Source organism: Dunckerocampus dactyliophorus, chromosome 1 (assembly GCF_027744805.1).
Source record: "Dunckerocampus dactyliophorus isolate RoL2022-P2 chromosome 1, RoL_Ddac_1.1, whole genome shotgun sequence".
NCBI classification, from domain to species: Eukaryota; Metazoa; Chordata; class Actinopteri; order Syngnathiformes; family Syngnathidae; genus Dunckerocampus; species Dunckerocampus dactyliophorus.
In genome coordinates, this window is record NC_072819.1 from 45,227,841 (window position 1) to 45,798,338 (window position 570,498).

General features: G+C 41.2%; 36 protein-coding genes and 1 long non-coding RNA gene across 78 annotated transcripts in view; 23 read left to right on the forward strand and 14 right to left on the reverse strand.

Annotated features, from left to right (window-relative positions):
• Positions 1-7,670: 7,670 nt before the first annotated feature.
• Positions 7,671-8,652, forward strand: nppal (natriuretic peptide A-like). Its single transcript, XM_054790055.1, has 3 exons — positions 7,671-7,794; positions 7,880-8,181; positions 8,524-8,652. The coding sequence occupies exons 1-2, from the start codon at positions 7,711-7,713 to the stop codon at positions 8,177-8,179; spliced, it is 384 nt and encodes a 127-aa protein (XP_054646030.1). The 5' UTR covers positions 7,671-7,710; the 3' UTR covers positions 8,180-8,181; positions 8,524-8,652.
• Positions 8,653-10,784: 2,132 nt separating this feature from the next.
• On the forward strand, positions 10,785-11,383 carry nppb (natriuretic peptide B). The gene is made up of 3 exons (XM_054771880.1): positions 10,785-10,895; positions 10,979-11,254; positions 11,345-11,383. The coding sequence occupies exons 1-3, from the start codon at positions 10,785-10,787 to the stop codon at positions 11,381-11,383; spliced, it is 426 nt and encodes a 141-aa protein (XP_054627855.1).
• Positions 11,384-14,531: 3,148 nt separating this feature from the next.
• Positions 14,532-15,739, forward strand: nppa (natriuretic peptide A). The gene is made up of 3 exons (XM_054784225.1): positions 14,532-14,648; positions 14,725-15,043; positions 15,524-15,739. Exons 1-3 carry the CDS (start codon positions 14,538-14,540, stop codon positions 15,526-15,528), a joined length of 435 nt encoding a protein of 144 aa, XP_054640200.1. The 5' UTR covers positions 14,532-14,537; the 3' UTR covers positions 15,529-15,739.
• A 2,237-nt stretch (positions 15,740-17,976) lies between these two features.
• Positions 17,977-34,789, reverse strand: clcn6 (chloride channel 6). 2 transcript variants are annotated; one of them, XM_054796795.1, is made up of 23 exons: positions 34,685-34,789; positions 34,201-34,260; positions 34,037-34,102; positions 33,123-33,188; positions 32,973-33,039; positions 32,514-32,620; positions 30,678-30,804; positions 29,663-29,730; positions 28,428-28,486; positions 28,213-28,345; positions 27,936-28,049; positions 26,749-26,915; positions 25,962-26,073; positions 25,731-25,860; positions 23,556-23,709; positions 23,139-23,295; positions 22,929-23,035; positions 21,352-21,538; positions 20,021-20,181; positions 19,749-19,905; positions 18,505-18,612; positions 18,295-18,420; positions 17,977-18,222 (listed from the first exon to the last, which is right to left on the reverse strand). In XM_054796795.1, the coding sequence occupies exons 1-23, from the start codon at positions 34,754-34,756 to the stop codon at positions 18,142-18,144; spliced, it is 2,586 nt and encodes an 861-aa protein (XP_054652770.1). In that variant the 5' UTR covers positions 34,757-34,789; the 3' UTR covers positions 17,977-18,141. The 2 variants fall into 2 exon arrangements, with proteins under 2 accessions (XP_054652770.1, XP_054652776.1); XM_054796801.1 differs by lacking the exon at positions 32,514-32,620 and having other exon boundaries at positions 32,983-33,039.
• Positions 34,790-35,929: 1,140 nt separating this feature from the next.
• mthfr (methylenetetrahydrofolate reductase (NAD(P)H)) lies at positions 35,930-46,769 on the forward strand. 2 transcript variants are annotated; one of them, XM_054769728.1, is made up of 12 exons: positions 35,930-36,020; positions 37,063-37,324; positions 41,654-41,892; positions 42,013-42,123; positions 42,228-42,421; positions 44,445-44,695; positions 44,814-44,948; positions 45,076-45,256; positions 45,350-45,532; positions 45,614-45,715; positions 45,792-45,911; positions 45,996-46,769. In XM_054769728.1, exons 2-12 carry the CDS (start codon positions 37,077-37,079, stop codon positions 46,209-46,211), a joined length of 1,980 nt encoding a protein of 659 aa, XP_054625703.1. In that variant the 5' UTR covers positions 35,930-36,020; positions 37,063-37,076; the 3' UTR covers positions 46,212-46,769. The 2 variants fall into 2 exon arrangements, with proteins under 2 accessions (XP_054625703.1, XP_054625714.1); XM_054769739.1 differs by having other exon boundaries at positions 35,932-36,022; positions 37,089-37,324.
• Positions 46,635-59,096, reverse strand: LOC129178053 (solute carrier family 2, facilitated glucose transporter member 1-like). Its single transcript, XM_054769777.1, has 10 exons — positions 58,898-59,096; positions 57,042-57,134; positions 54,758-54,918; positions 54,420-54,660; positions 52,319-52,481; positions 51,285-51,472; positions 49,203-49,307; positions 49,025-49,126; positions 48,719-48,922; positions 46,635-47,217 (listed from the first exon to the last, which is right to left on the reverse strand). Exons 1-10 carry the CDS (start codon positions 58,913-58,915, stop codon positions 47,011-47,013), a joined length of 1,482 nt encoding a protein of 493 aa, XP_054625752.1. The 5' UTR covers positions 58,916-59,096; the 3' UTR covers positions 46,635-47,010.
• Positions 59,097-67,195: 8,099 nt separating this feature from the next.
• Positions 67,196-84,881, forward strand: LOC129178059 (sodium-coupled neutral amino acid transporter 3-like). Its single transcript, XM_054769790.1, has 16 exons — positions 67,196-67,362; positions 73,612-73,715; positions 73,799-73,868; positions 74,008-74,123; positions 75,057-75,130; positions 75,239-75,331; positions 76,223-76,304; positions 76,679-76,761; positions 76,955-77,013; positions 79,861-79,977; positions 80,106-80,185; positions 80,268-80,368; positions 80,456-80,580; positions 80,817-80,961; positions 84,008-84,111; positions 84,192-84,881. Exons 2-16 carry the CDS (start codon positions 73,651-73,653, stop codon positions 84,294-84,296), a joined length of 1,419 nt encoding a protein of 472 aa, XP_054625765.1. The 5' UTR covers positions 67,196-67,362; positions 73,612-73,650; the 3' UTR covers positions 84,297-84,881.
• A 3,019-nt stretch (positions 84,882-87,900) lies between these two features.
• Positions 87,901-102,128, reverse strand: ccdc22 (coiled-coil domain containing 22). 2 transcript variants are annotated; one of them, XM_054769752.1, is made up of 16 exons: positions 101,734-102,128; positions 101,348-101,525; positions 101,009-101,141; positions 99,726-99,832; positions 98,368-98,452; positions 97,052-97,221; positions 96,696-96,911; positions 96,447-96,602; positions 96,030-96,149; positions 95,837-95,953; positions 95,668-95,769; positions 93,878-93,985; positions 93,465-93,560; positions 92,485-92,544; positions 92,321-92,395; positions 87,901-91,300 (listed from the first exon to the last, which is right to left on the reverse strand). In XM_054769752.1, exons 1-16 carry the CDS (start codon positions 101,781-101,783, stop codon positions 91,187-91,189), a joined length of 1,887 nt encoding a protein of 628 aa, XP_054625727.1. In that variant the 5' UTR covers positions 101,784-102,128; the 3' UTR covers positions 87,901-91,186. The 2 variants fall into 2 exon arrangements, with proteins under 2 accessions (XP_054625727.1, XP_054625737.1); XM_054769762.1 differs by lacking the exons at positions 87,901-91,300; positions 92,321-92,395; positions 92,485-92,544 and having other exon boundaries at positions 93,496-93,643.
• Positions 102,129-102,414: 286 nt separating this feature from the next.
• tbc1d25 (TBC1 domain family, member 25) lies at positions 102,415-111,158 on the forward strand. The gene is made up of 7 exons (XM_054779231.1): positions 102,415-102,644; positions 103,451-103,560; positions 103,646-103,800; positions 105,723-105,850; positions 105,937-106,125; positions 107,352-107,627; positions 107,734-111,158. Exons 1-7 carry the CDS (start codon positions 102,600-102,602, stop codon positions 109,354-109,356), a joined length of 2,526 nt encoding a protein of 841 aa, XP_054635206.1. The 5' UTR covers positions 102,415-102,599; the 3' UTR covers positions 109,357-111,158.
• Positions 111,159-112,653: 1,495 nt separating this feature from the next.
• ndufb11 (NADH:ubiquinone oxidoreductase subunit B11) lies at positions 112,654-115,848 on the forward strand. Its single transcript, XM_054782378.1, has 3 exons — positions 112,654-112,904; positions 114,162-114,292; positions 115,643-115,848. The coding sequence occupies exons 1-3, from the start codon at positions 112,731-112,733 to the stop codon at positions 115,770-115,772; spliced, it is 435 nt and encodes a 144-aa protein (XP_054638353.1). The 5' UTR covers positions 112,654-112,730; the 3' UTR covers positions 115,773-115,848.
• A 2,707-nt stretch (positions 115,849-118,555) lies between these two features.
• On the forward strand, positions 118,556-141,759 carry rtel1 (regulator of telomere elongation helicase 1). Of its 4 annotated transcripts, none has more exons than XM_054797157.1 (33): positions 118,556-118,830; positions 119,031-119,229; positions 119,596-119,689; positions 121,642-121,723; positions 122,032-122,092; positions 124,040-124,115; positions 125,738-125,822; positions 127,566-127,631; positions 127,891-128,020; positions 128,155-128,193; positions 128,303-128,378; positions 128,602-128,699; positions 129,013-129,068; positions 129,824-129,901; positions 130,761-130,842; positions 131,828-131,960; positions 132,082-132,195; positions 132,858-132,898; positions 133,017-133,102; positions 133,229-133,306; positions 133,416-133,493; positions 133,626-133,772; positions 135,168-135,283; positions 135,821-135,944; positions 136,264-136,444; positions 136,549-136,691; positions 137,717-137,812; positions 138,382-138,592; positions 139,210-139,347; positions 139,592-139,711; positions 139,856-140,044; positions 140,140-140,254; positions 140,557-141,759. In XM_054797157.1, the coding sequence occupies exons 1-33, from the start codon at positions 118,729-118,731 to the stop codon at positions 140,765-140,767; spliced, it is 3,645 nt and encodes a 1,214-aa protein (XP_054653132.1). In that variant the 5' UTR covers positions 118,556-118,728; the 3' UTR covers positions 140,768-141,759. The 4 variants fall into 4 exon arrangements, with proteins under 4 accessions (XP_054653132.1, XP_054653140.1, XP_054653150.1 ...); XM_054797165.1 differs by having other exon boundaries at positions 139,595-139,711; XM_054797175.1 differs by having other exon boundaries at positions 140,140-140,268; positions 140,557-140,705.
• A 485-nt stretch (positions 141,760-142,244) lies between these two features.
• Positions 142,245-148,407, forward strand: icmt (isoprenylcysteine carboxyl methyltransferase). Its single transcript, XM_054798391.1, has 5 exons — positions 142,245-142,470; positions 143,629-143,717; positions 143,942-144,111; positions 144,480-144,697; positions 146,092-148,407. The coding sequence occupies exons 1-5, from the start codon at positions 142,252-142,254 to the stop codon at positions 146,269-146,271; spliced, it is 876 nt and encodes a 291-aa protein (XP_054654366.1). The 5' UTR covers positions 142,245-142,251; the 3' UTR covers positions 146,272-148,407.
• A 112-nt stretch (positions 148,408-148,519) lies between these two features.
• LOC129188785 (60S ribosomal protein L22) lies at positions 148,520-153,923 on the forward strand. 2 transcript variants are annotated; one of them, XM_054789793.1, is made up of 4 exons: positions 148,520-148,574; positions 149,837-149,947; positions 150,040-150,164; positions 153,734-153,923. In XM_054789793.1, the coding sequence occupies exons 1-4, from the start codon at positions 148,563-148,565 to the stop codon at positions 153,876-153,878; spliced, it is 393 nt and encodes a 130-aa protein (XP_054645768.1). In that variant the 5' UTR covers positions 148,520-148,562; the 3' UTR covers positions 153,879-153,923. The 2 variants fall into 2 exon arrangements, with proteins under 2 accessions (XP_054645768.1, XP_054645777.1); XM_054789802.1 differs by having other exon boundaries at positions 148,535-148,574; positions 149,840-149,947.
• An 85-nt stretch (positions 153,924-154,008) lies between these two features.
• rcc2 (regulator of chromosome condensation 2) lies at positions 154,009-167,665 on the reverse strand. The gene is made up of 13 exons (XM_054789781.1): positions 167,516-167,665; positions 165,824-166,040; positions 165,641-165,734; positions 160,446-160,589; positions 159,815-159,946; positions 157,580-157,668; positions 157,366-157,480; positions 157,104-157,270; positions 156,852-157,032; positions 155,479-155,584; positions 155,160-155,232; positions 154,996-155,073; positions 154,009-154,911 (listed from the first exon to the last, which is right to left on the reverse strand). Exons 2-13 carry the CDS (start codon positions 166,025-166,027, stop codon positions 154,807-154,809), a joined length of 1,488 nt encoding a protein of 495 aa, XP_054645756.1. The 5' UTR covers positions 166,028-166,040; positions 167,516-167,665; the 3' UTR covers positions 154,009-154,806.
• Positions 167,666-167,771: 106 nt separating this feature from the next.
• Positions 167,772-221,640, reverse strand: vps13d (vacuolar protein sorting 13 homolog D). Of its 5 annotated transcripts, none has more exons than XM_054773850.1 (71): positions 221,500-221,640; positions 221,140-221,264; positions 220,079-220,257; positions 219,496-219,573; positions 217,552-217,742; positions 217,277-217,357; positions 216,299-216,415; positions 214,902-215,006; positions 213,336-213,506; positions 212,955-213,055; positions 212,658-212,826; positions 212,246-212,347; positions 211,081-211,273; positions 210,023-210,205; positions 208,917-209,047; positions 208,752-208,806; positions 208,410-208,589; positions 208,097-208,227; positions 207,886-208,018; positions 204,806-207,058; positions 204,581-204,732; positions 203,151-204,200; positions 201,183-201,273; positions 200,960-201,086; positions 200,684-200,864; positions 199,846-200,028; positions 198,718-198,856; positions 198,409-198,625; positions 196,972-197,143; positions 196,741-196,856; positions 195,012-195,236; positions 194,646-194,932; positions 192,306-192,439; positions 191,969-192,124; positions 190,096-190,279; positions 189,798-189,872; positions 189,515-189,715; positions 189,275-189,364; positions 188,187-188,327; positions 187,965-188,090; positions 187,050-187,127; positions 186,686-186,791; positions 185,680-185,832; positions 183,213-183,348; positions 183,071-183,118; positions 182,042-182,192; positions 181,591-181,807; positions 181,257-181,504; positions 180,994-181,185; positions 180,788-180,914; positions 180,556-180,698; positions 178,520-178,650; positions 178,172-178,347; positions 177,916-178,039; positions 176,865-177,100; positions 176,678-176,780; positions 175,934-176,091; positions 175,656-175,764; positions 175,286-175,456; positions 175,013-175,117; positions 173,815-173,964; positions 173,015-173,164; positions 172,841-172,937; positions 172,412-172,560; positions 172,154-172,288; positions 171,723-171,890; positions 171,487-171,619; positions 170,301-170,496; positions 170,006-170,137; positions 169,675-169,915; positions 167,772-168,546 (listed from the first exon to the last, which is right to left on the reverse strand). In XM_054773850.1, the coding sequence occupies exons 3-71, from the start codon at positions 220,173-220,175 to the stop codon at positions 168,415-168,417; spliced, it is 13,113 nt and encodes a 4,370-aa protein (XP_054629825.1). In that variant the 5' UTR covers positions 220,176-220,257; positions 221,140-221,264; positions 221,500-221,640; the 3' UTR covers positions 167,772-168,414. The 5 variants fall into 5 exon arrangements, with proteins under 5 accessions (XP_054629825.1, XP_054629835.1, XP_054629854.1 ...); XM_054773860.1 differs by having other exon boundaries at positions 210,023-210,202; positions 221,336-221,619; XM_054773879.1 differs by having other exon boundaries at positions 208,410-208,559; positions 221,336-221,619.
• A 231-nt stretch (positions 221,641-221,871) lies between these two features.
• On the forward strand, positions 221,872-228,812 carry lactbl1a (lactamase, beta-like 1a). 3 transcript variants are annotated; one of them, XM_054773902.1, is made up of 8 exons: positions 221,881-222,360; positions 222,458-222,501; positions 222,582-222,601; positions 224,065-224,165; positions 224,252-224,409; positions 226,423-226,643; positions 226,893-226,998; positions 227,103-228,812. In XM_054773902.1, exons 4-8 carry the CDS (start codon positions 224,094-224,096, stop codon positions 228,079-228,081), a joined length of 1,536 nt encoding a protein of 511 aa, XP_054629877.1. In that variant the 5' UTR covers positions 221,881-222,360; positions 222,458-222,501; positions 222,582-222,601; positions 224,065-224,093; the 3' UTR covers positions 228,082-228,812. The 3 variants fall into 3 exon arrangements, with proteins under 3 accessions (XP_054629885.1, XP_054629877.1, XP_054629868.1); XM_054773910.1 differs by lacking the exon at positions 222,582-222,601 and having other exon boundaries at positions 221,872-222,360; XM_054773893.1 differs by having other exon boundaries at positions 221,891-222,360; positions 222,458-222,601.
• On the reverse strand, positions 228,320-237,218 carry suv39h1a (SUV39H1 histone lysine methyltransferase a). Of its 2 annotated transcripts, XM_054773933.1 has the most exons (7): positions 237,146-237,218; positions 235,910-236,055; positions 235,088-235,747; positions 234,687-234,833; positions 234,436-234,565; positions 232,271-232,444; positions 228,320-229,876 (listed from the first exon to the last, which is right to left on the reverse strand). In XM_054773933.1, exons 1-6 carry the CDS (start codon positions 237,162-237,164, stop codon positions 232,311-232,313), a joined length of 1,236 nt encoding a protein of 411 aa, XP_054629908.1. In that variant the 5' UTR covers positions 237,165-237,218; the 3' UTR covers positions 228,320-229,876; positions 232,271-232,310. The 2 variants fall into 2 exon arrangements, with proteins under 2 accessions (XP_054629908.1, XP_054629898.1); XM_054773923.1 differs by lacking the exon at positions 228,320-229,876 and having other exon boundaries at positions 230,186-232,444.
• Positions 237,219-237,341: 123 nt separating this feature from the next.
• LOC129181826 (protein-serine O-palmitoleoyltransferase porcupine-like) lies at positions 237,342-248,625 on the forward strand. Of its 6 annotated transcripts, none has more exons than XM_054777493.1 (13): positions 237,342-237,420; positions 238,082-238,224; positions 238,387-238,579; positions 239,222-239,265; positions 239,394-239,575; positions 239,673-239,803; positions 239,909-240,034; positions 242,759-242,859; positions 243,087-243,163; positions 244,355-244,418; positions 245,354-245,439; positions 247,112-247,219; positions 247,555-248,620. In XM_054777493.1, the coding sequence occupies exons 2-13, from the start codon at positions 238,089-238,091 to the stop codon at positions 247,654-247,656; spliced, it is 1,350 nt and encodes a 449-aa protein (XP_054633468.1). In that variant the 5' UTR covers positions 237,342-237,420; positions 238,082-238,088; the 3' UTR covers positions 247,657-248,620. The 6 variants fall into 6 exon arrangements, with proteins under 6 accessions (XP_054633468.1, XP_054633485.1, XP_054633459.1 ...); XM_054777510.1 differs by lacking the exon at positions 237,342-237,420 and adding an exon at positions 237,463-237,591 and having other exon boundaries at positions 239,951-240,034; positions 247,555-248,625; XM_054777484.1 differs by lacking the exon at positions 237,342-237,420 and adding an exon at positions 237,463-237,591 and having other exon boundaries at positions 247,555-248,619.
• Positions 248,626-248,876: 251 nt separating this feature from the next.
• LOC129181816 (myelin transcription factor 1-like) lies at positions 248,877-270,171 on the forward strand. 2 transcript variants are annotated; one of them, XM_054777472.1, is made up of 22 exons: positions 248,877-249,232; positions 250,341-250,395; positions 251,664-251,706; positions 251,789-251,857; positions 252,171-252,403; positions 252,546-253,601; positions 253,972-254,091; positions 254,445-254,535; positions 256,848-256,961; positions 257,881-258,095; positions 258,564-258,766; positions 260,713-260,928; positions 261,014-261,162; positions 261,265-261,327; positions 261,582-261,650; positions 261,856-261,918; positions 261,998-262,081; positions 263,282-263,503; positions 263,571-263,662; positions 265,489-265,592; positions 265,967-266,110; positions 269,125-270,171. In XM_054777472.1, exons 2-22 carry the CDS (start codon positions 250,341-250,343, stop codon positions 269,263-269,265), a joined length of 3,546 nt encoding a protein of 1,181 aa, XP_054633447.1. In that variant the 5' UTR covers positions 248,877-249,232; the 3' UTR covers positions 269,266-270,171. The 2 variants fall into 2 exon arrangements, with proteins under 2 accessions (XP_054633447.1, XP_054633437.1); XM_054777462.1 differs by having other exon boundaries at positions 248,881-249,232; positions 269,122-270,171.
• Positions 270,172-272,466: 2,295 nt separating this feature from the next.
• asxl1 (ASXL transcriptional regulator 1) lies at positions 272,467-284,421 on the reverse strand. Its single transcript, XM_054787794.1, has 9 exons — positions 283,499-284,421; positions 279,440-279,620; positions 279,128-279,297; positions 278,804-278,888; positions 278,448-278,614; positions 278,156-278,252; positions 276,507-276,612; positions 275,385-276,333; positions 272,467-275,263 (listed from the first exon to the last, which is right to left on the reverse strand). Exons 1-9 carry the CDS (start codon positions 283,583-283,585, stop codon positions 272,783-272,785), a joined length of 4,323 nt encoding a protein of 1,440 aa, XP_054643769.1. The 5' UTR covers positions 283,586-284,421; the 3' UTR covers positions 272,467-272,782.
• Positions 284,422-284,426: 5 nt separating this feature from the next.
• On the reverse strand, positions 284,427-291,451 carry LOC129187951 (polycomb group protein ASXL1-like). Its single transcript, XM_054787806.1, has 2 exons — positions 291,085-291,451; positions 284,427-289,248 (listed from the first exon to the last, which is right to left on the reverse strand). Exons 1-2 carry the CDS (start codon positions 291,139-291,141, stop codon positions 289,144-289,146), a joined length of 162 nt encoding a protein of 53 aa, XP_054643781.1. The 5' UTR covers positions 291,142-291,451; the 3' UTR covers positions 284,427-289,143.
• Positions 290,545-295,006, forward strand: LOC129187957 (uncharacterized). Of its 2 annotated transcripts, none has more exons than XR_008572496.1 (3): positions 290,545-290,646; positions 294,076-294,204; positions 294,828-295,006. It is a non-coding gene; the product is annotated as an uncharacterized LOC129187957 (long non-coding RNA). The 2 variants fall into 2 exon arrangements; XR_008572495.1 differs by lacking the exon at positions 290,545-290,646 and adding an exon at positions 292,872-293,920.
• A 230-nt stretch (positions 295,007-295,236) lies between these two features.
• Positions 295,237-304,191, forward strand: LOC129192586 (zinc finger protein PLAGL2-like). The gene is made up of 2 exons (XM_054796763.1): positions 295,237-295,477; positions 298,691-304,191. The coding sequence occupies exon 2, from the start codon at positions 299,110-299,112 to the stop codon at positions 300,406-300,408; it is 1,299 nt and encodes a 432-aa protein (XP_054652738.1). The 5' UTR covers positions 295,237-295,477; positions 298,691-299,109; the 3' UTR covers positions 300,409-304,191.
• A 1,221-nt stretch (positions 304,192-305,412) lies between these two features.
• mfn2 (mitofusin 2) lies at positions 305,413-324,085 on the forward strand. Of its 2 annotated transcripts, none has more exons than XM_054795134.1 (19): positions 305,413-305,511; positions 305,651-305,712; positions 308,248-308,429; positions 308,630-308,765; positions 308,887-309,049; positions 309,135-309,259; positions 312,638-312,746; positions 312,840-312,947; positions 313,389-313,542; positions 315,176-315,243; positions 317,164-317,285; positions 317,476-317,602; positions 318,397-318,501; positions 318,696-318,798; positions 319,152-319,372; positions 320,613-320,768; positions 320,869-321,065; positions 321,159-321,293; positions 322,807-324,085. In XM_054795134.1, exons 3-19 carry the CDS (start codon positions 308,252-308,254, stop codon positions 322,874-322,876), a joined length of 2,277 nt encoding a protein of 758 aa, XP_054651109.1. In that variant the 5' UTR covers positions 305,413-305,511; positions 305,651-305,712; positions 308,248-308,251; the 3' UTR covers positions 322,877-324,085. The 2 variants fall into 2 exon arrangements, with proteins under 2 accessions (XP_054651109.1, XP_054651099.1); XM_054795124.1 differs by having other exon boundaries at positions 305,419-305,511; positions 305,637-305,712.
• Positions 324,086-339,427: 15,342 nt separating this feature from the next.
• LOC129177742 (paired box protein Pax-7-like) lies at positions 339,428-386,983 on the forward strand. 5 transcript variants are annotated; one of them, XM_054769207.1, is made up of 10 exons: positions 339,428-339,631; positions 339,699-339,767; positions 340,413-340,648; positions 340,757-340,901; positions 341,852-341,983; positions 361,292-361,491; positions 362,571-362,736; positions 364,114-364,313; positions 371,977-372,244; positions 382,967-386,983. In XM_054769207.1, the coding sequence occupies exons 2-10, from the start codon at positions 339,713-339,715 to the stop codon at positions 383,080-383,082; spliced, it is 1,518 nt and encodes a 505-aa protein (XP_054625182.1). In that variant the 5' UTR covers positions 339,428-339,631; positions 339,699-339,712; the 3' UTR covers positions 383,083-386,983. The 5 variants fall into 5 exon arrangements, with proteins under 5 accessions (XP_054625182.1, XP_054625145.1, XP_054625164.1 ...); XM_054769170.1 differs by having other exon boundaries at positions 339,428-339,767; XM_054769189.1 differs by having other exon boundaries at positions 339,428-339,767; positions 340,757-340,886.
• On the reverse strand, positions 385,471-411,991 carry dedd (death effector domain containing). 4 transcript variants are annotated; one of them, XM_054769228.1, is made up of 8 exons: positions 411,761-411,991; positions 410,286-410,657; positions 410,024-410,156; positions 395,189-395,807; positions 391,491-391,595; positions 391,273-391,377; positions 387,825-390,062; positions 385,471-385,955 (listed from the first exon to the last, which is right to left on the reverse strand). In XM_054769228.1, the coding sequence occupies exons 4-7, from the start codon at positions 395,733-395,735 to the stop codon at positions 389,659-389,661; spliced, it is 1,161 nt and encodes a 386-aa protein (XP_054625203.1). In that variant the 5' UTR covers positions 395,736-395,807; positions 410,024-410,156; positions 410,286-410,657; positions 411,761-411,991; the 3' UTR covers positions 385,471-385,955; positions 387,825-389,658. The 4 variants fall into 4 exon arrangements, with proteins under 4 accessions (XP_054625203.1, XP_054625196.1, XP_054625211.1 ...); XM_054769221.1 differs by having other exon boundaries at positions 411,757-411,991; XM_054769236.1 differs by lacking the exon at positions 411,761-411,991 and adding an exon at positions 411,203-411,310.
• Positions 406,208-411,167, forward strand: tnnc1b (troponin C type 1b (slow)). Its single transcript, XM_054769256.1, has 7 exons — positions 406,208-406,368; positions 406,791-406,886; positions 407,666-407,696; positions 410,044-410,190; positions 410,356-410,470; positions 410,570-410,706; positions 410,941-411,167. Exons 2-7 carry the CDS (start codon positions 406,863-406,865, stop codon positions 410,970-410,972), a joined length of 486 nt encoding a protein of 161 aa, XP_054625231.1. The 5' UTR covers positions 406,208-406,368; positions 406,791-406,862; the 3' UTR covers positions 410,973-411,167.
• Positions 411,992-412,549: 558 nt separating the features above from the next.
• Positions 412,550-447,880, reverse strand: abcc4 (ATP-binding cassette, sub-family C (CFTR/MRP), member 4). Of its 4 annotated transcripts, none has more exons than XM_054781129.1 (31): positions 447,487-447,880; positions 440,732-440,842; positions 436,495-436,615; positions 436,109-436,333; positions 435,490-435,579; positions 435,128-435,291; positions 434,477-434,602; positions 429,516-429,765; positions 428,928-429,035; positions 427,854-427,943; positions 427,595-427,786; positions 427,311-427,405; positions 427,088-427,174; positions 425,424-425,520; positions 422,142-422,342; positions 421,926-422,063; positions 418,235-418,272; positions 417,776-417,891; positions 417,521-417,667; positions 415,970-416,049; positions 415,502-415,652; positions 415,297-415,416; positions 415,106-415,216; positions 414,920-415,020; positions 414,659-414,850; positions 414,419-414,574; positions 414,128-414,217; positions 413,791-413,963; positions 413,443-413,548; positions 413,226-413,360; positions 412,550-413,136 (listed from the first exon to the last, which is right to left on the reverse strand). In XM_054781129.1, the coding sequence occupies exons 2-31, from the start codon at positions 440,785-440,787 to the stop codon at positions 413,050-413,052; spliced, it is 3,843 nt and encodes a 1,280-aa protein (XP_054637104.1). In that variant the 5' UTR covers positions 440,788-440,842; positions 447,487-447,880; the 3' UTR covers positions 412,550-413,049. The 4 variants fall into 4 exon arrangements, 3 of the variants coding, with proteins under 3 accessions (XP_054637104.1, XP_054637094.1, XP_054637117.1); XM_054781119.1 differs by lacking the exon at positions 447,487-447,880 and adding an exon at positions 441,348-441,566 and having other exon boundaries at positions 412,551-413,136; XR_008571964.1 differs by lacking the exons at positions 412,550-413,136; positions 413,226-413,360; positions 413,443-413,548; positions 413,791-413,963; positions 447,487-447,880 and adding an exon at positions 441,348-441,566 and having other exon boundaries at positions 414,123-414,217; positions 414,419-414,570.
• A 2,398-nt stretch (positions 447,881-450,278) lies between these two features.
• Positions 450,279-453,288, forward strand: LOC129185907 (claudin-10-like). The gene is made up of 4 exons (XM_054783570.1): positions 450,279-450,498; positions 450,611-450,772; positions 450,863-450,944; positions 453,159-453,288. Exons 1-4 carry the CDS (start codon positions 450,279-450,281, stop codon positions 453,286-453,288), a joined length of 594 nt encoding a protein of 197 aa, XP_054639545.1.
• Positions 453,289-456,888: 3,600 nt separating this feature from the next.
• On the forward strand, positions 456,889-461,471 carry cldn10e (claudin 10e). Its single transcript, XM_054784852.1, has 5 exons — positions 456,889-457,315; positions 457,401-457,562; positions 459,827-459,908; positions 460,000-460,113; positions 460,218-461,471. The coding sequence occupies exons 1-5, from the start codon at positions 457,084-457,086 to the stop codon at positions 460,588-460,590; spliced, it is 963 nt and encodes a 320-aa protein (XP_054640827.1). The 5' UTR covers positions 456,889-457,083; the 3' UTR covers positions 460,591-461,471.
• A 1,399-nt stretch (positions 461,472-462,870) lies between these two features.
• cldn10d (claudin 10d) lies at positions 462,871-468,532 on the forward strand. Its single transcript, XM_054794934.1, has 5 exons — positions 462,871-463,191; positions 463,295-463,456; positions 463,530-463,611; positions 463,689-463,796; positions 464,883-468,532. Exons 1-5 carry the CDS (start codon positions 462,960-462,962, stop codon positions 465,067-465,069), a joined length of 771 nt encoding a protein of 256 aa, XP_054650909.1. The 5' UTR covers positions 462,871-462,959; the 3' UTR covers positions 465,070-468,532.
• Positions 466,900-478,962, reverse strand: dzip1 (DAZ interacting zinc finger protein 1). Of its 7 annotated transcripts, none has more exons than XM_054794866.1 (20): positions 478,939-478,959; positions 477,827-477,958; positions 477,023-477,616; positions 476,012-476,096; positions 475,370-475,485; positions 475,252-475,291; positions 473,986-474,095; positions 473,790-473,906; positions 473,654-473,716; positions 473,451-473,579; positions 472,426-472,474; positions 472,290-472,340; positions 472,041-472,100; positions 471,669-471,832; positions 470,406-470,610; positions 470,006-470,180; positions 469,343-469,710; positions 469,101-469,222; positions 468,850-469,027; positions 466,901-468,577 (listed from the first exon to the last, which is right to left on the reverse strand). In XM_054794866.1, the coding sequence occupies exons 1-20, from the start codon at positions 478,942-478,944 to the stop codon at positions 468,489-468,491; spliced, it is 2,853 nt and encodes a 950-aa protein (XP_054650841.1). In that variant the 5' UTR covers positions 478,945-478,959; the 3' UTR covers positions 466,901-468,488. The 7 variants fall into 7 exon arrangements, with proteins under 7 accessions (XP_054650878.1, XP_054650841.1, XP_054650894.1 ...); XM_054794919.1 differs by having other exon boundaries at positions 466,902-468,577; positions 477,789-477,958; positions 478,939-478,958; XM_054794893.1 differs by lacking the exon at positions 478,939-478,959 and adding an exon at positions 478,467-478,903 and having other exon boundaries at positions 466,902-468,577.
• An 8,776-nt stretch (positions 478,963-487,738) lies between these two features.
• On the forward strand, positions 487,739-514,460 carry LOC129191060 (heparan-sulfate 6-O-sulfotransferase 3-B-like). The gene is made up of 2 exons (XM_054794045.1): positions 487,739-488,521; positions 506,021-514,460. The coding sequence occupies exons 1-2, from the start codon at positions 487,998-488,000 to the stop codon at positions 506,748-506,750; spliced, it is 1,254 nt and encodes a 417-aa protein (XP_054650020.1). The 5' UTR covers positions 487,739-487,997; the 3' UTR covers positions 506,751-514,460.
• On the reverse strand, positions 511,857-519,552 carry klhl41b (kelch-like family member 41b). Its single transcript, XM_054794032.1, has 6 exons — positions 518,357-519,552; positions 515,886-516,043; positions 515,667-515,774; positions 512,512-512,697; positions 512,300-512,446; positions 511,857-512,223 (listed from the first exon to the last, which is right to left on the reverse strand). Exons 1-6 carry the CDS (start codon positions 519,470-519,472, stop codon positions 512,112-512,114), a joined length of 1,827 nt encoding a protein of 608 aa, XP_054650007.1. The 5' UTR covers positions 519,473-519,552; the 3' UTR covers positions 511,857-512,111.
• Positions 519,553-523,454: 3,902 nt separating this feature from the next.
• LOC129182241 (collagen alpha-1(XXVIII) chain-like) lies at positions 523,455-557,025 on the reverse strand. 3 transcript variants are annotated; one of them, XM_054778093.1, is made up of 36 exons: positions 557,004-557,025; positions 552,198-552,357; positions 550,869-551,443; positions 550,124-550,144; positions 549,975-550,037; positions 548,008-548,061; positions 547,857-547,901; positions 547,719-547,745; positions 547,482-547,526; positions 546,284-546,328; positions 545,525-545,578; positions 543,273-543,341; positions 540,571-540,639; positions 539,242-539,310; positions 538,373-538,441; positions 536,291-536,359; positions 535,429-535,497; positions 535,156-535,224; positions 535,003-535,074; positions 534,089-534,157; positions 533,943-534,014; positions 533,770-533,838; positions 533,110-533,178; positions 532,869-532,937; positions 532,493-532,561; positions 531,086-531,154; positions 530,580-530,648; positions 530,421-530,489; positions 530,257-530,337; positions 530,141-530,176; positions 530,015-530,051; positions 529,355-529,912; positions 527,930-528,183; positions 527,679-527,838; positions 524,204-524,398; positions 523,455-524,082 (listed from the first exon to the last, which is right to left on the reverse strand). In XM_054778093.1, exons 2-36 carry the CDS (start codon positions 552,349-552,351, stop codon positions 524,075-524,077), a joined length of 3,591 nt encoding a protein of 1,196 aa, XP_054634068.1. In that variant the 5' UTR covers positions 552,352-552,357; positions 557,004-557,025; the 3' UTR covers positions 523,455-524,074. The 3 variants fall into 3 exon arrangements, with proteins under 3 accessions (XP_054634068.1, XP_054634059.1, XP_054634075.1); XM_054778084.1 differs by lacking the exon at positions 557,004-557,025 and adding an exon at positions 552,433-552,612; XM_054778100.1 differs by lacking the exons at positions 545,525-545,578; positions 557,004-557,025 and adding an exon at positions 552,433-552,612.
• A 1,609-nt stretch (positions 557,026-558,634) lies between these two features.
• atp5f1b (ATP synthase F1 subunit beta) lies at positions 558,635-562,289 on the forward strand. The gene is made up of 10 exons (XM_054780624.1): positions 558,635-558,801; positions 559,565-559,738; positions 559,840-560,014; positions 560,095-560,216; positions 560,291-560,475; positions 561,001-561,159; positions 561,239-561,361; positions 561,437-561,649; positions 561,730-561,931; positions 562,009-562,289. The coding sequence occupies exons 1-10, from the start codon at positions 558,699-558,701 to the stop codon at positions 562,104-562,106; spliced, it is 1,554 nt and encodes a 517-aa protein (XP_054636599.1). The 5' UTR covers positions 558,635-558,698; the 3' UTR covers positions 562,107-562,289.
• Positions 562,290-565,674: 3,385 nt separating this feature from the next.
• LOC129184430 (retinol dehydrogenase 7-like) overlaps positions 565,675-570,498 on the reverse strand; it is a 5,870-nt gene continuing 1,046 nt past the window's right edge. For both annotated transcript variants that reach the window (XM_054780626.1, XM_054780625.1), the window contains exons 3-5: positions 566,304-566,562; positions 566,070-566,233; positions 565,675-565,991 (exon numbers count right to left, since the gene is read on the reverse strand). In XM_054780626.1, the coding sequence (XP_054636601.1) occupies positions 565,768-565,991; positions 566,070-566,233; positions 566,304-566,562 (647 nt within the window). In that variant the 3' untranslated portion in view covers positions 565,675-565,767. The remainder of the gene's footprint in view (positions 565,992-566,069; positions 566,234-566,303; positions 566,563-570,498) is intronic.

Sequence of the window (570,498 nt, forward strand, 5' to 3'; positions counted from 1 at the left end):
GGCGGGACATTGCGGAGGCAAAATGTGCGCAAGTGTAAGCACCGCTTTAGATGTAAATAAGTCATGCCGGAGCAAATGCACACCATTTTCAGTCATGAATTGCATGCTAAGTGCGTAAGTTACTCGTAAACAGTGTGCAAACTCGTCTTCACGCTTTTCAGGCTGACCATCTAAATGACACATGTTGCCACGGCGAATTGCGAGGACAATGCGGAGGCAAAATGTGTGCAAGTGTCCATGTGGCATTATATTATTAAACAATGATATTTACAATTTATTCAGTAGGGATGCTCCGATCTGGGTTTTATGATGCCGATTCTGATACCAATCATCCGTGAGTGAAATCGTCCGATACCAATCACATGGATTAACTGTACTTTTTTCAATTTATTTATGATTTCTTTATGAGTGCTATTGGCCAGGGTTGCCATTAGATTAATTCTAAGGCACCCTGGCAAATAGATAACGTTCACTAAACAACAACACAAAAACAGTGTTTGGAGGACAAGACATAATTACGTAATACGTAATAGCCACTTCCCCGTGGGACAAAAATGAGCTCCAAACTAACCGCATTGCTTGTTTGTGGTAAAAAGTCACACTTGGAGTCCGAAGACGAGAAGCAATGCGGCTAATTCTAGCTACCTAGCTAGCTAGTTAACTGCGGCCTTGAGCTCGGCAAGAAAGATGCAAGAAAAGCCATGTTTGTGTTGACAGGGCCTGAATTGTCATGTTGGCTTTGAAAAGCATTTATCACGATCCGTTTTTTACGGAAATGGGACGATACTAATCGGTGGCCGATCTGTCGGAGCATCCCTGTTTATTCGGTTATGATATTCACGTAGATGTTGAAAATCTACTCACATAGTGTTATCTACGTAGACATTACATAGATAGCCGCATAGCCAGGTAAAATCCACACTAGTATAATTTATCACTGGCAGAACTAGCGCTGTGGGATGTACAAGTCGACACCGCCACTGCACATCGTCAATGGCTGGGTGTTGAGGGTGTGGCACACAAAATCATCTACATCCATTCTGCACTACAGTTTCATATGCTATCCCTCCCCAAAACAGTGTCATACAGTGTAAACACAACTAATGTGTTCTGTACTAAATTGAACTGCACTGCTTAGTGGAAACGGCGCTTAATTGGAAGGCTTGACAGGAAATGGAAGACACCAATGCCATGTCCATGTTACTTTAAGCGTGGACAAAATGATTGACTTTTCAATGAAGCTTAATCTTTCAGTGACAAGAGGAATGATTGTCATCTTAATAAGGAGTGAATGTTTCTTTCAGCATAGTTTCTGTGGGAGGGGCTGCATCAGTGATGACAGGAGATGAGCATCGACCGCAACTGTGCCATCGTTTATCATGTGTGACATTCTCCACATGCACCAACCAGCATAAAACACTCTTGCAAATGTGCCATCGCCATCATCACTAACCTTGCTGGGAAAAGTGAATGGCGGTGTGACGCCACCCAGGAGGCTGTCCAGAGTGCTGCCTGGGGGCCATTTTCGACCCACAGCTTGGTTCTTATTGGCCTGCGGCACATTGTAAAAATCAAATTGAAACCAAAACACCCAGCAAAAATGAGAAAAATAGAGCAGAATGGGAAAATGTAAAGCGAAGAAGCTGAAATGTCGATAAAAGTAACTAATAATAAAACAATCAGGGGGAGTACGCATCAACCATAAGTTTCATCCTTTTGTCATTTATAATGATTTTGCTTTCTGCATGTAGAATAATCATCCATCCATCTTCTATGCCTCTTATCCTAATTAGGGTCACGGGGATATGCTGGAGCCTATCCCAGCTGACTTTGGGCGAGAGGCGGAGTACACCCTGGACTGGTCGCCAGCCAATCGCAGGGCACATACAGACAACCGTTCACTCTCACATTCATACCTATGGACAATTTAGAGTCACCAATTAACCTAACATGCATGTTTTTGGAATGTGGGAGGAAACCGGAGTACCCGGAGAAAAACCCACGCATGCACGGGGAGAACATGCAAACTCCACACAGAGATGCCCAACGAGGGGGATTCGAACCCAGGTCTTCCCGATCTCCTGATTGCGTGGCCAACATGCCAACCACTCGGCCACATCGGTAAAATAATCATTCTAATCCCTAAAATGTATTTTTTTGTTCATACTGTAGTTTTGGATGTCTAGAATGGATTAACTGAATTGACATTATTTCCTGTTTTAAAACTTGCCTCAGTTTTTGTACATTTTGGTTTTGTTAGGGCCTTTTGGAATGAATGATAAAATGTCGAAAACCAAGGTTCCACTGTTTGTTTTGCTTGCCTAAAATATTTATCCTATATTTTATTGTCATTATAATCATAATGAACAAACTAAAGGCAAAAACACAAACTCATTCCATGATGATGGAACATTTTCAAGTAAAAAATATCGGTATCAGTATTTGCAAACTGTCCCTGTACGTACTTACATGGTCTCAGACCGATACCAACATTGGCAGTATCACCCACCCCCACCAAGTACCTGATTTGGAGAAATTTTGGTAAGTTGGAAGGATATCAACATTGTTGGAGGATGTTTTCTGATTAATTTAGCTTAAACTTAACTTTTTTCCTCAGGTGCTGTAACTTTGGTGAACAGGTAGACTTGATGGGTGCGGGCAATCCCGCCCACTCTTTTATGAATGTGGAGACCCATTCATAAAAGTAAATTACCATTCACGCCCGGGGGAACACTAGCAACACCACTGACGTATTTGTGACATTTAATTTCCTGAATCCTGCTCCCTTCAGACTTCAGCAAGCTATTGTTTAATTGACGAGGCACTAAAGCACTAATTAAGGCTTTTAATGGCGGGGAACCAGTGTGAGGGACAAGGGCGCATATTTCATTTGAGTGACAGTGAAGCGGTTTAAATGTCAGTCAGTCGAACTAATTGAGAGTGAGAAGCACCAAGCTGAATGGCTCTCGGGCAACCCAATTGCCAACGCATAACAAAAATACATTATCGAGATCAAGGTCGGTGATCAGAAACAAGATTTTGATGTGCATTTTGGGGGTACCGTGTTCCCTTGTTTATCGCGGGGGATAGCCAACTTGATTTTTTTCCAATTATGAAATGTTTTAAGGCTGTGTAACACCTCACTATACACTTTATACACTTTCAGACAGGCAATAAGATTTTCTCACATTTCTCTCTTGTTTAAACACTCTCAGAAAAGTTCAAACCTTGAATTTTAATGATCAACCCACAGGTCGGACACAAGAAATTATGAAATCACTCACATGTATTTCACTCCGTAACCGCGCCTTTTCGTCCTGACGCCGTTCCGATGTAATGTAGAATTTCTGTATCCTTGTTAAAACAAATTGCTGCAGTCCTCCTCCTTCGAACCGAAGATTCATTTACAAGCTAGCAAGCAAGCGAGCTAGCGATGACATAGGAGATTGATTGACATTGCTCTATAGCCAATCAGCAAACAATGGGCGGTGCAGCCAGACTAGAGAGGGAAGAGAGAGAGAGAGAGACACTCAACTTCCCACAATGCAATTCTTCTTAAAGGGCCAGGCTCGGCCTGTAACAGCGTTCATAAGATGTAAGACAAAAACAAAAGAAGCACCAAAAAAATTCAGCGAATTCGCAAAATGTGAACCGCGATAGAGCGTATATCAAAAAGTTTTTTTTTGTTAACAAAGGCAAGGGTCAGGTCTGGATAGGAATGGTGTCTGTCCATAGCAGAGGAGCCTCCTCCTAACCATCACCTGATAAAAATTCAAGCTCGGAATAATCAGTCACACTTTCTCCAATTTCTGCTGGCCCCAGACTGTGTCTTCTCCTACTTTTGGGCATAAAAATCAATCATATCCTAATACACTCTTCAAAAATATAAACGCAGCGCTCCCAGTGGTCTTTTATTGTGGCCAGTCTAAGGCACACCTGCTGATGCTCACTAACACAGATTTACACAGATTTGTGAACAAAATTTGAGAGAGATAGGCCTTTTGTGTACACAGAAAAAGTTTTAGATCTTTAAGAGTTCATCTCATGAAAAATGGGAGCATAAGCAAAAGTGTGTACATCTGCAATGTGACACAGCTATAAGTGATTTTCTCCATATGTGAAGCGGGAACTGCTGCCATGAGGCCTGAGTCAATTTAGCATAATAGCCCTCCAGTGGAGAGGCTGGTGAAATGTCAATTAGCAGCCATCCACCTCCACAAGCCAGTTGAGGCTCACAGGGTCCAGGGCTAATCGCTCATCATTTAGTCCTCGTCTGTGTGCACGGAGGCTGAGTCGGAGGCGTGAGTCAAACACTTAAAAGAAGCAGAAAAAGGCACACACGCACACACACACACACACACACACTGTATCTTCCAATTAGCCTTTGAGGCTCACATCTGGATGTGATGGCCCATGCAAGATGTAACACTATTTGCATTTGCCTTGAATCATACTGTTTTCAGTGCAATGGATACACTGGTGACACTTCTTCAGTTACTTTCATAAGTCTTGTCCAAATGCTCAACTGCTGTATTTTTTTGCAATACATACCAACAAGTATTTTATAATAAAGTATAGTAGACAGTAATAATGTCCTCTAGTGTGTGGAAGTGAAATCCACTATAAAGCCAATCCAATTGGAAAGTAGTTAGCATGTTAACTGACAAAGACATGAACAGCCGCTAAACAATCCAAGCCAATGAATGGATTAAAAGAAACAAGATGGACAGACGTTTTCAGACACATTTACAGTGGTGTGAGAAAGTGTTTGCCCCCTTCCTGATTTCTTATTTTTTTGCATGTTTGTCACACTTAAATGTTTCAGATCATCAAACAAATTTAAACGCAACTGAACATGACATGCAGTTTTTAGATGAAACTTTTTATTATTAAGGGACAAAAAAATCCAAACCTTCATGGCCCTGTGTGAAAAAGTGATTGCCCCCCCGTTAAAACATAACTTAACTGAGATGAATTGAGATCTATCAGTCTGAAAAAGGTTATAAAGCAATTTCTAAAGCTTTGGGACTCCAGCGAACTACAGTGAGAGCCATTATCCACAAATGGTGAAACCATGGAACAGTGGTGAATCTTCCCAGGAGTGGCCGGCAAACCAAAATGACCCTAAGAGCACAGCGACGACTCATCCAAGAGGTCACAAATGACCCCACAACAACATCCAAAGAACCGCAGGCATCACTTGCCTCAGTTAAAATCAGTGTTCATGACTCCACCATAAGAAAGACACTGGGCAAAAATGGCCTGCATGGCAGAGTTCCAAGACTGAAACCACAGGTGAACAAAAAGAACTTTAAAGCTTGTCTCAATTTTGCCAGAAAACATCCTGATGATGCCCAAGACCTTTGGGAAAATATTCTGTGGTTTGACGAGACAAAACTAGAACTTTTTGGAAGTTGTGTGTCTCATTACAACGCCACATTTCATAAAAAGAACATCATACCAACAGTAAAATATGTTGGTGGTAGTGTGATGGTCTGGGGCTGTTTTGCTGCTTCAGGACCTGGAAGACTTGCTGCGATAAATGGAACCATGAATTCTGTCTACCAAAAAATCCTGAAGGAGAATGTCCGACCATCTGTTGGTGACCTCTGAAACCAACCTGGGTTCTGCAGCAGGACAATGATCCAAAACACACCAGCAAGTCCACCTCTGATTGGCTGAAGAAAAACAAATGAAGACTTTGGAGTGGCCTAGTCAAAGTCCTGACCTGAATCCTATTGAGATGCTGTGGCATGACCTTAAAAAGGTGCTTCATGCTGGAAAACCCTCCAATGTAGCTGAATTACAACAATTCTGCAAAGATGAGTGGGACAAAATTCCTCCACAGCGCTGTAAGAGACTCATTGCAAGTTATCACAAACGCTTGATTGCAGTTGTTGCTGCTAAGGGTGGCCCAACCAGTTTTTAGGTTTCGGGGCCAATCACTTTTTCACACAGGGCCATGTCGGTTTGCATTTTTTTTTCTCCCTTAATAATAAAACGTTTAATTTGTATAATGTATTTAGTTGTGTTGTCATTGACTAATATTTAAATGTGTTTGATGATCTGAAACATTTAAGTGTGACAAACTAAAAAATAAATCAGGAAAGGGGAAAACACTTTTTCACACCACTGTAATTCAGACCCTTCCAATTCTCTTGATACACAAAACACAGAGAATGTGCAAAAAACAACCTGCTTGCGTTGATGTTCTGAATTCCGCTGTTCGTCAATGCACCTCGCTTGCCGTGATCGTCACTGGTGAATAACGATAAAGTGTTGTGTTGCTACTGTGACAACAATGAGACAAATGTGTGTGCAGTGTTGGAACTGAGCACTGCTGTTGGTGTGTTCAGGTCGGTAATAAAGTTTAAAAAGAGCGTTAGACTCTGTGTTCCTCTGTCAGGATGCTAGAAGCTGTGACCATAAGTGCAGAGTGCATGTGTCGGCTTACTTTGAAATAACTTAAACACTGAACTATGTAGGCTATTTTGAGTTGTTCCCGTATTTGTGTGATATTAAAACAAGACGTAACCAGCTTTAACATAAAAAAGATACATAAATATGGCATAGCTCTTTAGGAAGGAAGGAAACTTTCCCCTTGCGTCAGGCAAGCTTTTATTGATAATGTGGCAGCAAAATAGATTCGCATGTCTATCCCTTCTCACTTCCGTCTTCCTTACCCCGCCCCCTCCACATGCCCACGGCCAAAGGTCACATAAGTCTCCCCTTTTCATAGCTGTCTCAGGGGTCAGAATCAGAATCATAATAGTTTTAATTACACCACCTAGGAACTTTGTGCAGTGTGATGGTGCAACATAAAACAGGCTAGTAATGAAAACAAAAAATAAAAATTCTAAAATTATACGGGCAGACAAAGTTAAAAAAAATTAAACAATATAACACGACATAAGATAAATATACTAAACTTTGTATGTACAAAATGTACATTCCTGCATACAAAAACGTAAATTTACGACTTTTCTCTCAGAAATTTACTACTTTTTTTCTCATAAATGTACGACTTCAATCTCATAAATTTATGACTTTTTTCCACGGAAATTCACGACTTTATTTTCGTAAATTTACGATTTTATTCTCAAAATCTCAGATGATTATTTTTTTTTCAATGTGGCCCTAATACTCTGTTGTAGAATCTCAATATTATACTAAATAAGGCCAAAAAGTTAAATATTTGCATCGAGAATAAAGCAATACATCAAACATTGGCTGCATATGAAATATTTTAAAGTCATTTTAGACACAACCCACAACCTACTTTTGGGTTCCCCTGTTGAGAATCACTGGTCTCTGAGACGTTTGAACACTTTGATGTGCTGGGGGTGGCGTCTACCTGTGTTACAACCAGAGCCGACAAGGCTACCAAAACTTCTTTCTGCATGTCCCCATTCATTCTTCTTCTGCTCCTTTTCATTGGAGTCATAGCAGTAAAATAATATGGGATGCATGGATGTATTCCAAATGAAAGCTGTCCGAATTGTCCTAACTGAGTTGTGTCCCAGCCCTCATATTCATACACAACCATGCTTGTACTCCCACACGTTACGACATTAGTCACGGAACGCTAATTTTCCAGGCCTGGTGACGTCGTCAGGTCTCACTATAAAGGCTTCACCTGGCCATGCTGACAAGCAAAGCAACAAGAGGACAGACAGGCTGAGTCGCACTCCAGCACAAAGAAAAACGAACATGAACCTATCTATGTCTCTTTGCTGCTTCAATCTGCTTTTACTGCTGAATTATGTTCGAGGCAAGCCCATGTCTGATTTACAGGTAAGTTGACATATTCCCTTTTTGTTTTTCATCCATAGACACTGCAGATGGTCTGTAAACTTTTTTCCATTTCCTTACCCATCAGAGTTTGAAGCAGATTTTGGAAGAGATTCATCACATACCTCATCACTCCTCAGAGGAGATGCAAGACAGTCGAGAGACCACAGAGAAGTCAGAGCATGGAGATTCTGACTGGCATCCTTCGGACTCCTCGGATCCCAGTAATTCTGCACTGGAGGCTAAAACACACGTCTTTTCCCGTCTTTTCAAAGACCTCTTCCGTACCTCAAAGCGCTCTTGGGGCCGGTACAAGAAAGGCGGGCTGAGGAGCTGCTTTGGGGTCCGCTTGGATAGGATCGGATCTTTCAGCGGGCTGGGATGCTGAGGGTAAGAACCCCTTAGATTTTGACTGCCGTTTAATTATTACATCATTTACAGTATGTCAAGTGCTGGTAGCTTTTTATATGATATATATTAATAATAATAATAATAATTTGATAGCTAGATATAGTTTACAAATAATTGCATTATTAATATCATATTTCTAATTATATTACAAACAAATTCAACTAGTGAAGCATCTTGCCTACCTGAAGGCACTACAGTACTTTATAACATGAGCTTGTTTACCCCCATACATCATGGTGACATGTTGTCATTAAGCAGGAGCAGGTGGGGGTCCAGTTGCGATGATGCACTAATAGAAATATTTTTTTTTCTCTTTGCCAGGCATACGCCATCAAGATCCATCGGCAAAGTACAAAGCCATCGCTATTGGTTTACACACGACTGTACAGTCTCCCTTTCCATAAGTTATTGTGAAAGTAGGCTATTTATTATTTTTGTATTGTTTTTGTTGGTAACAATACAGCCGGCTTGTATTATATTGCATTGCGAGTAAAGTATTTTGCATACACGTGATCTGTGGTTGATTCACTGATGGTTTATCTACAGTATGTATTTATTTATGTCCATATGTCTCAAATAAATCTTCATGTACAGTATGAGCATACCATAGAGCCACAGAACAAAATGTTTTTTTATTCATTTATTTATGCTTTTATTTTTCATAATATATATTTAAAATACTAAATATGGTTATATTATATAGTATATATCAATTCAAAGTAATCAATTATTAATATATAAATACATTAATCTAATTAGTTATATTAATTATAAAAAATATGCATATTTATATATATATTAAATTACACAGTATATTGTATTCTAATATTAATAATTATATTACATTTCCTAAAATTATATGTATTATATTCATTGGGGATGTCAAAAACAACGTGTTAACGGCGGTAACTAATTTATTTCTTTTTTTTGTGTGTGTAATTAACGCATGTGCACCAGAGCAAGCACGCCGCTCGGTTATGACGGCAGACGGAGTTCAGCACAGTGCAGCGTCCCTACAAAGTCACACAGAGTCTGACGCTGTTTTATAACTTCATTCTGACCCGAACACATCAACAGCAGTACGATTCCAACACCATATACTGTACAGTATGTATCTCCAACTCACACAGTGTCTAGTACGGGAAACGACACTTCCTCATTGTCATTACCAAGAACGCGAGATGCATTCAGGGACTCTCCGAACGTCACAAAAACGGCTTTATAATACGTGTGTGTGTGTGTGTGTGTGTGTGTGTGTGTGTGTGTGTAAATAAACAGGAACATAAAGAAAACTTGAAGTGGATATTCTTATCACTCACTTCGTAACTCTTAATTCGGATGTACAATTTGCTATATTTGTATGCTGGAAAATACACTACAAACAAGTACATTTGGCCTAAATTACGTGTTGTATATGAACGCAACCCTAGCCCTAATATTTATACTTTTATCAATGCTATTTATTTATATTATTATAAGATACTTACCAAGTTACCAACTTAGTGTAAATGGACACCACATGTACTGTATGTTATACAGGACATTATACAGTGTTCCCTCTCTCTGTGGCGGTTCACTTTTCACGGATTAGCTGTTTCGCAGATTTTTTTTTTTAGTGCCTTTTTTTTTTTTAAATACAGTGTATGAAAGCTGTCTGTCCGCACCGCCCATTGTTTTCTGCGCCCCGATTGGCTGTAGACCATTCTACCTTTACTTCGTCTCCGGTGTCATCGCTAGCTTGCTTGCTAGCTCGTAAATGAATCTTGGGTTCGCCTGCAGCAAAGTGTTTTAACAAGGATACCAAAACGCTACAGTACAGCGGAACGGCGCCAGGACGAAAAGGCACGGTCACATGAGTGAAATATATGTGAGTGACTTAATCATTTCTTGTGTTGATCATTAAGGTTGATTATTACAATTCAAATGAAGGTTTTTTGAGAGTGTTTAACACTGTACTGACATGTTATTATTGTAAGTATTTTTTTAAAAGTCAGTAATAATATCAATCAATAATAACTTTCTAGGAGTTGAAATTTAGAATTTTTAATGATTTATTCCTTCAGGTTTTGTGCTGCTTTCTGCCGTGCAAAGGTCTGGGGTCGTTTTGTAAGTGTCATAAGAGCCAATAGGATGTCTGAAGAACCTTCCAGCAGACTGGTAGTCTGCATCCAGTTTGTCCTTATGAAGGCAACCATCAACAGTCTCTCACACACACACTCCTTAATTTAGTAACATCACACCCACGTATAGTGCGGTGGTTTACTACTTCCTGTGGGCCTGTGACAAGGAGGTCCCGTGTTAGGTGGTGTTGGTATGTTTCTGCTAGTGCATGGATGCCGCTATGTCATATGAATGCCCCACTTCTGAGAGACAACCCTTTAAAAGGAGTCGTTTCCGACAGCTTGGGTTATCAGGACCAGGTGTCAGGAATGCCAGTCCAATTCCTGGCATACCCCCATGGATGGAGCTCATGTATAAAAGACTAGAGGTTGGTCCTTTAGGCTCCACAAGCATCCACAAGCTGTTCAACAAAGAAACCCTGAAAAGGTCCTCTCTGGCACAACTACTTGATATAAGAAAAGATGCTCTCCTCCATCATTGCCTGCAGCTTTCTTCTCATCTTGAACCTTCAGCTACCCAATGCATATCCTGTCAGCACGAGTTTGACCTCCAGTGACATGGACATCTTAGAGGTAGGTCTTAAAAGCTGGCACATTCTCCTCGTCATCACTGCCGAGGATGCTAAAAGCTAACATACCTCATTATGTGTGTGTAGGTGCTCCTTCACAAATTAGAAGAGTCTCTTCCAGTGCAGACTGAGATGGAGCAGAAGGACCCTGCTGACAACCTGAACACAGACGCCGATGCACAGCAGCCACCTGATGCTTTGGATGAAGCTTCAGTCAGGGAGTTCCTCTCAGCCAAAAACTTGAAGAGCATCCGCAGCGACACATCCAGGAAAACCTCTGGCTGCTTTGGTCGCCGTATGGACCGAATAGGTTCCATGAGCTCTCTGGGCTGCAACAATGTTGGCAAATTAAGTAAGTCGAGGGTATGCGACGGACTTCTAAATAGTCGAAATTTCTACCATAAACCAAATATTTACCGTATTTATCACATTTATCATGCTCTTTTCTTGCAGATTCAAAATCAAGATGAAGTCTTACCATCTCCAGTATAACCTTGTGGAACTGCAATGTCTCTACCAAAAGATATTTTCTGTTCATTTGATATTTATTAGCTAATATTTATTAAACATTGTTTGTGCCTTATGAATATATTTATTGAAACATATGTATGCCATCATGCTTGCTTTTTGGCCTGAATAATTTAATAAATGTTTACAGCAGCGAAACATGTCAGTTATTTTTCAACCAAACTTCATCGATGTCAAACAAAAGGGATTAAAAAAAAGTCACTTAGGTTGAAAAGAATTTATCTCCCAAATGGTATTTATTGAACAATGTACAGTGGTGTGAAAAAGTGTTTGCCCCCTTCCTGATTTCTTAATTTCTTGCATGTTTGTCACACTTAAATGTTTCAGATCATCAAACAAATTCAAATATTAGTCACTGACAACACAATGCATTTTTTAAATGAAACTTTTTATTATTAAGGGAGAAAAAAATCCAAACCTACATGGCCCTGTGTGAAAACGTGATTGCCCCCCCCACCCCCAATGAGAAAGAAAGTAAAGGTTATAAAGCCATTTCTAAAGCTTTGGGACTCCAGCAAACCACAGTGAGAGCCATTATCCACAAATTGCGAAAACATGGAACAGTGGGGAACTTGCCCAGGATTGGCCAGAAAACCAAAATTACCCCAAGAGCACAGCAACGACTCATCCAAGAGGTCACAAAAGACCCCACAAGAACATGCAAAGAACTGCAGGCATCACTTGCCTCAGTCCAGGTCAGTGTTCATGACTCCACCATAAGAAAGACACTGGGCAAAAACGACCTGCAGGGCAGAGCCCCAAGATGAAAACCACTGCTGAACAAAAAGAACATTAAGACTCGTCTCAATTTTGCCAGAAAACATGTTGATGATCTCCAAGACCTTTGGGAAAATACTCTGTGGTCTGACGAGACAAAAGTTTTAACTTTTTGGAAGGTGTGTGTCCCATTACATCTGCTTTAAAACTAACACCACATTTCAGAAAAAGAACATCATACCAACAGTAAAATATGGTGGTGGTAGTGTGATGGTCTCAAGCTTCTTTTGCTGCTTCAGGACCTGGAAGACTTGCTGTGATAAATGGAACCATGAATTCTGCTGTCTACCAAAAAATCCTCAAGGAGAACGTCTGGCCATGTGTTGGTGACCTCAAGCTGAAACCAACTTGGGTTCTGCAGCAGGACAATGATCCAAAACATACCAGCAAGTCTACCTCTGAATGGCTGAAGAAAAACAAAATGTATACATGTCTATCAAAACATAACTTAAGATCCACATGTTGTATTTCTGCATCATCCTTGCAAATTGTCCATTGTGTCTTTGGGTTAAACCCCAAATAATCAACTTCAGCACCACGGATAGCACACTGCAGGATATTTTTAATACCTATTTCACAGAGGGTGGAATAAAAAATAAAAAAGTAACCGTGAGTAGTGTTTTTTGGGGGGGGGTTAAGGACTGCTTTGCCTGTAAATTGTTAAAATACTGTACATAAAAAGATGCACATTATGGACCAAATGCAAAATGTTTATTTTGTGTGGTCTTGCCAGCATGTATGAAATACAGTAGTGTGTAAAAGTGTTTTCCCCCTTCTTGGTTTCTTATTTTTTGGCACATTTGTCACACTTAAATGTTTCAGATCATCAAAGAAATTTAAATATTAGTCAATGACCAGACAAATGAACACAAAATGCAGTTTTTAAATGAAACTTTTCATTATTAAGGGAAAAAACCCTACATGGCCCTGTGTGAATAAGTGATTGCCCCCTAAACCTAATAACTGGTTGGGCCACCCTTTGCAGCAACAACTGCAATCAAGCATTTGTGATAACTTGCAATGAGTCTCCTACAGCGCTGTGGAGGAATTTTGGCCCACTCATCTTTGCAGAATTGTTGTCATTCAGCCACATTGGAGGGTTTTCCAGCATGAAGCACCTTTTTAAGGTCATGCCACAGCATCTCAATAGGATTCAGGTCAGGACTTTGACTAGGCCACTCCAAAGTCTTCATTTTGTTTTTCTTCAGCCATTCGGAGGTGGACTTGCTGGTATGTTTTGGATCATTGTCCTGCTGCAGAACCCAAGTTGGTTTCAGCTTGAGGTCACAAACAGATGGCTGGACATTCTTCTTCAGGATTTTTTGGTAGACAGCAGAATTCATGGTTCCATTTATCACAGCAAGTCTTCCAGGTCCTGAATCAGCAAAACAGCCCCAGACCATCACACTACCACCACCATATTTTACTGTTGGTATGATGTTCTTTTTCTGAAATGTGGCATTACTTTTACGCCAAATGTAATGGGACACACACCTTCCAAAAAGTTAAAACTTTTGTCTTGTCAGATCACAGAGTATTTTCCCAAAGGTCTTGGGGATCATCAAGATGTTTTCTGGCAAAATTCAGATGAGCCTTAATGTTCTTTTTGTTCAGCTGTGGTATTTGTCTTGGAATTCGTCTTGGTTTGGATTTTTTTCTCCCTTAATAATAAAACGTTTCATTTAAAAACTGCATTTTGTGTTCAGTTGTGTTGTCATTGACTAAAATTTTAATTTCTTTGATGATCTGAAATACTTAAGTGTGACACACATGCAACAAAATAAGAAATCAGGAAGGGGGTAAACACTTTCTCACACTACTGTAGCTACAAATAAGAACATCTAGCATGTTCATGAAGAAAGCCTCTATGACCATCCAACAAGTTACAGTATTTAAAAATATGAAAGGGATGGGAACATGGAATTAAGGAATGAGTCAACATTATCATAAATGTAACCCATCCAAAACATACAGAATTTGGAGTTGCATGACCATATGAAAAAAATCTTGCCTAAGATGCCACTTTGGGTAGGCCCTGTTTTCACCTACTATGGTATGTGCCTGCATGCAGAGGGCATTCTTGTGACTAAACACCAAGTCTGAGCTCACAGCTTTGAGATGGCTCCTGAGGTCATGCCGCTGTTTGCCGGGAAGGGTGATGGTACACAGACATGTAAAATGTCCTCCAAGCACCACTTGAGAGTACATCTGACCAGCAGCCTTATCGTGCAGAAGTGTTAGAATGCACTTGAAGCGATATACAAGAGGATGAGCCATTGGCGGCCTCCTGTGCTTATATAAGACGATTCCAGTGTTGTGACTTGCAGTTGTGAAGGATAACATGAGGGTTGTGGTCCTGTGGGGCCTGCTGCCCCTGCTGTGTCAATACACGCTGGTTAGCGGGCACATTTTAGGACGGACTTCTTCCACTGATGACCTGGCTCAGCTCAAGGTAAGACGAGTGCCACGCAGCGCACCTGTCATTAATGCACTGCATTCATTAATTCACCATGCATTCTTCACTACAGTCTCTGCTAGAACGCTTTGAGGAGACCCTGTCCGAAGTAGCTCAGGAGGACAGCACTGAAACAGACTACGCAACGGCCAACCAAGAACCAGAGCGCAGCCAGACCGACCGAGCATGGAACACAGAGCAGGACAGAGCCCAGGAACCCGTGACACTGGACCGATCCCCGCCGCTCTCTGAAGCCCAGAGCCGGGCCATGAGTCAGAAGAGCCGCCTAATGGACCTGCTGCTGACTGCCAGGAAGCGGACGTCCGGCTGCTTCGGTGCCAGGATGGACCGCATTGGGAACGCAAGCGGTTTGGGCTGCAACAATGGCAGAGGTGAGCGCACAGTCAAGTGGCACCGATCTGCATTCTAATTGCTTCATCAGACAAATGTCCTTGTATTTTGAAATTCTGTAATATTTCCTAATTCCCTAAAACATTTTACAAAAGAAAACCTTTTTTTGGATGCATCTTTTTGTTATAATAAAATATAAACATAAAATCGGAAATGTTATTTAATAAACACAAAAAATCAGGCAGTTCATAAAAAAATACTGTATAGATGGTTTTATTACCGCACATACCTTTGGGGTTGACGGTTTGTTTAGAAATAAAAATTCAGGTTCATTGCACACATAAAGCAACAACCTGCTGCTTGAAGTCACACAATGAAGCGCCAATAATGGAGGCAAACATGTTGCAAAAAGGAAGAAAACTGATATACACTGCAAGAAAGCACATTGGGTGTCAGTAAATGCATCCTTTAGAACTCATACTGTTATTGATAACATATCTGATCTGCTCTTCTTTTTTCAGGCTAGGCTGACACTCCCGAAGGACATGTGCAGGATCATTTCCTCAATAATAAACAGATGAGAAATTTAATATATGATTCTGTATTTTAAAATGTGTATATGCCCGTGTGTGTATCTCTGTTTATGTGTATGTGTGTGACATCATGAATTTTGTGAGGAACACCCAGTATAACAACAACATCCATTTACTGCACATGGTCTGAGAAAAAATACGAATAAAAACTTATTTTCCTTAGTTCATTTTTTCACAAAGTGTCTTCACCTTCAAATTGCACTCATAAAGCTGACTTCAACAAGTATTCCAGCTGATATCGAGTGATAGATGGGGTACAGCCTGGGCGGGTCACCAGCCAATCACAGGGCACATATACTGTAGACAAACAACCATTCACACTCACATTAATACCTATGGACGATTTAGAGCCAATTTTGAGTCAAATTCAAACCTCCTGGCTGTGGGGCAGACGTGCAAATCACATGCACCACCGTGCTGCCGTCTAAAAATATAATAGACCAGAATTACGTAAACAGGAACGACGCCTGGACGGTCCTATGGCTTGAGTCCAACCAGTCAAAACATAGTGAGACTTTTGACATCATTCATGCAGGGAAATGTGGCTTTGATTTATCCATTCATTACAGTTGAGTGACTGCAAATGACAAGCAGCAGAAGGGAGGTATTATTGTGGGTCACAGCAACACACAGCCGGTCACAATGCAATGTCAAGTCGGATTTAGTATGTGACTGTAGAACATTAAGGCAACACACCAATGAAGTGCACGCCATCCCATTACAACTATTTGGTGAGCCAAGTGACAAGTGACCATAGTCCATTCTCCACACCATGTTTTTACTCACTATGGAAACTGTTATTTGTTGTTGTTTGTTTACATAATTTTGACTTTAATATTCACATAACATTTGACACTAAATGCTGATGCAGTAGATCAGAGGTTGTAACCTTGTGGATTATTTTCATCAACCAAGTACCAATAAAAAAGCCTTTTTGGTAAAAAAAAAAAAAGTGCTCATCTCCAGTGTTCCGTTTTGGAATAAAAATAAATAAATAAAATAGCTTAAATTGTAAACAAATAACACTTAATTACCTTCATAAGCAAATAATTAACTTCATTATAAATAAAGTTTTGTGCACATTAAATATTTGTCAACTTAAAAGTGCCCTATTTTGGGATTATAATAAAGATATATTCTTAATGTAAATACTAATTCATAAACTTGATTTATTAGTGTTTTCTTTCTGATTTTTTTTAATAATTCTGTTTATCTGAGACCATGAAAGTTCATACGTTTGCAAAATGTAAAGTTATAAAATCAAAACTTATTTTCCCACTATATATACAGGTACTGTATATATATTAGACAGAACTTCATATACACAGCATATAAAAATATTAGCGCTGTCACAAATAACACATTAACGGCGGTAATTAATTGACTTCATTCATTACGTTACATTTTGTAGTGTAATAAACACAATAAACACAACAGAGCAAGAACGCCTCTGTTATGACGGCAGACGGAATCACAGTGGAGCGTCCCCGCACAGTCACAGAGTCTGACGCTGTTTTATAACTTCATGCTGACCTGAACATCAACAGCAGTACAATACCAACGCCATATACAGTACTGTATGTATCTCCAACTCACACGTGTCTGGTCCGTTCATCCTGAGAATGACACTTCCTCATTCTCATTACAATAGAACGCGAGATGCATTCAGTGACACTCCGAACGTCACAAAAATAAGCGAGTGTGTGTGTAAATAAACGGAAGATAACGAAAAACATGAAGTGGATATTCTCATCACTCACTTCGTAGGTCTTAATTCGGATGTACAATTTGATACATTTAAGTATGCTGGAAAATACACTGAATACATGTCTATTTACCTTAAATTACGTGATGTCTTTGAAGGCAACCCCTCATTGCGCATAATAGGTGTGATCTAAATGTTTTGCTAGAGACTGGTGCTAGAAAAATAAATTTTTAGACTTGTGTGGTATCTTTTAGCTTGATTGACATATTCAGTTCATTTGGAACTGTTAATACAAACAAAAATATATAAAGCAGTCTTGTCATTTATCTTTCTGTGAATTCAATACAGTAAAAAATGGCCATATTTCAGACATACTTGCTAATGGTGATTAACCATCATACTTTAAAAAAAAACGTGACGAATCTGATTCAAATTCTGAATCATTTGACAGACCAAATAAATATGAATCTATAAATGTAATGATTTAAAATATAAATATTTATCTATACATACTGTATATGTGAGTACCAGTTCCCCCATTTGAGAACAACTGCAGTAGAGGAAGCATAAATAAGTATTTTAAATTAAATATACCAGAGAAGCATGCATGTGTTGCATGTCTGCATCCTACATAGTGGAGACAAAATAAGGTGTCAGGGTCATGAATGCATCATTTTTGACACATTTAATATTGCAAAGCAATATAATTAAATAAAAAAAAAAGATTGCACAGGTATACAAAAGTGTAGTTTACAAATAATTAGTAAGACACAATTGGGGTTGAAGAAAAATGACAATAATATACAAGAATGAACATGGAATGGTCAAGATTGAGCTCAGATTAAATCGTGACGTAGTGCTGTCGTAGTTTGGCCATAAGGAATTCGTGGGTTAAATTATGTCTTGTGATAATCCCAACAATCTGAAATGGAAAATAAAAAGTCAGACATAACAAAAAATATCCTTAAATAACACTCCGATAAAAACGACTCACTTCTCCAACAGCGTTGACCACTGGTAAATGTCGCAGGCCCATTGTTCTGAAAAGGTTAAATACCTGCGAGATTCGGGTGTTGGGTGACACCGTGTAGGGACACGGGTTCATGTACGGAGTGACATCCTGTCAAAACAGAGAGTGTCTGGTAAAATCAGCAGTGAACCTATCAAACGTTGCAAGAACAATGGCTGGCTAGATGGACTGTACCACAATCATGCGGGGGCTGAGCTGGGTAAGGTCCAAGTCGTGGATATCAGGGTAACGTGGGTAATCTTCTGTCATCTCTGCATACGTCAATCTGGGCTGAGTGGCACTCTAACAGGATTATTTCAAACATGAAACATTGAAAGTTACCATTGCGTTGTTATGGTTGAGGCAACAAAGTGAAAGCAACAGTGTTGCAAACGAGAATTCAAGAATTGCATTCCGCTGGGCATCCTTCGCTTGTTACAGTGGTGCTGTCTAGCGCGGATTTGGACTTTTTAAGACTATGGTCTTCAAATTTTGATCAGCTGATGAACAGCCTGCTTGAGTTTAGGGGTCCCAAGCACACAAGCGGAGTAATACCTCTCAGCTACACAAACATGATGTTTATACAACATGTATAATGTTTGCAGCCTTGTCGCTATGGTAAAATAGTGTTTAGAATATAATACAAGACATGACTTACTCTGTTCTGTGGCAACTTTGACGTAGTGGTCATTCTTGTCTTTTTTTCCCCTGTTTTACCGGCCAGTATTATTCCGTCAGCGAGAATAACTTTCTTTTTCAAAATGCGTTTCTACTGTACTTTCGAGCCAATTGCTTCTTCTAAAGATGTTCCTTCAAAGCAGTCATCAGTGAAATGAACAGTGAAAAAAAAAAAAAAGAACTCAAGGTGGACGTCCATCTGTCCCTCGTTCGCTGCACTCGCTTTGTCCATTTTTGTCGTAAACCTTCCTCTTATGGAAAAGAAAACACACTTACAGCACCACTCGGTTACCGTAAACATCCAGCAGCAACACGACATTTTGGCATGACTACTATTTTGATGAAAAACATACACCGAACGAAGTCGGCGAGCTACCTAGAGATGCGTTTGTTTACTCGGCTTTAACTGAGAGGTGTTACTCCGCTGATCTCACTTCCAGAAATGACGCGCTGCTGCGACAAATTCGTCATGGCTGCCGCCATGGACTATACGTGTGAATTTTTGTGAATTTACTGTTCGTTTTATAAAAACAAACAAAATAGGACATAATTACATACAATATTTAACATATATTGTACATACAATATATAATATATTTAAGCAAAGTTGATAAATCATGTCAGTGGCCCCTTACAGTAAGTCATTAAATTACCAACTCGATCGCTCATTTATATTCTTTTTGCATTTTCATGCTCCAATTAGAAGCTGGTTATAATCGACGAGCACAAAAAGGGAAGACTGGAGTGTCTGTTTTACTGACCGACTGGTTTTCAGCGTAACAGACGCCTCTCATGAGCAGGTTGACCAGCTGAGAGCGCAGAATGAGGCCATGGAAAGTGAGTGGTCTAAAACGCTCCTCCATTGTCCACTCCTCACTGGGAGACTGGTCAGGGTACAGGTTGGGGTAGGGCATATGCCTAAACATGGCATATCAATACATAAATAATACGCTCGTTCTTGTTACTTGAAGTCATTTTTATGAGAAGGTAAGATTTCCACAGGTAATATGATGTTCTTAGGTGTGTGTCCTACCTCCTCTCCAGCATCTGCTGTAAGAGGTCTTCTCCTTCATCGGCCGGCTCCACCACAGCACGCTGCTCATCACATACGTTCCTCAGCTCGCTGGAGGGATACGACTTCATAGACTGGCAGCGTCGTCGTTGCTCGCTCGCACGTGACACAATGCTGGCTTTCTACATGACAGTTCACAGGGGATGAAGTTGGAGGTTCATTAAGCAACTCCTTTGCAGTCCCTCCCGGCTATTCGCAGATTTTCGGCATTTACGGGGGCCAAGGAACAAAAAAACTGCAAAATACACGCAGCCATATGAAGCCCAAAAATGCCTATTTTTAATACCCTAAACAGTTAAACCAATTTTAAGTCACCAAACAATTACAGGCATATGCAGTTACACAACATCACATGTCCAAGCATCTTCCTGCTGGAAAGTACTGAGTGAATTGACTTGTGAGACAGTGCCCTCTGCTGGAGTCAACGTGGCATCACCCCCCCATAGCGCAATCAAACCGCTTCCTATTCTAGTTGATTTTAAAAAAAAATTTCAAATTTAAACCAGAGAAAAGAAATCTGCAAATTTCTAATGGCCAGGGATCTACTGCCGTTGTATGTCTTACTTATGCTTTACGTCAGGGGTGTCCAAACCTTTTCCAACGAGGGCCACGTTCAAAAAAATGTAAGGAAGCATGGGCCTTTTTGATATTTTCCTTATCTTGTTTTTTTTTTTAATTATGTTGTTTAATTCATTACATGTAATTAAAATGTAACGCAATTATGTAATGTATTCATGTTTCATTTTATTTTTAATTAATTAGTGTATTCATTCATTCATTCTGAAACGATATTTATTACTGTGAGTGCAATATCGCGTAAAAATATTCACAATTCGCAGACTCGCTGTTTCGCTAATTTTTTTAGTGCAATTTTAGTGCTTTTTTTTTTACAGCGTAAGAACGCTGTTACAGACCGAGTCTGGCCGATCTAAAAAGCATAAAGCATAAAAAGCATAAAAAGCATAAATCTGTATAAAATATTTGTGATCTGATAGCTTAAAAAAAGGTTGTTTATCATCCAGAGTTACATTTTTTTCTGGATCAAGGGCAGAGAATGCAATAGGACACAACATGAGCCAATCAAATGAATCCTTTATTAGCTTATCAAGATAATAAATGTCATTTTCCGTGGTGAATTTAAGTCACTATGAAAATTGACAGGATAATGCAATTCTAAATGTTCCACTTGGATAAGCTGTGAAAGACATGTTAAATGGGGTTTTCCATGCTAATAATATCAGTAATAATGGGGTGACGTTTAAAATGTGATTTTTTTCTGGAACAGGAAGTACCTTAAAGTGGATGTTGTTGCTGACTAGGATGTTTCCCTTCATGAAGTCCCGCTCGTTCTGGCGATTTTCTGTGACCACAGGGAAGGCGTGATAAATGGTGGTACGCAGGATGCTGACTAGAGATTGGACCCGGGTGTGGGGGTATACGTAGGTCAGGTTGGGCTCCATTATGTCGCTGGCTGTCAACCTTTGGGAGATAGCGAAAAATAAACAAGGACTCATGCAAGACTGGCAGTGGCGTTTTTTGATCCAATTAGTTTACATTTACTTGTTCTGTGATATTCATATTTTTAATAAGATGATTACATAGTTCATATACTGAAACTGATTACAGTGGAACCTCGGTTAGTGTACACCAGGGGTCACCAACGTTTTTCCTTGTGAGAGCTACTTTTACAAAATGAAAATGGCCAAGAGCTACTCATTTTTGTAACATTTATTTTCAGAGCTTATTTTAAACCCAAACAAAGCGAATATGCTTGTTTTACCAAAACATGAACAAAATGCTGGTGTCCACAACTCACATGTTGTATTTCAGAATGCATTTCTTTCTACTGTTCTTCCATTATTAACTGAAAACCTGAATGAAAAGCAGGCTTGCGGGCACCTCATGTGGTCGTGGGGGGCTAACTGGTGCCCGCGGGAACCACGTTGGTGACCCCTGGTACACCCTGGTCAGTGTGGTTTTTGGTTACAGTGGAAAAAGTACGACAAAATGTTGCCTTGGTTTGCGTACACTTACCAGTTAGTGTACAATATCATGCGTGTCTTGTAGTGTTATTAACACACTGCATGAGTCCAATTGTTTTGTTTATGTATTTTTATCACAAATGTCCTTGTTAGCCGCCTATTAGCTTGCTAACAAATGGACACAGGAACTGGAAGGCGGCTCCATTGCCAGTCGGTGATGTCATCAGTGATTGACTGCCGTTCTCTGCTAACTAACACAGTTACGCCACAAGCAACCGCTTTTCTTTTGATCACGGCTGCAAAATAACCCACAATGAAGCCAAAAGAAAGTTGCAAGTGACAGCATTTTGATGCAGAAGATGAAAAACACTATTGAAGTCAAGAAGTAACTCAACAGCAATACATAAAAGGAGGTGTCCGTGTGGATCTTGCTGCCACATCGCCGTCTTTGTCAACAATCACGTCTCCCTATCAAAGTAAAAGTGGCGTTAAATGTTAATTTATCCCTTTCATACCTCATTTATATGCATTTTGAAGTGTTTTCTGCATGTAAAACTATAAAAACTTGTTTGGTGTTAACATTTTTGGCTTTCTGGAACGGATTATTTGGATTTACGTAATTTTTTTAATGGGAAAAATTGATTCAGTTAGAGTTTGTTTCGCACAGAGTCGGACCTTCTGGAATGGATTCATGACGCCAGCCAAAGTTCAACTGTCCTTACAATTTGCTATTAGTAGTGTTTGTACTTTAATTCAATGTATTTATTTATTTTCTCTTAAAAATGTTGTTGTTGCATAACAACGGATAGTCCAATAAATGTGGACCGCCACTTGTTCACCCTCGCTCATAAACTCATGATAACGCATTGTACAGAAATGAAACGTACTTGTCCATTTCAACCTCAGTCTCCCACTCTAGAAGCGGCACTCCTCTCAGCTGAATGTGAATGTCATAGATGCCCTTATTGAATAGATCTCCTGTCCACTTTGCTACCTGTTGGTCAAATGTGAAAACAAATGCAAGGAAAAGAATTATTTGATGTTTTATACCATGAGGAAAATCTTTCCGTTTAAAATAAAAACCATAAAAGGCCTACCATGAGAGTGATCATAATGGGGAGTCCTAATGTGATTTCATTTGTGGATTCAATGAGGATGACGGTCAGGCTGATGGTCATCCGGACCACTCCTCCGAGGAATGCAGCAGCTCCAATCAGGGCAAAGGTTCCAGCATAGATATCCATCCCCAGTTTCCTGCCACAAGATAGACACGCAGTGAGAACCAGTATCACTCCAGTCATTGGAATGAGAACGACAGGGTGCAAAGCAGAGTACATGCAAAGTTAAGTGCACATAAAGCTGTCTAGGGTTAATCAGAGGGAGTCCTCAAAGAAATAGAATCCACCATGAAGATCCCGAAAAAGGCGGCAGGAAAAGTTGAGTTACTTTTTGTGTGCCCTGTCAATACCGAATGTAAACCTGCAGAATATTAAGATGATTGTTCCCTCTTTTACACTTTAAGGATGTTGGCAACCAAACGTCCAAAAGCAGCCCCACAGAGCAGTGAAGGGACGAAGAGCCCGCTGGGAACTGACACACCATACGTCCAACAGGCCAACAGGAAGTACAGCAGGAAGAACACAGAGAGAGTCACAGGGCTGAAGGTACCTGAGTGTGGGGACAGGAGGCAAGCAGGATCAAGAGTCAGTCAATATCAAAATATGATGATCAGGCAAACATAAAAAAACACTTTAATCATTATTGGACGGATAATTATTGAGCTGATATGAGGAATTAAGACGTCACAACGAAATAAATCTGATAACATTAAAAATAGCTCTGATAGCTGATCACTTAAAAAAACTATCCAATGATGCGTGATTACCTTCAGTATACTGTGGTGTGTGTTACTGGGCTACGGTGAGCAAATCAGGCGCTACTTTTCTGTGAAGTGCTGCACACATCCCCTAAACTAACTTGTAAACAAACATGGCGTTGATGGTGTGGGACTTCTTGACGCTATCAGCCACCTGACACGCCAGCATCGCTACGACGGTGTTTTGAAAGCCTACGAAGACGCCAGCGCTGCCAAAGAAGAGGCTATAAAGCTAGCCACACTGGACGACCAGCCCTTTACCATCAAGATAGTGGCTTTTGTCGGCTAGTAAACCACTTACAGCCACGGTTTGTGCTGTAAATTCCGGTGTATAAGTCACACTGGTGTTTAAGCCGCACCCACTAATTTTAGAGGAAAAAACTGATTTGTACATATATAAGCCACACACGTCCACATCATAAAATGGCATTTTGTACATGCATATTGTTATTGGCGCTCACGAGTGCGTGAGGACCAAGCAGCTCTTTATTTGACAGGAGCCAATCATGAGCTATGGAAAAACTCACAAGATTGTCAACCCGTAGGAAATTTCAGGAGGTCATTACTCGTCTGACTCACGGTGTCATCTTACAAAGAACACTAAACTCATCACACAGCAACTTAACACTAAAAAAGTATGCCTAATAAATATACAAACATGTACCAATACAAGTAAAAAATGAAAAAAAAAAAAAACCTCTTCAAGTTTTTCCATAATGCATTTTGTCTGAGCAAAGCATTTAATTGGAGGTCAAGCGGCATAAAAAATGGATGGATGGCTCTGCATTGCTGCCTCTGTCCACCAGAGGAGCCCACAGGGAGGCTGATGTCATTGCAGCGCAGCAGGCAACAATGAATGTGTTGCTCAGACGCAATGCATTATGGGAAAACTTTTGGTTTTGTTTTTTTCATTTTAAACTCGTATTGGTACATGTTTTTTTTTTTCTCAGGAGTACCTTTTGAGTGTCAAAAGTTGCTGTGTGATGAATTTAGTGTTCTTTGTAAGATGACACCGTGAGTCTGACTGTTATATTGTTATACTGTTTTATATAATGACCTAATGTGATTCCCAGTGGGTTGACAAGCTCGTCATGAGTGCATTGATAGCTTGTGATTGGCTCCTGTCAAAGAAAGAGCAACAGTTTCCTCACTGACTCGCAAGCGGCACAGTATTTAAACAATTAGTAATAGTTCTGAAGTAATGGAGATGTCATGAGATTAGAATTTAGCTGCACCGCTGTATAAGCCGCAGGGTTCAAAGTTTAAGAAAAGAGGAGCGGCTTTTACACCGGAAACCACGGTAGTTCCGAGCCGCCGCTATTTTTCGGATGTATGTTTGCCAGCAAAATACGACATGATTGCCACACTCCTGCATACACTGCTAGATGGAAATAAGGGTAGAAGCTTCACTACTGATTTACGGCCATGTGATATTAGCCCTGTTAGCTTACTAGGTCTGATGGCTGGATAAGGACTTCGAACTGTACAGTTTTGTTTGTTTGAAAAATATAAACGTCCATTTCTAGAAACACAACTGATTTTTGTTACTTTGATATGTTGTTTAATAGTAGTGATGTCATATTTGGCTAGGTTTCATACTTCCAGGTGTTACAGTGAAGTCTAAATAAAAATAAATCATAGCTATAAATAAATTATCGGTTATTGTGTTGGTATCCGTCTTTAGAAGCAGAACGTTATCGGTATTTGCATCAGTTAGAAAAAAAAAAGATCTCTACTAGTAATATAACAATGAAATTTCAATGGAAACAATTCAACACAATCTGATTTCAACGTGTGTCTCCTCCAGTCTCACCATCCTGGTGGAAAAGCTGATGGATGGCAGCTTCCTGTGGGTTGAAGAACAGTGTGGCCATATCATTATAAGTCTTGTTGGTGCAGAAGTACTGCCGGGTGGTCGAGTTGATATCCTGGCCCACAGAAAGCTGAAACAAGTCCCAAAAAATGAGTGGATATGAGGGGGACGCATTTGAAATACTTCATTATTAAGGTGATTGTACTCGGTAATGCCATTTCTTATGCTCACTGTGGTGTTATGGCCGGTGGGGGAGTACAAGTCTCTGCATTCACCCAAAAACATGGAAGCGGCAAAAATCACCACTGAGGTCACCATGGCGACCAGCAGACTCTCTATAACCCTAAAAAGACAAGAGAAAAATGCTGGAATAGGAACAAGACACCATCATTTCAAACCCAGGTAGACAGATGTTACTGTGGTGTCCTTTTTTAAAAGGCTTCTTTCTTCCACTTATGTGTATAGATCTGTGTTATAACTTTCTTAAGTTATGTTGTTCTTTATAAAATTTTGACTCCAGTAGAACAAATAACTGGGTTACTATTTTGACCCAAGGCCATAGATTAATGATGCAGCAGTCAGAAAGGAGCTATAAAAATATTGGCCCTAAATAGGAGGGATGTTTGTGCAGTGAGTGTTAAGTGCAAAAATGGTATTAGAGTACCACAGTTACCTGGATGAGACACGCCCTATTTTGGCCGGTTATCTCAAAAACGAAAGCAGCACCAACATTCATTTTAACTGCACAAAGCAGCACTAAAGTAGCACAAAAAAATTAGGCTACTTTGGTTTCATTTGGAGCATGTCGGGGGCTGGGTGAACTTTGGTTGACCGATAAAATAAACTGTAATAACTCAAAAACGAAAGCACAAACGTTCATTTTAACTGCGCAAAAACAGCACAAACGCAGCACTAACAAATGAGACTATTTCACTAGAGTTTTGAGTGGGGTAGGGGGGCCAACTTCACTCAGGTCCTGCAGGAGCGTCAGTAGCCCAGATAAGAGCCACATCATTACCTGATAAACTTGGCCTTCGGGTGGATGTGTCTCATGCGATACTTGGCAAGGTTCCTGTTCATGCAGTTGAAGAGCGCCCCCAGTAGTCCACCCACTATGCCCATTAAGACAAAGAAGGCAAGGTCCACTGCAGTCCACAGGTGGCAGTTTTTATCTCCATCAGGACACTAACAAAGGAAACATGATATGGTGCCTGCTGATTTTTGGCAAATATAATTTGTGGCTTCATTTGAAATGGTTACATACATTCAAGATACATCTGTTTGCCAATGTAGTATTTCACAGCTCCTAATTATGGTGGTAGACACCCAAATAGTAGCTGTTGAGCTACTATTGGGAGGATTTGGGTAGTTAACTTCGTGTGACACTTCCTATTTTTGTAAATATGTGAAATGTCTTTCAGGAGGAAGTGAGACTTTGGTTTAATATCTTCAAATAAAGGTTATGTTATATGTTATATATGTTTTTCCCTTTGTTAATTAAATACATTTGGGAAAAATAAAGGTCTCACAATTTAAAAAATGTATTAGAAAAGCAATTGATGAGATATGTTAATCAGATTTTGTGGGGTTCTATATTACTCATTCATCCATTTTTATAAACCCGAACACCCAATCCCAACAAGGTATTTATACTTCTTTTACGTTTTTTTGCACGAGAGGCAAAAAGAGCTGATGACACAACTCTCCACTAATACATTTCACTTCATTTAAAGCCATACAAACGTGCATTTGATAAGAGCTTGGCAGTTCATGGTGTTATATTTGTATATAAATTGTTGTTTTGAAACAACCCCTTTTTGTGTTGTTTATGTTGGTATAGTTATAGAGCTGTCACAAAAGCAAAAAATATTTGTGTCAAAGTAAAAGTTATGTTTGAAATGTATCGTTTCACAAAAAGCTGGTTTTCTCCCTTTTCTATTTGGGAACTGATATTTTCCTGAAACTTACCAAAGTTCTACTGCTGATTACTACAGAACGGAAAAAGGTAGAAACTAACTTTTTTTCCTGATGAAAGACGGGAGTCTGATCTTTCTTTTGGTAGGTTGCATGTTTGTATAGCCATATACCACAATATTCTGTGCGCCTTGAAAGATCAGTCAAAATACTGTACTGAAGGGGCTGTCTTTTGAAAAATGGCTGGGATTGAATGCGTTAATTCATTTACTCATTTATTTATATATTTACCTTAAATTCTCCAAAGTTGAGCAGACCAGGAAGCTGGAAGGAGCCCCACTTATTAAAGTTTATACCAGATCGGAAGAAGTTGAGGGTAAATGTAGCTGACATTGAGCAAAAGAGCTGTAACACAAGATTCAAAAAGTAGCAGTGAGATCAGGAGATGTGTTTAGCAGACATTTTCAAGATGTCAAAACCCAGATAAATGATGTCTTTGGTGCCAGTTTTACAAGGTAATTGCATTACTCGATCATGATTCCTTTCAAATTAAAATGGTGAGACTTACCACTTTCCAAGTGAGGGCCTGGTTCCAGAAAGAGGAACCCTCCTCCAGACTGAAGAGGGTGCCCCCAATGGGAGCACCGAAGGCTGCAGCTACCCCAGCAGCAGCACCGGCTGACACAAAATCTCGCTTGTCCCTTGAGGTGAAAAAAGAAAGGACAACATCTTTAGGGAGCAGAAAATACGTAGAGAATTTTAATATTGAGTACCAAACTATACCTGTCACTTCGGAAGAAGGGAAAATTGAATTTGATTCTCTTAAAAGTGATGCTCTGAAACTGATAGAAGGAGAACACGTCTTATAACCAAATAAAAACAACAACCATCAAAAGTGGTTGGTGGCAAGACAATACAGGTCATACTTTTAACAACTACATCAATACTGCTCCTAGAGTTGTAAACTTCCATAGCCTGCCGAGGTCCAGATTTGGATCTTACATGCTACATAAACTGTATGTGTACATCATTATTCTATATGCACGCTGGGCCCCCATGTGCATAAGGGGGAGAAGGCACTCATCTGAGCAGATTTTCTCCCACTAGGCAAGTCTGTCAATGTGCACCTTCATTCAAGACACGCAGGTTGGATGGAGCAAACCTAAAATGTGGGCGTTCCCTGTTAAATCTGGCCTTGCGCCCATACTTAAGTACTTTTGCACCTGCGCGCTTCTGAAACTGCAATAAGTCCAGCCCCCCGGGAAGGTAAAACATGTTGCGCTTGAAGTTTGGGATGTATTACGTACGTACTCCTACGTGCTGGCAACGTACAAAAATGGGGAAAATCGCAAGAGACACGCATAGTGCCTGCACGGATTTTCAAACCCGCAGACAGCATGCAAAGCCCGTAGGAAGAAAATTGGGATGCAAATTATTTTCTGCGTGCACGCAGGAAAATGGTGGCCTACTGGTTAGCATGTTGGCCACACAGTCAGGAGATCAAGAAGATCTGGGTTTGTATCTCCGTTTGGGCATCTCTGTGGAGTTGCATGTTCTCCCTGTGTGTGGGTTTTCTCCAGGTACTCCGGCTTTCTCCCACATTCCAGAAATATGCATGTTAGCTTAAGTGGAGACTCTAAATTGTCCGTAGGTATGAATGTTAGTGTGAAGGGTTGTTTCTATATGTGCCCTGCGATCAGTCCAGGGTGTACCTCGCCTCTCGCCCAAAGAGGCCCTAGTGAGGATAAGCGGCATAGAAAATGACGTCATGGCAAAGTCCAAATCACAAAATCCCGCCTCCATTTGCAATCTTGCGCGCATGGCCCTTGGCTATGCACGGTGGGCATGTCAGGAGTGGGAGAATACGGAATAGGGAAACATGCATAGCTCCAAACGCATAGAAAAACACTTAATCGTAAATGAGAGAATATGCCACGGTATGAATGAAATCGATTCCACCAGCAGTACTCTGTTTTCCCTGATTACCAATGCTGAGATTGGGATGTATTGCTGTGTACCTGAGGAAGGCCAGCTCCCAAAATGGCTCCACTGTGTATCATTGGACCTTCTTTGCCCACAAAAAGACCTGAGTGGACATAAACACAACACATTCACTGTCATATTGAGACTTCAAAAATGTGGGCAAAATGTAAACACATTTTAATGGCAACATGTTTGTTCATAGATCTGTTGACGGTGTAAATAAAACATTTTACACAAATCTACATGCACATATTTTATAATTATGCATATGTCCATCTACTACTAATCTACTACAAATAAACTAAAAGGGTTCATCTGATCCAATTTTCTTGTGACATTTACAATGGGTACCCACAAATTCACAGATTTTTGGTTTAAAAAAAGAAAATACTCCAGAAAAGGCAATTTTTTTTCCGCAGAAAAAACATCTCATCCACCCTTGCGCTGTAAAAATGTAAACATATGTGATAATACAGGTAAAATGTACAGCAGAAATATACCGTTGTTTTAAAAAAACCCACAATTTTTACATGTGATGTCTTTATGCTTCACTGATAATGTTTTTTCATCAAGCGTTGAGATTTCTTTGTTCTGTGGTCCTTGAATGCACTATACTGGCTGTGAGACACAGATCATCATGAAACTTATATAGAACTTCTATACCATGACTCCAATTCTACCTGCTCATTGGTCATTAGTCATTAGTGGTGAGTACCAATACATTTTATTCTTCAAAACGTGTTTAGTAAACATGTGAGGAGTATTGAAGAGAGACGGGGAGCGTTCTGGAGCTGAATCTAATCTAATAATAACAACAACAGTCACTTTTATAAAAATAGACCTTTTTATGAGCCTACGAGTTACTCACGGTTTTTTACTCTTCGTTGTTGGCCCCCGAACATATCCTATGAGTTGTTTCATTATTCTGTTTTAGATGATACCATATCACAAGCTGTGTTCATGTTTCCACCAAATGACAAACCCAACATGTTGACACACAAAGAAAAACAGAACATTTACATCGATATTAGTTTCATCAGCATACTTTACCTCCAGCAACGCTGAACAAAACGCCGACGGCTTTGCAGAAAAAAGTTCGTAAACGGACGATTCCGGGAATCTTCACTCCGTTCAAGTAACTTTTAATTTCTGGAATCCCCGAACCTGCAGCTACGGGCTGAATAACAACACAAAAGGAATACACCATCACAATTAACAGTGTAATAATGACAACAGGTACAGGTACGGTGTGAGAATTGAGTCATACCCACAGTTACTGTACAATACCTTCTAAATAATACATTCTGTGTAGTACTTTGAACACTTTGCAGGTTGGTTCCTTGCTCAGGAAGCAACCTCTCAGCTCTTTTTCTTTGTTTGTAGGATATGTTTTGACTATCTTTATTGTTTCCCCAAACATGACTTTAGACCAGAGTTGCAGCAATTAATTGGTGATTAATTGACAACTATTTTGGTATTCAATTAATCATTTTTTGATTTACCATAATTTCCGGTGTATGAGCCGCGGCTTTTTTCTTAAACTTTGAAACCTGCAGTTCATACAGCGGCGTGGCTAATTTATGGCCATGTTCTAATCTCGTGAAATCTCCTTCACTTCAGAACTAGTACTAAGTGTTTAAATACTGTGCAGCTCTGGAGTCAGTGAGGAAACGGTAGCTCTTTCTTTGGCAGGAGCCAATCACAAGCTATCAGTGCACTCACAACGAGCTTGTCAACCTACTGGAAATCTCAGGTCATTATCTATAACAGTCTGACACACGGTGTCATCTTACAAAGAGCACTAAACTCATCACACAGCAACTTAACGCTTAAAAAGGTATGCCTGAGAAATATAAAAACATATACCAATACAAGTTTAAAATGAAGAAAACAACTCTTTTACAGTTTTCCCACAATGCATTGCAACTGAGCAACGCATTCATTGGGGCGCTGCAATTATGTCAGCTTCCCTCTGAGCTCCTCTGGTGGACAGGGGCAGCATTGCAGCACCATCCATACATTTGCTATGCTTCTTGTCCACCAATGAAATGCTTTGCACAGACGAAATGCATTATGGGCAAACTTTAAAATGTTTTTTTTTCCATTTTAAACTCGTACTGGTACATGGTTGTATGTTTATTAGGTATATCTTTTGAGTATTAAGTTGCTGTCTGATGAGTTTACTGTTCTTTGTAAGATGACATCGTGAGTCAGACTGTTATATTGAGTAATGACCTCCTGTAATTTCCAATGGGTTGACAAGCTTGTCGGGAGTTTTTCATAGCTCATGATTGGCTCCTGTCAAATAAAGAGCTGCCTGGTCCTCACGGACTCGTGCGTGCCATAATATGCCATTTTATGATGTAGACATGTGTGGCTTATAGTCCGGTGTGGCTTATATATGTATAAATCTGTTTTTTCCTTTCCGGTATCTTTGATTTCAATGTAAATATACTCTGATGTTAGGGTCTCAAATGTGAATATTTTGTAATTTCCTTAGTCATCCATGAAAGCAGACTTATTATCTTTGTGTTTTAGGCAAAACAAGATATTCACACACATCAGCTTTGACTTTAGAAAACAGTGATCAACATTTTTGTCGCTTTTCTGATATGTTGCGGACCAAACCACTAACTGTTTGTGTTTGGTTCATATTGATTTGGTAAAAAAAACATGAAATGGGTAAATTTTGTTTGTTGCTGTGGTAGAATGCAGGTTACTACTGTCACTCTCACTTAGTGCACCTTGTAATGCTGTTTAACTATATGCTACAACATGGTGGTCTGGGAAATAGGGGCCGACTTAAGCGGGTTCCACTGTATCAACTTTTGCCTCCAAAACGCAACTCAAATTGCAAAACAGGAAGCATTAATCCAGCAGTCTTACCTCAATAAGAACTAGCACACTGGCAATAAAGACAAAGGTCATGTTGAAAGCCAGAAGCTCCAGTAGAGAAAGAGGGAGGCAACCTTTCTCACTGCACTCCTCTACAGCTGAAAGACGGAAAGAAACTAAGGCAGAACAACTTGAAATCATTGGTCACTGAAGCCCCTTTCACACTGCCGTACAAAAGTAGTTACAGAGCCGTAATAGAGGCGGGACGTGTTCTACAATGTTGGGACCTGAGTGTGACGTTTAACATCTGAGACACACTTCTCCTGTCCTCTAGTGTTGAAAGCATTTGGCACTGCACAACAAAGATTCCATGTCACGCCGGGCGCTAACGACCTCTAATAGCTGTGTGCAGCAGTAGCCTACTCGGCTGGGCTCTGTGCAAAAGGCATAAGTGAATAAATGACAGCGCCAGTTTTGAGGGATATCCGTTGTAGGCTTACAAAAGGATACAGTAACCCACCAAAGAAAACTTGAGCTTGGTGAAGAAGCGGACAAAGAAATCCACAAACAGGCCCACCTAAAGATAAAGGGAATTTGAGATTAACCAGTGGTATCTTTAAGGACACAAAATACATTTAGGAGCAGTCCAGAAGCACATACCAATCCGACAGATGCTCCAATAGCAAATACCATCATCCATCGTAGCGCTTCATACTTTTTGGCTTTCTGTTAGGTCAAAGACAATTTGAACAAGAAATTCTCAAGATGCACTAAAAGACAATACCTCCAGTTTTTCATTTAACTATGGTATTGTACAACTGCAATGCATCATACTGAGAGCTGTTTCTAATATTGCGACTCTCATGCAGCTAAATGAAACAGCCAAAGTTTGTTTTGGTTCCTGTATTTTGGCTCCATCACGTCATCGTGTTCTCACCTCTGACCCTCCCTGCTTCCCTGTGACCCTAAACAGGACAGGTTTACGAGAAAAATAGAATGGATGGAACACGTAACTTAACCAGTACAGTGTTCCCTCGCTCCATCGCGGTACTCCTTTCATGGACTCGCTGTTTCGCTGATTTTTTTGTGTGGAATTTGAGTGCTTTTTTTGTGCAGCGTATGAACACTGTTACAGGCTGAGCTTGGCTCTTTAAGAAGAATTGCATTGTGGGAAGTTGAGTGTTGTCGTTCTGTGCTTTAGCATGAGGTTGCTGTGTCTCTCTCTCTCTCTCTCTTCCCTCTCTTCTGTCTGCACCGCCCATTATCTTCTGCGTTCTGATTGGCTGTAGACCATTGTCAATAAATCTCCTTCGTGCTGTTTCCTGTTGTGGTTGTCATCCCTATCAAACTAGCTAGTGTGAGCTGCTTGCTAACCGCCAATAAACAATTGAAAAAGAAGAAGCTAACCGGTTGTAGGGCGCTATTATGGAATAAAACAACGCTCAGGCTTTTTACTTTTTTTCCTCTTTTTTGTTCGGTTTTATTGTAGAATGTGCCACAGGCTACTAAAAACGAGCTGCAAGCTGCAAATGGCCCCCAGGCTGCACTGGCTTGAACACCAAAGCTTCTCTTACCTTGTTGTCCATCCCCTCCAAAAGCTCCACATAGGGCTCACTGACACATCGGTCATAATCCAGGCTCTATTCAAAGAAAAAGGCTTGCAATGTTTTAAACAAAGAAAAATAAAAGCTTCCACCAAGTGGCCAAAACTCATGGATGTTCTGCATGATTATCTTACCTCATAGTCCTTCCTTGGCAGAATCTCTTCTTCTTCATCTCGGATTTCTCCAAGAATTGTCTGCAACAACAGAATACAAACTATGGTTTTTGTTAAGGTAAAAGATATATCTTTAAATAAGCATAAACTAATAATAAAACATACACACAAGCATCAGTGCAAATGGATGCTTTCCAACATCCACACAATGATGCAGCAGGAGGTGCATGTTCCTTTAAAACTGATGTGAGGTGCAGACATCAAGCAATATCGTTACTTGATACAATAACAGTGACATGCTTGTATTTGTACCGTTCCTTGTATTTAGTTGTGATTAAGTCACAATGGGTGCTAACGAGTAACAATACAGTAGTAGCACAGGGCTTGAGCAGGCTAGGCATCCCAACTAGGAGTTCTAAGTAAATTTGATGCAAAAAAAAAAATCCACCCAAAAATTCCCATGTAAACTTGTGCTACTAGACAAATTAAACAGCTAGCTTCCTACCAATTCCTCTGGCGTGCGTGTCTCCTCTTCACTACAACGTCGGCAGCCGAAACAGTTCCCACAACACGCCATCTTCGTTGTTGTGTCATGCTGCGTTCAAAGCCCATTCGGCAAAACAAAACACACTTGGGGAAAAAAGACGTGTGCCAAAGTTCAGCCAACGTACATTTTATACTATAAATCTATGCTACAACTGACCTCAAAACAAAACAATAAATCAACTATTTATTTATAATATCTGATATTATATGTTTTGCTCAACATAACGTAAAACATTTAAGTTCCTACTTTTCCCACGACCCGTAAATAGTGTTCCAAAGTGACGTAAGACGTATGGTACAGAAAACGCCCCAGACTGTGAAGTTATCACGAGTTTTCAACACAAAAACAGTCAAATCATTGAGATTATCAAATGGATTTTTATCAAATCCAATAAGTTTCTCTTGCAAAAGATGAAAAAAAGTAAGGAAGGACACATTTGTTGCAGTTGGGTTCAATGAAGCAGATTAGTAAGTAAGTCCTTTTTGCATGTTTTGTTTCCAAACAGTAGTAATTATGGCTACAACAAAAATCACAGACTGCACTCAACAAAATAAATACAAACATAAATGCATAGCAATACCATAATAAAGTGTCCAAAAACAAAGAAAGCACAAATAGCAAAATGGAAAATGTGGTCTGTTACAAACTTGCACATCTCATGTGGAATGTTTAAGGAGGGGTGTCCAAACTCTTTCCAATACAGAAAAATTAAAGGATGCGGGAGTCACTTTGATGTCTTTCTGTGCATTGAAGATGGTAAAACCCATACAATGTAGGTCAATTAAGCTGTCAGAGAATATCCACATTTTAGCCTTGTGTTGTAGGCGACAATGCAAATTATTGTAATATCTAATAATATACTACATTTATTCAAAATTAATTCGTTTTATTTTTACCCAAAAGGCCACAGTTTAGGATACCCTTGCGGTGATTTAAATATTGCTGAAACAAAAAAGTGAACAGGGTCAATCATTTTAGTTGATAAGTTAGTCGGTTTGGTTGTTCATACCCTCTGTATTGTCAGTGTATATTTTTTATTTAATTTTATTTTACTTTACAAAATGAGGCTACACGAATCAGAAGTTGAACATTTTATTCATTATTCGACGGCGTAAGGCAGCATCTTCTTATGAACTGCCCCTCCTTAAACCTACAGCGCCACCCAATGGACGTGACTCCACATTGCATTGAATACAAGCGTGCCTCCCCCTCTTCCACCACGCTGTAGCCTCTTTTGCCCTCCCATAAATATCTGGGACACCCGGCAACACACAAAGACAGGCGACTGGAAATAGTGTGAGATCTAATGTGTTTTTTTTGCATGACTATAGTTATTAGTGTAGACGTGGGCTTAGCTTGTAGCTTGTTTGCTTTTCTTTTCATACCGAAGTCAGCACCGTAGTCAAATTCGCTAGTGGTGCTCCACCAAGTAGCCGCTAGCACAACTGCGGTAACTTGTATAGTTATTCTGTTAGAAGGACATTAATGGCGCACACTTTAATGTGAAGGCGTAAAAAGCTGCTGTAAAAGGGCATAGTCTTGTCATTCCTTGTTTGGGACTTGATGTGTTTATGGTCCCGATCCACTACAAATAGCTAACAGTATCCCTTTTACGTGGATGGGCGGAGTGGAGTTGTAACTTGCAGTTTTCTGTTAAAATAAACATAAAAGTCAACTTTCTGATGTTGTCAGGTTGCGCATAAAATGCTGACGTTTACAAGTGTTACAGTCGCAGTTTGAAGTTATGATCGCCTAGTCTGGAGCTAGTTGATGATGATGGTTTAACGCTTGAGGTGAGCGGATCGATCCAAATATTGATATTGTCGATACAAAGGTAGGATCTGTATCGGATAGATACGAGCGTGATGAGATAGATATTTTTTTTAGTTCTCGTCTGTTTAGTTTTCCAAACGTGTGTGTTTGTTTTTTGGCAAAAAGGATTTGAATGAGAGCCAATAGTAGTGTTTGCTTTTGCTTAGTTGTTTGCACTACTGTTGTGACTATTTTGCTGAAATAATTGTATGTAATGAAAGGTAATACATGTTATATATGAAATATATATATATATATGTGTGTGTTTATACAAATATTCGTTGTATGCGAAAAGCCTTTGTTCAGTGTTTTATTCTCAGTATACTGTAATTATGATCAACAAATTAAAGGCAAAATCACAAAATCATTCAAAGAAAGCCTGTAAGTATCAGTATCGGTGATACTAGCCCTGCGTTTACTTGGTATCGATTGATTGATTAATTGATTGATTGATTCTTAGTATCGCCCACCTCTATTTCACACTGGGATTTCTATGAAATAATGCTCCCTTTGCATCCTGTTAGATCCATTTTCCATCATGGTCAACCAGGTTCAGCGAGCTGATGGCAGCTGGCAGTCATGCAAGAGTGATTCCAGCGGGGCAGGCAACAGCGGTGGAGAGAGTTCCAAGGAGAGCTCTCGGTGTTCCACACCCGTGCTGGACGCAGATCGTTCGGACAGGCTGAGGGACAAGATGAGGAGGAGGATGGAGTCTGGCGACCACTGGTTCTCCCTTGAATTCTTCCCTCCAAGGACGGCCAATGGTGCTGTCAATCTCATATCGAGGTACTGAAGTCAAGTTATTTTCACGTATGTATAATGTGAACTAAAAGTTAGGGATATTCGGCCCTTTGGATGAAATTTCAGAATGAACCTAAAATGCACTATATCCTTTCCAGGTGAACTTAAACTGTAATTTGTAATGTTAGCACTGTCGCTCACATACCTAGCTATGTTAGTGTGCTAACATTTGTGTCATTCTGCCCCACTCCTTAAAGAAAAACTCCTTTTTTTTTAAATTTTGCCCATCATCCACAATCCTTGTGAGACACACGTCTTTCCCTTTTTACAGGTGAAGTAGGTTAATCCCCAAAACACGGAAAAGGGAAAGACGTATGTTCTTGTCTCACATAGGGATTGTGGATGATGAGCAAAATTGTTTTTTAAAGTGCTATTTTCCTTCAATGTTACATTGTTGTATGTGATATACTCTATGGCAGTGGAGCCCAAACTTTTTACAGTGGCGTACCCCTTCAGACATTTGACCTGAAGCCATGTACCCCCTACTCCTGCACACTTAAAAAACAGCAACCTTCTTATCTGCATCAACTTGGAATATTGTACATAATTAATTGGTTCATTCATTTTATAGTAAATCCAGGTCAAAAATGACTATTTTGCACGGTCACATTTTGGTAACGTTTCACATGAGCACTGCAAAATAGATAAGTAATCATCCTGCATATTTTTAAATTCCAATCTGATGTTGGCATTCTTCCGTTTGAATGGCTCGAATTTGAGATTCACTTTTTTTTCTGTCCACTCGCGATGGCTGTGCTTTAAGTCTGCATATTCATTTCATACCAAATTGAAGGGGAAAGTTTAACAATCACGATAAAGCCTAATTTTGGGGGGAATTACTACTGATCACTTAAATACTGTGCCGCTCGCGAGTCAGTGGCAGCTCTTTCTTTGGCAGGAGCCAATCAGGAGCTATCAATGCATTCACAACAGGCTTGTGAATCCGTTGGCTGTCAGTGGGGGTCAGTATGCTGTATATACCCAATATAACAGTCTGACTCACTGTGTCATCTTTTAAAGACACTTTAGCACTACATTCAGCACACGGCAACTTCATACTCAAAAGGTGTATATACAGATATTGAAACATGCCCCAATGTGACTTTAAAGTAAAGAAAAAGCTAACATTTTAAAGGTATCCCATAATGCATTGCATCTGAGCAACACATTCAGTGGGCTGCTGCAATGACGTCACCTTCCCTCCATCACAGTTTCCCTGTCTTTTGGTCCTCTGGCTTCCTCTGGTGGACAGAAGCAGCATTGCATGCATTTTCTACAAGTATGCGTTCTATGCTCTCCTCCAATGAAATGGTTTTCTCAACCGAAATGCATTATGGGAACACTTTAAAAACCTTAAAACCGGTGCGGCTTCTGTAAGAACGAATCCGTTTTTTCCTCTGCCATGCGCAGTACAAGAATGCAGTGTGGGCCTCGTGCTGGCTGGAAGTATACTGTACATTGTGTACCTGCACAGCCTCACTGAAGAACATTAAGATTGCTCATTAGATACGTTTTTGGACTTCATTATGTCTTCCAAGCGCCAGTGTGCCAAAGGAAAGGAAAGCAGTCACCACGGAAGTGAAAATGTAGACGCCCACCAATATTAGCCGCTCTTTTGATCCCAACCACTGGACCGTCGCGACTTTCATGAAGATTATTGATGCTACACACCTTCAAGGCCTTACACAACCTCAGCCCTGACCTCCACATTGCCACTCCAGCTCGCTCCCTCAGATCCTCCTCCTCCATTCACCTCACTGTGCCCTCCGCCCGCCTCAGCACCATGGGGAGCAGAGCTTTCAGCCGCTCTGCTCCCAGACTCTGGAACTCATTAGCATGCGACATCCGAAATATCGACTCACTCCCCATCTTCATATCAAGACTCAAAACTCATCTGTTCAAAATTGCATACTCCCTCTGAGTTGTTTATGTTGTTTTTATCCTTTGTTGTTGTGTCATGTGCAGTGTCCTTGGGTTTTTCGAAAGGCGCTTAAAAATTAAATGTATTATTATTATTATATTGAATGCTAGAGGGGTATATCATACTAGGGCCCTATGATTCCTGCTGAATCGCGGAATTGGCCAATAAAAATGGAGTCTACTGTTAAACGCAAAATCTCACGGAAATTGGCGTAATGTGAATGAAATGCTGTCCTCGTGAGAAGGAACGCTTGTGTGGGGAAGTAATTCCCTGGTGGACGGCTTAATCATGGCGGAATCTCATCACAAACACTAGCCCGTCGAAACGGCGACCTGAAACACCGACAAAGCTTGCCGAAAAAAATGAGAAACTCCACTGTTATGGAGCGTGAATGCAAGCTAGCTGGGTTAGCTTTGTTTAGCAGAGCATGTTAGTGTGTGTGCGTGTGTGTGACTCAGGCTGTATGAGTGTATTTACTCAGTGTTGTGTCTTACCGCTTGTTTATGCAAACGCTAGTTTCCATAAAGGACGAGAGAGGCATGTTTATTCTTGCACCCAGCTTGTCTTAACCGTCAACAGACATTCTCAATACATTTGCGACCTTCAAAATATGAGCCCTCTTTACCACATAGTGTCTAATTGTGTAAACAAAATGAGGGTGTCATAAAATTGTAATAATTCAATTGGACCTGCATTGGTGACTACCGTACGTCTTCCTCAACCACAAGCACGGGCATGATAGTTTGGTGAGGATTTTGTGTGTGCAGAGACATCCCATTAGAAAAATTACACAGCTACATCCGTTTCTGAAATACTGGGCAAAATTGGCCAGTGATGTATTGCATCAATAAATGTGACGATTTTTGCATTTACCTTATTTTCCCGACTGTAAGTCACTCCGGAGTATAAGTCACACCAGCCAAAAATACACAATGAAGAAGGGGGGAAAAAAACGTATATAAGTCGCACTGGAGTATAAGTTGGATTTTTGGGGGGAAATTTATTTGATAAGATCAGACACCAGGAATAGACATTTCATTTTAAAAGGCAAGTTACAGTAATAACAATTAAATGTAGATCAACAGGCTACATAGACGTATGTTAACGTAACATGTAGTTATTCAGATAACTACAGCCTCAACAACCCTCAAAGTCATCAATACTCATCACCTTGGCACCTACCTGGGCGTGGAGACGTAACTGCACTGTTGACAAGCCTCTCCCGGCAGCACGTTGTTCAAATACCCATTTGTCAACTTGTTCCTCTAGTTGTGGCCGTATAGCTCTTAGCGCGTGATTAGCTCTTTTTTTGTTGTTGTTGTCTTCATTGCAGTTAGAGTATCCTCCGCTTCCCGCCAGTCCCTCACAAGTTTCCTGTTCACGCCAAACTTTCTTTCCGCTGCTCGATTACCGTTTTTGGCTGCATGTTTCACTGCTTGCAGCTTGTAATCTGCAGAATATGATTTTCTTTTTGGGGGCATTTGTGGCGGTCATGTGCATGCCAGAGTGAGGGGGCGCTGCAACCATAGACTGTACATCGTTTCCGTAGATGTATCATACTGGTCTTGTCCCAAATTGCCATTGTTGGTGGGAGTGTCTTAGCCGTTTAGCGAGCAAAACAGCAGCAGTATAGCGTCCCCCGAAGCCCACAATGGCGCCTGTGTTTGTCAATGTAAAGTGAAAGTAGGCTTATGTTTACTCTTACACACACAAAAGGTCATTTCAGCACGTTTGAAGGCAGCAATGTCATGTGTGCACACATTAAATCATACTTACCTGATGTGGAAGTAACGGCACATAATTGTCACGTCATCTGTCAGCAACCAGCCAAAAGCTCCGTCTTTGCCATCCACACGAATCCGCTGAAGCCGTGATTCTTCACCCTGGCTGGAGTTTTCCAAAAGCTCAGTCTTTAAGGACAAAAACCTCCATTTGCGTGTGGATGAGAGGCCAAAAGGCATAGAAAAATATGCGGTTTTAAAATATCCGTATTCATGTGGACAGGGCCTCAGTTGTCTTTATAAGTTGATGTTTACATTGTAAATTTTCAGTGGTACAGCAGTGATAGCACACAAGCCTGGAGCGCCCTCTCACGGCTGTCAGTGTGGGGAAATAAACCCATACATGTAAGTCGCTCCGGAGTACAAGTTGCAGGACCAGCCAAACCATGAAAAAAAGTCCAGAAAATACGGTAATTAATGGGCCTTACATTTACTGTCACAAAAGTACACACTCTATGCTGGTAAAGTGTAGACGGAAAAAATAACATGGATTTCATAGGTTCCTTCCTTGCTACCATAGCAGCACCTTGGTGCTGTAAACAGCTGAGTAGCAGAATTGATCTACCATTGATACCAGTAGAGTAGCAGTCAAGCATGTTTGTTTGTCTTCAGATTCGACCGCATGGGCTCCGGTGGGCCGCTCTTCATAGACGTTACCTGGCATCCGGCTGGAGACCCGGGTTCAGACAAGGAAACGTCCTCCATGATGATTGCCAGCACAGCAGTCAACTACTGTGGCCTGGAGAGCATCCTCCACCTAACCTGCTGCAACCAGACTACAGATAAGATCACTGGCTACCTGGCCAAAGCAAAGCACCTGGGCCTAAAAAACATCATGGCTCTAAGAGGAGGTGAGAGAGGGACACGTGTTATTTGCTGGCCATGTTTGATATTTCACACACTATCGTGTGTTGATACATGAGGCCCCTAACAAATTCCAACTAAGATGTGCTACTGTAAAATATCCACAGACCCAGTGGGTACGGATTGGGAGGAGGAGGAAGGGTGCTTCAACTACGCCACTGACCTTGTTAAACACATCCGATCAGAGTTTGACGACTACTTTGACATATGTGTCGCAGGTGTGGACTCAGCTCATCAAGGAATAGTACGCTAAGTAGATTGATCTCTGAAAAGGTTTAAATGTGCGTGCGTGTGTGTGTGTGTGTGTGTGTGTGTGTGTCAGGCTATCCCACGGGCCACCCTGAGGCAGAAAGCTACGAGGAAGATCTGCGACACTTAAAGGAGAAGGTGGATGCAGGAGCAAACTTCGTAATCACGCAGCTCTTCTTCCGGGCAGAAACGTATCTGAAATTTCTAGACGACTGTCGGGCACTTGGGATCACGTGTCCCATTCTTCCCGGGATCTTCCCTATCCAGGTAAGGCACCACCGCTCCTGACAGGAAAAAGAAAACCAAATCCCTTTTGATCAGTGGTTCTCAACTGGTGGGTCCGGACCCAAAATTGTGTCGCGGCTCTATTCTGGGGGAGTCCAAAATTACGTTATAATATGTAATATACAACCAATGCCTTTTTTGGTTTTTATAAAATTGAACAATATTTTAGTCATTTAGTTCCTCTTTGGTATTTACTCACTGCACGGCGATAAGTAAAATACCTGAGTTTGTGGACTTATTTAGTATGTCGTAATTTCGTATGTAATTTTAATTTATGTATTACTGGTAGTAGAAGTATTTTTACAAATCTAGATGGAAAAAAAAAAACTAAATGAAAGTATGAAAAAAAATATGGTAATTCAAATAAATTTAAATAAAAATGACAAAAATAAATATTAAAAAATAAATACAAAAGAGAAAGAATAAATAACAGTTATAAAAAATAAGTGAGTATACAAAAAAATAATAAAAATAAATAAATACAAATGTCAAGTATAAAAAAAACAACAAATAAATACAAATCAAATTACTTAAAAGTGTGTCGCGACTTGACGACCATGCGAACCCCTGCTTTAGATTATCGATAATCAACCAGATCACAGAACCGCCAACACTTATCATTTCACACCGGTAAATTTCCAACCGAATGAAAACAGACGAAAGTAGTTCCGATTTTCAAAAATGGAGACAAACATCGCTCAGTTTCGTTATTAACACAATTTTCCAACATTAATGAAAAGTTATTCAACAATAGGTTTGACAAATTTATTAAAAAGAATAAATTAGTCACGGACAGACAATACAGATACAGTGCTAACATTTCGAGAGCTAACCGAGGAAGTTACCAACACAATAGACGGCAGAAAGAGAGCAGCTGCAGTATTTATGGATTTGACAAAAGCTTTCGATACCATAAATCACAACATCCTAATTACAAAATTGGAAAGGTATGGAATCAGAGGGTTAGTGTTGAATTGGGTTCAAAGCTATCCAGCTAACAGAAAGCAGTATGTGAAGCTAAGAGAATATACTTCAACATGCTCAAATACTGTATATCGTGCGGCGTACCCCAGGGGTCAATACTGGGACCAAAACTGTTCAACCTATACGTAAATGACATCTGTAAAGTCACGAAAGACCTCAAGCTAGTACAATTTTCAGGCGATACTACTGCCTTCTGTTCCGGAGAAAGTACTACTAAAAAAAAAAAAAAGTCACAGATGGAATGACTTTAGTAAAAAGATGGTTTGATAAAAACAGATTATCCCTGAGCCTAAGTAAAACGAAAAAGTAAAAAGATAATGCTATTTGGTAATAGCAGAAAGGATACCTAATGTGCAAATACAAATTGATGGAGTGGACATTGAAAGGGTGAATGAAAATACATTTCCGGGCGTCACAATAGATGAAAAGATGAGCTGAAAATCTCACATTAAAAATATATAACATAAGTTGGCGAGAAATGCATCATTATTCAATAAAGCAAAATTCGTCCTCGATCATAAATCACTCCATACTCTCTATTGCTCTCTGGTATTCCCATACCTAACTTAATGTGTGGAGACGTGGGGTGGTAACTATAAACGCAGTCTTCACTCACTAGATGTACTGCAAAAAAGATCAGTTAGGATAATCCATAACGCCGCGTATAGAGAACATGCAAATCCTCCATTTGTAAAATCACAATGATTAACGTTTGATGATCTTGCTCATTTTCAAACAGCTAAAATTGTGCATAAAACAAACAATAATCTGCTAAAACATTTATACGTGAGAACAACGCTAAAAACCTTCAGCATGTCGGTATGTGGAATCAGATTATGGAACGGATTGAGCAAGGAATTCAAAGAATGCACTAACACGAGCGATTAAATCAGCTTTGCTTCTTCCTACTCCTTTTGGACATGCCGAACTGTGAATTGTAATGTGTGATGTATTCCATTGTAACTTGTATGTATGTTCAAATAATCGTTGGTAACAGGAAAGACTCAATGCTCCTCTGCAGGGCTACCAGTCGCTGCGTCAGCTTGTCAAGTTGTCAAAACTGGAGGTGCCAGAGGAGATCATGAAAGTCATTGAGCCCATCAAAGACAACGACGCGGCCATTCGGAACTATGGAATACAACAAGCAGTGGAGATGTGCCAAGAGTTGCTGCACAGCGGCAAAGTGCCCGGTCTGCATTTCTACACTCTGAACAGAGAGGTTGCCACCATGGAAGTCCTCAGACAGCTCGGCCTGTGGATAGAGGACCCCAGGTAAGTGAGTTCTGTGCCTGGGTGTGAATGTGTCAGAATCATCCTGAATGGGTGCTAAAGCCTCTGTTCCTTGCACAGCCTGCATGGTTTCCAATAAAGAGCTTGTGTTTTCTGTCAGACGGCCCCTTCCGTGGGCGGTGAGTGCACATCCCAAGCGAAAGGTTGAGGATGTGCGACCCATCTTCTGGGCATCCAGACCCAAGAGCTACATCTACAGAACCCAGGATTGGGATGAGTTCCCTAATGGCAGATGGTAAGGTGGTTAACGCTATAAAACCTAGTGACAGCGACGCAAATTCATGTTGATTTATTTCTATAAAAAGTTAAAGCTACCACAAGAAACGGATTTAAGATCCTGCTGTTGTTGATTCTCTCACCAGGGGTAACTCCTCATCTCCTGCCTTTGGTGAGTTAAATGACTACTACTTGTTCTACCTGAAGAGCAAGTCATCCAAAGATGCCCTGCTGCAGATGTGGGGCGAGGAGCTGAAGAATGAGCAAAGCGTCTATGAGGTCTTCACCTGCTACATCACAGCCCAGCCAAACCTCAATGGACACAAGGTAGGCTAACCCGGCTGACATGCTCCCTGTTGAAATGTCAATCCCTTTTATGCCTATTTTATGTCTAAATGTCTATTCCTCTTGTGCTGCCAGGTGATGTGTTTGCCGTGGAACGACGAGCCGCTGGCCCAAGAAACCAACCTACTGAAGGATGAACTGGAGAAGGTGAACAGACGAGGCGTGCTCACCATCAACTCCCAGCCCAACATCAACGGCAAACCCTCCACAGACCCGATAGTGGGCTGGGGACCCCCCGGAGGCTACGTGTTTCAGAAAGTATGACCACTTGGTGTTTGCTGTAATCCTCAGCGTCTTTGAACGAAGCGGTGTCAAGCGTATGTTGGTATGCCTCAACAGGCCTATCTGGAGTTCTTCACGTCCAGTGAAAACGTGAATGCCCTCCTTAAAGTTCTGAAAAAGTATGAACCTCGCGTCAACTACCACATTGTTAATGTGCACGTAAGTTTTTAACAGCAAGTGGTGCTATTCCTGATTTGCCTCGGTCAATACCTAACTGTGACTATTGTCCCCAAAGGGCCATAACCTTACCAACGCTCCCGACATGCAGCCTAATGCTGTGACGTGGGGGATATTCCCAGGGAGGGAGATTGTTCAGCCCACAATAGTGGACCCGGTCAGCTTTATGTTCTGGAAGGTAAGAATGAGACTGAAATGTAAGGATTTACATCCACTGGTCCAAATTTTCATCACTTCCTCATGACAAGCATATCTCATTCAGGATGAGGCCTTTGCCTTATGGATTGAGCAGTGGGCCAAACTGTACGAAGACGAGTCACCTTCTCGAATGATCATCAAATATATCCACGACAACTACTTTCTGGTGAATCTCGTGGACAACGACTTCCCACTAGAGAACTGCCTGTGGCAGGTGATCGATGACATGTTTGAACAGCTGGATGCTTCCCCAGAGCCAGCACTCCTCGAATCTGAATAGTCTGATGAAAATGTTTGGGTTTTTTTTATACCGAAGGACAGGAAAAAGCGCTCCCCTCCCCAAAACTATTTTCAAATGCTGCTATTAGGAAGAAAATGTTTACGTCACTCTATTTTTGTCAGAATTTGATCTTCTGGTAATGTTACTATTTTAGATGGGGGGGAAAAAAAATGAAGAAATCTTTAATCTTTGTACAAAATGGACTATTTTTATTTCAGCAACCTTTCATCTGTGTTACTGCACCTGTGCCTTTCGCCTGTTTTTATCCGGTTGGATGACAAAACAGGAGCTTTGTTTAGTTTTTGTTGAGTTTACATTTGCTGAGATAAGCATTTTAAGTGCACAATGATGTATTTTTAAATGGTAGCTATACTTACGTGTGTCGTCGTGGGTGAAAACCTAGTACAAATCAAAGTAAGCAAATATTTTCCAAGTATTTATTCGTCTTACCCAGTCTCCGAATCACAATAAATGTTTTTGTTTAATTGTGTGTGTTGTGTGGATGTTCAATACCTTCATCGAGCACCATCTTTCACCTACACAACAAGGATAAAGGGGTCATTTATTGTGACTTCTTGGGCAATACCTCAATCTAGGACTCCACCTTATGTCGTCCTATAGCAAAATTCCTTTGACCGCTTCAAAAAACAAACGGTCTGTGAGTGTGACGCTCTCATTTTTAGCCCCCAAACAGAGATCAGTCTGAGTCGAGACTAAAATTCAAAGGAGGCGCTGCGCCCATCAACTTCATGAAGTGAAGATTGAAAAGTGTACCCCAAGGGTAATTTGAGTGAAGCTGTCAAAGGTCAGGATCATCCCCCCTGAGTGTGTTGAACTCTTCAGGGGCCGAGTATTTGTCAGCAGCCCGACCAGCCGACTGGCGGAAGCCTGCCGAGATCTCATCAAAGGTACGGCCCTTGGTCTCGGGCACTTTAAAGTAGGTGAAGACAAAGAAGCCCAGCAGGAGAACAGTGAAGATGATGAAGACATACGGGCCGCAGAGTTGCTGTAGGAAGACAAAAACAAATGTTTCAATTGTGTAAGGTGTGACCAATAAAGTTTTTTTAATCAAAAGTTGCCATGAACATAATTCCATACTTTATTGATGCCAGTCTTATTCTATTTCATTGTACAGTGTTCCCTCGTTTATCGCTGGGATAGGTTCTCAAAATAGCGCGCAATAAGTGAAATCCGCGAAATAGCCAACTACTGTATATTTTTTTACAATTATTAATTTTAAGGCCGTAAAACCCCTCACCATACACTTTGTACACTTTTCTCACACAGGCATTAACATTTTCTCAAATTTCTCTCGTTTAAACACTCAAAAGTTGAAATTTTGTGTCCACAAGAAATGATTAAGTGACTCACACGTATTTCACTCTGATCGTGCGTCGTCGTCCTGGCGCCGTTCGGCTGTAGTGTTTTTGTATCCTTGTTAAAACATATTGCCCGTCGTATTTTCCTCACACAGTTAGCTGCTTCTCTTTCCTCTATTGTTTACAGTATTGGCGGTTAGCAAACAGCTCACATGGTTAGCTAGTTTGGTCGCCATGACCACAAGAGCAGACGGAACAAAGGAGATTGATTGACGATGCGGTGCAGACAGAAGAGAGAATAGAGAGACCCTGCCGCCTCTGCTTAAGGGCATAGAAAACCTGTTTATGACTTTCTAAATACAAGTTTTAACATTATTAGACCCCTGTAGACATGAAATGACACCCCTATTTTCACATCCTATTATGCTTTCTTTACACCACATTGAGCGGGCTACGGGCTCACTGCAGTGACATAAGAGACAGCCACCGCTAGCATAGCAAGCTACCGAGCTAACTAGTTACGTAGTCTCGCCAATTTTAAACTTAAGAAAAAGTTTCAAACTGAGTGGTGAAGAAGGAAAGAAGCCAAAAGCTTACCACTTCCACACGGAATGGGAGAAACTTTTTCACTCTATCATGTCGCACATGCCAGGGCTGACTCCATGCAGTGTGAAGGTAATATAATGTCACGTCTCATCAATGTAACATTACTGACACCTAGTGACCAGAATACTACATATAACTTGTCTTTCAATATTTTTTGACTAATAATAAGCCATAGTCAACCACAAAACAGTGATCATGTATTGTATTTATTTTAGAGTGAGGGAGCCATGTTCGAACCGTGATGTAGCGAGGGACGACTGTATTACTTGTTGTTGATTACGTTGACTAACTGTATGTTGCGTTTTAATGACAAGATTTGATGTTCCACAAGGAGTTAACTGCTCACTCTGGTCAGAGCACACACTGCCGACTGCAGAAACTGCCGGTCACCAAAATGTGGTCGGACGAACACAAATGCACGAATACAGCTAACTGAGTGCAGTTCCTGTTTTTTGTGCCCCTTTCTGGTTACATTGGTATGATGAATACTAGAGTATTACTCACGTCAGAGAAAGATCACTGTTGATTTTAAATCAACAAAGACAAGCGTCACGACAGAAAGAAATCTTTGCTTTGCCTTACCTCAACATACTGGAAGCTCATGCCAATTAAGAAATTGGCAGACCAGTTGCAGAAGCCAGCAACTGCAATGGCAGCAGGCCGGGGCCCCTGACTGAAGAGCTCCGCAACAATGAACCATGGGATGGGTCCCGGGCCTATTTCGAAAAAGGCTACAAAGCTCAGGATGGCCACAATGCTCACATAGGACATCCAACTGTGTTGATCCTGAGGGACGCAGCACATTGATATACAGTAAAATACAGTTAATCAAGTAAAAGAGTCAATGGAATACTAATAGTGGAATGGAAGTTCTCCGTATACACTTACCAACAAGGCCATAGCAAGAGTTAGAGCAACTGCGGATATGGCCATTCCCATCAAACCGATCAGGTGGAGTGGCCTTCTACCCATACGCTCCACCACAAACAACTGCACCGAAGGAGACAGACAGTTACCAGCATGCTCAAAGTCAACTATAACCTCCGTGTCTTTTTATGCGACTTACAGAAACAACCGTGAACGCAGTGTTTACGACTCCCGCTCCGATGGTTGCATAGACAGGTTGGGACACACCTGCTCTTGCAAAGATTCCGGTGGAGTAGTAGAACACCTGCAACAGGAATATGCACGGTGTGTGTTTTAGTGGATGAAAAAATTGGAAGCAATATGACACGATATGTCTCACAGTCCGTACAAGTGTGTGCGATAGCTACAGTGTTGTAAAAAAGTGTTTGGCCCCTTCCTGATTCCTTATTTTTTTGCATGTTTGTCACGTTTAAATGTTTCAGATCATCAAACTAATTTAAATATTAGCCAGTGACAACACAACTGAACACAAAATGCAGTTTTTAAATGAAACCCTTTATTTTTAAGGGAGAAAAAATTCAAACCTACATGGCCCTGTGTGAAAAAGTGATTGCCCCACTTGTTAAAACATAACTGAGATTAATTGAGATTAATCTATCAGTCTGGAAAATGTTATGAAGCCATTTCTAAAGCTTTGGGACTCTAGAAAACCACAGTGAGAGCCATTATCCAGAAATGGCAACAGTGGTGAACCTTCCCAGGAGCGGCCGGCCAGCCAAAATGACCCCAAGAGCGCAGCAACGACTCATCAAAGAGGTCACAAAAGACCCCACAACAACATCCAAAGACCTGTAAGCCTCACTTGCCTCAGTTAAGGTCAGTGTTCATGACTCCACCATAAGAAAGACACTGGGCAAAAACGGCCTGAAAGGCAGAATTCCAAGACAAAAACCACTGCTGAACAAAAATAACATTAACGCTTATCTCAATTTTGCCAGAAAACATCTTGATGATCTCCAAGACCTTTAAGAAAATACCCTGTGGTCTGACAAAACAGAAGTTGAACATTTTGGAAGGTGTGTGTTCCATTACATCTGGTGTAAAAGTAACGCCGCATTTCAGAAAAAGAACATCATACCAACAGTAAAATATGGTGGTGGTAGTGTGATGGACTGGGGTTGTTTTGCTGCTTCAGGACCTGGAAGACTTGCTGTGATACGTGGATCCATAAATTCTGTTGTCTACCAAAAAATCCTAAAGGAGAATATCCGTCCATCTGTTTGTGACCTCAAGCTGAAACCAACTTGGGTTCTGCAGCAGGACAATGATCCAAAACACACCAGCAAGTCCACCTCTGAATGGCTGAAGAAAAACAAAATGAAGACTACGGAGTGGCCTAGTCAAAGTCCTGACCTGAGTCCAACTGAGATGCTGGGCATCTTAAGAATGATCGAAAAGCCTCCAATGTGGCTGAATGACAACAATTCTGCAAAGAGTAGTGGGCCAGTGAGATTCATTGCAAGTTAACACTTGATTGCAGTTGTTGCTGCTAAGGGTGGCCCAACCAGTTATTAGGTTTAGGGGGCCATGTAGGTTTGGATTTTTCTCTCCCTTAATAATAAAAAGTTTCGTTTCACACATTTTGTGTTCAGTTGTGTTGTCATTGACTAATATTGAAATTTGTTTGATGATCTGAAACATTTAAGTGTGACAAAAATGCAGAAAAATAAGAAATCAGAAAGGGGGCAAACAACTTTTCACTTTTTCCACTGTATTCACCCATAAAATAAAGTTACTGAATGACACACTGGCTTGTTGTAAGAAGAATTGTGTCATAATGGACGAAAAGCATGTACATTATATTCACCGTAGCTTTGATGGGTCCCAATTTACTTTCACTTGTCCCTGTTGCAGTTTGCTGCATTGGGGCCAAGTGGTGCACTGTCCAACCATACCCAGCAGATGGAGCTCCATCACAAGGCTGAACACAGGCTTGTTCAACCTCGTGGAGTGTGTGCTTCTGCAGGCCTGGATTTCAGTCAAGTATGAAAAAACTAACCTACGTCTTACGTTACCAGAATGACATAAACCAATGTACAGTATGTTCATCCATCCACTTTTAACACCAACATACCTGACAATCTCAGGACAAATGTGGTTGTCACTACTCTAGTCTGTTGTCCAGCAGATGGGATAAAACCACGTTTTGTTGAGGGCATTACACCTCTTACGTCACAAAGCATGACAGTTGATAGCACACAGTAGATGTTGGCTAACTTACAGCGTTGATCCCAGACAACTGCTGTGAGAGCTGCAGCATGACGGCCACGACAATGGGCTGCCGGTAGATGGGAGAGCGTAAGAGCTCTGCTATGGTCACTTTCTTCTCAGTCATCATCTGCTGACTCTCTTCTTTCATCTCCATCATGTCTTCGCTCACATCATTGGTCCCTCGCAACTTCACTAAGACTGCAAAACAAGTATTCAGGTTCTTTTTTTATATGTTTATGTCAGGGATGGAAAGCACAATCCTACTCGGATGCATATAATATCAACACCCTGTAAAACATTTATGTCCATTTCATTTTTCAAGGTCTTTGTGGACCACAACCTTTACTGTGAGATGAGACTAGTAAAGCAAACCACAATAGACCAGCATAACTTTATTTGGGTTTATTCAGATTTTTACATTTCTGATTGTTTTTATGTTATTTCCTTATCTTTAACCGACCCGGGCCAAATTGGGGCCCTACTCAGAATTTTATTTGGAGCCCAAAAAAGATACATTTGTACGTTTTGGACTAATACGAACACACCAGAAACAAATCATTCATTCATTATTTTTAGCACAAAATAAAACATGTAAAGATTTTTTTTTAAAGAGTCCAGTGCTGGGATCAAACACACACCCTCTGCGTCAAAAGGTAGCAGCTGTACCATTACACCTCCAGATGTTGACAGGTAACTAATTACTGCCATTTTATTCTCTCAACGTCAGATGACTCGTCTCTTTTTTTCGTTCTTGGTGCGCTATGCCTCATGGCAGCAATGCACATCCTTTGCGCGTTTGCTAAGAATGCGCCCCCTTGCACAAAATGGGGCCCCTATTGGCCACGGGGCACGGCGCATATTCTGTGTGTTTTTAACATTAAATATGGCACTTTTATACAGTAAGTGCATTTTTATATCTAGTGCAGCAAACAGTGAATATCATGTTGACATCGTGTTGGGTTCGTGAGTCATTCAATTGAAATGCCAACAACATGTATCACATATAAATATTGATCGACTGAATGCATTTTCAGTGTGTCTCACCGCTGTTGGCTTCGCTCTCCTCATTGCAGTTGATGAGGAGGTATCTTGGACTCTCAGGACAGAAGGGCAGTAGGACAGATTGCACAATGGCTGGCAGGAGTGTGAATCCTAACAATAGGGGCCAGAGGGAGGAGTTCCCCATGATGGATTCTATCCCCAAAACCTGCCCATGACAAGACATTTGTAGCACACACACGATACCACATGTCGTGATTCTATCAGTCAAACGTAACAGGATTGAGCTTAGTGTCCCTCCCCAGGGGTAGCTAGAGCTGCACCTCCAGGGCAAGAGTGTAAGTGTATGGTCTTGCGTTGTGATTTATCAATAAAACAAGTCAAATGGACTTGTTTTTGGTTTTTCGGCTTAGTGGAGGGCTGCACTCTGCTGAGTGCTATTTTCAGTACAGCCATTGCATTTATGTAATGAGAGCGTACCGCAACATGGGTCTTCTGTTGATATCTTGATTTGAAACTGTCCTAGTAATGACAAAGGTGGTCTGTGAGGTTTGTTGGATATCATTTTAGATTTTATCTTTTTTATTTTTATTTACGACATATAAAAAATCTGAAAATACCTTGCCTTAAAAATCTGAAAATACAAAATATATCACATATAAATATATAAAATATAATATATATATATTAAAGTAATTAATTATCCAGTCATTAATTTTCTATACCGCTTGCCCTTATTCGTGGGGGTCTACTGGGGCCTATCCCACCTAACCGGATAGGTTAATCGGGCTAGAGGCGGGGTACACCCTGGACTGGTCGCCAGCCAGTCGCAGGAAATTAACTATTAATAATTATTAAAATAATGAAACATAATTAAAACTAATTATATTTTGCCAAAGAATTGTATTATACCATTAAGTATAATAAAGTAAAGTAATTAATTATTTTTTAATATTTAATTATGACAATTATTCAGTCCCAAAAATTATTATTGATAATAATTATTAGAATAAATTAAAGTTAAAAAAATGCTGGCCACATAAATGTATTATACCATGAGGTACAATAAATTAAAGTACAGCAATTAAAAATACAATTATATCTGGCCACAGAAAGGCAATACAGCGTTCCCTCGTTTATCGCGGGGGATAGGTTCCCAAATTAGCCCGCGAGAAGTGAAATCCACGAAGTAGCCAACTTAATTTGTTTACGGTTGTTATGTTATGTTATGTTTTAAGGCTGTACAACCACTCACAATTCACTTTATACCCTTTTCTCAGACAGGCATTAACATTTTGTCACATTTTAAACACTCTCAAAGTTCAAATTTTGTTTGAATTTTCATGGTAAATATACTAGGTTGGACACAATAAATTATGAAGTGACTCACGCGTATTCGCTCCTCTACCGTGCTTCATCCTGGCGCCTTTCGGCTGTAGCGTTTTTGTATCCTTGTTAAAACATATTGCTCCTGCAGTTAGCTAGTTTGCTAGCGTCAGAACAAAGGCGATTGATTGACAATGGTCTACAGCCAATCAGGAGGCAGAAAACAAAGGGTGGGTTCTCCCTTAGCCAACACATCTTCAACATGAGCATACCTCTAGTGGTAGCGGTAGTAAATACAGTAAGACACATGTACCGCAAGGACGCAGAACAGCGAATCCGTGAAAGGTGATCCGTGATGTAGTGAGGAAACACTGTACCCCATTAGTTGTAATAAATAAAACTAATTAAAATAAATAATATTCAGCCCTAGCAATGTATTACCCCGGTAAGTATTAGTATAGTACTGATTATTTAATCACATTTTGTGTTCTTTGGTACGAGTTATCCTTCAAAACAAACAAAAGGTTTTGCAACCTGACATGTTTGTTATAACGGTACACCTGATACATTATTCTGAATCAAATAATTACAATTGAGAGGGCAGAAGTCATACCCAGACTTACAAAAAAAAGTAACGAGAAGTCATGGAGTCATTTATATTGTAATCATTTTAGTTATTGCAATTATTTTTTAATTTTCCGATGGAAGCATTTACAGTACACATCCATGAATGCATCACCAGATGCAAAGTAAAGGAGGCAGGAACAGTGCAAAGAGAATTTTGCATAGTATTGTTTTGTTTGTGGAATAAGAAATGTACCTGAGCCAAGAGGATGCCAATGACGACACCCAGCTGATGCAACGTGCCCATTGCTCCACGGAGCGATGTAGGGGAGATCTCCTCCACATACATGGGCACAAAGCCAGTGGACAGGCCAGAATAGAGACCCACAATGAAGCGTCCAATGATGAGGAGCTCCCATGAAGCAGCCAGCTTGGAGAAGCCCATAAACAAAGCGGCGGTAAGGGCCAGTACGTTGGCCATGAGCATGGAGTTTCTCCTTCAGAGTAACCAAAGCGATTAGGATTATTTGATAGCCAAATTAACATATTTAAATGACAGTGTAAGCTAAATATGGTGAGACAGAAGACTCCTACCTGCCCAGGCGGTTAACAAAAAGGCCCACAGAGAAGGAGCCAAACATTCCACCCACAGAGAAGATAGCCACAGAGAGTGACCACAGAGCCGTTAACGTGCTCTGCGAGATGTGCTCAGCAAATCTGTCGGTCCAGGTCTCATTGTAGAAGTTTTCAATGATCTGAATTTAAAAAACAAGATTGATGTAGTCCACTAACAGGCAGCTATTCATATTCAATTGATTGTCATGACACACATACGCCTGTGAATATTGTCATTCATCCAGGTCATTGTGTTCTCAGGGCATTGAATCGATTGCAACTGAACTGTTCAGGTTGTCTTAGAAGACGTTTCGCCTCTCATCCGAGCAGGCTTCATCAGTTCATGCTCAATGACTACGGGGATGAGAGACGAAACATTATTTGGATGTTTGGATGTTGTTGTGGGGTCTTTTGTGACCTCTTATATGAGTTGTCGCTGCGCTCTTTGGTTGGCCGGCCACTCCTGGGAAGGTTCCCCACTGTTCCATGTTTTTGCCATTTGTGGATAATGGCTCTCACTGTGGTTTGCTGGAGTCCCAACCTTTAGAAATAGCTTTATCTTTATAACCTTTTGCAGACTGATAGATCTCAATTCATCTCAGTTATGTTTTAACGGGGGGGAAATCACCTTTTCACACAGGGCCATGTTGGTTAGGATTTTTTTCTCCTTTAATAGTAAAAAGTTCAATTTAAAAACTCCATTTTGTTTTCAGTTGTGTTGTCTTTGACTAATATTTACATTTTTTTGATGATCTGAAACATTAAGTGTGACAAAAAAAAAAGAAATCAGAAAAGGGGCAAACACTTTTTTTTTTCACACCACTGTATAAACATGGCTATGTAACTAGCAACTTAAGATGACAGATAACTGTACACACATTTCAAAAGCAGGAACAAAATTGGCCTAAATGACATACTCACCTTTTGTAAAAATGGAAATTAAAATAAATTTGAAAGAACTTTTGTCAGTACAGCACAAGGATGGTGAGGACCCCAATGGCTGGGTTTGCCTTGGGCCCCCAAATGACTTAATACACCCCTGATCCTGGAAGCTTCACACTCTTCTGTGAAGGTCACAGCTCATGAAGCTACCAGAACAACATCATGTGAAAATAGCTCTCCTGTAGGTGTGACTTAAATGTCTGTCAGAGTGGAGCCTGTACCAAATGTTCCCAACACCCTGTCAACAGATGTATAGGTCTGCCAGGTCTGTCCAGAATCCTCCCCCACTGCGCAACAAAGTCGATTGTTGACCTGCGGCTTAGGGTGTCCATGTGTCAGGTGGACCGACAGACACCTCCATGCTTGCACAACGACAGACTGTTATTCTCATTGTCCACTGACAGTCCGTCATGTTACAACGCCTTTACCAACATGACTATTGGAGTATCTCAATAGGACAATTCATCCCCAGTGGAAACACCTTCCATCATCCCTCCCAGGAAATCGAAGATCAGCACAATCAGCCACATTCTCCAACTCAAAGGTCCGGGGAAATAACTGCATTGTTTACGAGGGATGGGTCCAACATGTAGGTACTGAGCTAAATGAGCTAATTGTATTGTATATGCACTTGTATAAAGTAGGCTGATTTGGTTGTATTCCATACAGCCATGACCAAAAAGATTGGCATCATTGGCATGCCAATATTTTTGGCCATGACTGTATATGTAGTCAGCATTTCTCTACCTCATATACTGTACATCTGGCTCAAAGCCCATAGGCTCACTGTATCCCACGTCAGGAGGCAGTCGAGTTTCTTGATTGAAGGGTTTGGGTTTGGTCACTTCCCTATCTAAAGTTCCTTCCGAAGGTTGCTACCAGAGGCACCAAGGATCCACTGCACTACACTCAGCTCAGGGGTGCAGCAGCATTTAAACTCTGATTTTTTTTTTTTGTGTGGTATCATGCATGCAAATTGGAAAATATACACGGAGCAGAGCAAGACGTGCAGTGTTCCACCACCCCAGCAACCTGCGTATATATTGGGGGTTCATATATTCTTGCCACTGAATCCAAATAACAGGGGTCCAAATACAAGATGCTAATCCTGCCTAACATTCAACTCCGTTATCCGTTAAGAATCCAACATACCACTGTATAATCCCATTAACCTGCTCCATGTCACTTCAAATTTGGACTAAACCCTCTCAGGGACTCAGGTTAGCACGCGTGCAATGCTAGAGAGGACTGTTTCTTCAGTTAATAAGACTTAATAGGGAAAAACACATTTTAGATTGTGTTCATTCATTATTATACTCACATTTTGAGGGGCATTGATGACACCGGTATTGTAGCCAAACTGGAGGGAGCCAATCACAGCTGTGCCCACAGCCATCATCAGGTGTGGTGTTACCTATTGGAACATATACTGTATGTGTTTACTCATTCATTAGCATAGTAAAGGCGGAAATCTGGGACGTTTTCATTCAATTTAGAACACGACACACAACATGACAAAAAAATTATTTTGCATCTGTTTACATTGGACATGCTTCTATTTCTTCTCTCTAAAATATTCACTTTATAGAGCAGGTGTGCCTGCATATGTAATATACTAAAGCACGACACATCAGTGCGGCCTCAATACAGGGTTTGCACACGGTGTGGATGAGAGTCGACACAAAAAATACATTTAGACGTTGATAAGTGCATGTAATCGAGGCAAAAACCTGCATCAAATATGCTTATGATAGAAATGGTCACCATCAACGACATTCAGTTAAGGGTTAAAAACAGGGCAAAAGTTGCAGCAGCAGCTTATTTAATCACTGAACATCAATTTTGCAAGTATTATCTTATATTTAACAACCTGTCTGCCAAGGAACATGTACAGTAAGTTACAAGGTGATGATTTTAAAGTACCTTGAATGGGTTGTTTTGAATGCTTTTTCCCCCTAAAATACAATGCAAAGTGGGACGTTGATAGTTTTTGTGAACTTCGTGATACAAACTCAATCCCTGGCCATGTGCCATTATTCATGTACTAATTTACAAGGATCACTGTCTAGCCGACTCCATTTAATTTAAGTAGATAAGCTTTTTACTATACTATACTATACTACTGTTACTACAGACAACTCAGTCGCCACACATACCGTACGCACTTTATGTGCATGGGCAAATCAGTTTGCATCCAATTTTAGTTAAAGGACAAACGTACTCTCGTCTTGTGGTAATTTTATGTAGAATTGCCTGTTTTGACTTATGAGTAGTGGAATTATTTTATCTGTATTTCATGTATAATGAAATTTTTTGGCCTTAGTTTTCATACACTCGTAGTCTCCGTTTTTGTACAATATTGGGCGTAACAAGCTAGTCCAGTACTATATCATTCCGCGAAATCGAGTGCATCCCACATGTCGGTGAATGACTGTTTTTGCATTTTTTTATTGACTGCTAAATAGCCCGCTATGAGGCCAAAAAAGTTGGACCCTCTCCCTCTTTGCCGTCTTCATTAAAGGTAAAAGTGATGTTAAATGTCCATTTATTCATTTCATTTGTCATTTTGAATAATTTTTCATTGTTTTCTGGATGTTCAACTGTAATTTGTCTCATCATGGTGTGAAGTAACTTATCTGAACTTGACAACCAAAAAGCAAACTATAAAATACAAAAACGGAGCAGTGGACTGCTGACAAGGATCCTAATTGGACTTTTTCACCTCAGCTGTCTTTTGCTGAATGTTGTTCAAAATTTGCCAGTTTGTTCATGAATTAACTTAGAGAACTAATCCCTGAAGGACTGAAAGTTGCACATTTGTGACCTCTATTAATATGCACCAAGGGGCCAAATCTTGTGTAATCTTGCTTCTTGGCGGGAACTCCCTTTGTACAAACTAATTAGTGGATATGGAGTCAACACATCCTTTACCAACAAAGACAACTAAGAAGTGACTAATCAATAAACGCACAGAATGATGAACTGAACAAAATACTTGACTCTATTAAGATATCTGGTATTACACAGTGATTATTCCACCTTTTCAAACACTAATACAATTACTAGATATGATTACTGCACAAGCTGATGCTTTGTTCATCATTAATCACATTTCATTGTTTTCATTTTCAGTGTTGCATTCATGCTTTTCACACATCTTCATCACACATCAGTTACCTTTCCGCTGCACTCCATGTCGTCTCTTTGGATGCCTCCACGCTTGGAAAAAAAAGTATTTTCTAGTAATCCATTGTTATGATGGCATGTCTCCAGAAACACATGGTCTTAGTGCTTTATGCATGCAGAAGCTGTCCTAAAAGAAGATGCATGGTAACCTTTCTCGCTGCATTCCACCTGCCGCATTGAGCAGCTTAATGACATCAGCCCTAAGTGGATCTGGGTGGATCACGGTGCTGATTGGCTGAGAGGAGAAAAACAAGAAAACAAACACATGGACACAAAGTCAAACAGATGATGACGCTGAAAATTGATTTGCACATATGTAACCGATTGTAGCATTAAAAGATATACTATATATCGCAGTGTTGTGCAGTCGGCCAGAAAAGTCTTCTCTGCTTTTTTTTAGACTTGTTAGTTTGTTAGACTTTTTGTCCAATCAGATTTCAGCTTTGTGTTGCCAAATCTATGTAATCAAATCAAATGTAATCTGCCCAGAGCCTTCAGAATCAGGAATGCTGGACCATGTCACATATAGTGTTCCCTCGCTACATTGCAGTTCACATTTTGCAGATTCGCAAATTTTTTTCAAGTCCAGTTTTGCATGTTTTTTTTTAACGGGCCACTTGCCATTGTTCATGTAAGGATCACTGTCTAGCCGACTCCATTGAATTTAAGTTGATAAGCTTTTTACTATACTGTACTACTGTTACTACAGACAACTCAGTCACCACACATGTGCATGGGCAAGTCATGACAGTTTGCATCCAATTTTAGTTCAAGGGCAAACGTACTGTCGTCTTGTGGTAATGTTATGTAGAACTGCTTGTTTTGACTTATGAGTAGTGGAATGATTTGATTTGTATTTCATACTATTCCATTCCATTCCATTCCATTTTCCTCCGCTTATCCGGGTCCGGGTCGTGGGGGCAGCAGTTAGCTTAATTGGCGACTCTGTCTATAGGTATGAATGTGAGTGTGAATGGTTGTTTGCCTATATGTGCCATGCCATTGGCTGGCGACCAGCCAGGGTGTACCCCGCCTCTCACCTGAAGTCAGCTGGGATAGGCTCCAGCATACCTCCGTGACCCTAATGAGGATAAGCGGCATAGAAATTGGATGGATGGATCCCCCACGATAAACGAGGGAACACTGTACACGCTATTAGCAACAGGGCTTTTTTTTAACCAATCAGATTTCAGATTCGCCTCTCAGGGCGAGCTAGCTGGCCCACAGTGACATCAACTTTTTATATTTTTGTGATGTTATTAATTAAATGGGCAACAGTGGTTAAAAATTCCGTCACAGACAATTTTTATTATCATTTTTTTTTTAAAAGATAATGGCCCTTACAGTGTCTGCTTTAAAAAAATTCTGACCGTTTCAGTCACCACTAAAGGCCCAGGCACCAAATGCGCTGCCCACCGCTGGTGTATGGTGTTTGTAAATTGTGTGCTCATCCTGTGTTGTGTGCGTTGATAAGTCTCTGCAAAACTGTGTGGACATGTCTAATGAAAGTTTAGAGAAGATTTAAAATGTTAATGAAGTCAACAATGGCAAAGTCTTTGTGAATGATACAGTATGTTTGGATCATGCACACGCTGATAGAATGAGGCTATCAGTCCAAAGCTGGCTAAGGTAAACCCTGGTTCCACGCCATAAAACTTCCATCAGTACCAGAGAACTATTGATTTCTTTTTTGGACTTTGGCTTTTGTTTGTCATGGTTACTATTTGCTTGGTTTTCATTGTATTATTTTCAGTATTAGTAAATTCGATTTTGGGATGTTCTATATTAGCAGATCCCTGCTTATTTGTGGTTTGGCATTTGTTTTGGAAGTACAACACCGTAAGCACATTTTGTACCTGGGCCTTCAGCTCAGCGACCCAGTTCACCTGTTAAAAGCGCCACTATCATGTCACCATTATACAAACCAACAGTTAGGTTCTGGCGTGTTTCCTCTGTTTTGCTTGTTTACCTTGGTGACCTTTCCTTTTTTGTACCACCTGAGTTCCCGTAACTCCCTGAGAGGGTGGTGTCACCCGTAGACACTTTGCCATTAGGGGTATTTAGCTACCTGGCTACAGTAGGAGGATGTGGGATTGTACTGCTTTGTCCTTGTCTGCGTCATCTCGTCAACCCAGTTGGTATTAGTCTTTTTGTCTGCTCTAGCCTATTTGTCTTTATGCCTGTTTCCTGTCCTCCTAGCTCTTCGTGACAACGTCCTGCTCATTGATACGTTTTTTCTTTGTTCCAATTTAGTAGTTCTTAGTTGCCTTAGTAGTTTTTTCTCCCTTACTGTTTTTTCTATGGTGCCTTTTGTTTGATACCCCGTTTTGCACCATCTACCACAGTTTTTTGTCTGCACCATTTTTTTCTGTATTTGACTATTCTAGTCATCCTTTGTTCAATAAAACACTTCATTTTTCTTCTCAAACTGTGTGGAATGGCTCTGCATCTGGGATCCTTACCTGTGAAGCTGTCACACCATCAATAAAGACAAAGACAAATAAAAGCAAAGAAGCGATATAACAAGAAGTGGGGATGAATGCCATTATTACTAAGGCAACAAACCCAGTTAACCTTTTATCTTCGAGTACATCATACAACAACGCCAAACCTCTACACTACAACGTCATCTGGAGCAGTTCAGAATCAGTATGTATCTAATACCATAACAAAAACATTAAAAAAATGAAATAAAATACATCACACTCACTTGTAAGCACTGGTCTGGAAGACTTCCATTGGACGTGGTGAACAAACCTTTTCCCAAAATAAAATATATTCACAGTCGTCCCTCGCCACATTTGAATTTTGCGACTTCACTCTATCATGGTTTTTCAAAGGTATATTAATTAATAAATCATGCTGTTTCATGGTTGAATAAAGCCTATTATTAGCAAAATAATATGCATATTGATGAAAAGTTTACATATTTTTTTGCCTCAATTAAGCCTTTTCAAGCATAATAATGGCTAAATGAACTAAAACGCATACTGTATATAAGGCATTCAGAAGACACTGTGAATGATATGTAGTATTCTATACTGGTCAGTAGGTGTCAGTACTGTAATGTTCAGTGAGACGTACAAGCGCCAGACTTGATCACCGGAACAACGGGATTTCATTGCAGGTTTGAATATCTCACAGCAGGCACAATAATCCCTAATGAATATCACTAATAAAAACATGGGCTAAGGTTGCTGCAGGAACCTACGCCAAGCTAAAACTCAATTCTGAACCCCCAGTTCTGAAATCAGACAGGTTAAAGAAAGAGCCCCAATGCTGATAGTGTTTAAGTGACATGGGCCTGTACTCCTGATTGTGAAGGCCCTGGACAGATTACATTCACATGGCAACACACACAGTAGAAGCTTAAATCTAACAAACTCATGCATGTAATGGAAGCATCAATCCATCCATTTTCTATGCCGCTTATCCTCATTAGGGTCACGGGGGTATGCTGGAGCCTATCCCAGCTGACTTTGGGAGAGAGGTGGGGTACATCCTGGACTGGTCGCCAGCTAATCGCAGGGCACACATACTCACATTCATACCTATGGACAATTTAGAGTCGCCAACTAACTTTCGGAATGTGAGAGGAAACCGGAGTACCCGGAGAAAACCCACGCACACACGGGGAGAACATGCAACCTCCACACAGAGATGCCCATGCGGAGATTCAAACCCTGCGGAAATTCGAACCCAGGTCTTCCAATCCCCTGTGGCCAACACACAACCATGCTAACCACTATACTGGAAGCAGTATCAGCTTCTGATAGCATTTAGGCCATCAGAGAAGGCTTTGCTGGCCTTGATGGCACACCACTGGTATACCATATGCCTCTAATTGTTTTTTTAATGTGCAAACTGAATTTAAATTGTGGTTAATAACTGTAAGAGGCATATTAAATTGTTCAGAGAGTGAAAAATAGGCATTTTTCGGGCCGTCTTACATGCATCCATTCATAACATTAATTCCATAACACTCTATTAGGGGAAGAGGGAGGCAGTGCCTCATAATACCCAGCAGTGGCGCTCTTTTACCAACTTGCCAATATGTAGTGGCTGAATTGTCAAACGAATGGCTATAAATAAACTTGTCTCACAATCCTCTGTTAGACCCTCCTCTTTTACTGCATTGCAGTGTTACAATACAAATCATATCTTGTCCTCTTTTCCGTCATAATTACCACAATACATTTAATTGCATTGTTATAATAATAGTGATTTGTCGCTGCGCTGATTGTTTTCAGTGTAAGACTTTGAATATCTTTCACAAGCTTCCTGAGGTAGCTTAGGACAAAAAGTATATCATATTCCTCCCTGCCTCTCCTCTAATCACTTCAGAGGTCACTTTCTCTCTCTAAACCCTGCATTAAACTCTGCTCTGGCTCCTCAGAAGGGGAAATTACATGACCCAACTCGATTCCAACTTTGTCTCCTCTGTCTGCTGTTTGCTTTTGCTTGGCAGGCTGCTGTGCACATCGCTACATTTCCATTGAGAACAGCTGCCTGCTGCATGGAAATGGAGTGTGACCTCGGATCATATATACTGGGACTCTGCACATCTGCGGTAGATCACAAAGAAAGTTAGACAGAATAGGAATCAAGTGAAGGACTAATGTTTTTATCTGAAGTCTAACGATAGTGGAATGCGTCCGCTTGAGATGCTTGACTTGGCTGAACCTACATAGGGGCCCCTGTTCATGTCAATGTAAGTTTTGCAGTAGAGTGAAGAAGTCATACCGACATGTGAAATAAGTAGACCGGTGTCATGGGGTCCACAATGTGTTAAGAAAATATACAACGACTACTCGGCAACCATAAACAGAAGAAGCCTGAAGTATACTGTAGTCTTATGTATGGGGCACTCGTTAAAATACTCAAGTGTAAAAAGAAGTTAGCCGCTGTAATAAGTAAAAACAACAAAACACTGGAACTTAACTTTGAAGCTGGAGTCTTATTTATTTATTCGTTACGACAGAATAGGCTTTCTACAACAGTTGACTTTATCCTTTACTATTTTCCCTTATAAGGAAATAGTAGTATGTGAACATTTAAACATAGGAAGTGAAAAAAACTATCAGTAACTGCTGAGACACAGAGGAGAGGTGGAATTAAATAAGCTCAGCTTCTTCCTACTTCTTTTCGGTCATGTTGAACTGTGCAAGTGTTGACATGTGATGTACAGTGTTCCCTCGTTTATCCCAAACTTGCCCGCAATAAGCGTAATCCGCAAAGTAGCCACCTTTATTTTGTTTAAAAATGAATTATCATATATGTTTTAAGGCTTGATACACTTTTCTCAGACAGGCATGAACATTTTCTCACATTTCTCTCTTGTTTAAACACTCTCAAAGTTCAAATTTCTTTTGAATTTTAGTGATCAGTCTACTAGGTTGGACACAAGAAATTATTAAGTGACTCACGCGTACTCACTCCTCTGATCGTGCCACGTCCTGGCGACGTTCGGCTGTAGCGTTTTTGTATCCTTGTTAAAACATATTGCTCCTGCCGTCGTCCTCGTCCTCCTCCTTGAGCCGGGGATTCATTTAGCCGGTTAGCTTCTTCTTCTTCTGCTATTGTTTATTGGCGGTTAGCAAGCAGTTCACGCAGTGAGCTAGTTTGAAACGGCACGAATGAGATTGATTTACATTGGTCTACAGCCAATCAGGACGGAGAATACAATTTGGCGGATTCTCCCTTAGCCAATAAGGACTGTTGTGGCTCTATATTTAGCCGGCTATTGTCTGCTGTGGGTTCCTAATATGCTCGTACACGCACGTAAACACATACTGAGACGAGGTGGGGCTGCACCCGTCTTCAACATGAGTATACAATACCCTCTACTGGCAGCAGTAGCAAATACAATAACAGACACTTACAACAGAGCACCGATAGATCGCTCTAATACACCACAAGGACGCAGAACGCAATGCGCGTTCATAAGCCGTTAGAAACAAAAGCAAAATTGCACTTTAAAAAATCCACAAAACAGCAAATCCGCGAAAGGTGAGCCGCGATGTAGCGAGGGAACACTGCACTTCAATGTAACTTTACTTAAAGGTACTGTATGTCACAAATAGGCCGCTGCCAAGAGGGCGCTAACTTTAAATGTACTGCATTATATCCCGCCCTCTTCCTGCTTGGAGCACTTACACTATTCCCCGGGTAACACAAACGCATTAGTTATGTTTGTTGTCAGCTATTGATAGCGATTTGACAAAGTTGAGCAACTAAGATCAGTAATCATTAACTGAATAGCCTAGCCTATGACCAGTCATCTTATTTGGGCCTAGCGACAGTTTACGACAATTTTTTTGCAGTTTAATTTGTAATTGTGAAAAATAGAGACTTTTTTTTGTACAATCGGTTCTTTTAAACCACAATTGGTAACATACACTAGCCGGTAGATGTTTCCTATAAACTAAACCATTACAATACCTATTCCTGCTTTGAATTTGAGTCGTGGTGGCTTAACACCACTTGTTGAGGTGTTTTTCGCCTTTTGTAAAAAAAAAAAAAAAGAAAAGAAAAGAAGGAAAACAAAGAAAAAGCAAGAGTTTTACCAGCAAATCTGGTTTAAATTAAGAATTCAATGAGCTCAGAGGTCTTCGACTTTTTGACTGTACTGTCATTCAACAGCGTGGCTAAAATGGCCACACAGGTTATTTTCATTTATTTCACAGAAAAAGTGGGTATCATAGCACCTCTGCTACTGCCTGATTTTTTTTTTTTTTTAAGCAGACAGGGGACAAGAAGTCTGCATCCCTCAGACATATTTTTGGAACATTCCTACATGTCTTATAGTGTATTTAAGTGCAGTACTAAATCACTGGAGAGCCCTTTTCCGAGTGCACACATAAACAAACACAGACACACACTGTGTGGAAGTAATACACGAACAGAGCCCTGGGATGCCACCATCTGTCGTGTTAAATGACATGGACTCAGGTTGCCTCTTGTGGGGATCATTGCTTTATATCTGGGGTGTCCAAACTTTTTCCAGCAATGGCCGCATACGATAAAATCAAAGGATACGGGGGTCACTTTGATATTTTCTATTTTGTAAACCAACCCATGCAGCTATGCCAACAAATTATATACACTACTGGTCAAACGTTTTAGAACACTCCAATTTCTGTGGAGGAAAAACCCACATTTTTAAGTGTTTAAGTGTCTCTCTTCCATTGTTAATTCCCTTTTGTCTTGCCATTTTTGGAAGAACAAATTACTTTCTCCAGTACATTGCGGTTCAACTGAGGTTCACGAGGTTATAGTGCCACAGTGTGTTCCGAATACTGTTTTTATGCAGACAGAGGAGATAGTAAGTACTCCATAACTTGGAACACCTGTAGGAATTAGTTGCACCAACTGCCACTTCTGCAAAACAGCTTTAAAATGTTGACCCATATTGTAGTCCCTGAAAGCGGCCTTTTTGTACAATTCTGAAATACACATTATTTTTCAGTTTTGGGTAACCTTACCCTTTTTTTTAACCTCTGGCACTTCACCACTTACCTTTGTACCATTTCAAGCTATTCACTGGACTTGAACGACTTGAATTTCAATAAATAAACGGAAAAAGTGGGGTGTTCTAAAACGTTTAAAGAAAAAAAACAAGTGTATGATAAGTTCTTCTCCACTGCTTGTTTTTCCATTTTCTTTACTGTTGTTTTTTAATTTTACAAATATTTGTACTTTTTGCAATTGTTTTCATGACACTGCCACTTTCTTCCCATAATATTTTGACTTCGTTCTCATATCACAACTTTTTCCCAAACAAATTTTCTAAAAATTGCAACTTTATTCCATTTGTTTCTAATATTGTGGAAATTATTTTGAAATTTTAATTTTTTTCGTTGCAATAAGCACAAGGCCCCCGCGCCACATTTTGGACACCCCCTGGTTTATATATATTTACATTTCCACGCTGGTTCAGTGCAGAGTAAGCGTTTTTCTACATTGGCTCTCATATATGGCTGGTCATCAACTCCATACTCTTATATAACAAGCATGCTCAACCTTCTACTCCAACCACATGGCGCTGGACGACAGCGCTTCTTTAACTAGAAAAACAAGTCCACAAGTATGAAGTGGACACAGTAGTCTTGGCAGTCTGCCACAGACCAATCCGCTGACAGAGCCCTGACAAAAAGTCACATTGAAAATGTTTTCTTTTTGTGGAAAGGAAGCCGGAGTGCCTGCCTACACATGTGACATCACCAGAAACTTGAAACCATCATTTTCAGCAGGCCACCCCCCCCACACTCCTCACTCCCTGTTCCCATATTTGTTCCTCTCTTCACAACCTTTCCCAGAGTCACAGTGTGTTTCCATTCAGAGCTCCAAATCAGACCCGTATTGCCACCTTCCTGGCCCAAAGCGAGGTTCTGGTGTCAGGATTGCACAGCGCGAGACCACCCTGTTTCTGATATCAGCTGGACTTGTTTGAGGAGGTAAGTCCCCCAACACTGTGCTCCATGAGCTGGACTGACTGCTGCCACGTGGTTTGACTTCTTGAGGAGCTCTGTTCACCAAGAAGAACACCGCTTTGCTCTTCAAGGCTGTTGCGTTCACTGTGCATGGGAGGGTTTTTACTCAATTGTTTAATTACTTAACTGATCCACATTTAAATAGAACGACAAGAATTCTAAGTAATAGTAGTAGTACCAATTGATAAAAAGTTATTTTAACACTCCAATGTGAATTGAAATTCCCCCACCGTAAAACCACATGAGAATGCAATTTACAGAAGCGCATTATCACTGTTATACACGTTAAAACAATAATGTTTTTTTTTTTTTTTTGCGTGGCAAGTTCACTGTCTTTTATGATTTTCTGTATGCATTATTGACATCTTAGATGCATCATTGAATTTTTATCCGGTTTTGCACCAAAATGTAAACGATCCTTGCATGGCACACGCACAACTTCACTGGCAGAGTAACACAAAGCCGGCTGGCACATTGGGCAGTATCGGTGGATGCTAAGGGCGCCGTGGCTTCCAGGAGGCACCGAAACATCTGGAATTCAAAATAATTTTGTTAAAACTAGTTGTTGCTATGAGTGCTTGAAATGGAAAAGCTCACATTGATTCAAATGTAAAGCAATAAAGCCTAATTCACATTACTACAAAGGTAACAAACAAGTCTCCTCGTGCCCATCATTTTTGTGCATGGTTTCGCACATACAGCAGATATATACTGTAGGTATGTATAGCTTCTGAATATAGCTCTTTTATTTAGTTTTTGTATATTGTTATTAATGCATGATGTAACTGTAGATTATATATAAAGTTATTGGTGCGAAATGTGTGGTTAATGAAATTGTCATATTTGTATAATTTATTATTTATTCACTTATTTACAGAATTTTTCGTGGCATTTTTTTTTATATTTACAGTATTTGTCATTGATTAACCATGTCAATTGGGTGACACGTTATCTTGCAAATTAAAGACAACGGTAAAAACAATGCCATTCAATTTCTTTGTAATCTTATGTAAATCGCTGACGGGGGAGGGCGTATAAAATCTCCCCGAGGACGCCACATTGGGTAGGGTCGGTTGTGGAGTAACAAGTGTCAAACCAAACAATACAGTACTATACAGTAATTCCACAATATGTGTGACGTGTGTGTTTTTTGTGCTGTTATGTCATAGCAGGAAGGCTCCCTGTATGTTGTTCCTGTTCATGTGCTCTTGCCAGACACTCAGAACACATAGTTTGGGTCAATTACTTGACTGAGCTACTAGCTTTGGCTTTTTGAAGTACTCGAAATAAGTCTTCATGCAGATTTCAAGTGCATACAGTAATAATTTGATAACATTTTCCATATTCATCTCAACTGTCTTTGCAGTTTTGCAGGATTGTAGTTTTTCACGAGCATAAGAGTAATTGAAGCCAGTCTGTAGATTTCGTGATTATCTGAAGCGCAGCCATAGGAAGCAATAATGATTTTTGGTAAATGAGCGAAAGCATGAAAAATGTGCAGGAATGTGCTGCCTGACATCAAGAAGGCATCCGGTTTGATCCTGAGCTACAGAAAGAGGAAGGGAAAAGTGCTGAAAAGTATATACAGTATCTCACCAAAGTGAATACACCCCTCACTTTTAATACAATATATGTTCTACAGGGACAATACTGTACAAATGAAACTTCAACTTAAGAGTAGCCAGCTACCCTCCACTGAAAATAACTCAACACCCTTGCATGGTCCTTTGAGAAGATAAATGTGTATACTCATTTTTGTGTGACGCCGTAAGTAAAAAGGACTATACTGAGACCTTTTTTGCAGTACTGGAGATGAAATATTCATCTTGGAAAGTCTTTAGAGAGCTCATGTAGTGGAGTTTGGGATTCTTCCAGAAAGCAGAGCAGGAGACCTTTCTTCAAATGGGAAACAGAGGGGATAGAGATACACTACCAGTCAAAAGTTCTCTGGAGGAAAAACTTGCATTTTTAAGTGTTAAGATGGTCTGCCTCGCTTCCATTGTTAATTCCCTTTTTTCTTGCCATTTTTGTAGCAACAATTTACTTTCTCCAGTACACTGCTGTTCAACTGAGGTTCACGAGGGTACAGTGCCGCAGTGTGTTCTGAACACTGTTTTAATGCAGACAGAGGAGGTAGTAAGTACACCAGAACTTGGAACACCTGTAGGAATTACTGCACCAACTGTTAAAGCTTGATAACTAGAAATAACTAGAAAAGTTGGGGTGTTCTAAACCTGTTTTAGTAATTTGACTTTTAGGAACGGTATGTTCAGTTTGGCGGAGGGGAATCTAAATTCCATGCAGATAACTAAGTGAACTTTGAGCCTGGAAATTGAATGTAAAACCTGCTCGCTGCATTGCACATTTGTCTTTGTCCACAATTCCACTGCAAACATCCAGATTCTGTAATGTTCTCCAATACAGTATATGATTGAGAATCTACCGAGATACAGCTAATAGGCTGTACTGTATTACATGAGTTATTGTCACTGCCATAGACATTTTCATCTTATTTGGGGTAAATAGGCTATTTTGTGTGTCAAGTACACAAAGTAAAGTTGAACTACATCACCACCACCACCAGCACAGTATTCCAGTCTTCTTCCTGTAGTACAGTGTGTTCATGTTTAATTTTAGACCACGGTCGGTTTAGACCATATACTGTAATGCATGGCAGTACAGTATAGACATATACAGGATAGACATTTACAGTGTCTATTTGTGTTGGGACACTATTAGAAAGCGCCACGTGACTACTCGTGTACAAAGTGTCACTGCCTGAGAAAGCCGATCTGCCGTGTTTGAACAGGGAGGTCATTCTCAGCTTTTATCACGTTGTCCGTCACTGCTGAGGTCCTTTCAGTGCAGATATCCACATATTGGATAGCCTTGTTGCTCAAAATATAGCTAAAAAAACCATCTGGTCTGGGAAGTGCAGTGGTGCATGTGGTTAGAACATCCGCCTCACTATGAGAATGAATGGTTGTTTGTATGTGCCCTGTGATTGACTGGTGACCAGTACAGGGTGCGTGCCACCAAAGTTAGCTGGGATAGGCTCCACCAACTCATCTTTAACCCTGGAATCATAACAAACCCATCAAGGTGACCATCGCAAACACAGATGACACAAACTACCGTTACCGCAGTGATGCTTATGTTTATATTTACAGTCGTCCCTCGCACTTCGCGCTTCGGATTTCTTGCCTTCATGCAACAGCATCATGGTTTTTCCGAGATATATTAATCAATGATGTTGTTTTGTGGTTGAATACGGCCTATTGGTCAAAAATATGCATATTTAAGCAAATGTTACAGGGGTTTTTTGGTCAAAATTAAGCATTTAAGCAAGGTAAAAATACAAATAAAAGGCATTCAGAAGAGAAGAGAAATTCTACACTTATGTCAGTAATGTTACTTTAATGTTCAGTGAGACACACTAACGCCAGACCTTATCACCGGAACAACAGGATTTTATTGCAGTTTGAATGAACTCAAACAGGCAAAGTAATCCCTAATAAAAACACGGTCTATCGTTGTGGCCGTTACTTGATACTCAACGTCAATTCCTGTCAGCCCATCACTCCACTCCCCTAGGGAACACATTTACAGTAACACGCACGAGCACAAGTCGTATTTATGTCTTAAATGGCTCATTTACTCTTATTGTGTTTACTATATTGTTTCGGTAAGGTGACTATAGGGGTGTTATTTCATGTCTAGAAGACTCTAATAATGCAAAAAAAACGCATTTAGAATGTTATAAACAGGTTTTCTATGCTATAACTACAAAAATGTTCCATTTGTAAATAAGGAAACCTACTTTGTGGAAATTCATTTGTCACAGTCGGGTCTGGGACCGCGATAAACAAGGGATTACTGTACTTGAACACAAAACGCGATGTTAAAACGTTAACAAAAGTTTTTAAAAAACCCACACACAAATCTTTGTCCAACTACGTTGAGACCAGCAGCAGTCTCTGCAATCAGTAACGTGCGGCCTGACAAAAATGCATCAATGGGCGGCTTTGAATGGCCTTAACTGACCCTTTTCACTGTCATGTTAAACCTCTGTCGTTCTGTCCTTTCCTGGAGTTCTTTTCTTCTTTTCTCTTTTCTTCCGCTACCAACTTTGCTCATAAAATAAGATGCAAACAAATGAAACATGAAAGGTAAAGTGAGATTAGCAATGTTTTATTACTTACAATCACAGGAATCCTACATAAAGACGTAGGCACTCAGCAGTTTCTCAAGTCCAGGCGCACATGTGAGTATCTAACTATCACCATTCAACTATCACCCCTGACGTATCCAACAATAGTGATTTTACTATCATTAAAAGACAAGGAATCTCTGTGTGGCGTTCGCACGTTCTCTTCGCGTGTGCGTGCGTGGACTTTCTCCGGGTACTCCGGTTTCCTCCCGCATTCCAAAAACACGCATGTTAGGTTAATGGGCGACTCTAAATTGTCCATAGGTGTGAATGTGAGTGTGAATGGTTGTTTGTCTATATGTGCCCTGCGATTGGCTGGCGACCAGTCCAGGGTGTACCCCGCATCTTGCCCCAAGTCAGCTGGGATAGGCTCCAGCTTATCCCCGTGACGCTAATGAGGCATAGAAGCGGCATAGAAGATGGATGGATGGATGGATAGAAGACAAGGAAAGAGTAGGAAAACACACCACGTGAGGGGAGAGCTTCTGCACTAGCATGCTAACAGGCTACTGGCTAACAATAGTGACTTTTTAGTCTTTCTTCCTGGATAATGTAATAATGTATAAGAAATGAATAATATATATCTCTAATATATAATAATGTGATAAGATAAATCTGTTACTCTGAATGAATAGTTTACTTACATTTCAATTGGAAACATCTGTTGTGGCTTGTGGCTGTTACAGTGGTGTGTAAAAGTGTTTGTCCACTTCCTGCTTTCTTATTTATTTGCATGTTTGTCACACTTAAATGTTTCAGAACGTCAAACAAATTTAAATATCAGTCAATGACAACACAACTGAACACAAAATACAGTTTTTAAATTAAACTTTTTATTATTAAGTGAGGAAAAACAATCCAAACCTACACCGCCCTGTCTGAAAAAGTGATTGCCCCACCGTTAGAGCTATCAGTCTGGGAAAGGTTATAAAGCCATTTCTAAAGCTTTGGGACTCCAGAGAACCACAAATGGCGAAAACATGGAACTGGAACGGTGGTGAACTTTCCCAGGAGTGGCTGGCCAACCAAAATGAAATTGTCATTGACTAATATTTAAATTTGTTTGATGATCTGCGACATTTAAGTGTGACAAACATGCAAAAAATATTAATAAATAAATCAGAAAGTGGGCAAACACTTTTTCACACCACTATATGTCAGTTGATTGATCTCACCGTGGTCTTCTAGTTTATTTACACCACTTTTTTTTCCTGCTAAATGCACCAAGTGCTTGCTTATGTTGACTTATGTTGACTTGTTAGTAAATAGCGAATGCACAGTATAGACTTGCCCTAAAAGTGAAGTGCCCTCAGATAACTTCTGTGATCAATCTGACTTGACCTGAAGATGGCTTTGACTCCTCCTAACCAAATAGACATACGGGAGGAAAGGTTTGTTTTGGCCCGATGGGCTCAGTCGTGTACTTTGAAAATGATGACATAAGCCGGGCCATAGCTTACAAGCGCTGTGCCGCTCGCGTTATTTTCTCAGTGACGCACTTTGTTTATCAGTGTTTCTGTTTGGACGAACATGCGATCAGGCCTCGCTGAAAGAAAAAAAAAACAAAAAGAAGAATTGCAAGAAACAGTAGTAGAGCTACGATTAAAAAAAAAAAAAAAGTATCTTACTAATATATAAATATTATGAAAATAAAGTGAAACTTTCTAGAGGCTGGCTTAGATGTTGGAAGAAACCCAACAACTCAAACATGAAACTGCTCAAAACACGGACTATTTTTTTATGTTTTTTGTTTGTGAAGCTTATAAAGTGTAAGTTGACCAGATCCTCAGCACGTAGGTTTAAGTGTCGATCACAACTTCATTGTTAATTACAAACGTATCCTCCTCTATGGATGTATTTATTGTATTTACATTTTGTATTCTTTTCTCACCTTTGGCATGTTCTGTTAACCAATTGCATAATTGTACATCTTGCCTGGATATAGCAAAATTATTTGAACAACTCAACTATGAATTATTGACTATTTTATGTGTGTTTTTCAGAACTTTTACCTTCTTTAAGCAAGATCAGTCCACCCGAATATGGAAATGGAGAAACTATCAAATGATAATCAACCCAATGGCGCTGCAGTGGCAATAGACGGAGAGTATGTTGTATATTTTTTTTAATGACTAATAAATCGAGTGGCTTTGTTTTGTCAACATTTAAAGTGCAATGTTCCACTTCCAGAGTCCCCCAAGAGGAACAAATGTTTCTACAGCACAACAACAAACCATCAAAGAGGCCTCAGTTTACGGATGTGAGTACAACGCTGCCGCTTATTTGCCTACCGCAACACTTTCTTAAATTTAGCCTTAGTTTTCAGCATTAGTTGTAGTGCGTTGTTTTGAAGCTTTTTGTGCTCTCATGCTTAACATTGCATCTTAATTGTCTTTCAGTTTGAGGGTAAGACCTCGCTTGGCATGTCTGTCTTTAACCTGAGCAACGCCATCATGGGCAGCGGGATTCTGGGACTTTCATACGCCATGTCGAACACAGGCATTGTGCTTTTCTTGTGAGTGGATAATAATGTGTACACAGTGGATCCCCGCACATTTGCGATACAGCAACCACGGCTCTGCAAATTTGCAGGTTTTTGTTAAATAAAAATACAAGTTTTCTCCAAAAATATGCTTTTTTTTAACACACATTTTTAACACAGGCACCGTAAGTCAGTAATAATTTCTAAATGTGTGATAACACAGGTAACATGTACTGCACACACGTACCACCGTTAGACAGCATTTCTTTATGCTTCACTGATGTTTTTCGTCAAGCGTTGAAATTTTGCTTCACTTTGTTCGGCAGTCCTTGAAAGCACCATAGTTGTGGGCTGTGACTTATTTGTGATTCCAAAATTAATTAGTATACATTCGTCCCTCGTTCGTCGCGGTTAATTGGTTCCAGACCAGACCACGATAAGTGAATATCCGCGAAGCAAAAAAATAACTCTCGTTATCGCCCTCAAACCGTGCAAACTTTTATGACCCTGCCTTTTAAAAGCATCGGAATCGAGAATCTTTAGGAACCGGAATCGAAACGAGGAAACAGAACCGGAATCGTTCAAATTGAAATGATGCCCAACACTAAAAGTAAGAAGCCAAAAACTTACCACTTCCACACAGAATGGGAGGAGAATTTTATTTCACTGTCATGTCGGACATGCCGTGCTGTGTTAAAGAGAATTTTTGACATGAAAATGTATGACATCCCCATCAGCAGTGCAGTGTATGTGCGATCGCTCTAATGCGCCACAATGACGCAGAACGCAGTGCTCGTTCATACGCAGTTAAAACAAAAAAACATGCAAAATTGCTTTTAAAAATCCTCAAAACAGCGAGTCCCCGAAAGGTGAACCGCAATGTAGCGAGGGGACACCGTACTGTATGAGAATCATCAGTGCTCTTCACTCCTAAGGGCATCTCTTGTTGCTGTGTGACTTTAACAGGGTCCTATTGATATGTATCGCGTGTCTGTCCTGTTACTCCATCCATCTCCTGCTCCGTAGCGCTGGGGTTGTGGGTAAGGCTTCAAAACGTTTAGAAAACACACCAAAAGCACATGCTTCATTTAACTTCCACTCTTTTCTGTATCTCCTACATTTGATTTTGTTGTGGGTTTTTTTGTCAGGTATCCGTGCATATGAGCACCTGGGCATGAGAGCATTTGGCCATCCGGGCAAAATTATAGCAGCTGTCATCATCACGCTGCATAACATTGGAGGTAAGGTTGCTTCCTTATTATGGAAAGTTTAGTTTAGGAATTTTGGAAAAGTTGAGTTGTCCAGTTCCATGGGAATTTATGAGAATTAACTGGGCATGGAAACGGAATGTAAGAGTTTAGCTCAATAGGTCAACTGAACTAAAACTTAAACCGTTTTATTTTTAACAAAGATTCTGTCAAAAATATTTGTTCAACAAATTTAGGGTTTTTTGGTACGACGGACTATTAGGGCCACATTGAGAAAAAGAAAAAAAATCGGAGATTTCGAGAATAAAGTCGTAAATTTACAAGAAAAAATGTGTACATTTGCGAGAATAAAGTAAAAAAATTACGAGAATAAAGATGTAAATTTACGAGAAAAAGGTCGTAAGATTAAGTGTCCTCGTTTTCATACGTGTCAGAGCGAGAGAAAAAAAGAGCATAGCTCTTCAGGAAGGAAGGAAGGAAGGAAGGAAGGAAACTTTCCTCTTGCTTCAGGCAAACTTTTATTTATAACGTGGCAGCAAAACAGAGCAGTTGAGCACAAACAGATTAGCGTGTCTATCCCTTCTCCCGTATGTGGCGCTCACACTTCTGCCTTCCTTACCCGCCTGCGGCCCCTCCACATGCCCAAGGCCACGAGTCTCCCCTTTTCATAGCTGTCTCAGGCAATGCCTGTGACATAAATTCTCAGAACTTTACGACTTTATTTCTTGTCATATTTTTTTCCTCAATGTGGCCCTAATACTTGCCAAAACATTTCAAAATTTCTTAGTATATTCCCCATTATCCTTATCAATACTCATGGAACTTCGTGACATATTCTCTGACTACCAATTAGAACATTTTCAATGTATGGACGCAATCATGTGAAAATGAATTGCAGGCCAATACATTGTTGTTGTTTTGCAGCTATGTCGAGCTACCTGTTCATTGTGAAGTCAGAGTTACCGCTGGTAATCCAGGCTTTTTTAGGCCAAACATCTGGTTCTCAGTAAGTACTGAATATTTAAATACTATATTTGAAAGTACAGTAGTTACAGTATGTATGCCTGTCAATTACACAGATGTTAATTTCATTATCTACTCAACTCCCTTGCCTGTGATTGGCTGTTGTTGATCACATAATTCTCAGGAGAAAACCGTCAAAAATATATTGAGTATTAATTGTGCAATTCGACGTACAATTCATGATTCCGTTAATGAATGTGAAAGAATAATTCACAATTGGACCAAATGCATTAAGTGTGATCAACCACAACAGCCTGAAGCACAAAGTATGTGAATAACAGCAAAAGTGTCACACTTACAGTGTGAATGTTGTGGCAAAAGTGAGCACTACTGTCTCTTCGTGTCTTCCTCACCTAGTGAATGGTTCATGAACGGAAATTACCTCATCATCCTAGTCACTGCTGGCATAATCCTTCCTCTGGCCCTGATGAAGCACCTAGGTACTTCTGAATGTCGTCTTTCCTCCACTTATACATATATCTTGTAATGACCCGCTGCATTGTCTACAGAGCCCTGTTGGAAAGGAATAATTGCTTTTGGTCAAGAATAATTCAAGGAAACACGCAAACACAGTACATTTCCCATCGTAATGAGTATTTCTCGATTAACGTTACATATTGTTGTGCTTCTAAGGCTATCTGGGTTACACAAGTGGCTTTTCCCTCTCCTGCATGGTGTTTTTCCTATCTGTGGTAAGTGTATGCCTTATTTTAACCAATGAGTGCTTATACATATTGAAAGTTGTATTGTTGACTGTGCACTTGTAGCAAATGTAGTGGCCCCCAGTGATTGTATTTTAAAGGTAAGTGTGCTTTATTTGTCACATGTGCAATGTAAAGTGAAGTATTTAACCCAGAGGATAACAAGTGTGGAGCATCGAGGGACCTTCTTGCTATCAGTCAAAGCATAATTACACTGAATGGCATCTACCATTTTGCTTCTTTGATACACAAGGTTAAATTTACAGCATGCTGCATCCACTAGTTTTCATCATAATCGACAATAACGTACCTCTGATGCAAAACGACATGCCCGTCGAGCTCGTCAGCCATGTTTTTTGTTTACTTGTCAACTGGAGCGCTTTGCGGTGAGACCTCGTAAGTTGCACGTGAAATATGTCCTGCTTCCCAGCAGTATGGGATGCAGCATTACTCCCGTCCTTGGGAGAATCGGCTGCGTTGTGGGGGGAGGGGCTGGTTTTCTTCTTTGGAGGATTTCCCAAAAACTCACCTCAAGCTTACAAGCTTTGATTGCCCATCCCTTTTAATTTTCACATTTGTAATAGTATGTTTTCTTTCTCGTGTAGGCTGTCCACACGGAAGGGACAAGCCGGCGTTTTCAGATTTTCCTACTCTGGAAGCCGTTTTCAAAAAAATACCGCACCCAGAATGCCGTTTCCGTGTGGATGAGAGGCCAAAGCAATAAAATACTTCGCCGTTGTCACCTGTAAATGTTTCCGTGTGGATAGCCCCTCAAAAGCAGCCCGAAATTGCTTTTAATTGACTTCAACAGTGGCAGTAAAGGAATGTAGGATGGCAATCCATTCCACATTCCTTTACTGCCATCTAAGACTCTTAAAAAATCTGAAAATTTGAATTTCAAACTGTTTAAGGTTTAGTTCAGAATTGGGCTGTAATATGCAACCTAGTCTTACGGAAGCTTTAGCGCAGTGGTTCCCGAATGTTGAGACATTTGACCTGAAGCCATGTGCACCCTCCACTCTCCAAATCAGTGTCTGTAAGCACACAATGAAACATCTTACTCTGAATTATTTCTCACCTGTTTGATGTACAGTACCGGCCAAAGGTTTGGACACACACAACACAACTGATGGGCCCAACCGCCCAACCAATAAGGCAATAAATTCCACCCTTTTTTTGTTAAGTACATAATTCCACATGTGTTCATTCATAGTTTTGATGCATACAATGAGAATCTACAACGTAAATAGTTATGAAAATAAAGAAGATGCGATGTGTCCAGACTTTTGGCCTGTACTGTAATTAATGATTAAAAACATTATTGTTATATTTATTATATTTTGATTAATTTAATTTATTCAATTCAATGTAATTATATGATTAATTTAATCAATTAAGAATTATTATATACAGTCATCCCTCGCTCCATTGCATCCCACTTTTTTTTTCAAAAATTAATTAATTTATTTATTATTGCTGTTTTGTGGTTGACTACGGCCTATTATTAGTCCAAAAAATGCACAGTCAAGCAAATGTTACGTATTCTTGGCCTAAATTATTTTTTTCAAGCATAAACATTTTGTAAATGAACTGAAATACAAATACAGTTTAAAGTTTATTATGCTTTTCCCCTTTTGTGACCTATAAATGTTGTTACAATGTTGTAAACGATGCCAACGCGGCAGATAATGAGGTTTGCGCATTTGGAAGTGAGCCCTGAAAGCAGTTTTGGACGGCTGTGCACGCTGTGTTTTTTTTTACACCAAGTTCCATTGACGTCAATGCAACCCGGACTTCCTTATACACTAGGTCCCCAACTAACGAACACAATTGGTTCCAGACGACCGTTCTTATGTTGAATCGTTCTTAAGTAGGGGAAAAGGTAATATTACCAATGATATAGGTACTACATGTACAGTATATGCGTATGTATGTAAATATGAGTTTGGATGCAGTAGTAATGTTAAACGAGGATCATTAATGAAAAAAACAATAATAAAAATGATATAATAATACGTAATGATAAATGTTATTTACCTTTGAAGAGGAGTCGCCGAGCATACGTCGTCGTGGAGGAGTTGGAGGAGGAGATATTGAAAAAAAGGACAAGTCGTCGTCGTTAGACTCTTCTAAAAGAGGTAGTGTTCTGTGGGTGGTGTAGAATTAAGCAGGCCTATTAACTCTTCATAAACTTTAATCACACGCTCTGTCCAGGTTGTACAATTTAGCTTTCCATTTAGCTTTACACTGTATCTCCCCAGGTCTAACTCTTCCTCTGTTGGTCTCATTAGCTCTAAGGCTGCATTAGCAGTGTCACAGTGCCCTCTACTGATCAAGCATGTACAGTAGCAGTATAAATACTGATTGAGCGAATGCCTACAAGGCAAAATAAAATAAAATATAGAGCAGTCGGCTTGTGTTTGTATCCGCAAGTGTTCGCTAGTCGGGTGTTCGTAAGTTGGGGACCTAGCGTATAGGCATGCCCAGCACCCCCGCTCTTCTTTGCCCTGGTTATGGTGTTAGCACGTCGAGCAATGGCTCCCAGGAAACGATGAAGGATAAATAGTTGCAAAAATGTCACGGGTGTATTCACTTTTGTGAGGTACTGTATGCTGTATATGAGAGACGTTGGGGGAAGCAAAGTGACAGTTGATGTCATGGTTGTCTTTCTTTTAACATCTCGTAAACATTTGCATCAAATTGAACAGGTGTGCGATGCAAAACATCCGATACCAGACACATGTAATATGTAGGTCTCTTCTAGTCTAATCAACTGTATCGTTTTTTGAGAAATGTGTCATAAAGCACTACGTTGACCTCTTCCTCCTTCCACGTAAGGTCATCTACAAGAAATTCAACATTGCTTGTCCGCTGGAAGTGTTTGGCAACTACTCTGTAAGCACAGACATCTCGGAGGATGCATGTACCACCAAGTTCTTCACCATCAACCAAGAGGTGAGCACAGACTCAATTAGGTTCATCTCTCACGAACCATTTCTCATTAGGGTGCATACAGTACGTGTGATTTTAAAGCATCTATGATTCCCAGACAAGGTTAAGATATTGTCCCTCTTTGTTTGCAGACGGCATATGCTATTCCAATTCTGGCATTTGCTTTTGTATGTCACCCTGAAGTCCTTCCCATCTACACTGAACTAAGAAGGTAGGACAATAAAGTAAAACATATCCCCTAATTTATTTGTCATAGGATATCATAATGATCTTTTATATCCTATCCCCTCAAGCCCAACCAAGAGAAGAATGCAGAATATTGGCAATGTTTCCATCCTTGGCATGTTCATTATGTACTTCCTCACTGCAATATTTGGCTATCTAACCTTCTACGGTGAGAGTAAAACCATTTTCAAAGCATATAATTTAGCTCCGTTTGACCTGAGATTTAGGTGGGACTTTTTATATTTCATTGCGACAGAAAACACAGAAGCAGAGCTCCTCCATACCTACAGTAAGGTGGACCCCCTGGATACTCTGATTCTCTGTGTGCGATTGGCTGTCCTGGTCGCCGTCACCCTCACTGTCCCAGTGGTCCTCTTTCCTGTATGAACATGCTTACTCTAAATGCAGTTGACATCATGCCTGAAACATGTTTTCCCTTACAATACAATAACATAAATGGAAACATGACAATATAAAAGTGCACAGAGAGATGGGGGTACGTGCAGTTAGCACCCTGTCATTTTCATTTTGAGTAATCGCCTGTAGAAAGATACATAATAAAGAGAAAGAAAGAAATAGATGCTTACTGTACAATACTGTGTGTCTATTTCCGTCAGATCCGCCGTGCCCTGCAGCAGCTTCTGTTCCCCGGGAAGCCTTTCCATTGGTTGCGACACATTGCCATTGCCCTGTGTCTGTTGTTTACCGTCAACCTGCTGGTCATCCTTGTCCCCAACATTCGAGACATCTTTGGAATTACCGGTATCACGTTCAACTCATAGAAATAAATTACATGACCGTGCATAGAAAGATTAATGCCGAGTCAAGCATTTTCACCAATGTCATTTTCAAAAATGTACAGTGGTGTGGAAAAAGTGTTTCCTGATTTCTTATTTGTTTGCATGTTTGTCACACTTAAATGTTTCAGATCATCAAACAAATTTAAATATTAGTCAATGACAACACAACTGAACACAAAATGCAGTTTTTAAATGAAACGTTTTACTATTAAGGGAGAAAAAAATCCAAACTTACATGGCCCTGTGTGGAAAAAGTGATTGCCCCCTGCACTCAAGCATTTGCAATAACTTGCAATGAGTCTCCTACAGCGCTGTGGAGGAATTTTGTCCCACTCCTCTTTGCAGATTTGTTGTCATTCAGCCACATTGGAGGGTTTTCCAGCATGAAGCGCCTTTTTAAGGTCATGCCACAGCATCTCAATAGGATTCAGATCAGGACTTTGACTAGGCCACTCCAAAGTCTTCATTTTGTTTTTCTTCAGCCAATCAGAGGTGGACTTGCTGGTGTGTTTTGGATCGTTGTCCTGCTGTAGAACCCAAGTTGGTTTCAGCTTGAGGTCATGAACAGATGGCTGGACATTCTTTGTCTGGATTTTTTGGTAGACAGCAGAATTCATGGTTCCATTTATCACAGTAAGTCTTCCAGGTCCTGAAGCAACAAAACAGCTCCAGACCGTCACACCCTTCACCACCACGTTTTACTGTTGGTATGATGTTCTTTTTCTGAAATGCGGCATTACTTGTAAGCCAGATGTAATGGAACACACACCTTCCAAAAAGTTCAGAGTATTTTCCCAAAGGTCTCGGGGATCATCAAGGTGTTTCCTTTCAAAATTAAGATGAGCCTTAATGTTATTTTTGTTCAGTGAGGCCTGGAGTTCTTTGGACGTTATTGTGGGGTCTTTTGTGACCTCTTGGATGAGTCACCGCTGCACTCCTGCTATAATTTTGGTTGGCCGGCCACTCATTTTCATCCACTCATTTGTGGATAATGGTTCTCACTGTGGTTCGCTGGAGTCCCAAAGCTTTAGAAATGGCTTTATAACCTTTTTCTGACTGATAGATCTCAATTAATCAGAGTTATGTTTTAACGGGGGGGGGGGGGGGGGGGGGGGGGGGAATCACTTTTTCACACAGGGCCATGTAGGTTTGGATTTTTTTTCCCCTTAATAATCCATCCATCCATCTTCTATGCCACTTATCATCACTAGTGTCATGGGTATGCTGGAGCCTATCCCAGCTGACTTCGGGCGAGAGGCGGGTTACATTATTAAGGTTACTCTTAATAATAAAACATTTCATTTAAAAACTGCATTATGTGTTCAGTTGTGTTGTCATTGACTAATATTTATATTTGTTTGATGATCTGAACCATTTAAGTGTGACAAACATGCAAATAACGTTTCAACGTTTAAAGTAGGGCTGTCAAATACACCGCGTTAACGCCGGTACCGATTTCCTTAATCACGTAAACGTTAGATTTCAGTGTAATCAAGGCATGCGCATCATGGCAAGCCACACCTCTGTTATGACATTAGACGGACGCGCGGCGTTGCGTCAACACAGAGTTACACAAAGTCTGATGCTCTTTCCTAACTTTATTCTGGTCTGTACACATAAACATCAGTGCAATTCAAACACCGTATACGGTATGCATCTCCAACTTACAAACACGCTTCTGCTGTGTTCCTTGGAACCACAATTCCTCATTGTCACTAGACAACTGTGAGGTGCATTCATGGAGACTCCGAACATCACAACACTATCTCTATTATGCGTATATGTGTGGTCTAAATAAACAGAAAGACAAAGACGAACAATAGGTGGATATTTTTAAGTATATCTGCTGCACTTAAGTGCACTTGAAAATCACAGAAAATACACTGTAACCTGTGAATTCAATTTAAATGGCGTAGTGTCTTTGAACGAAACCCTCATTGCTAATAATAACGTGGTGTAAAGTGTGATTCAAATGTTCCGCTTCTATGAAAGAAGGGGTATGCTGGAGCCTATCCCAGCTGACTTTGGGAGAGAGGCGGGGTACACCCTGGGGATTGGTCACCAGCCAATCACAGGGCACATATAGACAAACAGCCATTCACACTCACATTCCTACCTATGGACAATTTAGAGTCTCCAATTAACCTACAGTTGAAAGCGACTACCATTAGGCAAATAGTTCCAGGCATGTGCGGCATCTTTTAGCTTGATTTACATTTTCTGAGCTGTTAATACATATAATGCCCGCTAACTTATATTTCTGTTAATAAAAGAGTAAAAATGGGCAATTTTCCAGACATTGTTCCAAAAGGTGATTAATCATGATTAATTAATTTGACAACAGATTAATCTGATTATCATTTCACAGCCCTAGTTTAAAATGTCAATGTTTAAAGTGACATTTCAACGTCCTCACATGAAATTCAAGTGTAAAGAAACCCAATACACGAACCATACAATTAAACAAAATTAATCTGGAATAAAGTATAACGATTCACCCTTTGAAAACACCTGACAGACTACAGTGAAGGAAAGAGCATATGACTGGTAATTTGTATATTTTAATTAACTGCATTGCTCATATTGCGCTACATAATTCCATGTCCAGTTCTATGGTTATCATCACATTTTTCTTCATAGCCATCATTGGTACTCTTACGGTGGCCCCAAAACACAAAAAGCCAAAGAAAACCCAAAGTATACATTTAATTTAATCCTTAAACTGTTTTGCTGAGGACTCGCCTGACTTCAAAATACTGAACTGTTCTCAAATGTAAAAAATATGAAATAATAAGATTAGTGTGTCACTTTGCACTACAGCAGTAGGGGATGGTCACTTCCTGTCGAATGCTACTATACTGTTAGGAAGACACCTTTTAAACTCGAACAAGATTAATTCTCTAAATTTTAAGTTAGGGACTCCCTCTCCCTTACATACGTTTGTAGTTGCAAGGATGTCTTTTGTTCCCTGATATAAAATGTCAATGTAACCCATCTTTTGTGTTCAGGAGCAACAACTGCGCCCAGTCTGATCTTCATCCTTCCCGGACTTTTCTATATCCGCATCATCCCCACTGAACAAGAGCCCATGAACTCAAGACCAAAGATCCAGGTAGACTTCTTCACCTTTCAGCAGTACATCGGTCAATTATTTGATGCCATGCTAACATTGTTTGTTTTTGGGGTTTTCAGGCCGCATGTTTCACAGCGCTGGGGTTTATATTTATGACTATGAGCCTCACATTCATTGGAATTGACTGGATGAGCGGGGAAAAACGAAACGTGGGGGGGCATTAAAGTGCTTCCGTGCTCGACAGCGGCAGCAGCCACGCTTCTCGCAAACGGCCCTCCACTTTCTGCCGGATGGTTTTGGCCAGTGCTTCGACAGCTCATTCATTTATTTAAGAGGACATTCTGTTCCTTCATGGTGTCGACAAAAGGAGTGTGTCCTGTCACACACACCCACGACACATAGGCGGGTAGTGTCAGCCTGCCTATGTAGCTCATGGAAGCCACCATTGCTGCAACCTTCAATAAGGCTTATTATGGAGGCTAATTCTGAAAAGAAAATCGCTACGTCTGCATGCAAAACATTTCTTGAATCATTAGTAAAGTTGCTCTATAAAATGGAGCTTTAATGACATTTACCAAATCAAAGACCAAACACTCTGGGTGGGACAATTCTGGTCATTTGATTGTTGTACTTTGTACTACTGCAGAGCAGTACTTCCCAAACTAAAGAAACAGACAAAGTCAAAACGACAAAGTCTGGTAATGCATTGCTATACTGTAAGCCAATTAATTTGGTATAATGGAACCAATTACTTTGGTTGTGTACATTTATTCTGGACAATGTATATTGTTCAATAAATATTTTCAAAAGATTGCATCTGTGTTTTGTTTGGTATTATTTATTATATTATGCCCTGTGATTGATTGGTGGAAGTCAGCTGGGATAGGCTCCAGCCCCAGCGGTACAGAAAATGGAAGGATGGATGCTTATTAGTACATTCTCCCAAGGCTGTTGCAGTCTTATGCTTTCATGAAAGAAAACATGGATTTCGCAGAATGGAGTCCAAGGATAGATTTTAGCTTCCCCTGCCAACTAATCCATTCCTTGCCTGACCTGGCCTGACTCCCATCATCCAACTTATGTGTTCATATGATACACACAGAGCAATGAACCACTTCATGTTCTGCCTTCTTTCTTTTTGTGCCATGAGGCGTTCAGGTGCGCTTGTAATTATGACTTTTAGGCGTTAACTGTTTTTCATTTTTATTCACGTACCTCCTATGACGACTGGTGTACCCCTGGGGGTACGCGTACCCCACTTTGGGAAACTAGGCCCTAAATCAAGGGTGTCAAAAGTGCGGTCTGAGGGTCATTTGCAGCCCGCAGCCATTCTGAAAATTTTATTTAACAAGAAAACTAAAAAAGAAAACAGATTTTAAAAAAAATAAAGCACAGCAGCAAAAATAAAAAAAAATCAGCGGTAATTTTACAAGAATAAGGTCAATATTAAGAGAAAACAGTTGTAATCTAACAAGACAACGTTGTAGTTTTACAACAATATCAGAATATTATGAGGAACAATGTCATATTAGTAGCATAAAGTTGAAATAATAAAGAAAATATAGTTGGGTTTTTATAAAAGGTTGTAATATTTTGTTATGTGTTATGTTATAAAGAAACAAAATCAATAAAGTTGTCATTTTTGGAATATTAGGTTGGGAAAGAAGTTATATTATGGGAACAAAGTCATAATATTACGAGCAGTAAATTTACAAAGATTCATTAAGAAGAAAGTTTAAATATTTGGAAAATGTTTAAAAAAAAAAGAAGAAGAAAAAATGGGAAAAATGCGCATAGACCGAAGTTCGTACTAATAATTGGCATTTTCACCTATATCAAAGCTGATATGCGTTTTTTTTCTTGAAATATATAACTTCTGAGTAGGCCTGTCATGAATAAACAATAAATCGATTAATCAAACAACTAAAAGAAAAAAACAGGTCAATAATTATGACGCCCTGGATAAATTGACATGTGCATGTATGTGTGCTTTCAATAGAGGCCTCGGCCTTCAATACTTTCTCTGCCTAGTCTCTGGTCCTCCAGTCCACTACTGGTCTCTGCATCTCCACTTTCTGCCCCACAGCAAGCCAAGGCTCTGGCTCCAGCTCCCTCTTGTGGCACAAGGACCTGGTTCCCTGGTTTTCACTCCAGTTCCAGCTGAATACCATATTGCTCTTCCCTGCCTTCCGTCTGGCGGCACACTGCTGCAGCCATCTTAGTGTCAAATTCATGTGTCGCAGCAATGCAGGAGTCACGTTCCTGTGCTGCGATATTGAAGAGCGTCAAGTCCCTGAACAGCAGCTGTAAAAGTGCTGACTTCCTGACAGACTTAAGGAGTGTCTCAGCCGCAGCTGCCTGACATTTGCCCTCAGGTACTGCCATCCCAGGGTCTGAAAAGGAGACCTCTTGACTACCAAATCTTCTGTCAAAGAAACCATGATAACCTCCAAAGTCTCTGCACTCTGGCCCCTCGGGACCTGATTCTAACTGCATGTTGCACAAGTGCTGAGAGCTGTGCTCTAGCCTGATAAGCAGCCAATGAACATTTGTGGATATTGCATGGCTGCTGCTTTCAGCCTGAAGGAGCATGCTGGATAATTATTGAGCCATCATGAAATCATTACAAGGATTTCTACATCAGACAAATAATTATTCATAGCCTTTAAAAAAACAGATCCTAACGTACATCACGTAACTCTCAGATCATGTATAATGTGTTGTTTGGCTGTAGGGGTGCTGAACAGAGAGCAAAGGTATTTACTTATAGAAGCCAAATATGTTTTTATGGCCTGTTTGTGCAGTAGATGGCGCTGCAGGCTCGAGTATATAAGCAAGCGGGCAAACGGTAAACAGTTGATCTGGAAAGACAGAAAAGTGTTTGACTGCTTTGAACGGAGTGTGTACGCTGTTGCCGTGTTACTTTTGGAATTTTTTTTTTTAACTTGTGCACATTCATCTAGTTGGTGACGAATACAGTAAATGGGTGACGCCTTTCGGACTGATTTTTTTTTGTTTTTGCACGCCACAGCAGATACCATATGTGCTGCCTAGCGTATCATGACAAAGCAGCTATGGCTCAGCACCTCATTAGCACAGCACTAGGCTGCGTATTGTAGTATTTATAAGGAACACTTTAAATTAGTTTTAGTGTAGAGTAGGTTTTTCATTCGAGAGGGGATTCCATGTCAAATTTGTTACTAAGTGTTTTAAAATAAATGGTTCTCAACTGGAAAAAACGAATTCCAGACGCATTCTGTGTGGGTCACGGATATCTCGTGGACATCTCACAGCATTGCCACTGCGCAATACGGACCCGGAAAGCAATCGGTCCCGCGCATGCCCAAGCACTACGTCATTTCCTCTAAGTTTTACGACAGCGCTTCTGCGACGTCACGTGCTGTGGTAGTTATTTTTTTTAATGTATGAACATAAATGGTCAGTAACCACACTATATGTAATATGTTAGGTTATTTTATAAGTGATTCTTGTTAAAATACTTCGTTAGCATGGAGAGGTTTCTGTCATCTTATGACATCTACCAAAACTGAGCTACATAAAAACTTACGCAACTCACGTAGTGCAGACGTAAACGTCATATCCGGTTACGTCTAACATACATGACTAAATAGAATAAAACACATAAAACGCAGTTATATTTCAGTGTAAACAACCATAAGTAGAGTGCAATGATGGATTCATCTAGAGCAGGGGTCACCAACGTTTTTTCTTGTGAGAGCTACAGACCCTTTCCAAAAATTAGAATATCATGAAAAAGTTGTTTAATTTCCATAATTCCATTCAAAAAGTTAAACTTTCATAGATTATAGATTCAGGGCCCACAATTTAAACGATTTCAAGTGTTTGTTTATTTTTACGTAATTTGGGCTTCCAGCTCATAAAACCCACGAAAACAGACTTCTCAGTTTTTGCAGGAAAAAAAAGAAAGAAATTAGGCTCACATCAAATCAATCAAAATATGTTACTTTCAAAACGATATGTCAATCTTCAATACTTGGTTGGGAATCTCTTTGCCTTAATCACTGCCTCGATGCGACGTGGCATTGAAGCAATCAGCCTGTGGCATTGCCTGGGAGTTATGGAAGCCCAGATTTCCTTGATGCTTGCTGTCAGCTCTTCTTTGTTGTTGGGTCTGGTGCCCCTCATTTTCCTCTTAAGAATACCGCATAGGTTCTCAATGGGGTTTAGGTCCGGTGAGTTGGCTGGCCAGTCAAGCACTGTGATGGCATGGGCATCAAACCAGGTTTTGGTGCTTCTGGCGGTATGGGCAGGGGCCAGGTCCTGCTGGAAGATGAAATCTGCATCTCCATACAGATCCTCAGCAGAAGGAATCATGAAGTCCTCTAAAACATTCTGGTAGACTGTTGTGGTGACCTTGGATTTAAGAAAGCAGAGTTTACCAACACCTGCACCGGACATTGCACCCCAAATCATTCATCGGAAAAGAGGACCTTGGACCACTGGCCAACAGTCCAGTCCTTCTCCTTGGCCCAGTGGAGATGCTTCCTACGTTGGCTCGGGTTCAGGAGTGGCTTGACCTGAGGAACCCGACAGTTGTAGCCCATCTCTCGGATGCGTCGGAATGTGGTGGTTTTTGAAGCTGTGACTCCCGCCTCATTCCACTCTTTCTGGATCTCTGCCAGATTCTTGAATCTTCCCTGTTTGATAATCCGCTGAAGCCCACGGTCATCTCTTTTGCTGGTGCATCTTCTCCTGCCACATTTTGCCCTTCCTCTAGACTTTCCATTGATATGCTTGGACACAGCACTCTGTGAACAACCAGCCTCCTTAGCTATGAACTTTTGTGGCTTACCCATCCTATGGAGGGTATCAATGATGGTCTTCTGGCCAGTTGTCATGTCTGCAGTCTTCCCCATATTGAACCGAAATGAGACAATTGAACCAAACTGAAGCAATTTAATGACACCTGGGGAAACCTGGGCAGGTGATTTGAGTTTAGTAGATGATTAGTGTGTGACACTCAGTTTAAAACATTCATGCCCTGCAAAATTTGGGCTGATTTCTTCACAGTATTCTAATTTTTTGAATTCCTGTTTTCGTGGGTTTAATGAGCTGGAAGCCCAAATTATGTAAAAATAAACAAATAAATACTTGAAATCGTTTAAATTGTGGGCCCTGAATCTATAATCTATGAAAGTTTGACTTTCTGAATGGAATTATGGAAATTAAACAACTTTTCCATGATATTCTAATTTTTTGGAAAGGGTCTGTACTTTTAGAAAATGAAAATGGCCACAAGCTACTCATTTTTGTGGAAATGATTTTCATACCTTATTTCAACCCAAAAAGATCAAATATGCTTGTTTTACCAAAACATTCACAAAATGCTGGTATCCACAACTCACATTTTGTTTCAGAATACATAGTGTTCTCACATTATTAACTGAAAACCTCATGTGGTCATGGGGGGCTACCTGCTGCCCGCGGGCACCACGTTGGTGACCCCTGATCTAGAGGATTCGGCTTTTTCAGTTGTTTTCTAAACGGGGAAATACCATCTGTATTTTTTCCATTGGCGACAAAAAAAAGGTTAAAATAATTTATGGAACAAAGAAAATGGCTTATGAATTGTCCACATGAACCATGGATATGATATACTGTAAGCAAAAACAGATTGATTATGTTGTTATTTCTCAATTTTCTATCTTAATAGCGTTTTTGGAACTGGAGAAGGGACGCTTGCTGCCGTAAAACACATCGACGGATGGCATAGATTACGCATGCCTAACATGTGACTGCCAAAAAAATAGGATGACCGGATGTAGACGCGTTCTGCACAACCTAGTTGAACCGATTGCGTTCCGTGTACGTATTGCGCAGAGACAACCATCAATGGCAAATTTATTCCGGTCTAGTTTAGTACAGTACTAGACGCGTGTTTTTGATACACTGCGCCCTGCAGTTTGGGAGCAGGCGCCGCGCGCAGTCACACACGGTCTCTCGAGCAGATTTCCGCACGGCTCTCTTCCGCGCGGCTAGTTCGAGCGGAAAGTATACCCCAGCCTTAATGCATCCAATCTCAGGCATGCACCCGCAACGTACAGCAGTCTATTCTTGCAGCTATATCCCTTGATTTGACTGAGGCAAGAGTGACAACTCAGGCTATTCAAATTAACATCTGATTTTGTGGTCTTATTTATTATTTGCTATTTTGATAACTTGACTTCATTTTTACGCATGCAGGTATTCCACTGTTACAGTTGATCCCTTTTTAAAGTGAAGGTTGGACTGAGCAGAGTGCATACATGATCAGATTAGACTGGCAAGGGTATGGTGACATTGCATGCATAGAAGTGAGTGTACTTTGATTAACACCTGACATAATGTGGTTGTTAAATCGCTGTTCAGTTGTCACAGCGGCGGAAAAGCTCCTTAACTCTATTTGGTAATCTCAGCTAGCCAGATGTTAGAACTCTTTCCACCTCCATCACCGTGTTGTCATAACAGCTCCATCTGTACCTTACAAAAATATAAACATTGCACTGTTAGTACACCAGGATAATGTGTGATGACAGCTGAACACATTGCCATGTGTTTCTGAAGCGGTGTCTGGCTGAGATTTGGTAATAAAGTTTCTAAAGTCAAATACTTTACAAACAATAGTTTAATAATAGATCTAGACATCAAGTCTACCACATTCAAATGCCATTCACTCAACATTCAGTTCAAATATGCTGTAGCTCAATCTGAAAATGATCAGGATGGGTGGAAAAAAAAAAAGGTCTAAAAATTATTCAAACAATATCGCCAATGGTCTTTAAACAAATAAGGCAGGTCAGGCGGCAACATCTGCTGTCCACTGCTGCTTAATTTAGGGTATAAGTACTCTGAGCATGTGTGGACAGAAATGTGTTTAACATGAAAACTCTGGCACCAGACATGAGGATCCATACTACATAATTAAATGCTTGTTCAGGTTCCATGATACATATATTGGATGGGCTTTGTAAAGAAAAGCTGCACCCAGGTGGTGTTAATGGACAGCAATGATTTCTTTCCATGATGTGTTTCAGTCTTTTTAAGGAGCAACAACAGTTGTTTTTAAGTGTGACCATCGCTAGGTAGTATAGAGTTAGCCCTCTCTAACCTTGGCAGCAAGTGCAGAATTCTCTTGCCTGATGGCCTTGTAGTCTTCTAGAATCCTCTCCAGGTTAGCCACTGTTTTGTTACTATTTTCTGTCTCAATCTGTTGATAAAATAGAATATATACGTAAATAGATGTACAAACAAATTCACTGTTAGTAAAAAAAAAAAAAAAAAAAAAAAAGGAATACGGTAATCCCTCGCCACTTCGCGTTTCGAATTTCACAGCTTCACACTGTCACGGTTTTCAGAAATACAGTATTTTAACAAATCATCGCTGTTTCAGGGTTGAATACGACCTAAAATCGGTCACAAATGTGTTTCAGTATTCAACCCTGAAACAGTCTTTTTGCCTAAATTTAGCATTTTCAAGCATTGAAATGGCAAAATGAACTAAAATACAAATATTTAGAAGATGCATTCACAAACATGATATGTAGTATTCTACGCTGTTCACTGGGTGTCAGTAATGAACCCCCCCATTTGAAATACTATTGTAGTCACTGATAATATTTATTTATTTGTACTGTACAGACTGAACTAAAAACTGAAACCAGAGCAGTGAAGCATACAAGCATATTCAAGAGTCAAACTGCATGCTGAGTATGACAACTTGTTAGCAAGTCGCACTAATATTTAGTCCTCCCTGCCTCTCATGCCCCCCTTGACAATTCACCGCGGGTCCGCCCCACTATTTCAGAAGGACTGCAATAATGTTACATTGATGAGACAATCGCCACCGCAGGAAGTACTGTGGAAGAGGAAGTAAAAAAAGAACAAGGAACTCTCCCAATGCTAACATGTGAGTCTATATTATGTCATATTTTCTCTTATTGTCTACATATTGGGTAGCACTAATGTAAAGGGGCGTTATTTCATGTCTAGAGGGCTCTAATAATGTTAAAATCCATATTTAGAAGGTCATAAATAGGTTTTCTATGCTTTAACTAGGAAAATATTTGATTTATAAGAAAAAAACAAAAAACAAAACGGAATCCTACTTCGAGGAAATCCACGCATCACGGGCGGGTCTGGACCCAATTAACCACCATAAAAGAGGGATTACTGGACAACTTCATAGACTTTGGGCACTCATGACCCAAAACTAGACCGCAAATCCTACCTGCTCTTCTAGATCTCTTATCTCTCTCAGGATTGTACCAGTGTCCTCAATGGTCTGGATCAACTGACTGCAGTTCTACACGAGAGTGAGGAGAAGGTGAGATACAATATTGCAAATCAAAGACATAAACTGAAATCAAGAATATTCAGAATGAGCTACTGTACTTCGTGCAGGGCAGCCAGATACTTGTAGGACTTGCGGACGGACTCATCTTTTTTGGCGTCCTGTCAGTGATAAGGATAAAAAACGGAATTATGTTCATACAACAAAGTAGATAACTAATCAGTTTTGTACTGAATGTTAAGGCTTTTAATTAGGGATGTCCGATACTGGCTTTTTTGCCGATAACCTATATTGTTCACCGACACAGATATGTGTAACATCAAATACAGTATCTCCTGTCGTGGAAGGACTGGACTGGACAGGACTGGACTTACTACCTTATTATGTATTATTTATTATCATTATTATTATTATTATTATACTACAAATTTGATGTGATCTATTCCATATTTATTTATTCTTATTCTATTTTGTTATTTTTATTATCTCTCATGTCTTGCCTTGGTTGTTTTACTTTGTGATTAAGAAATTACGCGTTTACGTTCATTATGACATTTTTGCAGAGCTGCTGGAAATGTTAATTTCTCTTGGAGATTAACAAAGTATCTATCTATCTATCTCATTTGCATATCATGTTATAAAGTGCTATGGGGAAAAAAGCATAACCTCGTAGGAGAGACAAAAAAAGTGAGTAAAAACACCTTAATTGCGTTTTGAACTACAAATATTCTTGGTTTGTTCAGATTATGCTGTGTTTATTCTATGACTCAGTGTTTATTCTATGACTCGTGAACGCAGTATTAACTAAACGATGCAGCAAAATCAGCAATGTTGCACTTTTGTGACGTTGGCACTGAAAGGGCTATATTGGCTTTCATTATAGGGAAAAAAAACAATACCAGTATAGGGCCGATATTACAATTTTATCCCAATATAGGGCCGATAATAGCAGTAGGCCGATATTATCGGACATCCCTAGTTTTAATGTGTTAAGGCCAATTCCAATTCTATCCCTTAGGCCTTCCCCTTAACACCTAGGGCTAACAAAAGCACAACAGAAAGGCACTTATTGCACAAGGACCTTAAAGACGAGCTCATCCGTCACAGCAAAAGTCCTGTCTAGTTTTCCTGTGAGGCTGTTGATCTCTTTTTGCAACTCTTTTGTGTCAGACAAAATCTGTTTAAAAATGAAACAAAAAAGGTTGTTAGAAGCATACGCACCTTCCTAGACTAGTTCAACAAATGCTCCGTGTTGCTGTGCTGAAAGATGAAATTCAGTTTCAGCTTTCAAGCAGGATGTTCCATGAGACAATAGACAGGCTTCGGGAGCTTTTCGCAACCCCTCCACCTTGACTAAAAAGGTTCAGTTCCAGTTGTGTCTTTTTAGAATTTTGGCCAAAAAGTTCAACTTCAGTCCCAAACAACATGACACTTTCTCTTAGTACACTTCCATTTGTTCATGTATATTCATGCTGGTCCTATTTCAAATCTTACCTTGGTAATTTCTTCCTTCTGTTTCTTGATGTTGCTCACAATCTCCAGAATCCTCTGTGTGTATGCTGCCCGAGACACATCCTTGGGAAGATTTTCTAACTCTGATACCTAGAGTGAAGGACAACAAACACAACGTTAATAGAAATGTGCACTCGGTCATGTGAAAAAACTAGGCCACCCTATGTCGTAACTCTTCCTACTCCCGAAGGGTACAATTTTGGCACAACATGCACACCTACTGTGTTGCATGTGCTCTTACTTCTTCTGACAAATACACCACATTGTGGCGCTGTTGGTAAAACCCAAACTTCACAAATTGGACTGACTTGAAATTTCAAAAAAAGGTCATAGTCAGAAGGGGCTCTGCTATTTAAATTTGTTCAAGTGTGGCAGATCGGTCTGATAGTGTCTTTATTCATGCTTGAATGATGCTGGTGCCAGCAACTCATAGAATGATTTGTACAGATAACTTAATATTACAGGTTCTCACTAGTATTTCAAATCTACGACGGAGTACAGTATTAGGGACACATTGGGAAAAAAAAAAACAAATCTGAGATTTCAAGAATAAAGTCGGAAATTTACGAGAAAAAAAGTCGGAAATTTACAAGAAAAAAAAGTCGGAACACTACCTTTGCCCAAGTCAAAAGGTCACATAAGTCCCCCCTTTCTCAATGCCTGTTACGACATAGTATTAAAATAATCTGAGATTTCCAGAATAAAGTCAGAAATTTACGACAATAAAGTCGAAAATTCACAAGAAAAAAAAATATACGAGAAAAAACAGGCATTGCCTTAGACAGCTATGAAAGGGGGAACTTATGTGACCTTTGGCCTTGGGCATGTGTAGGGGGTGAGGTAAGGAAGGCGGACGTGAGAGGGCAAGACATGCTAATCTGTTTGTGCTCAACTGCTTTGTTTTGCTGACACATTAGAAATAAAAGCTTGCTTGAAGCAAGAAGAAGGTTTCCTTCCTTCCTGAAGAGCAATGCTCTATTTTCCCTCTGACACGTCTTAATATTACAACTTTTTTCCTCATAAAGTTACGACTTGTCTTGTAAATTTGCGACGAAAAAACCTCCTAAACTTACAGATTTTTTTTTCTTGTAAGGTTCCGACTTTGGGTCGCACGGTGGCCACACAGTCAGGAGATCGGGAAGATCTGGGTTCAAATCTCCATTGGGCATCTCTGTGTTTGCATGTTCTCCCCGTGCATGGGTTTTCTCCGGGTACTCCGGTTTCCTCCCACATTTCAAAAACATGCATGTTGGCTTAATTGGCGACTCTTAATTGTCCATAGGTGTGAATGTGAGTGTGAATGGTCGTCTATATGTGCCCTGCGATTGGCTGGCAACCAGTCCAGGGTGTACACCGCCTCTCGGCCAAAGTCAGCTGGGATAAGCTCCAGCATACCCGCGACCCTAGTGTGGATAAGCGGCATAGAAGATGGATGGAATATAAAATAGGTAAAATATGACTCGTACTTTACAATTTTCCCCCCCGTAAATTTACAACTTTATTCTCGAAATGTCCGATTTTTTGTGGCCATCATACGCCGTTGAACAAATCCGGCGGGTGTGACAAAATGTGTGCCACTGCCTCCGGTGGTAACAAGTGTCATTTACAGTCAAAAAAGTGGATACTGTACTCTAACATTTTCACACTGTGCCTCATATAGCTTAAACATCTTATTTCACATAACACCTAATTGTAACGGGGGTTATTTGACACATAACCAGTAGTCGCAGGGTGAAATTAAGTAAACTGCCATAGAATGTTATTTTTTTTACCAGCTGTTTGTATATTTCCTCCTTCTTCTTGGCCTCCTCTGTTGACACACGGATTTTGTCATGTAAAACCTTGATTTCAGACAGCTTTCTGGAAGATTCCATCTGAGAAAAATGTGCGTCAATTACCAAGTAAAACATAAAAACTGACTTATTTTCTCTGCATAATTACATCCTGGTTACTGCAGATTTCTCTCAGTCTACGGTGTTCGTCGATGAGTGGAGCGCGATGTTTCTCCCACTGAGAAGCCAGGTTCACCACCCGCTTGGCACCGGCCTCCACGAGACCCTGCAGAGAAAGACCGAGATAAACATGGAAGCTCAGCTTCATTTGAAGATATGGCAACCCACACTCAACAACCCACCTGAAGCTTCAATAAGTTGTTCTCAGCATCTGGCAACAAGTCAATGGTTTTCTTCTTCACCTGTATCTTTTCCTCCTCCTCACTGTTGTGCAGCTCTCGCTGCTTCATCTCATCAAGAACCTACACAGATGAGAGCTGGATATTTGAACTCAGTCAAATATCTTCGTAACGCAAAAAAGCCTCAAGTAATGATCCCGGGTTTAAATACGTAGACAGCACAGACAAGTTTTTAAAAGATGAACATGCATGATAAAGTACCAGGATTATGGCTGAGTCTGTATCATATACAAGCTATTTATAGACAAAGTTCGGGAAAATAACAGTACAGGATGGATGATGTCCTTACAATAGAAACAGATTTGTTGATAAGGACTATAGATTCAATTTAGGCAAGAGGGTGTGTGGGTTGTGTGCTACCTGGGCATTTGTGACACTCGTGTGCTTCAGTTCGGTGGTTAGTTGGTCCACATCAATGCACAGTTGCTGAAATTGCTGCTGCAGAGAAGCCAGCTCCTCCTGCTGACTTTGATGGTTATCTGTCTGCCGCACAGCCGACGCCACTGTTTCTACTTCCTGATCACGCACACACATGCACATGTACATAAATGATTAATAGAGTACAGACACATTCATTTGGACTCATTCTGCAACAGGAGACATATGCACCTGTGTAAAAGCAAACTTCTTGGAGTGGGTAAAGTGCGAGCCCTTTGTTAGGATGTGGTCAGAAGAGGCGGAGCCTTTAAAGGCTTGCAACATGTCAGACAAATCTGAGGTGGAGCCAAGAGCACCAAAGGCGCTTTCCGCAGAAGGAAGGGCAGCAGAGCGCAACTGCTCCTCGATCCGTTTACGCAGGCGAGTCCGTTTTCGGGCCCTGTAGTCCTGTGTACAAGGAGTAAACAGTTCAACATTTACAGCCATTCGGGGCATATGAAAAGACATTGGAATAAATTCAAAGCACACAACAGCTTTGATGGAGTGCATGTGGAATCAACATTTATATATTGCTACATACAGCATACCTGCGGTGTAAGACGTGACAGAAGTCCCTGGCTGTTCCACTCATTGTCCCATTCCTGTGCAGCACTGAGCTCAGCTGTGTGCTGCTCCAGTATGGACGCCACCACAGAGGCATTATGAGAGAGCTGAGCAGTTACAGGACGGAGAAAATCCCGCTGGTAGTCATTTACCTCTGAAATCATAGCACACATTTCAGTTCAACTGCCATTACTTTACTATAAATATACAGCACAGTGTTCCCTCGCTCTATTGCGGTTCACCTTTCGCTGACCCGCTGTTTTGCTGATTTTTTGTTTTAGTGCAATTTTAAACAGAGTATGAATACTGTTACAGGCTGAGCCTGGCCCATTAAGAACTGCATTGTGAGTGTTGTAGTTCTGTGCTTTAGAAAGAGGCGGCGGTGTCTTGTCTTCCGCATCCTGATTGGCTGTACACCACTGTCAATCACTCCTTCGTGCCGTCTCTTGTTGTAGTCATGGCTAACAAACTTGCTAACCGTGTGAGCTGCTTGCTAACCGCCATTACTGTAAACAATAGAAGAAACAAAAGAAGCTAAACACATGCGACTCTGAACACTGTATGGTTGCAAGTTCTTCGGTTCATGGAGGACGAGGAGTAAAATATGACGACAGGAGCAATATGTTTAAACAAAACACTCACTGAGTGTTTAAACAAGAGAGAAATGTGAGAAAATGTTAATGCCTGTCTGAGAAAAGTGTATAAAGTGTATGGTGAGGGGTACTACAGCCTTAAAACATATACTGTATAATAATTGAAAAAAAAAAAAAAAAAGTTGGGTACTTAGGGGATTTCACTTATTGCGGGCTATTTTGGGAACCTATCCCCCACGATAAACAAGGGAACGCTGTATACTCCGGTGTACTGATCTAAATAAGTAAGGGATTCAACCACCATACATGCCAGAGCTTCCATTTTTTTTTCCCAAATGCATTTTTTGACACAGACATATAGTCATGGAAAAAATGAATAGACCACCCTTGTTTCTTCAGCTTATTGATCCACTTTAATGCCTGGTACAACTAAAGGCACATTTGCTTGAGCAAATATAATGATAACAAATATAGCTCATAAGAGTTTAATTTAAGAGGTGATATCTAGCAACCATGGTTTTCTTCACAATAACCAAAATCCCTTACGTTCGTAAATGAATAGCTATAGCATCGTACTGCCAAAAAAATGTAACTCTTATGAGCTATCGACCGGCAAAGTTCCAAAGATGGAGTAGTAGCTCGCAATCGACAGGTTGGCGACCCCTGGTTTAGATGTTGATCAAACCGTAGTAACGACTTCTACCTACCTTTCTGTGGTTTCTTTCGTGGATCTCTAACACAGTGGGGTAAACTGAGGTGTTGGCTATGGAAGCTGTACAATGCTCCTGAAGTCTATGGAGAGAACAATCTCACATGAGAATGAAAACATTTCATGCAAGTCATTCCAGTTCTCCATTTAAATGCCATGAGCACATATGCTTGAAATGTATGACATTTGACGTCTTTGATGCTGTGACAGTCCTGAAACACTGTACAGTAGCAAGTATAGTGAAGAAGTGTGTGAACATTCCCTCCCCCAGCACATACTTGTACATCCTGATCAAAAGTTAAAAGACAGTTGAAAATTTCCAAGAATTTAAATTTTTCACCATTGGATCTTATGGAGGTTCAAAGTAGAGCTTCAAAATGAAAAAAAAAGAAAAAAAGGGAGTGAGACAAAAAGTAAGTAAGCATTTTATTGCAAACATCCATTAAATTGAAATAGGCTGCTCATCATCTGATCAAAAGTTGAAGACCATAACTAAAAAATAATGAGTAGCTGCGCCGTTTTTGTTAATACCCTCAAAAATTGGTTTGGGCATGCTTGATGCCAGTGTTTCCAGGAGGCGAGTAAGAATGTTTCACCAGGTGGTGAAGATGGTACACGGATACCATCCACTGTCTGGAACCAATGCCCATTTTTGTAAACTTTTGTAAACCCACATCATGATGGCACCCCGTCCACTGTGCCGTGTGGAAAACATCTCAGCAGGGATCTCTTTGTCTAGCCAGTACCGTTGGAAGCCATCATGATTGTGAAGGTTACATCAGAGAATAAAACTTTCTTCCACCTTTCTATGTTCCATGTTTAGTGCTTTTGTGGTGTGAAGACATCTTTTGTTCTTCAAACCTATCTCTCGCACATGCCATCTGATGGTTATTGGACTGCACTTGGCACCGGTAACAACCTTCATTTGGGCCGAGGATTGTCTTGACGGACAGCAAATGGGATCCTCCGGCTCAGGGCCGATGACATTTTTTTTTTTGGTCTACCACTTGACTTTTTGTTTCATCACCCTCAGGATCTTTGAAGAAATTTCAAATGACTGTCACACTGCGTCCAACCTCCGCAGCAACGGCGCTGCAAGAGGCCTTGCTTATGCAGCTCAACAATACGACCACCTTCCAAAGAGAGGTATTTTTGCAAAGACTTTGGCTGCGGTTTTAAACTTTTGATCAGCTGACGAACAGCCTATTTCACTAATAGTTGTTTCCAATTAATTGCTTAACCATTTTTTTCTTTTTGCATTTTTAAGCTCTACTTGGAACCTCTTTAAGATCCAACGGTGGAAAATGTAAATTTAAGCACTCCCTCAACAACAAAGTGCAACTTTTAAGAGTTTACTTGTGTTTCACCATGCAGTGGCAGCCTGCAGTTTGGAGGGAGCCAGGGTGCAACCAGCTGGGCTTTAATGGCAGAAGCAATGGCTCTCTGAAGGACTGCGGATTTGCCTACAAAGAAGAGAAGAAAATTTGCTGAGTTCTCCAAACGAAGTCAGTGTGGACGAGTAGCCAAAATGCTGTTGGTGTGAGCAAACACTACATTAAGATTGAACTGCATATCAGTGTAACACAAACCACAAGCTATTGTACTACTGGTACTCTGATTCCTGATGATGCACTAGTACAGGGGTGTTCAAACTTTTTCCAGTGAGGGCCACAGACTGAAAAATGGAAGGATGCAAGGGCCACTTTGATATTTTGTAAACCAACACATAGAGATATGCTAAGAAGCTATATGTAGCTCAACAAAAAAAACTGCATTTCACCTTTGTAATATAGGTAAAATGCTACTAAAAATGACATTTTTTCCATAATAATACGAGTTTATTCTTTAAAATTGCGACTTTTGTTCTTCATTCGATTCTTCCTTTTTTCTTAATATTTTGACTTTATTCCTGTAAAATTACAGCTGTTTTTCCCCCATTTGTGCTGTTTTTTTTTTATTTTCCAAATTTTCCTTTTGTAAATTTTCTTCTCATAATTATAACTTTATTCTCATAATATTTTTGAGTATTTAAATATTTTTTGTTTATTTCACCATTTACTAAAATGATATTTTTCCTCGTATTACAAGTTTATTCTCATGAAATTGCAACTTTTTCCCAATTAGAAAACAATTTTTTTCTCTTAATATTTTGACTATACTAATTTCAGTTGTTTTCCATTTCCGCTGTTGTTTTTTTTTGGTATAATTTTCCAAATATTTCAACTTTCTTCTTGTATATTTTCTTCTCCTAATATTTTCACTTGATTCTCATGTTATAAATTTGCCCCCAACCTAAGTTTCCAAAAATTACAACTTTATTCATTGTTTTCACTTAAAAAAAAAAAAAACTTTAATATTTCAACTTCATTTTACTAAAATGACATTTTTCCTTTCCATTATGGCTTTTTTTCCTTGCTAGATTACAAGTCTTCTCTTAATATTTTGACTTTTGATTGATTTTCCCATTTTTGCTACTGTTGTTTTTTTTTTTTTTTTTTTTTTTTTATTAATCCTTGTTAAATTACATTTTTAGACTGTGCTGCGGGCTGATAAAAATCACAAATGGCCCCCGGGCCGCACTTTGGACACCCCTGCAATAGTACATTAAATGGCCTTTTTAAAAGCGCTGGTGTGATTACCTGTTGGCTGGTCAGAGGCCTCTGCACTTTCTCTAGGCAGTTTCTCCACAAGGAACATGAGCAGGGAGCGAATCTCTGTCTCGCTGCTGTACAGGAAGGTTTGATAACCTATCTCACCTTTGTAACCGATGTCCTGCAAACAAACACACAGGTTAGAAACTACCTGGCAACAGTTTGTGATACGGATTGAATATAGTTTTGCGGATGGCGATGCATTTTTCCCAGAGCCTTAATCTTTTGAAATCAGCAAGTGCACAGGACAGATCTAATCTATGTTGCTACAAATGGTCCACTTTGTCTCACTAACTTTAAAGCAAAGCAGATTCCGGGGTGCCTTACCTGACAGGCCTGTGCCAGGCTCATGCCCACTCTGAAGCGGGCAGACATGCCGGGAGGGAGGGTGGTTGGCAATGCGCTGCCAAGACCGGGATCGATAACCCGGATACATCTCACTACCGCCTCCACTATCAGCTCGCTAGTGAAACTTTTGACGCTGTCAATCTCCTCACTCAGCTCCCTGCAAGAGGCAGAACAAATGTATTGGAATGTGCTTTTTTTCTTTTTTACTGCAAGCTGACATTCTTACACCCGCGTGTTGGATCATATGATGGTCTTTTGCGGATAAGCATAGTTTAGCTAACTCGAGTCACAAACTTGAGTCAAATACATTTTGTCCAACAAGAATGTTCCAAAAGTAAACAAACATCATATCTGCAAATACTTACGTTCCGACTTGTTTTAAGGCGTGAATTAAGATCTTGTCAACTTCTTCCATCGCGGGTGTTTCAGTCAACGTGCAGGATTGTAGCAATGCATCTAAAGCGTGCAGCCTATTGACTTTGCAGCCAGTTAGCACAAGTGCGGCTTTTCCATGGTAGTCAAACGACAGGGGAGCAAGCGTCAATCGGCTAGCGTTTAGCTACTCGTTAGCTAGCAAGGTACAAGCTCGACTGCAATGAACCCATCCTTTTCTCCGAGTCAAACGCGGCGCATTATTCATAAAAAATGTCGTTGATGTGTCCGGTCTGGCCACAGATTGAAGCGAACGGTTTTATCCGACGGCAGAGGTGGGAAAATGACAAGTGAGTGGCTCCTTGAGTGTAAAAGTGCTAAAATAATGAAAAAAAATTAACAACAGGGTTTGTGGGAATTGAAGTCTCCATTATTTATCAACTCAATGCACAAAGAATCATACGTACTACATTTCCCAGCATGCACCAAGGCTAACAGTCTCATGACAAAAAGTTGCTGAGTGGTTGTAAGGAATTATGGAATCATTCATTTTATAAACGGAAACACGCATGTCTAAGCCATTTGATAATAGTTTATCATTGTAAAGTAATTTGATGTTATGTCACATCAGTTATTTCTTCATTGTAGTAGCAGCTCAACTCGGAAATGCCATATCAAAATATATGGCCATTAGAGGGTAGTATAATACACCTACATAGTTTTAGTGAAGCCGAGGAAGACCAGTAGCAGAGCCGAGCCACTCGGCTAACCTCAGCATGATATTGATCAGTATGTTGCTGTAGATGGAAGAAGGATAATTTTCCAAAGAGCTGCGTTGATCTCAAACGGACTTCTTAAAATGGCAGGCGAGGAGGAGAGGGGGGTGGTTCGAGTCAAAGTAAAGGTATGATGGCCATTTAGCTTGCAATTCCGTTACCTTGTGCAAAATGCTTTCGGTGTACTGTATCCTATATACACACAATATTTCATGCACACACTGTCCTAATACACACGAAGAATACATCATTATATCATCAACTCAGTCTGAGAAACATAGATGTATTGTCTGTCGTGGTTCCAGCGTCACCATTGTTGTTGTTGAAAGCTGTCGTGCTTATGGGCCATTCTTTCTTTCCGTCGTCTTATTGTGACAGACCATTTTATCCAACTTTGCATACTTGACATTGACAGTTAAATTAAAAAAACACACGCATACCAAATATAACCAACCTACTTTTGAGTCAGACGTCAAAACAGTCTGAAATGACGTCACCGATGTGCGCACGCGTTTTGTGCATCACAGCGGAGGAAGCAGCATTATTGTAATCAATAGCGTGTCATCTTTCTAGCATAAACATATGTGAACAACATATGCCAATATCATAAACAATACTTTATTTTTATCACTCGAAGATCTGAGCCAAATAATTTGCATTGGTGTGACATTACATACGAGTATTGGTGTTGGTGTGGTTTTAGTGTTGCTAGTTTTTTTTCCCCTAATATTGCACTTAAAATAAATGAAGTGGTTTCAGTTTCTCTGTCAGTATAAGCCCTCAGTGCAAACCTACTGTGGCTGATAAAGGCAAACACTCCAAACACAGAAGTGATCCAAAACCGAAAACACATAATGCCTAACTGTCATAATGTGTCAGTGTAGGTTGATAATATATCAGTTACATTATATTACATTGATGTAATGTATTTCAGAAATGTGACGGAGCACTTCCTGCGGAGTTTCGCTCCTTTGCTGTAGATCCTCAGATAACATCATTGGAGGTGTTGCAGCATATTCTAATAAAGGCCTTTGATTTGAATGGGTAAGCGTCGTCCTGCACGATTAAACTTGTTTATATACGTAATGTCTTTCCAATATTTACGTCAAAATTTGTTTTGTTTCTTCAGGAAGCGGAATTTTGAGATCAGTTACATGTCTCGAGGTGGAAGCGGTGCAGAAATGTACCTGTCTTTGACGTCTGACGGGGATTTGGATGTTGCATTTGCCAGTGCAGCCAAACCGTATCTACAACTCAAGATGGACGTGAAACCCTCAGAAGACAGTAAGAACTTTATCTCTAATTTGTTCTGTAATGCCATGCTGAGGTCAGATGTGTCAAAGTCTTGTAGGTACAGTGTAACACAGCCTGGGGCCAGTCTTTGTTGGGAAGTGTCTCATATTTCACGATGGTATAGCGTTGTATCGTATACGAATGTTATAGTAATGTGAAGGGGCTGAGCAGGAGACTGTGTGACAGGATAGAAACTGGTATGTTTAGAGAAAAAACAAAGAAAAAATATTTTTTGACCACAATGATAGCACCCACTGTTGAGTAATTATTTCTGATGAGAGAGGATGTGTTCACTCAGTGGCTTTTCCCATCAGCGCTTCTGCTTTCGGCATGAGAAAAATAACCTTTTAGAACCATATATTGTCTCGGTCTGACTAGGACAGTTGCACACCGGATTCAGCCTCTTGTTCAACACAAGTTTACTGTACTACAGATGGGAGACATTTTTGCTTCGCGGGGTAATATTTTCAGTAGATATCATATTAGTTATCATATTATGTCAAATGGCAATTGACTTCAAAGCATTTTCCACATTGTTTCAATGGGACCGAGCTCACAACTCGGATAAGGTCATTCAAAACATGTTAGTTTACCTTATCCATTCCAACCACATTAATGTGCATGTGCATCGTGTGAATGTAATGTGGCTGTAGAACACCTACTTGTTTCTTCTGAAAAATTGCCAAAATAATTCCAAGTCTCTCTTCTTCATTATTCCATCCAGTTGGTGTAATATATCAGTTCCAAATGGGGATGCACCAATCCACATTTTTTCCTTTGTGATCTGATTGGTGAATTTCATATCTTCTATAACAGAGCCCTGTTTGCTTTAATATGCAACCACGCCAAAAGAATATCAGCAAATGTATCTAGAAGAATATCAGCGAACCTACAGTAGCTGTCTCCACACATGCAGCTATGAAAAAACTCACAACGAGCTTGCAGGAGGTCATTACTCAATATAACAGCCTGACTCACGGCGTCATCTTAGAAAGAACACTTAACTCATCACACAGCAACTTAAAGCTCAAAAGGTATACCTAAGAAATATACAAACTTGTACCAATATGAATTTAAAATGGGGAAAAAAAGCTTAAAGTTTTCCCATAATGCATTTCGTCTGAGCAAAGGATTTCATTGGAGGCCAAGCGGCATAGAAAAGGAATGGATGGATGGCACTGCAATGCTTCCTCTGTCACCAGAGGGAGTCAGAGGAGCCCAGAGCCCAGAGGGAGGCTGACGTCATTGAAGCGCGCCTGCAGGCAGCGATGACTCCGTTGCTCAGATGCAATGCATTATGGGAAAACTTTAACAGAGTTGTTTTTTTCTATTCTAAACTCGTATTGGTACACGTTTGTATATTTCTCAAGTATACCTTTTGAGCGTTAAGTTGCTGTGTGATGAGTTTAGTGTTCTTTGTGGTTTGACAAGCTTATCATGAGTGCACTGATAGCTCGCCATTGGCTCCTGCCAAAGAAAGAGCTACTGTTTCCTGACTTCGATTAAGCCACAAATTAGCCGCACCGCTGGGCCGCAGCCGCAGGGTTCAAAGTTTAAGAAAAAAGTAACGGCTTATACACTGGAAATTACGGTACATGAGGCTCTAATAAAGTCCTCTCTACGGGCAAGTATGATATTGTAGCGACTCGGAAATTTTGTGTAGAGTTTGTGATGTCTAACAGTGAACGCACCAGGCGTTTGTGTGTGTATGCGCGACACGAGTGTGGATGACTGCTGCAGTGCAAGTGTCTCCATTAAGTGACCTTCAGAGTGTTCAAAGTGATATGAAGAAAGGAATCAAAGGGGAAAAGCATCTCATCAATTGTACTGTATGTTTCATAGAGATGGAAGATTAATACTGTAGATGTTTGTTGCGGCTTCATTTACAATAGTGTTTCTTTGTTCAATCTTAGGTCCCGTTATGGAGGACTGGGACATAATCAGCCCCAAAGACGTGATTGGCTCTGAGCAGCTTTTTGCAGAAAGGACTAGATCTTTGGCATCTGCAGCACTTCCTTTCACCCAGTCTTTACTGTCCCAGGTTCCGTTACATTATTTATCTTCCACATACTCTACTGCAAATCAAGTTTGTCTCTGTGCTCATGTGATCTCTACATTTGGATTTAGGTAGGTCGGACCTTTTCTCGAGTCCAGCAAGCTTTCAGCTGGTCTTATGGGGAGGAGATCAAGCCTTTCAAGCCCCCTCTGAGTGACACTGAGTTTCATAGTTACCTCAATGGACAAGGACAGTTGACACGGCCTGAGGAATTAAGACTGCGGATCTACCATGGCGGTGTGGAGCCTTCGCTACGCAAGGTGCGGTCTCATTTTGCATTAAATACTATTGACAAACAAGAAGGAATTATGGCATACCATATGAATACTCAAAAGTAGGGGTGTCTCCCGATATTGGCATAAAAATTTGATATCTGATCATAACTGTATCAGTTGTTCAGCAGATAATTTTATCGGCATGTGAGTGATGACGTGCTCCACAGAGCAGCATGCTTGCTAGTTCAGTATGTCCACCATCTGGAACCATTTCCAAGTTTGTAAATATGCAATTTGCAATGACTGTAAAGTGTTGTTTTGCTCTTTGTGCTTAATACAGTTTAAATAGTATCGCTATAGGCGCTTCCCAGCGACCACAAATCACCTGGACATCGCGCCAAACAGAAAACCAAAATAAGAGCACAAAACAGGAAATGACGTGGAAACTCAGGAAAACTTGAACTAAAGTACAACCTATCATGCTCAACATGGCAACGTACTTGTTAGGCAAGCATTTTTGCCACCTTTTCTACAACTTGTATTGCATATTGCTGCCGATATTGCTATCGGTTGATATCGGTGTTGGTAAGCAAGCCAACACCGTCTCACTGATCACATGACACAAAATCCACAACACAACAAAGCTTTCCCGAGACCATCAACAGCATAAGCACTTGGCGGATGGAAAGGGTTAGCCAAATGCATAGATTCCCCGAACTGTTACATTATGTTGTGTCTTTACTTCCAAAGAAGTCGTCATAAACTATGAATGTTATTAACTCCTTAAATTAAGGCGGCAGCTGATTGAAATTGCACCCCAAAAGCTCATTGTTGCCTATCCACCAGCGGGTTATACTAAGAAGGGCATCGCACAGTAAAGGTTTGGAGTTGTTGTCGGTTACACCAGGGATCTTTAGAAAGTGCCGGCGGCCACCAAAATGCTGGGAGGGGGCTTCAGTGGTGGCTGCTAAAGCAAAGACTTTCGTGGCGACAATGTTACTTGTACATGACTTTGAGACCAACAGAGAACTTGGAAAGAGGAGATTTGACTTTAGTGGTTTATTGCAACAGAGGAACACTGCTTATCTTTACTGAAAACATACTGAAAATGGGACATAACAATTGGAGAATGCTCTGGGGGAATAAGGCAAACTCGTGGCTGTGACTATTATGACTACGACTAAAGACATGGAGTTCTCATTTGTTTTTAAGGAAATAGGACGATGTTGCATTTGGATAAAATACATTTTCTTCATTACTGCTGTTTTTAGGTTGTTTGGCGCTACCTCCTTAATGTCTACCCAGACGGACTGAGTGGACAGGAAAGAATGGACTACATGAAGCGAAAGACGAGAGAGTACGACCAGCTGAAGAAAGAATGGACGGCCCACGTCAGTCACGAGGATCTCGAATTTATCCGAGGGAATGTACTCAAAGACGTCTTAAGGACAGACCGTGCTCATCCCTACTACGCAGGATCAGAAGACAGTCCACATTTGACTGCGCTCACAGACCTGCTTACTACTTTTGCCATCACACATCCACAGGTATTTATAGCTGTTATCTGCTTGTTTTATTAAAAGGCTTTCAAAATCCCACAATTACGGCATTTAAATGTATAATAATATAATTTATATTTGGGTTTTTTTTCAGATCTCATACTGTCAAGGGATGAGTGATATCGCCTCCCCGATACTTGCCGTTATGGATAATGAGGCGCATGCCTTCATTTGCTTTTGCGGCATTATGAAACGCTTGGAGGGGAACTTCCGACCTGATGGACAGCTGATGTCTATTAAGTTCCAGCACCTAAAAATGCTTTTGCAGTATTCAGATTATGAATTCTACTCCTATCTGGTCTCCCGTGGAGCTGATGACCTGTTCTTCTGTTACCGCTGGTTGCTCCTGGAGCTCAAGCGAGAGTTTGCCTTTGATGATGCCCTAAGGATGCTTGAAGTTACTTGGAGCTCCTTGCCTCCAGATCCTCCTGAAACTGAAGTGGAGCTCCTTGGACCACCGTTACAGTCAGATAAAATGACGCGTTTTATGAACAAGAAAAAGCCTGCTGACAATCGCCTTGGGCAAGACTGGGAAGTAAAAGAGAAGCAGCGTAGACAACATATGCTTAGGCCCTCAAGAGAAGAACCTGATGTTAGACCTGGAAGTAATAGTGTTGTGTCTCAAGTAACTGTAGGAAAGGCGCATGTGGGTTCTCCTTCTCTTGAGGAGAGCTTTGGAGAGTTTAAATACTATAGTGCCCAAAATGAAGACTGCTTTGACGTGGAGGATGTCAAGCCGCAACAGGGTTTGATAGATTCACAGTCATTATCACGCATTCCAGTTCGTCAGTCCACCACTGACAGTGAGGAGGATCCTGGAGAAAGAACACCTCTTATACGATTCTGTAACAATGGCTTTTCGTCAGGATTGTCACCTCCCATGTCCGTTAGTGGTCCACCAGTCTGGAAGACTGGTGCTGTATCTCATTCTTCATCAGCCTTGCCTTCTAGTTGGTCAGGTGCTACACCAGACTCTCCTCCACAAACCACATTTGGATTCACAACTAATGGAAGAGAGGCCTTATCAAGAACTGTCCCGAAAGTAATCACGTCTTCTGCACAATTGCTCAGGAGTACAGGGTTGAACTTGACCCCCAGCTCCACTGTAAAAACATCAGCTGCATCTAACTCCCATACTCAAAATCGATCCTTCCTGTCTTCACCAATTTTGCCTTTTGGAAGGGGTTCGTCACAGCCTGTTTCCAGGCCATCCTCCAGCAACCTCCCTTCTCCTAGCAACAAACCCTCAAGCACTACAGTTACCATGGACAGTTCACCAAAACTGGAGGCCAGCATTAAACCACTTTCACTTCCACCTCCCCAAGAGTTTGGAAAAGGCAATCCTTTCATGCTTTTTTTGTGCTTGTCCATTCTGCTGGAACACCGAGACCACATCATCAAGAACAGCCTGGATTACAATGAGCTCGCCATGCACTTCGACCGCCTTGTGCGGCGCCACAACCTGAGCAGGATCCTGCAACGCGCCAAGGCCTTGTTTGCGGACTACTTGCAGAGTGAAGTGTGGGACTCGGAAGAAGGGGATGAGGTTAGTTCAGACTCCCCAACATCAGCCACTGCTGCACAATACTCCCCACCTATAACCATTTCTGCTCGACCCATTTATAGCCCATTAGCATCCCCTCAGTCTTCATCGCAAAATTCAACCTACAACTTGGCAACAACAATTCCTTCACCGACACTGTCCCTTTCGTCATAATACGCACAAAGTGTCACTAACTGGGTATTCTCACTAAAGCTTTTCAGCCCAACAGAGGTGTGGACTAGTTTAGACAGCCTCCAGCATTGAATTGAATTCTGTGAATGCTTGATTACATACGGAAGACTCATGTACGCATCATCATATTTGTGGTTCATTTCTGTGGCCCTCACTTGAAGGAGATACGAGGATTGGATCTTTTGAGACTGACAGTGCATGCTTGCTTGGTTTTCTGTTTTTCGACCGCATACTTGATTTGAAGCAAGAAAACTCAAGCAACCTCATTCATATCACCCAGTTGGTCAGTTTTCTTCACATTGTATGGAAGGTTTTTAGTTCCCTGTATTTGTTTTCCAAAGTGTTCTTGCTGAGCTGAGCATCCATACGGATGTGTCAACAACTTTTAATGAGTTAATGAAATATGACAAAATCATACTTGAAAAGCCAATAACCATTGAGATGAGATTGGGTGGTCAAGGCAAGGATGATGCTATTTATTCCTTTTCCCTGTTTTTCTGAATAATTGAATACAATTCCATGCAAATACAGTACTGTAATACTATTTCTAGTCAATTTGCTGTATATCAGTCATTGAGGAATATACAGTATATAATGAAATGGGCCAATCACTATTTCAAGATGAAGCAATTTTGCACTTGGGTTTTTGCTGTTTTTGTTTAATTTGGTTTTCTGTATTGAACAAGGGAAACCATGTGTTGCTGACACATACTGACCGCTGCCATAGCTACTGGTGAGGCTGCTAGTAAGTCCCAACTGTGTAACCAAGGTGTTTTACTTTTTTTGTTTTTTTTGCTATTGTTGCTTCTGTGAGATTAATACTATCAAGTGAAATAGCATGTGATGCTGCATTATTAGAAAAGTGCCTCACTTACTGGTGTTAGAAACCTTGAAGCGTATTTTTTTTAATATATATATTTGTGCTGAAAATATCTTGACAATGTAGAAACTGCTGCCCTGCTGGGTGGCTTAATAAACAAAACATGTCATGTTTCAGCATCATTAAAATTAGCTGGTTAATTACAAGAACAAATGAGCCAACAAAACTGTTTCATCAACAAATGCCGTTTGGCTTTTGTTGATCACTTGTGAATTGACACTGAAATTGTATAGTACAGATCAGTAGCAACATATACTGTATGGGTATATACGTTCAACAAAAAAGTATAACCTACTATTGTATCATGGGACTATAACATTGCCTGCTTCTTTTTCTCATCCGGATGTGCAAATGTTCAACTACTTGTAAACATTCATGCAAATTGAATGGAAAAGTGTTTTCATTTAAACATTTAGTGTCGCCTCTAGTCGTGCTTTAGACCAAATCCACCCTCCTACACACACACACTTTGTTGACATTGTGTGCCAAAATGTGGGTAATGAGGGCACCCTAGTCAAGGTGTGTGTCAACAACTTAAGGTATTTCAGGAGCCTTTTCCCACTGCACCACAAACAGTGAGCTACTTGAATTAATGCATATTTCAGAAATGTACTCTTTTTTTGCTTACATATTTTATTTTGAGAGGCCTTTGTCTATATAGATTTTTTTCAATTCCTTGTTAAATGCTAACATTTGCTTGGCCTTCCATTCCTACATGTATAAATATCAAATTTAATATTTTAAAAAGTACCTCGCCGGACTATGATTTAGCTATGTGTGTATTTGTAAATAAAAAAAAGTTTATCTAATTACCGTATGGAATTGCAACAGTTCCACTTTTTAGTCATTCATATGATTGTATAATGGGCACGAATAAATATTCTCAGCAACTCCGTTGGTCGCAACTGTTTTTACATCAATAAAAAGTTTAATGAAAGCATTTGTATATTTAGCATCCTAAGTGTGGGGAGAGCGGACAGTATGTGTGTTAGGTGGGTTCGCTGGAGCACCTCATCCACACCAGAACTCCGGTCAGAGAGTGACTCCGGAGACACTAACTGAACTATATGGACTTTATTTATCTACAGTCCAATTTCCATCCAACAGGTTAATCTGTACTGAGTCTGATGTCTCAAAGTGTCTGATTTCTTTGTCACTAACGCAGACAGACATATACAGCACAAGGAAAAGATTTCTAACATGCCTGGATTGCTAGGCTGTGGTCCTACTGAGGACCCCTTAGTTGCCCTACAAGGTGCCTGGTACCAAACAACAAATGAAGCCTGCCCTGAATAGTGCCTGTACTAAACATGAAATTACGAGGGAATTTACAACAATAAGCTTTACTCATAAAAGATGTGGATCATTTTCTGCTAGAGCAGCAAAGTTCGAATCAGCCCTCTGCCGAGAGGCGCCAGGAGACTTCAGTGAAGTTGCATCAGCTTGAGAAAAGTAAAGAAAAAATATCCTTTTCAAACCTATTAAGCTAACTCCAGGTTTGTTCAAAGCGAGAGAGTAAAAGTATGGGGTGATCAGAAAATCCATCAATCCATTTTCTATACCGCTTGTCCTTATTTGGGTCAGGAGTGATCTGGAGCCTAAACCCAGCTGACCTAGGGTCAGAGGCGGGTTTACACCCGGAACTGGTGTTCAGCCAATCACACGGCACATACAGTGGTGTCAAATCGTGTTTTCCCCCTTCCTGATTTTTATTTTTTTGCATGTTTGTCACACTTAAAAGTGTCCGACCATCAAACAAATTTAAATATTAGTTCATGACAACACAACTTAACACATAATTCGGTTTTTGAATGAAACTTTGTATTATTAAAGGAGAAAAAATCCAAACCTACATGGCCCTGTGTGAAAAATGAAACTACTTCAAATTCACAAGTTTTGCCATATATGATCGCAAATACTTACAGAATAAGCCACATGATTATACAGATAAACCTGACAATTACGGCAGGGAGTGCATTTCATATCAGGCAAGTTAAGCATATTTATGCAGCAGACACAGTCAGGCAGGTTTAAATCATGTGTACACCCCTCATAAAATCTTTTGGTCGATAGTGTTGACAGTTTCTGAATAAATACTATGATGTTGCTCAAGGTGACCAACTGAGGGCGGATTTTTAAAAAATAAATACTGTACTGTACACCAATATATGAATAAAAACCCCAGTGAAAAGGATGAGTTACAGTAAACAACTGTCGTTGGCAGTATTGTATCACAGCCTATAATTTTCCGCCTGCACTTGTCATACGCCGTGATACTACGGAATAACCATATACAGTACTGTATTTTGTAATAATTTACTGTGATTCATTACTGTCTCCATTGGGGGGCAGTAATGAAGCAAAGTAAATGCGAGCAACCATTGTTAGCTAAAGAGGAAGAAGAAAGCCGACGAAAGTCCCCAAGCTCCCGTTTCCGGTTCCGGGGCAACGGTATCCTTTATAAACACAAGGCAGAATGTTAACACGACTGGTACGATTCGGGCCCGTTTTGTCCCGCTTACGTTCTCATGTACCGGTGCGGTGCGTGTCACAGTCAAAGCCGAGCGGTGCTGTCGGCTCGAGCGCTGTGACGGAGCTGCAGCAGGCGGCACCGAGCGGCAGCCATGGCGAGGTCAGCCAGTATGTCAAGGTGAGTTCATGTACTTTTTCATCGTTCCGATTAATATCTTCATTCTTGGAGTCTGTAATTAAAATCGACCAATTTGCCCCTCCCGTTGACGTTTTTCTAGCCATGACTGACGTGAACGAGGGCACAGATGGTCAGTTCATGCTAGTTCGCGCTGTCCATATTCAACATGGCTTCCGTGTTATTGGTTTGTATGCAGCACTTAATTTCATATTCCTGCCAGTCTTGGCGCCGTGCAAACACACCCAACGTATTATTCAACTGACATCTAGTCTGACTTTTTTTCTGCAACCAATTTGTAATTTTGGATACCTCTAAGTAATTGTTGATACTGGGACGACCAAAGAATAACATAAGGAAACACAAGATTCTTTATTGTCATTATGCAGTCGCTTAAACAACAGAAATAAAACAAATAAATATCCGCAAGGCACAAGCAATCATAAAATTTAATTTACATCGTTAAGGAAGCTTTTTTAAATGTGCATATTGAGTGTTCTTACGGTTTAAAAAATCTTCCGGGGTCAACAAATATAATATTCATGAGCACTGCTGAAGTGCTCTTGAGAAGTGCACAGATAATAATGACATTTATTTTATTGACATTTATTTGCCAATCTCAAAAAAGGAACTGCAGCTACTTTATAGTTAAATCAGTAATACTCGCCATCATTTGTATCTCTTCAACTCAATAACTGCTTCTATGACTTCATTCAATTCCTTCCTTGGGGTTGGCACGGGGCCCGCACGGTGGTCTACTGGTTAGCATGTTGGCCAACACAGTAACTAAAGTCTGGAGATCAGGAAGACCTGGGTTTGATTCTCCCTTGGGCATTTCTATGTGGAGTTTGCATGTTCTCCCCGTGCGTGGGTGGGTTTTTCTCCGGTTTCCTCCCACATTCAAAAACATGCATGTTAGGTTAATTGGCGACTCTAAATTGTCCATAGGTATGAGTGTGAATGGTTGTTTGTCTATATGTGCCCTGCAATTGGCTGGTTACCAGTCCAGGGTGTACCCCGCCTGTCGCCCAAAGTCAGCTGGGATAGGCTCCAGCATGCCCCTGCGACCCTAATGAGGAGAAGCAGTCTACTAAATGGATGGATGGATGGATGGATGGATGGATGGATGGAGGGTTGGCACGATGCAATAAATATAAAAACTTCAGATCTTCGACATTACTCCTGAACACTAGTGCTGTAATTGCTACAGTGTATGCCTCCCTTCCCTCATTCTTTATATTCTTCACTTTATTTTTACAGAATCCAGATTACCATGGCTTCTCCAGTGACCCTGTGGTTGATGAATGGAACATGAGATTGGGCTTCTTCTTTGGCATCTCAGTGTGTATTGTCATTGGAGGAACATTCATTCACTACTTACCAGACCATGGGTATGTCCCTTTTTAGTTACTGTATTTCCTCATATTTTCCTCATGCATTATTAAATTTGCTGTTCTCTAAGGCTAAGAAATATTGCAAAACCTAATTGTAATAGGTTGGCAAAATAAAAAACTTAAATTGCATGTACACAAGTACTGTATTCAGTCTTTGCTATGAAGGTTATAATTTAGCACAAGTGCATCCTGTTTCCACTGATCATCCCTGAGATGTTCCTACAGCTTAATTGTAGTCCTGGTGTAAAATCAGTTGATTGGACATGATTTGGAAAGGCACACATCTGTCTATATCAGGTCTCACACGTGACAGTTTCTGTCAGAGCACAAATCATGTGTGAAGTTGGAGCAATAGCTTGTGGACCTACTTTGAAGGTCCCAACGAGAACAGTGACCTCCATCTTTTGTAAATGAATGGAGTTCGAAACCACTAGGACTCTTCCTAGAGTTGGCTGGCTGTCCAAACTTAGTGATCAGAGAGGAGGTGACCAAGAACCCAATGGTCTGACAGACCTCCAGTGTTCTTCTGTGGAGATATGTGAACCTTCCAGAATGACAAGCATCTCTGCAGCAATCCACCAACCAAGCTAGCATAGTAGTGTGGCCAGACGGAAGCCACTCATCAGTAAAATGCACATGGCAGTCAGCCTGGAGTTTGCCAAAAGGCACCAGATGGACTCAGATCATGAGAGAAAAAAATCTCTGGTCTGATGAGGCAAAAATTGAGCTTTTTGGCTTGGGTCCTAGGTGTCATGTGTGGAGGAAATCTGGCCAATACCATCCCTACGGTGAAGCATGGTGGTTGCAGCAGCATGCGGTAGGGATGTTTTTCAGCAGCAGGCATGGGAAGACTAATCAGAAAAGGAAAGATGAATGCAGCAATGTTCAGACATCCTGGATGAAAACCTGCTTCATAGTGGTTCATCTTTCCGCAGGACAACAATTCCGAAGCACACCACCAAGACCTCAAACGTGCGGCTTTAGGAAAACTCACTGTCCTTGAGTGGCCCATCCAGAGCCGAGACTTGAATCCGATTAAACGTCTTTGCAGAGATGTGAAAATGGTTGTACACCAATGCTTCCCTTTCAACCTGATGGCTCTTGAGAGGTGTTGCAAAGAGGAATGGATGAAAGTTTTCTATCAATTAATTTACAGACGTTTCCAAAAAAACTTTTCATGTTTTGTCATGGGGTATTGAATTTGTGCCATTTTGGAGTACGGCTGTCACACAACAAAATCTGGAAAAAGCGAAGGGCTGTGAATACTTTCCTGATGCACAGTAATAGTAAAACACAGCTATAACACTTGAATACGTGTCCAAAAAACTGTCTGTGTTTATGTTGCAGTATGCGCCAATGGGCCAGAAGGGAGGCTGAACGCGTCATCCTGCAGAAAGAGAAGGCGGGTGTACCTCTGATAGATGAAAACTACTATGACCCCAACAAAATTGTTCTGCCTGGCGCCGGAGAAGAGTAGTGTGAACAACCATCCACTTAATGTATTTCACTTATTGTATGTCATCATAGAATAAATGAGCTGTTGAATTCTTTAATTATGACTGAACTATGATTTCCAAAAGAAAATATTTTCAATGAATGTACATCATAAATTAAAGTCACACTGAACCGATTTTTTAAGCCATATTTCAGCATTTGTTAGTTCCCCACGGCCAACTCAAATGTCTGCATCATTGTGTTTTTTTTTTTGTGTGGGTGGAGTGAAATTACCTTGAGCTCATAAACTGGTATCACTTTTTTTAAGAATTGTTACCAAGATAAACATACAGTCTGTCATTACCATCCATCCATTTTCTACACTGCTTGTCCTCATTAGGATTGCGGTTGAACTGGAGCCTTTCCTAGCTGAGAAATGTGGTATACCCAGAAATAATCGCCTGGCACGTATAAACAATTTAGAGGCTCCTTTAACTCATGCTTTTGGACAGGATACCAGGGCTTGGTGGAGTTTATATTGTATTTTCACTTGATGCTAAAATGAACGTCGGTAAAAGTTATGAATACAGAATACAGTAAAATATTTATTCATGTACTAAAATGAGTCTTACAGAGCAACATGATTTGGATAGGTAGAAATGCCTTCACAAAACTGGTCATCCCACACACTCATGCAGTCATTGACATAGGGTACTTTGACCAGTAGGGGGTGCAATATCCTAGTTCCGAAACTGCTTGGGTTGTATAGTACAGATGCAGTAGTGTAAAGCCATACCCTTTCACCTCACAAATGTGTGAGAATGGACAAAAATATACACTGCTCAAAAAAATTAAAGGAACACTTCGAAAACACATCAGATCTAAACTGGGGGGGAAATTATCTTGAATATCTTTCCTGATAAGTAGGTGATGTATTAGTAACAAAATTATGCCACATAATTTGATAGAAATGAAAATGATCACCCTATAGAGGGGGGAAATCAAAGACACCCGAAAAATTAAAGAGAAAAAATTATGCAGCACACTGGTCCATTTGGCTAAAATGTCATTGTAGCAACTCAAAATGATTCTCAGTAGTTTGTGTGGCCCCCACGTGCTTGTACGCATGCCTGACAACGTCGGTGCATGCTCCTAATGAGACTACGGATGGTGTCTGTAGTGTCCTGGGGGATCTCCTCCCAGATCTGGACCAGGGCATCACTGCGGTACCTGGACGCATGGAGGAGATTCCAGGAGACAGGTAGTTACTCCAGGTGAGCTGGACAGGGCCGTGAAAGGTCCTTCAACCCTCAGCAGGATTGATATCTGCTCCTTTGTGCAAGGAGGAACAGGATGAACACTGCCAGAGCCCTACAAAATGACCTCCAGCAGGCCACTGGTGTGAATGTTTCTGACCAAACAATCAGAAACAGGCTCCATGAGGGTGGCCTGAGGGCCCGACATCCTGTAGTGGGACCTGTGCTCACTGCCCAGCACCGTAGAGCTCCATTGGCATTTGCCATAGACCACCAGAATTGGCAACTACACCACTGGTGCCCTGTGCTCTTCCCTGATGAGAGCAAGTTCAACCTGAGCACATGCGACAGACGTGAAAGGGTCTGGAGATGCCGTGGAGAACGTTATGCTGCCTGCAACGTCATTCAGCATGACCGGTTTGGTGGTGGGTCAGTGATGGTCTGGGGAGGCATATCCCTGGAAGGACGCACAGACCTCTACAGGTTAGATAATGGCACCCTGACTGCTATTAGGTATCGGGATGAAATCCTTGGACCCATTGTCAGAACCTACGCTGGTGCAGTGGGACCTGGTTTCCTCCTGGTCCACGACAATGCCCGACCTCATGTGGCTAGTGTATGCAGGTAGTTCCTGGAGGATGAAGGAATTGATACCATTGACTGGCCCCCACGTTCACCTGACCTAAACCCAATAGAACACCTCTGGGACATTATGTTTAGGTCCATCCGGCGCCGCCAGGCTGCTCCTCAGACTGTCCACGAGCTCATTGATGCCCTGGTCCAGATCTGGGAGGAGATCCCCCAGGACACCATCCGTAGTCTCATTAAGAGCATGCCCTGACTTTGTCAGGCATGCGTACAAGCACGTGGGGGCCACACAAACTACTGAGAATTATTTTGAGTTGCTACAATGACATTTTAGCAAAATGGACCAGTGTGCTGCATCATTTTTTCACTTTCATTTTTGGGGTGTCTTTGATTTCCCCCCTCCATAGGGTGATCATTTTCATTTGTATCAAATTATGTGGCATCATTTTGTTACTAATACATCACCCACTTATTATCAGGAAAGATATTCAAGATAATTTTTCCCCCAGTTTAGATCTGATGTGTTTTCGAAGTGTTCCTTTAATTTTTTTGAGCAGTATATATTTATCCACTCCATAAAAGCCAATCCTTCCTCTTTTGCAATTACTTTTATACTTTTCGATTGCGAGTATGTGTGCAAAAAAAGTTGGGCGTTACAATGCGCATGCGCTGACAATAGCGTCACTATTGGGCATAAGGAAAGGTAGAATGTCGATAAACAGGGCACTATAGGAAATGCTAATTAGCAAATTTACATTAAAATAAACACACGAAAAGGTGGGGAATGTCATTAAAGAAGAAAAATGAAAATACGATCATGCTAATTGGGATAATTGTAGAATAAAATAATTCAGAAGGCGTTAGCATTTCGATCCACACACCATTTCAGAAGGTGTCAGTAGTGCACAACAGAAGTTGCTTCCCAAGCGTCAATTTAAAAACACGAAGAAGAAGAATAGCGCGCATGTCCAGTATTCCGGAAGTAAACTGCTGGCGCTAAACGTGATTTATACTGAGTACCACTGTAGACACAGACGGCTCCCGCTAACCATGAATTTAACTTTTTTTAGCTGCTTCTCATGACCAAGGAGTTGGTTACCTTAGTCATCCACCCTTCCAAACGGCACGGCTAGTTTTTACACCCTCAGACATACCATGCAGACATTGGATATAAACGGAGTGACGGTGCAATTTCCTTTCACTCCCTATGAGTGCCAGAAAGATTACATGGGGAAAGTCATTGAATGTCTTCAGAGGGTGAGTGTTTACATCAGAGGAACAAACGAGTACAAAGCTTGAAATTTGCTTAAATACAATAAAATATGGCTATTTATCCTACTCTGTATGAAAATAAATGTCACAGCAAAGCACAACTTGCTGACTGTACTACTTTACTTTGTTTTTGTACGGGAAAATTGCATCCGCTTTAAAACAGTGCACTGTACATGTCTTTGCAGGGGGTTAATGGAGTTTTGGAGAGTCCTACAGGCACTGGAAAAACCTTGTGCCTGCTATGTGCCACCTTGGCTTGGAGGGATAATTTCAAAGACACCATCGCTGCACATAAAATAGCAGAAAGGCTGAATGGGAAGGAGATGTTCCCGAGTAATCCTCTCTCATCTTGGGGGCAAGCTAATACAGATGGTTCAACACCAAGTATGTGCATATCACAATATTGCTAACATGTACGGGTTTTTTCTTTGCATTTATGCTTTGAAGAATATGTAATTTATGTTGAGGACCGCTAAACTACTGGAGTTAATTTTCACTTAACCCAATGGGTGGGTGTAGTATGGTATGCGTACAACTCTTTTGGTAAAGTGTATGTACAGTGCTCAGCAGAATCTGTACGAGTAATTTATCCATACACTCACTTTCTATACTGTTTGCTTTCATTAGAGTTATGGGTGAGCTGGAGCCTATCCCAGCTGACTTCAGGGGAGAGGCAGGGTACACCCTGCACTGGTTGCCAGTCGTAAAATGACTTATTCATTGTGTGGGTTTTTCTTCTTTGTTTTCCAGCGTACTTCAGTGATGTTCCCAAGATCATATACGCATCACGAACACACTCTCAGCTCACCCAGGTTGTTAATGAGTTAAAGAACACTTCATACAAGTAAGATATCTTCTTTCCATACGTTGAGTTAAAGACGTAAACAACTAACCCCAAGCAATTCAATTCAAACATAAAAAAAAGATTTAATATATTGGACCTGATGCATACTGATCACTATCGAAAGTGTCCTTACCGCCTCCATCACTGTTTGGTACGGTAACTGTACAACACGTGATAGGAAGGCACTCCAGCGGGTGATCAAGACCTCACAGAACATTGTTGGGGCAGCCCTCCCCTCACTGCAAGACATTTATACATCTAGAGTCCTACGCAGAACACACAACCTCATCAAGGACAGCACACATCCACAACACTCATTATTCACACTCCTACCGTCAGGCAGACGCTACAGGAGTTTGAAGTCCAGGACCACAAGGCTGGCAAACAGCTTTTACCCACAGGCCATCAGGCTTCTCAATGAAGCACTCAGACACGCCACACGCAACACACACTCATAGCACTTTATTTATTTATTTATTTATTTGTATTATTTACTTGTATTAATGTCTCTTCTGTTGTTGTTGCTTAATTTCTTGGTATTTATGTATATGTGTTTATGTTTCTTATGTTCTTATTCTTTCTTGTGTTTTTCTTTCTTTTCTTGGGAGAATGAACAGAATAAGATTTTCATTGCATGGTATAACTGCTGTTTTACCATGCACATGACAATAAAACTCTCTTGAATCTTGAATCTTGAATCTTGAATACTGTATGCCATAGAAATAACAATTGAATTGAACTGTGTAGCCCTATGGTACTGTATGGTCCCTGGTAGAACCATAAATACACTGTTATATATTCTGTACTACAGTATATTTGGGAAAATGCTGATTATTAAGTGTCTCAAAGCCAGGTTTCAGTGAAATACAGGCCAGCATAACTCAGTCCTTGTAAGTCCTACAGAGAAGAATGAGATCCCTTTCATCCCCTTTGGGCAAAATTTTCACCTAGAATTGAGCAGTTAGTCTATAGTGGAAGTGATTTGCACTAGTAAGTGACCAAAAACGGGGAATGGAAACAAACTAAAGTGCAGTACTGAAGTTGGTGTCTGTGCCTTGCATCTAGTCCAGTAAGACTGATGTAGCCGTCCTTCATGGGACACACGGATGCTTTAAGTTGACAGTTTTCTTTTTTAACTCATTCAGTCCCAACCATTTTTCCAAAAACAGCCGCTTCAGTATACGGCCATTTTAGGCGGTTTTGACTGATCTTTCAAGGCACACTGAATATTGTGTTCTATGGCTATAGAAACACGGAACCTACCAAAAAGAAAGATTAGTCTTTCATCAGACAAAAAAGTTTGTTTCTACCTTTTTTGTTCTTTAGTAATCAGCAGTAGAACATAGGTAAGCTTCAGGAAAATATCAGTTCCCGACTAGAAAAGGGGGAAAAACAGCTTTATGTGAAAAGCCACAGTTCAACTTTCACTTTGACACAAATATTTTTTCCTTTTGTGACAGCTGAAATATCTCAACAGCTATATCAACATAACACAAAAATGGGTTGTTTTACATTTTTTTTTTAAATGATTTTTTTTTTTTTTTTTTTTTTACAAATATAACACCCCGAACAATTTACAATTGTCACATTTGGAACTGAACCGTGTGTGCATGTGAATGCGTTACAGTTTCTCTACAATGCGTAAGCTTTTGCATGCTACACTCCTCCGCGCTCTCTCACTTCCTCCTTCCTATCATGTGTGATTCTTCCATTGAAATGATCCCTGCCAAGCACTTATCAAATGCACTTCTGCCACATTGTGGCCATTTGTATGGATTAAAACTGCTCTGAAATGTTAATCTAGTAGTGAAGAGTTGCATCATCACCTCAAAAAAACATAAGACGTATAAATACGTTGTTGGGATCGGGCGTTCGGGATTATGAAAACGTATAAATATGTCTTTTGTATTGAAAGAGTTAATAAACCCATGGCCTTTTTATTTGTGCTTCAGACCTAAGGTGTGTATTTTGGGGTCAAGAGAACAGCTGTGCATCCATCCAGAAGTGATGCGTCAGGAAAGCAACCATGTCAAGGTAGTAACACCATGTGGTGTTTTTCTTTAATCATTGTAGAATGTATAATTCTAATAAAATAATTATAGTCAAAGGATTTGTATTTATTTTCATTTGGAATGATATTCAATGCAAGATGTTTATGGTGTCTGACAGCTTACTGTATCTAACATGCATGCTCTTTGTCAGCACTTTCAAATCAAACCTTTCAGGATGATTGTTTCATGTAATGAGTATGAATCTAGTCAGCGCTCGGTTTTGCCACATGAGATTATGAACCCAGATTTATTTATATGGTATAAAAGGATGGTGTTTTTGGAATTTTTCAGGTCCACATGTGTCGAGGGAAGGTATCCACAAGGTCTTGTGTCTTCTATAACAATGTTGAAGGTAATAGTTTTACAACTGAAATACAGTATCTGATTGATATTGGTTTTCTTACAGATATCCTATATACCAATATCAACCAATACTGGCAGCAGCTCTTCCCTCATACTTTTGTTGTGTAATGAATAGGCACCTTATGCTTTGTTTACTGTGATGCCACTGGATGCATTTCACAAATAAGCACTGTTTGTGGTAAATAATACAAATACAGTCAAACTTGTCTTAGCGGCCACCTGTATAGAATGGCCACCTGCCTATAGCAGCCACTGAAAAATCCCCCGCAGAAAATTTACGTGTTATAGACCCTGTGTATAGCAGTCACCTGTCGAACGCGGCCAGCGGCCACCCATTGTATCCCTTGGTCAATATCTGACCGCATATAGCGGCCAAAATACCGACTCAAGCAGAAGGTTCATGCACGAAAAAGTTTCGTTTTTTTAATCAATGAAGCCGTCGTGTGTAGACTTTAATTACTGAGTCGTAGCTCAGTCACAATCATTCACAAGATCCACACCAACTGTCAGTTGTTCGACATAAAAAAAGCCGTCTTCTTTGGAGCTTGTTGCAGACAGTGACACCGTTTATTTCCTGGTGTGAGTCAATGTGGTCAATACTGTAATGCCCCTTGTTGTGGGCAAGGAGAGTCTCATGTCGCCGATGCACTTTAATCTCTTCATTAACAGCAGAGAACACTGCAGGACTTTACATCTACGCCAACATCCACACACTTCCCAACTCTCTCGACACTCATAGCTAGCACTCAGCCTAGCTCTCCTGCTCGTGACGTCGCACCGTCACTTTCCGTCACTTCCCGATGAACTAAAGCTGTAATGACACTGCCGTATATATAGTAGCACAGCTTTGTTCTGTGGGTGGTGTAGAATAACAAGCCTAGTAACTTTTATCCGCAGTCCCACAGTGCCCTCTACTGGTCAACATGTAATAGTATAATTATATATATCTGCAAACACAACAAGCTTCTAATCACAGACACGTTAATATGTGCGCGCACAAATTCAAAATGGCTGCCAACCTGTCTATAATGGCCACCTGCCTATAGCGGCCACTTTTGTCATTTCCCTTTAGTGGCCGCTATAGTCAGGTTTGACTGTACTGTATATATTTAAGATTTTGTCTCAACAAATGGTCATTAAAAATCATGACCAATAGTCAGCTAAGATAACATGTCCTACAGTCAACATCCAATCCATCCATCCATTTTCTATACCACATGTCTTCGCTAGGGTAGCGAGTATGGTGGGGCCTATCCCAGCCGTCTTCGGGTGAGAGGCGGGGTACACCCTGGACTGGTCACCAGCCAATCAGAGGGCACATAGCGACAAACAACCATTCACACTCACGTTCACACCTTCGGACATTTTAGAGTCTCCAGTTTACGCTATGCAATCATTGCAATTTACATATTTACAATCTGAGAGATCGCAAACATATTATGTGGAGCATGATGCAGCTTGATGAGGTCGCACTCGTGCGGTATGCCAATATCAGCCGATTATCGGCCGTCCCTTGAATGCACCCCTCAGAGTTTGGTGATCGTTTTTGCTGGCGTATATCTTCTCAAGAGACGATACTACAGAAATGAAACTTGGACATACAGTAACTTAGAGTAGTAGCAATGTAGATTTACTACATAGCTACTGAAAATTACTCAACACACTTGCATTGTCTCTTGAGACGATAAATGTCAGAGGTTTCCTCGCTTTGGTGAGATACTCTAGACATCATTGAATTCTAAGAAACAATGAGATTTGACTATTGTCGCTATTTATTGTCTTTGTGAAGCTTGACCCACACACACAATGTGTCTACAGTTGCACTCACCATTATTCAACTTTCACTGTAAGTGACATTTACATATTGTGGTTTAAAATTAGTTGGATGAAGTCATCCTGTCTGTCAATAAACTGACTCATTTTCTTTTTTCCTTAGAGAAAAGCACCGATAGAGATTTGGTGAATAATATTGTGGACATTGAAGACCTGGTCAAATTTGGCAACAAACAAAGGTGTGATTATGTTCCATCCATTTATCAATCCATTTTCAATATCCTCACTTGGGTCTAGGTCAGGGGTGTCAAACTCGTGCCATGGAGGGCAGGTGATCAACACCTGCTTCAATTTGAGAGAAGGAGCTCATCAATTAAATCACCTGCTTGAGAAACTGGTTGAAGAGAAAACCTCTGGTGTCTCGGCCCTCCATGGCTCGAGTTTGACACCCCAGGTGTAGGTGGTATGTTGGAGCCTATGCCAGCTGGTGTTATGTTTATTTCAACTTTGTGCATGTAGTGATATTTGCAGGATGAATATGTCTGGCTGTACTTTGAAAAGCATATATTTTCCTCTAGGGCTGTTGATAATAGCGTGTTACGGCGGTAACTCATTTATTTAATTAATTACGTAAACTTTTTTTTTTTCGTAATTAGCGCATTCGCATCAAGTCAAGCCACACCTCTTTTATGACGGCAGACTGAGGAACAATAGCATCCCCACAGTCACACAGAGTCCGGCGCTCTTTTATAACTCTATTCTCACCTGAACACATAAAGTACAGTGCAATTCCAACGGCATATATGTGTCTTCAACTTACAAACACGTCTATACTACGACACTTCCTCATTGTCACTAGACTACAGCAAGTGGCATTCACGGACACTCGGAACATCACAACATCTTTTATTATGCGTGTATGTGGGGTCTAAATAAACAGAAAGACAAAGACAGTGAGTGGATATTCTTTATATATATCGCTCACTAACGTAACTCACGTACTTACTGCAGAAGTACAATTTGCATGCATTCAAGTATGCTTGGAAATCCCAGAAAATAAATCTACACTCAAAGCGTGAATTCAACTTAAATTACGCGGTGTCTTTGAACGCACACCATCATGGCTCATAATAACACGGTGTGATTCAATTGTTCTACTACTATTACACTGTGTGCACAATTATTAGGCAATTTGCGTTATTGATTATTAGTTTTATTATTCAACAATAACAGTGCTCTTGGTCGATCCAAAATGTTAATATACCTCAAACTTGAATATTGAGGGAAGTGAAAGTGAGGTTTTGTCTTTTGTTGAGAGTATCTCTCTGTGCACAATTATTATGGAACAAATAGTGTGCAGAATTATTGGGCACCTCAAAGAAAAACAGAAATATTCCCACCTCACTACTTTATTTTCATTTTTTAAAAGTCAGAATGATAAACAACACAAACTTAACAAGTAAATATTTCTGACATTTCCAAAAATGAATCAGTGACCAATAGACCTTCTTTTCAATAACACGGAAAAGCCTTCCATCTATGTCAGTTTCTTGATCATTTAACCGTCAACATTTTGTGCAGCAGCAACCAAAGCTTCCCAGACACTGTCCAGAGAGGTGTGCCTTTTTTCTTCACTGTAAATGAACACCACAGTACTCAATAGGGTTTAGGTCAGGTGAGCAAGGGAGTCATGTCATTATATTTTAAGACCTTTACTAGCTAGCCAATATTAAATCATAATAAATGTGTATATATTTGTATGTTTGTGTAAATATGTATAAATGTTGGAAACGTTCGGGTGATTTATTGTATATCAGTGAGAGTTCATGCAAAGTTTAAATTTGGTTTCTGTTTTGTGCAGGGCCTGTCCTTATTACCTCTCACGTTCCTTAAAACAGCAGGCAGATGTGATTTTTATGCCCTATAACTACCTGCTGGATCCAAAGGTAAACAGTCTTTATTGAATAACAAATATATATACGTGTGTGTGTGTGCATACATACATACATACATACATACATACATACACACTTAAATGTTCTGGATCATCAAACAAATTGAAATGTTTGTCAATGACAACACAACTGAACACAAAATGCAGTTTTTAAATGGAACTTTTAATTATTACGGGAGAAAAAACATCCAAACCTACATGGCCCTGTTTGGAAAAAGTGATTGCCCCCTAAATCTAATAACTGCAATCAAGTGTTTGCGATAACTTGCAATGAGTCTCTTAGTATTTTGTCCCACTCATCTTTGCAGAATTGTTGTAATTCAGCCACATTGGAGGGTTTTCTAGCATGAAGCACCTTTTTAAGGTCATGCCACAGCACCTCAATAGGATTCAGGTCAGGACTTTGACTAGGCCACTCCAAAGTCTTAATTTTGTTTTTCTTCAGCCATTCAGAGGTGGACTTGCTGGTGTGTTTTGGATCATTGTCCTGCTGTAGAACCCAAGTTCGTTTCAGCTTGAGGTCCATGGTTCCATTTATCACAGCAAGTCTTTCATGCCCTGAAGCAGCAAAACAGCCCAGACCATCACACTACCACCACCATATTTTACTGTTGGTATGATATTCTTTTTCTGAAATCTGGTGTTACTTTTACCCCAGATGTAATGGGACACACACCTACCAAAAAATTAAACTTTTGTCTCGTCAGACCACAGAGTATTTTCCCAAAGGTCTTGAAGATCATCAAGATGTTTTCTGGTGAAATTGAGATGAGCCTTCATGTTCTTTTTGTTCAGCAGTGGTTTTCATCCTGGAACTCTGCCATGCAGGCCGTTTATGCCCAGTATCTTTCTTATGGTGAAGTCATGAACTCCGACCTTAACTGAGGCAAGTGAGGCCTGCAGTTCTTTGGATGTCGTTGTGGGGTCTTTTGTGACCTCTTTGATGAGTCGTCGCTGCGCTCTTGGGGTCATTTTGGCTGGCCGGCGACTCCTGGGAAGGTTCACCACTGTTCCATCTTTTCGCCATTTGTGGATAATGGCTCTAACTGTGGTTCGTTGAAGTCCACACTGATAATTAATCTCAGTTAAGTTATTGGGGGGCAGTCACTTTTTCACACAGGGCCATGTAGGACCTTAAAAAGGCACTTCATGCTCGAAAACCCTCCAATTTGGATGAATTACACCAATTTTGCAGGGCTGAGTTGGCCAAAATTCCTCCACAGCGCTGTAAGAGAGTCATTTGAAGTTATTGCAAACACTTGATTGCAGTTGTTGCTGCTAAGGGTGGCCCAACCAGTTATTAGGTTTAGGGGGCAATCACTTTTTCCACACAGGGCCATGTAGGTTTGGATTTTTTTTCTCCCTTAATAATAAAATGTTTCATTTAAAAACTGCATTTTGTTTTCAGTTGTGTTGTCATTGACTAACATTTAAATTTGTTTGATGATCTGAAACATCTACGTGTTTCATGCAAAACAAAGAATTCCGAAAGGGGGCAAACACTTTGTCATACCACTGTAAATTTACTGTACACACACACACACACACACACTCTGTTTGTGACTGTCATGTTATTTATACAATTCTGTGATGGTATACAACTTAACGTTTTAAATGCTGTCTGCATAAATGTCATGTTAAAGTATTTAATTTGAATGGAATAGTTGTTTTCATAGTGAATGATTAAATTCACAATTGTGTTTAACCAAGTAAACTGTTTTTCTGCTTTCCACAGAGCCGCAAAGCTCATAGCATCGAACTGACGGGATCTGTTGTCATTTTTGATGAAGCTCATAACATAGTAAGATTGCCGTAGGCATTATTACTCTCAATGATTTATATACAGTAACCACATTTAGTGGGAATTTTATTGTGCTAATAATAAAGGTGATATCTCAACTAGTGTGCCAGACACAATATACCTGTACATAGTGTACCATTATCAAAACTTGACTTCAGGACATTCGGAAATGATCTTGCCCCACTAGCAATAGTATTTTAAATATTGTTGACAAATTTGTAATACATTTCAGACTCAGTTGAGTATTTATTGCTTGCAGGAGAAGACCTGTGAAGAGTCAACATCGTTCGATATGACGCCGTATGATTTAGCCTCAGCTATTAATGCATTAACCAGATTGCTAGGTGACCAGGCTAAAGAAGCCAATTTTGGAGAGTCTTCTGTTCAAGGTAAGAATGTCTCAGTTCCTGCCAGAATGACTGTTTTGTCTCAAGTTCAAACATTTTACTGTTTAAACACACTGAATCCAGAATTCACAAATATGTATAATACATAAAAGACTATATTTGCTTTTTCGTTTCAGGTTTAAAAACAGACATAGAAACTGTTGTTAAAATCAAAGGTAAGTATTCAAATGAATTAATACAAATTTACCCTGTACCCTGATTTTGACTTTCAACAGTTAATGTTTTATTAGGAAATACCTAAAATAGATTGGTCATTATTTACAGAGATTTTTCTGAATCTGGAAGCTGCTCTTGATTCATTTGAAGTTCCGGCTGACAGGGGCATAACAAAACCTGGAATGTAAGTGAACGTTTGATAGCGAGCATTTTCATTCATTCAGAATTATAGAAGTGTAAGGTTTTGTTCAACGGACTTAATGATTTTGTCCTATGTGAAACACTACATTCTCCGGAACACGATCTGGTCAAACATTAAGAAATAAAGAGCAAGAGCTGTAAAAAGAAAAACTAGTCGTGCAAGCTATACAAATTTGGGTTTATTATATGTGGTGTGTACTTTTCAGCTTCATATATGAGCTACTGGAGAGAGCCAAGTTGAACTACAACACCAAAACAGATGTGTTTGAAGCGCTGGAGCAGATCATTGGATACTTAGCAGGACGTGAGTATGGCTTGATAGCTTGCTGTCCACCTTGAACACATGGAGCTGATGCCACATATAGAATCAGTTTAGACTTCAACATGATTGCTAGTTTCTTCTGTACAATTGCCTTAAGTGTCTTGCCTTGAATTTGATCATTTCTGTTATTAGAAATTCACCTGAATGAATCATTTTTGTACATTTCAAAATTTTCAAAAGACACAGCTCTGTTTTTTCCTGAAAGTCCTCCAATGATCTAAATGCACAAAGACAAAAATTTTGTGTTAATGCACACTTTCTTGCCAATGAAACAAGAGCTGGATGTCGTTCACAGAACCAGGGATATTTCTCAATACGAGTGGACTGCAGAAGCTCTCCGATATTATACAGGTACTGTATGTCACGTGAAGATGATGACTAGTTAAATGTGATGGAATTGGGGAACATCATTTAGTATCAAGTAACAAAATAAACAAATAGGTCCACCAACTTTCTGACATGGAACTTAATTATTTATAAGCACACTCTGGTTTTCCATATGTTTTATGGAAATGGTGAAATTCTGAATTATGAAGTCAGATGCTTCTCGGGGGAGGGGCGTGGGGTGGGATGGTTTCATTTACCCATTTTATAAAAGTTAATCTTCAGGAAAAAGTACCAAGTTTTGAACCTTTTTAGTCCGCATTGTAATTTGTGAACATCTACCATACACTGCCACAATATTGTCATATACAGTACATTCAGTTCTTTGCTGCATGCAACATTGTTCTGGCACTGTGACGTCACTGGAACCATGTGTACTGGCGTCTGCCTGTTCAGTCAGTCATTCCTTTGACGTGGAGAGGGGAGACTTGTTGTATGGATACCAACTTGTCTCCCACATCTTCCTACCCAGGCTACACCCACTAGAGAGGTCACTCCAGGTGTGGTCCCATGGTCTCCTGACACCGAAGGTTTCCATGGAGAGAGTACATTCACAGAAATAAATAATAAGAGTTTAATACAACAAAAGAGTGAAAAAGCTCTGGCTGACAGTCGATGAGTATAGCTGAAAGCATTTTACACTCATTTTGCAGAAACCAGCATAGCAGTTGTCCATAACGAATCATTACCTTTAAATTAACATGCTGTGTTTTGTCTCCCAGCTGGTGTTCTCTGGGGAAGTATCATCATCACCATCAGACCGGCAAAAGAAAATGGAAGCTAATACGGCTCATTTTAAGGTAAGTATTTCATCACACTCATGAAAGGACTTACTATAAGAGTTTACTACACAACTCTATACACTAGTTAGTCATTTTAGTGCAGGAGTGTTGTGTGTTCAGTTATGGCTGCCCTCAGAGGGCCACTTGTAACTGTCAATATACAGTATATGAATATATAGTAGCCTCATGATATTATTACAAAATTGCATTTGATTATTATATTTGTACTAACAAATTGATGGATAACTTGCTTTGAAATGAGAAGTGAAAATGCCAAGTTGACAATCAGACATTCAAGTATTTATTTTTGATAGCAGAGAATGCTTGGAATATGTTATTGCACGATCAGCTAATATAAAAGTTTAGAAGAACTGCGTGCACTACAATTTTCTGTCAAAATAAAAGAACATATACATTTAGAAGGAAAAAGGTGAAATGTATTATTGACACACATTATTCCCAGGCTTTCGCAGGCCACAGAAAATGATGTGACCCACGGGCATTGAGTTTGAGTTTGACTCATGTGTTTTACTCCCTCCACCAGTGGGACTGCATTTGGATTTGTGCACCACATCCACAGATATTTATTTCCTTGTCATTACACTTGTCTTACAATCTCAACTGGTCGTCTGTCCTTTACCGTCTATGTTAAATATGTCCTATTGGTTTTGAAAGAGTTCGTCATTTGCTAGCCACAGGTTTACTTACCTCCTTACGCATCTAATTTTTCAGCCAGTCTTACACTGTCCTACTTTTAGCTGTGACAATTCTGAGGGCTGGTAGTGGCCCTAGAAAGTAGTAAAACATTAAATCCCTGGCAATACCTGATAATTGTGTATTTAGCACAAGACGTATCATATTTGTGCACTGGGCACAGGTTCACATCCATCAAGACACCAGCTCTCAGAAAAAACAAACCAACACTGACCCATGGGCTTCATCTTCGACAAAGAAAGCAGGTAAATGTGTGGTTGGGTAGAGTGTGCAGTGGCAGAACTGCAATAATTTTACATTCAAGTTATGTTATTAACGTTGTTTTGAAAATACTGTACTTGTTTTAAATGTGGTTCAAAGGTGCTCACTTCTGGTCTTAACAGAGGTGGTGCTGAGGTCTCAAGTCTAACATTTGTTGGGTTTTTATGGTTGTGACCATCAATCAACCGTTCAAAAGCTTGAGTTAACATCTCAGAAATGGTTTGAAAGAGAATTGGATGTAATCTATCAATATCATATAGTGATAAAGCCAGTCTTACTGGCTCCTCAAGGTCTGGATTAGATATACAGCATAGTATAGTACTGTACCTCCCACTTGACTGCACAGATTTAAAGACAACTGCACATCTGAAATAATAAAAAGATTTCTACGTTATTCCTCTGTGTCATGACCAATGACCACATTGTTACTTTTTGATGCCAGTTTGTACTCTCACATTCTCTGTGAGTAAAAGGGGATTTCAAACTTAAATTGTATTAAACATTGAACACATTTTTTTGGATGACCAAAAGCCGCTCTTAAAATGGGATATAAACACAGAGGTTTTGTTCTGACCCATAAAGCACTGACTGTAATACAATACAATACAAGAATACATTTACTATGTCTGATTGCTGTTTTTATAAAATGCTGTTAATCAATAGGTTATCTAGTTATTCTGTTGAATTCCAGGTCCCATGGTAAGAACAGAGAAATGTAATCTTTGAGCTGAGCCTTTGTTTTTACTAAGATACACTATTAAAAAAATGTTTTAGATATTTTTAAGCAGTGGACAGGTTGGCTTTGCATTTTGAAATCAGGATACAGTCAGCATTTGAGAACATCTTGCAAATTGCTTGAAATGTTTACACCATGGCTAATTGTTGTAGGTAGATCAAAACACTTATGAACTCCTTTCACTGTCTCATAAATTAAACCTTTATGTTTTTCCTATGCACTGTACGTTTCAGGAAACATTCTGAGTTACTGGTGTTTTTCTCCGGGCTTCAGCATGCAGGAGCTGGTGAATCAAGGTGTTCGCTGCATCATTCTGACCAGCGGTACCCTTTCTCCCCTGAGTTCCTTTACCTCAGAGATGAGGATGTACGTTTGTTTCAAGCCCATTACAATATAATGTGTACAGTTTATAATGTGTGAAGACTATAAAAACAACCATATGAAAAAGTCTTGATGGTCAGCATGTTTTTTCTTGCTTTGTGTGTAGAAAATTCCCAGTGTCTTTGGAAAACAGCCATGTGATTGAGCGGGACCAAATCTTCGTCAGCATCATTGAACGGGGCCCAGATGGGGTGCCGTTAAGTTCAGCATTTGACAGAAGGTTAGTGTGTGTGTGTGTGTGTATGTGTTGCTAAATAAACTATACAGTGGTGTGAAAAAGTATTTGCCCTCTTCCTGATTTTTTTTTTTTTTTTGCATGTTTGTCACACAAATGTTTCAGATTGTCAAATAAAAATATTAGTCAGTGACAACACAACTGAACACAAAATGCAGTTTTTAAATGAAACTTTTTATTGTTAAGGAAGAAAAAAAATCCAAACCTACATGGCCCTGTAGCTTCTGGTTTTGAATGTGGAGTATGCATGTTCTCCCCGTGCGTGCGTTTTCTCCAGGTACTCCGGTTTCCTCTCACATTCTAAAAATGCATAATAGGTTAATCGGAGACTATATTGTCCATAGGTATGAATGTGAGTGTGAATGGTTGTTTGCCTATATATGCCCTGCAATTGGCTGGTCACCATTCCAGGGTGTACCCCACCTCTCGCCCAGTCAGCTGGGATAGGCTGCAGCCTATGACTCTAATGAGGATAAGTGGCATAGAAAATGAATGAATGAAAATTATACGTTTTTTATGTATTTTATGTAAGTATTTCTGTGAGTGCCTTGTGAAGATTTAAAACTGGATTGTTAATCTTTGACCTGTAGAGGTTTTAATATCTTCATTCTTCCAATATTGATAACAAATGTATTTATTTGTTAAAGATTTGTTCCTGAAAACTTGTCATCCTTGGGAAACACAGTGGGTGAGTTCAAACGCTGCTTAGGATTGTCTTCATGTTCATTTCAATACAGAATTAATTTCTTGACTAAAAAACCCTATTAGGTTAGACGTCCAAGAATTTTGCTGTGTTCTCTCCTCAGTGAACCTGACCCGCATTGTCCCACATGGACTTCTGTTGTTTTTTCCCTCCTTCTTTTTAATGGAAAAAACTCTGGAGTTCTGGAGAGTGAGTGACGGTCAAGTTAACTCATCAACGTTATTATCATCATCATCATCATTAGAATAGTTACAAATGTTTTATCATTTTAGGTTAAAAATGTCTCTGCTATAAATGTGTGCTCATTCTCACCAGGGCAATGGACATGCAGATCGCATTGAAAGTGTAAAGCCAATGTTTATTGAACCGAAAGGAAAAGGAACCTTTACTGAGGTGAATGCAGTATGATTATACAGTAACTATTTCGATTAGAATCAATTAGTAACATTACAAGGGCTACTGTATCAGCATGAGTAACTGTTTATTTTTTCTGTATTTTAAGGCTATTGGGAGTTACTACCATGCAGTTAATGACTCAAAATCCAGAGGAGGAATCTTTTCAGCGGTTTGTCGAGGAAAGGTGAATGTCAATGAATAAAGATCTAGCCTGATACCTGTATACATAGTCACACCTAGGTTTCCGAACACGGTGTCAAGAAAAAAAAAAAAGCTTCCTTCTCACAGCAGCTCTTAACATTTATTTTTGTTGTAGGCTAGCGAGGGTCTGGATTTTGCCAATACATTTGGTCGTGGTGTTATAATCACTGGACTGCCCTTTCCACCAAAGATGGATCCTCGAGTCGTCTTGAAGATGCAATTCTTAGATGAAATGAACCAAAGGAAAATCCCTGGCATGAAGGTGAGCTGAACCAGAAGACAAACGTGTGAGACATTGATGTGTGTCCAATTCAGGCTGCTGAGCTGCAGTGTGGGGGGCCAGCTGGTGGGAGTCTCAGGCTACCTGAAGTGGCGCACCCCTCCAAACAAGTCTCTCAGAAAATGTGCTAGAATGTGCTTCAAGCATTATAAACCCGCCCTCTTTCTGTGCCAACGAATGCAAGCCACCCCCCACATAGGCCTGTCACGATAACAAATTGTGCTGGTCGATAATTGTCCTACAGATTATCGTCAATCGATTTTTATCGAAAAACATTTTTTCGACCATTTTTTTCAATAACTGTCATAAGAGGTGTAATGTACATTTGAACCACTAGATGGTACTCTAGTATAGTGTATGGTGTCCCTGTGTGAGACATTAGCTTGACACAAAGTTGCCTGTAGGTATGTTTTGCAATGTAGTCAGCTACACTGGTAGTGAGAGCGCACCATTTTGCACTAATTAGTTTATATTTGCCGACCAAACGCCTCAGTGAGTTTTACTGTCGGGACGAAGGCTCCGCTGCCCGAGGCACCTACATTGGTAGTTTTTTTTTCCCCCAGTTGAGAAAACTGTCCGTGTTGGTTGTCTGTGTTCATGTGCTCACCGCGTTCATTCTATTTAAAACCGGAATGTTCCCAAATCGTGGCGGTCGGTTGTGGCATTTGCCTTAAAAACCATCGCTTCTGCGCCTTCATGTTAGCGTATGCTGCCTCAGAAAGCTCACTGCTAAACCCTGTGTAACCACTCACTAGCTCACTAGCAGCCCCGCCTCCACAAAGAGGCTGAATGAGATGAGGTCCCACTCTCTGTGTTCAGTCCACGAAAGAACCAATCCGCACAGACAGTTGCAGAGTGAACCCTCTTGTCATCTAGCCTGTGTGGCACAGAGAGATGAGCAGATGGAACACAGGGACAAGCACGTCAATTTATCAAGAGCGGAATAATTATCGACCTGTTGTTTTTTTATAGTTTGATTAATCGATTTGTCGATTATCGTTACAGGCCTACACCCACATAATACACGCATGCACATTAGTTATGTTTGTTGTTAGCCAACTATAGCAATTTGGCAAAGTTTAGCTATCATTGAACGCTATCATTGAATGTATAGCCTATCATAACCACACAATTGACTCTAAAATGTTGGTCGCTTCTTTGATACCGATTTAGCGCATGTGCAATGTAACCCGATTGTGTGTTGATACTTCTTTAGAATTTGATCTCAGCTCACCTAATGATGCACTTGTATGTGTTCTAGTATGACATTCCAATAGCTTTCTGGCACTCCTGTTGATTGATAGAATGTATAGTACAAGGACTAAAGCTAGCACTGCTTTGACATGTTTTGTGTTGGGATGTGTGTGTCTTTTGCAGTTCCTTTCAGGGCAGGAGTGGTACAAAGAGCAAGCCTTCAGAGCTGTCAACCAGGCTATTGGCAGAGTCATTCGCCACAAGGATGACTATGGCGCCATCTTCCTGTGTGATCAGAGGTCAGATTAGTGTTCATCAGACACTCATTTTCACCTTATTTCTTTGGAACAGCAGTTCTTCTAAAGTATGTTACTGAGATAGTTTATTCCAGTGTTTTTCAAAGTGTAGCGAACCTCCCCTCAGTGAACGTAATACAGTTTGGGCCTCCCTTATTCCTAGAAAACTAATTTTCCGAAGCTGTTTTTAGGTGTTTACTCTCTCACTGTCGGAACTAAATACCTATTAATTTTCTTTGTTTTTCTCAATCTGCTGCACCCACCAGGGCAGGCCTTCCTCAAACACTTTGAAAATCACAAGTTTATAGAATTTATAATGATATTATTTATTTCTAATGTACAGTATAGATCATGCCTTTTCCTTTTTCTCATTCTTTTGTTATTACTAAAATACCAAGAATTAAACAAGCACTGTATTTTATGAAATAGTAATTTTTTTAAAACAAATGATTGACATGGCGCATGAATTTGAGAAGAGTAATTCAGAAGCAGTAGATAATAATTATTTTAAAGAAAAACAATAACGTGAGCTTTCCACAGATTTAAAAATAGAGACGCCCAATCGCACCTTCCATCATGGGTGAGACCTTATGTTCGTCCATATGACAACTTTGGGAACATAGTCCGTGATGTCTGCCAGTTCTTCAGGGTTGCACAGAAAATGGTAAGTTACGGGATATACTGTAAACAATGCTGAAACAATGATTTTACTACTTTCCAGTGTCAATGTTCTTGCCAAAGTTAAATGGTGTAACTACTTGAAATTTACTATAATGACTGGGATTGAGACCACACTTGGCTGATGTTAATGATGTGAAATAGAAAGAATGCCAGGGGGATTCTTTTGTAAAATTACCTAGCTTTTTTTTCTAATTTATTATTATAAGTGATTGATTTGTGATTATTCTAAAAAAAAAGGTGATCTTAAAGCATGATGTGGGAGATGTATGAATTAACTTGTTGGTTTTGTTGGAATGTTCCAGAGGCCTGTGTTGCAAAAGAATACTGCACCGGAACTTGCTTCAGTGTGCTCAGCAGGCAATTCTCAGTTGCCATTTCCACAGTCTTCCGGCTCCAGTTCTTACTTGGTCTCTCAAAGCACCTACACTCAGAAGGCCAAAATGTTGGACACGCACACTTCCACTCTTAAAAGGAGGAGAACTGGTGAGTGTGTGTGTGTGTGTGTGTGAGTAAACTATAAAAAAAAAAAAAAAAACGACTCATCCCCATGCATTGTTTTGATTTGGTTTCATCTTGTCTCCATTAAGATGAAGATACTGCAGTTGCTGGTATTTTTAAACAGTACGAGTCTCAGACAACAAAAACGAAGATAAAACCAGGCAATCTGTTTGATGCCCTGGAACGAGTTGAGAACCGAAGAGAAAAGAATGATGCTTTGGGAGATCAGACGGTAGGTTGATTTCTTTACATGACAAAATATCTCATATTTTATATACAGTAAATGTACAGTATAGGGCAGGCGGCCTCAATTAATAGTCAAATAGTTCAAGTTCGCGAACATAAACATAAAGCTGCGGCTGCTGGGGGGTTGAACATTCCCAGATGGCAACATAGTTCTTTTACACAAGATTATCCATATGCAAGATGTCAGCATCTTTGTTGTGCTGTTTATTAAATTTGCCATTTCAGAACCTGAGAATGAGATGGCATGTAATACTATTTTTCTGTGTAATTGTTAGGATTGTAACGGTACATGTATGGAGTCTTTGGCCCGTTACAGCTGCGTATGGATTTCAAATTAGGGAGAGGAAGTGTACATTTGACTTTCCGATGCACCTCCACAAGCCTGGATGGTGTGCCTAGAATCAGACAAAAAGGCGAGGCATTTGGCATGGAAGCGGAGGAAACAGTGCAGCCCAGCCTTTGGCTAGCAACAGAGCCAGGAGAATCCAGAGCCTAGAGACCGTCTAATCATTGTCGCAAACTGTCCTATTTTTTAACACTTCGCCTCCCGGTGAAATAGCTAAACAGACACATTCAAGTGGATAAGACAAAAGCAAGACAAAATATACCAAAGTGGCCCCCAGATCCTTCAGGTTTTCTGTACGCTATGTCTATATTTTTATTTGAGAATTGTAATTACTGGAGAAATATCTGCCAGCAGATTGCAGTTTTTAAGTTTCATTTTAAAAACCATTAACACAAAAGGTAAGCAGTTTTATGTTTTGCATTTTGTTCCCTTACTGTACTGAAATGAACTTAAATCGTGACCTTAAATCAGTGGTACTGTACGTACCATGCCATAAATTATGGCAAATCTCGTTGCTGATATTTTCTCACTATGCGACAAGTATAGAGTTATTTGTCATGATGTGAAATAAAATTTAGGTAAACTCAAGTAAATAATATTTGCTGCCAATTGTTTTCATAATGAATACATTTTCATTTTAGTTTATTTTATTGCAATTCTTTCAGCAAAGCAATTCGTCCACACTGTCACTTCAATACGACAAAAGGATGGATGAGATGATGCGTGGAGGGAAACGCAAAATAAAATTGGTCCAAGAACAGGTATTTGTCATTTTAATAGAACAACTGTTTGGTTATTTCTATCAGGATTTGGAAGCAGAGTCTAACCTTACCTAAGCTAACCTTTTTTTTTTTTTTTTTGAATGAGCAAAAACGTACATTTTGGTTTTTGGGTTAACTACAATCACAAGTGCCCCAAAGGAATAGTTCTCGATCAGGGGTCACCAACATTTTTCCTTGTGAGAGCTACTTTTACAAAATGAAAATGGCCAAGAGCTACTCATTTTTGTAACATTTATTTTCAGAGCTTATTTTAAACCCAAACAAAGCGAATATGCTTGTTTTACCAGAACATTAACAAAATGCTGGTGCCCACAACTCACATTTTATATTTCAGAATGCATTTCTTTCTACTCTTGTTTCATTATTAACTGAAAACCTGAATGAAAAGCAGGCTTGCAGGCACCTCATGTGGTCGTGTGGGGCTACCTGGTGCCCGCGGGCACCACGTTGGTGACCCCCGTTCTAGATTAACCATTTTTTTGCATACGTTACACTTGTTATTGTTTTGTTTTATAAATATGTTGTTTGTTTTTTTTTTCTTTTTAAAGAAGACAAGTGTTTCCACGGCTGTTTCTGGAGATGGGAAAAACAACATGGCTAGAAAGTTCCTGGGAGAAATGAAGTCATCCCTGAGCCAGGTCAACTTTGAGAAAATTCGCCTGGCTCTGCATTCCTACAAGAAAAATGACAACCTGGACACCCTGCTGTCGGAGACGTCTTTGTTAACCGATGACCCTCATACTTACAGTTTGTTACGTGGTGAGTCATTTATTTACAAATAAATACATACTTTTTACTTGATTGAAAAGCACTTAGTGGTTAGCATGTTGGCCACACAGTCAGAAGATCTGGGTTCGAATCTTTGTTGGACATCTCAGTGTGGAGTTTGGATTTTCCTTGCGTGTGTGCGTTTTCTCCCGGTACTTCGGCTTCCTCCCACATTCCTAAAACATGCATGTTAGATTAATTGGCGATGCTAAATTCCATACGTATGAATGTAAGTGTGAATGTGCCGTGCAATTGGCTGGCGACCAGTCCAGGGTGTACGCCGCCTCTCACCCAATGTCAGCTGGGATAGGCTCCAGCATACCCCCGCGACCTAGTAAAGACAAGCGGCACTTAGCACATCTCTCATCCTTCTGTGAGTTAAATAAAATGAATGACTCCAAAAATCTGTGGCTTCCTGAAGTTTATTAGCTTGTATTATTGTGTACACACGAGCCACTTCTTTTTTTATTTTACTAAACCTGTGACCCTAATGAGGACAAGCGGTATAGAAAATAAATTAATGAATTGTTGTCAATGTAACATGTTCACGTATTACTTCTTATCATTTAGAGTTACTCGTTGATTCAAAGCCATCTGATGTGTCACAGGTTTGTACCCGTTTGTACGACCACATCACAGGAAGAGATTTGATGAGAAATGCCAGGAACTGACCGGTACTGGCTGTGGATACAAACCTGAACACTCACTGTGCAAAGATGAGAAGAAATCAGGGATGCCACACGGCGGTAGGTCAAGACAGTAACACTCATTTACGCTAGATGGCAGAACCTTTAGAATGATTGTAACTATGGCCAATCGTTCATTTTGTTTTATCCCTCTTAGGTTAGCTTTATGTAGTTTTAACTATCCCAGTGACGGCCTCTTTCACTTGTGTCAACATGATATTGGACCTCATGCAAAGAGTGCCCAACTGGTACTACACAGTGCACCCACAGTCCTTTTATCTTTTGTGTTATTTTTCTCAATCAGCAGATGTGAAACCCGGGGGAGTTTCAGCATCCGGTTCCACTTTAACATCAACTAGCAGTCAATTAAATGGAGACCAATTCAGTCGAGGAGGACATCAAGAGCTTCGAGAAACTCAGACTGGTAGGTCATATTGTTGAAAACTGCATAATTTGGTCAGCATTTAACTGAATGTACAGCATGCAGCTCATAAACATTTGTAATGGCGGTTGCTTCCCTAGCTAACCAGTAATACAGACATTGTTAAAATGCGTCCATGTTTACCAGACCTGAATACAAAGAGTCTAGTCCAGGCTGCCTTTCTGGCCGATGTTAAAAAAGCGCTGGGAGCGGAGGGATCAGCCCAGCTCTGTCAAGCTGTTCACAGCTACAAGACGACAGACAACTATGAAAATATGGTGACTGCGGCTGTGTCCTTATTCACCGAGAAAGATGAAGACTTCAGCCTTTTAATCAGTAAGTAAGATATAATGACATGTAGCGGCAGATGGATGTTTGTTTGTGGCTTTCTTCTTTCCGGTTAGCCTCATATTTCTTTCTCTCCCCTGAAGGATTTGCCAATATTATTCGCCCTCACCATAAGAAACAGTACAAAGCGATGTTGAGAGCATTGATGGGTCAGTCTGCTGAAACTGCTGCTGAGAAAAACGACGAGAACGAATCGGGGTAAAAGCAATCCAGTGCGTGATTTAACTGACTAATGGAACCTAGTGGAAAAAAATTATTTCGTATATATTTTTTAAAAGAACAGAACTTATACAAACTTGTTTATATATGTTTTTCCAAACCAAATGTTTGTAAATTGTTATGAACGGTAACTGATTGTGTGCTTTTTGAATGTTCGGATTTACTTAAATAAAGATGTGATATTTTAAGTTCAAAGTGGCTGTTGCCTGTTGGTAGATTGACACTCATTCTAAATTGTGTTACAGTTTTTCTCCATTGGTTTGCCTCGTTTCTTGAAACAGATATTACATTCTCAAAGTAACGTGTAACCCACCCTGCTTCACACTGGCCGCGCCGGGGCTTGACACAGGATCTTCGCAATCGGAGTCGAGAGCGCCGACCACACGGCCAAAATCCCGGACTGTCGACCGCGTGTTCAGCGCAACTCTCAAGGCACAGAGAATGAGGTTTACCAACGTACACTTTCACAGCCTCACAGGCTTGTATCCGTAACACACGTACAAACCTCCAAGAAACTCTGCAGTGGTTCACAATAGAATTCTGTTTCTCATTCCTTTAATTAAATAACAAATGTCTTAGTACGTGTCTCTATGTACAGATTTGGAAATGATTAAGTACAGGTAGCCAACAGTTAGCGCAGTTAACCTAAATTTAGCACAATTTCCAATTCAATAGATCTTGTTCATCTAAACTGATCAATTCTCAGGTCTAATGGGTGTTCTCTCTAAAACACATCGGCATCATTTCATTGAAGAAGTCATCACGTGCACAGTAGTCCATTCAATTGTCAAAACTAGTCAAGAATCTGCTGTAAGGCAAGTTTATTTATGGAGCACTATTCGTACACAAGGTAATTCAAAGTGCTTTACAAAAAAGTCATAAAATCATTCCATAAAACCAAAAAAATACATTAAAAATGAAGAGTGCAGATAAAATGCTTTCAGTTGTCAAATGAACAGTTGAATATAAGAGTTTTCAGCCTGGATTTGAACATTGCCAAAGTTGAGGATTGTCACACATCTGGAAGGACAGATTTTGGCAACAACTTAAACGCACCCTCACCGTGTTTCGTCCTGACTCTGGGCACCCGCAGGAGAATGCTCCCTGAGCTTCTCAAGAGCCTGAGATGGTTTAGAGAGCCCGGCGAGAAGGCCGTTACAGTAGTCCAGCCTGCTGGAGACAATACGGTATGCTGTAATACTCTGCTATCGTATATGAATCTCTTGGAACATTGGATAAATGGATCATTTGACAGTCAGGTGAAACTACAATTTGCGTTGAAATGCGGATGAGAATCTGTGACCAGACAGACAGCAGCAGTGTGTGGACGCCCAGGAAAGCGAGGACGGTGGCCAGTGAAGAGGTATCAGTTGTGAAACTCCAGTTTTACTTGGAGTACTGCAGGCTGCATATAATTTTCCCAATGTTTGTTTATTACAGTATGTTGTGCTAAACACATTTTCATTACTCTGATGTATGGAAGTTATTTTATGGTTTTGAATAAAAATCCTTACAATTTCTTTGGCAATACGAGTGCAATGTGTGATGTCTAACCTGGGACGCTATTGTTACCGTAAAATCCATCCATCCATTTTCTGTACCACTTGTCCTCACCAGGGTATGTTGGTATGCTGGAGCCTATCCCAGCTGTTTTTGGGCGAGAGGTCACCAATCATACTGTAAAATTTCAAAGGAAGTTTTTTTTTCAGTTTTATAAACAGTTGTATTCCATATATAGACACAAAAAGTGGTATTTATGGCATTTTCAAGCCATTTGTTAGCGTTGAAAACTGTAGATGCTATGTCGAGGTCGTGTTATGGGGTTTTCCGACTTTTTCAAGTGGAAAACCAACTTTTAAGTGGGGAAAATCCGACATCCCACTATGACGCTGACGCAGCATCAGAGATTCCCACATCACTCGTCACGCGGAATGCACCGTGGGATCTCGCGATACTTGGTGGAATCCATTTCCATCATGGCAGGCAGTAAGTTGGTACTGGAAGGTAGAGTAAGTGTAAGGAGCTTCCTTCTAGGTCTCAGCGTGGTCATAATTCCGTTGATAAGATCCTTCTACGGGCATCTCGACTGGGTCTTTGACTACCTGACGGAAACTCGTGGAAAAATAGCTATTTGTTTGCATATTGCCATTGTCAATGGCCTCCTCTTAGTAATATGCAGGGGACCTCTGTACAAGGTAAGCGTAAACCTAGCTAGCGAACTTTACTGTTCCATTTTATTATTTCGTATTTTTACAATCGATAAATGAGTCAAGAACTACTGTCGACTGAGTTACGGGTCACATTTTAGACTGGTACCTAATGTTAATTGATCTGGCCACTTCGTTAATCCTATTAGCTAAAGAAGAACACCAAGCTGGTGTTATTATCGCCTCAAACTGCACTCGGCTCCTTGTGACCTACAGACATTCCTCCAAATCTAATTTAAAGCCTTTGGCAGATTTGTATGTGGCTTTACATTGAATATCAACACACATCCTTACAGTCTTGTTTGTGTAGTTAAGTGTGACATTTTACCTACAGTATCCCACGAAAGTACGCCACTCATATTTCGGCAACCATTTATTATGTCTTCTCAAAATATACTATATAAACATAATAATTTTTGGCCAAAAAGCTGGCGGTCCATTTTGCTCTGCTACAAAATGCCACAGTACATGCTGGGCTTGATGTTTCCCTCAAACCGCAGCTCTCCAGGAGCACTTACGCCGCACCAAACCATGCCACTACCACCACCATGCTTGACTGTGGGCAAGACAAAATGATCTTGGTACTCATTTGTGTTTTCAGCTTTTTAGACAGTAATGACTGTGTGTTGACTCATTTTCAATGGAGAGTAAATCTGTACCGCCAACCAAGCTGTACACTGACTACTCGAAAGTGTAGCCAAGGCTCATTTCTATAGTATTGTCTCCTTGAGAAGATAGTGTATAATAAACATGATTGCTGGAATGTGAGGATGTCCTGACTTTGGAGTGATGTTGAATGAGTTTTTTTGTTGTTGTTGTTTTAACTTCACTGTGCAAAGCTATCATTAGATAACCATGCACTATATTAAGACAAGTAAACTTTTACTTCTCCCTTCTTAGTTCACATGTACTCCAGTTTGTAGCCGTAGTTTTAACCAGTTGATTTTCTATTCATGCATTCACAATTTTCTTCAACGGTTAAACAAAAGTCAAAGTTGGAATTGAATGTCACTATAATTTAGTAAAAAAAAATGTTCAAAATAAATGTGAATTTATCTGCAATGGTGTTGATTTGAATTAGTGACACGTGCATTCGTGTTCTTTCACAAGGGTTTGTTACATATGGTGTGTGTGTCTTTGTCTTAGGTTGCTGTGAGAGCCTGCTTTTTAGGAGTTACCTTTGGTTGTGGTTTAATTATAAGTTGCACTGAAACCACTTGGACACATTTCGGCTGGTATGTAAATGACCCACATGATTTTCAGGTGTCAATTAGTTAAGAACACTGCTACATTATATGAAGGATTTTTGCCATTTTCATCAATTAAGAATATATGAATATTGGATAATAATCAAGTGTAGCAAATTGTTTATATTACTAGCAGCTCACATGGTTTTATATTGTATAATCACTTATCAGGTTGGAGCTGAACAGTGTGTTGTACTGCCACCACTCTACAGGTATATGTGCTCCTTGGCATTCTTCCATTACTCAGAGTACCTGGTGACAGCCATCATTAACCCTCGCAGCCTGTCGCTGGACTCGTTCCTGCTCAACCACAGTGTGGAGTACTCACTGGCAGCTGTCTCGTCATGGCTCGAGTTCACTGTGGAAATGTTAACCTTTCCAGGTTGGTCGTCTCTTCGTGGTTCCTAGAACCAGTGGCGAAATATAGTGTCATTTCCTCAGTCGAATGACTTTTGTGGGGAAAAAAAAACTGCCTAAATGAAGTGAGTGATTGTTTTAGTGTGTGTGTGTGTGTGTGTGTGTGTGGGGGGGGGGGGGTGTCAGGGCTTAAAACAACCAGCAACATTGGGGGAAGTGTCTGTGCTGGTCTGACAATATTATAGACCCCTAAAGATGAATGTATTTTTGCCCCACTAGTAGCAAACATGAGGTGCCCCGACTCATACATGGTAGCCAATATTTATGTTTGCAGCGTAACTTTCAACCACACTCCCCCGAGTGCTTCTTGAGCTTCCTTGCCTCGTCTTTCAGAGCTGAAGAAGCTGAACTGGTTGAGCGTCATGGGTCTGCTAATGGTGCTGTGTGGCGACGGTCTACGGAAGGCGGCCATGCTGACGGCCGGCTCCAACTTCAACCACATTGTCCAGAATGAAAAGGCCTTTAGTCACGTGCTGGTCACCAGTGGGGTATATGCTTTCTTCAGACACCCCTCCTATGTGGGCTGGTTCTACTGGAGCATAGGAACACAGGTGTGGATGTCCTTTACATGCTTAAATATCTATGTTGTCTTGGTTACTGATATAGGGGAACCACTGAAGTCAGAGAAATTAGCTTCCAGGATGCTGGGTGTTTTCATATCGCCATCGTAAAACCTCAAAAAAGCTGTACAGTTGTCCCTCACCATTTTGCGGTTTCAATCTATCATGTCTTTAAAAAAATGTATTAATTAATAAAGCATGCTGTTCCGTGGTTCAATGTAGTCGAGTAGTAAAAAATATATACAGTGGTGTGAAAAAGTGTTTGTCCCCTTCCTGATTTCTTACTCCTTTTTTGCATGTTTGTGACACTTAATTGTTTCAGATCTTCAAACAAATTTAAATGTTAGTCAATGACAACACAACTGAACATAAAATGCAGTTTTTCAATGACACTTTTTATTATTAAGAGAGGGAAAAAAATCCAAACCTACATGTTCCTGTGTGGAAAAAGTGATTTCCCCCAAAACCTAATCACTGGTTGGGCCACCCTTAGCAGCAACAACTGCAATTAAGTGTTTGCGATAACTTGCAATGAGTCTCTTACAGCGCTGTGGAGGAATTTTGGCCTGTTCATCTTTGCAGAATTGTTGTCATTCAGCCACATTGGAGGGTTTTTCAGCATGGAGCGCCTTTTTTAAGGTCATGCCACAGCATCTCAGTAGGATTCAGGTCAGGACTTTGACTAGGCCACTCCAAAATCTTCATTTTGTTTTTCTTCAGCCATTCAGAGGTGGACTTGCTGGTGTGTTTTGGATCATTGTCCTGCTGCAGAACCCAAGTTCGTTTCAGCTTGAGGTCCATGGTTCCATTTATCACAGCAAGTCTTTCATGTCCTGAAGCAGCAAAACATCCCCAGGCCATCACACTACCACCACCACCATATTTTACTGTTGGTATGATGTTCTTTTTCTGAAATGTGGTGTTACTTTTATGCCAGATGTAATGGGACACACACCTTCCAAAAAGTTCAACTTTTGTCTCGTCGGACCACAAAGTATTTTCCCAAAGGTCTTGGGGCAATTATGTTTAGGGAGAAATGCGTTTTTCACACAGGGGCATGTAGGTTTGGATTTTTTTCTCCCTTAATAAGTTTAATTTAAAAACTGTATTTTGTATTCAGTTGTGTTGTCATTGACTAATATTAAAATTTCATGATCTGAAACATGTAACAAATGTGCAAAAAAGAAATCAGGAAGGGGGTAAACACTTTTTCCACACCACTGTATACATGAATGTGTATATGTGGTTCTCTGTTTCAATGTTTTAATATAATGTAAAAAAAAAAAAAAAAAAGACTTTGGCGTATTCAGCTCTTTGAAATGATACTGCTTTTCTGGCTTTGTAAAGTCAAAGGTTGGTTAACCAGTTGTCCCTGTCCGCTGTAGGTCATGCTGTGTAACCCAATATGTACACTGGGCTACACAATAGCCAGCTGGAGGTTCTTTCGGGAGCGGATCGAGGAGGAGGAGATTTCCCTCATCAATTTCTTTGCTGAGGACTATGTGGAGTACAAAAAGAGGGTTCCCACTGGGCTTCCCTTCATCTCAGGCATCCGCGTCAACTAGGCCCAGGAGCACAACTGTTGAGTGGACTTGACTCCAAAGCAGGCCAGACCTGGTGTCAGCGTGGTCACAAATCCTTCTGTGGGCTGGACTCACTTGCTCGCGAAGACCACAGCAGCGGGCACGATGGCAAGCAAAGTGGACTGCTTTTACTTGACCAAACTGTACAATCCAGCCAGAGACCAAAATCTTTCACCATCTTTGCGTGTATTCTCGTAGCACTTGTTTGCAGTTTTGTTTGCATGCTTGGACCATGCTAGGTGCTGCTTTCTTGAACAATTAGCAGGTGTCAGAAGAGAGTGAATGGCAGCTGTATAGTAGAGGGGTTTCGCTTTGCACAGGGACATGACATGTCCAGCAGCATTTTGAGGAAACGCAAGTATAAGCCTGGGTGTCTGCAAAAAAAAAAAAAAAAAAAGGATTCCATATCGGTATTAAATATATTTAATAATATATCAAAATGATCTAGAACAGTCTTTTGGTGTGAGATAAATAATCCAAGACTGGTTACATTGGGCTAGAGTACAACATATGCGAGTCACTAGTCCATCACAGGTCTGCAACTTTAAATTGTCTGTAAAATAGTTGCTCAAGCATCAAGGCAGATAGCGATTGGACTATTTCATTACCACAGTCCCACCTGTCTCATTTCCACAAAAAGTGGATGTGATGCTGTTACTACCTCCTGTAGCCAGCTCATCGACGTAACATTCTTTTATGGTTCCATGTGTCAGTGCGGTTTATACAGAGCAGCAAATTGTAACATTATCTGCCGGGAAGGGCTGTAGTGTATTCAAGGGGCTATACAGCAACATGACAGTTCTCTCCAATGCACACAGTCAGTGAGGAACCTTAACACATATACAGTGGATCCCCGCACATTCGCGATTCAGTATTCATGGCCTCACAAATTTGCAATTTTTTTTCTGTGTGGAAAACACATCTCATTCGCCATAAGTCGCTAATAATATATTAATACAGGTAAAATACACAGCATACATGTGCCACTGTTAAAAAAGAAAAAAAGCCCAGAATTTTTACATTTATGGCTTTATGCTTCGCTAATAATGTTTTTTCATGAAGCTTTTAGATTTCACACTATTCAGCAGTCCATCTTACTTGCTGTGAGATGCAAAAGTGAAAATGATACATACCTTCAACACTGTGACTCCAATTCCATCTATTCTTCAATCATCTTATTGTATCATTCATTAGTGGGGAGTACCATTATATTTTATAATGTCAAATGTGTTTAATAAGTGAGTACAGCCGGAGAACATCAACGTCAAGCGAATATAAGAGGTAGGGATAGGAGTGAGCCGTGTGTCCAATATACATTTTTATTTCAATTACTTGTGGATTTTCACCAATCGCTGGTGGTTCCGGGGCGTAGGGTAACCATTGTGAAAAGCTGGGATCCACTGTGTGTGTGTGTGTGTGTGTGTGTATCTGCAGGCAAGAGAATAGAAAGCACAACCATGGTGACAAAATTCCAACACAGGAAGGCATCAAAGCAGCAGGGCCCAAATGACTACCTTATGCTCTGCAGTGACTATGCTTACCACTGCCCTCTTATTTACAGTACTGTTTTTTTTTGGGGGGGGGGGGGTTATTAAAAAAAAAAGAACTTAAATCTAGACTTCTCATATGTAGCAGCGTTTACAAGATCTTGGATTATACTACTTTTTGCACTGATTGTTTGCACTCATGATGTTGTCTTTATACCAAGCAGGGTTGTTGAAGTAGATGATAACTGCATTGAAACGAGTCAGGAGGTCAGTGACTGAATGGACTGTAAATTCGAATCAAGCACTGCAGGTGGAATCCATTTGATCATCCTTGCTCAGGCTAAAAAAAACATCACACTTTCCACAGTGGCTTGGAATAAATTGTCTTTGAATTTATTTTTTTTTTTAGCCTCACCAAGTGATTCTTTATTTTCATTTATTTAGTTTTATTTGTGTGCACTAATTGTGTTATTAAATTTGAAGTTTTAGTTGGAGTCATGCAATTTATTTACATAAATTCCAGTTGTTTTGGAAGTTTTGTCATTCATAGTGGCACTTTTTGACCTGAATTTGTGTGAAACTGTCAGTGTAATTAATAATTACAATAATGTAATTAACAAATTAAAATAAAGCAATAATTGAATACATCATTTAATAAATGACAGCACAACTAGAGATCGATGTCACCTAGAATCGGCAGATTGAATCGATGATTCGGCAATTGAGTTGTAAGTCATTGTAACGCATGCGCACTACAGGCTCGGTCTTTCTGCTAGCTTCTTCGTCATGGCGCCTATCGTAAGTACAACCGCGTGTCAACAATGTAATGAAACTGTTGTTTTTCGTGTTAAAAACAAAAAATAATGATTGGGCTGTCGCCATTGTTCTCTAACAATGGCCGGTGCCTAGATAGACGCTTTTAGGTGGTCTCTAAGTGTTCTTAGAGAGCACATAAGTAGCTAATATTTTGCGGCCTGTAGCTAACGTTAGCATCTTCCTGCTAGCTTACCACGTTTTGGTCTCGTCAGTCCTTTTTGGCGGCTAATGTGTCACTGCGGCTTGTGTAGACACATTTTGAAACAGCGCTACTAGTAGCTAATAAAAATGTATTTTGATATAATTTTCGAGTGAGCGTTACCTTTATGGCGTTACGATGATGTTACGTTGGCTGTCGTTTGATTCTTTACACCACAGGGATACGTTACATTCAGCAGGTAGGGACGTAGAACGTAGGGCCAAACTTTGCTTTTCAGCGGCCAGAACAATTGTATTTGTTCTTTAGTGTTGGAAAATTCATGACATTTCGATTGCCCACTCCTCCACATTGTATGCTGTGCAGGTCTCAAAGAGGGAAGTATCGTGAAAAAGACACTTGTTTCTGGAAAAAAATGCTAAAAACTTGAATTGTGTGTGCTATCGGAGTGCATGCATGTCAACCGACACATCTGCGTTTGCTGTCTGCATCACAATGACAACAAATAGTTGTCATCAACCATTGTTACTGTGTCTTTTATCACGTACCTGCCATGTAAATAAATTTGGACCGCCACAGATATATTTAGCTCTACCTATTCACTCTTGCTCGTGTATAGATTATGTCACTATCTGTGTATCTTGTTGTTGTTACAACGCCGTAAAGTAGGTGGCATCACTCTGCTTCATACCATCGCATATGCTGGACGTAAAAACACATTCAGGCTGTCCTGCACATTTTAGCCAATCAGAAACCCGAAGAAGCTACCACAGTTGACATGGTCGCACATTATAACGCTTCTTTTCATCAATATAGTGAGATATTGGATGCAAAATGATGTGTGCATCTTTAAAATCAGCGCACACTAAGATGAAGCCTAGGAAACATGAATGTGCGTGTTATAAGGCACACGTGGCGTGTTTACCTTCTTGTAGCACATTTCACATGACACAAACCAAAAAGCTCAATTTTATCTGTCCACACTGAAGCTGGAGTTGATCTCTGCAGGCATTGTTCCAGGCGGTTACTTCTAACACGTTGTGTTTTGTCCTGCTGGACGAGTAAACTGTGTTTTCTCCATTTAAAGCAGAAGAAGCAGAACACTGGTAAAGGGGGTAAGAAGAAGAAGCAGGTCCTGAAATTCACTTTGGACTGTACCCACCCTGTTGAAGATGGCATCATGGATGCTGCCAACTTTGTAAGGTCTTTTCTTTCAACTCCACGTACATGAAAGCACACTTCCATGCAGACAAGAAGTAACACGGAGCAAATGACTTCATATGCTTCCAGGAACAGTTCCTGCAGGAGCGCATCAAAGTTAACGGCAAAGTTGGCAACCTTGGTGGAGGTGTGGTGTCCATTGAGAGGAGCAAGAGTAAGATTACCGTGTCCTCAGAGGTGCCCTTCTCTAAAAGGTAACACAAGTTTGTCGGGGCCCGCATTGATAAGTAGCATCAGTCAGTCCAACACCAACCATACAGACTTCGAATGATTCAAAATCCCTCCCAGGATTCTGGTCCACCTCTTGATTTGTTTCTATCAACAGATCAAACTCTACTTCACCATCATGAAACCTTTTAAAGTAACAGTTGCTCTTTGAATCAAGTGGAACCTCGGTTATTCCGAATCAAGTTTCCCATAAGAAATAACGTAAATCCAATTAATCAGTTCCTGACACACAAAAATATGAACATGAAATACGTTGGATAGAGATTAATTGCAGTTTTACATGCGGCAAACCAAGTGAAATAAATGTATGTGATGAATGAAATGGATAAATGAATATTTAGCATGACTTGCGCTTTACTGAAGACTAGAACACACGTCCCTACGTTCCTTAAGTGGGGTACGCCGATTGTGTGTGCATCATATGACCAAATAAGTAAGTTTGATGACTGGTTTGTGCATTAAGAGTGTTTAATCTTGATCGTTTCATTTATATCTGCGTTCCAATCCCCGTTCGGCGCAGCGGTGACAACCTGTCACTGTGAGTGGGGATTCCCACGAAAATGAGACTTTGTTGGTTGTATGTATTTTTGTACTTCAGATACTGATTTATCATGATTAACCTTTCCTCTTTGATTTGGTATGAAATGAATATGCAGATTGAAACCATAGCCATCGTGAGCAAAAAAAAAAGTGATCCTCAAATTCAAGCCATTCAAACGGAGGATGCCAACGTCAGACTGGAATAAAAGATAGGCAGGATGATTACTTATCTATCAAAATGTCACCATGCAAAGTACACATTTTATTACCCGGAATTACTGTAAAGTGAATTAACCAATTATGTTCAACATTTCAAGTCAATAAAGATTAAAAAGGCGTGTGCAGGAGTAGGGGGTACAGGGCTTCGGGTCAAATGTCTGAAGGGGTACGCCACTGTAAAAAGTTTGGCAACCACCGCTCTAGTCGATTACAAACTTAAAGGCATAGTTGGGATTTTTTGACATGAACTTGCATGACATCCCCATCAGCAGTGTGGTGCATCAACAGTGACTTATCCCCCCCACTTTGTCCTGTTCTGGTCGCATTTCAGTGATGAGGAAAGTAGGTCCGGTCCGCCAAAACAATATGCGTTCAAAAGACTGCCTCACAAACATGCCTCCTCGAAAAAAAAAATCAGACCTCAATTGCTCCGTTGGTATCACTGAGCTACTGCTTATCCATTGTTGGGTGTTTTCCACAGTGTTTACCTGCGTTGATGAAGACCACTGCGACGCGAGAGAGTGAAAGTGACAGCTACGCTAGAGTGATGTTGTTAAATAAGAAAAATATCCCCCAAAAAATTGTGCAGACTTGTGATTGTCTGCGCGCTAACAACAGGAATGTTTCTGAAAGGGCCTATATGTTCCATCCTTTTCCTGCCACGGACATTAGACAACTTTGGCGTCTTGCCGTATACTGGATGCGTACAAAGTGGCCAGGATGAAACCGCGTCAGTGAGAAGGATTACGTTCCTGCACGCCCGAGACACAGGAAAGAAACGTGTTCTCTAGAGATCTGCTGTTCCAGGTAAGAACGAGCTATACTCATTTGGACAGAAGTCAAAATAAGATGGAAGAAAGTGACTAGTATAGTCGGTATAGTCGGCTTATATCTACAGCTGTCCCTCCTCTCGCTCTGTCTGCCCGTTCTAACGCCATCCGACGAAGTTTGGCATCCGTGTATTCCTGTTCCTATAGGTATCCCTTTGGCTTGGTGCTGAAAGGAATGTCTCTGCTAACTTTCACTATCCCAGCAGTAGACCATGTGAAACAGGTGATGGAAACAGTTGACAGCTGGCGGTAGGTAGCGTGCAGTGATGCCACCGGAGACAAAATAGCGCCAACTGATTGAGAGGTCTGATTTTTTTCGAGGTGGCATTGTTGTGATGCAGTCTTTTGAACGCATTTTGTTTTGAGAAGCCAAACTCTTTTACTTAAGTGGCTCCACCAACTAACGGGAGCTGCTTTCCTCATCACCGAAATCCAACCAGAACTCTGCCGATGGACTGGACGGTTAGCTGCAGTGTAAAGTTCAGCAGCAGGCACAATCATCACTACACACGCAGGCCCTGCTCACTGTCTGTTATGTGTCGCCCTTAAAGCGTTCTCCCTGCAACCTGTGTTAACTGAAGAGGGGTACACACATTGAGGTAATTTGTAGTCTACATGTACTGTATTGCTCATTGAGAACAGAGACTGCAGTAATCCAGATCCTGCTGATGTCTATCGATAAGAACAAAGGAAGCCAGATATTATTTCAGCTATGTGTCGTCTTTGGGTTTTTTTAGATCACTTGTGATCATGTGGGATTTTTGGCTTGGCAGACCAGATCCTAGACCAGTGGTGGGACAGAATCGTTGTTGTGGTTGGGAGCACACCACACACAGTACGATCCAAAGTGTTCAATGCCTGATTTTTACAAAATCTTCCTGTGTGTGGTCTGTACAGATAAAAAACAAAGCATAAGTTTAGAAAATGTTTGTGTGTACCCTGCTTAAGGAACTTTACATGACAAGGCGATACCTTTTTGTATTTTGCTACGACTTCTTGCAGTGTTCCTCACCTTTTATCACATTTTTGGCAACTTTTTTTATGCAGCTGTCTTTTTTTTTTTAAGGACAGATTTCTTTAACACTCAGTGCAGTGCTTGAAAGGAGGAAGGTGACAGATACAAGTTGTTTGTCATTCTGTGAGTGTTCTATGAACAAAAAGCATCACAACACAAAAGTGTTGATTAACAGATTCCCTGGCCAGAATCTGTCCCAATTTGAAAAGAACTATACGTTTTTCACAGAGATCGAGAGGCTGTCCACACGGGAACTTTTTCAGGTCAAAACGGCAAAGTACTTTATCGTTTCAGCCTTTCATCCGCACGGAAACTGCGTTCTGAGTGACCGGAAAACGCTGGCCTGTCACTTCGGTGTAGACAAGCCAACCACTACTTTCTGAAAACAATGTCACAAACCAGTTGCAACCCCCATCGCTGTCATGACAAGCCAACATGTCTCAACATTTCTGACATTGTTTATACTCAAAAAATGACTTGCAGAAGTTATTCAAGCTTGCCAAGCGGAAGACGGACTTGTGCACATGCATTCTTCTATAGTTTGGGGTCAAGTGGTTCTGCCTGTTTCCCGCGCAACACGTAGGTGCGCCTTGTGTATTACATCGTCTTCACCCAGTGATTCATTTCTGCAACCATCTACTTATGTGGACAGAACCTGAGTCACCAACACATGGATGTTTGTGTGGGCGCTGTTTGGCCATATAACTGAAGGCAGCGTACGAAAACAGAGGCCTATTTGTGGCACTAATTGTCAAAAACCAAGGTTCCACTGTATATAGGGGATAGGGAGAAATGCCTCACATTAAAGGTTTCAACATGAACTGTCATGCAAGTGTAGAAACCTAAATGAAAAAACACCAAGCATGTACCCAACCTCCCCTGGCTTTGAGTTTGGCACCTGTGTAAAACAACTGCCTTGTTTGTCATTTAGGTATCTTAAGTATCTGACCAAGAAGTACCTGAAGAAGAACAATCTTCGTGACTGGTTGCGTGTGGTGGCCAACACCAAGGAGAGCTATGAGCTCCGCTACTTCCAGATCAACCAGGATGAAGAGGAGGAAGAAGACGAAGATTAAGTTCTGTCACATTTTGTACATTCAAATAAATGTTTTCAGTCATGACTGGTAGTTTTCCTAAAGGTCAAGAATGGACTCCAGTCCTTGGAAAGAGGATTAAGAACCTTAAGCTACACAGAAACAAACTAGCATCAGTTTACATATCTTTATTATTGGAATGAAAATGTAACCAGAGCAATGCACAACATAGGAAAAGTAAAAGGTGGGAGGAAAAACAAAGAAAACTTCCCCAGCTCAGATTACATTAACAGTGCAGCATTGGCCCCTAACAAATATGCCATTTGAATAAATCATTCCAGACAATAGTCAAATATTGATCCACTGTGAAGAATAACAGCAAAAGGAATGTAACAAAGATCAGAACATCATGTTCCAAATTGCAACTGTATCATGTGGCAGCTGCCACAGATAAAATCATATTTATCGTCCTAACTACCAGACAACTTCCATCAGCGAGCCATAGAAAATAGAGGCACACGTATGGCGCATTGGTCCCTTCAGAGACGGAGGGTTATGCTAAAGCACCCGTAAATTTGACTTTTTCAAATACTGCAACACAAAACAATGAAACAAGTGCATGAAATTTGACCATAAAGAAAGATGGGGCTTTTTTGGAAGCACGTCTCTGGAAGAGGGCAAGTGCTTGATGTAAACTAAGATCACCTGACAGGCCAAGTGAAAAGGTTGCCAATGTTCATTTTGAACTGCTGGAACATCCTGAGAAATTTTTGAGCTCCAGTCCTTTTTTTCTTGGAAGATCATAGTGTCCAAATTGGTGGAAAAGGGAGCCACTAGTAGATGAGATGTGTGGACCAAGTGGCCATATGTCTCAAGGGAACTCAACCATCCCACTGAGACATCCCAGCTCCCTGAAAAGTGTTCTGGTCCGCTGTGGCCTCTTGTGAGAGAGGTCGAGTTGTTGCTCTGATCAAATTGTTCGAGGATTGTACTCCGGCAACTTTTGCAGTTTCTCCTGCTCGGCTTGAGTGTCCTGTCTGGCAATAATCATGGAGTGACAGTAACCCATCACAACCTGAAAAACAAGGCAAGCTCAGCAATCCAAGCCAAGAAAGAGACATCCAAGCACTTGAGAGTCCAACTCAGAGCTCACGTGTACCTGTTCAATATAAATACCATCCAGGGTCTTGACTTCCTGGGGGATGGTGGAGGATTTAGGTTTATTGTCTCCATATCCCTAGACAGATGAAATGAAGAAATAAACTGTGCAATTTGAATCGCAAGTAGGAGTCACATGATGACGATGACCCCGGCACCTCTTACCAGCTCTCCAAATGTGGGTGAGGGCCCCCAGCTGATAGTACTCTCATCCGCAGCAATGATGATGCTGCTCTTCCTATCCGAAACAAAACACCAAGTCAAACTCTACCCAAGAGAAACCTTTCAGTGTAAAAAAACAAGCATGCACACTTATGGTACCTCACATTGCAACAAGAACCATTCAAAATGACAACCGGCATGGAACAATTAGCAATTTAACCACATCTTTGCCCACCACCCATCAGGCTTTGCTGCTGTGTGTACACTCAAACACGGGTATCGTTTTCATAGAGGGGAGAGAAACGCTCCCATGAGCACGTACCCGCATGCCAGACTGCGGATTTTCCAGCCACAAAGATCCTGTACAGCTTTGGGGTACATTGTTGACTCTCTAGATGTGTTGGTTGCCCCCCAGAAGAAGAGACTCCCTGCAGGTACAACAAAGATTTTTTCCATTTTGTCTTGCACATAATGCATGAAATCACGGGACTTTTACTGGGGAAAGCTCTTTTATTAGGGATGCACCGATCCTCATTTTCACTTCTGATCCGATCCGGATACCTGAATTTGGACATCTGATACCAGAGCTATGTTTGCTTTATGCAACCATGCCATAAGAATATCAGCGGATGTAGCCGTCTCCACACAGGCAATCAGCCTGCCTTCACAGGCAACACCACACACTTAACTCTGTCACTCCCAGCCATTTTTCACAAGACAACCCCTCCAGTACCGGCCAGTTTAGACGATTTTGACTCTTTCAAGGCACGCAGAATATTGTGTTCTATGTCTATATACAAATGGAACTACCAAAAACAAAAACATCTTTCATCAGGGGGGGAAAAAATGTTTCTAACATAGAACAGTTTCAAGAAAATATCGGTTCTCAAAAAAGAAAAAAACATAAAGGCGTAAAAAAACAAAAAACAAAAAAAAAAGGCGTAAAACAACTGCCTTGTCAGCTTTTTTAATTAAAAAAAAAAAAAAACACACACATTTCAAGAATAACTTTCACTTTGACACAATTTTGTTTTGCTTTTGGAACAAGCTCAAATATCTAAAACTAACACAAAAACTAACACAAAAAATGGTTGTTTTACATCAAAATAATTTGTTTGCAAAAGTTTTCACATTTGGAACTAAACTGTGCGCGTGCATGCCTTAAAGTTTCCCTGCACGCTCTTCCTCGTCCTCCTTGCTGTTGAGTGTGTGAATACGGTACATGTGAAAGATCCATGCTGCGCGTCTGCCACCTTGTGGCCGTTTTTATGGCTTAAAACTGCAGTGGCAGTGACTTCTTTAAGTCTGCAGTTGCGTAATCACCTCTTTTTGCCTCTAAGCTTAAGACGTATGAATACGTCTTTGAATGAGTTAACATATAATTTCCGGGTTTCTACATTATCATTAATGTTGATTTGAAATAAGGCTGGAATGATCTCTACAAGCAAGTACGATATTGTGGTGACCAAGGAGCTGTGTCTAGTGTTAAGAGTTTGTGTGGCCATGAAAGCATCAGGCGGAGCACTGTTTTGTTTGTGTGTGTGTGTGTGTGTGTGTGTGTGTGCGCGCGCGCGCAGCGCAAGTGAGGAGGACGGCTGCAGTGCATGTGTGGGGACAACTACGTTTGCCAATATTCTTGAAGCACGTCAGGCTCGTGAGTGTCGTCTACACGTTACGAACGTGAGTGTGCGTTACCCATCTCGCTGACAGCGAAGGAGCATTGGTAGCCTGTATAGATCTGACTGGCTCCTCGACCGGGGAAGTCAAAGAGTTTCACCAGGCGGGGAACCATCTCGTCTTTCTGCTCGGTGTGTCCCAGACGCCCGTAACCTCCAAAACCCCAGCTGAACACTCTCTTCTGAGAGTCCAACACCAGCTGCACAGAGACACGGCAGTTCGATGCTGAATGTACCATCCAGAAAGTAGAACCGTGACACGACCTCTCACCGTGTGGTTGGCTCCGCACGCCACATCGCGGACCACCACGTTGGGCACAGGCATGATCTGACCGTCTTTGGACTTCTCAATGAAGATGGCGACGCGCCGAGGGATTAGTTCACAGTCAAACTCTATGCGCTGGGCACGAGCTATGAACTTACCATCACTGTTGTGTCCTGCAGGATACACGGCACAAACACACACGATATACACAAGCATCCTGACACACTTCTTAGCTAATGCATCAAGCTTACTGAATTCATAGGCTTACCAAGCTGTCCGTACTCAGGGCAGCCAAAGGAATAGAGGTTGCCTTTGCAGTCCACCACCATGCTGAACTCTGCACCACACGACACTTTAACCAAGGGTTGGCCATTGTAGGAAATCTGGACAGAGTTAATAAACTAATCTTAGACTCTCTCTCTGTGTAGCAGTAAAACTGAGTGGGTACTCTTAGTGTGTGTGTGTTCTTAGTTGGTACTTACAGGGGCTGGGCTGAGGACAGCATCAGTCTGGCTGCCTTGCCCAAGCTGACCCAGCTTGTTTTCCCCAAAGGAGTATGCAGTGCCATCCTCTAAAGACATACAGTCATTAAAAACAATATGTAGTACACAGTTTACAACGTGCTTGAGGCAACAGCAGTACTACTGACTGACACACCCTATGTATGCGTTCCCCATACATTCATTTATGTGTGTGTGGCGCCATAAATGGATATGGCGATTCCTGCTCGCCCTCGCTCAAAAACACATAATGAGACTGTCTGCGCAAGAGAATAAGATCATGTAGCACGAGGGATCGGCGTTGCCAAATCAGTGACAATATTTAGCAAGGAATCAGACACCTCTAGATACTCTTTTTCAAAAAAGTGCCTTGCAACAAATCTCGTAAAGAGGGAGACAACAGAGGCTCTCAAGGGTGATAACCCCGGGTAGCGGTGGGCCATTTAGGCAAAAATGTAAAATCGGGATTAATTGAACCTCCACCCTCGATTTGAGTTCATGTATGACTGGATAATGGATTATCCCACTCAAGTACTTATTCTGTAATATTTGTATACATTTTGAAACAAGTGTGTCCAACCAACTGACACGGAATTCCTGAAGCGAACAAGCTGCTCGCTTTGTACCGTCAACGCCACAGACTTTGCGAATGTGCCGCGGTTTGATTCTTCCGCCACGTTTCCGTGTAGTTCCGTGTAGTGTAGCAGTCAGACTGGATGGGACAGTGTCACGTGTTTAGTTATGATAACCGACGCTGCAGTTTCAAGTCAACTAGAAGTTCTGAATGTCGGTTTTCCAATTCATCGCCTAGCCGAGGCAACCTTCAAAAAGAGCCATTCTGCCTTCTTTTCCAGTCAAAAAATAAAATACAAATAATAGTCAGGAGCCGCAAAACATTACAGTGCTTATAAACTTTGTAAAAATGTTAACCTTTTTTAAAATGTTACCTGTTACAACCACAAAATTCAACCTACATGAGTAGGCCTACTCTGAAATTATATAAACACTCTGTGCGTCTTACTCAGTGGTTCCCATATATTTATTTAATATTAAAACTAAATGTCGCCAAAATTAAATATTATAGTGCTTTTCCACCTCCAGGGCACTCAAAAAGCGCTTGCACATTTACCAACGGATGACGCAGCATCAGGAGCAACTGGGGGTTCAGTATCTCGCCCAAGGATACTTCGACACATTCACAGCAGGACGGAGGATCGAACCCGCAAGCCTCAGGTTGGGAGACGACCACTCTACCACCCGAGCCATGCCCAAAATCTGCACATCAGTGTTTGCTCAACAGCGTTTATGCCTGCACTGAGCCGTCATCACTAACCATTCTATTGGTCCTGTCCTTGACGGTCATCACATCTTGTTTATTTTCTCAAAAGCGACTAGCGACAAATGTAAAGACTTTTCCTGACTGTCATTGGGAGATTTTCTGGCATTTGGAAACGTGAAAGCACGTATTGTTCCGAGCAGTGAGTGAGCCTCTCCTGGAGTCACCACCTCGGCAATTAGCTTGTCACGGGCTCCGAGCACATAGCTACAGCACGCTTCTCCTTATAGAACGTCTTGCTATGCTCCCGTTAATTACACAAATCAAAACTCCCTCACTTTTGTTCCCGTCCCACACAGTGAGACTCACTGCATAAACTAGCCTGCCTCACCCGACCTTGCTCATCTAATCAGCAGTCACAACACAGTCTAGATGCATTCACTGACTTTTGGTGAGTCAGATATTTCACATTCATTTCGAAAATGCACATTTCCCCTACTTCAGTGTAAAAAAAAAAAAAAAAAAAAAAAAAAAGTAAAAGAAAAATCACTGCGCTCGGCGAAGGGAGCCGCAACAAGGAGGCAGCCCAGGTTGCCGACCCCTGGCCTAGCCCTAGCCCTTGGGTTGGCTAAGGTAGGTGTGTGTGTGTGTGTGTGTGTGTGTGTGTGTGTGTGTGTGTGTGTGTGTGTGTGTGTGTGTGTGAACAAAAAAAGACAAAAATCAGCAACAGATAAAACTTCTAAGCATATTTTCTCTCCCACTACATTATTCCTCTCATACAGCGTCCTTTACAATTTCCTGTAATGCTAATTAAATGACGCTATTACACCCGTCCCCAACCGACCACTGCCACAAATAGATTGCAGTCCTATGGGACACCCTGCCCTATAATTGTCATGAGTTCAGCAGAGGTTGTGATGTGTGCTGATGTGCACATGTACCTGTGAGTGCCATGGTGTGATTACGGCCGCAGGCTGCCGCAACAATCACAAGCTCAGCCAGGCCCTCAATGAACTTGGGAGCATCCAGACGTTTGGTGTCTCCATGGCCCAGCTGGCCTTTGTCATTCCGACCTGCAGGAAGAATTTAAACACATCTAATAGATTTCATGTTGCAAAGAAGAAAAACACAGACAAACGTGGGATTTTCCAACATAAAATATTTATTCCAAGAAGAAATGATATTCTAACAAATCTTTTAACGATTAAACACATTGTTTAAACATGACAACAGACTAAAAGATCCTGTAGCATACTGGGGTCTATGTTCATGATGGATATTTCACTAAACTTGTCAATTTGTAAATATTTTTAGTTGAATGGGAGACTATGAATGTTCTGAACTTCTGTTTCAATGTCAGGAGTTTCCCCAGTGGGGACGTCTACATGGATATCGCTCAGTGTCCCATCGCTGAAGTTTTCTCCTTTGCCCACAAACTAAGCATTTCATGCCGTTTTGCCTCATTATGCAATTAACTAACAGATCTCGTCGCCACTGAATGGATTAATATGGCCATCTCCAGTCTAGGTATGGTAATGCAATAAGCACAAAGCTCATTATTTAGTGACTTACCCCAGCTCCAAAGCTTGCCCTCAGTAGTTATGAGAAGACTGTGAGCCGCGCAGGGACCGGATATCACACTGCTGACCAGAACGTCATTTAGACAGCCGTAGCGGTGTGGACCCCACAAATTCTGGCCCAGGTTGCGGAAAGCCGCTGGAAGACAATATTTCACAATGAAATCTATTGAGCAAGCAAGCAAGCAAGCCTTGACTGAGCAGACTCAAACATATTCAACTTAAGAGGTTCTTTGCTACGCATTGCTGCTTAGATCACCAGTGACATTTTTTGGCAGTACTGCTCCGCAAACAACTTCCTGTTTCCTCTCCATGATGTGTTTGTCAGGCATCTCCAAGTTCAGTTTTAGTACACAGCTAACTTTTCTTTATGACAGCTAAGAATGTTAACTCCAGCCATTTTCTATGCCGCTACTCCTCATTAGGGTCGCGGGGGTATGCTGGAGCCTATCCCAGTTGACACAATTCTTAAAAATAGCCTGTGCGATGAATAAAGGTTTTATAATGGCTCACGTTTGAGCCTCAAATGCATGAATTCTCTTTACATTATGTGTTGAGGGGAAAGATAAAGCTTTGAAATGACAACTTGGCTTTCAATGAGCATTGCAGAATTAACGCTGTCCAACTGTGGAGGTTCTACAGTGCGAACCACAGATTTATAAGCAGTGTACAAAAAGCAGCATGATTTTACACAATGTTAACAAAATGTGACACATCCATTATGATTTATCCTGTTGACCTATTCTCTTAGCTTTTAACAGTTGAACAGCCTCTTCACATAAACTATGCTTGCGTAAAAACTTTACAACGCAATGTGATCAGTGTAGCTCAGTCTAACCTGAAACCAGAAATGGATCCATTTAGTTGCTGTCTAAGCATTCCCAGTCGAGCCCGCCAGTTATGGCGTATCACCGATTAATCAATACTGTTGAATGTGTAACAGTTATATTAACTTTTTTTTGCTGCGCGGAGATTATGTTGCTGCGTCCCCGTGCGTCTCTCCGGGCAGCTCCCTGCCCGACTACATGGCTACTACGACCCCTCTGACCAAAGGCTATTATTATCAAAGACTATTATATGGTGTTTTAAGATGAAATAAAAGATATATGCATGTGTACACAGCATCCCACTTCACTTCATATTTCCATGCAGAGGCTCATACATTCACAACTTAATGTCTTCATTAAAAAGCATTTTGAAAATGTAATGTAGTTATTTAGTTGGTATTATTTAGTCAGTATTAGTTTCGTATTCAGCAATGGGATGCATGTTTTGATTATTTCTTATTTCGTTTGTAGTCAAGCTTTCCCCCCACTTTTTAATGTTTCCTTCAGCATTTGTTTATGAGCGGTTTGCAAATACTCAGTGGCTGCAGACAGAACCTTTCAATAGCTCGTAAATATGACTCATTGATATTGGTAGGGTGTTTTGTGAATAAGCTTTTTATAAACACAATGTATTAGTTTAGAAAACATCTCATATTAGTCTATGCAATATCACTTTCAGCCCAATGTAGCCACTGTTTTGTTTTCTTTATTTTAAATTGGTCAAATCTAGTATGAAATTCTATGCCAATGACCAAAACCGCACTAATGGATATATTTTCATTTCACAGGCAGCGGGTAAGAGTAAGGTGTGCAGCCACTTGACAAAAGACTCAGGCATTACATTAGATGCAACATCTGCAGTGCAAAGTCAGCCAGGGCTCCAGCACCAGCAAAGCACACTACAAATTCGTGGCAACACTTAAAAGTAAATCACAAAGATGTATGTGCTTATTTTGACCGTCTTACAAATGTAACTTCCTCATTTTCATTTAGTAGTCTTCTGCTTATTTGTGTTGAATCGTATTTTGGGTATTGTATGAATTTATGGTCATGTACAGTGTATGTATCAATACTCTTAATTCATATATCGGCCAATACTGTATATCAGTTACTGTATCTGCCAATATATATCTCATATCATCTTTCTTCGGCCCCAAAAATCGGTCGGGCTCCAATTACCAGGTTTGTAAAATAAATTATATGAAATAAAAAATATATATATTCTAATATGCATTATGGTGATCTATGGCATTCCTGTGTGCTGGAAGATATTGGCAAGAGGTGTGACTGTGCATGCATGCGGTACATGTTTTGACATGTGCAAGTGAAAAATGATAAGTGCAGTATATCAACCCTCCAAATGCAGTCTTTGTCTAAGCAGCTGCTCCAAATGAAAAGCAGCCCCCCCCCGCCGCCCACCCCAATCACAACAAAGCACATTTATGTGCCAGACAAGGCAATCCACCGCCTGCAAACACGTCAATAAGTCTTCTGCAGGGGGAAGGGTGTCCACAATATGCATACATATGAATAGACATTAGTGTCACAATCATTTCATGTTATTGCATTGGTTCGGCACCAACCGTATGCTCCCTGTGCATCACAATGATTCCATTTTGAATCTTGAAATCATTTTATGCTCTTTTCTATGTTAATTACTCTTTGCAGAAATACCATTCTTGGGAAAAACACCAGCTCTACCCACTTAAGGTTTGGCAGCTCTGTTTAACCTAGCAAAAAACAGATGAGATTAGATTTTGGAAGAGACTTTAGGTGTGTAGCTAAGAGATTATTTCATTCTTTGCAGACACCTGCCACTACCCATTCTGAGAAAGACAAATAATACACAAAGCCCCAAAGACCAGACAACTTGGAATTGGACTAACATTGTCATGTGTGCCTCAAAGCAAATCAAACGGCATGAATTTACCCCACTAGGTATCAGTTTATTCAGCCAGACTGAATAATGGTGGTAATGCACACCAAAGGCTTGGGCCAAATGCCAATAAACAAGATAAAAGGAGACTCCTTTTAAATATAATGTCCAGCATTAAGATTAGTTCAGTGACATGCCACCCAGAGATGATGCGATGCTGACTGAGGGAAGATTACGTGTCATCAGTTATCATAAAAGGTAGTGTTTTGTTTTTATATGTGTTGCAATTAACAAATGAAATTCAAGTTACTCGTGTGTCATTAAACGTTGAGTGCTAAAAGTGTTGGTTTTTATTATTATTATTAACAACATACAGCGGTTAACTTCTACACTGTCAAGATTTTAAACTGTTACATTGCATTACTTTAATCACTGCAGAAACAATTATAGGTTCTGAATAATTGTGTCTTTCCACTTACAAATGATAATAAATCATATGGATGAATGAAGCAGGTTCATTTATGTTGTGGTACCACCAGCCATTAATTATCATTTGTCAAACCACAAAGTGTTGCCAGGTGTTCAGTACTTGTCCACCAGCTCTGTGATGTTCAGTCTGTCTACAAGAGGTGGGAGCAAACACGTTTTTCCATGTCTCAAGTCAAGTAGAGTCGAGTCTCAAGTAAAGATGTGCAAGTCCAAGTTTAGTCTTAAATCAAGACAAGATGAGTGAAGTCCGAAGTCATAGGCTTGACATTTTCCGGTCCTTACAAGTCATAAGCACTGTTTAGTGTCACCCAAATAAAATTCCATTTCAAAATGTAACAATATACAAGAGATTTTGCACCACCTTTTTGCCCTCGTTCATAAACTCATGATAATAACGCACCGGGTCTGCCAGAGAACAAGAGGAGAGCAGGAGGGATCGGGTTACCAACTTTGCATATTTGTCACAATATTCAGCAAGTAGTCAGACCCCTCTAGATACTAGTTAAAAAAAAAAAAAAAAGCCACTAGCTACAAATTTTGGCGACTGACATGAAAACACAGCTCGCTCATCTCAACGAGCAGTGGGTGCTGCTGTGCTCCCCCTCCCCCCACCTAAAAGCACTCAGGCGGCTGAAGGCTGAATTATGTTACAGTGAAATCACTACACCAGCCCCTTGATCCATTTATACTGTACATCTTCAGCTGGGGGCGAGCGTATAACGTGCAATTCTCCAACAAAACGCTAAAGGTTGCCTTTCCCTGGGAGTGAGCAACCACGACTCGCTAGTCTCTTTGACTAGCTGATGTACTTCCCCAGTTCTGTGCGACCACGGGAAACTTGTGCATGACAAGTTTGGACTCTACTACAACATCTTTTTACTGCCACACGGCTGACATCACTCATGGTCCTCGCTACTTTGATAGCACGTGGGCTCTGTTTGGTCGCTGCTGGATAGACATGCTAGGTCTGGAATCAACAGCTCGTCTTGGAGTGCCAATATCAGAGATTTGAGATGCAGGCCAATTTTTTTTCTGCTGATAAATATTGAACTGGGACATCCCTATTGCAGAATGCAGCAGCCTGCCTGTTGACAGGAACTAAACACCAGGACCACATAACCCCTGTGCTTGTGGCTCTGCAATGGCTCCCAGTGAAATTAGGGGTTATTTTTAAAATGCTGCTGTTTTTAAATGTTTGCACGGACTGCCCCTGCTAGGTCTGCAGATAAACTGCTCCTGTGTGTCCCCCCCGCTTCAGACTCACCACAAGAACGGACACAGCCTTTTCTGTGGCTACGCCAAAACTATGGAATAGCCTCCCCTGCACATCAGAGGTGTACAAACACTCAAAAGCACTTTAAAATCCTGCTGAAAACCCATCTTTTTACACTGGCTTTTAACAAAGACTAAACAAGAACATTGATTTTTACTTTGTTTTAAGTCTTTAGCTACAATTTGCTGTGTTGCCATGGTATATTTATTTATTGTTATTGTCTGTTTGGCTTGTGCAGCACTTTGGTCAACCCAGGTTGCTTTAAATGTGCAATAGAAAATAAAGTTTGACTTGACTGTCTTTTGTTATGGCGGACTTTTTGGGAGGGAAGAACCAGAAATGATGTATGAAGAAAAGCCAACCAAGCACAGCTCTGTGGTCTGCGTCGCCGTTGAGCAGAGGTCAGAATTTGTTGGAGGTGCACGTTATGCTCCACCGGAGGATTTGGAGGCAGAGCCAGAAGCCGTTGCTTACGCAGGGGCATAATTCATCCGTGAGTTTTGTTTGTCACATTAAAAAAAGAAGAAAGTTCATTTAGAGTTCTAAACACATTTGTTTTGCCTTTCATGTTTTTTGCTCACTTCTTGTAAATGTGTCTCAGCCAGTCATCCCCCTCCCCTGCAACCCACCGCCACAAAAGATTGCAGTCCTGCGGTAAGCTTAAATGTATCAAAGTGGCTCCCAGCACCGGTGGACAGCCCTACTCTGGGAAATAAAATATTTACCTTGTTGTTTGGGGACTTCTTTCCTTCCAATCAAATCCCAGTTTGTTGCTCCAAATATGACCAGCTGACCTTTAACCTTTGGGCATTCAAGTTTCTGTGGAAAGGACAACCCAATTTATTGTCAAAGTTACATGAATTGGCTTAAAATGGCGTGAATTTCAAAAGGAAATGCAACAGACTCACTATTTTCTCTTTCACATCATCGGCCACAGTAACAGGCTGCAGAGTAGACTTTGTGGAGGGTTTGCCCGGCTTCTTGTTGTTCTCCTGCTCATCGTAGTCAAACTCATCATCGCTGCTGAAATCTCTCTCTTTTCTTTTGCCACTCGCCCTCTTTTTCTTCATTCCTCCATTTCCAGAAACATCTGTCACCTTCTTGCGTGGCATTTTCACTCAGTATCTGTGGGAAAACCAAGAAGTCATGATCAACAAGCTGAAACTCGTCACCTATAAGCACTGTATTCTAAAGTAGACAACAGTAAACACGTGGTATCATGTCACATGACGGTGACATGTGTGACATATCTGGTGTTTTGGTCCTCACCAGGACATCTGTCAGGCATGCTCGGTCCCCGTTAGGTCCTAGGCTGTGTTCACACTTGACTAAATCGTACTAGCAGAGAAAAACAGACTCAAGTCTATTTTAACCTGACCAAAAATGACGTGTGTGAACGCACATCGAGAGATGGCCCTCGGTCCTTCAGCCGGAGAGACTCTAGTCCTGAGTGAGGCAAGTGTGAACACCGACCGCATTAAAAAGGGCAAAGTCCTTCGATCAAGTCATGTTGTTTTGGATGTGTGAGGTCAATTCACCAGACACATACACCGTCGCATTAAGGCATGACTTTATGCATAACATTTACTGAGACCATTATTTGATCTACTGCCAAAATACATGTGTGAACACAAACCCGACCACACTTAAGTGACCACCAAGTTACTCTTTCAAACCAGAGTTTTGAACTGCAAGTGTGAACGCATCCTCTGTCCCCCACCGTTTTGTCCTCTACTATGTTCACACTTGACCCAACAAACCACACGAGCGGAGCAAACGGACCAAAAAATGAGAAGCGTGAACGCAATCTTATGTCCATCTTGCATTAAATTTCCTTAGCATTTACCTTAAATTGACAATAAAATGTTGTTAAACTCTGCTTCAAACTTTTCTTGTCATTCGCAGAGTGTATGGCCACTTTTATCTAGGAAATATGATATAGCAATCACACTCGGTCCAATAAGCGACAACTACGGTTAAAAGTTAACGAGCAGATTTACAGGAGACTGCTCATTTTGATACACAAGAAGTGTCCATGAGAGTTGGTACTTTCACTTAAACTAAAGTTTACTTTGTACCGGTCTCTTTCATCGACAACCATCAAGATGGTTTGATGGCAGCCAAAGTCCTAAACGCAGCAATCGATATTACGTATGCTAAAAGCTCACAGACACACAATGCAACAAAGCATATAGCGTGTGAACGTGTAGCCGCTAGCTTCGTGAAGCCAAGCACTGACGCTCTTTGTTCGCTTGGAGATTGGCTAGCAAGCTAACCGAGCCGCCAATTCGTCAAGTTTTATCATGAGCCTCCACATAAACACCCTCTGTAAAGTTTAGTGGCAGCTACAGAATCAACAACTTCTCTTTGTCCTCTTAACGAAGTACGCCAGCGAACATTTTAAGGGATATTTAAGCTAACATTACCTCGTTAAGCTAACAGACTCAATAAAGACATCATGTACGTGAAACAATGCCGCAACAAATAAACTTTATAAACATTTTCAAGACGGGATATTTTTCCCATGTAGAGTAGACGGGCGCGCGTAGTTTCTCGAAAATGTTACTTGTCATTTTCAGAGTGTAAAATAAATCATATACCAGCGATTTCCTGATTCAGCAGCTCTCCGTCCGTGTCCTCTTTGATTGATGTGAACAAAAGAAGCTGCAGTCTGCTTCCGCATCACGTGATCTCTTGCCCATACTCACCATCATATTTATACTATTTCCAGTATTTTTGGACACTTTCACAACATTACTGCGCGCACATTCACTCATTTGCGTGTATTTGATTGCACTCCAAAGTTCACAAAGCTACTGGAAATTAAATAATAGACTGCAGCTTTGAATTTGGGCCCCTTTATTTGCAAGTCCATATGACAGCATTTTACAAAACCTCCAAATGTCATGATAGGCCACTCAAGCAGGAGAATCTCATCCAACACCAAAACAAACCCAAAAGTTCTGACACTTCAGTGACTTTTCAATGGCTTGCTCACAAGTTAGAAGCAAAGAACAGATATAACAGTGAAAAGTCAGAATTGGGTTTGTAATTGTAGTTGTACATATGGCAGACAGACAGGGGAAGGCAGCTCCAAAGTGGATGGGGGTGGGGTATATCCCATCCTCAAGTGTGTCAGTGCAATTCTTTATATTTCAACCCCACTCAAAATAATACTAAAAAACACACACAAACACTCTGAAGCTTATTATATTCACATCATCCATACTGTGATATTTACATTTTTACCCATTCACAAACAGTATGGAAGACTTGCAGGATATGTACATCTGGTGCTACAAACACAGTGAACTAGTGTAGGAAATACACACATCTGAAATTAAAACTCTGTTTTACACATGTGCTTAGTCTGAAATTAGGGCATGTGACTGCTGTCTGAATATTCCCTTTTGTCTGTAGTTAATCAAAGATTGTAAAAAGAAAAAAACAAACAAACACACAAATTGAAACATCTTCGGAAACTGTGATATGTGTGTGATCAGGACTCGAGCAATAAGCAGTCCTCATTGTCAGTGGCAGGCAGCATGAGCTGTTGCTCGTAGTACAGGCTCTTGGCATAGTTGATCTCTTGGGAGATTTTGATAGCCAGAGATTCACTCTTCACATGGACCTGTGGAAAAAGCAGATTGCATTACAGCATCCGGTCTATTTGCTAAATGAGATGACAGCCAAAAGAATTTGTTTTTAAATAGTTTGAACATGTAATTAAAGAGAAAGTGCTACACTGCACTCATCTATACATGAGCATGCAAATGTGTGTTATCGCTTTATTACTGCAGTTTCCCTGATTTTGTGGTTAATTTAAACTTATACTGGTTATTTCTATTATGCAAGATGGCAATTATCATTCATAACTAGTGGGAGAAACATTTACATTGATGATACAGAATTGTCTAGGTTGTGTGCCTGTGCATGTGCATGTGTTCGTGCATGAGCAAGCATACTGCACTCACGCTCTTCAAACCGAGACGGCGCCAGGGATGTGAATTGTGCTTGAATGTGACACAGAGCGCTTACTCTAGTTAAACAATCTGGCCTTCAGGTGTCAAGTGTGCACGAATGAGGTATAAATTGTATTGTGAGATTGCGCCCTTAGACTCAGCTCTCAAGCAGTTTGAATAATGGAGAGATTTTTGGTCAAAGTGTGTAATTTCAGATCGGTTCCCGAGAAACACAATCCCATTTTAAACAGCACTTGTGTTTATTTTATATCCTAACAGAGAGAAATGATTTGTTGAATGTTGCCGGCTGGCCTATTAGACAATATAGGCAGGTGTGCTAAGGGTACCCTGGCCTCCAGCAGGTCCAAAAAAATCAAGGGGAAAAAAATTCACCTTCAATATAATTATATCAAAACTAGTCATTACTCTTAAAATGGACAAAAAACACTCACATTGAGTCAAATGTAAAGCAATGCCCAATATATATTACTATAAATAACACATAAGTCGCATCATTTTTGTTCAGTTTTGCATATACAGTAGTTGTACATAGGTATTTTATATAGCTTTGTATTTACTGTAGTTTTATTTAGTTTTTGTAAATACAGTAGTTACTAGTTACTGCACAGTATAAATATAGCTTATATAGAGAGTTATCATGTGCAAACTGTGTAGTTATTTAAATTGTTTGATGATTGTTGTATTTATAATTTATCACTATTATTATTTCTTGACTTATTTACAGTCATTGATGTCACGAAAAAAGTCCCGTTACCACTGAGAGTAGGTGGGCTTACCATGGGCTTCTGGTGAGAGGGTCCAGGGATGGCGACACCGCTACTAGTGCTTTCAGCCTTCTTGGTGAGCTGCACATACACTTTCCCGTGATCCTTGGACACCAGACTGTGATAGAGGTCGTCATACTTGATCTCCAGGAAAATGGCCTCACGGTCCACGTGATCTCCAGGCTTCAGGAAGTAGACCACTTTGGAGGAGATGAGCACACTGTAGCTGTCGATGGGCTCGACTGCGATGAAGCTGCCGTCAGGAAATGGAAGAAAACCCGTGAAAAGGAATGGTGTGTTCACCCCACTGTGTATGCAATCCAGTGTAACAGATCACACTTACAACTCAGACTGGATGTTGTCAGTGAGGCGGAAGAGCTGCTCCTGACCATCAGCCTGCAGGGCCGAGTAGCGAGGCAGGAGACCCTGAGGTCCCTTGCAACAGCGGGGTTTTCTGACACGCTGTACACTTAGCCTGTACGACACAGAAAGACCGCATGAAGATACGTTGGCTTATAGGTGTACATGTAGTATCAATGAGAAGAAAAGCTTGTTTACCAGGGCGTTTATCAGAATGGCAAAAATACAGAGTCCTGCAATGTCCCTTAATCCCTTAAGAATGGTCAAGCTTTACCCACCTGTGGTTACTGAGACTTGCCATGTCTCGAACCGTCTGTGCCGTCTCTGAAGCAAAGTCCAGTGCTCCGGCCACCGGTTTGGTCACTGTGCCGACCAGACCTTTACCCAGGCCAGAGAAAAAGCCACTGACGCCACCCTCCGTTTTCACCCCCTCAACAGTTGAGGTTATGATGCTCGTCATGCCTCCTATGATACCTGGATACAGGATACAGGAGATTAGCGAGTTGAGGCAACAAATAAAAATCAGAGGCAGACTGGCCATTGGGAGTACCAAGAGTTTTCCCGTTGGGCTGATCAATAATTGGCCCATTGATGGCTGTCTATTTATTCATTGTTGCGCCTTGCCTTGGTAATTACAGTACCTAAAATCCCAGGCCGGCCCGAGAACATGCTGCTGTAGACACAACAGAGTGGGTGAGTTGGCACAGTCAGAGCCACCCCTCCCGACACGCAGAACAAGCGCTGTGTGTAGGGCCCCACAATCCATGGGGTCGGGGGGTCGTGGGGGGGGCGTTTTGTGCAAAGGATACGCATCGCTGCCGTGACACGTGCCAAGTCAGTCCGAGGCGCCGTCACCAATTACAGAATAAAATCTCCAACTTCACCCGCTCTGTTGTCTGTCTCTGTTGGTGTAATGGAACATTCTGCTCCCTATCAAGGCAGAAGATGCAGGTTCCATCACAACCCTGGACCATTTTTTAATATAAACAAGAGGGGGCTCATAAAGGGGGGTGGATTGGGGCCAGTCTGAACCAACAAGTCCACAGCCAAAATTTTTGTCCCAGTCCACCCCTGCTGAAAGTTGTATGCTTCCATTTAACTACTTGAGTTGTATTCCAAGATGTATTTTTTAGTTGTATTTTTTTCTACATCCAGATAATATTTTTTTGTTTTTATGAATTCATCATTGTTGCAAGAGGCTCCAGAAAACCGCTAACTTCAGAATGCAATTCCAGTCACTCCATAGTTAGTTCCGGTAAAATCTATGTGCTCAAGTTACCAAGAAATAGGAGGCCTTGTGATCTTTTAAGATATCCCTGAGGAAACACATAGTATTTATATAGTATGAGACATAAGGACTCTGCCTAGAGTTTAAAAATGATTTGCCCAATGCTTCACAGTTCAGTCAAATTAAGCATATGGGCTGAATTCATACAATACAGCATAATAATAAAGAGATAATACCATGAGCTAGTCCGTGGATGCCTGCGACCAGGTGCTCTCCACTGGTGGCGCCATGGTATCTTATGTACTCTCGCTCAGTCTGGTGCCGGTTGTCCATGGTCTTTCCAAGCCCATCAGACAAAGTTCCTGCAAACTGATGGATGCATATATGGGCCCTCTATAACTAGTGCAGTGTTACCCTTGTTCTTTGCATTTCCTCATTCAAGGAGAAAACAACCAGCTGAGCGAATATGTACCTTGGCAGCAGAGTTAGACACACCGTGTGTCACATTCCGTATGAGGCCACCCACGTTTCCGTACTTGATGAGCTCAGACACACCCTCCGAGACGTCGTTGAGGAGTCCTATTGGATTTCCAAGAAAGTCCACAGAGCCCAAGATCTGAGCTGCCTGGCTGATCAGCTCCTTTAGTGAAAAAAAAAAAAAAAAACATTACACAGAGTGTGTGAGGGAATAAGAGAGGGACCAATTACAATGCCATCCACTGACTATTCACATTATATGTTACTATTTCCATACCCATATTAGCAGAAAAATTTGTTATCTTCTGCTTTTTCCTAAAATCCATTGCTGTTAAAGAACGACGCAATAAAAAGTACATTTTGCATCATATCACATGATATCTCAAATTATGCCGACACTGTTGCTTCCAGAGAAGAAGCTCCTACCTCTCTGAAATGCTTGAGGATGTCATTGATGATGATCTCCTGGGTCTCGTAGGGGTGCACTCTGGTGAATGGGTACATGTTGACAACAGCATCCTCAAAGCGAACCAGTGGAAATCCCAAGGTACCTTTCAAAGCCTGTATTGGCCACAAATCACGACTCAGAAACTCTATTCAAAGTTACTACACATACCTTTGTGCAAAGTACATTTTTGAAGCAGGGCAAAGAGATACCATGTGAAAAAGAATGCTTTCTGTTACCTTGAGATCAGCAGGCAGCTTGTGCGAGGTGAGAACGCTCAGCTTGACCTGAGGGAGGCTGATCTTCAGGTTCTCAAAGTAATAGCGTTTGGGGGGTCCTGCATCGTTATTGGGCCTCTCATGGAGGTTTTCATCCAGTTTCTCCAGCTCTGCAACCATAACATGCATAACCTTGTGTCTACATACAGGCAAACATGTTGCAATAGCACCTTTTACACAGTTGGGACTGTATCATGTATTTTGGCACTAACTATCCACGCATGAAAAGGCCTTATAAAATGCTCCACCAATTACTTTTCTATGTATTAATAGAACAACATCCATATTCATTTTATGGAACTGCTGGAACATCAGAAGTAATTCACTGAAAATGAACACACATCACATGTATTTGTAAGAGATGCTAATAAAATTCAATGGTTCACTCACCCGCTTCTGTCTGTCCATAACCAAAGAAGCTGAGCAGCTTGAGCAATAATTTCTCTTCGATGACAACACTGAAGCGTCCCGCTGTTACCATGAGGTGCTGCAGACACATCAAGGTTACATCATCACATCACAAGACTCTATCTGAACTGTCATGCTAATGTTTAAGATACTGACCTTGAAGATATCAGTGAGCATAAGGCTGCTGGGAACTTTGACAGAGTTGACTTGCAAGGCCGGCCCACTGTCAAGCACAGTGCCATCACTGGAAATTGGAGTCACACACAGCATCACAGGCTGGGTGGTACCTAGGAGCTGGTTGTCCACCTGACAACCACAATACACCAACAGCAATATAAGACATTTGTGAAAAATGCACACAGCTGCTGGATAAAATCTGCAGTACGATTCAGTATAAATAACATTGTAATGTGACAACTGCAATGTCAATAAACTATTCCATTTTGGTGAAAATTCGGATAAAAAAAAAAAAGAAGTGCCCCGACGCAGAATACAAATATTACAGTCCCGTCGTCTTACTTCACCCATACCATACATTATAGTTTGTATTATGGAGTTCGGCTTGCTTATGTTATGTGTTTTAACGACAATAACTGATTGTGTGTACAGGTCATTCATTGTCATCTTCTGCCTCTTTCTTGTCAGAGTACCTGATAATTGATATGAGAGAAACTGCCAGTCCCCACAACGGGTTTGCACAAACAACAAACAAACACAAAAAGAGCTGCACAACTGCAATATTACAGCCAATGTTGTACACCAGCTGTCAAATGAACATGTTTAATACAGAACAGGAGGGTGGTACATAAACCGTCTGCTTGACAGTGTTCTTGAGTGGTTTGCCATGCTGATATTCTGCATATTATGTGGGCACCTACAACATGCAAGTCAACACATAAAGCTAATGTGACTCATGCCAAATAATATGGTCTGCTTTTTAATCTTTTAGATCTCACCTGGATGTTGTTAATACTCATTTCCAACACCTCATTGGCAGCAGTGCGTGTGAAGTGGACATCAATACCGGACAGTGTGACAAACACAAGCTCCTCAGGAACCTTGTTGAGTAGCGACACACCGATTCCTTCCTCCAAGTTCACCAACACCTGGTAAGAATGATACCACATGTCATTCTGGCTTGTGCCCTAGCCAGGTCGTCAGGCAGCATGTTATATATCCTTGTACGAATCAGACATGTTCCATCTTTCTTTGGCAGGAGCCAATCACGAGCTATCAGTGTACTCACAACGAGCTTGCCAACCCATTGCAAATCGCAGGTCATTTATATATAACAGTTTTACAACATGAAAGTCTGACTTAGGGTGTCATCTTACTAAGAACACTTTACTAACAACACAAAATTCATCAGACATAAACTTAACACTCAAGTGTACCTGAAAATATAAAAACATGTACCAATATGAGTTCAAAAGGAAAAAACAACTGTTTAAGTTTTCCCATAATCCATTGCGTCTGAGCAACGCATTCATTGGGGCACTGCAATGACATCAGCCTCCCTCTGGGCTCTGGGTCCTCTGGCTCCTTCTGGTGGACAGAGGCAGCACTGCAGCAGCATCCACCATTTTCTATGCTGCTTGTCCTGTGCTGTGTGATGAGTTTAATGTTTGTAAGATGACACTGTGAGTCAGACTGTTATATTGAGTAATGACCTCCTGTAATTTACAACGATTTGACAAGCTCATTGTGAGGTTTTTTTTCATAGCTCATGATTGGCTCCTGTCAAATAAGGCGCTGCCTGGTCCTCACGGACTTGTGCGCACCACAATATGTCATTTTATGACGTGGACACGTGCGACTTATACACCAGAATTTACGGTAGTTAATGTTGACACATTTCTCTATTGTTATGCCTCTTTAAACAGTATATTTTGTTTAAGTGATCTAAAACAATATAGAACATCTGTGCTCTACGTGTAACATTAAATAATCTGTTTAGGGAACGTGAACTGGGTTTAGATGGTAGTGAGACAGGTTAGTTTTACCCTCCTGATGATGTGCTGTTGCAATAGTAATCCTTTGAGTTCTGTTTCTGTGTCATTTTTTTGTTCGCCAATATTTACTAATTATGATATTTTCTTACAACCTGGCTTTTATAGTTTTTATAAAACCAGAGGCCCTCCATGTCGCTTGTACCTCAAGCTCCTGTTCAGCTTCTTTTTTTTTCACTTCCTCTTTGCTCTTGTCTGGCTCTGCGCTTGGTGACTTGTGGGTGAGTCTTCTTTGGTTGAAGTCACTGATCTGTAAAAGGAGAATGAAGCTCAAACCACACCTTGTAAATAGAAATGTCCATAATCATTGTCAATAGTTATTTTGGGCCACTTTCGCAGTTGCCAGGGGTTAATATAGTACAATGCTCCTGTCCTTAAATAATGATTGCAAAACACTTTCAATGAGTCTAGTTGGTACCTGCAGAACACGTGTGGGTCCATCTGGCAGCACCTGAACAGACAACACCCCAGAACCAGGCCTCATCTTCTGGTTGATGAACTGCTGTTCAGGGCCAGGTTCCATAAGCCCAGAGTCTGGTCCCAACACCACCTCTGCTCCATCGTACAGGCCTTCAATACCACCCCTTACCTGGAAGGCACAAAATGAGTAACTGTTGGAAATGACATTACTAATGTACAAGAGTATTAAGGATTATTTAAATGATTCTGCTACATTCCTCTGTCACTTAATGCAGTGGTTCTCAATTATTTTCTGTCATGCCCCCACTGGGGGGCAGATATGTTTTTGTGTTAATAAAAAAGTACAGAAAATAGATTCATATTTCCACCTGTACTACTAGTCGGGGAAGGCCACAGGTCAGCATGCATGAGCTGAAGTGCCATGTCTGGGTGGTGCTGCGACGAGGGTCTGGTCTCCTTAGCATCAATGGCTCAAAACTGGTGGAAAACAGAACAACTGAAAAAAGTTTCCGTAGACTTGCTGAAACTACTAATTTCTCAGCACAAATAAAAATAGTGAGGTTGCACAAGTGTACTGCCTAATACTACTATTGATGTTGAAGCACATTGGTGTATACAATATAGCTGCACATACAGTAGTACTAACCTGTTATCACTGACAGCTGCAAGCCCTGCAATGTCCAGAACCAAAGAAGAGTCCATTGGGCGAGGTTGAGCAGGCTTGCTCTGCGGTGGAGAGGAGCCTTCATGACACAGCATACCAGTGCCTGTCATTCTCCATAGCTGGGAGCGCTTCCCAGGCTCCTACCAATGAAGAAACTTTTTTGAAAAATTATGTTGTGATTTCATTTTATAAAAAGTAAATATATTAAATTGATAAAGGTGATCGGCCAAGTAATGGCTCTATCCTTAGCTCCGGTCCCTTAAATTTGATCTGGTCGCAGTGGAAACACTTGTGAGGCCTTATTTAGACGCATGTTCCTTTCAAAATCATTCCAGGTCTGTTTAGTTCACCGCGGTGGATACCAATTAATGATCAAGACAATTAGAAGCATGTTTTTGTACCGCAGGGACTTTACCCTAGAACCAGAAACTTTACCCCGAGCTCCAGCCCATTTTTCTGGGCTGTTTTTCAGTCCTTCTTGGCAGGTAGAATTGTCAAGTATAGGCAAGTGTTACGAATACTTAGGCTAACACATTTGCAAACAAACTTATTAATAGCCACTAAGCACAGATTTTAGCTTGATTATTTTAGTATACAGAGACAACATAAATGAGACTTTTTGATAAGGCTTTCTGAATACATAATATAATACTTTCTCAATGCATTACTTATCAGTTGAGTTTGGAGAAGCCCTTTTATCCCCATACTGAACTTATTTTTGAATACCTTCTTTTTCAAGATGACCCTCTGTGTCTTTGTGTCCACATCAAGAACCAATTCAGCGCATGTTACCAGATGCTTCTTGCCAACAGGTCTCCTGCCACCACTCCTGCGTCAAAGACAAAAAAAAAAAAGGCTGCTTATAGCGATGCTTTTTAACGTTGCAAAATGCTCTACTCTAAGTGATCCATACTGTGAGAATGTGTGGGTGGCCGCAATGTAGATGAAATTCTCGTAGTACAACTTGTTGTATTCCCGGAAGAAGTTCATGTCAGCTGTGACCTCTGAAGACCCGGCTCCTTTCACAGTGAGAGTCAGGTATGGCGGCAGAGTTGGTTCGTCACAGGCATAGTCCAGTTCTGAGTCTGCCTTCACCTCGGTGTGCAGCTTGATGTCAACCACACCATGCTGCCAGAATTGGATAGGAACCTGAAGAGATTGGAAGAAAACTAATTCTTTGTATCCTATTTTCCAGATTATAAATCCCTTTGGAGTATCAAGTCGCATTAGTCAAAAGAGGAAAAAACAAATCTAAATTGCACTGGATTATTTATTTAGATATTTCACAAAATTGAAGGCCAAGAGTAGACATTTCATCTGGAAAGGCAAATTAGTCGACAACACAAGAGCACACAGATAAACAGGCTGAACAGGTGTCTGGTATGTTAACGTGACACATTATCAGTTATTTAACTACACATACCTGGGAGGCTGAATTGGCTAAATTTACATAACACGCCAGCAAGTCCAACAAGCAAGTCACCAGTAAGAAAGTTCACCAAGCTCCCGATCTCGTACCACATCACTGAAGCCATTAAATTCTTCATGCTGGGTGTCACAGGCCGACAGCACCCTCTCGTGGCTGTCAGCGGTAATGTTCACTCCTCGGTTCATGACAGTCAGTATGAATTAACATTTTAAACGTTAAATTATGTGTATATTTTGATATATATGTTGCACCTAACTCTAAGTTCCAGGACCAGCCAAACCATGAAAGAGTGTGACTTATAGTCTGGGAAATACGGTAATTGCTTTCATAAAAAACAACCCAAAAATCATCACACAAAAACTGAGGTTGAACCACCATCTTTGGGTGATTCCACTACCTAGTCTTCCTGTGGCTTTGTGTTCTGCTGTTATATAGTGTGTCTCACCAACTGATCACCTGCTCCTAAACTGCACGTGGGAGACCTCTTAAACCATGTAAGAAGCTATTTGGCAAAGGTGTTAAAGCAGCAGCATACCTCAGAGATGTTGTGGATACGGAATGGTGGGGGCAGTTGGTCAGTGTCAGTGAAGGAGATTTGGTAGGTGGCTCCCTTAATGGTGATCTCCGTACGAAGGAAGAAGCAATTCCCCATGGTGTCCCTTTTAAAACCAAGATTCAATTTAAAACCAGTTAATCTAAGGACATCACACAAAAGAATCAATGAGAGGCTCCAGGATAATGACGGTCAGCAGTCCATCGTGTTATAATATATATAGATATAGAGTTCTCACCTCATGTTCACATGGAAAGACTTGGGTTTGTTGACCTCAAACCCTCCTGACCAGGTGCATGTCGGGGAGTCCATGAGGCGCACGCACAACAACTGGTCATAGTCATTTCGGGGCCAGTGAAAGACCACGCTGGATCCTGGCAAGGTGGAGATGTAACCCTCTGGGTTGGCTGTACCCTAAAATGAAGTACATACAATGTATTTATGTAGCTCCAGTCAGAACAATGACAGAAATATGGCCAAAAGTGTCACCTCAAACCACAAGTCTAAAAATAAGTGCTTCTAGCTGCATCTCACTCACAACATTTTAAAAGACAACAAAACAATACAAAAACAGGTCATTCCTTACCTTTCCCCGAGCAAACTCTCGCTGAGCAAAGGCAAGTTTGTGTGAGGAGCTGTTATCCAGCAAGTAGCGGGGGGCAAAGGTCACAATGTGAGTGTCTCGGTAGCGTCCTTTTCCATTCCGCACACTGATACCTGTTTTGGTAAGACAGTCAGTCAATTCATGATGATAAAATCAGAGGAAGACAAAAATTGCATTGGACGGATGGTACAGTAAACCTGCATTTTGCTGGGTTGCAATCATGTGAGGCAGTGAAAGTAAATTCCAGCCTGACGCTTGGGGGGCACACATGGCCACACACAAACTCAGTATCTTTCTACAATGTTTGGCAGATAAATGTAAATAACGGTGCATGGTGTTGGAATTATTTGCTCCAACTGTACTAGTGTGTATGGTGTGTTGCATAAAGACATGAAATAGTTGAAAAAAAGGTGATCAAACAGCAGTGAAAGCTTATCTTTCATGTCAGACATAATGGATGTAGCAGATAAAAACAGCGCTTCTAACACACTGTATCTATCTTCGCTCTTATGCTACATCAGTCTGCATGAATACATTCTTGGATGTGTCCTTTATTGTTTTGCTGATCTGTTTTTCCATGGGGGTGTAGCATATGAACGTTAATAATAAATAATTAGTTGTAAAAACGCGATCACACCGCTGTTAACTTGTAAACTCCCATTAGCCTACAGTCGCCATGGGGGGGTCCACATTTGCTACTACTGTACATTTTTCTCGTAGTCTCGTGTTAGTGCAGTGTGGGTGTAACTTTATTACTTTGCGTCACAGTTCAAATACGGCTGGCACAGACTTTTTTTTTGGTGGGGAAGGAGCCTGAGCTGGCGGAAACTGTCTTCTTGAGACGGACTGGACTATTCCACTCTGGTGCCAGCAGTGAGAGGTGACAGGAAGGGGTGGCAATTTTTGTTGCCCCTAGGTTTGTGGCATGTATGTTGGTGTTTAACCCAGTGAAGGATAGGGTAGTTTCCCTCCGCCTTCGGGTGGGGGGACGAGTCCTGATCATTGTTTGCGCATATGTACCCGCCCTTTTTGGAGTTCCTAAAGGGAGTTCGGCAAAGTGCTGCCTCAGTGGATTCCCTCGTCCTGCTGGGGGACTTCAACGCTCACGTTGGCAGCGACAGTCAGCCCTGGAGAGGCGTGATTGGGAGGAACGCTGCCCTTGATCTAAACCCGAGCAGTGCTTTGTTATTGGACTTCTGTGCTCGTCACAGATTGTCCGTAACGAACACCATGTTCAAGCATAAGGGTGTCCACATGTGCATTTGGCACCAGGACACCCTGGGCTGCAGCTTGATGATCAACTTTGTGGTCGTGTTGTTGGATTTGCGGCCAAGGCCACTGATTCTGTTCATTACTTTTCTGGACAGAATTCGTAGGCGCAGCCGGGGCATTGAGGGGATCCGGTTTGGTGGCATCTGGTCAAGATGCCTTCCTGAGGTGGTGTTCAGGGTGCGCCTGACCAGTAGGAGGCCTCTGCAAAGACACAGGACATGTTGGAGAGACTATGTCTCCCAACTGGCCTGGGAATGCCTTGGGATCCACCGGGAGGAGCTGGACAAAGTAGCCAGGGAGAAGGAAGTCTGGGCTTCCCTGTTTAGGTTTCTGGCACCGTGACCCAACCTATGATAAGCGGTAAAAGATGGATGGATGGATGGATGGATGGATGGAGTACAGTACGTCTTCCTTAACCACAAGCACGATCATTACAATTTCTTGAGGATGCAGTGGCTGACATCTCATGAGAAAAGTTAGTCAAGCTACATTCGCTTCTGAATTACTGGGCAAAACTGTCCAATAATGTATTGCATCGATAAATGTAAACATTTTTGCATTTAATTCACAGACATTTTATTCACTAACCCAAAAAGAACACACTCTTTGCTGATACAATAACAGAAAAAGCAGAATTTGGAAAAAAACAAAACTGAATTTGGGAAAAAAATAAAATGGTAAGAATGGGGTCCTATATGTAGGAAAGTGTTACTAATTGATACACGAGAGAGAACAGAACAACTTGCCAATGTTGTAGATGAGGCCAGGCCTGTTACCATGCTGGATAACCTTCACTGCCCTGACTCCACTTCCTCCATCCAGGGAGAAACCTTGGCACCACCCAGGAACGCCATCTGGATGGATCCCCTTTCCAACCCGCATAGTACACCTGAGTTTTTCAAAAGAAAAATTTTCCACAATTTGAGAAAAGAGCTTTGAGCTTTGAGTTTGGGCACACTGCTCCTGATACAAACTTACATGGCAGGCTGTTCCTTGTCAGTGTAGCAGAAGAGCAATGGACTGAGGCTTCGGGCTAGTTCATGCTCATCAAACTGACCTGCTGCATCTACTTTGCCATTGTCTTGTCTGAAAATCAGTGGAAGGCCTGAAAAAGGGAAATCACTTTAACAAATGACCGAGTTTGCTTGTTTTTCAAATGCCATTTTATCAATCAAAAGTTGAACCTGTCTTGTTGATAAGCCAGTAGGGGGCAGAAATCAGAATCTTCAGTGCCCCCTGTGCTCGCAGAATGATGCGAATGGTGAGGCAAAGCAGACGCTTGTTTGTGTCGTACAGCCTCATTCGTACTACGTAATTTTGAGTTCCAGGAGGAATGAGCAGCTCTTTGCACACAGGGAAGTTCTCCAACAGGACACCTGAAAAGACAGACATTATGAGTAAAAAGGGAACATATCAGCCAGTGACTTCTTTTTGTTCCCTCCCTGACCTAGCTCCATGTTCTGAGAGGTGTCCACAGCATGAAGCACAGCTTCTTTTCCTGGTTTCAGTGAACCTTTGTTGGAAGTTCCCTTCACATAGTAGTTGAGGTCACAGGGTAGCAGGTTGGCCAGCACCACAGTCGGCAATAGAAAGATGGTGTGGCCTGGCTGTCGATAGATCTGATTAGTGTTACCTGAAACCCTTTTGGCAGGTCGCTGATCAGGGTAGTTTTCTTTTTTTATGACCACACAAAACCTAAAAAGCGCAGCGAAATTAGATTAGGGATTAGGGAAGCGTAACCGAGAAAATACAGAGAAAAGGGTGTGGCTGACTACTTCTACCTGAAGTTACGCTTGAGGTTGTCATCAAAGTCTGCCGACTGGCAATCCCTCTTGCTACTGCTGATCTCTCCAGGCCGCTCCACGCTGGTCCAGTGGATGGGAACTTTACAGAAAAACAAGCCCAGGCCCTTGGGCCGGGCTTGTAACCGCCATGACGTCAAGTGGAGTGGAACTGCCAAGGCCTGGTTGGGCAAAATGGGAGGCAACACCACTGGTTCTGTTGACGTAAGGATACAGTTGGTAAATTCATACAAAGGGCATGGCATGTATAGAGGTTAAATGAAATGAAGGAACAAAAAAAATTTATAACGCAGGACAATAAAAAAATGCTTGAGACAAAGTTTCCCAAACTTGGGATGAGGACACATTTTGAGGATATACTGTATAAACTACATCAAGTAAATGGGGAAAAAATGGTAAAAGAAAAATAGGAAGTGGTGCAGTGCCGTACTGTCAGGCGCAGAGGGGCTGTCAAGTCTTATCTCCATGGGCACATCCAACTGATTCTTCAGAATGAGGGCAGATCGCACTGTTATAACCTTTCTGGCACTTCCCTCCATGGTAATGGAGAAGACCACTCTGACCGGAGGCAGCGCTGAGAACTGAGAGAAAGTTATTGTGCAAACGTTAACACATGCGTTGCCAGTGACTCAGATTTTGTGTTTCACAAACTCTGCAGCTTCAGCATTCTAAAAAGATGTTTTAAAAGTTTCTGGGCCTTGGATTACAGCGCTCCGAGTTTCAGCATTTTGTGGTTACGTCTGCGCACCCACAAATGAATTAAAAACTTAATTTTAGTCTGTAAACACTGGACTCTCTTGAGAGTTAATTTCAGCATGCGTAGTGGATGAATACACATCATTATGTCTCCCAAGAGTAAGGCAGGCTCTTCTGGAGGAAATGCGCCACAGAAAAGAAAAGCCATCACCGTAGAAGTGAAAATTAACATACAAAAGGTCTGAGAGACGACCATCACAACCATCATTAAGGATAAAGAATGTAACCTTCAGCATATTAAAGCATCTGTTCCTATGAAAGGGACAGTAATAACTGGTGTTTTAACTGGTGTTTTATTGTTTTATTAGTTCTCCTGCGTGTTGTACTTCTTCCTCCCAATAAGCCACAGAGTAAAGGTAAGGATGCATTCCCCTTTTTTAAATTGCAACTTTATTAAATTCTTGTATTTAATCTTTTTATTACTGTATTTTATATGTCCTGCATATGTTCTGTGCAAAGTGTGAGTGACTTAAGTTAATTTAGGTATAAGATCCGACGTACAACATAGTGTCGGAACGCAACTTGTACGTAACCCGAGGACCACCTGGACACAGAAACGTTTTGACTACTAAATTCATATTTAACGTACTAACTCAGAACTTCAGCCATTTCCTCAAGCATATCAAGCTGTATTGAAATTGATGATGGTGATGAGCATTAGAGCTACAGTGTGTATCATTTTTATAATACACACTGAACTTACATAGACATGCGGGTGAATTATGTTGGTCCTGCTGATTGGACTGCCAACCTGGTGAAATGTAAGTGGAAAAACACCCAAAACATTAGAAGGCATTTTTTTCAATATGGAATGTAATTTTTTTTAGGTTAGAATGTTCGCTTACAATGTTAGATGCATTGTTTCTGTCCGGAGCTGCATAACGAAAGAAAATCCCCACTTTGTCCACAGATACTGGCTTCACTTGCTCCCATCCACACACTCGTACAAGCAGCTGATGGAGCTTCAACTCATGAGTGTGCCTGTAGGAGGAAATAATGACCTGTAGAAATGCTGTTACAAAGCCAAAACAAAACGACACTGCAGGACCATATACAGTCCATCCATGGTTGCCTGCCTATTCATGGTTCATATTTGTGGATTTCTTTACTCTGCATTAGATTGTAAATAAGGGCCGCACGGTGGCCTAAGTGGTTAGCATGTTGGCCACGCCGTCACAAGATCGGGAAGATCTGGGTTTGAATCTCTATTGGGCATCTAGGTGTGGAGTTTGCATGTTCTCCCCTTGTGTGCGTGGGCTTTCTCTGGGTACTCCGGTTTCCTCCCACATTCCAAAAACATGCATGTTAGTAATTGGAGACTCTAAATTGTCCACAGGTATGAATGTGAGAGTTGTCTATATGTGCCCTGCGATTGACTGGCGACCAGTCCACGGTGTACCCTGCCTCTCACCCGAAGTCAGCTGGGATAGGTTCCAGCACACCCGCAATGGAGGGATTACTTAAATAGAATCAATAGAATGTTTAATGCCGCTGTAGCTATGAATCTGTTGGTGCTGTCTCACAAGTAAATTCACTCAACATTTTCCAGCAAGAAGATGCTTTGACAAGACGTCATTCCAGCCAATCGCAGGGCACATATAGACAAACAACCATTCACACTCACATTCATACCTATGGACAATTTAGAGTTGCCAATTAACCTAACATGCATGTTTTTGGAATGTGGGAGGAAACCGGAATACCAGGAGAAAACCCCCACACGCACGGGGAGAACATGCAAACTCCACACAGAGATTCAAACCCTGATCTTCCCGATCTCTTGACTGTGTGGCCAACATGCTAACGACTAGGTCACCGTGCGGCCCTTTGACAAGACGTGTTATGGTGTATTTGCACTTTTTTTTTATTTTTAAAAAGTACAATAGTGTATATTGTATGCCTATAATTGTTTCTTAATGTATAAAACTGAATTTAAAATGTGTTTAATAACTGTCAGAGGATTATTATAGGGTTTAGAGACTTCAATTAAAATTGAATAAGGTCAGAGGATTATTATAGGGTTTAGAGACTTCAATTAAAATTGAATAAGGACCATTTATGAAATTTTGCTCAGGTCCGAACCTCATTTTGCCTTAAATTGCATCAAACAGACTAGCTCATATGAATGTCAAATATAACAAAGCCCTGCACATCACCCAATTGTTTTAATACAAACACAATTATCTTGGCACCTAAATTTAGTTTAAAATAAAACGGGATCAAATGTCACATAAATAATAAAAGGTTTGACTGTACAAATAATGAAATGAACGCAATGGGCATATTTTTTGGAGTGAAATAACATTGCACCGGTTTCAGATATTCTTGTTATTGTTGTGGCAAACTGACATTGGGATTTGCCCGATTTTGTCACACAATTCCTCTTTTTGTTTACCTTTGAGTAATGTCTCTGCAGCAGAAGCACTCCCTCACGACCGTCCCGTCAGTGATGGCTGTTTTGTTTTGCTCCTATATCCATACAATCCTGAGTGAGCACTCATTTGACGTTGCTGTGCTATAAATGAATGCGTGATGACTCTTGTAGATCACACATCAGACTTGGGTGGATACGTCCCCTCGAATGATCTGTGTTTTGTCAGGTAATGTCACGTCACATTTGCGCTTTTGACCAGCGCTACAGTTTCAGAGCATATGAAACACAGCGATTTGCCACTGGATTCTGGAAGAATGAACATCTATTAGTCCGTCCATTTGCTTTTTTTAATGTTCGGTATTTCGGTATCAAATTTTCTTACTTTTGATCAAGCCATGGTTCTCTCATCAACTTCTTGGCAAGTAAAAAAAACAATGTCATTGGCTCATTTTGACTGATGTCACCCCCGTGTTTGCTGTCACGTAACCGTAATAACTGAAGTAATTACGCCCACAAACTGCAACTGCGATCGGTCCACAAGCACGATTATGTTATTATTATTATATATACCATTCACTTTAATTGGCCACGGGTCCGTAAAGCGCCATCACTGGGTTGATAGCCAGACCGAGGGCCACCATTTGGTGATGGCTGGTTTAGAGTATCAAAAATAGGCAATTGCACAGTTCCTTATTCAGTTTTTTTGCCATTTGTGGGAGGGGTCATAGGTAACCTACGCAAATAGCAGGGATCCACTGTGCTGCATCTTTACTTTATCCAAAATGGTCTACACTCCAGGACTACATTCCTGTTACCAACTAAGAGTTGCATTAGGACAATGTGATCGTCATGTGTCAATGCAACACTTATTGTAAAACAACGGTGTTCTTTTGGCTCAAATAGCTTTGATACTGTTGAAATTATGTTTAGAGTTGTACCTGTGGCGAAGTTTCTCCCGTGCTTCAAACTCAAATGGAATCTCCTCCCCAGGAGATACCTCTCGCCACTGACTGACATTGTGGCTATCATCATTGCCTGGACCGTGGAGGTCTCCAATGGAGTCTGCACTACTGCTGTGAGAGAGTGCCACCCTGAAAGAAAAAATGCAAGTAGCTTTAACTGCCGATACGGGTGAAACCGTGAAGCCGTGAAACCACTTCTTTGTCCTTTGTCCAAATACTTTAGAGCCCCTGATAATTGAGTAGTGTATTTTTGTATTGCTGTGTTTTATCGTTATACTATTCTATCCTATACAGTCGTCCCTTGTTTATCAAGGATAACTGGTTCCAGACCCGACCTCGATAAGCGAATTTCCGCAAAGTAGGAATTAATATACATAAACAGAATGTTTTCATAGTTAAGAGCACAGAAAGCCAATACAATTTTTAGCATTATTAGAGCCCTGTAGACATTAAATTCCACCCCAGTAGTCACTTTTACACTCCTATTACTCTTTGTTTACATCACATTGCACAGGCTACGGGATCACTGCAGGGCCCTAACAGACGGCCGCGCTAGCATAGCAAGCTACCGAGCTAACCAGTGAGCCTCTCCAATTTACTTATTCCAAAGTAAGAAAGTGTTTCGGAGTGGGGGAGAAGGACAATGAAGCCAAAAACCTATCACTTCCACACAGAATGACAGGACAACCTTTATTTCACTCGATCTCAGCCATGGCAAGTTGGCTCGGGTCTGCTGGCTCAATAGCCAGTCTCCATGCAAATGTAATCACGTCTCACATTACTGATGCCTCGTGAACAGAATAATGTGAACAGAATAATTCAATATTTATATTTTTGTATTAATAAGAGGCCATAGTCAACCACGAAGCAGCCATCATTCATTAATTATTTATTGAAAAACTGTGATATAGTGAGGGAGCGATATTCGAACCACGATATACCGACGGACGACTTTACTGTGAATGGCAATAGTTCTACTAACCTTGTGGGGGTTGTAGTCAGAGTGGCAAACCACATGGTGCATCCTGTATGGTTGCGCAAAGCATATGGTACAAATGGCTGCCTCTTCTTGGAAAGCTTAACATCTCCTAGAAATAGAAATGGTAATTATTTCAATGAATCCATTTAATAATTACAATTAAACAGGTATGACCTGATGGGTTTATTTACTGTGATTTTTGATAGTACAAATGTATTTACAAGATACATTTGAGGTTTTTGTATTGTAAACTGTGTTGCCTTGCAGTAGAATATATCAAGTTCCCTTGGTAGAAAACAATTTCAAGACAGAAGCTAGCTTTGAAAGTGAGTGTGCTGCTGCAAGAAATGATACTCTGGAGGTGCACCTCTGGAGTCTGGAGTTTGCTGATCAAAACTGGTCAAGCTGGCTGTGCTCCGAGTTCTAAGGTGAGAGAGGGAAGCACCTGGAAGGGGATGCAATAGACAGTTAACAAAAGAGAGAAATGTAGACTGGATGCCCGATATTGGCTTTCTTACCGATATCAGATATACCAATATTACCAATAGTATTATCAACCAATACCGACATATGCAGCAGCTCTTCCTTCAAACTAATGTTGTGTAATGAACACATTATGCTTCATTTACTGTGATGCCACTGGGATGCATTAAAAAAAAAAACACTTGGTGCAAAATAAGACAAATACTGCGATATGCGATACAACTTATGGAAAAAGTGCCATACATTTTAAACATTTTGCCACAACAAAATAGTCATGACAAAAATCATGACCAATGGTCTGCTATTATAACATGTCCTACTATCAAGTGCAACGATACAATTGGGAAAGCTGCACATTTCTAAGCGGCACAAACATCCGTGTAAGAACAAAGTAAAGTGCAAAGCATGAAACTCTTGACTAATACAATCAGTGAAATTATACACTGATTATAGCTGGGTAGAAAAACACATGGTGGTAGAAAACTACAATGTATCCTACTGGGCATCCAACAATTCTTCATAACACATAATATGTATTTGTACATTGTCAGGTTCCAATAATAAGGCCAGCTGCCAAGGAACTGCTGACCAAATGTTTCATCAAAATTTAACCTACTCAAACCTACTACAGTGAACACCCCCACCTATTGTTTTGAAAGTCGACCAAATTGAATACTGTATTCCTCAACAGGACATTACATTTGTAATGCACTTGACTGTAATGTCATACATGATTAAATCTTAATGATTCAAATTCTTTACATGGCATTTCAGTGAATGGGTCTCTTTCTAGACTCACTCTGTCCAAAGTTGGGTGGGTCAACCGAGGAACCTATCCAGGACAAGGTGGGGGAAGACTGAGCTGTCTGTTCATCCTTGTTACAGTAGTCTGCTATCCAAGAAGTCTTGGTTGTGTTGTACTGTTCTGTATAAAACAATAAATACACAAAAACACGTTCAACATCGTTCAGCGGCTCAAATGGACTGTGCATGTGTGCAGTCAGGCGTTGTTTTTACTCACCCAACAGGACAGAAGTGATGTTGACATCAAGTCGTTGCTTGGCTCTAATACTCATCTTGAGACGTGGAGGATGGAGTCTGCCAGCGGCTTGCTGTTGCCAGGACAGGAAGCATGGCCAGGGCTCGATAAAGGGCTCCCAGCCTGTCACACACAAGACATTCTGGTCATTCTAGTTCCGCAAACTGACAATACTGCTTGTAAACAATACATATGTAAAAAGACGATGTACAAAAATGACAAATATCCAGTTGTTTATGTCGGTTGTTAATGATAATAATGTATAAGGTTCCATTGTAACAAAATTATTAATTAAATATGGATTATAACATAGTATCGTTTCAGATGCAAGAGCAATAACAATATTGTTTCATTCAGTTTAATATTCTGTAAATTCCAGACCATACAGATACACATATATACACACATATTCAGGTCTGGAATTTACGGTAGCTACAGACAATGGGTTGAATGTGACTGCAGCCCACCCACCGCTCAGAATTGTATAAAGACACGCCCCCTTCAAACCGGTTACATGCTAATGGTCATCGGCAAACAGTAAAGAAGAATTGGATATTGGATATAATTGGATGAATATTGGACAAATTGAGCTTTGTTTACAAAACAGCTGTCCAGGAAGTGGCGAGGGCAGAGGAGCAGTGACCATGAGGTAGGTCTTTAGCTCCCCGAAGAGGGAAAAAAAACATTCAATTGCTGCATCATTCTGGTTTAGACCAACCGTTCTTTCATCCAAAAAAACACTTTCTGTCTGCCATTTTCAAGAAAAAGCAACAAACAAACTTTTTTTTTTTTTTAAAAAGCTAGCTGTCATACATGGACTTCTTAAATTTGTGATGCGAAACATTCACAAGATCTCATAGAAATCTCGTGACTTTCTTGCAACCACCCATTCATGAGATTTAGGAGTGCATAAAAATGAAAACAGAGATCACTTAAAAACAGACCAACCTCTTGATATGGTACGTCAACATCATGTAGAACAAGAGTACAACATTATAAATCTAAGTCTGAAAAGTTGCAAATGTAGGTTAGGGCCCCTTTAGTAATGAGTAAAGATGCACTCTAATTACCTGCCAGTTCTCTGTTGTAGTAGTCTCCTGAAAGAGTAAAGCTGGCGTTGCCCTCCTGGGTGGAACCAATACGCTGCAACACATTTAATCCTGAAATAACACACACAATTTGCCTGAGACGAAGACTTTATCCCTTGAGGTATTAGATATTATACTATTGCTAACTTTTCTTTTTTCCCCCATGAATCCGTACAGTGTGTTGATAATTGAATAATGTGGTCGTATCTTGATAAGACTTACTGGAGAAGGTGAGCTCAGCAAGTGGTATGTCACAGTCCAGACAGTCATCAATGAAACAGATGCAGATGCTCTCTGCCTTCACTTCTATCCCTGACAGAGCAGCTGCCTGACTGGAAGCACCAGAGTCAGCGCTGGCTTTGGACCGGCCTGCAATGTTCTCAGCATTTTCAAGCAACCATGTGGCAGCCTGATCCAGGTGACCTACAAGACAAAACACAGGTAAACTTAGTCACAGTGGAGATTTCAACTGACCAACAGCTATATTAGTGACGATCAGATTCACCTTTACAGAGGATGAGGGCTTTTTTACAGTCTTCTTTGCTGAACCCAAGATCCTGCAAATGAATTAGCTGGCCCTCTATGGAAGCAAAAATCATTTAAGCAACACAATAACAAAATGCCATGACTGTACTTTGAATAGCTTTTTAAAGTATGCATATACTGTATCACCCTATAAAACACAAATCATAGCTACACATTGTGAAACAAAAAAAATAACAAAAAGAAAAAATATTATTAAAAATAAACGAACAAAAAACTGAAACAGTAAAACAGTACAAATACCCATAAAATTTGCATACCTATAAAGGCAAGACCTTTTCTCTTGGAGCGTTTGGGTGTATCCACTGGCACCGTGTGAGCTGAAGTGACAACATCAGAGTCAGAGGCTGATGGGGGATTTACAGCAGGGATGGATTTGGCAATGGCCAAGAAGAGTTGTATGTCATTATAAGATAAACGGATGTCCAAAACAGGAAACTGGATCTGCATGAAGATCACACACAGAATTTAATGCAGCATAAAACCCAAGTCGTAAAACTGTTCATTCTATGAATAACACAAATATACTCAGCAAAAATATCAATGCAACACTTTTGTTTTTGCTCCAATTTTCATGAGTCGAACACAAAGTAAAACTTTTTTATGTACACAAAAGGCCTACAGTGGCGTGTAAAAGTGTTTGGCCTCTTTCTGATTTCTTATTTTTTTGCATGTTTGTCACACTTAAATGTTTCAGGTCATCAAACAAATTAAAATATTAGTCAATGACAACACAACTGAACACAAAACGCAGTTTTTAAATGAAACCTTTTATTATTAAGGGAGAAAAAAATCCCAACTACATCGCCCTTTGTGAAAAAGTGATTGTTCCCTAAACCTAATAACTGGTTGGGCCACCACAACTGCAATCAAGCGTTTGCAATAACTTGCAATCTTGCAATGAGTCTCTTACAGCACTGTGGAGGAATTTTGGCCCAGTCATCTTTCCAGGTTTTCCAGCATGAAGCGCCTTTTAAAGGTCATGCCACAGCATCTCAATAGGTTTCAGGTCAGGACTTTGACTAGACCACTCCAAAGTCTTCATTTTGTTTTTCTTCAGCCATTCAGAGGTGGACTTGCTGGTATGTTTTGGATCATTGTCCTGCTGCAGAACCCAAGTTGGTTTCAGCTTGAGGTCACAAACAGATGGCCGGACATTCTCCTTCAAAATTTTTTGGGAGACAGCAGAATTCATGAATCCATTTATCATAGCAAGTCTTCCAGGTCCTAAAGCAGCAAAACAACCCCAGACCATCACACTACCACCATCACACTTTACTGTTGGTATGATGTTCTTTTTCTGAAATGCTGCGTTACTTTTCAGGCAGATGTAATGGGACACACACCTTTCAAAAAGATCAACTTTTGTCTCATCAGACCACAGAGTATATTCCCAAAGGTCTTGAGGATCATCAAGATGTTTTCTGGCAAAATTGAGATGAGCCTTAATTTTCTTTTTGTTCAGCAGTGGTTTTCATCTTGGAACTCTGCCATGCAGACTGTTTTTGCCCAGTGTTTTCTTATGGTGGAGTCATGGACACTGACCTTAACTGAGGCATTTGAGGCCTGCAGTTCATTGGATGTTGTCGTGGGGTCTTTTGTGACCTCTTGGATGATTCGTCGCTGATCTCTTGGGGAAATTTTGGCTGGCCAGACACTCCAGGGAAGGTTCACCACTGTTCCATGTTTTCGCCATTTGTGGATTACGGCTCTTACTGCGGTTCGCTAGAGTCCCAAAGCTTTAGAAATGAGTTTATAACCTTTTCCAGAATGATAGATCTCAATTAATCTCAGTTAAGTTATGTTTTAACAAGGGAGGCACTTTTTCCACACAGGACCATATAGGTTTGGATTTTTTTTCTCCCTTAATAATAAAATGTTTCTGACAAATCAGAAAACAGGAAGGGGGAAAACACTTTTCCCCATCACTGTATCTCTCTCAAATATTGTTCACATATCTATCTAAATCTGTGTTAGTAAGCATTAACAATTCATAATTCAGCCACCTCACAGATGTCGTATATCAAGGTGCTGATTAGGCAGCATGATTATTGCACAGGAGGTTGGCTAAAATAAAAGGCCACTCCAAACTGTGAAAGCTGTTCAAGCAATATTCTTATAGTAATTCCTGACCTCCAGCAGTGGTGGGATGTCCTCGACACTGAAGGCATCTAATAGACCTGAGCTGCTTTGGTAAGTGGGGCTGCCACACAACTCCACCTGAACATTGACTGGATCAACGATGGACAGTGCTGTCTCCTGCTCACTGCCAAGACGGCACGAGAACACCTAGGGGTTGGACAATGGTTCAGAATGAAAGCTAATTAATATATGCTATAATACGGAGTATTTTTGCACTTGTGTCTTGTATCACTGTACAACAGGATTTGATAAACTACAGCACCAAACTCTGGGAGTTGAAATGTTTTACAGTATGTGGTAGCGTGAGAGTGATAGAGAGAGGTGTCACCTCTATGCCAGCAAGGCTTCCAGAGAAAGGTCTGTCCAACAGACGAGGCTTGTAGGTGAGGACAGTAGTGCCTTTGAGAATGATGGCGTTGGTATCCAGGCAGCTTGAGTCCTCTACAATGACAAACTCTGTGCCTGAATACAGAAAGAAAAGTAAGACTGAACAACAGGTGCGCACAAACGTGTTCCACCGAGGGCCACATACTGACAAATCAAAGAATTCGTGGTGGGGTGGGGCATTTGTGTATTTTGTAAATCTAATGTTGTTAACATGTTAGACATTATATATCCAGTCAAACCTCTGCATTTATACGCCCCATTTTTTCATGGAAAATTTTCTGTAAAATTCTGCCTTGATTTTTGTACACTGACAAAGTAGTCCGTTTGCACTGTACTGTATCGTTCCGTGAAATCGAGTACCCAAACAAAGCAACTCATGCATTGCTGACTCACTGCATTTTTTACTGAATGTACTCAGTAATCAACTAAATAACCAGTGGCCAAAAAAGGTTGCAAGTGCCAACAATTTGATAAAGAAGGCGAGAAATATTTAATCAAATCTTGTCAGTATGTACGGGAAGTCCGTATTAAAGCTTTTTAACCTGCTACCCCCGCTAGATAATTTTCCAGGCATGTGCTGGCAGTTAGGTGCCACATGGCAGACATGATTGTTTTTGTTTTGAAAGTATTAATCTGCGATTTTTTATAATTAGTGTTGTTAGTATTACGAAAGAAGGGTAAAATCACTTCATAAAATCATTCTATAAAAACATAAAATCATTCTAAAATCATTACATAAAATTCCATAAATAATTCCATAAAACAAAATTAAAAAAAAGAAAAAAATAATTAAAAACGAAAAGTGCAGGTAAAATACTTTCAGTTGTCATACCTGCAGTTGAATAGAAGTGTTTTCAACTTGGATTTGAACATTGCCAAAGTTGAGGATTGTCGCACATCTTCTAGAAGACTGTTCCAGATTTGGGCAGCATAACACTGAAATGCAACCTCACCGTGTTTAGACCTGACTCTGGGCACCCGCGGGAGACCCGACCCTAAGCTTCTCAGAGCCCGAGATGGTTTATGTGGTGCTAACATGTCAGAGATGTACTCTGGCGCAAGACCATGAAAAGACATAAGCAAGGCTGTTGTAAAGTCTATTCTCTGAGCAACAGGAAGCCAGTGCAGACACCTGGTTCTAGTCAGGGCTCGAGCAGCAGCACTCTGGATGTACTTCAGCTGCAACTGCAGCTATTTCCATTTCAAGTTTTTCTTGTTACATTATGCATTTTTGCTCTTTTTTTAAATTTTTGCTTTAGTTTTCTTTAGTTTAACTCTATTTTTAGAATGTGCCGCTGGTCACTTTGGACACCCCTACTTTAGTAGGGGTCACAATTAAAACGTGACAAGATTTCCCGTTCAGAAAAAAAAATGTCTTGTGCGCCCTTGGCCTGGAAGGCCTGGATAATTTTGCCGATCTCAATATATTGCCGTGTGCATGCATGTGTGTTTTCCTCATCTCCCGCCCCCAAACAGGCAGGAAGAAAGTTCACTCTGTGTATTGGTTTCAACACCTTGGCGTGTTTGTTGCATAGAACAATGGCATGAACGGAGTGAGCCCTTTTGTCAGTCATACAGTCTCTTTGTCTCTGTGGGTGGAGGCAGAGCCGCTAACATACACACAAAGTGCAGAAGAGTGTAACGTAGTCAAAATTAAATTAGTAGATTGCAATATATTGTCGTATATTTAAAAATATTTCATTGTACGTTTCTTAAAAGTAAAGCTAAAATCTTGTCTCGTCTTGTTCTCGTCGACCCAATCTCGTGTAGCTTCTTGTCTTGTGAACTGAGTGTCTCGTGACACCCCTAGCATTTAGTAATCATCAAAATAATATTCATTGTGCATATTGTGCATTAGTTGTCCATTATGTAAGAGTGGACAGATAGCAGGTATCAGGTGTGCTTCTAAGCCACGAAACACAGACTGACAGCAGAATAAGGTCAAGGCTCTTTCCATATGCAATGCCAATACATACAGTACTGTAATAATTGTGTACCAATATAAAGTTCAAATTACAAAAAGGAAACATGACAAACTTATCTTATAATGACAATATTGCTAAAATGCACTTTGAAAATTTTCTAATATCAACCTCTGATGTTTACTGCCATGTTTACTGGTTGAATTAGATTACAATCTTGATATATTCAGGTGGCTATCTCTAATGTGCTCATATCCTGTGAAGATGTAATTACATGAAACTGCAACTAATACTTTCTATCGTTTAGTTAATAAAGTTCCATGTTTGGAGGCGTTAATATTATCCTGTTAATGACTAACCTGTAACATTGACCTTGACCTCTAGGCAGCGGTTGAGAGTAACGGGCACCGTGGACCTTTTGGTGACCACACCACTCTTGACCCTCTTTGGTATGGTGGTGATGGCAGCAGTGCTTGGTCCCAAGTCAGTGCCGGCGTTACTTTGACACTGAATGTTCTCGGCACCACCTGATGGCTTTTTCACTGGCATTTCCAAGAATTCCTGCACAAGCCGGAGCCAGTCAAAGATGAGAAAGACCCTTAAGTTGTTCAGGACCACCGTAAAACAGGACGATTCTCGTGTGGATCTGTTGGAGGTTGGACATCATTTTACCAAAACGTTCCTTCAGTTCATATGTATGTAAACATACAAATCTCCAGTTTTACCTGTAATGCAGTTCCAGTTGCAGAGACGCCTGGTTTGTGCCAGTTTTTGAAGGCTGGAGAATGCAGTCAAATACATTGCGTCTGGTACCGTCAGGTCCACCAGTGCTCTTGTACTCTCCAGTGCATCGAGTGTCATATGCAAGCAGCGAGTGAGATACCAAGTTGACAGACTTGGATCCATTGGAGAAACTCTCAAAGAGCAGTTTGGATTTCATGAAGTTAAACCTGAGGCAAATAAATAACAACAGCTAAAGACTATTCAGTACATGTTAAAGCATTACATTTTAGGGTAATGTCTCAAATGATGTAAACCATTATGAATGCAAACAGAGTGATGATTGGCCTCAAGAAAATACAATAATTCACTTTTTCATATGTAGTTAAGTCACTAATTATTCATGCCCTGGCCAAATTTTGAGTTAAAGTGCCTTTTTTATTTGCCGAATCTTTTAAAAATGGCATAAAAGTGGCAAAAGACTATAAGACGTTGTGTTAATTAAGGCTGTAGTGTCCAATTAGTCAAATGTTTTAATCAGATTAAGCATAGTTTTCAAATTAATTAATAGGATTAATCCCTATTTGCAACTATGTCTGAAGTATGCCGATTTTTACTGTATTTTACTAACAGAAAGATAAATGCCACCACATCTCAGTAGGATTCAGGTCAGGACTTTGACTAGGCCACTCCAAAGTCTTCATTTTGTTTTTCTTCAGTCATTCAGAGGTGGACTTGCTGGTGTGTTTTGGATCATTGTCCTGCTGCAGAACTCAAGTTGGTTTCAGCTTGAGGTCACGAGCAGATGGTCAGACATTCTCCTTCAGGATTTTTTGGTAGACAGCAGAATTCATGGTTACATTTACACAGCAAGTCTTCTTTTGGGGTAATTTTGGTTGGACGACCACTCCTGGGAAAGTTCACCACTGTTTCATGTTTTCGTCACTTGTGGATAATGGCTCTCACTGTGGTTCGCTGAAGTCCCAAAGCTTGTAGGGACGGGCATGTAGGTTTGTATTTTTTTTCTCCCTTAATAATAAAAAGTTGCATTTAAAAACAGTTTTGTGTTCAGTTGCGTTTGTCATTGACTAATATTGAAATTTGTTTGATGATCTACAACATTTAAGTGTAACAAAAAGTGCATAAAAATAAGAAATCAGGAAGGGGGCAAACACTTTGCACCACTGTATATGATGTTTGGAATTGCAGTGCTGTTGATGTGTTCACATCAGAATAAAGTTAATAAAGTGCGTCGGAATCTGTGGGGATGCTACACACTGCCACCGTCTGCTGTCATAACAGAGAGATGGGGCTTGCCATGATGCACATGCTTTAATTACGCAAAAAATGTTAATGTAATTAATGAAACCAATTAGTTACCGCAGTTAGCCCTAGTTAAGAGATATTAATAATAAAAGAAAACACTATTTTCTATACTATAGTTTGTTTGTTTTCATTATATATGTTGTTCAATGTCCAAAATTATTCAAACCGCTGTAGATTATACTAGAAGTTATCAGAAGAATGGTGCTTTTATCTCCTCAAAGATGTCTAATTAGATAATGGATATGAATAATTTTAATCTCTCTAATACAGACACACACAGACACTTTCTTGTGTCACGTGCATGTAACTTAATTTGTACGCAGTGTAGTAAATAATTAAACAAAATTACGTTTATTAAGTAAATTTAAATAATTCTTAGAGAACAAAAACAGAACTATTACGACCCACCTTGCTAGTGAGCGTTTGTGTCCACTGGATTTACTGCTTTCCGTGAGCTCCAGACTGACATCCATCATATTCACCAGGATGGACAAGTTGGTGTAGACGTCTCCACTTAACACCGTCTGCAGAAAAACAGCCTAATGTTATCTTTCCTCATCTATTATTAGCTTTAAACTGTGCACATTACAGTAGATATAAGTTACTTAAGCTTAAGTGTGTCTGAGTCCACTGTCTTACATAGGTGCTGGGGTCCTGCAGGTTGAAAGGTCGCAGAAATTCTTCAACTGGCTCGCCAAGATTGTTCTCCAGAAGCCCTCGAATCAGCTGGTAGTGCTCTGGATCCAGAGCACACTGTACTGATGAGAGGCTGCCGTAGATAGTCATATCAGGAACTGCATGGCTCAGCTCTCTGGAAATATCAAGTAACCCAAGCAGATTAGTTATTGATGCATTTTAATTGCTAAGGAAATCCTGGACGTCACTTCCAGTGTATTTCCAAAGCTACGCAACTAGGCCTGTCACAATAATTGAAAAATCGATTAATCGAACGATTAAAAAAAAAAACAGGTAAATAATTATGACACCCCCGATAAATTGACACGTGCATGTATGAGTGTGTTCCATCTGCTCGTCTCTCTGTGTCACACAGGCTGAATGACAAGAGGGTTCACTCTGCATCTGTCTGTGTGCATTGGTTCTTTAGTGGAATAAACGGAGAGAGTGGGACCTCATGTCATTCAGCCTCTTTGTGGAGGTGGGGCTACTAGTGAGTGGGTACAGAGTGTTTAGCAGTTAGCTTTGTGAGGCAGCATACGCTAACATGAATGAAGGTGCAGAAGCAATGTTTTCTGAGGCGAATGACAAAGCCGACAGTCCCAGCGTGGGAATATTTCTGTTTTAAACAGAATGAGCACGGTGAGTGCATGAACACAGACGACCAACACAGACAGTTTTCTCAACTGGGAAAAAACAAAAATTCCGATGGAGGTGCCTCGGGCAGCATAGCCTTTGTACCGACAGTCAACACAGACATTGTCACTGACTATATTGCAAAAACATACATACAGGCAACTACCATGTCAAGCTCATGGACCAGACAGGCACACCATACACTACACTTGAGTACCACCTACTGTTTCAAATGTAAAATAATGGAATTAATGGAAAAAACGGTGTAAAAAATGTTGTCGATAAAATAGATTATCAATGAAAATTTGTAACACAATTATCAACCAGCAAAATTTATCGTGACTGGCGTATATGCAACCCTGTAGCATCATCAGCCTACGGTGCATTGCAGCACCAGCAAGATAACCACAGTATCTATACAGAAAAAGTAATGTGAAACACAATAAAAACTATTTTTCAACTTCAAATCATCTAGTCGAGATCTATAAGGCCTTATGTGGCATTTTCAGGATTCTACTAATGAAAAACAGCGTTGTTACACAAAAATATAAAAAACTGAACCATCATATGCTGAAATATCTTTGGAGGTTTCTGCAGTCTGTATATTAATGCATGGATTATGAAAGGGAGTGTGAAGGTGGGTGTCATGTGAAGGCGGCCAATACTTTTGTCCATCACGTGGAGGACAGCAATACCACATTACTCAATATTTTTCTGAATACTGTAATTATTGTCAATGTACAATGGAAATAAAGTATGACTCACCTGTCCAGGTTGCGTTCCACTTTAAGCTGGAGTCGGCAGCACTCTTTCAGCAGGTTTCCTCCAGTCCGACGAACACAGTATGACGGGAAAATAATGTCTGAGATTTCAGTGGAATTACAGCCTTTCTCACACAAAGAGCAAGGCAGACGTTCTGCAGCAAAAATATCCATTTGCTGCAGATCCAGAGCAATGCAGTCCAAAAGACACACATGGTCTTCTATAGGGGGAAGAAAGAGAGCAGTTTACAATTACGCATATAGAATGAGCGCTTTCTTTTAACTAACTAACTCACTAACTAGGGACGCTTACCCGAGGTGATCGGGTCTGCCCCGTCATGAACTCTTTCAGGCTGTGGGCTGCCATTAGTCCACAAGTTGAGGCTACTGGGGGGTGTTTTAGGCTGTTTTTGCTCGTAAGTCCACCCTGCTGCATTGTGTGTAGACTCCTTCTTCAAGAGAAAACAACAGTACAAAATGAGAAGTTTAATGTGAAAACTGGGTTATGTGGTCATGCCAATGAACAGGTGAAAAATCCCTTAGGTTGGTAGTCATTAAAATGTCAGAGCCAGCTTAACTGTTTTATTTTTTTGAAATATCCACAAAGACAAAACAACAGTAAAGGAAAGGAGGGTTCGCCTGTGGCTTTTGCCTTCTAAATCTTTGAGCAGAGACTGAGGGCAACAAAAAAACTGTTTGCTGCAGCAAGGTAGACACTGTGGAGTATGAACAGCAACAAGGCAAAATAACGTTAGCATGTGTGTTTATTTTTGTGGCTCATTGTCACATACACTCAAAAGTTAGAATGAAGTGACAATGCAAATCTTGACCAATAAGCGATGGCCAATAATGGTTTATGTCACTCATGGTGTCAGCTCATCAGTTCCTGGAAATAGTGCCTCGTCTATGCAAAATTTGTAGCTGGTTTAACCATTACTGTCCAGTCTGTAATAACCAACATTTGCAGGTATCTTTTCTAAGTTTGTCTGCTGCAGTTGTCATTCTTCAACACCACCCACAGCTTCCAAATGCAACTGTGCCTTTATGTATAGTTACCAGCACAGTCTTTTCTGGCTAATTAATTATTTGGAATGCAAAATAATGATCTCAAGAACTCAAGAATGAAAAGCAGGAAAGGTTAGAAATACACACATGCACATGGAGGATTGTGTATAAAGACGTCATGCAAGTTGCACAAAAAAACGACCAAAGCAGCAAGCACTTTTGGTGTGAACCAGCACCGTTCCTGCAACCAGTCCCAAATTCCCTACCTGTTTTCATGCATCAAGTAATTTTCTATGTTGGTAAATCCATCATTGAAACAACATTGCAGTAGGGGTCAGTCGTGAGTTGTTATTCGATGAAATGCTCGGATCAATGGTTGGAGAGTATGACTCACCAGAGTAGGGAAAAAGGCATGTGCCATGGTGAGTTTCTCTACCTTGTCTTGGCAGGAGAACGTGCCACGAGCCCCAGCAGGCAAGAAGCAGTTCTCTAGCTTCAGCTGGCCAAGGTTTGCCACAATGACCCTTGTTGAACTTGAGCTTTCTGGGATGATTATTACTGGGGCACCAGCCTCGATATCCAGCAGAATCCTGGATGCCCGCTGAGGACGGTCCCTTATCTGCAAGAAGGGCCAGGACACATAAAAGGTAAAAAAGATGATTGGAGACCAGGCACTTAATTGACACAGTAAAAAATGATTTTTGAGTCTCTAAAAGAGAGTATGCTCTTAACTCTCTGAGCTCTCTGTTATGACATTGATGCAGGGTGTAATGGTGCAGTTCCTCACGGTTGAGTGTAGGAAGGCCACGGTTCGGTTCATTTTGTGTACAGTAAGGGTATTCCAATAAATAAATTCTTGAACGCAAAAAAAAAAGGAGACGCAGACTGCAAATGGTCCACTGTCTCAGTCCTCCATGGCATGAGTTTGACACCCCTGCGCTAGTCTTGCTGGGGCTGCACACTTGTGGAGATGTTCAAATACTTCTGCAGCTCACCTTTCACGGCGGTCCTAATGTGTGCACCCCCAGGCTTGTGGTAGTGCCCTGCACGCCTTTTATCTCCACTACCACAGCAAATTTGTCATCTTTCGCGGGCGCTTGTTTTTGATTACCAAGTGAACGCATGATGCAAGAACCACTTTTGTCTTTAACTTTTAATGCGCATCTGTATCGAACTAAGGCTCCGTACCAACAAATCAGAATACATGTATCATTACACCCCTAGTTTACACTGTACTTCATATGTTCACCTTGTCCCATGTTAGTTGTACTTACGGCTTGGCCCTCCATTGCAGCCCTTTGCCTGCCAAGGACATCTTGTAACTGTGTGAAGTGCTGAATGAAGGCCACCACCTCAGCCTGGAAGCGCTGAGTATGAACATACTGTACTGAGGCCATCAGAAGAGAAACTTTAATGTCATATTGTCGTTCAAGGTAAGGATCTGGTAGCCCATACCTGAAATCAAGCAAAAAACAAAGGTGACCAAATGCTCACAAGTATGTAAGAACTATATACAGTAGACGTATTGTAGCAAAATTTTTTTTACTTACTTATGGATATTGAAAATGAGGGCCTCCCCTCCACGTGTGGTGAAGCGTTCACAGAAAAGATCACCATGTGGTGTCAAATCACTGAGGGACAAACTTCCCAAACTGCCTGTCAATACCAGGTTGCTTTCTGAAATGAAGGGAATGACATGTTAATTGTGCACATTACAATATTACTACACTATTACAATCCAGGGTGTCTTCATTTCATGATTTTCATACACACCCAACATTTCCAGATGTGCAGATAATTTGATTACACTGGCTCTGGCGAGCTCATTGCCTTCCTTGTTTAGTACAACAGACAAAGAATGAACCTGTGAAATAAACCAGACAGATTTGGCCATGAAGCTTTCACCTTGATATAGCGCACCTGTGAGGTGGGATGGATTATCTCAGCAAAGGAGAGGTGCTCACTATCACAGATTTGTGAACAACATTTGATAGAAAGGGTAATATTGTGTATGTGGAAAAAGTTTTAGATCATTGAGTTCATCTCATACAAAATGGGGGCAAAAACAAAAGTGTTTATATTTTTTTCGAGTGTATGTGTGCACCCCCTTCAACTAATATTTTTGTCAAGGCCCGTTTGGATTGTACTAGATTAAACAAAATTTGGACAATTGTCCACTTATTGATTTCAATTTTTTTTCCATGTTTGTCACACTTAAATGTTTCAGATCATCAAACAAATTTAAATATTAGTCAATGACAACACAAATAAACACAAAATGCAGTTTTTTAATTAGGCTGAAAAAATCCAAACCTGTGCCCTTTGTGACATAGTGGTTACCCCCCGTTAAAACATAACTTAAGTGAGATTAATTGAGATCTGTCTGAAAAAGGTTATAAAGCCAATTCTAAAGCTTTGGGACTCCAGCAAACCACAGTGAGAGCCATTATCCACAAATGGCAAAAACATCAAACAGTGGTGAACCTTCTCAGGAGTGGCCAGCCAACCAAAGTTATCCCAAGTGCACAGCGGCGACTCATCCAAGAGGTCACAAAAGACCCAACAACAACAGCCAATGAACTGCAGGCCTCACCTGCCTTAGTTAAGGTCAGTGTTCATGACTCTGCCATAAGAATGAAAATGGGCAAAAACAACCTGCATGGCAGAGTTCCAAGACGAAAACCACTGCTGAACAAAAAGAACAATAAGGCTCATCAATTTTTGCCAAAAAACATCTTGATATTCATCAAAAGACCTTTGGGACAATACTCGGTGGTCTGACGAGACAAAAGTTAAACTTTTTAGAAGGTGTGTGTCCCATTACATCTGGCGTAAAAGTAATGCCAAATTTCAGAAAAAGAACATCATACCAACAGTAAAACCTGGTGTAGTGTGATGGTCTGGGGATGTTTTGCTGCTTCAGGACCTGGAAGCCTTGCTGTGATAAATGGAACCATGAATTCTGCCGTCTACCAAAAAATCCTCAAAAAGATATCCGGCTATCTGTTCGTGACCTCAAGCTCAAACCAACTTGGGTTCTGCAGCAGGACAATGATCCAAAACACACCAGCAAGTCCACCTCTGAATGGCTGAAGAAAAACAAAATGAAGACTTTGGAGTGGCCTGGTCAAAGTCCTGACCTGAATCCTATTGAGATGGCATGACCTTAAAAAGGTGCTTCATGCTGGAAAACCCTCCAATGTGGCTGAATGACAACAATTCTGCAAAGATGAGTGGGCCAAAATTCCTCTACAGCGCTGTAGGAGACTCATTGCAAGTTATCGCAAACACTCGATTGCAGTTCTTGCTACTAAGGGTGGCCCGACCAGTTATTAGGTTTAGCGAGCAAATACTTTTTCACACGGGGCCATGAAGGTTGGGATTTTTTTTCTCCCTTAATAATAAAAAGTTTCATTTAAAAAACTGCATTTTGTGTTTAGTTGTGTTGTCGTTGACTAATATTTAATTTTGTTTGATGATCTGAAACATTTACGTGTCACAAAACAAAAAAGAAGGAAGGGGGCAAACAATTTTTCACACCACTGTATATATTTGACGGCATAGAAAATGAATGAATGTATATACCTGTAATGTCAATCTATTGTCTGTCTCACCTCGCATCATCCATCCATCCATCCATTTTCTATACCGCTTGTCCTGACTAGGGTCACAGTTATGCTGGTGCCTATCCCAGCTGTACCTTGCATCATCCATTATCCCAATTATATGACTTCACTTTACCTTGACATCAAGTTTGGTGTTGACAGAGTCGTTTGTGTCTTGCTCAGTGATGTCTGATTCATAGAGAGGATGTCCTGGCACATATTGAGGGGAGCTGGCGGGCACCTTCATTGCATGATTATTAGCCGTGGAACCAATTCCAAAGAAATCGAGGATGACCACCCAGGTTTGCAACGTGATTAAAACGTCCAGGCAGTTAAAGTCAATATCGATGCTTCGCCCCACACTGCCATAACGGGTTTTGAATTCTGGGTGGCTCTGGTCTACCAGCAACACATTGATGTGAACTAATGACTCATCAAATTCTGAGGTCGGCTGAGGGGAGGATGACGGATGAGTTGGGGAGGGTGGTGGAGTGCTGGGACAGACTGGATCCTTCTTTGTTTTGCGATTACTTGCTGAAGGAGTACCGGGATGCCTCTGGTAGAGCTGGAAGACATTCTGAGCTTCTTCCATATGAGAAGGCAGAGAGCGGGGCATGTCTGGGTACTGGACATTGGATGCTGATGGACAGCTATGAGATAGGTACTCCTTTGGACTGAATGTCGAAGGCTTTGGAGCTCCATGGGACACCATTAAATGTTTATGCTCAGGATTTCGCTCCAGCAGATCCTCCATGAGCAGTGAACGCAGAATTAGCTGGACTTCTAATAAATGTGGATGCTCTTTGGTGATGTCTCCCTCCAGGTCACGGAAGTGAAGACTGATTAAGCCTTGGGAGCCCTGGGTCAAGTCAGCACTGAGCTGGACCTGCAATTCTGCAACATGCAAAGTTACTTTCAACTGAGTGAAAGCAGGAGAGTGAGGACTTGGCTTTTGGGACTGCAAAGGCAAAGGAGAGGAAAGCAATGAGTGTGACAAGCTTATATAGGGAGGATCCTTTGCAAACAGTCCTCCGTGGGGGTCAGGAAAGCGGTGAGGCCTGGTGGAGGATGGAGTCGGAGGTGGGGGCGTTGGTGGTTGACTTGGTGTAACTCGTTGCTCCTCAATGAGAAATAAATTATCCAGTGTCTGGAGGACCTGTTCATACACAGCCTTGCATAGGAACACCTGCAACCAATGTGACAAATATCAATAGATGCACTAAATAGCATGTATGACAAGAATTCTGAAGTTATCACATCTTGACTGCATTGTTTTTTATTACACTTTGCATATATGCATATTTTCTACTCCTATATGGCTTGTAATCATCATAAATCATCCTGGAGGTCTGATAATAAAGTGAAACTTCTGCATTAAAAAGCATAGACGTTTGCGTGGGATATTGGAATTTAAAAAAAACAAAAAGTTTAGTTTACAGTTAGACAGAAATCTTGTTCAATTCGATGAGAAGGAGGCAATTAAAGAATAAGATACTAGCACAGAGTTTTCCAAACTTCAGCGTAAGATTACAACAAATTGACTTATTTTATTAGAGTAGTCCATACCTGAACAGGTTTGACAAATTTCCCCTCGACTCTCAGCAATCCCGTGCTCTTGCATGGCTCTTTGCAACTGAGTAAGGTAAACTGGATATCTTCAGCAATGGGGGACTTCTCCAGGGTAAACTGCATAGTGGTGTCTTTTAATATATGGAAGGCTGGATGAGGGAAAAAAAGGCATTTTAGTTAGTTTAGTTTGAAGTTGTGTACGTTGAGCGTTACAATTGTTACCTTTTCCTTGGTTGAGGTATTCAAAGAAGTCGTGACGTGTGAACTGAGGTTCATCCTGACTTCTGTTATGGGATGGTGGCACGTTGCCAGTTTTTTCCCCTCTTTGCATCTTCTTCAGAACCAAATGACTCGTGTTTAGGGAGTACAACCGGATATCTTTCACAAGCACCTGCAGCCTCTCTCCTTCAGACTGTTGGCCGGTGATGAAATTCTGGATAGTTATACTACCCAAGTGCCCAACCAGTAGTTCAGGGTGTCCAGGTTTACGAGGAATGGAGACGACTGGTGATTCAATGTTTACATTTAAGGTCAACTTTACAAAGAACGTATCCAAGGTGGACTCAGGTTCCTCCATGGAGATATCCTCCTCGTCCTCCATTGGATAAGTCCAACTTTGACTCTGAGTTCGACTTCTTCGCGAGGGTGTCTCAAAGAGTGAAAACATACCACTGTACTCGGCTGTCTTTGTGGCAAGAACTGTTGACACTTTTGTGGCAGCGCTTTTCAACATCGAGCGGAAATTGTCCTCCACCTCATTAGCAGAAAGACTCAGCTCCATCAAAAACTTGGCTGAGTGGTTGTAATGCAAGGATGCCATATGCAGATGTAATGTGCAGTCCCCTTGGGAATTCTCCTGAAGTTGGAAATTTAGAGCTTCTGAAGGAGAAAGTTCCTTGTCAGCAAGTAATGGTAGTCCTTCACAAGTTGAGGAGGTGTCTTCTACATTGCCAATGCTCACTACAAACTGGCTCCGGCCTCCTTCCTGGGTAAGGTCGACTAACTGCATGGCACCAAGTGAGCCGTTGATGTCCATTCGACTGCCTAACGAAACATTAACCTTGGTGCCGGTGATGCTAGCAGTGGCAATCTTCAAGCCTTTCTTTTCAGCACCCAAGACAGTACCCGTGGATACAGTTCGAAGGAGAAGAAGGTTAAGTCGGTGAATCTCTACAGTTAGCTCCTTGTTCTGATCATATGTTGACTGAAAAGTGCCGTCTTCTTCCTCAGTGTAGAGCTGTGCTGCAGGCTGCTGTAATGATGAAGTCCAGGGGTTTTCCTCCTTGGGAAAGGACTTCTGAAGGAACTTCAGGAGCTCCACCATGGTCTCGGGGTTTAGAATGATGTCCAAGTTGTTGACCTGCATGCTTATCACCTGAAGGGAACTGTCCAGATTCATGGAAGGACAATCTGAGCTAACAAATTGGTATTCAAGTTTAATCAGAGCCTCTTGATCTTTGAGAAAGGAACTCAGGCCAGACATTCTATCCGTGCGCAAGCCTGAAGAGGACTCATTGAGGTGGCTCTGATGCTCGGAAGACCGGCTGTCATATGACATTGGAGAAGATGGCTGGCTCTCTTGAAGACTGCCAGTGGGGATGTCGAAACTGAGATTTTTATGAGATGACACCAGAAGGTCGAAATCTGAGCCATAGGTTTGGAGAGTGTCCACGAGAAGGAGACCATGGACTGTAAGTGAGACCTCAGCATCATAAGGTCGCTTGACAAAATGAGCATTGGTGCCAAATACCTTAAGAACCGATATGTAGCGGCCATCACTCTCCACACCCAGCTGCATATAGTTGATGTTGAATTCAGCCAGTAGTAGGCGAGATTCCACCAGAACTTCCCTTGTATGCTGCTCTAATGTCATCACGCTTTGTGTCAAATTCTTAGCTGAACCTTGGATTTTCCAAGAACTGTCCTCTCTCTGAAAGATCTTTTCATGGCGGAGAGTAAGTGGGTCAGGAGACTTTGACCCCTTATCGTGGAGTTTGTCTCCATTCACAGCTGAACTGCTTAGCCTAGCCAGACAACTCCTCAAAGCAGTCATCTTCTCAAGGTTGATATGGACCTTGAGATCAGGCAGGGTTCCTGACAACACAGCACCTGGGAGCTGTGGATCTGAAGTGTAGCGCAGTCTCTGCTCCAGTTGCAACAACACATTAAATTTCTCCACCACATGAGTCGGACCCACTTCACTCTCTTGAAGGTTTTTCCAGTTGTCCTTGTAGCGACCAACCATTATCTGTAGATCCTTAAAGGACAAGGAGTATCTTTCATAAAGCTTCCTACTATAAGCCTTTGTACTTTCAGGTGAGCCAAGGCTGGGAAGTTCAGGACATTTTAGCCATTCTTTCAAAGGCATGTGAAGTTCAGGTGGAGACTCGGGTGGAGTAGCAAGGGGTGTCTGGTACTCTTCATCGCTTAGGTCTTCCCTTTGAGGTTGAGCAGTTTTGGAGTCTTTAGAGTCATCTTTTATAAAGTGAAAAAATGAAATGGATTATATAGAAACAGAAAAAAAAAACAAATGACTGTTTTTTACAGTACAGAGTGGAGCCTTGTTTTTTCAGGGTGTTTTTCGGTTTATGCCAAAATTTTGCGTGAATCCAACTGTGTCCATGATGTATTTTTATCATAAAAGATCCTTGTTAGCAGTCTATTTAGCTTGAAAATGAAAACCGGAACCAAAAGTCAGCTATGTTGCCCGTCTATGACATCATCACTGTTTGCCTGTGTCATTCTTTGCTAACTAACACAGTTACGCTTCAAGTCTCTGCTTTTCTGTTTATCACAGCTGGAAAATAAACCACAATGGAGCCAAAGAAAGTTTGACGTGCCAGCATTTTGAGAAAGAAGGTGAGAAACACTATTAAATTCGAGAAATAACATATATAATAGTAAAACACGAAGGTGGTGTCCGTGTGAACCTCTCTTCTCCTCCTGCCTTGCGGCTCGTCATCACCATCTTCAGTCCGTGTGGCTCTTCCATCCCCTCCTCCCTCCCTCCACTCATCACCGTGTTCACAATCAAGTCTTCAGTCAAGGTAAAATGTTCATTTTTCCCTTTCATTCATCATTTATATGTGCTTATATTCATTTTGAATTGTTTTCTGCACCTAAAACTCTAATAGAAAAACTATATTTAGTGTTTTGCACAATTATTTTTGGGTATCTGGAACAGATTGACCTTATTTCTTTTGGAAAAAATTGATACAGTTAGAGTACGTTTCGGTTTGAGTCGGATTACTGACACTAACAAAGGTTCCACTGTGTTTACATCACATTATTGTTGAATTTACCTTGAGAGTTCGTAAGCAGAATCCTGCCTAAATCCACGATAACTAACATTGGGTCTCCTGACTGGAAATCATCTGGAAAAATGACCTGTGGTGCACAAATGTCCAGCTTCATTGTCCAACGCTTACTGTTTTCCTACAAAGAAATGACAATAATATTTTAGTAATTTATTTGCCATTTGAGTCCCAACACTCACCAGTGAATCTGACTTACAATAAACTCTCCCACAAGAAGCTGATCAATAGTTTGGCGTATTTCGGCCTTTGTCTGCCTTTTTAACTTGTCATACTGCCTCCTGGCAGCCTCCGCCACTTTGAGCTCTAGTTCTGACTGATAGCCAAAACCTAGGAAGAAAAAAAATGCATTGACCAATACAGGACCATGGATAGATGCTTTGGATCACTTTACACCTGTTTCTTTAGGCCTGATCATACAGGCCTCCATCCCCACACCCACATCAGTCTGTTGGGGTGGGATGAGTTGAATATGAACTAAAATGTATGGAATTCAGGTAGCGCAGACTTACCAGAGGAATGAACTCGTCCTTTGTAGAAGAATTCTGTTACTTTTTTGATCGCTTGTGGGTTGTAGATAATGTTAAGTGGGCTAGTGTTCACCTCCAGTCGTCTTTCAAACTTAGACCTCGCAGGGTTACGCTCATAAAGCATTTCAAAGACTGGTGATGAAAAACACTCTGCATTGGATCCTGACAGTCCATAAGAGAAAATTATATAGTGACAAAAAAATTCTTAAGAAAAAAGATGGTGAAAATACAAATACACAAAACACTGGAGTACATGCACTCCACTTACTTTGTGTTTTATACAATCAAGGGTACATTATTGAATTTTACAAAAAATAACCTTACCTGAATTGCTGCTGGATTGCCCGGATGTCTGGTTGACAGCAATGACAACCTTGTCCTGCAAAACATAACATAATACAACACATTTATATTTAGACGTGCAGCTGCAATGCACCTTTGCAATACAAATAATGTGCTGCTGGGCTTCCTCCGTCGGTTATTGCTTACCAATTTCGGAGACACTAGTACAGGGAAGATGGTACCATGAGTTGTCAAGTCTCTGAGGAATAAACCCCCCAGTTTTACAGACAGGAGGGAAGACTCTGAGCGAGGCAAAGACTCCACAACCACCTTCACGCCTGAAGAGGAAACACCACATAAAATGTCCACTCCATCTATTTGTATTTGGTCGTATGTGTCCTTCCTGCTATTACAAAATAGCATTATTTTAGTTTACTTAAGTTCAAGGATAAACTGTTTTTATCAAACCATCTTTTTAATATGGCCATTTCATCCGTGACTTTTTAATTAGCTCTTGTGTGCTTTCACACACGGTCTCTCAAGCGGATTTTGTGCGGAAAGTATAACCCAGCCTTTAGAAGCAAAACAGAAGGTCTTCAAGGGGCTTCCCATGCTAATTAACACATGTGATGGCGGACGACACAAAAGGTAGCGATTGTTGGATTTTCAAAGTTCCTGTACTTGGTGAAAATATCTGTGTAGCAGACATTGTGTGTGTGTGTATTTTGCAAACAGCACATCAATAATGACTTCCACTGCAAATAATTTCACATTTAATTTAATTTCACATCACATTTAATTTCACGAAATTAAAGTTAATATCAGTCACTCAATGACACCATGATATTCATGTCAGGTTTTTGTGTCCTTTTTCCAATATCCAGGTTTAAATCATCCATCAAAAAAGACTAAACCTTATCCAAGATTAATTTTATCAATAATAAACCTCACTAATGCAACAATTACAGCCATGAAATTGCCATTTCACCTCCAACTAACAGTTTCAAAATATCCATAAAACAGAAGACCCTTGTCAAGATATCGGCAGGTTCAGAGACAGTGCCATATACAGTAAGCCCTAAAAATAGACTATGGAAAACCCTGTAAACAAGGCAAATACATTAAATTATAATTTAAAGGAGGACAATGAAAATTAAGATGTACTCATTCCTCTTTAAAACTGAACCTCACAACCTGCTAAACTTCAGAGATATCATCAGATGTCCCTGCACTACCTAGGACGTTCACTTCCTTGTGCTTAATCATTATGAGAAGAGACCAAAACATATCTCAGAATGTCATTTTGCTCTTACCTGAAACCTCTAGCTGGATGACTCCACTCTCGTGTAGGATCGCATCCCTACTGTCCTGGTGAAATAGAGTGACACCACCTTTCTCCAGCAAGAATTCCAGCCGGGCAAACAGGTAATCTCGCCTGGTAAATGTGTTCAGAGTCTGGGAGTCCTCCAATGGGTCAAACAAGTCATCTGTTTCTGCTGGAGAAATAAATTATCATCAGTCATGTTTATATTAAACTTTGTTCCGTTAGCAATAGCTATCTATTTTAATTATATTTTTTGAGCAACACCCAGATGGCTTTTTGGTCTTTTTTCCCCAATTTTGCTGTTTTTATAAATTGTCCAAATATTTCAACTTTTTTCGTGTACATTTTCTTCTCAAAACATGACATTATTCCCATATTTTGACCAAATTTTCCAGAAATTACAACTTTATTTTCTTTTGTTTGTTTCTCAGAATATTACGAATAAAAAAAATATTTAAAAATTCTTTATTATTTGAACTCTATGCTACTAAAATGACATTAATTTTCCTCACACTATTCTGATTTTATTCTTGTATAAAAGCAACTTTTTTTTCCTCGTTAGAATACGACTTTTTACTTAATGATTTGATTTTACTCTTGTAAAAGTGTGTGTGTGTGTGTGTGTGTGGAGGGGGGGGATATGTGAATATATATGTGAATATATTGTTTCACATATTCCGACTTAAAAAAAAGTAGTAATTTTTTCTTTAATATTTCAACAATGTACTATAATGATGTTATTTTTCCTCATAATATTACGACTTTATTCTCATAAAATTAAGACGTTTTCTCGTTAGATTACAACTGTTTTCTCCTAATATTTTGATTATATTCTTGTAAAATTGTTGCTGATTTTTCAAATTTTGCTGATGGTGTTTTTTTGTTTTCTTGTTAAATCAGATCTTTAGAATGTGCTGCGGGCAGATAAAAAAAAAAAAACAGCTGCAGGCCACAAATGGCCCCTGGGCCGCACTTTGGACACCCCTGACTAGACTAATCAATGACTGGTATCCAACATCACATTCCAAATAAGAGCTTGTATCTCACCCAGAATATCCCAGGAAGACGGACTGGGCAGAAGCACCTCAGGGCCTTTGTCTGGGTCCAAAGAATCTCCATACCAGCCACCCCAGCCAGGAAACCAAGACTGCAGGTACTGGATCATACCTGAACTCCCACTCTTGGGGATGGATGTCGTGGGTGAACAAGGCTGCTGCTCACTGCTGGGATCTCGTACATTCTGTGAGGAGACAAACCATATTAAATTTAAACATTTAAGAACGACATGTTTAAGAGAACACTAAATATATCATACTACATAACAGGTGGTCCCCGTTTTACCATGTTCGGAGTTTTGGCGTTTTGTATTAAAATGAATTAAAGACGTTAATTTTGGGCCGTAAACACAAGTGTCAATCAAGAACTACTTACAGTGGAAGAATACACTATGTGCAGCTCAAGCGCACCTACACTACTCTCGACAATGGACTGTCGCAACCGACATTAAGGATAAAGATTGCATTGTAACGTCTACCTGAACGTTGTGATGATGACAAGGAGGTGGTTGAGCAACAATCGCTTTATTACCAAAACAACTCCTCTCACACACACACAGTCAGAAATAATGTCACGTTCATGGCCCGTCGGAAACCACAAAAGTCTTTAACACTATACATAACTTCCAGGTCACTGCAGTATCCTCGAACATGTTAAACAATCTGCTCCGATGAATGAGACAATAATAACTAAGCAGTTTAGCAGTCTTATTATTGAGATTAATTATTTTTTATTACTTTTTATTGTTTCATTACTTTCTTAAAGTTTCATTGAATTCTTATATTTAGTGTTTTATTACTGTTTTTTATGTCTTTCATGTGTTCTGTGTACAGTGTGAGTGACTCAGGGGTTAATTTGCAGTAGCTACAATTTAGGCACAAGATACATCCATCCATCCATCCATCCATCTTCTATGTCGCTTATCCTAATTAGGGGCACGGGGGGGGGTATCCCCTCTCGCCTGAAGTCAGCCTATCCCACCTGACATCAGGCGAGAGGCGGGGTACACCCTGGACTGGTCGGGTGTAAGATCCAACATACACCACAACCCGACTTTCATCACAGTCTAGGAACGGAACTCGTACGTAACCCGAGGACTACTTGTGTATTACTATATAATGAGCACTCAATTCTTGAGTCAGTCATCCAATCTCACCTCAACAATCTCTTCGTGTTTTCGAAACCAGTCATGGACAATTTCTCTGAGACTCTGCAGTTCCTCCAAAGTCTGCTCCTCTTCTACTCGCTCAAGCTCACTCTAATTGACAAGGGCAGAAATGTACATGAAAATAAATAATACAGTTAAGCAGATACACACACACAAGGAATTTTGGAGTAGTGAGAGTACCATTCCTTACACTCAACTGCTAGTTTTATAGTATTCAATGTATGCTCGAAAGTCAATGGGATGTGCAATGTGTTTTTTTTTTTATCAAAAGATTTTCAGAGCAGAATGATTTCAAGATTGATATCACACTGTGTTATTCTTCCAGGCTGCGGCAGTGTGTACTGTACATGCTAGCATTACTGATCTATTCCAGTGTTAATGCTTTGTGATAGTTTAGTACCTCTTCCTGGGGACTTAATGGGACTCCTTTGAGTTTTCTGAAGTACAGGCTGGTGTAAGTCTGAACATCTCGTGCACGCTGGAGGGCAAAGGTCCAGCTTCCTCTACGCCTCTGTTCCCTGATCTCACTTAGGTTTGCCTGAATGGCAAATATCCACCATTGTTTGCAGCTTGGAAAAAAAGTCAGTCATTTTATTCCCATCAAATATCTGCATTGAAAAAAACTAACAAGCTGTTGTGGTGCCAAGCCTTTGCCATACACAGTCTTAACCCACATACATATTCATCGCTGTCTTACTTTCCAGAGATGGGGCAGTTGGGTCTCCATTTTCGGTAAAGCATCTCCCTTTCCCGGCGGTATAGTTCCTTGAGGAATGCCATGATCTGTTGATACTGGACCTGAGAAAACACATATGCAATCGCAGTTAACAAGCTGAAGCAATATCTTTTAATATGAGCTCACTATCATAAAAGGCAGTGGAAAAACTAATGTTACAGGAATAATAAGCTGCAAATTTCAAGTAAAAATTCTCTGACTTGAGCAACGTTGTACTGATGGATGAAAACTGACAGTATTAAGAGATCCTTTTTGTTTGTCATCTTACACCTCTTTTGCATCGGAGGTGTTAAAATGTGCAAGTATGGAAATTGATGACAGCAGTAGCTTAATCATACAGACCTGAGATAAGCGTATGGACATGGTCTCCAGCTGAACATGGCCTTCAATCCGTGGGGTGTGTCGGAACCTCAGTGGTTCCTTGGAAGCATTTCTTCTGAGCAATACGGAGGCACACACTGGTTCAAAGATATACTGATGCTTCCACGTCTTCATGCATTGAGTCATTGCCTCCTGTACGTTCCAAAAACAACAAAAGCATTGTGAAGAAATGGAAATATATTGTTCTTCAATACAAGCCAAATTGCACGAATTCTTAGCAAAATCTTAAAAACAGTAAGTAAAACTGGAAATTCATTGTCGTAGACAGCCACAATGTATCCCACCAGGTAACCCACAATTATTTATGATATTGTATACTTTATGTACAGTGGTGTGAAAAAGTGTTTGTCCCCTTGCTGTTTTATAATTTTTTTGCATGTTTGTCACACTTAAATGTTTCAGATCATTAAACTAAATTACATATTAGTCAATGACAACACAACAAAAAAACCTACATGGCCCTTTATGAAAAAGTGATTGCCCCCTTCTGGAAAAGGTTATAAAGCCATTTCTACAGCTTCGGGACTCCAGCAAACCACAGTGAGAGCCATTATCCACAAATGGTGAAATTTGTGAGATGCTGTGGCATGACCTTAAAAAGGCGCTTCATGCTCAAAAACCTCCAAAGTGGCTGAATTACAACAACTCCGCAAAGATGAGTGGCCAAAATTCCTCCACAGCGCGGCAAGAGACTCACTGCAAGTTATCGCAAATGCGTGACTGAGTTGTTGCTGCTAAGGGTGGCCCAACCAGTTATTAGGTTTGGGGGGCAATCACTTTCTCACACAGGGCCATGTAGGTTTGGCTTTTTTTTTTTCCTCGTTAATAATAAAAAGTTTCATTTAAAAACTGCTTTTTGTGTTCAGCTGTGTTGTCATTGACTAATATTTCAATAGGTTTTATGATCTGAAACATTTAAGTGTGACAAACACGTAAAAATATAAGAAATCAGGAAGGGGGCAAACACTTTTTCACACCACTGTATAGCTACCATTAAGTTGTTCAAAACAATCAGGTCCCAATAATAACCTTAGCTGAAATTAAACCGGTAACTACCTTTTGAATGACACTGACTCTTTTATATATTAATATTATTATATAATAATTAGCATTATTAGTCATCATTATTAATATTGTTGTTGGTAAAGATATACATTTAAAAGAGTTACTTTATTTTTTTATTGTCATTGTCATTTTTTCCCCCCACAGCCACCAACATGTTCAGTCTTGGGTGAGGTTTGCACTCCACTATGTGCTCTTGTTAACTCTACTGTTAGCTGTTTTCCATCTAGTAAAGGCTAAGAATAAGCAGTGATCTGAGAACTCCAAAGAGACAGAAACAGAGACAGGTTGGTGTAAAGCTGCTGAGTGACTAAACCTTAATCCCTGGCATGCTGCCAAGCAAAGCCAACCCACTCTAACACCAAAACCTCTCATGACAGGATTGTGGATTCAAATCAAAAGGAGGACTGTGGCTGTCTGGTAGTGAAGGGTTTCAGACTTTGCGTCTAATTTATGAAATCTGACCTGGATCTGATTAACAGGGAGTTTTGCCAGCATTTCACATTCTGTATCCCAGTAGACCCGGAAATCATCGATCTCCAGCTGCTTCTGTCGAAAAGGATTCCAGGCCTAAAGAAAGGAAAAATCCGTATTATTTCTGATGTGTACGTCATTACTTTTGTGAAGTAAACCAGTCCGTCCAGTCGACAAGTATCAGTAGCGGATGCAGCAGACCAGATGACCTGAGAAGTTAATTAAATTGCCAACATAAGGCTCCTCGTTGAATACGGTCGGCCCTCGCTACATCGCAGTTCGAACATTGTGCCCTCTCTCTATCACGTTTTTCAAAAATTAACTAATTAATAAATGATCGGTGTTTCGTGGTTGAATAAAAGAATTATGCATATTTCAGCAAATTGTACATATTCATGGCCTAAATTTAGCATTTTCAAGCATAAAAATGGCTAACTGAACGAAAATACAAATATAATGTATTCAGAACACGTGATATCAAGTGTAACACAGTATCTGTGACTTGTGTCCGCCTTTAAGAAAGGGTGCCTGGGAAGTGACGTCAAGCTAGCTACAGTTGACTCTAGCTACATGCTAGCAGCAGGTTAGCAGTGTAGAGAGTGGCCGATGGCAGCAGCTTTTGTGTGAATGTTCACTGCATATGTGTTCTCTGCTTGTTAATAAAGATGATATTTCCTTTACATTGTATGTCATGTATATGTATTATTTACTATACAGTGGAACTTTAGTTAGGGTTATTATTCCATTCCAGAAGGTCAGACTCAAACATAATACATTTTTCCCATAAGAAATAATGTAAATCCAATAAATCCATTTGAGAAAGCCAAAATGTTAACACAAAACACTTTCTTATTAGTTTTAGAATGATTGTTTTACATGCAGAAAACAATTTCAAATGCATATAAATGACGAATGAACGGGATAAATGAACATTAAACATTACTTTTACCTTCACTGAATACGTGACTGTGAACGAGATGCACACGGACACCACCTTTGTGTTTTGTTATGAGTTATTTCTTGAATTCAACAGTGTTTCTCGCCTTCTTTATTAAAGTTCTGACACTTGCAACTTTATTTGGCACCAATGTGGATTATTTTGCAGCCATGATCAAAAGAAAAGCAGAGACTTGTGGTGTAACTGTTTGTTAGCAAAGAACTACAGAGTCGACCACTGATGACATCATAGACAGGCCGACGGAGCTAACTACAGGTTACTGTTTCCATTTTATTAGCAAGATAACAGGCTGCTAAAAACAGCGTTTTGAGATAAAAATACGTTACGACCACAGTTGGACTCACGCAGTGTCATGACAAGTCGCGCACCATATTCACAGTCTTTATAAGATTCACACTATAAAGGGTCAGGTTTCAAGTCAAATACTTGCCGTGTCTTTGGAAGGATTCTGAGCAGAAATGTTGTTGATGCATACTCCGAAGGAGAATGGCTTATCAGGAGTGCAGGTGTCATCCTCGAACCTCAGGTGCACATCTTGGATGTTGAGCTAAAAAAAATTAATCAGAAAATCGGGGCGTCATTGAGGGTTTACCCACTCTAGATTACAAATAACACGGGCAGCAAATGTGCTTGTTAGTTTAGCCTATAGCAGGTCGCAGGATGTTACTGAAACACCTAAATAAATACCAGGGACAAAACAGGGACTCCTCAAGGATGCATGTTCAGTCCTCTGCTCCTTAAAGAAAAGGATTCAAAACTACATCGCAGTAAGAAAACAAAAAAATTTCATGTGAGGAAGAAAAGTACGATTTCATTCATTTCTGGAGATCACAGGTGCAGACTCAACTTTTCCTTTTGCTAATATACAATTCAGCAAAAATAAAAAATGTTTTGTGACGGCAGTGTAAGAGGTACAATGAAACAAATCAGGAAATGCAAACTTTAAATGAAAAATGCATGTCTTGTCTGTCTAAGCCAGATTTAAAGAGACTAATCTATGCCTTTGTCTCCAGCAGGCTAGACTACTGCGACGGCCTTCTCACCCGGCTCTCTAAACGAGCAGTAAATCAGCTGCAGTACATCCAGAATGCTGCTGTTCGAGTTCTAACTAGAACCAGGAAATATGACCGTATTAGTTCAGTACTCAGGTCTCTGCACTGGCTTCCTGTTGCTCAGAGAATAGACTTTAAAACAGCTCTGCTTGTGTACAAGTCTTTTCATGGTCTTGCGCCAAAGTACTTCTCTGACATGTTAGAGCCACATCAACCATCTCGAGCTCTTTTATGTTTTTATGGAATGATTTTATGAAGTGATTTTACCCTTCTTTTCTGTAAAGCACTTTGAATTACCTTATGTATAGATTGTGCTCTATAAATTAACTACATAACTATATATTTGGAGTTCTTACCTCAATGTTTTCCACAATTCTTGTAACCACTGATGCAGTGACTGAGTACCAGTAAGACTCTCCTCTTTGTTCACACTCACTCTGAGGGCAGAACAAAAATATATCATACATGCACATAAAGAGTATCATACAAACACGACAAATGTGAATCCTTACTAGAAAACAGAAAACTAGAAAACAAATAAATATAACGTACGTAACATAATCATGAATGGCATTTTTATCATTGCCTGATTACACAAATCACATCTTATGTTAAATCCGGATCACCTTACTTTGAATTTGTCTTCAAGAGTCTTGAGGAGATATTTCTTGCGCTCCCTCTGCTCCTCTTTCTCTTTCTCGTCATCGTACTCCTGCAGCTGGGCAGGACCGATGATGAGGTTGAGCTGGGACATGGAGATGACCCATGGGTCGCTGTGGGGCCGGTAGAATGGGATCTGGAGAGTAATCTTTCCAATGAAGCCTGGAGCAAATGCAACACGGGCTGTTTTAGAATTCTAATAATGTGCAGTAGAAAAAAAGAGTATAAGGTACTCCACTGTTTAGTCATGTCTCGCTGCAGTCCAAAAGTCTGTTACTGTAGGTGATTTGGAAGAGCGACTCACCCATTTTACGCACTAAAGGCCGCATGTTAGCAGGGAGAATGCGCGGTAAGGGGAGCTTGTGGTGTTAGCTTGAGCTTAGCTCGTATTCCTCCACGACTTCCTCGCCTTTGTTTACATTCTCAACACCGCTTGCGAGCACTTCTGCCCGACTGGGTGGTGTGTGTAGACTACGATACACTGGAGAGCTCAGGGACGAGTTACGATCGATGAAAAAACGTTGGTGCTGTGAAATCAAATATCCAAACGCTCTTATTAAGTATAAGAGATTAAACCTGACCCGATATGAGCAAAATAATACCGTAATTTACGGTGTATAAGCTGAAAAACGTACAACCCTGCACCTCATAAAGCGGTGCGGCTAATTTGTGGCTAAGTTCTTATCGCGTGACATCTCCTTTACTTCAGAACTACTACTAATTGTTTAAATACGGTGCAGCTCGCGAGTCAGTGAGGAAACGGTAGCTCTTTCTTTGGCAGGAGCCAACCACGATCTATCAGTGCACTCACAACAAGCTTGTCAACCTATTGGACATTGCAGGAGGTCATTATATATACTGTATAACAGGATAATATAACAGTCTGACTCACGGTGTCATCTTACAAAGAACACTTAACTCATCACACAGCAACTTAACACTTAAAAGGTGTACCTGAGAAATGTACAAACATCTATCAATATGAATTTCCATCCATCCATCCATTTTCTATGCTTCTTTTCCTCAAATTAAATGCTTTGCCCAGATGAAATGCATTATGGGAAAACTTTAAAATGTTGGTGGGTTTTAACTCGTATTTGTACATGTTTGCATATTTACTAGGTATAGCTTTTGGGTTATTAAGTTGCTGTGTGATGAGTTTTGTAGTCTTTGTATTATATTGAGTAATGACCTCCTGCAATTTCCAATTGGTTGACAAGCACTTCATGAGTTTTTTCATAGCTCATGATTGGCTCCTGTCAAATAAAGAACTGCCTGGTCCTCGCAGACTCGTGCGCGCCACAATATGACATTTTATGACGTGGACATGTGCGGTTTATAATCCAGTGTGGCTTATATATGTACAAATCTCTTTTTTCCTCTAAATTTAGTGGATTTCCCTGCTATGGGATAAATAAAGTACAAATACAAATTTTGTGGGTGCGGTTTATGGGTCACGTGGGTTTTCAATTCTTATTTACACAAATTAGGCTGAATTTGTATCAAAATAGGCTATTTATCACAAAAACAGATACATTCAATGTAAAAACTGTATGCTGTATGTAGTCAAAATGCTACAGTCTTGATCACAAGACATTTTCATTTGATGCAACAAATCAGACTTCTCCAAAACAAATCGTCGACTCCATGTCAGAAAAGTACTTTCAAACTAACAAATCAGAGGCAGCCTGGCGTCTTGAGAAGGATTTTGTTTTGACCATAAAAGTTCCAAAGTGTGAAAATACTGTAAATACATCTGTTTTCCAATTGCATCCCAAGCAAAACTTAACATGCCGGTGTCCACAAAGTAAAGCAAGTTGATTAGTTATATATTTATTGAATTATTAACACACATTTTGTCATTGTCGCCCCACCCCTTGGTGCCTGCGTAGCAACCTTTGAACAGGAGCCTCACCTGCTTTGACTTCAAAAGGCAGATCAAACTCTTTGAGTGCATCTTTCCTCAGAGGCAGGTTCTCCAATTCAACTGCACCTGAAGAACAGGAATTACAATCGCATTATATTACAGAATAAAAGTTCATTTGTAGTTCTTGTGCTTGTCATGTTTTTTTTACTCACTCTTTGCAAATGTGTCATGGCCAATTATGCAAATAGCTGTGGTCGTTTCCCCCCGCCCACCCCCAAAAATGTAAAAAACGCTGCACATTGTGTCAACAAAGAAATATTTCTTATGAATAGTAAACATCATAAAGGCACATCATACATGAGTTTGTTGTCAACTGAACAAAGGGGCATGATACAATTGTCAACACACACATGAAGCACATCTGTATTAGTTAAATTGAGTTGGTCATTTTACATACATACCCGCTAACCACTGTCATGGTTAAATGTGCATAAATCTACACGGGAAATGTCCCAAGTTCCAAATGTACTGTATGAACACTAATTTTCATACATAGGAGAAGAGAGTTGGAAAAAAATTAAAAGCACACAATGTAATTGTTGTAAAACAATCAACAACAATCTGTAATTACCTTTGAGGAGGGCAATGGAGAGCTGATCTGTGTTCAAGTTGCTGACATATTTTCCCAAGTATGTGTTTAGCACCCAGGCGACAAGGCCCTCCAACATCCTGTTGGTTCAGGGATGCCGCTATTCCCCAAAATGTGGCTGTAGACAAAAGCACGGCTCTCTGGGGGAAGGCGCTCAGTGTCTAATAAGCAGAAGGCAAAACGTACATGACAACGTTGTTAGATATTATACTGTCCATTAGGGATTTTCTTGCTTAGAATTGATACAATTCTCACACACATCTGCCATTCTGCATGGGAGGTCCCGAAAGGACTTTTTCAATGGAAACTAGAAAAGCACGCGTCATAGTTCCCCCCATTTTGTGATTTACACCATAAATATTAGTCCTACATTTATTTTATCTACATATTTAGATTGCTAATGTTAAACATTAGCATGCTAACACCTAGCATAATAGTGGTGTTTATATAAGTACCTTGCTATCAAAATGGCTAAAAATGCTACTATGCTAATGTTAGCATGCTAGCAATGTTAACATTCTAACGTTAGCATGCTAACACATAGGATAATAGTGCTAAGTGTTCATATGCTGTATGTGTCTCGCTATAAAAATGGTTACAAATGCTACTATGATCATGTTAGCATGCTAGCAATGGCATGCGAACACTTGTTAGTGCTAAGAAGTGCGAAAATGAAAACATTCTTAAATATTAATGTTTATCATCTACTAACTTAGTAGATGAAAAACATTCAAATTTAAAATAGTTTTTTTTGGGGGGGGGCGGTATATGAACATGGCTATGTAACTAACTGCTGCACACATGTAAGACCTTGTGTTGAGGTGAGAATAAAACTTTTGTCAGTGCAGTACCAGGATGTGGATGGCCCCAATTAGTGGGTTTGCCTTGGGCCCCCACATGACTAAATACGCCCCTGTACACATTACACCCTTGAAATAAACTATAAACCTACATAATAACAAATTAACGTATTGGCTCCGAGTCTCTTGAAAGTTAGTCACTGCCAAGCCGCTTGCATTGGATAACAATGTGATGAAACTCACCCCCAGAGACATTTGTTGCTTTTCATCGATCACTCCTTCGCTGGGTCCATGTTGATGCCGCTGACAGAAGGTGACGCCGTCTTGTCGCACGAAACCAAGACGGGACTACAGCGACAGACCGTGTTCTATAAACAACAAGTCATGAACATGAAGAGAAGCTAAACCTGGATATATTTAAAATACAAGTACAACATACAGAAATATCAGGCAACTTCAAACTCAAGGTGGCTGTGGAAAGGGCAAGGTTGCAGTCCACTAAGCTAACCAACAAGCTAAAACTAGCCTAAGGAAACTGTCGGCTGTCGACTGCCTATACCAAACATCAGAAAAACAACATAAATTACAAACCAAAACGCGTACGTTTTCTTGGAAAACACAACTATTCCACGCCCACTAAATGCGCCATCGTTGTATCCTTTATAATGTTTGAGATTTGTGTCGCATGATCTGAAAACCACTGGACTTCCAACTCTTATTTCCCGTCACGTGATCAAAACAAACCATCTCTCCTTCTTCTTCGACGCGTGCGTCTGGCTTCTTCTTCGACTGTTTCATCATATACAAGCTAACTGGAAAGCTAAATATTTTTGAGAGACGGGGTTTAAATACCGAGGCAACTTAAAAAATGATTCAAGACATTGTTAACATCCAAACACAATGTATTTTATTTGTCCATTTTCGTACTTATTTTGGTGTAAGTGCAAGAGATGGAAAAACATGTCGTGAGCAAAGACTATTACGCTTCCTTGCGTTTGTTTGTGTGATATGTGTTCGCCTATGCTTATGACCGCCACCTACAGGCGTAAAAATAAAATACATGCGTTTAGGTTTGTTCAGTCTTGACTGACATACAAATCACCCTACATGAATTTAGCGATTTTGCCATTTATTATTAATAATATTTAGAGTATATCTGACCACATAAATACAGTACTCCTTCCCGCCCTTCTTCGCTAGTAGTGCACTGTATTCCAGAGACCCTCAGTGGATTTGACTGTTCAGCGGCTCCTTAAAGATTATGATGTCACTGTAGAGTTTCAAAGAGCATCACAGGGATCACAATCAAGATTAAGTGCAAAGGGGCAGAGTGTGTGAAAGGGAAGTACTAAGGAGAAGTGGCAGCATTGGCTTCCACACAGGCCTGTAGGATTTATCTTTGTGGACCTTCCAGGAAATATCACAACTTTTGCTGTGTACAAAATGAAGCTGGTCCTTTCTTTGGTAAGCCAAATGATGTATACTGCATCTGTTATAAACATGAAATCCTGTGTAACGTAATAATGTATCTTTTTAACCAACATTGCCTCTTTTTTTTCAGATTGTCCCATCTATCCAAACCAAGCTTTCATAAGCAAGATGAAGGTAAAATGGACCATGTTGGGCATGGTTGTTTTTTTCCTGCTCTCTGTGGTTATGACCTTTTGCTTCATTTGGCAATACAGGATACCAAAGTTGAAGACAGGTAACATTTATGATCAAACTTGTTATACAGTACATGTTCACCAAGGTTTCTTTGGTATAATGACTAATATGTAGAAGCTGCAGCAGGATTACACAAAGCTGCCACAGGTTTACTAGCTTCTGTGTAAAAAAAAAAAAAGACTGGGAAAGGATGAGTAATAGCTGCTTTTACTTCGTACTTTGTATTTTCGATATATATACTTGAATCCAAAAGTACTGTATTTGGACATTGACAGGGTATTTACAATTTGGGTTCATACACCACCAAAATCAGAAAAAAAAGATGTGATTGACGTGTAGACTTTCGCAAAAATATGGCATTTACCATTTAGGGATTTCAGTCGAGTAGGTAAATGCATTGTTGTCAACGAAACACCTTCATGAAAGTAAATACAACAATGTTTAAACCACTGGTAACATTCTGCTTGTATCAGAAGATGAGGAAAGTATGGAAAAGGAATGAAACAACTCGTGATCCAAAGCATACCACATCGTATGTTAAACATGGAAGAGGCAAAATGATGCTATGTGGTTGCTAATGCTAATAACAAGATTCATTCTGAAAAGTATTATTTTTATCCTACTGTGATATGTACGTGTCGAGCAGGGGTGTCCAAAGTGCAGCCCAGGGGCCCTTTGTGGCCTGTAGCTTGCCTTTTATTGTACCGCCGCACATTCTAAAAATATAATTAAACAAAAAAAAAAGTTGAAAAAAACAGCAAAAAGGCATAATACGCGAAAAAGTGATCTCGTGTCACAAGATCCTGTGAGATTAAAACGTGGCAAGATTTCTCGTTCAGAAAAAACTGTCTGGCCTGGGGTGATAATCAATAATACAATAAATGAAAATGAAACTCGATCATTTTGCCAGCCTTAATATATTGCCATGCGTATGCGTGTCTGTTTCCCTCGTCTCCCGCCTCCAAGCAGGCAGGAAGAGAGTTCACTCCGTGCATTTGTTTTGAGCACCTTGGCGCGTTTGTTCCGTAAAACAATGGCATGAATGGAGTAAGCCCTTTTGACAGTCATACAGTCCCTGTGTCCCGGTGGGTGGAGGCGGGGCCGATACCGTTCACACAGAGTGCACAAGTGTAACGTAGTTGAAGTTATATTAGAGGATTGCAAGTTGTTGTCGTAGATTTTAAATATTTTTTTCATTATACTTTTCTTAAAAGTAAGAAATCTCGTCTTGTCTCGTTCTCATAGACCCAATGTCGTGTATCGTCTCATATCATGAACTGAGTGCCTCGTGACACCACTTCTGCTAATGATACGCTTTGTCACGTATAAGACAAAGGCTGTTTTTTCTTATAACCTGTTAACATGTCAAAAATAATAATGACCTCATATTCTTTAGATTTTGCAGTATTTGGCCCTCGGTGTAAAATGTTTGGACACGCAGCTGTAGTGGGCCTGAGGCAAATGACAAAATAAAAGTGGAATTTCTCTTGTTTAACCCATAAGTGTCTTCAAAAGAAGCACCAGTTGAAGAGATGTGTCCACGTTATCCCGAGCCGGTGCCCCTCAAACATCCCATCATATCATTAAGGGTGGCTTTAGAGAAGGTGACTCTCTTTGTCTTTGTTATTGGACAGATTTTACTACAGTTGTTTCTTTGTGTGTGTCCTAATACCACACATTTTCCCAACAGGTTGATCTTCTCCTGAGGACCAGTGTTGATCGGACTAAGCTTCCAGCGCTGTCTGCGATTTTAGTTTTAAATGACTCTGTTCTGTGGATTGGTAATTTTGGGAAGAAGAACATTAGTGACCCTGTATCAACTGCGCCCAATGAGTATACAGTGTACAGGTGAGCTCAGCTTCATATAGGAGCAGAACTATTACTGTATGTAACATACAAATATAAGACAGCAATAACAACTACGGTAATCTCGCTTTTTTTGTGGTTAATAATAAACCGTGATAAGTGAATATCCCTGAAGTAGGTTTCCTTATTCATAAATAAAATATTTTCATACCGAAAATAAGACATTTAAGACATAAATAAGACTTCCGCTCACGTGTGTTGCTGTGATGTGTTCCAGTGCTAGGGGTGCTGATGTTGGGAGTGGAGTTTTAGCTTGGCGTTGGTTACGGCCGCAACAGTAGCCCGTGTTAGGGATAATTGTGCCGTCAAACCTGCAATAAAAGCCTGTTGTTCAGGGGATCACCTAATGATGACACCTAATGACCAGTATAGAATACTACATATAATAACGTCTTTGAAAGCATTTTCTGAATGCCTTATACTTGGATTTTAGTTTATTTAGCCATTGTTATGCTTGAAAATTCCTAATTTCGACAGAAAATATGTAATTGTGCTTAAATATGGATATTTGACTAATAATAGGCTGTGTTAATGTCAGGTTCAAACTCCTGTGACACTTGTGATTAAAACACAGCAGTATTACAGAAGAGACAAGACAACAAACATATCTTTTTACTCGCGAGGAGAACGGCGGAACGCACCAGAGTTACATTCCCACACCGCTCTGAATACGCTCTCCGAGCCCTCTCTTTTTATTTCCGTTGGCCGTTCCCTAGTTACAGAAAGGTTCAGCTCTCCAGGAAGAGGCCTCCTCCAGCTGGACTCTGTGTCTTTGGCTATGTGTGTGCGTCAGTGTGGTCGTATCATACATGTGTGGTTAATTACTTTTCTACAGCACAGGATATTAACAGGAGCACCAGGCAGTTTGGCCTTGTGCAACTTAACCTCCTCCACGTCTCTTGAGTCACACAAGACTGGGCTTTTGCTCTGCTTCACGGGGCCTGTTTGCTCGCTTTCTGTGCACAGGAATACAGTAATACAACAGACAAATAATACTTCTACAAAATGGGTGATAACTTATATACATTTCTCTAACATTTCAACAACAAAACAGCACGATTGCTTAATGTTTTTGAAAACTATGATACTGTAGAGTGAACCCACAAAATTTGAAAGGCAAAGTGGCGAGAGATTACAGTACTGTGAAAAAGTCTTAAAACAGTTAGGCTTACAGAAGGTGGGCCAACCGTAGGCAGGAAAACCAAAAAATGTCTCATGTTGCCAGATATTTGTTTGTCAGGCTTTTTCTTGATTCATGTAGAGTGATGACTTGATGGGTGACTCCAAGTTCCTTTATTTGCACCTTTTTCCAGACCGTCACCAAAATGTAATAGGATCTTCAGCGGTCCATACATCACCCGTAAACACAAAATTTTGTGAATTTTTTTCATATACTGTATCTTCCTAATATTTATTTTTATACTATATCATGATGAGTATTGTGAGGGTCATTAATACAACAGAGCTAGTGGTAATGGTCCAAGACTTTTGCACAGCACTGTTGTTTTGGCAATTTTTTATCAATACAGATTGTCCACAAAACCAAAATTTCTTTTACGTGTCTATTTTATTACCAAAGCTTTGGAAAGGGGCTTGTCAAGCAGAGAGAACATTCGATGTTGCTGTCTCCCGAGACAAAGAGATACACAGGCTTATGTAATGAGGACGTAAAAGCACGTACACTGAGGCTTTTCATACAAAAAAAGACACTTCTTCTTCCCAGTTAAGGAACAAGAAATCAGAACAACCTGCAAGGCACCGCTAGGACTGCTAAGCTGTTTAGACTAAACTTGGGAGAAGAAAAGATTACTAAAATATTAATTTTGCCATCACGCTGTACATATACTTGCCATTGAACTTAAGCAGGGTTATTCTGAGTCTGGTTTTATAATCTACTCATGACATCTTTGCAAAAGCAGAGTAAATAATGCAGTTGAAAACCTTTTTAATAATATAAGGACGTGAAATATGCATTTTATATCCTTGCCACTGCAGAATTGCAAGCCTCTCCAAGATTTTTCCCACTCTGATGTTGTACAAGCTGTGGGAAGAAGGACTCGTGGGCTCTCTGGATGACTGTCTGGAGAAGTACGCAGACAACTTCACCATCAAAAATCCACTTGGAAGAAGTGGGGAGTCAGCATCCTCCCCAGTCAAGACCTTCAACAGACGTTTACCTGCAATTACCTTGCGAAGGATGGCCAGCCACCTCTCTGGTAACATTAAACCACCTTCGTTTAAGTGGATGTGCACTGTATCTGTGGTGCATTTTTTAATAGCTTCTGATGAACGATGGGCACCCTATTGCCAAACTAGATGAAAATAGATGATAAAATATCAACAAGATCAAGGTAGAGATAACATTTAAAATGCTGATGGGTTACTTAGTAACAAAATAGCCGATGCATTTCATGCATTAATCTGTAAATTGCTTACAGAAATAGTTCTGCAGGTTTTTTTTACAGGATTACCCCGAAGATTAAGGTCAACTAATCTCCTTTGGAGTGGAGACACCCAAGCAGCCCTTAATTTGTTACAGGACGATGTCCTTGTTGCAGATCCTGGAACAAAGTAAGGCACTTTAAAGACAGTACATCTCTATGACTCCAAGATAACCAGTGTGTGTTGCTATGTTAGTGTTACATGATTTCATTCCAGTCATGTCCTACCCACAGATGCCACTATAGCAATGTTGCCTTTTCCTTACTGGCCAACGTCTTGGCCCCGGAGCTGACTGGAATGGACTTTGAGAAGTGGGTTTTCCATAATATTTTGGATCAGCTCGGCATGGAGAACACTGGTTTCGACATGACTCCTGTGATTCAGAGGCAGATGGCAGTGGGTGTCTATAGCAATGGTCAGCCTGCACCCCTCTACAATTTGGGCTGGTATCGACCCGCAGGTCAGATGTTCTCCACAACAGCAGACATGGCCAAACTTATGATGGCGCTCCTGGGCTCATACAGCAGGACGCTACTCCGAAAGGACACCCTGAACACCATGCTTTCCTCGCTTTTCCAATGCCAGAGTGGCTACTTTGCCAACTACACGGGCACACCATGGGAAATCAACCAGCACCTGGGCTATGACGTGGTGAGAAAGGATGGCGACTTGGATGGCTTTGCAGCCACTCTCTCCCTTGTGCCACGACTTAAATTGGGACTGGTGATAATGATGGCTGGAGTCAGACCGTCGGACAAGGACTTAGTGAGCAGGATCTACAGCCATCTCATCCCTGCACTGGAAGGTGCATTCAGGGATGCTGAACTCACTCTCAGACCACCACCTGACCCAGCTCCTTATATAGGCTTTTTCACTTACAAAAATATGACTTTCTATGAGATTAAAGCAGGATCAGACGGGGTTTTGGTCATGCAGCAATTTGGACCACCGGTGGAGAAAAGTGTTCCATCCAATTATCAAACCATCCACCTTGAGTACCTTCAGGATAGGGTGTTCAGAGTGGTATTCAAGAGACCATACCCTTGTAAGTTAACGTTCAACAGTGCCTCGGTCTCCCTCGAGACACAAGACAGACAGCTCTTTAATTTTTACCTCTTCAACAAGAAAGGTGTTTCGCCAGGTTTTGATTCGCCAGGACTCAACACATACAGGGTTAGGCGCATAGCCAGCAGACCATATTTTACCACATGAAGACAGAAGGTTGTCATGGTAACAAGCAGAGGCGGGACGAAGTCAGTGTTTTGCAAGTCTCAAGTAAAGATGCGCAAGTCCAAGTCAGTTCTCAAGTCAAGACAAGACAAGTCGAGTCAAGTCCGAAGTCATAGGCTTGAAATTTTTGAGTCCTTACAAGTCATAAGCACGGTTAAATTGTACCAAATGAAATACCATGACCTTGGAATTTGCAAATGCAAATTAAATGATCCTCGGTTGCATGTTGTCACATTCCGGTGTTAATCACTGCCACTCTCAAAGAAATGTAAACCACATCCACATTGTTTATTCTTGAGAGACTGGGGGAAAATTTGGTGTCCTACTGGAAATGACATAACGGTCACATTCATTGCATACATTGACTGGAGACACATTTTACTCAACATAACAACATACTCACTGAAAAGTATTTTTAGGTCATCAGACCAAAGTCCGATTTATTCATGTGATGATATTGTCGAGTCCAAAGTCATCAAAATTGTGACTTGAGTACACACCTCTGGTAACAAGTGGGTCAGTCATCCATCTGCCCATCCTGTTCGGGGTCATGGCAGATGACTACACCCTGGACTGATTAGGTGGTGATTGGTCTTAGTTAAACTGCATGACAGTCAGCCATGTGAACCACTACACTACCAATGGCCGTGTGAGTCTTTGAGTGCTCACCTATGTCTGCTTTATTTCATAGGTAAAAAAAAAATAGTGGGCCCTACTCAAATATACGCCAGGTCTACCCAAATAGATGCTCCAATCTTTAGGATAGTAATATAAAATACAGAAAATATATAGTAGTTGTCTTGACATCCTATTATTGAAGAGGGAATGCCTGAAACTGGTTTCTTTTGTGTAGGGCTGCAAGTAACGATTATTTTCTTTGTTGATTAATGTGAAGCTTGTTTCGATTTATCGAGTACTGTAATCGGTTAGGCCCTAGACGGACCAAGTCAGTATGAACCGAACACATACAGTTAGTGGTTTGGTCCACAACATATCAGAAAACAGGCAAAAATGCTGTGATCACTGTTTTCCAAAGTCAAAGCTGATGTGTGTGAATATCTTGTTCTGCCTAAAACACAAAGATAATAGGTCCGCTTTCATGGATGACAAAGGAAATTAAAAAATATTCACATTTGAGAGGCTGAAATCAGGGGATATGTACATTTTTAAATAAAATGACTAATTGAATACCAAAAGAGTTAATTGGATAATCAATGAATCATGGATTCGTCAATTCATTGTTGCAACTATTTTTGTGGTCTGATATTTGAAAACTTTGAAAGGCGGCTTTGCAGTTGTGACATTTACACTTATGTTTAAGCAGTAATGCGTGATGAGGTCTCATTGGCTGTTGAGGCACTGATGTATCTTATTGTCTGATTATCAAGAATAATGATGTCACGTTACATTAAACAGACTGTAGGCAGGGATTACGCCACGCTGACAGTGCCTCACCTTAGGTTTTGTCTCTGTATTTGATGAGGAAATCTGCAAATTCAGCAATTTTTACTTAAGAAAATGTTAACGATTGGAATCACACAGGAAATAAATTTATAATACAATTCAATGGGCAAATAATATTTATTTTATGTTATTTGTTTTTGTATTTTTCCATCAACACAGGCTCTGCCTCACCTGACAACACGTCACTGTTCCAGCATTGGTGGAGAGCCTCATACCAATCAAGCTGTTGTATGAACAATGACAATGTCTGCAGTTAGGCTGCACCAAAAGTCCAAGATCGTCCTGTCTTTGGAATGACATCTTTGCACACCACCTAATGAATAAATAGTAATGTAGGTTACATTTATAATCATTTATTTACACTCTGTACTCAAACATGTTAACAAAAACGCTTAAATATCCATTGTAAGAAGTCAACCTTTAACATACTTCACTCCACTGTAGTCACAGTATGAATCCAACTTGTACTGACAAAATCTTGTTACAGGGAGTCTGATAAAGTACACAACACTGAAAGAACACCAAGACCGGCTGTGGCAGGGAGCACCTGGAGAGCTGGGTAGACACTCTCCTCAGGTTGTGTCCTCATCCAGGGTGACGAAACAGAAAGGCAGTATACTAGGTTCTTTTTTTTTTTTTTTTTTTTTTTTTTAGGACACATCCAAAATGTAATCAGCACACAATTATCAGACTTATAGCAAGTGCGGTGACACTATTAAAAAGGGACTGTATGCAAATGGTTCCCCGGCTGCCTAAATAAAGGGCAGCAACGTTCAAATGTGCTGCAAGCATTAGAATTGTCCCTCATCACCTCACACTTTGAATTTGGCAGTTTTACTCATCACGGGTTTCCAAACTACATTAAGACATTCAGTGCCGTTTCATGGTTGACTATGGCCAATTATTTAGTCAAAAAATATATTCAAATCTTACATATTAAGTCTAAATGAAGCACTTTCAAGCACAAACATGGATAAATTAACTTAAGTCCAAATAGAAGGCATTGAGACAACATTCAAATACAAATCGTTGGTATTCTACACTGGCCACTAGGTGTCAGTAATGTTACACTGATGAGCTAGCCACTGGAGGAAGTAACCCCAACATGTTTTTTTCGCAGTGCTAATATGTGAGTCTATTTTGTCTTAAATGGCTTGTTTTGTCATATCTCTACTATTTTGGGTAATACGAGTGTAAAGGTGTCTACAGAGTTCTAATAATGTCTTTATATTTGTCTTTGTATTTAGAAGGTCACAAACTGGTTTTCTATGCACAATAATATTCCACTTATAAATCAGGATTCCTACTTTGCGGAAATTCACTTATTACGGTCTGGTCCAATTAACCTCGATAAAGGAGGGATGACTGTACACTCCTGATCAAAAATTTTAAGACCAGTTGAAAAATTGCAACAACTTACAGTTTGCACTGTTGGATTTTAAGGAGGTTCTAAGAAGTGCTTCAAAATACAAAAAAAATAAATCAGGGTGAAACAAAAAAAAAATGTGAGTAGGCAATTTATTGCAAACAACCATTAAACTGAAATAGACTGTTCATCAGCTAATCAAAAGTTTAAGACCTTAGTTAAATAAAAAACATGAAACCCCCCTGAAATAGACATAACATGCAGCCCACGTGGACGAGGGCCTTCAGTCATGAGGTATCTCCACATAGCCATCTTCCTTTTGACGCCCCTACACAACCTGACGCCCCATTGTTCCATTGAAGGAAAAAGCACCGCAGATCATGATGACGCCCCCTCCACTGTGCCATGTGGAAAACATCACAGGTGGGATCTCCTCATCATGCCAGTAACGTTGGAAGCCATCAGGACAGGCAAGGTTACTAGAATGAAACTTTTTGTTTAAATGTCCGTGTTTGGAGCTCTCGTGCAAATTCCAAATAGGCAATTTTGTTGCATTAAAGAAGATGAAGCCTTTGAAGATGTTGTTTGTTCTCAAAACCCTTTGCTCACAGATATCGTCTGATGGTTATTGGACTGCACTCAACACCAGTAACAACCTTAATTTGGGCCAAGGCCACATTTTTGCCAAGTTTTCAAGTTTTGATCAGCTGATGAACAGCCTGTTTCACTTTCGTGGTTGTTTGCAAGACAGCTTTACTTAGAACCTTATATCCCACTTCCTCCCGCTTTGAGTACGTAAAGTTCACGCCACATAACACACGCATGCACATAAGTTAGGCTTTCTGTCAGCAAATGATAGCAATGATAGCTACCAATTTTAGCGACCAACGTTAGCTATCATTGAATGTATAGCGTATTGTAACAACATGAAAAAAAATGTTGGTCGCCTCTCTGAGACAACTTGTGTGTGTGTGTACACACACACGCTTCGACATGTATACAATTGACATTTTTTGTACAATCTGTTCTTTTAAATCACTATTGGTAACATATGCTAGCCAGTAGTAGTGTTCTTGTATGTTTACTCTTCAGTTGCATAAAGTCCCTTTAATGCATGCCACACTTTGGATTATGGAATTAACTTGGTTTTGACCATGCTGAAAAAAAAAAAAATAAATAAAATTTTAAAACCATGCAGTCGTTTTAAAATTTAAAGCCACCGAGTTGTTCAAAAATGTCATCTTTTCTTCTAAGTTGAAAACCAAGGAGTTTGTGTCAGGTTGTGTTTTTAGGATGTTGGTCATTTATAAAGAGCTTTCATTAAAAAACACAAATACGTACAATTTTGTACAGATAGTGTTTTTCAACCACCAGGTCCGTGTTAGAACAGGTATTTTCTACACGAGTTCGATCCGCAGCGGCACTCCACTCGAATCCTTTTCTTTGGAGAACTGGAGACACCCGCTAGGGTGAAACTGGAGTCCATCTTGGAGCTTTCTGTATCTACAGGGTCAACTGGAAGCAAACAAACGTTTCAGAGTAAAACAAATTGTTTTGAATTATTGGTTCGTCGATTCACGTTCATCCATTCAGTGAAGTCTATATAAGCTGATTTGGGGTGAGAGGATATACCCTGGACTGGTCACCCGTCAATCGCAGAACTTAACACACAGACAGACAAGCATTCACTCACAGGCGATCATCTTCAAACAATCTAACATATCTGGGTGGTGTTCAGAATGAAACCAAATCTGGTACACTGGCATCTCTCCCAAACAATACTTTCCAGGGGTACCTAGTTTTTCGTTATTAATTCATTCCAAAGAGAGCTATTTCAGAACTACTGGGGAAGGCTGAGCCGCGCAAAGAAGTGGATGAACGCTCCAAACTCAACTTCAGCCGCTAGCGTTGTGGCACATGGGGTCGTAAGAAGCGGGAAGTCGTTCACAGATGGAGAATACATGAAAGAATTGTTCATAAAAATATCTAACACATCTACACTCCAAATTTAAAAAAATAAACAGGAAATTATTTAAAAAAATGAAAGAAATGACTCTCGCCGCAAAGGCGAGAGACAGGACCAATAGAATGGCAACAAACATCACCAGGAGGCAAACTGATTACTTCAACTCAGTGCAAGCATATTGAATTGCCTGTGATGAGTCAATTTATGTAAACAATACCGAGCAGACAGCACTGATGTGAACTCTTATGGGCTTTGTTTTTGTGTTAAAGTTAGCTACATCTCATTTTAATTTTACACATACAGTATATGGAAATGAGTCAAAAAGACCTACAGAGTTCAGTTCAGTGTTTAGGCTTACACATGCACCTCTGCAAACTTTTACAAGTTGATAAGCTGTATAATGTTTTGCGGATTCATGTTTTTCTTTACTGGAAGAGGCAAAGTGGCTCCTTTGATGGTAAATGTTGCCGACCCCTTGGTGACACGAAAATGGAAACACAAAAATTGAGGCAATTTGTGCCATAGGAACTAACGTAAATCTAATTAATCCATTCCAGACACCACAAAATATTAACAAAAACAATACATTTTCGAGAGAATAGTTATAGTTTCTCATGCAAAAATCAATTATCAAAATCGATTATTATTATCATTATTATTATTATATTAGTTAATTATAAATGACAAATGGATGGGGCCGCACGGTGGCCACATATTGGCCACACAGTCAGGAGTTTAGGAAGATCTGGGTTTGAATATCCTTTTGGGCAAACTTGAGTGAAGTTTGCATGTTCTCCCCGTGCGTGCGTGGGTTTTCTCCCGGTACTCCGGTTTCCTCCCCACATTCCAAAAATATACATGTTAGGTTAATTGGAGACTCTAAATTGCCCATAGGTATGAATGTGAGTGTGAATGGTTGTTTGTCTATATGTGCCCTGCGATTGGCTGGCAACCAGTCAATATATGTACTGTATATGTACCCTGTCTCTCGCCCAAAGTCAGCTGGGATAGGCTCCAGCATACCTGCGACCCTAGTGAGGACAAGTGGCATAAAAAATGGATAGAAGGACCTTACTGTTGAGGCGGTCTTGCCGTCGATTCTAGTGAGATCAAATTCAATAGTTTCCCTCACCTTCTTTATCAAAGTGCTGGCATTCGCAACTTTCTTTGGCCCCATTGTGGGTTATTTAGCAGGCATATTCAATAAAAAGTGAGTCAACAATGTGTAGAGTGCTGTGTTTGGGTACTTAATTTCGCGGAATGGTACAATACAGGGCAAACAGATTAGTTTGAAAACCGAGACGGTGTAAAAAAACAAGCAAAATTTTGGCCAACATTTTCAACAAAAAATGAATCGGGGTGTGCTTTCTGGTCTTTTTGGACGCTACGCTACAGTATACTAGGATAAGCGGTTTCACAGCCATGAGCCAAGACACAAAGATGATCAGATTTGAATTTTGCTTCCTTTGAGATAGATCAATAACTAACAGCAGCAGGGCCCTTAAACTTGAATTAAAACGCAAACAGCAAGTGGACTTACTTTGCATCTTGTAGTCAAAGGTGAGTTCCTCTCCTGCCCGAATGGCTCGTGTTGAAAATAAAGCGATTCGTGGGAGTCGCTCATCAATGTTGTCAATAAACACATTGAACACTTGTAGGTTTGGGTTACACTGAAAATACAGGAAAAGATGCACGTGAGGTAAGTTATATCCACACTCGTACAACCTAACAACAAAATACTTTGTTCAAATCAAATAGTAACCAAACAAAAGCACAGGTGGATGCACTCACACTGTGGTTGACAAAGTGAGAGACGTTTCCTTGGTGAGCAGCATCCACTGTGTACACGTCTTCCACGTAGTCCAAGTCAAATAGGTATGTAGAGCCTTGGCAGTCGTATATGTGACCTCGTTTCTCTGCTTCGTCTGTTGTGATGATCTGGAAGAAACAAGAATGGAAGTGTTGAGACACGTTTCCCCATCGCTTGTCGATAGAAGTCTGCAGGCTCTTTGGAAAAGACGCAGAACGCGAGAAGATGATTTTCATAGTGACAGTAGAACTGTTTGTCTTCTGAATATTCAACCTGCTTTTCCTATATTAGTAATCATTATCTGCCATGACTGTTCTGCTTTTGCAGGTCAGCACCCTCGTAACTGCGCTTGTAGTTCCAATGATTCAAGTATTTTTCTTACCTCTCCTACATATTCCATGACAAATGTGTTCTTCCTGATATGCTGCAGAGTACGGACACCCCATCCACGGCCGTTGTCCGTCTTAAAGATACACAGGTCAACCTGAATGCCTTTTTGCACCACTCTGTTGGGGCAGTCTGGGCCACAGAGGCACTGAGAGTTACACTCGTATATGGGCTTCCCAGGCCGGATCCGAACCTGGCCAAGTTCATTGTAGGCAACACGGTGCAAGGATGCACCAGGACAACATCCGTTCACCGGCTCTTCTAAGCAGTTTTTACACTCACAGCCCACGGCCATTTCATCAAAAACAATGCCTGGGCCTGCTTTGTAGTGGTTGATGTAAGTGAAGTTTTTAGGTGGACCCTCAAGGTCGACATCGTTCCTCACAAAGATACGACCAGGATGGTTGCATGTTTGGTTGAGCTGGACCTCCCAGCGTTCCAGTCGCTGACGTAGCTTAGCTTTCAAAACTAAGAAGGTTGAGATTTCCTTATCCAGCTTTTTGGGGATGCTTCGTCTTTTCTGGCGTCTCAGCTCCTGATCCAGGTCTAGGTGGAACTGCTTCATCAGTTTGGGGCATTTGAGGTTCCTTTTAGGTTCCCAGGTGTTGACGGACTCTGGAAAGCCCCTCCATTTTACCAGGTAAAATTCCTCTTCCTGAAATACACATCCTCCGTTAGCAACTTTAGAACTCACGTGACTGAACTTCAACTGAAGTACACAAATAAGAACTTTGGCTAAACCATAAACACATTATTTCTCATTGATTGTTGTTTGTGAAAGATGTTTCGAGGCAAAATAAAAACAACGGCATCTTACTTTAGTCCTCTTGTAGTCACAGAGGAACTCCACCTCATAATCATTGACGTTGGCTTTGGTTATGCCGAAATCTTTACAGTGGAGCCTCTCTGTGCGGCACAGGGCTTCAAGATCATCCAATGACAGCTTGCCGGGCACACTGCAATCTGAAAAAGCACATCAATTCACCCGGTGTTCAAATACACTGACAAGACTGCCATCAAACATTTGGATGGATGGCACTCTTGGTCTGATGGAATGTTTTATTAAATGGAGAAATCTCACATTTTTCAGTACAGCCATGCTCTTTGATAAGTGTTAAGCAGTAGATACACAGACACATTTTCTATAACAAATCCAAAAGGGAAGGTAGTACAGTACATATAATCAAATGTTGGTGTTGTCTTCTTGGTACAGCAATCTGTGAAAGTTTAAATTCCTGCATGTCCTGTACGGTGTACGGTACATATGGTGTCGTGTCAATAAAACTGACTTAAAATGTCACTGATAAAATATACCTAATGTTTTAGAGACTATAAATACAACGCATGGACTACCTGTAATAACAACAGGTACAAGTAGATATAATTCACTCTTCACTGGCTGACTAACTTGACTTAAAGTGCAGCTCTTTGTTTCATTCCATTAGTTTATGTTTATTGTTCCTCAGCTGAAAGGATCTTGCATTTTCACCTGTATAAAGCACATGTATAAATATTACTCAATATATACCCATATATCAATTTCAAAATGCACAAGTCTTAAGTTTGGCATATTATCTCAGAATTTACATTTTCGACGAATGTCTGCTTATTATGTTGCAAAGCAAGCTGCCCAGGAAGAAAAATGAAAAACATAATGCTTGCTTTAACAACATTGACGAGATAAGACGTGGCGCGAGTGAGGGTTGCCTCCTTAACTAACTTTAGCAATCTAAATACTACGACACCAACTACGTCTACAGCACATAACATCTTCTTTGACAGTGGTAGTGCCAAGCGTATCCAAAGACAAGACATAGTCACGTAGATAATCTTAGCAAAAATGTATCAAAAGGAGACCACATTTAATGGCATTTAACGTGCACGACTACCTTCACTCCTGCAGTCACCGTGGTATTACACAAGTCACCAAGGCACACGTAAATGTTGCGCAAAGTTGTAAATGCTGTGCAATACGAAGAACGAAGACATCGTTAATTATGAGGAATAACACATAACCATCGAGTGTATTCAAACGCGCGTTTTCGCGATTTACCTTTCAAAATTTCCGCCATGTTTTCCGTGCAGCCGCCAAAAGTACATTGCTGGGAAAAACCTGACGGCAGAAGCCACAGTCGCGACTGCTAATTGGTCGAGCGTTTTATATCAGTCTTCTCATTGGCTCATGTGTTACTAAAAGCCCCGCCTTTTCTTCCTCCTCCCCGTTGCTGTTCTACGTCTTTTTTCTTCTTCTATCGTATGTTTTGGGGTAGCATTTAGTGTTTGCTCCAAAGCAACACCGCGACCACTTACGGGAAAAAAAGCAAATTGGTAAAAGAAAACAATAATGTGACTTTTCTACATTGTACAAATAAACGCCGGTACGGTAGTGGGCGCTATGTAGTTGTAAAGGACTTTCTCCAGCTTGTCTTTGGCGCTAGCTCCAAATGTTGCAGTCTTATTGCTCTTTTTGGTGCAAGCCAACAATCAGCAGAAGTACATGTAAGAACTGTTTTCGCGTTTTTCATGATTTCTCCGATGTAATATTTTCCTCTAAAAGGCTTCCGAATAAAGGTTACGAGAGTAAGTTAAAACCGCATGCGCGAACAAGTCAATACAATCACGTAATTATTTCGGCACTCAAGTGAATTTAGACAGAGTAAACTGCTAACGACACTAACCCTTTTGATTTTTAACTCACCTTTGACTGCAAGACGCATTTTGTTTTTTATATATATGTTTTTTGTGTATGTGTTTCAGTGACAAACATTTTGGGTTACAGAAAAGTACAGACGAACGGCAAGGAAGTATTTTGATAGCAAAAATATGCATTATAAATCGTCACAAGACGAAGCAAGTAAAATGTTGTTTAAAAAGACGCAACTTGCACTCGTATTACAATTGCACAATGTATGCCAAAAAGTGAGAACAGTTCTGTCCATTTTCTGTTATGGCGATGTAACGTGCATTTCCTGGGTGTGTGTTTGTGCAGTTGCACCATGGATTTGTCCAGCAGACTCCGGGTGTGGATGGAGCTGGCTGAGAGCTGTGGAGTCAGTACACTCCAGCAGGGCATTCAGCAGGTCTGGATGCTGCTGCTCATTTGTCTTATCAGCAGGCTGCTCTTCAGATTGGGTCAGCATCACCGATTGCTTATCATTTTGCATTTTTCATCAGCTACCTCGGATAAGATGACATTTGCAGTTCACGTGGTAGATTGCCTTTTTAAAATGAACTAAAAATCACTAAAGTTGTGATTTTAATCTAAGGCGCTTCCCTGTGTGTGTTGTATCCTAGGAGGCGTGTCGTCTGTGAATCACATTGTGTCAATGTTCGGCGGAATGTACAGCCTCTTCCTCTTCTTTGACCTGCATATGCTGTGGGTGCTGCTACTCAGTCTCCTCTGTTACCTCATTCTTCTACTTGGCCGACACTCCAGCAGCAAAGGCCTCTTCCTGTCCACTGCCGTTCTCATTTACCTTCTCATTGGGTAAGAACACACTTTACAGTAGACTATGACTAAAGGGGGCCATCCATCCATTTTCCTTTGTTTATCCGGGTCTGGTCACGGGGACAGCAGTCTCAGTAGGGAAGCCCAGACTTCCCTGGCCACCTCCTCCAGCTCCACCGGGAGGACAACAAGACATTCCCAGGCCAGCTGTCTTCACTCATGAACAAGACCCAGAGATACTTGAACTCCTCCTAAGGGGCGCATGCTATTTAAAGATGCACTGTAGGTACAGTTCGTTCCAGACTAGGGACAGATTATATGCCGATTGTGGCATTAAAAATAAGATCGGTATCATTTTTTTCTGCTGATAATGATATTGCGAGTGAGTGAAAGTGTTGTGCTCCACACAGCAGCAAGCTTGCTAGCTCAGTATGCCCCCAGTCTGGAATTATTTCCAGGTTTCGCCTTCGGATTGTAAAAATGCAATTTGCAATGATTTTAAACAACTGCGATGTAAGGTACACGTCAGAGTAAATCTGATATAGCACTGTATTGATGGTCAGGGGCGTTCTAATGCGTGACCAGGTAAAATCTCACATTTCCTTATCGAAGTTGTATGCTGCTGTTTTAAAGAGCTGTTTTTTTGTTTACATTTAAGAGTTTGTGACTTTTGTGTTTCAGAGAATTACATTTAATTGACACCGTGACCTGGCATAAGATAAGAGGTAAATGTTTTTTTTATTTATGGTCATTTTCATGATTATGTTCATTTATTTTGAAGTCCACTTATCGAGTCAAACTTTAAACCATCCTGACAGAAATGTGTGTTCTTGGGTTTGTGTGTGTTTGAGAGGCAGTCAGATGGTGGTGGCGATGAAAGCCATTTCTCTGGCCTTTGACCTGGACAGAGGAGCAGTCACCGCTTTGCCCACACCAACTGAGTTCCTGGGCTACGTTCTCTTTGTGGGAAACGTAGTCTTCGGCCCCTGGATCAGCTTTTCAACATACAAGGCTGCTGTTGTGGGCAGGAGACTGGTGAGAGATATTTTGTGATTTTTGTTGTGTGTGTGTGTGTGTGCTGACTATTCTTTGTTGTGCTGACAAGGTGTTGAGAGATTTTTTTGCTCCTCAGAGCTGGTTATGGCTGTGGCGCTCCTCTCTCAGCCTGCTCAAGAGTCAGATTTGCCTGTTGGTGTCCTCGTGCATCGCTCCTTACCTGTTTGTTTTCTTCATCCCCATCCATGGAAATGCCTTCACACACAAGTAAGGGCTTTTGTAAAAAAGTATGCAAGTCACTGAACATGTAAATAAAAGGGATATGATCCAGTTTCTGCATCAGAGTTTAAATATTTTTTGTGCGTTTTATAGGTGGCTTCGTGCCTATGAGAATGCATTGTCTTTCCACTTCAGTAACTACTTTGTGGGCCACCTGAGTGAAAGCAGTAGCATGTTGGCTGGAGCCAGCCACACTGAGGAAAAAGACAACATCCGGTGGTGAGTTTATCCAGGGATGGGTGAATGTTTAAGGAGTTGGTCAGCTTTAGGTTCTTAGGATTCACAACCTGGACCACACTGAGTATGTGAAAACTTATGATCTACAAGTAGAACTTGACCTGGACCATTTTGTTTGTCCCAGGAAAACCACAGTAATAAATTAATTTTAAAATGGTATAGTACAGTCAAACCTTAGTTTTTGAACACCCCAGTTTTCTTAGAATTTGTTTTTTGATAAAAAAAAATGTCACCAAAATTTTGTTCTGGTTCTGTACACTGTCTTGGTTGTCATACAATATTGCACGTAACAAACTAGTTTGTTTGCCCTGTACTGTATCGTTCCACAAAGTCAAGGTCTCAAGTCTTCAAAAAAGGCATGTTCATCTGTCCATTTAGTTTATTTATAATTATTTAACATAGATTTTTGCATCTAAAGTGGTGTGAAAAAGTGTTTTTCCCCTTCTTCAGTTCCTATTTCCTTTGCATGTTTGTCACACTTAAATGTTTCAGATCATCAAACAAATTTAAATATTAGTCAGTGACAACACAACTGAACACAAAATGCAGTTTTTAAATGAAACTTTTTATTATAAAGGGAGAAAAAAAATATAAACCTGCATGGCCCTGTGTGAAAAAGTGACTCCCTGTTAAAACATAACTTAACTCTGGTTTATCACACCTGAGTTCAAGTGGAAAAGCTTATAAAGCCATTTGGAAAGCTTTGGGACTCCAGCGAACCAGTTTATCCACAAATGGCGAAAACAGGCAAAAGTGGTGAACCTTTCCAGGAGTGGCCGGCCAACCAAAATTACCCCAAGAGCGCAGCGACGACTCATCCAAGAAGTCGCAGAAGACCCCACAACAACATCCAAAGAACTGCAGGCCTCACTTGCCTCAGTTAAGGTCAGTGTTCATGACTCCACCATAAGAAAGACACTGGGCAAAAACGGCCTGCATGGCAGAGTTCCAAGATGAAAACCACTGCTGAACAAAAACAATAGTAAGGCTCGTCTCAATTTTGCCAGAAAATATCTTGATGATCCCCAAGACCTTAGGGAATATACTCTGGTCTGACGAGACAAAAGTCGAACATTTTGTTAGGTGTGTGTCCCATTACATCTGGCGTAAAAGTAACTCTGTATTTCAGATAAAGAACATCATACCAACAGTAAAATATGGTGGCGGTAGTGTGATGGTCTGGGGCTGTTTTTCTGCTTCAGGACCTGGAAGACTTGCTCTGATAAATGGAACCATGAATTCTGCTGTCTACCAAAAAATCCTGACGTAGAATGTCCGACCATCTGTTCGTGACCTCAAGCTGAAACCAAGTTGCGTTCTGCAGAAGGACAATAATCCAAAACACACCAGCAAGTCCACCTCTGAATGGCTGAAAAAAAAACAAAATGAAGACTTTGGAGTGGCCTAGTCAAAGTCCTGACCTGAAACCTATTGAGAAGCTGTGGCATGACCTTAAAAAGGCGCTTCATGCTGGAAAACCCTCCAATGTGGCTGAATGACAACAATTCTGCAAAGATTAGTTGGCTATAATTCCTCCACAGCGCTGTAAGAGACTCATTGCAAGTTATCGCAAACACTTGATTCCAGTTGTTGCTGCTGCGGGTGGCCCAACCAGTTTTTTGGTTTGGGGGGCCATGTAGATTGGATTTTTTTTTCTCCCTTAATAGTAAAATGTTTTATTTAAAAACTGCATTTTGTGTTCAATTGTGTTGAAATTGACTACCGTAATTAAATTTATTTGATGATCTTAAACATTTAAGTGTGACAAAAATGAAAAAAAAAAAAAAATCCGGAAAGGGGAGAAACACTTTTTTCATACCAGTGTATATATTATATATTTTCATTAATATTTCCGTGTCTGGAATGTATTAATTGGATTTAGTTAATTTCTTATCAGGAAAAACATTTCGGTTTTTGTGTGACCTTATGGAACAAATTACAGTAACAATGAAAAACGAGGTACCACTGTATGTTATCCATCTATCAAAACTAGACTTTCAAGGTTACAGTTTCTGTAAAAACTGCAGTAAAAAGACTTTTGGGGTATGTGCAGTACTGTGAAAAAGACACAATCAGTGGTTGGTGCATCCTCATGTTATTATATATTGAAACGCTACTGTTGCTTACCATAGTGTCATTTTTTTATTCAGTCTGAATTGCAACTCTTAATCATATCAGCTTACACTGTAGAAAAGTGTTGGTAAACCGGAGAAACATGGGGATGTTGTCCCCTGAGAGGCATCAACTAGTCATCTCAGACAGTTCGAGTCCACTGAGAAATGTGGTATGTTTTTTTTTTTTTTTTGCATAAAAACATTGATATGAAGGCATGATAAAAAATAATTAAAAGCTAGAATAATTAAAACACATAATTACCTAGCAAATTGCATGTGACTTCTGAGATGACAAACTGCTATTTAATGACCTGGAAAGGGATGACTTTGAAACAATAAAATATTTTAGTAGGTAAAGTTTCTGAAATGATTTCTTTTAATTCTACGAAAGAAACGACATTGCAAAAACAGCATTTTTTTAGTGTGTTCACTTTTGTTTGCCATATATTGTGTGTTCGCATCTAAACGGTTGTAGGCACAGAAACCTGTTTAAATAGAAACAGACACAAAATATCTTTTTAAATTGTTGAAAATGTTTAAAAGGGAATATTCCAGTTCCTCAGTTATTTGTATTTGTGGGCTAATTGTGCAGGGAAATGGAAGTGGTCAAACCTCTGAATGTGGAAATGCCTCGCTCCATGGTAGAAGTTGTGATTTCCTGGAACATTCCCATGTCACGGTGGCTTAAAACCTGTAAGTCTCCTACTCTGACACAGGATTGACAGGTGATTAGGGATTACACCACTCATACATTATCTACTGTAACTTGTTTTCCAGAAAGGATTTCATATTCATCAACATTTAATACACACTTTGCCTTGTAATGTTGGACAGTTAAGCAACAATAAAATTGAACCATTATGTCAAACCTTTCAAATATACACAGCATAGGTATTTTGATGTTTCTTTCCTGTCTTCAGATGTCTTCAAAAATGCCATGAAGCTGGGGACTTTCCCCGCAGTCCTTGTCACATACACAGCCAGTGCTTTACTGCATGTGAGTATCGTACACTTTAAATTCCTCGAAATTATTCAACCCCCTTTGGAAATTACATTTACAGTGGAACCTCGGTTTTCGTCATGAATCTGTCCTACAAAATCCGAATACATTTTTCCCATAAGAAATAATGCAAATCCAATTAATCCGTTCCAGACACCCAAAAATATGAACAAAGAACACATTTGATAGAGAATAATTTTTTGTGCAGAAAACAATGCAAAATACATATAAATGATGAATTAAATGGATAAATGAACATTTAGAATCACTATTAGCTTTGCAGCTGTTTTCTTGGCCCCATCGTAGGTTATTTTCCATCCATACTCAATAGAAAAAGCACAGACTGCTCAGTCAGAAATAGGCACAACTTGTGCTTGTGCTTATTAGAGGAAATAAGGAGACAGACACACAGCTCTTCATCGTTCTGTGTGTGTGTTCAATGAACAAATAAAGCACTGACACGCATATTATAAAGATGATTTAAAGGATTCTCTGGTCGTAATCTGTCTATAATGTACCAACTCTAAAAGAACCACTAGCCATTTTTCATGGAGACTGATTCACCGACGCATACCAACAATACTTTGTTTGGACACTCTATTCCACGGAAGGATACACGGGACAACCGACTAGACAGTGTACAAAAAAACGAGGCTTTTATTTGGCAGTAATTGGTAAAATATGTCAAAATCCTACAAAAGCTGGGGCATATGAAAACAGAGGTACCACCGTATTTTCAAAATGTACTTACAATATATTGTAGTTTTGTTTTTTTTTAAAAAAAAAAAAAAAAAAAAAAAGGTCAATATTTTAAATAGTTTTTGTTGGTTTATTACAAACATAAGTCAAATTTGAAATAGAATTTACAATGAGGGTTGGATAATGTTGAGTGCAACTGTACATGCCATTATTTGAAATGCAACTGACCATATATTGATTATTATGGTATAGTATTATTTAACATGTAAAACACAGGAAGTGAAAAAATTGTCAGTAATTGCTGAGACACGGGGAAAGAAGCAGTAGGATTAAATAGGATCTGCTTCTTCCTTTTCGTACATGTGTAATTGTTCTAGTGTAACCGTGTTGTTCCGCAACGTAAATTGTTAAGCATGTCCAAAACAAATAAACCATTAACGTTACATTACTATCCATGGAAATGTTAACTCATACTTTGTTGTCTTTTAGGGTTTGAGTTTCCACCTCGGAGCTGTGCTGCTGTCTTTAGGCTTCATCACATATGTTGAACATGGTACGAATTGCCTTTTTGCTTGCACAATATACTGTTGGAGTCTTGCGAGGGTCCCTGTTAGAAATAAATACCACCAAACACATTTGATTTTACGATCGATCAATTCATTCATTCAGTGAAATAATGTTTTGTAGTCTGTCCTTTACAAATACTGAGCACTGTTTGACATAAGTCTGATGTGAGCATTCCTAAATGTAAGAAGGGTAGCCACATGTCGCATACAGAACTAGTGAGTGAACATGTTTGGCGTAATACAGGATTGACCATACAAGTACATTAATGGATCCAAAATACAGTCGTCCCTCACGACATCGTGGTTCAAACATCGCTTCCTCGCTCTATTGGGTTTTTTTAAAACATGCTGTCACTAATAAATGATTGCTGTTGCATGAAAGACAAGTCATATGTGGTATTCTGGTCACAAGGCATCAGTAATATTACATTACCTTAACAGTACATGGAGACAGCCATGCCATGTCCGACATGATAGAGTTATCCCCCCATTCCGTGTGGAAGTGGTACATTTTTGGCTTCTTACTTTGTCCTTCTTCCCTACTCCGTGTCAAGCACTTTTAAGTTTAGAACAAATAAATTGGTATGAGCGCTGGCCATCTCTTATGTCCCTGCCATGATCCCGTAGCCCGCGCATTAGTGTTGCACAGTGTGGTGTAAACGAAGCACAATGTGGTGTAAACAAAGAATGAGTGTAAAGGTGACTATAGGGATGATATTTCATGACTACAGTGCTCTAATAATGGTAAAGCCGTATTAAGAAAGCCATAAACAGATTTTCTCTGCTCTAACTACAAAAAATATTCAGTTTATCAATATTGAATTCTAATTCAAAAATTCACTTATCTCTGAACCAATTAACCGTGATAAATGAGGGACGCCTGTACATTCAAATCTTAATTTTTTGCCCCCTTTCATCTCAGTTCTGCGAAAGCGACTTGCTGCTATCTTCAGTGCTTGTGTCCTGTCCAGACCTTGCCCCTCTGAGTGCGGCCACCAACATAAGAAGGTACAGCTTTTTTACTCAACCATTAAAATGATTTAAATCTTTATATTTATTAGAATCATCTTTATTGGCACAGCACAGTTTAACAGTCAATATAGACATACACAGATACACAATATTTAGAGAGACCTGGTATTCAATAAAATGTGCATGGATAAAAGCCAGTAAAGAAGTGCAACTTAGATTCCTGATTATTTTTTTGCATGTTTGTCACACTTAAATAAATATTTAAATATTAGTCAATGACAACACAATTGAACACAAAATGCGTTTTTTAAATGAAGCTTTTTATTATTAAGGGAAGAAAAAATCCAAACCTACATGGCCCTTTGTGGAAGAAGCGATTGCCCCCTAAACCTAATAACTGGTTGGGCCCCCCGTAGCAGCAGCAACTGCAATGAAGAGTTTGCTATAACTTGCAATGAGTCTCTTACAGCGCTGTGGAGGAAATTTGTCCCACATCTTTGCAGAATTGTTGTTATTCAGCCACTTGGAGGGTTTTCCAGCATGAAGTGCCTTTTTAAGGTCATGCCACAGCATCTCAATAGGATTCAGGTCAGAACTTTGCATCGACCACTAAACACTCCATCGACCAAAGTCTTCATTTTGTTTTTCTTCAGCCATTCAGAGGTGGATTTGTGGTGTGTTTTGGATCATTGTCCTGCTGTAGAACCCAAGTTTTGTTTCAGCTTGAGGTTACAAACACATGGCCGGACATTCTCCTTCAGAATTCATGGTTCCATTTATCACAGAAAGTCTTCCAGGTCCTGAAGCAGCAAAACATCCCCAGACCATCACACCACCACCACATTTTACTGTTTGTATTATGTTCTTTTTCTGAAATGCGGCGTTACTTTTACGCCAGATGTAATGGGACACACACCTTCCAAAAAGTTAAACTTTTGTCGCGTCAGACCACAAAGTATTTTCCCAAAGGGCTTTGAGATCATCAAGATGTTTTCTGGCAAAATTGGGACAAGCCTTAATGTTTTTGTTCAGCAGTGGTTTTCTTCTTGGAACTTTGCCATGCCGGCCATTTTTGCCCAGTGTCTTTCTCATGGTGGAGTCATGAACACTGAACTTAACTGAGGCAAGTGAGGCCTGCAGTTCTTTGGATGTTGTTGTGGGGTCTTTTGTGACCTCTTGGATGAGTCATCACTGCGCTCTTGAGATAATTTTGGTTGGCCGGCCACTCCTGGGAAGATTCACCACTGTTTTTTGGATGTTTTTGCCAATTGTGGACAATTGCTCCAACTGTGGTTCACTGGAGTCCCACAACTTTAGAAAAGGCTTTATAGCCCCTTCCAAACTGATACTCAATATGTTATGTTTTAACACGGGGGGGCAGCAATCACTTTTTCACACAGGGACATGTAGTTTTGGATTTTTTTCTCCCTTAACTAAAAAAAAAAGGTTTCTTTTTAAAAACTGTATTTTGTGTTCAGTTGTGTTATCATTGACTAATATTTAAATTTGTTTGATGATATGAAACATTTAAGTGTGACAAACATACAAAAAAAATAAGAAATGGGCAATAACTTGTAAACACTTTTTCACACCACTGTACAGATTGAAGTGTACTCTATTTCCATTTCCAGTATTCCATCCACTTCATATGTCTGGTTATGGTGTAAATGTTTTCTCTCATCCTAGTTTTTGTTTCTTTGGTTTGCAGGAGTATTGGGTGATGCTCCTGAACCTGTGTTTCAGTTTCTTGGCTATCTTCCACCTCACCTACTTGGGCTCCATGTTTGATCCTGGTGTTGAAGAGGAAGTAGAAGAGGTAAGAATTCCACAATGACAAAGGCCGCGGTTAAGGCATAGCAGTTACTTTGACATGCAACGAAATGAAATAAATACAATGGGAACTGATACTGACTTTTTCCGCTGATGTGACAAGTAACAGATCAAACAAACTTTTATTCCAGTTTTATAGTAAAAGTATACATTTCATAAGCCTGGCTAGAACATAGCATTGTGAGACGTCACCACCACGCTTCATTGTGTCTGCAGTGCACTTTTAGTGATACGTTTTGTGATTTATGGAATTATGGCCAATCCACTATCTGTAAATAGATATGTGTATACTGTAAAGTCTTATTTGCACCTGTTTTGCAGGGTTATGCTGCCATCCACACTGTTCAGCGGTGGTCTGATCTTAACTGGGCCAGCCACTGGGTTGTTTTTGCCTCCTGGGTCTTCTATCGTTTAATCCTGTGATGTCTTCAAAGCAGAACACAATTTCGGGCAGACAATTCATACTTTCTGCCTCGGGGCTCCACAGAGATCATTGAGTCGAAATGGAGGTTGAAACAAGCACCAATATATGCACAAATGTTTCCCAAAATGTTTGTGAATTTGTCATCAGCCACAATGTGCTATTATAAACAGTTTATTTTGTGCCCTTTCAAAATACATTGAAAATAAGTGCATATTTTGTAAATACCTCATCAAGTAATGGATGGATATCTACCTAATGTATTTACACGTTTGACATGCTGGACTGATGTATTTGTGTTGGTCTCAAGTCCATGTTAGAGGTACACTTTGATTTTATACGCATATGAAAAGGTTTTGCTTCTTCACTTTATTTTTTATACAAATGTCTTTTTGTATTTCTTCTATTAAAACATATTTTACTGCATAACTATATTTGTAATGGACTGCCAACTGATCATAGAGCAGCCACTGTAATGTAATGAGATGTCAACCTCTAAGCGCACATCTGCTTGTTATATGTTGTGATTTATGAACATGTGTTAGTGTCTGTGGTTTTATTCTATCGTGACTTTATTCGTTTAATATATCATTTGGCTTTCAGCTCGGCACAACAGGGTGGGAGTTAGCAGTAATCTAACTTTCCGCCATTCCCTTTCATAAACACGCTGTCCCTCTGTTGTGGCGCTACCTCAGAAGCTAGGAAATTGCCGGGTTTCCTTCATCTGCGCTGTTCACATAATTTTGTAAAAAGGCTTTAAAAAAGTTACATATATATGTATATGTATATATATATGTATATATGTTTATTTTTTCCTGTACCACAGCCCAATAAAAAAACGAAGTGCCAGCCACACTTTGCATACCCCTGCCATGTAGTTTAAGAGGGGTCATTATCGTTGCCACCACCTTTAACCTCTTTACCACATTTTGGCTTGGTAATGGGTATTTGTAGGTATATAAATGCACTTCGTGAATTTATAGGGACAATAGTATTATTGCGAGGTATATTAACTCATATTTTCAAGAGCTGTATTCAGGCAGGTGACGGAACAAATATCATGCGTTGTTCCTACACGGACTGAAAATATTGGCGTGTGTTCCAATAGGCCACGACAAAACGGGCGGAGTTCCAACACATCCGGGCATTTGGACCTTTCCCAGCAATGTTAAGTAATGGAACATCATATACTATCTCACTAGTAGGCATAATGTACACAAAAGAAGTGAGCAATAGCCAGAAAAAGAAAATGTGACTTTAAAATGACCACATACGTTTAGCATATTGTACCCTTTAAATGTCGTTTAAATGTGTTTTTCCTGCAGTTCCATCGAGTACCTATAGGGGGCAATAGAGCAGGTAGGCTTCTGTCCATGGTACTGAAGGTTGAACTCCAACTGTCCATCAACTGTTCTCTGTCAGAGGTGTTGACTTGGTCCAAGCGATCCGGTCATTCCATGTGGGGGTGGTCAGAGATGAAGGCCAAGTTTTAAGGACAAGCTCGAATGCTCCATTAAACGTTGGTGTGTGGAGATGTCGACGAGGAGGGGGAGGGGAGGGCATTAGTCTGAACCTAAGGTAAGGCTTTATTTCTCTCTGACAAAGACGAAGCATGAAGCGTACTTATTTATGTTTCTCAAGGCCCGGTTCGGCTTTTTAGATGTTCTCACACCAAGCACGGGCGACCCGCTTTTTGGTTCATTTTACGCCAGGTCCTACTGTTTTCAAATGATATTTATTACTGCCGATGGTTATTGCAGCGGCAACAATGGCGACTGCGTGCCAAAACCCGTTCGCGTAAATACTATGTCACGGAACGCCTCGGTCCGCTATGGTTTGGGCTTTTCCCCCGGCATATAAATAAAGAATAGCTGGAAATAGCTCCTTCGAGACAGGCCCTGTTTTGGGCTGTCATCAAACAAACCTTTTTCTGTAGGCCACAGTCATATTCGTAGAGTCACTTATGTGAAAACATGTTTATTTTCTTCATGAAAATCGGACACATGGAGCAGACATTTAAAACCACAGCACAGTTTCTATCTGAGTTCAGCCCAACCTCTGAAGTCTCTTAAAAGCTGTTTAAAACGCCTGCTGTCATGAGTAGTTGTATTAAATGATAGCCCGTTCAAACTTTCTCCTGATTACATTTAAATCCAATCATATGTCTGTTTTTCTGCTTGCTTTAACTGTGCACAATCACATTCAAACTTACTCAGGGAACTAATCTTTTTTAGAATGTTTGCAATTGTAAATGTTTGTAATTTTTTTTTCAACACAAACCCTTTTTCTTTTTTAAATATTGGACTTTTTCTGCAAGAATATTGTAGGCCAAATGTAAGTGAAAATAAATGATGCATGTGGCATCACCCGAAACGTCCAGAGTGTACAGTTGCATTGCTGGATGCCAGCTTCCATTCTGCTCACAACCACTAGGGGGCATAGTATTAGTGCAAGGGTGTCCAAAGTGCGGCCCCGGGGCCATTTGAAGCCGACAGCGTATTGTACAGCTACATATTGTAAAAATATAATTCATTATTATTAATTACATACAGTATTAGATATTACGCTACTTTGCTTTGTCGCCAATGTCCATATTTTGTTCATACATCTTCGCATATATTGACCTACACTGTACTGATTTGCTTATGTAAATGCCCTTGTAAACAGATGTGCATCTATTTTTCAGATGAGCCAAGACACTACAGAGACACGAACACGAACCCGCTCCAAAGGCATTCGAGGTCAGTATTCACACACAGCGAGAAGGGCAGCGGTGACCTTTAAAGTTTATATTCAGATTTTAATAAGGAATTTACACAGTTCTCATTTCTTTCATGTCTTTTATATACTTCAGCAGTCCCTGGAATTAAAGAGTGGGATTTAGCGCCTCTGCTGCTCATGGGCCCTTTGGCAGTTCAGGAAGCAAAGCGACCTTGACAAATTTAAATAGATTTCATTCCAACCAGGCGTACGGTATATAACAGTGCAATGCCTAATCCAGCACCCGTACTGATTGGGCTATTGCAGCTCCCAGTGCAAAAATACAGTCAAACCTCGGTTCTTGTACGTCCCGGTTTAGTATGATTCGCTGTTTATACACCGTCTCAGTTTTCAGACAGTGCTGTGCGTAACAAACTAGTCCGTTTGTACTGTACCGTATCGTCCCGCGAAACTGAGTGCCCAAACAAAGCACCCTACGGGCTGCTGACTCACCAGCGGTGCATTTTTTTATTGAGTGTGATTGCTAAATAAACCACCATGGGGCCAAAGAAAGTTGCGCATTTTATTTAAAAAAAAGGTGAAAAGTTCCATCCAGTCGTCATTTATAATTATTTTGTGTTGTTTTCTGCATGTCAAACTATAATTATTCTCTAAAAAAAAGTGCTTTCTGTTCATATTTTTGGGTGTCTGAAAGGGATTAATTGGATTTCATTATTTTGTTCTTGTTTCTATACTCATTCACTGCTATACTTACTATACTTGCTTGTATTGATTCATAGAGTTCATTACGTTACCGTGATGGTGAGCTATTTAAAATGCTGATTTTGGCATATGTTATTGCTGTGAGTGATACTGTCTGATCTAAGTATGATACAGTATATGCAGTCAGGGGCAAAAATATTGGCATAACAAAGACGCTAATAGTTTGGGCAAAAGATGCTAATGATATTCATGGCCATGGCTGCATAAGATAAGCTGATTTGGTTGCATTCCTGGACTGGTTAGTACCAGTCCAGAGCGTACCCCGTCTCTCGCCCAAAGACAGCTGGGATAGGCTCCAGCATACCTGCGACCCTAGTGAGGACAAGCGGTTGTATTCCGTACCCGCAAAAGCATCGGCATCTCTGGCATGCCCATGTTTTTGGCCATGACTGCAACTGTAACTTTTAGATTGAAAATCGTCCAGAGAAAAGCTTCCAGTTTACGGAAGCCCAAACATAATAGTGTTTGTCCTTATTTTCTAGTATGAATTGTGTATATAGTCAACGTCCTGCCACTTTATTTGCAGTTTTGTCAGAAACCTCCGGACATGAGATGAAGCATGAGCTGAGGTAAGTGATTTTATTCTTCCACAGAGTCACGACAACCATACTGGGAATGCATGGTGGCGACATCTTATGGTTTTGTTGTCAGTAGCAGTTGTCCCATCCCTGGATGCGATGGCAAAGGTCACGTCAGTGGAAGATACTCAAGGCACAGAAGGTGGGTGCTGTTATGGAATGAACAACCAGCATTGACACATGCAGTGCTCTTGGTACGTATGATAGGCGTAGTTGTTAGCACATAGATCTCACAGTCAGGAGATCTGGTTTAGAAACTCTGTCGGAACATCTTTGTGTTGAGTTTGCATGTTGTAGCTATGCTTGTTTGGGTTCCCGTCCTCCCAATCATTAATCGGTTGCTCTGAATTGTCCATAGGTGTGAATGTGAGTGCAAAGTCAGCTGGGGTAGGCTCCAGCTCACAAGCGGTACAGAAACTGAATGGATGGAATGAGTACTACCTTGCTTTTTTCAGTGCACTGGGATGTCCAACCGTAAAGAAGAGAAAGCTGGAGGAGGCAGAGGCTGAGGAGAACCAGTCTTCCCCCAAGAAGAAGGGTCAGTCCGCTGTAATGGAAGAAGAAGAAGGCTTCACAACGCATAATGACACAGACGAGGAAGAGAATGAGCAGAAAGAGGAGAAAGAAGAGGAAGACCTCAAAGAGAAAGAGAAAAGCAAAGCAAACAGCGGATCGGAATCAATACAAAGTAAGAAAAACAAAGACGACTCATTACAAAATTTAAGCAACTCGAAAAAAGCCGGGCCTCGGTTCCGTACGGTCTCATTTATCCATAATACACGCTAAGCTGTTAAAACACATCACAGACTGACACTTCTTTTGATTCACAGACAGCTGCTCCCTTCTGATGAAAGAAGACAATGTTGTTGCGGAAACTGTTGTCTGTGCCACAACTAAAGACGGCGACAACATCGCAGTGGAGACTGAGAATGAAATTGTGACTGAAGAACCCGGTCGGGATGAGAACCTGGCAAGAGCAGAACAACCGACTGATGATAATCAAGACAAAACAGACACGAGGCCGGAAATAATCGAAGGCAAGGAGGCAACGGCGCGCCCTCAAAGTGACTTTAAGAGAAGTGAGGTGGAACATACTAGAGAGGAGGATGACGAGGAGCAGGAGGAGGAACCAGAAGAGCAGACTGAAGACGAAAATAGATTTGCTGACGACAGGTCAGTAGGAAGACAGACACTGAGTCAAGAAAACTCAGATCACCAGTACTCCACTGGACATTACAACCATCACCAGGTCAACGAGTCAGCAGAGGAGCAGAGAAAGAGGGAACCTAAAGAGGAGGAGGAGGAGGAGGATGAAGAGGAGAGAACCCAACAAGAGGTTGATACCCCTTACTCCATGAGTCCACATAGTCAAGCATCTCAGGAATCTCTTGATGAGGAAAAGGTCTGCACTCCCAAGGCTGAAGAAGACGCATACAAAGCACCGGCGGGAAGAGAAGATGCAAACAGGCAGGAGGAGGAGGAGGAGGAAGTAAACAAAGTGCAAGTGGAGGTGGAGGAAGAGGAGGAGGAGGAGGAGGAGGAGGAAGAAGCTGAAGAAGCTGAAGAAGCTGAAGATCATTCCTCCAGCAAAGTCTCTCCGACCACCGTGGTCATCGAGGTGCGCTCCGAAGAGGAGGACGACGAGGAAGAAGATGAGGATGGAGAGGAGCATGACTGCATCTCAGAGGGCTCAGGGATCACCGACGATTCTGAGAACTGGGATATGACCCGAGGCAACCTGGGGCTGCTGGAGCAAGCCATTGCCTTGAAGGCTGGCGAGGGGCAGGAGGGCCAAGAGGCTCAGAGCTCCCAAGACTACCAACCGTACAACAGCCCCAGCAAGAGCGCAGACGCTGCGCTCCGACGCAGCGCTCACTACAGCAAAGGTAGCCTCCCATTTTCTTCCACATTCACTGGATGCAGAACATTGACACATTTATCTTCTGTTTGTTTGGTGGTACAACTGAAGTATGACTCCTATTGTGCTACTCCGTGTTACTCTCCTTTGTGAGACACGAGGAACTGCAAAGAAGTCTTCCCTTTTAAAAGCAGCGGCACTCGTGCAGCCTCGAATAGAGGCCTCCACTTGAATAGACTTGAAAGCGTCTATTAATAGTATAACTACAGTATTTTGTGATACAGAGAAACAGATCTTCCTGCGTGGGGTGTCTCTGGTATCACTTCACATGCGGTCTTGTTGTATTGCCAGTGTCCAGTGATAATGACTCCTAATCAATCCATCCTTCCTCTGTTCAGACAAGAAGGAAGTCAAGTGTCCAACCCCTGGATGTGACGGGACAGGTCACGTGACTGGACTGTACCCTCACCACCGCAGTCTGTCGGGGTGTCCTCACAAGGATAGAATCCCTCCGGAGGGTAAGTACAGAAAACCATACAATTCGTCTGCTATTATAGTAGACTGTAAATGAAGTTGCACTTTGGATAAACCAAACACTATACTGTTGTTTTAACAGGTTATTCTGCAGGAACTTTCAGAGTTGGTGACATTTTGTTGAAACTATTTGCTTTCTATTGGCTGTAGTAACTTTAGTAATCATGGTGCCGCTATTAAAAGTACTACTATCACTCAAACTAATACTACTAACTTTTTCTTTACTAGTTCTTCCACTACTGACTGCAGTGTGTTACTACTGTATCGCCTTTGACAATGTGAGACTGTCTACATCCATCTAAACTGACTGACCAATTGATATGTGCTGTGTCTGTAGTCCTGGCTATGTATGAGAACGTCTTGAAGTGCCCCACACCTGGCTGCACGGGCCAAGGCCATGTCAACAGTAACCGCAACACGCACCGCAGGTTAATCACGGACACACACTTCCAAGCATGCACTCAAGTGTTCACAGACTGGACCACCGTGGTCGAGCATGCAAGCTTTTTGTAGAACAGGGGTGTCCAAACTATTTCCACTGAGGGCCGCATACGGACAAATCTAAAGATGCGGGGCCGCGTTTGCATTTAAAAAAAACCAACAACCCAAACAAAATATTTAATATAATGTATATATATTTATACATATAAAATATATTTATTCATTTTATCAGTGATAATATTATTATTATTTTGAACCGTTTCTCTTTTTGACTTTTTAAAATTTTATTTTACAAATATGCCAACATTCTACATTTTTTCTCATACTAATACGACTTATTCTCTTCATATTGTGACTTTATTATCATAACATGATATCATTTACCCAAGCTAATTTTCCTAAAATTTCAGCTTAATTCTTTGTTTGCTTTGTTTCTCATATTACAACTTTTTTCCTATAATGTTTCATCTTTATGCTGTTTTTTTCTGTTAACATAATGACAAATGTTGTGTCTTTATTCTTGTAAAATTACTGCTTTTTTCCCATTTTTGCTGTTGTTTTTTTTTACATTTTATTGCTCAACCGTATTTTTAGAATGTGCCGAGGGCCAGTAACAAAAGCAGTCGCGGGCCGTAAATGGCCCCCGGTCCGCACTTTGGACACCCCTGCTGTAGAAGATAATGAAATATGCAGGAGTCACTGTTATTAAAATAATGTAAGACAATGGGATATGAGGCTCTTCCACTCAATAAAAAAGAATTTCATATAATGTTAACCAATCTGACTTCATTATCATAGCGCATATTGTCGCTGTTCAACAAAAAGCATCCGAAAACTTTGGTTTTCGGACTTTTTGTTGCAAACGTTTGCCAAAACTTTGCCTTGGTTTTCATGCGTTATTGACCTTAAAGGAAAACGGCACTTTTTTTTTTTTATTTTGCCCATCGTCCACACTCCTTATGCGAGACATGAACTCATATGTCTTTCTCATGTCTGTGCATTGTAAAGATATAAAAACAGCTAAAAAAAGATGCAGCTAAGAATGCACGTAATGCGAAAAAAACTCCTAAAAGCGCCAATGATCCATTTACATATAATGTACCGTGCACATTAATCAAGCTACAGCATCCAATGTTATTATTAACATTGTTACGACAATCGAACTACGCTACTGGTCGGATTGTCACCTTGCCAAACCGCACCGGCTAGCTACTGGTCGGCTAGCAACTAGCGCCACGCTTTCAATGCCTCAGGCCACTTCCAAAAAGGTAGAGCTACATATTGGAGCTGCCGCTACTGGGGCTGCTGTTTTTGTTTTTGAGTTTGTAAAAGTCAACACTAGGTGTAGGCGTTCGCTTCTATGCTGCTATGTGAAATCAATGCACCCAGGAAGGAAGTTCCGGTAATGCTCAAAAGGACCAAAATACTGTAAATATTACATGTTATCATGATAATATTACGATATCTGTTACGACATGCATATGAAACCATAAAATGTGTTGGAGGTGTTTTAGTAGCGGTCTGTAGGCGGTGTAAGTATGTCCCGTTACGTGCTGTAATGAGCTGTCTCTTTTTATCTGTTTTTACATCTTTAGAACGCACAGAAAAGAGAAAGACATGTGTTCATGTCTCACATAAGGATTGTGGATGATGGGCAAAATAAATGAAAACAAGTCTAGCCCTGTACCGTATCGTTCTGCGAAATTAAGTGCCCAACCAAAGCACGCGACGCTACGCTGAATCACTGTCACTTTTTTATTGAGTGCGGCTGCTAAATGACCTGCTACGGCGCCAAAGAGAGTTACAAGTGCCAGCAATTTGATAAAGAAGGTGAGAAACACTGAATTTTGAATTTGATCTCGCCAGGATGTACAGCAAGTCGGCATCAACAGCTTCCATCTGTTTCATTTGCATTATTTTCTGCACATAAAACTGTAAATCTCGTCTCTATAAAATTAATTTTTGGTTAATATTTGTTTGTGTCCGGAAAGGATGAATTGGATTTACATTATTTTAGTACGTTTTTAGTACGTTTCAGTATTCATTGAACCTTGAGGAGCAAATTAATAAGAAAAACCAAGGTACCACTGTAGTGTATCTCCAATTTTCATTCATCTTGTGGGGGGGGTTATTTTATCCAGAAAAAAAGAAATCACAAATATTTTTTAAAAAATAAACAATTTGTATATAAGATCAGCCACAACATCAATAATACCTTTTTTTGTATCCATCTAGTCCGTTTTCTGAATGTTTTAATATTCTGTTCAATCTAAACTCTTCAATGTGTCAATCTTGTCAGTCTGTCCGGTTGCCCCATTGCTGCTGCAGCTAAGCTGAACAAGAGCCAGGATAAGCAGGTCCATTTACAGACTCCAGTCAGTGAACCCACGTCCAACTCTGACAGGGTGCTCAGGTAAGCAAAAGCTGTTCAACTTTTGTCTCGTCAGACCACAGAGTATTTTACCAAAGGTCTTGGGGATCATCAAGATGTTGAAAATTGTTAAAAATTGAGACGAGCCTTAATGTTCTTTTTGTTCAGCAGTGTTTTTTGTCCTGGAACTCTGCCATGCAGGCCGTTTTTGCCCAGTGTCTTTCTTATGGTGGGGTCATGAACACTGAACTTAACTGAGGCAAGTGAGGCCTGCAGTTTTTTGGATGTTGTTGTGGGGTCTTTTGTGACCTCTTGGATGAGTCGTCGCTGCGCTCTTGGGGTCATTTTGGTTGGCCGGCCACTCCTGGGAAAGTTCACCACTGTTCCATGTTTTCGCCATTTGTGGATAATGGCTCTCACTGTGGTTCGCTGGAGTCCCAAAGCTTTAGAAATGGCTTTATAACCTTTTCCAGACAGATAGATCTCAATTTTTTTCTTTGTCATTGTTCCTGAATTTCTTCATGGCGTGATGTCAATCTTTTGAGGATTTTTTGGTCTGCTTCATTTTGTCAGGCAGGTCCTATTTAAGTGATTTCTTGATTGAGAACGGGTGTGGCAGTAATTAGGCCTGGGTGTGGCTAGAGAAACTGAAGTCAGGTGTGATAAACCACAGTTAAATTATGCTTTGACAGAAGGGGCAATCACTTTTCCACACAGGGCCATGCAGGTTTATATTCCTTTTCTCCCTTAATAATAAAAAGTTTCATTTAAAAACTGCATTATGTGTTCAGTTATGTTGTAATTGACTAACATTTACATTTGTTTGATGATCTGAAACATTTCGGTGTGACAAACATGCAAAAAAAACAAGAAATCAGGAAGGGGGCAAATACTTTTTCACACCGCTGTATGTTTACCTCGCTGCAATGGCCATTTTTTTCATTTTCACCATTTCCTCCAGGCCCATGTGTTTTGTAAAACAGCTGGAGATCCCCCAGTATGGCACCTACAGGCCCAACACGGTCACAACCACACCTCGAGCAAACCTGGCCAAGGAGTTGGAGAAATACTCGAAAGTGTCTTTTGACTATGCAAGCTTTGACGTCCAGGTGTTTGGAAAGCGCATGCTCGTTCCAAAGACAACCGCGACTGAAACATCACCCAAAGCCTTCAAAAGTAAGACATCGAACACCTCTGGTGCACACTAACACACTGGTAACTGGTCAGTAGACATGCTGCTCTGTTTGTGTTGACTTGCAGTCACAACTACACAAATCCTTCAGTTTTACTTAATGTTGTTTCTTTTTTAAATGTTTCTCAGCCGCATTTTGCAACGGTTCGCTTATGAACAAAGAACACAACTGGGGTTTTTTCTGCATCAAGATCCAAGGGACAGGAAAGCATCATGTGACAGTGACATCATTCAAAGCTTTTAGCACGCATCCAATCAGATTGCTCTCATGCCATCCTATTCCTGTTTATCTCGGGCTAGCTATGATGTGCTGTGATGTATAAGCCACAGCTATAGTCCGCTTCTTTCACGATTGTCGTTTTATGAGGCTGATGAGGTCTAATATGCTTTTTTCTGGGGCGTGAAGCTTGCGATGTTGAAACTAACTTTTGCCCTACCTCTACCCCACTCAGCTAAATCCTTCACGAAGGCCTCCTCCCCAACCCGGACAGGATCAGGAGGCATTTCGAAGACAACTTTGTCCCCCAATGAGTATGACTGCAGTCAAGATGCTGAGGCAGCCCATATGGCGGCAACAGCCATCCTCAACCTGTCCACTCGCTGCTGGGAAAGACCAGAGACCCTTAGCACCAATCACAGGGAGCCCTGCACTGAGGTACGCTGGATTCAATCCCATCATGACCTGTTTGGGACTAAAAATCTGCTCTTCTCTTGGATTAAGTTTCCCCAGGCACCTTAGGGGACCAAACGTGTACTCATTGGCAATATATTGGTCAGTTGTGATGATAATTGTATGAAACGTGGTCAGTATTTCTTTATTATATTTCAAATATAATGAACATATATAGATTTTCATTTATGCCCACACTGTGGACCGATTTAAGAGTACAAAGTACATGTTTTTTTTTTTGTAAATAGACGCTCACAATCAATTCAAGGCTGTAATAACAAAAAGATACAAATCTGATGCTCTCCGGATAGTTTCCTCAGGCACCTTCGAGGACCAAATGTACAGAATGTCAGCATATTGGTCAGTTTTAGCGCTAATTGTATGAAACACGGTCCGCTGAGTAATCCCTTGCCGCTTTGCGCTTTGATTTTTTTCAGCTTCACGCCATCGGTTTTTCAAAAATATACTAAGAAGTCATGCTGTTTTGTGGTTGAATACTATATATTATTATACATATAGTATTACTTCCAAAATATGCTTATTAAGCAGGTTCTATGTATTTTTCGCCTAAGCATAAAAAAATGACTAAATGAACTAAAATACAAGTACAAGGCATTCAGAAGACTCATTCAAAGGCGTTGTGTGATATGTAGCATTCTACTCTGGTCAGTAGGTGTCCCGATGCTAACTCGCAGGGGTGTCATGAGACATGCAGTTCACAAAAGGAGATGATACACAAGATTGGGTCTACGAGAAGGAAGTGACACAAGATTTTAACATTAAAGAAAAGTACGAAGAAAAAATTAAAAAAAGCATTTGACAATGTTACAATCTACTCATTTTATTTCTACCAGGTTACACTCTCCTGCACTCTGTATGTCTCCACCCACCAAGACAGAGACAAAATGGCGTTGCTCTATGGACCAAGGTGCTGAAACCAGAGTGAACTCTCGTCCTGCCTGTTTGCAGGCGAGAGATGAGGGAAACGGACACCGCATGCACATGGCGATATATAGAGGCTGGCAAAATGATCAAAATCGTTTTCATTTGTGTGATTGTTACCGTCCCAGGCCTAGTGCCCACTAGACAGTGTTTTTCTGAACAAGAAACCTGGTCACGTTTTAATCTCGGGAGATCTTGTGACACCCCTACTAACACGACATTATGTCATGTGACTACAGGGGTGTTATTTCAAGTCTCAAGGGCTGTAATGTTAAAAAACATTTAGAAGGTCTTAAACCGGTTTTCTATGCTGGAACTACAAAAAACATTTATAAGTCAGGAAATTGACTTGTCACGGTCGGGCCAGGAACCAATTAATCCAATCCAATCCAATCCACTTTATTTATATGGCACGCTTTATAAACACTGTTTCCAAAGTGCTGCACAGACTAGCAAAACCATAAATAATAAAAGTAAAAATGACTGCAGTAAAAACTAAAAGATCAAATAAAAGAAACGTACAACAGCAAAATATTTCAAACAAGAAGTAAAAACAATAAAAACAAAAAATCCAAGAAGTAGGTAAAATATAAATGAGTAAATTAAATTAAAAAACTAAAATAAAACCATTAAAACTAAAAAATAATCAAAGACACAGAGGACCACACGACTCATGCCGAGTTAAAAGCCAGAGAATAAAAGTGGGTTTTAAGACGAGACTTAAAGCTTTCAATTGTGGGGGCTGTTTTTACATGAGGGGGGAGAGTGTTCCACAGCTTTGGGCCAACTACAGAAAAGGCCCGGTCTCCCCTGGTCTTAAGTCCGGTCTTAGGCACCACCAGTTGGAGCTGGCCTTCGGCCCTCAACGTGCGCGCTGGAGTGTAAATTTGGATGAGGTCCGAGATGTTATGACAAAACGGGATTAAATACGAGAGGGACAGTTTTGGGACCTAAGGCTAAAAAGTGCTGTCTGTTATGTCTTCCATTAGCAGCCTGATATTGAAGTGGATGAGAACGGCACCTTGGACCTCAGCATAAAGAAGACCAAGAGAGAGAGCGTGCAGTCTCCAGAGCCGTCATCGTCCTCTTCCACATCTTCTCAACACACAGGAGGTGTGTTATCTCAGGGCCACGCTCAGCCTGAGTGGGAGGGGCCGCTCGACTTTACCAAATCAAGCAGTGTAAAGGAGGATGGCCACGATGAGGTATCGTGTCCACACACACACACATTGTGCGCAAGGCATGCACTGCATCAGTTCAATCACGGGGGTCTTGTTGTGCTGTCGCCAGGTGGATTATACAGCTACCTCATACACCTCATCTGATGTGGAGGATGAGGACCAGGAGAACTTGGAGGACAGGAAGTACCCCGGGGAAGTTACTACCAGCAGCTTCAAGGTCAAGTTCCCACCCAAAGACAGTAAAAAAGACATTCTTGTGTAAGTCAAAGCACTCCTTGTCTTACTTGCACGTAACTGACACGTGAAACTACGAGTACATGTGTTATTTTATGATAATGAAGTTGGAGTATTATTCTCCAGATGTCCCACCCCAGGCTGTGACGGTAGTGGACACATCACTGGCAACTATGCATCACATCGAAGGTAAGACGTGCGATCATTTATTCCATCGAAGGGTTTCTCATATTAACATTTACCGAAATGATGGAGCCAAATAAATGTTTCAATCAACCTCTTGCTGCGCTGCACTTCTGTATCCAAACAAGCTAAAGATTATCAGATGGAAAACAACACCGCTGGCTCTCTCGATGTCTTGTCAGGCTCTGCTTCGCTCGGTCTTCCACACCCCATATCCTCCTCTTGCTCTGTTTTCTGATAGTTTCTCTCTAATCTTCCAGTCTATCAGGCTGTCCTCTTGCAGATAAATCACTACGGACACTCATGGCTGCCCACACAGCTGAACTTAAGTATGTGAGATGTCGTTTGCTTCTCAACTTCTCTTAACGCTTAACTTACTTCTTCTGTCTAAGTCTTGGATTGATTTCCCATTTCTGATGTTTCTATTTATTTCCTGTTCATTTGGTTCCAAATGAATGCATTGTGAGAACATGTAGGCTGTTTTTGATGGACAGTAAAAGCGTGCAAGTAAGACAGTTCCATCTTTCGACTTAGGTGTCCGACTCCTGGCTGTGATGGATCAGGCCACATCACAGGAAACTATGCCTCACATAGAAGGTAGAATCTCTCCTTCTCTACTCCTCATTGTGTTTCGGGATACTTCACTAGTTGGCCGCTCTGTTTTTCTCTCTACCAGTTTGTCCGGATGCCCTCGAGCCAAGAAAGGTGGAGTCAAATCCAACCCCACAAAGGACGATAAGGATGACTCGGAGTTATTGCGGTGAGAAACGAGAGGTGTACACATTGTGCACAGTTGGACCGACGCAAAGCAACGACCGTACTGATGCGCTATACCGCCTGTGGCGCATTCTAAAAACGCAATTAAACAAGAAAACTAGTAAAAACAAAAAAAAATGGAAAAACGGAAGTAATTTAATGAGAATAAAGAAAAAATATTAGGACACTAAAGTCACTAAAGTTGTAATCTCACAAGGAAATAAGTCATGATTTTACGTAATTTGTAATACAGGTGTCCCTTGCCAATTTCGCACCTTCACCCTATTGCGGTTTTTCATAATTATATAAATTACTAAGTCATGCTGTTATGTGGTTGAATTCTGCAAATGTTTTTAGCAAATGTTACGTATTTTTGGCCTAAATTAAGCATTTTCAAGCCTAAAAATGGCTAAACGAACAAAAATACAAGTACAAGGCATTCACAAGACTCATTCAAAGATGTTGTGATGTGTAGTATTCCACACTGGTCACTAGGTGTCAGTAATGTTACTTGATATTGGCTGAGACGCACATGCAATAAACACCCAACAAGCGAAACAGAAACTCAACAGCCCCACTTAGCCAGCTGGGCGCTTAGACAGGTTCGGCCGGGACGCTGTGGACAGAGCTGTGGTGCGCTGGCGTGCGTCAGAGGAGCGAGAGTGACGTCACCTCCGCTGTTATGTCCTCCCTGGCAAACAATTAAAAGTCAGGTCTCAAACAGGAGGTTGGGACGTACAGGCACGGCGCTTAACAGCCAGACTTGATCCCAGGAACAACAGACTTTTATTGCAGGTTCACGCTGGTCTGCTGGGGAACACACACAAGCATGAGTCTTATTTATGTCTTAAATGGCTTATTTACTCTTATTATGTCTACTATATTGGGTAATACGAGTGTAAAGGTCAATATAGGGGTGTTATTTAATGTCTAGAGGACTCTAATAATGTTAAAAACATAGGTCGCAAACAGGTTTTCTATGCTTATCAGGAATCCTACTTTGCAGAAAGTCTGGAACCAATTAACTGCAATAAGCGAAGGATTACTGTATCATGTGATTGTGAAAGTATGCAGAAAAATAATGTCAAACATAAAAAAATGTCAAAGCACAAAATTGTAACACTATGAGAAACAAACCAAAGTTGCAATTTTTGGAACATGAACATGAAACTGTCCCCCGTTCATGACTTGGTCACGTCTCTAGTTGTCCCGTCCCCGGCTGTGACAGTCTGGGCCACATCAGTGGGAAGTACGCCACGCACCGCAGCGCCTACGGCTGTCCTCTGGCAGCACGTCGACAGAAGGAGGGTCTCCTTAATGGCACCCCCTTCTCGTGGAAGACTTTCAAGACCGAGGGCCCGACCTGCCCGACACCTGGCTGTGACGGCTCCGGACATGCCAACGGGAGTTTTCTGACGCACCGCAGGTATCCATGATTTCCTCCGTATGTACAGCGAGGGTAACTGTTGGAGATAAAAAGCTGCTTTTGCCAGTTTGTCAGGTTGTCCCAGAGCACTGGCCGGCAAGAAGAAAGCCAAGTTCCCTGGAGACGAGTACATCACCGCCAAGTTCAGAGCGAGTGACGGTAAGAGATGTTCTCCTTAACAGCGTGACCTCGGTTTTCATTCATTTGTTGACAAAACCTTAGCAGCAGGTACAATCGCCGGTCCACACACCGGCCCGACTCACTTTGTCACGTGTCTCCCTTAAACTGTTCCCTCTGCAACCTGTGCTGAAGGTTCCAATCCCGTCGTTTTCTACGACTTCTTGCTTGAATTCAGTAGTGTTTCTCACCTTATTGATCGACGTTCTGGCTCTTGCAACTTTTTTTGCCGGCCGCATTTAATAGCACAGATTCCTCACGCTCAGAAATGCGCAATGCGCTCGAACGCCTCATCAGAGCACAGCGCACTCTGCTTATTAGAGGATGAAAGGAGACAGGAGGTGGTCATTGTTCTGTGAAATCACACACACACACACACGCACGCAGGCACACACTAGAAGGATTCCTTGTCTGGAATGTGTCTATAGCAGGGGCGGCACACTCGTTTTCACCGTGGGACACATCGCAGTTATGGTTATCCTCAGAGGGACACTTTTTATAATTTTATTTTAGAATTTTGTTAATTGTTACATTAATTTTTCATGAATAACTAATAAAAATGACAAAATTAATAATTAATAACAAAAAATAGACGGCTTTGTCAATAGTGACAACAAATACATTTAGTAAGAAAGATTCTTTTTGATTTAAAAAAAATATATATATTTAAAAGTTTTTGTTAGTAATATTAATTTTGTTTTTACTTGAATGTATTATTTTATTATCTATTGTAAATGTAACGGTAAATGTTTATTGAATTATTGTAAAAACTATTTTTAAAATATTTAATTTTTTTATATTGTCAAAATATTTTTTATATATTAAAGTTTTTGCTTATTTAAGTATATTTATATTAAGTACAAAAAATAAGAAATGACAGCATACATATAAAAATAAAATAATATAAATATAATTTTCCAACAGTATAAAAGTAAAATAATGAAAAATAAAGCTTGAAAAAGTAAAGACAAAATGAATATTAATAACAAAATTACAATATATTTACAAATATATTTTTAAATATTATAATATAATATATATTATATATAAATATATATTATAATATATAATATATATTTTAAAAAGTGTCCTTTTGACATGCATTATTTCAAGGCTTTCGCGGGCCACATAAAATGATACGGTGGGCCAAATCGGGCCCCCGGGCCTTGAGTTTGACACCTGTGGTCTGTAGTGTCCCGCCTCTAAAAGAACCGCTATCCAAGGCAAAGCAAGGCAAGTTTATTTATAGAGCACAATTCGTACACAAGATAAATCAAGTGCTTCACAGAAAATAAGTTCATAAAATCATTCCATAAAAAACATAAAATCATTGTAAAATCTTTACATAAAATTCCATAAACCATTCCATAAAAGAAAAAAAAAGATGAAAAATGAAAAGTGCAGATCAAATAGTTTGGAGTTGTCGTATGCGCAGTTGAATAGAAGTCTTTTCAGCTTTGATTTGAACGTCGCCAAAGTTGAGGATTGTCGCACATCTTCTGGAAGATGGTTCCAGATTTTGGCAGCATAAAACTGAAACGCAGCCTCACCGTGTTTGGTCCGGACTCTGGGCGCCCGCAGGAGACCAACATGTCAGAGGCCATGAAGACTTGTACACAGCACTGTTTGGCCGTACGAGGACCGAGACATACTTTCAGCAATCATTTTCGTCAAAAACCGAACCGGGGCGTACAAAAACGTGGTTCCACTGTACTTAGAAGAATGAAAATTCAGCCGTTAACTCATTTCTCGCTACAAGCTTCATGCTTATGAATACAAAGTGTGTTGTTTTTTTTTCTTCGACTAAGTTCTGGACAACGACGAGGACATCAAGCAGCTCAATCAGGAGATCAACGAGCTGAGCGAGTCCAATTCCGAGATGGAGGCTGACATGGTGAATCTTCACACCCAGGTGAGTTGAGCTGATCAGCTATCAAGGGATAATTACCTAATAATCTCACCTTTGACCTGTGCTGTCTCGTACGTCGTCGTCATTGCTTCCGATATGCTTCCACATTTTTGGTGTTTGTTGTTGAATAGATAAATTTGGGTGAGACGTTACATACTTTGGCTTCTTCTATTAACCTCCTGAGACCCAGACAAATTCAAGTTTATGGAATATAAAGGAATAAATGTGCCACAATAGTAGGTTTTGGTCAGAAAAAGTGTTTACTTTTTATTACACCGAAAAATAAATGAAACAAAAATGACAACAATGTAAAGTTCACTTGCCTATCCGCATTTTTTGCCTTAGGAAGGTGCATTGTCATATTGCCTTTCTTCTAGATCTCCTCGATGGAGAAGAACCTGAAGAGCATGGAGGAGGAGAATAAGCAGATCGAGGAGAAAAATGAGGCCTTGTTTCTGGAGTTGTCTGGTCTGAGTCAGGCACTGATCCAGAGTCTGGCCAACATCCGCCTGCCAACCATGGTGAGTAGGGCCCTTCAAAAATCCCTTTTATTTTTTCCCAAATTCTGTTTTTTCCATTTCAATTTTTAGAATTCCTTTTTTTTGTACCCTTTACACTTATTTTACCATCATAGTGTGGGCACTTTTTGGGTTAGTGAATAAAATGTCCATCAATTAAATGCAAAAATGCAGATGCAATGCATCAGTGGCTAATTTTGCGCTAGTAATTGAGAAATGGGTGTAGCCTAGCTAACTTTGCTAATGGGACGTCAGCCTCCGCACACGTTTCTACTAAATCTTCACCAAGTTTGAAATCCAATGCTTGTGATTAAGGAAGATGTGGTCACCGATGTAATTCCAATCGCGTTATTAATGTGAGATATTTTTATGACACCCTTATTTTGTTGACACAATTAAGACTTATTTTGAAATCCGGAAGTGCGTGGCGCGTGTTGAGAAGGTGTCTTGATGGCTAAGACGAGCAGGCTGCAAGAGTCAACGCGCCTCTCGTCTTTTTAATTCTGAACCTGCACGTCGTTAGCAGGCAGTGGAAAACACTCGCTTACATTAAAGCGGTAAAACACAACACACACACACAACCGCACTTGTATGCCCTGCTGAACTAAGCTAATCCCGCTAGCTTCCATTCATGCTCCATAAGAGAGGACTTTCCAACTATTTTTGGCACCGTTTTTGACGTGTTTAGTTCGGGAGGCGGCTTAGTGCTTGTGATGAGGTCCCGCCACGATCGAGACATCCGCCCAGAAAATACTTCCCACACGAACGTTCCTTCTCGTCATCATTTCACTTTCCGCGAGATTCCCCGTTTAACAGTAAATTCCATTTTTATTGGCCAATTCTGCTTAACGTGGAACTCATAGGGCGCGAGGTGAGCAAAACACTGTAACCTGTTTTTGTTTAGAAATTACGCAGGAGCTGGTTTTGATGGTAGTATGGCACCTCCCTGTAAATTAGGCTGAAAATGAATTAGCAAAAATAACAACAGCCACAGGAATAACGCTCAAAGGGGACCTATTGTGCTAATTTTCGGGCCTTTGTATTGAGTTCTGGACTCCTATAATAGAGCAGCTACACATGACAGAAGGCTTTCTAGATCTTCCAGAGTCTGCACCTGCAGTGTTTTCTGCCTCCCGTCCAAACGGTCTGCGTCATTTACTCCGCCCCCGGACCCCCTCCAGATACGCCTCCCGCCGAGCCCACTCGACTGTGATTGGTCACACTCCCAAGCGCTTCCGAGGACTTCCGGACAGCTGCCGAACCCCTTTTGTCCGATTGCTTACACATAATCACAGTTAGGAAACTGATAAATTGTTACTCACAGCTTGCTCTTCTGACTCTTCGACACGACCAAGTAACGCTGGAAAGGCGTCGGACTTCAACATTTTGGCGGATAGTCCAGCTTCGTATTGGCCCATTTTCACAAAACAGTCCCGTGTGAAGTGCCGTTGACAGATGAGCATATTTTTCTGTTGCTGGCTGGGAACCAGCAGCTCCAACCGCTTCTGCCTGGTGCTTGCCTCTTTCGGCACACCCGAACAAACATTTCTTGGGAGCCATTGCTCGACACCGTGAACAGAGGGCAGCAGAGCGGGGGTGCTGGGCATGCCAATATCAGGAAGCCCGGGTTGCATTGGCGTCAGTGGAACTCGGTGGTAAAAAAAAAGACTCAGCGTGCAGAGCCGTCCGAAACTGCTTCCAGGGCTCACTTCCAAATGGGCAAACCTCATTATCTGCAGTGTTGGCATCGTTTAACACGAGAATACAACATTGTAACAACATTTATAGGTCAGAAAAGGGGAAAAGCATAATAGGTCCTCTTTAATCACTTTAGATACCCAAAATGAAGTGTTTTCTATGAATTGAACTAAGAAAATGCATATATAAGCGAATGTTACATATTCTTGGCCTAAATTAAACATTTTTAAGCAGAAACATTTTCTAAGTGAACTAAAATACAAATGCCGTTCAAGGCAATAAAGTGGCGTGAAAAAGTGTTGGCCCCCTTTTTGGTTTCTTATTTTTGTCACACTTAAATGTTTCAGATCATCAAACAAATTTAAATATTAGCCAATGACAACACAACTGAACACAAAATGCAGTTTTATAATTATTTTATTATAATTTTATTACTATTTTATTATTAAGGGAGAAAAAAATGCAAACCTACATGGCCCTGTGTGGAAAAAGTGATTGCCCCCCTGTTAAAACATAACTTGATATTAATTAAGATCTATCAGCCAGGAAAAGGTTATAAAGCCATTTCTAAAGCTTTGGGACTCCAGAGAACCACAGTGAGAGCCAATCTCCACAAATGGCGAAAACATGGAACGGTGGTGAACCTTCCCAGGCCAAAATGACCCCAAGAGCGCAGCGACAACTCATCCAAGAGGTCACAAAAGACCCCACAACAACATCCAAAGAACTGCAGGCCTCACTTGCCTCAGTTAAGGTCAGTGGTCATGACTCCACCATAAGAAAGACACTGGGCAAAAACATCCTGCATGGAAAAGTTCCAAGACCAAAACCACTGCATGACCTTAAAAAGGCGCTTCATGCTGGAAAACCCTCCAATGTGGCTGAATGACAACAATTCTGCAAAGATGAGTGGAACAAAATTCCTCCACAGCGCTGTAAGAGACTCATTGCAAGTTATGACAAACACTTGATTGCAGTTGTTGCTGCTAAGGGTGGCCCAACCACACAGGGCCATGTAGGTTCGGATTTGTTTTCTCCCTTTAATAATAAAAAGTTACATTTAAAAAACTGCATTTTGTGTTCAGTTGTGTTTTCATTAACCAATATTTAAATTTGTTTGATGACCTGAAACGTTTAAGCGTCAAGCGCAAGCGTCAAGATTGCGAGGGCATTTACATTTAGCATTTACATTTAGATCAGGCCTTACTGTCGGTCTCCACTTTTGACTGAGGCCCCAACCAGTTCCCAGCGCCATATTAACTGTCTTTCAAAAAGTGTTACATTGTGTGTGTGTGTGTGTGTGTGCGTGCACGCAGCAGGAGCCGTTGTCAGAGGACAACTTTGACAGCTACGTGGAGACCCTGACTCACATGTTCACCAATAAGGACTGCTACCAGAACCCGGAGAACCGAGCTCTGCTCGAGTCCATCAACCAGGCGGTAAAAGGAATCGAGGTGTGACGCGTTCATGGAACAGGACATGACGGATAGTTTGTGGCAGAATCTTCTCATTTGGAACATTGCCATCTGTTCTTTGTATATTTCTTTGCTCTTGTGTATACTTTTCCTGTTTGCATGTTGCTTTAGGACAATGAGAGTGGGAACACACACACACACACACACACACACACACGGCAGTCCAACTGCTACCGTGACGTTTGGCATGTGAAACGTGCAGAAGATAGATTTCCTTGCTGAACATATCCTATGTCCACTCTATAATGTTGGTAGTATTCTGTAAGATCATAGTGAAGTTCCACCTACTGGACTAGTTTTTTCTAGCTTCATTCTTACTATTGCTGTGTGACTACTCGTCATTTGCAAATGTTGGCTCATTATGATATATTTATCCATGTCGTGTATATGATTACGTTTGTCTGCTATTATTTATCAACTATTTATTCACGGTTTAATTTTAATGTGTTACCTGAGAAGATTTTAAAAGCAGGAGACTAAAAAGCAAATGAACAAGAGAAGGGAAAAACTTTCCTCAGCACTGATGAACAAAGGACATATTTTAAGATATCAACTATGAATTGTTTTATAAAGTTATTTATTTAAAATATTGGAATCTTTTTACAGTAAATGCAAACATTTTGTATATGAAAGTTTTGAAATAATTTAATAACGACTTTTTATTTATTTATTAATGCTTCTGTTTTTATGATTTTTGACAATATGCGTTGGGAGTATTTTGCAATTCGCTGAAAATATTGAACTGCACTGATGTTGATGAACAAAGTGACGTGTGAAACAAAGTGGTGGTGATACTCATTTTGTTGTGTCTACGTGTGATGATGACTGTGTATGGATTCTCTGTGGTAGTTTTTGAAATAAACGTTGACCAACATTTTGGACTGTATCTCTCGATAAAGAACGAGGTCTTAATCAACATACAGCAAACTTACGTTTCGGCTCGTATAGAAAAGCCCTCCAGCAACAGAAACAAGGCAGGGGATTGCGCATTGACTGCGCTAGACCATAGACATTGACAAGGAGCCGTGTCACTGCGCAATACGTACCCAGGACGCAATCGGTTCAACTGGGTTCTACGCATGTGCAGAACGCGTCTCCGTCCGGTCGCCCCATTTTTCGGCAGTTACATGTTCGGCATGTGTAATCTGCGCCAGCCATCGATCTATTTTACGGCAGCAAGCGCCCCCCCTCCACTACCCAAAACGTTTAGATAGAAATTTGAGAAATAAGTTTTTTTCTTGTTATCATATCCATGGTGCAAGTGGACAATTCATAAGCCCTCTTTTCTTTGTTCCATAAATTATTTTACGTTTTTTTCCCCACTGAAAAAATACACACAAAAGTATTTGCTAGGAAGATATATTTGGATGGTTGGTATTTCCCTGTTTAGGAAAAAAACGGAACCCTGTAGATTAAGCCATCATTGGATCCTATTTATGGTTGTTTACATTGAAATATAACTGCATTTTATGTGTTTTACTCGATGTTACACCTAACCGGATATGACGTTGACGTCTGCGCTACGTGCATTGCGTAAGTTTTTACGTGGCTCCGTCTTGGTGGATGTCATAAAACGACAGAAACATCCTGATGCTAACGAAGTATTTTAACAAGAGTCACTTATAAAATAACCTCCCAGCATATTACATATATTAAGTGTGGTTATTGACCATTTATGTTCATACATTTACGACGTTGACGTATCGCAGCAGTGGACAAACCCACTCGATGCGGCGTCTATGTCTATGGGCTAGACATGCTACTCTGTTTTGCGCCACTTTATAAATAAAAGCTTGCCTGAAGCAAAGGAAAGGTTCGTTCCTTAAGAGCTATGCTGTTTCCCTCGGATACGTCATATTACGACTCTGTTGTAAATTTACGATTTTATTATCGTAATATTACGTTATTGTCGTATATGTACTTTATTCTCTAAATCTGAGTTTTTTCAACGTGGCCTTAATACTTCGTCGTATATTTCAAACTGATACAACCAACGGTAATATGAAGATTTCTTCACGTTTCATTGATTGTTATTTACAGCAGCGTCTTTTGTTATAGGGACAGTGCTGTACATTTCATCTCCCTCTGGATCACCATCTCCACCTACAGGACTGGAGTGAAACAATAGCCTGGCACATTGACGGCCAAAGCAAAAAACAATGTTCTGGCAGGGGTGGAGTGCACGGAGCTATAAGAGGGCCACACTGAAAATGTAGTTTTGATGTTGTTTTTTTTAAATACATCAGCATATTCAATATTAAAAGTACACTTTGTCCTGGGCTAAAACCGAACCCAAACCCTCTGCCTTGACAGGGAGTAGGATGTATCATTACCCCAACAGGTGCTGACAGGGAACCAGCTGAATTGTGACTTTATTCTTTGAGCCTCATTGATTTTTTCTGATTTTTTTTTTGATCCAATAGACAACTATTTGGATATTCAATTGTTGTATTTAAAATGTAAATATCCTCTGAATTTAGCCTCACAGATGTGAATCTTTTTAAATTTCCTTAGCCATCCATGAAAGCAGACCAATTACCTTTGCGTTTTAGGCTAAACAAGACTTTCACACACACATCAGGTTTGACTTTGGAAAACAGTGACCGGCATTTTTTTTTTACCCCTTTTCTGACATTTTGTGTTTGGTTCGTATTGGTCAGATGACTCGAAACAAGATTCAGATTAATCGATTTAGAAAATAATTAGTTGCAGTCTCAGCCTTTGCGGAGAGAATGTGCACCCGTGTGTTAAATGTGCCCCCCCCCCCCCCCCCCCCCCCCCAAGATGGCTGATGGGGCCCTACACACAGCGCATGTTCTGCTTGAACGGGTGGAGCAGCCCCAGCTGCCAATAGCACAGCAATAACTGATGGCTGTTCATGAGCCTACTAGGAAAACATCTGATGGCCTGTGTGCTGTATTTTCTAATTGGCAGAATTCACTTTTTCCTGGTAATCCGAAGTGAAATCCGCCAATTACAAAATGGTGCACATATGAGCTTTTGTGCTTTGAGTCAGATGAACATGTTTTGGACTGTTAGGCTGTGGTGAAGGTCTCTGAGGAGTTGAACTTGAGCATTTAAACCATTCAACTGCAGGGATGTTTTTTTTTTTTTTTTTAGCATTAAAACAAAAGTTTTGGTGGGAAAACGTAATGACTCAAAAACCACAACTCGCCAACAAAAAAGTTCTCTTTACTCGTTTAATGGTTAAAAAAATATTTCTTTGCACAGAAAACACATGAAACAAAAAAAACGATGGCCACCAAATAATGACTGGTGGAACAAGATGAGGTAAATGTTTGTGAGGCGTCAAAACCAAAACACTGTTAGCAAATAACCATGCCTCAAAATAGTAATAATGCTCAATAATATATAATTACAGCAAAAAAAAAAAAATCTGAAAATGTGCAACAGAAACAAACAACCCAGATATATAATACAAATCTTTCCTGCCAGACCTCTCATGTGCACTCAATACTGTCAAAGTTTGATCATCAGCATATTATCTCACCACCAAACAAGACACGCAGAGTTTGGAAGGCCCAATGCAATCATCATGGCAGAAAGCACCGCAGCCTTGGCACATGATCATGGCTTTGAGACGACAAGAGCATTTGAGCGACACCTCTTCGTTTGTACCATCAGTAAAAGTCTGGATGCTGAGTGTGGCCTGGCTGGAGGCCAGACGAGGCCGCAGCTGGAGTACGCCATCTGTCATGTTCCGGGAAAAACTGCTATTGTCCATCACAGATACGTTGGCTGTGTAGCTAACACCACCGACGCTCCCACCCTGCTTAGAAATTTTTCCATAAATCTGGAAGGGTAGGGAGGACAGAGGGGAGGGGGACGAGTGATAACTCGAGTATGGAGCTTTGCTGAGCTCATTTTTGGCCATCCGGGCCAAATTCATCTCCATATTGAGGAGTCCCTCCATGGCCCCACCACTGGGGTACCCATCCACAGAACTCCCAGGTTCTTTCTTGGTAACAACCGCGGGTGCAGCCGGGGAGGCTTTAGCAAGTGCCTGACAAGAGGGCTTTGCACCAACTTCAGTCTTGACATTGCGAGCAGAAGGATCTTGATGGTTGGAGATGTGAGGCTGAGGAGATCGCCAGTTGATCTTAAGACTTGGCACCACTTCAGTGGGACAAGGGTCTGCATGAGGAGGAGACGGGCCGTTCAGTACGGTCCTGTGAGCAGGCTGGCTCCTGTCTGGAATGGCCCCCTGCGAGGGCTGATGAAGAGGGGAGTCTTTGACGGTTGCCGACTGTGCCAGTGACGTGTGAGAGTTAAGGCTAGACAGGCTTGATGTGGAATTAGAGGACGTGATGACGGGGACAGCTCCAGACACCTGCTGAGACTGATACTGTGAGGTGGTCGGGGTCTCCATCAAACAGGACACAGGGTAGCCTTTCTGAGGCTTGACTTGAATTCCTTCTGCACCAGGCAACTGTGGTGAAACCTCAGGCCTATTAGAGGGTCTTCGCTGGGGTCCTGGTAATCGGCTGATCTCTAGCCTATCTGCAGAGTGTGAGGGTAGAACTTTGTCCAGGGTAAGGCTGCCCTGTAAAAGCTGTGTCACTAGAGGGTTATTGGCCTCCACATTGGATACTGGTCTGGCTGAAGTTGACAGCTTCTTTGAGGCGCCACAAACACTTGGAGGGGTGATAGGAGGTTTAATACGTCCATTATACTCTTCCTCAGCAGAGCTCTGTCTGGTGCTTCTGCAATCATCTACAGGTTCAACTTTGACATCAATATCGTTCTCCCTGGGAGCCTGTGCGTGAAGAGACTGGTGATCTTGGGAAAGGGGCTGGTTCTGTGGATGTGGCAAACCACTGGGAAAGCAAGGCTGAATAACAGATTGACCCTGGGCCTGGATGATTGGCTGGTGGTTCCGAGGAGGACTACAAATGATCTGCTGTATTTTTCTGTGGCTCCTCATTTGAGAGCACCAATCATTGTCAGGCAGATCCTGTGGATCATCCACTTGGCTTTCATTCTCACAATCTGAAGCGGTTTCCGTGGAATCACTGTGAGTCGCAGCTTCATCATCTCTGACTGTGGAGTCCACACAAGGTGAGGGTATGTCTGCTTGTTGTGCTGTTGAAACCAAGTCAGTGTCTGTCTCCTGGGAATCTTTAATGACGCCAGCTAGGGCTTTGTTGTTCTCATGTTCAAGCTCTTGGGCCGTCGTGGATCTGACCAACTTCTGAACAACCATCCCTTGAGCCCCAAACCTGGGAAGGGAATCAGGAATAGAGGTTGGGGCCAGCGAGCGTTTTTCCTCACCCCGGTCGAATCTCTCTGAGGGCGGTGTAGTAGACTCCATCACCTTGTTTTGCCTGTCTGATAGAGAGACTACAGATTTTGACATTGTGTCAGTCTCTTGAGAAGGAAGTTTCATTGCGTGGCCCACAAGCCTGTCTGAAGGATCATAGGCATTTGCTAATGTTGATGGCAACTCTTCCTCAGGCCCAGGAACCCTTCCCACCCATTTTTCTGGAGGGCTTGGAGTCACTGGGTGCTCTGAGGACATGGAGGTTGAGGTAGGAGATGGGGAAGGCAGTGTTTTGCCCTCTATATCGGGATGCTGTAGTTGTGTTCCAGACGAATGAGCGTCTGAAGACGCCCCTTGTTCCTGTGTGCCACCACCTCCCTTTCTTCCACTCCCTCCTCCGGGCTCAATCGGCCCTGGATGCTCTTGCGCTCTTTGTCCACTGTTGCTATCCGGTATCCCAGCAGAAGGCCGCAGCCGGACCCTGCTCGGCCCTGGCCCTGGCCCTTCGGAAGAGGCTGCAACAGCAGCAGCGGCTTCGCGCTGGGCTCGGGCTTGCTGCGCGCGGGCTTTGATGTCTGCAAGCGTCCGCGCGCCCCCCGTCCCCGACCGCCGCGAGGCCTCTCCAGGGGGCACGATGCGGGGACATATCTGGTAGGTGGGGTGCCCTTTGATCCAGGGAGGTTTGATTCTGGACAGTTGAATCTGTGGTACAGAAGTAAGAAATCAATCACTGAGTAAAACTTACAAAGCATAACACATCTGCATTTTTGCACACATACATATAGAGCAACTTTAACAGAGTGACTTTGGAGCAGGCACTTACCCGGATTGGCGGCACCTTGGGCTCCTCTGTTGTCGGCTGCGGTTTCTCTGGATGGACCCTGTCAATTGTGTTACGAAAGGACTGCTGATCATTCAGCCGTGGCCTCTTCTCGGGGAAGCTGGAGAAGGCCCGTGCCTCATCTGGTCTCCTCTTCTGTTCCTTGTGGTGGGTGCTGGGTACAGGGGTGCCTGCCGGGCTGTCCGAAGGGCTGCTTTCACGGCTGCTGGTGGCTGTTCCACCTGTGACGGAGGTGACCACGGACGCTGTGTCATCCAGATGATCCGTCGCAACTGCAGCAGCCGATGAAACTGACGAGGACGAAGAAGAGTCCAAGCCAGTGGTAAAAGCTCCTTGTCTATCAGAAGCGGAGGAAGGTGAGGACGAAGGAGACAAGTCAGAAGAAGAAGATGATGATGAAGGGGAAGAGGTGGAAGCTAATACAGGTGCAACTTCTTCAGAAAGCAGACAGCCCGTGATGTTTGCATCTTTGTCATCGCTGGTAGATTCTGGACTTGGAATGGGAGTTGGAGTAGGAGCTGGCAATAAGATCGGCTCAGGTGTGGGGGACTTTGGCTCGATGGAGATGTCCTCTGGTGGGAGCTCCTCATCACATTCAGCCTGTAGCACCACTTCCCCTTGAATAACTGTACTTTCTGACATGGGAGAACCAATAGTGACTGTTGAGGTGTCCAGAGAATCAATGTCCTCAGCAGCTTCTGCAGACTGCAACACTGGAGAGGCGGTCTTGCACAGGTTGCGTCGGGCCCTGCGACGCAGATCAGCTCGAGTGCGCCTCCTCATCCTGCCATCCCTCCTCCGCCGACCCACACTGCGCCGCTTGGGGGCGCCAGTTGAGACCACAGAGACGTCACTGTCCAGAACACTTGTTGCAACTTCACTCGCATCACCCATTGTGAGCTTAAGGGATTCCTCTCTTGTCAAGCCAGATCTACAGGTAAAGATACAATGTTTTAGCAAGGTGTGAACACTCTTATTCCCACTGAGACACAGGTTATACTAGAATAGCAAAAAGTTCCATTAAATAACATCCAAAGTCTTCTGAAGATAAAAGCCTTCCCTCAACAATACTAATGAAAGTTGAGGACACAGGTTAAAACTTACTTTTGTCCATGGTACTCCTCAAAAAACTTTTCCTTCCACGCTTCAACTTTCTTTTCTTTCTCCATTTCTTGCCGGAATCGCACCTGCATCTCATGGGTGAACTCCCCTAAACAGACCAAATATGAATGCTTAAATAACAAGTCACACTTTACAGGCAGGAGTTGTAGTATTCCAGGACGAAGCTACAGTGTTAATAACCAGAGCTGTTACATGATTTTAATGTGTTTCGATTACATTGAATTTGTTCATTCTTAGTAGCTCCTGAGCTGTTTAAAGTCTTAAAATCAATCACCTGCTTGGTTTTCTGGTGCAGGGTGTGAAACACATCTTGCTGTTTAATAAATTGTGCATTCTTTAGCCTTACACACTTTGACAACAGAAGCTTGTGTACCGAGTATTTCACCATGGTTATAGCTATTAACAGTACAAGCTCTCCCAGCGCTCAGATATTCTGATACGATCAAAATTTGTAAGCGTTCCTTTTAAGAAATTTAAGTGATAAAGCCAGAGCTGCACAGTGGCCTACTTGCTAGCATGTTGGCCACACAGTCCGATCAGCCAAATCTCTGGTAAGGCATCTGTATGTTTGCATGTTATCCTCGTGCGTGCGTGCGTGTGTGGCTGGGTTTTCTCCGGGAACTCCGGTTTCCCCTCGCTTTCCAAAAATATGCATGTTAAGTTAATTGGTCACTCTAAATTGTCCATAGGTATAAATATGAGTGTGAATGGTTGTCTATATGCGACACGCGGCATTGAAAATAGATGGATGGACAAAACCAGTTAGTTTTCCTTGAAGGACCCAGTGGTGTGCAGTCAGGGCAAGCAAAGCCTTCTCTGCTGGCCTAACCATTACCAGAAGCACTGACCTACATTTCAAACTTCAAATTGTAGTATTTGTTCTATTAAATTCTACTAATTTATTCCTAACAGTCTATTATCTTCATTTTGTAGTGCGTTTCTTGGCTGCAGTGCGTCCAGTTGTGTAGGTGTATGTTAGATTTTGTTTTTGTCCAATCAGATTCAAGCTTTGTGTGTTACCGTATCAATGTAATCTGCCCATGGCCTTCAGACTCAGGTTCCCGAACATCCTACAGAGATTGACAGGTCGCTGTCACATACACACTATGAGCGATGGGACTTGTATTTTACTTAAAAGGTTTTATATTTTTGTCATGTTATTAGGTAAATATTGATTGTGAACGACTTCAGATGATGACGTAGTGTAGCTGTGGGAGTTGTCTGAACCTTTAATCACCAAACTGTTCTATTCATGCTTGTCTTATTTGGCTGAGCGGCAAGTTTATAAGCAACTGTCTCCTGCCTAACGCGGTGGAAATTAGTCACTGACATGAAGCTACCAACAGTAATGTAAGTCAGGCGTAATGGTGACTCATGTATGTAGATATGTAGATATGGAGAGTTATACAATCTTACTGCAATCGCGGCGATCTTTCTTAACGTGCTGGAGTTCCACTCTCTCTAAACGGCTGTATGGCGCATAGTCAGCGAGACTATTACTTTATACAGGCGACAGTGTTCCGTAACCCCGCCGTCGCATGGAAATACTATCAGTGTTGTAGTCTTTTTTGATAGTGGCTCTGACAGTCCATTCCTTAAATGCATCACACGCCACTGCAAGGGACACTTACCCTCAGCTAACCTCTCTTTCCAGCTCTGGGAAGCATGTGTAAAGAACTCATTGTTGAGAGCTGAACTACTCAGTCTGGCCATTCCATCTGGTCCAATCTTCATAGAAAGCAGACAAAAAAATGCAGAAATATCAGCAAATATTTCAACAAATAAGAATAATACTGCACGGTTACGCTCAACTGTGAATCTGAAGAAAACTAAAAAGGTCATAGATGGCACTGAATTTTGTTTGATTGCCTTTTTCCTAATTGTGTATGGGGTGGTGAAGTCTTTGTACAGAAAATATGTTACCTGGCGGTCCACCTCGGGGAGAAGGTGTAATAGCTGCTGCTGGGACTGTGCTGGGAATGCTGAGAAGGTTCTCACGTTAATGAGAGCCCTGATGTTGGTGTTGACAAGAATGGAGCCTGGTGTTTCAAAGTCCACATCTACCCCTCCCCGATTCCTCTTCATCGGTCCTAAAAAGCCCAAACCACAGTTTCCTGTTATTAAGTAAGCGCACACAAAAACAACAAAAATAAATACAAATAAACATTAATTATCAAGATATCATTGGGGTCCAACCTACTGATCAACATTTTGATCTTCATTTCTGAAATTCTCTACAAGAACTGCAAGTATTACTGTTCTAAGGACGGGTGGCTTACCTGAAGGGACATGCTCTCCATTTACTTTAAGAGGAGTGAGGACAACACGTGGCATCATGACTGCTTTCTTACGCTGCCTCCCTGACTGTGGCAAAAAAAAACAAAAAAACATGGTGGGTTGGACACAAGGCAGCTCATTCAAAATGTTGAAACACTACATAGTTTAACTACAGTTCCAAGTACACACAACTGGTACTTTTTACCAAAGGCATTTTTTTTGAGTGTATAAAGCGGACACAAAAGGAACCAACAGAAAAGGGACAGATTATATCCTCTTACACCCACCATAATAGGGCAGTCTCTGTCTTTGAGGATGGTACTGACCTGTCTGGAGCGGCTCAGTCTTGTCTGGGCGTGCTGAACGTGTTGGACCTGCTGAGCGTCGGTACGTCCCTGCAATCCTGCTGCTCTGCTGAGTCGGGTCTGAGGCTGGCTGGTAGAAGACTGCAACTCTGTGGAGCCGGAAACACTGGATGAAGTTTCATCTGCCAAGGCTGCAGGTCAGGAAAAGACAGAATTATGGTGTCACAATCGGATGGCAGTGCAAGCAAACATTTGCAATTTAACATCAACATCATCACACTTTGCTTCTCTTTGTAGACACTTGTCTCGCTTACTATACCCAAGTAATATTACCAAAATTGGAGGCACTGGCAGTAGCAGGCGTCTCAGTGGAGTTGCCGCTCTCCTGTTCAGTGGCTTCAATGGAGCCAGCCTCTGTGAGAGTGGAGCTGCTGGAGGTCGGGGTAGCGGTGCTGCTCACCAACTCGGTTGGAGCTTCTGACTCTGACGTCTTTGTCCACTGCAGGGCATTCTTCTACAGATCAGACAGAGAAAGAGTAAAAGGAAAGTAAATCACCCTGTTCTTGCACTTAATACATCACTGACAGACATCCAAGTACAGGTACTATTACCTCAACTCGGTAACATAGTTCATACCATCCATTTTATAACAAACTGAACTCAAATATGTGTGACAAATTAACATTTGTGCTTTCATGTATGTACAATCATCCATTTAATCAGGAACACAGTTCAACTGCTGGTTAACACAAATGATATCAGCCAATAAAAGGTCTTAAAGCATTTAGGAATGTAGACATGATCAAGACAATCTGCACATGAATAAGTTAAAACAGTGTTTCGAGTGACTGAACGTGGCATGGCTGTTAGTTGACACGGGCTGGTCTGTTGATTTACTGGGATTTTCACACACAACCATCTAAGGTTTATAGAGAATGGTCCAGAGCAGAGAAAATATCCAGTAAACAGCAGTCCTCTGGGTGAAAATGCCTTGTTGATGGCAGAGGTCAGAGGAGAATGGCCAGACGGGTTCAAAAAAAGAAAGGAAAAAAAAAAAATTCACACAAATTACCACCTGTTACAACCAAGGTAACGCATAACACGTCAGCAGAAGACCACATCGGGTGTCACTCCTGTCGATAAAGAACAGGAAATTGAGGCCACAATTTGCATACGCTCGTCAAAATTGGAGAACAACAGACGTGAAAACTGTTTATGATCTAACGAGTCTTTAATGATGTTGCAACACTCACTGTGCAAACAAACTCAACTGAGCGGCTATTTACCACAACACCCACTTGATTGCAATCAGGAAAAGGAGAGCGATTAACACATTGTCTTAATCCAGACTGACTTTGAAACAGCCTGAGAGAGTGGTACCATGCCGTTGCTGTCCTCCCCATTTTTAGGATTTACCGACAACGTTGACTAGATCAAATGGGTTCCAAAGGCTCCGCTGGACATCTTTCATAGGCGTTCTCCATTATACGTTATTAGTGATGTGGTGGCATAATAGACGCTCTGCTTGATTGCAGTTGGTGCTATCTTGGGTAGGTGGGCAGGACATATTCTCCAATTAGGCTCATTGAAAATCTGAACCCATCTTGTAGCTCTGTTGCTACGACCATGAATTTAACCATGTTTACGTGGTCTTTTACACGTGACTTTCAAGTGTGTGGCGCACGGTAGCTGTTGGGCTCCTTGTTAAGACTTTGAAACACCCCGCAGTATACTGTCACTGATGGGTCTCTACCGTAGTTGGGCTTCAGCTTCTACCACGGATAAAAGACAACACACCACTGCCTCTTTCCTTGCCAGGAAATGGTTTCGTAGGTGGTGCACACAATCCCTGCTACAAAGCAGGAAGATTTGGGTCATTGAAAATTCCTTTTCTTAGCACATTTTATACCAACACAGCAATGCAAGTCCAAGTATTGTTACTCCCCATCGCTTATTGACCACAACGTACCATGCTTCTGATGGCTACAACCAATAGTATCATGTAATCCTGTCATAAAGCTTAAGTAACCTCAAATTGGTTTCTTGAACATGACAACCTTTTTACACATAAAATGCCCTCTTCTATTGGGGGTGTCACAAGATCTTGCAAAATTAAAACGTGACAAGGTTTCTCATTCAGAAAAAAAACAACCTTGATAAATAAAAACTAAATTAACTTGACAATTTTGCCAGCCTCCATGTATTGCCCTGTGCATACGTGTTCGTTTTCCTCGTCTCTCGGGTCCAAACAGGCAGAAGATGGTTCACTGTGTACATTGGCTCAGCACCTGCACGATTCGTAGAACGCCGAACAGAGTGAGACCTAAGCCTGTCACGATAATCAATGAATCGATTAACTGCGCGATAAATATAAAACAAACTTGATAGCTGTGCCAGCCTCGATATATTGACATGTGCATGTGTGTTTGTTGTCCTCTCTCTCTCTACCAAACAGGCTGGATGACAAGAAAGTTCACTCTGTGCATCTTCAACACCTGGGCGTGTTGGTTCTATAGTGGAATGAAAGGAGTGAGTGATCCATCCTGGCGGGGCGCTAGCGAGTGTGCGCTCTTTAACTGTGTGTATCGTGTGCTACACGATCGAATACTTTATTCGTGCCCGTTTATATAAAACACAATCTAATGTCAATTTCAGCCTGTTTGCGCATCGTCATTTTATGACATGAAAAAGTTTGTGAAAAAGACAACGAAATAAATAATACGAAGTGGTTGAACTTATGTTTCAGTTGCTGTGATTCCCGAAGTATAACACCTCATTGTGCACCAAACATCTTTGCTGCATCCGAAACATGTACTTTGTCCAATTTCAGGCGAAAAGAAAAAAAGCACACCTCATTAAACGTAAACAACATATTCCACAGGGAATTGTATATGCAAATGAGCTGACATCTACATTGACACACAATGTGAACTTCAGAGTATTTCTGGGTTATTTCTGTTTTTTTGTCACTATTCAGGCAGTAATGAAAGTGATCCAAAATCAGAAATATTGTGATTAAATTGTGATTTTGATTTAAGCGTAATTTTTGCTAAACGAGACTAGTAGATAGCCTAATAATCCATTTTATTTTCATTGGGGTTTTTTTTCCTCCCTTTTTTGTTTATGTACTATGTTTAATTTATTTTATTTAAAGCTCAACATGCCAATTACAATGTCAAATACTCTTGAGAAATTAAACTTGATTATTTTTTTATATTATGCCATGAAAAAAACTGTCACAAAATAATGTCAATATCGTTTATTAGCAATAATTTTTTGGGACAATTACTGTCCAACAAAATTTGTTATTCTGACAGGTCTAGTGAGAACTTTGTCTCTGTGAGGAAGACGGGGCTGCGAGCATACACACAAAAGAGTGGAGCCTCGTGACGAGCAATGCAAGATAACATACAAATTAGGAGGGGAAAAAGATGCTTGCTAAGCCAAATTGTACAGCCCCCGTGTGGGAAAATTAATAATGCATAAGGTGAGCCCATCAACACGAACAAGCCGAATTCATTCAAAAGTGGTAGCAACATAAAAGGCAACAAATCGAACTTGCCCACTTCTGACATATCCACCCGACCCAGTTTTCCCCATCTAGGTAAAAAAAACTACAAAGCCTTCATCTCGACATTCAACACTCACTGAGGCATTTGGTCGGCAAATACAAATGGAACAGTGCAAAATGGCGTGCGTTCACAGAAAGTCATCACAAAAGAAATGCTGCAAACGTTAGACTACAAATTGCCTGTAAGGAATAATGTCACAAATTGCAATTCTGCAAGGGTAACAGAGGTTTATTTGGTCTAAAAAAAAAGGTTGGAAATAATACCATTTTGCATCAGTTTGTGGGACTAAACATTTCAAAATGCAGTAAAAAAAAAAAGTTGGTTGGTCCATTAATCTTAAAATTAATGCTAAAATCTCGTCTGGTTCTTGTGAACCCAATCTTGTGCACCGTCACGTCTCCTGACACTCCTAGGTTCTACTGTCCTACAATTTAAAAACACAACCCATACAGTCAAATTGTGAAGTGTATTGCTGTCACACTTTGCACATGAGCATTATGTTTGCACCCAAACCGTCAAAAAGGGCCTTCCCCAGCAGAGTAACGCCTCTCAAGAAATTCCAAAAGTACCACCATAAGCCGAGAGCCTGGCCAACTGGCTATAATGGGCTTCTTCAACCAGCAAACTAATCGACACAGAATCAGCAGCACTTCTGCTCGTTTCTAGGACTGACTTCATATAGTCTCCATTACTTTAATACATAGCCGACTACATAACAACCTTATTTGTATGAACTGTAGAGAAAATCCCCCACAAATTTAAAACATCTACCTGTTATTTTGCCTAGTAGCTACAAAACAGGAGGCTCATGTCTACATACCTTGAGTGTGAAAAGGCTCATCCGTCCAGGCAACTTAAAGAAGATGCTGTTCTTGACTCGATCTCCCCTCACCTGGGAGTGAAGCATTGTGACCAGGCAGGCCAAAGGTGCTGTTCCACTGTGTGCATACACAATTAAAAGCCTGTGTCACTGGGCACTGAACATTAGGGTGAACAAACAAAGCATTCACATCCATGCAACACATTAACAAAAAGAACGTTTTTGTTAAACTGTGCCACAAAAAGCAATTGATTGTTGTTTAAAACTGTATTTTTGTGCGTATTAGCAGTCATTCCCTATCAAAAACTGTATTGATAGATTGCTTTTTTTCCCCTTTTAAAAATAGGTCACAATTTTGTGCTGTTCAAAAACATTTAACAGCAGAGTATACTTATCTGCTCATGTGAGCCCATTTCACACTAGTGTTGATTTTAAACATGCCTGGAGGACACAACATGTGAACGTATAAATCAACTCCAAATCTGGCAGCATTTTTGAGAACTGGAGGCAACAGAAAGCGTGACCAAGATGGTTGTTATTGGTTATTTAGGCTAAGATAAAACTTGACAGCTCTTCTTTTTTTAGCCTGGAGTGGGAAATATGTGCAAGTTTAAAAGATACTACTAAATATTAAAATCGTGTGTGTACACCTAAATTGTACTGGAATAATTTCTGAAGGTCTTTCTGTTCTTCTAACGCTTTAAATCTGACAGGCTCTGAAAGGAAACCAGTAATTTAATTGCATATATTGCAGTTTGCAAGCAACTTTGTCATATGCCAACATACCTTCTGTTCAGCACATCACCAGGTGAAAGAGTCCATAAAAGTGGAAACAGAAAAAATGAGTTAAGACCACATTGATACGCTTGTGAACTAACAAAATACAAGTAGTTTGTTTCAACCCGAGAGACGAAAATGATCACCAATTGCATTTACTGAATCAAGTTAAACAGTTTTTCCTTGCATTTCACATTGCAAAATCACATTTTCAAGCAATTTCATAAATTTTAGTCATTGACTTGATTTGGTAGGTCTACAAACACTGCACCTATTTATATCCCTTATTACACAAGTGTCAAACTCAAGGCCTGGGGGCCAGATCTGGGCTGCCACATCATTTTATGTGGCTCACAAAAGCCTGGAAACAATGTATGTCAATAATGCACTTCACCTTTTTCCTTCTAAATGCATTTGTTCTTTCGTTTTGACAGAAAAATTGTACTGCATGCAGTCCTTCTAATTATTATTATTATTATCTGATCATGCAACAAGATATTCCAAGCATTTTTTGTTCTCTAAAAGCAATACTTAAATATCAGCTTGTCACCTTGACTTTGAGTTTCAATTTGTTAGTAAAAACATGCCGTAACTTGCGGTGTATAAGCCACACCTACTAATTTTAGAGGAAAAAACAGATTTGAACATACAAAAGCCGCACCGGCATTCAAGCCGCACATGTCCACGTCATAAAATGGCATATCACGCTAACAAGCCTGTCAATCCATTGGAAACTACAAGTCGTCAGTATATACAGACCTGATCAAAATCTTAAAACCAGTTGAAAAATTGCTTTGCATTTTGCACATTTGGATCTTAATGAGGTTTTAAGTAGAGCTACAATATGCAAAAGCAAGAAGGGGGAGAGAAAAAGCACTCTGAAAAAGTAATTTATGAAAACAACAATTAAACTGAAATAGGCTGTTTATCAGCTGCTCAAAAGTTTAAGACCATCGCTCAAAAAAAAATAACAAAACACCCTCCAAACCAGAACAAAAATGTTCTCAGTAGGACTCAGTAATGAGTAGCTCCACCGTTCTTGTTAATCACTTCAAAAATGGGTTTGGGCATGCTTGATGCGAGTGTTTCCAGGACTAGTGGGAACATTGTTCCAAGAGGTGAAGATGGCTTCACCAAGGGCATCAACTGTCTGGAACTGATGGCCATTTTTATAAACTTCCTTTGCCATCCATCCCCAAATGTTCTCTATGGGATTTAAATGAGGGGAACATGCAGGATGGTCCAAAAGAGTGATGTTATTCTCCCTGAAGAAGTCCTTGGTCAAGTGAGCATTGTTAACTGCAGCGTTGTCCTGTTGAAAAACCCAGCTGTCACCACACAGACGAGGGCCCTCAGTCATGAGGGATGCCCGCTGCAACATCTGCACGTAAGCATCCACCGTTTGACGACCCTGCACCACCTGAAGCTCCGGTGTTCCACTGAATGAAAAAGCACCGCAGATCATGATGGACCCCCCCCTCCACTGTGCCGGGTAGAAAACATCTCAGGTGGGATCTCCTTGTCATGCCAGTAATGTTATGGTAAGGTCAAGGTTACATTTTTCCTCATCAGAGAATAAAACTTATTTCCATCTTTCAATGTCCCATGTTTGATGCTCCCTGGCAAAGTCTAAACGGGTAGCTTTGTGGCGTTGAAGGAGACGAGGTCTTTGAATTCCTTTTTTGTTTTTAAACCCTTTTTCTGCAGATGCCGTCTGATGGTTATTCCGTTACTGAATGCGTTGCTCAGACGCAATGCATTGTGGGAGGGGTTTTAAAGTTTTTTTTTCCTTTTAAATATGTATTGGTGCATGTTTGTATATTTCTTAGGTACACCTTTTGAGTGTTAGTTGCTTTGTGATTAGTTTGGCGTTCTTCGTTAGATGACACTGCGAGTCAGACTGTTATATACACTGACCTCCTGCAGTGGCCAATGGGTTGACAGGTTTGTTGCGAGTGCCCTGATCACTCGTGATTGGCTCCTGCCGAGCTACCGTTTCCTCACTGACTTGCGAGCGACACAGTATTTAAACAATTAGTAGTAGTTCTGAAGTAAAGTCACAAGATTAGAATTTAGCCACACCGCTGTATAAGCCGCAGGGTTCAAAGTTTAAGAAAAAAAGTGGCGGCTTATACACTGGAATTTACAGTAATCATCAAATGCATGGGCAATTGTGTACTAATATAAGGCCATTATACATTTCTATTCATATATTCTATTAAAATATATTGACAGTTACAAGCGCCCTTCTGAGGGCAGCCATAAGTGCAATGTGGCCCTCAATTAAATCGAGTTTGACACCTTTGCCTTATCGGTTTGCAGTGTATAATGAGTAAGAATATTCCTGTTTAACTGCCAAGGAAATAGGACTGCACAAAAAAAAACATCAAAATCTCAATTCATACGATCAAATTTCTGAATATTGCTAAAATGTGGTTTTTATTCTTTTTTTTTCCTCATTACATTATGCCTTTTGTTCCATTTTTCAAATTTTTCTGCTTTTTTGGGTTCATTTTATTTCTCAATCCAACATCAGAGGAGCAGGCGTTTGAGGAGGTGGGCTGTCCGTCCTTTGAACGGCTCGTATACACAGGAAATCTACTAGGAGCCGACCAATCACAGCCTTAACCGTCTGTGTCGCCGCAGCTCAAGCATTTTTTTCACTGTACGCGCAGAGACTGAAGGCTTTGTTGTTAGGGGTGCAACAATTCCTTGAATAATGAGAGTACCTTGATTACAAAAAATAATGGAGGATTTATTTCTGCCTTGAGGAATCGCTTACGTCACCAACGCGCGCACGTCATCCACGCAGAGGATGAAGAGGGAAGCAGATGTTTGAAGTCGCAGAAAGATTGAAGACGCGAGAGAAAGCGACAAGGCAACGAAAGGGAAGAAAAACGAAATGTAAAAAAACGGACAGAAAATGTGGCTAAACAGCAAGTTGAACACCGTGACGTGTATCCGTTATAATACGGCACTTACATACCACAACAGCACATCGTATATGTTGCGTCATCTCCTCCCGAATGGAGTGGAAGAGCCGAGACAAGGTAAAAATTAACATAGCGCAAATCAGCGATAAAGGTTAATGTACCTTACTAACATAACATCTGCCGGGTGGAGGGCTCTGGTTTCCCCTAGGATTTTTTTGAAGGTGTGGTGGTGGGCTGCATGGGAGGCGGACTGACACCGATATGGCAGGATTTTTTAAAAATATATATTTAAATTTACTGTGGGTAATAATGTCAACATCAGAGTCGTTTTCACAGGCTTGAACAACAAATGCATTCATTAACTTTAAACGCCTTTCTTGCAACCTTTTCTTCCACTCCTGATCTGTCAAGTGCCAAAAGAGCAGTCAGGTGATTCCGGTGCATGTTTTTGAAAAGAAAATGTAACAAAAAGTTTTTATGATATTTGATAGTTATTTTACTTCAAATTAGCTGTGGTCAATATGTAAATAATAGGCTATACATGTATCGATATAGCACATGGGGTGCTCGCACTTGTTCAGCCTGTGGGCTAGTTTGTGTGTGTGTGTGTGTGTGTGTGTGTATATTACTTATTAATTGTACATTGTATATGTATATCAGGAGTGCACACAATCAAAACAATGTAACTCTTCCATTACACGTAGAGGAAACCCTGGGGCTAGCGCTTTCTCTTAATTACGACTACTGTCGAATGTGTGGCAGTTTATTACGATGGTAATGTGACTTCATACAGGGTTTATTTGATCTGCAAAAACACAGCACCGTGGGTTACGAAGATGGAAAATAAAAACATTTGAGCTCACTCATCAGTAGCTGCTCATTTCAAGCAGACAATACTGTGTAATGGAACAAGGAAGAGCGTGTGTCGCTCACTTAGTTGAGAGTAATGTGTGCCACTACAGAATGTGTCTTCATTTTACTTTGAACACTGCAAAAACTCAATATCTTAAAAATAATATTTCTCTTATTTCTAGTCAGCCTGTCTAACTTTAGGATTGATAAATGCACAGCCATCTACATAATGTAATTTTGTCTTAGTAAAGCAATTATTATTTCTCTCCCTTTCCAGTAAATAGTTAGTCTGGGATGGATAAATTCATCTACAAAAGCTCCTTCATGTAGTCCATCAGACACAATAAAATACAGTCTGTTCCTATACACTATGTGAATTTAAGAATTAAAACGGTTGATTACCTCAAAACTAAACCAATTGGTCGTTCATTATTTTGTGAAATGTTTTTGCTGTTGTGTATTTATAACTGCTTTTTAACCAAGCAAAAATGTTTGTGCTGATTACTCAAAATTTTCAGCAGAATACTCCATTTCTAAAATATTTGATAGGTGCAGCCTTTTTTGTTATGCTCCAGCATCACGGCGCCGGCTGACTGAACAAGGAAGCTGAAATCAGTGAAATGCAACAAAATCCCACAAGTGTATTCAAGGGTGAAAATACAGTGCAGTACAAAAAAACACGCGTACATGTTGGCAGGTCTTCTATCATTCAAAAGTTTGATAAAGAAGCAATCGCATTAATTAACTGACTTTTCATTTTACTGGTCTTTTTCACGTGCATGAATCTGTTGTGGGGTGGGCGAGCGTGACATTTTTTTGACCATAAATTATTTTATCTTTCTATTAATTTCTATGAAATAAGTCCCCCAATCAGTTGTCCTGAAGAATGGCAGAAACGACCACTGAAATTGTATTGGGTTTCTTAAAAGCAAAACAAAACAATGACGATTCTAGTAACGAAGACAATGTGTCGGTAAAAAAAAAAAAGGCAGAAAATCTCCATCTTAATTCCAAGCAAAATTTGATTTCAAAATGTGATTTTTCTTTTTTTGCAGGAACGTGCAGCCCTACTAGGAAACATAACTAGGGCACGTGTGTGTCTGACCTCATTTCCTTCAGCCCCTTGGTCTGGATGACATGAAGTATTTGTTTAGGAGTCATTGGAGCATCCGAGAAGTTCTCCAGCACCTGTTAAAAAAAACACAACACTTGTTTAAAACACAATTTGCAAACTAGCTTATGACTTTTGGCCCACAATCAGATGGTAATGGTTTAATTTAATTTGAACATGCATACAAGTTACATGTCCAAAAAGAGTAGGAAGAAGCAAAGCTCATTTAATCCTACCCCCCATTCGATTCACATCTGTTGCCGTACATTTTTTTTCCACTTCCTGTATTTCATATGTGATCTTTTTAATCCATAAAAAATAAATAAAAATATGATAATACAATTGTCAGGGTTTGTCCTTACTCAATCCGTTCCATAATTTGATTCCACATCCTGAAACGCTGTGGGTTTTTAGGGTTGTTTTCGCGTGTAAGTGTTTTAAGTTTAGTTTTTCCCCTGAGATCATATTTCTCCTCTTGTAGAGAGAATTTTATGACATTTTTGGGTAGCAGGTTATTGTTTGGTTTATGCATAATTTTAGCTGTTTGAAAATGCACTGAATCAGCAAATTTTAATATTTGTGATTTTAGAAATAAAGGATCCGTATGTTCTCTATACGCGGCATAAAGTTATTAACCCACATCCCCACACATTAAGTTAGATATGGTAATACCAGAGAGCAGTAAAGAGTATGGAGTGATTTTTGGTCAAGGACTTACTTAATATCGAAGTATTTCCCGCCACCTTATGTTGTATACTTTTAATGTGAGATTTCCAGCTCATTTTTTCCATCCATCATCATCCACAAAAATGTATTTTCGTTCACCCTTTCAATGTCCGCACCGTCGATTTGTATTTGCGCTTGCACGTCCTTTCTGCTATTACCAAAGAGCATTATTTTAGTTTTACTTAAGTTCAATTATAATCCATCATCATCAATAATATATATAATATAATCTATCAATCTACCATCTTTGTAATACGGCCATTCCATCAGTGACTTTTTTGATTAACAAAAAGCAGTAGTATCAACTGCAAATAACACTAACTTTCATCACTTTACAGATATCAGTAATATACACCTGATATCAGAGGCCTGATCAGGTGTTGAGGCACAGTCCTCAATCCACTTCATTCCTTCACATTTCTCAAAACTGGCTTACACTCTCTGAAGGAAAAGCAATTTCTAGCGTTGTTGTGTCACAGTAGAGTGCTGGCCACACCTGACTCAAATTCTATGCAATCAGTGGAGGTACTCATTTGAACCGTTAACAAATATTAAGCAAATTGCTTGAAAATGTGAGAGCTTCTTCCCAGTGTGACTATTCTACATAAGATTCCAGATAAGTTATTTTAAGGCGTTAACAATTACCAACATGCGGATGCGCAACACAGCACTGTCAACTGCTGGCTTTGAATACCACGTTCTACAATATTAGATGGGGGGTCTTTATGTCGCCAGTGTAGCTACTACAGGTGAGGGGTCTTTATGGTGCTAAAACCTGGTTTTAATTCCTTAAGTCTTTAATGCTCTCAAGACCATGTTGTACCTTCAAAACAACTCGGCTTAATACGATGCTACGGCCATTGCTCAAAAAGCTAGCATGCAGCCTAGCAAACAAAGGGCTCAAAACATAAATGCTAGCGTGCTAGCTATAGTTAGCATGCAGTGTGGAATATCATCTTCTTTACGGGCCTTTAATGCACAATACAGATGTAAAGCAGCAACCCACTCTCTGGAGTTTAACCAAAACTCGCCTGCTTTAGACGTTAGCAATGCTACGCCAATGGCTAGCGGCTATCGTACTAATGTCCAGCTTGTGTAGACGGAAATGGACAAAAACAAATGCGGTGCCGTAGTTTCAAATTTATCTTTACACTACTCAAATAAAGCGTACAAAATGAGGGGTTTACCATTCGAGCCGCTTCAGCCCAGGTCCGCTCCTTCTTTCTCTTTTGTTTGTCCTTCATTTCCTCCGCACTGGCCTGCCGTGCCTACAAAGCGCCCTAAAAACGGTGGCGGTTTAGCTGCCTGCTAACGCGGCTAGCTGTGTTCTCTGTTGGCTACGTAGCACTAAAAAGCACAAGTGCTTTTTAAAAAATCTCTGTTGCCTTTGACGACGCCGACCGTGTCTTGTTGTATGTCACTATTGTGAAAAGTCGCTCCCTTGTCCTACACAGGCGCAACACACATTGTGTGGGTGCAGCATAAAGGCAGAGGTAGTGTGTGGAAGGCAGGAGTGCTGCAGCAGAACAAGCCTCCCAGAACGCCACCGCCAGGTCAAAGGTCGGCCGCGCCACAGGACTGCAATACAACAAATGCCATGAAATATGTCACAAATGTATTTATACATATCGTTTATTTGGAGGAACATCCCGTTTACACAATTCAACATGTCCGAAAAGGAGTAGGTAGAATCAGAGTTTATTAACCCTTCTCCATATCTACTGTATTACTGATAATTCATGTTGACACAATAATTCATGTGTTTCTATTTTGTCATTAAAAAGTGTGCTCACTTCCTGCGTTTAAGTGTCACCGCTTTCATAGGGGAAAAAAAGCATAGACATTGTGTAGCGATCGCCTGATAGCCTGTGCAGTGATGAAGGAAAGAAAAGCAAGAAGGGAAAAGAATAATCAAATGGAAGTAGAAAAAAATTGACAGAGCAGAGCTTGCGCAGTGATAAAAAGAAGAAAATGACAATAAAAGGTGATAAACAATAACATAAAAATGTAAATGGTTAGATCAATAACGTGCAAAGAAATAAAAGAAAGTTTGAATAAATAAACGTAATTAGTTAAAGTGAGTACAGAGATTAAAGATGAATGAATAAATAAGTCAATACCAGAGTGAATAAATAAATACATGAATATTAATACAGTACTTGTATATTTATGGCAGGGTACTACTGAATGATGACAAACTACTAAAGTAGTGTTGTTATTATGAGAACAAATATGTTATATGTGGGCAAGTTTATTGCTTTTTATGTCACCACCACTTCGGCATACTGACTCGTCTGTGTTGATGGGCTCACTTTGTTCATTATTAATATTCCCATAAGGGGGCCTGTGGCATTTGGCTTTGTAATCATCTTTTTTCCTCCTAATTTCTACAACATTACCTTGCATTGCTTCGCCCTTGCCGCACTGTGTGTGTGTATGCTAGCGGCCCCGCCTCCTCCCACAGAGACACAAAGCAACTGTATGAGGTCTCCGTTGTTCTAAGCGTTTAGGTCCCGAACCAATGCACATAGCAAACGCTCTTTCTGCCTATTTGGAGGCGAGAGACAAGGAAAAACCAGGAAATGCATGCACATGGCAAAATACGGAGGCCGGCAAAATTATTTGTCGTGTGATTAATTCATTTATTTATTATCGCAACGCAGTTTTTCTCTGAACGAAAAATCTCGTGGAGGAGTAGAGGGTCACATCCTGCTGTGGAAATTCTGTTAGAGAGTTGCTAATTGAGGGAGTCTTAATTATTGAACACTGTTGTTCAGTTATTATTGATCAATGTGCTGTAGCACACGGCACCAACCATCCAAAAAGGTGAGACACTTGAACTGCCCCTTTAGTGTAACTTCTCGTAGAATCCATTTGTGTGTTCTGTATGTGCACATTGTATCCATTTGTGTTACCCTTTGTATAAAGATTGAAATGAAAATTTAACTGAATTGCACAGTTTAGAAGTAATTTCAGTAATTTCTGTAGATTAGTTGATCCATAGCTTATTAGTGATAATAGCTGAAATGCGTTTCTTATAATTGTTGGCATACTCGTGTAGTTGTTATTGTCGATTGTTGTTGACTTCAAGCTGCATCAAGTCTTTGTGAGTTAATTTCATTGTAGTCGAGATGATGTCATCTTCAATATTTGCCCGACTCCTTCATGTCTTTGACAACAAATACTTTGGCTTCCTCCAGTCTTTCAATGCAACCTAATGTAGATTTTGCACTCCAGGTGCCTTAAATTTTCCCCAGCTATACCTTAAAGAGATTTGGATTTTTTTGACATGAGGTTGTATGACATCCCCATCAGCAGCGTAGCGCATCAACGTTGACTTTTCTCCCACTTAGTCCCCCGAGCCAAGTTCTGGTCTGGAAGAAAGTAGTTCCAGCCAGTTGATGTGGACACAAAAGCGTTTTGCTTCTGAAAATAATATCAATTCAAAAGAGTAATACATTTGCATCACAAAACCGTTTGACACAAAAAAGTCAGATCTCCCAATCGCTCTGCGTTATTTTCTATCTCTTCGTATCACTGCGCTGTTGTGTATGTGTTTCACAGTGTTTACACGGGCGGAGGACGACTGCTGCGATGCGGTAGAGCTAAAGTGAGAGCACTGTCAGTAGGCCTGTCCCGATAATCAATAAATCAATTAACCGAACGATAAATAAAAACAAACTTGGTAATTTTGACGGCCTTGATATTTTGACATGTGCATGTGTGTTTGTTTTCCACTCTCTCTCTCCCAAACAGGCTGGATGACAAAAGTCGCGTCCACTTTGTGCAGAATTAGTACATAGTAGCATCCAGACGGGAACGCATGAATGAAAACGATGCAATACACAAGGTGCACCTACGTGTGGCGCTGTGAACAGGCACGCAGTCAGAACCACGTGACACGCCAAACCATAGAAGAAGAAAATTACTTAAGAGAAAGAAAGACACTTCGATAAGTGGAATTACTTCTGCGAGTCATTATGGAGTATAAGACAACAAAATATCAGGAGAATGTTGACTGAGGTGAGTCATGTCCGTCAAAATATTCAGATATTATGTTGGCGAAGAGGCGGCGGTGGGTAGCTTGCGTCATCGTTCTCGTATTGCTTGTCTACACGGCAACGATAAGCCGGCGTTTTCAGAGTTTCCCACTCTAGAAGCCATTTCATGTCCCCCAGAACGCCGTCCCGTGTGGATGAGAGGCTGAAACGATAAAATACTTTGCCGTTTTGACCTGCCGTTTCCGTGTGGATAACCCCTGAGTGTGCGCAAAGGATGCGATAAGAGAGGAAAGAGACAAGGATGAGGTAAGTGGAAAGAGACAGTGAGTAAACAAGTCTGCTCTGGGCATGCTATCGAACATGTGCCAAGAAAGGCCTATATTGAACTACAACTAACATTAGGTTCATTGGCGACTCTAAACTGTTTACAGGTATAGATGTGAGTGTCAATGGTTGTTTGTCTATATATGCCCTGCGATTGGCTGGCGACCAGTCCAAAAGTCAGCTGGGATAGGCTCTAGCATACTCTCGCAACCCTATTGAAGATAAGTGCAATTTTTGCTAAAAGAGACTAAATAATGCATTTTATTTTCATTGAGGTGTTTTTGGTCTTTTCTGTTTATTATGTTTATTTGTTTGTTTAGTTTAGTTTATTTAAAAACTTGACACTCCAATTACAATTTTAAATACTAATATTACATGAATGAAAAAATGGTCTCAAAGTAATGTCAATAATATCATTTATCGGCAATACTTTGTAGGACAATTATCGTCCAGCAAAATTTGTTATCGTGACAGGCAGCAATGTCACCATGTGTTTTTTGTTGGTGAACTTTAAGACTATGACCGGTGTGGTGGTATTTCTGCCAGACATTGCAATGAATGTACCGATGTTGTTGACCTTACACATCCACCCCCTTTGATTGCAGAAAGTTGTCCACCTGTTGGAGCAAGATCATCTTGCTCTCCTCCTCTGGTATCAGCTGCCCTGGAAAAGACCTGTGTGTAATGAAGATGTTAAGCCTTGGCGCCTGTCAAGCCATTTATTCATATTTTACAAGTGTTTTAATAGTGGGATACTTTTTCACCTTTTAGTGAGTGGAGTGTTAATAATGTACATTACTATGCTCTCAAATGCTATTCCTCATAATGACCACTAGTCAGCAGTGTTTGATGTGTGTGTTATAACAGGTTTCTTTGGTTAAATAAAGATGTGCGAGTTTCCAGTTGAGTGAACTAATACCTCACAGTAAATATTAAACATAAGAAGAACAGCGGGCTGAGTACTCGTGCAATGACTGCTGCGACGTATACTATGCTAACAGGGAGCACAATAATAAACTGTGTCTGCTCAGCATTTGGGCAAAAGTGAAAAAGTTAGTAGCAATGCTTCCAACTGGCGGTGCTGGGACTGTGGCAGTGGCGTGACGTCATGCTCCCAGAATGCACGGCTTCCAGCGCGGCGCCAGCAGCCCAGGCCCAGACTCTAATAAACATCGTTTAAAAGCTTCATCTGGACAAAATGTCCACGTGGAGACCAAATGGAGCGTGGAGGAAGATCGTGGTGGTGCGGCAGTCGGTAAGAAGGCTACAGCTTCTGTGTGGCGACGCTAGTGGGACTTTGTAGCCTGTTTGCTAAAGTAATATAGAAGAGTTAGCTCCGACCACACAAACTCCGAACAACTTAGTGAAGCGTACATCTTTTGTTTTGAATTCAGCCTTATAGCTCGGACAACTTTTGTCTGTCATCATCGGTCCTGTTGGCGATGTTATTTTGTGAAACCGATGTGATGGATTTGAGATGATCAGAGGACCAAAAGCAAACTCATATCGGCCGCCGAATTTCAGCAACGCAAGTTCGGTTAGCAGACACGGATAGCCCCGGTCCAATAAGTTGTGGTCACGTCCTTCCTCACGGCCGTTATAACTTTGAAGTTAGTCATTGCAGTTAAGCACCTGCCAGCTTTAATAATGTATTTTTTTAATTAAAAACAAAACAACCAAGACTTCACATAATGTTTGCATCTAGTTTTTTTAAACACTAAGAGGGCTCTTAACGGAGGAAACTGGCAATACTGTCGTCGTGGCTTGAGGCCCCACAAGATGGCGCTGTCGTCTTGGTGGATATTAAACAGTGTCACATTTCTGCGTGCAATTCACTAAAGTTAAAATTGTAACGATAACTCTGGCAAACAAAAATACAAAGCTGTTCTCGAGTAAACATTATTCTGCTGTGTGGCGAGAATAAACAATGCATGAATTTGTTGAATTGTGGAGTTGAAGACCAAATTCACTGTTGACTTACAGTACATTTGTACGGTGGCCGACAGGGGCAGCCACGTCCAAACATACAAATGATCCAAAGCCAACAACACACAACTACATTAATATACATGCAATGGGAAAATGGTAAAGGACCTAAAAGAAAAAATACTGCAAATGCCAAAACTTCACACAAAAATAAAAAGCAGTTTCTCTAGATTACTTGTACAAGCACCTTTTCATTCCACCAGCTTTCTTCTGGTCATCCCACTCATGTCTTTAAAAACTGATATCCCTTTGGTCTGTCTCCTCAGGTAGCTTGGCTATCTTTAGTTGTGGTCCCTGAACTTGCAGCATTTTTTCATGCAGTTTTTTGGGGGATTTTGTGTGTGTGTGTGTGTGTGTGTGTGTGTGTGTGTGTGTGTGTGGCATTTGCAGTATTTTATTCCTTTGCATTTGTTTTTGATCTTGCATCCTTTATGTCAGCGGTTCCCAAACTTTTCACAGTTGCATACGCCTTCAGCCATATGGTTATGGTTTAATTTATTTTGAACACGCATACAAGTTACACTGGAATACTTCATGTTACAATTCACAATTCCATGTCTGACAAGAAGCAGGAGGAAGCAGAGCTTTGACATGAAGCCATGTACTCTCTGCTCCCGCACACTTAAAAAAACATAAACCTTTTTTTAAAAAAATCTTCATTAACTTGAAATATTGAACAGGATTAACTGGTTAGTTACATTCATAGTAAGTAAGTAATTAATTCTGAATTCTTCAAAAACTGTATTTTTTGCATGGTCGAATGTTGATAAGTTTTGCATGAGCACAGAGAAATACATAAGAAATTGTCCTACATACCTTTGTTTCAGCCTGATCTTGGGATCCTTCTGTTTGAATGGGTTGAACTTGAGCTTCACTTTTGTCCACTCGCGATCGCTATAATTTAGGTCTACGTATTAATTTGATTCCAAATTCAAATGGAAAGTTTAACAAACATGATAAAGCAGTATCCAAAGTGCGAAAATACAACCACCAATAAAGCCTTTCGGGAGCATTTCCGAATGAGCATTTCTCTCTCATCCAGGCAGGCGCATGCGTTGATAGGTTTTCACAGTGCGGGGATTGGGACACCGATATAAATGATATCTTCAAGATTAAACATGCATAAGAGATTCAAGAGATTCAAGAGAGTTTTATTGTCATGTGCATGGTAAAACAGCAGTTAGACTATGCAATGAAAATCTTATTCTGTTCATTCAAGAAAAGAAAGAAAACACAAGAAAGAATAAGAACATAAGAAACAAACACATAAACATATATACCAATAAATTAAGCAACAGCAACAGAAGAGACATTAATACAAATAAATAATACAAATAAATAAATAAATAAATAAATAAATAAAGTGCTATGAGTGTGTGCGTGTGTTGCGTGCGGCGTGTGCGAGTGCTTCGTTGAGAAGCCTGATGGCCTGTGGGTAAAAGCTGTTTGCCAGCCTTGTGGTCCTTGACTTCAAACTCCTGTAGCGTCTGCCTGACGGTAGGAGTGTGAATGAGTGTTGTGGATGTGTGCTGCACATCCACATAATGCACAACATAATCAACAAACTGACTTATTTGTTCATATAATGCACACACAGTAGTGAAGAACTTCTTCTTGCTTTCTGCTCTGTGCTCTCAGCGCTCTGAGGCGTTCAGGTGCACTTGGAATTTTAATTTTTATTCATGTACCACCCTATTACAATTGGTGTACGCCTACTCCACTTTAGGAACCTATTGCTTATGTGATTGAAGCATATTCCTGTTGCATATGTTTTATGGTGTTTTTGGTTTTGGATCATTCGTGTTTGGAGCATTTGGACATTGCTGCACGTTCAAGTCATATGACGGAAAGGAAAAATAAATACTCTGCAGCCGGACACACAATACAAATTCCCTTTTACATTAGCAGTGCTTATAGGAATATATCATACAATATCACGTTTGTAAAGGTGGACATTGATGCAAAAAATATAACATTTTACAGATTTACAGTATATAGGCTCTGAGTGGGCTTACATCTTTTTAGAAGTGAAAGGGGAAATACAGTAGTTACGGTTCGCTACACAAGTACGCAGTAATTTATACAAATCTTTTTGGCTTCATGTCATCACGTCCCCATGCATCACCTGTTCCAACTGCTTCCACGGTGTGTTCCAGAGTCTGTGTACAGATACGCACCGTCTCACACTAAAACTCTCCTTGAGTGAGATGGCGCTAGTTGGTCTTAATGTTTGGTCATCAGTGTGCGCCCAGGCATTGACAAATGCACAGAGAGCAACCTGTTGTCATCCAGCCTGTTTGGTAGAGAGGGAGGAGGAAAACAATTGTGCATGTCAATATATCGAGGTCAGCAAAATTATCAACTTCATTTTTATTTTTTGTGCGTTTAATTGATTTATTATCGTGACAGGCCTTGTCTCACTCCATTGCAGGCATGTCATTTGCTTATGATGCTATGTTTTTTTTCTTTTGAAATCTTTCAGATCCTTTAGGATGTTGAGCTTCCTCTGTGATTCTGCTGTGAGTGGTGCGCCGTGCTACTGAACTCTAAAAGACTCTGAGCCAAAAAAAGGAAAGTTGTTGTCACTTCTACAAGCCCTCATAATTGCAGCCCTCTTGGGGTTGCTATGGCAGGTGCTGTCACCGAAACCAAACGCTGGACACAGGCCTGTCCCACCAAGGCAGGGCAGACCACACGTCATTGCCACAAGGGACCATTAAACAGTCAACAAACTGCACTTAGTATTATTGCAAGTACACAGAGATAACTAAACAGCCCAAAACTCAAAAGCTGATGCTGATGGCCAGCTACCTGTAGAATCCTCATGAGTGTTGTTTGTGTCTCCTCCTACTTAGCTCAATTTTCTTGCAGCAACACAACCAAGGCTACCTCTGTGGGACCATGTTCCACCAGCAGGAACAACTGAAGGGTCAGCTGCAGGATAGCCACATCGCCAACAGGCAACTATTCCACTGCCAGGAGTGTGGGAAGCAGTACAACACCCAGCTGGGTTATAGGCGGCACCTGGTGGAAGCTCACAACGCTGGCTCAGGCCTACCCTGCTCGGAGGGTGCACCATCCCTGCTGGAGCACCTGGGTGGTGGCCATATTGACAGGCCTCCTCCGGAAGGTAACAGCAATACTGTTGTGTCTGTGAGAGAGAGAAAATATTCCTGTGAGCGATGTGACCGTCGTTTTTACACGCGCAAGGATGTACGTCGCCATGCCGTGGTGCACACTGGACGCCGTGATTTCCTGTGTCCTCGCTGTGCGCAGCGCTTTGGCCGCAGAGACCACTTGACCCGTCACTTGAAGAAGAGCCATGCGCATGATACAGGATTAATACCACTGGTTACACCCAGTACTCCTGTGACAACATCCACTACAACCACTCAGTGTCCAGCAAAGGAGTCCAGCCCTTTAGCTTCTGACAGGGGCTCATCCTCCTCCAAGGAACCTGTGGAGACCTTTACCAGGGATATGTTCAACTCCTACCCCATTGCCAATCCTGTCCCCGGGATGAGTCACCCACATGGCCTCATGCAGGTCTCTTTGTCGTCAAGCATGGGTGTTGGTCGCCACATGCCGCCTCCATCGCCTCACAACCACCACCATCACTTGCAGCCCCTGTCGGCAACACAGCAGCAGTCGTACAGCAACATGTCCAGGTACCAACAAGGATCTACCTCATATCCCCGCACCGACGTGGACAGTTTCCTGCTGGATCTGCAGAGTGCTCCTCCTCCCCATATCAGTTCAGTCAACTCTTCTACCTCTACATCCACCTCCCCTCAGAGGGAGATGCTCGGTGAAGGGATGGGTGTTGGCAGTGACCCCCACCTGCTACCGAGGAATCCTGCTATCTCCTCAGCAGAGCTTTCCTGCACCACTAACATGGAACTTGGGCCACTGTTGGGCTTTTTGCCTTTTGGTCTGCCGCCTTACAGCTCACATGTGGGGATGGGAGGGTTAATGATGGGTTATCCTCCTGCCACCACCACCGCAGCCTCCTCTCCCACCTCTTCCACTGGGTTGTCCTCCCAAGCTTCAGGGCCTTTTACCTTCTTTCAGCCCCCACAGGCTCATGTGCCCCAAGGCCCTGTCACCCACAACCATAGCCAGCTACCTCAGGCATACAGCACTTCTGCTGTTAGCACTTCTAGCCCCTTACCTCACTACTACCAGGCCTTTCAGCAATAAGCAGTTCTGTGTACAGAAATTAGCCTTCACACATACATGCTGTTTTTGTCAAAGGTCGAATGGCATCTTTATGATTTATACAACAATGTAACTTAGATTTTGATTTTTGTTGAACACAACAAATCACCTCATCAGTATTACCTCGTTATTTAAAAAAAAAAAAAAAGTAAGTTTGAATGCACATCTCACTAGAACCAACAGTTCATGCACTTGACACAGTTATCACATGTACTATGTGATGATAACCGGATTTAGCATCTGGAAAAAGGAATAGGGTAGAGTAGGTACCATGTTTTCTTGGGTTAATGAACTCGGTTATGTCACAGACCAGCTCAGAATCCATTTGGAAGCGCCGAGTTCCAAGAGGCCACACTACCACGGTGACACACTTGCCGCTGAGATGCTTTTACCTTTTTTGTTACTATTTGTTGCTGTAGCGCTAATTTAAAAATGCACTTAAGTCCATCATTACTTACCTTTTTCATGGCTAAAAGGCAAGCCAGTCTAGTAAACTGCTGCATTAGTATTTTTAAAACTGGTATTTGACAATTTAGAATTTAGGGGTGTCAAACTCGTGCCGTGGAGGGCCGAGATGCTGCAGGGTTTCTTTCCAGCCGGTGATTTTGATGATCAGCACCTTCATTTTGAGGGAAGGAGCTCATCAATTAAATCACCTGCTGGAGAAACGGGTTGGAGAGAAAACCTGCATTGTCACGGCCCTCCGCGGCACGAGTTTGACACATGTCACGTAGATGCTGATCAACCAGATAAAACATACTGTTAATTACCTGTCATTTACCATGAGATGCCAAATACCATATCATAGGACGTCAGTCTTTCAGCAGCATCAGCATCCATGATGTTGTGCCTTCGTATCCCTGACCGATTAGGCCGTCAGAAAGCATGCATCTGCTATGTTTTCGGCTATAGTATCTAATCTCGACACTTTTACCCTCTATGCCAAAATGTCTTACAATGAACAGTAGTTGCTTACAGGGCACATCAGGAGACTCGCCTTATGGAGCCTGACTTGTCACTTAAAATAGTCAAATGCATAGTTTACTTACAGGCGGAATAATAACCTCTCATACTGTAGATATTGCACAGTGCCGTTCTGGCATTCCTGCTTTTAAAAAATCAATTTGTCACAATGCAAGTTCATGCTTCAAGAAAAGAAACTTTAAAATCACCCTCCTCGCCCTCTTTGGTCAAATGTCGTTACTTTTGAACGTTTTATTCCTGTTCATTGGGGATTTCATGTGTCCCTGTCCTATGTTAAGGAGATGAGTACCATGGATTGATGGGATAAAGTAATAATTGGTCTAACGAGCCCAGACTAGTCCTATATATTCTTGTAGTATGTGTTTGAGATGAGACATTTGGGAATTGATGTGAAAATGAAGTCAAACACAATGGAATTCATAACTAATCGCCAATCAGTCCACATTTGACAGGCGATGTTAACCCTTTGCAACCCCAAGCATTAAGAACAAATTTTTGCCCACTTGTTGATTTTAGCTAGAGACGTACACTTGCATACATTTAGATGTCTGAAGAGTTTTTCTTTTAAATCTGTTATAAACGTACAAGAATATTTGTCTTGCTGAAGAGTCGAGACTTATGCCCCTTATTTTTCATAGGACTTATCTCGGATTTGTTGAATGGGGTGTAAGTACAAGGAGACAAACATTAATCTTACATAGATACTGGGATTTAACTTCAATGGGAATCTGTCAGTATTGTGTGAGAAGCAGGCGTCGACCAGCCCCTTTGCCATTTGTATATGTGCTAAGGCGTATCGTGGGCGCTTAAACGGAGTGATGTGACCTGTGAGATTTAGAGAAAAAAAAAAGTATAATTTAGATCTTCTGGATGTGAGAAACTATGACCTTGTTGCTGTTTTGATTTAGCACAGCAAAAACAATTTTTTTTTAGAGTATTTGTAGCCTTTTCTGATATTATCCATGACCCTGTCTGCTAATTTTCCTTTGGTGTGTTGTGGCTCTCAAGAGCTTCTAATGAAATTGGGATGTATACGCCATACCCAAATTTGACTTCCTCTTTTCCCCCTGAGGGGGGGGAATATCAAAGATGATTTCGAGCCATTCCTTTGATAACATAGTCACATTTTCAAGAAGAATGGATCCCAGTAGTGGAAACTCCCTCACGTGTTCAAGTGACTGTTTATACTCGAAAGAAGGCGTGCAAAAGGAGATGATGCTCTCTTATTTTAACCTCATGCTGATTGACTGTTCCACTAGCATTGTCACTAGCCTCAGTGTTGCACCAATGTCAAAATGCTACTGTTGTGTCTCTTTCAAAGAGAGTATAAATCTCTTGACAGGGTTAAAGCACTTATGACATTTCTGAAAAAAATGTTTTGTACCTCAAACACACAGAAATAAGGGTTTCTGTTTTTTGTTTTTCTCCCCCCTAGTTATTGTGGCACTTTTGCCATTTAGATGTAAACTTTTGAAGATAGCTTTTGAGTTAACTCTTAATATAGTGGCAGACATTGATATAATAACTTTAAACATTCTACCTCTACCTCTTGTCATATCTTTCTGCAAGATCAATATAAAATGTTTAAAGCGACAACAGGCATTTTACCACTGAAATGACTGTTTAAAGTTAACTTTGAAGGACAGGATACACACTCGGATCAGAGGTGTACTCCACTGAATCAAGCATTGTTGTGTGTACTTGCCTTTAATGATATTTCTACTTATTTACTACCTCAGAAGTGACAGGCAACTGCTTATCTAACTGCAGAGAAAATGTCTCGGATTACATTTTTGTTTATTGTAGCTCTAGTATTTGAGAGTACCTCATAGCAGAATATCAGGCACAGGCTGCTTTCTGCTCTACTGATGTCAGTACCACTTTAGCCTGTAAATGTAATTGTTACATGTAGGAATGCAGGTAGTAGTCGGGTACTTTTCATGCACACAACTGGCAGCTTGTGAAATGAACCTCGCTGCCTCGTCTCTTACACATCTTTAACTGGATCACTTTCAGTATTTTTGTGTCAGATAAAGGACCCGAATACTTTTCTGACAATACAAGAAAAAATGCAGTACTTAGTTTGTGGTAATTCGAACATTCTTCTTTTTAACAAGACGGTTAACACATTGAAAAACTGATCATACATTTGAAGTCATTCAACTTGATGTAAATCATGCGTGTGTGTTTTGCTGTTATGAACGATCACACTGGAAGCTGTGTTGAAATACCTGCAATGTTGTCCTGCTGCAGGAAGAGTTGCTTATCGCCCGTCATGTTAATGCGAACATGAACTTTGTGCATATTTTTAGAATACGCATGTTTGTGACACGGATGGTGCTGCAAACATGTGGCAAATGAACCATGTCAACATCGGTGCTTGGAGTGTAATGCAAGGACTTCGGGTTTCATGTATCAACTAAGTCTATCATGACCTGTGATATGTTGTCACACTGTGGGTTACAGTCAAAGATGTTTCAACACGTTTACTTTTTCATGACTAAGTAGAAGCAGCACAGACCAGACCACATTTCACATTTTACATGCTGAATACGATCAGCGCTCTCTGGAATGGTGTTGGTTTCCGATGTGAATCAAGCTCATCCGCTTTTTCTGAGAGTCGTTTTCATTATTGCTTCATAGCATCGATGACCAAGAAAACAAACCGAATTGTCATTTTCTTATTGTCTAAACAAAGCTAAATAAATATGTAGATTTACTCTGAAGTTGTTGTGTTTTAATTTGGAACAGGAACTTTGGAAGCTGGTTGAATGAATAGAGACTAGTGGCCACACTAAGGGTTGCACGTTGGCCTAACAGTCAGGAGACGAAGGGTTGGAATCTGTTTGGTCATCTGTGTGGAGTTTACATGTTCTCCCCGTGCGTGATGACCCTTTAGAGAAAGAAGACTTTCTTGGCATAGCACAAGAAAGTCTGACTCCCTCGCGTCCTTCCTTCAACAATGAGCTGATTTTTCCAACTCTTGTTTCAGGATAAACAAACTCTTTTTATGCAGCCCCAAAGAGTGTTGGCTCGCTAAACAATATGACTCGTGTTATCTACTCCTTAGGCAAGCAGGCACCTCCCTTTTAAAAATATTCAATTGTATGGTATGTACAGTAATAGTTAAGCAGAAACAAAGTTAAAAACAATCTCATGTAAAACATGGTAGCATGCAAATATTCGATATATTCCTTCACATCCTAATGCTGAACAATCACAATTACAAATTGTACACCATGGAGTCCCACCACTTTTGAGTGCTTATAATTTGTCATCATTGAGGGAAAAAAAAAAACAATCACTACGGTAATATGCCGATGTGCATGTGATGACCTTAACACTGGAAGCATAAAATTGGTGCCATACATTGTCAAAAATATAACCACATTACTGTTTGACTAAATGAAGCCTTTTGATCTGAACAGCATATTTTTAAACATGTGTCAAGGGAGGGCCGAGACACTGCCGGTTTTCTCTCCAGCAGGTGATTTAATTGATGAGCTCCTTCGCTCACTTTGAAGGTGTTGATCATTAAAATCGCCTGCTTTAGTGACGTACTGGAAAGAAAACCGGCAGTGTCTGGGCCCATCATGGCACGAGTTTGACACCCCTGGTTTAAAACAAAGAAACAACAGCGGATATCAGAGTGTCCAAAGTGCTGCCCGGGGGGCTGTTCTCATTGACCATAATTGTTGGCCTAGGGCGCACTGTAGAATTGTTTTTTTTTTTGTTTGTTTGTTTTGTTTTTACAAAAATCAGCCAAAAGAGGAAAACTACAGCAAAAGTCACAATTAAGTATATAACGTCTTAGAAGACTTTTTACAAAATAAAAATATACAAAAATGCCAAAGCGGCTGGACCGTATTCTTTGATTTTTCAGGATGCGGCCCTGCCTGGAAAAAGTTTGGACACCCCCGTCCTGTATGAACTCAATGACCTTGGCTGTCAATTCCGACTCCGGAGCAGCAGGTGGCGATAGTTGAACGAGCACTACCGCTAGACAAACCGGAAGAGGCACAGGGGGCGTCTGTATTGTCGGTGCGAGTCAGGGGCATTATTCCGCAACTGGGGTTAATGGCTAACCTAGTCCATTAGAATGTAAGTTTTACTTTTACATTCCATCATACATGTTTAGTGACAGTGAACAGAGACGAATAGTTTGGGTCTTTCTTCTTGTACGTCTTCCTTTCTGTGGCGAAAGAGCTAAGGCTAATAATCAGTAGTCTTATATTTATAGAAGACACTGCCACGGAACCACGATGCAAGAGGATTATTTGTGAAGAGAGCGCCCCATCCACGGTAAGCCAAACTAGCAATAAGTCCAAAGGCAGCTACTTACGTAAATCAAGTTGTTGCCGGCTGTCATTCTGGTTGCCTCTTGCCCTCCGAGCGCTGACAAGCTAGCTGGGCCTAGGAAAGTAACTGTAAATGACGCAATGACTAAATTGAATTAAAACTCGTGTTGTTACATTCTCATTTATTTGGGGTTAGTTTCAATCAGAACGAATGTTAAAAGCCGCTGATTGTCATAGCTGTATCAATTTGGCGGTGTCAGTAGTAATGTGTGCACAATTAATGTCCTCTGGCTGCTTATACAGCACCCATGTTCTTCAAATGTATGATATCATTGCACATATTTGGGCTCATATCATTTTAGAATAAGATCAGTGAAATAACAGGCATTTGGACTTTTATGACTTGAGTTTTAATGTTGTAACAAGAAGCGAATTCCCACTAATGCAGTCCTTTGTAGAGATGTGCGAGTCAGAGCGAGTCGTTCAAAACTCGAAAGTTTGTTACTGAATCGATAATTGTGGGTACTCGTGTCTGGTAACTCGTCCACTTACTCACCCCTTCTACCGCTCGTTAATTAAATAAGGAAACCAGGCAACATGCCATTAATTGTGCAATTTGTTACTCTATCTATATCAACGCATTAGCCCCGTCGAAAAGCAAGAGATCCGTTTCTTGTCTCAAATCAACTCTCCTTTACTTTTCCGGGTTTCACGGACTTGGGAGTGTTGACGAGCCTCTATAGCGCTCTTGCCGAAGTTGTTGCTCGCCCATGTGCTCTGTGACGGGCAACGAGCGTAATCGGATACCCGATTTATTTCAGCAAGTGACTCATAAGAACTCAAGTTAGCAAAAGGAATCGAGGTTGCCAGTACTAGTCCTTTGTTACGTGTCTGAAACCATCTGAAACAAGTGAAATAAATACACCACATGGTGGCACTGTTTTCAAGCACCAACGCTTGACCCCATAAATTGGATTGACTTGATACTTAAAGAATTACCACAAAATGTAAGCACATGTTTGTAGAATTTGAGTAGGATTGGTTGAAAATCATGATTCATTATGTTGTTGTAAATGTGTTCCGGTGCGAGGGGAGCTGAGTGGTGGGCGGACAAGTTGTGACGTCGGGGTTCAGAGTGGAGTTTTAGATTGTCGTGGGTTACGGCTGCAACGGTAGCCCATGTTTTTATTAGGGATGATTGCACCTATTGTGAGATAATTCAAACCTGCAATAAAAGTCTGTTGTTGTGGCAATCAAGTCTGGTGTTTGTATGTGTGCTTCTCTCTCACCGAACATTACAGTAAAATTACTAACACTAGTGACCAGTGTAGAATACCACATATCAAATGCGTCTTTTGAATGCCTTATACAGTCTTCCCTCACAACATCACGGTTCGAACATCGCTACCTCCCTCTATTGAGGTTTTTAATTAATAAATGATCGCTATTTTGTGGTTGACTATGGCTTATTATTACTCCAAAAATATTGAAAGAAAGTTATATGTAGTATTCTGCTCACTCGGCATCAGTAATCTTACAATTATAAGACTTTACTGTAGATTACATTACCTTAGCAGTGCATGTAATCCGCCATAGCCTGTCCAATGTGATCGAGTGGAAAAATAGTTATCCTCCCATTCCGTGTGGAAGTGGTATGTTTTTGGCTTCTTACTTTGTTCTTCTTCCCCGCTCCGTTTGAAACACTTCTTTAAGTTTAGAACAAATAAATTGGAGGCTAACTACTTAGCTCGGTAGCTTGTTATATGCTATGAGTGGTGTCCGTCTCTTATGTCCCTACGCAATACAGTACAGTTCAGCAATGTGGTGTAAAGAAAGAATAATAGGAGCGTAAAGGTGACTGTAGGGGTGTTATTTCATGTCTACAGGGCTCTAATAATGGTAAAGACACTATTTAGAGAGATTATTAATATTGAATCCTACTTTGCAGAAATTCACTTATTGCGGTCTTGTCTGGAACCAGTTAACCGCGATAAACGATTGCCGACTGTATTGGTAGGTTAGTCCATTTAGTCATTTTTATGCTTGGAAAATGCTTAATTTAGGTATAAAATGCATAAAATTTGCTTCAATATCCTTTTTTTTTTTTTTTTTTTACTAATAGGCCGTATTCAACCACACTAGCTAGATTTTTACTTACTATTCATTTATTAGTTATATATAAACTGTGAGAGTGAAGCTGTGGAATTTGAACTGCAAGGTGGTGAGTACTACAAATAATGTATCTTCCTTCATCTTGCGATTGACAGAACAATTAAAGGCTCTTCCACTAGATGGCAGAAGTTACCTAATTAACTTGCGGATGTACTTGTTGCCATTCATACAACAGTTTTGCTTGGTGGTGTGCGGTGTGTTTTCTAATATAAAATATGTGCCTTGGATCAATAAATGTTGGGAAACACACCACAAATGTCCTTTGCAATCAAACACCACAATGTGTCCTAATGTTTGACTGTGCTGCTTAGAGTAATTTTACAAGTTACGAATATAAAGTCGTTTCTTTTGCTGCTTCTTTTTCCAGTGCCATGTCTCTGGTTTTCCCCCGGCCAAACACTAACACCGTCCACGGCAAGAAGGATAAGAGACTGATGGCGGAGGTGAACGCATCACCCCTCAAGCATTTTGTCACAGCAAAGAAGAAGATTAATGGGATCTTTGAGCAGTTAGGGGCCTACATTAAGGAGAGTGCGTCATTTCTTGAAGGTAACCTTTTGGCTTGCTTTTTAATTTTAGGGCTACAAAACATCAAAGTAATACATTACATTGGAAGTCGTGAAAATAGAAATAACCTGTTCTAGGGTCAAACTGCTGAAATCTTTTAATATTATAAAAAATTCTTAAATGTAAATATAATTTAACCACTCCTGATACTAAAAGCCTCTTTTAACAAATGCCCCTGCTAGATGCTCACAAAAATGATGAGCTGGACCCAGTTACTACAGAAGAACAGGTCCAGGAGGTTCGGAGTTACCTTACTAAGGTAGCTGGGATTGGGGAAGTCCTTGCCCGGAGGCATATGAAGGTGGTGTTTTTTGGGAGGTATGTGTCTCTTTTCCTAAGTTGTTAAGGTCCTGCTTTCTGGAATGTCACCCTCAGCAATATGTGTGAACAATTGATGTTGCTTCAGTGTCTGAACAGAGGTTTGCGTTTTGTTTTGTAGGACGAGTAATGGGAAAAGCTCAGTGATCAACGCAATGTTATGTGACAAGGTGCTGCCTTCTGGAATTGGACACACCACCAACTGTTTCCTGAGGGTGGAGGGAACAGATGGAAATGAGGCCTTTATCCTTACTGAAGGCTCAGAGGAGAGGAAGAGCGTTAAGGTCAGTAAAACCGAGTGCATGCGGCTATCAGCATCAATTTGTCTTCACTACTCATGCATATTCTGTTTATGTCTCTTATTTCCAGACGGTGAATCAGCTAGCCCATGCTCTCCACCAGGATGAGAACCTAGATGCAGGCAGCTTGGTCTGTGTTATGTGGCCTAAAGCCAAGTGTGCTTTGCTAAGGGATGATCTGGTCTTGTTGGACAGGTCAGACAAAAACATTTATTGCAGACATACATTCGACAAGTTGTTTATGTAACACCTACATGTAATCCGTGATGATGTTAACCACAACTACTGTGAAATACTCGGGTCAGAAGTAGGAAGTTTGCTCTCTGTAAGCAAAATAAAAACAGTATTTACAAGGGGCGTAAGATCTCGCAAGATTAAAACATGACAAGATTTCTTGTTTGGCGAAAAGCTGTCTTGTGAGAACAGGGTAGCCAGAAGCCAATCAGACTGAGTTATGACATCGCTACTATGAATGATAATCTAGTGTAATATGGAAGTGGCAGTGACTGAGGCAGGATTGGAGCCGCACTTTAAGTGCTTTATGCAAACTTTAAAACTTGCAATCCAACCTACAGTGGGTACGGAAAGTATTCAGACCCCTTTAAATTTTTCACTCTTTGTGTCATTGAAGCATACTTATGACCATGTGATATTTCAGTTTTTCTTTTTTAATAAATTTGCAAGAATTTCTACATTCAAGATGGGGTGCTGAGTGTACATTAATGAGAAATAAAATGAACTTTTTTTGATTTTGGCAAACGGCTGCAATGACACAGAGAGTGAAAAATTTCAAGGGGTCTGAATACTTTGCGTATCCACTGTATCTGGTGTTGTCAGCGAGTGACGTGTGGCTGTTTTTTCCATTGGAGTTGAACAGCTGCGGCACCGTTGTAATGTCCAAGCAGAAGCTGTAGTGATTCTACATTTGATCAAATTATGTATAATTTGTCGGATTAAAACATGTAGGTGTTCTGACTTGTCTGCAACCTTAATCGCCGTTACCATTAATCACCATCAATATTAATAATGTTACTGTGGCGACCATAACTACGCTTCATAACACACATCATAGGGGATCCGTGTTAACAATATAGCGACCATAGCGAAAATGCATGCGTATTAAAAGCCCTGACGTAAATACACAAAGACAAGTAGATAAGACAAAAGAAGCGAGGTGGCATTGTTCAACTACAAGCTGGACCTATTAATGCCGACACCCCTATTGAAAAGCCAGCATTTCAAGAACGTTTGACAGACACTACAAATCGCCTGTGCGAAAATACATGTGACAAAGGCCAATTCCACAACCTTACAGAGCGAAAGATGACACATTAAAGAAATATTGCAGTATTATTATATATTACAAGTAGGGTGATCAAAAATAGTGTGTTTACAGCTGTGACTAATTTAGTTAATCAATTATGTTAAAATTTCTAGCATCATTAACCGTGCGCATCATGTCAAGCCACAATAGCGTCCCCACAGAGTCCCACCGAGTCAGCCGTTCTTTAGTAACTTTATTCTGACCTGAACATATCAACAGCAGTGCAATTCCAATGCACAAACACATCGCTAGTTCGCTCGTCCTAGGACCGACACTTCCTCCTTGTCACGAGACAGCGAGTTGCATTCACTGACACTCTGAAAATCACAAACGTCTTTATCATGCATGTATGTGTGGTCTAAATAAACAGAAAGACATAGAACAACAATAAGTGGATATTCTTATCTCTGACTAACGTAACTCTACACTCAAAATTAATTCAGCTTAAGTTACGTGGTGTCCTTGAACGCAACCCCTCATTCAAATGTTCTGTTACTATTAAAGAGACTAGCATTAGGCAATACAATTTTTAGACGTGGGGTATCTTTTAGCTTGATTTAAATTTTGAGTTCATTCTGAGCTGTTAATACATGCAATTATGGGTGTCCGATATTAGCGGCTACTGATAATTATCGGTATCGGGCCGATGCTGGCATAAATACGTGATTTTGGCCAACAACGGTATTGTTTTTTCCCCCCTACTATAAAAGCCAATACAGAGCTTTCAAGCTTGCAAATTTGCTACACTGCTAAACTTTGACTAACAACAAAGCACACAGTGAACTTACGAGCCTTCGACATGGTGGAGTGTGAGTGTGTGTGTGTGTGTGTGTGTGTGTGTTAGTTACCATTCCACACACTAGTCTTACTCGCGGTTCTTTTGAAAGAAAAAGCTAAAAAAAAAAAAACCCATCACACAGCAGCGTAATAGGTAGATAACAACAGACACTACCACGGAGTAATGCAGAATAACCGACATCTATGTGAGCTCTAAACATGTAACTTTGCGGCTATTTACAACAACAGTACAGCAAAGCACGCTGGGAAACCGGAAACTCTGCTGTCAAAACCATATAAGTAGACCTACGTCAGCGTCGCCGCCATATTGGATGTGGCAAGGCTGCACTGTAAGTGAATACAAGGAAATGTACTTCATAAAACACCTTTCTACAAAGAAATTTAAGTTAATGTCTCTCGTTAATACATTCACACACGCACTAATATACTTGGGGAAACAGTTGGGCACCAAAAACAATGTATTTGATCTTCTCAGATGGCTAAGATAAGAACTTTATTGATCCAACACAGTAGTCATTCACATTACATCAGCTATATAAAGTAGCGCCGAAAAACCATACACTGTGTGTGTGAAAGTTATCAAACAAAATAATAATCAGCAAATTCAAGTATTGTAAACGATATCCCTGTCACTAAAAATACATGAAATATTTCCAAAAATAACATAAATCAAGGCACAAGAAACACAAATGTATTCTTATATAAAATATGTAATACATGAATTATCTACTCAGAGGTGTGTGGAGTAGCCAACAAAACAACTGTACTCTTTATTTCTTTATTAATTTAAGAGTATTGCTACTTTACAACAGTTTTACTCAAGAAAAAGATATGTGATATTTACTATTGGTATCAATTGATATCGGAAATTGGGAGTTGGACAATATCGGTTTTGGGAAAAAAAGCCAATATCGGACAACCCTACATACAAATATATATAATTTTGTCCTGTCATTTATCTTTGTTGTTCATAAAATATAGAAAAAATGGCATGTTTCAAACATAGTGCAAAAGGTGATTAATCAGGATTAATGAATTAAAAAAAATTAAAAATTAAAAAATTAAAATTTCGAATCATTTGACTGCCCTAATTATAACTGGTATATTTGGTCTCAAAAATGTTGACAATAATATAGTTTTAGCGTCAATTTGTGGGACAAACGTTTCAAAACACACCTGCGTTGTTTTGTGACTCGGTGTAGTAAAAGTCTGTTTGTCCAGTCGTATCTTTTCATTGTACTTTTCTTAAAATGTATGTTAAAATATTGTCTCGTCTCACTTTTGTGTACCCAATCTCGTGCATAGTCTCGTCTTGTGACACCCCTAGTACACACACACACACACACACACACACACACACACACACACACACACACACACACACACTGTTTGCATTAGTTCAGGTTACTAAGTTAACTAAGTGTATGTATTCTTCTTTTTAAAAAAATCAGCCCAGGCATTGATGTGACCACAGAACTGGACAGCTGGATCGACAAGTTCTGCTTGGATGCCGATGTATTTGTACTTGTGGCAAACTCTGAGTCCACACTGATGCAGACGGTGAGAAAGCTGTGTGTTGCAATGACTTTCAGTGAAATGCTAATGTTTTGCTTCTGAGCACATGTCTTGATTGAACGATAATCGCCTGTGCAGGAGAAGTCTTTTTTTCACAAAGTCAACGAAAGACTTTCCAGTCCCAACATCTTCATCCTTAACAATCGCTGGGACGCCTCTGCCTCGGAACCTGAATACATGGAAGAGGTTAGTCAGGTGTACGGTACTTGTGTTATGAAATACTTGTGTAATTACAGTATTAGGCAGTGTCAAACATGAACGGAAATAAAATGTTCTTATTACAATGTGTATCATAGTATATTTGTTTACCAACCACTGCCAAGATCTCACACTATATACTATATAATGCATTAGTTATTAAAAAAGGGTGGCAATAATTAAAGTGAGTTATTATGAAAGTCTTTGCATGTTTTAAGTTATCTTTTTCCATCATCACAACATATTTTTGCCAGGAATGATTAACACTAGTGATAAATCTAGCCAAATATGATACTACTCTTGAGTGAGTCTTACTGTATATAATTGTACTATTACCACAGCATTTATTAATACCAAGACAGTAGTTTTATTAATTAATGAAATTGTGTTTTTTCTGTTCACATCACTAAAACATGTTTGTACTGCCAGGTGCGGCGACAGCATATGGACCGCTGTACCCATTTCCTGGTCCATGAGCTAGGCGTCGTGGACCAAGCTCAGGCCAGCGACCGCATCTTTTTTGTCTCTGCCAAGGAAGCTCTTCAGGCACGTGTGCAGAAAGCTCAAGGAATGCCCGAAACAGGTCAGATTTAGACATTGCACACAATTCAGTTTGATTAGTTTTAGTGGCAATCTCTTAACACTTACTTAGCAGTCCCTTGGGGGTGGGGAGTATTAAAAGTCATAAAGGGACGTAATTATTTACATATCAGTCAGAAAGGGATGAACTTCCAAGAAATTGCATTAGTCACAGCAATTGTCCTCAACAAGTGGATAATACATCACTGCTTACGAAGAACTGTACATGCTTCCAAAATGTATGAAAATATAAGACACGTCACGGCAGCAGCCAGGAGGTTTGGGTTACGGTGTAGGATGGCAAGACGGAAAAGAAATATAGTGCCCTCCAGAAGTATTGGAACAGTAAGGTCAATTTCTTTATTGTTGCTGTGGACTGAAAACATTTGGGTTTGACATCATAAGAACAACATTTCAGCTTTTATTTCTGGGTATTTGCACCTGGACTGGATGCACAGCTTAGAAGATAGCACGATTTGTTTGAACCCACCCATTCTTTATGTGAGCAAAAGATTTCTAATTCACAATTGCTTGTTTTTCACCCATGGACAGCTCTCTGGTTTTCATGTTGTTTTGACCTCTAAATGCTGTCTAAACAGGCAAAATGTATCCTACCCAATCTGAGAATGAGCGTAGACATTCAGTGCTATTTATTAATTGAATAAGCAATATAATATGATGACACAGCTGGGCAACAAAAGACACTCGACAGTCACACGTTCAATACTTTTGCTTAGACTGTGAGCTATGGCATCTCTATTGTGAATGATAGTACAGTTGTCCCTCATTCATAACGTCAATTGGTTCCAGACCTGAATCAATATTAATACATGGAATATTTTTATAGTTAGAGCATAGAAAACCAGTGTATGACCTTCTATAAATGTTTTTTAACATTTTTACAGAGCTGTAGACATGAAATAACACCCCTATAATCACCCCTACACCCGTATTACCAAATATAGTAGACATAAGCAATAATAAGACATAACAACTCACCGAAAGTTCCTGTTGTTGTAGTATCTCAAACATAACGAGGGTCGATCGCATGGCATTTAAAAAAATACAAAATAAAATTAAAATTAAATCACGATGGCTGTGATTTAAATCTGCATATTAATTTAATACCAAATTGAAGGGGAACGTTTCAACAATCATGATAAAGCAGTATCCTAAGTATAAAAACACCAAGACAAAAGCCAATATTAAGCCTAATTTTCTGGGGGAATTCCCACTCACAGTGACAGGTTTTCACTGCTGCGTGTGGGGGCACCGATATAAATGGAATCTTCAAGATTAAACACTCTTAATGCACTGAATAATCATCAAACGTACTTATTTATTGATGTAATGCACACAGAGCAGTGAACAACTCTCCTTTTTGCTTTCATGCTAACCACTAAACCACCGTGTGGTCCCATGCTTAAGTCATGCATGCAAAACATTTCAAATTGTGAATGTCATTGTCGCGTTCTTAAAAGTAAAGTTAAAATATCATCTCACCACGTGAAGCCAATATCGTGTATCGTCTCGTGAGTGGAGTGTATCGTGACACCCTTAGCATAAACAAATGTTCCAATAGCCAGTTGCAGACCCAAATCATCTCTATTCTAATACGTTTTGCTGTCCTGTTTCAGGTGGAGCACTTGCTGAGGGATTTCAAGCTAGAATGTTTGAATTTCAGAACTTTGAGAGGCGATTTGAGGTAAGACTAAGATGTGCAATCACTTTGAACCATTTCATAAGGGCATGCAAAAAAACCTACAGGCACCTTGCATCTAGCAGTTTTAGTTGTATTGCTAAGCCTTTAGGGCCTTTTTAATGTGAGGCAGAGTACTCTAATTTCCAGTGTATAAGCTGCACCGGACTATAAGTTGCATATGCCATGTGCTAAAATGGCATATTGTGGAGTGCACGAGTCCGCGAGGACCGGGTAGCTCTTTGTTTGACAGGAGCCAATCATGACCTATGAGAAGACTCAGAAAGAGCTTATCAACCCATTGAAAATCGCAAGGGGTCATACTCAATATAACAGAGGGAGGAGGCTCCCTCTGGTGGGCCGTGACAGCCGAATGAATCATGGAAGCTCCCCAGCAGCCATGGCCAATGAAATGCTTTGCTGGGAAGAAATGCATGATGGGAAGTTGTTAAAATTGTTGTTTTTTATTCTAAACTTGTATTGGTACTTGTATATTTCTTACCTACATTTTGAGTGTTAGGTTGCTGTGTGATGATTCTAGCATTCTTTCTAAGATGACGCTGTGAGTCAGACTGTTATAGTTAGTACAGTGTTCCCTCGCTTTATCACGGTTCACCTTTTGCGGTTTTGCAGATTTTTAAAGTGCTTTTTTTTTTTTTATTACAGCGTATGAACCCTTTTACAGGCCGAGCCTGTCCCTTTAAGAAGGATTGCATTGTGGGAAGTTTAGTGTCTCTCTCTTCCCTCTCTGTTTGTTTGCACCGCCAATTGTTTTCTGCGTCCTGATTGACTGTAGACCACATGTGTCAAACTCGTGCCCTGGAGGGCCGAGACGCTGCAGGTTTTCTCCAACCAGTTTCTTCAGCAGGTGATTTAATTGATACGCTCCTTCCGTCAAACTGAAGGTGTTGATCATTAAAATCACCTGCTTAAACTTGTGACTGGCTGGAAAGAAAACCTGCAGTGTCTCGGCCCTCCATGGCACGAGTTTGACACCCCTGCTGTAGACCATCGTCAGTCAATCTCCTTCGTGTCATCCTGCCATGTCTCCGGTGTCATCGCTTGCTTTACTAGCTTATAAATGAATATTCGGTTCGTCTGCAGCAATATGTTTTAACAAGGATACAAAAAGGTTACAGTATAGTGAAACCGCGCTAGGACGAAAAGGCACGATTACAGGAGTGAAATATGCGTGAGTGACTTAATCATTTCTTGTGTTGATCAATAAGGTTGATCATTAAAATTCAAACGAAGGTTTGAACTTTTTTGAGAGTGTTTAAAAAAGAGACAAATGTGAGAAAATGTTAATGCCTGTCTGAGAAAAGTGTATAAAGTGTATGATGAGGGGTTTTACAGCCTTAAAACATATAATAATTGTAAAAAAATGAAATTGGCTACTCGCGGATTTCACTTACTGCGGGCTATTTTGAGAACCTATCCCCCACGTTAAACGAGGGAACATTGTAATGACCTATGGGTTGACAAGCTCGTTGTGAGTTCCCATATAGCTCGTGATTGGATCCTGCCAAAGAAAGAGCTACCGTTTCCTCACTGACTCCTGAGCACCACAGTATTTCAACGACTGGTAGTAGTTTTGAAGTGAAGGAGATGTCACAAGATTAGAACATGGCCCTTATTGGCTGCACTGGAAAACAGTGCTTAGGAAAACAGTCGCGGCTTATACGCCGGAAATTATGGTCATTTTTAGGTTCCAGTAGTGGTGAAATCTGTATCAAATGAATGAGTAAACCAATGTCGTACATTGTAAAAGTGGTAAGTACAGTATGAATAGGTAGTAGTAGTAAGTATGATTAAGTAACTCCAAATGCATTGAATATTATTGGGTATTCAATCATTCATGCGCATCCCTGTTCTTGTGTGCTGACATTTGTCTGTGGATGTGGACGTGGCTGTGGGTGTGTATAGGAGTGCATCTCGCAGTCAGCAGTGAAGACTAAGTTTGAGCAGCACACAGTGCGTGCCAAGCAAATCTCTGAAGCCTTGCGGCACATCATGGATGCAGTACACATTGCTGCACAAGAGCAAAGGTGAGCCTGGCGTTACTTCCCCACATCAGGAAATACTACTTGGATTTGTTTGATTGATAGAAACTGTCACTGATTTGTATTCATTTGAAACAAACTACAATTTACACAGTTACATTATTACAGTTGTGATACCACTGTGCTGAAACACATATTATGTAAGATAATTTACATTTGTGATGTTCGTTTTTAGGGTTTACTGTCTTGAGACCAAAGAAGACCGCCAGGATCGACTGGAGTTTATAGACAGGCAGCTGGACTTGTTGAGTATGGACTGTAAGACCAAGATCAAGAAGATCACAGAGGAGGTGGAGAGGCAGGTGATTATCAATATGCTGCTGCTGCTTTTGGTTACTTGCAAATGTTGAGCCACCTCGGTTAATAAAATGTAAACAAGATTGTCTACAAAGGAGAATAGATCAGACTGTCCATGATAGCAAAATGCTATCCATACTTGTGAGTTTCTGGTGGACTGTCACTGTGTCACCGTCATTGGTATTTTGAATATGGCTCCATCCATTTGCTTTTTTCTGTGCTCTTTACACTGAGCCGTGTAAAAAGGTGGCAATATTCTATTGCAACCTTCCAGAGAATGAGCTTCCAAGGCATCACCAGGCTTCCATGTTTAGTTATTCAGATAGATAGATAGATAGATAGATAGATAGATACCGCATTGATGTCCAAGACAAATTCACATTTCCAGCAGCTGTGCAAAAATGTCATAATGAACTTAATCGCTTAAATCACAAAATGAAATTAAACAACCCAGGCAAGACGTGAGAGACACGAAAAATAAGAAATAGAATAAGAATAAGTAAGAAAGAATAAGATCACGTCAAATTTGTAGTGCAATAATACATCATGAATAATAATAATAATACATCACAATAGTAATACATCAACATTTATTTTGAAAGAGCAATTAAACAGCAGACTTCTGTCTGAGATTGCCACTTTTGAAATGACATGCTAGGCTAAATGTAGTCCATACCTGTCAGACATCAGTGCTAGCATGTACCGCAGTAGTTGATGTCAAACAAATAAAAGAAAACTCATCCACAAAGTCGAGCCTGGAGAAGATTACGTTTCATGCATGTTCTGTGCTTCTTCTCAGGTGTCTAATTGCATGGCAGAAGAAATCAGGAAGCTCAACATTCTGGTGGATGATTTTCACATGGACTTCCACCCGGCGCCGGTGGTCCTTAAGGTCTACAAAAAAGTGAGTGCCAACAAGTTTTCAACAGTTCTTTGTTGTTGTCTTCCATAATCCAATTTCATTATGAATTGAGGTCAGTAAATCTGGTTGTTGGATGAATCTGGGGGGAAAAAAACAAACAACTGACAACACACTAAATGGCACAATACCCACACAGTAAAAATTCACTTCACAAATGTTTTTTTTTTTTTTGCTAGGAACTCCACCGGCATGTAGAAGAGTGTTTGGGCAAGAACATGTCAGAGAGATGCTCCACCACAATCAGCAGCGCTCTTCAAGCCACACAGGCAGACATGATTGGTAACAGGAGTTTAGCTGCTTTGACCCTAGTAATTGTTCTAGGTTGTTGCCGATAACTTCCAAGGTTTGTAAAAGAATATACATACAGTGCAACATCCAGAGTTGAATGCCCTTGAACTTGGAATTTGTCCAAAATGTCCTGGAAAGTGCACCCCTAAAGCAACGACATCAGCATATCTCGTGAAAGTTCTGCAAATCTTGTGTGTGTGCTTTTTTTTTTTTTTTTTTTCAACCTTTTCTTATTTGCACACGAGATTAAGTTCGAGCTTCAAAGGTCCGCTTTATTTCAATTAGTCAAAACTCTAAACTGAACTAAACGCATTATAATCTTTCGTCTCCGTGTGTCCATGCAGAGGGTCTGAAGCCTCTTCTTCCCAGCTCAGTGAGAGAGCAGGTGGACAAACTGGTCCCTCGCCAGTGCTTCAGTCTTAATTATGATCTGGCTTGCGACAAGCTGTGCAGTGACTTCCAGGAAGATATCAGCTTCCACTTCTCTTTGGGTTGGACGATGCTAGTCAACCGCTTTCTTGGGCCCAAGAACACACGACGAGCCCTCATGGGCTACAGTGACCAGGTAATCCCAACTACAACACATTTGAGGATGCACGCGCAAAATAGCCATTCAAACAGTAAAACAATGTGAATCATTTGAAAATACCTTTTTTTATTTTGCCAATTTTGGATTGATATTAAATGTCAATTCCATGCTGTCAGCTGGCGTTAGTTGTATTATGTTATTGTAACCGGTAAGATTTGAAAAGGATTACAGTTTATAAAGTTTTAGAATATGGGTGATGTTTTGCGGCTCCAAACTAAATTTCAGGAGACCAAATGGCTCTTAATGGTAACAATTATTCCAAAGTCAGATGGTCAAGATTGGCCTGCAGGGGGCGCGCTTGGCTAAGCTTTACCTGATAAAAGTGAGCAACTGCTTCCCCACCGGGTGGCAGTGTAGGCTGCCCTTGTAGCTTTCTGTCGCTCTCTTGAAGTGTAAAATGAATTCAGTTTTCATTTGTTTGCTGTCCTCAATCACCCCCTAATTCAACCAGGGGTTTGTGCTGATTTTACAAGTCATTTATTACAGGCGTGTTACTATTGAATGAGTAACGTTAAAATACAATTCAATACAACAAACACTGAATGGAAAAGAGATGCAACTTTGGTCAATTTGGTGGTCCTTTGATCCCAACGACTTCGCATGAAAGTAGAGCTGAAGTGTCAAGTTTTTATTAGCTACCAACAGATGTTATCTACAAGGATTATTCTGTGTTTCATATTCTTCATGATTCATTTGGAGGGTTTTTCTTTTTTGTAACAATCACCGAGTCAAGATGTGCCACTTCCACCCATGAAGGAGAAGAACTATTTCATCTGTTGTTACCGTTGTTTCAAAATGTAAAACATTTTACAGGACTTTTTATATTCGCTGTAATAACATTCTACTTCTTACGACATTTTTCTGGTTATAATTTAATTTATTTATCGTCTTAAACTTTCTTGATTTTTATTTCTGGATTTATTATGACTGTGCTGTTGACCTCTTGGCCAGGTCACCCTAGTAAATGAGATCTTGATCTCAATGGGATTTATCTGGTTAAATAAAGGTTAAAAAGAATAATTCTATCTAACGCAGTAATTCAAACCTGCCGCTAAGTGCTCATAAAGTATAAAAACATGACTTTAAGCCAGCACGGAGTAGCATACAGTAAAAGTGAAAAGAAACCAAATAAACAGGTTGTCTTACGATTTGAAATGTTATTTTTCCTTGGTGTGATTTAAGAACCAATTGTTAAATTAATTGTCTCCTCCTCCAGATTCCTCGATCCATGGCACTTACGCCGGTCAGCACCAGCATGCCTCCATTCCCACAAAACTCCATGACCCAGGAGGAGCTGATGGTCTCCATGGTGACTGGACTTGCCTCCGTCACATCGCGTACCTCCATGGGTGTCCTTGTAGTTGGTGGTGTGGTGAGGACACAGTCTCTGATCAAATCATCGAAACAAACATTGATCGCAACAATTAATGCGCAAAATTGCTCACGTGTTGTGTGTGCGTGCGTGTGCGCAGATCTGGAAGGCTGTGGGCTGGCGTCTGATTGCATTGTCCGTGGGTCTCTACGGTCTTCTTTTCATCTATGAGCGCCTCACCTGGACGACAAAGGCCAAAGAGCGTGCGTTCAAAAGACAGTTTGTTGACTACGCCAGTGAGAAGTTGCAGCTTATTGTCAGCTACACAGGATCCAACTGCAGCCACCAAGTTCAGCAGTGAGCGCTTGCACTGTACACCTTACACCTCAGTGTGTTGGGATTACCTTTAATCATTCTTTGTGGTCCCTTTTGTGTGTCTGTGAATATTAGAGAGCTAGCCGGGGTGTTTGCTCAGCTCTGCCAGCAGGTAGACGTGACCCGGCAGAATCTTGAAGATGAGATCACTGACATGAATGGCAAGATTGAGCTGTTGGACTCCATGCAGAGCAAAGCTAAGTTGCTGCGGTAAGGACACAGAGCGTACAAAACATTCTAGTTATTAACATGAAACGCTTGGACCCGGTTTACGCCGATGAATAAATTGCGCTAGTGGTCAAGTCAGTTTTATTTCTACAGTGCACCTTATGTGAAGGAGCTTAACACATGCAGCAAGTCTACAACCACACTCCACATACAGTACGCAAAAAGAAAAGCAACTTAACCCCACGAGAGCAAGTAATTATAGGAAGAAATCTAAGGAAGAACACTCGGGTCTGCTCAACTGCTGCACCAGTCACCAAACAGATCACACTTTCATCAGGATCACATTTGAATTTGTGACTTCACTTGCGATCTCAACATGAGCCAAAAATGGATTCTCATTCTTCAATTTTGGTGAAGAGATGGAACAGTTCATAGTATAAGCATCAGCCTGAAGGAAAACTGCACTTAAAAAAAAAATAAAATAAAAAATGCCCATCATCCACAATTCTTATGTGAGACATGAACACACGTCTTTCTCTGGTCTGTGCGTTCTAAAGATACAAAAAGAGACGGCTAAAAATGCACGTAATGGGACACACCTATGCTGCCTACAAAGGCCGCTCTTAAAACGCCTCCAAAAACCTCCCACAAAGTTTTATGTGAGCCTAGTTCTGGTCGGTTTTCATTGTGGAGGAAAGTAGTTCCGGCTAGTTGCCGGGGGGTCTCTTGAGTTAAGCGTTCTGCTTCTCAAAACAATATGCGTTCAAAAGAGTAACATGTTTGCATCACAACACGGTTGGCCACAAAAAAAGTCAGACCTCTCAATCGCATATTGGAACTACTTTCCTCCACAACGAAAACCGACCAGGAACAAAGTCACTACACTTCTTATTGGTATATCATACAACTTCATGTCAAGAAATTCGAACTATACCTTTAACTTTTCCAAACTCAAAAACAAAAACAGCAGCAGCAGTAGCGGCAGCGGCAGCGGCAGCTCCAATATGTAGCTTTACTTTTAGGTAGTGGCCCGAGATATTGAGAGCGCGGCGCAGACACGCGGCGCTGACTTTTTATATCTTTAGAAGTCACAGAAAAGAGACATATGTGTTCATGTCTCACATAAGGATTGTGGATGATGGGCAAATTTTAAAAAGAGAAAAACAAAGTGCAGTTTTCCTTTAAGTAGTTTAAGAGCACTGCGCTAACTCTATTATTGGAGCCTATCTATATTGTGGAACGACTTTTATGGTACATACAGTATATGCAAACAGTATCACAAGCAAGTAGATTTTCCCAAATAAATGAATAAGAATGTCGAATAGTAATATAGCTCATTTAGCTAACTCTGTAATGGACAAATACATATAAGAAATGAATAAATAAAGGTGTAAAACAGAGACATCGTATAACAGACTTTGTAAAAGGGAACTGAGGATGATTTTTTTTTGCCTGACAAATATTAAGCAGTTTCTGTTGACATGTAGAGATGCCTCACTTCACACTAAGCCGCTGTAAAATTCCCATGAAGAAACTTTGTATTCTCTTGTGTTAGGAACAAGGCGGGCTGGCTGGACAGCGAGCTCAACATGTTCACGCAGCAGTACCTTCACCACAGCAAGTAAATCTGACACAGCATTCGCCTGAGAAACTGAACAAGACAGAAACATTTGGCATATCTAGTAAATGTTTTGCCCTAGCCTGCCAACAGTCCTATGAGATTCTTATTTATTGAAGTATATAATGCATCAGGTACACTAACGTAACAGCGTGATATAAGTCATAGCTTAGCTGGCGAATGCGATGCTCTTTTTTGTTACTTTGGCTCTGTAAATACGACGAAACATGGACTGCCGTGAACGAACTGAAGGAGTTCTGACTGACTTGGAACACATCTTGTAGATGAACAAAATGGAGGGAGGGAAAGGGATGATTTTCATTTCTTATGTGAGGTATTCCTGCCATTAATGTATGTAAAGACAGAAGCTGAGGAAAGTCTTGTGCTCATCTGCAATTGGCCACATGGGTCACGCAAGACAAAGGTAACAACAGGTAAATATAAATATCACAAAAAGGGGTTTATCCAGTGTCTGCATTTACTAAGAGTCACGGGAGAGCTATTAAGGGAAAATGTAGAACAGCTCCGAATGCTTGAAACATTGAGGAAATTACCCCTACAACTTTTACTTGTTGGTCTTTTTCAGTATACAACAGCAATGCTCACCTAAAAAACATAATTCAGCAGTCCGAAAGTGACTTGGACAAACTATGCTAACGTCTTAACAAGCAAAATACCACTTTCCCCCCCGCCTGTTGTGGATTCATGCACAGTTGGTTGGCTAGCAGACAGATAGATTACTCTTGCCAGCTTCTGTCAGTAGATGGGATTCCATTTGTTGGCTTGATTTTGTGTGTGTGTGTACATATACGGTATATATTTAAAAAATGGGCAGGTTGTATTTCTCCTCTTGGATGTAAACTTGGAGTATGAAATGATATTGCACATATCAAAAGAGATTTGTTCACAATTAAAGGAAACTGCACTCTGACACAACTGAATCCGTACACTTTTTGGAGAAAATGGCACTCTGAACGAAAGTGAATATGGAAGAAAATAGGATGTTGCATTAATAGAATGGTTATCTTTTAGCTGATATAAGGTGGCAAAAGGTTTGTTCACCATTGTAAATACAGTATACCCTAAAAAGGAATACCCTTTTTCAGTGTAGGCAAATTATAATGGTCTCGAAGGCTAGAAGGTACCTGGAACCTTTTGGAATTTAGTTCATCCATCCATTTTCTATGTCGCTTATCCTCATTAGGGGCACGGGAGTATGCTGGAGCCTATCACAGCTGACTTTGGGCGACAGGCGGGTACACCCTGGACTGGTCGCCAGCCAATCGCAGGGCACATATAGACAAACAACCATTCACGCTCACATTTACGCTCACGCCAATTTACCGAACATGCATGTTTTTGGAATGTGGGAGGAAACCCACACACGCATGGGGAGAACATGCAAACTCCACACAGAGATGCCCAAGCGGACATCGAACGCAGGTCTTCCTGATATCCTGACTGTGTGGCCAACATGCTAACCACTCGGCCACCGTCATTAGTCAAAATTGATGGATACAAATCATTTGGAAACTGTTAACCCCCCCCCCCCCCCAAAAAAAAACGGGTATACAGTAATACCTCGCCATTTAACACTTCAAATTTCACAGCTTCACCCTTTTTTCCAAACTATATGAATAAATCATTCTCTTTCGTGATTGAATACAGCCTTTTTTCATTCCATTTTCTTCCACTTATCCGGGTCCGGGACGCGGGGGCAGCAGTCTCAGTATGGGAGTCCAGGCTTTCCGGTCCCCGGCCACCTCTTCCAGTTCCACCAGGAAGACCCCAAGTAACATAATCCCTCCAACATGTCCTCGGTCTACCCTGGGGCCTTCTCCTGGCTGGGCAAGCCTGGTACACCTCACCAGGGAGGCGTCTGGACCAGAGAGGAGCCACTTCAACTGGCTCCTCTCGATGTGAAGGAGCAGCGGCTCTACTCTGAGGTCCTCCCGGATGACCGAGCTCCTCACCCTATCTCTTAGGGTGATTCCAGCCAACCTACAGAGGAAGCTCATTTCAGCCGCTTGTATCCGTGATCTCTTTCTTTTGGTCACGACCCAACGCTCATGACCGTAGGTGAGGGTGGGAAAATAGATCAACCGGTAAATTGAGAGCTTTGTCTTCCGGCTCAGCTCTCTCTTCACCACGACGGTCCGGTACAGGGACCGCATTACTGCAGACACTGCAGCGATGCTGTCGACGTCACGCTCCAACCTTCCCTCACTCATGAACAAGACCCTGAGAACACCTCCACCTGGGAAAGGGCCTCACTCCCAACCCTGAAGGAGCAATCCACCCTTTTCCGACTGAGAACCGGATTTGGAGGTGCTGAGTCTCATCCCAGAAACTTCACACTCGGACGGAAACGGCCCCAGTAAACGCTGAAGGTCACAGCCCGATGAGGCCATCAGGACCACATCGTCTGCAAATAGCAGAGATGAGATCCTAAGGCCCCCAACTGGACCCCCTCAACGCCTTGGCTGCTGCTACAAATTCTGTCCGTGAAAATTCTGAGCAGAATCGATTACAAAGGGCTGCCTTGGCGAAGGCCAATGTTCACCGAAAATGGGCACGACTTACTGCTGGCAATGCGACTCAGGCTCTTGCTCCAGGACCAAATGGCGCATAGTAGCGCCCCACCAATCCGTACTCCCGGAGCACCCCCCACAGGGCGCCACAAGGGGCATGAATGCCTTTTCCAAGTCCACAAAGCACAAGTAGACCGGTTGGCCAAACTCCCAAGTACCCTCCATATTGAATCCAATCTTACATAGTTTTTGCAGAAATTAAGAATTTTCAAGCGTAAAAAAGGCTAAATGAACTAAAATACAAATGAGGCATTCACGAGATGCAGTCAAAGATGCAACTTCTACACTGGTCACTAGGTGTCAGTAATGCTACTCTAATGTTTTCAATGTTAGGCGTTTATTGCAGGTTTGAATTATCTCACAACAGGCGCAATAATCCCTGTTGGGGCTGGAACCTACCCAAACCTAGAACTCGACTCCGAACCCTCAAGGTCACTTCTTGTCTGCCTGAATATTAATGAATGAACCAGAGCACAACAGACATGAATGACAAGAACATGTAATGGTGTCTTTCAGTATTTCTAGAAAGCCCTGTGCAATAAATTATAAATACACTTAATAGGGAGAAATTCAATTTCCACTGTGAGGAGAGATGCCAGGGTGAAGAGGCCCTATGCCAGACAAGTTTGAGTTTTAAAGCCTTGCTTAAGGGTACTTGTAATCATTGTGGACCTTTATTTGGTTCCTGTTGTTGATCATGAATTGCAAAACGCAAACATGTTTCCATAATTACTGGCAGTATTCAGTGCCTCTTCAGCATTGATTACACCAAACATTTGCTGTGTCATTGGTTTAGTAAGGCTTACGCAAAGGGAGAACATTTGCTTTCATCCACACTTGTTACATTCTTTTGCCAAGATCCGGCACGGATGACGAAAGATCAGAGTTTCTCAAATGCACCCATGATAGACAGTTAACTCATTTTACGTGCAAACAAGAGAAATGTAGCACTGACTGACTAAAACAATCCCAGACATGGCAGTTTCCCGTCGACCTGATGTGTGCATAATCCCCCTTTCTCCTTATCCTGATGCCACCCTTTCCCTGGAACTCATCACCACAGTACCTTTTTTTTTCCATTGCTCCAGAGTACAGTCTTAAATGGACTGTATGCAACGGGTTCCCCAGCCGCTTAGTGGGCACCGACATTCTGCTCCTGCCCTCAGTGGCCGAACCTGGTCTTCTCTATAATTTACTGCCCCTTAAACCCTTTATATTGTCCTCACCTTTACATCAACATATTAACACTAACATTAGATACATGTTACAATAACTTATAACTGTACCGTATACAGTGGTGTGAAAAAGTGTTTACCCCCTTCCTGATATATTTTTGTCACACTTAAATATGTATGAGCTCATTAATAAACAAATTTAAGTATTAGTAAATGATAACACAACTGAACACAATATGCAGTTTTCGAATGAAACCTTTTTATTATTAAAGGAGAAAAAAAATCCAAACCTACATGGCCCTGTGTGAAAATGTGACTGCCCCCTAAACCTAATAACTGGTTGGGCCACCCTTAGCAGCAACAACTGCAATCAAGTGTTTGCAATGAGTCACTTACAGCGCTGTGGAGGAATTTTGTCGCACTCATCTTTGCAGAATTGTTGTAATTCAGCCACATTGGAGGGTTTTCCAGCATGAAGCGCCTTTTTAAGGTCATGCCACAGCATCTCAATAGGATTCAGGTCAGGACTTTGACTAGGCCACTCCAAAGTCTTCATTTGGTATTTCTTCAGCCATTCAGAGATGGACTTGCTGGTGTGTTTTGGATCATTGTCCTGCTGCAGAACCCAAGTTGGTTTCAGCTTGAGGTCACAAACACATGGCTGGACATTCTCCTTCAGAATTCATGGTTCCATATATCACAGCAAGTCTTCCAGGTCCTGAAGCAGAAAAACAGCCCCAGACCATCACACTCCCACCACCATATTTTACTGTTGGTGTGATGTTGTTTTTCTGAAATGCAGCGTTACTTTTACGCCAGATGTAATGGGACACACACCTTCCAAAAAGTTCAACTTTTGTCTCGTCAGACCAATGAGTATTTTCCCGAAGGTCTTGGGGATCATCAAGAAGTTTTCTGCCAAAATTGATACAAATGTTCTTTTTGTTCAGCAGTGGTTTTGGTCTTGGAAATCTGCCATGCAGGACATTTTTGCCCAGTGTCTTTCTCATGGTGGAGTCATGAACACTGACCTTAACTGAGGCAGGTGAGGCCTGTAGTTCTTTGGGTGTTGTTGTGGGGTCTTTTGTGACCTCTTAGATGAGTCATTGCTGCGCTCTTAAGGTCATTTTGGTTGGCCGGCCACTCCTGGGATGTTTCACCACTGTTCCATATTCTCGCCATTTGTCGATAATGGCTCTCACTGTGGTTCTCTGGAGTCCCAAAGCTTTAAAAATGGCTTTATAATAGATCTCTATTTATCTCAGGTAATTTATGTTTATCACTTTTTCACACAGGGCCATGCAGGTTTGGATTTTTTTTTTTCTCCATTAATAATAAAAGGTTTCATTTAAAAACTGTTCATCTGTGTTCTCATTGACTAATATTAAAATTTGTTTGATGATCTGAAACATTTAAGTGTGACAAACATGCAGAAAAATAAGAAATCAGGAAGGGGACAAACACTTTCACACCACTGTGGAAAAAAACATTTGTAAACAGCAGTTGTGGGAGTGTGTTGAGGTTGCAAGGAGGAGGGTTTGGGGGGGGGGTTATATTTGAGCACTGCAGAAAAATAATTTTCCATTCTATTTGTGTTGTATTTAATAGTTTTTTGTGTGTATTTGTTGTTATTCTATTACATTGTGTACCTGTGTGACTTTGTGTTGGGTCACTCGGTGTCCCTCGAGCCAGAACTGCCACTGGCTGTGTTGTACATCATCTCACACTGTTTTCTATTGGAGAAAGCGGTGGGGCGGGCTGAGTCAATGCAAGTCTCCACAGTTTTCTTTCCATTCTATCTTGTCATTCATATCCCTACAAAGAACCCCATTCACACACACACACACACACACACAGGAAAACAGACGAGTGACCCAAACATCTCAAACGGAGCCTCACTTATAAGTACGGTACTTAGTCTGCTTATAATCACACCTCACGGTTGGATGAGTGAATTGTACTAAGCTGAAAGACACTTTTAGAGTATCATGGGCCACTGGTGTGATTCATTTATTATTACACATGCAGTGGATATTACACTATGAATTAATATGGCAATTCGGCTTATATATTATAAAGTGCAAGAGATGGAGGAATGGAAATAAACAGAGCCCACTGTAGTACAATGTCATCTTTATATTTACAGTGATAACAATTGTGTAACTTTAACACATTTATCATCATTATCTCTGTGTTCACCGTCAATTTGGGGCATTTTTCAGTCACTGACATCCACTGTGGGACTTTTCAGACAGTAATTTCCATGAGCAGGGCTAATATAAATAAGACTTGTGAACTGCTTTGAATCCAGTCATGTGTCCCAATCATCTGAAAAAGGCCCATTAAGCGGCGCATCATTGCCGTGCTTTCAAAGTTAGAACAGACACAAAGAGAAATGGCCTGAATGTATAGTGTATCATGGCACAAGCTTTACTTGTAGAGCTTTTGTGTTTTTATATATGGCTTCATTTGGCTGCAGTGGTGTTTTTGTAGCTACATGGTCAAAGTAATCTTTGATGTTTAAAAAAAAAAATGTATTTGAGATTATAGAGAAAACAAAGCTGTGGCGCACAGACCAAAATAAAACCCATATAATGCAAACATTGTACCAAATGTATCTCGTGCAGACTGGACATGTTATTCATCAGCTTTGTCGCCATGACGTCCTCCACTTATACTCCTGTGAAAAATTGCAGGATGAATAGGCGCTTCACACATTTATTTAGCAAACAAAATGCATCTTGCATGGTAGACATGCGTTGCCTGATCAACAAAATGGCAACATTGATCCTGGAGGTGGCCCTCAGACGCATGAAGGTCCCATGGTCTGCTGGCCTTGTGAGCCTTTCTTGTTCCAGCTGTAATCGCCTGTGAAAAAACAAGTTAGTGATGCTTTAAACAGCCGCACAGCTCACCAAAGACAGCTCCACCCCCCCCCAAAAAAATCAAGCATAGTAAATTAGATATGTTTCCGCAGCGTCGCCTGTAAATTTTTTTTTTTTTTGTGATTCTCTTTGGTTTCAGAATGACTGATTTGTTCAGTAATGCTTATGTGGCTGCATCACAAAGGGATGAGAAATAAGATCACAGGAGCATATGACGCGTCTTTTACTCATGTGCTTCTGCTGTCTTACGAGCACAACATGTGAAAGATGCTCCAATGCTGGACACGCACAACAAGGTTTTGTCAGAAACATGACTGTTCAGCTGTGAAACCCATCGGAAACCAACACACCACGTTTGTGTAGCAAATGACCAATCGTGGTTACTGAGATTTGGCTATGGTGGCACCCTGCAACGTGTAAATGAAGTTTGAAATTATACGGGAAGGGGAAATTACTTCCACTTGAAATTGTATTAGTGTTTGATGTCATGTTTGTGTTTCACTTATTTAGGAATCTGCATGCTTTGTGACGTGTAACATGTAACACAATAACACCCATGGAATACACGCAGACATGTTGATATACGAGATCATGGATACGATCATTTTAGCTAGGAAACCCACAGATTTCACACATTCAAAATTAGGCTTGGGCATCGTTTGAATTTCAGCGATTCCTCGTTCCGATTCCGGTTCCTAACGATTCTCGATTCCGATTCTTTTCAAAGGTAGGGTCATAAAAGTTTGCCTGGTTTAGCTGAGGACGCTAACCGAAGTTGTTGGATGAAATGTCTGACTGTCTCCATGATTTTTCATGAATGACTTTACTATGAATTTCTCAATTCTCAATGAATTTTTTCAATGACACATGTAGACAAAGTGTAGCTTAACCATGTCACTGAGTTCCTACTAACCTGCGTGAAGAATATCAAACATGTACGGCGAATGGAGTAAAACCTAATGCGGGGTCTGGTCAACTTCCTGGCTAAAGCCAGCATTAACGTCAGGTCATTTGTCTATGAAAAAGTACACAACGTTACTGGATACTTGAGTTGGCCACCATATTTGCAGTATAAAGCATAATTTGTTTGCAATGTTGGCATAAGATTGACATCATTTATTCTTTTGCTTAGCTGACTGGTGGGAAGTCCGGTGTAGTGCGCCAAAAACAGGGCACTCTGTACACCTTGAATCCGGAGGTGTTTAACTCATTCAACGCCAAAGACGTATTTATACGTTTTTATAAACACGAACGCCCGATCCCAAAGGTGTATTTATACGTCTTTTACATTTCTTTACGCAAGAGGCAAAAAGAGGTGATGGGGCAAGTGCACACTAATAACATGTCGCTGCAGGTTTAAGCCATATAAACGGCCACAAGGTGGCAGGAGCACTCGGCATGGGTCATTTGCATGTATTAACACACTCGACAGCAAGGAGGAAGTGAAAGCGTATGGAGGCGTGTGGCATGCAGAAGGTTACGCATTGTAGGGAATGTACGCGTGGACCGGTGTGCACACACACAGTTTAGTTGCACATGTGGAAAAAAGCTGTTTTTCTCCCTTTTCTTGTTGGGAACTGATGTTTTCCTGAAACTTTTTTTTCCCCCTGATGAAAGACGAGAGTCTAATCTTTCCTTTGGTAGGTTCCATGTTCATATAGCCATAGAACACAATATTCCGTGTGCCTTGAAAAATCAGTCAAAAAAGTCAAAACTGTCCGGGACGGAAGGGGGTTGTCTTTTGAAAAATGACTGGGATTGAATGCGTAATCATGTTAGTGGTTCAGCCTCCTTTGCATGATAGGATGGCCTTGCAAATGTTGCACTGCGCCGACCGTTCATGTTTTTGCAGAATTTCAGCCAAACCTTCGTGCGCCGTCGCACACTGCCCATGGTGATATGGATGAACTCAAACGCTGCTTCTTCCTTGGTGTTATGCGGCCATTTTTTTCCCGTCGTCAGGCTGGTCGATCGCCGAAAGCAGGAATCGAAATTTTTTAAAACTAATGGTTCCGGGAGAATCGGAATGGTAGTCCCGGTTCCCATCGATGCTCAGTGCCCGACCCTATTGAAAATACAGGTGCAGTTCGATGCAAAAGGTATTTGATTTCAACAGTTCGATGAAGACAACGAGGCCGATTAAAGGCTCAGGAAGTTTTTGTAGTTCGTTTGTTGACTAGAGCACGAACTCAGTAGTTCACAGTATTTAATTTTTTTTCTTTTAATTTTATGAGAGACTGAATTTGGGGGTTTTATTGGCTGTAAGCTATAATCATAAAATTAACGCATTCTTCAAATATCTCAGTCTGTGCATAGTGAGCCATTTTGAATTGAACGACTGAAATAAATGAAATCCAATATTGATACTGGATATCGGCTCGATATCGGCAAAAAAGTATTGAATTCTATCTGCCTGCATCTTTGATATGAGCACGCCGCTCCAGCACTTCTCTTCAGCAGCGCCGGATCCAGCATGCAGACCCCACATGATCACAGCTGCTAACGACGAAGGATCAGGACCCGTGTCGGCCAAACGGCAGCACCCCTCACCAAAGTCCAAAATAGCTGTTGCAACTGAGCGCGAAACACGCCATGATCAAGTCCCCCGCGGTGGCACAGAACCGGAGAAGTGCAGCACAACCAACCGAAGCAGCATGAGCGTCCTCACAACACCCCAGAGGCAAAAAACAAACCTCGGGTCCCCCCAAACAAACAACGCCCTCTGAAACATCCCCTACCTACGCTTCCACGGTTCTATCAGCTAAAATTGATCTGATTTGACCCACTTGATGCATTTCTCAAGCTGCGCCCACTTGGAAAACAGCTGCGGCAGAGTATTTCTGCCACCATCATGTACCTCTCTTCTTAGAAGAAAATTATTTCGACTTTTGGGTGATGCCCTGTAATGTTAATTTTGCTTGTTGCTCATCATCGTTATTATCTACTGAGCAATCAGGCGTCAACGGTCACACCTTCAAGACCGATCATAGAATAATGGTTGCCATCTGAAAAAACATTGCTGTTTGTGTACTGTGGAGAACTCTTGTCTTTTTTTTGTGTGGGGTGGGGAGGGGGGAAGGGTCATCAGACCCCCTTTCATGGCCTGGCCACCAATTAAGTGATACCAATCAAAATTTGCACGGTGACAAGAGGCCTCTGGCTTTCATGTGGTTCAAGCAGACTGTTTTCTTTTAGGCATTCGTCAAGGCGAGCCTGATCGAAGTGATTATCAGAACAAGCCTATCACATGATTAGCATGACACTTGAGGACATCCTGGACTGATGGAGCTCTGCCATGAACCGACAAGTTCTTCTGCCATTTCTCTCTTGTTCAGTGCCGATGGAAAAACACACCTGGCAGCTAAGCAGAAGTAGCTTTTGTCAGTTTCAATCTTCCAATTTGGAGCTCATATCGAGCTTATCCGAGCCGCCTTGAGGCAAAAAGCGCATGACACCCTGAACTGGTCACCAGTCAATCACATACAGACAAAAATGCACTCATACAGTCATTGAATGGGGACTGAACCTACGCTACCTGGACCATCAGTGACTTTATCTCAAATCATATTTTTGACAGTCATCATCCAAAATAGCCACCGACGCAGAAACGCTAATTTTGTCCTCGCCGTATGGTATGGTATGGTATGCTTTAATTGTTTTACATCAAATTTGATGTAAATGCATATCAATTTTTGAAATACGGGCCACTGTGTTGTTTAAAAAATAATATACACTTACAAATCCCATAGTTTTCACATTAATATTTTGGTTGTTGCCAGCAGCGACCTTGAACGCACCACTGTGTGTGTGCTAACTTTCTCCCACGCTGCACGGATAGACGCTGATAGACTGCTATTTTGTAATTTCCCCGTTTTCCTTTCCCCTCACATGTGGTCTGAAATGATGATACTATGTGGGGATGCGTAAAGGTAAGTTTGGATGATGTTCTTGAATGCTAACGTGCATATTTGTTGGTGCACAACCTCAGCTTAATTCATGCTAGCACACTGCCTTTGACCACACACATCAAACAGCGACGTAATCATCTTCTCTCTGAAAGACAAACTCCAGGCTAGCACAGGTGGTTGGTGGGTCTGTATTCATTTTGTGCTTTTAATTTGATGTTATTACTAGGGATGAGCCGGATACTCGTTGTAGACTGTGCTGACTAGCATACAGTAACTCAAAAGAGCTGTGAACTGATGCTAAAATTACAGTTTTGGTGCGGCTCCTCAAAATTCTAAACTTTGAATTCCAATTTGTATTGTACCATCTGCAAAACACTAAACATTTGCATGGATTCCTATTACGAAAGAAAAACCTGAAAACACATTGCATACATAATGTTTGTAACTACTACAATATGGCTCAGTATGATGGAGTGCAGTTCCATACCACAGCAAACTAACAAACAAACAAACTAACTAACTACACTAAATAGGACGCTTTCATATATAATTTCATTAGTAACCATGTTGTTATCTGACTTGACTTATCCCTGACTTGTCTTTCCCACACCGCACCCATCTTCAGAAAAATAGTGCCTGAATGATCCAGACGAGGCTTGTAGGAATGTGATGTGGTTAGATATGAGGAAATTATGATTACTTATCATGATAAGTAATCATAAATATATAATAACTGATGAAAAGGTTATTATTTGACAGAAACATAGAAACAATGTACTCACGAAGAAATTAAGCGTTAGTAGTGAGTGTCGTAGCGGTTAGACATAACATTGTATTTACACAGTGGTTCAGAACGCTTCCTTGTATTTTCTAAATATCAACTGCTGGCATTGTTTCTTAAAGTCGCTCATTTTTGTGCATTTTTTGGAGTTCTTTACTCAATCCGTTCCATAATTTGATTCCACATACTGAAATGCTGAAGGTTTTAGTGTTGTTCCCACAGAAGTGTGTGCGGCGTACCCCAGGGGTCAACACTGGGACCAAAACTGTTCAATCTAACTGTTCAAAATATATACAAATAAAAAAAAAATCACAGATTAATTGAATATCTTAAAAACATGGTTTGATAAAAACAGCTTATCCCTGAACTTAAGTAAAACTAAAATAATGCTATTTGCTAATAGCAGAAAGGATACAAATTGATGGCGTGGACATTGACAGGGTGAACGAAAATAAATTTGTGGGGGTCATAATAGATGACAGTATGAGCTGGAAATCTCACGTTAAAAATATATAACATAAAGTGGCAAGAAATATCTCAGTACTGAATAAAACACAATTAGTTCTGGACCAAAAATCACTCCACACTCTCTACTGTTCCCTGGTGCTACTTATTGTACATATGTAACTTATTGTATGGAGATGTGGGGAAAATAACTATAAAAGTACACTTCACTCGCTAACCGTACTCCAATAAAGATCAGTTCGGATCATCCATAATGCCGCTTATAGAGAACGTACAAACCCTTTACAGTGCTCCCTCGCTCTATCGCGGTTCACCTTTCGCAGAGTCGCTGTTTCGCGATTTTTTTTAATGCTTTTTTTTTGTTGTATTTTTTTTTTACAGTGCGTGAATGCTGTCACAGGCCGAACCTGGCCCTTTAAAAAGAATTGCATTGTGGGAAGTTGAGTGTCTCTATCTTGCCTCTCTCTCTGCCTGCACCGCCCATTGTTTTCTGCGTCCTGGTTGGCTGTAGACCATTGTCAATCAATCTCCTTTGTGCCACTCTGCCATGTCTCCTGTGTCATCGCTAGCTTGCTTGCTTGCTAGCTTATGAATGAATCTTCGATTTGAAGGAGGGGGACTGCAATGATATGTTTCAACAAGGATACAACAACACTACAGTACAGGCGCAAGGACGAAAGGGCACTGCCACACGAGTGAAATACTCATGAGTGACTTAATAATTTCTCGTGTCCGACCTGCAGGTTGATCATTAAAATTCAAACAAAGATTTGAACTTTTTTGAGAGTGTTCAAACAAGAGAGAAATGTGACAAAGACTGTATTTCTAAAATCACAGTTGTTCAAATTTGCTGACCTGGTAACCCTTCAAACAGCTAAAGTTATGCATAAAGCAAACAATAACCTGCTACCCAAAAACGGTAATACAATTCTTCTCAAAAAGAGAGGAGAAATATGACCTGAGAGAAAAAATAAATTGAAAACAATTACACGCGAGAATAACGTTAAAAAAACCTTTAGTATATCAGTATGTGGAACGGATTGAGTAAAGAACTCAAACAATGCACTAAAATGAGCAATTTGTACTCACTCATCATCCAACTATGTTTCTGTCACCTATTAACCTTTTCATCAGTTATTATTATACATTTAGTACGAGTGTTATATAATTAAAAATATAAAACAGTGATTATATACCTTGACTCCTATTGTACCACATTGTTATGCTGCCTTATCATTTTCCTTTGTATTTAAAATAGGCAAAGAGTACATTTGGAATGAACAAATGTATTGTAATTGATGTGAAACAGAGAGTGGGTAGCATTAAATAAGATTTGCTTTTTTCTACACCGATTTGGACATGTGGAACTTTGAATTGTACTATGCAATGTATTGCTGTGTAACTTGTATGCATGTTCAAAATAAATGAAACCATAATCAAAACCATTACCAAGTTCTCTAAGGTATAAAATATACCAATAAAAAAAACATAAGTCTTAGCCTTCAGTCCAATTGAAAACAATAAATAAATAAATAGTGCAAAGCCCCTCAAATAATAACACATTTCTTCAAAAGTGGCAAAAATATGTCCAAGCAAAGATAATTAAAAAGCACTATGTGCCACATGGGTGTAATGAAAATGCTGTGTTAGCTTGGAAAAGTAACAATCCCATTCTCAAAATGTTGTAATAGTCAGCGTGCAACATTCCAGCCTGAGCATAGTGTTTTCAACACTCCAGCTAGCTAACAAAGGTGCAAACATTTGAAAGTAAACAAGTTACAAAGCAAAGAAGGTAAGCAGCAGCCCTCGTCTGTCGCTTCCGTTGGCCTCGCTGGTCAAGATTTGTTGTGCTTCCAGTGGACTTCAGAGCTGCTCAGCATAGTATGGCTTTTGTCGAGTTTTCCGTCTTTCTTGTAAAGACGTTACAAATTTTAGATTTGTCTTTTTTTTTTTGCTGATGTGTTGAAAATCTTTCACGGTCACTAGCTAGCGCCGCTACTATTTACATACATTCTTGTCTTCAGTCATGATAATCGACGGAGCATGCGCGACAATTGTGCCCAGGCTCTTGCGTGATGTACGAGACGCATTGTCAACAGATCAATTGTCTCGCGATACCTGGTGCACGTCTCTACAATCAATTAATCAAAGGATTTATAGCTGATTCTTATCGATCCAGGAAGCAGACGTATCTCTCACTTGTCATTAGGGATATGCGGTCACATCGGTTCATCGTTCACAACCCCAGAAGGAAGTGAAACTTCAAGTTGCCAAATGACATCATCAAAACCTTCAGGCTTTGGAAACTATCTGCAAAGAGGAGTGGACCAACATCCCTCCTGAATGCAACCCTGGTGACCAACTACAAGAAACATCTGACATCTGTGCTTGCCAAGGGTTTCTTCACCAAGTAGATTAAATACTTATTTATTTATACTCCACCATAGCAAAGACACTGGGCAAAAACGGCCTGCATGGCAGAGTTCCAATATGAAAACCACTGGTGAACAAAAAGAACATTAAGGCTTGTCTCAATTTTGCCAGAAAACATCTTAATGATATCCAAGACCTTTGGGAAAATACTCTGTGGTCTGACGAGACAGAAGTTGAACTTTTTGGAAGTGTCCCATTTGTATCCAATTACCTCTGGTGTAAAAGTTTACCAACAGTAAAATATGGTGGTGGTAGTGTGATGGTCTGGGGCAGTTTTGCTGCTTCAGGACCTGGAAGACTTGCTGTGAGAAATGGAATCATGAATTCTGCTGTCTACCAAAAAAATCCTGAAGGAGAATGTCCGACCATCTGTTGGTGACCTCAAGCTGAAACCAACTTGGGTTCTGCAGCAGAACAATGATCCAAAACACACCAGCAAGTCCACCTCTGAATGGCTGAAGAAAAACAAAATGAAGACTTTGGAGTGGCCTAGTCAAAGTCCTGACCTGAATCCTATTGAGATGCTGTGACATGACCTTAAAAAGGCGCTTCATGCTGGAAAACCCTCAAATGTGACTGAACGACAACAATTCTGCAAAGATGAGTGGGCCGAAATTCCTCCACAGCGCTGTAAGAGACTCACTGGAAGTTATCACAAACGCTTGATTGCAGTTGTTGCTGCTAAGGGTGGCCCAACCAGTTATTAGGTTTAGGGGGCAATCACTTTTCCACACAGGGCCATGTGGGTTTGGATTTTTTTTCTCCCTTAATAATAAAAAGTTTAAAAACTGCAAAAGTTTTAAAAACTGCATTTTGTGTTCAGTTGCGTTGTCATTGACTAATATTTCAATTTGTATGATGACGGGAAACATTTCAGTGTGACAAACATGCAAAAAAATAAAGAAATCGGGAAGGGGAATAAATAAACCAACCAAAACCATGGCGAGGTCTGATTTCAGCTGTGTACTGCTGCCTACAATAGCAACGATATCGTGGTAAAGGGACTGTGCCAAATGCGATATATTGGAAGAAAAATGTACTTTGATATGCATGCAAACAAGACAAATAATTGAATACAAAAATCAGCTTTTAATGTTGCTTTAAATATGTAGTCAGTTAAAAATAACAATTTTTCTGCTGGAGCAGCAAGACATTTTGACCGTTAACTATTTTATAAAAATCCAACACAAATGCTTCAGCACCAGAAATGTAAAATCTATCTTCATGTTTGTGAACCTTCATGCTTTCGATTTTTTAAACACATAAGTCTTGTTGGGACTCTTTGTCACAGTATAAGTAAATAACAGATTAGGTTTTTTTGGAGATACTGCAAATTTTGGTATGGAGCCGATGCCACATAAGTGCGATCATTGATTGCTTTTGTGATTTTGCCATTGACTTGTTGATTATTGATTATAATCATAATAAAACACGGGACGTGTAACAATATCAACAAATCAATAGAATGATTCCCTTATTAACTAAAAACAACTAAACAAAAGCAAGCTCCAACTACTGTTGGCTCTCATTCAAATCCTTTGGGGCTTTTTTGCTCCCAAAGCCGATCATGCATCCAAGAATGTATTCCCCGAGTTTATAAACAACATAACAATAAATAGAACAACGTCAGTAATGATCCATTATGAACAACGCAGCAAATATTTGTGACAATAAACACCTGTACGCTTGTATCAAATACTCTTGGTATCCATACTATCAATATTTGGATTGATCCGCCTACTCACTACTATTAATCAGTTATTTAGGTGGACAATACGGGGATTTACGTTACATTTAAAATTGAAAACTGGCAGGGTTTTTCATTGGACAGCAACAATCTGATCCTGTAGTTTCAATATTTGACTGTAATAATGAAAGATACAATATACTGTAATATTGCTATGTGTTTTTCTCCCAGTATAATAATGTCACTGGCTGTATTTTAAGCTTTCTAAGGGTGTGGTGCACAGGATGGGTCTATGTAGAACGAATGGCAGGTTGTTGCTTTCATGTCAAATAAAATGCAGTAATTATGATGAATCTGCCTCGCTTTAGAGGTTTCCTCAGACTATTTTTACCCTAACTGTTAATGGCTACATTTTGGATGGTGTTAGGTGTTGTTGCTTGGAGTAGAACTGTGTGTGTGTGTGTGTGTGTGTCTGTGTGTGTGTGTTTGTGTGTGTGTGTTATGAAAGAGAGAGAGAGGAGAGAGAGAAAAGAAAGAGACCTTCCCTCCCATTGGTTGCCGGAACTTGTTGGAGCTTCTCTTGAAAAAGAAGAGGCTCCAAGACCCTATTGGTGGTCTCGCCCAGCCCAGCCCGCCCTCCACAAGTTCACCAAGGCCGCGCAAAGTAGCCCGTCGTGCACACCGTGTGTGACACATGACCCATGTAGATCACCACCACAACTTTCCACGCCCTTGAATGCTCATTCTGCATGCATCCCGCTGTCTTCTGCAACACTGGACCTCTCAAAGTGGCTTCTACCTTTCTCTGGGCCCCAACGGGTTTCTTGCTTCTATTGTGTGTGTGTTTTTGTTTTTTGTTACGTGTAAGCATTTCAACAGGAGCTAAAAATGACGTCCTTACCAGGAACAGTGCCGCGAATGATGCGCCCGGCCTCTGGACAGAACTACCCACGAACCGGCTTCCCTCTGGAAGGTAGGTGGACTCGACCGCAGCAACATTCATTTCAGGGGTGTCCAGACTTTTTCCACCAATAGTCAAAGGCCACGGGGCCACTTTGATATTTTTATATATTTTGTCACATTTTGTTAAAAGACTAAAAACACTGTATTGATATTTGAAGACAGTGCTTTGTCCTATTATTAGTTATTAGTATCAGCATTTCGGCCTTTTCTTTTTACACTGTACTTTATTTGCTCTTTTTTTTAATTGTTTCTACAACGTGTCGTGGGCCACTAATGGCCCCTGGGCCGCACTTTGCCATTCCTGATTTATTTATACATACTGGGCAATGAGTTTCCAAAGAGAATACTGTGGCTATATGTTAATATCTTATGTGAATATGTTTATTATATCAAAAAAGCTCATTTTTGGTGAACTGTTTATGTCAATTTTAAAAAGATTTAAACAAAAGTAAGTTGGTGCAGTGTCAAAATAGTGAAAGATTTCGGCCTATGAGTTCATCCCTGCAAATGGAGGTCAAGCAGGCCTTTAAATGACATGAATAAAATAAGATAAATACAAAAAATATGAATGCTTGGAAGGAAATTAAAAAAATAAAATAAAATAAAATAAAGCGTGGACGGACCAAAGAAATAAATTGTTTCCCTGGTCCTGCAGTGTCCACTCCTCTAGGCCAGGGACGTGTCAATCAGCTGGGGGGTGTCTTCATCAACGGCCGGCCTCTGCCCAACCACATCCGGCACAAGATCGTAGAGATGGCCCACCACGGCATCCGACCGTGCGTCATCTCCCGCCAACTGCGGGTCTCCCACGGCTGCGTGTCCAAAATCTTGTGCCGCTACCAGGAGACCGGCTCCATCCGGCCCGGAGCTATAGGAGGCAGTAAACCCAGGGTGAGCCTTACAAAAAAATGAACACGTATGTGTGTAAAAAAAACAAACAAACAACAACAACAAAAAAGACTAACAAAAGTGATGTTTTCATCCTTGGGCTCCATGCAGCAGATCGCTACGCCGGACGTGGAGAAAAGGATCGAACAATACAAGAGCGACAGCCCGGGAATATTCAGCTGGGAAATCCGAGATAAATTACTCAAGGACGGCGTCTGTGACAGAAGCACCGTCCCTTCAGGTGAGACACTCTCTGGTAAGATGCCTCCATTCGTTACCTCTTTACTCCTAAAAAACAACCGCCATTGGCTTTAACTTCCATGCACACATTACTGCAACATGTGACCTTCCTGACAATCATCAGCATAATAATAAGCAGGCCTATTTTATTGAGTAGTTATTGTTGCTGCTGCAGTCCAAGGTTGTACACCGCCTCTCGCCCGAAGTCAGCTGGGATAGACTCCAGCGCACCCGCGACCCTAGTGAAGACAAGCCGCATGGAAGATGGATGGATATTGTTGATAATATATATTTCATAATGACAACAATAACAATATTTTTTGCAGAGAATATTAATCCAATAAAACAATTATTAATGCTTTGAGAAGAAATATGTTATTGCTTCTTAATGTCAATTATACATGAGAAACAGTATATTTGGTAAATATATATTCGGGGCCACGTATATATCACTTTACACATTTCAGTTTGTGCTCTGCTTATGCCAGCATCGATAATACACGTAGTAGGCTACGTTTTTTAAATATATATTATTTCTATTCTTCACATTTTTCTTTTTTACTTTACACGTTTTTATGCTTTTTGATTCTTGTTTATACTGTACTGTCTGCAAATGTGGCCGCCGTCGCAATTTCCTGCAAAGCTGTCTCCTCTCCGGAGATGAAATGCACACGCCGGTGAAGTTAAAAAGACAAGAAAACAATAGAAAAGAGGGATACAATTCATGCACATTGTCCATAATAATCATGGATGGATGGGTAGGCTACTTTAGGAAATGACTTTGCTACAGCAGCCACATTTACAGGCAAAATTAAATGAAGAATAAGACGTTTAAAGTAAAAAAAATGTAAACAAAATAAATAAAGTACAATAAAAATACCAATGAACTCCTGTGAGCACAATATGCATTGTGTACCATCATTGCGCAATCAATCATAATAAATAACGCTGTCCTTGTGCCCGCAGTGAGTTCAATCAGTCGAATACTCCGAGCTCGTTTTGGGAAAAAGGACGACGAAGAGGAGGAGTGCTTTAAAAAGGACGAGGAAGAAGACAAGAAAACCAAACACAGCATCGATGGCATCTTAAGAGACAAAGGTAGGCCACACTTTGAATTGGGGTCGGGGTGGGGGGGGCGGGATCATTTCCTACAACAAATTGGGCCCCAGTGGCCTTTTTGTAGCTTGGCTCTCCCAGCAGACTGCACACTATTTCTTATTTATGAAGTATCAGGCCCACGGGGAGCAGCTTCCATTCCGCTACACGTGGCCAATATCAGTTAGCCGCTGTCTCACTTGCTTGTTTAAAATGATAGAAAGACATTTCTAAGTGCAGTTATCACCACAGACACTATTCACTATATTTTAGTATACGATGTTCTGATGACATTCACATTTGATTAGGTTTTAATTGATAAAATATGTATTTAGAATAGTTTTTACTGTACAAATAAAAAAAGAGAAAATTTAGTGTGCTGCTTTGCTCTCAATTTAGACAACAGACAATATAGACTAATCTTCAGTCCACATATGGGGATGTTAAAAGATGAGCCTGGTGTGTGTCTCTGTGTCACGCAGGCCTTTCTTATAATAATTGGAAGATTTGTAGGACTACAGCTGCTAATGAAACTGTTGTGTGTTGAATAGGCAACTGTGTTGGAGAGGGATGTAATAGCTCAAAGGCATAGTAAGAAATATATTTATCCCCTATCAGCCCTCACTCTTACACTTCCAGGCACATATGCTCCCTTCCAGGACTCCAAAGCAGATTAAATTGAGCTTTTATTTCTTTTCACTTTCATCTTTGGGCAGCTCACTTCATGGTGTGAAGCCCGCGGCGAAAATTCATGAGGGTTTAAGGTTTAGATTGCATTTTGAAATATTAAATCCAATTTTTAAATGGTTTGTCGGAAGAAGAGCATACGGTGTTTACTTATGCACTCAAATAGGCTGTTGCGCGTATACATTTTTTTATTTTCAAATGTACATTTTTGTAGCTCCGTACATTTCTCCCCCAAAAAGATGCATTAGATCTTTTTGTTGTGGTGCAAACTCCAGTGTTGAAAAAAAAATACAACAGTGCAGGATGATGTTATTATTGTAATGGTTATTACTGTACATGTGACAAAACACTTGTTTTCTATGGTGGCCCATGGGTCAGGTGTGTAAGGATGTGCAGTTCTGTTCCTTTCATGTGTGCCAGAGAAATTAATCCTGAAGGCCGGGAAATGGATTGAGAACTAAAACACTGGTTTATGCATCACAACATATGATAGAAATCCCCAGATTGCCTGTACAGTGGTGTGAAAAAGTGTTTGCCCCCTTACTGAGTTCTTATTTTGTTGCATGTGTGTCACACTTAAATGTTTCAGATCATCAAACAAATTTAAATATTAGTCAATGACAATGCAAATGAACACAAAATGCAGTTTTTAAATGAAACTTGTTATTATTAAAGGAGAAAGAAAAGCCAAACCTTCATGGCCCTGTGTGAAAAAGTGATTGCCCCCTAAACCTAATAACTGGTTGGGCCACCCTTAGCAGCAACAACTGCAATCAAGCGTTTGCTATAACTTGCAGTGAGTCTCTTACAGCGCTGTGGAGGAATTTTGGCCCGCTCATCTTTGCAGAATTGTTGTCATTCAGCCACATTGGAGGGTTTTCCAGCATGAAGCGCCTTTTTAAGGTCATGTCACAGCATCTCAATAGGATTCAGGTCAGGACTTTGACTAGGCCTCTCCAAAGTCTTCATTTTGTTTTTCTTCAGTCATTCAGAGGTGGACTTGCTGGTGTGTTTTGGATCATTGTCCTGCTGCAGAACCCAAGTTGGTTTCAGCTTGAGGTCACCAACAGATGGTCGGACATTCTCCTTCAGGATTTTTTGGTAGACAGCAGAATTTATGGTTGCATTTATCACAGCAAGTCTTCCAGGTCCTGAAGCAGCAAAAACATCTCCAGATCATCACACTACCACCACCATATTTTACTGTTGATATGATGTTTTTGTGAAATGCGGTGTTACTTTTACGCCAGAAGGAGCCAAAGCTTTAGAAATGGCTTTATAACCTTTTCCAAACTGATAGATCTCAATTAATCCCAGTTAAATTACGTTTTAACAGGGGGGGGCAAGCCCTTTTTTCACACAGGGCCATGTGGGTTTGGATTTTTTTTCTCGCTTAATACTAAAAAGTTTCATTTAAAAAATGCATTTTGTGTTCAGTTGTGTTGTCATTGACTAATATTTTAATTGGTTTGATGATCTGAAACATTTAAGTGTAACAAACATGCAAAAAAATAAGAAATCAGGAAGGGGGCAAACACTTTTTCACACCACTGTAAATATGTCCCCCAAGGGTCGTGAGCAGTGAAGGCGTGGCATCATAGCAATCTAAAGAATACTTTGTTGTCCAAAGACATCCTTGCATACAAGCCCAATTTTTGGGAGTCAAAAAGTGTTTTCTAAACATAAACCTTTTGACACACAGCATCAACAGAGTGAATGCGTGTCTGTCACACGCAAGTTGTCATTATGAAGGGATGAGGAACAGTGCTATATATACCTATAAGTACATACGCCTCACTGGCTTGACGTTGACATTCTCTTTCGATTCGGGATCAACATTTGCAATAAAAGTGACTCTTGTAATTATTAGATTAGCTTCAGCTCCAGAACCCTTCCCTTCGGCCATTGTTCACTTGCGACACAGTCCAGAAAAACACCTCACACACTTGATAAAAGCATTAAAGAAACGATAATGTAAGATGATCGATGTACAGATGGAAAGTGAGTCACGGTGTAGCCTTTAGCATGGTTGTAAGGCTAGTGTTGGAGGCTAGCAGGCGAGAGAAGGCGTTTCTCTGAGCCGCGTCTACATCATCCATACTGCTTGCCTGTTGCAACTCCAGAAACGACGAAAGTTCTGAGGCTGGATTATAACAATAAGGTGACCGTCGAACCAAATGCTGCTGTAGCCACACAAACAGGGAGACGCCATCTTCAACTCCATCTCCAACGTTACGTTGCTGTACTGCATGCCACATATGTACATTTTGTGCTTTAATTTCACGTATTTATAAATTGTTCCCGGCATAAGGTGACTAAAATGTGTTTTATGGGAGGAAAAAATATAAATGAAAAAAATAAAATGATTAATTCTTTAATTTAAATCGCAAATATGCGATACCGTTTGAGGCAGTCAAGTGAAAAAAAATGATAATAATGAAAATAAATTTACAGTGGAATCCCAGAGGCCGAGTGCAATCTATTCTGGGGTGCTGGCCAACCTCACGGCGACATTTTTCCAATTTCCAGGGTCAAACTATCATAAAAGCTTTCAGAACCGCTCAGGCATTTTTTAAGTGAAAGAACGTAAAGAAAAAGCAAAACGCACACGCATCCAGAAGCAATCCTTACATGCATGATGAACTGAGCTCTCGTGTTACGCTGAGGTCTCGAGAGGGACGTACTGACAGGCCACCTTACTCTTAGTGACTATTTCTCATCTTTTGGAATAAATGCCGAGGGAAAAACGAAACACATGCAGCCAAAAGTTTATTATTTGATGAGGTCAGGCCTAGTGTGATCTTCTTCATGACAGAAGTTCAAACTGCTACAATTTGGAGCATTATTTGGGTGTCACTCGGAATTCTGTAACGTCAGAGGTGCTGGATTTTAGATGTACAATCACGTAGTATTCAAATATTCGGTTGTAAAATGTAATTTCCAAGTATCTGGACCAGTGTCCTTGTCACTGACAAGGAAGCAATTTTGACCCAGTTCTTGGATGCTATTAGAGTTATGCAGGTGTACCTAATGATGTGGCCAGTCTGTGTACATTTGGACTCCAGAACACAGCTGCTTGAGCATGAAGACGTGAAACAAATGCAGTGGCCGCGGTGGCCAGGGCAGGCTATGGGACGTTGTATTGCAGCTATTGATAGCACGTTTCCCCGGGCATCTGCGCTTCCTCCACTCCGTATGCACTCTCTTGCAGCTATTCTTCTGGATTGCAATTGTGGGGGAACCCAAATGTTGGCTGGAGATAACACAATCGTCACAGGCTCCATCCTGGGCTGTGCATCAGTGTATTGAACTAGGATTAACCTCCCCTTGTCCCCCCCCCCCTTACAGGCTCACACCAAAGAACAGGGACATTTAAACACACACACACACACACACACACACACACACACTCACGCACACACACACCAAATGCTTAATAAGGCATTTAAAATACACAATTGTGAAATGTAGTTGGACTTTTCCAAGGTATTCTCCCTCTTAATATTGGCCAGCTTTGGGGCTTGGAAGAGTCCACATTACATTTTGACATGTTAAAACCTCCCCATGTAAAGCCTTTAAGATACATTTACTTTCAGTTTCATAAAAATATAGTATTTCAAATTTTATGCAGAGTTGCTCGATTTGCAAACGTAAATATGATCAAAATGTGTCTTCCATCCATCTATTTTCCTCCGCTTATCCGGGCCCGGGTCTCAGTAGGGAAGTCCAGACTTCCCGATCTCCGGCCACCTCTTCCAGTTCCACCGGGAGAACAGGGAGGCATTCCCAGGCCAGCTGTGAGACATAATCCCTCCAGCGTGTCCTAGGTCTGCCTGGGCATGCCCGGAACACCCTACCAGCGGGAGGCATCCGGACTAGATGCTCGAGCCACCACAACTGGCTCCTCTCAATGTGAAGTAGAAGCGGCGCTACTTTAAATGTTTCAGTGGAACACCCACTCATCCAGCAGGATGATGAGCTACATTATGTACAGGACACAGGTCATGAACTGGTGGATGTACTCTAATGTTTCTTGGCAAATAAGGACACTGGGGCCTTTATGCAAAATGCATCTAGATGGGTGATAGTGGGCAATTACACAGTTACACAGGAGTTTAAAATACTACATTGAGTGTCTGCTATGTGTAGCGGGATATACACAAGGTAATATTCACTCATAACATGCCGTTTGTTTTGTTGTGACAACGTAGAACCAGTGGTGTCATTGATTGTAAAGGATTAAGCAAAAGGGTTTGACATAGTCATTGATGGTTTAATGGTTCAGAACCCACAGTGAGAGTGGGAATGGTTGTCTCTGGATGTGCCCTGTGATTCACTGGTGGGTGTAGTCCACCTTTTGCCCATGTATAGTTAGACATTGACCAATTGGCAAAGCAGTCAGCAGCGTCTAGTCGAGCCACTTGTTGATGGCCCTTCAGTCTTGCCATGCTTTGGACTTATCTGGGTTGTCTTTTAGAAAACAAATATTTATAAAGGGGCGCTGCTAAGCTTGAGGGAAGAGGGCTTGTTTCGGAAAATCTACTCCTGCAAGGGTCTGTTCACAAGCTCTGCCGTAATCCTCCTTTCATTTGGCCGGCAAATGCCATGAATCTTGTCCGGCGACCCGATGGGAGGCTGATCGGGCAACAAAAGAGGAGCAGGGAACAAAGAGGAGACAGGCAAAGTGGGCTTGAGGGGTGTCACCAGCCTCAGGGATCCCATTAACAGCCCACAGCACAATGGCAATGAGAGAAATCACACAACAATATAGCAAGACAAACTGAATGGAAAGTTAACACTTTGGTCGGCTATTAATTGAGCCCTCGATGAGTCTTGAAGTCCCAGAGTGCGGAGCTCAAGTGTGACGCTTTTGATGCGTGTATTTACATAAAACCTATCTTAGGCCCTGTCCACATCAATGCAGATTTTTAAAAAACGTATATTTTTCTATGCATTTTGGCCTCTCATCCACAGAGGCTTTTGTCCTTAAAAATTTAGTTTTTTGGAAAATGTAGTTTTTTGGAAAACTCCGGGCAGGGTGAAGATTTTTGAAATCTCCGGCTTCAGCGTATGGACGGCGAAGACGGAGCTTTTCGCTTCTTCCCGACATGTGATGTAACAATTACATTAGATAAGGTGAATTGAATGTATGCTATGGCAAACGTTACATTGCAGCTTTCAAGCATGCTGAAATGACTTTTTGCGTGTATAAGAGTAAACATACGCCTACTTTCGCTTTACATTGACGAACAAAGGCGCCATTATGGGCTTCGGAGGACGCTACTGCTGCTGTTTTGCTCTCGGCTACGACGCTCCCGCCAATGATGGCTATTTGGGACAAGACCCGATCAGACCTCTTAGCTGGCGGGACGACAGTGACAACAATGTGGTGATTTTGGAAGAATGGCTGCTTCGCCCGCACATTGAAAGCGTCCCTGTTATACATGCCTGTCTTGTACTACATAACTACCGTCGTGGAGAAAATTAAACAAGGACATTTTGCCACACACACAGAATTACTTCAGCAATGATAGCGTCACAGCCGATGGAGTTCTTTCTTGACCGATAAAATGAATTACACTTGACAGCATTGATAATCAACATCTGCTACATTTCAACTCATTCAATACCAAAGACGTAGTTATACACTACCGATCAAAGGTTTTAGAAAACTCACATTTTTCTGGAAGGAAAAACCTGCATTTTTAAGTGTTAAGATGGTCTGTCTCTCTTCCATTGTTAATTCCCTTTTTCTTGCCATTTTTGTTGGAACAAATTACTTTCTCCAGTACACTGCCGTTCAACTGAGGTTCATGAGGGCATAGTACCACAGTGTGTTCCCAACACTGTTTTTATGCAGACAGAGGAGGTAGTAAGTACTCCAGAACTTGGAACACCTGTAGGAATCAGTTGCACCAACCGCCAAGGCTTGATCAACCTCCATTTCTGCAGAACAGCTTTAAATTGTTGGCCCATTTTGTGTTTTTTGTATAATACACATTATTTTTCAGTTTTGGGCAACCTTACCCTTTTTTTTTAAACCTCTGGCACTTCACCACTTACCTTTGTACCATTTCCAGCTATTCATTGGACTTGAACGACTTCAATTTCAAGAAATAACTGGAAAAATTGGGGTGTTCTAAAACTTTTGACCAGTAGTGTACGTTTTTATAAACCCGAACGCCCGATCCCAACAACGGATCTATACGTCTCTTACGTTTTCTTTCACGCGAGAGGCTAAAAGAGGTGATGATGCAACTCCTCACAAATGGATTAGATAAGAGCTCGGCAGAGATCATGAGGACGGAGGAAACACACATGAGAGGAAGAGGAAGCGGGAGAGCGTGGAGGAGTGTAGCGCGCAGAAGGTTACGCACTGTAGAGAAATTTGAACGCACGACTGCGCAAACACGTGTGCACACACACAGTTGAGTCCCAAATGTGGAAATCGTAAATAGTCCATGGTGTTGTATTTGTAAGTTGTTATTTTGATGTAAAACAACCCTTTTCTGTGTTGTTTATGTTGTGGTATAGTTGTTTAGATATTTAAGCTGTCACAAAAGCAAATTTGTGTCAAAGTGAAAGTTCTGCTTCAAAATGTATCTTTTCACAAAAAGCTGTTTTTCTTCCTTTTCTTGTTGCGAACTGATATTTTCCTGAAACAAACTAGAAACAAACTTTTTTTCCCCCCCTGATGAAAGACGAGAGTCTAATCTTTCTTTTGCTAGGTTCCATGTTTACATAGCCACAGAACACAATGTTCCGTGTCTAAATCGTCTAAACTAGCCGGTGCTGAAGGGGTTGTCTTTTGAAAAATGGCTGGGATTGAATGAGTTAATGAGCATATGTTTCATCCATTTTCAGTTTTACATTCAATACATTTTGCGGACAAATGTGAAATAAACTGCAACTGAAAACGCTACTTCGCTAGCGTCCACGTGTACAGTATCTTCCGTGAATTGCCACGTTTGTTGTTGTGCGTCTGCAGACATGTTGTCACGGTTGGCTGAAACTGCCTAAGCAGTCCAGGCTGCAGCGCCCCCTTTACTCTGGCATGCGCACGACAGCCTGAGAAAGCGTATTTGCGTGGACATGAATAGTTTTTAAACGTCACCGTGTTGGTGTGGACAACGCTTTTACGGGACATTGTCAAAAAGCGAGTTTAGTGCTGCGAAAACGCTGCAAAGTTTGAAAGTGTTTTTAAACGTGAAGAAAGATCAAGCTTCAAAGCGGTGACTTGACTTAAATGTCCGCTTCAAATGTGGGGAGGGGTAAACGGGCAGAGCCACTTTCATCCAGCCAAATTACCTTCAGTGAGCCTGCAAGACAATATTCACACGCTTTTTTTGTTCCCGCTCATCAACTCCATTGCTGTAGCTGCGGGATAAGAGATGTAAGGACACATTTCCCAACAAAATGACTTCCTCCCCACGAAAAAAAGGCATTTCAGTCTTTTCATCAGCTTCCTCCAAATTTATTTCACACGTTTAAAAAAATGTTTCTAGCGTGTGTGTTGAATTTGCACAGCACTCATTTTGACGTCCGAAAAAATGGTAACTACGGTAGTAGGACGGGAACGGTGTGCTTTATTTGGTTTAGTCTTATTTAGGATGGATTCCGTAAGAGCAAAACAAAACCAATGTCCATCCTCGTAGAGGGGTAGCCGAGGAAGAACCTGATAAAGTTTGGTGAGGATCTGGATAGAGGTGCAGATACAGTGAGTCATTATGATATCATAAAGGCACCCCTGTTTGTTTGTCATCGCCCATGAACCAAAAGTAGCCTGTTATCAAGCAAACAGATTACGTCCCTCGCTCCATCGCAGTTCCAACACTGCTCACTCACTCTATCGCGGTTTTTCAAAAATGAATGAATGAATAAATAATCGCTGTTTCGTGGTTGACTATTATTAGTCCCAAAAATGCATATTTAGGCAAATGTTACATATTCTTGGGCTACATGAACTAAAATACAAATATGGTTTTAGGCAAAACAAGACTTTTATGAAGTGTAGTCTACGCTGGCCACTAGGTGTCGCTAGTAACACGCACCAGACTTGATCACCAATGGCAGGTTTTTATTATTTTATTATTATTTATCTCACAACAGGTACAATACATAATAATAATCATAATAATAATAATAGTCATCATCATCATAATAACACGGGCTACTGCTAAAACTCAACTCTGAATCCCCGACGTCACTTCCTGTCCACACATCTGGAGGACATTTATTGAAACACACATGAGCGCGAGTCTTATTTATGTCTTAAATGGCTTATTTTCGCTGACTGTATCTGGCGTATTAGGTAATATGAGTGTAAAGGTGGCTATAGGCGTGTTTTTTCATGTCTAGAGGGCTCTAATCAGGGTAAAAATCATATTTAGAAAGTCATAAAAGGGTTTTATATGCTGTGACTACAATAATATTCTGTTTATTCATATTGAATCATATTGATTTTCACTTATTGCGGTCACGTGTGGACCCAATTAACCACCATAAACAAGGAATTACTGTACATACTGTGTACGTATGTACAGTATATACAGTACAGTGGATCCTAGTACATTTGCAATTCCGCAACAGCCCTGCAAATTTGCTGATTTTTGTTCCCAAATTTTTTTTTTTTTTTAAATCTAAATTTTTTTTCTCCTGAAAATTGGCATTTTTTTCCCCCGCAGAGAACACATCTCATTTGCCACACCCCATGTTTTGGAATGTCCCAGTTTTCGACAAGATTTTTTTTCCCACAAAATTTGACCTCAATTTTTGTACACTGTCTGGGGTTTTGTACAATATTGCGTGTAACAAACTAGTCCATTTTGCTAGTCATTTTGCTTCACTGATAATGTTTGTTTTGCCAAGCGTTAAGATGTCGCACTTTGTTCAGTGGTCCCTGAATGCACTATACTTGTGTGCTGTGTGACGCACAAGTTTGTTTGGCTAAGAAAGCACTCGCTACGACAGTCAATCCGGCCTCAAAACTTTGCAGTGAAGTGAACACAAGTTAATGTATGACCATAAGTTCTTACTGGAATTAAAACAGTGTGGATTATGTAGGAGAAACATCCTCTTTGCCATGCTAGCCTCTAGCGCTAAGCTGACGACCTGGCGAAAGGCTACACAGTAACTCCGATTCCATCTGTTCGTCGGTCGAGCGAGCCGTGTATTAAAAAAAAATAGCATTTTCCTGGGCGTATCGCCACGCACCGGTGGTCTCGGAACGTAACCGCCCGTCAAAAGCGGGTATTTTCTGTATGTACTGCGACAAGCGCAGCAGGAGTTGAACCATCAATGTTGAGATTGCTCGATGTCCAAGAGGACACATATTGTGTACATCCCAACTTATAGCAGGCTGCATTGTGTGTGCGCTTTAGCCGTCGGGAGGGAGTTGATTCAAGAAGAGGAAACAATGTGAAGAAAATACGGCAGGCGTACTTGAGGCATGCAGGCTGACAGTTTATAAAGTGGCAAGCATTGTGGCCTGAAGGCAGATGCATGAATACCTCTGAAAAGACACCCTCACATTGACACGATTGAAGTAGACAACAGCAAAACGCTGAAAGGAAAGCTTAGACTGTGTGCTGCCAAGCTGATCAGCATTTCTAATGCTCCCCCTTGGAATTAATGTACATCTGCAGTGGGAGGGCTCGCTGTGTCCACTCACTACTCTTTTTATTGTTTGGATGCAAGTACATGTCTTGGGTTTCCATTGCCGCTGCAAGCAGCTTGTGGCTTGACACGATTGGAAAAAAAAACAATCACTCATTAAATTTGTATTTATTTGATGAAAGACTGTTGCAACAAGACAAACTGATCAATACAAGAAATCTCAATGTAATTAATATGTGTATTTTATATTAATTAATAATAATTAATAATAGTACCATCTATATAACAATACAATAAAAAACAATGTTGACGCAATACATATTTTATTGTCATGCATCATGCAAAATCCCCTCTATCACACACACACACACACACACACACACACACACAAACACACACACAAAGCTAACACGGATCATTCAAATATTACAGCTGTGTATTTGTTATAAAAATATCAGTAACAACCCCCCTCTGAAACACTTACAGCAGGTGTGTCCAAAGTGCGGTCTGAGGGGTCTGAGTGTTTGCCCCCTTCCTGATTTTTTTTTTTTTGTGCATGTATGTCACACTTAAATGTTTCAGATCATCAAGCACATTTAAATATTAGTCAGTGACAACACAACTGAACACAAAATGCAGTTTTTAAATGAAACTTTTTGTTATTAAGGCAGAAAAAAAATCCAAACCTACATGGCCCTGTGTGGAAAAGTGATTACCTGCCTGTTAAAAGATAACTTAACTGTGATTAATTGAGATCTATCAGCCTGGGAAAGGTTATAAAGCCATTTCTAAAGCTTTGGGACTCCAGCAAACCACAGTGAGAGACATTATCCACAAATGGCAAAAACATGGAACAGTGGTGAGCCATCTCATGAGTGGCCGGCCAAACAAAATTACCCCAACAGTGCAGCGACGACTCATCCAAGACCCCACAACAACATCCAAAGAACTGCAGGCCTCACTTGCCTCAGTTAAGGTCAGTGTTCATGACTCCACCATAAGAAAGACACTGGGCAAAAATGGCCTGTATGACAGAGTTCTAAGACGAAAACCACTGCTGAACAAAAAGAACATCCCCAAGACCTTTGGGAAAATACTCTGTGGTCTGACAAGACAAAAGTTAAACTTTCTGGAAGGTGTGTGTCCCATTTCATCTGGCGTAAAAGTTAACACTGCATTTCAGAAAAAGAACATCGTGCCAAAGGTAAAATATGGTGGTGGTAGTGTGATGGTCTGGGGCTGTTTTGCTGCTTCAGGACCTGGAAGACTTGCTGTGATAAATGGAACCATGAATTCTGCTGTCTACCAAAAAATTCTGAAGGAGAATGTCCGGCCATCTGTTGGTGACCTCAAGCTGAAACCAACTTGGGTTCTGCAGCAGGACAATGATCCAAAACACACCAGCAAGTCCACCTCTGAATGGCTGAAGAAAAACAAAATGAAGACTTTGGAGTGGCCTAGTCAAAGTCCTGACCTGAATCCTATTGAGATGCTGTGGCATGACCTTAAAAAGGTGCTTCATGCTGGAAAACCCTCCAATGTGGCTGAATGACAACAATTCTGCAAAGATGAGTGGGACAAAATTCCTCCACAGCGCTGTAAGAGACTCATTGCAAGTTATCACAAACGCTTGATTGCAGTTGTTGCTGCTAAGGGTGGCCCAACTACTTATTAGGTTTAGGGGGCAATCACTTTTTCACACAGGGCCATGTAGGTTTGGATTCTTTTTCTCCCTTATTAATAAAAAGTTTCTTTTAAAAACTGCATTTTGTGTTCAGTGGTGTTGTCATTGACTAATAACATTGACTAAATTTGTTTGATGATGTCAAACATTTAAGTGTAACAAACATGCAAAAAAATCAGGGAGGGGGCAAACACTTTTTCAACCACTGTATTTAAAAGTAAACATGCAACATGGAGGAGGTTAGGTCCGTATTGAATAGCGAAAAAGTTGAAATACTGAATGTGATTACATCAACAATATTGAACTATATTTAACAGTTTAGGGTATCTTGACCCACACTAAAGTGGTTTTATTTGAAAATAAACAAATTAATCAAATAAAAGTACCCCCCTGTATGCTTAAATATTTCATACCCCTGTCTTAGAGGATTGTCAACTACATTTATGTGACATTGTATTTTGAATTACAATGAAATTAAGCAAATATTTATTTCATGATGTTATTTCAAATAAAAGCTAGAGGCATTTAGTGTAGTGGTTCACTTCGCTGAACAAGCACCTTGTGTTTGACAGGTGAGATCGTTTCCGACCGCTGCCAGGACACCGGACAGGATAAGCAGTATAGAAAATGGATGCGTATGTGCTGAAATGCTAAAATAATTTAAAAAGTACAATCAAACCTAGGTTTTCCTACGCCCCAGTTTTCGTATTATTTGGTTTTCTTTGAAAATCTTTGCCAACATTTTGCCTCGGTTTTCATACAATAGTACAGTTTGCCCTGTATAGTGTCGTTCTGCGAAATCAAACCTAGGTGTTGCTGATTCACTGTTAGTGCATTTTTTATTGAGTGTGACTGCTAAATAACCAGCCATAACCAGCCATGGGGCCAAAGAAAGTTGAGGGTGCCAGCAATTTGATAAAGAAAGTGAGAAACATTATTGAATTTGATCTGGACAGGATCTGTGGGAAGTCTACAGTACGTTCTAGCAATTCATCATTTATCATTTTTTTTGCATTGTTTTCTGCATTTAAACTATAATTACTCTCTATAAAATAGATTTTTTTGTTCACAATTTGAGTGTTTTTCATTTTTCATTTCATTGGCCATGGCCAATGAAATACTTTGCTCGGCCGAAATGCATGATGGGAAGCCGGTAAAATCATTTTTTAAAATTTTAAACTCGTATTGGTACTTGTATCTTTCTTAGCTACCTTTTGAGTGTTGAGTTGCTGTGTGATGATTTTAGTGTTCTTTATAAGATGACATTGTGAGTCACACTGTTATATTGAGTAACGACCTCCTGCGATTTCCGATGGGTTGACAAGCTCGTTGTGAGTTCACTTACAGCCCGTGATTGGCTCCTGCCAAAGAAAGACCTACTGTTTCGTCAGTGACTCGCGAGCGGCACATCAGTAGCAGTTCTGAAGTAAAGTATTGTCGCAAGATTAGAACATAGCCATAAATTAGCTGCAGCGCTGTATAAGCCGCGAGATTCAAAGTTTAAGAAAAAAGTAGCGGCTTATACACGGGAAATTACAGTGATTGGGTTTATATTATTATCCAATGGGAAAACTGCCTTGGTTTATGTACTGTTTGGTTTTCGTTGGACATTTTGGGCCAAATTTGTAAAAAAACAAACAAAAAAAAAAGGTACCACTGTATATGAAATGTCTCGTATAGTCTTGCTTGTCTCGACTGGCATGAAGCATTTCTTTATTCCACTTAGTGGCCTTCCTACTGTTTCTATTGCTAAGAAATCTATCAGTGAGCGCATCCCAAAGCGTTTTATTCTGCGGGCACACATCATTGAATTCTCAATTGGTGATTGTAAATCTTTCACATTGAAAGGAAACATATCTCTTAAAAACTTTCTCCAATTGCTTTCTTTAAGCCTGCAGCTGTGTCAAGCATATCTTCAGAGGGCTGCTTCTTATCATATTTGCTCCGCGCTCTAATACATATCACTGTTTATTAATAGTCTGCAATTTTTTGTTTACGGCTATTTTTATCGACTAAATAAAGACGTGTGCTTGCAAGAGCCCAAGGAGGAGGAAAGGAGATCAAGACTTTGCATTGACTAGCAGTTTGCTAAGACATAATGCCCACAACAAGCCAGCATCTTTGTGTGGGCCGGATTTAGTTCAATGCCACTTAAACATAATATATATCCTTCGTGCTCATATTTGCCTTAACACATATCTTTTCAACAAGCTGTGTGCTGCTGAATGAGTTAGGCCACGAAAGTTGTGATTTTCCAAATCATTTCTCCCCACCGCCATAATACAGTCCAAAGTTCCTAAATCTGTTGGCAAGTATGAACTCATCAGTGTAAATCTGCACAGTGCTGCTTATTATACACTTTTGCTTCACATGTTGAGAGTAAATAGCGGCGCACTGACACAAAGGCAGGGACAATGGTGATGGGAAACAATGAGAGCGACGTGGCGCAGGTCTTGTTGACTGAGGGACTTTTGGTGCCAAGTGTTGCTTGAGAGTTGCTTTGTCTGAGTAAATAAAACAACTTTGGCCTCATTTGAAAGCTTGGAAATTTGTAAGTCAAATATCAGTATTGCACTGAGGGGGAAATGAAAGGAACCTGCGTTTATTATTAGAGTTTAATAACCTTCTTCACAGCAGTCTGTCACAGTGATATAGTACACAAAGGAAGTAAACAATGGATGATATTCATTGCTTTATATGGGTGCAGCCCTTTGTAGGGTACAGGAACCATATTTATGAGTCCTCCCAGCCAATCAGTGAGAAAAGACAAGGATAAGTATGGTTTATTAGTTTCAGACATGCTTAGATACAGTTACAACATGTACACACTTCAACATGGCTAAAAAGGAGTAGGAAGAAGCAGAGCTTATTTAATATCGATCACTGATAATTCATTCATTCTTGATGGGCGATACATAAATATTGATACTACTAAAACCAAGGTTTCTAAAGCTAATTATATTTTGCTTACCATTCAAATTTAAAAGTGTTAATAATAATATATTTAAATAAATAAGTTAACACAGGATGTTGAGGGACTGGAAGAGGTGGCCAGAGACCGGGAAGTCTGGACTTCCCTACTGAGACTGCTGCCCCCTCGGACCCGGCTAAGCGGAAGAAAATGGATGGAAGTTAACACAGGTGGAGACATTAAATAAGACAAGTAAATCAAAAACATTGAGAAGAAATAATATTAAAGTATAACTTTGATGGAATCACCCAAATTCCAAGTCATTTTTGGGTGTAAATTAAGTAATAACTTATTGGTGATGATCAGTGAACGAAATGTATTGATATTGTTTCATTTGGCAGAATTTGAGTTGTTATTATTAAATATAATTAAAGGATAACAGAGGATCATAGAGATAACACTAAAAGAATAATTTAATTAAGAGTAGTAAAGCTGAAATAATTTGTTAACAATAACTAAAAAAAAAATACAATTCTAATAAAATTGTAAAAAATGAAATGTGAGTAAGTGGATGCACTGAATGAAGAATATGTAAATACGGGAGTATGTCCCTCATTTTCTCAGTAATTTTTGAATATAAATGATGCAATAATATGAACACGTATATACATTAATAATATATTATATATATATTAATATTAATAATAATATTTATTAACATAATTATTATAAAATAATGATATGTATTAATATTGTTGAATTTGGCATAATCTATGTTGTTATTATTAATTATAATAAAATAATAATACATGGATATATCATACTGATTTATCATTTGTATGTGCTGATGAATGATTAAAGTTGGGAAAAAAACCTGCTCCAAAAATCGATTCCTTGGGCTAAAATGTAGGGATTCCAAGCAGGCAATGAGTGCCAAAGAGTTGTGAGCGCTACTTCCCTCCAACTTGACATCGTTATGGTTCATTTCACTTTGAGCTGCTTCTTGCGTAATAAGTACGAGCACACTTGCACAATTCAACATGTCCGAAAAGGAGTAAGAAGAAGCAGATCTTATTTAAGCCTCCCCCTTGTCTTGTTTAACATGGACCAGGTTGCCTTTTTCAAAAAGGGAAAGGAAGGAAAAAGAATGTGTGTTAGTAAAGTTTGTAGGAGAGTTTGACGATAGCTTACTCTGTTATAAAAGAATAAATCCATACAGGTGTAAAACTGACAGAAACATTATAGTAATACAGGTAGGGGATACAGTATACATAAAGCTATACCTTCATTAAATAATACAAATAATACATTGTTGTGCAATTTTATTTGAATGCACCTGGTTACTGTTGCTGGTGGTAATTATTCCAAATAAATCAATTTCAATTCAGATTTACATGCTTCATGTAATTCCTCGGCATTATCTGACCCCATTCCTCTTAAAGGTGCACTTCAGCATTTTTAAGTCGGTAGTGGAGCGTTTGCTGAGGTCCTGCAGAGTGTTTTGCAGGGCCGCCTGTGGTCTTTGTGTCCGACAACCCCCTGAGGTGCGTCTGCTATTAATACTTAAAGCTTGGGGGACACTCACTGGCCTCTTTTTAAGTGGAACTGTGGCAACTGACGCACAGGAGGCATCCAAGGAGCCTTCAGAACCATGACAGCTTGGTTCCACGTCATTATTGTCCCCATCTTTTCCCTGGCCTCACACCCAATCTTGTCAGCCTCTGTTGAGTCATGAGACGGATCACAAAACAGAACTCACAAAGGTTAAAAGGACTTTGCTAACAACTGCGCTGACTATGCAATGGAGGATATGATGTTATATGAGGCCAACAGTTTCCTTGCAACATTTGCTTTGACCAGATTTCCATAGAAATATACAGGAAACACAAATGACACGTTCCAGACACGACAGTGATAAGTGAATTTCACAGGAGTCATTATTTACAAATGGAATATTTTCGTATAGGGAGCATAGAAAACCTGTTTATGACCTTCTAAATACGTTTTTTAATACTATTAGAACCCTCTAGATATAAAACAACACCCCTATAGTCACCTTTAGACTCATATTACCCAATATAGTAGACATGAAAACAGAAAATAAGACATAATATAGACTCACACGTGCTAGCATTTGGAGAGTTCCTTGTCATTTTGTCCCGGGACTGGTAACTGACTGTAACATTACTGACACCCTTTGACCAGTAGGGCTGTCAAGAGAGACTCCGTTCACAAGACAAGACGATCCACGAGATTGAGTCTACAAGAACGAGACGAGACAGGATTTTAACTTTACCTTTCAGAAAAGCACAATGAAAAAATATTAAAAATATCTGAAAATAAATTGCAGTCTACCAACATAACTTTACTATGTTACACTCTTCTGCACTCTGTGTGTGTGTGCCATCGGTCCTGCCACCACCCCACTGAGACAAAGAGGCTGTATGACTGACAAAAGGGCTCACTCCGTTCATGCCGCTGTTCTACAGAACAAGGTGCTGAAACCAATGCACAGAGTGAACTCTCTTCCTGCTCGATTGGAGGCGAGAGACGAGGAAAACCGCATGCACATGGCAATATGTTGAGGCCGGCAAAATTATCCAGTTCATTTTCATTTATTGTGTGATTCATTCATTATTTTCTTTATCTCTCCAAGCCTAGCACCCATGAGACATTTTTTTCTCGCCGAGAAATCTTGTCACATTTTAATCTTGCGAGATCTTGTGACGCCCCTCGCGACCAGTGTAGACTACTACATAGCAACGTGTCTGTCAGTGCGTTTTCTGAACGTCTTATATTTGTATTTCAGTCATTTTTATGCTTGAAACTGCTAAATTTAGGCCAAAATTATGTCAAATTTGCTTAAACATGAACCAGCAGGACTTATTCATTCATATATTTTGAAAATGGGGCAAGGGATGACTGTATATACCATACGGCATTTTTTTATAGGCTCAAAAAGTCCCTCACACCATCATTAGCTTGGCAAATATTGCAACGTTTTCTGCATCTCTCTGCCCCGCCGTTAGCGGAAAGATTGAAGAAAAGAAAAGCTGTATCCACGGAGGGACAGAGCTCTCTCTCACTGTCTTAGTGCTCATTCTGAATCTCATTACGTAACTGCAAATTGATTTGGCGATGTTAACTGCAGCAGCGAAATTGAAGGAATTGAATTATTATCATTATTAGGTAATCGGAATATGCCATTTTACAACAAGCGTGAATACATGGCTTAGCTCTAAATGAATTAGACTTGCTTTGCAAGTTTTTTGGAGCGGCGCACAATGCCAGGGATTTGAATAAAAAGAAAGAAAGCAGGGATGTGCTCCTATACTAATCATATTCTGGCTGCTGTTGTTTACACCACGTGTGTGCCGTTCATTATTACTCCCCAGCATGTTTGCAAAACATGTGCGAAGCGACATGGCGCTCCCATTTGCCTGATAAGACCTATCATGCCCATCATAGGTCGAGCCTGGCTATCGGCTCTGAGCGTCATTCTCACTATAATCTCTGCTTCCTATTATCATTTGAAAAGACCAAGCCCCCTCCCCATCCACTGGGCTGTCAAACTTCATGCTAGGGATCCGCTGCTGATCCATGACAATGCAGCACGGAGATGCTCTTGATGCTTCCTGAACACTGCAGTCAAATCGAAGAGCGCAATGCTCGCCAACAGATGATGTTTGATTTTCTTCTACATGTCCAATCCTCATGCTTCTTTGCTTTTATTGAGCTCACCGTCTTAAAACCTTCCTCTGTCTCCGGGATGTTGTTTAATTTGGGGGCCATGACAAAATGTAAACAAGTGTCGGCACACTAGAGTCATTTCCGTTTTTCGAGAAAACTGCAGCACCCTCTCTTACTGGTCTACTGGTCACTTGTTGCTCAGCACAATAAAATGAAACGCGGTTGGGCAAGCCCGTTAAAACACTGCTTTACTTGAGTGGAACATGAATGAACGGATTTGGAAGTAGCTTTGGCTGTGTAGTGGTTCACATAGCTGACTTTCACCCAGCTGGTGGTTTGTGTTTAGTTCCTATTCATGAACCCCAATCACAGTCACCCCATTCAAAAATTTGGATCTAAGTCAACGGTCCTTGATAGGCCGCCCACGGGCCCCGGCACCTGGATCGGCCCGATCTCGTGGCGGAAGCCGATATTATACGATCTTCAAAATACAGCGGATCGGCAGCCAATCTCCTGGATCGGGACATCCCTACCTGCTATCAGCTCTAAAGTAGATATTGAAAATTCGACATTTAACAGCAACTGGACTACAAAATATGCATAGACCAAAACTGCAGTGGGGCCGATGTGTTTACTTTCAAATGAAATTGCACAAGGGATATAACCTGCGGCCGCACGGTGGCCTAGTGGTACCATATGAGTATAAATTGTATTGTTTGAACAGGAAGTCGAATGGATGAAGTGTCTGACGTGGAGTCGGAGCCTGATCTCCCCTTAAAGAGGAAGCAGCGCAGGAGTCGCACCACGTTTACAGCCGAGCAACTGGAAGAACTGGAGAAGGCTTTTGAAAGAACCCACTACCCTGACATCTACACTCGGGAGGAGCTGGCCCAGATGACCAAACTCACTGAGGCCCGGGTCCAGGTAACACAATGGCATGTGTGCAACATACAGTGGATCCCTGCACATTCACGATTTAGCATTCAGACATTTTTAGTCAAAAATAACGTATCCCCCCCCCCAAAATAGAAGAATATACATCCTATTCACCCTAAATCAGTAATAATTAGGGATGTAACGATTTGTTTTAATTACGACTCGATTCGTATCACCATTCGATATGATTCAAGGACGATATTGGTTCATTTAGAACGATTTGATCCGAAATGATTCAGTCACTTTAAATCGATTCAGTACATTTTTAGCCCAAAATTCAGCCAGTGTGACTGTGAAATAAATACCTGAATACTGGACAGTGCAGGTGAAGTTTCCTCGATTCCGGTTGTTTTTTGTAAGGGAATCAGGTATGAATTATTAATAATGCTGACAAACTAAGAAGAAATGATCAATGACTACAAAAAATAAAAAATGCAATACAAAATCAGGATGAACAGAGGGTGGTATAGCTTGCCATGATGAATTATTGACTTTAAATAGTGCGACCCAAACCTGCACTTGGCACCCAAAAATGTGAAAAAAAGGCCACAATTTTTACATGTTTATGTTTTTTTTGACAAGCACAGAGGTTTCGCCCTTTGTTTGGTGGTCCTTGAACACACCATAGTTGCTGTACATGCAAAAGTGAAAATGCCAAAACTATGGGATTTTTAACTGTGTGTTATTTTTTAAATAAAATAATGACACTTATTTCCGAAATTGATATGTATTTACATAACATTTGATGTAGTTACTTACAAGTGTATTTTTGTATTTATCATTGCACCTGAAAGCTTCCCGCGGTCCGGTTCGGCCCCACCCATGGATCGGTACAGTGGTTGGGGACCCCTGCTTTAGCGTAACCCCTCACACTAACTGGGGCGTACTGTACTCTCAACTCAGTGAGTTGTAGGCCTGCTCTACTGTACTCTCCAACTTTGAATTTTCTTTTCTTTACATCAAAACACATTGAAAATACCAGCGAACAGTACAACAGTGACCTTCATGGTACTCGGAAAAAGGCGATGAATTAAACTAATACTGTGTTTTTGTATTTCGTTTTACAGGTGTGGTTCAGCAATCGCAGGGCCAGGTGGCGGAAACAAGCAGGAGCCAATCAGCTCACAGCTTTCAACCACCTGTTGCCTAGCGGATTCCCCCCCACAGGGATGCCAACACTTCCTGCATACCAGCTGCCAGACTCGAGCTACCCAAGCAACATTTTGTCACAAGGTAGAGCAGAACATGTTTTATTGTAGCAAACTGAGGCGAATACTGAGAGGCCTCCAAGAAATACTGACGTAGTACGTGCACTTACACAACAGAAGCAAGAACGGCTAAATGAACAAAATACAAACGTGATATGTAGTGTAATATCTGTGACTTTTGTGCACGTTGAAGGAGCGGGGCCCGGGAAGTAACGTGTGTGACGCCAGCTAGCTAGAGTTGACTGTTTTAGCTGAGTGTTAGCAGCATGTGGAGAGTGCAGTGCCTGGCCTGAGTTGTGGCCGACAGCAACTCCTGTGTGAATGTTCACTGCATATGTCTGAAGTGTATCGTGAGTCTCTCCTTAACCACAAACAGCGGCATTACTGTAGTATTCTACACTGGCCACCGGGTGTCATTAACATTTAACAGCCACCGCAGGAAGTACGTTGGCAATTTTAACATGTGAGTCTATGGTATGTCTTTTTTATGTCTAATATGTCTTATTATCTATTATTATGTCTACTATATTTGGTAATACGAGTGTAAAGGTGACTATAGGGGTGTTGGTTCATGTCTAGAGGGCTCTAATAATGCTAAAATCCATATCTAGAAGGTTGTAAACAGGTTTTCTTTGCTCGAACGACGAAAATATTCCATTTATAAAGAATGAATCCTGCTTCGCGGAAATTCACCAATTAACCATGATAAATGAGGGATTACTGTATTGTTATATTTTTTTATTAACATCGGACATGAAGAAAACATTGAAAATCGTCGTTTGAACATAACACTCGGGTGGTGGGTATGCTGGAGCCTATCCCAGCTGACTTTGGGCGAGAGGTGGGGTACACCTAGCATAGCATAGCATAGCACAACACAACACAACACAACACAACACAACACAGCACAGCACAGCACAGCACAGCACAGCACAGCACAGCACAGCACAGCACAGCACAGCACAGCACAACACAACACAACACAACACAACACAACACAACACAACACAACACAACACAACACAACATAACATAACATAACATAACATAACATAACATAACATAACATAACATAACATAACATAGCATAGCATAACATAACATAGCATAACAGTAGTAAAAGTAGTAAGTCCTCATGTCTATTGGAAAAATGTGTTGTTTTCAGAATCTTAAATGACCGCCCAGTTTCTACCTTTTAAAACACAACAACTCACTTCTCTTGTGCCCATAAAACATGGGAAGACAGACCATCTATCTTATTGGATGATGATGAACTGCTTTTATTCTTGCACAGTATGTTTGCATTAGAAATAAGGCTGTGAACCATAAAAAAAATGCATCGCCATCAATAAAGGAGATGCAGTATGTCCATACTGAGGAATGTGCTGTTGTTTCTCTTCAGATGGTGGAGGTACAGTTCACCGCCCCCAACCACTGCCTCCATCCACTATGCACCAGAGTAGTCTGCCCAGCAATGACAGCACTTCCACCTATGGTCTCTCTTCAAACCGACATGGGTTTTCTGGCTACTCGGACACCTTTATGACATCTGCAGCGCCGAGCAGCCACGTGAACCCAGTCAGCGCCGGGCTTTCCCCACAGGTAAATCATGCATGCCTGTATAACACCGTCGGTATGTATTCATGATCAGCCATTGAATATGTTTTCATGTGCTGCTATATGGTTGTGTAATGGGGTGTTTTGGAAAGCTCCTGAGCCCCTAAAAAGTCTTCCCTGCATAGCGATTGTCATAGATTAGTAGGAAAATTAGTAAAATTTGTAAAAATTGCCTCGGTTTTCGTACGTTTGGTCCTGCAACCTATTTTGTTTCTGGGGAACTCTGAATAAAATCATTGTTAAAATATCTGAACGGCCTCCCAGTTAGTTAATAACAACCAAATTATCAGTTGATCCGTTCTAATGATCATTCCCTTGTGGACTGAGGCGCTGTCTACAAGAAGTTCAATCACTACATTTGATTACATGAAGCCGCTAATAGCCGACTGTAATGCAAAAAGTCAAATGCATTCAGAAGTAAACCAATAACCATAACAATATTCAGTGCACCCCCTCTGTATGGTAATCCCCAGTGTAAACCAAGGCTGCGTTCTTCAGGGATAGAGATTTTACTAAACGAAGGGAGCTGTGTCTCTTGATACACATGCAGGGCTCTTTTTGTAGTATTAAGCCCCTACAAAACGATTAAACACGTGCTGTGGAGACACCTCTGTTATCCCCAACTCTCCTACAACAACAGCAAATCCCTTTTTTGTCAGAAATCCTCACGTCGCCTGTCTTGTCAACGGAAACGGGACGAATGCGAGTCAAGCGGCTTTAAAAAAAAAAAAAAAAAAAGATAACAACTGCAAATCAAATAAATGGGAGCGTTGGAGTAATTGCTGAAATTTGTGGAGGTGAGTTGGTTTATTCATATTTCTGGCTTGGCCCGATTGCTTCCTCAATCTGTGTTTTTTGTGATTTCATTGCAAGTCGTGGTTTACGCCAAATCACATCACAATGGCATTAAATGATCTACATAACCGTCTTAATATGTACATAAATTGTGACTTTCCCATGGGATCTAATGGCAATCCAATAAATCACTTCCGGATACCCAAAAGTTTGAACAAAAAAAACATTTGATAGAGAATAATCATAGTTTTACATGCAGAAAGCATGGAACATATTGTTGATGCGAACTTCTCGTACATCCTTGCGGTGATCCTGGTCAAATTGCTGGCACTCACAGCTTTCTTTGGCCCCGTGGCAGGTTATTTAGCAGTCATGTGCAGTAGAAAAACAAACGTGTAGGGTTTTGGCTTTGTTTTGACACTCAATTTCACGGACAGATATAGTACAGGACAAACAGACTTGTCTCTTAAATGCAATATTGTACGAAAACCGAGAAAGTCTCCAATAGCCGAGGCAAAATTTTGGCAAAAATTTTCGGCCAAAACCAAATTATATAAAAACTGGGGCATACGAAAACCAAGGTTTGACTGTACAGTGGAACCTTGGTTACCATATCCCCCTGTTTGTGTCAAAATTTTGCCTAAGTTTGCATACATTTCCCGGTTAGCATACAAAATAGCTTCTTCAAAATGTGTTCTTCATGTATTTTTAGCACAAAAAGTCCTTGTTAGCAGCTTGCTAGTACATGGAAACAGGAAGCGTCAATCAGCTCCGTCACCCGTCTATGATGTCATCAGCGTTGACTCTGTAGTTCTTTGCTATCTAACACAGTTACGCCACGAGTCGGCTGCAAAATAAGTGGCAATGGAGCCAAAGAAAGTTGAAAGTGCCAGCGTTTTGATAAAGAAGGTGAGATGCACTATTGAATTCAATAAATAACTCAGCAAAGCACGAAGGTGGTGTCACATCGCCGTCTTTGCTAACAATGAAGTTCTGTTAAACGTTCATTTATCCCTTTCAGTCGTCACTTATATGCACGTCTATGCATTTTGAAGTGTTGTCTGCATGTAAAACTGTAAAAATGTGTTTTCATTTAACATTTTTGGCTTTCCGGAATGCATTCATTGGATTTCCATTATTTCTTATGGGAAACTTTGATTCAGTTTGCGTACGTTTCGATTAGAGTCGGACCTTCTGGAACGGATTAATGACGCTAACGCTAAGGTTCCGCTACGTAAGTCAGTGTTATTACAATACATGGCGCATATTTTAGTAAGTTCAGGTCTTGGCCAGAAAAAAAGTTTTATTCTAACTATTAACTGCTGTAACTCAATGTATTTATACATGGAGGTGTGAAGAAATGATATTGTTCAGAAAATGTAGCTTAAAGAACACTTTGTATGCAAAACATTACAATTTGTTGTTAGTTTTATATGAGGTAAGGTGTGTGACTGAAATGATGACATTTGGAAGCCTCATGCACATGCCTGTGAGAACATCAGTATACTATAGAGCAGGGATGCAGATGGGATCGGGATCGCTTGCCGACCTGCTGTATTTTAAAGATCGGATAACATCGGCTTCCCCAACGAGATCGGGCCGATCGGGTTGCCGTGTGACGTTTCTAACTCTGGGCCACATTCCAAAATGGTAGGTGCGAAAATGCACCTCAAAGCTGGTTGTCACTTTGGACGCTGGATATTCGGCTCCGTAGCTACAGAGGTACTTCCCCCTCACCGTGCCCGGACTGCTATGTCATGGTGCGGGGAGCTCGCACGGGAAGTGCCGCTGTCACTGCTGGTTGATTACACTAGGGACCGTCAATAAATTACTATTGTGTTGAAGAGAGTTTGTTAAAAAAATGTGATATATTCCAAACCACACCACAAATTGATCTATAACCATGTCAAATGATTAGGCCTACCCTGAAAGTGTTTTACACACCCATTTTTTTCCCCAATTTTATCTTTTATTGGATGGACTTTTATTGGATTAGGGACCTGACTCACAGAGGTTTGTTCCAAAAACCAAACAATATACAACATAAATACTTTGGTTGCATTATTTTTAATGCCTTGAAGAGCTATTTTCATAACCATATTCAATTTCACAAATTAATGTTTGTAACAAAACCTTATTATTAAATGAAATTATTAAAAAAAAGGATTGGTACTGGATTGGATCGGATCAGCAAGACTATTGGAAGCCAACAAATGTGTCTCAGGACATCTCTACTGTAGAGTCGGCCATTTGAAAAGGGATTCATCTGTAAGATGGAAGCGTGTGGTGTGGTTGTGCATTCCCTGCCTATTCATCCGTCAGTGGAGTTTCCACTCTTTCACTGTTTGTTCTGCAGAGATAGTGTCACACGAGAGCGGCGTACATACAGAACATGCCTGTGCACCTTCCACAGCGCATTCCAAATGTGTTTCACAGTCCGTGTCTGAGCGTCCTCTTCACAAATTGAATCGGCGGAGAGGAAAATGGAGCTTTGCTTTCATGTGGAGATGGAGAGTGCTGCCAATTGTGAGCTTTATGGAAAGGAAAACACACTATGCAGTCTTTTATGAGTAACCAGTAAGCTTCAGAATCAGAAACCGCCACATACTGTATAAGAGCTTTCGTTTTATTTGAAAAACAAAAAACATATATGATTTTTGTCTTTCTAAGTGGATTGTACAAGTAGGAAGTGCTGTTGTTTTCAAATCAGGCCACTGCAGGTGCAGTGACTTCCTACAGTGACCCCAAAACGTCAGTGCATTACGCAAGTAGAAAGAGGAGAGCATTTCCTCTCCAGTTTGTTGTGAGAGAAAGATTTAGTAGCCTGCATTGGAATGGTATAGAGCTCCCTGGCTTGCTATTTGATGTGAGGGTGAGCGAGAGAGGAGGCGAGTAAGGCTAGAATAGGGTTGGTTTCAGTGTTGGGGGATCAGAGCTGCTTTGGTTCTCTCGTTCTGTCTCTTTGATCCATATCCCCAGGCCTGCCTCCCTCACTAGCTCAGGCCTCTGCTCGTGTTTCCAGACAACTGTCGGCCTAAGATAAGGTGGGCTGGGGGGATGCGGGGGTGCCTCTTCACACATATTACCCCCTCCCCCAAATGTCTCTCTCTCTCTCGCTCACACATATTTATATAGTGCATACAAGATGGCCAAACAGGAACTTGATCGTTTTTTGGGGGGGGATGCAAAAAATTAGCTAAAATACATGTAAAATTTTATTGAACTAAGTTTGAGGAGTAGAAAACTCCTCTTATAAGCCGGGATGTATCCGTTTAAGAAAGAGTCATGTTAAATAGTAATCAGTACAACTGCCAACAATGAAAGTGACTCCGCCATCAAGCGATGTAGTAGTAAGTGGATCTTGAAGCAGAACTCGACAAAGAGCATTAAAAGTATTAACGTGACATCATGGAAGGTATCAGTGATACACTGTTGGCTATAACAGCAATGTGGCGGAGAAGCGCAATAAGCACAAATACAAGGACAGTGCTATGCGTGTTTGGCTGTATGCTGTATCAGAGTTAGCACATGCTACATTTTGCAGTGATGGGGGAGGAATCATTTTTAAAAATGACACTTTGGGGCCTGTTTTTAAAAAACAAAATCCGCAATCCCAGTGTCTAAAATGACAGCTTTTGCCTTTTCACCTCCGTAGCGCCGAAGTTATGTTTTTGGCAGAGTTTATCCGTTAGTTTGTGTTCAAAATAACTTGAAAAGTTCTGAATGGATTTGGATGAAATTGGAAGAACTGATTCAATTTGGGGGGGGGTGATCAGGGATCACTGTCTGGATCCAGGATTTTAAAAAAAAAATGATTCTTTAACATTGCGAAATAGGACCATTTTTCGGCGTTTGTGCACATAACTACACAAAAAATGGTTAGCGTACTTGGGGGGAAAAAAATACAGGACAGGTTTCCAAAAGATTCTACAAAATATCAAAGACTGATCCAACGGATCCAATTAGTTCCAAAAGGTCCTACAAACATGCAAACGTACAAAAACCGAGGCAATTTTGACCATGGGAAATCTGCTCCAGACACCCCAAAATATTAACTACAATAAATAAATAGTAATAATAAAAGTATATTATTAATAATATAAATTCATTACAGTGTTCCCTTGCTCCATCGCGGTTCACCTTTCGTGGACTCACTGTTTTGCGGACTTTTGTAGTGTAATTTTAGTGCTTTATTTTTTTTTTGCGCCAAGCAACTTTTTCTTGTTAGATTACAACATTTTTTGCTTAAAATTACTACTGATTTTTCCATTTTTCCTGCTGTTTTTTCATGTTAAGTTACATTTTTACAATGTGCCGCCAATAAAATGACAGCCGCGGACCACAAATGCTCCTTGGGCCGCACTTTGGACACCCCAGGGTCACATTTGAGCTGGGGCCGATCCTAGCTGACTTCAGGCGAGAGTCGGAGTTCACCCTGGTATGGTCACCTGTCAATTACAAGGCACATACCCAAAAATGAAAATAAATAAATACAATATTCCTTCCTCTCGGCGAGCATCCTCCTATAGCCCACATTTCCAGTGTGTGTTGGGAAGCTGTGTGTCAATATTAGTCTCAGCTGCTATTAAAATTTGCAGTATTTAAGCCCTTTGACTGGGCATGCTGTCAACTGGCAGACTCCAATGTCAACAAATCAAAAAGGATGAGCGTATATATTTAGACCATCATACTGAGACAGATGAGGGAGGTTGCTGATGGGAAACACATGATGCCTCCGAGCTTAGGTGCCAGAAAATAGCACAACTGAAAAAAGACATAATAGAAACACGCAAGAATAAACTTGGAATTTGAGGAGAGTTGTCACCTTTGGTGTAATATGTTTTCAAAAGAAGAAGAAGAAAAAAGGATTGTCGGAGTCGTGGAAGAGGATATTCAATGTCATCATTTCAGGGTTGCTGCCTTATTCCTTCCCTGCCTTCATTCCTTCCCCTACTGCTTCATGCACACACACACACACACACACACACACACATACATACATATATATATATATATTTGCATGTTTGTCACACTTAAATGTTTCAGATCATCAAACTAATTTAAATATTAGTCAATGACCAGACACTTGAACACAAAATGCCGTTTTTAAATGAAACTTTTATTATTAAGGGAGAAAAAAAATCCAAACCTCCATGGCCCTGTGTGAAAAAGTGATGGCCCCCTAATGCTAATAACTGGTTGGGCCACCCTTAGCAGCAACAACTGTACGACTTTTTTTTCCGAAATTTACTACTTTAGTCTCGTAAATTTACAACTTTATTCTCCTAGTAGTCCAACTTTTTTCTATGAAATTTAACGATTTTATTCTTGTCATGTTATGACTTTTTTTCTCCTAAATCTAACACTTTTTCCTCGTAAATGTACAACTTTATTCTTGTATTATGACTATTTTTTTCTCATAAATGTACGACTTTTTTTTACCTAAATTTACGACTTAGTCTAGTAAATTTACAACTTTATTCTCGTAGTATTACAACTTTTTTCCCGGAAATTAAGGTTTTATTCTCGGAATGTTACGACTCTTTTTCTCCTAAATCTACCACTTTTCCCTCGTAAATTGTTGCTTAATTTATTGGTATATATGTTTATGTGTTTATGTTTCTTATGTTCTTATTCTTTCATTTGTTTTCTTTCTTTTCTTGGGAGAATGAACAGAATAAGATTTTCATTGCATAGTATAACTGCTGTTGTACTATGCACATGACAATAAAACTCTCTTGAATCTTGAATCTTGGATCTTGAATCTTAAATGTACGACTTTATTCTCAAAATCTCAGATTATTATTTTTTCAATGTGGCCCCAGTATGCCGTCGTAAATTCTAAATATGTGATAATAAATCTATATTTTTTAATGACACACATACAGTAACAACATCACATCAGTGCATGATGTGTTGCTACAGCAGCGCTAGCTTCTACGGTCAACTTTCTTCCCATTCGGCTTCAGAACTCTCACAAGCTAATATATCACCACTAAAATTACATCACTAATTGGATCATTGTCCTGCTGCAGAACCCAAGTTGGTTTCAGCTTGAGGTCACGAACAGATGGTCGGACATTCTCCTTCAGGATGGATTTTTTGGTAGACAGCAGAATTCATGGTTCCATTTATCACAGCAAGTCTTCCAGGTCCTGAAGCAGCAAAACATCCCAGACCATCACACTACCACCACCATATTTTACTGTTGGTATGATGATGAAATGCGGCGTTACTTTTACGCCAGATGTAATGGGACACACACCTTCCAAAAAGTTCAACTTTTGTCTCGTCAGACCACAGAGTATTTTCCCAAAGGTCTTGGGGATCATCAAGATGTTTTCTGACAAAATTGAGACGAGCCTTAATGTTCTTTTTGTTCAGCAGTGGTTTTCGTCTTGGAACTCTGCCATGCAGGCCGTTTTTGCCCAGTATCTTTCTTATGGTGGAGTCATGAACACTGACCTTAACTGAGGCAAATAAAGCCAGCAGTTCTTTGGATGTTGTTGTGGGGTCTTTGGTGACCTCTTGGATGAGTCGTTGCTGTGCTCTTGGGGTCATTTTGGTTGGCCGGCAATTCCTGGGAAGGTTCATCACTGTTCCATGTTTTCGCCATTTGTGGACAATGGCTCTCACTGTGGTTCGCTGGAGTCCCAAAGCTTTAGAAATGGCTTTATAACCTTTTCCAGACTGCTTGCTCCCTAATCATTAACTTAATGTACCTAAGGATGAAATCTTTTCAAATGAAGCAAATCGATGTAATTGTTTATTAAACATGAATATAGTTTCATGTAGATGCACACTGATGTTGAGGATGTGGCATCTACTGACATCCCTTCTTGTTCATGTGCAGGTGATGAGCATCCTGAGTAACCCGAGCGGCGTTTCCTCACAACCACAACACGACTTCTCCGTGTCGCCGCTCCACGGCATGTTGGAAACCCCTCCATCTAACGCCGTGTCAGCCCCCAGCGGCCAACGTTCAACAGACGTGTCCATTAAGACGGCGGACAGCCTGGCATCCTCCCAGTCCTACTGTCCCCCGACATACAGCACCACCAACTACAGCGTGGACCCAGCTGTGGCGGCTGTCGGCTACCAGTACAGCCAGTATGGCCAGAGTAAGTCCTGCTGGTGTCCTGGCTAAGCATGATACTTGACACACGTGTTTGCTGACAGGATCTCTAAGAGTATTAGGCTTGATCCTTGTTGGATGGATGTGTGATTGTTGGCAAAAAGCAGTCGGGGGAGCTATTTAGGAAGTGTTGTTGGTTAAGCATCTTTTCCTCCTATATGCTGTACTATAAGATGTATTTATTTCATTTTTATCACCATCTTGTCATTGTGACGCCGTCTGTGTGAACCTGGTTTGCAAATATGCAACTCATCTGAATGTGTGGGCTTAAATACACGGTACACGGAAGGCACAATAAGTAGTGGTAGAGTATCATAATGTGTGTGTGTGTGTGCGTAATCACTCACATTTCTTCATGTTGGGTTTATGCACGAGGGTGCGCAGCCTTCTCATGTGCATGCCCACAGGATGCTGGTTGTGTGTGAAGCACAGAGACAAGAGATGGATGGTTGCTGGCTTGTTCTTCATTTCTTCTCTATTGAGGGAGTGTTTTTGCAGGCCAGGGTGAAATGGACACACCTCCCAACTTGTGTTCACACACTGCTGCCTCAACTCGGTCCGGAATCTGGACGTGTTTTTAGAAACTGTACACGTATTTGCAGATTTGTGGATTTTGAGTCAAAAAGAATTTTTTTAATTACAATTTTTTTCTCCAAAAATAGACAGTTTTCCCAGCAGAAAACAAATCTTAATAATGAATCTTCATATCTTCAATAATTTGCTACAACGCCGTGTTAGGGCCACGTTGAGAAAAAATCATAATCTGAGATTTGGCGAATAAAGTTGTAAATTTACATGAATAAAGTCGCAAATTTACGAGAAAGAAAGTTATACATTTACGACAAAAACACGTAAAATTACAAGAATAAAGTCGTTAATTTACGAGAATGAGGTCGTAAACTTACGAAAAAAAACTCGTAACTTTATGCTACAGGCATTGCCTGAGACAGCTATGAAAAGGGGGGGCTTATGTGACCTTTGGCCTTGGGCATGTGGAGTGGACAGGGTGAGGAAGGTGGAAGTGAGAAGGGATAGACATGCTGATCTGTTTGTGCTCACCTGCTCTGTTTTGCTGCCACGTTATAAATAAAAGCTTGCCTGAAGCGAAAGGAAAGTTTACTTCCTTCCTGAAGCGCTGTGCTCTATTTTCCCCCTGACACGATGTAATATTACAACTTTTTTATTGCAAATTTACTACTTTATTCTCGTAGTATTAAGACTTTTTTTTTGTAAATCTACAACGTTTTTTTCTCGTAAATGTACAACTTTATTCTGGTAATATTATGACTTTTTTTTGTCATAAATGTACGACTTTTTTCCCCTAAATTTACGACTTTAGTCTCGTAAATTTACAACTTTATTCTCGTAGTATTACAACTTTTTTCTCTGAAATTTCCGATTTTATTCTCGTCATGGTACGACTTTTTTCTCTTAAATCTACCACTTTTTTCTTGTAAATGTACAACTTTATTCTTGTAATATGACTTTTTTTCTCGTAAATGTACGACTTTTTTCCTGAAATTTACGACTTTAGTCTCGTAAATGTACAACTTTATTCTCGTAGTATTACAACTTTTTTCTCTGAAATTTCCGATTTATTCTCGTCATGGTACGACTTTTTTTCTCCTAAATCTACCACTTTTTTCTCGTAGATGTACAACTTTAATCTTGTATTATTATGACTTTTTTTCTCAAAAATGTACGACTTTTTTTTACCTAAATATACGACTTTAGTCTCGTAAATTTACAACTTTATTCTCGTAGTGTTACAACTTTATTCTTGTAGTGTTACAACTTTATTCTCGTAAATTTACGATTTTATTCTCGTAACGTTACGACTCTTTTTCTCCTAAATCTACCAATTTTTTCTCCGAAATGTACAACTCTATTCTTGTATTATTATGACTTTTTTTCTCATAAATGTACGACTTTTTTTTACCTAAATTTACGACTTTAGTCTCGTAAATTTACAACTTTATTCTCGTAGTATTACAACTTTTTTCCCGGAAATTAAGATTTTATTCCTGTAATGTTATGACTCTTTTTCTCCTAAATCTACCACTTTTTCCTCGTAAATGTACAACTTTATTCTCAAAATTATTATTTTTTCAATGTGGCCCCAGTATGCCGTCGTAAATTCTAAATATGTGATAATAAATCTATATTTTTTAATGACACACATACAGTAGCAACATCACATCAGTGCATGATGTGTTGCTACAGCAGCGCTAGCTTCTACGGTCAACTTTCTTCCCATTCGGCTTCAGAACTCTCACAAGCTAATATATCACCACTAAAATTACGACAGGCAAGCCGCGTGGATCATGCAGACACAGTTTGCAGAAATGCCACGCCTCCGACAGCGCCACACCGCACGGAAGCATGGTTGTAGCGCTAGCCCAGGGTTGCTCACGCCTTTTCAGCCTGCGATCTACTTTTAAAAGGGTCGAGTCCCAACTATCTACCTCCTACTATAAGCATACAAAACATATATATTGACTCTGTTTGTAAATATGAGTACTTATGTACGTTGTACATGTCTATCAGGGGTGCACCCACTTTTTCAGCACGCAAGTTACAAATCTACATGATCTATCTCTTACTATAAAACATATAACACATATACAGTATAACATCTAAGCAGTAAACTACAACTACTACAGTATACTAAATACTAAAGATTAGTATTTCACCTTCACAGTTTCAAAGTTTACAGGTAATCAAAGTAGTTGACTTCGTTCAATAACACACAATTCAGTTCAATATGGCAATAAAAATAATTACACATAATTCCTCAATCGTTGTGTACATAACCCTAATACCGGTAATATGTCCGTCAAAATAGCTACGTAGCGTTCATTAGACACACAGCTCATGTGCTAGCATTTGCTATCAAACATTACCGATATACAAGAAATGAAAATGAGTGTGCAAAAGACAATGCAGCCGAAGTCAAGGCAACATATTTCAAAAGTTTCAGCAAAGGGCACATTTTCCACTTGATGAAATAATAGTGTAACACACAAAACTGTAGAAAACATGCATTTCTATAGCGGAGTTCAGGACGCGAAGGAAAGCCATCAAACAATTCTCCTTTTTTCTACATAACGAGCCTCTACAAGTGAACGGATAACTTTCGTTGTAGATAGAAGCATCTTACCACCGAGTTCGTTTATCCGTAATCAGAGTAATAAAGATGAAAGTTGCATCTCCGTCTCTCTTCACCACTTAATCTTTGCCGCGGGGGAGCACCAGCAAATCAGGAGGGGAGCTTAATGTCAGCTGACTGATGTCACATGGTATCTACAAAGTGACATTTATGCAACCGACCCGCACTGCCTTTGCGATCGACCGGTAGCTTGCGATCAATGTAATGGGCGCCCCTGCGCTAGCCCGTTGACCAGACCGTGACTCCAACGCCATCTGTGCTATCGACCATCATTAACCATCCATTTTTTTTATTTAAAATGAGTTAAGAAGTGCCTGAGGCGTGGTGCGGAAGGAGCGAGCCGTGTGTCAAAAGCAGACATTTTTAAAAGGTGTCTTCATTATTACTGTTTTTTTTTTTTTTTTGCCATTCGCGGATGGTTTCACAACAAAACTGTCCTGTGTAAGACGTTCCTGACTTGTGTAAATCATCTTTCTCAGGGGGACGCGCTTATTTGATGCTCTCACTGTACTTTGTGTTGTGTTGGTGTACAGTTATACCCGTGGTCCAAACACGTGACGACTGTGAGATGGCTGTTACATGTGGCACACAACCAACTGGCCATACATTTGCTTGTTTTTGACTGCTTTTACATGAAATTGTTCATATATTTATCTATATATATTTACACAATAAATTGATAAAAGTACTCTCACGGCTTACCTTGGTCTCATTTTTTTACACTACCAAAACTTTGGCATTTCTCCAGGGGTGTGTCAACTTTTTTTCTCGTCCCTACAGTTGTTGTATTCTATAATGGGATGTTTAGATATACACAGAATCATTGACATAGAGTGATGTTTCCACCTATTGAAATACAATTATCTAGAAACGCTACACGCTTTCCTGACGCTTTTCTGATTATTTTAATATTACTCTTTAATTATTTATGTTCAATATTACTCTTACATTGCTGATTTCAAAGCGTTAATGTGATGCCCAGCCTGTCAGACACCCCTTGTGACTGACGTGCTTTCAACAGATAGCAGCGCACACTGCCATCTAGTGGCAAGAAGGAACCACACACCCAAAATATGCGACGTAGACGCCACAGTATTTAAGATCCAGGAGCTGGGAATACAACGAGTTTCTTAATTTTGTGTCATTTATGATACTTAAGGAGTGTTATAGATTAAACATCACTGATTTAATTTTTTACTGTAATTTTACGTAGTATAGTTTTCTAATAATACTAATATAATAATACTGATATAATAAAACATAACATAATAATAATAAACTGCAATTAACTTTTTATTCAGAGTAAGAGTTTACTGCTTGTTGTGTGTCTTGTTGGTCAAATATGCCAGCAAATGTTTTTTTTTTTTTCAAATATACCACAACTACTATGAGATGTTTCTCGAAGTTGGTTGGGGCCCCGAAACAGGGCATTGCCTTTTGGGACATGTACTGCCACCCTAAGGATACCTGCACAAACGTCTCACTGAGGTGAAAACTCAGCGTGTGCAACTAATTTGTAATTACTGGCGCGATTAACTTGATTCAATATTTCTACTCATCCATTCCATCTATTTTCCAGACCACTTATGCGGTGCGAGTCGCCCTGGACAAGTCACCAGTCATCTGCAGGGCTACATTTCAATCAGCCTTTTCGGTGGGAAGTTGACACATCCATAAAGTGCCCGGGTTTTGTGATGTAAAAGAAAATGAGATCAAGACCGTTCACCAAGAACAGTTAAACGTAAAACCAAGTCTTTAATCCCAAGTTTCAAGTAAAGACGTGCAAGTCTCAAGTCAAGACAAAACAGGTCGAGTCAGGTCCGAAGTCATACAAGTAGGCTTGACATTTTCGAGTCCTTACAAGTCATAAGCGCTGCTTAGTGCGGGGGTCACCAACACGTCGATCTTTGGAACTTTGCCGGCCGATCGTGAGAATATTGGGGAGGGGGGGAAGTATTATTACATCAGTGCCCTCCCGTCCCGGAGAGTGACCAACAGGCAACCCGCAAGCTCCAGCCAGGAGTCCAGTCCCCAAAACCCGGCCGAAAGTACCAGCGCATGCACACCGGTGCGCATCGTCCCGCAAGCAACAAGCGTGCAGAGGTTGAGAGAGAGGGAGTCAGAAACCGCAGCGACAACAGTAATGGGGGTGTTGATCTTGCTCAGGTTGACGGCTGAGACCAGGGACCTTGGCTCAGAAAGGTTGGCGACCTGGTTTAGTGTTTACCAAATAAATTCAATTCTTCTTGGTAGAACGTCGACACGTCTCGGTGTTAATCGCTGCCGCTCCCCAGCAGTCTGGCGCTCACAGAAATGTCAGTCCCACCCTCTTTGTTTGTTCTTAAACCCGAATAGGACGCGAATAGAGGCGGTCAATGAGGCAGAATCTCCAGTCATCAAAGTAAAGTCCAAAGTCACTGAGGTCAAAGTCCAAGTTAGGTTGCAAGTCTTGGATGAAATTGTCAAGTCAAGTCCAAAGTCATCAAAATTGGGACCCGAGTCTGACTCGAGTCCACACCTCTGGTTGATCCACAAATTGGAGGACAAGTCAAGCTAGCAGGCTGGTTTGGAGGGGGAGGAGCCAGACTGCGTAACGTACAGCGGCGCTTACATGCAGCAGGCTTTATTAAAAGTGTCAAAAAACTGGTATTTTCATGGCCGTCGCAATTACTCGTGCTTGTTTGCGAGAGCGGAGATGTACAGCCTTACTTAATTGCAATGTTTTAGAACAAATAAGGGAAGATATGAAATAACGGTTTTATTGGAACCTGATTGCCTTCATATGCCATAAACCAGGGGTGGCCAAAGTGCATTTTTTTTGCATCGGATTGTATTTAATTGGCCCTCGGCATATTCTGAAAACAAAATGAATTTATTATTAATAAGATATACCGTGGTGTGAAAAAGTGTTTGCCTCCTTCCCTATTTCTTACTGTTTTGCATGTTTGTCACACTTTAATGTTTCAGGTCATCAAATATATTTAAATATTAGTCACTGACAACACAACCGAAAAATGAAACTTTTTATGACAAAGGGAGAAAAAAATCCCTGTGTGAAAAAGTGATTACCCCCTAAAGCTAATAACTGGTTGGGCCCCCCTTAGCAGCAACAACTGCAATCAAGCGTTTGTGATAATTTGCAATGAGTCTCTTACAGCGCTGTGGAGGAATTTCGGCCCACTCATCTTTGCAGAATTGTTGTCATTCAGCCACATTGGAGGGTTTTCCAGCATGAAGCGCCTTTTTAAGGTCATGCCACAGCATCTCAATAGGATTCAGGTCAGAACTTTGACTAGGCCACTCAAGTCTTCATTTTGTTTTTCTTCAGCCATTCAGAGGTGGACTTGCTGGTGTGTTTTGGATCATTGTCCTGCTGCAGAACCCAAGTTGGTTTCAGCTTGAGGTCACCAACAGATGGCCGGACATTCTCCTTCAGAATTCATGGTTCCATTTATCACAGCAAGTCTTCCAGGTCCTGAAGCAGCAAAACAGCCCCAGACCATCACACTACCACCACCATATTTTACTGTTGGTGTGATGTTCTTTTTCTGAAATACATCGATACTTTTACGCCAGATGTAAAGGGAGACACACCTGCCAAAAAGTTCAAATTTTGTCTCATCAGACCACCGAGTATTTTCCCAAAGGTCTTGGGGATCATCAAGATGTTTTCTGGCAAAACTGAGACGAGCCTTAATGTTCTTTTTGTTCAGCAGTGGTTTTGGTCTTAACAGAGGCAAGTGAGGCCTGCAGTTCTTAGAATGTTGTTGTGGGGTCTTTTGTGACCTCTTGGATGAGTTGTCGCTGCGCTCTTGGGGTAATTTTGGTTGGTTGGCCACTCGTGGGAAGATTCACCGCTATTCCATGTTTTTGCCATTTGTGGATAATGGCTCTCACTGTAGTTTGCTGGAGTCCCAAAGCTTTAGAAACGGCTTTAAAACCTTTTCCAGACTGATAGATTTCAATTAATCTCAGGGAATCACTTTTTCCATAACAAGTTTCATTTAAAAACTGCATTTTGTGTTCAGTTGTGTTGTCATTGACTAATATTTACATTTGTTTGATGATCTGAAACATTTAAGTGTGACAAACGTGCAAAAAATATGAAATCATAAAGGGGGCAAACACTTTTCCACACCACTGTATTATTAGAAATTGCGCTAATTTGCTTGTCGCGTGTAACATAAAGCAAAGATATGGATGTTTTGTTTGGATAGCCTAGCACATTTTGACCTACATTGAATTGTTCTTTGCATCTTTAATGCACAAAATGCATCAAGTGGACCCCGCATCCTTCAATTTTCAGGTACGCTGTGAAAAAAGTGGGACACACCCCTATCTTATGCGATACGTTTTAGTCCTCTAAGTGCCGTGCCCTTCCAATTCCATTAGGAATCATGGTAATACATGGTAAGAAATTAATACAATAATAAATCTTTTTTTTTTTTTAAAAAGAGTACAACAATATGAATACCGTAGCCCCCATTCACTGAAGCAGGGACAAATAATAAAAAGTAGGTAATATACAATCCAATATACAATTGTCCTTAACGTTCACTCATTCTGCTGTACATGTGCGCTGCGTTCAACCAACACGGTGAGGAACCTGCGGTATTTATGTACAGTATCTATATGTATTGCTAGGAGATATTGGCTTAAAAGCATCCACCCCCACTCTCTCCTCCTGCAAACTAACTTTACTTCAGGCATTTCACTCTTGTTCTAATTCAAGGAGCACCTGACAGATTAAAGAACATACTGTCAAAATAGCTATGCTTTGTGTGTGTGTGTGTGTGTGTGTGTGTGTGTGTTTGCGTGTCGGCATCGTGGACACACAGGAGTCTCAGTGCGAGTGCTCAGCAGGGGTTTAAGGTGTAAATCTGTCTGACAGCGAAAGGAAAGCTTCATTTAGAAGGCCTCACTAAAACCTCAGAGGTTGACAAAGTGCTCCCAGCTGACAGACTCGCCCGCCCATAGATGCTCTTCTTCCTCCGAGTCCTCTGTGCTGAGTGACACGTTCCTTTTTTGTGTACTAGATGCTCAGAAGCATCCTAAATGAGCCGCATTCCTTATCCACACACAAACACACCATGTCATGTCATCTGCTGTCAACGCTGCTCTCCCTCTCTTCATTAAAGAAGAGGAGCTATCAGCAGCTAAACAAGGGAGGAGCAACATGTGAGAAATATGCTGAGTATTAGTGTCAGCTCTCTAAAACCCTTGCTTATTATGGGCTGTCTGTCTGTGTTAGTAACTCTTTGCTGTGTCCCTATCACTCACAGACATCAAAATGAGACAAAAACAGTGTTCCCTCGTTTAGCGCGGGGATAGGTTCCCAAAATAGCCCGCCGTAAGTGGAATCCGTGACGTAGCCAAGTTTATTTGTTTACAGTTATATATGTTTAAAGGCTGTAAAACCCCTCATGTTACACTTTGTACATTTTTCTCAGACACGCATGTACATTTTGTCACATTTTAAACACTCTCAAAGTTCAAATTTCGTTTGAATTTGAATGATCAATCTACTAGGTTGGACACGATAAGTTATTAAGCGACTCACGTGTGACCGTGCTTCGTCCTGGCGTTTTTTTGTCCTTGTTAAAACATGTCGCTCCTGCCGTCGTCCTCGTCCGACTCCTTGAACATTCATTTATTTAGCCGGTTAGCTTCTTCTTCTGTTGGTTATTAGCAGTTACCGAGCAGCTCACACAGTTAGCCGGTTTGCTAGCGACAGCAGAAGGAGACTGATTGACATTGGTCTATAGCCAATCCGGACGCAGAACACAATAGGCGGGTTCTCCCTTAGCCAGTTAGGACAGTCGTGGCGCTACATTTAGCCGGCTATTGTCTACTGTGGGCTCCTATTATGCTCGTACAGGCACGTAAACACACTGAGACGAGGTGGCTGCACACAACTTGAGTACACACCCTCCACTGGTCGTGCTAGTAAATACAATAACAGACACAGACGACAGAGCACCGATAGATCGCTCTGACACACCACAAGGTACAGCACAATGTGCGTTCATACGCTGTTCAAAAAAAATTGCACTTAAAAAATTCGAAAGGTGAACCGCGACGTGGCGAGGAAACACGGTAGCCCAACAACACGTCCAAGTCCTTTACACTCCAAACAAGCGTTCATATTATTGAATTGTTCTTGGTCACATCAAGGATGTGTGCTGTTTTCTCCACATCATAATATTGCTGTACTCTTTAATAAGCCCCACTGGGAACATTCCCCTTTGTGTGTCTGTAACTTTAATGCCAATTTGTTTGCCTCCAAGAAGTACAGTATATGATTTGCGATCCCACCGATTTCCTTCACGATCCGATACTGAGCAAAATTCAGGCTGGTACAGGCGATACTGATCCGATACCGCTTCACTGTACAAAAACACCTAATGTGTCTGGTAAATGCATAAAAGTAGTGCATTTTCAAATCATAGCATAGCACATAGCATAAAGTGTCCAAACTTTTTCTACCAAAAAATGAGAGGATGCAAGGTTCACTTTGATATTTTGTAAACTAATGCTAACAAGTAATTTATATTTCAAGGCAAAAAACGCATCTCAGCTTTGTGATATCGGTCAAATGCTGCTAAAATGACATTATTTTTACCCATAATATTACACGTTTGTTCTTGTCACAACTGCCACTTTTTGTGTTAATATTTTGACTTCATTCTCATAAAATTACAGCTGTTTGTTCCATTTGTGTTGTTGCTTTTATGCACTTCTTTTTAAAATACTTCAACTCTCTGCTTATAAAGTTTCTTCATTCCCGGAATATTATAACTTGTACCCCAACCAAATTTTCCAAAACGTACAAACTTTATTGTTGGTTTTATTTCTTTCTCATAATATTAGGACTTTTAAAAAGCCCCACCTATTTTCTTTAATATTTCAACATTTGACATTATTTTTCTTCATGATATTGCTTGTTTCTTGTGAAATTACTGTATAACTTTTTTTTCTTAATATTTGGACTTTATTCTAACTTTGGGCTATAATTTCTATGTACTGGTAAACCGGTATAGACAAGAAAATGACTTATACCGGTATAAATGATCATTTTAAGTGGAAAAAAGCTGAGTCGATGACGTGTTTTTCCTGCGACTGCGCGCCACGGCGCACTGTATTGACGCATCGGAGCCTCAAATGTAGCATATCGGGCGCTATCGAGGACGGAATCGCCGATAAAAACGGAATTTACTGTTAAACGCGGAATCTCACGGAAATTGACGTTATGTGAGTAAAATGCTGTCATCGTGAGGAGAAGGAACGTTCCTGTGGGGAAGTATTTACTCGGTGGACCTCACAATCAAGGCGGAATCTCATTACAAACACTAAAGCGCCTCCTCCCGTGGCGTCTCACACACACACACACACAAAACCAACAAAGGAAAAACTTGTTATTTGTTTAAGATGCTCACTGAGCTGAAGTCTCATCAGTTTGCATGACGAACTGAATTCCTGCACAGGTCATTTTTTGTAATGAATGGTATTCAACTCCCTGCCTCCTCTTGTCCCCTCCAGCGGCTATGAACTGTCTGGCCAAGAACGTGGGCCTGTCCAGCCAGCGCAGGATGAAGCTCTCCGACCACTCAGGTGTTTTGGGACTGCTGCAGGTGGAGACTGGTCAGGCGTATTAGCACGACTCAGTGACCTCACTGAGTTAACAGCACAACACACACACCTCCTACTGCTGCCATCCATTACGCAATTTCAACACAATAACGTGAGTACTACAGCGCTACAGATTCACAATCATTTGGCGTAACATTCGGATACAGGTGGTCCTCGGGTTACTCTTCTCCTTCCAGATCTCTTTGTCACAGCGCACGGAATCCATGACCCTTCTGCTGGCCTGTCACAATAACAGGACTACAAATTATCGGCGATAAACGATTTTATCGTCAACATTATTTTGATGCCATTTTTTCATTACTGTAATGATATGGCATAATAATGCGAGTACACCGAACCCATTTCTCAGGAGCGTTTACCATTGTAATTTGAGACTCTTTCTCTAAAACCTAATCATCACGTTACAAATCTAGTGGTAATAATGGACTCAGATCTGAACTTAAACAGCCACATTTAATCAATAACATCAGCAGCTTTTTAACACCTTAAAAAAAATTGCCAAAATCAGGGGAATAGCGTCTAAACCAGATTTAGAGAGACTAATCCATGCCTTTGTCTCCAGCAGGCTAGACTACTATAACAGCCTTCTCACTGGGCTCTCCTAACAAACTGTAAAACAGCTGCAGTCCATCCAGAATGCTGCTGCTCGAGTGATGCCTAGAACCAGGAAATCTGACCATATTAGTCCAGTACTCTAATCTCTGCACTGCCTTCCTGTCGCTAAGAGAATAGACTTTAAGACAGCTCTGCTAGGGTAGTCTTTTCATGGTCGTGTGCCAAAGTGCATCTCTGACATGTTAGAGCCACATGAACCATCTCGGGCTCTGAGGAGCTCAGGCAGTGGTCTCCTGCGGGTGCCCAGAGTCAGGACTAAACACGGTGAGGCTGCGTTTCAGTTTTATGCTGCCAAAATCTGGAACGGTCTTCCAGAAGATGTGCAACAACCCTCAACTATGGCAAAGTTCAATCCAGGCTGAAAACACTTCAACTGCGCATACGACAACTGAAAGCATTTAATCTGCACTCTTCCATTTTTATCATTTCCTATGTTTTTGTTTTATGGAATTTTGTGTCATGGTTTTATGTTTTATGGATGATTTTATAAGCGATTTTACCTTTCTTTCTCTGTAAAGCACTACCTCGTGTATGAATTGTTCTATAAATAAACTGCCTTGCCTAATTGGAATGTCAAGGGCTTTTAAATAAAATAAATTAAACAAACAACACAATGAACTGAACAAACAAAAAAGACCAAAAAGACCACTAAAAACAAACTCCCAATCTCTTTTAGCAAAATTGCAAAAATTGCACTTTCATAAAAATCACAATATTTCCGATTGTGAATCAGTGTCACGCTGTTGTCAGAATACAGTGTTCCCTCGTTTATCATGGGGGATAGGTTCCCAAAACAGCCCGCAATAGGTGAAATTTGTGAAGTAGCCGACTATGTTTTTGTTTTTTTTTGTTTTTTTTACAATGATAATGTTTTAAGGCTTTAAGTATACATTTTGTGCCCTTTTCTCAGACAGGCACGAACATTTTCTCATATTTCTCTCATTTAAACACTCTCAAAGTTCAAATTGTCATTTCTTAATGATCAACCTTCTAGGTTGGACGCAAGAAATTATTAAGTGACTGACGCGTATTCATTACATAACATTTATGTACTCCTATGGCCGCGCCTCTTCACCCTGCCGCCGTTCGTCGGTAGCGTTTTTGTCTCCTTGTTAAAACATATCACTCCTGTTGTCGTATTTTCTTCACACGGTTAGCTTCTTCTGTTCCATCTATTGTTTACAGTATTGGCGGTTAGCAAGCAGCTCACACAGTTAGCTAGTTTGCTAGCCATGACCACAACAAGAGACGGCACGAAGGAGACTGTTTGACAGTGGTCTACAGCCAATCAGGTCGCAGAAGATAATGGGCGTTGCAGACAGAAGAGAGAGAATAGCGACAGAGAGACACGTGCTAAGCACAGAACCACAACACTCAACTTCCCACAAAGCAATTGTACTTAAAGGGCCAGGCTTGGCCTGTAACAGCTGTAAAAACATTTTTTTTAAAAAGCACAAAAATTGCACCAAAAAAAAAAGTGTGAAACAGCGAGTCTGCGAAACCGCGATGAAGTGAGGGAACACTGGATTGGCAAAAAAACAGAGAAATAACCCGGAGATACTCTGAAGTTCACATTGTGTGTCAGTGCAGACGTCTGCTCATGTGCACATACACTTCCTTGATTCACTTTTAGCAACGTGAGCAAGCAAAATCCGCTTGATGCATAATGAGGTGTTCCAGAATCACTAGAACACAAGTTCCATCGTTTTCTATTATTGATGTGTCTTTGTCACAAAGTCTTTCATGTCACAAAATGACGACGCGCAAACGGGCGGAAATTGACATCAGATCGTGTTTTATACACAACAGGCACGAAGACAGTGTTCGATCGTGTAGCACACGACACACACAGCTAGCAAGTAGTGCATTCGCGAGCGTGTAGCGCCACTTCCACCCACTAGGACAAAGAGACTGAATGACTGACAGGAGGGTTCGCTCGCTCCATTCATTCTGCTCCAGAACCAACATGCTCAGGTGTTGAGACAGGTTTACATAGTGAAAGCTCGTCAACCAGCATGTGCGTCAATATATCGAGGCCGGCAAAATGTCGCAAATCAAGTTTGCTTTAATTTATCTTTCGGTTAATTGTATTGATTATGGTGGCAGGCGTACCTCTTTAGCATTCAATAATCTTTATCCTTAATCCAGTTGGGACTAAAAGAGTGGCCAATAGTGGTTGGAGTGTTTCCTCTCCCAGAGCTTCTTTATGATGTTCATTTCCACTTCCATGGTGATGGCTTTCCTTTTCTTTGGCGCACTGCAGCTTGGGAGACATAAGGAAGTGCAAAAAGTTCATTAATAAGCGATGTTATTCTTCCCCAGTGTGGCGCAGCAGGCACGTTTAAGTAGCTCTCAAGCAAGTCTCATGTTTATGGACCAAAATTACGTTTTTAATTCATTCTCAGGAGCGCGTTCAGAACCACAAAACGCCGTAAACCGAGAACCACCTGTACATGGGGGAATTATTATTAAGGTGTCCAATGGGATCATTTAAGCAAGTTACAATGAAGGCTATTTTCAATCATGTTTTTTATTTCTTTTTAATTTATTCACAGCGGCGTTTGTCTCAGTTACACTGAATACGCTGGCTACTTTTTATTTGTTTAACAAAACTGGAATTTGCAATCTGTCACGAAAAAGGCAAAAGAATGTGGTGCGAGTTATGCATGTTGTTTTATCAACACCTTTTGAATTAGAATCATCTAATAAGTGGAAGACAATCAACTATGATGCGAGTGTCAAGCAAACATGGAACTCACACCTCTTTTTTTCCAGGCAGTTGCATGTTCATACAACGCTCTGCTTAATGTAAAAAAAAATGTTATCTCTGTAACATGTCGTCAACTTAACAAGAAATGTCAGGTCGCAAGAATTTGTACGTGTTTTTATGTAAGATTCATCAAATGTTGTCATTTGAGCCACACATACAGTTTGGCACTATTGCAGATGTTCCATTCAGGCCGAGGAACAACGAGTCGCATAAATGAGGAAGATTATGACGGACAAAACAATGAATAATCTCATCTGTGGCTTTTTTTGGTCATTCATCCTGCTGTTGTTTCATGATGTCATGTCACTGTCCAACAAAAAGCATGTATGTTCATATTTTTACCTAAAAAAAAAAAAAAAGAAAAAAGCCCTGACAAAAATAGATTTTTGGTGTGTTTTGAAGATATGAATAATAAAGATTTTATTTTGGAGATACATGCTTTTTCTTGAACAGCAATGAAATTGCCTTTTGTACACACCACTTTAATTACACTTGGCTTTGGTTATTTAATAAAAACATTTGATTAAATGTCTTCATGGTGATGGTCATTACTTAAAATTGTCAAAAATAATGAAGTTATGCGACTTTTAATTTGGGGGGGTATGGGATTGTAATAAAAAAAACGGCTATACTTGACATGTCACTCGGCTCCACGCAAGAGTTTATGTGAGTTCGACACAAAGTAAAGTTAATATTTGATGAACTTCATATTTTTGTGTTAAACTCTTCTAAAAGTCTCTTTTTGGACTGTTAAATCACCCCATAGTAATCATGGAGATATTTAGCTGTGGCATTTTTCCAATAAACATTATCCCCAATCAATATGGAAATGCCACGGGCACTCTCTCATAAAAAAATGTTTAAAAATGACATTGGGCCCATGTCGGCAGTTGTCACCACATCTGTATTTTCAGGGCCCTTAGAATTGTCAACACTTCTAGTCCTGAACTGTAACAATGGTCACACACACACGACACTACGGAGAAACGAAACCTCATTCCTTATGGCAGGGGTCACCAACGTGGTGCCCGCGGGCACCAGGTAGCCCCCCACGACCACGAGGTCGCAAGCCTGCTTTTCATTCAGGTTTTCAGTTAATAATGGAAGAACAGTAGAAAGAAATGCATTCTGAAATACAAAATGTGAGTTGTGGACACCAACATTTTGTTCATGTTCTGGTAAAACAAGCATATTCGCTTTATTCGGGTTTAAAATAAGCTCTGAAAATAAATGTTACAAAAATGAGTAGCTCTTGGCCATTTTCATTTTGTAAAAGTAGCTCTCACAAGGAAAAACATTGGTGACCCCTGCCTTATGGTGTATCACATATTTCCTTTAATGATGTCAAACTGGGTTTCTCACCACTGGTGGAAGTCTGCTGTCTTGAAGCGCTGCAGAAGCTATGAGAAAATGCTCCTCCACCAACCTGCTGAATATATCAGTGTTGCGTACGTCAATCTTCGGCCCCATCAGCATTCCAAAGCTTTCCTGTGCAGACTTAGTCATACACATAAACAAGACAATTGATGACCGATGAGAACTCCAATCATCATTGGTCGTAGCCTGACAAGTGCAGGGGAACTTCTAGTGGGATAGTTCGGATTTTTTTGACATGAAGTGGTATGACATCCCCATCAGCAGTGTGCTGCAACAGAAAAATCAGACCTCACAAGACGCTCAGCGTTACACTTGTCTCCCGCCGTATTCCTGTACTGTCGCCTCTTATTGTTTTTGTGACGAAGACGCGAGCGCCGCGGCCATCTTGTTTACGAGTGGGTTCCACAGCGAAATAAGATGCATCTAAGCCACATGCACAAGAATGGAGGCGACAGTGCGCAGGGATACGGCGGGAGACAAATATAACGCAGAGCGCTTTGTAAGGTCTGATTTTTTTCGATTAGGCATTTTTATGATGCAAATGTATTACTTTTTTGAACGTATATTGTTTTGAGAAGCCAAAGTCTTTACGTAAATGTCCCAGCAACTAAGCGGAACTACAAGTATGTTCCTCTTTACGGAAATCCGACCAGAACTGTACTGGTGTAAATTAGAATGTGCTGTTCATCAGAGACTGGATGCACCAACTTTTGAAGAAGCAACGCTGAGGAACAACATATTTTCTTTTTCTAATATGTACATCCGTCTTGTCTTTGTGAGATAAAACCTCACAAAATGTATGAGATACGTTGAGAGAGGATGTGTAGTTTTCCCAATGACTGCACATGCTTTTGTCAAAATCCGGTGACTTTAATGAAACCTTGTTCACTTCCACTACTCTACAATTTTCTGATGCTTTTTGAGTTTCAGTTCCATTTGAATGAACCTTTGTGTGGGAGAATCTCTTTGACTCTCATGACAAATAATATCAAATCACATGTATTTATTAAACTGCAAAAACATAAAAGGTTAAGAGAACACTGCCCAACTAAATACATCGGCAGACTAACGCACTGGTCAAATGATTTTAGATGGAAAATTAGATAAATTAATCCTTGACAATTGTTTGTATTGCATTATGAGCATTATTAATAACAAGGGCCTTATCCTTGCTCTTACTCGATGAGGTTCTTTGCATTTAAAAACACTGGTCATGAATGACTGCTTTGTAGGATAAAAGATCTAAAAGGACATTGACAGCTCAGTGGCCAAGTATGATCCAGTACAAAATGGTCATAAACAGATGAGGTGAATGACACACACAGAAAAACAACTGTGGCGGGGCTACTAAAGCAGGTGCTTTACAGAACATACGGAACGCGCTCTTAATGGGTTAATACAACCAATATGAGCTGAAAAAATAAATTATCTGCAAAAAAAAAAAAAAAAAAAAGTTGGTACATCCCCCACTTGGAGTAACTTGACAGCATTGAGCCTTTTTTTCTGCACGGAAATAAAACCAAAAATGCATTTCCTTCTTTCAAGAACCCGTTGCTATTAAACTGAATGTTAAAGTGTTTGCATCACCTACTGTACTTCTTCTCGCTGGCGCTGTCCCCCGTCACCTTGCATGCTATACGTTGGGGTGCCAGCTATCCTCCGACCATTGCTCTAAAGGAATCAATGGGATCGCTGGACATTTTCTTCACTTCCAGACACATACACACATTTCAGACAAGCATCTCATGTGCAACGTCCTCATCTCAATCTATTCCCCGTGGGGAGGCACAGTTTCATTCCTTCCGCTTTGGGATAATGTCTAAGACACACAGATTTTACTATCTCCGGGAGGATCTCCGCTTGTCACTAAATTACAAAGAAGTCTGCGTCGGCCTGCCTGGTAATCCTCCTCATCCACGTTGACCAACAGTTTTATCGCCTCGTGGCCTACAGCCTGCTTAAGAGAATCTGTGATGAAAACTCCCTTCAGGGCCTCTAACAACGATCCATTGATGTAGTCCCTCCAGAAAGCATCCAGGTAGGTGAGCTCAGAGAACTTGATGTCGCAGATGATGGAGCCCAAATCTCGGGATTTGAGGATGGTGTTGGCCTGGTTGAAGCGCTCAAACTGTCGCTCCACCGCCTCTTGCTTGTTGGAAAAGATGTTGCCCTGAAGGGCGGAGTCGTGCTGGCAGTATTCAGCACGAACACGCAGGCGGATATCTGAAGAAGATGAGCATGGTAAGGTTACAAGGTAAGTCACATAAAGGTAAGTCGGCAGAAAGTTGCGAGCGCCAGCAATTTGATAAAAGGAGGTGAGAAACACTATTGAATCCGAGAAAGAACTCGATCGCCGAGCGAGCCAGGATGTATGGGACGTTCGCATCGACAATAACTTCCATCCTGGTGAAGAAATAAGAAATCAAGGAAGCTAATGATGCGAAAGTGGTAAATGTTCGAAAAAGAAAGATCACAAACAACTGAAGAGGATGAGAAAGTTGTTCTTGGTGTGGATCCCCTCCTCTCTCACCCCCCCTCGCCATCTTCGCCACAGGAGTCTTCATTCATCATTTTATTTATTTATTTTACGTTATGTGCTGCATGTTAAGCTATAATTATTCTCTATAAAATGTGTTTTATGTTAATATTGTGGGGTGTCTGGAGCACATTCATTGGATGGATGTTATTTCGTATGGAAAAAAATGCTACAGTTGTTGTATGTTTCGGTTTCATCTGGCGTTTTGGAATGAATGAATAACCGAGGTGCCACAGTATTACTTGACTCACGATGATCGATAAATCGATTAATTGAACGATAAAAAAACAAAAAAAACCCCAAAGTCGATAATTATGCTGGCCTCGATAACTTGACATGTGCATGCATGCGTGTTTGTTTTCCTAGCTTCTTTAAACGACGCTTACAATGTCCGCTCTCATTGGGATGGCTCTGTCTTCCAGCACAGCACTTGTGCTCCAGTCCTCAGGTAAAAAAAAAAATGCTGACAGCAAACGAACATCTTATTGAGTCTATCAACTCTTCCGTCTGTCCCTTTGCAGTGGCTTGAGACATTGTGAGTGACGCTGAGACGACCGAGGTGTCGTGTTACTCCGCCAGATAAATATAGTTTTTCTCAAGCTGCTACAACACCAATATCTCTGTAGCTTGGTTAATATACAGGTCAGTTATGTAAATGGACCACTGTTGGCGTTTAAGGGTTTTTTTGTCAAGGCTTTAAAGTCAAAATAGACCCCTCCCATGACATGTATTGTTAGCTGGGTCGTAATAACTTGTTTTCTCTTGTTAGAACAAACAGAAAAGGGAAAGAAATATGTGTTCATGTTTCACATACAGTAAATTTCTAAAAAAAGTGCGTTTTTCCTTTAAAAATAACAGTGAAAGAACAATCCAGCAAGACTCCAAACTCCTTCATACCACAAGTTTGCTTCTCTCTGAAGTCGGCTGAGGAATGGCTTCTCTTCCACACGCCGTTGGGTGCAGGAGGAGCTGCTTTCACCCGGGATGGGCCAACATAGGGTCCTGATGGGGCATAGCAAAGACCTGGCTGAACAACCAAACCAAACATTTCTCTGACAGAACAGAACGTCTGAGGACGATCGAAACAGAACCTGAGCGTGCACACGCAGACCTACCTGCCATTCTGTGAGGCGCGCTATCCCTGCTCTTCATGGCTCCTCTAGGTGAAATGTAGCGCACTGATGTCTCTTCCAGGTACTTGTCAACAGGATCTGGGCACACTGACAAACACAACTGATGTTGAGCATCGTTTCTATCACTGCAGCATTTACATTTACAGTATATTAGTGGAATGTGTCACGGTGAAGGAAGGGATAAAGCAATCTAATCTCCGCTTCAACAACTAAAGGACATGGGATCGCTACATCTGTCACTACTGCCCTCTTCTGCTTCTTTTCCACCATTACAGTAGTGGTCTCTAGCTTGAACAGTGTGTAAATAAGCTTTAAGGTACTGTATATAGGATACCTGACCCAAGCAAGCCTGCAAGCCGAAACCAATGCAAGGCAATGAAAACCATAATAATGTCCAACGGTTATCTTCTGAAATGCTTCTTTTCACAAAGACACTTAATGCAATTTGTTATCATACGTATATCCATCATACACACCCATGGAAATATGCACACACAAAAAAATCATGTTAAATGAGACCACAAGTCATTTTCGAGCATTGTACACGTTCCCATACAACTAGGCCTGTCACGATAATCAATAAATCAATTCATCGCATGATAAATAAAAATGAAGTCAATAATTTTGCAGGCCTCGATATATAGACGTGCACGCGTGTTTGTTTTCCTCCTTTCGCTCTACCAAACAGACTGGATGAAAAGAGGTTTCAATCTGTGCATCTGTCTCAACACCTGGGCGCCTTGGTTCTATAGCAGAATGAACGGATTGAGTGAACCCTCCTGTCATTCAGTCTCTTTAGTAACAATGTAATAATAATAATAATACTGTATATTGTATGAATGGATATACATTATATCCTATATAGACACATATATAGCGTATTATTTAGGCACATACTGACCACAATTAGTTTGAAAACAATTTAAAATATCCTAAAAATGTTTCACTATGCTTTATTTTGATAAACATGCACCGGAATCGCCAGCCTGCCCTGTTGGCACTTGCGCATGTGTGACCAGACAGACGTTCACTTTGTTTCTTATTATCGAGGGAATGAAAAATGGTCCATAAAATGTGTAGTGAATTGACGACAGCTTGTCACATGCTAAACCCATCTATGCCAGCGTGTGTAATCTCTCGCGTTTCAATCTCTTTCCACTTTCAGGCATCTTAGTTTACACATTTTGCCTGGCTCTCACTGCCTCGCTGGTGGCAGCCAGCTAGCTTGTTTTTGTCACACGCGCAACCTACAAGTGGCTATCACATTCATGGGATAAATGCTAACTTACTTTTGCAAAGTGTCACTGAACAATCTTGCTTTCTTATCATTGTAATACTTATGGATTGTCTTCAAAACACAACTTGTGTGTCTTCGTTGTTCAACATAAACACCAAGTGTGTCCGCCTTTAAGACAGTGACGCTATCACAGGGGTCTCCAACACGTAGCCCGTATGCTAGCGGTAGCTCACCAAAGAATATTTGCTTCACCTCTTAGCGTTCTATTCAAACACGACGCTTGTATTTAATGACAAATGAGCACATTGAATGGAGATGTGCTTTGTAAAAATAAAGTACACTTTAAATGTTGATAGTCACATAAAACACAAACATATCACATCTTGTTTCGTTTTGTCAAAGTAGTTGGAATAGTTGAACTGAACCTGAACTGAATTCATACTGTTTTTACACGACAGATTTATTTAAGAAAAATATTTCTATTGTTATTTTGTTAATTGTGTTATTTTAACAAAAACATACATTATTGAACAATTAATTTCCCATGTATTCGTATTACTCTAAAACAGGCATCAAATGACTTTAATTTAGGTTTGCGTCAAATAGTGCAAAATGTACTTTTGTACTCGCCACATACTACTATTGGACTAAATAGGTCAGGTAACAAAAGGGAGACATTTTAGACTCTCACTTTAAGTGCTCTCATCAACTTTGCCATTAAATGAACAGCTTTGCAATGTTCTCGGTTCATGTTCTGCTGGTTGTTGAAAAAAGTTAAATAAGTTCATAAATAAATAAGTCATAAAAATTGTTATTTGTCTTTAAAAAAAAATGCAGATGCACCAGACGCATGGCACAGTGGCGGCAGTCTGCCCTTCCATGCAGCCCACCACCACAGCTTTAAAAAAATCTTTGGGGAATCCCTGGTATGTGTGCGTGCATGCACACCAAGGGAATGTGCCTGTGCATGAGCTGTGACTGAGTGACAACCATTGAGGCCACTCCCCTTTTTCAGGCCAAACCATCAATCTCATTCACCGTAACTCATAATTGTTTAGAGGTTTTTTTTGTACAATCTGTTCTTTAAAACAACTAGTGGCAACCTGCTACCCGGTGGTGGCGTTCTTATATATTTTTGGTGAAAAAAAGAGTAATTTGGAGCCAAGGAGGCGTAGCACCTTTAACAAACCTCATACGCAGATGCTACAACTGACTTGGTCATGCATTATAACGCATCTGCTCACCAATATACTGTAGTGAGATATTAGATGTACAATGACATGTACATCATCTTTAAAAATCTGCACACACTTACATGGAGCCCAGGAAACATCATGAATGTTTTTTTTTTAAGCGCCAGCGTGTTGTAAGGCGCAAACACTCGGGATGCAGTAAAACTGTGTACCGTTCGGCCCGCCCTGCTCGGGACAATCCGCCCTTATGGGCCGCGGTTTTGCAATACATTTTGCACTGTGTGTGTGCACACGCATGCCCTAGAAGTAATGTTCCATTTCCGACAATGTACATATGTCAAGTAAGGAGCAGTCTGCCTAAAAGTGGACAAAAAGACGAGGCATTCGGCGACAGAGTATAGGACATTTCGATAATACATCGGACAGTTCAGGCAAAAACAGCCGCGCGGCCCCGCCCATCTATGTCAGCAATGCGCTGTGGCGACTCGGACCCACCAGATTTCTTCAGTTACGGCACCTGCCAGAAACCCTGCCTCATGGCCACAACATCAAGGTGCAGTGCACCTGTTTTTGAACACTTCAACTCCGTCAACGGACAAAAATGAGTGCATCAAGTGAAAGCAGCGTGCTGCCCTTAATCAGTGCAGATGAGAATAGTTCTTTCCACACTGCAACTATTAACCTTGCACTTCAGGTAAGAAATGTTACTAAAAATAAACACCATCTGGTTCAAACTTTTACTGTTGCATTTCCTAAAAAGAAACACTGTAAATGAGGTGTTCAAAGTACGGCCCAGGGACCATTTTCTGACAGCAGCTTGTTCTTTGTTCTTTCTAATGAGATATATTTGCTTTGTCGCCAATAAGTCAATGCTTATATAGCTAGCTTGTGGTAAAATATACTGACCTACATTGTATTGGTTTTAGCATCTTGAATGTACACTTCCAAGTGGCGCTCACACCCTTCAATTCTTTGTCTATGCTTTATATCATAATATTTTGGTTTGACAATTCTATTTATTGGAGAATTACCTGCCAGTAGATTGCAATTTCATTTTCAAACTTCATTTTTAAAATCATATATTAATAATAAAAAAATGCTTGAAAAAAACTTGTAGAAGAAAAATGTTTTTGCACAAAAAACATACCAAAACCGGAACAAAACCAAACCAGTCAGACTGAATCTAAATTGTTAACAGGTATCGCTTATGAGAAGATGATTTGCGAATAAGACGACTGAAGTACACTCACCGGCCTGGCGTTTCTTAAGTGTGACATAAGGCAACAGGTCATGGCGAGTGATAATCCTCAGAAGCTGGAGCACGTGCTGAAAGTTGGTCTCGTCACAGCGACCCTGGCGCTCCAGGGCCAACAAGAAATCCTTTCCACTCCTGATGCCGCCACGCTCATACTCATCAATCACATCGACAAACAAAAAAGACAGTACTCTAACGTCTCGATGCGTGAGCTGGGCTCCAACTATGTCAAACATGCGGTGGAGAGAGTTCAAACCATGTGACCTGTCCACCGCCTCCTCAGGCCAAGGCTCAAAACTCCTTGATCCTCTGGTTACGCTGGAGTTCACAAAATAGGCGGAAACTCCGCTAGCTGTCGCCAAACTGGAGCATCCTGGCCGGCGCGGAAGAGCTCTGTTGTCCATACGGCCAGCCGTGGCACTGCTCTGGTTTGAGTCAAGTGGATGAGCCTGAATATGAGGCTGGGCTTGCTGTACTGAGTCATTGTGGGCAACCTGGTGATGAAGAGCCCCGCCGTGGAGTTGAGGCTGCTGTGATGTCATCTCAGGGACCAAATAGTACAAGGAAGATGTCAAAAACGGCAACTCCTGATGTCTTCTGCGCCACCTTATAAGCTAGAAGGGGTGGAACGCATGCACATTTATTTTACACACATTATCCCAAGTGAGAATACACAACAGTACAAAAGTCATGTTTTGCATTTGTTGTACTTAAACACTCATTTCACTTGAGATGGAGAAAGGGGGTTTGCTCCCGACAAAGTATTTTTACCATAATGGACTTTAGACCAATAAACACAACAAATTTGCCTCTTTATTGTTTCCCTTTACCCTGAGCCATGTTTTTTTTGTTGTTGATGTTTTTACAAGATCACATGAGCAATTCCACTCACATGACATCATCCCAAATTAAGGGAAAATGAGAAGAGGTGGATTTGCAAGAAATGATAAAGGACAAAAGAAGAATGATAATATTATGAACTTTGGCTACAATAACGTCATCGTTTTGTAACTGTCCTTTCACTGCGTCCGTGTGCTGAAATTATGCAAGATGGGCAAAGATCTACAAGTGCATCTCAAATAAATCGGAATGTTGTGCAAAAGTTTTTGGATTCAGGAGTTGAATTGAGACTAAGAAACCAATTGAGGTCTCAGTAAGTTTTAGCAGTTTATTTTCGGTTTGGAGCCAGATACTGAATGTTTTCTTTTTTTATTAGCTGTAAGCTATAATCAAACTTTTTAAGAAATACAACAATAAAATATTTCACTGTGAGTGTAGTGAATCTATAGAATATAAGCGCTTCACTTTTTAAATTCAACTACGACTGACATAAGTTAACTTTTCCAAGACATTCTAATTTATTGGGATGCACATGTATAACTTTTTAACAAAATCTATCAGCACTACATACAACAACGACATTACAAACCAAACGTCGTTCGCCTAATGCTGGCGACATTTTCAGTTAGCAGAATCTTTATAACACAACGTAAAACGTGCATACGTGTTATTATAGCATTGGTAATAAAACGGCACCGTGGCAATTAACAGAATTGGCCTCGCAATATAGTTCGCAAAAAGTTGTAATATGGATGATTTTATGTAACAAACACGCAGCAAATCCGGCAACTAAACTCACGAAAAATACACACTTTAAAGTGAAAAAAGCATAAAAGCGTGCATATATTGGTCATGCAGTTGACCTGCGCGTTGGTTTGTCGCGGACCCAAGCTAACATAGCCGTTGCTACAAAGCTAACCAACAGTTATTTCAAGTCAAGTGGATAGCCGGAATTCGTTGTGTTCGCCTTTTGGAGTGAACATTATATTTTGACATTATTTGGTTACCGGCTGGAGTTATAACACCGTAAATACACCGACACGGCTAACGCTAAACTAGCGAGACGCGTCATCTTGCGAGGCTTCTTCGTGGACAGAGAAATGCTTTTTGAGTTATTACACAATGATGAATAATTATAAACGTTGCAAGACTCTTACTTTGTGGTAGAGCGCCTATTTAGCAGGAATGAAGCTTGGTGTGCTGCTTTTTAGGCCCTTCGGCAGACACCACCTGGACTTCAGGATAAAATGAAAGTACTTCCTGTTTACAGTACGTTCATTTCCTCCCTTGCCTTGGCATTCTTTGCTGCCATACTCCGCCTCTTCTTTGAATAATACAACTTTATTGATAGTCACAAAAGACGTTGTGTCTACAATATTGAAAAAAAAAACCCTGCAAAGCATGAAAGATTATAATTTCATCATCAGTAATTTTATACACACTAGTACAACAAAATGAAAGTAAAAATGTAAAGTCAATAGTTTAATTATTTAAAGATGTGACGAAGTTTAAGGCTTTGGGACGTGAAGAGTGCTTCACCATTATGTTAATTTTGTTTTTTTAAATATTTTCTTTATTATTATTTATCTCTTTTCGCCCCCTTTTCTCACTCTTCAGATTCAATTTTCGGTCAGCAAATGGTTGAACTTTAAAAGAAGATTACTGCCACCCACTGGACATTAGGGGATTATAAGGAGCTAAAACAAAAAGCTTTTTATTACAGACATTTTTTAAACTAATATTGTTAACATTACTATTGCTAATGTTTTATTTATTAACCCTATTTTTTCAGATAACCAATATGACTCTATATTAGAAGTTAAGCGTATAAAGAAATTAGTTACAGTAAGGAATTTTTAAACTACTGTATCTTTTTAGGGTGTAATTACATTTCCTTCCTCCTCACAACCCCTGAATCTTAACAGCACATATTCAAAAGATCGCAGACATGTACATCGATCATTTTCAATCATTTAAAATAATTCATTTATTTATCTCTAAGAGGAAGTACATTGGAAAAATGTGCAACCATTGATAACATTGGCTTATATGTCAGATTTATCCATCCATCCATTTTCTATACTGCTAGCTGGGGCAGGAGCCTATCCCAGCTGACTTCGGGCAAGAGGCGGGGTACTTCCTGGACTGGTCGCCAGCCATTTGCAAGGGACATATTGACAAACGATCATTCACACTCACATTCACACCTATGGACAATTTAGAGTCGCCCGAGTAGCCGCAGAAAACCCACACATGCACACGCACACAGAAAAGACTCCACACAAACTGAGATACGAACCCAGATCTTCCAGATCTCCTGACTGTGTGGCCAATATGCTAACCACTAGGCCGCACGGTGGCTGTACCAACAACAGATTTATAAATGTGACATTAAAATAACATTATAAGACTAAAAAATCATCATTACTATTTCTTCAAATGTACAAAAAAAAAGTCACAGTCAAATTGTTATTGTTGTAATGTTTTTGAGGACTGCATGGCAGCGACCGGCAAGGAAAATACAAGAGCGATTTTTATTTATGATTTTACATTGTTTTTAATATTTATTAAATAAATCAATGTAAATCATTTCATTTCATTTAATCTTAATGCTATCTTTTAAAATGCCGGCGTGGGCCCTCGTAGTGCTGCCCGTGCAACAGTGGGGCAGAACATGAAATGTGTAATGGGAATAAACTATTTAGAAAACCATTACATTCCTTCCACTGAGAACAGGGCTGAATGAAGATGCTTGACTTCTGACCTTTGAATTTAGTCTACATTTTCTGCAAATGTTGTTGTCTGTCTTGTATTGTGTTTGCCCCACAAGAGTGATTACATTACACCGGTGTGCACACAACTACATCCCCACTGTCAGAGGACTACTATTTCCAGTCAAGGACATGACACATTTAATAATAGCTCTCTCTATCTGTGGATCTATTTTCATTCCAGCATTTGGATATATTAATATACTGGACGGCAACTAAGAAATGTAGTTAAAAAAGAATTTGAGTTGTGAGTATGTCAACTTCCATCCAGATTTGCTGCCTTTCTTTTTTTTTTATCAAGTTCATACCAGTGCTTCTCAAGTAGCGGGGTGGGGCCCTGTGGGGGGGTGGCGGGTGGTGATTTGAGGTGTGAGAGGCAGTGGGGGAACCATACCTCAAGGTTGCCAGGTATCATAGTGTATTTATGACCGGTGCCAGCAACTCGTACAGTGGTTTGTACAGATAAAGAAATGGCAGGTTCTCAAATAGCATTTCCAATAAGGGGGGCGTGAAAAAATTATGTCCCCATATGTACAGCACCATTCAAAAGTTTGGAGACACTTTGGCATCCAGTTGAATGAGAAAGTGTCTCCAAACTTTTGAATGATACAGTATTTCAGTATATGAGTGCACAAGTATTCATGGACTAAAGATGCAAGTGAAAGCATAGTTGGGGAAGTAATTTCCCAGTGATTAATAATGTGGCTCTGTCCCTCAGATATCACCCCTGTTGGGGTGCCCCTGAGATAAGCACCTAATTCTCCCAAATGCTCCCCAGGCTCATTGCTCCAGCTGGACACTAATGGGGTTCACTACTGCAAAGTCTTAAAAGCAATGGCACAATTCACACCTCTGCATGTGGTACATATAATATATGAGGAACATGTTTACTCAGGCATGAACATGCGCTTAGTCAAAAGAAATTGGAGTCAAATAGAAAAGCTTCAAAGACACACTGAATGATCATCAGTGTGATGCTCAGTTGCAAGCTCCCGTTGATGCCTTTACGGTTTATGATTTTTGTACAAATGTTGCTGTTACGTGCAACTGAGCGAATGTCAGGAATGTTCGACTGGATCAGCAAGTATGTGTGTTTAATTACATTTCACTCATTCTCTTTCTATACTGCTTATCCTGTTGGGAGTCACAGGTGAGCTGGAGCATATCCCAGCTGACTTTGAGAGGTGGGGTACACCTTGGACTGGTCAACCAGTCAGTCAAACGACTGTTCATATTCACAACTAATTACAGACCTTGGTCTTTTACATATGAAATCATATATTTTGCTTAGAGGTGTAAAATTAAAGCATTACTTGCCCTGCGATTGGCTGGCAACCAGTCCAGGATGTACCCCACCTCGCGGCTGGGATAGGCTCCTGCATACCCCCGTGACCCATGAATGATTGCAATTAATGACTTAGCCATATTTAAAGCGTTATATTTATGGTGTTAATCAAATTTTTAATCTCTAACTTTATTGTTTCTGTACTGCCTGTACTGCCTTTTTAGGGCTGTCAAAGCGGTCACTAATTTATTAATTATGTTACATTTTTTTTTTGCGTAATTGACGCATGCGCACCAGAGGAAACACTCCTCTGTTATGACGGCAAACGGAATCACAGTGTTGCCTCCACACACAGTCACATCGAGTCTGACGCTCTTTAATAACTTTATTCTGGCCTGAACACATCAACAGTAGTACAATTCCGCCACCCTACACTGTATGTATCTCCAACTCAAACACGTCTCTCGGCCATTCACCCTGGGATCGACACTACCTCATTCTCATTGCAAAGAACGGGAGATGCATTCATGGACACTCCGAACATCACAAATGCTGCTTTATAAAGCGTGTGTGCGTGTGCGTGTAAATAAACAGGGTGATGAAGAAAAACATTCTTATCAGTCACTTTGTAACTCTTAATCTGGTTGTGCAATTTGCTACATTTAAGTATACCGGAAAAAACACTGAAAACAAGTACATTTACCTTAAATTACGTGATGTCTGTGAACGCAATCCCTCATTGCGCATAATAACACGGTTTAAAGTGGGATTCAAATGTTCTGCTACTATTAAAGAGACTAGTGTTAGACAAATAGATTTTTAGACTTGTGTGGTATCTTTAAGCTTGATTGACATATTCTGTTCGTTTGGAGCTGTTTATACATACGAATATATAATCCTGTCCTGTCATTTATCTTTCTGTTAATTAAATACAGTAAAAATGGGCATATTTCAGACATAGTTGCTAATGGTCACCATTCTTGATTAATTTATTTCAAACTGTGATCAATCTGATTGAAATTTTTTTGACAGCCCTACTTTTTTATAAAATTAGTTTTTATAAGTTGGGTTTCTCGTGCTGGAGTTGTTGGGCGTGAACAATGGGCAGTCACACTCTAAAGTGAACACTGATTGGCCATCATTGTGTTTGGGCTTGTTTAGCATCAGCTGATAGGCTCCCATTGTCGTTGGGAGGGCAAAGTGAGGATGTGAGAGCTGTCGGTCCAATGAATGTGACAGTTACATTTCAAAAACGCTCCGATGGCACCATTAATAAAGGAGTGATGTGCGGTCTTTGTAAGAGCGAGTTTACTTAACCACTGAAGCGGCTCGAGTTTAGCCTACCACATCAACACAAAGCACCCACTCGAGTGTGCAGCCATAGCTAACGTTAGCAGCAAAGACGTCAGCGATTTTGCGAGCCATAGCAAAGCTCTTCGCCAACCTAAACTTGAGGAGAACACCCCGCTTTGTGTGAGCATGTCTGCGACCGACAGGCTGACGGATGTTCTTGCCAAGTGGATAGCGATGAACTGCAGGCAGATAAACATAGAGGTGTTGCAAACTGCGCCCAATGACCCATCATGCACGCCACCGTGCAGGACTACAGTGACGACCAAAATCATCAAAATGTACAACAGCGAATAGAACAACTAATTTGAGATTTTGGTGAAGGATTCGTCCAACTGTGTTGCTATAACCGGACATCACCGGACCTCAGCTGACTCAGTGTTCAATAGTTGTCGTGCTCAGAAAAGTGTTCTTACTGTTTTTTGATGTGTTGACGTCAGTGTTTTACGAGGACCTTATGTTTTATTTTATTTATATTTTCTGATTATTTGGAGATTGACAAAAGCACACGGCAATATTCCTCACTGGTGGTCGAAACTAAAGGATGCAGGCAGCACTTGGGACTCGTCTCAAATACAGCGCAATGTCAATGGCATGTATCCCTTCAAGTCTGTTAAAAGCAATACATGCCTTCATAAAGCCACTTTTTTTGGTTATATATCAATATTTTGTTGCGTAATGAATTTAAGTGAAAATATCTCAAGGTGAGGGCTTTACTCTGCAAATTTTAGGGGTGAATGAAAACAGATTAATTACAGATCATGATCAATTCATTTCTCAGTTTTTGTCATCTCTCGACAGCACTTATTATGCTTTTCAGCGTATGAAAAGTGATAACACGTCAGCTCTTACACAGTGCTGGTATCCACTTACGTGATCTCAGCTCTATTAAAGGCTACAGTATGCCCACGTGTTCATTTGAGCGGATAAAAAGCACAGTTGTTGCTCCACTCACTGGGCATTCTGGTGAATTACAATTTCAAATCAATCCTTCATTGATTGGAAAATTGAAGGAGTTTCTTGAAGGAGTATTGCTATAAATGCTAGAAATGGTGGACAAAAAACAAAAACAAAAAAGCTCTAAATAAATGTACACATTTGCTCCAATGTATATTTGCCTTTCACGAGGCTTTCATACCATTTAGAGACATGCCTCCAGCTTGTCTTTGGATTATTTATGATACACTCAAACTTCGTGTGATTTTTTTTTGTTGCCAGAACTGTGCCTCGGTTTTCATACAATATTGCAATATTGTACTTCACAAACTTTTCCGTTTGCCCTGTACTGTATCGTTTTGTGAAATCTAGTGCCTAAACAAACCACGGGGCCGAAGGAAGTCGCAAGTGCCCGCAATTTGACAAAGAAGGCGAGAAACACTATTGGATTTGAGCTCGCCAGGATGTACGGGAAGTCCGCATCAACAATAAGTTCTGTCCATTATTTTGCATTGGTTTCTGTCTGTAAAAATATTATTATATTATTATTTATATTATAACTATTATTATTACTCTGGCATCCTTCCATGTCCCAAATACGTGCATGAAAGGTTAATTGGTGACGCCGCTGTAAACCAGGGGTCTCAAACTCAACTAGTGGTAGAGTCTGGGTGAGGCTGAGCTGCATCAAGTAATAACTCTGGAATCACGTTTCATCAAAGGACAAGGTCAAAGTCAAGGTCAAATTTATTTATATAGCACATTTCCACCAGCTAGCTGCTCAATAAAACACAAACATATCCAATAATAAAACGTACAATTAAAAATAGAGTAAAAACAATACTGCGATTGGCTGGCGACCAGTCCAGGGTGTACCCCGCCTGTCGCCCGAAGTCAGCTGGGATAGGCTCCAGCATGCCCCTGCGACCCTAATGAGGATGAAGCGGTACAGACAATGGATGGATGGATGGATGGTAAAAACAATACACAAAAATAATGACACCAATAAAACAGTAAAAACAATAAAAACAATAAAAGCAATGCCCAGGTTAGTCGGTGTTAAAAGCCAGATTTCCAAAACGATTTAAAATGCTCCAGTGTTTGTGCAGATCTATTGTTTAGGGGCAGGCCATTCCAAAGATTGGATCTAGGAGTGGTTAAAAGGAGCTGTGAGCTGGACCTCATTGTTCTAGCGCAGTGGTCTCAAACTCGTGGCCCGTGGGCCATTTGCGGCCCGCCGAGTCACATTTTGCGGCCCGCGACTTGTCTTCAAAGATGACTGTAATACGGCCTGCGACGAGCCAATGTTAAGCTGGAGCCTATCCCAGCTGAATGCAGCAAAATATAAACTGTGAAATTATTTATTTATTTGATTCACCCTGTTACTGTATGAAGATATTATTGTTATTGTGAGCCATGTATCGCGTGTCGTATCGTGAGGTACCCCGAGATTCCCAGCCCCCCTCAGACTCTACCTCCAGGTAAACTGTGTTTGAGACTCTGTTCTAGCGGGAACATAAACAGACAGCAAGTCATATCGTAAGTATGAAGGAGCCAGACCATTCAGCAATTTAAAAACCAAGAGAATACTTTTGAACTGGATCCTGTAAGTAACAGGTAACCAGTGTAAAGGCCCTGTCAAACCTTGACGATTTAGGCAGCGCATGCCTGAAGTGATCATTTTGATTGCATACGTTGATTGCATAGCGTATTCATAATGAGTTCGACGTATACATGACGTATTAGTAACTTATATAGAACGCCTGTCACACCTTGACGAATTAGCCAGCTTATGCCAACGTATGAAAAATTTGGCCAATACGCTGGCGTACGTCGAATAAGTTATGGGTAAGTTTTGTATAAGTTAAGAGCACGCTGAAGCACGCCGGCATACGTCGTAGTACGTCCAAGTAATCTAAAAATTTAGTGCATGCACATATGTCCAAGTATGATTCATACGTCCCACATCCGCGGGCAATAAGTTATACGATCGTTGACCCCTGTGCACACACGTTATTTGTTTCGGAGAAGAACAAACACACAGCAGCTCTCTGAGCGCCATCGGCCATGATCGAGATCGCGACAGGCAGACATAGGCTGGATCACAGATCACAGCGTCTCCTTCATTTCTGAGCAAAGATCAAGATTGAAGATTCAAGAGTTTTATTATCATATGCACAGTAAAACAGGAAGTTATACTATGCAATTAAATTCTTATTCTGTTCATTCTCCCCAAAAAAAGAAAACACAAGAAAATGAATAAGAACAGAAGAAACATTAATACCAATAAATTGATCGGTGGAGAAGCAGCAGCGCCGAGCGGAATCAGCGGCTTCACGGCTTCTCCTCTGCCCAGCTGAGTGGAGGAATGAATGAATGAGTGAAAGGCGGTGAGGCGTTGGACGTACTGCCCGGCCGAGGTCCTGCCCTCGAGAGTCATATACCTCACCGTGATTGGTTTGTTCAGCTTCGCACACAACAAATGTCATTCATATCAAACTTGCGGGCCACACGAATATTAATCTTTCATATTAAGACGGGGGCCGCGAGTCTGAGACCCCTGTGCTAATGCAAACACAACAGCCTCCATCTCCTCTCATCCAACACTTGCTTGAAGATCTCCAGCGGTCTCTAGCTCCTCTCAGCCAACGTATGACAAGAAGAGAGGCAAGAAGATACAGTTTTGTCTCAAGATATGTTGGCTTATTACGACTTGTGTGTAACTTACAAATAACGTGTGTGAACGAGCGTCAACGATCGCATCACTTATTGCCCGCGGATGCGGGATGTATGAATCATACGTCGAAAAGTTAGGTTCATGCACCAAATTTTGGGACGACTTCGACGTACTATGACATATGCCGGCGTGCTTCCGCGTGCTGTTAACATATACAAAACTTACACATAACTTATTCGACGTACGCCAGCGTATTGGCCAAATTTTTTATATGTTGGCGTAAGCAGGCTAAATCGTCAAGGTGTGACAGGGCCTTGAGAAGACCAGGACTGGGGCTACATGGTCCCGTCTCCTGGTGCCAGTTAACAGGTGGGCAGCTGCATTTAGAAACTGATGGAGATGATGTAAAGATGACTGTTGCAGACCATAACACAAGGAATTAGAGTAGTCCAAGCGGCAAGTAATAAACAAATGAACAACATGCTCAAAGACGTCAGCGGGAAGGTAAGGTTTTACCTTAGCTAACTGTCTCAGGTGGAAGAAGCAAGACTGGACCACTTGTTTACAAAGTTTAAAAGCACGCCAAGGTTTTTTACATATGGTTGGCAGTATGTTGATAATGGGCCCAACACGCTGTCCACACCACCTAAAAGAGCTGGATTGCCAAAAATAACAATTTCTTCTCAGATCAGATCATTAAAAACCCTTAAAAGTGCAATCTCAGTGCTGTGGTGCCATTTAAAACCTGATTGAAATGTTATTAGTATGAAAGTGAGCCTGTAACTGAGAGTGTACAACTTTTGGCATCCGAGTCTTATGTGCTTGTGCTTGTGCTTACTTGTCTGCAAACACCACCAGAAGCCGTCTCAAGCATCAGCTATTGTAAAATAAATTAATGAAACATAAAAATATAATTTTGTGGTGCTCTTGAGATGCCCATGAGATGGTTCAGAAGCACTTCAGCTTGTTTACTGGACGTTGCTCTTGACAGTGTTTGGCCAGCAGCAGCCGAAAGGGAACTCTTGATGAGCATGTAAGCACACGGGAACAGCAAGGGGTCATTACTCAACATAACAGTCTGACTCACAGTGTCATAAAGGGTGCGTGGGCCTCACTTCACTTGGGATGTCAAGTAGGGGACCACTGAATATGCATTGGGCCACAGGTTTGAGACTTCTGCTCTAAATTGTGTGATTATGAATGCTTGTTTGAATGCTACGTGTCCTGTGATTGACCGGTGACCAGTCCAGGGTGTACCCTGCCTCCTGCCAAAAGTCACCGGGATAGGCTCCAGCTCACCTGTGACCCTAAACGGGGTAAGTGGTAGAAAATGGATGTATTAAGTTTGAACGTCAAAACTATTTCAGCTGCACCTGTCGCTGAATGGCGGGTTCAAATTTCTACTGCAATTATCATTTAAATAGTGCAACAGTCATGAAGTTGGAATCTCCCCCTACCCTAGCTTGAGAGTACCCAGAGACAATATTATTTTCTCTCTTGGACCTTGCAGGCATAGTATGTAAATATGACCCAGCTGAAAATCGCATCAGCCAAACGCAAAGACAGTACGTAAATCCACCGAGTGCTGCAATGTTCCACTTTTGATAGGTGGCTTCTTTTGTTTCCTATTTATAGGGCCCTTATTTTACTCTCTGTTTCTGTCAATCAGCCCCTCCCCCACACCCCCCGCACTCTTTAGTTTTGTGGGATGGGTCATACGCCTTTTTTAATGCCATAGTCCTGGAGACCAAGCACTGAAGGCTGCACCAGTCCTGCATTTTGTCAGAGGCAGCAGCAAGGACCCGCAGCAATGGATGACGTCTATAAAGCAGCCGTAAGTACACACTGGTAATACTCATAATACTTCACATCAAGAGGAAACCCTGTGATGCATGCATTGAACTGAATGTGTGTTCTGTAAGACAAATGAGATGACCCCGTCTCCTTACGTGTACAGTGACTGGAGCCATTGTGACCGTTTCAATGTCAAGTCAGTGGACAGTCATAGGTTAAAAAGTACATGCTTGATTGGTTAGAGATACTTTACTATTACGTAAGTACACACTGGTTGGATTATAATTGATTGACTGCACTATAGGAATGACTGAATTTCTTTTACATACGTTTATGACACTCCAGCAGTGCCTTTATCTGAGGGGCAACTTGGCAAAACCATCATTCGATCATCATTTACAGTTAACAGAATGAGAAATACACACTCATAAATCGCAATGACGTTTCTGCTTTCTGGGATTGAGCTTTTATTTTCATTTTCTTTTTGCGGGGGGCAGTGGAGGCCACTTTATGAACCACGGACATATTGCTATGCTGTGCTCCTTCGTAATGTGTGCAACCATATAAAAGGCAGCCGGGGTTAAACCCCCTGTGCGACAATAGAAAAAAAAACAGCTGGACATAAAAGGAACAGCTGATGGTGCTCCTAACCCCTTGCACATACATGCATAACTCCATGACAATCAATCCAGTGCACTCACCCAACAACAGGAATAGTAAGTGGAGACGGCTACGTGATATACAGGATCACACATAATGCTTAGCGTGTATTGTGAAGCAGTACTGTTGATGTTTGTCCTGCATTATTGTTACCTCTAGGTTGAAAACTTGACTGAGGAGCAAAAGAATGGTAAGCAAACTACCACTTTTTCATTTGACTACACGAGTAGTACCACCTGTGATGTATTAAACACAAAGATACAGCTCCACACACACCACACAAATCCACAAAGGGATCCCACCAGGGTGAAAGGACAGCACCATTGCAGTACTCAGGGATTGGATGGACACGCCTCCATCCACAACAGTCTGAATTTTCATTGGTTCGTTGGACTGGAGAAGTGAATCAGACATTTAAACTCAAGTTAATGAGTTTGAAACAGCTTTTCATTTCTGTCATGAACAATTATTCAATATTTGAATGCAAATATATTCATTCATTTTCGACCGCTTATCTTGGTCTGTCCCAGCTGATTGTGGGTGAGAGGTGGGGTACACCATGGACCGCTCACCTGTCAGTCACTCATATAGACAAACAGCCATCCGCACTCACGTTCACACCTACTGACATGTAAAGCATAAGTGTCCAAAGTGCTTGGCTAGTTTTTTATTGGCCCGCAGCACATTGTTGAAATGAAATAATTTTTTTAAAAACAGGAAAAATATAGCAAAAGAGCACAAAAATTTTGATTAACTATGATAAAAAGCAAAAAATAACTACAAAGCTTTGTCTTTACAGTGATGTGAAAAAGTGTTTGCACACTTCCCGATTTCTTTTTTTCTTGCATGTTTGACAAAATGCTGTTTTTCAATGAAACTTTTAATTATTAAGGGAGAAAACAAATCCAAACCTACATGGCCCTGTGTGAAAAAGTGATTTCCTTCCTGTTAAAAACATAAATTAACTGAGATTAATTTAGATCTATCAGTCTGGAAAAGGTTATAAAGCCATTTCTAAAACTTTGGGACTCCAGAGAACCACAGTGAGAGCCATTTGTGGATACAAAATGGTGAAAACAAAGAACAGTGGTGACCTTCCCAGGAGTGGCTGGCCAACCAAAATGACCCCAAGAGCGCAGCAACGACTCATCCATGAGGTCACCAAAGACCCCACAACAACATCCAAAGAACTGCAGGCATCACTTGCCTCAGTTAAAGTCAGTGTTCATGACTCCACCATAAGAAAGACACTGGGCAAAAACAGCCTGCCTGGCAGAGTTCCAAGACCACAACCACTGCTGAACAAAAAGAACATTAAGACTCATCTCAATTTTGCCAGAAAACATGTTGATGACCCCCAAGACCTTTGGGAAAATACTCTGTGGTCTGACGAGACAAAAGTTGAACTTTTTGGAAGGTGTGTGTCCCATTACATCTGGCTTAAAAGTAATGCCGCATTAGAAAAAGAACATCATACCAACAGTAAAATATGGCGGTGGTAGTGTGATGGTCTGGGGCTGTTTTGCTGCTTCAGGACCTGGAAGACTTGCTGTGATAAATGGAATTATGAATTCTGCTGTCTACCAAAAAATCCTGAAGGAGAATGTCCGGCCATGTGTTCGTGACCTCAAGCTGAAACCAACTTGGGTTCTGCAGCAGGACAATGATCCAAAACTCACCAGCAAGTCCACCTCTGAATGGCTGAAGAAAAACAAAATGAAGACTTTGGAGTGGCCTAGTCAAAGTCCTGACCTTAATCCTATTAAGATGCTGTGGCATGACCTTAAAAAGGCGCTTCATGCTGGAAAACCCTCCAATGTGGCTGAATTACAACAATTCTGCAAAGATGAGTGGGCCACAATTCCTCCACAGCGCTGTAGGAGACTCATTGCAAGTTATCACGCTTGATTGCAGTTGTTGCTGCTAAGGGTGGCCCAACCAGTTATTAGCTTTAGGGGGCAATCACTTTTTCACACAGGGCCATGTAGGTTTGGATTTTCTTTTCTCCCTTAATAATAAAATGTTTCATTTAAAAACTGCATTTTGTGTTTAGTTGTGTTGTCATTGACTAATATTTAAATTTGTTTGATCTGAAACATCTAAGTGTGACAAACATGCAAAAAATCAGAACTCAGGAAAGGGGCAAACACTTTTTCACGCCACTGTACATTAGGATTTTTTTTGTCTTTAAAAAAAAAATAAAAGATCAAAGTGGCTCCTTGCACCCTTTGATTTTTTTTTAGTCCAAAAACGTTTGGACACCCCTGACTTCGAGTCTCCAATTAATCTAACGTGTTTGTGGACAGTGTGGCGAAACCAGAGCATGTGCGGTGAACCCACATAAGCACGAGGTGAATATGCAAAACCCTGCAAAGTGACATTTTACCCAAGATCTGAACCCGACCACATCTTGCGCAATCCATATAGTAAATTAAAATACCTAAGTAGTGTAATGATATTACTAAGCCATGTTTCCATCCAAAAAACGGTTATACATTTCAATTCTTTGGTGCTTACTTATCACTCCCTCCTTTCAGAGTTCAAAGCTGCCTTTGACATCTTCATCCAAGATGCAGAGGATGGCTGCATCAGCACCAAGGAGTTGGGGAAGGTGATGAGGATGCTGGGGCAAAATCCCACACCTGAAGAACTGCAGGAGATGATTGATGAGGTGGATGAAGATGGTATGTTAGCATAAAATTCAGTATTTCCTGCTATTTGTACACAATTTATACACAGTAGTCCAAATAGTACATAAAGTCTGTGCATGATACCGCACCGTTTTTTTCGGATCACAGGAAGGTTTAGTGGCTCCTGAAGTATACGATATCGATGTATGTCTATCACAGGCAGCGGCACAGTGGACTTTGACGAGTTCTTGGTGATGATGGTCCGCTGCATGAAGGAGGAGAGCAAAGGAAAATCAGAAGAGGAGTTGGCTGAACTTTTCCGCATGTTTGACAAGTACGTTTCAATTTGTCTTTGTCTTACAAACAAATAAATACGAATACCGCACGTTGCTGTTAATGTGTTAATGAAATGTGCTGTTTATGTTCTGTTGAGGAATGGAGATGGCTACATAGACCTGGAGGAGCTGAAGTCCATGCTCGAGTCCACTGGAGAATCCATCACTGAAGACGACATCGAGGAGCTGATGAAAGATGGAGACAAAAACAATGACGGCAAAATAGATTATGACGGTACAGTGCAACCAGAAAAGCAATCGACACATTCACACCCCTATAAAACGTTTTGTAGTCTTCTTTTGGACTCACTTATGACACATTTATGTTTAGTACTAAAATTTGTATTGAACAAAAAGCTTTAAACCTTGACAGTTGCTGGTAGCGTTACGAGTGCTTTATGAGAACTGGACAGTAATTACACAACCAGTGTGAAATGAAGGGTTTGATTTCATGTGTTCTCTTTAACAGAGTTCCTGGAGTTCATGAAAGGTGTGGAATAAAGGATTGAGATGGAGGCCACACAAACACTGAATCCCTTCCTTCCGCCTGCTGCATTAAGATTAAAATGTGTACTTAAAATGTGCCTCTGTCATACAAGGCATACAAACTCATGTTTTCTTAACACAACCTCAGTGAGGATCCAATATTTTACAAATTCACAATCCACGAACGCAATTTTAAATAAAATAATTTTATGATTGTCTCTTTGTGTGAGGTAATTGTAGCCCACCTGCTATATAATAGTGCGATTAAAGGGTTCCAAAGCATCTCATCAACATCCACGATTTTTCCAAGTGTCAGGATGGCCTCCCCTGGGTGACGCCATACGCTTCACTGCTCCAAGAAATGATTGTGTAGCTTTGCACTACAGTCTGATCCATTATTCATGTTGACGAGCCGTTCAAAAGAACCGGTTCGTTCGTGAACGTCACAATACTACAGTGCGGTGGCCGGAGTGTGACCAGGCTTAGCTCCGCCATTGCTTTAGGACCGTCTATTAGAACAATTAACAGCTGAGCAGCGTGCCGAGGACATGTTTTCAATACAGTTTCTGGATTCTATTCGCCATCACGGCGGCCAAACCCGCGCAGGGCATAATAAGGAAGTGGATGCCGATCGCCACTCCTGTTGTAACTCTAGACTTGCCCACTCATCCTGCTACAGGGAGCTAGCTTCCATTATTAACAGATTTATGTGCTGAATCACGCTTCAGGAATTAAGTCAAAGCCAACAGAGTGAGAAAACTTGACCAGGAACCAACCAACATAATCATGGAAAACTTACCTACCGATTGCAGTTCATCCAAGACGCGGTTTTATTGACAGCTCCTCCACAAGAAAAGTTGTGTGCTGCAGTGAAATGCGTCCAAGCGGAAACGACGGTTAGACTGAACTAATGTTCTGCACCACAGAGCCGCGTTTGTCAAAGCTGTCCCGCAGCCCCTGGGTAGCTTTAAACCTTGTAATTAACCTGAGGGCTGAGGCCCAACTGGTGGTGGATGTTTCGTTTGCTCCCTCTAAGCAGCATGGGGGCGTGAGTATCCCGCCTGTAGAGGGCGCCCACCTGCCACACATATCCTGACATGAGGAGGAAATTAGCGCTCAACACAAATACATAAAATACTTTTTTTTCCTCCCAAGGGAATGCCGCAAATTGTCCATGTGGCCCACAGCTTCAACCGCTACTGCATGCTATAATATGGTGCTGTAATATAATATAAACATGACACTGAAAGCAACTTGAAGGTCAAGGGTAATATTTTGATAATATACATATTATAAAAATCTTGCAAAATATGTTGCAATTAGTCCTAAATGTAGAGAAAACAATATCTAAAGTATTTTTTCCCCAGAAAACAGGTCGTCTTTTTCACATCTCATTCATCCTAATTCTGTAATACATACAGGTAAAAAGCACCGCATAGACGTACCACAGTTTAAAAAAATCCCCCATTTTTACGTTTATCTTTATGCTTCACTACGAGGAACAGCTAAGATCCTGCGAAGAATCCTTAAGCTCCCAGGACTTTGGTTGAGTATCCGAGCTTTCAGAAAAAAAGAGTTATTATATTTAATTCCAAGTCGGCTGCCTTTAAAGCTGGTGGAGGTGCAGTTGGCAAAAGGTCCGCCAGATGGCAGAGTTGTGCTTTCATTGTCTTTCTGCAAGCAAGAGCTTGAGCTTTTGTATTTTTTTTTTTTTAATAATTTTTTCCTTTGACAAGGGATTGCAATGTATTCGTTACAACTTATTCTTTATAAGTCTCTCTCTACTCAACCAGCAATGATCCTGATTGTGTACAAGCAGTTACACTGTGTTCATCTGTGGCAGGCTTACCAACTATAAAACTAATTCAACGACTGCCTGCATTCATTCCGCAACTATTTGATCATGCTCATAACACACACAAGAATGCACACAACAGGCTGCTAATGCTCACTTGTTGCTGTTACTGACCCTTGGCATACAAATGACAAATAATTCAGAGTGACAGGAAATTGAAAATAAGGCAACAATTTAATGTGTATGCAAAATAAATACATGCATGTCTATAGTTTGTACAGCAGTGTAGTGGACAGCTCATAGAGCCGTCTCAAAGATGACCAAACTTCCGTCCCCTTCCATCAGCACATTACTGACATTGGGCCGACTTCTGGTGTCATAAGCCTGAAATACAAGTATGCAGCGTTAGGTTTTCCTTAACGTGACAAAGAACAGGAGTGGCATCCACAAGGAACATTTCGACACAGACTTGCCTTTTTAGCAGCGTCCAGAAGGGCCGCCGCCTCCTGCTTGCCAGTCTGTTGCACCATTTTATGGAAGATAGAAGTGGGGTCCTGGAGCAACGTGTACGGCTCATCATAGGCATGGATTCGCCCTGCATCTAGCACCTGCAGCCAATCACATTGGTAAGTAGTGCCGAATGTAACTACGGGTAGATATGCGTTGAATGAATGTGGAAACAGGCAGCACCAGTATGCGGTCGCTGTCTATGATGGTGTTGAGACGATGAGCGATGGTGAGCACAGTGCATTCCTTGAACTTCTCTCGGATAGTTCTCTGGATCAACTCATCAGTCCTGCAAACACGTTCAATGCTGCCATGTTAGCTTATTAAAGTGGAGTCATCCAGTCCTTGCATCTTGAACCACCTGTAAGTGGTTTGGTGCTCTTTCAGTACCCCTTCATTATACGCTTCTCTATGTTTGACGATGCTAACTTCAGATGTACTCCAAACCATGCTGTGGCGAGCTGAACTGAACTCTACTGTAGTCTTTTGTGGAACTGTGTCTTATTCAGCCAACTCATGCTTTGCCAGCACCTGGGGTCCACGTTGGCAGTGGCCTCGTCAATAATGAGGATGCGGTTCTTCCTCAGAATGGCTCTGGCCAGACACACCAGCTGTCTTTGGCCCACGCTGAAGTTGGAGCCAGACTCAGCCAGAACAGTTTCCAGTTTTCCAGGAAGCTCTTCCACCAGGCCCTTCAGCTGCACCTGCAGGTCACACGGGCAAAGCATTGGATTATTAATGCGGCCAAGCACAGACTGAGCAGTCATGTGTGTATTCCCAGTTGTGACTTTAATACTATGGGATTATTCCCCAAAGACGTGCCCAGTCTTTGTCATGAGACATTCCACACAGTTGTGTTTGCTTGCACCTCTTGCAGAGAGTTCCACAGTTCCTCGTCTGTATGCTGGTTGAAAGGGTCCAGGTTCTTTCTCATGGAGCCTGTAAAGAGCACTGGATCCTGCAGAACAGAATGAGAAACAAATAACAAAGTCACCAGACACAAAGGTTGGGTTGGTCAGATCCAAATCCTGAGGATTGTTAATCAACACATAAAAATGTGTATGTTGGTAATGGAGAGCTACACAACGCCAACACACAAGTCAACACTTTTTCATGACATTTCAAACAAATTCCAACATGGAGTTCATCTGTCATTTACCTGGGGAATGATAGACATCCTCTGACGCACGTCATGGAGGCCCAGTTCAGACGTCAACACGCCGTCAATGTAGACGTTACCTTGAGGCTCAGCCAGGCGGAATAGGGTTGACACCAAGGAGCTTTTCCCGGCGCCCGTTCGACCAACAATGCCTATCTGACATCAGTAAAATTCCACATAAGCTTTTTGGAGAAACAGCCACCTAGTGTTGTGTTATTCTTGACCAGAAACCCATCTGACCTTCTCTTTAGGCAGGAAAGTCACTTTTAAGTCGTGCAGGACTTTGGGACCATTACTGCTGTAGGAGAAGCTGACTCCGTCTAAGGTCACGAGGCCTTTGCTGGGCCACGTGGGGGGAGGACGCTTTGAGGTGTGCCAGGGGGCTTCACTTTCCAGTTGAGTGTACTCCACCACCCTCTCCACTGATGTCATCTGTCGATTTCATATTAGTGTCTGTACCAGCTCGACATACTGGTTGTGTTGACTGAAATATTTGCATACCATGTTCTCCACCTCAGCACTCTGTCGGACCCCCCACTGGAACATGCCCATCAGAGTGATCGCGTAGCTCAAAGCCAACCCCACAGAGCCGGCATCCAACTCTGACAGGATAAACGCGTTTTACAACCAATATCATCTCATCTGACCTTCTACCCAAACATCCAGAACAAACAAAACTAATCTTACGGTCTCGGAGCAGCAGGCATCCGAATGTGGTGATTGTCACAAAGATGGAACACATGCCGTCGAGGCGTACGGCAAACCAGCGAGACGTGGTCAGGAACAAGAACCAGGCCGCTTTTTGAGACACATACGTAACAATGGGCATTATTTGTGCTCCGTCTCAACACAACTGCAAAACAGATTCATATAACAACCTGAGTGCAGATCTTGATGTGCATCAAAGGCCTTTTGGAAGCGGCCCTCTGCCCCAAAGGCTCGGATCGTCCACAGGCCCTGGAGAGAGGAAGACAGGTGCGAGAAAACTGGACTCCGAGCTACGAGGGAGGAAGAGAGCACAACTTGAAACTTGCACACAAGCACACACTAGCCACCGGGACATTAGACACCAGGCACACTCACTAGTGGACTCGAGTCGTTTGATGTCTCTGGAGGTCTGCAGGAAGTAGCGCCGGAGGAATAGGAAGACGATGAGGAGGGGGATTACAGGGACGAGGATCCAAGGGATCACGCCCGCTGCCACGGCAATCACACCTAGGATTTGTAGAAGGACCTGAGAAGTGCAAACACCGATAGGTTCAAAAAACTACTTCAACAGTTTGTGGATTGGTGCCTAACGCTGAAATTAAGTGTACCGCTGAGCATGAAGGTGTTTTTATTCCTGTACTGTTCATTAAAACATGTGCCAACACTTCTAGATTGGTAGCCACGCCAGCACTATTGTTGTGAGCTTGAGCACCATTTTGTGATCAAGGTTTGATCCATGATGTGCAAAACTGAAAGGTCCGTTGTTCACATGCCATTGATAGATGAAGTTGATCAGCATGATAGAGCAGCCTGACATCATTCTAAACCCCCCCTTGTTGATACCTGAATGAAGTCCACAATGGTCCAAGGCATGCTGGAATCCAGCTGGCCGATGTCCTTAGAAAACCGGTTTAAAACTCTACCTGTGGCCAAACAAGACAAAAAAAAGCACTTTTTACACCAAGTTATACAGCAGAGCTGCAACAAATAATAAATGAATCAATGATAATCGATTATCCGATTAATTGACAACTATTGTGGTATTCAATTCATCTTTTTTTTCTATGTAATATCCTCTGACTTCAGCCTCTCAAATGTGAATATTTTTCCTCCATGAAAGTACACCTATTACCTTTGTGTTTTAGGTAAAATAAGCTTTAACTTTGGAAAACAATGATCCAAATGTTTTGCCTGTTTCCGATATGTTGTGGACCCAACTGTTTGCATTTGGTTGGAATTGATTTAGTCCATCTAGGGCCAGACCGATTAATCTCAACAACAAGCTAGAGATTAATCGACTAAGAAAATAATCATTAGTTGCAGCCCTAAAATACAGTGTAGTTCTGTATACATTGTTGCATTACAGAGTTACTGATAACATTAACTGATCAGTACTGTACACTAGTACCTAAAGCATGGTCTACAGTTTGGTCAATCTCCTGTGCAAACGGAATAGACTGGAATCATACCAAAATGTCCTATTTTTTTCAGAAAACAACTGGTTTTCTTCTTGTACCGAACAACCACAGTCAAGAAAAAGATCACCAAAGGGTCCACTAGGGATGCACAATATTTTTTTTCAAGTTGATACCGATAAATCCGTGCTTCTCAAGGCCAATACCGTTTTATGTCTAATTTTTCGAATTTATATTTTACTGTGTGTGCACACTTTTGAGGTAAGAACGACTCAAACAAAGTCGGATTTGACAAACTGTACCTGTAGATTTGTCCTTCCTAAATACTAAATATCATGACATCAGTACTATCAACGGTGGTTCAGAAATACAAACTGTGGCTCCAAGGGGTTTACTAGCCGACAAAAGCCAGTATCTTCAACAATGGTAAAGGGCTGGTCATCCAGCGCCATCATTTCCTTGATGAAATCACAGATTGCTTTAGTCCTCGGGTTGTCTCTGGCAAACTGTTTGCGCTTTTCAAACACTGCGGCGATAGGAACAAGCCCCGAGCATCGTAGCGATGCTGGCGTTTCAGGTGACTGATAAGGTTTGATATGTTGAAGCTCCATGTTTTTTTCCCCCAATCGCGGAATGTTTGCAGAGCATTTAGCGAAATGTCTTCCTCTGAAACAGTGAATGTTTCCTTGTTGTTTGTTTCCTGAGCTCAGGGAAAGTGACGACAGCCCTGCACGTCATAGGCAGGAAAAAAGGAGCGGTTGATTTTCTCACCCTAACTCGCCTCATTGGAGCGTTTTTTAAAAAATTATTTTTTTAATATTAGCAGATTTTTCTGTATGATAAATCATATCATATCGGCCTGCTATTTGTCACGCACCCCTACATTGTCTGAAGTGTCAAGGAGTGCTTCCATGAAAATGTTCAACCTTTCACAGCATCCACAAACAAAACAAACATTCTCTTCTTCACTGACTCTCACCAATGGGGTTGATGTCAAAGAAGCGCACATGAGTGCGGATGGTGGCTGTGAACATGCTGTTGTGCAGTGCTTGCGTGCATCTCACCAGCACGTTGAACATTAGCAAAGTCCTCATAAAGCCAAAAATGACGGTGGCGGCTGTCAATCCTGCAAAACAGAAGTGGAGGCATAAATGTCACACTTTGTAGCATTGCAAAAAAGCAGAGTGGCCACATGTACAAGGAGCAAAAAGAGCAAAAATAATGCCCATGTCACCTCCGTAAATGCCCAAGTAGAAGTTGAGGTCCAGTTCTTTTGCCTCCAGTTTGTCAGTAGCATTTTGGCCAGTAACATTCTGGCCAGTGGTTTCCAGCTCGACTTGCTCATCAGCCCTGATGAAATCATCTCAGGTAAACATGGAAACTAATGTGGCACACTGTATACATTGTTTTGGAATGACTGAGCTCTTAAAAGCTGACAAGTTCCAACTTATAATTACAGTATGTGAATGGTGAGTGTCAAACAACACATCAACAATATTCATTGAAGAGGTCAGCACCATTCACGATTAGTGTTTAGTATTTTTGTAACAAACAAATTACTGTAATTACAGTGCAATAGAAAACGTCCGTTACAACCACTACATGCCCCTATTTTTAGCTGAAAAGTATAAGCTGTTAGACATGTGTTCTTTACATTACAATGTCTAAAGTTTTCACACAAGCTCCCACCTACCAGTAAGCAAGCCACCAGTCCTGCACAATGAACGCCACCTGCAAAATGCAAAGTTAGTTTATTCGTCTTCTCATCCATTTTACATATTACACGAATAGCTATTGAAATATGTCACGGTTTTTTGTCATGCCTGTTTCCTGGCGTTTGTGATCAACTCTTCATGTTCATAAAGTTGTTCATCATATTGGGATTTAAAGTCATCGTAACACCTTTCTACAAAATATTTCATTGTTTCGCCACGCATTCAGTCAATAAAATGGCAGAAATATTGTAGTTAGTATTTGGACAAGTCAAATAAATAGAATATTGTTCAATGGCCAATAGGTGTGAGGTGGTTTATTCACAGGGGTAAGATGATGCAAGTGCTGGGGCTTTAATTGGATGCCGAGTGCTTCCTCCCTCAACTTAACTTTCCACCCAGAAGCTGGCTCATTGTGGTTCTCAATTATTTTCTGTCATGTTTCTATGTGGCTATGCCTAGTAATTTGGGAATCCAAGCTAACATGTAGGTAGATGTCGGAGCACCGAGTGGCCCCAGAGGTAAACACGCATGAACTACCAGCGTGTGGATACAGTCAGAGTGTTCACCAACGCTTGGCCCAGCTATGCGTAAATAGCTTGCTATTTAAAACATGTCAGCAAGGGTGGCGGAGACTACAAGAATAGTCAAAGGTCAACATGCATGGACAGACTACGTTCATAGCCCAGCAAAGCAGCTAGTCTAGGAGATGAAAATCAGATATAAAATCCTTCTTCCAATCTGCATGAGACTAGCATTGACGGGTAAGCCATACAACAACCATAAAGAGAAAGCAAACTAAACAGCCCACAGTCCCCAGCAGGTACAGAACTATGAACCAAGAAGAAACAGGGGCTGCTAAGAATCCCTGCTTGTTGTGAAATTTTGTCATGATTTCTACTTAGAATTAAAGAATGATGTCTGAAATTGGTTTCTAATGTGTTTTATTCAAATATTCTCAGTGTAAAAAAAAATAACTGTCGTGTAATCATTAGTGAAAAGTACATTACCTTCGTGTCCGCCTGCCGATGAAAATTTTGAAGAACATAATTCCATGGAAAAACAAACCCCATGATGATTATTGCAACTAAAGTGATTTTTTGTGTATAAAAGAGTAAAATAAGATTATTTGAACAAAAGTCTAACACACCCAAATTTCGTGTCCGGCCCGTAATGTACGTACACTTCGAGCTCACAGCTTAAATTGCGTATTGCTAGTAAATATTGAATTAGAAAATTAAAAGTGCCTTCTTGGGCCAAACAAAACTTGTGTCCTTCTGCCGGTTATTCGCCAAATACGCATTCAGCAGGGGAATGTTTCACCGTGTCCACCATTGTGTGTTAGCGTAATGTACGTTCAGTCACGACCTCAGCAGCATCAAGGAGCATCATTCAATTCGACCAGCAATCGGCGGTTTAACAACCATTGTCAAGTCTAAGGTAAGATTTTTTTCATCCATCCATCCATCCATCCATTTTCTATACCGCTTCATCCTCATTAGGGTCGCGGGGGCATGCTGGAGCCTATCCCAGCTGACTTCGGGCGACAGGCGGGGTACACCCTGGACAGGTCGCCAGCCAATCGCAGAAGATTTTTTTCATTTTTATATATATTGGAGAAGATCTTTATGCACTTTAAAAATGATTTTTTTCGTCGGGTGAGTTACAAATTTTGTGTTTACCAAGCAGTGTAACTCGTTTTGACAGCCGTTGTTTTTACCTCTCGTAGGTTGCCGTTCGTGTCGTGTGCACGAAGCGGCGAAAAAAAACACGCAAAGTGGGCAAAATTATTCATCATTACTAGTCGGATTTTACTTACTTTTATCTGTCATATTAAATGTCGTTGACATTTATCCGAAAATAAATTCTAGCGTGTTCGTTGATAAATGGCTCCGTACTTAACCCGTAAGCGATCGGCGTGTCCCTCATGGGAGGTCAAAGATGATAATTCAAGAACCACTCACTCAGTGCATTTCACTGAATCCTGGCTCATGTTGCCACAGTGCTGCAATGATTAGCTTATATTGTGGAGCTGATAGGTCAAAGTTGATGTCATTACAGTCTTAAGAACGGCTGATGGGATTTGTAGTGTTTGTATTGATACAACAACAATGGCATGGTAAGGACTGAAGGCCAATTTTTCTTTGCCATATTTTCAGAGCTTTAACTCAAGATCTAGATTTGTCACTTGTTTTTATTTACTTTATGATACTTTCTCAAATATGTTACTTTTCTAACAAAAGTCAAATCTATGCAGAGATAACAGCATAAAGTCGACACTGATTTATGTGCATTACATTTAAAAAAGCGTAAACTTCAGAGGGTTGCTATGGGAAATGGAAAATGTCTCGAGCTCTGGTCTGTTGGGTGTGTGTTTTGCAATGTTTGAAGTTTGTGTTTATAACATTACCAAGTCTATCCACGAGTTTGAAATTTTACCCAAAATGTAACACTTGGGTACCCTTGATCTGAGCCATGCACTGCTACATCCAGCCCATCACTGGAATCTGAGAGTTGCAACATTCAACATTAGATCCCTAATTGGTGATGTCATATTCATGGAACTTGAGGAAGAACTACCATAAATTACGCTGCATAAGGCGCACGTGACAGATTTGACAGGAGCCAATCATCAGCTGTGCAAAAACCCACAACGAGCTCGTCAAACCATTGTGAAATTGCAAGTCATTATCCAATATATTAGTCTGACTCACGGTGCCATCTTACAACCATTAAACGCATCACACAGCAACTTTACACTTAAAAGACACCTAGGAAATATACATGTACCAATACGAGTTTAAAATAACACACAGCAGCTATTTTAACATCTACCCATAATGCATTACTGCCACAAGAGCAGTTTATTGGAGGACAAGCCACATAGAAAATGGTGGATGGCGCTGTCCACTAGTGGGAGCAAGAGGACCCGGAGCCCAGAGGGAGGCTGACGTTATTGCACCGCCCCAAATAAATGTCTTACTCTGACGCAATTGATTATGGGAAAACTTTTTAGGTTTTTTTTTCCATTTCAAACTCATATTGGTACATGTTTTTATACATTTCTATGTTTCTATTTATAATTGTTAAGTTACTGTGTGATGAATTTAATGTTGTTAGTAAAGTGTTCTTAGTAAGATGACACGGTGAGTCAGACTGCTATGCTATACTGTAATTGCGATTTGCAACGGGTTGACAAGCCCGTTATCAAATGGAGAACTGCCCAACCATCTGAGATTTGAAAATGACGTCATAGTCATTGGAGAATGGCCCAGTGAAGTGGAAAATATGTTCAAAGACCTTCCTTGCAGATACTAGCAAACAGATGGACATCGTTAGTAACATCAAGGAGGCCCATGGACAGCTACAGAAACAGAGGCAGCATGTGAGATGGCGGGATGACATTGATAACTATTGGGGAACAGTTCATTGGCATCAAGCAGCTACAGCCACATTTATCTGGCAGCAGCAGGCTGAGGCTTTTGTCCATTTGACCAATGATTACAATGATTAGACATTATGTTTATATTTACAATTATGTCAATTGATCCAAATACCTCGGATCTCCGAGACACTCTTGCTTAAAATGGGCGCAATTCCCAAGTGGTAATGCCATATTCATCTTGTTCTCATACCTAATTATGTGTGACATGGTGGCTTTGCTTTGCTTACCTGAGCTAGAATGTTCAGGAGAATCACAACAAGCAGAATGAAAATGCTGGCACCAGCTCGCCAGTACTTTATGTACAGTTTCACTCCAATGGATCCTTCCGCACGACTTTCCTCTACAAATGTCTGGACCGGCTCAGTCTAGGTGGGAAAGAGCAGCAGCCCATTGAAGAGTTTCACAGACTGATCCTTTTCTGCAAACACAATCATTGTACAAACCGCCAAATGTTCTCCATCCTGGACTGAGTGCACAGAGGAGGTCTGGGACCGCACTGAGTTCTGGGACAAAGTCCGGTTGCGGGGGGACAGGTCTTTGGGAGACTGCTGGGCCTCCTCTTCCTCGTCCTTCTTCAGCAATGAGGTGAAATCCACCCCGGACTGCTGTAGCTCCGCATATGTCCCCTGGGCCACCATGTGACCCTTGAACAAACATAAAGTATGTACTGTATGTAGTGTCAGGTACTTAGTTGTACATACAGTACAAATACATGACAGGGCAGCAATAAAATCATCACACACATCAGTGGCTTGAATGACATCCCTGCAAATAATGACCAGTGTTTAGATCCCTAAAAAGATCCACTTCGAATGTTTGCTGTTACCAAACAGATTTCAGCCTGGCAAGCCAGCACCTGTTATCTGAACTGCACAAACCTTACAATAATATGCAGACTCAGAAATGCCTGACTGATAGCTGGTATTGTGGTTCACAGATTCCATGCAGCGAGTGTGGGCATTCCCAGTTGTGACTGACTGGCTATCAGTCCATTATGTAGTCAGCCTTTTACACTGATAGTTTACAGCTGATAGTTTGCCTTTCTGTGATGCCTTTACTACTGCCTGCACTGAGATTAGATATAGATTATGTGTTGTTGGTTGGGTGTTCAACATTCCTCAGTTCAGGTCGAATAAGCTTTTGTATAATCTTGGTCTACCAACAAATGGAGCCTTCCTATGTCCTTTCTTCAAGAATAAACCTGAGATGAAGACTACTGCTCCAGATCAGTGGTTCCCAAACCTGAAGCATGCACCCCCCAAAAAAACTTATTTTTAATTATTCTTCACCTGTTTGATTTATTTAATTAATTACTGGCATTTTCAGTGAGCAACAACAGTCCTCTTTTTTTGGAAGAAGAACTCTTTACAGGGACTTAACTGTACACCAGGACATGTGCCAGGCCGGCTATATCTGTTGACTGTTTTCCAGCTATTGTGCGTAAAATTCACTGGCCTGTGTGCACTGAATTAGCTGTTACAACATCCTCCGCCGTGTCATTGATGCGCAGAGAATCACAGTCATAGTTTTTCTGGCCTTTTCTCCCAGCATTGTCCCAACCATACCCATGGTCCTCCGCAATAGTGGTTGGCTTGCCAGATTTACCCACTCGGTAACTCACAGCCTGCTCTTATTAACGTACAGTTGTCTCTAATACGTCTTCCTGGTAGAAAGTACCCTTAAAATATGTTATTTTTCAGAAGAGTGCTTGGTTTCTAAATGCCCGTGCAACATAAGGTTTCACTGAGTTGTGCGACAGAACTTTTGCACATGCAACACACTGTGTCCGAGTAAATACACCAGTACAAAAACGTACCAATTTTCAGCAGTTAGCCGCATGACGGAATGAGCTAGATACCAGTCAATCATCGAGATCAGGACAGAATGGACACTTGCCGTGTAATTTGAATTTGAGTGAATTTGCTCACCACTAGAGGGTAGCCTTTACCAATGTGTAACCTGCTGCAATGCAGTTTTTTGCAATGCAGTTTTTGCTGCTTCATGGTTACGTACGCACTGCCATTAATTATTCAACTGTAGAAAAAGAAAAAAGGAACCAGTTACATGCGTGTGGCGTAGTAATACGTAAGTGGATGAATACAATGGCAAACTGGCGGAGTAACACAGGAAAGACTCACTTTTGTTCTTCTTAGTTAACTATTTAAGTTTAACCTCCATTAGGACTCCCAAGTTCATCTGGGCAGTGCATAAAAGTGAAAGTAAAAGTAAAATGAAATTAGACTTCGTAAGCAACACTGGCTTGCTGCTGAAACACGGCGACCATCATGAAAGGATAGAAATGGCATTCTTGAACATGTGAAAGAACCTGCGCCTATAAAATGGAGTGATAACAGTATGAGCAGCGTAGTGGTCTCATTATCGAGACCTCCTTCTCCCGATAAGCCTGTCTCTCACCCCTTGCAACGACCCCCCCAGCATGCAGGATAAGAACCACAGGGATAAATTTATGGAATTATTCTGTTTTTATATTACTGTTTCATTAAATTCTTGAATTTAATCTTTTTATTACTGTGTTTTCTGTCTTTCATATGTTCTGTGTCCAGTATGAGTGACTTAAGAGTTGATTTCGGTATAAGGTCCTATTTCCACCAAAACTTGACATACATCACAGTCTCGGAACACAACTTGCACGTAAACCCGAAGGCTACCTGCAGGATTTCCCCTAGGATTTTTTGAAGCTGCGGTGGTGGGCTGCACGGGAGGGCGGACTGCCGCTGCTGTGTTGTGCCGCTGCTGCGTCTGCAATTAATTTTTTTTAAATGACAAATAGCAATTTTTTTATGACTTATTTATTCATTAACGTATCTATTCAACTTTTTTCAACTGGCAGAACATGAAACCAGAACATTGCACAACTGTTAATTTAATGGCAAAGTTGCATCACTGTCTAGAGCTTTCCACATTGCGCGTTTCTGTTGCACAACTTCAACACACAACTAGCGCTTTGAAGACAAGCCATAGGTATTATGATATCAGCAGAGCAAGATTGTTAAGTGACACTTTAAAAAAAGTAAGTTGTGATGATGATCGATGATTGAACGTAGTAGCCACTTGTAGCTCCGAGCTAGCTAGATGCCGCCAGCCAGGCATGTAAACAAAAATGCCATAAGTGGAATGATATTGAAACGTGAGCGATCACACACGCCAGCATAGATATGCTTAGCATGTGACAAGCTGTCGTCAATTGACTAGATATTTTATGAGCTATTGTTCATTCACCCGATAATAAGGAACTAACAGAAAGTCAACACAAGATGTGTCACGTATCTGGTCACATGCACAAGTGCCAGCAAGGCAAATAAGCGATTCCTGTGCATGCTTTTCAAAACAAAGCGCAGTGAAACATTTTTATGATACTTTCAATCGTTTTTGGACTAATTGCGGTCAATATGTGCGTAAATAATAAGCAATATATGCATATATATAGCACATATATGCATTCATACAATATATTACTTAAAATGGTTTTCAAGTAAAAAAACAACAACCCATTTTTAAGGTGTGGCGGATTTTATTTTGTAGTGGCGCACCGCCACGATCAATTACATGTAGCGGAAACAATGTACCTGTATTTATATTCTAGTTTCCAATGTAGCCACGTTGTTTTTCATTTTTTATTCACGTGAACACTACGATAATTTGTGTACCCCACTTTGGGAACCAAGGCTCCTAGATAATTATTTTTTGCATTCAAATGCACCCACCTCCTTGAGGACCACTATCTGGTTTGCTGCCTTCAGGTACTGTAGTTGGTGGGTGACCAGGATGCGAGGTTTGCGCTTCAGCAGTCCACAGATGCACCTGGGTCAACAAATAGTTGTTCAAAAACGAACTTCAACTACTTGTGTTATGTGACAGTGTTTTGAAAAAGCCAGGAAGAGCCATTGTTAGCAGGTCATGGCCAGCGCCGCACCTCTTCCTGTCATACTTAAAACACATTCCTTCAGCTTTTCATCTTTGGTGCTATAATTTTTTTTTAGATCTGTGTTCAGTTATACGCATTACTTTGTTTCTCCAAAAATGTACCCATCGAGCTGACGGTGTCCACACCAACAGGAATACACAAAATGATTGATACCCTGGCTAAATCTAAATTGGTGAATCTTTTAGAATTAAATAATTATGGGTTTGTCTACACATGGGCATTACTAAAATATGTTTTGCAACACATTCACACAGATCAATGTTCATGTTAACAGAAAAAAGTCTAAATAAAAATGCATTTCCTGACTGTCAAAACAAACACCATTTGTGAGCCAATTTCAGCCCATCAGGGGTACACAGTAGAAACGGTGACTCCTTAAAAAGGGCAATCATACGCAAGGATAAATAATGACGTGGTTACTTCAACAACAACAAAAAAAGCTTGTTTTCTTGTCTATGCTCAAATGTTGACAAATAAACCTTCAAATCTTCACCCTAGCTGGAGTATGTGAGTAGGTGAGCACGAGTGGGACACCAAGACTTTCACCAAGACTGAGCAATTTCTAATTTGGGGCTTATTGCCAATTTACTCATTCAATACCAAAGACGTAGTTGTACGTTTTTATTTGTATTTATACATATATATCGGATTTATATGTCTTTTACATTTTTTTGCGCGACAGGCTGGCGGAGGTGATGATGCAACACCCCACCAATGTATTATGCTTCAGAGCAATTTTAATGCCATAAAAACAGCCACTTGGTGGCAGAAGTGCATTTGGTAAAAGCTCGGCAGGGAGCAGGAGAGGACCGAGAAACACATGACAGGAAGAGGATGAGGGCGTGGAGGAGTGTAGCGTGCAGACGTTTACCCATTGTAGGGAAATTTTAACGCACACACACGTGCACACACATGCACACCCATAACACGCCTGTGCACAAACGTAGTTCAGTTCTAATGTGAAAATTGTCAATAGTTCATAGTGTTATATTGTAACTAAATTAAATTAAATTGTACATAAATTGCTACTTTGATGTTAAAAAATATATTTTTTGTGTGTTGTTTATGTTGTGGTACAGTTGTTTAGATATTTGAGCTGTCACAAAAGCAAAAAATATTTGTGTCAAAGTGAAATGTATCTTTTCACAAAAACCTCTTTTTCTCCCTTTTGTAGTTGGGTACTGATATTTTCCTGAATGTTCAACTGCTGATTACTAAGGAACGGAAAAAGGTAGAAACAAACTTTTTATTTCTGATGAAAGACGGGAGTCTAATCTTTCTTTTGGTAGGTGTTTATATAGCCATTGAACACAATATTCTGTGTGCATTGAAAGATCAGTCAGAATCGTCTCAAATGGCCGGTACTGAAGGGGTTGTCTTTTGAAAAATGTCTGGGATTAAATGAGTTAATAAATTAACGCCATAATTGCCATTTTCTCTTACTGTTCAAAAAGATGCCTTCCAACTTCAGCATCCACAGCACTCAGAGGATCATCCAGGAGGTAAATATCAGCGTCCTGATACACAGCCCTGGAGGTGCACAAACATGCATTGAACAGGTTAGGTGGCAATAGGTAGACATTCTTTATCCTGAAGGAAATTCGGAAACAGTAACAATGGAAACGACAGCAAATTATTCTGTCAGTGCTTCTTTGACTTATACTACCTGGCCAGGTTGACACGAGCCTTCTGCCCCCCACTGAGTGTGGCGCCTCGATCCCCAATGAGCGTTAGGTCGCCATCTGGGAGCAACTCAAGGTCCTTCACAACCAAATAGCATAAACATAGTCATTCTACATTTTGCTGTTTGACTCAAATCCTCAAAACACAGGAAATGTGGCCAAATGCGAACAAGCAACGTTTCTCATAGTTGGGAAGACATTTATGAGGCTCCTTCTACTTGTTTCGACATGTTTCCAAGTGCACACTGCAATTACTTCACTTGCTTACCCGCTTTAGAGCACAAGCTCTGATGACTCGCTCGTACATGAGCGGGTCCATCTCCTTCCCAAATAGGATGTTGCTGCGGATGGTTCCGGGAAACACCCAGGGCTGCTGGGCCACGTACGTCAGCTGACCTTTCACCTTCATCGCCCCCTTATCAGGTGGAAGCTCTCCGAGGATCGAGCTCAGGAGCGAGGACTGGGTGGTTAGAGAGGTCACGCATTAGAGCACATGTAAAATGACACCCCCGAGCAACCAGTTTTACCTTTCCTGCACCCACTGGTCCAATGACAGCCAACAGCTGATTTTCAGTGAGCGTGAGTGAGACATTTTGCAGACATGGAGCATCCAGACTCTGTGGGGGCAGGCATACAGGAGAATCTAAAGTCATGTAGACAGTGGATGGGAATCCCTAGCTGCTAACAAAATTTTAACAACATTTCATTATTAGTTCATCTATCATTGTGATAATGGTGGTTTTCAGTGGTGAAGATATATTGAGAGGCATGTCACATATTTTGGTGACCTTCTTTAGCTTCTTGACAGAAGGAAAAGATTAGAAAACACTCACAGTTTGTCACCACTGCAAACTATAATAAGAATATACTTACATTTAAATTAGGGCTGTCAAATGATTACACTTTTTAATCAGATTAATCACAATTTTCTAATTAATTTGTCACGATTGAGAGTCATTCCCCTCCAAAAGTCTGGGAAAACCTGCAGGTGGAGGGCAGTGTATGTCTGAAATATGTCCATTTTTACTGTCCTTTATTAACACAAAGATAAATGAAAGGACATGATGAGATTATTTGTATGTATGAACAGCTCCAACTGAGCTGTACATTTAAACCAACACTAGTCTCTTTAATAGTAGCAGAGCATTTGAATCACACTTTAACCATGTTATTATGGGCAATGAGGGGCTGTGTTCAATTATTTTTCAATAATAGTTTACATGCAGTATAAAAAGAAAAACAATAATTTCTTTCCCTAGTAACTAGTAACTGTAATTACTTTTTTAAAGTACTTTGCCCAACACTGGTAATGACTGTGTGAGTTTAATTAATTGCAATAATACTGAATGTGGTATACGAATCACAAACATGAAAAGTGAAGCAGCCAAGTTTGTGGAAACACACGATTTGAGTCACCGTATGAGCTGCCAACTAAATACATTCATATTATTATCAGTACAATAAAAGTGGCCCAGAGTGAGTGTTTTATAAAAGAGGGAATTCTTATCATTGTAAGTCTGTTTGTTACAGCTCTTGGAGCTTTGCGGGTGTACCTAATATTGTGGCTGGTGAATGCAGTGTAGACGGCTGACAATTCTAACCTTCTCCCAGTAGCACATCAAGTCCTGGATCTCAATGGCGCAATCTTTCTTCTCACCCATCGGTAATGAAGTGCTAATCTTTGTCATCTCGTCCAGCAACAAGAACTCCTAGACCATAAAGGTGAATAACATGAGACAAACTGAACAGAAGATCACACAGTGGTGACAAAAAGTGTTTGCCCCCTTCCTGATTTCTTTTTTTTTCCATGTTTCACACAGTGCCTTTTGGTTTGGATTTTTTTCCTCCCTTAATAACAAAAAGTTTCATTTAAAAACTGTATTTTGTGTTCAGTTGTGTTGTCATTGACTATTGACTATTTATATTTGTTTGATGATCTGAAACATTTAAGTGTGCCAAACATGCAAACAAATAAGAAATCAGGAAGGCACAAACACTTTTTCACACCACTGTACATCGAGATTGTTGCAAATTTCATTGAATGGCTGGGTATTGTTGAAGAACATTTGGAATTTCTCACTATCAACTGAAATTCTGGCAGAACTCCATTAATGACTTTGATTTTTAATGACTCCTCAAATTGAAGCTGGGGCTAAAATTCACATGTTCCGGATTACATGGTGACGGACCTGGATCCTGCGGATGCTCACACGGCCCTCAAACAGCTTCTCAATGGCATTGGGAAAGAAGAGTGAGACGGTGAGACGCACTGCTGTGTACAGTGACACGGTCACAAAGACACGACTGGCTGTGATTGTGTTCCCCAGCAGGACATAGAGGGTGAAGGTGATGAAGACAATTATCTTGCTGGCACAGAAGAAGGAGGCCATGTTGAGGCCACGCAAGTACGAGCTCATCATGATCTGGGAGATCTCCTTCCTACAGAGAATGGAGGCATATGATACTGATGATAATGAAAATGATGATGAAGAAGAGGAACAAAGAAATTAAAAGCAATATGACTCAAACTGAAACACAGTATGGAGACAGGACAGACTGTGTAAGGGTACATCTGCACAATCTAATCCAATACAAAAGCTGTACACAAAATCTGCTTTTACCGAAATAACAATAGTGCTTAATTTTGCAAAAAATGGCACTGGCTATCTCTGATAAGGTTATGTTTGGTTGGTTGGTGGTTTTTGTTCAGTGCAATGACAGATAACTGCCAAACAATTTTTTTTTTTTTTATACAAGCAGGCCATTAAATTATGGTGAGAATAGACTCACACAACAAAACATTCCAAAAATGCATTTTGTTTATTTTAGGTAAAATAAATAATATATACACTCTTGAACAAAATGACAAGTATTGAAGTTTTGCACTGATGGATTGCAACTATGGTTTAGTGGTTAGCATGTTGGCCTCACAGACAGGAGATTGTGAGTTTGTATCTACGACAAAGTAGTAGGGCCACACTGAAAAAAAGGCAGACTTATGAAAAAAAAGAAAAGAAAAAAAAGAAAAGTTGTTAATTTACAAGAAAAAAAGTCTTAATATAACCTTTGCCCAAGGCCACAGGTCACATATATTCCCCCTTTTTATAGTTGTCTCAGGCAATGCCTGTTACAACGGAGTATTCAAATAATTTGAGATTCTAAGAAGAAAGTCGTAAATTTACCACAATAAAGTTGCAAATTTAAGAGAAAAGTCTTAACTTTATGTTACAGGCACTGAAGGGGCATGTGGAGGGGGCGGGTAAGGAAGGTGGAAGTGAGAAGGGATAGACATGATAATCTGTTTGTGCTCAACTGCTCTGTTTTTCTGCCACGTTATAAACAAAAGCTTGCCTGAAGCAGGAGGAAAGTTTCCTTCCTTCCTGAAGAGCTATGCTCTATTTTCCCCCTGACACGTAATATTACGACTTTATTCTTGTAAATTGACGACTTTTTGATGACCTAATACTCCGTCGTACGTATCTCTCTAGTTGACTGTAAGGGCTATATTAGACTAAGTTGTTCGTTAGGTGTGAATGTGAGTGTGAATGGTTGTTTGTCTATATGTTCCCTGCGATTGGCTAGCGACCAGTCCACGGCGTACCACGCCCCTCACTAGCAAGATTGTGAGTATCAAAATGCAAAAAGCACTTAGGTTCAAAAGCTTTTCCGTTATCAGAAAACTTTTTTTGTTCCCTTTCCGTCTTTTAGCATTTTGTTGCTCTACTTACAATCTGGTTACAATCCAGCAGTGCAAAATCCCAATACTTGTCACTTACCCTGATCTTTTGTTCAGGAGTGGATGTCAACTTGTAGATCATATGCTTTGTGTATGCAGGGTCAGCAAGTGTAATGTCCACTGCTGTTTCCTCATTGATTTCAGATGAAAAATGTGTAATCCTTGGCAGAGGTCTGCAATCTGCAAAGGTTTCTGGTAATTCTTGCTAACCTTTAACCTTCACATAGCAAAATTGGTAACCAAAATATGCAAAACCACTTTCATACCTTTGCAAACTACAAATACAATTATAAACATTGTTAAAGGGGACCCATTACACTCATCTTAGGGCCTTTGTATTGACTTCCGGTCTCCTACAGAGCAGCTACACAAAATAACCCGCACAGAAAGGTTTCTAGATCTTCCAGACTCTGCGACTCTTCCTGCGGTGTTTCCTTGGTTTTCCTGCTTCTCGCCCAAACCGTCTGTGTAATTTACTCCACCTCCGGCCCTCCTATAGGTACACCTCCCGCCGAGCCCACTCCGCCGTGATTGGTCACACTCCCTAGCGCTCCCAAGGACTTCCCGACAGCTGCCGAACCCCACTTTCTAATTTTGCCGTTACAGCAGTTGATAGTAAACGGCTATTTACCTGTTAAAATGTCTGCTTTGAACATACATCCCTGTATGCACACTCTATAAAGCCGCTTTTGTCCAGGTAGGAGAGTTATGACCGTTAGGACACTGATTTACAGCTTGCTCTTCTGACTCTTCAACACGACCAAGTAACGCTGGAAAGGCGTTGGACTTCAGCAACAGTTTGGCGGATAGTTCAGTATCGTATTGGTCCATGTTCACCAAACAGTCCCGTGTGAAGTGCCAATGACAGATGAGCATATTTTTCTCTTGCTGGCCGGGAATCAGCAGCTCCAACCACTTCTGCTTGATGCTTGCCTCGTTAGGAAAGCTAAACAAAATTAGCTTTCCCTCACAACCAAACAAAAAGTTCCTGGGAGCCACTGCTAACATGGTGAACAGAGCGAAGCAGAGCAGAGGGAGGCAGGCCTACAGCGTGTATCTGGGCATGCCCATATAAGGAAGTCTGGGTTGATTGATGTCAGTGGAACTAGGTATCCAATACTGCTTTCAGGGCTCACTTCCAAATGTGCAAATGTCATTATCTGATGCGTTGGCATCGTTTAACACGAAAATACTACATTGTAACAACATTTATAGGTCAGAAAAGAGGAAAAGCATAATAGGTCCCCTTTAAAATAACACTCTCTGTGTCAATCTTTATTATTTATGTCAAAGCTTTATTGTCTTAGTATCGAATTATCTTTGATGCAGCTCTTGTATTGGATCTCACGAGAGTGTGCAAGTGTAACGAATGTTGCGGTTGAGTACACAAAGTGATAGGGATGTCTACCAAAGCCCAGTATCATAAAGGCATTTGTGTCCACGTAAACGGTAGTAATCAGCCCAAAAAACTAAGTAGCTATCCGTGCCTCATGTGTGTGCTAAATGAATGCAGACTCAAGCCACCTGCCACAAGTGCTTGAAGGTGCTTTTGTGCAGGTAACGTCTTGTAAGAGGCTCAATTCCAACACGGCTAACTCGTTTCTCCGTCGCACACACACACAAATACACACTTGTTTGTTTTAAAAACTAAATGTCACTGTGGTAAAACGTCACATTTGGAGTCTGAAGACAAGAAGCTAGGCGGATAACTCCAGTGACAGCTAGGCAAAGCGTGCAAACAAAGATGCAAGATCAGTTGAACGGCAATACAGTTGAGAAGTGATCAAACACGCTGCCATCGATGGGTGTAGCCTGTGTTGAGCTGTTAAACTGAATCCGTGAGGTTTTACAGACTAGTTTTGATTCTTGTGGCAATACGGGATGAAGTCCATCTGTTGTCGGATCAGTGTGGGTGCCGGCAACCCGATGTGGCACAGCATACATGTAGTGTTTGCCCATCGTTTTTTGTGATCGGCTTTGAACGGCATTTCTGTTTTTTACGGAAATTGGCCGATATTGATCAGTGGCCAATTGATCGGAGCATCTCTACTAATAATAGGCCGTAGTCAACCACTAAACATCATTTAGTGATCATTTATTCATGAATTAATTTTTGAAAAAATGCGACGGTGCGAGGGACGACTGTATATCCAGTCACAGCTAGTTTAGCTGCGTGTGGAAGAGGGGGCAGGGGCTTGTCCGATCAGAACTACTGTCTTTGTGAGGCAGGGCTGTTGGAGTTTCCACTGCCAAAACGATACTGTATGCTGCAGTATCCCTTCGCTTGGGAGAAAACAGAAGAATAGACAAACGAATGCGTTTCACGTTTGACGTTATGAATTGGAAAACGAGACACTGTGTAAACCATGTGAGGGATTATCACCACTGAAAACACTATCTTGAAGCGTCATCTGCAGGTGAGTCATCCTCACAAATGAAGCGAAGAGAAGTGACAATTTCCACAATAATCTGTTATTTTGATGTGTTACCTCTTGTTTTATTGCTAAGACAGAGAAGAGTTGCATTATACCGTAATTTCCAGTGTCTAAGACGCACCGGTGTTTGAGCCGCACCCAATAAATTTAGTGAGAAAAACAGATTTGTACATAATAAGCTGCACCAGACTATAAGCCGCGCATGTCCACGTCATAAAATGGGATATTGTGTCACGCACGAGTCTGGAAAGACCAGGTAGTTCTTTATTTGACAGGAGCCAATCATCAGCTATTAGAAATCTCACAACGAGCTTATCAACCCATCGGAAATCACAGGAGGCAGGCCTCCCTCTGGTGGACACGAATCATTGCAGCGCCCCGGCAGCCATGGCCAATGAACTATTCTGATGGGAAACAATGCATGATAGAAAGAAGCTAAAATCGTTTTGTGGTTTTATTCTAAACTCGCATTGGTACTTGTATATTTCTCATCTCCTTTTTGAGTGTTAAGCTACTGTGTGATGATTTTAGCATGACACCGTGAGTCAGACTGTTATATTGAGTAATGACCTCCTGTGAATTCCAATGGGTTGACAAGCTCGTTGTGAGTTCCCTTATAGTTCACAATTGGCTCCTGCCAGAAAAAGAGCTACCGTTTTCTCACTGAGTAGCAAGCGGCGCAGTATTTAAACAATTAGTAGTAGTTCTGAGGTAAAGGAGATGTCACGAGATTAGAACATGGCCATAAATTAGCTGCACCGCTGCATGAGCTGCAGGGTTCAAAGTTTAAGAAAAAAGTAGCGGCTTATACACTGGAAATTACGGTAGATGCCTACTGTCTTATACAGTTGATTTATTGCTTCATACAGTAGTTGTACTGTGTCTTATTATTCAATGACCTCACAAAAAGACATGTTGACATGCTTTCTCCGGCTTATTTAACCTTTCCTCACTGTGAGGTACTGATCTTTCTCTTTACCTTCTGACATCCGACACCAGAGCAGCAAAGGGTTTCTCCCAGGCATACATCTTTATTATCCTTATCCCAGACACCACCTCGTTCATTGTTCGGATCCTGCTGTCAGTTAGAATGGCCGTCTTACTCCTGCAGACGAGAGGGAGCAAAATGAATGAGATACGATCTAAAAGAACACTAACATACAAAATAATGTAAGAATGAATAGCAAATTAAATGCCAGTGTAAGTATGCGCCCGTCCACATTACTGCCACCCTACCCCAACCATCAGCGGTGCCCCAGCAACCTGCGAGCAGGAGTGTTAACTAGACCAGGCATCATAGCAGTGTTGCGACTTTGGTGCTTAAAGGGCTATATCAGCTTTCATTATAAGGAAAAAAAAACAAAACCAATATTGACCGTATGCCAATATTATGCCAATATCGGGCATCCTAGTAATAACATCATGAGGTGATAATGCATTTATAGGGTTTTACAGTCAAAGGCGGCCCTCTGATGTTAACCATTACTGCAGTGTGGCCCACGGTAAAAACGACATTGATGCCTTTGCTCTGGAAGATGGGGAAACTGGCTCACTTAACTCTTTAAAAAACACAGATTATCTGTATGTCTGTTATAGTTTTGTGGAAATAACAAGAATTCCCAGCTGCTACCTGTACTTGGAAAAGAGCCTCCCAAACAAGGTCTGCATCGGCATCAGGAACATGAGGACCACCATGCCTGCCAGGCACGACGGCCCGATCTCCTGCCACAGCAGCCCCACCACTGCTGCTGCCTGCAGGGGCGCCACCCACAGGAAGTGTAAGAAGATTGTCACCTGTTGCAGAGAACGAGCTCGGTAAAAATGCAGGTATCCAGACTGGCTGAAGTCAAACAATTAGTCATAAGCTTTGTTCCAAAGAATACTAGGCGTCAACTCGACGATTACCTGCCTGAATACACCGTCTATACACTATGCACATGTGCATCTCTCTGAATGATAATACCTTGTATACATAACTCATAACTTGTGTACCTCATCAAACTTGTTGACGTCATTTGATAGAAGATTCACAATCTGGCCTGTGGTGGTCTTTCCCATGGCAGAACTACTGAGGCACAAAGCCTAATGAAAAAATACAAATAAAATCACCTTTCAGTTTAGGAAAAAAAAATCACAATAAACCACAATATAATGTACACTCCCAGACAATAGATGCGTAAACTATGTAAAGGGAGTGAGGTAACAATGGACGTTTTGTTACAAGAAAGGTACTCGTGGTATTCTGCCATTTCTGTCTAATGAATGTGACAAAGCTGAATGATGAACAAGTGGTGCTACATCCGGGTACCGTACTACCAAGACAAATGGTCAATTCATGGTCAAAAAAGTGGTCAATTCCTTTTGGTACTTCTCAAAACTTAAAAAAATGAAACTGTTCAGAAAAGTTGTGCTACTTGGCCACTTGCCTTAACATGCCTAATGAGTTAATAAGCAACAAGAGCACAGGACAGCACTCTTTGTGCTTTGAGTCTTTTGTCATACAGATTCCGTGACAGAACTTGGCAGACGCCCGAGAGCTCGACGGAAGCATTCACATGCACACTTCAAAAACCAGAAGAGAATTTGTTCTCTCATAACAACGCCTGCCCACTTTTTTATAGATCATGTGACACATGGCCACTCGGATCTTCATGCCCACTCGCTGGACGTGGAAGAAATAGAGGTGGTGCAGCAAGGCCAGGCCAATGGTGCAGATGGACAGCACGGCTGCGTAGCCAAGGGTCTTGTTGAGGGCCGTTTGATCGTTTGGGTCATAATCCTCAAAGTAGCGGATCATATTCCCGAGAATGACCGGCTGGATCACTTTTATCACCTCCTGACATGGTAAAGGAAATAAAGATAAAGTGAAGGCAGACATCCTGTAAAGCAGAAACTCTTACTTTACTTAGCATATAAACAAGGTGTTATTCTCTAAATTGGTTATCCTGTCTGAATAATTATACAGCATGCTTTAGCTGGATAACAGTCAATACTGACCTCAATTAGGGTGAAGATTCCAAGCACTGCGTACGGCCTCCAGTAACATCTAATGATGACTTTGGCGAGTTGTGGCGTCCGTAATTCTTTGGTGGCCACCTGAACCTCATCATCCCAGTATCTGAGACAGAAATAGCAAGAGGGTAAATCAGGCGATTCGTCTGAAGTGGTCACATGTTCTCCTGTGTTCCCAGCATTAATAAAGTTATGATGAAAACGTTGCCACCAATGGGAAGAATTGGAGACACAACCATGACACAAGGAGAATATCATTTTGTAATACACTGTTTCAGAAACTATGCTACCCTACATAGAGTCAGTGGGAATATGCCTTGTTTTTTTTTGTCTTTCAGCTTTTCCCCATCGGGGGTCACAATAATGAGTCGATCACAGTTTTTACGCACGAGACAGCTCCAATGTCTGAGTGAACATAATAGACCTGCACTGACCATGTAATATTGCACTTACAATGTAAACAGTCAATAACAGTGCAATTTCAGTAAAGGAGCAGTATACAGCAGCATGTAAATAAAACAAATGTGTACAGCCTGGACTGGTCTGCAGGTCAGTCACAGGGCATACAATTAATATGCCACAACCGTTGTTCAACAAAACTGAACCAGTTCTCGGTATGCTGTAGTACGGCTGCACATGTGCACCAATGCAAACTGCAGCCACAATAATAAACACTGTCAAATTCATCTCTCTCTGACAGGGTCACACCAAAGCATTATTATCTATTTAAAGGCATTATGATGCAGCTCTAATAACAGCCATTAAGTATTGTAATATAATTTGCAGACAGGAAAGAAAGAAATTACATCACTGATTAAGTGCAGTTGTAATTACGTGAATAAGCATACAGCTACTGGAAGGTAACTGAGAACCATTGCTCTACTCCGAATCGTTCAAGGACGACCTTTGGGTATGATTTTTTTCTAGCTGTTTTAGGCACACACAAAATCCCAGAATACTAAGGTGTTAACCATGTTAAAATGACTGTGGAAAGCAGTAGGGGTGTCACGAGACTAAAACAGAGAATAGTTGTCTTGCAAGAACAGGGCAGTCAGAAGCCAATGAGACTGAACTATGGCATTGCTACTGTGTATGATAATACATGAACAAAAGTGGCATTGCGTGAGGCAGAATTCAAGCCACACATTACACACTTTACGCACACTAGAAACCTTGCAATCCAAACTATGTCGGTGTTCCCACTTGTTCATAAAGTGTGGCTGTTTTTTTCCCCCAGCCGAGTTCAACAGCTGTCATGTAATGTCCAAGCAGAAGCTGTTGTAATTCTATATTTGATCAAAGTTACTTAAGATTTGTCAGATCAAAACTCGATCGCTGCATAAGACTTCTATCAAAACGTGATAGCAGCATCTTGTTCACTACTTCCTGGTACCGCACTCTAAACATCATGATGATAATTAACTTCAATAATTGGATCTGAATTGCTGTCTCATCCGTCTGTAGAGAGATGAGGCCGAGTTTCTGTTACCCTGCCCCTACTCTGACAAGCAGTCACGTAATATACAGTACAGTGAAACCTTGGTTAGTATCCACCCCGGTTAGTGTGTTTTTCGGGTACTGTAAAAAATTTTGCTTCGGTTTGTGTACTTTTTACGGTTAGCGTGCAATATGGTGCACGTCTTTTCGTGTTATTAATACACTGCGATAGTCCAACTGTGTTCTTAACTCATTCAATCTCAGCCATTTTTCAAAAGACAACCCCTTCAGTGCCGGCCATACATTTCAAGCATAACTCTCATTTTGACACAAATAAAAATAACAATTTATTTACAAATATAACACCGTGAAGTATTTACAATCTCACATTTGGAACTGAATTATGTGTGTGCATGTGTGTGCACATGCATGGGTGTGTGTGCGTGTTAATTAAAGTTGCTCTGAAGCATAATACATTGATGGGGAGTTGCATCATCACCTCCATCCACCTCTCGCGCAACAATATGTTGTTGGGATCGGGCGTTTGGGTTTATAAAAACGTATAACTACGTCTTTGGTATTGAATTTGTTAATGTAGTTTTACCACAAAACATCCTGTTAGCATCCTTAGCTTGCTAACAAAATGGCAACCGTATCCGGTCTATGATGTCATCAGCGGTTGTCTCTCAAAAATGTTAACACAAAACACATTTTTATAGTTTTATCATTGTAGTTTTACGTGCATAAAACAATTCTAAATGCATATAAATGACGACTGAAAGGGATAAATGAACATTTAAGCTTACTAAGACGTGATTGCTGACGTGACTGTTCTCAAAGACACTGTGTGGCAACCAGACACCACACAGACACCATCTTCGTGTTACGTCATGAGTTTTGTCACCTTCTTTAACAAAATGCTGATACTTGCAACTTTCTTTGGCTCCGCTATGGGTAATTGAAGTTTTAGCACATTTTTTGGTCATATTGAAATTTAAATGACTCTGTGACCTGCGTTGTATGCTCAACTAATCTACACAGCAGTGGAGAAGGCGGAAAGCACTGACTCCATACTTTCCCCCAGTGCCATAAAATTACACTATCAACTGATACACGCCAAGACACCACACTTTTATGAGCATTTAAAATGCGGCTGCAAAGAAAGAATTGGTGGAGAAATCTCTTTTTGCACAGTCACCCGAACACAAGCAGCTCCCTGTCATTATGACATGGCAAGGAATTGCAATAAAAAACGTTACAGTTGGTTAACAGCCTCACATCTAATTGCATTACAACGGCAATCGAATGCTTCACATGGTGCAGATCCTTTACTACTTGTAGAAAGCGTCTCTGATTGAAATAAAACACACTTCTCCAATAGGGGTGGTCAAGGCTGTAAGTGAGTCATTAACCAGATGCTGTTCACTGTTTAACATCACATTTTACACCATACTGTATTTGCACAGTCATGGTAGCAATCTTTGACCAGCAACCTCGCAAGGGTTGTTAATTTGGCTTATACAATGCAATTACAGTACTCTAAAAAGGGGAATAATCGCATTTGATTGCCTGTTGTGAAAAAGGGGAGAGTCTGTTTTGCAGTTTTTTTTTCCCCTCTGGAAGTCGGCAGTTTTTTCACCCTATGTTGACAATAATTTATACATATGTAATAATACAGATAAAATGTACAGCATACATGTACCACTGCTAAAAAAGCCCATAATTTTTACATGTTTACATCTTTATGCTTCACTGATAATGTTTGTTCGTTCGCTTCCATCTGCTCCTCAATCATCACCTATACATTTTAGAATTTAGAATGTATTGAATAAGTGTGTGGGGAAAATTTATGGTTAACTTGGCAATTGAAGAGCGAAGGTTCTGGAGCTCAATCTAGTGTAATAATTCCAACAGTTACTTTTATTGCAAATGTTGATCTGAAATAAGAAGAAGTAGCGGGGGCCGAGCGAGTCATGTGTCAAAATCAGACATTTTTTTGGGCTTGCAAACATTCAACATTCACTGGTATGCCTGGAGAGGAACCCCCGCAAAAAGCGTGGATCTACTGTATAGTAAAACGATTACATGCTGCATGCCAACGGTTCTCAAACTTTCTGTTGGATCCCCGGTTTTCTCGTCTTGGATTTTGGTAGTTTTTTTCAAAACAACACACACTTTGCCCTGTCATAAACGTCTTCATTCAGGAAGCCTATATTTGTCACCTCGACAGTGTGGATTTTTGTTATACAGTATGTCCCTAAAATGAGTGTGGGTTACCACGACCCATGCCAACGGTTCTCAAACTTTCTGTTGGATCCCCGGTTTTCTCGTCTTGGATTTTGGTAGTTTTTTTCAAAACAACACACACTTTGCCCTGTCATAAACGTCTTCATTCAGGAAGCCTATATTTGTCACCTCGACAGTGTGGATTTTTGTTGTTGTATGTCCCTAAAATGAGTTTGGGTTACCACGACCCCAAAGCTTTAGATCTGACTTGAAGAAAAAACAACCCTGGAGGGCTCACACCCCAGCTTGAGGAATGCTCATATTCCCACTGCAAATGAGACAGACATGTTTACATCCATGCCGATCTCAGGTGTTGACATAAACGTGGAAAAATATCTCTCATTAATAATCACATGAAAATTGGTAAACAAAATTGGTATAACAGAGAATATGCCAGCCATGTAATGTGAAAATGTAATAATAGGCTTTAATACTAGGTAATGAATAGTGAAACTAATTTCTACAGTTTTCTCGGAACACAAAGTGGTCGTGATTGTACCTCTGCAGCTGTTGGCCCAGTCTCTCCGAGCTGTCCTCCACCAGCACCGGGTACATGTCATCCTCCTCCAACCTTCGCTTGTATCCAATACGGAAGAGAGGATTGAGCCACCTGAGGATCACAATATGGAGTCTTAACATTACACAAATACAATATTTATTGCCTCTTTAGGATGCAAATTGGCCTTCACACCAACATCGCTGGTCAGATTGTTTTGTTACATTTTAGAACAATTGTTTTGTTCTTGTCTTTTCTGAACTATATTTTAGTTTTTTTTATGTTTTTCTACACTTTATTCCGCAATATATCTCGTGTTGTACGGCACTGTGGTTGTTACTGATTTATAAAAACAAAGTTAGTATGTATGTATTAGCAACAAGAAGCCGGAATAGAATATCCTATTTGAACAAACTGAAGGTCTTGACATTTTGTCTTGAAATGTTTACTCGCCCTTTTGTTACAAAACTTTGCGTCACGTTTGGGTGCCAACCTGCATATGACTCATAAAGACAAGTCTACTTAAAAGTGTTTTTTAGTGTGTGTTTTTTAGTGGATACACTGCTTTTTTCCCCGCTAACGGTACCAGTCTGTCTTCCGGTGTGTTTCGATTTCTTACCAGAAAAATATCTTGGACAGGAGATTCGCAGACGCTGCCGGGTTCGCCTTGACATTATTGCCTTTTTCCATGGTATTCGACCCGGAATCAGCGTTTCCAGCCACTTCCACGCCCTCAAGATTTACAGCTAGAGGTGATGTTGGCACATGTTTTCTGACAATTACTGATCCGTACGTGTGTTTCGTACCCGAGGATAAACTAGACGCTGCTTTCACATCATTACAGTACAAAAAAGACGTGCTTTTGTCTCCGCCCACATAGGACCTGATTGGTGGAAAGGAGCGCACACCTATTGGCCCACTCTTTTAGGTCTGCTTACACGTCATTGGCTGCCAACAAACAGCAAATTCAACGAGAGGGAAATTAGAAAAAAATATTGATAAAAGTCATTTTAAGGGGACTGTATGGCTCAAGATTACAATATTTTCAGCCAAAAAATATGAAAACACCAGATTGTACAAAAAAATCATTTTTTTTACAATTATGAACTAAACTAATTAAAAGATGACTGGTCACTCACTTGTATTCAAAAAGCACAGACTGTCAGCACACGGTGCTTTGTTGGGGGAAGAAAGGAGACAGATACAGAGTTGTTCATCATTCTGTGTGTGTTCTTTGAAAAAATAAACTATGCGTGATGTTGTAATGTGGTGTCCGAGAGTCAAATGAAATAAAGCATGTGTTTGTAGCAGCATGGCCGCACACTGTCATCCAGCATCAACCCCCCAAAATAAAAACCTAACACCAGCTACTCTTTTACTGGGCTCTCAATCTACCCAGAATGCTCCACTAGAGCACCTAGGTTGGCATACCAACCACCTCTATCATTATAACGTTCCACAAACTAGATTTCAACAGTGCCGTTTTGCATGACGCCCAATGATGCAAATATCCTAATACACTCATCCTACTGTTATTTCCCCTTCCTAACCCAAGATTAAATCAAGATTTAACCAGCAAAATATACATTTTTCCTGCTAAAAAAACAACCAATAACAATTGCGATCAAAACATGGCGTCTCCCTTCACTTTAAAAGTAAATCTGGATCCTCCATCCAGACGTGAACCAAAATGGAAAGGTAACACCTATCAGGCAACGCGGGTAATGCAGTCAAAAACAAGTATAAAAGAGATGTGACTTGATGCGGGACAGACGTGATTATTTCGTAAGATTACAACTTACGTCACACATCAGAATTGCTCGGCAAAATCTTCATTTCCTCTTCTGTGTGTTTATGAACAGCTACAGTATGAATCTTTGACTAGTGATGACAATGTGTCACAATCCTTTGGAGGAAATGTGCCAGGCATCCAGATGTCTGTGACAGACACTATCTCATACACGATGTTTCATGACACTAAAACACTTCCTTGTCAGGGAGTAAAATCTGCCTCACTCTATAGAAGACTTCATGACACATCCATTCACGTGCAACCAAGGTAAACTATTATCCTGACACCTCCAGAGCTCACGTGTTGATTTTAAGCTCAGACATCCCGGGGAAAGAATTTGAGGGAGAAAAGCCAGCATGGGGTTATGTAAAGTTATGAGTGGTTGAATGTGAACCAACCGGTCACAACCAGCCCTGCGTCACTGTACCGACACAATCCTGTGACAAGACTCATTTGGATTTCTAGTTTGTAACCACAGCCACCTTAAGCTGAGTGATTACGTTCAATTCCATTTCCAAACAGGGTTATTATAGATAGTACTTGTATATAAGCTGCAATAATTATTTGTTGCCTAAGTCCATCTCTATAATCTTTTTTGTTTTGTTTGAAGATGACGTAAAGTGAACCATTTGCGGTGTGAAACATGTGAGAGGCTTCAAGGGGAAGTGTTTTGACTGCAATGGCAACACGCTCACATGATCTGTGTAGCACACTTTTTAGCTGGGAGCCTCTGTTGTGTTGTATCACATTTCAGTGTTCAGCATAAACGGGTGCTCGGCAGAGCCAGAGCAAACCGCCACTGTAGAAACGTGATCCACCATTTGCACTATTGTGACAATAAAAGCAAGAGTTGCAAAGTAGTTATATTTCCCTTCATTGGGCCTTGTCAAGTTGTAAACGCTGTAGCTGGATCAAGTACACATCTACATGTCAAGGACAGTGTTCTGAGTTTTTTTTTCACCTTGAGGCTTATTTCATGCCCTGTGGTGTGACATGTTGGCAAGCTGCAGCGTTTTTTTTTCCCTTCCCAGGCGTGTTAACTGTTAAGAGAATCTCTGCACTGTATTATAACAAGCTCCTCCAATCAATGTTGAGGCAGCTATGGCAACGTCTTCCTTCAGGCTTGTGGAGCGCTGTGACCCTGATGTTTTGGAAAATCACTGTGACACTCTGTAGATCAACCAGGATCTCATCCATCTGCACCCTCCAATCAATCAGGTTCTCTGTTGCGTAGAGAAAGTGAACTGAACTGAAGTGGTTTTCAAAGGGCGCAGTTTTTTTAAACCAGCTAAGCCTTGGGTTGTCCAATGTGTGGGCTGGGGGCCGTTTGAGTCCCACATGTGTTTTTTTTTATGGGCCCTTGGCACCATCTAAAAAATAAAAGAAGAAAGATGAAATATTATTATTATTTCAATTATTATGAGGGCAAGAGAAAAAATTTGTCATCTCCCCCCCAAAAAAGGTTCATGAGAATAAAACCCTCGCATTATTAGCAAAAAATATCTAATTTAAGAGGCATAAAGTTGAAATATTAAAGAGAAAAAGAAGTTATTCTTTTAAAAGTTGTAATATGAGAAAAAAAGATGTTACTTATGAGAAACAAAACAAAGAATGAAGTTGCAACTTTTGGAAAACTAGGTTGGGAAAACGTTATAATAAGAACAAAGGCAATAAAGCCAAAGTATTGTGGTGAGTCCTAATATTCTGAGAAAAAAGTCACAAGAAGAAAGTGTAATTATTTGTAAAAAAAAAAAAAAAAAAAAAACCATCAACAATGGAAAAACCTGTGTATAATACGCTTTGTCACTTGTAACACAAAGCTGAGATGCAGGCAGTTTTTTCTTGAAACATTTATAACGTAGCGTGGGTTGGTTTGCAAAATGTAAAATATCAAATTTAATATGAATTTTGCTGCTTCACTCTATCGTGGTTGTTCAAAAATATAACTATGTTTTACCTATTATTCGTACAAATAAAGATATATGCATATCTCAAATTATGTAACATATTTTTTCCTAAATTCAGCATTTTAAAGCATAAAAATGGCTTAATGAACTAAAATACAAATATGAGGCATTCAGAAGATGCATTCAAAGACATGTTGTGATATGTAGTATTCTACACTGGTCACTAGGTGTCAGTAGTATTACATTGATGAGACAAGCCACCGCAGGAAGTACTGTGTGACAATGTGTCTCTTCCAATGTTAACGTGGGTGAGTCTACATTGTGTGTTATATATGTCTTATAAATCTTATTTTGTCTTATTTTATCCATTATATTGGGCAGTGTAAAGGTGACTATAGGGGCATTATTTCAGGTTTAGAGGGCTCTAATAGTGTTGAAAACTGTATTTAGAAGGTCGTAAGCAGGTTTTATGTGCCCTAACTACAAAAACCTTCAATTTATACATAAGGAATTCGACTTTGTGGAAATTCACTTATCATGGTTGGATCTGGAACCAATTAACCACAATAAATGAGGGATTGCTGAATACAATATAAAATAAATTGCATTAAGGGTTGGTATTATTTTAGTATACAGATTAAATAAGGTTATTAGCAATATATAAACCAAACAATACAGTACATGTAATGACTATTTACCCTGTGAGCACTTATCCGTTTAGAAACGGCATCACTGAATGACGAATGCTATAAGCGCATGCAAGGAGCTGATTGGTTAACAGTGGGAGGCGGGGCAAGATGAGAAGAACAGAAAACTCGCCAAGTCACAGAAATTAGGGATGAATCCATTTAAAAAGTCAGCCAAAAATCCAGTTGAGACAACATTGCTCCCACTGAAAATGCTAAATTAAATTAATTGTATACATGGAACTCAACCAAGAAGCTAGTTAGCAATAATTGACATCTCCTGCTGTTTCCCTTTCACTTTAAAGTTTGCCAGACTGGGAATCTCGCCTAGGTTGATTAGCAACAGCAAGTGTAGGCACCGGCAAAGCTTGTGCTAAGGAGAGATTTACAAAACCGGCAGAACCTTTTCACAGGCAGTAAAACCCTGGGATTTTCTTTTCCTGGAATGCTGATTAGATGTTTTATAGCCTTGTTAAATTAGGTCAGAGAGGTTCTGTGAAGAATGCTTCTAACTATCAGCAGTTGAGATGCTGTCATACTATTTATCAGAACAAGATTTAGAACTTATTTCTTATGCTTTAAACACCTAAATTTACAGAAACACTCAGCAAATATCACCGATACAAACGCCTAATGTTTGCCTGACTTTGGTTTACACCCCCCATGCTAACAGCAGCTACAAAGAGAATACAGTGCTACAGTGTACAAAAACCGAGGCAAAATTTTGGCGGAGATTTTTGACAAAAGCCGAATCATACGAAAACTGGGACGTCCGACAACTGAGGTTCCACTGTATTTGCAGCAGTTAACAGTAAAGCAATGTTGCTCACGGTGTACACTTTTGAGAGTCCAAAGGCACAGAATGTGGCAGCAGTGTTAATAAAAAACAGAATGACATGTCGAATTCAACATTAAAATAACCAGATATGAATGTAGCAAAGTAATATCCTTTTGTGAATGTGTGACTACGTGCATGAGTCAAGCATTCACACTCATACGGGAAAAGCTTTCAGGTTAAAGCTTAGACAAAGACTGAACACAAAGCAGCAAACTATAGCCACAGACTAATGGGACAACGAGGCACAGGACACGATTGGCAGAGTGAAAGCGGATTGGAGGAGGCACAAGGAACAGGGCAGTCGCAGGACGACCGTGACAAGACAACAGGTGAAAAGAACCAACCAGAAATACTGTGTATGGTAACTAACAGCAACCGTTGTCCAATATCCATTTTCTCCGAAAATCATTGCTTCAAATAATTCATTAACATGGCTCAATCTGTTTCTGCCTCCTTCATTGTGCTGAAACAGTACTAAAAGTCCGAAACAACTTCCTCTCCGTATCGGACTGGTTTACACACTATTGTCGTCCTCCTTGATCTGAGCACGGCCCTTTTTTCCTCAACAGATGAGCTTCCACGGGCATCAAACACACGCATCATAGCTCTTTGGCCGCCACTGCTACCATTTCTGATGGGGCAACTTTTCTTTATGAGCTACATTCTTCACCTCGGCCACATTTCGCACACTTGAATAACACATTTCAATGATTGCAGATAGCACCCACCCACTAGAACCCCCTCCTGCCTTCCAGTTCTGTACCACACTGAATTTAGAAATACGGATCCTCACTCAGAGCCTGCCCTACCCAATGTAGCACTTTAGAGGAGATTTTATGTGGTGCCCCCCTCAATCGGCGATTTACCATATTTTCCGAACGATAAGTTGCAGTTTTTCATGGTTTGGCTGGTCCTGCAACTTGTACTCCGGAGCAACTTATGTATGTTTTTTTTCACACTGACGCTCTGGCCTTGTTTGTCATTGAGTGCATTTGTCATGTTGTTACACTTCTATGCCCCTAGGTGGCGGTAATGTGTTAGGCGTCTGTGGAGTATGTCTGTTGTACGGAGGAGCTGTCAGTTGTGCTGTCGCTATGCTAGAGACAAGATGTTGCCGCCCGCTCTGAAATAAAGTCACCCAAACAAGAGATATGTTTTCTTCTTTTTAGTTGATATATGAAGATATCACAGTCAGTATCTGCTACTTCTATCGCCATTGTACCACTGAACATTTCCAATGTAAACATCAACTTATAAAGACAACTGAGGGGCTATCCACGCGGAAATGTTTTCAGGTCAAAAGAGGAAAGCATTTTATCATTTCAGCCTCTCATCCACATGGGAATGGTGTTCTGGGTGACCTGACACGGTATTTTTTGAAAACGGCTTCCAGAGCGGGCGTGTATACAATACAAGACAATACAAGAACGATGACGTCACCAACCCACCCCTGCCTCGTTGCCGTCAAGTGACCAGTATTTAGCTTTGACGACAAGCCAACATAATATCATAATATTTTGACACACATGACTCACCTCAGTCGACATTCTCCTGATATTTTGTTGTCTTATACTCTATAATGACGCGGAGAAGTAATTCCACTTCTCAGAAGCAGTAGTCGACAGACTTATGCGAATCCGTTCTTTCTTCTTCTATGGTGAAGTTTTAAGTGCCACATGGTTCTTTCTGCGTGCCTGCCACATGGCGCTTATAAAGACAACTGAGGAAGACGGAACACAAATTCCCCCAAAAAGAAAATCATAATCTGCAGATTACAAGCTGCAAGTGGTGAACTATGAACTATGAACAGCAGAGGGAAAGTTCGGAGTGAACGAGAAACTTGTGAGGGAATGAATGAAGCTGAACTGCAATGAAAAAAAGCAAAAAAAGCTAACTGCGGGCTAAAAGCTAGATGGTCAAAGCTCGAGGAACAAGTTCACAAATGTGTGCTTGAACAATGTGCTACAGGGAGAGGCTTGTCAACAGTGCAGTTATGTCTCCACGCCCAGGTAGGTGTCAAGGCGATGAATATACAGTAGATGACTTTGCGGGTTGTTTAGGCTATAGTTATCTGAATAACTGTTAATATGTTACGTTAACATACCATCTATTCGTGTTACGTTAACAGATGCCTATTTAGCCTATTGTTCTCCATTTTACTGATATTACTGTAACTTGCCGTTCAAGATGAAATGTCTGCTCTTGGTCTCTGATTTTCTAAAATAAATTTCCCCCCAAAAATGTGACTTATAATCCCGTGAGACTTGTACTCCGGACCAATTTATATTCCGGAAAATACGGTACATATGCCTAAAAAAGAAATTGAACGTCATTGTTTTCACTGTTGCTTTTAATTTACAGTGGTGTAATTTTTTTTTTTTTTTTTTTGCATGTTGCCCCCACCCCCTCCACCTCAGAAAGAAAGTAGTCTGGAAAAGGTTATAAAGCCATTTCTAAAGCTTTGGGACTCCAGCGCACCACAGTGAGAGCCATTATCCACAAATTGTGAAAACATGGAACAGTGGTGAACCTTCCCAGGAGTGGCCGGCCAACCAAAATTACCCCAAGAGAGGTCACAAAACACCCCACAAAAACATCAAAAGAACTGCAGGCCTCACTTGCCTCAGTTAAGGTCAGTGTTCATGACTCCACCATAAGAAAGACACTGGGCAAAAACGGCCTGCATGGCAGAGTTCCAAGACAAAAACCATTGCTGAACAAAAGAACATTAAGGCTCGTCTCAGTTTTGCCAGAAAACATCTTGATGATCCCCAAGACCTTTGGGACAAAAGTTGAACTTTTTGGAAGGTGTGTGTTCCATTACAGCTGGCGTAAAACTAACGCTGCATTTCAGAAAAACAACATCATACCAACAGTAAAATATGTTGGTGGTAGTGTGATGGTCTGGGGCTGTTTTTTTACCTGCTTCAGGACCTGGAAGACTTGCTGTAATAAATGGAACCATGAATTTTGCTGTCTACCAAAAAATCCTGAAGGAGAATGTCCGACCATCTGTTTGTGACCTCAAGATGAAACCAACTTGGGTTCTGCAGCAGGACAATGATCCAAAACATACCAGCAAGTCCACCTCTGAATGGCTGAAGAAAAACAAAATGAAGACTTTGGAGTGGCCTAGTCAAAGTCCTGACCTGAATCCTACTGAGATGCTGTGGCATGACCTTAAAAAGGTGCTTCATGCTGGAAAACCCTCCAATGTGGCTGAATTACAACAATTCTGCAAAGATGAGTGGGCCAAAATTCCTCCACAGCGCTTTAAGAGACTCATTGCAAGTTATCGCAATTGCTTGATTGCAGTTGTTGCTGTTCAGTGTGGCAATCACTTTTTCAACAGGGCCACGTAAGTGTGACAAACACGTAAAAAAAAAGGAAATCAGGACGGGGGCAAACACTTTTTCACACCGCTGTATATTTAATGTGAACTATTTGGAGGCCGCGGCACCCTAAACATTTGCCTAATAGGCCAGCTGCCTCTGTCCTCACATTTAAGACTATCCCTAACATGGCTCATCCGTGTGTGTCCAACCACATCACTCCATACTTCCACACATACATATTCAAACTCCCTCCACCCCACAGTATTCGCCGGTCATCTGTCCATCATGGGAAGCTGACCTCAGGAATATTTTCCCATACAGACTCAGCACGTATTGGTTCAGATTAGCATTGTTATTTAAAATAAGTTCATCTGATATCAGAGTTGACTTAAGGTGGTGAAGCTACATTTCCTGTGGTGATTCGCCAGCACATGCTACATGCAGTCAGCTATTGTACTTGTATAACTATCCATCCTTTTTCTATGCCACTTTGTTGTTGTGAGTCACAGGGAAGCTGGGCCCTTGAAAGAGTGATTTATATGAGCACATCTTTTGAGTGCCACTTGATGGCGCTACTATGCTGTAAACTGAGAACAGACTGCTGCTGTGATGAGAGATGTGCAACAGTGACTGACCTAAAAGCGAACGCTATCTGTCTTCCCCATCACGTGCTCCTTCTGTCCTAGAGACCCCCTCACATCCTGTCAGTTAATGACTTCCTTCTCCCTTGCAGACCCCATGCATGCTGTGTGGAGTGATGAGATGTGGGCAAGCCTGCTGCCTGCCGACGACATAAAACCACTTATTGTATCTCAGCCAACCTCAATAGAGGCTCAAGTCATTCCACATCGAGTGTCTGCCAACCCTGACGCACCCCATCCTGGATCAACCCACCCACAGCTGCTCAGTCACTTCAAGAGTGTCTCACCTGCAAGAAGCTTCAAAAAGTGTCCCATTCTGATCTGATCCATGCATCCAAAGCCTGTGGAGCAATGAGCACTATGGCAACAGAGATTGTTGCCTTTCTCTTGACTGTCTCTGGATGGATCCTTGTGTCATCCACCCTGCCGACTGACTACTGGAAGGTATCTTCAGTGGATGGGACAGTAATCACTACTGCTACCTTCTGGTCCAACCTGTGGAAAACATGCGTGACTGACTCCACAGGAGTGTCCAACTGCAAGGACTTTCCTTCCATGCTGGCTCTAGATGGTGAGTTCATATTCTGCCAGGACCTTTGAAGGGTAATCGATTACAGCTTGTAGAAGGTGATTTGGTGAAAAGCATGAGTCCAACACGTCCATCCTCTGCCCCTGGCTGCAAGCTTACATCCAGGTATGCCGGGGCCTGATGATAACATCAGTGTGCCTGGGATTCTTTGGCGTCATACTCGCCCTCCTAGGGATGAAGTGCACAAAAGTAGGAGGCTCGGAGACCACCAAGGCTCGTCTGGCAGTCCTTGCAGGCTTTCACTTCATCCTCAGTGGTAAAGGTTTTTGAGAAAAAAAAATCCAAATTCGCTTCTCTCATGCTGTGAGGTATAATTGTTGAAGGGATTTCCTCTTTCCCCTCACAGGCCTGTGCTGCATGACTGCCTGCTCCATATATGCTCACAGGATCACTACAGACTTCTTTGACCCTCTCTTTGTTGCCCAGAAGTAGGTCATCACGACCACCACAAGTAAATTGTCTTCAGCTCAATGATGACTTTTGACCGTCTCAATTTAATTTCACCCTGCCAGGTTTGAACTGGGAGCAGCACTTTTCATTGGCTGGTCAGGGTCCGTGCTTTGCATCTTAGGAGGTTTGATTTTCTGTCTCTCGCTGTCGGAGGGCTCCAGAATCAGGCAAGTAACAATAACCTGCAGTTCTCGGGAACAAATTAGTCTGTAAATCCTTCTTACACCCCTTTTCATCATATGAAAACGTATTTGTGTACACTTTTGGGTTTCTTCTTCCTGGACATAGGACAAAGGTTCCTGTCAGGATAGAGATTTGAATAAAAAATGTTTTCCATTGTCATTTTTTCATTACGATTGAAATTATTCATTTGATCTTATTGGACAATTTTGAGCAAATTCATTTTTGGTATGAAAGTGGTATGAAAAAGTGTTTTCTCCCTTCCTGATTTTTTTTTTTTGCATGTTTGTCCCACTTCAATGTTTCAGATCGTCAAACAAATTTAAATATTAGTCAATGACAACACAACGGAACACAAAATGCAGATTTTAAATGTAACTTTTTACTATTAAGGGAGAAAAAAATGGCCCTGTGTGAAAAAGTGATTGCCCCCTAAACCTAATAACTGGTTGGGCCACCCTTAGCAGCAACAACTGCAATCAAGCGTTTGTGATAACTTGCAATGAATCTCTTACAGCGCTGTGGAGGAATTTTGGCCCACTCATCTTTGCAGAATTGTTGTAATTTAGCCACATTGGAGGGTTTTCCAGCATGAAGGGCATTTTTAAGGCCATGCCACAGCATCTCAATAGGATTCAGGTCAGGACTTTGACTAGACCACTCCAAAGTCTTCATTTTGGTGTGTTTTGGATCATTGTCCTGCTGCAGAACCCAAGTTGGTTTCAGCTTGAGGTCACGAACAGATGGTCGGACATTCTCCTTCAGGATTTTTTGGTAGACAGCAGAATTCATGGTTTCATTTATCACAGCAAGTCTTCCAGGTCCTGAAGCAGCAAAACAGCCCCAGACCATCACACTACCACCACCATATTTTACTGTTGGTATGATGTTTTTTTTCTGTGGCGCGTTGCTTTTACGCCAGATGTAATGGGACACACACCCTCCACAAAGTTCAACTTTTGTCTCTTCAGACCACAGAGTATTTTCCCAAAGGTCTTGGGGATCATCAAGATGTTTTCTGGCAAAATTGAGATGAGCTTGAATGTTCTTTTAATAGAGCAGTGGTTTTCGTATTGGAACTCTGCCATGCATGCCGTTTTTGCCCAGTGTCTTTCTTACGGTGGTGTCATGAACACTGACCTTAACTGAGGTAAGTGAGACCTGCGGTTCTTTGGATGTTGTTGTGGGGTCTTTTGTGACCACTTGGATGAGTCGTCGCTGCGCTCTTGGGGTAATTTTGGTTGAAATTGATGAACCTTGATGAACCTTGATGAACAGTGATGAACAGTGATGAACCTTCCCACTGCTGGGAAGGTTCATCACTGTTACATGTTTTTACCATTTGTGGACAATAGCGCTCACTGTGATTCGCTGGAGTCCCAAAGCTTTAGAAATGGCTTTATAACCTTTTCCACTTGAAATCCGGTGTGAACCACAGTTAACACATGTTTTAACGGGGGGCAACCACTTTTTCACACAGGTTTTGGAGGTTTGGACTTTTTTCTCCCTTAATTAAGTTTCATTTAAAAACTGCAAAATATTAGATTAATATTTACATATTAATCTTTGATGATCTGAAACATTTACGTGTGACAAACATGCAAAAAAAATATACATATATATATATATACATATATATGTATAAATAAAGACATGTTGCCTTTTTGCTCTATTTTATTTGTACAACATGCCGCAGGCTAATAAAAAAACATCTGATCATCCCTGCTGTACACCATACACATGGAAGACAGCATAAGTGTTAGGACACTTGTGTTACCTATCATACACAGTAAAATGAAAGCATATACAATGGCATACTTTCGCACAGAGGATGATAGGAGACCTATCATATACATATATCATATACCGATATCTACCTATTTTATCTATCTTTCTTAAAAAACACACGAGCCAATCTTCTCTTTGTTGGTGGCTCCAGTTTAATATCAGCACATTCTCATTAGGTGGGTAAACGAAGAGGATGACTCATGATGACTTGTTGCTTTTTACAGAGGCCATCGCTCATCAATCGGCGCTGCAGCGTTTTCACACACGCGCGGTGAGAACAGCAAGGCAGCCGGCAGCCTCCAAAAAGAGCCGCAGCAGCCATGCAGGAAGTTTGGAAGGAACGCCTACGTGTGAAATCATCTTGATTTTAAAATGAATCACAATAGTTCGCCAATATGACGTTTTCATCATGCTTGTGGCTGAACCCCGAGAAGAAAAATGTTGTAAATATGAATCTGTAGTTTTGGAGGTTTTTTTTGGCTAGAAAAATGTATTTGCCACAAATCAGTATTTAAACTCTGGTCATTTTTAATGATTACAAGGCGCTAATTAAAAGTGGGATATGTTTGACTGACTTTGAAAATAAATACAAATTTAGCACAGTTTTTATTTAAAGATGATTTCTGTGTCTCGTCAGCAGGGAGGGCCACCGCTGGCTAAATTGGGGCCCCAAGGAGCTGTGGTCACCACCTCTCTAGTACTGACCCATTAAAAGCTATTTTTATACTACTTGACTTGAACCTGAATTTAGTGAGATGCATGTTTTGCAGTCATGTGACTACATGGCAAACAAAATGTTCAATAAGTTGATTTTAGTGCAAAAAATTAGACAGATATCTCATTCTGCTGTGTGCTGTCAATTACTGTGACACCACGTGCGGTGGCAGCAATGCACCCCCTTATGCAAAACCGGGCGCCCCGTGGATCGTGGGACCCTACGCACAGCGTATGTTCTGCGTGTAGGGAGGGGCAGCCCTGCTCATCAGTCTACTGTGGCTGGAGTGGGTGCTTTTGTTTTGAAAGTGTCTCCTGTTCATACTTTCAAAGCGGAAAGCTGGGCCACATGAGGGGGCTTTCATGTTGCCTCCATCTAGAATGATCTGACCTCCATGGGTCACTGGGTCACATTTGAAGCCAGAGAGAAAGCTGGAGGCTTGACAGGAGGTTTCCCCTCCAATCATCCATCCATCTCCACCTCTGAATTATCATCAGTAGGAACTTCAGTCAGTGCCCTACACGTTCCATTGCGCCGCATCGGTAAACAAGTGTCAGGTGTCCAGCGCTTTGCAGAATGGTGGTATTGTTTCCTAAATTCACCATGCGCACACCTATGGACAATTTACAGTCACTTCTTAGTTTTTAGGTATTCTGTTTATTCCTTTCGAGTGCTTGCCTGGTAATGTAAAACGAAAGGATAAGGAGCGACAAGTGAAGCGATTTCAACTGTAAGAGTAAACTTGCAGTCACTGGACACGCTGTTAATTGTGAACGTGATCGATTCATCTGAAGGTAGCTACATACAGTCCTATATGTACTTGAATAAAACATTAATAGTGTGCTTATGTAGATTCTGTACAGATACTCCTGTTTCCTCCATTTATCCGTCCACACATTTTCTACACTGCTTGTCCTCATTAGAGTCATGGGTCAGCTGGAGCCTATCCCTGCTGATTTGGGGCACGAGGCGGGGTACACCCTGGACTGGTCGGCAGTTAATCACAATTACATTTTTTGCAAACAAACCGCCCCCTGCCCCAAAAAATGTACATATTTTTATGTGTTGGATACCAGCCCAAGGTTAGCTGGGATAGGCTCCATCTCATCCATGACCCTGAACAGGAAAAGCTGTCCAAAATAAATAAAAAAATAACATGAAATAAAAAATGCATGATTGAATTGCTGAATGGAACCCTTGGCTCCCCCTGCTGGCCATCAGAAAGCAAGTGTTGGGAGTAACGTGCAGCGTTAAAAATAATCTAATTGGGTCATAAAAATAATTTAATCGGGCGATGTAATTAATTCCCATGTCAAATGTTGTAGCGTAATGTTGTTTGTAGCGTCCTCGCTGTCACAGAGTCTGGCACTCTTTTGAAACTGTATTCTGACCGCAACGCATCAGTGCTCAGTTCCAACCTCTCTGCGTCCTCGCCACACCCAATACGTCCTCATTCTCTACCAATCACACACACACAAGATGTATTGACGGACAAAAATGGAACTCAAACTTGAACACAAAACACAAGCAGATCGTTCCATTAAACCAGGGGCGCCCAAACTTTTTCCACAAAGGGCCGCATACTGAAAATTAAAGTATGTGTGTGTGTGTGTGTGTGTGTGTGTGTGTGTGTTTGGGGCAAGGTATCACTTTGATAGTTTTATGTATATATTTTTATTTAATATTGTAAAAGGCTTTAGAAAACTTCCAAAAACTTCTCTTTAAATTTTGTATTTTTGCTCTATTTTTCCAATTTTTGTTTAGTTTTATTTCTACAAAGTGCCATAGGCCAATAAAAAACAAGCTTCAGGCCGCACTCCGGACACCCCTGCATCAAGCAGTGATATGGTAAGCTGCCAACAACGCATGACAAACAACTAACCAATTACAATTATGAAGGAGTAATTCCATTACTAATTACTTTTTTTTTTAAAGTAATTTAAAGTCCAGACTTCCCGGTCTCCGGCCACCTCTTCCAGTTCCACCGGGAGGACACGGAGGTGTTCCCAGGCCAGCTGTGAGACATAATCCCTGCAGCGTGTCCTAGGTCTGCCCCGTGGCCTTCACCTGGCTGGGCATGCCCGGCGGGTGTGCTCTACTCTGAGCCCCTCCCGGATGACTGAGCTCCTCCCGCTATCTCTTAGGATGAGTCCAGCCACCCTACGGCGGAAACTCATTTCAGCCGCTTGTATCCGCGATCTCATTCTTTCGGTCACAACCTTACATCCATCCATTGCCGCTTATCCTCATTAGGGTCGCGGGGGTACGCTGGTGCCTATCCCAGCTGACTTCGGGCGAGAGTCGGGGTACACCTCGGACTGGTCGCTAGCCAATCGGGCACATATAGGCAAACAGCCATTAACGCTCACATTCATACCTATGGACAATTTAAAAATAATTAACCTAACATGCATGTTTTTGGAATGTGGAAGGAAGTCGGAATACCCGGAGAAAACATGCAAGATTCATGGAGATTCAAACCCAGATCTTCCTGATCTCCTGACAGTGGGCCAACATGCTAACCACTCGGCCACCGTGTAGCCCACCTTATAAGGTCCTTTCTTTTAATTGCATCAATGAAGACCTGCCACCAGAGAGCAGCATTAGAACACAATGAAACCTGACAGAGGTGAGGAAACTTAACAAAAAAGCACGTAGATGGTCTCTTGAAATAAAGCCTTCAATAGATACGAACATGGAATGGACTTACTGACTGTCCTTGCATCTACTTCAGGTCACATTCCCAATATCTGACTGTGCTGCATTCAAGCTCATGAAAGTCACACTCACCAATTCACTGCTGATGACAGAACATTAATCAGTGCCTACGCTACCTCCGCTTAAGACATTGCATGACAGTGTGTTGGAACTATGAAAGCCCTGGCACGGTGAGGTCTTGGTGAAATAACTAATAGGCACCCTTATGCCTGGGGCGGAGTAGGGACTGATGCCACAAGCAGTCTTAACTTTATTGCATAGTGCATGGAACGCGCAAAGGTCATTGTGGCAGAAATGTGCTTGGTTGTTGGTGAAATTAGCAACAGCATGGGCTATCAACAGTAACGTGAATGGTAGGTTACAACTAAAAAAAATATTCAGAAGATGTTCACATAATCTCTTGTATCTGCTGTGCTGGCAGTCCAGTGTGTGCAACAAGTCTTCGGTAATTGGAGATGCATGCTTAGACGAGCACTCTCAGCCCAGATTCAAACTGACAACCCTCTGTTGTGACCATGGGAACCTGACGGAACCTCCTCTCCCACCCACATGTACACACAGAAACTCTTGCGGGACAAATGCACAACTCAACCTTGTGCCTCCAATCGGCTCTGCATTTGACTCCTAAGCTGAGCAATTGTTGGGACTGGGATGAAACATCCTCAAGGAAACACTTTCTAGAACTGTAAGGATCCTGCTCTTGGAAAAGACCAGGGATGCGGATCCGTGTGGTCCAGATCTGGGGCTTCTTGATGACTGTGATGGGATGGATCTTTGTGGCTTGCACCATGGCCATGGAAGGCTGGAAGATCACCTCAGTTGGAGGAATGGGAGGCTCCTCCATTCTAAAGGTGGCCTGGTACTGGTCCAGTCTGTGGAGATCTTGTTTTACAGACTCGACTGCTGTTAGCAACTGCTATGACTACCCTGTGCTCTGGTCCGTGGAGGGTAGGTACCGCGCCGTGAGAGAAAGTCCAAACTCACCTTGAAGCTGATGGCTCAGTCATGTGTTTGTCTTGCTGTGTTACTCCAGGCCACATCCAGATTGTGCGAGGCCTGCTGATGGCTGCTCTCTCCCTGGGCATGTTGGGCTTTGTGCTCAGCCTGATGGGCATGGAGTGCACCTTCATTGGGGGAAAAGACAGGTCAAAATATAAGAAGATTTACACTGGCGGTTGGTGCCACATCATCAGCGGTACAGTCTTATCTTAATAAGATAAACAGTCTGAACGACGAGATTTGAGAGAACGACAAAAATTGTGCCTTTTCATAGATGCTGAGTTTTAATATGAAACAATTTGTGGTTGTAGTTTGGCCGCATGGTATTAAAAGGCATTTTAGTATTTAACTTCTTCAATATCAATATTAATAGTGTAATGATAATAACTACAAAATGTTAAGTTACTAAGGTGAAAACAAAAGTCTACAATCATTTATTCAGTATTTCATTGCGTGTCCTGTAAATGATCCTAATTATTCTTTTGGTCACTTACGGTTAGCACCCCCATTTTTCACGATATGTGTAACCGCTGCACAAAAAAGGGTGTAAATTTGTCAAAACATGCACCCTTACTGTGCTGCCTGTGCTATTATATTTCTGACGAATACACCACACGTGGCACTGTTATTAAACCCAAAACTTCAATGCGCTCTACAGAACACCCATTGTACCTTAAGGATTTACAGCCGAATGGCCGCTAAATTTGGTACGCACCTTTAGGAATTGACAAGCACGTCCGTAAAATTTGAGGAAGACTGGTTGAAAAACATGGCCGCCATCAAGCAAAACATCCACAATGTTGATTTTCGTCTCTTTTTTTCGACCACGCATACATTGGAGTTCATGTCATGTTTAGTTGCACAATTCAACATATCCGAAAAGGAGCAGAAAGAAGCAGATCTTATTTAATCCTTCCACTACTCTGTATCATAGCCATTATTAATAGTTTGTTCACTTCCTGTTTTCTATATATGCCATTTTTTAATCATGAAAGAGAATGCTAAAGATAGCATGGTAGCATGTCTTCCAAGTCATTTTTTTAGCACAATCCATCGGGGGCGCCACGAATGTGACAGGGGCTGTATCAAAAATGTGCAGAAAAATAATGCTCAGTTTTGACTGACACTGTTAAATGACCGAATGTGACATGTCCTGTTTTCACGTCCGTCCCACAAAAGGCCAAAGAAAAAGCACAACATAAGCACACCGTTAATCCCCTGACGCTTGCCGAGTTAAAGTCTTGCAAAATTGTGGACGTCATGCACAACGACGGTTCAATTTCGCAAGTTCTTGTGACTTTAGAGGGCACATTTTTCCTAAACATATTGATTATATTCCAAAACTTAACAAGCATTTCACCGCAGGTGCCTATATCGCTCTGTTTTTGAACATTCTTCTTTTAGAGTTTGCGTCTTCAGCTTTATACTTTGCAAAATACAGTAACAATGTTCTATCCATACAATGGAGGCATACTTTAAATGTATTGAACTTATAAGGCATCTTTGAGTAAATTTCCAGTATCATCTGAGTATCGCATTGCCAGGTTGAGTGTCTTGGTTTTCGGTCATCAAAATATGGTCACCCTAGTCAGAGAGGTGGTACACTCCTGATCGAAATTTTAAGACCGGTTTAAACATTGCAAGTATTTACATTTTGCACTGTTGGATCTTAAGGAGGTTCAAAGTAGAGCTACAAAATGAAAAACAAAGAAATTGGATGAGAAAAAAAATTGAGTAAGCAATTTATTGGAAACAATCATGAAACTGAAATAGGATGTTCATCAGTTGATTAAAAGTTTTAAGACTATAACTAAAAAAAAAACTGAATTCCCCCCTAAAATATTTTTCCTTGCCTTGGTTGCCAAGTGCTTGCTCATGTGGGGTTCAGTTGGTGTCTCTTTTCATTTATGAGGAGCGTGATAAACCTCCAGTACCTCACGTGTAAAGTGCCTTGAGATAACTTTTGTTGTGATTTGGCGCCTTCAGCAAAACTGAATTGAATTTCTTCTTGTTGCGTTTTGAATCTCTACTTAGAACCTCATTAAGGCCCAACAATTTTTCAACTGGTCTTAACATTTGGATCAGCAGTGTACTTTAACAATTGCTCTGCTTCTTCTCGATTTGTGATTTGTGAACATGTAAAATATTCAGAGTCACACTGCAGGTTTGAAAGAAACTAAACTAAACTCAAATACTAAACTATGTTTATCATGGTGGTTGTACTTCTTACTGCATTCAGGTTCTCAAGTAGCTCAACAGGCTACTCAGAATATTAGATGTATTAACGGTGTGCACTGAAAACTACAACCACGATAATAAACTTTGTTTTTAATGAATACCTATCACAATTTTGCATACTACTCTTCTCATAAGATTGTGCATGTGTACTGTGCGTAAGCGCGTTCCGTGAGTGTGTAACGTCTCTATTCATTTGTTTCCCTTGTCATCACGCATCTGCAGGTTTACTGTCCACAAGTGGCTATGCTGTTTATGCACAATACGTGTCAATAGAATACTTCAATCCAAACTTCGATGGACTGAAGTAAGCCAACAAGCTGCAGCAGTGGACAGAAAATGTGAGTTAAAAAGAATATGATTTTTTTAAAACTCATCCCATCCCCAAACAACCTTAGGTATGACCTTGGTACCCCGCTGTTCCTCGGGTGGGTCGGCTCCACCTTTCAAATGAGCGGTGGTGTCTTCTATCTGTGGTCGGTTTGCAAGGCGCTCTGTGGACAAGAGCAAACGTGAGTCAGGCGTACAATCCAACACTTCTTCTGTGAATATACTGTAGGCATCATGCACACAGCTTAATTGGTGCCACTCATATGATTCATTCTCTTAATTCCAGGGTAATTATCCGACCAATACCAGACCCAGAACATGACCCCAAGACCAAGTCCACCACAGAGCTCTCCTCAGTGTCAGGAATCACCTCCAAAACCAAAGTGTCCTCTGTGTCTGAGCTGTCATCAGAACGCTCGGACTTGTCAGCAATCTCCTCAGCATCAACATCTGGAGGCTCGGTCGGGTCAGAGCGTCCATCGAGGACCAAACAAATGACCGCTTCTGCCGGGTCTGTGTCAGCCTCAGAGTCCGGCCTCTTGTCCAGGTCCAGTGTGTCGGCAATGTCAGGGTCAAGCAGTGGAAGCAGTCGGTTGTCGTCGCTTTCAGGCAGCTTGAGGACTGAGAAAGCATCCTTTCTGAAGAACTCGTACATTTGAGGGGACCACAGTCATATGAATAACAGAAGTGGATGTGTGAGCTGCTCTTTTGATGTTCGCACCTGTGGCAAAGACTGAAAAACATGAAATGTCATCTTTAATGCTGGAAACCAAGACTTTTAGCAATTGAGACAAACAAGGTAGCTGAGAAACACATTAAAGTCTATTATTAAACTGCTTGTCTGGGTACATTAATCACACTAATAATAAATTGGCTGTGATGGCATAAACTGGAACATCAAGCTCACTAGAAAACCAGAAATTTAAGTCACAAACATGTACAATGTACACTGGTGTCAGGATTGTGTGCTGCGTTACTGCCATCTACTTGTTCTCTGTTGCAGCACACGCCTGAACACCTTGATGAGCTGATGGTCTATACCTGCTACTGATTACTAGATCTATTTAAGCTGTGTGTTTACTCATGTCCGGTGCCAGATTGTCCCTTTGCTACACCCTGTTAAGCTCCTTCCAGCTTGTTCTCGTGCATTGTGTTTTTGGCTTTCTGACCCATGCTAATCTCTCCTGTAAGTACCTACCTACCTACCTGCTTGACGTTCTCAGCAGTAGTTGGATTTTTTGGTACTTCTGCTAGTTTTTGTTAGCAGCTCTTTTCGTTACATGCCCGTATTTTTCCCTGCTCAGCTCTCCGTGCTAGCAGTGTTTTTTGTTACTATTCCCACGACTAGGTCCGGAGGTATTTTCGTTGTACTTTGTTCCTTGTGTTTTGTCATCCATTTTTGTATTAAAGACTTTTTCTGTTACACGGACTTGACTCTGCATTTTGGATTCCTGTATCACGGCCTTGGCCGTTCGTAACACACTGGTGCATCTAAATAGTGGAGATCTGTCATGATTACAGCTCAGCAGAAAGGTCCGCTGTCGGTGTTGTGTGGTATCAGTGTATTTTTTTGCATCCGATCAGTCATTAGAGTCACAAACCAGACATGCAATGCAATAAATGAAACACTGCTGGCCTCACAGTTTTTGTCTTGACTGGTCTTGAAAATAAACCCGGAGTCGCCAATGTCCCAGACAAGACTGAGCTAAAATACAACTGATTCCCAGATCAGGTCGAGACACCACAAAAGTTGTCCCGAGACCAAGACTAATATACTGCAACACTAGTACGTGCATTAGTTTCCTTTAAACTAATTAATTTGCTAAATGTTCATGGATCTGTTCTGTGTTGATGCAATGGATTCCCCTGCAGTCCCTCTCCGTCACATACAATCCTGCACAATGGCTGAGTTGTATTTACCATAATATGCGCCAAGCAAACAACAACCTGCTACCTGATAATGTACAACCATTTTTTTCAAAAAGATAGAAATACAACCTTAGGGAAACATTTATTTAAAACATCTCTATGCACGCACAACACTAAAAACATTTAGCATCTCAGTATGCGCAGTAAAACTATGGAATGCCTTGCACTAGGAACTCAATGTACCAGTATGAGTCAGTTTAACAAACTACTACGAACATACTGGAGTAGTAACAACTAATGGATGAATTGATAATAATCAATTCAATTAATTGACAATTATTTTGGTATTTGATTAATCATTTGACTTAAAAATGTAAATAACCTCTGATTACAGCCTCTCAAATGTGAATATGTTTTAATTTCCTGAGTGAACAGTTTAGCCTCTTTTGTGATATGCTGCGGACCAACCCACTAACTGTATGTGTTTGGTTCATATTGATTTGGTCCATCTGGGGCCTATAAACAATTAGTCAATTAATCAAAACAACAAGCTTTACATTAATGAACTAAGAAAATGATCAATAGTTGCAGCCCTAAAACATATAGCGTTTACATGGAATGAGCAGAATGCTTATTTAATACGATTTCATATGATTTAATAAGGTACTTTCCATCACACATTCTGTTTACTTACTCATTTACAAGGTTTATGTCACTTTGATCTACGATACAGTATATTCCTTGTTATTTAGTCATTGACAATGTTGTCACTCCTGCATTTATTCTTAGTCTCTATTATCTAATCGAGGTATTACTTATCATATCCAGTATTTTATTTGTCTGTTATACAGTTTTTGTCAGTTTTTACTCACCCATTTCTGAGTCTCAGGAATTGCTGGGGGGTTGGGGGGGGGACAGCCTCCTTTACTCTGGTTTGTCCGGTTTGTCTAACATGTGCCATACACAAGCAAAACAATGATGACATCAGTACTTAGTGTTTGTGGATGAGAGCGCTGGGAGAGTAAAGGATGCTTACTGGGCAAAACTATCCAAAAAGATAAGAAGTCAAACTGTGCACACAGTTTCACATCTGCAGTGGCTGAGAAGGGAGAGGAGGCCTTGGTTATTCATTAAGTTGTTTTGAGGGGTGTCACGCAGCATGAAGTACAGGACAGTGGTGATGTACATGGAGATCGGCTGCTTTGTGTCTTGTCTTTGCGGCTGGATCCTTGTGTGCTCCACCCTTCCCACAGAGTACTGGACTTTCTCAGAGGTGGGCAGCATTGTGATGACGACCTCCAACTACTACTCCAACCTGTGGAGGGACTGCATCTCAGACACAACAGGGGTGTCTGACTGCAAAGACTACCCCTCCATGCTGGCCATGCCTGGTATGACACAGCTTTGCTATCACTTATCGTCACATTTCCTTTCATTGTAAACACATCACTGTGAGACAGTGCCATACAGTCTTTATCATCTGTTTCCTTTCAGTTTTCCTGCATGCCTGCAGAGCGTTGGCTGTCTGTGCAGTCATCACCGGCTTCTTTGGAGGTGTCCTCACTCTTGTCGGTATGAAGTGCACAAAAATAGGCGGATCAGAGGTTGCAAACGCGAGAGTGACCTTTGCCGGTGGCATTACTTACCTCGTCTCAGGTAAAAATTACTGTTTGCCGACTATTGAACTTCAAAATCAGCATTTCAAAAGAACAGGATCTTTTTGTGTCAGGGTTCTGTGGTATGATCACATATTCGTGGTGGGCCAACAAAGTCATCACAGAGTTTGTAGACCCAAATTTCAGGGCACAGAAGTGAGTACGTCTGAAGAGAAAGATAATAAACCAGAAATGAAAACAATCCATCATATTCAATTTATCTCACTATTCAGATTTGAGCTTGGAGCTGCAATTTTCATTGGCTGGGGAGGCTCCATCCTTTTGCTCTCTGGTGGGAGTGTGCTGAGTTTCTTCTCTGGAAAAGAAGGCCTTCCATCAGGGTAACAATGAAATGCTTATTAATAGGGCTGTCAAATGATTAAAGGTTATCATATTAACCACCGTTTTCAAAGTAATCGTGATTAATCACCATTAGCAACTATGTCTGAAATATGCCCATTTTTTACTGTATTTTATTGAAAGAAAGATAAAAGACAGGACAGGATTATATGTATATATGTGTGTGTATATATGTATATGTGTATGTATATATGTGTGTGTGTGTGTATATGTATATGTGTGTGTATATATATGTATATATGTGTGTGTATATATGTATGTGTGTGTGTGTATATATATGTGTATATGTGTGTGTGTGTGTATATATATATATATACTGTATATGTATGTATATGTATGTATATATATATATATATAATGTGTGTGTGTATTAACAGCTCCAAATGAACTGAAAATCATGCTAAAAAATAGCACACATTTTAAATCTATTGACCTAAAACTAGTCTCTTTAATAGTAGCACATTTGAATCACACTTTAACGGCGTTATTATAAGCAATGAGGGCTTTCGTTCAAAGGCACCACGTAATGTAAGGTGAAATCACATTTCGAGTGTATTGTCTGGGATTTCCGAGCATACCTAAATGCAGCAAATTGTACTTCCGCATTAAGAGTTACAAAGTAAGTGATACAAATATCCACTTATTGTTTTTCTTTGTCTTTCTGTTTATTTAGATCACACATACACGCATAAAAAGACGTTGTTGTGATGTTAGGAGTGTCCGTGAATGCATCTCGCGGTTGTCTCGAAACAATGACGAAGTGTCGTTCCATGGCGGAACAGACTAGAAAAGTGTGAATTACACTAGTGTTGATGTGTTCAGGCCAGAAAAAGTAATAAAACAGCGTCAGACTCTGTGGGGAGCTACACGTGCTGTGTTGTCATAACAGAGGCGTGGCTTAACATTAATTACAGTAAAAAAAAATAAAATCATGTAATTAATGAAATATATTAGTTAGCGCCGTTAACGCGCTATTTTTGACAGCCCTACTTATTACCAATCATACTAAGTGAAAAAAAACCCTGACAGCTGACACATTCTTTTGGTTTATTTCTTATCACACACAGTTCCTCGAAAAGGCCACGGAGACCAGCCACTTATGCCACAGCTAGGACCCGAAGGACCTACATGCTGCCACACACCTCATCCAGGGTAACTCTGGGGCCACCGCTGTTCTACCAGGGCAGGAATAGTCGACCAAGCAGACCGCCAACAAAGACGACTCGCACCTTCAGCAGGGACGACTTTGTCTGAGCAAAAGGGACATTCAGACTTTTTCCATACCTCACAGGTACAGGCGGTGCAGATCTTGCGTGGTGAACACAGGACTTGGGCTGCTTCATTCATCTGAAGTCAGTTGATAGTCTCCAAATGAATGTTTACTGACTTTGTAGCGTAGGTTACAGAGCGTATTATGCAATATTGTCACTGAATGCAGGCATTAAAATGGCAGGATAATAAAAATATTTTCACCTCCGAAAAGCAGTCTGTACCGGTCACATTCGCCCCAAATAGCGTATACCCCAATTCATCCCAAACATGCGCAATGGGTGACATGTTCAGTGGGTATGCTGTCCTGTGTTGCCCACGGTGGCCTGTGGCGGTTCTGGCTTGCATGACGCCCTGGGCGGACCGAAGCTGTGCCGCACCCAAACCCCAATACTGTAGTAATTTACTTTTTTTACCTTGTACTGTAATTAACTTGAGGACCGAAGCCCAGCGGTACCCGCCCCCTCGCGACTCTGATCCACATCACGTGGTGGACTTTTAAGCAGAGAGCTGCTACGAGTTGCTACTAGTTGGGGGCGCGAGTATCCGGCCTGACTTGATGAGGATACGATGAGCGCTGAGCATTAGTAAATAACATTTTTTGTTCTTTCCCCCCGCGGCGCCCCCTAGCGAATGCCGCCCTGGGCGATTGACCATGTGGCCCATAGCAAGAACCGGGTTCTAGTATGGGCAGGTCCATGTTATGGACGACTATAGGTGCATTTTATTGATGGCATTTTGAATGCAGATTGATATCGTGATGAGACCCTAAGGCCCATTGTTATGCCAACATCCCAGTTCTGGCATGGCCAGCAATATACGTGTCACCCTTTTGGGATGCTCTGGATTAGTGTAAACAGTATTTCCCCAAAACATGAGAAGTGCATATTTTGGAGTGGCCTTTTTATTGTCGTCAACCTAAGGCTCACCTGTGCAATAATCAGCTGTCTAATTGGCATCTTGATATGCCACACCTGTGAGGTGGATGAATTATGAACGTCACTCACTAACTCAGAATATTTGAGTGACAGGCTGCTCGTGTACATAGAAATTGTTTTAGATCTTCGATTTCAGCTCACTTAAAATGGGAGATAAGTGTTGAATTTATATTTTTGTTGAGTGTACTTTTAAAAGTCAAGAACTGTAAAAGGTCAAGAGGGATAGAGCACTCTTGAAATTGATATTGCAGTGTGATCAGAGAAACATGAAACATTTTGTTGCAAACAGAAACATGCTGAGGAACAAATATGCAAATTAACTGCCAACAATTTGACAAGAATCAAATGCTAAGCTTCCATGAAGCTCTTATCCTCCATGGCGGTCATGTTCCAGAACTGCAACATACCTGAGTTGTCCAGACGTAGGTGTTCAGTACTCACTGACGTGGCCAAAGTAAGAAAGGCTGAAAGCCCACCACCACTAGAACAATACACAGTGGAAACATCAACACTGTGCCAACAAATACCTGAAGACAGATTTTTCAAAGGTTTCAAGGACTAATGAAATGTGAGTAACTCTTGACAGGTCCAGATGGATGGGGCCATAGCTGGATCAGTAATGAGCACAGAGCTCCAGTTCCAATCAGAAGCCAGTAGGTTGGAGGTGTGTACTGCTAAAGGTGAGCTGGTTCGACCTTCTCAGGTTGAAGGCTGACACTCCACAGTGTGGTTAGCCAATAAAGACCTTAAAGATGAAAGACATGGCCGTCTTCCTCATCTGACTTAAACCCTATTTACGATGACGGAAAAGAGTTAACAAATGTTGCTGACGGTACTGCAAAACACTCTCCAAAATGAGAGCTTGAATTGACTAAAATGTCATATACAGTGGTGTGAAAGTGTTTGCCCCTTTCCTGATTTCTTTTTTTTTTGCTTGTTTGTCACACTTAAATGTTTCAGATCAAATATTTAAATATTAGTCAATGACAACACAACTGAACATAAAATGCAGTTTTTGAATGAAAATGTTTATTATTAGGAAAAAAAGATCCAAATCTTTATGGCCCTGTGTGGAAAAAGTGATTGCCCCCTAAAGCTAATAACTGGTTGGGCCACCCTTAGCAGCAACAACTGCAATCAAGCATTTGCAATAACTTGCAGAGTCTCTTACAGCGCTGTGGAGGAATTTTGGCCCACTCATCTTTGCAGAATTGTTGTAATTCAGCCACATTGGAGGGTTTTCCAGCATGAAGCACCTTTTTAAGGTCATGCCACAGCATCTCAATAGGATTCAGGTCAGGACTTTGACTAGGCCACTCCGAAGTCTTCATTTTGTTTTTCTTCAGCTGTTCAGAGGTGGACTTGCTGGTGTGTTTTGGATCATTGTCCTGCTGCAGAACCCAAGTTGGTCTCAATTAACCTCAGTTTAGTTCTGTTTTAACGGGGGTGGGCAATGGGGAGAAAGCCCCCTTGTCACACAGGGCTCATGTAGGTTTGGATTTTTTTCACCCTTAATAATAAAAACTTTCATTTAAAAACTGCCTTTTGTGTTCAGGTGTTGTCATTGACTAATATTTAAATTTGTTTCATGATCTGAAACGTTTAAGTGTAACAAACATGTAACAAAAAAAACCACTTCTCCACACCACTGTACCTCACTTCTAAATTGGATATTTGTGTGTAAAAAAATCCTTTAATCCATTGAAGAATAAGGATTGAAGAATCACTTTTTAGCGGTACTGTATAACCTTTCTTTCTATTTACAACGCACAACAAGCACTAACTGACATAAAGCGAAAACTGATTGAGGTTTGTATATTTGTTCAATAATTTACAAACACGATATTAATCAAAAATACAGAAGTGGCTTTATTTAAAATGTGTCTTTTGCATTTCCTGCCCACCTTGTGACAAATTCTACTACCAACTCCAATTACTGTTGGTTGTTGGGAGGACCAGCAGCAGAGACATACACCGTCCAGAAAGCAAACAAACTAGCTTCCTAATGCCTTTTCCCTTTCAACCACTAAAACGTGACATACATGCATAAAAATCTAAAAATCTTGCTTCTTGTAATTTTTTAACAAGTGTGAATCCTTCACTTCCTCATGTATTGCTTGTAAAAATATCTCTACATAGAAAAATACATCATGACTTCATTTAACAAAAGGATTATAAACATGTGCTGTACATTTTTACAGGTTACTTAGTTATGTGTGCCTTGGCACTGGTGATGAAAACAAAGTGGGGAGTTGGCACAGGGGATGAGGTAATATTGTAAATACTAAGCTAACCTAAGATGATTTTGTTTCTCAATTACATTTTTAAAAAAAATAAACTTCCGCTCTTATTTGAGGTTCTATGTTTTGGTTGCTCAGTGAGATGGGTGTGAACAATAAAACTGGGTGTTGTTTGTGGCTCTTGCATTGTGACAGAAGTTGCCTGAGTTGATGAGTGTTGTTTGTGTTAATTGTTTAAATCCTCTGAGTCACAGATATCACTGAGGTAACACAGGCTGCTCTTCAAGGTGCTCCCTGTTCCGCCTTCAGTCAAACCTAACAAGCACAAGAAAATAATGCATCATCTAATGAGAAATTGACAGGGCAATATAAACCCTCGAATAGCATTCATTGAAATTATTGGAAAATTGCAATTTTGTTTATTCTATTTCATTTCAGAACTTTATTTTTGTAGTTTGATAGCTCTCAAAAACATTTTGCTATCATATTTACAATGATATACTGTACCTGACAGCCTTCTAGTGAGGCGTGCGGCGGCCATTTTGATTTAAGTGATGGTTACCAAATGTGGTAGCAGGGGCACTAACCTGATCTGGGATCCTTTCCCTGGGAGGTGTCTCTTCCCGTGGAGGTGTCCCACACACTGGTGCTGGCTGAGTCAAGGCTCCTTACAGCAAATCCGGAGTTGTGTGATGCTTTAAATTTTCCTTGTTTCTCCTCAAGAAAGGAATCTGCATCCTCACTGCTGTCTTCCACATCTGAGGACTGTCCACATATTCCACAATTAACTCTGTGCAGATTATACGCATTAAACAATGGCTTTCACTGCTGGGCTCACCACAAATTCCTGAACCTCATCTTTTCTCTCCGGTAAGATCCTCACGCCCCCTGCTGGTTTCTTTGACACTGTATTTGCAACCTGTCTCTCAATTTTCTTTGCCAGGTCACTGATTTTGTTGTCTAAAATTGCATAGCGAGTACATGAAAGGCGTCAGTGTAGAACCATTCCTGAGTAAACTACACATTCATTGTATTCATTTTAAATAAATGATAATCATAAGGTTATTTGGGACAGCTTACCTTTAGCAAAGTTTGACTTTTCTACATTGCCATTCTGGTCTTTAAAAGTCGGCAGCTGCCTGGGGTCAATCTCCTGCAGCTCACTGACATCTGACACCTCCTCCTCATCATCATCATCATAATCGTGCTCCAGCTTTGTAACGGTTGTCTTGGTTACACCACCAACAAGGTGTTTGTTGGAGGGCAAGTGCCTGGCTGGAGCTGACTTTGCCTGTATCACATTTGATTTTACTGCAGTGATTTGGACAGCTTCCCCCTTATTCATTCTGGCCTGCATTTTGCCCCATTGAAGTTGAGGAGGCTCATCCTCATCCTCCATGTCTCTGTCCTCATCTTCTGAATTCTCTAAGGAACTGAAAGGGGGAGTCCTAAGAAAAAAGAAACAATGCATACTTTGAAATGTAGCACTCATCAACCTGTCTATTTGTTTTACATTGTAAAGAACAACCAATCATACACACTGACATGTTGAATATGAATGTTTATGATTGAAACGTTAAAAAGTTGGCTATTTAATATTATAATTACACAAGATATTTTTTTCTGAACGAGAAATCTTGTCATTTTTCAATCTTGCAAGATTTTGTGACACAAGATCTTGTGACAACCCTAATGATAATTATTTGAAACATTCACTTCCGCTTATCAAAGGATTTGATTTACTTGAGAGTGAGGTCTCTCAAAGCAGCTTTCTGGCTGGGAGTGGATGTCTTTGGTTGGGTGGTGGTCCTAACTCTTGGTGCTGGCTGGGGTGTCTTGGCCTGCCGAGCGACACCTTCAGCGACACTCTGTGTTGCCCTGGAGGGCAAGCTGCTGGATCGAGGCCGAGACTGCAACACTAAAAACAAGAGAAACACAAATAATTATCCTGACAATAACTTGTGTCTTTAGTTTGTGAGGTGCTTTCAGAGATTTGACTAATACAGCCACAGTGATTGCTAACAAGATAGCGGGATTAAGCGTGCTGTTCAGTCATTGTGTGAGAGTACTTGTTGAGTCACATAAAGACCTTACAAGAGGTGATGTCATTTTATAAGAAGCAAACTAAATGACTTCATCATACCCTGAACAGAGTGTCTGGTTCTGCCAGGAGATTGGAGTTCAGGATTTCTGCTCTTCCTTTGAAGGCCCAGCTTCTGATCCACAGAGCTGCATATGTTGTCACGATGCTTCCAAAAGTCAGGCATTTGCTTTGCAAGGATCTGTTGCTTCATACGCCTATTAGCCAGGATGGATTTCAGGTCCTTGGTCTTCAGTTTTCTCTGATCCTGAGAAAGGAGGTTCAGAGAATATTAAAGACATTTTTATAAAGTTCTATTTGACATTGTGATAGGTTACCTTCAGCAAGGTTAATTAAGTCTGTTTGAGTGCAACTTTCCTTCTACAGTTTTTCATATACCCACTGGGATGTGTCAAGCTAGGCAGCTACTCTTACAGTGATGTTTCTGCTAAACTTTGGCGAGAATCCTTATGGTTGATGACATCATATAAACTTACTGAAACTGACCAAACTGAAAGGTGACAATTTATTGCCGCTAAATCTGATGTGATTATTTGGCAACCATGTCAATAGTTTCATGGAAAATCCCACCCATCACATCTCCCTCAAATATTGTCAGAGAAGGCGGTAATTTGTTGCGCTCCAGTAGAATCTTAATTATTAAATGAATATGTTCTTCAATCCCATGATCAGTGTACGTAAACTTCTGACCGCAGCTGTATATGTAACATCCCTTTCTATTTAATATTGCTCTCTAAACTGGTCATTGCTAACTCTATGATTATAAAAATAATGGCGTTTGCATGCTTTCACCGTGCATGCGTGGGTTTTCTCTGGCTACTCTGGCTTCCTCTCAGGTCCCAAAAACATGCATCTCATGCTAACTGGCGACTGTAGATTGTCAATAGGTCTGAATGTGAATGATTCTTTAGCTGTCGGCTACGTCCACACTGCAGTGTAGGATGCTGATTTTTTTGTTAAAATCTGGTCTTTTCATGTAGTTGAGATTACCAAAAAAAAAAAAAAAATGCGACTTGCATTTATGTGTAATATGAACGCGTTTGGGAAGTGACATGCATACCCAAAAAATACAACACCACGTGCATCTGAGTGTGTCTGCGCAGGTAAGGATGGCTTCTCCTTGCGCATTTGAGACAATTTCAACAATTTTCTGCAACAAAAATCAGAATTGACCTGTAGTGTGAACGTAGCCAATGTATTTCGTTATTGACTGGTGATAAGTCCATGGTGTACCCTACCTTTTGCCCGAAGTCAGCTGTGATAAGCTCCAGCTCAGCCATGACCCTAAAGTAGGCAATAGCTTACCTGCTTTACTCCCAGACTCTCCAGCTCCGTCATTAGAAGCTGTTCAAGATGTCGCCTGATTTCTTTCTTGTTGGGGTTCCTTTTAATGGACATCATGTGTTTCTTTTCTGGAACACGTTGAGTCTTTTTCTCCACTGGTCTCTTCTCAGGGACACTGGTCAGGTCTGTAAAAGATTTAATTGCTCATTTATTGACAGTTAAGGTCTAGAGGTGCTCGGGAAACCGACATCAAAATAAAAAGTAAAAACAAAGAGATGGTTTCAGTCACAACAAAGCTGAAAATGTGTCTCCTGAACAGATTGAAGCTTTTGATGTTCCATGCAGACAACATGCAGTCGACCAACTCTGCTAGAGTTTCAGGTTCTGTTTTACCTTCCTCCTCTTCTGACAGCTCCTGTATAGGATCCAGCTGAGGAGCAGAGATGGGCTCCTCTAACAGAGCAGCACATGAGGTCAAAAGGACATTGGAAGTTGGGGAGATAAAATAGTGGTTATATGAGAAGCGGGACGGGAGGGGAGTGGCTATATTCCTTCAATAATCCGTCATGCAACAGAGCCATGCTCAAACACTCTAGGAGTGATCAAGCGCATGTTTACGTCATGATTTGGTTCAGAACTCACCAAGTACAACTTTCTTTGGTTTCGGCTCTGGAGCCGGCGTATTGGCCAACACTGAAAAACAGAGAATGAGATGACTGAATTCAGAATCACACTGGCCCTTTCCGGATGAGCTCTTTATTCTAAAGAGAATCTTTACCTGGGACTTTCACTACTTTAGTGAATGGATTTGAAGATATGTTCTGTATCTGTAAGATGAATAAAATACAGTAAAAACAGTGATAGATAAGACACCTGCCTACATTAACAAATTGATGGTGCTCTCAGTACAAGAGCTGCACAGATAAACCCGAAATGACTCATACCCTGGCCTCATACCAGTGGACTCGCTGCCGCACGCACATGGCAGTTCAAAGTTTATAAACGTCTAAACTTTGCATAGAAACACGCCCAGAAATGTTGCTCAGATTGAAGTTACAGATGTCTGCCATCTCCTGGTGTAAAGTATCACCTCCATGAGGCATCAAATTTGCAGAAATGGCTTGTTACATTCAGCCATGTTGCTTGTCGCAATTTTGCGACTTTTGCACAATTTAATGCAGCTATTGCATTGGGTCTCATCAAATTTGAGCCAACTCAGTGGGATTTAATGTAGGGATGTTCCGATCCACATTTTTTGCTTCCGATCCGATCCAATTTTTTTATAGTCTTGCCGTCCTGATCCGGTATCGATCGTTTTTTTTTGTTTGTTTGTTTTAATAATAATAAGCTTTTGTTACAAACATGAATTTGTGGAATTTAATAAGGTTATAAAAATAGCTCTTCAAAGCATTAAACATAATGCAAACAAAGTATTGCTGAATTTACTTTTTTATTACACAGCATGACCAACAATATTGTTTGGCTTTTCTAGCAAACCTCTGTGAGTCAAGTCCCTAATCAAATAAAAGACAAAATTGGAAAAAATGGGCATGCAAAATACTTTTAGGGTAGGACTAACCATTTGACATGGTTATAGATCAATTTGTGGTGTGATTTAGAATATGGAACTATTACAGGAAAACTATCAACTTCCTGCGGATTAAGCCAACATACAGTATAATCATCATATCACTCAGCTCATGGAGCAAATACAGGATATCCTGAACAAGGGCTGAGCTTCCACTCTGCTTCCCCTCAGTACACACTCTTAGTGTACACTGATAAATGTGAAACATTGTTAACCTGCTCCTTCTGAGTCTGGATGATTTGCTCCTTCTCCTGCAGCCTCCTATGCATCTCCTGAAGCTGCCTCAGGTTGTGCTCCTGGTGCTCTGACATGGCAAACTGTAATTTGTCCAACTCTGTCTGCAACTAACAGGACAATACATTTTCAAGGAGGCTGTTTCTCTCAGGCCTATTTTAAAAAGCTGCAGAAAATGTTGTACCTCGTTCTTTTCTGATTCGTGAAGAGTCTTTATTTTCCCCAGCCTGGACTCCCACTTTTTGTCCTAGAAGCGGATGTTTAGAATATATTTCTGTGTGAAGACATTCACATGCAGGATACAAAATATTTATGTATACCTGCTGCTTTTGTTGCTGCTCCAGCTTTTGAATGGCTTGCATCTGTACCACTTCTAATGCTTTAAAATGATCAAGTTCTTTTAGCAGGTCTTTGTCCTTGGATTGCTGCTTTTCATCCTGAAAGTACAAAAGACATGACATGATAGGTATGTTGTGGAACGGAGACGAGAAGATCTTTGTCATATTTTTGTCTTGCCTCCGCCGTTCTAGCTTGTCGGATGTGATGGTGTTGAACAATGTCCTTTACGTTTTTGATCTCCTGTTTAAGGCTTTCGATCTGGGATTTATTTTCTTTCTCTCTCATCTCTGAAAACAGAGTATATAAAATGATGTAAATGTTTTTTGTTTTCGCATTTTCACATACAGTACAGTGCAAGTTTCAGGCCACCACTATGTCAATGTTTTACTGACATTTTTCACAGCAATCATTTTGACACAGTAAAAGAGTAAATAGAAGGACAGAACCAATTTCACAGCAACTCAGCAGCAATTTAGTAGGATTACACTCAAAACACAAAACTGATTTCCACCAAACGTTGTAGAGGGGGGTCACATGAAACAAGGAAGAAGCCATTACATGTTTGTGAGGATCTGGATAAAGAGGAATGCAGTAATCCCTTGTTTATCACAGTTAATTGGTTCCAGACCGGACTGTGGTAAATGAATTTCTGCCAAGTAGGATTTCATATTTGTATTATTTAACTTTTTTATGCTTGAAAATGCTTAATTTAGGTAAAACATACATACAACTTGCTTAAATCAGGCACAAAACAGCATGAATTAATATATGTTTGAAAAACCCTGCGATTGGCTGGCGACCAGTGTACCCCGCCCCTCGCCCAAAGTCAGCTGGGATAGGGGTCCAGCATACCCCCGCGACCCTAATGAGGATAAGTAGCAGAGAAAATGGATGGGTGGATGGTTCCAGACCTGACTGTGGTAAGTGAATTTCCACCAAGTAGGATTCTTGATCTATAAATGGAATGTTTTCATAGTGAGACCATAAAAAAACGTTTACAACCTTCTATATACATTTTTAACATTATTAGAGCCCTCTCGACATGAAATTAACATCCCTATAGTCACCTTTACAATCATATTACCCAAATATAGTAGACATAATAACAGTGTAGAGTGTATTTCTGTTTGTCTAAAATAATCCACACCTGTTTATTCATCTTTATCCAGATCCTCACCAACATTTAATGGCTTCTTCCTTGTTCCATGTGGCCCCACCACCCCCATAACTGTTGGTGGAAATTGGTTTTGTATTTTGAGTGTAATCCGACTAATTCTGTCTGTCCTTCTATTTACTTGTTTATTGTGTCAGAATGTTTGTTGCAAAAAATGGCATTAAAACATTAAAATTAGTGTTGGCCTAAATCTTTGGCACAGTACTGTACATTTTCACAAAATGTCATCATCTCCGTCTGCTAGGCTGCCTTATTGCGAGCTGACTCACGTAGCTCATTCTCTTCTATGTGTCTTTGTAGCTTTTGATTCTGTGGAGAAGAATAACTGCTTTCACAATGTAGTCCAGAAATGACTTCAAATAAAGCAGCTCCTCCATACACTCTTACTTCAGATGTTTTGGCCTCCAAGATCTGCTGCTGCTGAACAATCTGCTCCTTCAGAATGTTCATCTCTATTTTGAGGGCTTGGATCTGAGATTTTTCCTCGCTGTTTGATTGTAACTCTGGAAAAAAAACCCATTACAAAACATTAAGGTTATGCATAAAGATATTTAGACTGTTTGAAAATACTGATCAAACCTAAAGTGGTGTGAAAAAGTGTTTGCCCCATTCCTGATTTCTTTTTTTTTTTTTTTTGCATGTTTGTCACACTTAAATGTTTCACATCATCAAACAAATGTAAATATTAGTCAATGACAACACAACTGAACACAAAATGGATTAAAAAAATCCAAACCTACATGGCTCTGTGTAAAAGTGATTGCCCCCTAAACCTAATAACTGGTTGGGCCACACTTAGCAGCAACAACTGCAACCAAGGGCCATGTAGGTTTGGATTCTTATTTCTTCCTTATTAATAAAAAGTTTCATTTAAAAACTGTATTTTGTGTTCAGTTGTGTTATCATTGACTAATATTAAAATTTGTTTGATGATCTGAAACATTTAAGTGTGACAAACATGCAAAAAATAAGAAATCAGGAAGAGGGCAAACACTTTTTCACAGCACTGTATGTGACTGGTTGACTCACGTATATCATTCTCGTCAGGGTGGCGTCGCTGCATGTGACTCTGGAGAAAGGAAGGGTTGAGGAAGGTCTTTTCGCAAAACGCACACTAAAAGACACAATGCAAGCACAAAAGCAAAACAGAGCTCAAGTTAATCAAGTCTCAGGCATAAGGAGATGTTTGTCAGCATTTGTCTTTTCTAAATATAAACAATAAGAAGGCATTCTGAAAGATGTCATTTTTTCACAAAAGCCACAACAGTCTAGAAATAAACTGTACAACTGTATGACAAACATGACAAATGCCAGCTGTCCTCAGAAGACACATGTATCCTCTATTAATTATTCAGCAGACACTGTTAGCTGAGCTGCCCCTGCACACGTAGAAACCATTCGCTGTCATGACACACACTATCTGTTGCTTTGGCAACAGCTTGCCCAGGTCAGAGGCAGCCCTGTACTTGAGGACCAGGTGGGAGCAGTTTTTGATTGTGCTATAAATATCCCAATTGAAACTGAATGCACCATGCTATTATGTACTACATAGAGTTGTGCAAATAAACAAGTTACAAAGTAAGTTTCATTTGGGGACAAAATCATGTATTAAAGTGAAGAGTGGTCGGGGAGTGCCAGGGAGGCAGGTTCAATACCACTTGTCCCCCCTGTGTAAGTGGATTAAAAGCCCAATTGTCACCAGAACTGACCATCTGCTAGCAGCTATAAATGTAAACGTTTTTAGAAATGAAGCTTATTTTACTCATTCCCAAACAGGGACAGGAGGTTTTACAAGTCGTTAAGTCACAAAAAAAAATATGCTCGGTGCTTTATTATTTCTGTTCAATTCTGCTATTATTTACACCAACACTGGTTGTGAAAAGCTCTGAGGGAACAATAGACAGGCTGGGGTGCTGAGGAGGAAGGAGGAGGAGTGAGAGGGGGAGGGATTTAATGATGGAGGTAACTGCCGGTTTGCCTCTGCCATGACTAAAAACTGTTAAAAGAACCTATAGGAATAATGCAGTGTGTCTACAGTACCTTTTGACTGTTCATGAGTTGTGGTGCAAACAGAGTTTGCTGATTGCGTATGATCTTCTTCCTGTTCTTAAGCTCCGTAGTCATTGCCTTCATGCTCTCCTCCTGCTTCTTTAACTGAGCCAGTAGCTGCTCCTGCTGCATGCTGGCGCTCGCTAGCCTCTCCTCTGCCGATTGCAGGTTGAATGTAAGAAATTCCTGACAGTGAAGGAGCCATTCCACTGTCAGCTGGGCCAACTGGAGGATCTTAATGAGAGCTCGGTCCACAGGGCTCTGACAGCGCTGACACCGCTCCCCATCCAAACTGCAGAAGGTCACGGTACTTATGTGCTCCTGAAGGACATCCACATCTAGCTGGCTAATCACCATGTCGATATCTATGGCGTGGATCCTCCGCCAGTCCACACTCTCCCTGCGCTGGCGGAACCTGAAAGGCAGAATGGTGGGTGTAGCACTGGATGGAGCCATGCCTGGTGCAGGCTGTCCCCTTGCAGAATATTGGCTAAGAGGGGAATTCAAAAGGGATGGAATCCCTGCTGATGAATGGTTCCCCTGGGTGTCACTGCTGTAGGGGTAATAGACGCCGTCCTGAAATGGCTGAAAAAGACAATAAACACCACCATTTACGGTACATCTGGCTAGGCATGCAAACATGAACACTTCATAATAGCACCAAGTGCCCTATTTTCTCGACACAATCTTGAAGACTGACATACAAAAGCTTGCACAAGAATTTGCTTGGCAACCATGCACGTAAATTTCAATCTACCTATTCGGGCTTCCCTGGTCCAACCGAGCGGTCCTTACCATCTCCGAATCATGAGGACCCACACGGAGATCACAAATCGAGGAGCCGTCGTTTCGTTCTGGTTCCGCCCTCTCGTAGACACCAGGACAAACGCCGAAGCCGCGTTGCCGTGGAAACAGAAACGAGCTTCCCTAGAGAGATAAATGTTATCAAAACACAACGCAGTGTTTCCCCACCAGCAACGGTTCAACAGCGTCCTGTGGGAGAGACTTTGAACAGATCTCACTGCTCAGAAAAGATATAACAACATCCATTATTTCACGTTAACAAAAGCTAGCTTACCTGCTATGCCGGAGGACATTTATCGAAAATGGTCGTCGAGTTTGCTCAACTAGTACCGCTAATCTCCCGAACAATACTATATTCTACGTTTAGTGCTCGCATGACTGCCACGTGAACAATAGAGTGCATGTTTAAACTTGTCCAAGGAGCGCCAGTAAAGTCGGAAGGTACTATGAATTAGAAGCCCTGTTGTTGATGTGCTTCTACAGAGAAACAGCCATTTCATAACGGAGATTTGAGTTCGCTTCCACGGGCAACAATCACAACCATCATGTAAAAAAAATGCATTATGCAGCTCCAACCGCGAAAAGTTGAGTTAATCGGCTACCGGTAAGCGTAGTAAAAGACAAAACTTACAGTCGTGGTAGTCAACGTTTATAATTAATGCAAAGACTTTGGAAAAGTTTTCCCCCCATTGTGGACCCGAAGAATTTCGGGGTGACTCACGTGCTCACTTCCGGTGCCTTCAAAGTAAATCAAAATACCCTATTTAAAATGATTAGAAGTACCACTGGGAAGTACATTGTGAAACGGCAAGTTTATTTAAAGTCCGATGTCGTAAATCTTTGTATTATTACTCATGTTAACATGGTCACTGTCAGTAGTATTCCCCCCCATTTCTGTAAACCCAACTTCATTTACATTTACGTACGTATAATATTTGTATTAAATTAACAGAAGAGTGGTAAAGTCGGTTAGTTAGATAAGCGTTTAACACTGAAGTCCGTTTCGAAAGATAAGACTTTAAAACTGAAGTCAGTTTCGAAAACGTTCAAAATGCATCAACGCTTGCCGATGTTTACCACGCAACAGGCATCACTACACTTACATTCATGGCCTTTTTTCAAAGTTGTTCCACTGATTTTGGGGGGTGACGTACATATTTTCGTACACTTCCGGTACCTTCAAAGTAAAACCAGATGATGATGAATTCTTCCCTCCATTTTTTCAGAGTCGAATGTTGTGTAATTTGCCATTTGTTTCTTTTTATGACGCTGCTTTTTCATTGATCCATAAGTCTGACCTAAGTACTTGGCAATGAACTTACTTCCTCGCTCTTTGAAAAGAATCGTTCTATTAATAAATTAAATGATCTGGAACCCAACAAATGAAGTTGCAGTACACGTCATAGAAAAGCACTTGTCATATCAAATACGACCAGAAGGGGTCAGTACTGTGTAAGGCTTGTGTTTGGTCTTTTCTTAGTGCTGCAAAATGATGCTTGTGCAAATGCTGTAATGTAATGTACATGCACATACAATAAACTAGCCATATGCTTTCCTGTGATCCTAGACAAGCACAAGATATAATAATATAGCCTACACAACAACACATTTAGTGAAGCTGAGATTATTATTTTCAAGTCATATGCTGTCAAGACAACATCGGGGACATGAACTCTTCATCAGAGTCCCACAGCTGGAACAAGCCGACTGTGCGTCTTATGCCCAGCCTGTTCTCAGACTGCCTCAGTCGAGTGTTGATAAATAGGGATATTAATTCCTGCAGACAAGAGAAGCAGAGTCGCCTGAGGCAAAAGGGAGAGACACCCCTTACAGGTTGTGTCCTCGCAGTGCTCAAGTGAAGCATCACAATGAGACAGTTATGGTTCAGCTATCGGACAAGATGCAGATGCACAGGTCTGGAAGTCATCTGTTTGCTCGAGGTTTGGAAGCTGCCAGGCCCTGTGATGATGCTCACTCTCAATTAGTCACACAGCAGAAAAAGAAGGAGGAAGACATGAAGACCTTTGAAATAGGTAAAGCACAAGCATACTCCCACTCTGCTGCTTGATATACGAGTTCATTTCCCACGCTTTTTTTTTACACTGCAGGTAGCAACATTTTCCCAGTTACCCTTGAGACAAACTCACACCATTTTGGGCCTTTTGGAATCATATTTCATGGTTCTGCAGGTATATTTTATCTTTATTTTTAGAAGGCTCTGTACAAGAGTGACATATTGTCATCTGTCAGTATACTGTGATTTACTGGTGATAAGTCCAGTGTGTACACTGCCTCACACACTGTCATCTGGGATAGACTTCAGCTTCAGTAGATAGAACTTAGATTTTTTACGTTTCCATTCAGATCCCTCTACCCCCAAAAAATGTCACATATGCTGTCTTACTTTTGCCTGTTTATACATCAGGAAGCACAATTTCTTCTAAAACAGAGTTGCAGTATTAGTGTTATCGGTAACCACCATCCCCATCTCTACTGAAAATGTGGAGAACCAGTATTACTTTGGAGTGTTCTGCAGTTTACAAATCCGACACATTTCTACATAAAGTCTTTTGCCCTTCAAAACAACTGAATATGCCACTTCTGGGTGATTTTGCGCAAAGCAAATGACTGGAAGCACCAGTTGCCTATTTAGCAAATGTCAAGACAGGCTGCAGTTTTGCTAATGCCACGCAAGCTGGGTGTCAGCTCGCCTGCCACCGCTGGTCCAACTTGAAGCCTACCACCGCCTGCTGGGTTTCATCTCAGGCTCTTTGTTGTCTATTTTCAACAAGGCAGTCGCTGGGGTCACAAGTGGTGAATCAGCTTTGTGGGAAGGAGCGATGAAAGCGCACAGCGGTGGGGGGACAAAAGTGCCATCCCACATAGACTTTCATTGTCCCTTGTGAATAATACCTAAGAAATTAAATATGGCAAGTAAAAGATGAGGTGCATGCTGATGTATTTCATATATCCCCCTCTGGAGCAGGGGTGTCCAAAGTGCGGGCTTGCTTTTTATTGGCCCGTGGCAACTTTTGGAAATAAAACAAAATTGGTATAGTATGTTTCATTTGTTTCAGACATGCGCAACAGGTCACATGAAAGAACATCACATGGTTACATTTGCACAGTTCAGCATGTCTGAAAAGGAGTAGGAAGAAGCAGATCTTATATTTTATCCTACCGCTTCCTTATGCCTGTTACTGATGATTCGTTCTCACCATAACTTTGACTTGTTGACACGTATTTCACTTTCTGACATTTGACATTTACATTTTTTCTCACTTCCTCTATAAAAGGATGATGTAAAAAAAAAATCAAGAAGCAAATAGGAGTTAAAATGTGCAGTATCAAGGGAATAAATACAGTTTATTGGGAATAAATTGCTAATAATACATAGGAATAAATAGGAATAAATCTGAATTAGTAAAACCTTAAATAAAAAAACAAAACATTGAGGATGTTGACTTCAAGCTGCATCAAGTCTTTGTGAGTTGTGTCTTTAATTTCACTGTAGTCAGTGTGATGTAATCTTCAGTATTTGTCCAGTTCTTTGGTGTGAGAACAGCTACTTTGGCTTTCTCCATTCCTCCATTTAACTTGATGTAGATTTTACAGTTGGCACTGCAAGTGCCTTGAAAGTTCCCCTGCTTCCTTAAGCCACGTGCCTTCTCGGCGATGTCAGCATTGCGTTTTGTCAGATGATCGTAGACGTTTGTTTTTCTTTCAGCTCACTCCTCTGCCTCAGCAATGCTGCCTTTTTGTCCTACCGTTGAACTTTATGATGATGACAGGTGTTGTGTTGTTATTCCTGACAAACACAATATTGCTGACATTCATTTCCACCCCGTTTCACTGCAGAAAGTTGGCCACCTGTTGGTCTGTTGGAGTAACAGCTTGTCCTCCTCGGTTGTCAGCTGCATTGGCATAAGACCTCGGTGTTATGTGAAGCCCAGTCACAATCATATTTTTCATGCGCATCGACTGCCCGTATCATCCACTCTGCACGTCATTTGCGATACGATGCGATCCTTTTTGCTTAAAGCGTCCACTTTTTCTTCCAGCCCATCCATTTCTTTACACACAACATCACATTTATTAGGGGGATCACACTCCTCAGCCTCCCTGGGAAAGTCTATTCCAGAGTACTGGAGAGAAGAGTACAACCGTTAGTTGAACCTCGGCTACAGGAGGTGCAGTGTGGTTTTTGTCCTGGTCGTGGAACACTGGACCAGCTCTACACCCTTGCAAGGGGACTGGAGGGTACTTGGGAGTTTGCCCAACCGGTTTATATGTGCTTGTGCACTTTGAAAATAAAGGACGTGGTGTCTTCGAAAAGTGTGATTCAAATGTTTTGCTACTATTAAAGAAACGAGGGTTAGGTACATTTTGGGAATTTTCTTGCCCCAAGCAAGAACACTTTAAAATGTGTGCCGATCCAGGATTCGTGATCCAGAAACATTGTCTGATCTCTTTCTTTTATGATATTGAATCTTAATGCCAATTTCTATGAAGGTGTACCTTTTGGTGCTCATCCAAATTAGGATTATCCTGTTTTGGTAGAGATCTGTGCCATTCTAACTCGATACACAAATATTGTCATGCAAATTAGAATGGAAACATAACTGTGGCACAGAATCATGATGATGATGGAAGGTGAAGCAAAATCTGACTTATGAATCACGCTTGGTAGCAAAAACAATACCTGGTTAGCACACTGGCACCAAATAGAGCCGTTAGGTCTGCGTCATTTATTACTTTCCTCTATTCGTTTTTCAGGACAATTAAAATATGTTGTGTCAACACTTGCAATGTAAAAAGATGTGTTCCATCTTCTGGGCGTCCCTGTTGAAGACATGTAGGAGGGCAGAAGGAAAAGCGGAGCTCAAAGAAAACTGTCGTGCGCGTTTTCTCTCTCTGAGCTATGGCTGTCATCCAGAGTAGGCCTTCTTTATATTCAGAAAGCATCTCGTTTCAGTGTGGGACAAGAGAAGCGCTTAACGTGACATTTAGAGATGATCAGATGTTCTCTCTGAAGGCCGATGAGGGAGGGGGTTGAGGAGGGACAGAACCAGTGGTGTTTTTGCAGACATGTGTTTTAAATGCCAGGAGGGCTGCTCTGTCAGGGAGCTTTAGCCACAAAGATAAGAGAATAACCCAACCTCTGGTTTGCACATCTTGTCTTGTACCGGGGCTCACGGTTAAGCTCTGTCAGAAATGGATTCATCTCTCTTCTATCAGGTATGATCTTTGAAGGCTTAAGGGAACAATCTTCTTAGATTGTACATTAGGGCCGCAGTTATCCTTGGACATCAAATCCACATATGCATGGTGTATTTTGACTAGTACAGGATGGACACGCTGAGCTCTAGATGGGTACAACAAGCTTTTTGGGATCTTAACTAGATGCTTGTAATACGCATTACAACTGGGGCTCACACGCATTGTTAAAATCTCCTCCCAACCAAGCACCACACTTTATCCAAGTGCGTTTATCATCAGCGATCACCACCACTGTCACCATCAATATTTCACATGAGGGACGCGAAGTTGAATTTTCTTTGTGAAATGCAAAGAAAGTGAAACCTACTGTACGTGTGCATACTGTATGTAACCTGCATATTGTTTCCTTTTTCTATGCGTTTTTCAAAACCAGCGTGAGATGGGAAAACAGTATTTTTTCAACTTGTCTCTTTTATATGAGGTGGCGCCGTGCATTGTTACTACCTTCATATGCAACACGATTTTTGTTTTTATATTTGAAAGTCAGACGAACTTCAACATCCAGCCTGCAACTGCTTTTTCACGTGGATGGACAACATCTCCTGTGTGAAAAAAAAGTGTTGTTAAAAATTCTCACATGTGATTTAGCCCTCACACGTCCACGTAAAAGCGCTGAAATGTGAACCATGTGATCATATTGAACTCAATTTATTTACATGCATACCTTCACAGTTCACACAGTGCATGTAACCGTTTCCATAAACATAAATGTGTCTGATGTGAGGTCTCGTTACCCTGCCAGACAGGCATGGAATTACGTGTGTGTGTGTGTGTGTGTGTGATGATGTAAAGCGATGACGCTGCAACATGTCAGCTGGCTTTCAGAAACCAGGTTAGTTAGAATTTAGCAATTTGAGATTTACTCTACATCACATCTGAGGTTATCAGCGTCATCTAAGTCTGTGGTTTCTTAATTATTTTTGTCATGCCCCCACTGGGGGACAGAAATTTCCCCCCCCCAGGATTTGAAATATTATTGCAAAAGTGATATCTATAATAGATCATAGATATTTATTTGTCTGTACTGCACAGATGGAAGTCAAAACTGAAAACAACAAAATGCAAAAGCGTATTCAAGAGTCAAATTGCATGCTGAGTACAACTCGTTCATAGATGTTGGCAGGTCTTCACTAATATTCAAAGTCCGTCCTGCCTCTCAAGTCCCCCACGCCCAGTTCACCACGCCGGGGGGGCACTGAGTGAAGCACTGATCAAAGTGAAGAACAGGTGAGAATTTGGAATTGGTATTTTTGTCACAAAAATGTCCTTGTTAGCAGCCTTTTAGCTTGCTAATAATACATGGAAACAGGAACCAGAAGTCAGCTCCGTCACCGGTCAATGATGTCATCAGCGGTTGACCCTGTAGTCCTTTGCTAACGAACGCTGTTACCCCACATGTACAGTATCTGCTTTTCTTTTTATCATGGCTGCAAGAAAGTTGTAAGTGCCAGCATTTTGATAAAGAAGGTGAGATTTCAGATTTTCTCACTCTGGAAGCTGTCTTCAAAAAATACTGTTTCAGGGCACCCAGGAAGCTGTTTCCGTGTGGATGAATGGCTGAAATCATGAAATACTCGCTGTTTTGACCTGAAAACGTTTTTGTGATGTACAGCCCCTTAGTCATCCTAGTCAATCCAGTCCTATGAAGTCAGGCATTTCCATGCACCAGAAGCAACTGTACCAACATAGTATCTACCAATAGGTCTGAGGATCTCAACTAACGCATGGAGATCTGTGGAGGTCCAAGGAAATGCCTCCCCAGTCCATCACTCACCACCAAACCGGTAATGATGGAGGATGTTGGAGGCAGCAGAATGTTTTCCACAGCATCTCCAGACTCATATGTGCTCAGTATGAACCTGCTCCCATCTGTGAAGAAAGAAGGGCACTAATTCCTCATGGCTTTTTTTCCTGACAGTTTGGGCAGCAAATATGCACATAAGTTTCTTGCTGGAGGTTAATTGATAGGGTTCTGACAGTGCTGCTCTTGCTTCCCCTTGCACAAAGGAGCAGATGCCACCATTAGTGGTGAGGGGACACTGGACAAATGCAAAACTAGCCAGAAAGGGTGTGGAAATATAACTGTCTATGGCAAAACCATGCCTGTATTACTGATTGCTTCCTATTCCCACCAAATGTTTGTCCCATTTTCATGGGACACTGGACCCAGCAATGAGATACTGAAATGATACTCAAAGTTTACTCAAAAATGCCTTATAATTTCCGTACATTTAAAGTATGCCTCATCTGTATGGATAGAAAATTGTTATATGACAAAATACCATCTATAACCAAAGGCACAAATTCGGATAAGTATAATGATAGAAACTAGAAAAGTACTCGGACAGCACAGACCTTCACCAAGCGCCATAGTTCCCAATAATGTGATTTACACCATAAATATTAGTCCTACATTTATTTTATCTACAGTACATATTTTGATTCCTTAACCATGAAAACATACCATTAGCAATCGGATTCATAAGGATATCAACATTAGTTCAGTAGTTATTCACAAAAATCGCATTTTCTGTCATGGCGGTTTTCTTCTGGCTCTAGCTCCATATAGGGATGAGCCGGATACTCGTTTTAGACGAGTATTCCTTACGGACAATGCATTTTTGCCGAATACGAGCATGAAATGAGTACAGCTCGTCAAGAAGTTACGAGGAACCGTGGTTACGTAACCATGGTGAATCCTCATTGGGTAACTACTTATGTATTGACTCTTCACACTCTGTGATTGGCCAGTCACACACAGCGACAGCCCCTCCCTAGACAGACTCGCTACAGTCAGAGGTTCATTCTTTGCACTTTACTTGCATATAGGGATGTTTGTGCCACATAGAAATGTGCAGCTTTCCAAATTGTATGGTTGCTGTTGGTAGGAGGAGAACATGTTATTTTACTTGACTATTTGTTATGATTTTTTATGACTATTTTGTTTAGACGAAATGTTTGCAATAAACATGGTCCTTTTTCTGTAACTTACATTGCAAACTGCAGTATTTGTCTTATTTTGCACAAACAGTGTTTATTCGTGAAATGCTTCCAGTGGCATGCAAAACAAGCATAATGTGTTCATTACACGCCAATACCGAGCATCCGCAGTGATAATCAAAACTGAGCATTATTACCAGTATGTACAAGACAGCAACAGTGTTGATACAACCATTGTATTGGATCTAATAGTTGTACTCTGCATGGTGCAATGTGTGCTATGTTTGTAGAAAATGATTCTCTTGCAACATGAGCCTTGATGGAATGGAAGAGATACAGCACATACAGCACATGCCAGTGTTAAGGTCAAAAGAAATGGATGTCCTATAGGTTACTTGGGCATGACCTTTGGTAAAGGTCAATCCTCTCACTTAATAGATTGTTGTCATGTTCCTCGTAACCTCTTGCTCGAATAAGGGATGGTGGACTTCACTCAGACACGCAAAAAGAGGTGCGCCACAAATCCAAAGATAAGTCATTGTCATGGGGCATCAGCGCTGTAGAGGATGGAAAAGCATACAAAGTACACCCTCGTTTAATCCCCCGATAATATATTTGACATGTGTAGTGCTTTTAGGTACTGAGAGAAAACTAGACGGAAGGAATCTTAGGCATAAAAGCAAAAGCTTTTCATCAGTAAAGAGCTATTACTGATTCTAAATGACTCTAGCTGTAGATAAGTGCAGTCGTCACATGTTCATGATCCATTGTGTCCGGCGCACAATGTATTGACTCACAGAGCTGGAAACTCTCCATGGTGCTGAAATACCAAGCCCGACTGTGTGTTTTTTCTGTTGTCTGATGACGTATAAAGTTGAAAGTAAAACGTGTGAAAGGTGAAAAGGTCTTTAACGTGACTGTGCAACAAACGTGATTCTCACATATTTATACCACAAAAAAAACCCCAAAAACAATTCATGGCGATTTCTAGTAAACGCGTCTACTTGCGTTACGGTAGAAATGAAGATGTCACATGTCTGCAGTTCTGATTGGGCAATCAAATGACTTTGTGGATGTGCCTGTGTGTGATTAGAGATGTTGTTGCGTCACCAGCTTGGCAGCCAGGACAGATGACAGACGCAGATGTATTGTCAAGTCATCTTGAACAAAGAGGGAAGTGTAGGCAGGTGTGTTTCAAAGTAAAAGCATGGACCGTATGAGTTCTAATGAAATATTTAAATTAGCCTTATTTGGTGATATTGATTAAGGTACTTCTGTTAGGCTGGACGACATTCAAAATGATCGAAGTCGAAATCTAAAACAAAAACAGTTTCATGGAGTATCCAAAAAGGAGACTGGGAAAACATAGCCCAACTGTCCCAAATTAGCTACATATCACATAACACATAACAAAATAATCGTGCATAACTGTTATGTTCACTGTCAGCCTCTTATGTCAAAAATACTAAATGAACATGCTAATTGTTTAGACTTTTGGTCTATTTACATGTAAATTAAACGTAACAGCTCATTTTCTGTCGGAAAAAGATTTCAGTTGCGTGGAGGATTTTATTTTGCAAGGTTGCCAGCAGGAAGCTTGTGTTGACCCAATTCCGCTTGCCAGCAGCGCTCACACGGCTCACACTGACCCGCTACCTACCAGCAGCACTCACTTCCACGAGTCAACTTTGGCAGGACGCCTGTGAGGTGTGCACATGGCCGCGCACGCCGCCACCTGCTGCTTTGACCTGGAGGAGAGTGATGCGCGCGAGTTTTGCGGTCAGCTTGACGGCGTCAAGTTTGGCAAGTGAAACTGTAGCCGCGCAGGAGCATCACTCACCTGCTGGCGGGACTTCAGCGAACGGGACCACCCTGCGGAAGCGCAACTGCGGGATGAGAGGCGTAGGGAAGCCGGAATACGACTTGATGTGAGCGTTCCACCATGGAGGAGAAGTTCAGTCGACTCGTCTTCATCCCCATCGCAGCCTTGCTCTGCTTCATGATCGGCTACCAGTACGTGTGTCCGGCGGAGAGCAACACCTGCTACTTCCGACGTGAAGAGAGCGACCCTTTGGAGCACTCGTCATCCCACTACACCGGGCAGGTGGACGAGGACCTCACAAAGACCACCTTCAGGTTTAATTTCACGGAGCGAGACCTGGACAGACACGTGGACTTTAACATGCGAGCAGATGACGTGATGGTGTTTCTGCACATCCAAAAGACCGGAGGAACCACGTTCGGGCGCCACTTGGTAAAAAACATCCAACTAGAGCAGCCATGTGAGTGCATGCCCGGCCAGAGGAAATGCACATGTCACCGGCCCGGGAAAAGTGAGTCGTGGCTTTTCTCCCGGTTCTCCACCGGATGGAGTTGCGGCTTGCACGCAGACTGGACCGAACTTACGAGCTGTGTTCCCGTGGTGATGAACAAGAGGGACAAAAAGACTTCCCAAAGGAGAAAGAGGTGAGGTGCATTGAAGTACATCAAGTTTACGCAATTCAAAAGTGAAATGGAGTAAAAAATGAACTCATGGCACTTAGTATGGCACCATCCTAACCTCGATCATGAATAACTGAGAAAGCAAATAAAGTTATAAAATCTTACATTTTATAACTTTATTTGCTTTCTCAGTTATGTATTAATGTACTGATGTGTTAATACGATTGAAAACGGTGTTTGATTTAGGTCCTAGATAGATATTAGGTCATTCCCTGATCATGCCCCACGCCTCCACAAAATCTCTAGAAATCCAACCATCTACAGTATTTTCTATACCACTTATCCTTTAAAAATGGAGCCTATCCCAGCTGACATTTGAGAGAAAGGTGCACTGCATCCTGCACTGTTCACCGTTCCATGACAGATCACACACAGTATAACAACAATTTACATTCCCATTCACACTGATGAATGACTTTACTATGAACTTAACAATGGAGAAAAGGAGAGTACCCACAGTAAACCCGCACAAGCATGCGGAGACCATGCAAACATAGCGACATCTGAGCCGAGATTCAAACCCTGATGTACCTGGCTGTGAGGCAAATATCACGTCGTTAGGATGCTATCTGAACTCATCAAGCCGCTCTAAGCAGTCATGGCACAGAAATATTCAAGCCAAATTTATTTATGAATGCATGTGAAAACAGCAGACATTGACCAACATGCTGTGCAAATGAAAAATGTGGCGAAAAACAACATAAAATAGCACAGAAACAGAAGCCAATACATAGTAATGACATTTAAAAAACAACTAGAGCATAATGTGGAAAGGCAGACAGTTCCACTCATCTGGTTGGCAGATTTGATATCGAAGGAACGTGGACAGTGAAAATATGACAGAGAAAAGAAGCTGCCGACCCATTAAAACACTTAACACAAAAATTCCACTTTAAAACAGCCTGACAACCAGTGTAAAGCAGCTAAAATCAATGTGACTCGATCCAGTTTGTGTGTGTCTGGCATTGTGCATAAATGAATTACATCTCAATGAAGCATTAGCTTACATGCATGCAGTATATATGACACATTCTTCGAAGCAGCAGAGATCTTTCCAAGGATCTTCTGTTCTATGTATATTTTGAAATTGTTAGTCGGTGGTGAAATAGAAATTCCATGGTTGTAATTATTGCATTATTGAGCTATAGTGATGATAAAATGAATCCTGGATGATGTTTGGTCTTTCCTTGATTGATGATTTAATCCTGGACCTGACAGGAATATCTTGGTATTATCGAGTTGCTCTGGTATTACTGTAACTGTAAATCCATCCTGTGAAATAATTTGCAGTGGACGTCATTGTTGATGTGCTGTTTAAAAAAAATGCACACAATTTCGGCTACACGGATAATACGGACGAAGTACAGGAACTTTGCAAATCCGATAACATTCATTACCTTTTGTGTCCGCTGCCGTCACGTGTGCTAATTAACATGAGAAACGCCTCGAACCCCTTCTGTTGCACTTCTAACACACACCAGCTGCAACGCAAGAAGATAGTCATGGGGCCAACATGAATAAAACGTCATTTATTTAATCATGTACTGATATCTAAAAATCATGTGGCGTCCAATCGTCACGATTGTTAGCGCTGACATGAATGTTTTGTGGGTGCAAGATTTTCAGTTATCTTTAAATGTTTTAACTCTAAATTTTGACTCCCTTGTCAGATTTTTAGTCAAAGAACATGACATATTTACCATCAACCTGCTTCAGACATTGCATTTAATAGTTGCATTCAATACCTCTTATATGCTTGGACAAAATCAGCACTTATAAATACTGTAGATGTTGTTGACTTTACATGATATCAGTAGCCTGAGCTGTAAAGTCAAATAAAACTGGATCCCTTTGTTCACGTATATTCTGGTATCAAATCCCTCTGTTGGCAAGTTTGCACAATTATGCGCATGCTTCCAGACATGTCACACATGGTGTCGCGCTTTTGACCCTGCAACGTTAACATGCTTGCCACATTTCACATCATCGCCTGGAGCTACAGGCCTCGTAGCAAACTGTTGAGAAGCCAGCTCATCCCTGGGTCTGTTTCAATTTGCTGTAATTACAGTAGCAAGAGAGCTAAACCTCAGGAAGTAAATCACTTAAGCAGGGCAAGGGTGCTTTGAGGTGCGCCATCTGCGTGTTAAAGGTTCAGAAAGCAAATCTCCATATGTTCCTAACAGTGTTAAAGAGGGTCTACAATGGAAGCCAGTGTCTTCAAGAATGCTTCCATTTAAGAATCCATTAACCAACCTTCCAGCAATCCATTAGATTGAATTTGATGCTCTTAGATAAAGAACGAACCAACACTCCATTAGTCATAATTGTCAATTTCACATAATGGACTCCAGAAAATCAGTCATTTGCCCTGGTACTGTGTGTTCTCTAAATGGCGGTTGGGTCGCTAAGTGGCCTGCCTGGGATTTACTCGAGGAAAACTCTCAATTCGTCACTTTTAATGCAAGCGTCTGCAGTGTTGCAATGCACTTATTGCATCTTCTATGTCACAATTCTGTGTGTTAGAGAAGGGATGTTGTCAGGCTGAGGCTGAGTTTTGAGTGATTTTTTTTTGGTCATCAAGAGGTCACTGATCCTGGCTCACAGTTCTACATCAACCCAAAGGTGTTAGGTAGTCTTGAGGCCAAGGTTCACCCAAGTTGTTTCACAACGTGCAACATTTCAGACTGAGCGTGGTAGTGTTTTCAACACTCCAGTAAAGTAAACAATTTACAAAGCAAAAAAGTTACCACACTCACCTCTGTTGGTCTGACTGCTCAAGTTTTGCGCCCTTCTTGTAAAATCCAAACATGTTCCAAACTTGAGTTTTTTGGGAGGGGTTGTGTTGAAAATCTTTCGCGGTGATTCGCTAGGCGGTGACTAGTAAACAGCGGTAAGTAATGGTGACTTGTAAATACACTGCTCAAAAAAATTAGAGGAACACTTGGAAAACACATCAGATCTAAACTGGGGGAAAAGTGATCTTGAATATCTTTCCTGATAATAAGTGGGTGATGTATTAGTAACAAAATGATGCCACATAATTTGATAGAAATGAAAATGATCACCCTATAGAGGGGGGAAATCAAAGACACCCCAAAAATGAAAGTGAAAAAATGACGCAGCACACTCGTCCATTTTGCTAAAATGTCATTGTAGCAACTCAAAATGATTTTCTATAGTTTGTGTGGCCCCCACGTGCTTGTACGCATGCCTGACAACATCGGGGCATGCTCCTAATGAGACTACGGATGGTGTCCTGGGGGATCTCCTCCCAGATCTGGACCAGGGCATCACTGCGGTACCTGGACGCATGGAGGAGATTCCAGGAGACAGGTAGTTACTCCAGGTGAGCTGGACAGGGCCGTAGAAGGTCCTTCAACCCTCAGCAGGATTGATATCTGCTCCTTTGTGCAAGGAGGAACAGGATGAACACTGCCAGAGCCCTACAAAATGACCTCCAGCAGGCCACTGGTGTGAATGTTTCTGACCAAACAATCAGAAACAGGCTCCATGAGGGTGGCCTGAGGGCCCGACGTCCTGTAGTGGGACCTGTGCTCACTGCCCAGCACCGTAGAGCTCGATTGGCATTTGCCATAGACCACCAGAATTGGCAACTACACCACTGGTGCCCTGTGCTCTTCCCTGATGAGAGCAAGTTCAACCTGAGCACATGCGACAGACGTGAAAGGGTCTGGAGATGCCGTGGAGAACGTTATGCTGCCTGCAACATCATTCAGCATGACCGGTTTGGTGGTGGGTCAGTGATGGTCTGGGGAGGCATATCCCTGGAAGGACGCACAGACCTCTACAGGTTAGATAATGGCACCCTGACTGCTATTAGGTATCGGGATGAAATCCTTGGACCCATTGTCAGAACCTACGCTGGTGCAGTGGGACCTGGGTTCCTCCTGGTCCACGACAATGCCCGACCTCATGTGGCTAGTGTATGCAGGTAGTTCCTGGAGAATGAAGGAATTGATACCATTGACTGGCCCCCACGTTCACCTGACCTAAACCCAATAGAACACCTCTGGGACATTATGTTTAGGTCCATCCGGCGCCGCCAGGTTGCTCCTCAGACTGTCCAGGAGCTCATTGATGCCCTGGTCCAGATCTGGGAGGAGATCCCCCAGGACACCATCCGTAGTCTCATTAGGAGCATGCCCCGACGTTGTCAGGCATGCGTACAAGCACGTGGGGGCCACACAAACTACTGAGAATCATTTTGAGTTGCTACAATGACATTTTAGCCAAATGGACCAGTCTGCTGCGTCATTTTTTCCCTTTCATTTTTGGGGTGTCTTTGATTTCCCCCCTCCATAGGGTGATCATTTTCATTTGTATCAAATATGTGGCATCATTTTGTTACTAATACATCACCCAATTATTATCAGGAAAGATATTCAAGATCATTTTTCCCCCAGTTTAGATCTAATGTGTTTTTGAAGCGTTCCTCTAATTTTTTTGAGCAGTATACTTCCAGGCACGCTAGCTACCGGCTGCACTATCGGCCGGCTAACGGCTAGCTAGCTAGCATGCCTGCCACTATTTACACCCGTTCTCGTCTTCTGCCATGGGAAGCTATGGAGCAAGCGTGACAATCCTTTCGTCGGCGTTGTTTATGAGACACTGTCAACTGATTGATTCTCTCGCCATACCCGGTGCATTTCTCCACAATCGTTTAATCTAAAGATTTATGGTTGAAACAGGAAGCTTCCAACGACTGATCAGAACTGTTCCTTCAACAAACCGGATATCCGGTCGCATCGGTTTATCGTCAACAACCCTAACTGGTGCTGGTCTTGTATATTTCTTAGGTATACGTTTTGAGCGTTAAGTTGCTGTGTGATGATTTTAGCGTTCTTTTTAAGGTGCCACCGTGAGCCAGACTGTTATATTGAGTAATGACCTCCTGCGATTTCCGATGGGCTGACAAGCTCGTCATGAGTTCCCCTATAGCTCGGGATTGGCTCCTGCCAAAGAAAGAGCTACCATATCCTCACTGACTCGCGAGTGGCATAGTATTTAAACGATTAGTAGTCGTTCTGAAGTATAGGAGATGTCACAAGATTGGTCATAAATTAGCCGCACCACTGTGTAAGCCGCAGGGTTCAAAGTTTAAGAAAAAGGTAGTGGCTTATACACTGGAAATTTAATTATTTCTGTTACTAATTCAATTACAGTGGAACTTCGGTTAGCGTACACCCGGTTAGCATATTTTTTGGTTTATGTCGAAAATTTACAAAAAAAATTACCGTACATTTCCTGGTTAGCGTACAATATGGCGCGTGCTCCGAACTGGACACCGGAACCGGATGTTATTTATCTCCCGGCTCTGTCGCCCGTTTATGATGTCATCAGCGGTTGACTCTGTACTTCTTTGCTAACTAACGCAGTTACGCCACAAGTCTCTGCTTTTCGTATTGATCACGGCTGCAAAATAATCAACAATGGAGCCAAAGAAAGTTGCAACACTACTGAATTCAAGGAATAACTCATGGCAAAACACAAAGGTGCTGTCTGTGTGGATGCCTCATAGCTGTTTTTGTCAACAAGAAAGTCTTCAGTCAAGGTAGCGTAAAAGTGACATTAAATGTCCATTTATGTCTTTAATTTGCAATTTATATCGAGTTCGAATTGCTTTCTGCATGTAAAACTGTGAAAAAGTCTGTTTATTGGATTTGCATCATTTCTTATGGGACAAATTAGGTTAGCGTACGGATTCATGATGCCAAGTAAGTATAAGTAATTTTTAAAATTAATGTTAATGTCCATGTTAATTTTAAAGGATTTCTAACATACTCCTACACGACGCATGGGTCCATTCTACCTGACTGACGGTACGAATGCCCCTCGCTCGGCCTAACCTGTTAAAAATCCAGCACACAGTGTTCTGTATATCTCTTGCCTTTTGAGATATAAACTTTTCTAAGTGTGTGTTGCTGTATAACTAAACTTGGATGGAACGCTGCTTTTCAACAGGCTCACATCAATGGCCAACGATCCAATATAGGTTGGAGTTTAATTCTTAGTCACTGCAGATTCAGAGAGAGCTTACAGCTCATGTTGTTATTAGTCACATTTTGTGGGTAGAAAGGTGTACAGTACCTGACACCGCTGTTTATTTTGAGCCAACATGGCAAAGGCACATGCGCTTCTGAGAGGTCCTATAGATAGATAGATGCATGTTTGTAAGGTTTGTCTCTGGACACTGAACACTGCTCGTTCTCACCAGTCTGCCAGTGACTCCGAGATGCTGAGAGACCATTTTGGGAAGAACCTGTAATATTCTAATCAGTCTGCATGGGAGCTTGAAACAATCCTTATGTCCTTTAGTTTTCTGCCAAACCACTAAGGCTTTATTTTAGGGTTACTTATAGTTAACGACTAAGTACTAACATCCTAAAGAAGCGTTGTGAAGTTGGATGTGGGGTCAGTTCAGAAACATTATTTATAATTAAAGCTCACACAAACCATACCCCTCGGGCTTTGTGACACTGAGCCCTGTCTTGAGTCCTTGTGAGAAATGTACGATCTTGGTAATCTCCACACTCCTTAGGAGGATTAGGGGCACTCGAAGACAGGTTTTATTATACAAGGGAGGAAGAAGGGGGAGATTAATCCACAAATCCAGTGGAGTAGAATGAAGTTTACAGTATTTTTTTTTTTTTTTACAAAAATTTGTTGGAAGGGACACATTCAGCCATGGTAGATAGAGTATTGTTGTATATATATATACAGTATATACACATTATACTACACATTATAGCATATGGTATTAGCTGTGGATAGGTTATAAGCCGTAATTGATTTTTGAAGATGCTGCACGGAAGCCCTCCTCATTCCTGCAGCCTTTCAGAAATTCCTCTATGTTTTGCGTAGGCTGACGTGACCTTTACTGACTACTGACTGACATTTGTCCTTCCTATAACTACAGTATATGCAGACACCTCACAAAGCTGCAAGATTAAGACTCCAAGCAAAGGTTAAGGCTAAGACTCTCAAGCTACATAAGCCAGGGTGATGTGAGTGTAGATTTCCTGAAGGCGATGCTTCTAATGGTTTAGAAAAAAAAAAAGCAGATGAACTCTGGGAACACTTTGAAAACACCTTTTCTCTAAACACACATTCTGTCAGTTTTCCTATGGCACCATTTAATTTGTGTTGACTGCCTTCCCACATGTAATCCGTCACCTCGTTTTCACCAAAGTAAAATCCTCACACTCTTACATGCCCAGACAGCTTCTCTGTCCTCTAGAAGCCGACTCTATCATTCTGTGGGCCCCTCCATCTGGTCCAAAACAGCACCTCAAATTAGATGAATGATGAATGAAGACTACAGTGGACTCTTTCCTTCCTCCCTCCGTGCCTCTCAGGGATGTTGGTCACCTGGGTTATGTTTCAAAAAGCATATACTACGGTGGCCAAGAAGTGCAAAACAAAGCAAAGCAAAACAAATTACAATTATAGCAGCCGGAAAGAAAATGTAACGAATCCCATAACGTTAACGTTAAAATATTTGATGGACTCCTGTAGTACATCTGTTCCTTCTGTCTGGTCTCGTGTTTATCAATGATGTCATGCAGGAGGCCTAGTGCGTTAGCAGTGTTAGCTCGTGGTGGAGAGGGTGAAGACCTTCAAGTTCCTTGGCACACACATCAGCGAGGATCTCACCTGGTCTCACAACACCCAACAAATTCTGAAGAAGTCCCAAAGGAGACTGTACTTCCTGAGAAGACTGAGGAAATTTGGCATGTCCATCACAATCCTGAGTTGCTTCTACAGATGCACTATCGAAAGTGTCCTTACCGCCTCCATCACTGTTTGGTACGGTAACTGTACAACACGTGATAGGAAGGCACTCCAGCGGGTGATCAAGACCTCACAGAACATTGTTGGGGCAGCCCTCCCCTCACTGGAAGACATTTATAAATCTAGAGTCCTACGAAGAACACACAACCTCATCAAGGACAGCACACATCCACAACACTCATTATTCACACTCCTACCGTCAGGCAGACGCTACAGGAGTTTGAAGTCCAGGACCACAAGGCTGGCAAACAGCTTTTACCCACAGGCCATCAGGCTCCTCAACGAAGCACTCGCACACGCCACACGCAACACACGCACACACTCATAGCACTTTATTTATTTATTTATTTATTTGTATTATTTATTTGTATTAATGTCTCTTCTGTTTTTGTTGCTTAATTTATTGGTATATATGTTTATGTGTTCATGTTTCTTATGTTCTTATTCTTTCTTGTGTTTTCTTTCTTTTCGTGGGAGAATGAACAGAATAAGATTTTCATTGCATGGTATAACTGCTGTTTTACCATGCACATGACAATAAAACTCTCTTGAATCTTGGTATTTGCATGCATGTCGAGATCTGCGTGCACGTCGTGGGAGCGCACGCGCTTCGCTAAAACTATGAGACGTTGTACTATTTTCTAAGATAAGATCATTTTGATGATATCTATGATTTCTGTGATTATATCAGGGCATTATTGGAAGACAACGCTGCCTTGCCCGCTGCTCTTAAGGAAGAAAATAGAGCATTATGCAATGATATCAACTTTCTACAGGATGATATCAATGCACTATTGAAGGATAATGCCGCCTTTCACACCACCCTTGCGGAAGAGAAAGAAGCAAAGGGAAATATCACTAAGCAAATGAAAAAGTTAATTGACGAGATGGATCAGGGGCTGCAAATTACACCCAGGTCAAGCGATGTTCCTTCAATGAAGCGACAGATTGCTAACTTCCTACAATCAAAGGAGGTGGATGTAGATATCGACGCCATCGACACTCGCGGCCCACTCTATGCAAGAAACAACACCACACCTGTCATCATTAAGTTCACCAACGGGTTATTTAAAACTGCACTGCTGAAAGAGGGAAAGAAGCTGAGAGGCACAAACGTCTACATGAACGAGCATCGCCAAGAAAGCACGAGACTTGAGGAAGCAGGGAAAGATACAAAGCACTTGGCGCGCCAACGGTAAAATCTTCATCACACTAAATGGAGGTCCAGGAGACGCAAGAGTGCTTGTTGTCAAAGATATCAACAGTCTGGATGCATATTTAAAGATCATTTTACTACGACAATAAGGAAAATGGAGGATACAACCTACAAGAAAGAACCATGCAGCTAGAAGGATTACATTCAGTAACAATGACCTTGCAAGGGCCAGCTCAACAAAGAGATAAAATGTATCTACATTCACGGACACTCACAGTGCAACACCAAAGACGGTAGGATGTGGATATCAACAGGGGAGAAAGGAAAGGATAACAAGAAAGAAGAGAAAGGAAAAATGTAAATTTTGTAATTTTTAAATGTAAGTGTACCTGCATAAATGTGTGTAATTATGTGTATATGTATAAAAAGTATATATATATACAGTATGTATATGTACTGTACATATACTGTGTGTATGTATGGGGTATGTGTGTATATATACAGGATGTATGTGTGTGTTTGTATGATTGATGTCATAAGAAGAGGCTGTACTGGTCATCTGCTGACCATAGGCTGAACAGCTGAACTGAAGTTGCACTTACAGTATGATGAACAACGGTGGTAGCGGCCATTTGTTATACAAAAATAAGTAAATAGGGGGCAACTATTTTACAGAGTGCCACAAATGCATTGTGAATTTCTAATCTGTATTTCTGGGCAGGTATGCCCGAGTCCAATTTTTCTACATAGATAACAACGAACAAGTCCAAGCTTTCATATACTTTGGGTGTTTTATATAGTGACTGATAAAGGCGGCAAACTGTGTCACGTAATTATCATGAAGTGCTGCGCCTTGGAAAATAGCAAAACTCTCATAGTTTAGGTTTTAGCGGAGCGTGCGCACTCCCACGACGTGCACGCAGATCTCGGCGTGCATGCAAATACCAGACAGTACAGGAGTCCATCAAATATTTTAATGAGGGTATAACGGGGGTACAATCCCCTTCTGGGTGGTGTAATTGTAATTTGTTTTTCTTTTTGTTTTGTGTTTTGCACTTCTCCGCAACAAAAATGAATCAGAAAAGGAATGTACCAACTCCCCGGAGCTGATTGGGCCAAATGTTATCACTTCCTATAACTCTGGGATTTGGTACATTTCCTTTCCGGATGGTGTAATTGTAATTTGGTTTGCTCTCTGATCATGTGTTATGCACTTCTTGGCCACCGTAATATACAGTACAGTTGAAACTAATGTCTCACTAAGATACCCTTCCAGCCGTCAAGAGCACAACTGCACCGAACAAAATAAGGGTCTCACAAAAGCTTCCAGCAACATCGAATTAAAAGCACAAAATGAATACAGACTCACAGTTGGTACGAGTCTGGAGTTTGTTGTCCAGAGAGAAAATGATCTTGTTTGATGTGTGGGTGACAGGTACTATGTTTAGAATTAATTAACTTGACAACAGCATTTGGGAACAACGATAAATGGGAAAAAATACAAGTTTATCTGTTTTAGCATCAGAGAAATTTATACGGAACTTTGACTTTGTCTTGGAGCGCACAACTATGGTGCGTTCAAGGACTGCTGTGAATAAACATAAAGGTGAAACATAATGAAACAAAATCAGAAAAACGTGTAAAAACTATGGGCTTTCTACAGTACAGTGGAAGCTCGGTTAGTTAGAGTGTGCCCCGGTTAGCGTACAGTATTTGTTAAGGTGGAAGATACGCCACAATTTTGCCACGGTTTGCAAGCGTTCTCCTGTTAGCGTACAGTATGGAGCGCGTATTGTCGTGTTGTCAGTGCTGTGCGTCTCCAACTGTATTTTTATCACAAAACGTCCTTGTTAGCATCCTATTAGCTTGCCACTACATGGAAACACGAACCGGGAGTCAGCTACGTCGCCCATCTATGATGTCATCAGAGGTTGACTCTCCAAAACGTTAAGACAAAACATGTTTTTATACTTTTACAATGAATTATTTCTTGAATTCAATAGTGTTTCTCACCTTCTTCATCAAATGCTGTCACGTCACTTCACTCCATTTTGGGTTGCCGGGGTGAGAAACACCTTTGAAGAAATAACACATGGCAAAACAGGAAAGTGGCGTTTGTGTTGATCTTGCTGCCACATTGTGTCTTTGGGAACAGTCACGTCTTCAGTGAAGGTGAAAGTAACCTTAATTGTTTATTTATCCCTTTCATTCATCATTTATATGTATTTTGAGTTGTTTTCTACATGTCAAACTATAAAAGCGTGTTTTGTGTTAACAGTTTTGGCTTTCTGGAATGGATTAATTTGACTTACATTGTTTTTTATTGGGAAAATGGATTGGGTTAGTGCAGTGGTTCCCAATTATTTTCTGTCATGCCACCACTGGCGGAGAGAAATCCTATTGAGAAACTGATCATATCTATGAATTTATCCGTACTGTACAGACTGAACTCGAAAGTGAAACCAAATGCAACCGAAATGCAACAAAATAGAGAGCAGTGAAGGACACAAGCGTATTCGAGAGCCAAATTGCTTGCTGAGCACGACCAATTCATACATTTTGGCAGGTCTGCACTAATATTGAAAGTACTCCCTGCCTCTCACACCCCCCGACAGTTCACTGTGCCACTCGTGCCCACCCCACTATTTGAGAAGCACTGGGTTTCGGTTAGAGTCTGACCTTCTGGAATGAATAATAATAATGACGCTAACTAAGGTTCCACTGCTTATTATCTCTAGTAAAATAATAGCCCTTATTTGCAAAATTGATGTGCATTGACATAATATTGGATGTGGTTATTTACGAAACTATTATTTTAAACAAACAACTTTATCGTTAACGGCCCAGTCCGGCCCTGCCCACCAACTGGGACTGGGCCGGTAGTTGGTGATCCCCAACTTAAAGGATCGGCCTTGGACAGGCAAACTTCAAACAAGCCTTTGCTCTAAGTGCGCAAGTAATAACCACTTTTATTTTGGTGTGAAAGTCATATTCAGTCTGACTGTTGTTGCTTCTTCTCTCATTATTGTGAAGAAGCACGTTGACGTGAGGCATCACATTCGATTTTCCCTCTTGAAGAGCATAACCAAAATTAGTTTTGGTCTAGGCTTTTAGTGTGAGATGGATGGTGTCCTTCATACTAGTGAGTGAATTAACAAGGCACATATTGATCTTTTGCTGTTAGTTGCCGCTGCTCTTTTTTTGATGGTGGTTCACAGGGAGGCAATTGGCTGGTGGGGTGATTGGGAAGCTGCTGACAGCGGCCGATGTATTGCGTAACCACGTTTACCAGCGGCTCATGAAATGTGAAATACTTTATCAATGAATCAAATAATGCTTTATCATATTTTTTTCTATTTTTTTCAAAAAAGTGAAAGAGATATCACACTTAATAAACAACGGGCAAGGGTGTCCAAACTTATTATAAACATATAAGTTATATACAACACCCTTAATCGGTTCATTGTTATTTTTTAGGGCCCCATGCTGATTGCCTAGTGTCAACATTAATAAAATTACTTGTGTGAGAAAGCGTTTCCTAATTTGTTATTTTTTTGCATGTTTGTCACATTTAAATGTTTCAGGTCATCAAACAAATTTAAATATTAGTCAATGACAACACAGCTGAACACAAAACGCACTTTTTAAATGAAACTTTTTATTATGAAGGGAGAAAAAAATCCAAATCTACATGGCCCTGTGTGGAAAAGTGATTGCCCCCTGAACCTAATAACTGGTTGGGCCACGAAAATAAATACATGGGACTAAGACGCATTAGAAAATATTTTTTGAATTATTTTATTCTTTTTTTGTTATCCTCTTAATGAGCAACCTTCCCTTCATACTTTTTCTATGTCGCTTATCCTCATTAGGGCCGGGGGGTGTATGCTGGAGCCTATCCCAGCTGTCTTTGGGCGAGAGGCGGGGTACACCCTGGACTGGTCACCAGCCAATCGCGGGCCACTTATAGACAAACAACAAACAACTATTCACACTCACATTCATACCTATGAACAATTTAGAGGCGACAATTAACCTAACATGAATGTTTTTTTGGAATGTGGGAGGAAACCGGAGTACCGGAGAAAACCCACGCACGGGGAGAACATGCAAAATCCACAAAGAGATGCCCAAGCGGAGATTCAAACCCAGGTCTTCCCGATCTCCTGCGTGGCCATCATGCGAACCACTTGTCCACCATGCGGCCTTAATCAGCAACCTGTATTAACATACAGAAAAAAAACCTCCAAAGGAGTCAGTGCCTCACCAGCCATGAACCTCACTGCACATCACTGTCAGAGGCGGTACAAGGTCCTCGAGGAAAGAGGTGAAAACCTGAAAATTCAAAACCAACCGACTTTGAGTGCCTCTTTTCTCAAAAGTGGAGCAAGCAAGTGAGGAAGATAATAGGTTTTTGTCAGGTTTGATGTTCATTAATAGGCTGTAGAGACACATATTACTCATATAACATCAATAAAAGTACATTTTGCCTAACAGGAAGACCTTTAAAATGTCAGCACATTTAAAAACACTAATATTCCTCGAGTAAAACTGATGTTAAGCAGCTTAGTACACTTGTATTTGCAGGTCTACAACAAGGATGGAATATCATGTCAGTAGATGAAAGGTAGTTAAAAACCACAGTCACGTAGGTTGATGCGCATCCCTCTAAGATCAGAAGACGACTGATCAATCCGGCGTCTGAGATCAGAGAGGATTTTCTTGCACATTAGCAGTGAGCTGTAACATTGGAATGACTGGAGGACACACTGAGAAAGTCTCGCGTATAGCATTGTGAACGTGGTCAGAGCAGTAGCAGAGAAATGCAAAATAAACGTAAATATCTTTTCTTTATTTCCCTGCCAGTCATGCAACTGCAAACAAAAGCATCCTGATTTTCAAAAATATACCCGCAACAGGCCAGCTTAGCGCAATCATGTGATGCAAACATAACGACGTAGTACATGCAATGTGTCTTTTCTTCTTCCAAACAGCCTCCAGTGGCTGTTATTGTTCATCATCGCCATGCAGCCTTCTATTACACAAGATGCTTCCAATATGTAACTTTTAAAGGCAACAAAACATCTATCAGTATGAAACAGCACAGGTGTACGCCACTGCAACTTGAAACACACCAATAATATTTCTTGTAGAGATGTTCGATATTGGCTTTCTTACTGATATCTGATACTGTATGCCGATATTGTCCATTACCGATGGACAATAATACCGATGCCAATATCAACCGATAGCTCTTCCAGTAGCTCTTCCCTAGTCAAAATGTTCAATTTGGAAAGCTGCACATTTCTATGCTGCACAAACATCCGTACAAGAACAAATTAAAGTGCAAAGTACACAAATCTGGACAAATACGATCAGCAAAAGTATAAAGTGGTTTTAGCTGTACAGTTTTTGCTGCATTGCTGTGTGTCACTCTGAGCGATGCTTCCCAAGGTGTGATGTTAGATTAGAAATTCAAAGTTAAAAGAAGACGCTTCACTCACCCCCTGCATGGGCAGTGCTTAGCAGTCATTGCAAATGACATATTTACAATCTGAAGGCCAAACTTGGAAATAATTCCAGACTGTGGACACACTGAGTTAGCAAGCTTTGATGTTCTGTGGAACATGACGAGGTCTCATTTGCGTGCTGTTAAACCCGTGTTCAGAATTTGGAAGGAAGACCCGAGAGTCAAGCAAATTTCACAACAGACGGTATTAATGATATAAGACACGGAGTGTTTTGGACTGTGTGCATTCAGTGGATGATCCAGGAAGAGCACCAACTACAGATTACACATGTCTTTTGTACGCCTGTTAGGCTAGACAAAACCCGCCGAGCTGGCTTTGTCAGTAATCTTTGCCACGCCCTCACTCCAAACCTACATGGCCCTGTGTAAAAAGTGATTGCCCCCTAAACCTAATAACTGGTTGGGCCACCCTTAGCAGCAACAACTGCAAGCAAGCGTTTGTGATAACTTGCAATGAGTCTCTTACAGAGCTGTGGAGGAATTTGGGCCATTTGGGCGCAGGAGGAGGATGGCGATGAATGATTTTTCTGGTAGGCTACAGTTTAACTAGCCACTTTACACTGTAAGGAACTGGTTGGAAAAAATGATTGATTAGATCACAAGTTTGAAAAAATCTCTCTTCGTAAAATTTTCCTGCGTACTAAATATCTCATGTTTCAAGTGTTACACCTGCGGCTTATAGAGAGGTGTGGCCTGCATATGTACAAATCTTTTTTTTTCTCTTTAAATTTAGTGGGTGCGGCTTACATACCATAATATTTTTGTATATAGTCCAACAATTACGGCAATATAAATAATGATCTGTCTTTTAGGTTTCCGTGGCATGTCTCCGACAGTGTCTCAGAATCTGAGGCATTGAGTTTTGTTATTGCCTGGCAGCAACCAGTCCAGGGTGTACACTCCCACTCCCGCCCAAAGTCAGCTGCGATAGGCTCCAACTCACCCATGACCCTAAGGAGGGAAAGAGGTATAGAAAAAAAAATATTGCTTGAACGCTTCCAAGAAGAAACCCGCAGCAATGCAGGACGACATGGAATAACATGTGCAACTTTTGATTTGGTTTCTGTCTCTGGCAACCAGGTTACCCGATCTTTGAACACACTTTATATTTCCTTTTTATCTATGTTGTTTGAAGAAATACTCAAGAGGTGACTCCTTGCGTCACCTCGCCAGTGCTCTGGTAATCACTGAACTCAACTGAATAATGGGAGGCTGAGTTCCAAATCGAAATAGCCTTGCCGCGTTCAGCTTTCAAAGAGATGAACTCCGGAGGAGGCAGATTGTGTGATCAGCTGAAGAAAATGACAAACAACCTACATGGACATTGAACTCCACAAATACAATTACTTGGTTTTGAATGTTTTCAATCTCCCTTAATGTTGTGAAAGAATAGTTTGAAGCATTGTTTTACAACAAAAGAAATCCTTTTTTTGAATATATATAATCGTCCTTTGATGTTTTCTTTATCATAGTGTGACAACACTGGTAAGGACAGTGCATGGTATGCTCAATCCTGCTGAATGGGCATCACTTGCATAGCTCTTTTGTATTGCGATTGTGTAGCCTTCACAGCACTCAGAGCACTTTTACGCAGTTACTGTTGAAGAAATGTTTTATGATAGAAGGAAAATAGCATCTCAGTCACAGACTGATGATGCGGTATCAGAAGCAACTGAGGTTCGGTATCTTGTCCAGGGGCGCTGGGGAGGGAAGCTTTACTTAATTGTCCCCAGCAACTAAGCAGAACTACGTTCCTCATCACAGAAATCTGACCAGAACTGGCCTTAGGAGACCGAGTGGGGGGTAAGTCGCTGCTAATGGACTACACTGCTGATGGGGATGTCATACAACTTCATGTCAAAAAATCCTTTTAAGTGCACAAAAAGAATTTTCTAACACTCGCGCTGGTCTCATTGCTCGAAATTAAATCTTTTGACAAAAGGAAATACAATAGCGCCTCGGTTTTTATGAAAATGATTGCTAAAAATACGTCTCGGTTTTGCTCCAAAGGCCCAACAGTGCGCCTAACAAACTAGAGTGCCCAAACAAAGCACCCGTGTGTTGGTCACTCAGTCAATGAAGAATGGGTAGTGGTTCTTTTGAAGTTGGGCAGGTTCAGGCCAGGGAATAGTTCATCTTTATTATGTGTGCGTGCTTTATTGGTTATTTGCAATGTGTGCCGTGCACTGATGAGGCATTCAAGAGCAGTGTGCATCAATTAGATACGTTTTATCAATTTCGATACGACTGCAAAAAAAAGTTGCAAGTGCCAGAACTTCAATAAAGAAGGTGAGAAACGCAATTAAATTCCAGAAAAAGTCACAGCAAAGTACAAAGGCAGTGTGTGTTACAATAGGATTGTAATGTGAAGGTTCCTAAGTTAACACAGGTTGCAGGGGGAATGGTTTAACAGAGACACATAACAGATTGTGTGTGTGTAATGATTGTACCTGCAGCTGAAGTTTACAATGAAGTTCAAGTGAGCAAGTATACTGTACATCTTTTACTGTCCACTTTGCAAAGTTACGTTTGTCACGGAAGAATGAAACAGGGTCCGAGTGGCTCGTCGCCATGTTCACCAGCAAGTCTTCAGTAAAGCTGAAAGTGACGTTAAATGTACATTTATTCATTGTGTTCAATGTTTATGTCTTTTGAGTTGTTTTCTGCATGTAAAACCGTAAATATTCTGTGTAAAATGTGTTTTGTGTTAATATTTATGGGTGTTTGGAAAAGATTCATTGGATTTACATGATTTCAAATGGGAAAAATCAATTCAGTTTTGTACGTTTCGATTATTGTCGGACCTTTTGGAATGGATTTCGGAAGAAAACCGAGGTTGAGCTGTACACAGTGACATAATACAAAGAGGACATGTCCACACACAAACTCAGTTTGGGGCGATAAGTCAAAGAAAAAGGGCCAAAGAAAACCAGACAGCTCATCTTTTTTATTTTCTCCCCTACAGGAATTTCTACTACATCACAATGCTCCGTGACCCCGTGTCGCGCTACCTCAGTGAATGGAAGCACGTACAGCGCGGTGCCACTTGGAAAACCGCGCTCCACATGTGTGATGGCCGCCCTCCCACTCTGGATGAACTTCCTGCCTGCTACAGCGGTGAAGACTGGACCGGTGTGCCCCTGGCGGACTTCATGAACTGCCCCTCCAACCTGGCCAACAATCGGCAGGTGCGCATGCTGGCTGACCTCAGCCTTGTGGGCTGCTACAATATGTCGTCCATGAATGAGCTGCAAAGAGGCCGCGTGCTGCTTGCCAGCGCCAAGGCCAACCTGCGCAACATGGCCTTCTACGGCCTGACCGAGTTCCAGCGAAAGACGCAACACTTGTTCGAGCGGACTTTCGGTCTGCGCTTCATCCGGCCCTTCATGCAGATCAACAGCACGCGTGCAGCCAGCGTGGGAATCAGCGAGAAGGTGCAGTGGCGCATCGAAGGTCTCAACGCCCTCGATGTAGAGCTGTACGAATACGCCAAAGACCTCTTCCTGCAGCGCTACCAGTACAACCGACAAAAGCAGCACCAAGAGGAGCGCCTTCGGCGGCGGCAAGAGAAGCAGCGTCTGCACAGGACCTACCTGGCCGAACTGCTGAGATTAGGAGGAGAGCAGGAGGAGGAGGAGGAGGTGAAGGTGGTTGCCACTACAGAGGACTACAGCAGTCAGGTGGTGCGATGGTGAGGAGGACACAAAACAGACCAGACTGCATGTCCGCCCTCTTCTCTCCGCTGTCAATCTGCCAAATTCTGTCAGCCCTAATTGTTGGCCTGCCCAATGGTGTCTTAATATTTATGATTGTAACATTTTCTATGTGTTTGTTTCCTATGGCTATTTTGGCACTGCAGTTGTGAAATGTGTTGAGTTTTGGGCCATTTTGAAATGAATGAATGGGCTTTAAAGATCTTGTGTGTCATGTTCTAGCACCGTGTTGACCATTCCAGTATCGTGCTTACTTTGTGGTTGGCCAGGAAAATCAAAGCACAAACTTGGCAGAAAGCTTTCTTTCCTCCAATCTTCAGTAAAGAGAAACAATCAAGACTTGGCGGAAATCCCGTCGATAAAAATATGCGGCATACTGTGATGTAACTGTATTCCTGATCAGCTTTTTTTTATGGGGGCAAAATGGAAAAATAGCTCCAAAGCTGTAAGAAACATTGCGACACATTTACACATTAGGAAAAGAAATGATGTGATGTAGCAGACCGATTTTCTTACGTTATTGGCCTGATATTGGAACACTGTGGGCAGAATAACTTCCTGTACAAGGGTAGAAGAATGTCTCCCATCATAAAGGCCGGGTTACAGAAATTGAAGGCTGATAGCGGCCCTGTTTGGACTCAAACTAAAAAAAAAATCCTCTAATGTGTCTATGTATGATGGTGTTTTGTTTGTGGCCAGGTTTGCAGCAATACACTGGTGTGCTTTTACAGCAGATTATCATCACAGATAAATCATTACCTTTAATTAGCACCAATGTTGTCTGCGATTGAATGCGGGGGAGTAGGTTGATCTTACTTGCCTGCTGAGAAGAAGACATTGCAGGTAGCGTTCAAAGGCTATAAATAGCCGTACTTGCAGGCGAAACTCAACTTTTAGATCATTAGCTTCACTGAGCTAAATTATTAGCAGGAAAGTGGAAACCTCCTGCGAATGAACAGTGTATTTTGTAGGCGTGAGTATTATTAAAATAAAAAGTGAAATTACAGGATTACATCTTTCAAGTAAATTACATTTATGCGCCTAATATGCTCTTATTATTACGTATAACATCGTTTTCTCGACTTTTTCACAAAAAATGTCAACTTTATTTTTCTAGGGGTGTCCCGATCACTTCCGATGTGATACAGATATTGTGGCGTTAAGTTAAGTCAATCCGTTACGATATCAGCACAATTCATCCATACTTTTATTACTTATTTAGTGGTGTGGAATATTAGAAAAGGCTTGATCAAACAGAAAACAATAGTCAGCAACCGGGACAAAAACTCACATCCTCATGGTGTTTTTTGTAGTGCTGCTTCGGATGCGCGATGAGGTCGGTCGTGTTGAACTTCCCCCGTTCTGTGCCACCACGAGGGACTCGTGCATGAGGGGTTTTGCACTCGGCCGAGATGTCTTTTTCAGACGTCGCTCTTGCTGCTTGCTACTTTGCTAGCACAATAGCACACATGCTATTGTTGTGATCAGTGGGCTCTTTCTGTGTGCTGCTAATGTGGAGTAACACACTATCACCATGGTAACATTGGCTAAACTCATAGCCTGGTCGGGACCAGGTTATGTCCAGGCTTTCAGCTTAAAATGCACTATGAAAATGCCACTGTTTCACTGTTTAACTAATTCGGAGATGGTGTCACCATTTTTTGAGAACCCTAAGGCACAGGAGAAAAAATGAAAAGAATAGCATTCCCTTATGATCAAATGAACCAAATTATCCATCTATAAGCGAGATACATTTTCAGCGGAGGAAATACGCCAGATATGCTCACGCGAGCGAGCACCAGAAATAAAATGCAATATGAAATAGTAACAACATTAATTAATTTATGGTGTAAATGTCACAGGAGTCCTTGCGTGAGTACTCAGCCCGTTAGTCTTCGTATATTACAATATTTGCTGGGGGAATAAACACTCTGAGGCATCAATCAACTGCATTAAAACACTTGTTTTATTATAAAAAGGGATGGATGGAAAACAAATTAAAACACTATAACACTATAACATCAGAAAAGTAAGTTGTTGCTCCAATGTATTTTTTTTTTTAATTGGATAAGTGTTAATACGTCAAAGTTGTGCGATGTTGAGCGTTGATAAATTAAAATACTAGTGGGGTATAGTTAGCATAATAATCAGTGTTAACTTGCATTCACAGGCTGCATGCTGGCATGCCAGCAGTCCTCCCTCGCTGTATTGGCGGCGACAGTGTTGGATTTAGCAGTCATAATCTTTTGGGAACTCCTCATAAAGCTCCATAATACTTTTTGTAAAATACGCTGGGTGGTATCGCGTCACTTTTCAGCGGAAGTAGAATAATATGACGTCAAACGCCCGCTTTCACGTGAACGCGCATTTAGCACAAAGCCGAAAACCGGACTTGACAAAGTAAGGTAATAACCACCGTCGCGGAACCAATTAAGTCTGATTGCGGATGTTTTGCGGATGGCGAGTTGCATCTTGAGCACAAAGCCTGGGTTCGTGGATCCACTTTCGCCGTATACCCCCTAGATTTGTCATAGCATTATTATTTTTTTTATTTTTTTTACCGTGACCTGACCCAAATTTACCTAGTATTTCACAGGTCAACATGGTGCTATGTACTGCGCCATTGTTGTGTAAATAAATGTCATGGCACATATGGCAATGAAAAATAATAACTCAGAAATGTGATGCATAGAACAACTGCTTCAATTGCAATAGAAAAGACTACCTTGTTTGTCATGTGAAAGCCAAAAATAAAGGTCTTTCCTTCCTCGAATGTTGTTGAAATCTGCTGTCAGTTAAGGCACATCACCAGGGCATCAAAGTGGGGGAAGAAGTGGGAACGTTGTACAAGGCCCCCCAGCATGTGGTTCCTGACTTTTGTGAAGTTTTGAAGATTGTTTTTCTTTTATTTACATACTGTACATGTGCAAAAGAGTTTGCCCCCTTCTCGATTTATTTATTTTTGCATGTCTGTCACACGTAAATGTTTCAGATCATCAAACAAATTTAAATGAGTCAGTGACAACACAACTGAACACAAAATGCAGTTTTTAAATCCAAACCTACATGGTCCTGTGTGAAAAAGTGATTCCCCCTTTGTTAAAACATAACTGAGATTAATTGAGCTCTATCAGTCTGGAAAAGGTTATAAAGCCATTTCTGAAGCTTCGGGACTCCAGCAAACCACAGTGAGAGCCATTATCCACAAATGGCGAAAACATGGAACAGTGGTGAATCTTCCCAGGAGTGGCAAAATTACTCCAACAGTGCAGAAATGACTAACCTAAGAGGTCACAAAAGACCCCACAAAAACATCCAAAGAACTGCAAGCCTCACTTGCCTCAGTTAAGGTCAGTGTTCATGACTCCAACATAAGAAAGACACTGGGCAAAAAGGGCCTCCATGGCAGAGTTCCTAGACGAAAACAACTGCTGAACAAAAAGAACATTAAGGCTTGTCTCAATTTTGCCAGAAAACATCTCCCAGGACCTTTGAGAAAATACTCAAAGTGTGGTCTGACGAGACTAAAGTTAAAATGTTTGGAAGGTGTGTGTCCCATTACATCTGGCGAAGAAGTAACGCTGCATTTCAGAAAAAGAACATCATACCAACAGTAAAATATGGTGGTGGTAGTGTGATGGTCTTGGGATGTTTTGCTGCTTCAGGACCTGGAAGACCATCTGTTGGTCACCTCAAGCTGAAACCAACTTGGGTTCTGCAGCAGGACAATGATCCAAAACACACCAGCAAGTCCACCTCTGAATGACTGAAGAAAAACAAAATGAAGATTTGGAATTTGAAGTTTTAGTCAAGTCATTTTACTGACTTGAGTGCTTATGCAGAAACTCACACATGCTGACCAAGTTGTAAATCGAGCACTCGATGTTTTGTGTCAACACACATGAATCGGTAGCGGTAGCAGGGGTGCAAAGGAAGGGTTGGCCATTGTTTGAATTTGAGCGATTCCTGTTCCAATTTCAACTCCTCATTTTGATTCTGGTTTTTATGAATGACTTTACTACGAATTTCTAACCAGTATATAAAAATGAAACTATTCAACTTGAACATAAATGTTTTGAAATCTCTTTACATCGGAGTGCACTCTCACAAATGACTTTTATTTTTGAAAACCTCACGACAAGACAATGACACATATCCTGTTGTTTATGTGTTGAAGAGTGTCTTACGATGCAGAATAGACAGAGTGTAACTTAACCACGTTACTGAGGTCCTGCTAACCTGCATGCAGAATATCAAACAAGTACGGTGAATGGAGTAACATTCTGGTCAACTTAACTTCCTGGCTAAAGCTGGTGTTAGCGTCAGGTCGTTTGTCTATGAAAAAGTACATAACCTTACTGGATATTTTAGTTGGCCACCGCATTCGCAGGATAAAGTATACTTTTTGCTGCTTTAATGTTGGCGTAAGATTGATGTAATTTATTGTTTAACTTACCTGACTGGTTGGAAGAAGACCGGCGTAGCGCGTCAAAAACAGGGTACTCTGTGCATTTTGAATCCGGAGGTGTTTAATCACGTTAGCGGTGCACTCTTCGTCTCATGATACGATGGCGTTGCAAATGTTGCTCTGCGGCGTATGTGGACATTTTTTCCGGTCGGGAGGCTGGTCGATCACCGAACGTACGAATCGAAATTTGAAACAATTAACAAATTGGAATGATAGTCCCGTTTCCCAATTGATGCTAGATGCCCAAATTAGATGACGAGTACCCGTGAGGGCCAATTCAGTAAAAAGCCATTTTTGAATGACTCATTAGTGACTCGCACATCTCTGGTAAGTGCAGCAGACACGAGCATTCAACACAGCCATCACGTCATCAAAGCTCACGTTTATGCATTCACACACATTTGCACATTAACAGTCTTTGTATTCAGCGTCAGCATTTGGGAACAGCGATGAGACGAAAGAGGGTGAAAACACGTTTGTGGCAGCGCCAGAGTTGTGTACAGTATCCGTTTCACTTTTGCATCTCATAGCACGTGACTGTGGTGCGTTCGGACCGTCGAGTAATGTGTGAAAAAGCTGTTTTCAACACACATAACGCTTCTACACATAACGATGGTCACACAATGCTGAACAGTGCAAAAAGGTTTATTTTACAAAATAACGTAAACAGAGCTTCAGATAGGTTCTTTTCCTTGGTGCTGTGGGGTTCAGTGCAGTCTTTGAATAGGTGGTAGCTGGAGCCTTTATGATTAAAATCATCAGCGAAATTTATGTGTCAAAGATCACCTTGGCACATGGAAATATGTGCGTGGAAACTGCAGAGGCAGCCAGCGGGGGAAAGAGGAGGACGTATAAGGAGAAACAGAAAGCTCTGTCTACAGTTTGGGCATCCTGGCTGCGTTGAGACGCATCGACACACAGGAAGCTCCAGCGGCGTAACGCATCTCCCTCAGCATGCCGCTCCACTGCTTCTTATCATTCTCATACCTATTGGAGTGGGAGCACAGTCAGAGTTCCGCGCAATCACGTTTTGTACAACCTGCTGCTTTTCAAGAAGACTTACTGCCAGACATCAGTGACCTCCGTGGGAGCCACCTCCTTGTTCTCCATCTCAATCATGGCAAAGCCGCCCACGGCGTACAGCGCGCCACCGGTACTCACTAAATTGACAGAGCTTCTCTCCTGAGGGAATTCTGTGAATGGCTCCCACCTGGCAACATGAGGATAAGGTCAAGTAGAAAATAACTTCCACGCATAATTAAACATACAACATACTTGTTTGTTGCAAAGTTGTAAGATTCACAGGAAGCAGTGAGGCCTCCCTCGTTCACTCCGCCGGCCACCACGATCTTGCCATCGTGGATGACGGCACCAAACATGGCTCTGGGAGTCTTCATGGCGCCCAGCTCCCTCCACTCGGACTGCTTGTGGTTGTACACAAACATCTTGCTGAGAGCTTTGCTGCAGAGAACAACAACACCTGATCACATATTGCTAGCTTAAGCCAAGTTATGATTTGTATTTGAAACATGCAACAAGCAAAATACCATCCTGGACGTAAACACTGTTAATTTCTTTCTTTCCTTCTTTATCTTACGTGTAAATAATGAACACTTCTAGTATAACATACTCATATATGAACTGGACACATGTATTAAACTATTCTTAGTCACGTGTAATTGTATGTTTTGGAAGCACAGCGGCGCATTTGGTTTGCACGTGTGGGTATGAGTCTCGGCTCTGACGTCTGTGTGAGATTTGCGTGTTCTCCCCTTGTGTGGGCCAATTAATTAATTGGAGACTCTAAATAGCGCATAGATGTAAGTGTGAATGTGAATGGTTGTTTGTCTATATGTGTCCAATGATTGGCGGGCAACCAGTCCAGAAAGTACCCCGCTTCTCGCCCAGTGTTAGCTGCGGTAGGCTTTGGCTTACTTGTGACCCTGGACAGGATAAGCATTAGAAAATGAATGACTGAAGGAATCTATCTAATCTATGTTCATTCAAAATACAGTTTGTCCAGTTTTGAATGGCTGAGTGGTACTGATATTGTTTTGTATTGAGTGATGTTGTTTTGTCAGTGATGGTCTTTGTTCATTCGATAGCAGGATAATGCAAAACTACGTGGCTCATTTCCTTGAAAATTTGAGCAATATCCCATTTTATATTTTATATATAATATATAACCGAATATATCGATTTTATATGGCACCCATCTCAATCGGTGATTTACAGTGTGTGTGAAAAAGTTTTGCCCCCTTCCTGATTTCTTATTTTTTACATGTTTGTCACAGTGAAATTTCTCAGATCATCAAACAAAATTAAATATTTGTCAATGACTGAAGAGCGCAGTGACGACTCATCCAAGAGGTCATAAAAGACCCCACAACAACATCCAAAGACACTGGGCAAAACGGCCTGCATGGCAGAGTTCCAAGACCAAAACCACTGCTGAACAAAAAGAACATCAAGGCTCGTCTCAATTTTGCCAGAAAACATCTTGATGATCCCCAAGACCTTTGAGAAAATACTCTGTGGTCTGACTTTTTGGAAGGTGTGTGTCTCATTACATTTCAGAAAAAGAACATCATACCAACAGTAAAATATGGTGGTGGTAGTGTGATGGTCTGGGGATGTTTTGCTACTTCAGGACCTGGAAGATTTGCTCTGATAGACGGAACCATGAATTCTGCTGTCTACCAAAAAATCTTGAAGGAGAATGTCTGGCCATCTGTTTGTGACCTCAAGCTGAAACCAATTTGGGTTCTGCAGCAGGACAATGATCCAAAACACACCAGCAGGTAAACCAAGACTTTGGAGTGGCCTAGTCCAAGTCCTGACCTGAATCCTATTGAGATGCTGTGGCATGACCTTAAAAAGGCGCTTCATGCTGGAAAACCCTCCAATGTGGCTGAACGACAACAATTCTGCAAAAATGAGTGGGCCAAAATTCCTCCACAGCGCTGTAAGAGACTCATTGCAAGTTATCACAAACGCTTGATTGCAGTTGTTGCTGCTAAGGCTGGCCCAACCAGTTATTAGGTTTAGGGGGCAATCACTTTTTCACACAGGGCCATTTAGATTTGGATTTTTTTTCTCCCGTAATAATAAAAAGTTTCATTTAAAAACTGCAGTTTGTGTTCAGTTGTGTTGTCATTTGTTTGATGATCTGAAACATTTGGCAAACATGCAAAAAAATAAGAACTCAGGAAGGGAGCAAACACTTTTTCACACCACTGTATATGCTGTAAGCTTACAAAATAAAATGAATGTCACTTTTTCATTCTGTCTTTAACTTTTAAGGTAGCGTCAACCAATTTACATGGTTAACAAATGACAAATAGACACAAAAAATACAATATAAATACCCTTATATCAAAATAAAAATCATGTAAATAAGTCAATAAATAATAACAATAATAAATAATAAATAGTCAACATAAAGCAATGTAAATTGCACACAATAACTTGGAATATAAGGTACATTTACACTATGTAATAGCTACATACAAAAACTAAAATAGCCATATACAAAATCTATATAAAACACTTATATACAACTATATACTAAACTAAGTATAAAAATCATGGGCGCTGGGGAGACTTATTTGTTATTACTTAAAGTAATATAAAATTGGCATTGCTGTACATTTGAATCAATGTGAACTTTTCCATTTTAATAATTAACTACTTTTAATACAATTACAATATAATATTAGCGAATGGGCTAGCCGGCTCTGGTTGGGCGGTCAAATGAGTGTTATCTTTCTTATTCATGTAGCATTTTGTGGGGCAAGGAGCCATTTTAGGGAACGTAACCATATGTTTTCTCCCAGTCAGCAAAAATAATCACAAGTGTGAAAATGTCCCAATTAAAGACAATTATATTATAGCCATGTATGTAATGAAGTGTTTCCTTTACTATCATGTCTGCAATAACATTTTATCAGTCTTTATGTGGAAATGTGGCTTCCTTCTTTAGAAAGCAAACATGCATTTATTTCTCCAGATTCTCCACAAACTAAATGTTGTTTTTAAGCTGTCGAGTTAGCTTCAAGCAGTTTCCTGCGGGTGTTTGAAGCACCTTTGAAAAGGAGTCACATTGCAATGCATGCTTCACACATCGTTTTTTTTTTTCTTCACTGGAACTCACGCCTGCTTATCATTCGCTCTGTTCTTGTGACGGCTGAACACACGCGGTTTAATCTTGAGGCTTAAGGGCTTCTGGTTATGTTAATCAATGTTCTTCTTTTTGCAACTTTCTGTGACGTACAGTATTACAGCTGCAGAGAAAAGGTATCCTGAATGTGAACCTGCACTGGCACTGCAGTATACTTGTCTATAATGCGCAGTATGTCAGGATGATTACCCCAAATAGCTGCATCGCATGACAGGCGAGGTCTTTGTCATAAACACACACACTGACTCACTTTTCATCCGTCTTGCCACCAATACAATACACCAGCCCTTTGTAGGACACAACTGCATGTCCGTGGATCTTCAGAGGAAGCTTCTTAGTCTCACTCCACCTCAGCTTCCTGAAAGAGGAATGTGGTAAAAAAAATAAAAATAAAAATAAAATCACAAGAAAGCTTAACAAGACTTTGACTTTGAGATGTAAAGCAATGCATGAAATACCAGCTACTAACTCAGTGTCGTAGCACATGACGGTATCCAGTGACTCGTTAGTCTGCAAGTCTTTTCCGGCCACAGCAAACAGTTGGTTGTTGCTCTCGCCGATGCTGAAGAGGCACCGGGGAGAGGGCATGGGTGGCAGGGCGACCCAGTCAGAGGCAAGTGGATCCAGCTAGAGGGAAAATAGCATACAGATTATATGTGCATCATTTTTTAGTAACTTCCTGGAACCATACAGTATGTGTCACATGGTTTTGTGTCCATCCTGCACCCTCAAAATCAGACTCGACGTTGAAATTCCACTACAAAATGTATGGGAAATGAAATGCTAATGATAACATATATTAGTAATCACCAGATACCTTGCAAACAACCCTTCGAGGGTATCAATTCATTTGGAAAGTGATGAAAATGTAATATAGTTAATATTATTATTTTTTTAAGTTATTTATTTGTCTAGTAAGACGTGAAAAGAGAGCTATTGTTGTCTTACGGGATGATTTTTGTAATACAGAGTATTTGTATGATTGTATTTCATTCCAGAGATTTTGAAGTTATATTTGCACCATTGAAACTTATCAAGGAGATATTATTTTAGGCACAATAAAACATGTTGACTAACCTCTGAGAAGCCTATCTGAATTTCTATCTTTGGTTATACAGTAATACAAGTACCTTGTTTAATTGGTTCCAGCGAATTTCCGCAAAGTAGGATTCCTTATTTATAAATGGTATATTTTTGTATAGTTTGCATGTTCTCCCCGTGCGTGTGTGGGTTTTCTCCGGGTACTCCGGTTTCCTCCCACATTCCCACATTCCCAAAACATGCATGTTAGGTTAATTGGGGACTCTAAATTGTCTAAATTATGAATGTGAGTGTGAATGGGTGTTTGTCTATATGTGCCCTGTGATTGGCTGGCGACCAGTACAGGGTGTACCCCGCCTCTCGCCCGAAGCCAGCTGGGATAGGCTCCACCATAGCCCCGCGACCCTAATTAAGATAAGCAGCATAGAAAATGGATGGATGGATGGATATTTGTAGTTACAGCATACAAAATATATTATATATTATAAAACATTCAGAGTGTTTTATAATGCATCTTCTGCATGCTTTATATATGTATCGTAAATTCCGGTGTATAGATGTGTTCATCTACAAATCAGTGAAGTGAAGACCAATCAGCTCTTTATTTACCAGGAGCCAATCATGAGCTATGAAATAACTCACGACGAGCTTGGCAACCCAGTGGAAATTGCAGGAGGTCGTTACTCAATATAACTGTCTGACTCACGGTTTCATCTTACAAACAACATTAAACTCACACAGCAACTAACACTCAAATGTTAAACCAAAGAAATATAGAAACATGTACCAATACGAGTTTAAAATGAAACAAAACAACATTCTAAAGTTTTCCCATAATTCATTTTGTTTGATAAAACCATTTCATTGGAGGAGTATAGAAAGCATAGAAAATGGTGGCTGGCACTGCAATGTTTCCTCTTCTACCAGAGGAAGCCAGAGGACCCAGAGCCCAAAGCCGAGAGGGAGGCTGACGTCATTGCAGCGCCCCAATGAATGTGCTGCTCAGACGCATGTTTTTTTCAATTTTAAAGGCATATATAATAACTTCCTGTGATTTCCAATGGGTTGACAAGCTCATTGTGAGTACACTGATAGCTTGTGATTGGCTCCTGCCAAAGAAAGCGCTATCGTTTCCTCACTGACTCACGAGCGGCACTCGTATTCAAACCATTAGTAGTAGCCCTGGAGTAAAGGAGATGTAGTAAAGGAGATGTCACGAGATTAGAATTTAGCCATAAATTAGTCGCACTGTTGTATAAGCCACAGGCTTCAAAGTTTAAGAAAAAAGGTGCGTCTTATACACCGGAATTTACGGTATTATAATTAATTTAGCCATTTTTATGCTTAATGTAGGCTGCAAAAGTGGCTGCAACATGCATATTTTTGACTAATTATAGGCCACATTCAACCACGAAAGAGTGTGTTTTATTAGTAATAGTTTGAAAAACTGTTATCGAGTGAAGCCACAAAATTTGAACCGTGAAGTGGTGAGATAGTATTTTCTAATATAACAATTTCTATCCATACTGAGGTATCTACATTTTCAGGCATCTTTGAGTAAACTTTGAGTAGTACTTCAGTATTCCACCTGGCGGAGCCGGGTGTCCTGGTTTTCGAAAATCAGAATGGGGTCACCCTGCCGTAGAGTCTTTGAGCAGTGTAGTGATGACATCATAGCAATGTAATATTTGTCATATTTTGGGATGAATAGGACGGAGAAAGTAACAGCTCACCTGTTATGTATGAGCAGCAAAACAAGCGCAAAAGAAAGCAAAAAAAAACTGCATTCACACGACAACATTTTATCAGCTTAATCCACATTATTGTGTATTGTATAAAATAAACCACACGCATTCCTTCTGCTAATCGGCGAGCGGTATAAAAGCACAAGTTGCTTACCAAGTAGAAATAACATTGTAGAGGAACGTCCTTGTTTTCCTCATCCACAAACAGCCCCCCGATGATGTAGAGCTGGTTCTTCTGTGACGTCAGGCTGACGTGGTTGCGGGGCACCTGCTCTGACATGGCCGCCAGGAAACACTCGTTCTCGTTCACGTCGTATGCCACCGCCGCCGAGTCGTTCACCATCACGATGAAGTCCCGTGCGTACATACCCTGTCTGCGGTTGTCGTTCAAGAAGCCAGGGAAGGGGCTATCCTCTTCCTCCTCGCTTCCTGCCTTGCTCGCCCCCGCATCTCCTTCCTTTTTCTTTGGGGTCTCTGGAAGTTTCCCCTTGAAGGCATCTCTGATAACCTGGATAGTCTTCTGGAGTTCAGGGTCCGCCTTGATTATATCGTCGCTCTCCACTTTGTCTTTGAAGTACTTTTCAGGCAGCAGGCGGAAGCGGATGCAGTTGAAAGCGTCTTTCAGGACCTTGATACGCTTATCCTTGTCGTAGCGAACCCAAGCCATGACTGATTCGAACACCATCTCCTCTTTCTCCACATTGAGTGAGTCTCCACCAATGATGGCAAACAGTTCATGGGCAGCCAGCTTGAGGAACTCCTCGTCTTTGTGCAGCAGCTCAAAGCGGTCGGCGATGTAGTTACGAGCGGCGATGGCAAGGCGGGGACAACTGAGCACAAGGCCCATCCTGAAGATGGCCATGCAGTTGCCTAAAGAGATCTTCTTCTGAAGGTAGTTGACACAGACAGTGAAGACAGAGGGGATCTGGAATTTGTTTGCTACAGCAATTATATCCTGAACGTTGTCATCTGTGAGATCAATCTCAGCGGAGTAGAGGTACTGAATGATCATGTCCAAGATGGTGGGGTTGACATCCTCCAGGACCACCTCCTTGGTGTTCTCCACCTCCTTCCCATCCTCTGTGAAGAAGATCTCTCTGAAGTAAGGGCTGCAGGCGGCCATGATCAGTCGATGGCAGGGCAGGCTGCGGTCGCCAACCTTCAAGGTGCAGTCAACAAACTTATTCTCATTCAGGAGCTCCTTCAGACCATCCTGGAGCAGGGTGCTCTGAAAAAGGCGTAGCTCCTCCTTGATGGCGTTGGGATCCATGGCGGTGGAGTAACGTTGAACGAGCAGAGGGGGTCTGTAGAGAAAGCTAGGAGACGGTGAGCACAGGTCCTTTAGGCAGTCAGTCCTGGCAAGAAAGGGCAGTAGAGAGAAAAGCGTCGCAGTTTGAAGACCCTGCAATTTAATCCAGCCCCCTCTCTAAATATAGCCGGCCATGCCTGCCTCATCTCCCCTGGAATCCGCCTAGTCCAACTCACAGTGCAGCAGCGGCCTCACATTGGCAAGCAGCTGCTGTCACCGACGGAAAGAAGCAACTGGCTGTTGAGGATACGCCACCATGATGCAGCTCAGTGTCACCAGGCCAGTTTAGAGCAGAGACAATGGTGTCACAGCCTAGGAATAAATAGCTTGACTTGAGAGGATATTTTTAGGCACCACTGTCACATACTAAATAGGAGTAACTCACAATACAATATTATTATGATATTTCACAAAGATTCACAACCTCAGGGAAGCATCTTCTTGCAAATTAAACATACTAACAGTAATAAAGTATTGAAATATCTACAGTATATGAAAAGCTGATTCCCCTTCAGACAGAGACAATATCAACATTTGATGCTGATGATGTGTATTTTTACTGCATGGTGACAGGATGTGTATTGTCATGGCCTTAAACACACCATCCTTTGATTAAATGACATTTCTTGACTTGACATATTTACAGTGGTGTGAAAAAGTGTTTGCCTCCTTGCTGATTTCTTATTTTTTTGCATGTTTGTCACACTTTAGTATTTCAGATCATCCAACAAATTTAAATATAGGTCAATGACAACACAACTGAACACAAAATGCAGTTTTTAAATGAGACTTTTTATTATTAAGGGAGAAAAAAAGTGATTGCCCCACCTGTTAAAACATAATTTAACTGAGATTAATTGAGATCTATCAGTCTGGAAAAGGTTATAAAGCCATTTTAAAGCTTTAGGACTCCAGCGAACCACAGTGAGAGCCATTATCCACAAATGGTGAAACCATGGAACAGTGGTGAACCTTCAAGGAGTGGCCGGCCAACTAAGATTACCACATGAGCGCAGCAACGACTCATCTTTGGATGTTTTGTGGGGTCTTTTGTGACTCCACAAAACATCCAAAGAACCACAGGCCTCACATGCCTCAGTTAAGGTCAGTGTTCATGACTCCGCCATAAGAAAGACACTGGGCAAATACACTGCGTGGCAGAGTTCCAAGACAAAAAACACTGCTGAACAAAAAAACATTAAGGCTTGTCTCAATTTGGCCAGAAAACATTTTGATGATCCCCAAGACCTCTGGGAAAACACTCTGAAGAGACAAATGTTTAAATTTTTGGAAGGTGTGTGTCCCATTACATCTGGTGTAAAAGTAGCACCGCATTTCAGAAACAGAATGTCATACCAACAGTAAAATATGGTGGTGGTAGTGTGATAGTCTGGGGCTGTTATGCTGCTTCAGGACCTGGAAGACTTGCTGTGATAAATGGAACCATGAATTCTGCTGTCTACCAAATAATCCTGAAGGAGAACGTCCAGCCATCTGTTTGTGACCTCAAGCTGAAACCAACTTGGGTTCTACAGCAGGACAATGATCCAAAACACACCAGCAAGTCCACCTCTGAATGGCTGAAGAAAAACAAAATGAAGACTTTGGAGTGGCCTAGTCAAAGTCCTGACCTGAATCCTATTGAGATGCTGTGGCATGACCTTAAAAAGATGGTTCATGCTGGAAAACCCTCCAATTTGACTGAATTACAACAATTCTGCAAAGATGAGTGGGCCAAAATTCCTCCACAGCGCTGTAAGAGATTCACTGCAAGTTATCGCAAATGATTGCTTGATTGCAGGTGTTGCTGCTAAGGGTGGCCCAACCAGCTATTAGGTTTAGGGGGCAGTCACATTTTCACACAGGGCCATTTAGGTTTGGATTTTTTTTCTCCCTTAATAATAAAACTCTTCATTGAAAAACTGCATTTTGTGTTCAGTTGTGTTGTCACTGACTAATAGTTAAATTTGTTTGATGATCTAAAACATTAAGTGTGACAAATATGCAAAAAAAATAAGAAGGGGGCAAACACTTTTGCACACCACTGGATGTATTTTTTGCACAGGCCATACAGCTAAACATTCAATATGTTAAACACTGTTGTACATGAGGCTATTGCTGTTTACTGTTTAGTCTGACCAGTGGTGTTTAGTACATGTCATACTTTGGCCTTCACTGGGGACTTACGTGACCAAATCCACCGCTTAATACCACCACTATCATGTCACAATTATACAAACCATCAACAATATACAAAATCGCAATATAACAATGCACGGCATTACAGACTTTCTGGCGAATACCATTACTACCCTTTATCTTTGAATACATTGTTTCTAATCAACTCCAAATTTCTATACTACAACATTATCTGGAGCAGTTCAGAATCAATATATATCTAATAGCACGACAAAAACATACAAATTTAATCAAATACATCATAGTCACTATACTCACTTGTCTCACGGACCTTCAGTGGAAGTGGCGAACAAACCCTTTCCCAGGCTGGCTTTAATAATAAATAATATACAGAAACTCACTTATTTGTTCATATAACGCACACAGAACGATGAACAACATTGTTCAAGCATAGCGCTGTTCGCATGATGATGCGTTCAAGCGCGCTGGTATGAGTGTTAGGCATAGGCTTTCAAATATCAACCAATCAGAAGACAGAAAAATGGTGACATTACGATACGCCTGCTGGCTGGCCCTGCGAGGCAAATTTCAAATCTGATTGGTTCAAGAAACAGCTCCATTGCTAATAAGTAAGTGACATTGGGCCAGCACTACTAACTCTGAAGGCCATGGGCAGATTACGTTGACATGGCCACCAATAGAATGCGATTGGACAAAACAATCTAACAGCCAAGAGACACACTACAAAACGAGTTTAATAGTTGGGCGACCAGTCCAGGGTGTACGCCACTTCTCGCCCGAAGACAGCTGGGATAGGTCTCCAACCTGTATGGGAAATGGATGACTGGACAGACTGCATTTCATGGAACAAATACTAGAATTTACGTTATAAACGCAGGTTGTGCTTCTGATAGTGGCCAGTAGGCCAGCGCAGAAGGACTTGCTGGCACTGACTGCACACTGATGACACAATTCAGGCATGTCTCGTAGGTAGGCATCTGCAATGATGTTAATTTGGTGCTGGGTTGACCATGAATTTTGAGCCAATAGTGCTCTCGCAAACGAAGGCATTCATGTTTATCAAAGACAAGAGCACATTCGATTAAAGTCCGTACAGGTCAAGGAACATTATTCGGGTGAGACAGATGATTACAAAGGTTTCCAAAAATGGATCAGTGAAGTTTGGGTGCAGCAGCTGTGAACACAAACAGGTGACAAGCACACATGCAGGAAACCATAGGCTAGCCCCACCCCCTCGTTTGCTGCGGGGCAAATTTTACAGTCCAGCAACTGTTCAGCTCCGGAGGAGACAACACTCAGACATTTTTTGGGACACCAAGATCCGATTCACTGGATCGATAGAATCCTGAATTGCTGCCTTCTTGCTTTCGCCGGAAAGTGTGTGAGGACTGTGTGGAGTTAGGTAACATTTCTCCAGTGGGCAGTACTAAAGATAGATCAGACTACGCCACTTGTCAAGGAGTATCTCACATGTAATTTAAGCAGAAGAGGAGAGTCGAGACAAAGCTGCAGGGAGTTCAAGATGCAAATGTGTAAATATCAATCAGGCCTGCCTGAATACTTAGAGGCCATATGTAAGTTATTAAAAATGTATTTGATTTGCGATTTCTCAAAACACAGCATGTCTGTGTTGAATAATAACTTAAAAAGTAAATTGGTTACCATCCAATCAACTGGCATGTTGTTCTCAGTGATGCCGAAAACCAGCTCATTAGTCACTTCATCATGAACTGCTCCAACCACCTTGACACACAAATAATTGCTGAAGAATCTGTCATTCGTTCAGTTCATGTTTATTAAAAGCACCGGATGTTTCTCACGAGGTGTTCATAGTGCACTGAAAAGCAGCATGTACACACGCGGCTTCTCAAAATTAAGCTGGCTATTCGAAGTTAAACTACTTTTACTACATCCCTGACCCCTTGACATGGCTGTGAATGTCCCAGCAGGGGGCAGTCAATGCATTGTGTGTGTCAAAAGAACTGCACCGCAATCAATTATACTACCACAATAAAACACTGCCTTTACAAAGGTATTTACTACTCTATTTAGTGTGTTTTGATTCAGCTCTTGAATTGGATTTCATTCAATTGTGTTGGTGTACCCAATGTGGCGGGTAATTACAGGTATGATAAAACAGTACTGAAACTGAAATGCATAAAGTTAATCAGCAATTTAAACATCAATTTGTATTTACTGACAAAATGGACATTTCGGCAGTGTGCTGCTGGTTGAAGCTTAGTAAACGCACTCATTTGCAGCGTCACTCAGAGACTGTATGAAAAAAAAAGTTCAGTTCCCATGGGGAGAGGAAATACACAGCCTCTGTTCCTGAATAGGAGCGATGAAGAATTGTAGATTCTGAAGCAAAACCAGAATCTAGCATGTAGTAGATGCCTTCACTCAGCTTCCTATACAACAGAATAGAAGAGAAACGCACAACTCTGTGTCAACCACAATCAAAAACCTACATTTGCAATCCTAGATTGAATTGTATATGTATTTCTGTATATACAATAAACTGGATTGTACCCTTAGATGTGGTTAGCACACAAGTCGTCTTGCACTCTTCTTCTGTGTCGAAACGGTTTTTGTTGCCGCTGCAGCCTCCGAACCAGAACTGAGCACAGGCGTTGGCCTGCTTGTCATAGTACCAGTGGATGCTATAGTCGCGGCATGAGCCCGGATCTAGGGCCAAGGCGCAGCGAGGGTCCAAGGGTGCAATCTCTGCATAAAAAAACATGATGGGAGAGGTCAATAAAAAAGCAGTTTACCATCTGTTGTTGACCCGTCTGTCTAATCCCACCTGAGAGAGGCCAGGCCTTGACATGACTTACTGCGCTTCAGATTTCATTGGCTTGAAATGACCTCTTTGCCACAAAATGTTTATACTATATATGGACAAAAGTAATGGGACTAGAAATGGTCATTTTACAATTCATTTGGGATTTTGCAATGTGAAGAATTATGTTGATCGTGTGGAATTGGTGGTTTGTTTTTTATTGGCCCATGAAAAAAATGGGAATAAACCAAAAAGAAATAAAGACGATAAGATCTTTTTTTTCTCGGATGTGTATCAGCAAATCACAATCCACTGAGTTGATCGCTGTAGTTATTCGATGTTTAAGGTCATAGAGATTAGTGTTCGGGTTAGTTAGTTCGGGAGCCTGAGGATCTCATCTCTGCTATTTGCAGACGATGTGGTCCTGATGGCCTCATCAGGCTGTGACCTTCAGCGTTTGCTGGGGTGGTTTGTAGCTGAGTGTGAAGCTTCTGGGATGAGACTCAGCACCTCCAAATCTGACACCATGGTTCTCATTTGGAAAAGGGTGGACTGCACCCTCCGGGTTGGGAATGAGATCCTGCCCCAGGTGGAGGGGTATCTCAGGGTCTTGTTCACGAGTGATGGAAGGTTAGAGTGTGAGATCGACAGGTGCATCGGTGGCAGTAATTTGGTCTCTGTACCAGATCGTCGTGGTGAAGAGAGAACTGAGCCGGAAGGCAAACCTCTCAATTTACCGGTCGATCTATGTTCCCACCCTCACCAATGGTTAGGAGCTTTGGGTCGTGACCGAAAGAACGAGACCGCAGATACAAGCTACTGAAACGAGTTTCTTCCGTAGGGTGGCTGGACTCACCCTAAGAGATAGGGCAAGGAGCTCAGTCATCCGGGAGGGGCTGAGAGTAGAGCCGCTGCTCCTTCACATTGAAAGGAGCCAGTTGAGGTGGCTCGGGCATCTAGTCCAGAAGAAGGCCCCGGGGAAGACATAGGACACACTGAAGGGATTATGGCCTGGGAACGCCTTGGTGTTCTCCCGGTGGAACTGGAAGAGGTGGCCGGGGACCGGGAAGTTTGGACTTCCCAACTGAGACTGGGACCCAGACCGGAATAGGCGGAAGAAAATGGAGGGATGGATGGAGGTTAGTGGGTAGCGGTGGAACATAAACAAGATCTATTACATTTCCATCCATCCAGCCGCTTATCCTCATTAGGGTCGCGGGGGTATGCTGGGGCCTATCCCAGCTGAGTTTGTGCTAGAGGCGGGGTACACCCTGGACTGGTTGCCAGCCAATCGCAGCTATGACATTTCCCCACAAGAAAAAAAAAATCACACACGGTGAGGTCGGGGGATCCCACATGCCAAGCACAAAGACCAATGTCTTGTGCCCCCTTCTGAGCAACGTTGCCGGAGGAACAAGGCGACTGCAGCGCCCATGTGGCCAGGGGTGCCGCCAGGAATTTTGGGCCCCATGAAAAGAAATCACATTGGGCCCCCTGGGCAGCTGTGGTCACTACATCTCTAGGATTAACTAACCCTTAAAAGCTATTTTTATGCTATTTGACTATAGAACCTGAATTTAGTTAGATGCATGTTTTGGAGTAATAGGATACATTGGAAACACATTGTTCAGTAACTTATTTTTAAAACAAAATAAGACAAAAAAAAGAGCTCGAACATTGATTGACATACCATCATGCCACCATGGCTTTCCAGCAGAGTGGGTAAAATCATTCATTAAATTAATTCATTATATGAGTGACAGTGCAGGAAAAAGTCTAGAGTTAAATTTCATGTAAAGCGCCCCGTCATTCATTAATGCCATTGACATTTTACAAACCATTTACTACAGTAATTGAATGTAAGGTAATATCTCAATGTTTTGTGTGATTACTGCCGCCTAGTGAGGGAGAGATAATCAAACGATATTGCGAGGAACAATTGTACATACAGTGGTGTCCTGATTTCGTATTGTTTTGCATGTTTGTCACACTTAAATGTCTCAGATTATCAAACAAATTAAAATATTAGTCAATGACAACGCAACTCAACACAAAATGAAATGAAACGTGAATGAAACGTTTTATTATTAAGGGAGGAAAACAATCCAAACCTACATGGCCCTGTGTGAAAAAGTGCCCCCCGTCTGTGGTCTGACGCGACAAAAGTTAAACCTTTTGGAAGGTGTGTGTCCCATTACATCTGGTGTAAAAATAACACCGCCTTTCAGAAAAAGAACATCACACCAACAGTAAAATATGGTGGTGGTAGTGTGATGGTCTGGGGCTGTTTTGCTGCTTCAGGACCTGGAAGACTTGCTGTGATAAATGGAACCATGAATTCTGCTGTCTACCAAAAAAATCCAGAAGGAGAATCTCCGGCTATCTGTTCGTGACCTCAAGCTGAAACCAACTTGGGTTCTGCAGCAGGACAATGATCCAAAACACACCAGCAAGTCCACCTCTGAATGGCTGAAGAAAAACAAAATGAAGACTTTGGAGTGGCCTAGTCAAAGTCCTGACCTGAATCCTATTGAGATGCTGTGGCATGACCTTAAAAAGGCGCTTCATGCTGAAAAACCCTCCAATGTGGCTGAATTACAACAATTCTGCAAAGATGAGTGGGCCAAAGTTCCTCCACAGCGCTGTAAGAGACTCATTGCAAGTTATCGCAAACGCTTGATTGCAGTTGTTGCTGCTAAGGGTGGCCCAACCACACAGGGCCATGTAGTTTGGAGTTAATTTTCCCCCTTAATAATAAAAAGTTTCATTTAAAAACTGCAGTTTGTGTTCAGTTGTGCTGTCATTGACTAATATTTTAATTTGTTTGATGATCTGAAACTTTTAAGTGTGTCTGTGGGAATCATCTTCATTCAGAGGAACATTTGTGAGGTCTGAGGTTGCTGGTGGTGGACCAAATTGTCTGGTTCACAGTCTCTGTTGTGGGAGATTTATACTTTTGCTGTGCGCCGCCTGCTTGCACTGTGCTACAGACACTGAGGGAGAGAGCCGAGCAGGGAAAGAGTACTGCTGGCACATTTTCTCTTATATATGTTTGATTTCTGGGTGCTCTTTGCTGTAATTTTAACGCTGTCTGTAGTCTGTGCAGTGTTGGTGTATGACTGCACAGCAAAAAACGTGTCATTCCTCTTTAGAAGTGTTCTCTGAAAGCAACTTCACAAAGCACTTCAGTAGTTTTATCAAGCTTATTAGTAAAGTCTCGTCTACCTTTTGGAAGAGATGGCCTTGGCTGCACAGGTGATGTTGTTACATTAACAGTAGAAGATGGCACAGACTGTTCTCTGTGAGACGGAATAGGCTGGAACTCGCCACGGTTAAAAGTGTCTCCACGCTCAGTCCCCCATTGTGTTGTCTCAGTGTATCCTTGCTAATGGTGAAATATACAAGAGTTCATTAGGGTTGATACTTCCTCCACGTGCCTGAATCGTACACATTTGCATTGCAATGACTGTCCATACCTGTCCTGTTCTGGATCCTTTATGGTCATGTTGGCTTGTCTCCCCTCTTCCACTGGGGTTCTGGCTGTTGGTCTGACGGGAGTTCGGGAGTTCCCATTCAGTGGCAGGCTGGTACCCATAGCCGCCTACTGCATACCTCCCATTGTTCCCATCCCTGCTGTTGCTGTGGCCATTGTTTCCATTAGTGATTCTGTTATATATCAGGGCTCCATTCTCGTCCTCACAGAACTGACTGACCAACTTGGATTCCAGAGCTGAGACGGAGAAACATAAAAACCTGCTGTTATTGTGCACCCTCTCCGTGAGATTTTCCTGCCAAAGTAAACCAGACAAACATTCACGGTGGCCAAAGGGTGAAGTCTAATGACTTAGATTTACACCTTTCAGTGGCAATGCTTGACATTATACAGGTGGTCCTCGGTTTACGGTGTTTTGTGGTTATAAACTCCAAAAAATGAATTCAAAACGTAATTTTGGCCCGTAAACACGAGACTCGCTCAAGAACTAGTTAGAGCGGAAGAATACAACACTTGACTGCCGTGACCATCATTAAGGATAAAGATCGTATTGTAAATTCTACCCGGATGTTGTAGGGATGACGAGGATGTGTTCAATCAACCATCTCTTTATTGGCTACTGTTTGCCACAAACACGCCAAAACAACATCAGCAAACTCAACTGTCCTCTCTGCACGGAGCCACCCTTTGTGCACACACAGGACTCCACCTGTCACGTTCACAGTCGGAAATCACAGAACTCAACAGGTCGCTTCAGTATCACATATCACATCTTAAAGGATTTGTTCCTACGAAAGTGACAGTAATAACTACAAAGTGTAGTGTTTTTTTGTTCTCTATTTTTTTTTTAAATCACTGTTCACTGTTTAAACACTGAAATAAATGAAAACCATTAATATGTACCACCATTACCAAGAATGAAAAAGTGATAACAAATAAAATCCAAGGCACTAGCAACCTTTTCATCTCAATAATAAGACTACGACACTGCTCAGTTATTACTGTCGCTTTCAGGGAATCAGTGACCTGGCAGTTACGTGTCCTGTGGTGTTAAAGAGTTTGTGATTTCATACTGTCTGTGAACGTGACATGTGTTCTGATTGTGAGGACGGCGGCTTTGTACAGAGAGGACGGTTGTGTTTGCTGATGTTGTTTTGGCGTGGCCTGTTTTGTTTTTGCATTAAAGACATTGTTGATCGACCACCTCCACCACGTAGCGTGTTATTTCACGGTGGACTACACTGCAACTACTTTTTGAGCGAGTTGGCGTTGACGGCTCAAAATAAAGTTTTTAATTATTTAATGTACATAACCACAAAACGCCTTAACAGGGAGATGCCGTAAACTGAGGACTACCTGTATATTTTCCAAGGCACAATACATTGATTGTCATCCAGTGTTTTTCCACCTGGCAAGGTGTTGAAGTCATCAATGAGGAACATATGCTCAGTGTCGGGGTCAGATGCGATCAGATTGAGCTCTCGAAGAAACTCTGCCTGCGTTGGGTCCGAAGTGTTGACAATGCCCAAGGCAAACATCTCGATATTGGCGGCGTGAGCTTCACGCACAGCGATGTCGACCTTCACCGGCTCTCTTTTGTCCGCCTGTCCATCAGTAATCACGATGGCCACTTTGCTGACCCCGAGGCGTGAGCTGTAGAAGGCCTCCTGGGTAGCTTTGCGGATAGCCGTACCTGTGTAGGTACCCTCCCCCATATAGGGTATGTTCCTAATAGCCTGTTTGATGTCCTGTTTGGTCACATAGCGGGCCAGGTTGAACACCAGCTTCACCTCCAGGCTATACAGCACTAGGCCGATCCGGGTGGCATTGCGGCCCACCGTGACTCGGTCCACCAATGCGTTGACAAAGTCTTTGATGATTTCAAAGTTCTCTGGACCCACGCTCTCTGAGCTGTCAATGACAAACACTAGTTCCATAGGCCTCTCCTTGCACTTAACCCCACACCCTGGAATGATAACAGACCGGTATAATAATTGGACAATTTGACCATAGTTAGTTCCAATGATATATCACTTGAGAAGCAGAATAAATAGAATTGATACCGTACCGCAGATCTCTTTGATCAGTCGTATGATGTCCTCTCTCTGTAACAAACACACATCATTCAGCACCCGTATCAATGAGCTTCATATTAGCATCCCATGAAAAACTAGATGGAAGAAATGTCACTCACTGTGAGACCTGCTTCCCCTTTCACACCAGATCGACCCTCAGGTAAGAATAAATCTTTCATTACTGATACATGGAACCGTTCCATTTCCATTATGCATTTCAACAAATAATACTTACAGGTTGCCCTGGACTTCCTGGGTCACCCATGTCTCCCTTGAAGCCCTTCTGCCCCCTGTCCCCTGCAGTGCCACGGTCTCCCTGCCACACAGTGCACAACAGAAAATCAGCAACGGAATATCTGCGTGCGACGTTACATTCTAAAAGTCCATTTTAGCAAGTACTTTAGCTCCGGGAAAGCCTTCTCCGGGGGGTCCCCTTGGTCCTGTCACGCCCTGGACCCCCTGCTCACCCTGCAAAAAAAAAAAAAAAAACACATGGGCAAACAGATAAGAAGTATTTTACAAGTAATTCAATGACTATGGCAGAGGCAGCAAACCTACCTTTGGTCCTTGGACTCCAAGTCCTGGTGGTCCAACTGGTCCCAGGGGGCCAGGTCGCCCTGGGTGACCCTGCCACACAAAACATGCAGGCTACATTGTCACAGGTGATGATGCCGATTTTTACATTATTCCCTTGATTTATTTGTTTTTTGGAACCAAAGTCTAACAGTTTCCTGTTCTGTGAATGCGACGTCTAATGTACTTTGACTTTAAATCGATGTTTTATGGACTGTATTCACTGTGCTGATGTAATCTACCTGGGTGTGATGGAAGGCATATGGGTGTTGCATCTGTTAGATGATTTTTTTAAAGCCAAGCATTGAATGAGAGCTATAACCTAAATAACCTGAATACATTAACGTGTTCTCTGACTAGCGCTAAAATGTCATTCTCGGGTGTCAGATGCAGCAAAATAAAGCTTGTGTGTTGTGTAAGTTTTCAAATGTAATGGAAAAAAATGTGACCTTGAACATAATTTAGGTCACTTGTAACCTAACAGCATATACCTGAGGTCCTGGGAGGCCTTCACCTGGAGGTCCTGGTAAACCAGGCAACCCTCGGAAACCAATATCCCCCTAAAGCAAAGAGACGTAATGGAGATAGATGAACATATACCAAAGCATATTTTATTTATTGGTTCTGGAAGCCAATGGGTCATTGTGTCAATTCAGACATTACTGTGAAAGGATCAAAAACACAAAGAGCATATAGCTGACAAACATTAAAGGGATTGCACAGTACTGTTATAAGTTCAAAGTCGAACTCAAGCAACTGCTGTAAATGGCCTACACTTATTCGTATGCAGAGCCGGCTGGCCCATTTGGCAAAATAGGCGCTGTGGCCTCCAGGGGGCACCAAAAATTGCGGAAAAAAATTCACATTCAATATAATTATATCAAAACTTATTACTTTTAAATATTACAATAGAAAAGCTTGTATTGATTCAAACATAAAGCGATGCCCAAGTTATATTACTTCTGATAACAAATAAGTCTCCCCTCGCATCATTTTTGTACATAGTGTTGTGTATATAAGTATTTTACACAGCTTTTGTATGTATTTCGTTTTTGTATATAGTTATTGCATAGTGTGAATGTAGCTTATGTAGAGAGTCATTATGTGTGTGGTTATTTAAACTGTTTGATTTATGCTCCGATTGGCCGATTGGTGCCGGCCGATTTCCGTAAAAAACACGTGATTGGCATATGCCGATTAATGCTGTTCAAAGTCGATTCAAAAAACCAATCGGAGTGCGGTGTGCATGTAGTAAACACTACATGTGTGTTGTGCCACATCGGGTTGTCAACACCCATATTGAGCCGACAACGGAGGCACTTTGTCCCGTATTGTCACGAACTTCGCGTCTTCGGACTCCAATGTGACTTTTACCACAGAGACGCAACGCAGTTAGTTCGGCGCACGTTCATGGGGTACGCACTAGCCAACTAAATAACATACTAACATGGGGTACGATCACTATGTGATCGGTATTGGTATTTGTATTTTGTGGTAAGGGTATTTAAATTGCATTTCAGATTGCTTTTGTATTTATTTATAATTTGTTAACCATGTCAATGGGGCGACACATTATCTTACAAATTAAAGACAGCAATAAAAACATTCATGCCATTCAATATCTCTTGTAAGGGTGTGTAAATCGCAGATGGAGGGGGGCGCCATATAAAATCCCACCTAGGGCGCCACTGTTTAGTTTAGTGACTTCCAAATTGTATCAACTGTGTTATTCGACTTCTCTTAACACCTGAGCTATTCTGCCAACTTTGTAATAAAATATTGAATCAAAACATATCAAGCGCCTGAACACATGTGCTTCAAGCACCAGAAAGAGCATCCATTTTAAATTTGCACTTGCACAATTTTACATTCACTTGTCTGTTTCATGCTATATTCACCTTTGGTCCAGGAATTCCAACGCCCTCTTGGCCAGGTTCTCCTGGAAGCCCAGGTAGACCAGGAGGTCCCTAACCAATACAGGACATGGTGGTATCACACACTAATACACAAATGAGACACAGTGAATACATTCTTGTTACACCACAAAAAGGGAAGTGGCGCCGTGCATCCTCACTGTGATTACTTTGCTTTGAAATAATGACTATATTCTTATCAATGGCCCGACGTTTTAAACGACGTACCACAAGCAGCTACCAAAACATAAATTGATAAATGACAAGGTGATGAATGAAAGGCCGCAGGATGGACAGAGTTAAAAAAAAAAGACAGATGGTAGAAATGACAGACAAGCCCGTGTGTAAACCAGTTCCTTACAACGGGGCCAGGATAGCCTTCTCCTTTCGGACCGAATGGACCTGGCAGGCCCAGATCTCCACGGTCACCCTATGGCACACAGGAGCAATACATGCACGTCAATGTTGATGTTGTGATGTTTTTTTCATTAACAAAAGATAAATGGTGGAGAAAGGAGGCACAAAAATACGCAGATGTAAAGTTGTTGATGTAATATTGTCATTAAGGAAAAGTCGAGCATAAAAAAAAAATACAACCTCACCTTTGGACCAGGAAGCCCGTAGCCAGTCTCCCCAATCGGACCAGGAGGGCCGCTTGGCCCAACGTCACCCTAGAACAAATTCAATTTACATCTCATGTTTACTAGGAGGTAACAGTAGCAGTGTAACAGTGTGACACAAGGAAAAGCCTCGTCAGTGGCTTAAAGCAGTTATTCCTAACTGGTGGGTCGCGGCCCACTTGCCGTTTTCACCGTCTTTCTCACGGTCTTTGTCTAAAATAATAATGTAATGACCCAATGTCCATGAATGCCCCTCGCATTCTTGTCTGTGCTATTTGCTTGCTACGCCGCCACGAGGTGCATGTCACGTTCATGGGCGACTTTGTCAAGAGTCTAGCTTGAGCAGGAGGGGAAGGACATCAAGTCCGAGTGACACACAGCTGCAGATATCTGCTGGAGAACAGCATGCCATAAAGAGAGAGGCAGCGTCACGTTGCTGCAGCTCGGGTCGTGTTGCAAACAGTCGCTTTAAATATAAGACATTTGAGAAGTTTGTGTTGAAACATTTCCGTAGTTTGGGTCGCCACGTGTCATTGAGGAGTGATGCTGGGTCCCACAGCCGAATCAGTTAAACATATTATATATAGTAGTTGCGTTTTCACAGACTTACTGAAAGCAAACATTCTAGCGTCTGAAACTTACCTTGGGTCCCATGACAAAACGTCCTGGTGGACCAGGTAAACCCACCCTGCCTTGTGCCCCCGGTTCTCCCTGAAGATTTAAATGAAGCCAAAAAGGAAGAAGTTGTGCATTTGCTTGCGATACCTCATCTTTCATTTATACAATTAAATCTGTTTCCCTGTCCCAGTCCTCACCTTAGGTCCTAATGGGCCACTAATGCCAGGTGGCCCGGTCAAGCCTCTTATTCCCCTTTGACCTTGGTCGCCCTTGTGGGTACATGGGGAATACAGTCATTAGTCATGTACAGCTCACCTCCTACAAGGTAAGGGGACTTTTTTACCTTTTCGCCTTGGATGCCAATTCCAGATGGCCCTTCTTGCCCCCTGAGGCCTGGAACTCCTGGCTCGCCCTAAAGTCACAGAGCACACACACATGCATGTCCTTCATGACAAAAAGTACAGGAGGCACAGAAATCGTATTTGGACAACGACAGAGCATTTTGATTTTAACTTTACACACCAAAACCATGGATTTAAAATACAGTGTTCTCTCGTTTATCGCAGGGGATCGGTTCCCAAAATAGCCAGCAATAAGTGAAATCCGCCAAAACATATTGTTGCTGTGATCCTATTTTTCTCATCCTCCTCTTCCAACCAAAGATTCATTTATTCCACAATGGCGCCGTACAGCCGCGTGACGTCTACCTTCCTTCATCATGTCCAAGGGTCCAACTTTTTGTGCAATGGTTAGCATCTTCGTCTGCCTTTTGGGTGCAGAACGTTTAATGGACATTGTGGGTTTTGTCGGGGAGAAAATATGCAAACAGAGAGTTCAGAGACTCTGCAAGCTGTTTGCTAGCGATCAAACAACAGGAAACAAGGCAGTTCGGCACGAAAGAGATTGACAATGGTCTACAGCCAATCAGGACGCAGAAGGCAATGGGCGGGTTCTCCCTTTGCCAATCTTTGCCAACTAGAAAACAATGCATGTTTACACGCTGTAAAAAAACAAAAAAGCGAAAACTGATGGAGCGAGGGAACACTGTAAAACAAACATACTACACCCTGTGTCAAACATGGCGGAGGCAGTGTTGTATTAAAGGTCAATTTGTAATGATGATGATGATGAAAGTGCAGTGAAAGCCTGAAATCCATGGGGTTCAAAATGAGCTACATAAAATGGAGGTAGTCAAGCATAATAGTTGCTGCAATTCCTAGTAATGTTCACCATTAACGCAAGCGACAGAGTAACTACCTTTTGTCCAGGCGCTCCATCCTCCCCTGGCAGACCTGGTACCCCTGAGAATCCTGTTGAGCCTGGCTCACCCTGACGACACAGTGAGTCATTTTATTGATCTGAAGACTGTAATCACTGATGACGTTTGACCATCACAGAGAGTTCACACACCTTATCTCCAGGTTCTCCACTTCCTTTCTCTCCCGGAGAGCCAACCTCACCCGGGAACCCCTGGTCTCCCTGAGTCAGGCGAAAACATGACAGAAGGCAAAAGCATGAGTGAAACTACATTTCCTCACAACTTAGTCAAGAGTTGACGCACTGCGTAACAATAATACATTTGATTTTGGGGAACATCTGGATAAGTAAGTCAATTGGGATTTTTTCCTAACATTTACTTACTTTATTTACTGTATAATGAAGGCAGTGATTTGTCGTACAAACCTTGGGTCCAGGTAAGCCTTCTCCTGGTGGGCCTCGTAGTCCTGGCGGCCCTCTCGGACCTTCAATGCCCTGCAAGTGTGGGATTTAAATATACACTCGTCCCTCGCCACTTTGCGGTTTGAACATCGCTCCCTCACTCTATTGCGTTTTTTCAAAAAAGTATTAGGTCAATGCGTTGTGCGCTCATAGCCTGGACGCAGCCCGCAAGCAGCGGTGGTTTCCTCCTTCACTAAAAGTGCTTCTTCATGTCTGGGCGGGTTGGGACGGCCTCACACACAGACACAATACAGACAGACTCACTGGCTGCAGCTCCAGCGCTGTCTAGAGTATGTGTGACTGGTCAATCGCAGAGCGTGAAGAGTGAATACATAATGAGGATTTTCTATCATGACGATTACGACTCATCCCGACTAGTTAGCTTGGCAGCTTGGTATGCTTAAAGCGGCGCCCGCCTCGTGTCCCTGCAGAGATTCCGCAGCCTGTGCGCAAGAGTTGTGCAATGTGGTGTAAACAAAGATATGTCATAATGAGAATGGATGATAAGACTGACGTCCATCATTTTTTTTAATGCCATGCGACGCACATTATGTTCGAGACACAACAACAAGGAATGTGAGTTACTATGTTTTATTATCGCTTATCGTGCCAACTATATTAGGTAATACGAGTGTAAAGGTGACCACAGGCGTGTTATTTATAGTCCATTTACTAATATTGAATCCTACTTTGCAGAAAGTCACTTATCACGGGCGGGTCTGTAACCAATTAACTGCGATAAATGAGGGACGACTGTATAAACATCCGATAATAACATATGGGTAAAATTGTCATTGTGCTTTATAATGTGGAGGCAGGTACTTGCCTTCTCACCCTGCATGCCCACACCTGGTAGGCCAACAAGCCCTGCAGGACCTGGAGGGCCAAACTCCCCCTATAAGAACACACATAAGCAACGACACGAGCATGTAAATGTTGCCAAGATGCACGACACTGCATGTGTTATGTCCGTAGATACCATAAAAGCATACTGTTGCAAAGAGAAACGTGTACATCAGTGCTATAAAATGTGTTGTTGCCAGCACCAAGCAGCTAAGGAAGTTATGTTTGTTTGTTATACAGTAGATAGAGTCTAAGGTCATGCTCGTCATCCAGATCACACCACATCATACCACTCCTATTTTTCATGAACTGAATTCAAAGAACTAAAATTTGATTTTTGTACACAAAAGGCCAATCACAAATCTGTCAAAATATGTGCTACCGAGCACTTCTCCTTCACCGAGATAACCCATCCACCTCACAGGTGTAGCATATCAAGATGCTGATTAGACAGCATCATTATTGCCCAGGTGCAGGTGTGTGTGTGTGTGTGTATGTGTACGCACACACACAAACACACACACATATATACATATATATATATATATATATATATATATATATATATGTGTATAATGACAACACAACTGAACACAAAATGCAGTTTTTAAGTGAAACTTTTCATTACTAAGGGAGAAAAAAATCCAAACCTACATGTCAAACCACAGTGAGAGCCATTATCCACAAATGGCGAAAAGATGGAACAGTGGTGAACCTTCCCAGGATTGGCCGGCCAACCAAAATGACCCCAAGAGCGCAACAACGACTCATCCAAGAGGTCACAAAAGACCCCACAACAAAATCCAAAGAACTGCAGGCCTCACTTGCCTCAGTTAAGGTCAGTGTTCATGACTCCACCAAGAAAGACACTGGGCAAAAACGGCCTGCATGGCAGAGTTCCAAGACGAAAACCACCGCTGAACAAAAAGAACATTAAGGCTCGTCTCAATTTTGCCGCAAAACATGATGATCCACAAGACCTTTGGGAAAATACTCTGTGGTCTGACGAGAACAAAGATGAACTTTTTGGAAGGTGTGTGTCCCATTACATCCGGCGTAAAAGTAACACCACATTTCAGAAAAAGAAGCTCATACCAACAGTAAAATATGGTGGTGGTAGTGTGATGGTCTGGGGATGTTTTTGCTGCTTCAGGACCTGGAAAACTTGCTGTGATAAATGGAACCATGAATTCTGCTGTCTACCGAAAAATTATGAAGGAGAATGTCCGGCCATCTGTTTGTGACCTGAAGCTGAAACCAACTTGGGTTCTGCAGCAGGACAATGATCCAAAACACACCAGCAAGTCCATCTCTGAATGGCTGAAGAAAAACCAAATGAAGACTTTGGAGTGGCCTAGTCAAAGTCCTGACCTGAATCCTATTGAGATGCTGTGGCATGACCTTAAAAAGGTGCTTCATGCTGGAAAACCCTCCAATGTGGCTGAATTACAACAATTCTGCAAAGATGAGTGGGACAAAATTCCTCCACAGCGCTGTAAGAGACTCATTGCAAGTTATGACAAACGCTTGATTGCAGTTGTTGCTGCTAAGGGTGGCCCAACCAGTTATTAGCTTTAGGGGGCAATCACTTTTCCACTTTTTTTGGATTTTTTTTCTAACTTAATAATAAAAAGTTTCATTTAAAAACTACATTTTGTGTTCAGTTGTGTTGTCACTGACTAATATTTACATTTGTTAGATGATCTGAAACATTTCAGTGTGACAAACATGTAGAAAATAAGAAATCAGAAAAGGGGCAAACACTTTTCCAAACCAATGTACAGTATATATAGTATGCTGTAAATAAATTATGTCTGACATTAATGGTGCAGGCTGACTTTCCCACATTTATCAGCCTGAAACAGTGATGTTTCTCCACCGTTATCCAAACTCTAAGCTCCATTCATCACCGGCCACTGTGCTCTCCACATATACAACCCCACAGTGCATTCAGTGGTGGATGCCAACCCTTGGATGTCTTCAAAACAACTTTATCTCCATGCCTTTGTGAAACTCTGTCCGGCAGGGTCAGTCTTATTTATGGCCTTTTCTCTTTTCACTTTACCTTGTCTCCTTTCATTCCAATACCCGCTAGTCCTCTGGGCCCCCGGGGCCCCTCCAAGCCTCGCTCCCCCTGTGAGCAATGACAAAGAAGTTACTCCATGGATGTTAAATATATGGAAGAAACATTTAAGATCAGTACATAGTGAAGACAGTCAATGCTTGTCTTCAAAGAAGCGCAGTCGCTAAGATGGTGATATTTTACATGATGAACATGATCCCCTTATATGGGCATGCCACCTGAGTCTCTAGTGGTGTGGAAAAAAAAGGTAATTCTGCCTGCGAGCTGCTGTGAATCAGCAGCTTGTCGAGACACGTCATGTGCTGATTGCTTTAGAGTGAGAACGCCATCTGTGAGTCCGCCGTCAATTCTTCATTTAGGGAATAACTAGCAGCGACCTTGGAAACAATCTCATGGGGTCCTGCAAAAACGCTCACCATCTCTACATGTCTTTGGAAGCACTATACTTTGATTTCCTCGTCAGCATGACTACTGTGCAGCGTCCATCTCCGTCTCCCTCATGCGTCACATGAAGCTTTAAGATGTCTGATGTCAGTCATCACGTCCTTTCACTTGGCCGCCGCATGCTTTCACAGCTTTTTCTCCAGTCAGCACAATCGATGGGTCAGATCGTGTGCGGTGCGAATGTGAGGCATATTGCACTTGTGAATGTGAATGAACAGAAGGCCTTGGCATAATTTCCACTTGTAAACGTATTTGTCATCAACCTCCTGCCATAGCGCCTCTGAATCTGGGTCTTGTGGGCAGTGAATGTAGGTGAGTTGGAGATGAATACAGGGCGTCAAAAGTAAGCAGGTGCAAGGAAAAACTGCGACCCTCAAAAGCCTGGGCCAAGAGGTCAGCTTACATACCTTTGGGCCAGGGAGTCCTTCTCCTAAGGGACCCCTCTCTCCTTGGATTCCCTGTGGCCCTTGAGGCCCCTGCACAAAACAAATCAACGTTAACTGCTGTGGAGTTCCATGGACTCAATTACATGGTTTGATGAGTTTTTGTTTCCTGGAAAGGTTTACTCAATATGATACATTTTAAAGCTAACAGGAAAGGACAGACTTTCATCAAGCCTTTCAACAGTTGTCAAGTTTTGTCCATACTTTGAGTCTTTTTTTGTATCCAAAGGAACAAGAGGGATTATCCTGCATGGACACCATGATTTACAACCTGACGTAATGCCATATAAGAATCTGAACATTTGAAATCTCATTTTAAATGTTACACTTACATTGCAGTCAAATCCTCAATCTGGATCACGTGAGGATAAAACCTTAACATTAGCACTTCCGACCCTAAACACACGTAGCAGCAGCGTCCTTGGAAGTATCTACTAGAGATGTTGGATATTGGCTTTCTTACCGATATCTGATACACCGGCATTGTCCAGTGCTTCATTACGGATACCATGACTGGCAGCGGCTCTTCCCTCAAACTACTGGTGAGTAATAAACGCCTTATGCTTCTTTTACTGTGTTTCAGAAATAAACACTGTTGGTGCAAAATAATAAAAATACTGCAATATGCAATGTAAGTCATAGAAAAAGTACCATATTTACTTTAAACATTTTGTCCCAACAAGTCATTTAAAAAAATCATGACCAATAATCAACTAAAATAACATGTTCTGCAAGACAAGTTAGTCTTAATAAATTCACAAATAAGAATCCGATGAAATAAGGCTGGCAACGATACAACTTGGAAAGCTGCACATTTCTATGCGGCACAAACATCCGTATATGAACAAAGTGCAAAGTATAGAACAATCAATGAAATTATAAACTGGGCTCATTCAGATCTTCTTATTTTGCTGCAGATACGCTAGCTGCGTGTGACTCTGAGTGATTCTTCCTGAGGTATGATATTAGATTACAAGTATTAAATAAAAACGCCCTAGTCACCCCCTCGCAGCACTTTAGAAATGCATATTTACAATCTGAAGATGAAAATTGTCAATAATTCCAGACCGCAGACATACCGAGCTGGCAAGCTTATGCTGTATGGAGCACTACGTCATCACTCGCACGCCGATATCCATATCTCGCTTTTATTCCAATATTGGCTGATAATATCGGGCGATCCCTCGTGTCTACAAACCAGTCTACCTGTCTATAAACCTGCTATATCTTCTGTAAACAGGACATTGCAAATGTGTGTTGATGAAAACATCATTGACATATTTTCTTACTCACTGGTGGTCCAGGCTCGCCGAGGCCCACTGGACCTGGAGGCCCGGGTTGCCCCTGATGACCGACATTGCCCTGTGGAGCACAAACAAATATAGCAGTAGTATGCAGTCGATAAGCACAACTGCCACACCTACAAGCACAGAAGCACCCCTTAAAACTTCTACTCATTTGTAAGATTCTGGCTATTTGGGTTCTCGTCAAGTCCTTGAAGTTAAAAAAGAAAAAACATGCATGTTGGGTTCATTGATGACTCTACTATCTACTCACGAAAAGTTAGGGTTGCTCGGCTTTTGGGTCAAGATGAACCAAAAATGCACAATACTCATCCCTCGCTACACCGTAAAACCAACCATAAATGTTCATTTATCCCTTTCATTCATCATTTATATCTATTTATATATGCAGTTTATTTACCTGCTGCCAATTTCAGTTATGCTTCTATTCAGTTCAGGTGAGCGCTGCCTAATTTGTCGGCGCGTTGTCGTTTGTCAGTGTAACGCTCTTTTGTGGATCCTTGCCACTGCAGTTATTTACTATTAAAATATACTCTAACCTGCACATTGGGTCTCATCTCTCGCATCCTGGGGTCGCCGCCACAAGGCCAACATGCCAAAACGTGACATATACTGTATAACCTTTACAGGTGAACTTGATTTGACCTCCTCTCAACCTTTGAATGCACAAGTCCAACTGTTTCAGTACTTTTTGCTATTCTCTAACAAGGAGCTGAACAGCAAAACTCATGAGGCTGTGTGATCCATGACTGGACCAATGCATTTCTTGGCTCCAGGCATGTTGAAGTGGGGAGAGAAATTGGAATGGTGTACCAGGGCCCCAAGCACAGGTTTCGGTGTCGACAAATGGGAAATGACATATTATCTGCGCTTAAAACGATAATATATCAAGCCTTTAAATAAACTAAAAGCACACTTAGCTATAAGGAGGAGGGAGAAATGACTCTACAAATACAACAATCATCATACAAATACGATAATGATCATACAGCTGGCAAGGCTGACAGGGGGCCGACAGATTTTTAAATTGTATTTAAATATGTCTATTATAAAAAACGTCATAAATGTTAAGATAAAATGTTGCTGTGAAAGTTCAATACGTAACTTCCGTCGTATAAGCTGCTACTTTTTTCTCACGCTTTGAACCCCGCGGCTTATACAGCCATGCGGCTAATTTGGGGTCGCATTCTGGTCTTGCGACATCTCCCGCGCTTCGAAGCAGTCATCTTGCGTTTCGTGCGCGTGCCTTTATCGTAGAGAATGCGTGGAGAGGTGCGTGGGTGAAGGCAAGCAATCTAGCGGCTTTTGCTCGGGACTGCCAGAGGTCCACTGCTGCCGGCAGGTTTTGGGATTGCTGCGTGGTGGGGAGGATAGCACAGGCTTGAGGGCTGATTTTCCGTGAGGCGGGGGAGGGAGAGAAACCGGCTGGTGTTTAACTAGCTGTCTTACACGCACTGTTTGGCAATGTTTGAAAAAAAGCATTTATTTCATTAAAAGTTCATGTTAATCTGTGTAACATCTTTCTGCGTGCTAAATAGCCCATGTTAGGACGTGGACACCAGCGCCGTATTGACAGATACGGCCAATATATGTACAAATCTTTTTTTCACTTTAAATGTAGTGGGTACAGCTTATATTCAGGTGCGTTCAATTGCTGGGAAATTACAGTCATAAGATGGCTTTAATCAAATGAAGACTTCCACTCACACCCGCCTTGCAAGAATGTGAATGGTTCATTCCACCATAGGACTTGCGGACGGTTGTTTTAAGGGTTGCTGTTGCAGTCTATTGCTAAGCAGCACATTTGTACACAGTGCTCTGAGCAATGCAGCATCATGTTCCTGGAAAAGAAAAAATCAGGCTGCCAGAAGAGAAAGAACAGGGGTAAAAAAAGAGCCAAAAGTAGGCAGCAAAATACTTACTAGTTTTTTTTCAAAGAATGTTTAGTTCAATCCAAATGCTGAAGCACATTATGATTGATGAAATACCAGGGTTTTAACCACACCTCCCAAGTTTCATGAAAATTCAGCGTGAGAGGGTGTGTGTGGCGAGGAGAAGATAACATTTGCCTCTGCTGCGGTTTGCTGTCACTTCTCGTCGCACTCCTCTTTGCTCTCAGACAGAGTCTGTTCCATGTGGGAATACTACAACTTTATTCAGCTTCGCTGTCATGTGCAAATGTGTCAGCTGTGGGGGAGCCAGGTAGGGAGTGGATGAAGTGAGGCAGCGATTTAATGATTGTTTCACAGCGGTTACGTTCAACAGCGCAAATCAACTTCCCCACAATGTTCATCTGTGTTTGAGTTTGAGCTGTATTTGCCGTTGAGCTCCTTGTCAGAGAACAGCAAGTTGTTGAAAAAGTACTGAAATATTGAACAGTCGCACAAGTGCGTTAAAAAGTTTAGAGAAGGTCAAAGTAAGTTCACCCGCCTTTTAGGTTCAGCATAATTTTAACCCGAAGTTAGATATCCCGACCTTTTAGTGAGTAGTCCAGGGGTAGCCCACTTCTCACTTTCAATGCGAAAAAATGGAGGGCTGGAAGGACTATGTAACATCCAGTTTACTACTGTAGAGTACTTGTGCTTGCCCCCTGCTGGTCATTAAAAAGAATGCAAGTACCTAATAATGACTTCCTTTTAGACAACTCCCACTCCTGTTTTACATCTTGAGACAACACAGCGTCAAATTAACCTTTTGTCCTGGGAGGCCAATTCCTGTTTCCCCTTGAATGCCAGGTGGACCAGGAAGTCCCCGTTCCCCCTATGAAAAGACAGGTAGAGAGACATATTAAGTATTAGGGCGTTTAAAATGTTATGGAAACATTATACACATCTATCTACTAGAAAAGGGCATTTGGATGTGTCTGTCATTTGGTGCCTCCTTTCAGGAACGATTGCACTCTAAGCCATAGTGCGCAACAGCAGGGCACACAAGAGGCATGAAGAAGGCGCGGGAGTGTTTGCAAATGCATACCGATAACTATTTTTTCATTTTTCCTTGCCCTTCCAGACAAGTCGGGACAACGCTTAAAGCTTGACATTCGTCTGTTGGTGATACTGGATGACAGGCAGACAATCAGCAGACACATTCTTCCAAAATAATTAAGTCGTGAAGAGTAAAGGGGTTGTGAGGGTAGGGCAGGCTCGTGGCACAATTGGCGGTTATAAAACACAGCTGGGAGCTTCAAAAGTCCACAGCAGACAAATAGGCTGACAGATGGTAGGTAATAACAGATGGGATACTTGAGAGGGATTGCAAACGCAGCGGAAAAAGTATTAGCACACTCCTAATAATCATTGTATTGATCAGTCCAGGCAAATTCATATTTTCTTCCATTTACCAGTCATGACCACGTGTTCCAATACTTTAGTCCACATGGTGTATGTCCTAGTGGCCAGGAATATACATTAAATAATCTTACTATTCCTGTCCCAGACCTGCCAATCTTGAAGACATTTTATGAGTACTCCTAACTCTAATAATAAAAACAAGCCACGGACCGCAAATGGCGCCTGTGTTGCCCTTTGGACAGCCCCCCAGCTTGACGTGAGGTCAATTCGATCAGCAACCACATCAGCTTCGACTAGTAGCTTGTTAGCTTCCTTTGTCGAGAGCAAACGATGGTAATTAAGGAGAGAAAGGTAGCTCATCGATGTATTAAAAAACTCATCTTGCAGTTTGTTCATCCAAAATTGGATCTAACAAGTTGTCACGTCCACGTTACATTACATAAGACGATTTGCAGGGGGAGGCGTGAGCCGGTGCAGCGTACGATGGCACCTCGACACAGGAAAATAATCCAGGTTTCACAACCTCAACTCAAAACTGAAACAAAATGCGTACACGGAGAGCAGGAAAGCGTATTCAAGAGCCGAGGACAAAAAAATACATCCATATGGGCAGAACTGCTGTCCTCAATGAGCAGTTATGGCATCTCAAGAAGTTCTGCATGTCAATGTTGGGAGGTTTTTTTTTAGACACAAACAGCAGGCGGTGCTAATGACTCTTCTGACGCTGACCCCTCGGATTCCCCTTTCGAAGAAAATGAATTCCACCCAGACAGGAAAAGAGAACTCCAAAGAATCCATCTGGTTTTGCAACCGAAGGCCACCTTTGGTCAACTCTCTTGGAGTAAAAGAGGAAACTATCACGTTTGACATGAAATGATCCATCCATCCATCCATCCATTTTCTATACCGCTTCTTCCTCATTAGGGTCGCGGGGGCATGCTGGAGCCTATCCCAGCTGACTTCGGGCGACAGGCGGGGTACACCCTGGACTGGTCGCCAGCCAATCGCAGGGCACATATAGACAAACAACCATTCACACTCACATTCATACCTATGGACAATTTAGAGTCTCTAATTAACCTAACATGCATGTTTTGGAATGTGGGAGGAAGCCGGAGTACCCGGAGAAAACCCACGCGCACACGGGAAGAACATGCAAACTCCACACAGAAATGCCCAGGGGAGAATCGAACCCAGGTCTTCCCGATCTCCAAGCTGTTACTGTGTTGGCCAACGTGCTAACCACTAGACCACCGTGCGGCCCATGAAATGAAATGATGTGATGGATAAATAAGAGCAGAAGACCTGTTGAATGACGAAGACTTTACATCTTTTGAATTGTTTAACAGTTGGCTTTCGGTGCACATGTACTACACATTTCTTGCAGTTTCAACTTCCCTCCTCAGTTAACACGCTCACGTTTCACTGTGCTCGCTGTCAACTCCCCTATGCAGTCATCCTGCTTTTTAATCTACTTTTATTTGATCCAGGCCAGTCTTTGTCCGATCATTACTGTTGTTGACTTTCCGCTTTAAAAAATTACTGACTAGGGGCTGTTTTCCAGCATCTGGTTCCACTGCTCTCCATCATTCCCAAGCACCACCGAAAACACATAAAAGTTTCTATAAAGCATCAACACCGAAGATTACTTACTTTTTTACCAATCACACCTTCAGGTCCAAGATCGCCAGGAGGTCCGGGCGAACCCTGGATGGTGAATAAATTCATTATTAGTATGATTGAGGTCCATTGCAGAGTTCCATACAACTCAATTAAACTTAACATGTCTTCATGGTGGTACTATTACACTGCAGTTATCATGGAAAGACACCAGTGATGATAACCATAGAACTGGAAATGAAGCTTATTGCAGTGCCACGATACGCACAATCCTGTCCTGACTGGGCTGCTTGGTGTAATATGGGTAAGTCACAATAACAGTAAAAGAAGAGGAGATGAATTTTCACAGTTGTTTGTTTTTACACTGAATATGGCTTGACTCCTGTGCTGCAGAGTGGACCTCCTGCCTGCAATTTGTAACCAGGTTCAACCAGGTTCATAAGCCCAGCGTGGTCAATGACAAATATGCATGCTGCGCCACTTGTTACCGTAGCCTTGTGCCTCTCCTTGCCTGGCTAGTTAGCGTTTTGTATTTTGCCTAGTTTTGTTTGTACTCGTATCATTATCATTATCCTTATCATTATCATTATCATTATCATTATCATTATCATTGTATCGTTATGTGCCTTCGTTTGTTCAGCTTTTTGATCCCGCTTGTATTCACGTTTGACATGCTGTTTTTGTATATTAAATCTTTTTACACCACTTACGAGCATCTCGGGGTTCTAGCCTGCGACAGCCCGTGACAACCTGTGTGCAATGTCTCTTTTTTTTCTTTCTGACACTAATTACCTGAAGTCCACGATTTCCTCTGGGGCCAATGGTCCCTTCAGGTCCCTGTTGGAGGAAGAAAGACGCTCATGATTACCCTAAATTTCGGTATATAAGCCACACCGGTGTGTAAACCACACATACTAAATTTAGAGGAAAAAACAGATTTGTTCATATGTAAGCCACATCGGTGTATAAGCCACACGTGTCCACATCATAAAATGACATATTGTAACGTGCACGAGTCCATGAGGACCAGACAGCTCTTAATTTGACAGGAGCCAATCATGAGCTATGAAAAAACTCACCTTGGTGCTTGCCAACCCATTGGAAATTGCAGGAGGTCATTACCAAATACAACAGCCTGGCTCATGGTGTCATCTTACAAACAACATTAAACGCATCACACAGCAACTTATCGCTCAAAAGGCACCTCGGAAATATACATTACAAGTAGCAATACCAGTTCAAAATAACAAACAGCAGCTATTTTAACTTCTACTCATAATGCATCACTGCCACAAGACCGGTTCATTGGAGTACAAGCAACATAGAAATTGGTAGATGGCGCTGCAATGCTGCCTCTGTACACCAGAGGGAGCCAGAGGAGCCCGGAGCCCTGAGGGACCCCGACGTCACTGCAGTGCCCCAATGAATGCGTTGCTCAGACACAATGCTTTATGGGAAAACTTTTTTAAAAGAGTTATTTCATATTGATACATGTTTGGGTTAAGCTGCTGTGTGATAAATTTAGTGTTGTTAGTAAAATGTTCTTAGTAAGATGACATCGTAAGTCATCTTGTTATGCTGGTATACTGTATATAGCGACCTGCTGTGATTTCCAACTGGTTGACAAGCTTGTTGTGAGCGCACTGACAGCCCGTGACTGGTTCCTGCCACAGAAAGAGCTACCATTTCTTCACCGACGGGCGAGCGGCACAGTATTTCAACAATTATTAGTAGTTCTCAAGTAAAGGAGATGTCACGAGATTAGAAGTCAGCTATAAATTAGCCGCACCGCTGTATAAGCCACAGGCTTCAAAGTTTAAGAAAAAAGTAGAGGCTTACACACTGGAAATTACGGTAGTAATGAGTGTTTGTGACTGATTGACTGGTGTGGAACAAATTATGTAATAATCAAAACAAACAACTTCAAACATAGTGTAATATTATAAATGTATTAGCTATACACGACTGGAGCATGCAGACAATAACATACTCTGTCTCCCTTTATTCCAGGAGTGCCACACTCTCCTCTCTCTCCCTGAAAGAGAATACAAAAGTAGTTTAGACATGTAATGGACTAATAAACTACGTTGTTGGACACCTGAGCCGGCAGTTAACACAATCAGGAGCATGCTGGTTGAATTCCAAGAAAAGTGAAGCAACTAATGATATACCTTCAGGCGATGATAACAAATAGACTAAAACGCTTCATCATATGTTTGTACAGTACCTTCTCTCCTTTGTATCCTGGTTTGCCCTGTGTGAAGAAAACAGCCACGTTCAGGAACAAGCATGATGTACTGTTGCACTTGATTTATGACTTTAAAAGCTTAACTTAAAACAATAAACACTGAGGCTAGGAACTCACTTCTGATCCTTCCTGACCTGGAAGTCCACTGAGCCCACTTTCACCCTTAAAAATAGCAATAGAGAGATTGTAATCAGGACAAAAACATTACTGGTAACAAACTCTGTACTTTCATAAAAGCAACAAAGATAAATCAATGGGTGGGCAGTACTTTCTGTCCCTTTGGTCCTGGGCTGCCATCCTCTCCGGGACGGCCCTTCTTGCCCTGAAAGCCAAGAAAGTCAGCGACAAAATATTAAGAGGAAGTCACTTTGAATAGAAAATAGTAGGGGTGTCATGATACACAATATTGGGTTCACGAGAACAAGAATGTTTTTAGGCCTTCTTAAGTAACTTTGATCAAATGTAGAATTACTAAAGCTTCCGCGGCAGCTGTTGAACTCCGGTGAAAATAAGCAGCCACGTATCGGATCAAACAAGTGATGCTCGGAGTACTGACTGCAGGTTGGGTTGCAAGGTTTATGGTGTGCGCAAAGCACGTAATGTGCAGTTCCAATCCTGCCTCACGTACTTCCACATCCACATTACGTATACGGTATTATCATTCACAGTAGCGATGCCACAGCTCACAGTCTGATAGACTTCAGCTTTATTTTTAAACAAGAAATATCATCACGTTTTAATCTCTAGTCACCCTTAGAAAACAGTTTACACATAACTGCTAAGCATGCACTGTACTGCTCTACCAAGTCACTTGCTATGTGATACTATTTTTTTATAATGCGGTATGAACCTCATCATCTCAACAATCTTCGACCTGAAGATCTGTAAGAATTCATACAGATCAATATGAATCGCAATGCTACTGTGACAATGAGCGGGTGTAAGAGCTGGTGATTGATTTCAGTAGGAAAGTGACACCAGCGGAGCCCATCTCCATTCAGCAATGCTGTCGACAAGAATGGCATGAGCAGACTCCACTTCCCGAGGAAGCTTAGGTCCTTCAATGTGTGCAGCAAGCTGCTGGAGATCTTCTACCAGACGGCGGTTGCTAGTGTCCTGTACCTTGCTGTGGTTTGTTGGGGGAGCAACACCAGCAGAGAAAGACATAAACCGGATGGACAAACCGATCCGGAAAGCCGAACGAGTTATCGGCACTCAATTGGAGGTGTTTGTAACACTGAGAGACAGGAGGACACTAGACAAAATGCTCTCCATCATGGACAACCCCACCCACCCGCTCCATCGGACAATAGAGGGGCAGTGGAGCTCATTCTCCAACAAACTCCTTCAGTTTCGTTCCCACAGTAAACGCTACAGCACTTAATTTATTCCATAAACCATCCAGCTCTACAACACCTCACCTGCCTGTAAAAGAGAATTCACAACACTATTGCAGTGCACTGTCTGCTCTCCCTTGTATATTTACTTGCAATTTCCCTTGTGGATCAATAAAGTCTGTCTAAGTCTAAGGCTAACTATCACTTGGTAGTACGATCCAGATAACCACCTCACCCACGGTGCCAAACAGTAATATCACAACAAGTCAAAACACACAACACTTCCCATCGCAAAGCAATCTGGGTAATTATGGTAATCATAGGGACTACGTCACAGCAGCTCCGGGAAGAGGAGTCTTTGGCATGAAGCAGAGTGTGTGTGTGGGTGGGGTGCAGAGCAGCTCAACAGAGTGTGACGGAGAGGGACACAAAAGCGCTCCGTTATCGGACATTTGGATGTTTTCTTCTGCTGCTGTGCATCATGACCAATGCTCTTCTTATTTGTTTGAATGTCCTCATGCGTCTTCATCTTTGCCTACATGCCGGCCTGTCGCCAGGATACACGACAGCTTTGTGGATGAGAGTCATGTACAGTAATTGCTTGATAGTCTTGATAAAACAAACGAACATGTGTATATGCCGCAATCTTATGGTTCTGAACAGCCAGAACAGGATTCCTCTGATGTATGCACCCATGTAAATATCTGTTTAGGCCTGTTCTCAATAAAGTGAACAAGGAATGTGTGGCATTCTCACTGCTGCAGGGAGTCTACGAAAACTCACACGATTCCGCCCAAACCTTGTAATTACTGTGTATCGCTTGTTGCCGTGTCTTTGTTGTGTGTAAGAGAGTCAAAAGGGAGACTTTATATGTCACAATGCGTAGCGTGATACTTACAGCAGGGCCGCTTGCTCCCCGCTCGCCCTTCTCGCATGCACACAGACTTTGCACAAGGGGACACTTGGAGCCCAATGACAACAGAAAGAGTTAGAGTTGGGGGGGGGGCACTCCAGGACACAAATCAAGTCATTAGTGGCAGGACTTACCCCTTCATCTGCCAGTGTTATCTGCAGAGGGGAGAAAAAGAGATCAAGATGGGCACTAACACACGGTTATTAATCAGGAGAATAATGTGGCGAAGTAGGCAGGAGTTTGTTGCTAGGTGACCAAGTGATGCAGCCAGTGATGTGAGAAACCCAGAGTGCAACGATATGTGATGAGACTGCTCCTGTAGGTTTGCCCTTTTTTTGGATGCGGGCCACCTTATGTCACCTGAAACCCTCAGAGTGAAGCATTTTCCAGAAGGATCTGGTGTTCGTGCTCGTTCTTGCTTGGTTCCTGTTCTTGCAGCACCTAGCTTTCCCATAGACATTTAATGGGGAACATATGTTGCAGCTACCAGATGTTGCATCGCAGGATGCTGTAATCATCCAATTAGAATGTCTCATCATGGAACAAACTTTGTTCCTTATTAACCACCAAATATGGTCAGAGATGCTCTCCACCTAATAGAAATGCTCTTGGATCATACTTCATAATCAATTAATGCTGTCTCAATTCCTCCTTTTCCAAGAAATTTTGCACAGTTGCACGCTTACAGCTTTGTGAGAACAGTTAATAACGGGATTTTCTACTTCCTTCCAGTGTAATGCGCAGGTGTCCCGATACTTTTGTCGCTTCTAATGTTATGTGATTTGCTCGGCTTTAATCAGTGTGCATAAAGTAGAGATCCATGTTTCAAGAAAAGCTGAACATCAGATTCCCTCTTGCATAAATTCTTCGTTTACTCACAATTTCATGGATGACTGTTTCCACAATCCCTCGATCCTGCAGGTTATGTAGGTAGCGAGAGGCTGGTGAGCTAGCAATTAGCCGCAGCTGGGCTATATTGGCGGACTCCTTAGCTTCAGGTGTGATGCCAATGGTGAAGAAGTGAATGCCTTGGTTCTTTGCATCAGCCACGGCCGCTGATATGTCTGGGTTCCTCGGGTGCGAGATGCCGTCAAAGAGCAGAATGGCCACCTTGACGCTGCTGGTAGGCGACTCCTCCAGGTAGATGCGTGTGAGGTTGGTGATGGCATAGGTGGTGTAGGTGCCGTGGCCAATGTACGTCATGGGAGTGATGCGGGCCTTGAAGCTGTCTGGACCCTGCCACTGATTGAAGGTCTGCTCTATGATGACATGGCTGCTGTACTGAAGGAGGGCAGAGCGGGTGATGAGGCTTCGGCCGTTCTGCAAGCGGAGGCCCTGTAGCAGCTCGGTCACGTCAGATGCAAAGCGCTTCTCCTGGGCATGGTTGTCTTTGGCGCTCTCCGAGCTGTCAATCAAAAAGGCTAATTCCAAACTGCAGCCATCATCTGGAAATGCTAAGAAAATTGAGCAAGATGAAGTCATTATTAAGAATGCAGGACAGTAATCCCTCGCCACTTTCAGCTTCACTGCTTCACTCTATTACGGTTTTAAAAAATATATTTATAAATAAATCATGCTATTTTGTGGTTGACTACGGCTTATTATTAGTCGAAAATATGCATAGTTAGCACATTTAACATATTTTTGACTAAATTAAGCATTTTCAAGCAAACGTGAAGAAATATAAGGCATTCAGAAGACGCATTCAAAGACGCTGTGATGACATGTCATATTCTACACTGGTCACTAAGTGTCAGTAAGGTTTCTGTAATGTTCAGTGGGACGCACAAGCACCAGACCTGCCGCATCAAGAGGATTTCATTATCTCACAAGAGGCACAATTATCCCTTACAGAAGCTACAATTAACCGCTACAAATGAGGGATTACTGTATTTGCAGTCGTAAATAGGTCTCGATCGTGCAGAGAACAATGTTTGGTAAATTAAGTGGGTGTTCAAAATGTAAACAAAAAAATATAAATATGATATTATGATGGAAGACCATTACTATGAGGTAAATATTTATTAAAAAGTCCAAAAGTGAATAAAATAAACCGTGTAATCATCACCATTACTTTCAGAGTAGTAAAATACTCCTAAGATATTTTCCATCGTATTTGTGATTTGTGATATCACTTTTTGAAGGCACACCTGCCAAAAAAAGAATCTCCAATTGATGCAAATGAAAAGAGTGCAGCTTCAGACTTACGTTGGCCATTAGTGGGCACATAATTGGATGAGTATTGCCTGTTGTTCCTCCTGGATGTCACCACCTTTTCTTTGTGTCCTCTAAAGTCCTGTGCCCAAAGGCCGTGCAGCCCCCACAGGAGCAAAAGCCAGTGCGCCGAGGGCATTGGCAGCATGATGACCTTGAGTGGAAAGATAGCCATTAAAAAAAAACTCTGCACACACTCCTAGAACAAGCTTTAACAAGCAGAACTCACAATGTGGATAAGTCTCAAAAGATGATCAGTGCCCTTGAAAGAGATGAAATTGAGAAAAAGGTGCAAATATGGTGAATGTGATCATCTGCATTCACAGCTTGTCTGGTTTAAAGTCCATAGCATCAAAGTGAGTGTCCTCTTCCAGGGATGAATGGTGCTGCTCAACACCAAGCAGACTCAGATTTGATCCTTTCTCAAAAGGTGCAGTAAGTGAAAGAAAGGCCAACCCTTTTTTAAGCTCACTCACTCCCATTCCCGGATAAGTGTGGGAGGGGTGCATGTTCTGTGGAGGCGCCTCGAGACCTCTCAAAATCTTTGTCATGAAAGGGCAATGAATGCATTGTTCCTTTTACATGGAGTAATATTACGTGAGACCTTCACCAAGCAGAGCAGAGCACCCTGGGGAATAATAGCAATCAGGCCTTCGTCAGAATGTCACTGAAAAAGGCTCCATCCTGTCATTGCTGAGCTGACATGCGGACTGCAAACAGGCCTGCGGGCACTAGGAAGAATACAGTTGCACTCTAAATGACTCAACACTAATTGTTAATTCTGTTTATTTACAACGTTTATAAACTTGGAGTAGTTACGTAGTGTCTCTATTTTATTTAAATTGCCCAATTGACCATTGGCCACGATGGGGGTTGAATCATTTGAGTGTAAAAGTGTAAAAGTCATGCCTTTGGTGATTGTTGTGAAAAGGTGTTTGTTACAGTACTCATCACAACATTAGGGCACAAAAACGGCTGGCCCATTAGGCAACATACACAAATGCTAGGGGTGCCACACATTCGGGAAAAAAAATCACCGTCAATATGATTATATTATAAGTAGTTCTTACTATTAAAATGGAAAATGAAAAATCTCTCATTGATTCAAACGTAAAGCCAAGGCCATTTACTATTACTGTAAATTATAATTAGGAGTCAAATTAAAGCATTAACTGCGGTTAATTAATTACAGTCATATTTAGTGAGTTATTAATCTAGTTTTTAATATCTAACTTCACTGTTTCTGTGCCTTTTCATAAAATCAGTTTTTATGAGTTGGGGTCCTTTTGCTTTTGTTGCTAGGTTTGGAAAACATTGGTCAGTCACACCCTGAAGTGGGCATTGATTGGCTGTCATTGTGTTTGGGCTTGTTTAGCATCAGCTGATAGGCTCCCATTGTAGTTGGGAGGGCAAGGCGATGAGCGAGGAGTGGCAGAGAGAAGCGTGAAAATGGAGGCGCATGTGAGAGTTGTTGGTCCAATATTTCAAAAACACTCAGACGGCACCATTGATAAGGTTGGAGTGATATGCCTTCTTTGTAAGAAGGAGTTTGCTTACCACCAAAGCAGCTCAGGTTAAATCTACCCTACCAACGCAAAGCACCCAATCGCAAGCGCAGCCACAGCTAACGTAAGTAGCGGAGACATAAGCAATTTTTAAAATTGAATTTATGGCGGAGGATTCGCCCAACTCTGTTGGTGCAACCTCAGGTCACTGGACCTCAGCTGGTTCAGTGTTCAGAACTTGTATTGCTCAGAAAAGTGTTTTGGATTTGTTAACTTCAGTGCTTTATATGGACCTGATGTTTTATTTTATTTTTCATTTTCTAATTATTTGGAGATTGACAAAAGAACACAGCAGTTTTACCCCCGGTGGTGGAAACTAAAGGTTGCAGGCAGCAATTCGGGCTAGTATCAAATAGAGCAGAATCTCAATGGCTAGGGCAGCATCTGTTCAACTCTGTTAAAAACAATTTGTGACTTTATAAAGCCACTGTTTTTGGCTATACTGTATATCAATATTTTGATCTGCCACAACAATGTCATGAATTTAAATGAAAATACTGAGGTTTTTCTCAGCAATTTTTAGATTAGATGAAAAAACTAGATTAGATCAATTAACTACAGATCATAATTAATTAATCTCATCATTGTTTAAGTATCTTGACAGCTCTAATTATAATACCAAATAAGTCTTGTTTGTTCATAGTTCTGAATATAGTCGTGTTTAGGCTTTTATATAGCTTTTGTATATACAAGTAGTTATTTTATTTCGTTAATGTTACAGGCATTGCCTGAGACAGCTATGGAAAGGGGGGACTTATGTGACCTTTGGCCTTGGGCATGTGGAGGGGTAAGAAAGGTGGAAGTGAGAAGGGCTCGACGTGCTCGTCAGTTTGTGCTCTGTTTTGCTCCCACGTTTTAAATAAAAGCTTGCCTGAAGCAAGAAGAAAGTTTCCTTCCTTCCTAAAGAGCTAAGCTCTATTTTCCCTTGGACACGTAACATTACGACTTTATTCTCGTAAATTCACGACTTTATTCTGGTAATTTGGGACTTTAGTAAATTTACGAGAATAAAGTTCTCTAAAGTTCGAGGTGGCTCAGGCATCTAGTCCGGATGCCTCCCGGACGCCTCCCTGGTGAGGTGTTTCGGGCATGCCCATGCCAGGAGAAGGCCCCGGGGAAGACCTAGGACACGCTGGAGGGATTATGTCTCACAGCTGGCCTGGGAACGCCTTGGTGTCCTCCCGGTGGAGCTGGAGGAGGTGGTCGGGGACCGGGAAGTCTGGGCTTCCCTACTAAGACCGCTGCCCCCGCGACACGGACCCGGATAAGAGGAGGAAAATGGAATGGAATGGAATGGAACGAGAATAAAGTCGTAAATTACCGAGAAAAATAGTCGCAAATTTGTGAGATAAAAAGTCAGAATATTACGAGAATAAAGTCATATATTTACGTGAGCAAATTCGCAATATTACATGTAAATGTACGACTTTTTTCTCATAAATTTACAACTTTATTTTTGTAATATTAGGACTTACAATAAATAGTCATAGATTTACATGTAATATTATGAGTTTATTCTAGTAAATGTATGACTTTATTCTCATAATACTATGACTTTTTTTGCTTGTAAATGTACAGTACAATTTTTTCTCGTAAAAATTTAGGACTTAATTTTCGTAATATTACGACTTTTTTTTGTCATAAATTTGCGACTTTTTTTCTTGTAAATATTCCGACTTCATTCTCATAACTCTGAGACTTTTTTTCCCTCATAAATTTACAACTTTTTTTCTTTCCGAGTCAATTGTCGGAAATTTCCGACTTTATTCCCGAAATCTACGATTTTTATTTTTTTCAATGTGGCCCCAACACTCCCTCGTCGAAAACAGCTTGCACTTCACAGCTGAAAAAACTAAGAAAATAAAGTTAAGTACATGTTTCTTTTGAGTATTTCCTATTTCTATTATGTGGGTGGTTGCCCTTTTACCACCAAAGTTTAAAAAGTCTTTCCACGTGACTGACTGTATTGAAATTGTAATGTAGTCCTGACTCAGTGGATTCCAGCGAGTCTGTAGCCCCAGAAGTGCAACGGGCATCACATAACTCTGTCTCTGTGGTGACAGTGTGTGTTTTTACTGCCAAGTACTTTACTGAAAGCGAGGAAAGGTGAGCTGTCACTCAAGAATGCATGTCCTTAAATCTGTCTGTCTAAAACAGGAATAATATTTGCTACCATACTGTATGTCTAGTGCATATTATCAGATTTTAATGAGAATGGTGCTGTTTGTTTCATACCACAGAGCACGATGATGTAAATACACAGCGATGCTATGAGTGCATGGATAATAAGAAGGTTGTTTTAAATGGTAATGTTCTAATGTGTGTGGCATGAAAATAAAAATAGCTATTATTTCCTTCATGTATATTTTTTTCTATGGATGCTGGCGGTTATGCCTTTGATATACCCAAAGCCTTCTGGGTATTTTCCCCCCCATAACATCTCACTTAACTGTTAATGCTCAGGCCTCAGGCACAAATATACTTGTAGTGTTTACATTGCACAAAAGTGCTGCTGTTGGACATCTGTACCTGGCAACCTTTCCTTCCATGTGAATATAATGTTCTGTACAGTGTGTCTTTATTAGTCCATCGCAGCTGACTTTGGTCAATCACATATGGACAAACAACCGTTCACACTCACTTTTACACCTAATATATATCATGTTTTGATGGCACAATATACATTTTAAATGTTATTAATGCACATTGTCAACAAAACCTTGTGTTGACAATTTTGTCGTAGACTGGTGAAGGAACAACCTTTCAAATCACTCAGGAGTTAAGGGTCTAAATGAGCTCAACATCGTGCCCCTGAGTCCACGCTTTAAGGTATTTTTTTGTTCCGCGTGTCCTCATTGTAACCCTGAAAGTACAAATATTCAGTCATCACCCATCACTTTCCTCAGGGGCATGTCCAAAGGGATGAACCAAATATGTGCTCTGTTTTCTCAAACAATTACAGACTAGTAGAGTCATATCAATACAAGCTGCAGTAATTGTTGCTGTCTGTGCCGGGCCTTCTCCGGTCTGGATAAGAGTCAAAACATAAGTCTGCATGTTACTTTTACATGGAAATCTACACCAAATCGTGTCATTGACAGTAAAATTTGATTTTGTTTAACTCTGGTTTTGAAAATGGGTGCATCAGTGGTTCTCAATTATTTTCTGTCAGGGGAAAGGAAGCTTTCACCCACCCCCGTGCATCGTTGAAGCACAAATAAAGACACTAACCAACCTTGTAGAAGTTTTATGAGTCGTATCCCCAGCCTCTCATGCCCGGCAGGGCCTTTCTAGTTGGATGTGGCTGTCTCCTTTCTCACCACACCCCCCCAGGGGAGTCCCGCTCCACTATTTGAAATAGAACAAGGTGGTGCGTACTACAAAGTTCCCTGAAAAATCATGAATGTGCAAACTTGTCAACATTTGCATTTGAAAATAAAGGTATTTTTCCTGGAAATGAGGGAAAATGAGGGAAATTCTCGTCTTTCACCAGAATTTCATGAAAGTCAAAATATGGGACATTATTAAATACGGGTGTCAGGTATGTCAGCGTGGCCAAAATCATTTAAATGGTGAGCAGGGGTGTTGCCAGGATCTATTTTTGTTGGGGGTTCTTGGAATTGTCCCCCCCCCCAATTAAAGCAAAAAACAGGGGATAAGAATAAATAACATGCAGTTTTGTGTGTGTGTGAATGCTTAACTCTGTGTAATACACAAACATATTACCTTACTCTATTACCAGGATATGCATAGGTAATTGCTACATTTGATTTGAAGGGTGGGTAAGTGGTTGACATTTTTTTTAGATGTAAACACATGATAATTATAATGTAGGCCTTCTTCTAAGATTAAAAAGGGCACAAAAACATGGTAGTCATGCAGGACCTGTGCAATGTGCATACACATAAGGCTCGAGTTGGTTCTGCCTTTTTTGTGGTACAGTGGCGCCCTCTAGTGGATATAAGGTACACTACATCGCTGCGTCACAGAATTCAGAGGTTATATGAGATGTTAACGTTTCAGTGAACTATAAACCAATAATACAAGTCATACTTAAGCTAAAAATAACGATGTATATTATGTGTAGTTCTTCTCACCAAGACAGTATATATATAAATTAGGACTAGGACTTGTTAATGGATGGAGTGTATTGAGTGACAAGGGGACAGTGTTGCGGCGGTAGTGATGGAAATGTCTGCTCTTCTTGGAGAGGCGGTTCTTTTGGCTCGGCTCGCTGAAAAGGGACGGCTCTTTCGGCTGCCGTGTGGCTCCTCCGATTTTTTGTTGTCTTATATTATTACCATACCAAATTGTGTGTACTGTGTAAAGTGAATTACTAATGTAAAAAAACAAATTATATCAAATGTTTATTATTTAAATTAACCTTAATGAACAGCTACAAAAACATATAATATAATGTTGCAATGTTTGTCATGAAAAAAAATCGGCTCTAAGAGCACCACAGCGTGTTTAACCCCGCCTCCCCCTCTGATCAGTGTGGACACAGAGACGCGGTCACACATCTTGACCAATGACATTCGCTTTAACAGTAAAAAAGACGAGGAAAAAAAATCATCGGCTCCAATTGGCTCCCAACAACGCGAACCGGCTCTTGCCGTTCATTTCAAAGAGTCGGCTGTTGGAGCCGATTCGTTCGCGACCGTCACATCACAAACAGGCAGGGAATATTAAGCATTTACAGGGTCAATGGTGCATGTGAAACAACGAGGTGCATCTAAACTAAATAACATTAAAAGGTGACTTCATTTTAGCAAAACCTTTACTTATCAGACAGTCAGCTGGTGCTTAGCTGGGTGTAGTAAACTGCGCATGTCTATAACGTTGCACGCAAGCGCAGTTCGCGTTCGTGGGTAGTCGCTATAAAGCCGCGAGTTCCTCTTGTCTCTTTCCACCTTCAGCCATTTTGACAATGTTAGGAGCTGTGGGACGCTGCTGCACCGGGGCCCTGCAGGCTCTCAAGCCTGGGGTCCAGCCCTTGAAGGCCCTTGTCGGATCCCCAGCTGTCCTTTCACGTAAGTCCCATCAGGCATGGTGACTTTGAGCGCACTGAGCAAGGAAGCAATGGTGCGGCTGTCTAGGGACCGCTGAGGCTATGCGAGCGTTAGCTGTTAGCTAGCTACACGCTGGCTGCCCTTTAGAGCTGACAGGCCTTGAGATCGAAATGCAAAATTATAAGTCTCATGTGTTTATTGTGAATACTTACAAACGGGTTCAGATGTGCACGATAGTTCTTGACGGATTTCGTGCAACAAATATGTCTACACAGTGTTCTGCGTTTGCTAGCATCAATGACCTTTCTCTAATGACATGAGGTGGCGGTGGCTGCTAGTCAACAGCATTGTGGACTCGGCCTTTTAGCTGTAGCTCTATTTACTGAGTTTGATTTAAAACGTCATTTTACTCAAGCAGACAATTTTGTTAATGACGAGGATTGCAGTATGTTTAGGATGGGATAAATTGTAAAAACAACTTGCAGCTATCGCAGTTTCTCATAACGCAAGCCTTGTTAGCTTAGCACAAGTTCATTCATTTGTCATTGTCAGTTAATTCATCACTGAATTGATTTTATTTTGATATATTAGAAGTAGTAAGTAGTAGTAATAGAAAGTTTGTGCAAATGTGCACTTTTGGATGGTGACTACTGTGTCACAGCACTGCAGATGATATTTGACATTGAGCGCTGTCCAGCAGAAGCATGCCATTTAATACATTTTAGTTCATCAAGGTCAAAAGTAGATTGCATAAAAGTTGTCTAAATAATGATGTACCTCATAGGCAGAGACTATGTTGCGCCTGCTGCTGCCGCCAGCGTTGCCAATGGACGCATTGTAGCAGTCATCGGCGCTGTCGTGGACGTCCAGTTCGATGAGGGCCTTCCACCTATTCTCAACGCCCTGGAGGTCACCAGCAGAGAGTCTAGGCTTGTCTTGGAGGTGGCACAGCATCTTGGTAAGAAATTCCTTCAATATTTATTTATTTATTTTAACTTTAACTGAACACAGGAAATGATTTGTGGCCTTAGGGGTTAACGCGAGTCCTGTTTTGTCTAGGGGAGAACACTGTGCGTACAATCGCTATGGATGGTACTGAAGGTCTAGTCCGTGGACAAAAAGTTCTGGACACCGGAGCCCCCATTAGAATCCCAGTAGGTCCCGAGACCCTGGGGAGGATTATGAATGTTATTGGTGAGCCTATTGATGAGAGGGGCCCCATTACTACAAAGCAGTAAGTACAATTTGAAGAGGATGTTTATTGCAGGGTTTACTTCTCCTAAATATATTTCTGTATTTCAATTCTCCCCACAGGACTGCCCCCATCCATGCTGAGGCTCCCGAATTCACCGACATGAGTGTGGAGCAGGAGATTCTTGTTACTGGCATTAAGGTGGTTGACTTGCTTGCCCCCTATGCCAAGGGAGGAAAAATCGGTACGTGTGAAGGGAAGACATTTAAGTTGATCCAAATAAATCGTATTTGAAACCCCTTTTTTTCCTGGCGTTAGGGCTGTTTGGTGGTGCTGGTGTGGGGAAGACTGTGCTGATCATGGAGCTGATCAACAATGTGGCCAAGGCCCATGGTGGTTACTCCGTGTTCGCCGGCGTGGGTGAGCGTACCCGCGAGGGAAACGACTTGTACCATGAGATGATCGAGTCTGGAGTCATCAACCTGAAGGACACCACCTCCAAGGTGTGCATATGTGACTGTTATTGCCATTTAAAAGTTGAATTATGCTACAGGGAAGTCACTACACCAGCCCTTTTTTATGGCGTCTTCATCCATTTATAGCTCTTGGGCTCAGGGTGAGTGCTTGATGTGCAATTCTCCACCAACACACTAGGAGCAGTATTTCCTAGTGAGCAACCACACCTGTTTTCTCTGACTAGCTAGTTGGCATTGGGTGTAATAGTAGTAGTAAACAATGGCGATTAATATGGCATCCACATAAAATTGTTATATTTGAACTTCTTTGTTCAGACGCCGCTCAACTTGCTCCGTTGTTGCTTTTGTTACGGTGGACTTTTTGGCGTTTCTGCAACAGGGAAGAACCGGAAATGATGCACAAAGAAAAGCTGAGCAAACGCATCGCTGTGATACGAAATTAGAATAGCTGTGGAGGTGCATGTCAAGCGCCGCCGAGTGTTTTGAGGGGGTGGAGCCAGACGCTGTCTGTTAATTGAGGCCTAAGGCCTGACGTTTCCTTCCTCCCGCTAGGTGGCGCTGGTGTACGGACAGATGAACGAGCCCCCTGGTGCTCGTGCCAGAGTGGCTCTGACCGGGCTGACTGTGGCAGAGTACTTCCGTGACCAGGAGGGTCAGGATGTGCTGCTCTTCATCGACAACATCTTCCGCTTCACACAGGCCGGCTCAGAGGTCAGCTGCTTCCCAAAGTCTAGGTAAAAACGGTATGTGGGATTAAGTTGCCCTCTCTCTTATTTGACTCTCTTCTCAGGTGTCTGCCCTGCTGGGTCGTATCCCCTCTGCTGTGGGTTACCAGCCCACTCTGGCCACAGACATGGGTACCATGCAGGAGAGGATCACTACCACCAAGAAGGGTTCCATCACATCAGTGCAGGTACATTCAAGATGACTTTTTAATAAAATGCCAAACATCTCCAGTAGTGTCTAATAGTTCTTCCATACTCATCAGGCCATCTATGTGCCTGCTGACGACTTGACTGACCCCGCCCCCGCCACTACCTTTGCTCACTTGGACGCGACCACGGTGTTGTCCCGTGCCATCGCTGAGCTGGGCATCTACCCTGCTGTCGACCCTCTGGACTCTACCTCTCGTATCATGGATCCCAACATTGTTGGAGCTGAGCACTACGATGTTGCCCGTGGCGTGCAGAAAATCCTTCAGGTTCAGAGGTTTTAATTTTGAATTGAATATCTTTTGCTCTCCCTCCCAAGCTAAAAAGCTGTGATACTTTTCGACTGCAGGACTACAAATCCCTTCAGGATATCATTGCCATCCTGGGTATGGATGAGTTGTCTGAGGAAGACAAGCTGACAGTGGCCCGAGCACGTAAGATCCAGCGGTTCCTGTCCCAGCCCTTCCAGGTGGCTGAAGTCTTCACAGGCCACATGGGCAAGCTGGTGCCCTTGAAGGAGACCATTAAGGGCTTTAAGAGCATTCTTGGAGGTGAGGGCATCAGGTTTCTCATGTATGACTTGATACTCGACTACTCTACATTTTACATTTTTTCTCGTCCTCTTTAGGAGAGTATGATGCCCTTCCCGAGCAGGCGTTCTACATGGTGGGCCCCATCGAGGAAGTGGTCCAGAAGGCTGAGAAGCTGGCCGAGGAACACTCCTAAACATCTGAACAATCAAACTAATGGAGTTTCATGAGGAAAACGGAAGCGGGAAGGGTCCAGCTGTTAGGAGCACTTGGTTTGTAAAACATGTCCATTACAAATGTACCGTCTTGTCATCTTGAAGAGTTCTATTTAATGTCTCCATTTGGGGAAAATGATGGAATAAAGCAGTCTTTACACATACACACTTGTCAACTATTTCCTGTTAGCCTACTCTGGCCACTAGATGGCAAACACGAGCTATGTTAAAACTTTGTTGCGGAAATAAAATGGAAAACTAATTGCACGTGTCTTTTTATAGTACAGCCATGGTCCAAATGATGACCTAACAATGAGGTAGTAAAACTTAATAACAGCCTTTGAGTTTCAGCTAAAAGGGATAGTTAGGATTTTTTTACATAAAGTTCAATCACATCCTCAGCAGTGTAGAGTGTAGCAGTCATCGTAGAGTCCCTCCATATAGAGAGTTGTGACATGACGAGTCGCAAAATGCGGTCACGTGACTCGTGGAGCCATCTTGGGGCCAAATTCGCGTTTGCGTTCGCCTTTTCTTTACAGTATTCTTGGCCTTATTCTTGTTTGTTCCCCGAAAATGCCGGATTGTTGTGCATTTGGATGCACAAATAGACATGACAAGGGTTTCAAGCTTTACAGATTCCCTTCAGATGTCAACAGACGGACAATTTGGGGAAAATAAAATCAACCGTTTGGGCTGGTAGCCGAACTCGTCTTCAAAGCTGAGCGAGGTAGGCAAAACATTTTTGACAGCCACCTGGGGCTATGTTACCAAGTTTAAGGCATCTCTTGATGAGCTTGGCACGTTTTGGAGAGTGTGTTTACCTAAATATTGTGTTCTCCTGAATTGTTTTGATATACAAAAGTAGCCTAAACGTAAAATATGTTGTTGCGGCTTCCTTCGCCGAGCGCAGTGATGTCTTTGTTTACACGGAAGTGGGGTAAACGTGCGTTTTCGAGATAAGTTGAAATATTCAGCTCACCGCAAGTCCGTGAATGCATCTAGACTGCTTTCTGACTGCTGATTGGATGAGCAAGGGAGGGGGAGGTAGGCTAGTGCTCAGAGCCCGTGACAGCTAATCGCCGAGGTGGCGACTACAGGAGAGGCAGATAGTGTGCCGCTGCACACTCACGCTCAGAACATGATCCTGATCAAAATTGTAAGACCAGTTGAAAAATTGCTAGAATTTGCATTTTGCACATTTGGATCTTAATGAGGTTTTAAGTAGAGCTACAATATACAAAGCAAGAAGGGGGAGTGAGACAAAAAGCACTTTGAAAAAGTAATTTATTGAAAACAACTATCAAACTGAAATAGGCTGTTTATCAGCTGATCAAAAGTTTAAGGCCATCGCTCAAAAAATTACAAAAAAATGTTCTCAGGACTCAGTAATGAGTAGCTCCACTCTTGTTAATCACTTCAAAAATGGGTTTAGGCATGCTTGATGCGAGTGTTTCCAGGAGGCTAGTGGGAACATTGCTCCAAGTGGTGAACATGGCTTCACCAAGGGCATCAACTGTCTGGAACTGATGGCCATTTTTATAAACTTCCTTTGCCATCCATCCCCAAATGTTCTCTATGGGATTTAAATGAGGGGAACATGCAGGATGGTCCAAAAGAGTGATGTTATTCTCCCTGAAGAAGTCCTTGGTCAAGTGAGCATTGTGAACTGCAGCGTTGTCCTGTTGAAGAACCCAGCTGTTACCACACAGACGAGGGCCCTCAGTCATGAGGGATGCCCACTGCAACATCTGCACGTAAGCAACCGCCGTTTGATGACCCTGCACCGCCTGAAGCTCCAGTGTTCCACTGAATGAAAAAGCGCCCCAGACCATGATGGACCCCCCTCCACTGTGCCGGGTAGAAAACATCTCAGGTGGGATCTCCTTGTCATGCCAGTAACGTTGGAAGCCATCTGGACCGTCAAGGTTACATTTTTTCTCATCAGAGAATAAAACTTTTTTCCACCTTTCAACGTCCCATGTTTGATGCTCCCTGGCAAAGTCTAAACGGGCAGTTTTGTGGCGTTGAAGCAGATGAGGTCTTTGAATTTGTTTGTTGTTTTCTTAACCCCTTTTCCCGCAGATGGCGTCTGATGGTTATTGCACTGCAGTCGGCACCAGTAAGGACCTTAATTTGGATGGAAGCCCGCCCCGTGTCTTGATGGACAGCCAATCGGATCCTCCGCCTCAGTGCAGGTGTGATTTTTTTAGGTCTACCACTTGGCTTTTTTGTTCCATAATGCTCAGGATCTTTCCAAAATGTAAAATAACTGTCTTACTGCACCCAACCTCAGCAGCAATGGCACGCTGCGAGAGGCCTTGCTTATGCAGCGCCACAATCCGACCACGTTCAAAAAGACAAAGCTTCTTAGCTTTAGCCATCAGCAGTGCATGACAGTGTGAATGCCTGACAGAAAATAACAATTTTGAGCAGATTTTGGTATTTATAGCCCATGGTCTTAAACTTTTGATCAGGTGATAAACAACCTATTTCATTTTTTGTTGTTGTTGTTTAAATTACAAGTTACAAATGTTTTTTGTCTCACTCCCCCTTCTTGTTTTTGCATATTGTAGCTCTACTTAAAACCTCATTAAGATCCAAATGTGCAAAATGAAAATTTTAGCAATTTTTCAACTGGTCTTAAGATTTTGATCAGGAGTGTATGCGCTTTCACTTTCACGTCTCCTAATAGAACAAAAATCCCCCAACGACGTCAGGAAAAGTCTTTGCATTTGTCGCCGGTCGCGTTTGAGAAAATAAGTCACCAAGAGGGTTTTGGAAAGTAGCCGGATTTAGCTAAAAAAAAATTGCCAAGTTGGCTGCACATGAGATGGGAAGCCGTTCACAGATGGAGAATACGTGAAAGAATCATTCATTAAAATATCAGAGCATCTATTCTGAGGATTAAAAAATGAACAGGAAATGATTCAGAAAATGAAAGAATAACCCCTCTTTGCAAGCACAGGACCAATAAAATGGTTATTGATGACAATTCAGTGCAGGCATAAACGGCACTGAGCAAACAACACTGATGTGAAGATGTGTGAACTCTGATGGACTTTTTTTATCTTGATGTTGGCTACATTTTGTTTTAATATTACACAAATATGGGAACCACTCAGTAGGACTTACAGAATGAAGTGTTTATATTGCTTCAGAGTAGGCCTACACACGCAGGCGCACTTCTGTTTGTTGGATTTTGTGGTTGTAACAGCTAACATTTTAAAAAAATATATATATTTTTCAACTTTATAAGCAGTGTAATGTTTTGCGGCCCCTGACTTTTTTTTTTTTTTTACTGGAAGAGGACGCAAAATGGCTCTTTTGATGGTAAAGGTTGCCGACCCCTGACCTAGACTAAGGCTATATATTATATACGAAGAATAATACACTAATTTAACAATCTGATAAGCTTGAGGACCTTAGAACTTACAGAAAATATTTCATTTCAAAAATGTCATTGCCCTTCTACACTCTGCTTTTAATTGACCAGAAATCATAGTTTGTCTTGCTTTTTCCACAACCTTTCACACACATGAACGGCGAATATGCAGTTTTCTTCAAATCGTGTATTTGATGGTGATGGCTATTACATGTTAGCGTGAGTGATACAGGCCAAGGTGTGGTTAAAAACAAGCACACTTATTGTGTTGACCTGTGAATAGGGATGGCTTGTTTTGTCAGGATATAGTCGGAGATGAAGGTTGGCATATAGGACAGCGGCAGCCAAAACAACTTTGCGTCCCATCCTGGGGAGTAGCGAGTCCGGGGTCGGACGGCCGATATGGCGTGCTCCATACAGCTGACCACCTTCATCAGGTCTCCATCTGATATCTTGGCAACCGTGTCTGATATGAGATCTAATGCTGTGAGGGATGAAGGCAGAGAGCGAGGATTAATCAATAACTTGAGGTATTCAGTAACAGGAAATAAACCAAGGTTACCTTTCTGAAGGTAATCCGGTCCGTAGTCGTCTCTGACCTCCTGGGGCATCTTGTCCCACAGTGACTTCACATTCTTGCTCAAGATGGCAGTATCGGTCACGTTGGTCTTGAAGAAACCTGGTTCAATGCACAGGACCTTGACACCAAAGGGCGCCATGTTCAACCTGCATGGAAAATCATCTTTTCAATCACTGATTCTTTCCAAGTGTTATCTAAATGACTTGGCAGTTTCACCTGAGGCTGTCGTTGAAGGCCTCCACGCCGTACTTGGAAATGGTGTACGGGCCTCCGGTGGCGCTGATCCTACCAAACACGCTGGCGACGTTCACCACCCTGCCCCTGGCCTGCTTGATGAGCGGCAGGACACTCAGAGTCACAGCGATCACCCCGTTGAGGTTCACATCCAGCATGAACTTGTAGTCGTCGATGGTCAGCCAGTCACATGGGGCGGAGGGGACGGACACGCCGGCATTGTTCACCACGGCCCACAGGCCTGGGACGACCACACAGAACATGCCACGCCATTAGGCACACTTGTGTCAACAATTCTGCCTTTAGAAAGATAACGGGGGAAAAAGACTTCTGCAGCACTTATAAATAGTTCTTTTAAGTGCTGCACATGCTTATTCATGTGGTCAAATACATTTTGGAATATTTAGAAAGGTTTACAAGAGTAAATCGGGACCGAGAATGAGAGTCAGCTACAACATCCACGAGTGCACAAACATTGGCGTAAGCAACAGTGCGTTGACAACGATGGTGAGCCACAACCCGAGCCTTGTGATTTTACTCTGTAGCCCGTTTATTGGTTTCAAAATCCATCCATCCATCTTTTTCCACTTATGCAGAGGCGGGTCACGAGGGTAGCAGCCTAAGCAGAGAAGCCCAGACTTCCCTCTCTCCAGCGACTTTGTCCCGGGGCATCCCGAGGCGTTCCCAGGCCAGCTGAAGGACATCATCTCTCCAACGTGTCCTGGGTCTTTCTCGAGACCTCCCACTGGTTGGGGATAACCTGAACGCCTCCCTTGGGAGGTGTCTGGGAGACATCCTGACCAGATGCCTCAGCCACCTCATCTGGCTCCTCTCAATATGGAGGAACAGTGGTTTTACGCAGAGTTCCTCCTTCCTCACCTTATCTCTAAGGGAGAGCCCAGCCGCCCTACGGAGGAAACTCATTTCGGCCGCTTGTATCCGCGATCCTGTCCTTTCAGTCACTACCCACAGCTCATGACTATAGGTGAGGGTAGGAACGTACTGTAGATCGACTGGTAAATTGGGAGAGTTGCCTTTTTGGCTCAGCTCCGTCTTCACCACGTTGGATTGATGCAGACCAATCTGCCTGTCAGTCTCGTGTTCCATCCTTCCCTCACTTGTGAGAAAGAACCTGAGGTATTTGGGGCAGGTTCTCATCCCTGACCTGGAGATGACACTCCACCTTTTTCCGAGCAAGAACCATAGGCTCGGACTTGGAGGTGCTGATTCTCATCCCAGCTGCTTCACACGCGGCTGTGAACCGACCCAGTGAGAGCCAAAGATCACGGCCCGATGAAGCCAGCCGGACCACATCGTCTGCAAAAAGCAGAGACCCAATCCTGCAGCCACCGAGCTGGATCTCCTCAGTGCCCTGCCTGCACGTAGAAATACTGCCCATAACCGTTAGAAACAGAAATCGGTGACAAGGGACGGCCCTGGGGAAGTCCAACCCTCACTGCAAACACGTCTGATTTATTGCCGGCAATGCGGACCACCGGTAATACAGGGGGTGAACCCCATGAATTAGGCGGCCCGGTACCCCATACTCCCGGAGTACCCCCCACAGGATTCCTCGAGGAAGCCAGTCGAGAATTGACACCTTCCACCACCCGGCAATAGATTTTCTATTTAGTTTAGTTTATGGTCATTTTTGTCATACAGTAAAATAGACCCATGGTACTCATATGAGGATACTGATTTTTGAAAGAATACTGTTGTGACACATATTCTGACCAATTTATGCAGGAATCCAGGTAATTTCTTTGTGTCAGCATTAATTGCGATTAATTAATTACAGTCATATTTACTGTGTTATTTTTTTTATTCGCGTTAATAACATTTTTAATCTATAGCTTTGCTGTTTCTGTGTGTGAGTTTCCTTTTTATATAATCCGTTTTTATGCGTCGGGCTTCTTGTGCTTCAGTTGTTGGGGGGGGGGGACAGTCTCAGTCTCTCACACCCTGAAGTGGACATTATGTTTGGGATTGTTTAGCGTCATCTTATAGGCTCCCATTGTAGCATTTTTAGCTCCCACTGGGAGGGCAAGGTGAGTAGCGGAGCGGAGACGTGAAAATGGGGGGGCGGGTAAAAGGTCTTGCCAAGTGGATAGCGATGAACTGCAGGCACATAAACAGTGGAAGACGAGGGGTAAACAGAGGTGTTGCAAACTACGTCCAAGGACTCATCATACAAGGCACCGTGCACGACTACAGTGGCAACAAAAATCGGCAGAAAGACAATACCCTTTTACTAAGTTTAATAGTAATTAGGGGTGTCAGGAGACACCCCATGAGAGATGATACATGAGATTGGGTCTATGAGGAAGAGACGAGATTTTAAGAAAAGTACAATGACAAAATATAAAATATATATGACAAAATATACATCTGACAATGTATTGCATATCTACTACAAGTAATTTCATTTATACTACGTTAAACTCTTTTTCTGTGTGTATGCAGCCAGCCCCACCTCCACCCACCGAGACAAAGCGACTGTATGACTGACTAAAGGGCTCATTCCATTCATGCCGTTGTTCTACAGAACAAACGCACCAAGGTGCTGAAACCTTTGCACAGAGTGAATCCTCTTTCTGGCTGTTTAGAGGCGGGGGACAAGGGTAGCAGACACGCGTGCACGACTACAGTGGCGACAAAAATCGGCAAGATGCACAACAGCGCAAAGAAAGAAAGACAAACTTTTATTTTGAGATTGACAAAAGAACACGGCGATACCGAAAAACACTACTGAATTTAAATGAATATACCTCAAGGTGAGGTTTTTTCGCAGCATTTTTTTAGCTGATCTTAAACAAAGAGATGAAATAAATAAATTAATTACTGGTCATCATGCGTTATACAACATAAAGTGGCAAGAAATCCTCCATACTCTACTGCTCCCTGGTAGTACCGTATCTACCTTATTGTGTGGAGTTATGGGGGAAATACTGTAACTATAAAAGTACACTTCACTCGCTCAAGATACTGCAAAAAAGATCAGTTAGGGCAATCCATAACGCCGCGTACAGAGAACATCCAAATCCTCTATTCCTAAAATCCCAATGATTCAACTTTGATAATCTAGTTGATTTCCAAACAGCTAAAATTATGCATTAAGCAAACAGCAATCTGCTACCTAAAAAATGTCGTACGATTCTTCTCGACAGGAGAAGGGAAATATGACCTCGGTTGAAAAATTCAACTTAAAACATGTATATGCGAGGACAACGCTAAAAACCTTCAGCTTCTCAGTATGTGGAATCCGATTATGGAACGGACTGAGCAGGGAACTCAAACAGAGCACATATGAGCGATTTCAGGAAAGAAATCCCGCAGTGGAGTCTTGAGACACTGTGTACATACAATGCTATGTCTAAACACGACTAACTCTTCCTTCTTGTCACCTAGTACTCTTTATTCTTTTGTGAAGTACATTGCCGGTACTCACCCGTTATCCAACTATGTTCTGCTCTATTTCATTTGTCAACGCTATGTCTGATCACGGCTGGTGGTCTGGTGGTTAGCATGTTGGCCACACAGTAACAGTCTGGAGATCGGGAAGAACTGGGTTCGATTCTCCGTTTCTCTGCTATTCTGCGTTTCTTCCGGTACTCTGGTTTCCTCCCACATTCCAAAAACATGCATGTTAGGTTCATTGGAGACCCCGTGTGCCCTGCGATTGGCTGGCGACTAGTCCAGGGTGGACCCCGGCTGTCGCCCTGACGACAACTTGGGATAAGTATGAAAAGTCTGGTTCATGACGAGGGCCTGCTGGTGAGAAGATGCGAGAGGTGGGCTTGAAGAAGCATCTTTTCAGTAAAAGATAGGAGGTTATGTTCATGTACAGTCGGTCCAGCATGCCCCCGTGACCCCAATGAGGAGAAGCGGCATAGAAAATGGATGGATGGATAATCACTACCACGCGTATTGCTTACTCTTCCTCTTTATGAGTTCGTTCTCATTACTCACCTATTATCAAACTACGTTTTGTTGCATCTATTTCATATTATTTATTGGGATTGTCAAATCAAGTAGTTACGGTGACAAGAAATCTGACTAAATTTGAAACTTGACTATTTTTTCTCCTATTTATCAGTCTCCTACAACGCACCACTAAAAACTACAGACACAGAAGCCACCATTGCATGAGACTGTGCAAACAGACAGCTCTAAAGTT

Excerpts from the sequence above, each read along its gene's own strand:
- nppal (XM_054790055.1), top strand. The coding sequence starts at position 7,711 with ATGAACCTATCTATGTCTCTTTGCTGCTTCAATCTGCTTTTACTGCTG. Across the intron at positions 7,795-7,879 it reads AGCCCATGTCTGATTTACAG|AGTTTGAAGCAGATTTTGGA; the intron begins GTAAGTTGACAT and ends CTTACCCATCAG.
- nppb (XM_054771880.1), top strand. The coding sequence starts at position 10,785 with ATGCTCTCCTCCATCATTGCCTGCAGCTTTCTTCTCATCTTGAACCTT. Across the intron at positions 10,896-10,978 it reads GTGACATGGACATCTTAGAG|GTGCTCCTTCACAAATTAGA; the intron begins GTAGGTCTTAAA and ends ATGTGTGTGTAG. Across the intron at positions 11,255-11,344 it reads GCAAATTAAGTAAGTCGAGG|ATTCAAAATCAAGATGAAGT; the intron begins GTATGCGACGGA and ends CTTTTCTTGCAG.
- nppa (XM_054784225.1), top strand. The coding sequence starts at position 14,538 with ATGAGGGTTGTGGTCCTGTGGGGCCTGCTGCCCCTGCTGTGTCAATAC. Across the intron at positions 14,649-14,724 it reads ATGACCTGGCTCAGCTCAAG|TCTCTGCTAGAACGCTTTGA; the intron begins GTAAGACGAGTG and ends TCTTCACTACAG.
- clcn6 (XM_054796795.1), bottom strand. The coding sequence starts at position 34,756 with ATGGCGTGTTGTGGGAACTGTTTCGGCTGCCGACGTTGTAGTGAAGAG. Across the intron at positions 23,710-25,730 it reads TCAGCTTTTCCACCAGGATG|GTACCTTCAGCCCTGTGACT; the intron begins GTGAGACTGGAG and ends CCCCACACTCAG. Across the intron at positions 18,223-18,294 it reads TGGTCAACGCTGTTGGAGAA|ATTGTTGGGATTATCACAAG; the intron begins GTGAGTCGTTTT and ends TTTCCATTTCAG.
- mthfr (XM_054769728.1), top strand. The coding sequence starts at position 37,077 with ATGGTCAACCAGGTTCAGCGAGCTGATGGCAGCTGGCAGTCATGCAAG. Across the intron at positions 42,124-42,227 it reads CTTTGACATATGTGTCGCAG|GCTATCCCACGGGCCACCCT; the intron begins GTGTGGACTCAG and ends TGTGTGTGTCAG. Across the intron at positions 42,422-44,444 it reads CCGGGATCTTCCCTATCCAG|GGCTACCAGTCGCTGCGTCA; the intron begins GTAAGGCACCAC and ends GCTCCTCTGCAG.
- LOC129178053 (XM_054769777.1), bottom strand. Across the intron at positions 49,308-51,284 it reads AGTTGTCTGGGATCAACGCT|GTGTTCTACTACTCCACCGG; the intron begins GTAAGTTAGCCA and ends TTCCTGTTGCAG. Across the intron at positions 47,218-48,718 it reads TGAGCTTCCAGTATGTTGAG|CAACTCTGCGGCCCGTATGT; the intron begins GTAAGGCAAAGC and ends GTCTTCCTACAG.
- LOC129178059 (XM_054769790.1), top strand. The coding sequence starts at position 73,651 with ATGGAAATGGAGAAACTATCAAATGATAATCAACCCAATGGCGCTGCA. Across the intron at positions 76,762-76,954 it reads GGCCCTGATGAAGCACCTAG|GCTATCTGGGTTACACAAGT; the intron begins GTACTTCTGAAT and ends TGTGCTTCTAAG. Across the intron at positions 80,369-80,455 it reads TGGCTATCTAACCTTCTACG|AAAACACAGAAGCAGAGCTC; the intron begins GTGAGAGTAAAA and ends TCATTGCGACAG.
- ccdc22 (XM_054769752.1), bottom strand. The coding sequence starts at position 101,783 with ATGGAAGAAGTTGACAAGATCTTAATTCACGCCTTAAAACAAGTCGGA. Across the intron at positions 98,453-99,725 it reads CACTGCATGGTGAAACACAA|ACTTCAGGAGCATTGTACAG; the intron begins GTAAACTCTTAA and ends TTCTCTCCATAG. Across the intron at positions 96,603-96,695 it reads AGAAGTTTGCTTTTACACAG|GAAGTAGAAACAGTGGCGTC; the intron begins GTGCATATGTCT and ends GTGCGTGATCAG.
- tbc1d25 (XM_054779231.1), top strand. The coding sequence starts at position 102,600 with ATGGCAGGCGAGGAGGAGAGGGGGGTGGTTCGAGTCAAAGTAAAG. Across the intron at positions 103,801-105,722 it reads CGTGAAACCCTCAGAAGACA|GTCCCGTTATGGAGGACTGG; the intron begins GTAAGAACTTTA and ends GTTCAATCTTAG. Across the intron at positions 106,126-107,351 it reads TGGAGCCTTCGCTACGCAAG|GTTGTTTGGCGCTACCTCCT; the intron begins GTGCGGTCTCAT and ends TGCTGTTTTTAG.
- ndufb11 (XM_054782378.1), top strand. The coding sequence starts at position 112,731 with ATGTTAACACGACTGGTACGATTCGGGCCCGTTTTGTCCCGCTTACGT. Across the intron at positions 112,905-114,161 it reads AGGTCAGCCAGTATGTCAAG|AATCCAGATTACCATGGCTT; the intron begins GTGAGTTCATGT and ends TTATTTTTACAG. Across the intron at positions 114,293-115,642 it reads CACTACTTACCAGACCATGG|TATGCGCCAATGGGCCAGAA; the intron begins GTATGTCCCTTT and ends TTTATGTTGCAG.
- rtel1 (XM_054797157.1), top strand. The coding sequence starts at position 118,729 with ATGCAGACATTGGATATAAACGGAGTGACGGTGCAATTTCCTTTCACT. Across the intron at positions 128,379-128,601 it reads GGCATAACAAAACCTGGAAT|CTTCATATATGAGCTACTGG; the intron begins GTAAGTGAACGT and ends TGTACTTTTCAG. Across the intron at positions 140,255-140,556 it reads AACGACGAGAACGAATCGGG|ATATTACATTCTCAAAGTAA; the intron begins GTAAAAGCAATC and ends TTCTTGAAACAG.
- icmt (XM_054798391.1), top strand. The coding sequence starts at position 142,252 with ATGGCAGGCAGTAAGTTGGTACTGGAAGGTAGAGTAAGTGTAAGGAGC. Across the intron at positions 142,471-143,628 it reads GCAGGGGACCTCTGTACAAG|GTTGCTGTGAGAGCCTGCTT; the intron begins GTAAGCGTAAAC and ends TCTTTGTCTTAG. Across the intron at positions 144,112-144,479 it reads GGAAATGTTAACCTTTCCAG|AGCTGAAGAAGCTGAACTGG; the intron begins GTTGGTCGTCTC and ends CTCGTCTTTCAG.
- LOC129188785 (XM_054789793.1), top strand. Across the intron at positions 149,948-150,039 it reads TCATGGATGCTGCCAACTTT|GAACAGTTCCTGCAGGAGCG; the intron begins GTAAGGTCTTTT and ends ATATGCTTCCAG. Across the intron at positions 150,165-153,733 it reads GAGGTGCCCTTCTCTAAAAG|GTATCTTAAGTATCTGACCA; the intron begins GTAACACAAGTT and ends TTTGTCATTTAG.
- rcc2 (XM_054789781.1), bottom strand. The coding sequence starts at position 166,027 with ATGCCACGCAAGAAGGTGACAGATGTTTCTGGAAATGGAGGAATGAAG. Across the intron at positions 165,735-165,823 it reads ATGATGTGAAAGAGAAAATA|AAACTTGAATGCCCAAAGGT; the intron begins GTGAGTCTGTTG and ends TCCTTTCCACAG. Across the intron at positions 157,669-159,814 it reads TCACACCATGGCACTCACAG|AGGATGGCACTGCATACTCC; the intron begins GTACATGTGCAC and ends GTATGTCTTTAG.
- vps13d (XM_054773850.1), bottom strand. The coding sequence starts at position 220,175 with ATGTTGGAGGGCCTTGTCGCCTGGGTGCTAAACACATACTTGGGAAAA. Across the intron at positions 212,827-212,954 it reads AACTGCCCCATCTCTGGAAA|CTGCAAACAATGGTGGATAT; the intron begins GTAAGACAGCGA and ends TTTTTTTCCAAG. Across the intron at positions 181,186-181,256 it reads CTCTCAGAACATGGAGCTAG|GTGTCCTGTTGGAGAACTTC; the intron begins GTCAGGGAGGGA and ends CTGTCTTTTCAG.
- lactbl1a (XM_054773893.1), top strand. The coding sequence starts at position 222,496 with ATGAAGGTAAAATGGACCATGTTGGGCATGGTTGTTTTTTTCCTGCTC. Across the intron at positions 224,166-224,251 it reads TAAGGGTGGCTTTAGAGAAG|GTTGATCTTCTCCTGAGGAC; the intron begins GTGACTCTCTTT and ends TTTTCCCAACAG. Across the intron at positions 226,999-227,102 it reads GTTGCAGATCCTGGAACAAA|ATGCCACTATAGCAATGTTG; the intron begins GTAAGGCACTTT and ends TCCTACCCACAG.
- suv39h1a (XM_054773933.1), bottom strand. Across the intron at positions 234,566-234,686 it reads CTCACTTTGTCAACCACAGT|TGTAACCCAAACCTACAAGT; the intron begins GTGAGTGCATCC and ends CTGTATTTTCAG. Across the intron at positions 232,445-234,435 it reads CTTTGACTACAAGATGCAAA|TTGACCCTGTAGATACAGAA; the intron begins GTAAGTCCACTT and ends GTTTGCTTCCAG.
- LOC129181826 (XM_054777493.1), top strand. The coding sequence starts at position 238,089 with ATGGATTTGTCCAGCAGACTCCGGGTGTGGATGGAGCTGGCTGAGAGC. Across the intron at positions 238,225-238,386 it reads CAGGCTGCTCTTCAGATTGG|GAGGCGTGTCGTCTGTGAAT; the intron begins GTCAGCATCACC and ends GTTGTATCCTAG. Across the intron at positions 244,419-245,353 it reads CATCACATATGTTGAACATG|TTCTGCGAAAGCGACTTGCT; the intron begins GTACGAATTGCC and ends CTTTCATCTCAG.
- LOC129181816 (XM_054777462.1), top strand. The coding sequence starts at position 250,341 with ATGAGCCAAGACACTACAGAGACACGAACACGAACCCGCTCCAAAGGC. Across the intron at positions 254,536-256,847 it reads AACCGCAACACGCACCGCAG|TCTGTCCGGTTGCCCCATTG; the intron begins GTTAATCACGGA and ends CAATCTTGTCAG. Across the intron at positions 256,962-257,880 it reads AACTCTGACAGGGTGCTCAG|GCCCATGTGTTTTGTAAAAC; the intron begins GTAAGCAAAAGC and ends CATTTCCTCCAG.
- asxl1 (XM_054787794.1), bottom strand. The coding sequence starts at position 283,585 with ATGCTTCACTCCCAGGTGAGGGGAGATCGAGTCAAGAACAGCATCTTC. Across the intron at positions 278,889-279,127 it reads GACTGAGCCGCTCCAGACAG|TCAGGGAGGCAGCGTAAGAA; the intron begins GTCAGTACCATC and ends TTTTTGCCACAG. Across the intron at positions 276,613-278,155 it reads GAAAGAGAGGTTAGCTGAGG|GGGAGTTCACCCATGAGATG; the intron begins GTAAGTGTCCCT and ends TGGTCTGTTTAG.
- LOC129187951 (XM_054787806.1), bottom strand. The coding sequence starts at position 291,141 with ATGAAGGACAAACAAAAGAGAAAGAAGGAGCGGACCTGGGCTGAAGCG. Across the intron at positions 289,249-291,084 it reads GGGCTGAAGCGGCTCGAATG|GTGCTGGAGAACTTCTCGGA; the intron begins GTAAACCCCTCA and ends TTTTTTTAACAG.
- LOC129192586 (XM_054796763.1), top strand. The coding sequence starts at position 299,110 with ATGTTCCACCAGCAGGAACAACTGAAGGGTCAGCTGCAGGATAGCCAC.
- mfn2 (XM_054795134.1), top strand. The coding sequence starts at position 308,252 with ATGTCTCTGGTTTTCCCCCGGCCAAACACTAACACCGTCCACGGCAAG. Across the intron at positions 308,766-308,886 it reads AAGGTGGTGTTTTTTGGGAG|GACGAGTAATGGGAAAAGCT; the intron begins GTATGTGTCTCT and ends TTTGTTTTGTAG. Across the intron at positions 319,373-320,612 it reads TCATGGGCTACAGTGACCAG|ATTCCTCGATCCATGGCACT; the intron begins GTAATCCCAACT and ends CTCCTCCTCCAG.
- LOC129177742 (XM_054769170.1), top strand. The coding sequence starts at position 339,683 with ATGACGTCCTTACCAGGAACAGTGCCGCGAATGATGCGCCCGGCCTCT. Across the intron at positions 364,314-371,976 it reads GCGCCGGGCTTTCCCCACAG|GTGATGAGCATCCTGAGTAA; the intron begins GTAAATCATGCA and ends GTTCATGTGCAG. Across the intron at positions 372,245-382,966 it reads GTACAGCCAGTATGGCCAGA|CGGCTATGAACTGTCTGGCC; the intron begins GTAAGTCCTGCT and ends TGTCCCCTCCAG.
- dedd (XM_054769228.1), bottom strand. The coding sequence starts at position 395,735 with ATGACATCACAGCAGCCTCAACTCCACGGCGGGGCTCTTCATCACCAG. Across the intron at positions 391,378-391,490 it reads CGCGCCTCACAGAATGGCAG|GACCCTATGTTGGCCCATCC; the intron begins GTAGGTCTGCGT and ends ATGCCCCATCAG. Across the intron at positions 390,063-391,272 it reads CAGAGAGAAGCAAACTTGTG|ATATCCGCCTGCGTGTTCGT; the intron begins GTATGAAGGAGT and ends CATCTTCTTCAG.
- tnnc1b (XM_054769256.1), top strand. The coding sequence starts at position 406,863 with ATGGATGACGTCTATAAAGCAGCC. Across the intron at positions 410,191-410,355 it reads TGATGAGGTGGATGAAGATG|GCAGCGGCACAGTGGACTTT; the intron begins GTATGTTAGCAT and ends TGTCTATCACAG. Across the intron at positions 410,471-410,569 it reads CTTTTCCGCATGTTTGACAA|GAATGGAGATGGCTACATAG; the intron begins GTACGTTTCAAT and ends TGTTCTGTTGAG.
- abcc4 (XM_054781119.1), bottom strand. The coding sequence starts at position 441,418 with ATGGAAAAAGGCAATAATGTCAAGGCGAACCCGGCAGCGTCTGCGAAT. Across the intron at positions 415,653-415,969 it reads CCATTGTGGACTTCATTCAG|GTCCTTCTACAAATCCTAGG; the intron begins GTATCAACAAGG and ends TGCACTTCTCAG. Across the intron at positions 413,549-413,790 it reads ACTGCCAACGTGGACCCCAG|GACTGATGAGTTGATCCAGA; the intron begins GTGCTGGCAAAG and ends ACGTGTTTGCAG.
- LOC129185907 (XM_054783570.1), top strand. The coding sequence starts at position 450,279 with ATGAGCACTATGGCAACAGAGATTGTTGCCTTTCTCTTGACTGTCTCT. Across the intron at positions 450,773-450,862 it reads CTTTCACTTCATCCTCAGTG|GCCTGTGCTGCATGACTGCC; the intron begins GTAAAGGTTTTT and ends TTCCCCTCACAG. Across the intron at positions 450,945-453,158 it reads CCTCTCTTTGTTGCCCAGAA|AGGCCATCGCTCATCAATCG; the intron begins GTAGGTCATCAC and ends TGCTTTTTACAG.
- cldn10e (XM_054784852.1), top strand. The coding sequence starts at position 457,084 with ATGCGGATCCGTGTGGTCCAGATCTGGGGCTTCTTGATGACTGTGATG. Across the intron at positions 457,316-457,400 it reads TGTGCTCTGGTCCGTGGAGG|GCCACATCCAGATTGTGCGA; the intron begins GTAGGTACCGCG and ends GTGTTACTCCAG. Across the intron at positions 459,909-459,999 it reads CCAAACTTCGATGGACTGAA|GTATGACCTTGGTACCCCGC; the intron begins GTAAGCCAACAA and ends AAACAACCTTAG.
- cldn10d (XM_054794934.1), top strand. The coding sequence starts at position 462,960 with ATGAAGTACAGGACAGTGGTGATGTACATGGAGATCGGCTGCTTTGTG. Across the intron at positions 463,192-463,294 it reads CTCCATGCTGGCCATGCCTG|TTTTCCTGCATGCCTGCAGA; the intron begins GTATGACACAGC and ends GTTTCCTTTCAG. Across the intron at positions 463,457-463,529 it reads CATTACTTACCTCGTCTCAG|GGTTCTGTGGTATGATCACA; the intron begins GTAAAAATTACT and ends TTTTTGTGTCAG.
- dzip1 (XM_054794866.1), bottom strand. Across the intron at positions 476,097-477,022 it reads AACTCATGAACAGTCAAAAG|TGTGCGTTTTGCGAAAAGAC; the intron begins GTACTGTAGACA and ends TGTGTCTTTTAG. Across the intron at positions 469,028-469,100 it reads ATGAGGTTCAGGAATTTGTG|TCCTCAGATGTGGAAGACAG; the intron begins GTGAGCCCAGCA and ends ATATGTGGACAG.
- LOC129191060 (XM_054794045.1), top strand. The coding sequence starts at position 487,998 with ATGGAGGAGAAGTTCAGTCGACTCGTCTTCATCCCCATCGCAGCCTTG. Across the intron at positions 488,522-506,020 it reads ACTTCCCAAAGGAGAAAGAG|GAATTTCTACTACATCACAA; the intron begins GTGAGGTGCATT and ends TCTCCCCTACAG.
- klhl41b (XM_054794032.1), bottom strand. The coding sequence starts at position 519,472 with ATGGATCCCAACGCCATCAAGGAGGAGCTACGCCTTTTTCAGAGCACC. Across the intron at positions 515,775-515,885 it reads GTCATGTGCTACGACACTGA|GAAGCTGAGGTGGAGTGAGA; the intron begins GTTAGTAGCTGG and ends TTCCTCTTTCAG. Across the intron at positions 512,698-515,666 it reads GGTGGCAAGACGGATGAAAA|CAAAGCTCTCAGCAAGATGT; the intron begins GTGAGTCAGTGT and ends TGTTCTCTGCAG.
- LOC129182241 (XM_054778093.1), bottom strand. The coding sequence starts at position 552,351 with ATGCTGCCAATGCCCTCGGCGCACTGGCTTTTGCTCCTGTGGGGGCTG. Across the intron at positions 547,746-547,856 it reads CAGGTCAGGAAGGATCAGAA|GGCAAACCAGGATACAAAGG; the intron begins GTGAGTTCCTAG and ends TTCTTCACACAG. Across the intron at positions 543,342-545,524 it reads AAGGTGTGATTGGTAAAAAA|GGGGAACGGGGACTTCCTGG; the intron begins GTAAGTAATCTT and ends GTCTTTTCATAG.
- atp5f1b (XM_054780624.1), top strand. The coding sequence starts at position 558,699 with ATGTTAGGAGCTGTGGGACGCTGCTGCACCGGGGCCCTGCAGGCTCTC. Across the intron at positions 559,739-559,839 it reads GGAGGTGGCACAGCATCTTG|GGGAGAACACTGTGCGTACA; the intron begins GTAAGAAATTCC and ends TGTTTTGTCTAG. Across the intron at positions 560,476-561,000 it reads TGAAGGACACCACCTCCAAG|GTGGCGCTGGTGTACGGACA; the intron begins GTGTGCATATGT and ends TCCTCCCGCTAG.